The 521315-nt window shown below is 44.9% G+C and overlaps 1 protein-coding gene and 1 non-coding gene across 2 annotated transcripts; both read right to left on the bottom strand.

Moving 5' to 3' along the window:
• Nucleotides 1–80886: 80886 nt before the first annotated feature.
• On the bottom strand, nucleotides 80887–80957 carry Trnag-gcc (transfer RNA glycine (anticodon GCC)). Its single transcript has one exon. It is a non-coding gene; the product is annotated as a tRNA-Gly (tRNA).
• Nucleotides 80958–162229: 81272 nt separating this feature from the next.
• LOC126214966 (mothers against decapentaplegic homolog 6) lies at nucleotides 162230–429963 on the bottom strand. Its single transcript, XM_049941600.1, has 6 exons — nucleotides 429603–429963; nucleotides 301025–301078; nucleotides 234299–234355; nucleotides 171941–172144; nucleotides 168084–168387; nucleotides 162230–167370 (listed from the first exon to the last, which is right to left on the bottom strand). The coding sequence occupies exons 1-6, from the start codon at nucleotides 429961–429963 to the stop codon at nucleotides 167367–167369; spliced, it is 984 nt and encodes a 327-aa protein (XP_049797557.1). The 3' UTR covers nucleotides 162230–167366.
• Between the last annotated feature and the right edge of the window lie 91352 nt (nucleotides 429964–521315).

Below are 521315 nucleotides of genomic sequence, written 5' to 3'. Positions count from 1 at the left end.
GGCATGGATGTGTGTGCTGTCCTTAGGTTAGTTAGGCTTAAGTAGTTCTAAGTTCTAGGGGACTGATGACCACAGCAGTTGCGTCCCAAGTGCTCAGAGCCATTTTGAACAACCACCTCTGGCCGTAATAACGGCCTTGATACGCCTGGGCATTGGTCAAACTGAGCTCGGATGGCGTGTAGAGGTACAGCTGCCCATGCAGCTTCAACACGATAGCATAGTTCATCAAGAGTAGTGACTGGCGTATTGTGACGAGCCAGTTGCTCGGCCACCATTAACCAGACGTTTTCAATTGGTGAGAAATCTAGAGAATGTGCTGGCCAGTACAGCAGTCGAACATTTTCTGTATCCAGAAAGGCCTGTACATACCTGCAACATGCGGTTGTACATTATCCTGCTGAAATGTAGGGTTTCGCAGGGATCGAATGAAGGGTAGAGCCACGGGTCGTAACACATCGTAAATGTAACGTCCACTGTTCAAAGTGCCATCAGTGCGAACAAGAGGTGACCGAGACGTGTAACCAATGGCACCCCATACCATCACGCCGGGTGATACGCCAGTATGACGATGACGAATATGAACTGTGAATTTACTTTCAAAACCTTTTCTTAAGAATTTACTTTATTTACTATCGATTCATCAAGAACATTAACACCTTTAATGACACTATGTGAGCGTGGAAGTAGTTGCCAATTGGTAACTGATGAACAAATAAAATTTTTTTTTTCAATAAATGGAAATTTTATTCCTAAAAGCCTTTTTTTTAAACAGATTTAAAATTATAATCAGAAAGCACCCTGTAAATATCAAGTTACAATTTATTCAGAGATAGAAATAACTTTTTTTAAATTTTTTTATTTTATTTTATTTTATAGTATGAGCTTTCAGGCTGAGAACCTAGCCGCTCCCTTTTGACACGGCCGTAGCTACGACCGCTCACAACAGCCTCTGAAAGACTACACTGGTGCAAATCTGCAACACACCAGATTACTTTAAACTAAGAGTTTTAACAATTTACACAAGCACACAAACATGCCCCCCCCCCCCGTAGGAGGGATGGAAATGGTACAAAACACTAACAGCTAAAAAATTAACCTTGCCACCGAAGGTGCAACTTGATTTTAACTTCTAAAAAAAGTCTTACGGTGAAAGGGAGGCAACTTTAAATACACTCCTGGAAATTGAAATAAGAACACCGTGAATTCATTGTCCCAGGAAGGGGAAACTTTATTGACACATTCCTGGGGTCAGATACATCACATGATCCCACTGACAGAACCACAGGCACATAGACACAGGCAACAGAGCATGCACAACGTCGGCACTAGTACAGTGTATATCCACCTTTCGCAGCAATGCAGGCTGCTATTCTCCCATGGAGACGATCGTAGAGATGCTGGATGTAGTCCTGTGGAACGGCTTGCCATGCCATTTCCACCTGGCGCCTCAGTTGGACCAGCGTTCGTGCTGGACGTGCAGACCGCGTGAGACGACGCTTCATCCAGTCCCAAACATGCTCAATGGGGGACAGATCCGGAGATCTTGCTGGCCAGGGTAGTTGACTTACACCTTCTAGAGCACGTTGGGTGGCACGGGATACATGCGGACGTGCATTGTCCTGTTGGAACAGCAAGTTCCCTTGCCGGTCTAGGAATGGTAGAACGATGGGTTCGATGACGGTTTGGATGTACCGTGCACTATTCAGTGTCCCCTCGACGATCACCAGTGGTGTACGGCCAGTGTAGGAGATCGCTCCCCACACCATGATGCCGGGTGTTGGCCTTGTGTACCTCGGTCGTATGCAGTCCTGATTGTGGCACTCACCTGCACGGCGCCAAACACACATACGACCATCATTGGCACCAAGGCAGAAGCGACTCTCATCGCTGAAGACGACACGTCTCCATTCGTCCCTCCATTCACGCCTGTCGCGACACCACTGGAGGCGGGCTGCACGATGTTGGGGCGTGAGCGGAAGACGGCCTAACGGTGTGCGGGACCGTAGCCCAGCTTCATGGAGACGGTTGCGAATGGTCCTCGCCGATACCCCAGGAGCAACAGTGTCCCTAATTTGCTGGGAAGTGGCGGTGCGGTCCCCTACGGCACTGCGTAGGATCCTACGGTCTTGGCGTGCATCCGTGCGTCGCTGCGGTCCGGTCCCAGGTCGACGGGCACGTGCACCTTCCGCCGACCACTGGCGACAACATCGATGTACTGTGGAGACCTCACGCCCCACGTGTTGAGCAATTCGGCGGTACGTCCACCCGGCCTCCCGCATGCCCACTATACGCCCTCGCTCAAAGTCCGTCAACTGCACATACGGTTCACGTCCACGCTGTCACGGCATGCTACCAGTGTTAAAGACTGCGATGGAGCTCCGTATGCCACGGCAAACTGGCTGACACTGACGGCGGCGGTGCACAAATGCTGCGCAGCTAGCGCCATTCGACGGCCAACACCGCGGTTCCTGGTGTGTCCGCTGTGCCGTGCGTGTGATCATTGCTTGTACAGCCCTCTCGCAGTGTCCAGAGCAAGTATGGTGGGTCTGACACACCGGTGTCAATGTGTTCTTTTTTCCATTTCCAGGAGTGTACTAAAATGGTCATTTAAATAAAGGCCCACGAAATGCAATCTTATATAGAATTTACAAAGTTGGCCAAACAATAGTTAAGACGCTCTAGATCATAGGCAGTAATATCAAAGTTTCCAAAGATCAAAACATATTTCAGTATTAGGCCGCTACACTCCAAGCAATAAATTCGTTTACACACCAAATCCGACAAACATGACAGAGGCAGCTTCCAACGTACGGTAGATTTATAGGGAGATTACCGAACAACCCGAACCGCAGGTTGCTCTAACCCACCCTTACTCCACACGGGAAAAACGGACCACCCAATTTATAAACAACCACCTTCCCGCAAGTGGGCAAACGGAGAAGAATGGTGGGATGACCCCAAAGCAAAACGGCTGGTGACCTCACCAAGAAATCAAGTACAATTTAACAAGAGTAAATCAAACAAAATATCACCAATCACCTAACTTCTAATTAACTGCGATTTCTCGAGAAGACCTGACGCAGCACCCCCAAATCGCTCACCGTCCGCTGCCAGCCGCTTCAACGGACGCAGGGAGGCGCGCCGATCCCCCGTCTCACGTCGTCGCAGCTCGCACCGGCCAGACGGATGTCGTGGGTTGACTCCTGTTGCTCTCGTGTCGGCCGCGAAGCCACTACCCCTCGCTGTACGCCGCGGCCCACTGGACTCACGTGGCTACCTCACATGCGCCGACGCTCAAGACGGACAAGTCATCTTGTGTCTCAGTGCGCGACCGACCAACCGACCGATCCAACCGCCAATGACTGTTGCCTGAACAAACTCGAGCAGACTGGCGGCCTAACGCGCAGACTCAGATGCAGGAACTAAGTCCCAACCGGGCGACCACTCGCTGAGTTCTCTTACTGGCGGAGTGGAAAGACTCTCATTTTGCCGGCTTTAAAGGTTGATCCGAACGACAGACATACTAGCACTCCGAGCGACAGACACTAACTGCCTAACAAATGCGGACGAGGGACAGACTAGCAATCTGGGGACGAGAGACTGACCCAGACTGACCCACTGGCGAGCTCATAGCGTCCCTCAAATGCACGTGAACGGGCAAACTTTCCCACCAGAGGGAGACACCAAAGCTGCGATTACCACAGCGGCGCCACCGCCAGAAACGGAGGGCGACTGCTTCACACTACGCGCTGTGGCGCGCTCTTCAAAACAGCAATTTTTACCACGGTTCAAATTACATCCTAATTGTTGAATACTGTCCACTCGTCAAATGTGGGTTGTCTAGGAAACCTACTTTCTCAGATCGCTAGCCAACAATTCGAGCAAACCGTATTGAAGAATTTTATTGCGAAATGAACAATGACAACACTTAACTTTCACAATAACACAGAAGAGTCGCAAGCAAAGGGCGACATGCAAATAAGAAATCTCTTCAGTGTATACGAGAGTCACTCCAAAAGAAATGCACGCTATTTTTGTAAAAATTCAGTTTTCATTCTGCCTGTGTGAAAGTTTTACAGTGTGTAGATACATCCTTCCCACCTGAATTCAAACTTAGTTCAATCTGTTCCCGTGAGTGGCGCCGTCACAGCATCTCTTCCAAGATGGCTGCTACACTTGACGTTCGTCAGAAGCAACATGCTGTATAGAATTCCTGTGCTGTGAAAACGAGACACTGAGAAACATCCACAAGAGGTTGAAAAATGTGTACGGAGATGCTGCTGTCGATAGCATTGCAGTTAGTCGGTGGCCAAGCAGGTTACGTGACGAAAGCGGGCACGGCAATATTGAGGATTGTCCTCGCAGCGGCAGGCCTCGTACTGCACACACTCCAGACAATGTGCAGAGATTTAACGAATTGGTGACTGCTGACAGACGCATCACAGTGAACGAATTGTCACGCTACGTTCGGGTAGAGGAAGGAAGTGTTTGCAGAATACTGAAAGTGTTGGCGTTAAGAAAGGTTTGTGCCAGGTGGGTTCCCAGGATGTTGACAGTGGCTCACGAAGAAACAAGAAAAACGGTATGCAGCGAACTTTTGGAACAGTACGAGAATGGTGGAGATGAATTTCTTGGAAGAATTATGACAGGTGATGAAACATGGTTGCACCATTTTTCACCAGAGACGAAGAGGCAATCAGTGGAGTGGCATCATGCAAATTCACCCAAGAAAAAAAAATTCAAAACCACACCTTCTGCTGGAAAAGTTATAGCTACGGTGTTTTTCGATTCCGAAGGACTCTTGCTTGTGTACATCACGCCAAGTGGAACCACCATAAATTTTGATGCTCGACTGAGTCGTGTTCGACCACATCGGCGAAAGCAGGATGTTTTGCTGTTGCGCCACAATGCACGGCCACATGTGAGTAAAAAACCACGGAAGCGATCACAATAGTCGGATGGACAACACTGAAACACCCGCTTTACAGTCCTGACCTGGCTCCATGTGACTTATCATCTCTTTGGGAAACTGAAAGACTCTTCGTGGAACAAGGTTTGAAGATGATGACTCCGTTGTGCACGCTGCCAAACAGTGGCTCCAACAGGTTGGTCCAGAATTTTTCCGTGCAGGTATACAGGCGCTGGTTCCAAGATGGCGTAAGACAGTTGAGAGGGCTGGAAATTATGTGGAGAAATAAAAATATTGTTCCTAAAGGGTGTATCTACATGCTGTAAAACTTTCAAACATGTAGAATAAAAGATGGATTTTTAAAAAAAGTAGGGTGCATTTCTTTTGGAGTGACCCTCGTACAATTCCGAAGTCGCAGCTCCTGAAGTGCCTAATACTGATGCTGCTGTCGAAATGGCCAGATCAGTCGGCGCGGCGCTTGTGTCTTCGCATAGTCTGCTGCCGTTGCGTTGTCGTCCTGGAGAGGGATCGGTCAGCGTGCGATTGGCTGACGTCACAGCCCTCTATCGTTTCCGACTGGCGTGGCGCTTGACTTTACACTGATGCGGGCTTATCTACACTACGCAACACAATTGACGGATCACTTTCTCGAATGCCCATAATTGTCTACCACTGTGGCACAGAAGTTTGAAATTTCGCGCGACGGTGGGTACAAACTTCCTTCGTGATACGAAATTGCAGTGCGTGCGTTATTCTGATGACGATGCACCGCGGCCACCACAGCCGTTACGAAACACATCGGATGAATTCGTAATTACGAATAATGACTACCATCAGCTGTAGAATGGAATAACAACAATGAAAATTTTTGCCGGACCAGGACTCGAATCCGGATTTTTCGCTTATCGCGAGCGGTCGCCGTACCATTTTTTTTTGTCTCATTTTGTTTGTTTTCGTTCGTTGCATCTGCTCGGGGCGCATGTCGCAAGACACCCGTTTCAGTTCGTCGTTGATCAATGAACTCAGTTTGTTTATTACAGAGGGCAGCTAACCTTCTGACCGAACACGCTGAGTTACCGTGCCGGCAAAACCATCCACAGACCAGTCGGCTTCTAGTATGATAAAAGAAAAAAACGAAAAATGATCTCCGAGCTGATAGTCCATGCTGCTGCAAATGTCGTCGAACTGTTCGTGCGCATGGTTCTTGTCTCGCAAACATCCCCCATCTGTTCAGTCAGGGATCGAGACGTGGCTACACGATCCGTTACAGCCGCGCGGATAAGATGCCTGTCATCTCGACTGCTGGTGATACGAGGCCGTTAGGATCCAGCACGGCGTTCCGTATTACCCTCCTGAACCCACCGATTCCATATTCTGCTAACAGTCATTGGATCTCGACCAACGCGAGCAGCAATGTCGCGATGCGATAAACCGCAATCGCGATAGGCTACAATCCGACCTTTATCAAAGTCGGAAACGTGATGGTACGCATTTCTCCTCCTTACACGAGGCATCACAACAACGTTTCACCAGGCAACGCCGGTCACCTGCTGTTTTGTGTATGAGAAATCGGTTGGTAGCTTTCCTCATGTCAGCACGTTGTAGGTGTCGCCACCGGCACCAACCTTGTGTGAATGCTCTGAAAAGCTAATCATTCCTGTCGGTTAAATTTCGCGTCTGTAGTACGTCATCTTTGTGGTGTAGCAATTTTAATGGCCAGTAGTGTATTTCTTCTGTTTCCCAGAGTTTCTTCGTAGTTGCCTTCTTCGCACCTATGTTTTTCTCTCCAACTTCTGTGATTGTCCTCTTGCGAGACGCCCATTCCTTTTCAACTGAACTACCTACTGAGGGATTCCTTATCGCAGCACCTATAGCCTCAGTGAACATCAAGCGTACCTCTTCATTCCTGAGTACTTCCGTATCCCACTTCTTTGCAGACTGATTCTTCTTGACTAGTCTCTTAAACTTCAGCCGGCTCTTCATCATTACTAAATTGTGATCTGAATCTACACTCCTGGAAATGGAAAAAAGAACACATTGACACCGGTGTGTCAGACCCACCATACTTGCTCCGGACACTGCGAGAGGGCTGTACAAGCAATGATCACACGCACGGCACAGCGGACACACCAGGAACCGCGGTGTTGGCCGTCGAATGGCGCTAGCTGCGCAGCATTTGTGCACCGCCGCCGTCAGTGTCAGCCAGTTCGCCGTGGCATACGGAGCTCCATCGCAGTCTTTAACACTGGTAGCACGCCACGACAGCGTGGACGTGAACCGTATGTGCAGTTGACGGACTTTGAGCGAGGGCGTATAGTGGGCATGCGGGAGGCCGGGTGGACGTACCGCCCAATTGCTCAACACGTGGGGCGTGAGGTCTCCACAGTACATCGATGTTGTCGCCAGTGGTCGGCGGAAGGTGCACGTGCCCGTCGACCTGGGACCGGACCGCAGCGACGCACGGATGCACGCCAAGACCGTAGGATCCTACGCAGTGCCGTAGGGGACCGCACCGCCACTTCCCAGCAAATTAGGGACACTGTTGCTCCTGGGGTATCGGCGAGGACCATTCGCAACCGTCTCCATGAAGCTGGGCTACGGTCCCGCTCACCGTTAGGCCGTCTTCCGCTCACGCCCCAACATCGTGCAGCCCGCCTCCAGTGGTGTCGCGACAGGCGTGAATGGAGGGACGAATGGAGACGTGTCGTCTTCAGCGATGAGAGTCGCTTCTGCCTTGGTGCCAATGATGGTCGTATGCGTGTTTGGCGCCGTGCAGGTGAGCGCCACAATCAGGACTGCATACGACCGAGGCACACAGGGCCAACACCCGGCATCATGGTGTGGGGAGCGATCTCCTACACTGGCCGTACACCACTGGTGATCGTCGAGGGGACACTGAATAGTGCACGGTACATCCAAACCGTCATCGAACCCATCGTTCTACCATTCCTAGACCGGCAAGGGAACTTGCTGTTCCAACAGGACAATGCACGTCCGCATGTATCCCGTGCCACCCAACGTGCTCTAGAAGGTGTAAGTCAACTACCCTGGCCAGCAAGATCTCCGGATCTGTCCCCCATTGAGCAGCATGTTTGGGACTGGATGAAGCGTCGTCTCACGCGGTCTGCACGTCCGGCACGAACGCTGGTCCAACTGAGGCGCCAGGTGGAAATGGCATGGCAAGCCGTTCCACAGGACTACATCCAGCATCTCTACGATCGTCTCCATGGAAGAATAGCAGCCTGCATTGCTGCGAAAGGTGGATATACACTGTACTAGTGCCGACATTGTGCATGCTCTGTTGCCTGTGTCTATGTGCCTGTGGTTCTGTCAGTGTGATCATGTGATGTATCTGACCCCAGGAATGTCTCAATAAAGTTTCCCCTTCCTGGGACAATGAATTCACGGTGTTCTTATTTCAATTTCCAGGAGTGTATATCTGCTCCTGGGTACGCCTCACAGTGCAGTATCTGATTTCGCAATCTCTGTCTGACCATGATGTAATCTAACTGAAATCTTCCGTTATCTCCCGGGCATTTCCAAGTATACGTCCTCCTCTTGTGATTCTTGAACAGAGGGTTCGCTATTACCGTTTGAAATTCATTGCAGAACTCAGTCAAGGGGTTGCTGCCAAAAACGGCACTAGTGAAAAAAATCGAAAAAAGAGTCAGAGGCGCCATCGTGTAGCCTTCAGCAACCGGTTTTGTCAAAGACATCTCACGTCGTACTGTGTAAGCCTCTAAAAATACGACGATACTGCAAAAACACCAAAAGTCTGGACTGTTTCTAACAACAACACCACTAGTCAGTGGTGGTTCAGGCAGCTGCCGGAACAACACTGCTCAATTCCCGACAAACAACCGATACGATACACGTTGTTTATAGCCGTCCCTGTTCATCTAGATTATACTGCTATTCTCCAAGATTTTACGTTAATACGGACACAAATTATCCAGAGTGAGCGCTAAAGAGAGCAAGTAAGGCGAAAATTAAGGATAATATTCGTGAAGTGGTGAGGAGCTCATTAATCAGTTCGAGAAACCGTACCAGATCACATGGAGAGGACTGCAGGTTCGTAGCATTACGTATTTATTGTATTGTCGTTATTGATTGGATTCGCATACATTATCATAAGGTGACCACTTATAAACATCTCAAACTAGTACATTTGGAATAGCTCAGACGTCAGTTTTATTTCTTTTTATCTTTACCTTTATTTTAAATGTACTTCTTTTATTTATACTATGAAAGTAATTTTGGAAAACAAAATGTACACTACTGGCCATTAAAACTGCTATATCAAGAAGAAATGCAGATTATAAACGGGTATTCATTGGACAAATATGTTACACTAGAACTGACGTGTGGTTACATTTTCACGCAATTTGGGTGCATAGATCCTGAGAAATCAGTACGCAGAACAACCACCTCTGGCCGTAATAACGGCCTTGATACGTCTGGACACTGAGCCAAACAGCGCTCGGATGGCGTGTACAGGTACAGCTAGCTGCCCATGCAGCTTCAACACGATACCACAGTTCATCAAGAGTAGTGACTGGCGTATTGTGACGAGCCAGTTGCTCGGCCACCATTGACCAGACGTGGAGAATGTGCTGGCCAGGGCAGCAGTCGAACATTTTCTGTATCCAGAAAGGCCCGTACAAGATCTGCAACATGCGGTCGTGCATTATCCTGCTGAAATGTAGGGTTTCGCAGGGATCCAATGAAGGGTAGAGCCACGGGTCGTAACACATCTGAAATGTAACGTCCACTGTTCAAAGTGCCGTCAGTGCGAACAAGAGGTGACCGAGACGTGTAACCAATGGCACCCCATACCATCACGCCGGGTGATACGACAGTATGGCGATGACGAATACACGCTTCCAATGTGCGTTCACCGCGATGTCGCCAAACACTGCGACAACCGTGATGCTGTAAACAGAACCTGGATTCATCCGAAAAAATGACGTTTTGCCATTCGTGCACCCAGGTTCGTCGTCGAGTACAACATTGCAGGCGCTCCTGTCTGCGATGCAACGTCAAGGGTAACCGGAGTCATGGCCTCCGATCTGATAGTCCATGCTGCTGCAAACGTCGTCGAACTATTCGTGCAAATGGTTGTTGTCTCGCAAACGTCCCCATCTGTTGACTCAGGGATCGAGACGTGGCTGCATGATACGTTACAGCCATGCGGATAAGATGCCTGTCATCTTAACTGCTAGTGATACGAGGCCGTTGGGAACCAGCTCGGCGTTCCGTATTACCCTCCTGAACCCACCGATTCCATATTCTGCTAACAGTCATTGGATCTCGACCAACGCGAGCAGCAGTGTCGCGATACGATAAACCGCAATCGCGATAGGCTACAATCCGACCTTTATCAAAGTCGGAAACGTGATGGTACGCATTTCTCCTCCTTACACGAGGCATCGCAGCAATATTTCACCAGGCAATGCCGGTCAACTGCTGTTTGTGTATGAGAAATCGGTTGGAAACTTTCCTCATGTAAGCACATTGTAGGTGTCGCCACCGGCGCCAACCTTGTGTGGATGCTCTGAAAAGCTAATCATTTGCATGTCTCAGCATCTTCTTCCTGTCGGTTAAATTTCGCGTCTGTATCACGTCATCTTCGTGGTGTAGCAATTTTAATGGCCAGTAGTGTATATTTTTCTATTTTTCTATTTTTTATTTAATTGCAGAACAATCAAGGCCGGTGATCAAAGAAACTTTTCTGTATTGGTAAAACCATTACGAATGGCCACCTCAATTATCGTCACTGTTATTGTCAACTCCCATTAATTCTTTGACTATGGTACACCTGTCATATCTAAGGTAACCGCAATCACCGATCAGTCTGACTTTAAAAGATAATCAGTTTTTTTCTGTCTGTTCTTGGCTAGGTGTTCGAGGCTGCGCTGCTTTGAGAAGTGAAGGATGAAGCTTGCCGCAGTAGCGTTGGTGACTTTAACAAAATAATCTCGAAAGACGCCCAAGATAGCCGTCTCAGTGGTTTGGCAAGCATACATATTATCGCGAATTTTCGATCAAGGACGAATGATGAAGACAATTTGACATCTCGGGTCGCGACATTCACCTACAAAGTGCGTGTAACAGGAGAAGATGTTGTTGTTTGTAAAAAATGGTTTTTCAAAATTTTGAATTTGTGGGGATCCACAGCCTCCAGATGTTTAATAAACGTAAACATGGTCCGTAGTAGGCTGTAACGTGATTATTATTTAACCGTGCGATTAGCTAATTTCGACTTCTTGTCATTGTCAAGCACCTCTTAATGTGAGGTGTGTGAAGTGTTATTTATACATGGAGATATATGCAGACAATGTAGTGCTTTTCCAAGTCGGTTTTCAGGTGCTTGACAGTAACAAGTAGTCGAAATTGGGCTAACCGCACGATTAAGTGCGGACCATGTTTACGTTTATTAATTATACTTTTTAAGTTAGTATGGAGTTAATTATGACAGACTGAGAAGACTGCAGAATAACATAGTTCATTGTGGGAGCTCTCCAACACAAAATCAAATATACGAAACGGCCATGCCAAGTACCAGAACAGCATGTAAACGTTGTTGAGGCCCACATCACGTACTTCCCTGCCCGGAAATCCCATTACTCACTCAGAGATAATCGCAAGTGACGCTGTTGCCAAATATCTCACTGTCAAGGAGTGCATGAAGATTTCATTAACGCCTACCGAATAAATGTGCCCTACGAACTTTACTGGCAGATTTCCAAAACTTTCAACGACCATTTCGGATGCGATTCGCTTCAGCAAAAAAGTAAACGCTGCTAAACAAGATACGAAGAGAAATCCTTTGAGTGGAGGCTTTCTTGGATGAAACACGAACTTTTATTGTGGAAGCCAGTCAGGGAAACGCCAACTGCATCTTGACTGATTTTATGCAGAATTTACCTCTTCCTTATTTACCAACGAGTGTTGTATATTACATGCGTCAGTTGTGCTATTATGTCTTTAGGATACACGATTCGGGAACAGGAAGTGACAAGTATACAGAAAATTGGAAAATGAGGGAAAGAAGCGTGCCAATGAGGTTATCGCAATACTGCTACATTTCATAAACAGCGCCCGACATTCAGAGTTAACGGAGGAGCTGGTTTTAATAAGTGACAGTTTTCCTGGACAAAACTAAACAATGGTTTGCTTCGTCTTCTGTGTTGTGGACATTCTAAAATTTTTTAAAGAGTTTCATACCTTTTCCCCATTGGTGGTCATAGCTACCTACCAAACAATCAGAATTTTTCACTTATTTGTGCTCAACGCAGGAAGATTACCACCGCTCAACTTCCCGAAATCTGGTGTGAAAGCAATCTGAAGGCCCGAACGCGTCAATCTCCATTTCTTGGAGATATTTATTCACCACGATTTCAAGGATTTTAAAAAAGCAACCGCCAGTTAGTTTTAAAAAACCCAAAAAGCCAGCATTCAGGTTTCAGGGTGTTCGATCTACGCAGTTTGACTTCAGAAACGAAGCTGTATGTTTGCGGAACGCGTACCATGGTACTTGGAGCTGTCACACCACCACATTCCGAAGTTCAAAACTCCCGACACAGTTAACTTAACCAAGAGCTTTCAAATCCGCTCCTGAAGTGAAACCTGCAGAGATAAACTAACCAAACTGTTTTCACAGCTGTATCAGCGGATGTGTCTACAACCGGTCTTGGCTATGAAACCAATGATGACACTAGTGATGGAGGTGAAGATTAATATTATGAAATGTCATTGTATACTGTATATTACATTTTTCGTTCTCTGTAATTTAACTAATACAAGTCGTAAGATATTACTTCAACTTGTCAGTGACATCTACGTGGTATGTAACTATAATATTATTAAGCATTATATTAGCGGGCCCGCAGCTCGTGGTCGTGCGGTAGCGTTCTCGCTTCCCACGCCCGGGTTCCCGGGTTCGATTCCCGGCGGGGTCAGGGATTTTCTCTGCCTCGTGATGGCTGGGTGTTGTGTGATGTCCTTAGGTTAGTTAGGTTTAAGTAGTTCTAAGTTCTAGGGGGCTGATGACCATAGATGTTAAGTCCCATAGTGCTCAGAGCCATTTGAACCATTATATTAGCGGCATTTTATTGAATTCCGGAAAAGCCCGACTAGTCCAGTCCGTTTTCCTTCTCCACACCCAGAGAATATAATTTGGTATCACTCAATTAGTTCTAATAATATTCTTGATGCCTGCAAAATATTTAGACAAAACCAAAACAAATTACCTACTTATAGGACGAAGATAAGTGTTTTTCTTTCTCGTTTTTCCAACATTGTGATTTCCTGAGTAGTGGACTTTTTGCCGGCAACTGCTCAATTAGTCTTTCTCCTCTCTCATTCCCAGTACCAAGCCCACATTCTCCCGTCATCGTTCATTCTACTCCTTTCCCTATAACTGCTTTCCAGTCCCCCCATGGGTATTAGATTTTCATCTTTCTTTACGTACTGAGCTAACCGTTCACTATCCTCATATACTTCCTCTATCTCGACTATACAAGGGGCGTTTGAAAAGTCCGTGCAAAAATAAAAACTACTTACGTGTTTGGGGTAAACCTACTTCATTTTTCGAGATAGTCTCCTTTTAGACTTATACACTTCGTCCAACGCTGTTCTAATTTGTTGATCCCTTCCGAATAATAGGAATTGTCCAAGTCTGCAAAATAGTTGTTAGTTGAAACTTCCTGGCAGATTAATACTGTGTGCCAGACCGAGACTCGAACTCGGGACCTTTGCCTTTCGCGGACAAGTGCTCTACCAACTGAGCTACCCAAGCACGACTCACACCCCGTCCTCACAGCTTTACTTCTGCCAGTACCTCGTCTCCTACTTTCTAAACTTCACAGAAGCTCTCCTGCAAACCTTGCAGAACTAGCACTCCTGGAAGAAAGGATATTGCGGAGACATGGCTTAGCCACAGCCTGGGGGATGTTTCCAGAATGAGATTTTGACTCTGCAGCGGAGTGTGCGCTGATATACCTTGGAATGTATGAGACGAGGTACTGGCAGACGTAAAGCTGTGAGGACGGGGCGTGAGTCGTGCTTGGGTAGCCCAGTTGGCAGAGCACTTTCCCGCGAAAGGCAAAGGCCCCAAGTTCGAGTCTCGGTCCGGCACACAGTTTTAATCTGCCAGGAAGTTTCATATCAGCGCACACTCCACTGCAGAGTGAAAATCTCATTCTAGTTATTAGTTGCTGCAATCACCTCCTCGCTTGAATAAAATCTTTGACCTGGCAGCCATTTCTTCAAATTGAGGAACCAATAGTAGTCTGAGGAAGCCAAGTCTGGAGAATAGGGCGGATGTGAAACGAGTTGGAATCCTATTTCCATTAATTTTGTGAACACAACTGCTGAGGTGTGTGCTGGTGCATTGTCGTGATGGAAAAGCTCTTTTTTGCAGTCCATTCGCCAGCCTTTTTCTTGCAGCTCTGTTTTCAAACAGTCCAATAACGACGAATAATATTCACCTGTAATAGTTTTACCATTTTCCAGATAGTCGATGAGCATTGTTCCTTGTGAACCCCAAAAGACAGTCGCCATAACCTTTCTGGCCAGAGGAATGGTCTTCGCCTTTTTTGATGCAGATTCTCCCTTGGTAACCCATTGTTTAGATTGTTCTTTGGTCTCAGGAGTATAGTAATGTATCCATGTTTAATCCACAGTGACGAAACGACACATAAAGGCCTGTGGATTCTTCCTGAACAGCTGCAAACCATCCTTGCAACACTTCACACGATTCCGTTTTTGGTCATCCGTGAGCAATTGTGGAACCCATCTTGCAGATAGTTTTCTCATGTCCAAATGTTTGTGCAAAATATTATGTACGCATTCATTCAATATGCTCACAGCACTATCAATCTCACGCACCTTAACTTTTCTGTCATCCATCACCATATCATGGATTTTACAAATGATTTCTGGACTCATGACCTCCACAGGGCGTCCACAACGTTCAGCATCACTTGTGCCCATATGGCCTCTCCGAAAATTTTGAAACCACTTATAAACTGTTCTAATCGAAGGTGCAGAGTCACCGTAATGTTTATCAAGCTTCTCTTTAGTCTCCTGAGGCGTTTTGCCTTTCATAAAGCAATGTTTAATCACCACACGAAATTCTTCTTCGTCCATTTTTTGTCAATCACTCGGCTTCCTTGAATCACACCAATGCCAAACACAAAGAAATAGACCAATATGGCTGAAACTTGGTGTGCGTTCTTTCCAAAGATGCTACTAACTAAACATGACCACGATACGCGCCGGTGGTGCCATCTCTCGGAATTTGCACGCACTTTTCAAACGCCTCTCGTATTTCGTATAAATAGCTACATCCAAGTGCCATTTTGCTCTGACTATCCTTGAATGATTATTAACTTCACTCTATTTCAGCAATAAAATATGGCTTTGCACCCAAACCCTTAGCACGACTCCATGTGAAAACAAAAGACAGATTGTCAGTTAAGTTTTTCATATTAATTTCTACAGTGACTCTCTGTTGGGGACTCCGGGTTGGTCGACCTATTGCATACGTGCTGATCACGTGTTTGGGGGACAGTTTCTCAATTCACTGGTCAGCCAAGGCAGGGAAGCTTTTACGAAGGATACCTCTACAACATATTACCAACATTTTAGCCTCCATGGAATTTCCTCACACCAGTGGCTCGACCTGATCTCAGCTGTAGTGCCGGCCAGAGTGGCTGAGCGGTTCTAGACGCTTCAGTCTGGAACCGCTCTGTTGCTATGGTCGCAGGTTCGAATCCTGCCTCGGGCATGGATGTGTGTGATGTTCTTAGGTTAGTTAGGTTTAAGTAGTTCTAAGTTCTAGGGGACTGATGACCTCAGATGTTAAGTCCCATAGTGCTCAGAGCCATTTGAACCATTGCTTGACTTTTGTTTCTGATTTCACATGACCTCATGGGCAGCAATCAGCTCACTGAATACGTCACTGAGTTCCAATCTCGTATAATCTCAGGACTATGCTACATGCTCAAACAACACTTTGACATGGCGATAAAGTTGTGTCAGATGTACCTTTCAGTACCATTAACATTCTACTGTTGTTTCTTGGTAATTATCAACTTATTTTAGTTAATGGAGCTTTCGGGGCTGTTATGATATTTGGCGACTATCAAGCGAAATTTCATGTATCGTATTATATTTTTTTCCATTATATTTTGAAAATACGTTTCTTTGTGTTTTCCCTGTATCTCTGAAAACGTTAATTATTCTATTAAATCAGTATTGTTTTCTGTGCCAGACACCGGCAGATAAACTCATTTTTGGCGAAACGCAAATTATAAAAAATCCATTATAGAAATGTCATTAAAAATTACGTAATCATTTATGCTTCACAAAATGTGTTTGTGATTCGAATAATAAATTTCTATGTAAAGGTTATCACAGTCCGACTGCGCTGACATCTATGAAACCCTTTGTACTATCAAAATTTATCGACTTTGTTAACTTTGTAATTTCTGGCAAGTTAATTGCGAACGTGTCTGTGTCGTGGAGAAGGGAAGTGGGGAGTCAAATGTTTCAAATGGCTCTGAGCACTATGGGACTTAACTTCTGAGGTCATCAGTCCCCTAGAACTTAGAACTACTTAAACCTACCTAACCTAAGGACATCACACACATCCATGCCCAAGGCAGGATTCGAACCTGAGACTGTAGCGCCCAGAACCGCTCGGCAGCGGTGTCATGTTAGCGACTTGTCTCCATTGTAATTATCAAATACGTATTAATTTAAAATTCGACAGAGTTTGGATTCAAGAATTCTTTCGATTTTGATCAAAGTGAAATTCATGAAGTTTATAAAGTTTTCCAAATTCAAGAATAATGATAGTTTCTCCGGTCTCATTATTTTGAAAGTTAACAGAAACTTATTAAAGACATAATTGTTACACGAATGCGTTACAAAATATCATCGCTATCAGGGAAGATATTTTTCACTGAATCTCGCCAAATCCGTGGCCACTGCAGAGAACATACGCCGCTTTAACTTCCGTATACTGCCACAAACAACACAGGCGCTGCCTATGTAGAACCTGTGTTTCCGAACTGAACTGCGCACATTTCTACGTCAGTCACTTCGGACAGAAATGTCATAAAAAAAGTAATTTTGTGTTTGATTAATTATCTACGTGATTGCCACATTGTGGTACAGTGTTCTTAGGACCTCACATCGTGATCAGTTACGAGGGGCTTCCTTCAAAATGGTTCAAATGGCTCTGAGCACTATGGAACTCAACTGCTGTGGTCATAAGTCCCCTAGAACTTAGAACTACTTAAACCTAACTAACCTAAGGACAGCACACAACACCCAGCCATCACGAGGCAGAGAAAATCCCTGACCCCGCCGGGAATCGAACCCGGGAACCCGGGCGTGGGAAGCGAGAATGCTACCGCACGACCACGAGATGCGGGCAGGGGCTTCCTTAAGTGATCTCTCTGGCACTCCCTTTGGCCAATAGAATAACATCAGTATTTACGAAGACAGTGACTTGTTCTCGAAAGAACAGTTACTGTTGATGACCGTGCAGCTTTTCTCTGGAATAAATGATGAATGACAACCTCAGCTGCCGACAGGTGTTGTTGATATACCTCGATGTGGACAGCTGAAAATGTGTGCCCCGACCGGGACTCGAACCCGGGATCTCCTACTTACACATCGAGGTATAACAACAACTACTGTCGGCAGCTGAGGTTGTCATTCATCATTTATTCCAGGGAAAAGCTGCACGGTCATCAACAGTAACTGTTCTTTCGAGAACAAGTTACTGTCTTCATATACACTCCTGGAAATGGAAAAAAGAACACATTGACACCGGTGTGTCAGACCCACCATACTTGCTCCGGACACTGCGAGAGGGCTGTACAAGCAATGATCACACGCACGGCACAGCGGACACACCAGGAACCGCGGTGTTGGCCGTCGAATGGCGCTAGCTGCGCAGCATTTGTGCACCGCCGCCGTCAGTGTCAGCCAGTTTGCCGTGGCATACGGAGCTCCATCGCAGTCTTTAACACTGGTAGCATGCCGCGACAGTGTGGACGTGAACCGTATGTGCAGTTGACGGACTTTGAGCGAGGGCGTATAGTGGGCATGCGGGAGGCCGGGTGGACGTACCGCCGAATTGCTCAACACGTGGGGCGTGAGGTCTCCACAGTACATCGATGTTGTCGCCAGTGGTCGACGGAAGGTGCACGTGCCCGTCGACCTGGGACCGGACCGCAGCGACGCACGGATGCACGCCAAGACCGTAGGATCCTACGCAGTGCCGTAGGGGACCGCACCGCCACTTCCCAGCAAATTAGGGACACTGTTGCTCCTGGGGTATCGGCGAGGACCATTCGCAACCGTCTCCATGAAGCTGGGCTACGGTCCCGCACACCGTTAGGCCGTCTTCCGCTCACGCCCCAACATCGTGCAGCCCGCCTCCAGTGGTGTCGCGACAGGCGTGAATGGAGGGACGAATGGAGACTTGTCGTCTTCAGCGATGAGAGTCGCTTCTGCCTTGGTGCCAATGATGGTCGTATGCGTGTTTGGCGCCGTGCAGGTGAGCGCCACAATCAGGACTGCATACGACCGAGGCACACAGGGCCAACACCGTGGGGAGCGATCTCCTACACTGGCCGTACACCACTGGTGATCGTCGAGGGGACACTGAATAGTGCACGGTACATCCAAACCGTCATCGAACCCATCGTTCTACCATTCCTAGACCGGCAAGGGAACTTGCTGTTCCAACAGGACAATGCACGTCCGCATGTATCCCGTGCCACCCAACATGCTCTAGAAGGTGTAAGTCAACTACCCTGGCCAGCAAGATCTCCGGATCTGTCCCCCATTGAGCATGTTTGGGACTGGATGAAGCGTCGTCTCACGCGGTCTGCACGTCCAGCACGAACGCTGGTCCAACTGAGGCGCCAGGTGGAAACGGCATGGCAAGCCGTTCCACAGGACTACATCCAGCATCTCTACGATCGTCTCCATGGGAGAATAGCAGCCTGCATTGCTGCGAAAGGTGGATATTCACTGTACTAGTGCCGACATTGTGCATGCTCTGTTGCCTGTGTCTATGTGCCTGTGGTTCTGTCAGTGTGATCATGTGATGTATCTGACCCCAGGAATGTGTCAATAAAGTTTCCCCTTCCTGGGACAATGAATTCACGGTGTTCTTATTTCAATTTCCAGGAGTGTATATAGTTAAAGGCTACCCAGCCATTGACCTTCGCCTGTGCGAATGCGCACAGGTTGCCCAAACTCTTACGGGAATCGCCAAAGCGTCCGCGAGTAATGAGTGGGTGGGCAAATGTCTATAAGGTACAATACATATGTAGAATTGTGGACAGTTGGGAATGTGAGTCTCACGGGAAGCGTGCAACGGATAAGTCCCTGCAGTCGCGCTATTCATCTGTGTCCTCGGTGGCTCAGATGGATAGAGCGTCTGCCATGTAAGCAGGAGATCCCGGGTTCGAGTCCCGGTCGGGGCACACATTTTCAGCTGTCCACATCGAGGTATAACAACAACTACTGTCGGCAGCTGAGGTTGTCATTCATCATTTACATCAGCGTTTGTTTTAATCAGACTTCCAGTTGCCAATTATGTTGTAGTATACCCCGAAGTCAGCATGTTCGCATAATAAAACAGTAAAATTGACCTCAAGACATTTGAAAGTGACTCGTAATAAGTCCAAACCAGCCGTGAAAATAAAATTACAACATAATTGGCAACTGCGTCGCTTGACTTCAATAAAGAGGAAATCGGCAGTCGGGCAGGAACTCCAACCCATTGAGGAGCGTTTACTCAGCCAAAATCCCATGATCGAGGCAGTATGCTGACGACATCCGCAACAGTTGTGACGAAATTTGAGGTGAATTCTGTAGGTAATCCCGTTTGTACTGTGAGAACTGCCTTTATCTAAGATCGGCCACTTAATTTTCAGTTATATCGATTCCCTTACTGGGTTTTGAAATGCATCTTATCGTACACCTGCTCTTAAGAATGGCATTTTTATATCTGTATCTCACGGAATTACCGCCTTTATCTGTATCCAGATTATGCAATAACAGAAATTATTTGTGATCTCCAACATTCTCCAATAAGCATTGATTAAACGCGGAATTATCTTGAAGTTCTCGTCATTATCTTCTGCAAAATTTTCTCTGTCACTTACTCGTCAGGCACGGGAATAAGTGTAAAATTAGCCATGTGCAAGGCAGACTCGGGTACTCAGCGTTCTGTACAGACTTAATTACATATTCAGACAATTCATCCATCCCGGGACTAGAGAATGTCATACATTTTTGCCTGTTATCGACATTGAAACTGGCAAGGAATCCGAGGGATTCCAAGTGCTTCTTGAATGTTTTGATTTCAATAATACGGTTGCGACACAAAAGTCTTGCAGGAGGCAAGGGACTATTATCACAATAATCACTGTATGTTGGTTGTTACGTAAAATAAAAAATTATGTTGGTTATCTTTCTGTACAAATAATCAGGTCTGGCTTCTTTGTGTCTAGAAATAGCTTTCACACGCAGATGACTTACGATTTAAGGCAGGCGCTATACCAGGCACGCCAGTGAGTGTGAAGTATTGTGCACTCCTGGAAATGGAAAAAAGAACACATTGACACCGGTGTGTCAGACCCACCATACTTGCTCCGGACACTGCGAGAGGGCTGTACAAGCAATGATCACACGCACGGCACAGCGGACACACCAGGAACCGCGGTGTTGGCCGTCGAATGGCGCTAGCTGCGCAGCATTTGTGCACCGCCGCCGTCAGTGTCAGCCAGTTTGCCGTGGCATACGGAGCTCCATCGCAGTCTTTAACACTGGTAGCATGCCGCGACAGCGTGGACGTGAACCGTATGTGCAGTTGACGGACTTTGAGCGAGGGCGTATAGTGGGCATGCGGGAGGCCGGGTGGACGTACCGCCGAATTGCTCAATACGTGGGGCGTGAGGTCTCCACAGTACATCGATGTTGTCGCCAGTGGTCGGCGGAAGGTGCACGTGCCCGTCGACCTGGGACCGGACCGCAGCGACGCACGGATGCACGCCAAGACCGTAGGATCCTACGCAGTGCCGTAGGGGACCGCACCGCCACTTCCCAGCAAATTAGGGACACTGTTGCTCCTGGGGTATCGGCGAGGACCATTCGCAACCGTCTCCATGAAGCTGGGCTACGGTCCCGCACACCGTTAGGCCGTCTTCCGCTCACGCCCCAACATCGTGCAGCCCGCCTCCAGTGGTGTCGCGACAGGCGTGAATGGAGGGACGAATGGAGACGTGTCGTCTTCAGCGATGAGAGTCGCTTCTGCCTCGGTGCCAATGATGGTCGTATGCGTGTTTGGCGCCGTGCAGGTGAGCGCCACAATCAGGACTGCATACGACCGAGGCACACAGGGCCAACACCGTGGGGAGCGATCTCCTACACTGGCCGTACACCACTGGTGATCGTCGAGGGGACACTGAATAGTGCACGGTACATCCAAACCGTCATCGAACCCATCGTTCTACCATTCCTAGACCGGCAAGGGAACTTGCTGTTCCAACAGGACAATGCACGTCCGCATGTATCCCGTGCCACCCAACGTGCTCTAGAAGGTGTAAGTCAACTACCTTGGCCAGCAAGATCTCCGGATCTGTCCCCCATTGAGCATGTTTGGGACTGGACGAAGCGTCGTCTCACGCGGTCTGCACGTCCAGCACGAACGCTGGTCCAACTGAGGCGCCAGGTGGAAATGGCATGGCAAGCCGTTCCACAGGACTACATCCAGCATCTCTACGATCGTCTCCATGGGAGAATAGCAGCCTGCATTGCTGCGAAAGGTGGATATACACTGTACTAGTGCCGACATTGTGCATGCTCTGTTGCCTGTGTCTATGTGCCTGTGGTTCTGTCAGTGTGATCATGTGATGTATCTGACCCCAGGAATGTGTCAATAAAGTTTCCCCTTCCTGGGACAATGAATTCACGATGTTCTTATTTCAATTTCCAGGAGTGTATTTCAATGGCTCTGAGCACTATGGGACTCAACTGCTGAGGTTATTAGTCCCCTAGAACTTAGAACTAGTTAAACCTAACTAACCTAAGGACATCACAAACATCCATGCCCGAGGCAGGATTCGAACCTGCGACCGTAGCGGTCTTGCGGTTCCAGACTGCAGCGCCTTTAACCGCACGGCCACTTCGGCCGGCTGTATTTCAATCATTTGTGGAATTTTGAATGTAAGAGTACCTCATATATATTTTCGCTAATATGATGTTTAAAATAATGTAGTTTGTCTGGTGATATGCCATGTACTGTGTACAATAATATATTTCCATTTTATGCCTTTAATATATTCTTTGGTCGCTGACTGTTTTTATACACTGAAGAGCCAAAGAAACTGCTACACCTGCTTGATATCGTGTAGGACCCCCGCGAGCACGCAGAAATACCGCAACACGACGTGATATGGACACGACTCATGTCTGACATAGTGCAGAACTGGCACCATGAAACTTGCAGGGCTGTCCGTAAATCCGTAAGAGTGCGAGGGGCTGGAGATCTCTTCTGAAGAGCACGTTGCAAGGAACCACACATATGCTCAATAATATTCATGTCTGGGGAGTTTGGTGCCCACCAATTGAAACTCAGAAGAGTGTTCCTGGAGCCACTCTGTAGCAATTCTGGACGTGTGGGGTGTCGCATTGTCCTGCTGGAATTGTCCAAGTCTGTCGGAATGCACAATGGACATGAATGGATGCAGGTGATCAGACAGGTTGCTTATGTATGTGTCACCTGCCAGAGTCGTATCTAGACGTGTCAGGAGTCCCATATCACTCCAACTGCATACTCCCCATGCCATTGCAGAGCCTCCACCAGCTTGAACAGTCCCCTATTCACATGGAGGGTCCATGGATTCATGAGATTGTCTCCATGCCGGTACACGTCCATCCGCTAGATATAATTTGAAACGAGACTCGTCCGGTCAGGCAACATGTTTCCAGCCGTCAACATTCCAATGTCGGTGTTGACGAATCCAGGTGAGGCGTAAAACTTTGTGTCGTGTAGTCATCAAGGGTACACGAGTGGGCCTTCGGCTTCGAAAACCCATATCGATGATGTTTCGTTTGAATGATGATGGTGATGGTTAGTGTTTATCGTCCCGTCGACAACGAGGTCATTAGAGACGGAGCTCATGCTCAGGTTAGGGAAGGATTGGGAAGGAAATCGGCCGTGCCCTTTCAAAGGAACCATCCCGGCATTTGCCTGAAGCGATTTAGGGAAATCACGGAAAACCTAAATCAGGATGGCTGGAGACGGGATTGAACCGTCGTCCTCCCGAATGCGAGTCCAGTGTGCTAACCACTGCGCCACCTCGCTCGGTTTCGTTTGAATGGTTCGCACGCTTACTCTTGCTGATGGCCCAGCATTAAAATCTGCGGCAATTTGCGGAAGAATTGCGCTTCTGTCACGTTAAATGGTTCAAATGGCTCTGAGCACTATGGGACTTGACATCTGAGGTCATCAGTCCCGTAGACTTAGAACTGCTTAAACCTAACTAACCTAAGGACATCACACACATCCATGCCCGAGGCAAGATTCGAAACTGCGACCGTAGCAGCAGCGCGGTTCCGGACTGAAGCGCCTAGAACCGCTCGGTCACAGCGGCCGGCCGATTCTCTTTAGTCGTCCTTAGTCCCGTTCTTGCAGGATCTTCTTCCGGCGGCAGCAATGCCGCAGATTTGATGTTTTACCGTATTCCTGATATTCACGGTACACTCGTGAAATGGTCGTACGGGAAAATCCCCACTTCATCGCTGCCTCGGAAATGCTGTGTCGTATCGCTCGTGCGCCGACTGTAACACCACTTTCAGACCCACTTAAATGTTGATAACGTGCCATTGTAGGAGCAGTATCCGATCTAACAACTGTACCAGACACTTGTTGTCTTACGTAGGCGTTGCCAACCGCAGCACAGTATTCTGCACGTATACATATCTCTGTATTTGAATACGCGTGCCTACGCCACTTTGTTTGGCGCTTCAGTGTAGAAATAGCTTTCAGACACTCATGACTTACAATACAAGGCAGGCGCTACATCTGGCACGCCAGCAATTGATGGGGTATTCTATTTCAATCATTTGTGGAATTTTGTACATAACTTATACATATTTTTGTTAGCATAATGTTTAAAATAATTCAGTTTGTCTGGTGATGTGCCATGTACTGTAGACAATATTTTATGCCCATTTGTACGCCATTGATCTATTCTTTGATCCCTGTCTGTTTTTACACATGACATCAACTAAATCTGGAACGCCAGCAATATATGTAACGTGCCTATGACATGCTCTGTTAAGAGCCTTAAAGTCTTTAGATGAATATGTATATGCGACAACAAATTACCAGCTGCTGTCACTTACCATGTGGTTGTAGACAGAGCAAATTTCAGAATACGATCTTAAAAGGTGCCACTGTAGTGTGGATCCTTTCGTAAAATGACGAAATTGGCTAAGTTTTAATTGTAATCAAGACTGATTTGAAAACTACATGAATACAGACGTTACAAATGTACGTTACCTTAATGTGAAGTGTGTAAAGTGTTGCTTACACATGGCGATGTATGCAGACAACGTAGTGCTTGAAACTTCCTGGCAGATTAAAACTGTGTGCTGGACAGAGACTCGAACTCGGGACCTTTGCCTTAAACCAGTTCTGATACATTGCAAGTTTGTACCGTGTACCATCTGCGGAACATCGACGCAGCTTTGAGTCTAGATTCAGAACTCCCCAGCAGAGAGAATGGTTCAAATGGCTCTGAGCACTTTGAGACTTAACATCTGAGGTCATCAGTCCCCTAGAACTTAGAACTATTTAAACCTAACTAACCTAAGGACATCACACACAACCATTCCCCAGGCAGGATTCGAACCTGCGACCGTAGCAGCAGCGCGGTTCTGGACTGAAGCGCCTAGAACCGCTCGGTCACAGCGGCCGGCTGCAGAGAGAGTGCAACACGTCATTCTTACCGGGACAAATTCACTATACACAGGGTGGTTCAAAAAGGTTCTGCACAAATTGTAGGAGCTGACAGACAAATGTAAACAGAACTGCTCTGGAATAGCAACTTACCGTCTCAGCCAGTGCAAACTCTGGAATGTGAGCTGCAACAAGGATAACAATAGTCTGTATTTTAAAACTTTTTTTATGGTGACTTGTTGAAAGGAGGTGTTCTTGAATCAATTTTTTATGCTGATTCTAGAAATAACTACCATTTTTGAAACTTCCTAGCAGATTAGAGCTGTGTGTCGAACCGAGACTCGAACTCGGAACCTTTGCCTTTCGCGGGCAAGTGCTCTACCAACTGAGCTACCCAAGCACGACTCACGCCTCGTCCTCACAGCTTTACTTCTGCCAGTACCTCGTCTCCTACCTTCCAAACTTTACAGAAGCTCTCCTGCTAACCTTGCAGAACTAGCACTCCTGGAAGAAGGGATATTGCTGAGACATGGCTTAGCCACAGCCTGGGGGATGTTTCTAGAATGAGATTTTCACTCTGCAGCGGAGTGTAGGCTGATATGAAACTTCCTGGCAGATTAAAACTGTGTGCCGGACCGAGACTCGAACTCGGAACCTTTGCCTTTCGCGGGCAAGTGCTCTACCAACTGAGCTACCCAAGCACGACTCACGCCCCGTCCTCACAGCTTTACTTCTGCCAGTACCTCGTCTCCTACCTTCCAAACTTTACAGAAGCTCTCCTGCTAACCTTGCAGAACTAGCACTCCTGGAAGAAGGGATATTGCTGAGACATGGCTTAGCCACAGCCTGGGGGATGTTTCTAGAATGAGATTTTCACTCTGCAGCGGAGTGTAGGCTGATATGAAACTTCCTGGCAGATTAAAACTGTGTGCCGGACCGAGACTCGAACTCGGAACCTTTGCCTTTCGCGGGCAAGTGCTCTACCAACTGAGCTACCCAAGCACGACTCACGCCTCGTCCTCACAGCTTTACTTCTGCCAGTACCTCGTCTCCTACCTTCCAAACTTTACAGAAGCTCTCCTGCTAACCTTGCAGAACTAGCACTCCTGGAAGAAGGGATATTGCTGAGACATGGCTTAGCCACAGCCTGGGGGATGTTTCTAGAATGAGATTTTCACTCTGCAGCGGAGTGTAGGCTGATATGAAACTTCCTGGCAGATTAAAACTGTGTGCCGGACCGAGACTCGAACTCGGAACCTTTGCCTTTCGCGGGCAAGTGCTCTACCAACTGAGCTACCCAAGCACGACTCACGCCTCGTCCTCACAGCTTTACTTCTGCCAGTACCTCGTCTCCTACCTTCCAAACTTTACAGAAGCTCTCCTGCTAACCTTGCAGAACTAGCACTCCTGGAAGAAGGGATATTGCTGAGACATGGCTTAGCCACAGCCTGGGGGATGTTTCTAGAATGAGATTTTCACTCTGCAGCGGAGTGTAGGCTGATATGAAACTTCCTGGCAGATTAAAACTGTGTGCCGGACCGAGACTCGAACTCGGAACCTTTGCCTTTCGCGGGCAAGTGCTCTACCAACTGAGCTACCCAAGCACGACTCACGCCCCGTCCTCACAGCTTTACTTCTGCCAGTACCTCGTCTCCTACCTTCCAAACTTTACAGAAGCTCTCCTGCTAACCTTGCAGAACTAGCACTCCTGGAAGAAGGGATATTGCTGAGACATGGCTTAGCCACAGCCTGGGGGATGTTTCTAGAATGAGATTTTCACTCTGCAGCGGAGTGTAGGCTGATATGAAACTTCCTGGCAGATTAAAACTGTGTGCCGGACCGAGACTCGAACTCGGAACCTTTGCCTTTCGCGGGCAAGTGCTCTACCAACTGAGCTACCCAAGCACGACTCACGCCCCGTCCTCACAGCTTTACTTCTGCCAGTACCTCGTCTCCTACCTTCCAAACTTTACAGAAGCTCTCCTGCTAACCTTGCAGAACTAGCACTCCTGGAAGAAGGGATATTGCTGAGACATGGCTTAGCCACAGCCTGGGGGATGTTTCTAGAATGAGATTTTCACTCTGCAGCGGAGTGTAGGCTGATATGAAACTTCCTGGCAGATTAAAACTGTGTGCCGGACCGAGACTCGAACTCGGAACCTTTGCCTTTCGCGGGCAAGTGCTCTACCAACTGAGCTACCCAAGCACGACTCACGCCCCGTCCTCACAGCTTTACTTCTGCCAGTACCTCGTCTCCTACCTTCCAAACTTTACAGAAGCTCTCCTGCTAACCTTGCAGAACTAGCACTCCTGGAAGAAGGGATATTGCTGAGACATGGCTTAGCCACAGCCTGGGGGATGTTTCTAGAATGAGATTTTCACTCTGCAGCGGAGTGTAGGCTGATATGAAACTTCCTGGCAGATTAAAACTGTGTGCCGGACCGAGACTCGAACTCGGAACCTTTGCCTTTCGCGGGCAAGTGCTCTACCAACTGAGCTACCCAAGCACGACTCACGCCCCGTCCTCACAGCTTTACTTCTGCCAGTACCTCGTCTCCTACCTTCCAAACTTTACAGAAGCTCTCCTGCTAACCTTGCAGAACTAGCACTCCTGGAAGAAGGGATATTGCTGAGACATGGCTTAGCCACAGCCTGGGGGATGTTTCTAGAATGAGATTTTCACTCTGCAGCGGAGTGTAGGCTGATATGAAACTTCCTGGCAGATTAAAACTGTGTGCCGGACCGAGACTCGAACTCGGAACCTTTGCCTTTCGCGGGCAAGTGCTCTACCAACTGAGCTACCCAAGCACGACTCACGCCCCGTCCTCACAGCTTTACTTCTGCCAGTACCTCGTCTCCTACCTTCCAAACTTTACAGAAGCTCTCCTGCTAACCTTGCAGAACTAGCACTCCTGGAAGAAGGGATATTGCTGAGACATGGCTTAGCCACAGCCTGGGGGATGTTTCTAGAATGAGATTTTCACTCTGCAGCGGAGTGTAGGCTGATATGAAACTTCCTGGCAGATTAAAACTGTGTGCCGGACCGAGACTCGAACTCGGAACCTTTGCCTTTCGCGGGCAAGTGCTCTACCAACTGAGCTACCCAAGCACGACTCACGCCCCGTCCTCACAGCTTTACTTCTGCCAGTACCTCGTCTCCTACCTTCCAAACTTTACAGAAGCTCTCCTGCTAACCTTGCAGAACTAGCACTCCTGGAAGAAGGGATATTGCTGAGACATGGCTTAGCCACAGCCTGGGGGATGTTTCTAGAATGAGATTTTCACTCTGCAGCGGAGTGTAGGCTGATATGAAACTTCCTGGCAGATTAAAACTGTGTGCCGGACCGAGACTCGAACTCGGAACCTTTGCCTTTCGCGGGCAAGTGCTCTACCAACTGAGCTACCCAAGCACGACTCACGCCCCGTCCTCACAGCTTTACTTCTGCCAGTACCTCGTCTCCTACCTTCCAAACTTTACAGAAGCTCTCCTGCTAACCTTGCAGAACTAGCACTCCTGGAAGAAGGGATATTGCTGAGACATGGCTTAGCCACAGCCTGGGGGATGTTTCTAGAATGAGATTTTCACTCTGCAGCGGAGTGTAGGCTGATATGAAACTTCCTGGCAGATTAAAACTGTGTGCCGGACCGAGACTCGAACTCGGAACCTTTGCCTTTCGCGGGCAAGTGCTCTACCAACTGAGCTACCCAAGCACGACTCACGCCCCGTCCTCACAGCTTTACTTCTGCCAGTACCTCGTCTCCTACCTTCCAAACTTTACAGAAGCTCTCCTGCTAACCTTGCAGAACTAGCACTCCTGGAAGAAGGGATATTGCTGAGACATGGCTTAGCCACAGCCTGGGGGATGTTTCTAGAATGAGATTTTCACTCTGCAGCGGAGTGTAGGCTGATATGAAACTTCCTGGCAGATTAAAACTGTGTGCCGGACCGAGACTCGAACTCGGAACCTTTGCCTTTCGCGGGCAAGTGCTCTACCAACTGAGCTACCCAAGCACGACTCACGCCCCGTCCTCACAGCTTTACTTCTGCCAGTACCTCGTCTCCTACCTTCCAAACTTTACAGAAGCTCTCCTGCTAACCTTGCAGAACTAGCACTCCTGGAAGAAGGGATATTGCTGAGACATGGCTTAGCCACAGCCTGGGGGATGTTTCTAGAATGAGATTTTCACTCTGCAGCGGAGTGTAGGCTGATATGAAACTTCCTGGCAGATTAAAACTGTGTGCCGGACCGAGACTCGAACTCGGAACCTTTGCCTTTCGCGGGCAAGTGCTCTACCAACTGAGCTACCCAAGCACGACTCACGCCCCGTCCTCACAGCTTTACTTCTGCCAGTACCTCGTCTCCTACCTTCCAAACTTTACAGAAGCTCTCCTGCTAACCTTGCAGAACTAGCACTCCTGGAAGAAGGGATATTGCTGAGACATGGCTTAGCCACAGCCTGGGGGATGTTTCTAGAATGAGATTTTCACTCTGCAGCGGAGTGTAGGCTGATATGAAACTTCCTGGCAGATTAAAACTGTCTGCCGGACCGAGACTCGAACTCGGAACCTTTGCCTTTCGCGGGCAAGTGCTCTACCAACTGAGCTACCCAAGCACGACTCACGCCCCGTCCTCACAGCTTTACTTCTGCCAGTACCTCGTCTCCTACCTTCCAAACTTTACAGAAGCTCTCCTGCTAACCTTGCAGAACTAGCACTCCTGGAAGAAGGGATATTGCTGAGACATGGCTTAGCCACAGCCTGGGGGATGTTTCTAGAATGAGATTTTCACTCTGCAGCGGAGTGTAGGCTGATATGAAACTTCCTGGCAGATTAAAACTGTGTGCCGGACCGAGACTCGAACTCGGAACCTTTGCCTTTCGCGGGCAAGTGCTCTACCAACTGAGCTACCCAAGCACGACTCACGCCCCGTCCTCACAGCTTTACTTCTGCCAGTACCTCGTCTCCTACCTTCCAAACTTTACAGAAGCTCTCCTGCTAACCTTGCAGAACTAGCACTCCTGGAAGAAGGGATATTGCTGAGACATGGCTTAGCCACAGCCTGGGGGATGTTTCTAGAATGAGATTTTCACTCTGCAGCGGAGTGTAGGCTGATATGAAACTTCCTGGCAGATTAAAACTGTGTGCCGGACCGAGACTCGAACTCGGAACCTTTGCCTTTCGCGGGCAAGTGCTCTACCAACTGAGCTACCCAAGCACGACTCACGCCCCGTCCTCACAGCTTTACTTCTGCCAGTACCTCGTCTCCTACCTTCCAAACTTTACAGAAGCTCTCCTGCTAACCTTGCAGAACTAGCACTCCTGGAAGAAGGGATATTGCTGAGACATGGCTTAGCCACAGCCTGGGGGATGTTTCTAGAATGAGATTTTCACTCTGCAGCGGAGTGTAGGCTGATATGAAACTTCCTGGCAGATTAAAACTGTGTGCCGGACCGAGACTCGAACTCGGAACCTTTGCCTTTCGCGGGCAAGTGCTCTACCAACTGAGCTACCCAAGCACGACTCACGCCCCGTCCTCACAGCTTTACTTCTGCCAGTACCTCGTCTCCTACCTTCCAAACTTTACAGAAGCTCTCCTGCTAACCTTGCAGAACTAGCACTCCTGGAAGAAGGGATATTGCTGAGACATGGCTTAGCCACAGCCTGGGGGATGTTTCTAGAATGAGATTTTCACTCTGCAGCGGAGTGTAGGCTGATATGAAACTTCCTGGCAGATTAAAACTGTGTGCCGGACCGAGACTCGAACTCGGAACCTTTGCCTTTCGCGGGCAAGTGCTCTACCAACTGAGCTACCCAAGCACGACTCACGCCCCGTCCTCACAGCTTTACTTCTGCCAGTACCTCGTCTCCTACCTTCCAAACTTTACAGAAGCTCTCCTGCTAACCTTGCAGAACTAGCACTCCTGGAAGAAGGGATATTGCTGAGACATGGCTTAGCCACAGCCTGGGGGATGTTTCTAGAATGAGATTTTCACTCTGCAGCGGAGTGTAGGCTGATATGAAACTTCCTGGCAGATTAAAACTGTGTGCCGGACCGAGACTCGAACTCGGAACCTTTGCCTTTCGCGGGCAAGTGCTCTACCAACTGAGCTACCCAAGCACGACTCACGCCCCGTCCTCACAGCTTTACTTCTGCCAGTACCTCGTCTCCTACCTTCCAAACTTTACAGAAGCTCTCCTGCTAACCTTGCAGAACTAGCACTCCTGGAAGAAGGGATATTGCTGAGACATGGCTTAGCCACAGCCTGGGGGATGTTTCTAGAATGAGATTTTCACTCTGCAGCGGAGTGTAGGCTGATATGAAACTTCCTGGCAGATTAAAACTGTGTGCCGGACCGAGACTCGAACTCGGAACCTTTGCCTTTCGCGGGCAAGTGCTCTACCAACTGAGCTACCCAAGCACGACTCACGCCCCGTCCTCACAGCTTTACTTCTGCCAGTACCTCGTCTCCTACCTTCCAAACTTTACAGAAGCTCTCCTGCTAACCTTGCAGAACTAGCACTCCTGGAAGAAGGGATATTGCTGAGACATGGCTTAGCCACAGCCTGGGGGATGTTTCTAGAATGAGATTTTCACTCTGCAGCGGAGTGTAGGCTGATATGAAACTTCCTGGCAGATTAGAGCTGTGTTTCGGACCGAGACTCGAACTCGGAACCTTTGCCTTTCGCGGGCAAGTGCTCTACCAACTGAGCTACCCAAGCACGACTCACGCCCCGTCCTCACAGCTTTACTTCTGCCAGTACCTCGTCTCCTACCTTCCAAACTTTACAGAAGCTCTCCTGCTAACCTTGCAGAACTAGCACTCCTGGAAGAAGGGATATTGCTGAGACATGGCTTAGCCACAGCCTGGGGGATGTTTCTAGAATGAGATTTTCACTCTGCAGCGGAGTGTAGGCTGATATGAAACTTCCTGGCAGATTAGAGCTGTGTTTCGGACCGAGACTCGAACTCGGAACCTTTGCCTTTCGCGGGCAAGTGCTCTACCAACTGAGCTACCCAAGCACGACTCACGCCCCGTCCTCACAGCTTTACTTCTGCCAGTACCTCGTCTCCTACCTTCCAAACTTTACAGAAGCTCTCCTGCTAACCTTGCAGAACTAGCACTCCTGGAAGAAGGGATATTGCTGAGACATGGCTTAGCCACAGCCTGGGGGATGTTTCTAGAATGAGATTTTCACTCTGCAGCGGAGTGTAGGCTGATATGAAACTTCCTGGCAGATTAGAGCTGTGTTTCGGACCGAGACTCGAACTCGGAACCTTTGCCTTTCGCGGGCAAGTGCTCTACCAACTGAGCTACCCAAGCACGACTCACGCCCCGTCCTCACAGCTTTACTTCTGCCAGTACCTCGTCTCCTACCTTCCAAACTTTACAGAAGCTCTCCTGCTAACCTTGCAGAACTAGCACTCCTGGAAGAAGGGATATTGCTGAGACATGGCTTAGCCACAGCCTGGGGGATGTTTCTAGAATGAGATTTTCACTCTGCAGCGGAGTGTAGGCTGATATGAAACTTCCTGGCAGATTAGAGCTGTGTTTCGGACCGAGACTCGAACTCGGAACCTTTGCCTTTCGCGGGCAAGTGCTCTACCAACTGAGCTACCCAAGCACGACTCACGCCCCGTCCTCACAGCTTTACTTCTGCCAGTACCTCGTCTCCTACCTTCCAAACTTTACAGAAGCTCTCCTGCTAACCTTGCAGAACTAGCACTCCTGGAAGAAGGGATATTGCTGAGACATGGCTTAGCCACAGCCTGGGGGATGTTTCTAGAATGAGATTTTCACTCTGCAGCGGAGTGTAGGCTGATATGAAACTTCCTGGCAGATTAGAGCTGTGTTTCGGACCGAGACTCGAACTCGGAACCTTTGCCTTTCGCGGGCAAGTGCTCTACCAACTGAGCTACCCAAGCACGACTCACGCCCCGTCCTCACAGCTTTACTTCTGCCAGTACCTCGTCTCCTACCTTCCAAACTTTACAGAAGCTCTCCTGCTAACCTTGCAGAACTAGCACTCCTGGAAGAAGGGATATTGCTGAGACATGGCTTAGCCACAGCCTGGGGGATGTTTCTAGAATGAGATTTTCACTCTGCAGCGGAGTGTAGGCTGATATGAAACTTCCTGGCAGATTAAAACTGTGTGCCGGACCGAGACTCGAACTCGGAACCTTTGCCTTTCGCGGGCAAGTGCTGTACCAACTGAGCTACCCAAGCACGACTCACGCCCCGTCCTCACAGCTTTACTTCTGCCAGTACCTCGTCTCCTACCTTCCAAACTTTACAGAAGCTCTCCTGCTAACCTTGCAGAACTAGCACTCCTGGAAGAAGGGATATTGCTGAGACATGGCTTAGCCACAGCCTGGGGGATGTTTCTAGAATGAGATTTTCACTCTGCAGCGGAGTGTAGGCTGATATGAAACTTCCTGGCAGATTAAAACTGTGTGCCGGACCGAGACTCGAACTCGGAACCTTTGCCTTTCGCGGGCAAGTGCTCTACCAACTGAGCTACCCAAGCACGACTCACGCCCCGTCCTCACAGCTTTACTTCTGCCAGTACCTCGTCTCCTACCTTCCAAACTTTACAGAAGCTCTCCTGCTAACCTTGCAGAACTAGCACTCCTGGAAGAAGGGATATTGCTGAGACATGGCTTAGCCACAGCCTGGGGGATGTTTCTAGAATGAGATTTTCACTCTGCAGCGGAGTGTAGGCTGATATGAAACTTCCTGGCAGATTAGAGCTGTGTTTCGGACCGAGACTCGAACTCGGAACCTTTGCCTTTCGCGGGCAAGTGCTCTACCAACTGAGCTACCCAAGCACGACTCACGCCCCGTCCTCACAGCTTTACTTCTGCCAGTACCTCGTCTCCTACCTTCCAAACTTTACAGAAGCTCTCCTGCTAACCTTGCAGAACTAGCACTCCTGGAAGAAGGGATATTGCTGAGACATGGCTTAGCCACAGCCTGGGGGATGTTTCTAGAATGAGATTTTCACTCTGCAGCGGAGTGTAGGCTGATATGAAACTTCCTGGCAGATTAGAGCTGTGTTTCGGACCGAGACTCGAACTCGGAACCTTTGCCTTTCGCGGGCAAGTGCTCTACCAACTGAGCTACCCAAGCACGACTCACGCCCCGTCCTCACAGCTTTACTTCTGCCAGTACCTCGTCTCCTACCTTCCAAACTTTACAGAAGCTCTCCTGCTAACCTTGCAGAACTAGCACTCCTGGAAGAAGGGATATTGCTGAGACATGGCTTAGCCACAGCCTGGGGGATGTTTCTAGAATGAGATTTTCACTCTGCAGCGGAGTGTAGGCTGATATGAAACTTCCTGGCAGATTAGAGCTGTGTTTCGGACCGAGACTCGAACTCGGAACCTTTGCCTTTCGCGGGCAAGTGCTCTACCAACTGAGCTACCCAAGCACGACTCACGCCCCGTCCTCACAGCTTTACTTCTGCCAGTACCTCGTCTCCTACCTTCCAAACTTTACAGAAGCTCTCCTGCTAACCTTGCAGAACTAGCACTCCTGGAAGAAGGGATATTGCTGAGACATGGCTTAGCCACAGCCTGGGGGATGTTTCTAGAATGAGATTTTCACTCTGCAGCGGAGTGTAGGCTGATATGAAACTTCCTGGCAGATTAAAACTGTGTGCCGGACCGAGACTCGAACTCGGAACCTTTGCCTTTCGCGGGCAAGTGCTCTACCAACTGAGCTACCCAAGCACGACTCACGCCCCGTCCTCACAGCTTTACTTCTGCCAGTACCTCGTCTCCTACCTTCCAAACTTTACAGAAGCTCTCCTGCTAACCTTGCAGAACTAGCACTCCTGGAAGAAGGGATATTGCTGAGACATGGCTTAGCCACAGCCTGGGGGATGTTTCTAGAATGAGATTTTCACTCTGCAGCGGAGTGTAGGCTGATATGAAACTTCCTGGCAGATTAAAACTGTGTGCCGGACCGAGACTCGAACTCGGAACCTTTGCCTTTCGCGGGCAAGTGCTCTACCAACTGAGCTACCCAAGCACGACTCACGCCCCGTCCTCACAGCTTTACTTCTGCCAGTACCTCGTCTCCTACCTTCCAAACTTTACAGAAGCTCTCCTGCTAACCTTGCAGAACTAGCACTCCTGGAAGAAGGGATATTGCTGAGACATGGCTTAGCCACAGCCTGGGGGATGTTTCTAGAATGAGATTTTCACTCTGCAGCGGAGTGTAGGCTGATATGAAACTTCCTGGCAGATTAGAGCTGTGTTTCGGACCGAGACTCGAACTCGGAACCTTTGCCTTTCGCGGGCAAGTGCTCTACCAACTGAGCTACCCAAGCACGACTCACGCCCCGTCCTCACAGCTTTACTTCTGCCAGTACCTCGTCTCCTACCTTCCAAACTTTACAGAAGCTCTCCTGCTAACCTTGCAGAACTAGCACTCCTGGAAGAAGGGATATTGCTGAGACATGGCTTAGCCACAGCCTGGGGGATGTTTCTAGAATGAGATTTTCACTCTGCAGCGGAGTGTAGGCTGATATGAAACTTCCTGGCAGATTAAAACTGTGTGCCGGACCGAGACTCGAACTCGGAACCTTTGCCTTTCGCGGGCAAGTGCTCTACCAACTGAGCTACCCAAGCACGACTCACGCCCCGTCCTCACAGCTTTACTTCTGCCAGTACCTCGTCTCCTACCTTCCAAACTTTACAGAAGCTCTCCTGCTAACCTTGCAGAACTAGCACTCCTGGAAGAAGGGATATTGCTGAGACATGGCTTAGCCACAGCCTGGGGGATGTTTCTAGAATGAGATTTTCACTCTGCAGCGGAGTGTAGGCTGATATGAAACTTCCTGGCAGATTAAAACTGTGTGCCGGACCGAGACTCGAACTCGGAACCTTTGCCTTTCGCGGGCAAGTGCTCTACCAACTGAGCTACCCAAGCACGACTCACGCCCCGTCCTCACAGCTTTACTTCTGCCAGTACCTCGTCTCCTACCTTCCAAACTTTACAGAAGCTCTCCTGCTAACCTTGCAGAACTAGCACTCCTGGAAGAAGGGATATTGCTGAGACATGGCTTAGCCACAGCCTGGGGGATGTTTCTAGAATGAGATTTTCACTCTGCAGCGGAGTGTAGGCTGATATGAAACTTCCTGGCAGATTAAAACTGTGTGCCGGACCGAGACTCGAACTCGGAACCTTTGCCTTTCGCGGGCAAGTGCTCTACCAACTGAGCTACCCAAGCACGACTCACGCCCCGTCCTCACAGCTTTACTTCTGCCAGTACCTCGTCTCCTACCTTCCAAACTTTACAGAAGCTCTCCTGCTAACCTTGCAGAACTAGCACTCCTGGAAGAAGGGATATTGCTGAGACATGGCTTAGCCACAGCCTGGGGGATGTTTCTAGAATGAGATTTTCACTCTGCAGCGGAGTGTAGGCTGATATGAAACTTCCTGGCAGATTAGAGCTGTGTTTCGGACCGAGACTCGAACTCGGAACCTTTGCCTTTCGCGGGCAAGTGCTCTACCAACTGAGCTACCCAAGCACGACTCACGCCCCGTCCTCACAGCTTTACTTCTGCCAGTACCTCGTCTCCTACCTTCCAAACTTTACAGAAGCTCTCCTGCTAACCTTGCAGAACTAGCACTCCTGGAAGAAGGGATATTGCTGAGACATGGCTTAGCCACAGCCTGGGGGATGTTTCTAGAATGAGATTTTCACTCTGCAGCGGAGTGTAGGCTGATATGAAACTTCCTGGCAGATTAAAACTGTGTGCCGGACCGAGACTCGAACTCGGAACCTTTGCCTTTCGCGGGCAAGTGCTCTACCAACTGAGCTACCCAAGCACGACTCACGCCCCGTCCTCACAGCTTTACTTCTGCCAGTACCTCGTCTCCTACCTTCCAAACTTTACAGAAGCTCTCCTGCTAACCTTGCAGAACTAGCACTCCTGGAAGAAGGGATATTGCTGAGACATGGCTTAGCCACAGCCTGGGGGATGTTTCTAGAATGAGATTTTCACTCTGCAGCGGAGTGTAGGCTGATATGAAACTTCCTGGCAGATTGAAACTGTGTGCCGGACCGAGACTCGAACTCGGAACCTTTGCCTTTCGCGGGCAAGTGCTCTACCAACTGAGCTACCCAAGCACGACTCACGCCCCGTCCTCACAGCTTTACTTCTGCCAGTACCTCGTCTCCTACCTTCCAAACTTTACAGAAGCTCTCCTGCTAACCTTGCAGAACTAGCACTCCTGGAAGAAGGGATATTGCTGAGACATGGCTTAGCCACAGCCTGGGGGATGTTTCTAGAATGAGATTTTCACTCTGCAGCGGAGTGTAGGCTGATATGAAACTTCCTGGCAGATTAAAACTGTGTGCCGGACCGAGACTCGAACTCGGAACCTTTGCCTTTCGCGGGCAAGTGCTCTACCAACTGAGCTACCCAAGCACGACTCACGCCCCGTCCTCACAGCTTTACTTCTGCCAGTACCTCGTCTCCTACCTTCCAAACTTTACAGAAGCTCTCCTGCTAACCTTGCAGAACTAGCACTCCTGGAAGAAGGGATATTGCTGAGACATGGCTTAGCCACAGCCTGGGGGATGTTTCTAGAATGAGATTTTCACTCTGCAGCGGAGTGTAGGCTGATATGAAACTTCCTGGCAGATTAGAGCTGTGTGTCGGACCGAGACTCGAACTCGGAACCTTTGCCTTTCGCGGGCAAGTGCTCTACCAACTGAGCTACCCAAGCACGACTCACGCCCCGTCCTCACAGCTTTACTTCTGCCAGTACCTCGTCTCCTACCTTCCAAACTTTACAGAAGCTCTCCTGCTAACCTTGCAGAACTAGCACTCCTGGAAGAAGGGATATTGCTGAGACATGGCTTAGCCACAGCCTGGGGGATGTTTCTAGAATGAGATTTTCACTCTGCAGCGGAGTGTAGGCTGATATGAAACTTCCTGGCAGATTAAAACTGTGTGCCGGACCGAGACTCGAACTCGGAACCTTTGCCTTTCGCGGGCAAGTGCTCTACCAACTGAGCTACCCAAGCACGACTCACGCCCCGTCCTCACAGCTTTACTTCTGCCAGTACCTCGTCTCCTACCTTCCAAACTTTACAGAAGCTCTCCTGCTAACCTTGCAGAACTAGCACTCCTGGAAGAAGGGATATTGCTGAGACATGGCTTAGCCACAGCCTGGGGGATGTTTCTAGAATGAGATTTTCACTCTGCAGCGGAGTGTAGGCTGATATGAAACTTCCTGGCAGATTAAAACTGTGTGCCGGACCGAGACTCGAACTCGGAACCTTTGCCTTTCGCGGGCAAGTGCTCTACCAACTGAGCTACCCAAGCACGACTCACGCCCCGTCCTCACAGCTTTACTTCTGCCAGTACCTCGTCTCCTACCTTCCAAACTTTACAGAAGCTCTCCTGCTAACCTTGCAGAACTAGCACTCCTGGAAGAAGGGATATTGCTGAGACATGGCTTAGCCACAGCCTGGGGGATGTTTCTAGAATGAGATTTTCACTCTGCAGCGGAGTGTAGGCTGATATGAAACTTCCTGGCAGATTATAACTGTGTGCCGGACCGAGACTCGAACTCGGAACCTTTGCCTTTCGCGGGCAAGTGCTCTACCAACTGAGCTACCCAAGCACGACTCACGCCCCGTCCTCACAGCTTTACTTCTGCCAGTACCTCGTCTCCTACCTTCCAAACTTTACAGAAGCACTCCTGCTAACCTTGCAGAACTAGCACTCCTGGAAGAAGGGATATTGCTGAGACATGGCTTAGCCACAGCCTGGGGGATGTTTCTAGAATGAGATTTTCACTGTGCAGCGGAGTGTGCGCTGATATGAAACTTCCTGGCAGATTAAAACTGTGTGCCGGACCGAGACTCGAACTCGGAACCTTTGCCTTTCGCAGGCAAGTGCTGTACCATCTGAGCTACCGAAGCACGACTCACGCCCAGTCCTCACAGTTCTACTTCTGCCAGTCTCTCGTCTCCTTCCTTCTAAACTTCACAGAAGCTCTCCTGCAAACCTTGCAGAACTAGCACTCCTTGAAAGTAGGAGACGAGGTACTGGCGGAAGTAAAGCTGTGAGGTCGTTTCATATCAGCGCACACTCCGCTGCAGAGTGAAAATCTCATTCTGGAAACTTAGTGCTTTTCGATGTTGGTTTTACAGGTGCTTGACAATGACGTTTATTCGAAATTAGATAATCGCACGATTAAACAAACGTAGCGTTACAGCCTACTTAGGACGATGTTTACGTTTATTAAGCAACAAAGTCATCCCTTGACAGAGTTGTACACGTTCCGCTCTTAACCTGCCCGTGCTTGCCTTGTTCGACAAGATCGCCGTTTAACAATCAGAGCAGTGTCTGAGTTAACAGGAGTTGACAAGGAAAGTGTTAGGCAGACTCTTCATGAAAGTTTCAACATGAACAAAGTGTGTTCAAAAATGGTTCCAAAGTGTCTCACAATTGAACAGAAAGAACGCCGAAGAATGATTTTTTCTGACATCCTGGAAAACATTGAAAGTGATCCCACCCCGGCGATCTTGTCGAACAAATTTACCGATTTTTTCAATGTTTGCATCAGTTTTTGCTGACAATGGTCTGCCAGTGCGAGTGTCATCACTGGTGTCTTCGCGGCCATCTTTAAATCGTTTAAACCACTCAAACACTTGTGTTCGCGATAAACAATCATCGCCGTACACTTGTTGTAACATTACAAACGTTTCACTTGCAGATTTTCCTAGTTTGAAACAAAATTTGATGTTAACACGCTGTTCTTTCTGTACACTCAACATTTTCCGACGCACAGACAAAACGTCAACTACTTAAAACAGACGCCACGGGCAGACTGAGTGCAGGAGGCAGATGAAACTCGAGCAGTAGGCGGAGCGAGAGTCACGTGACAGGCCACGCGACTTTCAGCCTTATTGCATTCGTTTTATTGTTTCACCAGTACTAGTCCGGTTTTTTTCTAGCCACACCTCGTATATATTTTATCCAAAGCTTGGACAACCCAGCAAGAAAATGGATGTTATGTTAAAATACCTGAACAAAATGGCTACCTGCAACTCAATAATCAAGATCACTATTTGTCTCTGTATCTCCTCCTTTGTTATAATAAATTCTTTCAAGCTAATGTTACAAAATTTCTTGCATTACACTTAAACACATTAGTAAAACATGGGATTCTCCACTCAATGGGCATGATAAAAAATGAGCATTTTACTATTCTATGATCTGGTAATGTTTCTCTCTATTGCTACTCTGCACTTTCTGGATTGGTAAGGAATCTTTTGCTACTTCATTCTCTCCCACTCTCTCGTAATCTCATTCATTAGCAACATAACGAATTTACTGACTTTCGTGCTGTACTGGGAAAAATCATGCTCTGCCCACTAAATTCGCTACTATCTCATGCAAATCACACAGATAAAATACACACAATAAATCAACTGACAGTATAAAACACATCTCTAAAAACAAAATGTTTGGTTTTCTACTCGTTCTGCTTTCCCACATCAAATAATAGTTGTCCCAGATTCACACGTCACTGACCCACGTAATAATTTTCCTACCACAAACTCTAGAGGATTTATGCACATCTCCCTGTGCAATCAACGCACATGGAGTTGCCGGGTAGATGGCTGACTCACCTTAATTCACTCTCAGTGTGGTGTCACCGCCAGACACCACACTTGCTAGGTGGTAGCTTTAAATCGGCCGCGGTCCATTAGTACATGTCGGACCCGCGTGTCGCCACTTTCAGGATCGCAGATCGAGCGCCACCACACGGCAGGTCTCGAGAGACTTACTAGCACTCGCCCCATTTGTACGGACGACAATACTAGCGACTACACGTACGAAGCCTTTCTCTCAATTGCCGAGAGACAGTTAGAATAGCCTTCAGCTAAGTCCATGGCTACGACCTAGCAAGTGTGGTGTCTAGCGGTGACACCACACTCAGAGTATCTGAATATCATGCCAGCGTCACACGAATGTACCTCATAATGGAAGTTTTGGTACCATATTTATCTCACACACGGATCCTCAGCTGAATGCTAGGACAAGCAGTTCTAATTCCTTTTATTGTATAATAGTCAGGATGAGACTCGCACTGTACTCACCAAGTGGCAGTACTTGCCTCTAATTCAAGTTCTGCACGACTTAGATTTACACACCTAAGTATTTCATCTTAATACTACCACACGCTAGTATTTCGTCTTGTGATTACAACATGTGGTTTCTTTGTCACTTCCGAAGAATACTACGTTCCCCGTAAATTTTTACCTGCCCATCTTTTTCAGAACAATTTACATCAGCCTCCCACGAAGAGAGAAATTATTAGTTCATCTACTCCTAAATATTCTTCATGCATACCATTTTCATTTAACTTTATTTTTATGGAGCACAAAAAAATGGCTCTGAGCACTATGGGACTTAACTTCTGAGGTCATCAGTCCCCTAGAACTTAGAACTACTTAAACCTGACTAACCTAAGCACATCACACACATCCATGCCCGAGGCAGGATTCGAACCTGCGACCGTAACGGTCTCGCGGTGCCAGATTGTAGCGCCTAGAACCGCTCGGCCACTGCGGCCGACACTACAGCGGTCGAACCACTGGTGTGTCGAAATCCCATGGAGGCTAAAATGTTGGTAAATATGTTGTAGAGGTACCCTTCGTAAAAGCTACGCTGCCTTGGCTGACCAGTGATTTGAGAAACCGTCCCCCAAACACGTGATCAGCGTGTATGCAGAAGGTCGACCACTCTGGAGTCCCCAACAGAGAGTCGCTGAAGAAATTAATATGAAAAGTTGACTGACTGTCAGTATGTCTTTTGTTTTCACTTGGAGTCGTGTAGGTGCAAAGTCATATCTTATTACTGAAATAGAGTGAAGTTAATAATCATTCAAGGCCATCCCGGCCGCCTCTGGAGCACACACAGAGCACGTCTTCACACCTCAGAGTGCTGAAACATGGCCCTTCATCCTGTCATCCCGTGCTTCCGCAGAAGTGGGGGAGGACGTTGCCACCGTATTGGTCAGCCACAGTCCAGGCCCTCTGGTGCTCTGGTATACTTCCTCTCTTTGGTTCAGCCAGAGGTGACCAGAGAACTGTCTCAAAGATGATTATATAATCTACCTTCACCATCTGTGGTCAGCAGACGACCACCCATTCATTCACTTCACAAACGATGACTAACTGAAACCCTCGGCTGCCGACTGGTGTTGTTGATATACCTCGATGTGGACAGCTGAAAATGTGTGCCCCGACCGGGACTCGAACCTGGGATCTCCTGCTTACAGGACACAGGTGAATAGCGCGACTGCAGGGACTTACCCCTTGCACGCTTCCCGTGAGACTCACATTCCCAACTGTCCACAATTATACATATGTATTGTACCTTATTTGCCCATTCACTCATTACTCGCGCACGCTTTGGCGATTCCCGTAAGAATTTGGGCAACCTGTGCGCATTCGCACAGACGAAGGTCAATGGCTGGGTAGCCTTTAACTACACTCCTGGAAATTGAAATAAGAACACCGTGAATTCATTGTCCCAGGAAGGGAAAACTTTATTGACACATTCCTGGGGTCAGATACATCACATGATCACACTGACAGAACCACAGGCACATAGACACAGGCAACAGAGCATGCACAATGTCGGCACTAGTACAGTGTATATCCACCTTTCGCAGCAATGCAGGCTGCTATTCTCCCATGGAGACGATCGTAGAGATGCTGGATGTAGTCCTGTGGAACGGCTTGCCATGCCATTTCCACCTGGCGCCTCAGTTGGACCAGCGTTCGTGCTGGACGTGCAGACCGCGTGAGACGACGCTTCATCCAGTCCCAAACATGCTCAATGGGGGACAGATCCGGAGATCTTGCTGGCCAGGGTAGTTGACTTACACCTTCTAGAGCACGTTGGGTGGCACGGGATACATGCGGACGTGCATTGTCCTGTTGGAACAGCAAGTTCCCTTGCCGGTCTAGGAATGGTAGAACGATGGGTTCGATGACGGTTTGGATGTACCGTGCACTATTCAGTGTCCCCTCGACGATCACCAGTGGTGTACGGCCAGTGTAGGAGATCGCTCCCCACACCATGATGCCGGGTGTTGGCCCTGTGTGCCTCGGTCGTATGCAGTCCTGATTGTGGCGCTCACCTGCACGGCGCCAAACACGCATACGACCATCATTGGCACCAAGGCAGAAGCGACTCTCATCGCTGAAGACGACACGTCTCCATTCGTCCCTCCATTCACGCCTGTCGCGACACCACTGGAGGCGGGCTGCACGATGTTGGGGCATGAGCGGAAGACGGCCTAACGGTGTGCGGGACCGTAGCCCAGCTTCATGGAGACGGTTGCGAATGGTCCTCGCCGATACCCCAGGAGCAACAGTGTCCCTAATTTGCTGGGAAGTGGCGGTGCGGTCCCCTACGGCACTGCGTAGGATCCTACGGTCTTGGCGTGCATCCGTGCGTCGCTGCGGTCCGGTCCCAGGTCGACGGGCACGTGCACCTTCCGCCGACCACTGGCGACAACATCGATGTACTGTGGAGACCTCACGCCCCACGTGTTGAGCAATTCGGCGGTACGTCCACCCGGCCTCCCGCATGCCCACTATACGCCCTCGCTCAAAGTCCGTCAACTGCACATACGGTTCACGTCCACGCTGTCGCGGCATGCTACCAGTGTTAAAGACTGCGATGGAGCTCCGTATGCCACGGCAAACTGGCTGACACTGACGGTGGCGGTGCACAAATGATGCGCAGCTAGCGCCATTCGACGGCCAACACCGCGGTTCCTGGTGTGTCCGCTGTGCCGTGCGTGTGATCATTGCTTGTACAGCCCTCTCGCAGTGTCCGGAGCAAGTATGGTGGGTCTGACACACCGGTGTCAATGTGTTCTTTTTTCCATTTCCAGGAATATATATATATATATATATATATATATATATATATATATATATATATATATATATATATATGAAGACAGTAACTATTCTCGAATGAACAGATTACTGTGTTGACCGTGCAGCTTTTCCCTGGAATAAATGATGACTAACTGAAGCCCTCGGCTGCCGACAGGTGTTGTTGATATACCTCGATGTGGACAGCTGTCCCTGCAGTCCCGCTATTGATCTGTGTCCTCGGTGGCTCAGATGGATAGAGCGTCTGCAATGTAAGCAGGAGATCCCGCGTTCGAGTCCCGGTCGGGGCACACATTTTCAGCTGTCCACATCGAGGTATATCAACAACACCAGTCGGCAGCCGAAGGTTTCAGTTAGTCATCATTTATTCCAGGGAAAAGCTGCACGGCCAACACAGTAATCTGTTCATTCGAGAATAGTTACTGTCTTCATATGTATACAATTCACAAACATTATCAAAATGGATTGAGGGATCTATTTTAAGGAAGTGCACATCTGAACAGACATGTCCCTTTCAAGGACGTTAAGGGGTTGGTATCTGGTTCCTGGTTCATGCCAGGTGAAAATCCGGCGAGAATCACTGTTCAGACTATACCTGGACTCGCCCGTGAACATAACCTGGGACCAGTGTTCCAATGACCATGTACTGTGTTCTTGACACCAGGCTTTACGAGCTCTCCTGTGACCAGGGGTCAGTGGAATGCACCTTGCAGGTCTCCGTGCGAATAAACCGTGTCTGTTCAGTCGTCTGTAGACTGTGTGTCTGGAGACAACTGTTCCAGTGGCTGCGGTAAGGTCCCGAGCGAGGCTACCTGCAGTACTCCGTGGCCGTCTGCGGGCACTGATGGTGAGATATCGGTACTCTAGTGGTGTTGTCCACTGTGTAAGTCCCGTACTGTAACGCCTGGACACGTTTCCTGTCTGCTGGAATCGTTGCCATAATCTTGAGATCACACTTTGTGCTACGACCTGCTGTGTTTGCCCAGCCTCCAGTCGCCCTAGTATTCTATGCCTCATAACGTCATCAATATGTTACGGTATATTGATAATTTTTACTCATGGACCCTCTGACAGCAACTGAATAAAACACAATTTTAGAGCCATACGCGTTTCGCCTTCATTTTCTGCAAGGCATCATCAGTGGCAGGTTGCGTGGACAATTTCTTACATATTACGCTCCTGTTGCATTTTTGGTGTTGTTCTTCTTCTTATGAACGCCAATTTGCGGGTTTTCCCACATTCCATAGCACTATGCACTTAACGCTTCTTTTAGTGCATAGTGCTATGAAATGTGGGAAAACCCGCAAATTGGCGTTCATAAGAAGAAGAACAACACCAAAAATGTAACAGGAGCGTAATATGTAAGAAATTGTCCACGCAACCTGCCACTGATGATGCCTTGCAGAAAATGAAGTCGAAACGCGTATGGCACTAAAATTGTGTTTTATTCAGTTGCTGTCAGACGGTCCATAAGTAAAAATTATCAATATACCGTAATATTACACGCAACTGAGGAAGACAGGACTACAAAAGTTGAAGATGTCATCAATATGTGTTCTTTGAGCCATTTTGAACACACAGTCACCATTAGCACGTCTGAAAACGTCTGCACACTTACTCGCTGCACCGTACTCTGACATGCACCAACACACCTCTGCGTATGTGGACTGCTGCCAGCGCCACCGTGCGACGACCGCAGGTCAAATGCACCACATGGTCATACCCTGAGGTGATTTAAACCCGCAAACCGCCCACCAGAGCGTTGTTTCACCATGTATCAGCATTATCCTTAATCTATGAGCATGATTGTAAAAAATGGTTCAAATGGCTCTACATCTACATCCGTTATTGCACTTTTGTGTTGCTGATTGGCAACGTAAATCATTTAACAGTATTTTAAAATATTGTGAATGTAAAACCATATATGTCGAGGGCAATTTGATATTTTATGACAGAGAATTCAATCATACGAATCGAATTTGATTTACATCTGTATACGGATTTAACGCCTTACTGCTAATTCAAAGCATGACGTAATCAACGTTGTGCTGCGACTTGAGTTGACAAAGGCAGTGACCTAGCCTACGAACGCAGAATTACTGTTTTTTCCTGCAAATAATCGGCGTACGGGATACAGCAAAATAAGAGGACTGTTCAAAAAAATTCCGGAACCTTCGTAATTACCCGCCAATATTGTGTTGTAGTAAAATGCGGTTGGCATCTCTGCACAAGCCTGTGTTGAATGGGTAACTACTGGACGTTTCATTGACATATGCCTGTTAGTTATTGTTCAGTGCTCTTTTGAGTATAACGTTGTGTCGCTCAGTTAGTGAATTTAGAGACGGCTGATTTAGAGAAGCAACGCGTCCGTATTAAAGATTGGGTGAAACTCGAGAAAACCTTTACAGGGACACATCAAATGATGCATGAAGCCTACACTGATGAATACTCAAGCCGTACTTGGCCTTACGAATGGTTCACACGGTTTAAAAATGGCCGGAAGGAATTTAAAGATGACCCACGTTCAGGACGCCCTTCGACATCTACCGACGACGCTCATCTCAGAGACGTCAACGAAATTGCCCGTGCCAATCGAAGATTGACTGAGAGATTGCAGAATAATGTAACATTTCAGTTGGATCATGTCATGAAATTCTTACACAGCGTCTTGGAATGCATCGTGTTGCCGCCAAGTTCTTCTTCCGACGGCTCGTGAGTCAAGACCAGAAAGACCTTCGCCTCGCAATCTGTGAACAGCTTTTGGATCGCGCAAATGAGAACGAGATGTTCAAATGGTTCAAATGGCTCTGAGCACTATGGGACTCAACATCTTAGGTCAGAAGTCCCCTAGAACTTAGAACTACTTAAACCTAACTAACCTAAGGACATCACACACACCCATGCCCGAGGCAGGATTCGAACCTGCGACCGTAGCAGTCCCGCGGTTCCGGACTGCAGCGCCAGAATCGCACGGCCACCGCAGCCGGCCGAGATGTTCCTTAAGAGAATCTTAACTGTTGATGTGATATGAGTCTACAGTTATGATGCTGAGAGCAAGGTCCACAGTGGGTCGGGAAAGGTTCTCCAAGACCAAAAGAAGCTCGGCAGGTCAGGTCAAATGTCAAAGCCATGCTGATAGTTTTCTTTGACTTTGAAGGATTAGTTCATCAGGGACAAACGGTTAATCGATGGTACTATCGAGACATGTTCGACGCCTGGGAGGAAAGTGTGGGAAGAAAACGGCCAGAAATGCGGCGAGACAATTCATGGCTCATGCGTCACGATGACGCACCAGTACGTCATCCCTGTCGGTGCGTGACTATTGCACAAAAAACGAAATCACTGTGCTGCCTCAACGTCCATACTCTACAGACCTGGCCCCTGCGGGCTTTTTTTATTTCCATAGTTGACAACCCCGTTGAAAAGACCCAGATTTGCAACGACGGACGAGATAAAGGAAAATTCGCATACGATGCTTCGCGCGATCCAGCAAGTGGCTTACCAACACTGCTTCCGGAAATGGAAACGCCGTTGGGACCGATGTATGAATGGTGCAGGAAGGCATTTCGAAGCAGACCATGCACAATAACTGAAAGGTAAGCGTAGAAAAATTTTGTGGACAAAGTTCCGGAATTTTTGGAACAGAACTCGTGTAGTGAGAGCCAGCATGCAATACTTTGAGACTCAGAGAAGGTTGTTTTGCATATCGAGCGCACTGTTTTCAGCGAAGTAAGCAAAATGGCATCGGAAAGGAAGAATTTAGGTGTCTGACCTTATACGTAAACGTGAAATGTGTGAAGGCAGCGCACTTGACACTGAATTGGAGCTCCATCTTTCCTTAGCGTTAATACGAAACTTTGCAGAATATCTCAGTCGACGCTTTTCGCTGGTTTCTCGTTACAAGTGACGACGAAATTTAAAAGCTGGACCCTAATTACTGACTAGAAACGCAACTTAAAAAAAAAGAAAAAAAAAAAGGTTCAAATGGCTCTAAGCACTCGGCTGCGGTGGCCGAACGGTTCTAGACGCTTCAGTCCGGAACCACGCGACTGCTACGGTCAGAGGTTCGAATCTTGCCTCGGGCATAGATGTGTGTGACGTCCTTAAGTTAGTTAGGTTTAAGTAGTTGTAAGTCTATGGAACTGATGACCTCAGATGTTGACTCCCATGGTGTTCAGAGCAATTTGAACAATTTTGAAGCTCTGAGCACTATGGGACTCAACATCTGAGGTCATCAGATTTGAGGTCATCAGTACCCTAGAACTTAGAACTACTTAAACCTAACTAACCTAAGGACATCACACACATCCATGCCTGAGGCAGGATTCGAACCTGCGAACGTAGCAGCAGCGCGGTTCCAGACTGAAGCGCCTAGAACCTTCTCGGGCACAACGGCCGGCGATTCGTTTCATATAGTGGGAGCTGACTTTCTCTAAGTAAACAACCTAAAGTAGGGCTAGCATTAACACATTGGTCATTAACAACCGAGACAGCTAAGTTAGTGGTGGTTCGACATTTCAATAGCTGCTGTATCTCAGACAGTTTGTGATGTCTGCAGTGACATGTGCGAAGTGCTTCAAGGATTTTATTAAAGTGTGCGGATGGAGACTCACTGGCTCTAAACCCCCCCCCCCCCCCCCCAATAATATTGCTGTCGCAGCGAGAACAACTGTATCTTTGCCAGATCAGTTCTGTGTGCTACGCGTTCTATGCTACACGTATTGTGTATACGCTGCGAGATTAAAGGTATTCATAGTAAGTGAAGCCGGCCGCTTTGACCGAGCAGTTCGAATCCTACCTCAGACATGGATGTGTGTGATGTCCCTAGGTTAGTTAGGTTTAAGTAGTTCTAAGTCTAGGGGACTGATGACCACAGAAGTCAAGTCACATAGTGCTATTATGAACCATAGTGACAGAAGTGCGAATGATTATTTATCGTCGTAATTACAATGCCTGCTCCTCACTACCTACAAAAGTGTGTATGAGGAAGGTAACGCCATTAAAAGAATAGTGAAACGTAAAATATACACACTACCTGTCACATGCGCTACTTGATAAAATGTCAGAGGCATGTAGTTAGTTACCAGGGCAGATAGCGTAATCCCGGATAAACCATCAAGTGAGGTGGCGCAGTGGTTAGCACACTGGACTCGCATTCCGGTGGACGGTGGTTCAGACCCGCGTCTGGCCATCCTGATTTAGGTTTCACGTGATTTCCGTAAATCGCTTCAATGAAATAAGGGGTTGGATCCTTTGAAAGGACATAGCCGATTTCCTTCCCCATCCTTCCCTAAACCCATGGGACCGATGACCTCGCTGTTTGGTCCGCTTCCCCCCAAATTAACCAACCAATCCATGAATGTAAGCAACGAGAATCATCAGGCCTTTCTTAAATTTTTAATTGTAGTAAGCAGAATATGTGATCCGAGGCATGTTCCCTTTTTGAAAGCAGTTCATTTATCCACTACTGGCTTGCTAGGCCTATCGCAGCTTCACCAGAGCCCCGTTAGCCGTCACGTTTCAGGGTTCCCATAGGGCCTTCCCAGCTACCGTAGCGGTCCTGGGGCACACGAAGTCCTCGCTGTACATCGCCCCTGTAGGCAGTCCCCTACTTTGTGCCGTTTCCCATCTCCCACGACTTGGACGAGGGGTTGGACTTATGGGAGATACAAGTGGTAGAGAACTTCAAGTACCTGGGAAGCATGATTGAAAGTAAGGGGGGAAACGCAATGGAAATAAATGAAAGGTGCAGAAAAGCAGGGCAGTTCTTCAAATGCATTAGGGGGCTTATTTGGAGCAAGGAGGTGCCACAGAAATCCGAGGGAATTATATACCGAACCTACTTTGTCCCCATATTGGCATACGGAAGTGAGACATGGGTAATGCACAAAAGCGACAAAAGTAGAATACAAGCTAGTGAAATGAAGTTCCAGAGGAGCGGGTTGAGTGTAACAAGACGAGACAGATTGCGAAATGTGTATGTGAGGGAAAGACTAAAGGAGGAACCAGTACAGGACAGGATAGAAAAATCAAGACTGCAGTGGTATGGACACATGAAGAGAATGGATGAGGGAAGAATTCCAAAGAGGATGTTTGATCTGCAACTGGAGGGGAAGAGGCCCAGAGGAAGACCAAGAGATAGATGGGTAAAGGGAGTGAAGGAATGTGTGACGAGAAGAGAAGAGAACTGGACGAAGGTGGAAGAGGGGGAATGGTGGAAAGACAGAACACGATGGAGAGGCTTGTGTTCCCGACAGACCCAGCCAGTGGCTGGAAACTGTCCAAGATGATGATGAAGTAAGCAGAATATGTACATATTTGCACTTGTTTACTTTCGAGGAAATTTACTGTGCTTTTGTTCTTTAACAAACATAATTACAGAGTTTTGCTCATTCGCTATGTTCCCACGTGACCATTAAAGGAGTAAGTCGTCTTTGTCGCGCCCCCGTTGGGAAGTCTGAGCGTTTCGGAAATTTTCTAGCAGCCACTGTGTTCTAGATCTCTTGGATTCAATAAGCACCGATAAAAATTATATTGTGTCAGCAACACGACAGTTCTCTGTATACCACTCCATCGCTCACGTGACTCACGCTAACACAACAAGAATACACAAGATAGCAGAAGAAAGCTCTCTATACTGCTGGCGCCGAAGCGGAGAGGATGCGAACTTCCTTTGATCGTCTGCTTAAAGACGACAACCAGCGGAACACGGGCGAACACGAGGGAACGCGAACCGGACACGACCGAATGCCGTCGGCCCAGGCGCGCGCAACATTTACGACCGGAGAGAATTCTCGTCCGCCGTTGCACTCTCGCCCTCATTCGGTTCGATGTACAGGGGTTTTACGGTAGTGGCGTATTTTAGGCCTTTATCAGAGCGGCCTTGGGTAACAGAAGCAATATTGAATTTAATTGACGAAAGGAGAAAATATAGAAATGCAGTAAGTGAAGCAGACAAAAAGGAATACAAACGTCTCAAAAATGAGATCGGCAGGAAGTGAAAAATGGCTAAGCAGGGATGGCTAGAGGACAAATGTAAGGATGTAGAGGCTTATCTCACTAGGGGTAAGATAGATACTGCCTGCAGGAAAATTAAAGAGACCTTTGGAGAAAAGAGAACCACTTGTATGAATGTCAAGAGCTCAGATGGGAACCCAGTTTTAAGCAAAGAATGGAAAGCAGAAAGGTGGAAGGAGTATGTAGAGGGTCTATACAACGGTGATGTACTTGAGGACAATATTGTGGAAATGCAAGAGGATGTAGATGAAGATGAAATGGGATATACGATACTGCGTGAAGAGTTTGACAGAGCACTGAAAGACCTGAGTCGAAAGAAGGCCCCGGGTGTAGACAACATTCCATTATAACTACTGACGGCCTTGGGAGAGCCAGTCCTGACAAAACTCTACAATCGTGGGAGCAAAATGTAAGAGACAGGCGAAATACCTTCAGACTTCAAGAAGAATATAATAATTCCACTCCCAAAGAAAGCAGGTGTTGGCAGATGTGAAAATTACCGAACTATCAGTTAAATAAGCCGCGGCTGCAAAATAATAACACGAATTATTACAGACGAATGGAAAAACTGGTAGAAGCCAACCTCAGGGAAGATCAGTTTGGATTCCGTAGAAATATTGGAACACGTGAGGCAATACTGACCCTACGACTTATCTTAGAAGAAAGATTAAGGAAAGGCAAACCTACGTTTCTAGCATTTGTAGACTTAGAAGAAGCTTTTGACAATGTTGACTGGAATTCTCTCTTTCAAATTCTGAAGGTGACAGGGGTAAAATACAGGGAGCGAAAGGCTATTTACAATTTGCACAGAGACCAGATGGCAGTTATAAGAATCGAGGTGCATGAAAGGGAAGCAGTGGTTGGGAAGGGAATGAGACAGGGTTGTAGCCTATCCCCAATGTTATTCAATCTGTATATTGAGCAAGCAGTAAAGGAAACTAAAGAAAAATTCAGAGTAGGTATTAAAATCAATGGAGAAGAAATAAAAATGTTGAGGTTCGCCGATAACATTGTAATTCTGTCTGAGACAGCAAAGGACTTGGAAGAGTAGTTAAATGGAAGGGACAGTGTATTGAAAGGGGGATATAAGATGAACATCAACAAAAGCAAAACGAGGATAATGGAATGTAATCGAATTAAATCGTGTGATGCTGAGGGAATTAGATTAGGAAATGAGACACTTAAAGTAGTAAAGGGATTTTGCTATTTGGGGAGCAAAATAACTGATGATGGTCGAAGTAGAGAGCATATAAAACGTAGACTGGCAATGGCAAGGAAAGCGTTTCTGAAGAAGAAAAATTATTAACATCGAGTGTAGATTTAAGTGTCAGGAAGTCGTTTCTGAAAGTATTTGTATGAAGTGTAGCCATGTATGGAAGTGAAACGTGGACGATAAATAGTTTGGACAAGAAGAGAATAGAAGCTTTCGAAATGTGGTGCTACAGAAGAATGCTGAAGATTAGATGGGTAGATCACATAAGTAATGAGGAGGTATTGAACAGAATTGGGGAGGAGTTTGTGGCACACCTTGACTAGAAAAAGGGATCGATTGGTAGGACATGTTCTGAGGCATCAAGGGATCACCAATTTAGTATTTGAGGTCAGCGTGGAGGGTAAAAATCGTAGAGGGAGACCAAGAGGTGAATACACTAAGCATATTCAGTAGGATGTAGGTTGCAGTAGGTACTAGGAGATGAAGAAGCTTGCACAGGATAGAGTAGCATGGAGAGCTGTACGAAACAAGTCTCAGAACTGAAGACCACAACAACAACAGCATCAGAGCGGCGAGCCGTCGAACGCCTGGGCAACTCGTGTTTGCAATGTAATGGAGGCATGCACGCTGCCCGTGCTGCTATCATGCTACTAGGCGGACTGTCACGTGACAGGCAGCTGCGACGTCACGGTGCTGACCTTTCTCTTCCCAGACGGCGAGAGTGACTAATCCACGCCGAGGAAGTAGAGGGCATTCCGCGCCAAGCGCGGCAGGAATACGGCAGCGCTGCTAGCAAGTGAAGTAAATGACAGGGACGCCACTTTCAAGGGAAACTCCCCATTACACCTCTCCCCCCTCCCCCTTCCCCTCCCCCCGCGCCAGAGATTCAGTAGTAAGACAGCTTAGAGGCCAGCCCATAAAAACCCGAACACAGAATGAAAACAGGGAGAAGGTGTACTGAACTGTGAAAAAAAAAAAAAATCAAAATAGAAACAGTGAATGCTCCAAGCACAAAAAGCAAGTGTAAGGCAGCCTGAAACGGCAACAGTGTCGTGCTTAAATGGTCACCGTGTTGGAAAAGCGGGCGAAACGTGTTCAAACATCTCTTTTGCCATTTTTTTTAGCTGTATTCAAATTTGTGTCAGCACAACTACTCTGTTAGCAGCCAAAAAGAAGCAGCTTTGGAATGGGGAAAGCATACGTTTGATAACAAGGCGACAGGTCAACCGAATCCTCCACCGGAAAACACGTCTGGTGTGTCATACACGGCATTAGTCACAGTACGTCTGTCTTATGACAGGAATCTCTTATCGACACACCTAACTTCTACGCCTGATAAGTGAGTGAGATATGCCTCCTTGCGCGATTTAGGTGTTTGTATGAATGTGAGGATATAAGATGAACATCAACAAAAGCAAAACGAGGATAATGGAATGTTGTCTAATTAATTGGGTGATGGTGAGGGCATTAGAATAGGAAATAAGATGCTTGAAGTAGTAAATGAGATCTCCTATTTAGGGAGCAAAATAACTGATGCTGGTCGAAATAGAGGGGATATATAATGTGGACTGGCAATGGCAAGGAAAGAGAAATTTGTTAACAACGAGTATAAATTTAACTGTCAGGAAGTCGTTTCTGAAAGTATTTGTGTTCATGTATAGAAGTGAAACGTGGATGATAAATAATTTGGACAAGAAGAGAGTAGAAGCTTTCGAAATGTGGTGCTACAAAAGAATGCTGAAGATTAGATGTGTAGATCACATAACTAATGAGGCGGTATTGAACAGAATTAGGGAGAAGAGAAATTTATGGCACACCTTGACTAGAAGAAGGGATCGGATGGTAGGACATGTTCTGAAACATCTAGGGATCACCAATTTAGCATTGGAGGGCAGTGTGGAGGGTAAAAATCGTAGAGGGAGACCAAGGGATGAATACACTAAGCAGATTCAGAAGGAGGTAGGTTGCAGTAGTTACTGGGAGATGAAGAAGCTCGTACAGGATACAGTAGCATGGAGAGGTGCATCAAACCAGTCTCTGGACTGAAGACCACAACACATGAATGTGAGTGTGAACACTACCACGGAAATGATGAGAACATCATTGTTCGTCACATAAGCTGTAACAAATGGAAGCAACAGTTTCACAACCACACAGTTTCTCTGTGCTCTCTCAAAACATATGTTTTTACGTTTTTGAAGATAGATTCCGTTTTGGAAGTTATGACCCTAGACTTCCTTTGTTGCAACATAGTTCACACCCGTTTATTTGTTGTTTTCATTTCTGTATAAATGGAAATGTCGTGTGACGAGGGCCTCCCGTCGGGTAGACCGTACGCCTGGTGCAAGTCTTTCGATTTGACGCCACTTCGGCGACTTGCGTGTCGATGGGGATGAAATGATGATGATTGGGACAACACAACACCAGTCCCTGAGCGGAGAAAATCTCCGACCCAGCCGGGAATCGAACCCGGGCCCTTTGGATTAGCATTCCGTCACGCCGACCACTCAGCTACCGGGGGCGGACTTCATTTCTGTATGTGGTATCTAGTCTGCTGTCACTATTCATCATGTTTACTTGCGACGATAACGTATTCTTACCACACGACTCATATCCTCTAACCAATGTATAGTATGGCAACTGCCAAGACTACATAAAGAGAACAATCATTCCAATGACTGGACGAGCATAATGTGAAAAGCACGATTAAAACAAATGGCAAAATAGGGTTCTGAACTCGGCTCGTCCGCTTTACAGTCCAAGACCATCCCTATTATCAATTACGCCGTTGCTATTCCAGGCTGCTCTATATTGTACATCTTTTTCTTGGATCGTTCGCTGTTTCTATGTATTTTGCTTCTTTTTTCACAGTTCTGTGCAACTTCTCCGTGTTTTCATGGTTGATCTGTGTTCAGTTTTTGACGGGCCGGCCATTGGGCCATCTTAGCACTAAATCTGAGAGGGGTGCAGTGGGGAGTTTCCCTTGATGGGGGTGTGTGATGAGTTGAGAATTTGGGTCAGACGATAAGCGCCCTCAAAGAGCCAACCACACAGTAATTGCATGGATTTCTGTTACATTACTGGTCGGGCTGGTGACAGCTATCTCCCACCGTTATTTTCAATGTTATTGTAACAACAGTGAAACAAAATCGGTTTTATACTTGCCTAATGATACGGGGTGATTACTATATACTTGAATGGCCTATATTTTTTTATAATACACAAACAATTTTGAAACTTCCTGGCAGATTAAAACTGTGTGCCGGACCGAGACTCGAACTCGGGACCTTTGCCTTTCGCGGGCAAGTGCTCTACCAACTGAGCTACCCAAGCACGACTCCCGCCCCGTCCTCACAGCACTACTTCTGCCAGTACCTCGTCTCCTACCTTCCAAACTTCACAGAAGCTCTCCTGCGAACCTATTTTAATGAAAACTAACAAAAGTGAATTTATGTTGCGGTAAAAATAATAAGTGTAGTTTGTTAACCAAACACTGAATACCTCTATATGAGCCTCACTTATACGGCAGTTAAACCATAATTTCCAAAATTATTTTTTGACACATGTATTTTTTCAGTCTGCTCTGTCCAAACAACTAACACAACCTTCCTTCTAATCCTTTTTAAAGGAAATTGTTTATTTTAGTACAACCCAGGTTTCGCTGTTTTATGCCATTTTCAAGTATTTGATTTTATGTCCTTAACGTATATTGCAGGACACGTAACATGTCGTCAAGCTCAAAGTTGGCCACAAATTTAGAAAAATATTAGCTCCCCACGAAATGCCAGATGTACTCATAAAATCGCCATCTTGTAACAGATCAGTAAATAATCGCGGCACATTTAGTAAAAACAGGCTTACGTTGGTAAATAAAAGATGAAAGCATGCCCTTAAAACGTTATGATGGTGAACTCAAAGACTATGAATAATAGAACAACTGAATATTAAAATGACAAAAAGTCTCTTTCATTTCACTGTCATTACGTTTTAAGGACATATGCTTATCTCTCAGGAACAAATGAACGCCGACGGGGTTAAGAAACACAACATAATGCATACCGCGTCTTGCGAAGTGGAAAGCCCTTATAAAAAACGTAATTACACAAAGTACATTAATGCGTGTGTGCAGTGCCCTCAGAACGCAAAAGAAGGATGAGTCACAAAAAAACGTGAGTAGTGACGAATATATACCCAAAACATTTTGACAAGTCAAAACCAGTTTTTTTTTTAATGAAGGAATGTGTTAACTCGCAGATGAAATTCAGATTTCCATTATTTGGTTCGCAGATGACAAGCTATCAATGCTGGACACCATACAGATGGTCCTGCAAACCCGTATAATGTAAAATCACGGTAAGAACCAAAAGAAACAAAAACTTTCTTCAGGCCTCACTTTGTCAGTTCGGTTACAACCTAAAATAAGTTCACTTTTAATAGTTTTCAATAAATAAAACCCAATGATGATGGCAAAGAGGCGCCGAAACATGTTTGGGTAGAAAGAAAAACAGTGTTTTTGAAAAAAAAAAGGCGGAACCTATATCCTATAATCAGTCATCAAAACCTGCAGACTACTTTCCGGTGACCTAGAAGCATGACATTTGTCAAGAAGCCAGATTTCACTGTTCAAGTAAAAGAAAACATCAGGAAATTGTTAATTTGTAACTACGTCACGCGAAAAAAAAATTTGTGTCCTTTGTTGCCAGTCTGTCTGCCACTTCTCTCAGCATCTACTAAACGCATCAAGTTCAAATTTATGTCACATACTAAGGTGTACGGTTCCCTGGTGAAATAATAAACATCAGCTTCTAAGCCAATGCAATCAACAGATAGGGCCATTTATGTCACATTTTGACACTCACAAACTCACCCAATAAAACCGGCGCACTACATCCCCTTGACGTGGAATCAGGAAATCTGGAGAGATGGTTCAAATGGCTCTGAGCACTATGCGACTTAACTTCTGAGGTCATCAGTCGCCTAGAACTTAGAACTAATTAAACCTAACCTAAGGACATCACACACATCCATGCCCGAGGCAGGATTCGAACCTGCGACCGTAGCGGTCGCTCGGCTCCAAACTGTAGCGCCTAGAACCGCACGGCCACTCCTGCCGGCTATCTGGAGAGAAGAAACGTTTCACAACAAAAATAGAAAAAAAAAATCAGAAAATTGTTAATTAGTAATTACAGCACACGAAACGAATATTTATTTTGTCGATTGCTATCCGACTTCAGAGTTGAAATTAAAACATTCTCGAAAGTCTTGGAATCCATAGGACTGATATTTTGCCAAAATCAGCGTCGATAACAGGCAAAATGCGTTCAGATCCTCGATTCCTGGAGTTGATGAAATGTCTGAATATACAGGGTGAGTCACCTAACGTTACCGCTGGATATATTTCGTAAACCACATCAAATACTGACGAACCGATTCCACAGACCGAACGTGAGGAGAGGGGCTAGTGTGATTGTTTAATACAAACCATACAAAATGCACGGAAGTATGTTTTTTCACACAAACGTACGTTTTTTTTAAATGGAACCCTGTTAGTTTTGTTAGCACATCTGAACATATAAACAAATACGTAATCAGTGCCGTTTGTTGCATTGTAAAATGTTAATTACATCCGGAGATATTGTAACCTAAAGTTGACGCTTGAAACATTGTCCTCACTTCATCGCAGGGGCCCAAACAGCGGCTACATACATCGCGTTTCTACAGAATGATCTGCCAACATTGCTCGAAAATGTCCCACTGGAAACGCGTCGACGTATGTGGTATCAGCATGATGGTGCACCTACACGTTCCGCAATTAACACTAGGCTGACCCTTGACAGGATGTTCGACGGGCGTTTCATAGGACGTGGAGGACGCATAAATTGACCCGCCCGTTCTCCTGATCTTACACCTCTGGACTTCTTTCTGTGGGGTACGTTAAAGGAGAATGTGTACCGTGATGTGCCTACAACCCCAGAGGATAAGAAACAACGTACTGTGGCAGCCTGCGGCGACATTACACCAAATGTACTGCGGCGTGTACGACAATCATTACGCCAGAGATTGCAATTGTGTGCAGCAAATGATGGCCACCACATTGAACATCTGTTGGCCTGACATGTCGGGACACATTCTATTCCACTCCGTAATTGAAAACGGAAACCACTTGTGTACGTGTACCTCACCCCTCATGGTAATGTACATGTGCGTCAGTGAAAAAGACCAATAAAAAGGTGTTAGCATGTGGACCTAATGTGCTGTTCCAGTCTCTTCTGTACCCAAGGTCCATCACCGTTCCCTTTGGATCCCTACGTAATTCGGTGCTCTCCGATACACACGATCGAACAGTGGAGGAGTGGTACTCAAGCGTCAACTTTAGATTACAATATCTCCGGATGTAATTAACATTTTACAATGCAACAAACGGCACTGATTACGTATTTGTTTATATGTTCAGATGTGCTAACAAAACTAACGGGGTTCCATTTAAAAAAACGTAGGTTTGTGTTAAAAATATACTTCCGTGCATTTTTTTATGGTTTGTATTAACCAATTACACTAGCCCCTCTCCTCACGCTCGGTCTGTGGAATCGGTTCGTCAGTATTTGATGTGGTTTACGAAATATATCGAGCGGTAACGTTAGGTGACTCACCCTGTATAATTACGTCTGTACTAAACCATCAGTGCTCAAGTCCTATTCGCAGCTCGTTCATCTTTCTCGTGTTAATTTGACTGTACCTTATAAAAGACGATCTCTTGGTGATACAACTTGCCGGATTTTTCTATCCTTTTTTTCGAATATTTGCTTGTACAATAGACAAGTAATGTTCGAAACTTGCATGCAATATTCTCAGGAAGTTTTTGATCTGAACAATACCTAATGCCCAAGAGTCAGAATTTCGTGACAATATACATCAACATGTCTTCTCCATGTCCTATTTTTCTAAGCAGTCTCCAGCACTTTCTCTGGCCATACGCCAACGTTGTGGAACAGCATGTGTTCCCTGCTGGTGAAAGCTCTTGACCTGTAGGCGTAGCCATGTTTTCACTGCACGACTGATACTTTCGTCATCTTCAAAGTGTGTTCCCCGTAGAGAATCTTTAAGCGGCCCAAAGAGATGGAAGTCCGAGGATGCCAGGTTTGGACTGTAGGGTGGATGAGGCAATGATGTCCAGCCCAATTTGGCGATGTGCTCTGTTGTTCTCAGTCTTGCGTGTGGGCGCGCACTGTTGTGTTGGAACAAGATTTCCGATCGAACACGTCAGAAACGGCTCTTCAATTTAGTCAGAGTCTTGATGTATGCCTCTGAATTGATGGTTCAAAATGGTTCAAATGACTCTAAGCACTATGGGACTTAACATCTGAGTTCATCAGTCCACTAGACTTAGAACTACTTAAACCTAACTAACCTAAGGACATCACACACATCCATGCCCGATGCAGGATTCGAACCTGCGACTGTAGCAGCCGCGTGGTTCTGGGCTGAAGAATTGGTGGTTGATCCTCTTGGCACCACATCTACGAGAATGACGCCATCACAATCCCAGAAGGCTGCCACGGTGACTTTTCTGGCAGAGGGGGTTGTCTCGAATTTCTTCTTTTGTGGTGAATGAGGATGATGCCACTCCGTGGACTGCCTTTTTGTTTCCGGCGCAAAGTGGTGCACCCAGCTTTCGCCCCCCGCAACGATCCGTGACAGAGAGGCCTCTCCATCGGTCTCAAAACGCTCCAACAATTCAGATGAAATGGCCTTTCTTTGAATCCTGTGGTCCGCTGTGAGCATTCGTGAAACCCACCATGAGCACCTCTCTGAATATCCGAGAGTCTCGATCGTTGCAGATGCAATTCCAATGCTGACCGACAGCTGTAGAGCCAACTGTCGAGTTGTGATTGGCCGGTCGGCACGAATAATGGCATCCGCACGCTTCAGTATGTCTGGAGCAGTGGCTGTGGCAGGACGTCCCGAGCGTGGCTGATCGTGGAGCTCTGTTTCTGCATCTCCTGAGGCTGTGACTTTCTTTACCCATCGCCCGACTGTACTCCTATCAACTGCAGTATCGCCATACACTGCACACAAACGTTTATGGATGTTCACCACGGTTTCTTTTTCTTCACACAAGAATTCAATAACAGCACGCTGCTTGTAACGGGAGTCGTACAGGGTGTTTCAAAATTGACCGGTATATTTGAAACGGCAATAAAAACTAAACGAGCAGCGATAGAAATACACCGTTTGTTGCAATATGCTTGGGACAACAGTACATTTTCAGGCAGACAAACTTTCGAAATTACAGTAGTTACAATTTTCAACAACAGATGGCGCTGCGTTCTGGGAAACTCTATAGTACGATATTTTCCACGTATCCACCATGCGTAGCAATAATATGGCGTAGTCTCTGAATGAAATTACCCGAAACCTTTGACAACGTGTCTGGCGGAATGGCTTCACATGCAGATGAGATGTACTGCTTCAGCTGTTCAATTGTTTCTGGATTCTGGCGGTACACCTGGTCTTTCAAGTGTCCCCACAGAAAGAAGTCACAGGGGTTCATGTCTGGCGAATAGGGAGGCCAATCCACGCCGCCTCCTATATGTTTCGGATAGCCCAAAGCAATCACACTATCATCGAAATATTCATTCAGGAAATTAAAGACGTCGGCCGTGCGATGTGGCCGGGCACCATCTTGCATAAACCACGAGGTGTTCGCAGTGTCGTCTAAGGCAGTTTGTACCGCCACAAATTCACGAAGAATGTCCAGATAGCGTGATGCAGTAATCGTTTCGGATCTGAAAAATGGGCCAATGATTCCTTTGGAAGACATGGCGGCCCACACCAGTACTTTTTGAGGATGCAGGGACGATGGGACTGCAACATGGGGTTTTTCGGTTCCCCATATGTGCCAGTTCTGTTTATTGACGAAGCCGTCCAGGTAAAAATAAGCTTCGTCAGTAAACCAAATGCTGTCCACATGCATATCGCCGTCATCAATCCTGTGCACTATATCGTTAGCGAATGTCTCTCGTGCAGCAATGGTAGCGGCGCTGAGGGGTTGCCGCGTTTGAATTTTGTATGGATAGAGGTGTAAACTCTGGCGCATGAGACGATACTTGGACGTTGGCGTCATTTGGACCGCAGCTGCAACACGGCTAACGGAAACCCGAGGTCGCTGTCGGATCACCTGCTGCACTAGCTGCGCGTTGCCCTCTGTGGTTGCCGTACGCGGTCGCCCTACCTTTCCAGCACGTTCATCCGTCACGTTCCCAGTCCGTTGAAATTTTTCAAACAGATCCTTTATTGTATCGCTTTTCGGTCCTTTGGTTACATTAAACCTCCGTTGAAAACTTCGTCTTGTTGCAACAACACTGTGTTCTAGGCGGTGGAATTCCAACACCAGAAAAATCCTCTGTTCTAAGGAATAAACCATGTTGTCTACAGCACACTTGCACGTTGTGAACAGCACACGCTTACAGCAGAAAGACGACGTACAGAATGGCGCACCCACAGACTGCGTTGTCTTCTATATCTTTCACATCACTTGCAGCGCCATCTGTTGTTGAAAATTGTAACTACTGTAATTTCGAAAGTTTGTCCGCCTGAAAATGTACTGTTGTCCCAAGCATATTGCAACAAACGGTGTATTTCTATCGCTGCTCGTTTAGTTTTTATTGCCGTTTCAAATATACCGGTCATTTTTGAAATACCCTGTATGTAGACGCCATTTTGCCGCTGTACTACGGCTCTGCCATCTGCCGGAACGGTTCGTAACTTCACTGACGCACAGAACAAACATCAAACGTGAAGTACCAACAACGGCGTTTGTCTCCGTATATTAATGGCTTTTTAAAAAAATGTGGGGCATTACTTATTGAACGACGCTCGTATGTACGCCTCTGTATCCATTACTTCATCCAAACATTTCCTTTTTCCTCAATTTTTTGTCTTTCATCGCGATTTTTCTTCGACAATAATAGCTCAACAACAGTGACAGCTGCTCCAATTTTTGATCACGGCACTGTAAACTTTCACTTGCGTATCTGAGAACGCGACTCCGGTGAACCCACTTCTGCAGGTACTTGCGTCAAGTTCCTGAAATTAATTTGCCCAGGCGTCTTGCAGAAGTAAACTTGCGCAATTTTTTGTTCTAATGTGAACAGAACAGCAATGCTTGCAGAAGTTCCTTGCAGAAGCTACTTGCTAGTGGACTCGGCCGTAAGAACAATGCGGATCTCCGGAGCGCATTTTGTTTGCTCGCGTATTAGCACGTGGCTTTGAGACAGATAGTCGGCTGCTTACACAAGGCTACGTCACAGGCAGCATGCGCATCCGCAAACTTCTGTTTCGCCAAGTGGAGCGCGGGCGAGGTTCTCAAAATAGCTTCTCAGGCGGCGTTCGCTTATCGCTGATACGGTGCTGTAATTTCCCGTTCAGACCTGGGTAACACCGCGGGCGCAACGTTACGAGATAAAAGCGTCCGGCAGCGCACACTACAACTACACTGCTGGCCACCGTAAATGCAACACCCTGAAGGAAGCATCCGAATCAAGTGAAATTTACACCATGGGTTTGCAGCGATGAGATATGCAACTGATTAGAATTTCAGCGCAGACGCACATCACGCGCGCCTGTGGCGCCACCTCATAGCGCCATTTAAGGCTTGGCGATTTCGACGAGTGTACGTTCGGCACGTGTGTTTACCTTGTGGTTGTTTCACAAGACGATCAGTTATGCCTCGTAGACAACAGCGAACATCGTTTGATCAAGTATCCGAGTTCGACAGAGGAAGGATAGTGGCTTACCGAGATTTTGGATTATCATACAGAGAAATCGCTAGTCGTGTTGCACGAAACCGAACAACTGTAATGCGGATATGTGACCGTTGGATGCAGGAGGGTACGACGGACCGACGTGGTCGATCGCATTCACCTCGGTGCACCACTGCACGTGCTGATAGGCAAATTGTGCACAGGGCAGTGGCGGATCGCTCAGTGACATCCCGAACCGTAGCACAGCACATTGCGTCTGTAACGCATCATCCAGTGTCTGCGCGTACCATTCGACGCCGTTTACAGCAGAGTGGTCTGTCCGCAAGACGTCCATTGCTTCGTCTACCATTGACGCAGAACCACAGACGTCTCCGTCGCTAATGGTGTGATGACAGACGGATGTGGACGGCAGAATGGAGTGACGTTGTCTTTACTGACGAGGCACGCTTCTGTCTGCAGCACCACGATGGTCGGATTCGAGTGTGGAGACACCGTGGAGAGAGGATGCTGGACCGCTGCATTATGCACCGCCACACTGGTCTTGCACCGGGTATTATGGTATGGGGCGGCATTGGATATTACTCTCGCACGCCTCTGGTACGCATTGCCGGTACTTTAAATAGCCGGCGTTACATATCCGAGGTGCTGGAGCCAGTTGTCCTTCCTTACCTTTAGGGCTCGGCCACAGCCATATTTCAACAAGATAATGCGCGATCACACGTGGCACGCATTGTCCAAAGATTCTTCGTCAATAACCAGATTGAATTGCTTCCCTGGCCGACTCGCTCTCCGGATCTTTCGCCGATAGAAAACATGTGGTCCATGGTTGCTCAACGAGTGACCCAGATTACATCCCCAGCTGCCACACCAGATGATCTTTGGCAACGTGTGGAAACTGCTTGGGCTGCTGTACCCCAGGAACACATCCAACGTCTCTTTGACTCAATGCCGAGACGTGTGGCAGCTGTGATCTCCAACAATGGCGGCTACTCTGGCTACTGATTCTGGCAGGAACCACATGTGACAGACGTCTGTAAACGTAATCATTTGATACTTGGTCAACATGTTATCTACAAAATAAATCTTGTTGTGCTACCTCTTGTCTTTCTTGGTGTTGCATTTACGGTGGCCAGCAGTGTATATTGAGAATCAACGAGGGTCGTTCAGTAAGTAATGTCCCACATAAAAAAAAAACAAAAGAAACATAAATATATGTAGACAAACGTCCTTGGTGGTGCTTCACATTTGGTGCTTGTTCTGTGCGCCGCGAAGTTTCGAACCGTTCTGGCAGATGGAAAGCCGCAGTACAGCCTCAAACTGGCGTCTACACTCATGCTCATAAATTAAGGATATTGCTGATACATGGTGAAACAACGTTCTAGTGAGCGGTTTGCGGGTTTAAATCACCTCTGGGTATATACAAGCGGCGCATTTGACCTGCGGTCGTCGCACGGTGGCGCTGGCAGCAGGTGTGTTGGTGCATGTCAGAATACCGTGCAGCGAGTAAGTGTGCGGGCGTTTTCGGACGTGCTAATGGTGACTGTGTATTCAAAATGGCTCAAAGAACACATATTGAAGACGTTATGAGGGGTAGAATACTAGGGCGACTGCAGGCTGGTCAAACACAGCAGGTCGTAGCACGGGCCCTCCGTGTGCCACAAAGTGTGATCTCAGGACTATGGCAACGGTTCCAGCAGACAGGAAACGTGTCCAGGCGCTACAGTACGGGACATCCACAGTGTACAAAACCACAAGAAGACCGACATCTCACCATCAGTGCCCGCAGACGGCCACGGAGTACTGCAGGTAGCCTCGCTCGGGACCTTACCACAGACACTGGAACAGTTGTCTCCAGACACACAGTTTACAGACGACTGAACAGACACGGTTTATTCGCACGGAGACCTGCAAGGTGCATTCCACTGACCCCTGGTCACAGCAGAGCCCGTAAAGCCTGGTGTCAAGAACATAGTACATGGTCATTGGAACAGTGCCCAGGTTTTGTTCACGGACGAGTCCAGGTATAGTCTGAACAGTGATTCTCGCCGGGTTTTCATCTGGCGTGAACCAGGAGGCAGATACCAACCCCTTAATGTCCTTGAAAGGGACCTGTATGGAGGTCGTGGTTTGAGAGGTCGTGGTTTGATGGTGTGGGGTGGGATTATGATTGGTGCAGGTACTTCCCTGCATGTCTTTGACAGAGGAACTGTAACAGGTCAGGTGTGTCAGGACGTCATTTTGCACCAGTATGTCCGCCTTTTCAGGGGTTCAGTGGGTCCCACCTTCCTCCTGATGGATGATAACACACGGGCCCACCGAGCTGCCATCGTGGAGGAGTACCTTGTGTAAGTAGGCTGTTTAGGTTTTTATGTTGGTAACGCCATGTAGCGCTCTGTATGAAAATCACTGGCTGTGCTGTGTGCAGACTGTGGCTGGTTTGCATTGTTGTTTGCTATTGTAGTGTTGGGCAGTTGGATGTGAACAGCGCGTAGCGTTGCGCAGTTGGAGGTGAGCCGCCAGCAGTGGTGGATGTGGGGAGAGAAATGGCGGAGTTTTGAAAGCGGATGATCTGGACGTGTGTCCATCAGAGACAGTAAATTTGTAATACTGGATGCCATGAACTGCTTATGACTGCTATTATGACTTTTGAACACTATTAAGGTAAATACATTGTTTGTTCTCTATCAAAATCTTTCATTTGCTAACTATGCCTATCAGTAGTTAGTGCCTTCATTATTTAGCTGGCATTAGTGGCGCTCGCTGTACTGCAGTAGTTCGAGTAACGAAGATTTTTGTGAGGTAAGTGATTTGTGAAAGGCATAGGTTAATGTTAGTCAGGACCATTCTTTTGTAGAGATTATTGAAAGTCAGATTGCGTTGCGCTTAAAATATTGTGTGTCAGTTTAGTGTTGATCAGAATAGGTAAAGAGCGAAATGTCTGGGTACGTTCAATTCTGTTCAGCTGTTTTGAAATCAAATAATGTAAGAGGTTTATCAGCACAGTAATTCATTAATTTTTCTAAGGGGACGTTTCACTTGAAACAGAAGATATCAGGCGAATGGAGTGGCCTGCCTGTTCTCCAGACCTAAACCCCATCGAGCACGTCTGGGATCCTCTCGGTCGTCTTCAAACCCCTTGGAGCTCTGAAAGTCACTGGTGCAAGAATGGGAGGCTATACGCCGGCAGCTGCTCGACCACCTGATCCAAGAGTATACCAATCCGATGTACGGCCTGTGTACGTGTACATGGTGATCACATCGCATATTGATGTCGGGGTACATGCGCAGGAAACAGTGGCATTTTGTAGCACATGTGTTTCGGGACGGTTTTGTCAACTTATCACCAATACCGTGGACTCACAGATCTATGTCGTGTGTGTTCCGTAGGTGTCTATGCTATTAGAGCCAGTTTTGTGTAGTGCCACGTTGTGTTGTACCACATTCTGCAATCATCCTTAAATTATGAGCATGAATGTAGCTGTGTTCCACAAGAACGCATGTTCCACAAGAACGCATGTTCCACAAGAATCCATGTTGGCTAGTTATCGATAAATCGTTTCCTTCGACGTAACTCCTGATGTCCGAACACAGCATGTGTTCCAAAACCCAACTGCAAATCGACGTTAGCGGTATGGGTCTGAAAGTCAGCAATTCAGCGGATTACTCATATTTTCTTTCTTGGCTATTGATGTGACTCGTGCAATTTTCCAGTGTTTAGTCACGGACTTTTCATCAAGCGAATGGTTCTTTATGAGTGCTAAGTATGGAGCTATTGCATCAGCATACTCAAAGCAACCTGACAGGTAAACAGTGCATTTCATATCTCTGTAAACTGTTCGACCCAGGTATTTGTATAAGCTTACTCATTCTGATTGTGAATCACTGTGCAGTAAAAGGATACTATGATTTCCGTTTATTTACTTATTTATTGTTTGTTTAGGCCAGGGCTTAACAACTGGCCGGTTTTGAGCGCGAGTACTCGCGTCTGCTCAGGCACGTGCTCGCGAGCAGGTGCAAGGTCGCGGAGTAGGGAGGGAGGGGAAATGCGCGCGCACGTTTGAATGTGATCTCGCGTTCTTAGCAGATTTAACTAGCCATCTGAATGCTTTGAACATTTTACTACAAGGTAAAGATCTGCTAATTACTCATTTCATAGATCGAATATGAGCTTTTAAAATGAAATTGACACTTTGGGTGAGTCAGTTGGAAACAGGAAACCTAGCTCATTTTCCTAAATTATCATCCATGCAAGATGTTCAAAAAGACTGTGAACGTCATTCACATAGTTTAGTTGATCAGCGCTTTCAAGATCTGACAGCACTAGACAGTGATTTTGATCTGTTCTCTCCATATTCAGCGAATATTTAAGAGATTCGTCCTGAGCTGCAGCAAGAAATTATTGTCCTGCAGTGTGACAGAGAATACAGAGACAAATTTCAGAACAAGAAAAACATTTTGGAATTCTACAGACACTTCCCTCAGGATGGATTTCCTCATTTGCGCAAACTGGCAGCTACAATAATATCAATGTTCGGTGCCACGTATGTTTGTGAACAACTGTTCTCTGCAATGAAATGTAACAAGACGCGCCTGAGAAACGCATTGTCTGATCGAAATTTAAACCGCTCGCTGTGCCTAAAATGCACAAGAACAATTACTCCGAACGTAGACACAATTGTAAAGGGCAAAAAGTACAAGCTAACCGAGAATCCCACACTTCAGTGACGCCTTTTATTGTGTAACAGTTCACAAATTAATGCGAATTTAAAGGCATACACTAAGCTAATAAAATTATGTGGCATGTGTACATTCTCCTTTATTTGTTTCATTTGTCGCAGTAATAATTCGTGAGTGATATCCCTGCAGGTGGCCGGGGATTTACATTGACTGGCGGCAGCTGTTGTGTGCCCCACGTGACTCTCCCCACTCTCCGCTCTGGTCCGGTAGTGGGGGTAGCGTGCTCGCGCTGCTCCGTGCTCGCGCCTTGCTGCTCACAGCTTGCTCCGCGAGCACGTATGTTGTGAAGCCCTGGTTTAGGCTGACCAGATAAGGGCCTTGGAAGGCCCTGTCTTACATCTGACACGGAACAACTCATACCAAAATTATCAAAAAACGTTTCCGGTTATAATCTACATCTACATAGATACTCTGCAAGCCACTCTGCGTGGCGGAGGGTGCCCTGTACCAATACTAGTCATTTCCTTCCCTGTTCCACTCGCAAATAAAGCGAGGGAAAAACGACTGTCTGTATGACTCTGTATGAGCTCTAAGTTATCGTATCTTATCTTAGTGGTCCATACGCGCAATGTACTACGGTTATTCGGACAGTAAGGAACGACTGGTCGTGAAGTGGAAACCACAGTGAAATCCGATGAAGTTTAGCACAGGTGTGTTGGGCAGTCTCTCTAGTATGGTGACGATCGCTTTACGTCGTTCTTTTTAGTTCTGAGCACACAGGGAGCACATAAAGATACCTAGAACAATAGTGTCTCCAGCCAAGTACGAGGCCCTGGTGAGAAATTTCGCCTGAAGCTATGCAGCCTATATTACATAACTGTCGTGCGTTTTCTTCGTCAAGACAATTCTCAGCCGCATTCTGCAGGGGCAATGAAGATGCTCCTGCATCGTTTTCAATTGGAAATGTTTGATTACCCACAATACAGCCCGTTATTATCTCCCTCTGAGTTTCATCTGTGCTCACATGAACTGCTGGCTATGAAAACATTTTGGCACAGACAAGGAACTGTAGGCCAGCGTAGAGAATTGACGGTAAGCACTGGCGGCTGCCTTCTATAACGAGAGTATTGGAAAGTTCGTAAAACGCTACGACAAACGTCTAAGTCGGATCGACGACTATGGAGTTAAGTAGCTGGAAGTTGTAGCTAACTGTTGGAAATAAAACAGTTTTGATTTCCACTGTGGTTTCCATTTCGTGACCTATCGTTCCTTAATTTCCGAATAGCCCTCGTATGCTAGCGGCAGTAGAATAGCTCGGCAGTCAGCTTCTGATGCTGGTTCTCTAAATTTTCTCAATAGTGTTTCTCGAAAAAAACGTCGCCTTCCCTCCAAGGATACCCATTTCATTCCCGGAGCATCTTCGTAACGACTCCCATTTGAGTTCCCGAAGCATCTCCATAACATGTTTTATTCGAACGTACCGGTAACAAATCTAGCAACCCAGCTCTGATTTGCCTCGAGGTCTTCCTGCAGTCCGACCTGCTACGGATCCTAAACACTCGAGCAGTACTCAAGAGGCCGGCCGGAGTGACCGAGCGGTTCTAGGCGCTTCAGTCCGGAACCGCCCGACCGCTACGGTCGCAGGTTCGAATCCTGCCTCGGGGATGGATGTGTGTGATGTCCTTAGGTTAGTTAGGTTTAAGTAGTTCTAAGTTCTAGGGGACTGATGACTTCAGCAGTTAAGTCCCCTAGTGCTCAGAGCCATTCGAACCAAGTACTCAAGAGCAGGTCGCACCAGCATCCTCTATGCGGTCTCCTTTACAGGTGAACCACTCTTTCCTAAAATTCTCCCAATAAACCAAAATTTACCATTCGCCTTCCCTACCACAGTTCTCACATCTACGGTCCATCTCATATCGCTTTGCAACGTTACGCCCAGATATTTAAACGATATGGACAGGGTCAAGGAGTACACTAACAATGCTACATCCGGACATTACAGGTTTGATCTTCCTACTTACCCGCATCAACTTATTTTTCCGCATTTAGGGTTAGCTGCCATTCCTCACACCAACTGGAAATTTTGTCTAAGTTGTCTTGTATCTTTATACAGTCACTTAACTTCGACCCCTTACCAAACACCACAGCATCATCAGCAAACAACCGCTGATTGCTGCCCATGCTGTCCGCCAAATCATTTATGTACGAGGATTGGAACTTTAATAGTGGCAACTATTTATTTACAGCTCATACAAAATAGATACGTGTTTCTAAGTTTTGCTGACCAAAGTAGTCACCAGCATTGTGTATAGCCCGTTGCCAGCGATGTGGAAGTCGTAGGATACTCTTAGCAGTGCCAGTTGTGTTGACAGTTGGAGCGGCGCGGTCTATTGGCCGACGAATTTGTAGCAGTTCTGAAGCGAATGCCGTGAAGTGTTTCCTTCAGTTTAGAAATAGAGTTGAACACACGTGGGCTTAAGTCAGGGGAGTGCAGTAAGTGGCATAGCACTTAGCAGCCCCATCAGTCAAACAAATCAGTAACAACTTGCACTGTATGTGCTTGAGCATTCTGCTCCAAAATGATGGTCAGGTCCTGCAGAAAGTGTCATCACTTCTGTTTCTAAGCTGGTCGTAGGCTGTGTTCCAAAAATGAACAGCATAGAGACAGAAGTGACGACACTTTCTGCAGGACCTGACCATCATTTTGCAGGACAATGCTCAAACACGTACAGTGCAAGCTGATACTGATTTGTTTGACTGATGGGGCTGCTGAGTGCTATATGCCACTTACTGCACTCCCCTGACTTAAGCCCACGTGAGTTCAACTCTATTTCTAAACTGAAGGAAACACTTCACGGCATTCGTTTCAGAACTGCTACAAATTCGTCGGGCTATAGACCGCGCCGCTCGAACTGTCAACACAACTGGCACTGCTAAGAGTATCCTACGACTTCCACATCGCTGGCAACGGGTTATACACAATGCTGGTGACTACTTTGAAGGCCAGTAAAACTTTGAAACACGTATCTATTTTTTTCGAGCTGTAAATAAATAATAACCACTATTAAAGTTCCAACCCTCGTATGCAGAGAGCAGCGGTCCTACCACACTTCCCTGGGGAACTCGTGACGATACCCTGGTCTTTGATGAACACTCGCCGTCGAGGACAGCATACTGGGTCCTGTTGCTTAAGGAGTCTTCGAGCCACTCACATAACTGTGAACTTATCCCATATGATCTTATCTTCGTTAACAGCCTTCAGCAGGGCACCGTGTCAAATGCTTTTCGCAAATCTAGAAATACGGAACCTGTCTGTTGCCCTTCACCCATAGTTCGTAGTATACCTTGTGAGAAAAGGGCAAGCTGGGCTTCCCACAAGCGATTCTTTCTAAAACCGTGCTAATTCGTGGATATAAGCTTCTCAGTCTCAAGGAAGTTTATTATATTCGAACTGACAATATGTTAAATTATTCTGCAGCAAACAGAAGTTAATGATATTGGCCTGTAGTTTTGCGGATCCGTTCTTTGACCCTTCCCTATTTTCCAGTCGCTTGGGACTTGTTGCAGGGCCAGAGATTCATGATAAATTCAAGCCAAGTAAGGGGCCAATACTGTACTCATCGTAAAATCGAACTGGGATTCCATCCGGACCTGGTGATTTATTTACTTTCAAACCTTTCAGTTGTTTCACTACGCCAGGGAAGCTTTTATTTTTTTTTTTTTCATCAGTCTACTGACTGGTTTGATGTGGCCCGCCACGAATTCCTTTCCTGTGCTAACCTCTTCATCTCAGAGCAGCACTTGCAACCTACGTCCTCAATTATTTGCTTGACGTATTCCAATCTCTGTCTTCCTCTACAGTTTTTGCCCTCTACAGCTCCCTCTAGTACCATGGAAGTCATTCCCTCATGTCTTAGCAGATGTCCTATCATCCTGTCCCTTCTCCCTATCAGTGTTTTCCACATATTCATTTCCTCTCCGATTCTGCGTAGAACCTCCTCATTCCTTACCTTATCAGTCCACGTAATTTTCAACACTCGTCTATAGCACCACATCTCAAATGCTTCGATTATTTTCGGTTCCGGTTTCCCCACAGTCCATGTTTCACTACCATACAATGCTGTACTCCAGACGTACATCCTCAGAAATTTCTTCCTCAAATTAAGGCCGGTATTTGATATTAGTAGACTTCTCTTGGCCAGAAATGCCTTTTTTGCCATAGCGAGTCTGCTTTTGATGTCCTCCTTGCTCCGTCCGTCATTGGTTATTCTACTGCCTAGGTAGCAGAATTCCTTAACTTCATTGACTTCGTGACCATCAATCCTGATGTTAAGTTTCTCGCTGTTCTCATTTCTACTACTTCTCATTACCTTCGTCTTTCTCCGATTTACTCTCAAACCATACTGTGTACTCATTAGACTGTTCATTCCGTTCAGCAGATCATTTAATTCTTCTTTCACTCAGGATAGCAATGTCATCAGCGAATCGTATCATTGATATCCTTTCACCTTGTATTTTAACTCCACTCCCGAACCTTTTTTTTATTTCCATCATTGCTTCCTCGATGTACAAATTGAAGAGTAGGGGCGAAAGGCTACAGCCTTGTCTTACACCCTTCTTAATACGAGCACTTCGTTCTTGATCGTCCACTCTTATTATTCCCTCTTGGTTGTTGTACATATTGTATATGACCCGTCTCTCCCTATATCTTACCCCCACTTTTTTCAGAATCTCGAACAGCTTGCACCATTTTATATTGTCGAACGCTTTTTCCAGGTCGACAAATCCCATGAAAGTGTCTTGATTTTTCTTTAGCCTTGCTTCCATTATTAGCCGTAACGTCAGAATTGCCTCTCTCGTCCCTTTAATTTTCCTAAAGCCAAACTGATCGTCACCTAGCGCATTCTCAATTTTCTTTTCCATTCTTCTGTATATTATTCTTGTAAGCAGCTTCGATGCATGAGCTGTTAAGCTGATTGTGCGATAATTTTCGCACTTGTCAGCTCTTGCCGTCTTCGGAATTGTGTGGATGATGCTTTTCCGAAAGTCAGATGGTATGTCGCCAGACTCATATATTCTACACACCAACGTGAATAGTCGTTTTGTTGCCACTTCCCCCAATGATTTTAGAAATTCTGATGGAATGTTATCTATCCCTTCTGCCTTATTTGACCGTAAGTCCTCCAAAGCTCTTTTAAATTCCGATTCTAATACTGGATCCCCTATCTCTTCTAAATCGACTCGTGTTTCTTCTTCTATCACATCAGACAAATCAGAGGCTTTCAGTGTATTCTTTCCACCTATCTGCTCTCTCCTCTGCATTTAACAGTGGAATTCCCGTTGCACTCTTAATGTTACCACCGTTGCTTTTAATGTCACCAAAGGTTGTTTTGACTTTCCTGTATGCTGAGTCTGTCCTTCCGACAATCATATCTTTTTCGATGTCTTCACATTTTTCCTGCAGCCATTTCGTCTTAGCTTCCCTGCACTTCCTATTTATTTCATTCCTCAGCGACCTGTATTTCTGTATTCCTGATTTTCCTGGAACATGTTTGTACTTCCTCCTTTCATCAATCAACTGAAGTATTTCTTCTGTTACCCATGGTTTCTTCGCAGCTACCTTATTTGTACCTATGTTTTCCTTCCCAGCTTCTGTGATGGCCCTTTTTAGAGATGTCCATTCCTCTTCAACTGTACTGCCTACTGCGCTATTCCTTATTGCTGTATCTATAGCGTTAGATGACTTCAAACGTATCTCGTCATTCCTTAGTTCTTCCGTATCCCACTTCTTTGCGTATTGATTCTTCCTGGCTAATGTCTTGAACTTTAGCCTACTCTTCATCACTACTATATTGTGATCTGAGTCTATATCTGCTCCTGGGTACGCCTTACAATCCAGTATCTGATTTCGGAATCTCTGTCTGACCATGATGTAATCTAATTGAAATCTTCCCGTATCTCCCGGCCTTTTCCAAGTATACCTCTTCGTCTCGTGATTATTGAACAGGGTATTCGCTATTACTAGCTGAAACTTGTTACAGAACTCAATTAGTCTTTCTCCTCTTTCATTCCTCGTCCCAAGCCCATATTCTCCTGTAACCTTTTCTTCTACCCCTTCCCCTACAACTGCATTCCAGTCACCCACGACTATTAGATTTTCGCCCCCCTTTACATACTGCATTACCCTTTCAATATCCTCATACACTTTCTCTATCTGTTCATCTTCAGCTCGCGACGTCGGCATGTATACCTGAACTATCGTTGTCGGTGTTGGTCTGCTGTCGATTCTGATTAGAACAACCCGGTCACTGAACTGTTCACAGTAACACACCCTCTGCCTTACCTTCCTATTCATAACGAATCCTACACCTGTTATACCATTTTCTGCTGCTGTTGATATTACCCGATACTCATCTGACCAGAAATCCTTGCCTTCCTTCCACTTCACTTCACTGACCCCTACTATATCTAGATTGAGCCTTTGCATTTCCCTTTTCAGATTTTCTAGTTTCCCTACCACGTTCAAGCTTCTGACATTCCACGCCCCGACTCGTAGAACGTTATCCTTTCGTTGATTATTCAATCTTTTTCTCATGGTAACCTCCCCCTTGGCAGTCCCCTCCCGGAGATCCGAATGGGGGATTCCGGAATCTTTTGCCATTGGAGAGATCATCATGACACTTCTTCAATTACAGGCCACATGTCCTGTAGATACACGTTACGTGTCTTTAATGCAGTGGTTTCCATTGCCTTCTGCATCCTCATGTCGTTGATCATTGCTGATTCTTCCGCCTTTAGGGGCAATTTCCCACCCCTAGGACAAGAGAGTGCCCTGAACCTCTATCCGCTCCTCCGCCCTCAGGGATGCTTATCACTGTGTTTTTCATACGGGAGTCTGTCCGATGGTTAAATGACGGCATGTTTGTACGATTCTCCTGTGTGAACGATTTCTTAAATGAACTGCAACACCAGACTGGTCAACCAGAGTCTGAACAGAAGCGTTAGACTCGCTTAGACCACAATTTTCTCGTGTTCACTGTCAGATCTTTTGCTAAGGTATAACTAGTGACGTGCGCTGGGTATATTCCCAGTGATAGGGAACTTATAAAATGGGAGTGTTGCTGGGAATATTTCTTTGGCCCGGGAAGATTCCCAAAAATTGGGAATCTATGAAAATCATTAGAGTTTTAGATTTTGAATGTTTTAACACTTATTATCACCCAGGGAACCTTAATACTAGGTTAACTAGGTAAATTCATACATTTTAATCCAAGTTTTATCATTCCATGCATTAATTTCCATTCATATTTCAGGCAGATACAACCTTGTTCTCAAAAGGAGAGAATGTTGAACAGGCAGTCCAACAAGCAGAAGTCTTGTTCAATGAAGCTAAGGTCTGGTTTATCATGAACAAAATGAATATTAATGAAGAAAAAACTCAGAGGATGACGTGCAGCCTCAGCAATACTGGAGCACTGGGTAACACAGCAGATGTTAAACTTCTGGGCTTTATCATTGATACCAAATTAACCTGGCAACAGCTTACCAAACATGTATGTTCCAAACTTTCACGGGTCCTGTACCTCTTGAGGAAACTGAAAAGTATAGTGCCAGAACAGTACCTTCTAACTGTATACTATGCAATGTTCCACAGCCACATCAGTTGTGGACTGTTGTTTTGGGGCCATTCTGCAGGCTGCAAGAATGTGCTTTTTCTGCAAAAGAAAGCAATGGGGATCATTACTCCAAGCAAAAAAACATACCGCTGTAAACCAATTTTCACCAGGTTAGGAGTTCTGACTGTTTACAGCCAGTATATATCGAACTGCCTCTTCCTCATAAAGCGAAACCATGATATTTACATAAACAGAAATGAAGTTCACAAATACAACACTCGCAACAAGGACGGTATCGACATGCCAAGGTGTCTATTAGCAAAGACACAAAACAGCTTCCCAATGGTGACCCTAAAATTGTTTAATGCTCTACTTAATGACATTCAGTCTTTACCATGGGAGCAGTTTATAACTACTATTCTGTGTAAGCTAAAAGAGCAACCCTTCTACAATATTTAAGAATTCTTCTCTAGTAATAGCATAGTGTTTACTTGAGCTGCAGCTCAGTTCCATGACTCCAACAGTAACCGTTATATTTAATTTCATTATATACTTGTGACTATTTTATAGTTGTGATATTATTGTAATCTAATTTATAACTTAAATATGTCTTGCAGTATTAAATTACTATCATAGTAGAGTTGTGTTCATGTATTTTGATAATGTTGTATCTTGACACTGTCTGTCCAGCTGTGGCTGGTGAATGACGTAGAATTGGTAATAAGGTAATAATGAGGCAAAACATCATTCACCGTAAGTCTGGTGGAAAAAATAATTTAAATTATTCTCTAGGCCCACTATTTTTGGGCGAATTGAAACCCCACATTTCTCTGAATGAAACGTAAACTTACAAAATATTTCTCTAGAAGCATAATTCTCAACTGGCCATTATCTGTAGTATTTTTTTAGTTTTTCCAAACGAATGACTAGAGGTGTTTCACTTTCAGAATTCAAAGACTCGTCATTTCCTGCTATGAATTATGATGTATAAATTGTTAATTAATATTTGACCATGTCCTGTGTCAATAAAATCAGTTATATTTTCAAATAAATCATAAATCTCGGCCGGTTTATTCGCATAATTTTTACCTGAAATGACATTTTCAATGACTAATGTTTACAAAATTTGCTCGAGTTTATTTTACACTTTATAGCCTACGATAACTCTAAATCGACAGAAAAATTAACAAATTGAATAAACAAACTTCCCTGTGTATTTTAGTAACTTTAGTTACTCACTAGATGACATATCCATATTATAAACTCGGTTTTTCTAAAGGTTGATTATTTCAACATTGGCAGTTGCCGGTGGTCGTAAATTTCGATGCTTCGCAATTCTAGGGCTAATTCTTTGATGTTTAAAACATTGAAAACCAAAAAATGTGTTTATTTCTAACAAAGAGGTTGTTAAGTCCAGATCCTTATAAATTTGATTTAACTATACAACTACTGCTTATAGCTATTTTTACCTATTAACAGTTTTTTGAGCTATCTTTCTAATCAATCATAAATTCCCAGGAATTGATAAATTTTGGGAATGTTACCGGCAATATTCCTTGGGAGTATTTCTTCGATTTTAAATTCCCGGGAATTTTACAACACTAGGTTTGACAGTGGTAGTTGTATGCTTTGCACATACATATTTTTACAGATGCCCGAATCTCTACTAACCTTCTCTTGTCGTCATTTGTGCAAAAGTCTGTGCTTCTTCAGCATCTACCGAATTTCATTATTCAACTATGGTGGGTCTTTTCCATTTTTTATCCACTTACTAAGCACATAACACTCCCGACCACGATTTACAATCTGCTTAAATTTTGACCACAATTCTTCTACGTCCATCTTACTGGAATTAAGTAATGCCAGTTCAGGTCTAAGCGTGGTGCTAATAACTGCTTACCTACTCTGTGTAGCACAACCACTCTCCTAGTCTTCTTGACTGATAATAATAATAATAATAATAATAATAATAATGTTACTGTTGCCAGTTCAGGTCTAAGCGTGATGCTAATAACTGCTTACCTACTCTGTGTAGCACAACCACTCTCCTAGTCTTCTTGACTGATAATAATAATAATAATAATAATAATGTTACTGTTGCCAGTTCAGGTCTAAGCGTGATGCTAATAACTGCTTACCTACTCTGTGTAGCACAACCACTCTCCTAGTCTTCTTGACTGATAATAATAATGTTACTGTTGATGTGGTCCTCACTCCTGAGACTGGTTTGATGCAGCTCTCCATGCTACTCTATCCTGTACAAGCTTCTTCATCTCCCAGTACCTACTGCAACCTACACCCTTCTGAATCTGCTTGGTGTATTCATCTCTAGGTCTCCCTCTATGATTTTTACCCTCCACGCTGCCCTCCAATACTAAATTAGTGATCCCTTGATGCCTCAGAACATGTCCTACCAACCGATCCCTTCTTCTAGTCAAGTTGTGCCACAAATTCAACTTCTCTCATTTCTATTCAGTACCATTTCATTAGTTACATGTTCTGCCCATCTAATCTTCATCATTCTTCTGTAGCACCACATTTCGAAAGCTTCTATTCTCTTCTCGTCTAAACTATTTATCGTCCACGATTCACTTCCATACATGGCTAATCTCCATTCAAATACTTTCAAAAAAGACTTACAGACACTTAAATCTATACTCGATGTTAACAAACATCTCTTCTTTAGAAACACTTTCCTTGTCATAGCCACTCTACATATTAAATCCTCTCTACTTCGACCATCATCACTTATTTCGCTCCCCAGATAGCAAAACACATCTACTACTTCAAGCGTCTCATTTCCTAATGTAGTTCTCTCAGCATCACCTGATTTAATTCGACTACATTCCATCACCCTCGTTTTGCTTTTGTTGATGTTCTTCGTATATCCTCCTTTCAAGACACTGCCCATTCCGTTCAGCTGCTCTTCCAGGTCCTTTGCTGTCTCTGACAGAATTACAATGCCATCGGCAAACCTCAAAGTTTCTATTTCTTCTCCATGGATTTTAATTCCTACTCCACATTTGCTTTTGTTTCCTTTACTGGTTGCTCATCAGGGAGAGGCTACAACCCTGTCTCACTCCCTTCCCAACCACTGCTCCCCTTTCATGTCCCTCGACTCTTATAACTGCCATCTGCTTTCTGTACAAATTGTAAATAGCCTTTCGCTCCCTGCATTGGACCCCTGCCCCATTCAGAATTTTAAAGAGGGTATTCCAGTCAACATTGTCAAAAGCTTTCTCTAAGTCTACAAATGCTAGAAACGGAGGTTTACCTTTCCTTAATTCATCTTCTAAGATAAGTCGTAGGGTCAGTATTATCTCACATGTTCCAACATTTCTACGGAATCCAAACTGATCTTCCCCGAGGTCAGCTTCTACCAGTTATTCCATTTGTCTGTAAAGATTTCTTAACACGAATAATAATATTAATAATAATAGTAAATGACGTTTAGAATTATACAGATTAGCTTAGCATATATGAAACCACTTAGCGTTATCATATGCGGAATTGATAAAGGAAGAAGAAAAGACTGAAATGACAGTGACAGGGGTTGTTAGGAAAGAACAAAACATAAATAAAGAACTCTGTCACCAAGGGGAAGGGAGCAGGTCTGGGGGAGGGTCAGTTGGTGAGAGTGAGCTGAGAGAGTGTAGGAGAGATGACTATTGTGGCAGAAGGTGGACCATTAGCTGTCCTGTGAAGTGTGGAAGGTATTTGATTTCTCTGATATTTTGATGAAGATTGTTCCGAAGTCGCTTCCCAGGTACAGAAAATTATTTAGATAACATGGCAGTGTTATTGGATGGTACAGGAAGCATTTTACTTTGTTGAGAACGAGTGCTTCTGCTGTGCTGCTAGGATAGTAGTGTAAGATTTGAAGCAAATAAAAGGGAGTGCAGTGATTGAAAAGATGATAGGGCAAACATAAGAGGTATGATGCCTCTACACTTATTGGCACATAGCCATGATAGTTGTTCATAGGCTGGTGCGAGATAGTCGAAAAAATGTACGTCACAAATCTATTGTTCACTCGTCTTTATCGTCATTCCAACCTGTGTTAGGTTTAGTACAAAAGTCCTTGGAGAATGACATCACCATAGCTTAGTGTCTCTATAAACTTCTTTTTAGGCGAGAAAGGAAATACCTTTTTTAAATTTCTGCAGTGAATAAAGTGTCGCTGACACCTTCTTACAGACTGCATTTGCGTATTCAGTCCAGTTTAGATGACAGCTCAGAATTATCCCCAAGAATAAAACGTTATTTCTGTGGCGTTTAGGGTTAACGGTGGAAGAGATTTTCTCAACTGAGGGGTAAAAAGTCTAAGATTGCTCGCATTTCAGATGGGTTTAAGTTACAAACCTATGCCCTGCACCCACTCTGACAGAACAAACAAATCGGTATTTACATACTTAATAGCCGAGAAGAGGTTTGTTGGACTTGCTCTTAGATGTAACTGAACATAGAGTATAGGTGACATCTGCAGAGGGAGAGAATAGTTGACACATCATTAACATGTAATGTGGAGAGTAATGGGCTCAATACTGATCCTTGTGGGATCCCTGATATTACATACCTACATTGTGACCTTTTTGTTCCAATCATTAGACACTGTTGACAAAATGTAAGATTTAGTGAAGTGCATAATATTAGATTTCTGGATATTTAAATTAGGTAGTCAATCTTTGCGCAAGTCTGAAATCGTATCACGACCTGACAGAATACTTCCGCAGCTTTTTTCAGACAGTACTTTTTTATAGATAACTGCACCAGCTGCCAAAAGTCTGAAGTTGCTGTTAATGTTGTCTGCTAGCTCATTAATGCACAACATGAACAGCAAGTCACCCCAAATACTTCCCTTAAATTACTTCTACATCTGTGGCCGGCTCTAAATCCTAAATAACATGCTGCGTCCTACCTGCCGAGAATTCCAAAATCAGGGTACAAATTTCGCTTGATACGCCTTATCATCGTACGTTTGGTAATTGGCTTAAGTGTGGTACTGAGTCCAATGCTTTTTGGAAATCTACTAGAATACCAAGTTCAAATGGCTCTGAGCACTATGGGACTCAACTGCTGAGGTCATTAGTCCCCTAGAACTTAGAACTAGTTAAACCTAACCTAAGGACATCACAAACATCCATGCCCGAGGCAGGATTCGAACCTGCGACCGTAGCGGTCTTGCGGTTCCAGACTGCAGCGCCTTTAACCGCACGGCCAGAATACCAGGTTCCATGGCTTTAAGGATTAATGAGTGCACACAGAAAGTTCTCGCAACAGGCTCCATAGATACTGACTGAAGAAATATATTTCCTGGGCAACAGCTTACAACTAATTTGTTTAAGCTACAGAAAGCTAGACAAGGTTATCACAAATTGGGATTTAAGATGATGGGTGATTGTGTAGGTGACAGCTTTGCATTTCTATTAAAGAAATGCAATCTGGATGGTGTATGGATTTCTTCAGCTACAGTTTTTCACGCTGCTGTTAATTTCCTCATAGCTTTTTCCATTGAACATATCACTTTCATTCTCTGCTTTCTGGATGCTTTAGACTGCGACCCGCTTACGATCCAGCTTTGGTACGCACTCGTATTTTTTTAGCACTTTCCATATTTCAGTTCATGTGCAGCTGTCGTCACAAAATTTGTTTGCTTGGCTTGCATTTATGACTAGGTTACTGTTAGTTATGTAGGTACTACTTCGAAAATACGCATCAATGTAATTGGAAAAAATTTTGCATCGGCCGGGAATCGAACCCGGGCCGCCCGCGTGGCAGGCGAGCATTCTACCACTGAACCACCGATGCTCACAGCTTATTGGTAGTGTTGTGTAATTCACTTACACGTAATTTTATGTTTAGTAATAATATACTAAGGCGGTGATCAGAGACCGGTACAACATATTGCAGCGGTGCAGCCCTAAGAAGGAAGCAATGGATAACAAGAAAATGAAGAGGCAAAGGACTTGCTAATATAGCAGAAAACGACGATGATGATGACACTAAGGCGGTAGTTACCTTTCTCAAAGCGTGAAAATATATTCCATCGATACAAACACAGTATTATTGTCATTCGTAATTATTTTCATGTTGTAATAAAGTGAGAGTAAAACTGTACCTACCGTACTTGACCTGACAGATTTGAGACACAACAGGTGTTATCTTTAATTACTTAATACTGCACTTCATTTTAAATGTTAAAACAGTTCACTAGATAAAAGCTACGTAGTCAACCCCACATTGCATTTTTCGTAGTTTATTTATACTGCGTACACTATATATATCCAAGTACTCTTCTAATATGTAGGGCCTGATATACGTTTACTCTTATTACCTAGCAGTTTTAGTTTTTATAAAGAAAAGTGCGTCAAATACGGCAAAGTGCGTTTAAATATGGCGCGAACGTAAACATTAAGCTACGTTGAAGATCAATACGTTACCACAACATCTGTTTGGCATTCACATTCATTGACTTTGGGCTGCGCAATACATCATTCAACACATCACATCAGGGCTGGAGAGAGGGGATGGAAGGCCACACTCTAGCCATTTACTGATCTAATAAAAAAGAAAGGTATTTTACTAACAACGGAAAATCCAGGCTGGAATAATGACCAATACCTTAAACCTATTACCAGCAGCCTACCCACCTATATAAAGATACCAATCATTTCCTCCACCAACTCCCTGCAGTTCCTGTTCCTTTACAACGCGAAGCTCGTCACTGTTGATGCCACGTCCCTTTACACTAAACCCCTAATGCCCGTGGCCTTGCCACTACTGAACCCTACCTTTCCCAATGCCTGTTGGATTCCAGACCTACAATCTGCCTCCTAGTCACCATGACCAACTATATCTGCACCCACAATGACCTCCTTTGAAGGCATCCTTTACAAACAAATTCGGGATATAGCAACGAGTACCCGCATTGTACTGTCATATGTCAACCTATTCACGTGCCATCTAGTGGAATCCTTTCTGACCAGTCAGAATCACAAGCCCCTCGCCTTGTTCAAATTCACTGATGATATCTTCGTGATCTGGATCAAGGATGATGACAAAGTGCTCCAGACCTCAACACCTTCTCCCTCATTCGCTTCAACTGGTCCTCTTCAAGCCAGCCCACCTCAAAGGCGGCTACATCAGTACCTCTGTCCATATAAAATCTACCAATCACCACAAATACCTCCACTTTGACAGCAGCAACCCATTCCATAACAAGAAGTCCTTTCCATACAGCCTAGCCACCCGTGGCTATCACATCTGTAGTGACAATCAGACCCTCTTGAAATATACCAAGTTCTTACTGAGGCCTTCATGGACCATAATTACACTCCCAATCTTGTACAGAAACAGATCTCCAGTGCCTTATCTCTCTAGTCACCACCCAGTTGCTCAGCACGCAGCCAAACACAAGGTTCTTTATTTTAATGACTTCTTCACAGCCTGTACCATCTGGATCCTTCCTACCAACACTAGCTTTTCTGAATTACACAGGTGGAAACTCCCCATGCAATATATCCTATGTTCCCGTAACCCTCCTGGCCTCAGCCTTCATTACTTTTGTTTCTGTATGTCTATCCTTTTGGCAGGTCATCTCTGGGATGACGGCCATTTACTATTGTGACAAAATAAAACACCTACAGTCATCCTTATTATTTTATTTATTTTGCTGCAACCAGTTTAAACACTTCAATGTGTCATCTTGAGGATGTTGTTGATGCAGTATGGGTTGATATGATCCCTATATATCACATCAATTGCCAGCATTACTGGATACGCAGATAATGTGTCAGCACTCCAACCATCAACTGCCAACTGACTCGAGAACCATTCAAATACCAACATCTCTTGTCGATGTTGAGGGCCGCAGCTATCTTCATTAGCTTGATCTTGTTATTAATAAATCTGCAGAACTCTCCCATTACGTGGTAAGGTACATCAAATTTTTGTATGTCCATCTGTTATGATGATGACAAACGAGTCGTCGCCAATGTTGACTGGGGCCAATGCTAAATAGAAGCATATAAATCACAGCCGGTTTGTCAGTAATGTTGATAAGGTGCTGGCTGCATCGTCTGGATGTGCAACAACTAAAATAATTAGAAATCGTTGGTAAAAAATAATACAGGGTTATTACAAATGATTGAAGCGATTTCACAGCTCTACAATAACTTTATTATTTGAGATATTTTCACAGTGCTTTGCACACACATACAAAAACTCAAAAAGTTTTTTTAGGCATTCACAAATGTTCGATATGTGCCCCTTTAGTGATTCGGCAGACATCAAGCCGATAATCAAGTTCCTGCCACACTCGGCGCAGCATGTCCCCATCAATGAGTTCGAAAGCATCGTTGATTCGAGCTCGCAGTTCTGGCACATTTCTTGGTAGAGGAGGTTTAAACACTGAATCTTTCACATAACCCCACAGAAAGAAATCACATGGGGTTAAGTCGGGAGAGCGTGGAGGCCATGACACGAATTGCTGATCACGATCTCCACCACGACCGATCCATCGGTTTTCCAATCTCCTGTTTAAGAAATGCTTCTGCTTTAGCCTTTTCCGTAAGATTTTCCAAACCGTCGGCTGTGGTACGTTTAGCTCCCTGCTTGCTTTATTCGTCGACTTCCGCGGGCTACGCGTGAAACTTGCCCGCACGCGTTCAACCGTTTCTTCGCTCACCGCAGGCCGACCCGTTGATTTCCCCTTACAGGGGCATCCAGAAGCTTTAAACTGCGCATACCATCGCCGAATGGAGTTAGCAGTTGGTGGATCTTTGTTGAACTTCGTCCTGAAGTGTCGTTGCACTGTTATGACTGACTGATGTGAGTGCATTTCAAGCACGACATACGCTTTCTCGGCTCCTGTCGCCATTTTGTCTAACTGCGCTCTCGAGCACTCTGGCGGCAGAAACCTGAAGTGTGGCTTCAGCCGAACAAAACTTTATGAGTTTTTCTACGTATCTGTAGTGTGTCGTGACCATATGTCAATGAATGGAGCTACAGTGAATTTATGAAATAGCTTCAATCATTTGTAATAGCCCTGTATATACTGTGCTTAACTGGTTGTACAGGATTGTTCTTGGCTGCATACATATAATTATAAACAGAAAGCTATTGAGGCCTGAATTAGGCCATACGTTGCTAAGCGCCTTGTTAGAGGTTGCTTCCTATCTGCTGAAGGCTATGCTACTTTACTGCTTGACGTCCCAAGCAAGAGTGGACGAGAGCTCGTTAGAAGCTCGACACAAGCTGCAGAGTGGTGCTATCAGTGCTGGTCACAACTCGCTGGCCCAACGATACTAATATGGACCGTGGTCGATAACTGGAACCCCTAACAAGTGTGGTATCGAACGTTGATACCACACCATCCTTTTGGCAGGAGGTCTCTGGGATGACGGGCGTTTACTATTGTGACAAGATAAAACACCTACAGCCGTACTTATGATTTTACTAGCTGACCCGGCGAACTCTGTTCCGCCTTAATGCCAATAAATAATCAGATTTTGGATGTTAAGTTCAATTTTTATTAGAAAATAAAAATAAAAAATTAAGTATTTTGATACAGACATTTTTTGTTTTATTATCAGGCGCAAGAACAAACAACGCAGATGGTCTTCCGACCTGCGAACATGCCACATATAAACTACTTTCCCACTAAGGCAGCACAATCCGTGCGTTTCTCCGGAAAACTTCAATGCGCCATAATACTCGCAAACAACGGCCTTCCGCCCAATGCAAACACAACGATGCAAGCAGTAATCAGTGCTGCAATTGTTTCTAAACGCTACTCGATTCAAGTCATCACGTGATAAATCTCTTCTTGTGCTTCGAAAATTATCTACATGTTGATCTCTGTTGTTCGCTCGACGATTTCGTATTGCCAACCGAGCCGTTTCACGGGCTGCCTCACTTTGCTCTTGTGACTGAGAAGCACGAAGTCGAGCCATACTAACGCGGCGCTCTTCACGGGCAATTTGTTCTTCTTCTTCAGTCCTCTCATTCGCAATGTTTTGTATCCTTCTTGCATTACGGCTTTGCCGAGAAATGTTCGATCGTCTTGGTCGCGGCATTGTTAATAACGATACAAAGAAAATACAAATTATTTCTTTAAATTTTTAATTAATGATATATACTGATACTTAACCATAGACGTTTAGCTGACATTTGCGTTTTGTTATTCCATGCCAGATGCGTTTTTGTTATACCACGTTTTATAGCGGTCGAGCGGGATACAAAGTATCCTATGCGCGTCTCCTGGTTCTAAGCTACCTCTCCACCAATTTTCAGCCAAATCGGTCCAGCCGTTCTTGAGTTATAAATAGTGTAACTAACACGACTTTCTTTTATATATATAGATTAAGTATTCATTACACATTTCTGAACGCACGCGTAATATTTTTCAATCTTTTTTTTTAAAAAAATACACGTAATAGTTTATTCATCCATTTGAAATAGTTTATGACCGCATGCATAAATGTCAATCATTACTTACAGATTGCACACTGGACTCGCATTCGGGAGGACGACGGTTCAATCCCGTCTCCAACCATCCTGATTTAGGTTTTCCGTGATTTCCCTAAATCGTTTCAGGCAAATGCCGGGATGGTTCCTTTGAAAGGGCACGGCCGATTTCCTTCCCAATCCTTCCCTAACCCGAGCTTGCGCTCCGTCTCTAATGACCTCGTTGTCGACAGGACGTTAAACACTAACCACCACCACCACCACTTACAGATTTTGACAAAAAAATTTGACAGCTCCGAAACTAAAGAACTTTTAGGGAAAATAACGCATTTTTCAAGTATTCGTCAATTTTTCGTTATTTTTAAGATGTATTCTGCTATTCGGGGCGGAGACAAATCCAACAAATCAAAAACCATGAAAATTTTTATTCGTCAATTTTTCATTATTTTTAAGATGTATTCTGCTATTCGGGGCGGAGACAAATCCAACAAATCAAAAACCATGAAAATTGGTCCAGCAGATCTCGAGTTATAAGTGTTGTAACAAACCCGACTTTGTTTTATATATGTAGATTTATTTTGTTGCAGCCAGTTTCAACGCTTCAATGTGTCATCTTGAGGCTGTTGTTGATGCGGTTCAGGTTGATATGATCCCTATATATATCACATCAGTTGCCAGCATTACTGGGTATGCAGATAATGTGTCAGCACTCAAATTTGAATGGTTGTCGAGTCAGTTGGCAGTTGGTGGGTGGAGTGCTGACACGTTGTCTGCATACCCAGTAATGCTGGCAACTGATGTGATATATATAGGAATCAAATACTAACAAAGGGGCTGGCCAGTACTCACCTCAGCTCAGTACAGCCGATAGAAACACAAAACAGAACAGAAAATGTATGTATCCTAGCTTTCAGAACTTTGTTCCTTTGTCAGGGAGGAGAGAGGGGAAAAAGGGAAGTATTGTTAGTATTTCTTTAACATCTTTATATGAGATTTTCCTTTAATCATTTAGATCACCTATATATAGGAATCATATCAACCAGTACTGCATCACCAAAAGCCTGGAGGTTATGCATTGATGCGTTGAAACTGGTTGCAACAAAATAAATAAAATCATAAGGACGGCTGTAGGCATTTTATTTTGTCACACTTCGTTACTTACTGTCCTTCATCGATTGATTTCATGCGCTGTTCCAACTCCAGCACTACACAGATCTCTATTCCATTAACAGACCCACACTCTTTTTTACTTCTTTTCCGTACCCTGCCCTCTATCTGATCTCCCGACTACACCTAGCTGCCCTACCCTGAGATTGTTATCATGTGCGTTGCATTTGCGTAATTTTGTGTGTGTGTGCGTGTGTGTGTGTGCGTGTGTGTGTGTGTGTGTGTGTGTGTGTTGTCTAATTTGGAAAAAGGCCTTTATGGCCAAAAGCTTACATGTTTAGTAGTCTTTTTGTTGTGCCTCTGTGTGACTCAACATCTCTGCTATACAGTGAGTAGCAATCTATCCTTTACATAATATTGTCAAAACCATTTTACAGGAAGTGGTAGAGAGTACTTCTGGTACCAGTATCATAACCCCAACCCCTCTTTTCTGTTTCATGTGTAAATAGTAAGATGGGAAGAATGTCTTCTGATAATCATCTGTACAGACTACAATTACTCTCATGGAATTTTAAAAGTGTACCTCTCTTCTAGCTCCTGTCTCTGGAGTTGAGTGAATGCTCTCAAACTTAGGGTATGGGGCAATACCCGAGAATAGGTCAAACAAGTGTTTTGTGGAGTCATAAGCAAATGGTCTTGTGGACCGTGTTAAAAAAAAAAAAAAGTACCAACAGTTATGTTCCTCTTTATTTTAAATTGTTTGATACACATGATAGAAAGCTAACAGAACCAAAAACTACAAGTCTGTTCATTGACATGGTTCACCAAAAGCAGCAGATTGACAACCCAGCAGTCAGGCTTGAGAAACTGTCACAAACCTAAATAGCTGAGGCTACAAAGTTGGTTGTCATTGGCCCTGTGTTTGCAGATCACAGTGCAGTACTCATGATGCTAAAGACAAACTCAGTGAATAGCAAAACAAATTCCCATCCGGCATTCAAATTGCCTATTCAGAAATAGGGTTACTATGAAGAAAATTTTAGATGGTATAAAAACCACAGTGTCTTTTGTAGATTGGTAACAAATATGTGGAGAATTGGCACCAAATGATGCATTCAGTTGCACGTTTCAGACCCTTAAAGTCAGATTTGATGAATATTTTGCCAAATCAAAAAGCATACAGAGAACTGTCAAAAGAAACAGGTGATACTGTATAACCCTACACTAGCTAAAAATAAAATCCACTGTCCAAATACTAAATAGTAAGTCAAAGCAGCTAAAGATATTGGCACTGGGATAGACTATACTACAGTTATCTACAGGCCAAAAGGGTTTATAGAAAGAAAAAGTAGAAAAAGCAAAGCAGATAACAATACCACATTTATTGATGTAGATCACTTGCACAGCACTTGGAATCTGGTAAACAAACACAGCTCATCTCTTGCTCTAATCCTTGCAGTCCAAATGAATTTAATGAACATTTTGTATAGATAGTGAAAATTATATTCAAGAAAATTGAAACTCTTAAAATGATTTTCTAATAATGAAGATAAAAAATACTACAGCTAAGTAGAAGCACTCACTCATTATCAATCATGGTGTAGGTTCCTCTGAATTGATTCAGATAATGTGAAATTCTTTGGGTTTCAGACTCTTGACTAGTAGTACCTTGGCAAATGTATATAATACTAATATAGTTGAATGTTTAATCCTGGTTTGTTATTTAAGTTTTCTCACAATAAAAAACGAGGCATAAAAATTTTGAATTTCACCTTAAAAATTCATGACTTTATGTAACAACTGTAAGCAGCTGTTTCAACCAATAGTGTTCACTTGTGTCCATATAAGTGCAGCTACTGGCACAAGTTGTGTTGACACTGGATTAGTTGCTAATTGCAATATCACTTGATAATTAAATTGAAGGAATGCAAAAAGAGAACATTTGATCTAACACAGCTTGCACATGTTATAAAGTGCGTAAATAAACAAGAGCAGAACTTCTGGAGAAGTGATTTTGTATTTATAACATTTTATTCACCTGATCAGAAGTCCTGTTCCACTAGCCAACAAACTTCAGTTTCCACTGTATTTGATTTCAACCTATCAATTTCCTTCCTCTACAGGCCTCCTCTCCCTGGCTCAATAAGATGCAAAATGATAGAATAACAAGAAAAAATTTCATGAGGAATATATGCCTTAAGTTAAATGAGTTTATATATTTTTCAGGCATCGTAACAAGGAGAGAATATCACCAGCAATTGCATTCAATTATCCACTTCGTAGAATGGGAAGTAATACCTCTTTTTTTCCTTCTTTTTTTACATATAAATAGGGAGATGGAAGGAGGGGGAGGTGGGAGGAGGGGGAAAGAGAGAGACAGAGACAGATACAGAGAGAGAGAGATTGAGAGAGAGAAGAAAAATATTTTAGATTTTGATGAAATATTTTTAAGCTTAGAGCCTAAGACATGAATTTCTGACATATTTGCATCGTTCTGGTTTTTCACCAAAGTTGTTTTAATTGTTTTCAACAATAAAAGAGAGACAATGGATTGTTTAAATGGTGACAACTAATTTTTTTGTTGCATGCTTTCCTAAGAATAGTAATTTCTACCATAATTATTCATCCCCGGATGGTAATGTCATTTGTTAGTGTGGTCATTGTCTTAACTGATAAGCTTCTGTTGTTTTTACATTGTAAAACTGAGATGGCCCTCATTAAAAGTTCACAAGATGAGCATAATTTGCTTAGCGACCACCATCTCCATTATTCATAGCAATAATCTAAGTGTTAACATTATGTCGTTGTGATCTTCAGTCCACATACTGGTTTAATGTAGCTCTCCTTGCAACTCTATCCTGTGCAAGCCTCTTCATCTTCTAGTAACTATTGCAACGTACTTCCTTCTGAATCTGCTTAGCGTATTCATCTCTTGGTCCCCCTATATGATTTTTACCTCCAGTGCTTCCCTACATTAGTAAATTCGTGATACTTTTTTGCCTCATAATGTGTCCCACCAACCAATCCCTTCTCCTAGTCGGGTTGTACCACAAATTTGTCTTCTCCCCAATTCTATTCAGTTCCTCCTCATTAGTTACATGATCTACTCATCTAATCTTCAGCATTCTTCTGTAGCACCGCATTCCGAAAGCTTCTATTCTCTTTTTGACGTTTCACTTCCATACATGGCTACACTCCATACAAATACTTTCAAAAAAGACTTACGGTCACTTAAATCTATACTCGATGTTAACAAATTTCTCTTCTTCAGAAACACTTTCCTTGCCATTGCCAGTCTACATTTTATATCCTCTCTACTTTGACCATCATCAGTTATTTTTCACCCCAAATAGCAAACCTCATGTACTACTTTCAGTGTCTCATTTCCTAATTTAATTCCCTCAGCATCACCTGATTTAATTCGACTACATTCCATTTCCTCATTTTGTTTTGTTGATATTCATCTTATATCATACATTCAAAACACTGTCCATTCCATCCAGCTACTTTTCTGTCTCTCACAGAATTACAATGTCATCGGCAAACCTCAAAGTTTTAGTTTCTTTTCCCTGGATTTTAATTCTTACTCAAAATTTTTCCTTTTTTCCTTTACTGCTTGCTCAATACACAGATTGAATAACATCGGGGATAGGTTACGGCCCTGTCTCACTCCCTTCTCAACCATGCTTCACTTTCATGCCCCTCAGCTCCTACACCTGCTTTCTGGTTTTTGTAAATTACCCAGCAACCTTCACAATTTGAAAGAGAGTGTTCCAGTCAATGCTGTCAAAAGCATTCTCTAAGTCTACAAATGCTATAAATGCAGATTTGCCTTTCCTTAGCCTATCTTCTATGAGGAGTTGTAGGGTCATTAGTGCCTTGTGTGTTCCTACATTTCTCCGGAATCCAAACAAATCTACCCTGAGATTGGCTTCTACCAGTTTCTCTATTCTTCTGTAAGGAATTCATGTGAGTATTTTGCAACATTACTTTGCAAACTGAAAGTACAGAAATTTTCACACTTGTCACCACTTGCTTTCTTTGGAACTGTAATTATTATATTCTTCTTGAAGTCTGAGGGTATTTCGCGTGTCTCATAAATCTTGTTAACCAGATGGAATAGTTTTGTCATAGGTGGCTTCCCAAAGGCTATCAGTAGTTCTAACAGAATGTTGTCTGTTCCCTGGGTCTTGTTTCGACTTAGGTCTTTCAGTAATCTATCAAATTCTTCACACAGTATCATATCTCCCCTCTCATCTTCATCTATGTCTTCTTCCGGTTTAATAACATATTGCCCTCAAGTACATCTCCCTTGTATAAATCCTCTACGTACTCCTTCCAGCTTTTTGCTTTATAATAACTGTTATTTATTTCAGATACTGGATAATCCAGGATGGAATAATGACAATATTATGAAAAGGATAGATTGCTACTCAATATGTAGCTGAAGTTTTGAGTTGCAGACAGGCACCATGAAGGGACTACTAAACACGTAAGCTTTTGGCCAGAAGACCTTCTTCCGAGCTAGACAACACAGACACACATATTCACGCATGCTTGCACACACACGTGACCATTAGCTGAAGTGTTTAGTAGTATTATTGTTGTGCCTGTCTCCTACTCGATATCTCCACTATACAGTAAGTAGCAATCTATTATTTTTTTCATTGTCTGCCTCTGTAGCATAGCGCTACCATTACCACCTACCACGCAGGGGGCCTGGGTTCGATTCCCGGCAGGGGACTGGGTGTTGTGTATCCTTCATCATCATTGAGTCGCAAGTCGCTAAAGCGGTGTCAACTAAAAAGGACTTGCAATATGGCGGCCGAACTCCCTCGAAAGGGGCTTCCTGGCCAACAAGGCGACACGATAGTTTCATTTCATTTATTTCATCAGCTGGCTAGTCATGATAAGCATAAAACTGTTATGACAATTCTGTTTTTCATTAATACCACGTGTCTACCACAGGTTTCATCTCACTAATCGGCACCCATTGTTTGTTCCTCACCTGTACAGCTGTTCTGAAGGTGTTTCAATTTTCGTGTTTCTTCTGGTTGGTTACTCATTTTCTATAGATCTTTTTTTATGTTTGTGTACCACAGTATTATTGTTTTCACCTTTGAATCAGAGATAAATTTAATCCATTTGTAATCACTAATCTTCCTATGTGGACATATAACCAAGCACTTTATTTTCCAATTTTATCTATAATTTTTGGTATTTTAGAATACATTCCTTGTTTTTATTTTCTGCTGTACATCACATTCTTTTAATTTGCACCCCCCCCCCCCTGCCCCCATAAGATCTTCTCTACTTTTATTTTTCGCTAGCAACAAAGATTTCTCATAGTGTATAAGATAGATGCTTATAAACACACTGGTTTTATGATAGTGTTGTAATGACAAATTTTTCTATTTATGGAAAAACACTTTTTATTGTATGTATTTCTTATGATTTGAAAGTTATTGCCATTTTCCCAGTTCTTTTTTTCAAGGCTTTTCACTGACTGTAGTATAGTTGCCCAGATATTTAGATTTATTTGCAAGTTTTATTGTTCCATACCTGGTGTTTAGCTGGGTTGTGTGGGTCTCACAGTATCTGACATACCTCGTTTTTTTTCAAAAAAATACTGATAAACCAGTTTGTTTTGCTACTTATTTTGGTATATTAATTTGTTCTGTTGCAGTTACAAAACTGTATGTCATAATAGCTATACCAGCTGCAAAAGCTAAACAGAGTCTTCTTAGTTACAATCCTTAAAGCTTAAAACCTGAAGTTTCACATCACTGTGCCTTTCTTGTATTATTTTCTGCAATATGCTGTTGAACAAGACTGGCAAGAGACTGAAACACAGCAAATTTAAATAGCTCCAATTCCTATAATTCTACCCCTAAAACATTTTGTTTCTTCTTCTGTTTTCTGTTAAACACATAACACATACACTGATATTGTATTGTATTGTATTTTTATTGATCCAGGCAATCATAGTATTGTACAGCTGTACATATGATATTGGATAGGTCAAGAGAGCTGTTTACAGTAATTTTTACAAATTGATGTTTACATTATTTTGTAGCAAGGAAATTATCTATCTTCAACAAAACAGTTAATACAAATCAAAGAGATGGAAGATTTTACATACGATATTGGATATGTCAAGGGAACATATTTGCAGGTAATATTTAATAAATTGATTTTACATCATTTTGCAATGAGGAAGTTAGCTAGCTTTAACAAAACAGTAAATGCAAATGTTGTATGGTAAAATACAAACAGCCAATACAAATGTAATAGTAAAGTAGTCCAGTGTATTTCATAGACATGCACAGTATATAATTTTCAGACCTAATTGAACATTTATCATATTTTTTACATTTTTAACCCCTTTCAAAAAAATGATCAACTGCATAAAAGCAATGGTCCAAGAGATATTTTTTTAACTTATGTGTGAAGGCTCTTGGGTTCTTTGTTGCTTTGATTTCATTGGGTAAATTATTATACATTTTTATCCCAACATTTAAAACACTTTTTTGGTAGCAGGTAGTTCTGGACTGAATCATATGTAGGTCAGATTGCTGCCTTGTTGCATAGTTATGAATATCTCCATTGAATTTTAGTGTGCAGTCATTGTTTAACAGGTATGACTTGACAAATGAGACGATATTATAAATGTAAGCAGAGGGCAGTGTCATAATGCCATTTGTTTTGAAATGTTGTCTGCATGATTCATTATGTCTTAGATTACATATTATGCGTATTGCCATTTTTTGCATTTTGAAAATATATCTACCTCCAGGTGAGTTCCCCCAAAATATGATTCCATACTGTAATGTAGAATGGAAGTAAGCATAATATACATGTATGAGAACAGATTTTGTGACTGATTTTTTGAGTACCCTTAAAATGTAACACACAGTTGAGAGCTTTTTTGAGATATAATTTGTGTGTGTCTCCCACTTAAGATTTTCTGCAAGCCATATGCCAAGAAACTTGACGGAGTCCACACACATAAGCTCTTGGTTATTTAGAATCACATCAGGCATTTCTTGTTTTTGGGATGAGAGTCTGAAGTTGATGTAGGTTGTTTTCTGTATGTTTATAATCAGTTTGTTCTCATTGAACCATTTGCTGAGTGACGACATAAGCGGTTTAATTTTTTGGTTGTGGTCCTCTGTATCAGTACCCGTTATTAGGATACTTGTGTCATCGGCAAATAGTGTGGTATGTCCTGTAGCAAGCTTTGTGCTTATATCATCAATGTATAGCAGAAACAGTATGGGTCCCAGGATTGAGCCTTGTGGCACACCATATCTAATAGGCATTGTGTCAGAGGAGTGGACAGTAGATTGATGGGTGGTTGTATTCTTTTTTTCAAAATTAATTTCAACTTTTTGAAATCTGTTTGACAGGTAAGATTCTAACCATTTGTTTGCAATTCCTCTTATACCTTTATTTGCTAACTTCTTAAGGAGTATGGTATGGTCAATTACATCAAACGCTTTGGATAAATCTAAAAAGATACCAGTAGTGATTTCCTTATTATCCAGTGCTTTTAAGGTTTCGTTGAGATACTCATAAATAGCTGTGGTGGTTGTCTTTTGCTTTCTAAAACCATGCTGGTGTTTTGTCAATAAGAAAGTTTATTAGTAAAGTCTTCCAATCTGGTGTAAAATAATTTTTCAAATATTTTTGAGAATGAGCTGAGCTGTACTATGGGCCGGTAATTGGCTACATCATTTTTAGAGCCCTTTTTGTGAAGTGGGGTAATTTTAGAAGTCTTTAGTAGGTCAGGGAAAACTCCATTTGTAAAGGATGCATTTATTATGTGGGTTAGGGGTTCTACAATGGATTCTCCACATTTCTTTACAATTATATCAGGAATATTGTCACTACCACTGGAGTACTTATTCTTTTGTCCTTTTATAACTGTAAGTACTTCAGGATTGGAGACTTTGTGAAGAAACATTGATGCCTGTACCGGTGCGGTTTCTATTAGTGTTTGGTGTTGAGCATTTGGTCTGTGGCAGTTGTTCTTTATCAGGTTTTCTGCTATCTTGCTAAAATAGTCATTAAAACCATTTACTATTTTTTGGGGATCTGATGTGACTTCATCATTTAGGTTTAGTTTTAATGTTTTGTTTATGACATGCTGCTTACTGTTTGTTTCATTTTTTACAACTGTCCACAAGCCTTTCATTTTATTGTTAGATTCCTTTATAAATTTATCATTGTATAATTTTTTTGCTTGTTGGATAACTTTCCTATAGATTGCAAAATAAGTCTTACAATATGACCTAAACTGATCATCGACGTCATGGTGTTTCATGTGATTTTTTAAGTCACGCTTTTTTTTGGCTGGAAATCCTTATCCCTTTTGTTACTGTGTGTCCTTTAAATTGCTAAATTCTTATCCACGCTGTATTTCATTAAACTTTATTATTCACTGTGTGGTTTACAGACTGCTGATGATTACAGTATAAACAGTTTTTTGTGGACTGGCAAGACAGCCAATCCACTAGGACGGGAGGCTGAAGGGCACGCGTTTAAGCTCACGCAGGATGGCGTGAAGTCTGGAACAGTTAAAGGAATAGAGACTAGCAAAAAAGGTACGTAGCTTCTGGAATACTTAACTTTAATCCATAATTGGTGAACATCGGTCTGATGGTACATGCATCACAAGATAAATAGCAAATGATAATGGCGCCTTGCTAGGTCGTAGCAAATGACGTAGCTGAAGGCTATGCTAACTATCGTCTCGGCAAATGAGAGCGTAATTTGTCAGTGAACCATCGCTATCAAAGTCGGCTGTACAACTGGGGCGAGTGCTAGGAAGTCTCTCTACACCTGCCGTGTGGCGGCGCTCGGTCTGCAATCACTGACAGTGGTGACACGCGGGTCCGACGTATACTAACGGACCGCGGCCGATTTAAAGGCTACCACCTAGCAAGTGTGGTGTCTGGCAGTGACACCACATTCCTCCCCCGCAAATCGGCGTACGGTTGTGTTATAAGGCTTCCGCCCACCATGGGGAGGACCACATGTTGACGTATGCGACGAGGCGGGGAGCCTAACAACAGGCGAGGCTGTGCCACCCGCACCCTGCCATTCGGTTCGAGGGGAGCTAGGAAACGCCTGAAAACCTAGTCCAGGGTGCACGCCAACATGCGGTGTACGCGCCCGTAGAGAGACAGGAGGGACCGAAGGGTCGACCTCCATCGGGTCGGGGCACCCGACGGGCGAAGACGCCATGTGGTCCGGAGCGGGCAAGAAGTCCATGGCGGAGGACAACGGGTCACGGGAGGCGATCGGCGGCGCGTGACCCAGGGAGGCGCCCGGCGGTTGCAGCGATGCATCCACTGCGGGCGTCGCCGGTGGGAGAACAGGCGGCGTTGCGTCGACATGGGGCAAAATGGAAGGCAGCGTCGGTAACACCTGGGGATGAGGCGAGCCAGTAGATGGGTCCCCAGGGCGCTGACCGGACGGCACCATCGCTGAAAGCAGACGGGGAGCGGCAGAACCCGTGCGACGACAGAGGCGCAGCCGATTGAGATGCCGACGCACCTCACCAGAGGCCCCCATAACCAGATACATAGCGCGGCCGAGGCAGCGAAGAATGCACCCTTCGAGCCAACGCCGTGAACCTCGATAGTTGCGATAGTATACAACGTCGCCTGGGGCAAAAGCAGGTGTCTGCCGCTGCACAGGAACCTGATGCGGCGGATGTAGCAAAGACATCAAGGTTCGATGAGGACGACCGTGGAGCAACTCAGTTGGCGAGCGACCATCTCGGGGCTGAGAGCGATACGTGGACAAAAAGAGCAATAACGTGTCCTCCCGAGAATGAGACTCTTTCAACTTCAACATCTGTGACTTGAAAGTCCTGACCAAACGTTCAGCGGCACTGTTTGACTGCGGCAAAAATGGCGTGGACGTCAGATGTTGAATACCATTGGCCTTGCAGAATGACTGAAATTCTGCGGACATGAATTGTGGGCCATTGTCGGAAACAATAGTCTGTGGAAGACCTTCAATGCAAAAGATAGCGGATAATGCTTGGATGGTGGCAAATGACGTAGCTGAAGGCTATGCTAACTATCGTCTCGGCAAATGAGAGCGTATTTTGTCAGTGAACCATCGCTAGCAAAGTCGGCTGTACAACTGGGGCGAGTGCGAGGAAGTCTCTCTAGACCTGCCGTGTGGCGGCGCTCGGTCTGCTATCACTGACAGTGGCAACACGCAGGTCGGACGTATACTAACGGACCGCGGCCGATTTAAAGGCTACCACCTAGCAAGTGTGGTGTCTGGCGGTGACACCACACAGTTCAAGTAAAAAAAAAAAAATTACTTAAAGAGATATTAATAAATAACAGTACCTGTAAACTGTATGCATGTCAAAAGTTGATCCTACTAAAAAAATTGCTTGTTTTTTGATTGACATACCACATTTTAAAACCCTCATACTCCACTTTTCAAACAATATTTTATTTTTCTAGAAATATGATGTGCCAAAAGTTATTCATAATCAAAATTTTTAGTGTTCTTGAATACTACACTCTTAAAATGTGATTCTTTTAAAATTCTGTAATAGTTTTGTAGCCCTGATTTTTCTGATTCCCAGTATGTATACTATTACTGAAATAACATGTTAGTTAGTTAACTATTCAAATTATAAAACTGAATCACTATTGACACCAGTTCAAAAATATCCATGCTGAAACTAAATGACGATATTTCTGCCTAATGTACTTTTGTAGCTTTTACTTTTGTTGTCTTATGATCGACACTACTAGATTGCTAAAACAGTCATCCAATCACAACAGCGTGGTGCCTATCTAATGTCTTCCATAGGAAACAAAAATTTGATTTTCAGTATTTCATATAATAACTGACCAAGTTGAAAATGTTGTCATAATCTACTCATTATGAGGCATAATACTACATAAAAGGTTCCATTGAATAAGACAAGTGTTAGAAACTGTGTATATGTTTTGAGGAAGCACTAACTTGTGGTGTGCAAATTACCCAGACTGCTGTATATTCATTCAGTATTCGAGAATGAGGACACATAGCGACTTACAACAAACTTTACACATAATTTCAAACCTTTTCAAAATTTTTTCTTGCCGACACCATCTGAAAATAATGATGTAAAAAAGTTTAACACTTATTACACTTTCAACAGCTTATGAAGTGAAACTCTAGCATCTGGAATGATGTTTTATTTTATTACTTCTTTTCTATAGCAAATGTTGGAAGCAGTTTTGTACATGAGACTTTGATTGTTTAAAGAATCAAGGATGGGGTTACTTGCGATATCTGAAATTTAATAGCTCTGTATTTTAACAGTTTGTAATTTCTATACTATGGGTGTCTTTATATAGGGATACCCACATCAGTAGCTGAAGTTGATAACACGTACTAGTATGGTGGCGCTCCACTCAGAGATGAGCCACTTCGAATCCTTGTGCTGGAAAATTTTCAGTTGCAATATTTACACAGCAAGGGGAGGAGAGATTGTAGCATAAAGTAACAGGTGTCCAGGGAGTAAGGACAAACTTGAATTTTGCACCATTTTGTCATATGACAGATGGCAGCCATGGCTTTTTCATGTTTGTTATCTGTGACCCTTCCCATCAGTAGCCTGATAGCTTTGGTGCGGTGAGCATTGTTGTTTGATGATTATTTTTGTCATGGAGCAGATGACAGCTGAGCAACATATCCAAGTGATAAAAATTTATCACAAAAACAGTAAAAGTCCCACGGAAACCATTGTGAATTAAGTGTGACATTTGGACGTAATGATGCTACAACCAATTCACCAGTTCAAAAGTTGGTCCAGAACTTTGAGACCGCACGTTCTGTTTCTAACATTAAGAAAACAGGACAATCGCTTTCTGTTTGAACACAAGAAAACATTGCTGTCGTGCGTGACAACGTGATCGTAAGCCCCAGAAAATCGGTTCGCCAACGAGCTCAACAATTTAATTTATCATCAAGTTCACTGCATGAAATCCGTTCAAAAGACCTGAAAATGCATGTGTACAAGATTCAGCTTACACATGAGTTGAATCCTCCAGATCATGGAACGAGACATCGATCTGCTCAGTGGGTCTTCACTTGAATAGTGGAGAACGAGAACTTCACAAAAAGAATAATTTTCTCAGATGAGGTGCACTTCCACCTCAGTGGATACATCAGAAAGCGGAACTGCAGACTTTGTTGGTCACAAAAACCTGCAAGTGACTGTGGAAGATGAGATGCATCCACAATGCATGACTGTGTGGTGTGGTTTCTGGGCAAGGTGAGCCGTCGGCCCATACTTTTTTGAAAACGATAGAGAGCTACTGTCACTGCAAATGGCGACCTTTACCAGAACATACTTTCTGATTGGTTTTCCCTCTTATTGATGAAAATAAAGATTTTTGGTTTCAGCCATATGGTGCAACATGTCACACAGCCTGTGAAATGATTGCTCTGTTGAATAAAAAGTTCCCTCAAAAAATTATCTCTTTGTGTGGCAATCAGGAATGGTCTGCCAGAACATGCAATTTTACGCCCTGTAACTTTTTTTGTGGTGATTTAAGGAATCAAAAGTGTATGTGAACAAACCCCAAACAATACACCAATTGAAGGAGGAAATTAAAAGAATTAAGTTTCCTTTAATTTACGTCTATGGTCACAAACTTTTTGTTAACAGATTACCGGTTTCTGTCTTTAATGACCATCATCATATCTGCAGCAAAAATGGGAAAAAACATAAATACACTCGCAGATTGTCTACAGATTAAAAACAATACATAGACCATAATGAAAAGTATTACTGACAATATATACATTTGTGTGCTTTAAGTATGAAGAGACATACCTGTTTCATAAAAACAAGTCATAATGTACTGCAGGCATAGTGGCATTGTCAAATGTTAAGGAAGCAGCACCAGGTACTAGGTTAAATTATCAATAAACTAACAAAAACAAATAAAACATAAACTAAAACGGAAGTATGATAAGTTTGATGGCTCTGGAGTATACAGAATTGACTGCAGTAACTGAGACAAATATTATATTGGTCAAACAGGCTGCATGTTAAATTAAGGTTTAAAGAACATTCACAGCTATGAAACAAAATGGCTTTGGGACAGCGTTTATCTGATACTTGTCATTCCATATGGAGCATTGAGAACTGTATGCGTATGAGTGGGAAAAGGCCATGCTCTTAATTTGTTAGAGGAGCTTGAAATTTATAAAGAAAAAAATAAAGAACCACCTAAACTGCTTAACTGGCAGAGTGGCTTTGAACCCAATGCCTACTTTGCTTTATTTGACAATGTTTTACTCTAATCATGCACGCCTCTGTTATAAATAGTGTGTTGATAATTTAACCTAGTATCACAAATTTACTTCATTTTCATACATTTTACGCATGACTCTAGTATGTTCTTGTTCCTTCTCTGTTCACCTCATAGACTGCATTAACCAGATAATGTGGGTCATCCACTGTTATGAAATTTTATCATTCTTTTCTTGCAACCGAGTGCCGCAGGGTAGGAGGGACCCTCCGCCGGTCACGTTCCTCCAACCACTTCCTGCCTGTGTGGAATTCTGGCGTTAGCGCTAACAGAGGGCGCTGATTATGTGCAGCACTATGTTTCCTTTCATTTGTGGCTCCTTTAGGAATTTATTTTATGGTTGTTTAATATTATCCCGTGCACTATCAAGCGTGTTTAATATTTATGTCGTTATCTAGAATATTGCCACTAGAGCGCATGTCAACCACTGTTTCTTAACTCTTCTTCTTTTCAACAATCTTACTTTTGTCTTGTTCTTCTTTTTATTGATTTTTATTACTGTAATGCCTTTTATACGTTATAAGCTCATTACAGACTTCAACTATTGTATCCCCCTTTATTTTCGCTGTTTCAATTAATTATTGAAAACTACTGTTTTCCAACATTAGCGACATCTGGTGAACTTACAACACAAACATCTTGTGGCTACTGTACGGCAGCTTGTTTTAAACAGTAGTGCTACTGACGACATGACTCATGCATGTGATGTTATTTATATATATCTGACGATGCTGGAGCTGATTCCGCATTTAACGATGCCACTATGGCTGCAGTACATTATGACTTTGTTTTTATGAAACAGGTATGCCTCTTCATACTTAAAGCACACAAATGTATGTTTTGTCAGTACTACTTTTCATTATGGTCTATGTATTGTTTTTAAGCTGTAGACAATCTGTGAGTGTATTTATGTTTTTTTCCCATTTTTGCTGCAGATCTGATGATGGTCATTAAAGACCAAAACCGGTAATCTGTTAACAAAAAGTTTGTGACCATAGACGTAAATTAAAGGAAGCTTATTGCATATAGGGGTCACTGTTCTTTCACGACAATGTCGCAGCTTGTGAAATTAAAAGAATTATTAACGAAATCTCACCTGATGTTTGTGAATGCGCTGTTGAGAACTTTGATGAACACATTGCTCATTGCCACATGACCTTGGGTGGTCATATTGATATAATTTTTCATACATAGATGAGAGAAGCTACTTTATGTGTTTGTAAAAAACATTACATTTTCAATAAGTTTTGTATGTTCTATAGCAGTATAATATTCAGTGATCCATTCATTGGATGGGAAAGTTAGGATTGGCAGCAACCTTGGTACTCTTTGAGAGCAGTAGGCTGTGTGCTAGCATGGGCTTTCACCCTCTCACTTCTCTTACCATCATCCAACACAAACATGTCACTACACCACACACACAACCATTACAGTCACCTACACTTACCAGATACACTTACGCACACAACTCTCATACTTTGCAAAGGAAAGGTACCAGTGTGTATGACGGATAGGAAAAAACCTTTCAAATTAGGCAGCTGAGCTTGTTCTTCAGTGTCTCCCAGTCATTTACACCTAAAAATGTACAATCAACTGCCTCCAGAAGTGAAATCCCTGCCACCTGAATTATTTCAGAAAAAAATTGCTCAGGACTTGAAACAACATCCACTATATTCATTGGAAGAGTTTTTCAACAGCAGTTCTACTGAATGGACAAAATAATAAATATTGTTATGTTTTATATATAATTTTCCCTAAATTTAATCTTCTTCTTATGTTAACTACACATTTAATTTTGTGTTTTACTTAAAGTACATATTTTGCCAAAATGAAACTTTGTGTGTGTGACATTTTGCTTTATGGTATTTTCATTTGCTGCTATGAAGTTTTACTTTCCTGTTTAGTTATATTTCATTCCCGCTATGTTCTATGTGTTTTTGTGCACTGCATAAATATTTTCTTTTATTTGTAATATAAATTTTGTATATGGTGTTGTATAAATGTTAGTTGATAAACATTGTATTTGTGACGCAGTCTGTCCAGCCATGGCTGGTAAATGACGAAGATATAGTAAAGTAAAGTATGACTTTGTTATATAAGCATTTCTTAAGCAGCCTGCAGTTGGTCTTCACCATTTATAGTGACAAGTCTTAGCTCCATAGTCAGTGTGCATAGTTACTGTGTTAGTCTCTGCCGCTTGTGAATTTGTGAGACGAATCACAGTTTGTGTAGCTTGCAGATCTGTGTTTGGAAACCTATGTTAATGCATTATGAGCAAGTTGATCATTGTGACAGTTTAGAATCAATAAATGTCAAGAGACTGAAAAAGAAAGTTCGACAGTGTTATGTACATTTATTTAATAACTGTTTACAACATCCGGTAATCATCAGAGGAGGACTGATGATGATGAACTTCCATGAGACTTCGGAGAGACCCAAAAATCAGGTCAGTAATGCTAAAGTCCACCTCTGTGTCAAATCAGCAACAGCACACCTCACAAAACACATTCTAGAATCATTAGATAAAGGGAACTACGCAACAGGCATATTTCTTGATCTAACTAAAGCGTTTGATACAGTAGAGCACTACATATTGTTAAATAAGTTAGATGAAGGGGGAATAAGGGGACTTGTGAAAAAGTGGTTCCAGTCATATCTAAAAAATATAAGACAGATAACTGAAATCTCACATATTTCAAGTTGCTCGAACTATATTGTAAAGTATACTTCAGACGCAAATTATGTAAATATAGGTGTCCCACAGGGTAGTGTCCTTGGCCCAATACTATTCCTCATTTACATAAATGACTTCCCACAGAGCATCAAGCATGGACATGCACTGAAAGAAAAAGCTGAACAAACACTAAACAGTGTACATGAGTGGGCATCCAATAATAAACTAACACTAAATTAAAAAAAATAAAAAAAAAACAAATGCTGTTAACTTCTATGTCTGCAAAAAACCACACTATAACAACTTTAAGTTAAACAATGAAACTATAGGATGTGTAGACTACACAAAATTTCTTGGTACGCATGTTCACAGTCAGTTAAAATGGGAAGAACATATTAAAACACTTACTAACAGAATCGCAACAGCATGCTGTGCTCTTAGAATTCTGACTGCAGTGTGTGATACTACATGTGTCAGATCTGTATATTTTTCTAATATCCACTCTGTTAATACCTATGGAATAATATTTTGGGGAGTCAACAGTAAAAATATTCAAATAGTTTTTAAATTACAGAAAAGAGCAATTCGGATAATAACCAGGAGTGGCAGTAGGGCTCACTGCCTTGAACATTTCCGAAAGCTGGAAATCCTAACTGTCCCCTGTGAATACATTTTTCAAAGTATTATGTATGTAAAAAAAATATTGACTGCTATGTTAAAAATTCTTTAGTACACAGCTATGAAACTAGAAACCAATACAATCCGCATCTAGAGAGGAAAAATACAGTTAGAACTCAGCAGAGATTGTTGTACAATGCTGTTAAATTATGTAATAAATTACCCCAAAATATAAAAGATATTGACACAATTGGACAGTTCAAAACAAAACTATAAAAATTTTTATTAAATAAAAGTTATTACACAGTAGTGGACTATCTGAATTAAAACATGTAGCATAATTAAAGTAGCCTGCATTGTAATACATGAGGAAATAATTATAATGTGAAATCCAGAATTGCACAGTACTACAAGAAAATTACATAAGGATATAAAACTAATGTAAGATACTTTTAAAAAGTGTGTAAATATTAATTTTATGTGTATAAATTGTAGGTATATTGTATTGTACATGATTTTGCTGATGAAATCCACACAATGTAAATTGTTACATGGATTAATAAAGAAATCAATCAATCAATCAAACTTCTATTTTTACTAAGCCTTCTCACTTTCCAAACCATATAATTTTGAGTATAAACTTTGAGCTTTTGACAGCTGTCTCTGCACTACTGATTAGAAGTAAAACTACTGACTGCAAAGGTTGGCACATTGTTCCACAAATATAGAGGAGGTAGCAGCATCTGGAACTTTCTCAAATGATGCATCTGTGTGGAGTTGAAATGGGCAGCTTCTGGCAGCCTACAAAAGCAGAACATTGTGTTAGCACCAGAAGCCAGTAGTTTTAGTGCTGATGAAGTTGGTGGAGACAGCTTCTGAAAGCTCAAGGATTTTATATGAAATGATGTCGCTTGAAAAGCAAGAGGGCTTTACTTGTGCATGTCACAGAGAAAGACTCTGAAGACACAGAACTCATCTTTTGAATTTAAAGAATGTAGAGAAATGTCCTTGAAATTTAATTTTGGACTTCTTGTTAGTCAGGGTTGTCCTCATAAACTGCAGTAGTTTTCCATCAACTCCCATTTCTGTCAGTATGTTAAGAGCATGATGGACTCTTTGCCTTTGTAAAATCTAAAGTTGTAGATACATATCACCTTGTATGTGAGAAAAAGTACTACCACAGCTGTATTGAATTAGATTCAGTTTTCGTTACATAGGCCCAAAAAGGAGACGATTCTCGAGGGTGTGGAACATGTCAGACAGTGTAACATAAAACATTTGAATATAATACTTACTACCCTGGTCATTTGTCAGGAGATTGTTGAAATATGTGAATACAATGCGGTAAACTGGAACAGCTAATATTTACAGAATTACCGTGCTGTCAGAATGAAGCATTGTTATGCACTATTAATAAATTTATCACACACAAAATACCTAATCTTGACTGTTGTGACCAAGTGCTGTCAAAATTGAAATCTGACAGACATTTTTATGTAAGCTGGCTTAACAGGCTCTGTTAAGATATTCATCTATATAGTAGGAGGAGTTGCCTGTTGAAAAGTCTTTCAAACTCTGTTTAAACCGTACTTTAACTGATACCAAGTTTCTAATGGTTGCTGGCAATTTATTGAAAATGTGTGTTCCTGAATATTGGGCCCCATTTTGGATCAAAGTAAGTGATTCTAGGTCTTTAAGTAGATTGTTCTTATTCCTAGTATTAATACTATGTACTGAGCTATTGGTTGTAAATAGAGATGTATTACTTGCAACAATTTTTTTTAAGGGATAAATATATTGAGAAGCAGTGGTTAGAATACAAAGTTCCTTGAACAGGTTCCTACATGATGTTCTTTAATTTACACCGCAAATGATTCTTATCACACGCTTTTGCACCCTAAAAACTTTTGCTCGGGTTGATGAGTTGCCCCAGAATCTGATCCCATATTACATAATAGAATGAAAGTAAGCAAAGATGCAAGTTTTTTTATATGTATATCTCCTACATGTGACATCATTCTCACTGAAAATCCAGACTTGTTTAGGCACTTAAGCAATTCTGTGGTATGCCCTTCCCAACTGAATTTATTATTGATTTGTAATCCCAGAAATTTAACACTGTCAACCTCTTTGATCTGCATGCCTTCATATGTTATACACTTGCTGGAAGGAAATTTCTTACATGTTCTGAAGTGCAATTAGTGGGTCTTCTCAAAGTTTAATGACAGTGAATTATTTAATGGCAGTGAATCTTCTATCACACACTTAGTTTCAGCAGCACATTGCCGCCATCCTCTGATCCCACCACCGCCAAAAGAGTATATGACTTCCTTGGCACATTTTCTGTGGGACCTTTGCGACTAGTACATGTGGACTAGTAACAAGAATCCCACAGAAAATGCGCCAAGGAAGTCAAATACTCTTTTGGCAGTGGTGGGCCCTGAGCATGATGGTAAAGCGCCACAACAACTAGTTGTGTGATAGAAGAAAGACATTCTCAAGATACAGCTGTGGTTCTCATATGTAACATCAGCTAAAGTCCCTCGTCCATGCAATAAGATGGACATCCATAAATATCACCTTTTCCTCAGAATATAATATTCTTATTGTCTTATCTTTCTTACTGTTATATGTGAGGTGTCTGTTCTTTTGAACATGTGACACTGTCACGACTCTGCAGCTGATGTATACATGATGAAAGAGAAGTACTTACATCAACCACATGAGGCCACTGAAATAATTCAATGGTGACATGTGAAAATTTGTACCTGACTGGGAATCAAATCCGGAATTCCCACTTTACATGAGCGATTGCCTTAACTACTTCGTCTGTTCGAGCTTGCTACATATCTGACTCAAATTGCCAACTCAATGCACACTGCTTCTGTTGGGGCCCCTGTCAATTTTCCTCACTGCTTGCAGCATCTCGCACTATTCCCACAAGAGGTCAGTCCTAGGGTGCATCCACACTGAAGATATTGTGAAATGCCATAGAGGCAAGGGTATTACTATTGCATATATGGGGTCTGTTCTTTTGGACACTTTTCACTTGCTGCCATTGAATATTTCAATGCCTTCATGTGGTTGACGTCAGTATTTCTTTCCTCATGTATATATATACAGCTGCAGAATCATGAATGTGTGTCTGTTCTTTTGGACCTCTTGTGGGAATTGTGCAAGATGCTGTGAGCAATGGGGAGAATATTCAGGAGGCCCTACGCAAGTAGTGTGTAGCAAGTTGGGAATTTGGGTCGGACATGAATGTGCTCAGATAATTGAAGAGGTTAAGGTAACCATTCACGTAAACTGGGAAATCCAGGTTCGAGTCCTTGTTGGCACAAATTTTCACTTGTTGCCTTTGAATTATTTCAATGCTCTATGTGGCTGATGTCAGTATTCTTCTTTCATCTTATCTTTGTACTGACCAACTAGTATCATGTAACTTCAATTTTCTCTTCTTATTTTGTCATTCTATGTTTTTTGAATACTCCATCTTCACATTGTGTTGGCTTTTCTTTTCTTCCATCCCTATTGTTCATTATTCAGCCTTGATAACCTTATAAATTTAGCATTTCGGCTCAAAATTGTTCTTTCTGTTATTTCTTATTCTTTGATGATATTTCTTTCTAGATCCCTTCTTATTCCTGTAATCCATGCTGTTGTTGACTTCCTTTTCCATAAATACGCACATATTTGTTTTGCTAGCCTGTTACTATTCATTCAGTAGAGGTGCCTGAAGATGATTAATCTTTGCTTTGTCACTACTTTTGAAGTATTTTGTACATTTTGACAAATCTCCTCATTACTTCTCATTTTCCAGTCATCAGTAGTTTGTACTGCATTTATTTTTCCAGTAATCCATCTTTAAAGTATCTATATTTTGTTCATTGTTAATCATTCATGTGCAAACGATGATTCTGCTCTTATGACTGTGGTATTGTGTTTTAGCTTTGTTCTTCTAGATACACATTTCTTGTGGTAGATATGTCATTTCCCTTTCATGCAGCATCAAACTGGGTTGGGATTTTTGTGGTACTTATCCACTTCCCGCTGTCTTTCTGCCACTGGAATCAAGAGGAGCATCTGATACAAGTCATCAGCTTTGGGAAGTGACATAGGAAATGTGCAACAAATACCGTCATCAATATGATGAATATACGCGATACCAGTGAAGTTTTTTCAAGCAGTTTAAGTTGCATATCAGTCTGTCACCACAATCAGGTTTTTATACTCTCACATTCATTAGCTGCACAAACTCACAACTGGATCCTCACATTCCAACCCAACCTAGACCTCAGGGTAAAGTGCAGATCAATCTGTCAGCACAATATTTTTTTTTCCACATTTGTTGGCTTCACCAACTAACAACAAAACAGTGATATACACACCCAAGGATGACATCATAGCCCTTAACTCTTGAGTATCAGTGGCTCCTACTTGAAACCACCATTGTTATTAACTTTTTAAGCACCAGTGCATTTCTCACGAAACCACCAATGATACTGCAAGACAGAGACATCAACTGGGACACTGAGGTAAGTCTACAAATGTAGTATGTCATTACAGTCACTTACGGCATTCAAAGCAACAGCTGGTGTGGATATTGTGCTACATAATTGTAAGAGATGGTTTTTTTATAGCGACCATACTGAAGATATCACTGACAGTTAAAGTAAGTATATCAAAAGCTACAGTAACGTAAATTTGAGTTTGCATTACTGCTTTTATGAGTGGATTTGAAATGAAACAATTGAAGCAGTATGTATTTTTGATATAAGTTTATTAAATTTAAAGACCCTTACTTGTTATTTAGGACTATAATTTATTTTAGGCATTATGAGTTCATGAAAGTTTTGAGATGTGGAATTATATCTAGGAAAAATGCAAAATTGCTTTCAAATACAAATATACCTCATGAAATGATGGGTGGTAGAAAACTGTCTTTCCCAAAGTGAAACAAAAACTTTAAAACAAGTGATTATATACATTTTGTTAGTTTCTCCTTGTATTCATTGCTTACTATGATGATAAAGATCAACTTTGAGAAAAAATTTGAAACATTGTTGGGACTCAAACAGTTAACATCATGTCGGTGGTCAAAGCCGATAATTCATAACAACATAACTGTTTTGTTCCAGTGCAGATTTATTCTTCTTAAACAAGTGTCGACTGTGTCAAGTCATCTAGCTCGTGGTCTTCTTCTCCTGAAACTAGCCCTCCATCATTCATTTTAGTATTCTTCTTAACTTTGTCTTTAAATATCTAAACCATTTTAATCTACTCTTCTAAATCCTTATTATTTACTCCAGTTTCCTCCCTAACATCCTCATTACTTGTCTCACCTCATTTTCCATAACATAATTTGTAGGAGTTTCATTTCACTGGCTTGGATTCTACTCTTATCATCATTGTCCATATCTCCAATGCATATGTCAATGTGGGTGAAAGTATGTTTTGTACAGCTTACACTTGGCACCTCCCTTCCCCAGACTAAGCCTTCACACACTTTTAAAATGCATTGCTCTGTTGAACCATTTTGCTGATTTCTTCCTCCATACCTGCATTCTTTATCACACTACCTAGATACTTACTGTTATCCACAATTTCATTATGTATCCTTTGATATTAATTTGACCTTTACCTCCTGTCTCCTCTAGTTATCACCACAGTCTTGCACTTCTCCACAGTGCATTTCATCCTGTGTTTCTCATTTCTTATTTCCATTTAAGATGTCTAATTGTTCTTGTACACACTTGTTTCTTGCAGGCACTTGTTTTGAAAGATGGAGATCCTTACCATCTCCTCACAATATATCTTTTCCTTGTTGACCTTTGTCTGTAAAATCCCTTCTATCTACAAATTTCATGACTATAACACAAGAACCAATGACAGTCTGCACTGAAAAGCCTCACTATGGTTCAAAAAGGAGCTTATTACTCCAGCATTAAGCTGTTTAATGCTCTCCCACCACACATCAAATGCCTTCGCAAAAGATTGCCTGCATTCAAACAAACTCTCAAGGAGTACCTGATAGAGATATCTTTTTATACAGTTGATGAATATGTGAAAGAAAATGTATATAATCATTAAATTTTTAAGTGTTGTAAAATTAGTATAATTAATTTAATTTTGATTTTGAGTACTATCATAGGCATATGACAATTATTTATTGGTATTCTTGTATTTCCTTTGGAATATTTGGTGTATCTTGACTCCTGTATATATTACACAGCTTTAACAAGTGAAACAAAAATGTTCTGTTAACTGAATGTGCTGTTGTTTTTATTGCATTTATGTAAGATATATTTCAACTGTGTGCAATCTGACACATTTCATATCATAAATATATTACTCATCCTTTACATGTGAAACACAATTTTCTGTTAATTGATTGTACAGTTGTTTAGTTGATTTTTATTTACATTGTATCTTTTTATTGTATTTATACAAGTTATATTTGAACTACGTAGAATCTGACACATTCCATATCCTTGTGATTCACTCGCTACCGGGATCTATGGAACATGTAATGAAATAAAAAAAAAATAAAAAAATGCTGTTGGTTGCCCACTATACAATTTTATCAGCAAATAACAGTAACTTAATTGCACCTCCTCTATGAGCTACTTCTGTCTCTCTCACAATTTCAACCATAGCCATTGTAAATACAAGGACTATTCAGAAAGTAGGGAACGTTTCCATCTGACGCCGCTAGGTGCGCGCCGATCTGTATGTTTTGGTATGTGTGTGCTTGGCAGCTCAGTCGGCATCCATCTGTGACAGCGGAAATGTCTCTGCGTATCTGGTTTTTTCGATATTCAAATCTGAAACGTGTGCTGCATTGAAAATCCTGCCAGTTATGAGGTGCGGTCTGTGATATGGTTTTCGTTGGCAAAACACCTAAAACCTATAGAAATTTATCGTGAACTGTGAAGTGTAGGGAAACAACATAATGAGTGAATGTTCCATCCGGAAATGGTGCATTCAGTTTAAAAATGGCCGAACTAACATTCATGATGAAGAGTAGAGTGGATGCCCGAGCATTGTGACATGATCTTGTCACTAAAGTTGATGAAACAATTCGTGAAAACCATCGCTACACAATAATGGAGCTCTTGCTTTCTTTTCCACAAGCTTCACAGACTTTGTTGTTTGAAATTGTCACTCAAAAGCTATGTTACCACAAGTTTTGTGCACAATGGTTGCCGAAAATGCTTACAGAGCACCATAAAGAACAGCGAATGGGGGAACGTTGACATTTCTGGAGGCCTACCACAAACATCGTGATTCATTACTCGATTGAATCAAACCAGCAATGAGGCTTGGGTGAAACACGTCAATTGTGAGACAAAATTACTGTCCATGGAGTGGGGGCACACAAGGCCCCCCAAAAACCAAGAAAATGTTTGCAAACCTTGTCAGCAAGGAAGTTGACGGTGACAGTGTTTTGGGATAGGCAAGGTATGCTTCTTATTGAGTTTCTCAAATGTGGAGCAACCATAAATTCCGCCCAGTACTGTCAAACTTTGCACAGCCTTAGAAGAGCAGTTCAAAACAAATGCTGAGGAAAGTTGACATCCAGAATTTTCTTTTTGCATGATAATGTCTGACTTCACATGGCAAACCCCACTAAAGAGCTTCTTAATTCATTAAAATGGGAAATCTTCCCTCATCCTCCCTACAGCCCCAATCTTGCACCAAGCGACTTCCACTTGTTTTCCAAGATGAAGAACTGACTTGCAACGCAGTGCTTATATGACGACGTGAACTCCAGATGGGCGCTACTCACTGGCTGAAGTGCAGAATTTTACGACGTAGGTCTTTCAAAGCTTGTCCACCACTATGATAAATGCCTCATATGTTTGGAGACTATGTGGAAAAGTAGTATGTCAGTCGCTCTTTCAGATGTATATAATAAAATATATTTCTTGTACTTAGTTCTTTTTTAATGCCAAAACGTTCCCTACTTTCTGAATAGCCCTCGAAATAATGGTAACACCACATTCCCTTGGCTCGAAACTCCAACATTCTGAAATCCATCAGTCCTTCCAACTTGAGTCTGGGAACAGCTGAAGTTTTGTTATACATTGTTTGAAGAATTTGAATTGTTTGTTTCCCAACTCTCTTTCTCTCCAAGGCTTCCAGTTCCTTCTCTCTGGGGACACTATAATATGCCTTAACTAGGTTAAGAAATGTCATCACCAGATCTTTTCCATATTCCCAATGCATTTCCATCAACTGTCTCATACTAAAGATTGTGGCTACTGCTGGTCTACCATGTTGAATGCCATACTGAGCCTCTTTCAACTGCCCTTCCTCTTTTTCCTTTAATTGTCTTTCCAATGTCCTCTCCATTATTTTTGCTTCTTGTGATATAAGCATGATCCCTTGATAGTTTTCACATACTTTTCTGTCTGTCTTTTCGAATTATTATCGCCATTCTGTTTTCCCCAGGCACACATTTCTGAGTCCATTTGCATCTTAGCAATCTACCTCTACACATGTTTCATCTATTCCAGCTGCTTTTTTTGCTTTCATTCAGCCAGCTGTTAGTTCCACTTCTAACACTGTAATACCTTTCTCTTGTTCCAGGTGCATATATGGCCACCATACCCCTATTCCCTATTCATTGCTATTTTTTGCATTTAGTAGTGCTCTTTCCACCTTTTCCTTACCTCCTCTGGTTGTGTTATTGGTGCTCCACTTTCCCTTTTCACTAGTTTTAAGTTCATGTTTTCCTTCCTCTTTCTTCTTGTAACTCCATACAGCATCCTTTTACCCCCATTAACATCCTTTTCCAACTCTCATATGAATTCCTCCCAACTTTTCCTCTTTCCTTCTGCTGCCCCTTTCTTATATTTCTCTTGTTTTATTGGTATTTCTCATTATGTACACAAATAAATCACGAGAACAGCATCAGGAACGAAATGCAGCACACTAAATAGTAATGTGTTACTATATAGGACCATCCAGTCTAAAATGGACAAAAAACACTAAAGTTTTCACATGAAAGACTGTAGAATTGTGATAGATATAAAACTACAAGGACAAGCTTGTTGACAGAGTCATGTAAGGCATGAACAACTGTATATCTAATTTCCAAATTAATGTTCTAGGCCTGATTTTCAGTTTAGTGTAAACATGCAACAGTTACTGGCTTTACCTATATATGTGAAGGCCTTATTTCAATAATGGTACACCTCCAATTTTGGGCTGGGATACCTGAAACATTGCAGTCCATCACTTGCTGGTGGGGGTTACTGTTTCTTTCTACTCTCATCAGTCAGTTACATCTATGGTGCATTATCTCAAAATACCACTATTCAAATATGTCTTCATACGTCTTTTGCTATATATGTGAACTAACGTAAAATTTAAGTCCTCCATCTATGTAAACAGCTTAAAGCTGAAATTCGTAAAACTCCACAAGAAGTTACTGTTTTGTAGCAGTGTTCAGAAAGAGTAATGAGCCCCCACTGAAGCTAGCACAGAACTGCAGAAATGTGTTTGGGTAACGTGAAAATAATGAAACAGTGTCTTGCATGGTGCAGGATTTATTTACAATTTTTCTTAGCAACCACAGAAAGTAAGAAGAGATAAAACATCCAAAAAATGATTAAAGGCAATATAATGAAGACAAATAGATTTGAGTCAAAAATCTAAATTATTTTTAATTTACAGCCACCAGCACATGTTCTATTCTCATTTAAAAATTCTGTTACCGAATAATATTTTTTCATGAGGATGGCATGTTATTCCTTTTCAGCAAATCTAGTTGTATACTGTGGGTGTTTCTCACTTTCCATTTATTACATATTTTCATGGCTATGTGCAGTAGGGTCTGGGAATAAAGTTTCAGTCTGCATAAATGTGAAATTTTCTTCATTCCTGGTATTGCACGCATCTCGATAGTGGTTTCTTATACTTAATTCTGAATTGTCATGTATACTGGCTGTCAGTACTTACCTTCGTGCGGGGTAGTTCCAGTACTGCTCATTGAAAACAATTATTCTCAGTTTTTAGAACTGTTAGTTTCCGCCTCCAAAAGAAATGAGAGAAAAGTTTGGAATGGTTTGGTTGGAGAGTAATTCACTCAGACCCCATGTTGAGAGAAAACTTCCTGTTGTGGGGATGATCACAAACAAAGATCTTTACCAATCTTAAATCCATTACATACACATAGTTTGTTAATGGTAATAATGTTTAGATATCTTAAGGGGTCAGCATGAGCCGTAGGTTTAGTGTTATGTACATTTCTAACATAGTGTTATGCACATTTCTAACACATTATTTCTCCAGTAACAATACACTATTTTTGCTATGTGCATTCCCCCTAAAGATAATTCCACATCTTAGCACTGACTCAAAATAGTTGTGATAGACAATTTCTCTTTCTCCAGATCACTTATATAGGGCAGCATTGTCATTCCGAAAGCAGGACTGCTTAATTTGTTTTCTGAGTAGTTTATATATGAAGGTAATAATTTTTTCCCTACAAAGATTGCTAGGAATTTAATAGTCTTTGCTTCATGAAGACTGCTGTTTTAAAAATTAATTTAAACTGTTTATTTGAGCTGTGTCAGTTGGGTCTTTCATATGTTTAATTCCAATCAGTTTAAATCAAACCAATGTTCTCAGTTGTTTATGTGGTCAGTGATTCATTTAAATTCAAACTAGAAATGTTAAAGTCAAGGAAAAAAGTGTACTGGTGACATACAATTACAAAAGCAACATATTTTTTTCACAGTAGTTTACTTCGAAATGGTTCATTTAGTCACCAAAGTGGCATCAAATAGAGGGACCTGTGCTTGGAAGCTGAACTATTCCAGGTGTGGTCTTCCGCCCAATACTGCCATACAATCATATAGTTGAAACTTCCTGGCAGATTAAAACTGTGTGCCCGACCGAGACTCGAACTCGGGACCTTTGCCTTTCGCGGGCAAGTGCTCTACCATCTGAGCTACCGAAGCATGACTCACGCCCGGTACTCACAGCTTTACTTCTGCCAGTATCTCATCTCCTACCTTCCAAACTTTACAGAAGCTCTCCTGCCAGGAAGTTTCATATCAGCGCACACTCTGCTGCAGAGTGAAAATCTCATTTTGGAAACATCCCCCAGGCTGTGGCTAAGCCATGTCTCCGCAGTATCCTTTCTTTCAGAAGTGCTAGTTCTGCAAGGTTTGCAGGACAGCTTCTGTAAAGTTTGGAAGGTAGGAGACGAGATACTGGCAGAAGTAAAGCTGTGAGTACCGGGCGTGAGTCGTGCTTCGGTAGCTCAGATGGTAGAGCACTTGCCCGCGAAAGGCAAAGGTCCCGAGTTCGAGTCTCGGTTGGGCACACAGTTTTAATCTGCCGGGAAGTTTCATACCAGTGCACACTCCGCTGCAGAGTGAAAATCTCATTCTGGAATCATATAGTTGTTTTTTCGTTTTTTCCACTAGCTCTTTTTCAAGGGTTGCAATACTGTCTGAAAGAAGCATGCTCAAGAGGCATCTAGCGATTTTTATAACGTTTATTGCTGTTTAATTTGCTGCTGTGTACAGCAGAACGGTCACACAAGTGTATTTATTTCACGCGATCAGTTTAAATGCTTCATGGCTTCTCTTACAATGTACCAGGGAAATAGATGATTGCAAATGGGCTACTGGTGTTGTTTGCTGCGACAGGTAGTTTCATATCCAGCACAGCAGTAGGCCAATGCCATAATCATTGCCTTCATATCCTGAAGAAAATCAATGCCCAGAACACTGTTTGAAGCTTGAAAGAGTTGTCAGAGGTTCTAGTGCTGACAGTCTAGTTCTGATCCTGGTCTGAGTCCTCCTTTGGCTCACAGAGTACTCGTCCTGAAGTACTCCGGTTCTTAGTGACAGCCCCATGTCTCATTACAGGTTACAATGTGCCACAAAACTGCTCTCCTAACTCCACAAGTTTACTCAAAAACTGACAGATGTCCTGTCCTTACCGAGAAGTTGGGCTATTACGGAATACGGAGAGTAGCTCACAATTGGTTCACCTCTTACTTTAGCAACAGGCAGCAAAAGGTCATTATTCACAGTGTTGGTAACAGCTGTGATGTAGGATCTGAGTGGGGTACTATCAAGTGGGGGGTGCCCCAGGGATCAGTGATGGGGCCACTCCTGTTCCTTATTTATATACATGATATGCCCTCTAGTATTACATGTTACTCTAAAATATTTCTGTTTGCTGGTGACACTAGCTTGGTAGCAAAGGGTGTTGTGTGCAACATTGGCTCAGTTTCAAATAGTGCAATTCATGACCTAAGTTCGTGGCTTGTGAAAATAAACTAATGCTAAATCACAGTAAGACTCAGTTTTTACAGTTTCTAACACACAATTCAACAAAATCTGATGTTTTAATTTCACAGAATGGGCATATGATTAGTGAAACTGAACAGTTAAAATTTCTGGGTTTCAGATAGATAGTAAGCTGTTGTGGAAAGCCCACATTCAGGATCTTTTACAAAGACTAAATACTATCATTTTTACTATTTGAACGGTATCAGAAGTGAGTGATTGTTCAACACAAAAATTAGTCTACTTCGCTTATTTTCATTCGCTATTGTCATATGGTATTATATTTTGGGGTAACTCTTCTCATTCTAAAAGGATATTTTTGGCTCAGAAATGAGTGGTTCGGGCAGTAAGTGGTGTTAGTTCACGAACCTCTTGTCAACCTCTGTTCACGAGTCTGGGTATTTTGACATTGGCCTCTCAATATGTTTATTCCTTATTGTCGTTTCTTGTTACCAACACTAGTTTATTCACAAGAATAAGCAGCGTTCACTCGGTTAATACTCGGCAGAAATCAAACCTGCATTTGGATTGGACTTCCTTAACTCTTGTGCAAAAAGGTGTGCAATATACTGCTGCATCCATTTTCAATAAGCTGCCACTCGAATTCAAAAATCTTAACAGTAATCCATGTGCTTTCAAATTAAAACTGAAGAGTTTCCTCATGGGTCACTCCTTCTATTCTGTCGAGGAGTTCCTTGAAAAATTAAGCTTATTTTTATTGTATTGCTGATAGCGTTTACTTAAAAACTTGAACTTATGGACTGACTTTTTTAAGGTTCATGAACATTTATTTTTATCTGTTATTACGTTTATGTTGTATTGCATGTACTGACACGTTCCATGAACTTGGAGATATGCTCATCAATTTGGTCCTACGGAACTTGACGAGTAAATAAAATAAAATAAATAAAATGAATGGCCACAGCCAGTCTGTGGCCAAGAGACAGTTGGACCACCCAGTTGCAGAACACGCTGCCCAACACAATGTGCTTCACTTCAGTGACTGCATTCACCCCCTGCACCATCTGGATCATTCCTAACAACACCAGCTTTTCTGAAATGTGCAGTTGGGACTTTTACTACATATCCTTTGTTCTCATAACCCTCCCTGGCCTCACGCTTTGCTAGTCCTGGCCCTCCACCTCCTTTACCGCACCCACTCCAGCACTACCCATGCCTTCTATTCCACCCACTAGTCTTTTCCCCTTGTCTACATCCCTCCTTTTCCCTTCCCCCCACACAGCCTCCCAACTCTACACCTTACCAGCCCTATCCCATCCCCTTCCCACCCCTGCTCACTCCCATAGCAACACATCTACCTCCATCCCACCCTCTTATTCCTCCCCTTCCCACCCCATGCCTCCTCCATATCATCACCAGCCAACCTGGATTACTGACACAGCAGATGCAGGCACAGCCTGTAGTTGTCGGGCCCATAGGGCTGTAGACAGCAGGTGTATGTGTCTACATCTACATACATACTCCGCAATCCACCATACGGTGTGTGGCGGAGGGTACCTCGTACCACAATTAGCATCTTCTCTCCCTGTTCTATTCCCAAACAGAACGAGGGAAAAATGACTGCCTATATGCCTCTGTACGAGCCCTACTCTCTTATCTTATCTTTGTGGTCTTTCTGCGAAATGTAAGTTGGTGGCAGTAAAATTGTACTGCAGTCGGCCTCAAATGCTGGTTCGCTAAATTTCCTCAGTAGCAATTCACAAAAAGAACACCTCCTTTCCTACAGAGACTCCCACCCGAGTTCCTGAAGCATTTCCGTAACACTCGCGTCATGATCAAACCTACCAGTAACAAATCTAGCAGCCCGTCTCTGAATTGCTTGTATGTCCTGCCTCAATCTGACCTGATAGAGATCCCAAACGCTTGAGCAGTACTCAAGAATAGGTCGCATTAGTGTTTTAAAAGTGGTCTCCTTTACGGATGAACCACATCTTCCCAAAATTCTACCAATGAACCGAAGACGACTATCCGCCTTCCCCAAAACTGCCATTACATGCTTATCCCACTTCATATCGCTCTGCAATGTTACGCCCAAATATTTAATCGATATGACTGTGTCAAGCGCTACACTATTAATGGAGTATTCAAACATTATGGGATTCTTTTTCCTATTCATCTGCATTAATTTACATTTATCTATATTTACACCAATCACAAATCCTGTCCAAGTCATCTTGTATCCTCCTACAGTCACTCAACGACGACACCTTCCCGTACACCACAGCATCATCAGCAAACAGCTGCACATTGCTATCCACCCCATCCAAAAGATCATTTCTGTAGATAGAAAACAACAGTGGACCTACCACACTTCCCTGGGGCACTCCAGATGATACCCTCACCTCCGATGAACACTCACCATTGAGGACAACGTACTGGGTTCGATTACTTAAGAAGTCAAGTCTGTGTGTGTGTGTGTGAGGGGGTTTCTGCTTCTGGAGGAGGGCTTTTCTGGTTGAAAGCTAAAAGTAAAAGTTTAGCAGTCTTTTCATTGCATCTGTCTTTGACTCAACACCTCCTCTATGTGGCCAGTTGCAACCTATCCTTTTCATATTGTTGTTATTCCACCCTGGACTTTACATTGGTTGATATTCACAGAAAAGGATACATTTAGTAACTTAACAGTCAAAAATATTATAAATGGCCTCTCACCATAAACTAATAAATGTACAGACAAAAGTAATTTTCATTTCAAAAAACATGAGAATTACAAACACACACACATACACCATGGAAAACATTAATAATGAACTATAGCTTTTTTACTGGTCTCTGCAATACAATGCTGTTGATGTGAACTCCACATTTAGTATATTTATCACTGAGATTGTCAGTCTATTTGAAGAAATGTTTCCTAATATGATAGTGAGATAAAACCTGTTTAAATCAGATTATAGGCCTTGGATTACTGTGGAAATCAGAAATTCTTGTAGAATGAAAAGGGAACTTTATGCTGCAGTCAAGAGATCAAATGACTCCAATAAGATTAGGCATTAAAATTGTACAATAGAATTCTTAAAATGACCACAGAGACATTGAAGAACATACTCTTGGAGGCAAAAAACTCACATAATAAAGTAAAAAGTAAGTGGAATTCTGTAAAAAAGGAAACAGGGAAAAGTGCCATTTGTAGAGAATATATCTGAATAACAAATGAGGATCCATCTTGTCAATGATCCAAAAACAGTTGCTGATACATTCAACAAACATTTTCCAACAGTAATAGAACAAACAGAATCACATGGCTCCATAAATGAAGTCATGAATTTTCTGCAAGCCAGTGTTCCTAGCACAATCCAACATATCCAAGTAGCAACAGCTACTTTACAGGAAATTTAATAAATGATTAAATCTCTGAAAAGTTAAAAACTCTACAAGAATTGATATCTAGTAAATTATTAAAATACTGCTGCTCTGCCATATTTTCAATGTACTACTTATGCAAGGAATAGTTCCTGAAAGGCTTATGTATAGCTGTAAAACCACTGTGTAAGAAGGGAGACAAGACAGATGCTGCTAACTACAGACCAGTATCACATAGCACCTTAGTGACCTAAATCATAAGTCTGTTTGTATTTCAGAAAGGGTTATCAACAGAAGAGGCAATATTTGTATTTGTTGCCAATGTTTTAGAATCCATAAAAAAATGAGGCTGGTTGAAATATTTTGTGAACTACCAAAAGTGTTTCACTATTTCAGTCATCAAATGCAGAGGTGTAAGTGGTGCAGCAGGGAAGTGATGTGATTCCTACCTTTCAAACAGTAAACAGGAATTTGTACTGGATAGTTGAGAATGTGTTTTGACATCATCAGAATGGGATAGCATCACTTGTGGAATGCATGAGGGCTCAGTTCTGAGGGCCCTACTTTTTAAAATGTTATTAGTAGAATGTTGTACATTCACCATGTTTGCTGATGACACTACATCATTTACTGATAACTGGTTAGACAAACTTGAGATATCAGATAATAAGATTTTTAGTGCTACTGCTGAACTGATTTGACATAAACAATATTTCTATTACTGAAGTTAAAATCTTCTGGGTTATTAGGCCGTGTCATGTTTCTTCTGTTTCTTCTTTCTGTTAGAAGAAACATGATGTGGCCTAATAACCCAGAAGATTTTAACTTCAGTGACAACGGCCACGAAATCCTGCAGACTTACATAATTTTTCTATTAATTACAGAGAAACAAACTATATTCAGTTTCGCACAACCTTGAATGCCAATGATGATGATGATGATGATGATTGGTTTGTGGGGCACTCAACGATGCACTTATCAGTGCCTGTACAAATTCTCAATCTTTTCACAGTCCAGTCTCGCCATTTTCCCAAACGATGATGAAATGATGAGGACAATACAAACACCCAGCCCCGGGGCTAAAGGTGACAAACTAGGAGAGAAACTAGCTGACCAACAGATACCTAGGATGGATGCTTCAACATATCTGTTATTTCATACTGATAACAAACTAAGCAGGTCAAACAACATCCTGGTTCTGTGAAGAACACTGAGTTCTGCAACTTATGATTTTTGCTTTATTTATTCTTATAGAAATAGCAAAACGATTAAATCAACTTATTATGGTAATTTACATGCCAGTGTGATCTAATAGGTGAAAAAAACAAGACCTAGTAGAAATCCTTTGATGTCACAGGAGATATTGAATTTAACTATGAAAGAAGAAAAATATTTTTAAGCAGCAAATGAAGCAGGCAAGACAGAATACAAATGTGTTAAAAATTAGGCTGACAGAGTGCAAAATGGCTATGCAGGTATGGCTAGAGGACAAATGCACGGCTACAGAAGCACGTTTAGCTAGAGCAAAAATAGATAACACAGAAGAGGGAAATTAGAGGCCTTTGGAGAAAAAGGTAGCATTATTAATATCAAGAGCTCATGTGGAGGAAGGGAGAGCTGAAAGGTGGAAGGAACATACAGAGGAGCTATACAAGGGAACAGAACTTTATGGCAATATTATAGAAAGGGAAGAGGAAGCAGATGAAGATGAGATGGGAGGTATAATACCACAAAGATAATTTGGAAGAGCACTGAAAAACCTACGGTAAGCAAAACAAGGCCCATGGAGCAGACAACATTCAGTCAGAACTGTTGATAACTTTGGGAGTGATAGGCTGACAAAAATGTTCCACCTGAAGTGGAAGATACATGAGACTTGAAGTAGAATGTAACAATACCAGTTCCAAAGAAAGCAGGTGCTGGCAGGAGTGAATATTACTGAACTATCAGGTTAATGAGTCATGGCTGAAAAATACTGACAAGAATTATTTACAGTTTTCTGTAGTATTTATGCATCTGTTATGCAACCTAAGTTATTGATACTTAAGTATGTAATTAATTAATACTATTTACATGATACCGTAGAATGTAATCACAACAACATTTTGAAACTGGTACATTCCATATCCTGTCATATAATCACAACATAGATCACCAGAACACAAAATAAATAAATAACTAAAAAATTTATTAAGATTAAAAAATGGAAAGTCCAGGATGTTATGACTAGCAATATGTTGAAATTTATATGAATTAAAGTGTTATACTCAATTGATGCTATAACAATTACAAATCAACTTTATTTAAGACATACCACCAAGCTTAAGGCGGCACAGCTCTTCCTCTTACAACCTCATGATAAATGAAGAATTTAATGACATTGTAATAAAGGTGCACTAGCAATGCAAAGTCCAATTTATATTCAAACACTATATGCACAACAGTGTCAAAAGAAACACAACACTTTCATTTTCATAACTACACAAAGAGTGAAAACATGTTTTATCAAATACCGGTATCTCTTTCATTATAAAGGTACTTTATCAAAATGTTTATCGATTTAATTTATGACTTCTCCTGTAACAAATGAATGACCTCTACTGCACTGACAAAGTTCTTCAAGGTTTAATTATTAAGTATCTATTTTGGGTTCTGTTTTAATATACCGTAACTGGACTTTCTGCCACTGTAGCACAACAAACCACACAAAAAGGGATGAGGTGATCTGTAAAGTGCTGTATCACTGAGATTGCATATTTTTAAAACATGCAAATATAAGCACAAAATCCACCAAAGCTTTAGAAACTGTGACACTGAGATTGTGCTGCATAATGTGCTTCTGTGAGACAATCGGAGCACTGGACATGTGATCTCATCAGCAAGCATAGCACAGAATCAGAGCACAACATGTGATGTAATCAGCCAATCACATCATATTTTCAATGTGTGAACACACAAATGATGAAAAAACACTAAGCATGAAACCAGCGGATGTCCCAAATGATGATGATGATTGGTTTGTGGGGCGCTCAACTGCGCGGTCATCAGTACCCGTACAAAGTTCCAATTTTTCACACAGTCCAATTTTTTCACAATCCAATCTAGCCACTGTCACAGCTGATGATGTTGATGATGAAATGATGAGGACAACATAAACACCTAGTCCCCAGGCAGAGAAAATCCCCAACCCAGCCAGGAATCGAACCTGACACCCCGTGATCCAGAGGCAGCATCGCTAGCCAATAGACCATGAGCTGACGAAGTGGATGTCCCAAAGTAATATACAAAGTATACATCATCACAAAAAGTAACTCTGCAACATACCTTTAATATTGAGGAAAGTGAAGCCACCTGTTTCCCCGAAATGCACAAAATTTTAGTTGCTAGCCAAACTTGCAGTGTTCTTCGAAGTAATTATTGCGCCACAAGTCTACCGAGTGGATAAAGTTTACCTGCCACAAAAAAAAGTGAGGTAATATTTCTTTCTTCTGCGTATGAACACAAAGCCTTTGACTGTGTGAGCCATGAAATCCTACTTTCAAAAGCAGCCTATTATGGTTTAACTGACACAATGGGAATGTGGCTCAGATCGTACGTGACTGACAGAAAGCAGAGGGTATTGCTGAATCATGAAGATGGCTCAATAGCTTCATCTGGCTGGGAAACAGTTAGTGTAGGCATGCCGCAAGGTTTGGTGCTTGGCCCTTTGCTCTTTCTTATTTTTATTAATGACCTTCCTCACTGATCTATGGCTACCATCAAATTTACTCTTTTCGCAATGATACATCCCTTGTAATTGAAAAAACACCTGAAAATGATATTGCATCATCTGCCAACTTGGTGTTCCATGACCTCCAAAGTGGTTCAGATGCAATGGCCTAACTTTTTAAAAAAAAAAAAAAAAAAGTTCATACTTCCATGGGTCTCAAAAAGTTTAGGATGACATAAGTCTAAGCTGTAATGATCAAGATACACATCATATTCAACAAAATTTTTAGGGCTCCACATTGACAATAAATTAAATTGGTCTTGCCATATTTTGGACTTGAGAAAAAGACTTAGTTCAGCAATGTATGCTCTATGTATTACAGCAACAACTGCTAATAGTGATACTGTTAAGGTTGCTTATTGTGGCTATTTCCATTCATCGTTATCCTATGGCTTAATATTCTGGGGTAATCAATCAATGGCAAATAAAGTATGTGTAACTGAGAAAAGAGCAATTCGAATTATAAGTGGAGTTAACAGGAATCATTCATGCAGAAATCTTTTTAAAACACACAAAATATTAACAATGACCTCACAATATATCTTATCCATTATGTGCTTTTCAGCTAAGAACCTACACATGTACAAAACCAATACTTCTTATCATGACTATGACACAAGAACAAACCATGACTTCCATGTTGACAGAAAAAACTTGAGTCCGATACAAAAGGGAGTATACAACTCAAGCATAAAGGTGTTTAATGCACTCCCGTCTGACATAAAAAATCTTACCAGTGAAATGCCAAAATTTAAGAGTAAATTGAAGGAATATCTTCTGGAAAAAGTGTTTTGCTCTCTTAATCAATTCTTTAATGTAACATTATAACTTAGATGTAATACTTTACTTGTAATATTTGCTATTGCCACTTTGTAACTTAATACATCTTACACTAGTACGGGAATTTGTGTTCAGGCAATTGGCACTATCAAATTCCTGCTATTGTATATTTTGTAATATGGAAAATTGTAATTTATTATTTTATCGTTTTATACCTCTGTTTTACCATAGAAAATGCTTAAGCCTGTAACTATTAACATACTTTGTTTCTTATACACCAATTGCAATTTACGTTTGTTACCATATACAAGTAGGCTACTGTGTTAATTTATATTGTGACTCGTTCCATATCCATACAGTTGTATACCAGATCTACAGAACATGAATAAATAAAACAACTTTTTGATTTACAAGTTCAGACTTTGTTTGACTGTAAGGTGCTGGAAATCTTCACTGCCTATTGATGTATGATCTGGAGCAGTCACTAATGATTGTCATCCCAGATATAATTGTTTTATTATTATTGTTCCTGTAAAGACTTCCTTTGTCAACAATTCAATGGGTTAAGGAAGCATTTTTCACCCTCACTGAATACCACCAAAAGCTCAGTTTCACACAAGCCCAACAACAGAGCGAAGACCAGCACAAACGTACTGAAATTTCTGACTAGTCTCACCATCTTGTAATAATACGACGAGATCCACTTGGCACAGAGGTTGTAGTATTTTCAGTCTGTCATTAGCAAATCACTGAGCCGAGAATCAATCCAGAGCACTCAGCCTGAATGTGCACAGCGCACTGATTACACGACTAACCTTCTGTCGGTGCCACCAACAGTAAAATGTTACACAGTGCATGGCATCTAGGGCATTACACTGCTTGTGGCAGTATGTTGTGTTCCAACAATCATGACCTTAGTCAGCTTTCCATTAGTCTATAAAACACACCTTCATCTAGAAGCTCCTGTGGCACTCCATTTTTAACATTGAACTATGGTTAGATTAATGATACTCACCTTCAAATGGGCCCTAATTTTGCAGTATGTCACAGTACTCACTATGGTATTGACACTGGTTGAACAATAACATCAATTTGACTTGTGCTAGGGTTATGCTATAAATTAGCCACAAGCTACAACTCTGCCTAAAAACTGACAGTTTCATGATAAAGAAAATTTGTAATTTATGTTGTAAGAAATAGTAGGCTCCATCATCTGTAAGCTGTGCTCCTAGTTTCCTGCCTATCCACACCCTTGGAAATCATGTTGTATTTAGCAAAATAGCCAGATATTTGCCCAAAGCTACAAATAAATCTGTCATCACAGCCTTATTTTTTGCTTTCATGTTTGCTAGCCTTGTCACCTCATAACCAAACAGTTACATTCTAACCTAACATAGACCATGGGCTATGCCACGGACCAGTCTGTCACCACAACCAGATATACTGCTTTCACATTCGTTGGCTTCACAAACTCACAACAAAACTGTTACTCTCCCACACTACACTATAGATCAGTCTGGCACCACAAATGGGTTTTTCTGTGATGGTTCAAGCTGTTCTCTTGTGTCACAGCCCAATCACACCCTCAGAAATCACAATATATTCATAAAAAAACAGCCATAAACCACCTCACGACTCTCCTAGCAACTGTGACCCATTCAGAGAACAACCAAATATTTGTGACAAATAAAATAAATGTCACTGCTTCATTCCCAGCAATTTCAGTTTTGTTTTGTTCACGCCTAACCATACATTTGGAATTGTGAAATAATCAAGGAGGGGTGGGGGGGGGGGGGAGGGGGGTGGGGGGAGGGGGGTGGGGGGGGGAGGGGGAGAGGTGGAAACAGCCAATTATTTTTCACAAATAAGAATAAGAATGTCACTGCTTCACTCACAGCAATTTACACTCTGCTCCTTCATCCCAACATAACCACAGCCCTGGGAGGGAAGGAGGGAGACAATATTTGTGACAACCAAAATTACATGTTAAGGCATAGCTCTGTTTAATACTAAATTGCATGTATATTAATTTGTATGGGGAAGTGATGAAAAAGTCACATTGTAATAGACTTACTAGATCACATCTGCTGCTCTCACTGTAATTGGCTGACAGCAGGAAATTGAGCAGCTGCTATGTTAATAATAGAAGTGAATGTGCCCTGTGTTGTGGATATCATATTTATACTCCGTAAAGGGACACCCTCCTCTAGCATCACTTTTCCTCAACAGAAGTAAGTGATACCAGAAATATTTTTGAATTTTGAACAGGTTAATATTATCTCAGCTGTTTTTCTAAAAAATTTCGTATGGTTTTGTACACAATTTGTTGTATTTCAAGCTGAAATTTATAAAAAGAAATTACTTTATTTTACTTGTCACAGCTGATATGTAGTAGCTCTGTATGTACAGTTAAAATTATTTTCTTTTAGAAACATTTGAAATTTCTATTATTAATTATGCAATCTGATACTATTTACTATGTTTATTTCTGGATTCATTTACAAAATAATAATATAAATTCATTTGTCTAGAGAATTTGTAAACCCTTTGGACTATTGTTATTACTGCAAAGTGAAGTAGTAGTTGGCATGCCTCTCATGTGATCAGATGCGTTTTTATATTTGGGAAGAACAATGTAATTTCAGCTAGGTTAATGTGAAAAATTCAAAAGACAGTGTGACAGAAAAATGTGAGGGAGTAAAATGTTCCTGAAAACAAAAAATACAGCGCAGGCATTCTTCAGAGTTAATTATGTCAATTGGAAACATGTGATTCTAAAATATGAAAATTTCAGCTTCGAGAATCAACCCCTTGACATGAAGGACTGGAGCCAACTACGAGAGAAGAAGATAAGTAAAAAGTTTATTGTAAATCTTACTCCTCTTGAATCTTATTAAAAGAGTTAACCATAAAGACAGTGACAACAACAAATTTTGAGGGAGGGGGAGATTATAAGTGGTGGCATCATCTTGGATCAATTGACTAATAATGAAGTTTTGTCTGCTGCAACAGGAGGGAGAGCGATTTGTGTCATTTGCAGTTTATGTATGAATGGATTTCTGAGCACACGAAGAAAGAAGACTGAGGGCTCTGCAGCAAAATACATTCCTGGAAATGGAAAAAAGAACACATTGACACCGGTGTGTCAGACCCACGATACTTGCTCCGGACACTGCGAGAGGGCTGTACAAGCAATGATCACACGCACGGCACAGCGGACACACCAGGAACCGCGGTGTTGGCCGTCAAATGGCGCTAGCTGCGCAGCATTTGTGCACCGCCGCCGTCAGTGTCAGCCAGTTTGCCGTGGCATACGGAGCTCCATCGCAGTCTTTAACACTGGCAGCATGCCGCGACAGCGTGGACGTGAACCGTATGTGCAGTTGACGGACTTTGAGCGAGGGCGTATAGTGGGCATGCGGGAGGCCGGGTGGACGTACCGCCGAATTGCTCAACACGTGGGGCGTGAGGTCTCCACAGTACATCGATGTTGTCGCCAGTGGTCGGCGGAAGGTGCACGTGCCCGTCGACCTGGGACCGGACCGCAGCGACGCACGGATGCACGCCAAGACCGTAGGATCCTACGCAGTGCCGTAGGGGACCGCACCGCCACTTCCCAGCAAATTAGGGACACTGTTGCTCCTGGGGTATCGGCGAGGACCATTCGCAACCGTCTCCATGAAGCTGGGCTACGGTCCCGCACACCGTTAGGCCGTCTTCCGCTCGCGCCCCAACATCGTGCAGCCCGCCTCCAGTGGTGTCGTGACAGGCGTGAATGGAGGGACGAATGGAGACGTGTCGTCTTCAGCGATGAGAGTCGCTTCTGCCTTGGTGCCAATGATGGTCGTATGCGTGTTTGGCGCCGTGCAGGTGAGCGCCACAATCAGGACTGCATACGACCGAGGCACACAGGGCCAACACCCGGCATCATGGTGTGGGAAGTGATCTCCTACACTGGCCGTACACCACTGGTGATCGTCGAGGGGACACTGAATAGTGCACGGTACATCCAAACCGTCATCGAACCCATCGTTCTACCATTCCTAGACCGGCAAGGGAACTTGCTGTTCCAACAGGACAATGCACGTCCGCATGTATCCCGTGCCACCCAACGTGCTCTAGAAGGTGTAAGTCAACTATCCTGGCCAGCAAGATCTCCGGATCTGTCCCCCATTGAGCATGTTTGGGACTGGATGAAGCGTCGTCTCACGCGGTCTGCACGTCCAGCACGAACGCTGGTCCAACTGAGGCGCCAGGTGGAAATGGCATGGCAAGCCGTTCCACAGGACTACATCCAGCATCTCTACGATCATCTCCATGGGAGAATAGCAGCCTGCATTGCTGCGAAAGGTGGATATACACTGTACTAGTGCCGACATTGTGCATGCTCTGTTGCCTGTGTCTATGTGCCTGTGGTTCTGTCAGTGTGACCATGTGATGTATCTGACCCCAGGAATGTGTCAATAAAGTTTCCCCTTCCTGGGACAATGAATTCACGGTGTTCTTATTTCAATTTACAGGAGTGTAAATTACATCAACAGTGACGATGTACTACCAACAATGATGGAGCGGATCGAATGGAAGGATCAAAAAGGACAGATAAGCACAAACTATTTGTGAAGTCAATTTGTTTGTGGTCTTGTGCGCTTGTTAAAAAAATGAATAGAGATGAGGATAGGAGTGATGTAGAAATGAAAGCTGTAGGATCCAGCTAGGACATGTCTGAGCCGAGTGAAATCTTAGCCAGTAAAGAAACAGTAAAAACTGATATCTTGCAGTTAATTTTGGCAAACTGGAGGAAATGACGACAGATAACAATAGAAAATTTAGTGCAGTCAATCATCAGTTAACTGAAATAAGAACAGATAATGATAGCAAATTTACTTCACTACAAGGACAATTAAATGACCTGAAAACAGTAGTAAAATGGAGAGGGTACAAAACCAAATGGACCAACTTAGTAATCACGTTTAGAGCTAAAAGTTGGATTGTCAGAGGGGCTAAAAATTGTGAATGAAAAGTTGATGTTCTAGAAAATAAATTTATTGTTTTGAATAATGAGTCGATAGTTGAATCGGCAAGACAATCGAAGAATGTTAATGATGTCAGAGTTGAACAGAAGGCTGTAGGGAAAAAATTGAACAAAACATCGCCAGTTTCAACCAAAAAATTTTAAAAATTGAAAACTATATGCAAACTAATGTAACTGTTTTAATTCAAAAAATTTCAGCAGTTCAGGAAACATGTGTGAACCAAAGTCTATGTGCATACAGTACTGCATGATCCAGCACTCCCATGAAAAGTTTTCCATCAGACAATTTACATCCAATGGATTTTCTGCATCACTGTAGAGATAGTTTTGTGTCACACATGAATGACAATCAAAAAATTAAATTTGTTAAAAGGTGTCTTGAAGGTGAAGCTCTATCACGGGTAAATTTAAATTTAAGTCAGTGGGAAACATATCAAAGATTCGAAAAAAGTTTTTTAAATAAATTTTGGTCAGAAGCTGAATAGGGGAGAATTAAAAGTGAATTTTTGAATGGTCCTAATTATAGGAGTAGGGACGGTACTTTGAAAGAGTTTTGTAGGAAGCAACTTAAAAAATTAGCACACCTTGACAAACTATTTGACAAAATGACCTTGATTGATGCGCTTAAAAGGAGATTACCAGAAAGGTTATAGGTTAAACGGACCTGTCTGTTGTCTTGAACTACACTCCTGGAAATGGAAAAAAGAACACATTGACACCGGTGTGTCAGACCCACCATACTTGCTCCGGACACTGCGAGAGGGCTGTACAAGCAATGATCACACGCACGGCACAGCGGACACACCAGGAACCGCGGTGTTGGCCGTCGAATGGCGCTAGCTGTGCAGCATTTGTGCACCGCCGCCGTCAGTGTCAGCCAGTTTGCCGTGGCATACGGAGCTCCATCGCAGTCTTTAACACTGGTAGCATGCCGCGACAGCGTGGACGTGAACCGTATGTGCAGTTGACAGACTTTGAGCGAGGGCGTATAGTGGGCATGCGGGAGGCCGGGTGGACGTACCGCCGAATTGCTCAACACGTGGGGCGTGAGGTCTCCACAGTACATCGATGTTGTCGCCAGTGGTCGGCGGAAGGTGCACGTGCCCGTCGACCTGGGACCGGACCGCAGCGACGCACGGATGCACGCCAAGACCGTAGGATCCTACGCAGTGCCGTAGGGGACCGCACCGCCACTTCCCAGCAAATTAGGGACACTGTTGCTCCTGGGGTATCGGCGAGGACCATTCGCAACCGTCTCCATGAAGCAGGGCTACGGTCCCGCACACCGTTAGGCCGTCTTCCGCACACGCCCCAACATCGTGCAGCCCGCCTACAGTGGTGTCGCGACAGACGTGAATGGAGGGACGAATGGAGACGTGTCGTCTTCAGCGATGAGAGTCGCTTCTGCCTTGGTGCCAATGATGGTCGTATGCGTGTTTGGCGCCGTGCAGGTGAGCGCCACAATCAGGACTGCGTACGACCGAGGCACACAGGGCCAACACCCGGCATCATGGTGTGGGGAGCGATCTCCTACACTGGCCGTACACCACTGGTGATCGTCGAGGGGACACTGAATAGTGCACGGTACATCCAAACCGTCATCGAACCCATCGTTCTACCATTCCTAGACCGGCAAGGGAACTTGCTGTTCCAACAGGACAATGCACGTCCGCATGTATCCCGTGCCACCCAACGTGCTCTAGAAGGTGTAAGTCAACTACCCCGGCCAGCAAGATCTCCGGATCTGTCCCCCATTGAGCATGTTTGGGACTGGATGAAGCGTCGTCTCACGCGGTCTGCACGTCGAGCACGAACGCTGGTCCAACTGAGGCGCCAGGTGGAAATGGCATGGCAAGCCGTTCCACAGGACTACATCCAGCATCTCTACGATCGTCTCCATGGGAGAATAGCAGCCTGCATTGCTGCGAAAGGTGGATATACACTGTACTAGTGCCGACATTGTGCATGCTCTGTTGCCTGTGTCTATGTGCCTGTGGTTCTGTCAGTCTGATCATGTGATGTATCTGACCCCAGGAATGTGTCAATAAAGTTTCCCCTTCCTGGGACAATGAATTCACGGTGTTCTTATTTCAATTTCCAGGAGTGTATTTTTATGGTATGTTGACAGGCTGTATAGGGCAGTAGAAAGAAGTATGTAGCAGAATAATCAGGATGATAGAAATCACAATGGAAACAATTACAGAAGCAGATATAGTGGTACCTTCTATCAGGATCAAAGTGTCAATAGAGAGAGAAATTTTGAACATCAGCAGGATAGGAATAATGGGGATAACCATGGGCATTTTAATAGGAGAAACAATCATAGAAGTAACTACTCGGGAAACTGCAGTTCGCTGCAATGGAGGTCCACAGTTTTGGGGTGAGGAAACACAACAAGCACAAGTTACACTCACAATTAGACAATAACAACAATGTTAATGATATGGCACAGGTATTTGAAACTGAACAGAAGGAATATCAAATTACTCATTTATTTTTTGATCAAAAGTTTTGGGATACTATATTTAATTATGGTGATGTAGGTACTAATCACAAACCAGAATGTGAGAGTAGTGAGAATTTTAATGTAGTATGTACTAATGAATTCTCCTCTTGTTTGGAAAACAGTGTTACTGATGTATGTGAATCAGGTGGTGACTGTATTGGATCTGAACTAGGTCATATTTTTGATGCAGATGTGAATGAGAGCTGTGAAATAACTGAGGTTGGTAAGTCTAAGAGTGGTAGCTTATTGCAGATCAATGTAGGTGAGGTAAGTGACTTTGATGGAGGTGAGACTTGTATTGTAAGTGAAGTTGTTGATGAGGTAATTTTGGAGGGATATGACGATGAGTATCTGGTATTTGTGGAGTTTAAGACTTATGAAGATTCAGAGTTGTTTGTGAATGATGTGGACAATACAGGTAAGACAAGTGAGGTATGTGATGATGTAAGTGACAGTCATGAAATACCAGTCCAGTCAAAGTAGTTTTTCATTAATGTCATGCAGAGTAATGAACAAAACAGTAAAGGTGAGTTATCTGTAAGCCTAGAGAATAAAGGTGAAAACTTTCTGAAGTTAGTTTGGGACCGTATTGATGATAACATACATAAATGTGCATTCTGGAATAAGTTAGCTATGGTTACTCAGAATTTATATCCAAATTGGTGGAATGAGGTGAAAGAAGATCTAAGCAGGAAGTGTAATTTTGACGGTAATATATTTTGCATTCCTTCTATAACAAGTGATTTTAGTTGTGCCACGGAATCCACTCATTGTGTTCGATCTTTATCTGATAACATGAGTAACCAAAGTAATGCTATGATACCAGTAAAGTTGATAAAACCCTGTAAAGACAGTTTGGATGTAGCATTTGATAGAATTGAAAGTGATCTTTTACATGATGTGTCTAACAACAGGGAATTTGATTCAGATTTTGGGTGTCCTTACATTAAAATACAGTAATGCAGTAAGTGAAGCAGGCAAAAAGGAACACAAAGTCTCAAAAATAAGATCGACAGGAAGTGCAAAATGGCTAAGCAGGGATGGCTAGAGGACAAATGTAAGGATGTAGAGGCTTATCTCACGAGGCGTAAGATAGATACTGCCTACAGGAAAATTAAAGAGATCTTTGGAGAAAAGAGAACCACTTGCATGAATATCAAGAGCTCAGATGGAAACCCAGTTCTAAGCAAAGAATGGAAAGCAGAAAGGTGGAAGGAGTATATAGAGGGTCTATACAGGGGCGATGTTCTTGAGGACTATATTATGGAAATGGAAGAGGAGGTAGATGAAGATGAAACGGGAGATATGATACTGCGTGAAGAGTTTGACAGAGCACTGAAAGACCTGAGTCGAGACAAGGCCCCGGGAGTAGACAACATTCCATTAGAACTACTGACAGCCTTGGGAGAGCCAGGCCTAACAAAACTCTACCATCTGGTGAGCAAGATGTATGAGACAGGCGAAATTCCCTCAGACTTCAAGAAGAATAAAGTAATTCCAATCTCAAAGAAAGCAGGTGTTGACAGATGTGAAAATTACAGATCAGTTTAATAAGTCACAGCTGCAAAATACTAACGCAAATTCTTTACAGATGAATGGAAAAACTGGTAGAAGCCGACCTCGGGGAAGATCAATTTGGATTCCGTAGAAATGTTGGAACACGTGAGGCAATACTAACGTTATGACTTATCTTAGAAGAAAGATTAAGAAAAGGCAAACCTACATTTCTAGCATTTGTAGACTTAGAGAAAGCTTTTGACAATGTTGACTGGAACACTCTCTTTCAAATTCTGAAGGTGGGAGGGGTAAAATACAGGGAGCGAAAGGCTATTTACAATTTGTACAGAAACCACATGGGAGTTACAAGAGTCGAGGGGCATGAAAGGGAAGCAGTAGTTGGGAAGGGCGTGAGACAGGGTTGTAGCCTCTCCCTGATGCTATTCAATCTGTATATTGAGCAAGCAGTAAAGGAAACACAAGAAAAGTTCGGAATAGGTATTAAAATCCGAGGAGAAGAAATAAATACTTTGAGGTTTGCCGATGACATTGTAATTCTGTCAGAGACAGCAAAGGACTTGGAAGAGCAGTTGAACGGAATGGACAGTGTCTTGAAAGGAGGGTATAACATGAACATCAACAAAAGCACAACGAGGATAATGGAATGTAGTCGAATTAAATCAGGTGATGCTGAGGGAATTAGATTAGGAAATGAGACACTTAAAGCAGTAAAAGAGTTTTACTATTTGGGGAGCAAAATAATTGATGGTGGTCAAAGTAGAGAGGATATAAAATGTAGACTGGCAATGGCTAGGAAAGCGTTTCTGAAGAAGAGGAATTGGTTAGCATCGAGTATAGATTTCAGTGTCAGGAAGTCGTTTCTGAAAGTATTTGTATGGAGTGTAGCCATATATGGAAGTGAAACATGGACGATAAATAGTTTAGACAAGAAGAGAATAGAAGCTTTCGAAATGTGGTGCTACAGAAGAATGCTGAAGATTAGATGGGTAGATCACATAACTAATGAGGAGGTATTGAATAGAAGTTCAGAAGGATGTAGGTTGCAGTAAGTACTGGGAGATGAAGAAGCTTGCACAGGATAGAGTAGCATGGAGAGCTGCATCAAACCAGTCTCTGGACTGAAGACCACAACAACAACAAGAAAAAATGAAGTAAGCAAAAAGTTTCTCTTTTTTATATCTTATCCCTCTCGAAGCTGTCAAAATTTTTATAGGCAGAGAATTTTAATAGTGATATGTGTATGAGGGTTAGATTACACACCTTATTACATGACCTTGTTCAAACTCAGTGAGGTGTTGATAATGGTGTCTTTGTCACCTGAAAGCTATTCTTGACTATCATCAACTCACCACATCAAATCTCAAAGGTGGCTAAAGCCCATGACCATTCATCATTCATTCATTCACACAATCGGGCCCAGTTGACCGCACACCACCACAGTTAGAGCTCTCCATCCGTCTCTGTCTTCTGCTATCTGTCTCCAGTTTTCCGTGACTCCCAGCTGCAACAGGTCTTCTCTCACTCCATCGATCCACCTCTTTCTAGGTCTTTTCACTGGTCTGCTGCCTGACGGGATCCAGTTGATTGCAATTTTGGCCACCTGTTGCCTCCATTCTAACATGTCCAGCCCATTGCAGTCTTTTGCTTCTCATCACTCCCAAGATGTTAGGGTCCCTGTACAGCTCCTCTAATTCTGTTTTATGGTATCTTCTCCATTCTCCAGTAGTCCAATCTCGGACTGGTCCAAATATTTTCCTGAGGACCTTCCTTTCAAATGTAAGCAGTCGGTTAAGGTCTTGTTTTTGAGAACCATAAAGTACTACTGGCATTATTAATTTCTTATACAGTCATAGCTGTAGTTGTTGAGAGACACTTCTACATTTTAATATAGCGTCTAGACAGTGATAGCATCTGTTTCCCGCCTGCAGTCTTGCTATTATCTCTGCTTCAGTTGATGTTACTTCTGTAAAAATTGATCCAAGATATTTGAACTCTTTCACATGTTTATACCTGGTGCAGTTCACAATTAAATCTTGAGAGTTCTGAATCTTGCTTCCTATGGTCATATACTCAATCTTTTCAGAGCTTATTTGTAGACTGATCCTAGCTGCCAATAACTCCAAAGTCTGGATATTTCTTTTCAGATCTTCTTGTATGCATGCTAATAGTGCAATGTTGTCTGCATATGTCAAATATGTAATGTGTTCATTGCCAATTTGAATGCCCTAGAAGTTTTCTTTATTGAAATCCCGCATTACCGTCTCAAGTACCAGGTTGAAGACGACAGGTGATAGCCAATCTCCTTGGCATAATCTTGTTACAACTTGGAATCTTTCTGTACTTTTATTGCCTACCTTAACCTTAAGTTTTTTGTCATTTAGGCATACCTCTACCAGTTTGACTAATTTTTTTGGCATTCCAAACTCTGTTATAGTTCTAATCAGGCTAGGTCTATGTATACTGTTGTAAGCCGTTTTGAATTCTACAAACAGGAGATGTATCTCTTGACTGTATTCATACTTTTGTTCACAGACCTTTTTTAGGACAAAAATCTGGTCCGTGGTTGATCGTCCTGCTTGAAAACCTCCTTGGTATTCTCCAATTATGTCTGTTGCTAGAGGTTTTATTCATTCTAATGGGCAGCTGGAGAAGACCTTCTAACAGTTGTTGAGTAGCGATATGCCCTTATTGTTGTCACATACTGATTTGTCTTTCTTTTTATATATGGGGCATATCACAGGTACCTTCCATTCCTCTGGTATTTCATGTTTTGCCCAAATTTGCTAGATTAGCTTGTGGATTTTGAAACAGAAGATTTTGTCTCCAGCCTTGAGAAGTTCAGTGAGAATTCCTTCCTCTCCTGGACTTCACTTATCAGGAGAAAGACAACTGGTGTTCTATGGATCGGAACATGGAATGTCAGATCCCTTAATCGGGCAGGTAGGTTAGAAAATTTAAAAAGGGAAATGGGTAGGTTAAAGTTAGATATAGTGGGAATTAGTGAAGTTTGGTGGAAGGAGGAACAAGACTTCTAGTCAGGTGAATACAGGGTTATAAATACAAAATCAAATAGGGGTAATGCAGGAGTAGGTTTAATAACGAATAAAAAATAGGAATGCAGGTAAGCTACTATAAACTGCATAGTGAACGCATTATTGTGGCCAAGATAGGTATGAAGCCCACGCCTACCACAGTAGTACAATTTTATATGCCGACTAGCTCTGCAGATGATGAAGAGACTGATGAAATGAAATGATGAGATAAAAGAAATTATTCAGATAGCGAAGGGAGATGAAAATTTAATAGTCATGGGTGACTGGAATTCGATAGTAGGAAAAGGAAGAGAAGGAAACATAGTAGGTGAATATGGAATGGGGGTGAGGAATGAAAGAGGAAGCTGCCTGATAGAATTTTGCACAGAGCATAACTTAATCATAGCTAACACTTGGTTCAAGAATCATAAAAGAAGGTTGTATACATGGAAGAAGCCTGTAGATACTGACAGGTTTCAGATAGATTATATAATGGTCAGACGGAGATTTAGGAACCAGGTTTTAAATTGTAAGACATTTCCAGGGGCATATGTGGACTCTGACCACAATCTATTCGTTATGAACTGTAATAACCGATGATGGTTGAAGTAGAGAGGATATAAAATGTAGACTGGCAATGGCAAGGAAAGCATTTCTGAAGAAGAGAAAGTTGTTAACATTGACTATAGATTTAAGTGTTAGGAAGTCGTTTCTGAAAGTAGTTGTATGGAGTGTAGCCATGTATGGAAGTGAAATGTGGACAATAAATAGTTTGGCCAAGAAGAGCGTAGAAGCTTCCGAAATGTGGTGTTGCAGAAGAATGCTGAAGGTTAGATGGGTGGATCACATGAGGAGGTATTGAATAGAATTGGGAAGAAGAGAAATTTGTGGCACACTTTGACTGGAAGAAGGGATCACTTGGTAGGACATATTCTGAGGCATCAAGGGATCACCAATTTAGTATTGGAGAGCAGTGCGGAGAGAAAAAAATCATAGAGGGAGACCAAGAGGTGAATACACTAAGCAGATTCAGAAGGATTTGCAGTAGGTACTGGGAGGTGAAGAAGCTCGCACAGGATAGAGTAGCATGGAGAGCTGCACCAAACCAGTCTCTGGACTGAAGACCACAACAACAGCAACAACAACAAGGTTTTTTATCTGGTTCCTTATCTCTTCAATGGTGGGTGGAGGATATTCTGGGTCTACTGTTACTGGGTCACCAAATTCGAATAGTTCGGTTGGTTCATCAGAGTTTGGTAATACTGTGAAGTATTCCACCCATCTTCTTCCAATTTTTTGATCTTCTGTTTTCTTCCATCGGCATATTTTATGAATTTGTGTTGTTGGTATGTCCCTCCTTGTGTCTGTTGCTGTATTTCTTCAAACTTTGATTTTTCTTCTTGCTGCACATTACTTTGTATCCACAATAGCTTAGCCCATTCTCTCTCCCTGATAGCTTCCTCACACTCATCATCAAACCACACTCTTTTTCCCTCAGTTCGCTTCTTGGGCTGTTTCTTTAATGGTCTTTGCATTCGCCTTCCAGTTCTGATCTAACACAGTATCTCCTTCCTCTTCATTCAAAGCCTCGAAATGGTTTGTCAGTGCTATCTTGAAAGTTCTTCTTATATTATCTTGAATCAGTGTCTCCTGGTCATATCAAGTGACTCTTTGCATTCTTTTGTACTTCCTGGCTCTTGATATTGTTTTCATCCTTCCCCTGACAAGGAAGTGGTCAGATCCACATTTCATATCCCTTGCCATTTTGACATTTTGTATCCACTTCTTTATTCTCATCTCTACAATTAGATGATCAATTTGGTTCATTGTCTTCCCATCCAGAGACACACAGGTTCCTTTATATAATCTCTTCCTGTAGAAATCAGTACTACTTATAAACAAGCCTTTTGCAGACACAAAGCTAACCAGCCTAGTGCCATTATCACTGCTCACATCATGTAAACTGTGCTTTCCAATGGCCCTGTGAAGGCTGCTTCTTTCCCTATTTTCACATTAAAATCTCCAAGGATAATTTTTTAATGTTCACTTGGTACATTGTCCAAACCATTTCTAATTCCTTGTAGAAAATATCTTTTTTGATGTCTTCACTTTCTTTGGTTGGGGCATAACAAATTATATATGTGAGTTTGTGTTCCCCTGTGTCTATGGTTAGGAGTGAGATTCTGGGGTTGATTGATTTAAAATCTATGAGGGTGGTACAGAGTGATTTCTTCACTACAAAACCAGTTCCTAGTGAGTGGTTTGCTTCTGAGGTTCGCTGGAATATCACATAGTTTTCCATTTCTGTAGCTCTGGTTTCTGTCCACCTTGTCTCTTGCAGAGCCAGTAGATCTATTTGATACCTAGTGACTTTCTTTACTATGCTTTTTGCTGCCCCAGGCTGGCATAGTCTTCTGACATTCCAGATGCCTAGTTGTATTTCCTTCCGTAGTCCTTTTTCTCGCTTAGGTCGTTTTACAGAGATCAGTCCTATTTGAGGCTCTTCTGTGATGTTTGTACCGGTGATTATTTTTTCCAGGATGGGTTGATAGCCCGTCGCCAACCCCCAACCTGGAAGGCAGGATTTTTTATTTGGGGTTTTCTCCCATAGAAAGGTTGGCTTCTGGACACCTATAGAGGTCTTTCTGCCATTTTGTACATATACCAGGGTATGACAGGAAAAGGAAATGGTGAGGTTTGGGATAGGAAAGGGGAGCGATGAGTCGTTGTGGGACTCACTTTGTCCGGCTCCTGCTGGTAGCTACACTACCACTGGCATAGTCCTTCGGATCCTGAGCTTGCTAACCTCCTCACCCGCACGGACAGTGCTACGTTAAGGCGTTGTCCCCTGAGGAGGCGTGACCATTACAACACGTATTTAAAGGAAATACGATTTGCATCCTCATATTGGTGCTACTAATGCTGCTCCTATGCAGCTGTTTTGAAATTTGAATAGATATAAACACATTCATATTAACTTTCAATTATGTTGCACAATTCTTTCTTGGCATTGCAATTTTTTTCCCATCAGTGTGTGTGCTATGTGTCACTGTGTGCATTGTTGACAGAGCTACAACTTAAATACCGTCACTGACAGTGGAACCACACTCAGACTACTAGTAAATTAGTCAATCGTTCTTCACTGAATTACATTTAGACCAATGTTCAGAACTTAGCCTCAGTGACATGCACTCTCATCATCAAACTAAACTTCAGTATTCCTCTTAAGAAATTATTTTAATTGTTATTGATTGTGTTTCCAACATTATTTCTGTTGCAGCATTAACAAACCCAGTGACAAGAAATACGCTGTGTGTGAGCACACAACCTCTTTACAGCATTTTCTGCTACCGTTAGGTTGCGTACTACTAAGCTTATTTGGTGGCTACATTTTCTGTTTCAAGATACGACTCCATCCACATCGAAGGCATCCATTTATTCATTTTCTGTAGAACCCGTGAAGGAGGAAATCTTCAGGGATGTGTAACAAGTTAAAATCTACACTAATAAAAGACAAGTAACTTTCAGAAATGCAACTAGTACTCGTCATTAAAAATAGACTATCAGTATACTGCTTGATACTACATAGGTTGGAACTTAAATCACTGCTGTGGAGACACTGTGCAATGGAATCTACTATTGTTGCTGATAGTGTACGTTGTTGACATACCTACCTTACCTCCGAGCAAATGGACTCGCCCGTCCCATGTCACCGGCGTGCGCACAATCGAGGGAAACACAGTCACTCGTGAGCGGGCTAACGTAATAGTGTCACTATGTTTTCGAAACAGGAACAACGGAGTTGGATCGAGATTGAATGTGCCAGAGGTCATACAGCGTGACAGTGTCATCGAGGTCCCCAAGAGGCATGCGGAGAATCGACATTGCTGTACAGAAGAGTGGCACATTCGGTAAAAGCTTTCAACAAAGGTTGGAAAACTGTGGCAGACATGCATCAGGCAGGTCATCCTAGTGTCTCCGAAGAAGAAGTGCATGTCGTTGCTGTGTTAGTGGACAGTGATGGACGCCATACAATTCATGAGCTCGCCCATGAAACTGGATTAGCACATACGACTGTGCAACGGATCCTGAAGGAATGCCTGGGCGTGCTAAAAATTGCATCACAATGGGTTCCGCTTGACTTGACGGAAATGCAGAACTGGACGTGTTACGATGCTGCTCAGACACACTTGGAGCGCTATGAGCATGAAGGAGAGGCTTTCTTATGCCGTATTGTAACACTGGATAAGACATGGGCTGCATGATATGAGCCCAAACTGAAATGCCAGTCCAACGAATGGCATCATTAGGGGTCACCACAGAAGTTGAAAGTGCATCAGAGCTCCAGTATGGTGAAGGTTGTGGTGATTCTTGTGTACGACTGTGATGGTGTTATCCTAATGCAATACGTTCCTCCATGGCAGACTGTCAGTGCCCAGTATTACTGTTCATTTTTGGAGCATCACCTATGACCAGCCTTGCAAAAGAAGCGCCGACAGTTTCTGTGCAACCCCCAATCATTTTGCATGACAATGCGCGTGTCCGTACAGCACAAGCTGTGGCTCCTCTGTTCTGTCGATGGAACTGGGAAATACTGTACCATCCACCATACTCCCTGGACTTAGGTTCTTGTGACTTTGATTTGATTCCAAAGATGAAGGAACTGTTCCAGAAATTCGACAGGCAGTAGACCGCTCCATTCGCACCATCAACAGAACAGGCTCTGCTAATGGTATACTACGCCTTCCACATCGCTGGCAATGGGTTCTACACAATGCTGGTGACTACTTTGAAGGACAGTAACAGGTGCAAACATGTAACTCTTTTGTATTGTGACTGATGATTCGTGAAAACCGTCGCTTCACAATAATGGAGCTTTCGCTTTCTTTTCCACAAGTTTCATGGACTTCATTGTTTGAAATTGTCACTCAAAAGCTAGACTACCACAAATTTTGTGCATGGTGGGTGCCCACAATGCTTACAGAGCACCATAAAGAACAGTGAATGGGGGCAACATTGACGTTTCTGGAGGCCTACCACGAACATGGTGATTCATTACTGGATTGAATCGTAATCGGTGATTGTGAGACAAAATTACAGTCCATGAAGTGGGGGCACTCAAGGTCCCCCCAAAAACCAAGAAAAGTTTTGCAAACCTTGTCAACAAGGAAGTTACCATAAAGAACAGTGAATGGGAGCAACATTGACATTTCTGGAGGCCTACCACGAACATGGTGATTCATTACTGGATTGAATCGTAATCGGTGATTGCGAGACAAAATTACAGTCCATGGAGTGGGGGCACTCAAGGTCCCCCCAAAAACCAAGAAAAGTTTTGCAAACCTTGTCAACAAGGAAGTTACCATAAAGAACAGTGAATGGGAGCAACATTGACATTTCTGGAGGCCTACCACGAACATGGTGATTCATTACTGGATTGAATCGTAATCGGTGATTGCGAGACAAAATTACAGTCCATGGAGTGGGGGCACTCAAGGTCCCCCCAAAAACCAAGAAAAGTTTTGCAAACCTTGTCAACAAGGAAGTTACCATAAAGAACAGTGAATGGGAGCAACATTGACATTTCTGGAGGCCTACCACGAACATGGTGATTCATTACTGGATTGAATCGTAATCGGTGATTGCGAGACAAAATTACAGTCCATGGAGTGGGGGCACTCAAGGTCCCCCCAAAAACCAAGAAAAGTTTTGCAAACCTTGTCAACAAGGAAGTTACCATAAAGAACAGTGAATGGGAGCAACATTGACATTTCTGGAGGCCTACCACGAACATGGTGATTCATTACTGGATTGAATCGTAATCGGTGATTGCGAGACAAAATTACAGTCCATGGAGTGGGGGCACTCAAGGTCCCCCCAAAAACCAAGAAAAGTTTTGCAAACCTTGTCAACAAGGAAGTTACCATAAAGAACAGTGAATGGGAGCAACATTGACATTTCTGGAGGCCTACCACGAACATGGTGATTCATTACTGGATTGAATCGTAATCGGTGATTGCGAGACAAAATTACAGTCCATGGAGTGGGGGCACTCAAGGTCCCCCCAAAAACCAAGAAAAGTTTTGCAAACCTTGTCAACAAGGAAGTTACCATAAAGAACAGTGAATGGGAGCAACATTGACATTTCTGGAGGCCTACCACGAACATGGTGATTCATTACTGGATTGAATCGTAATCGGTGATTGCGAGACAAAATTACAGTCCATGGAGTGGGGGCACTCAAGGTCCCCCCAAAAACCAAGAAAAGTTTTGCAAACCTTGTCACCAAGGAAGTTACCATAAAGAACAGTGAATGGGAGCAACATTGACATTTCTGGAGGCCTACCACGAACATGGTGATTCATTACTGGATTGAATCGTAATCGGTGATTGCGAGACAAAATTACAGTCCATGGAGTGGGGGCACTCAAGGTCCCCCCAAAAACCAAGAAAAGTTTTGCAAACCTTGTCACCAAGGAAGTTACCATAAAGAACAGTGAATGGGAGCAACATTGACATTTCTGGAGGCCTACCACGAACATGGTGATTCATTACTGGATTGAATCGTAATCGGTGATTGCGAGACAAAATTACAGTCCATGGAGTGGGGGCACTCAAGGTCCCCCCAAAAACCAAGAAAAGTTTTGCAAACCTTGTCACCAAGGAAGTTACCATAAAGAACAGTGAATGGGAGCAACATTGACATTTCTGGAGGCCTACGACGAACATGGTGATTCATTACTGGATTGAATCGTAATCGGTGATTGCGAGACAAAATTACAGTCCATGGAGTGGGGGCACTCAAGGTCCCCCCAAAAACCAAGAAAAGTTTTGCAAACCTTGTCACCAAGGAAGTTACCATAAAGAACAGTGAATGGGAGCAACATTGACATGTCTGGAGGCCTACCACGAACATGGTGATTCATTACTGGATTGAATCGTAATCGGTGATTGCGAGACAAAATTACAGTCCATGGAGTGGGGGCACTCAAGGTCCCCCCAAAAACCAAGAAAAGTTTTGCAAACCTTGTCACCAAGGAAGTTACCATAAAGAACAGTGAATGGGAGCAACATTGACATTTCTGGAGGCCTACCACGAGCATGGTGATTCATTACTGGATTGAATCGTAATCGGTGATTGCGAGACAAAATTACAGTCCATGGAGTGGGGGCACTCAAGGTCCCCCCAAAAACCAAGAAAAGTTTTGCAAACCTTGTCACCAAGGAAGTTACCATAAAGAACAGTGAATGGGAGCAACATTGACATGTCTGGAGGCCTACCACGAACATGGTGATTCATTACTGGATTGAATCGTAATCGGTGATTGCGAGACAAAATTACAGTCCATGGAGTGGGGGCACTCAAGGTCCCCCCAAAAACCAAGAAAAGTTTTGCAAACCTTGTCAACAAGGAAGTTACCATAAAGAACAGTGAATGGGAGCAACATTGACATGTCTGGAGGCCTACCACGAACATGGTGATTCATTACTGGATTGAATCGTAATCGGTGATTGCGAGACAAAATTACAGTCCATGGAGTGGGGGCACTCAAGGTCCCCCCAAAAACCAAGAAAAGTTTTGCAAACCTTGTCACCAAGGAAGTTACCATAAAGAACAGTGAATGGGAGCAACATTGACATGTCTGGAGGCCTACCACGAACATGGTGATTCATTACTGGATTGAATCGTAATCGGTGATTGCGAGACAAAATTACAGTCCATGGAGTGGGGGCACTCAAGGTCCCCCCAAAAACCAAGAAAAGTTTTGCAAACCTTGTCAACAAGGAAGTTACCATAAAGAACAGTGAATGGGAGCAACATTGACATTTCTGGAGGCCTACCACGAACATGGTGATTCATTACTGGATTGAATCGTAATCGGTGATTGCGAGACAAAATTACAGTCCATGGAGTGGGGGCACTCAAGGTCCCCCCAAAAACCAAGAAAAGTTTTGCAAACCTTGTCACCAAGGAAGTTACCATAAAGAACAGTGAATGGGAGCAACATTGACATTTCTGGAGGCCTACCACGAACATGGTGATTCATTACTGGATTGAATCGTAATCGGTGATTGCGAGACAAAATTACAGTCCATGGAGTGGGGGCACTCAAGGTCCCCCCAAAAACCAAGAAAAGTTTTGCAAACCTTGTCACCAAGGAAGTTACCATAAAGAACAGTGAATGGGAGCAACATTGACATTTCTGGAGGCCTACCACGAACATGGTGATTCATTACTGGATTGAATCGTAATCGGTGATTGCGAGACAAAATTACAGTCCATGGAGTGGGGGCACTCAAGGTCCCCCCAAAAACCAAGAAAAGTTTTGCAAACCTTGTCGCCAAGGAAGTTACCATAAAGAACAGTGAATGGGAGCAACATTGACATTTCTGGAGGCCTACCACGAACATGGTGATTCATTACTGGATTGAATCGTAATCGGTGATTGCGAGACAAAATTACAGTCCATGGAGTGGGGGCACTCAAGGTCCCCCCAAAAACCAAGAAAAGTTTTGCAAACCTTGTCACCAAGGAAGTTACCATAAAGAACAGTGAATGGGAGCAACATTGACATGTCTGGAGGCCTACCACGAACATGGTGATTCATTACTGGATTGAATCGTAATCGGTGATTGCGAGACAAAATTACAGTCCATGGAGTGGGGGCACTCAAGGTCCCCCCAAAAACCAAGAAAAGTTTTGCAAACCTTGTCACCAAGGAAGTTACCATAAAGAACAGTGAATGGGAGCAACATTGACATGTCTGGAGGCCTACCACGAACATGGTGATTCATTACTGGATTGAATCGTAATCGGTGATTGCGAGACAAAATTACAGTCCATGGAGTGGGGGCACTCAAGGTCCCCCCAAAAACCAAGAAAAGTTTTGCAAACCTTGTCAACAAGGAAGTTACCATAAAGAACAGTGAATGGGAGCAACATTGACATGTCTGGAGGCCTACCACGAACATGGTGATTCATTACTGGATTGAATCGTAATCGGTGATTGCGAGACAAAATTACAGTCCATGGAGTGGGGGCACTCAAGGTCCCCCCAAAAACCAAGAAAAGTTTTGCAAACCTTGTCACCAAGGAAGTTACCATAAAGAACAGTGAATGGGAGCAACATTGACATGTCTGGAGGCCTACCACGAACATGGTGATTCATTACTGGATTGAATCGTAATCGGTGATTGCGAGACAAAATTACAGTCCATGGAGTGGGGGCACTCAAGGTCCCCCCAAAAACCAAGAAAAGTTTTGCAAACCTTGTCACCAAGGAAGTTGATGGCGACAGTGTTTTTCTCAATGTCAGTTTTGTTACTCAGTCAATCTGTCTGTCAGTTAAAATGTTTGGATTTTTATGTGATTTGGATACTTTCTGTCTGGTACAATAAAGAGAAAATCATTCCCAGTTTGTGTTACTTTTTTTGAGTTGTGAATTGTGGTTTATTAATCTCATAACATACATAATTAAAATCATTAGGTTCAGGTACAGGAGGCACACGAAAAGTTTGGTCAAATTTACTATTTTCTGTTTTACAAACCCGAGACCAGTTGAACAGTAACAGAAATTAAATAAGTACTGGAGACATTGTTTGTAACACTGCCACTGTCAACAATATTGTGTGTTGATATTATTAATGAATTTGCTACAAAAGTCACCTCAGTGACAAAATTTATTTATTGCAATAACTAATTTTCTAAATTATGATGGAATAATGATCTGGATTACTAAACGGCTATCCAGCTTCATGGGAGCCAGTTTCAGTTGCAGGTTGTGACTTCCAGGGGCAACAAAAACTTGGTTATCAATATTTCATATAATTATTTTCTGTATTTAACAATTTAAAATGCTGTCATAATATATTCATTAACCTAGTTACACCCGCTGAACTATTTTTCAAAAAAAAATATTAAACATTTTGCACAGAACGGATGCAAGTGAAGTTGTAGACAAGAATTTAATGGAATTTTGAACTTATCTTGTACTATTTTGTCAAAAACAGGTATCCATCTAAAGAGACAATAGGACCATAGGCATATATTTTATCAGCATTTCTATAAAACAATTCTTCAGTCTTCCGCATGGTAGCTAGCAAAACATGTTACATGAAGGGCAACATTGCACTTCTGGCATTTAATAGAAACTTTTTCTATGACAAAGATGGCATCTTTTTTGTTTTTGGATTGATCAATTCTATCATACCTCAAATTAATATTTTCCAAGCTAGATTGTCTGTTACATTTCCTATTGTAACTTCTGGATTAATTGCTTTCTAATAGAGCCATTGAAACCCTGCAATGGAATGACAACAGTGGCACGTACCACTTTTAACCATGAACGGAAACATGGTAAAGACTTGATCACAATGCTCTTGTTATATACAAGGATTGTATGTCGTTGAGTGATAGAAATTTCCTTCTTTTTTTCCTGGAGTATCTTGAGACCATATGCAATGGTTCAACTGGAGATGCATTTGAGGCAACAGGTACCAAGATGTTATCATTCCACTTTATCACAATGGATGCATCCTCTGTAATTCGAGATTGATGGAATCAATGGGGCTAATTTTTCATTTCATTTTTTAGAATGAGGGGATGCTTTGACAATCTTTTTTCCTTATGGTTCCTGTCCCTTGTAACTTGTGATTCTTCAATTCTTCAGGAAGTGGTACAGTTGTGAAGAAGTTGTCAAAAACCAAGTGGAAAGGGAAGGTACCAATCCTTTCTCTGTGTATATCTGCCTACTGGAGAACAGTGGGCCATTCTAGCTTGAACAACTTGTACTTGTTGAAAATTTTTGTTTTTGATCCTTGATAAGGCCCCATCCATAAAATGTAACCACTTAAAGGAGCACCTACCCACAGTTTGTGTCTGTATCTAATAGGCTTGCCCCTTATAAACTGTTTGCACCCAAAGTGCCCAAAATATGACACCACTGCCTCATCAACACTATGGTTTTCACGGTGAGCAGCAAAATCTTGTAAAACCTTTGCAAAACTATCATTCAGGTGAAGAGCCTCATTATCACAACACTAGAGGTTGGAAAAGATAAATTCAAATCTATCTCTAGAAAGCGCACTTGCAACAGTTTCATTGAATATCTTCATTCCCCCTCCCCCCCTCCAGAACGGTCTTCATCGTGGAACTGGAACATAACCGCTTACAGGCAGAATACCTATGAAGCATTTCAGTTCTTCAATGCTAACATCATCAAGTTTGTTCTTCCTTGCAGCATATCTGTTATTTGTGTCCACTAGAAGTTGCAGCACATCATTGTCAAAAAAGTATGAAAATTATTCTAAAGGAGACTGATCCTGTGACTTGGAATTGTTTCACTTTCAACTAAAATATTGTCTTCATGACTACTACTTGCGCCACAGATATTTCTGCTTTTGTCATCTAGGAACGAAATTGACCGTTTGCCGGGTGCATGTCTTTCGATTTGACGCCACTTCGGCGACTTGCGCATCAATGGGGATGAAAGGATGATGATTAGGACAACACAACACCCAGTCGAGTGGAAAAAAAATCTCTGACCCAGGCAGGAATCGAACCCAGGGTCCTTAGGATTGACATTCTGTCACACTGACCATTCAGCTACTGGGGGCAGACTTCTAGGAACTGACTTTCCATTATCTCTTGTTCTCTGCTTTCTTCATCTCCATCCGTATTCACTGTTGTAGGAATGCAGCACTGAAATATTTCTACTTGAGCCCTCAACATACTCCCTGGTAAGTTGTTAGGTGACATGGCATCTTTCTCCCTGGAATATCCATGACAAGTCAGGATCTTTTGCATTCATGGGTGGTCCTATGGCTAATTCTAAAGTTTTATGAAAAGGTGTGTCCTTATCCTCCCCCTAAAGAGTATGGAGCTTTCACCAACTGTTAAACCCATGAAACAAAATTATGAAATTGTAATTTTTTGTACTGCTGAAATAAGGTTGAGATATTTGTCAGAATGCCTATTGTCCTTTAAAAAGGGCACCAGAAATATTTGTTGTATATAACAATGCTGTTTTAACTGCAAATTTTCTTTTACTTTTAAAACACAAATACATGCCTTTGGAAATTAACAACATTATTGCACAGCTTATTACTTCAAGATAAATAAGTAAAAACTTTCCTCTCGAGTCATATGATATGGCAAAAAACCGTTTTGAAAAGGTCACCAACAGATGGTTTATTCACATCAGTGGTTACTTCCAAGACTGCAAAACTCAAGCAAATCACACCTTCAAAATGCCTAGCTGAGATTACAACATATGCCAACTGTTTGCAAAAGTAGAACCTACATTAAATAATAAAATTTACTAACATTATGATTGTCCTTATATAAGGACAGCAGCCAGATCTGGATTAAGAGGCATATTTTTACGTTAAACATTCAACACAGTGAGACAAATATTAAAGTTGGAAACTGCTTGCATGTATTGAGGCACCATAACTCACCGCATACAAATGCCCATTTGAGATTTGCAACAAACATTTCACACAATTTCAAATCTTAACAAAACTTTTTCTCACTTCCAACTGCCCCAAAACTTTCACTGTTTATGCAGTACAACTGCTGTATTGGGCATGACATTTTAATTTATTACTTCTTTACTACTAATTATATTTGCAACATGTTTTGGAGACAGTATCCACATATACCACTGGATGTATTTGGAAAATTATATCATTGTATGACACATAATTCAGGAGGTATGACATCACAAACATTGGATTCATTAAAAATTAATTTTTATTTAAAATTAAGAGTAAATGTGCAGACTACACTCATGTAATGTTGTGGTCTTCACTCTGAAGACAGGTTTGATGCAGCTCTCCATGCTACTCTATCCTGTGCTAGCCTCTTCATCCCTAAGTAACTACTGCAACCAACATCCTTCTGAATTTGCTTACTTTATTCATCTCTTGGTCTCCCTCTATGATTTTTACCTCCCATGCTTCCCTCCAGTACTAATTGGTGATCCCTTGATGTCTCAGAATGCTTCCTACCAATTGATCCCTTCTTCCAGTCAGGTTATGCCACAAATTTCTTTTCACCTCAATTCTATTCACTACCTCCTCATTAGTTACATTCTGTAGCACCACATTTCAAAAGCTGCTATTCTCTTCTTATCTAAACTGCTTTCTACTTTCAGAAAATACTTTCTGACACTTAAATCTATACTTGATGTTAACAAATTTCTTTTCTTCAGAAACACTTTTCTTGCCATTGCCAGTCTGCATTTTATATTCTTGCATCATCTCATTTAATTTGACTACTTTCCATTATCCTTGTTTTACTTTTGTTGATGTTCATCTAATATCCTCCTTTCATGACACTGTCCATTTCGCTTAGCTGCGCTACAAAGTCCTTTGCTATCTCTAAAGGAATTACAAGGTCATCGGCACACCTCAAAGTTTTTATTTCTTCTCCCTTGACTTTGATTCATACTCCAAATTTTTCGTTTGTCTCCTTTGCTCCTTGAAACAGATTGAATAACGTCAGGGATAGGCTACAACCTTGTCTCACTTCCCTTTCATGCCCCTCAACTCTTATAACTACCATCTGGTTTCTGTATAAGTTATAAAGTCTTTTGCTCCCTACATTTTCCTCCTGCCACCTTCGGAATTTGAAAGAGACTATTCTCGTCAACATTGTCAAAAGCTTTCTCTGAGCCTACAAATGCTATAAGCATAGGTTTGTCTTTCATTAAGTCTTCTATGAGAGGTCGTAGGGTCAGTATTGCTTTGCGTGTTCCTGCATTTCTCCAGAATCTTTCCTGAGGTTGTATTCTACCAGTTTTTCCATGCTTCTGTAAAGAATTCATGCTAGTATTTTGCAGCTGTGACTTATTAAACTGATAGCTCAGTAATTTTCACACCTGTCTGCACCTGCTTTCTTTGGAATTGGAATTATTATATTGTTCTGAGGGTATTTATCCTGTCTCAGACATCTTGTCCAGCAGATGGTAGAGTTTTGTAATGGCTGGCTCTCCCTAGGCTATCAGTAGTTCTAATGGAATGTTGTCTACTCCTAGGACCTTGTTTCGACTCAGGTCTTTCAGTGCTCTGTCAAACTCTTCATGCAGTATCATATCTCCCATTCCATCTTCATCTACATCCTCTTCCATTTCCATACTATGCTCATACAGTGTTTTAAAATAAAAGCACTTATAATTTCCAACGAGTGTTAAGCATCATTTCAAACTTTCCTAATTTGTCCCTCACTTATATGCCTCAATGTCAGATATTTAACACTTTAACTCATTTGCGAAGTAATCAGAAGTCTGAAGCTCTTTTGTACATGGGAGTTTGATATCTTAAAGAATCGAGAGGTTTACTTGTTTGTTGGAGTCTACATAATCAAAGGCCTCGGTAAGAACACAGTAAATATCATCAGGGTATTTTTCTTGCTTCGTACTACCAGAACCCAGTTTTAGTGGCCAAATATTGCTTCCTTTGGAGAGGGTCCTTTTTGGGAGTCAGAAGGACTAGTTGTTAAGAGGCTGTCAAAAAAGTGGTAGTGCTTTCTTTACCTTAGCTTCTCTCTCTCTCTCTCTTTTTATTTATTTATTTTTATATATAGAATGAATGCTCACTCATCTTGACTAACAGGAGTTAGGATAGCGTATTTGGGGGGGGGGGGGGGGGGCTGCTACCAGCTAGCCACAAGATTTCAGTACTTTGGTTGAAATATACCATAGCCAGAAGTGCATTTCAGTGAGCTAATGATTTTTGTGGTTTTACTGGTAGACAAAAAAATAAATCTCTTCTGCTGGTACATTCTGTGATATTATACAGCTTTTAAATTTAAAATATTACCTGCCACACAAAAATAACACAGCATTAATGGCATCCACACTCCATATTGTGGTTCATTAGCATCTGTGGCAGAAAAGATACAAAAGGGCTGATGCTAGTACAACAAAATTTGCAGGAGAGTTGCTTTGGGGTGTAGAAAAGAGAGATATACTGACAGAACTGAAATTGTGAGGAGAGGTTTCAAATCTTGCCTTGATAGCTCACTCTGTAAGAACCCCAGTCCAGCATAGTTTTAACCTGCCAGTGAGTTTCAAGCCATGAAGCAATTTAAAACCCATGTAAGAATGACAATAATACACTGTCAATTAGAAACTGCAGATTAAATTGCAAGTGATGGACACAGATAGCACAGGGTCATTATAATTAAACTTTCTCTACTTGAGAGAGCCCCCATATAAAATGAGTGGTCGTTCGGACAACAAGACTACATGGGAACATTTGTAAGGACAAGCAGAAGAGAAATAACAAATAAACCAGTGACAGAAACATATTTTAGTTTTCACATGAGACAGTAACATTTGTTAATTGTGTACCATGTTTGCATTCCAGGTTACAAACATTGCTCAATGTGACGACCGTCTGCATCCACGACAGCCTGGAACCACTCTAGAGATTGCTCTACTGCTGCGTGAAACATCTCAGGTGGGATGTTGGCCACCTCCCTCACTACGGTCACCTTCAACCTACGACATGTGTTAGTGTCCCATTGATACGATGTGTCCTTCAGGTAACCCAACAGCCAGAAATTACACGGGTTCAAGTCTGGCAATCTTGTGGCCACACAGTTTGGAATGATCAGCCACAGATCCAGTTTTCTCCAAATGTGTTACAGAGTATCTGAAAGACCTCATGAGTTCCATCATGCATCAGAACAGTTTAAGGGGACCACACCCTACCTATCTAACCCATGTTAATTTAGGCAAGTATTTGAGCCATTTCTGAAAAAAAACTATTTGACACAGGACCTTAATATTTTTCCTGTGTGTTATATGATGCTAACAGAGTCAACTGTAGTAAAATCTACTTTATCCAATTTATAATTTTTAAGAAACACTTTTTTAAATTTATTAACAAAAAATATTAAGTTTTTTCTGCAGAAAATATTTTTTGTGAACTTCCTAGTGGGGGAATAGCTTTATATGTTATGCAGAGTCTCTGAAAATTTCATTCATTTATCTATGATAGTTTCTGATATAATGGGGCATATGTACTGAAAATTTTAGTTTGCAGGAAATTGATTTTGAAGAAAAGACTTTTGAAATTTGTTACTTACAGTTAATTAAAACTGCCCTGCTGCATATGATGGTCCTTCTTTGGCCTCTAGCAGGCCTTCCAGCTTCTTTTTCACCTTCCTGGATGTCTTTTTCACCTTCTTGGATGTTTGTCTTGCTTTCTCGGCCATATTAAATGCAGACCTGTCTGCATCGGCTATCCTCATTTTATCGCAATGTTACAGTCCAGTGATCATATTTTCACCAGGATTAATTCCCAGCTTTTTCACTACCCAACACTTTCCAATATTACCATAATTGAATGTAATAACAGCATCATGTACTCCTAGTTTCATTGTATGCATGCCTACAAATACAGTTTAGGAAGGCAATTCTGCCCGTGCAGACATTTCTGTAGAAGGTCAGGATGAGCCAAGTCTCTGAAAATAGGTTTAATTGCTGTAATAACATCAGCAGGAAGAGAATGGTGGCGTGAATAAGATTCTCCAGTTGCCTGAGCCCTATTGTATTTGCACCACGAATTTTCTCCTGATGGACACAATCCATGACATGACTTATCATCAGTAGAGAACTTATGGAAGAACATCGCTCTTCATTGCCTCCAGATTTTCTTTATTTCTCCTAATTGCCTGCCCATAGTATACCTGCAAGTTTTCTATTTCAGTTTTATTTAACCAACCCTGTCCAGTCAACAATTTTCCATCTTCTAATTTTTTTCCTCTCATATCAAGTTAGTTTTCTCAGCCTTGTTCCCAAACGTTTTTGAACATGGCCTACACATTCTATTTTGCTAATAATGGCATCTCCATATGGCTTAGAGTTCACCACATTGTTGTATGCCTTACTGTCACCATCGCCCAGATATTTGGTGTACCATACGCCTCTTGTTTCTACAGAGCAATGAAACATCTGTTGTACTCCATGAAGTTCCATACCACCACTTGTTCCTCTAAAATTAGCCACACAGTTGTGTTCTTTATGTTCATTGACTTTACAACATTTGTAATATTTAGACATTAGCTCCACATCCAATTCTTTACTAATGTCTACACTCGTGGCAGTCACTACTCCATTCAGAGAAGTATGTCCTCTTTTCTGGCAACTTCCATCAAGTGCAACTGCAATATCTGAACATCCATCATTTTCTTCCACTGCTTTCCTAGCAGCCAGTTTCATGATTTCCTCACTGACCACACATACAGCTTTCTCTAATATTGCAGTCAGTTTTTCAAATTTTTTTCAGCAAAATCCTTTTCAGAGTACTTAAATAAAACCTTGATCTACTGAAATATGATGAAAACCAAAAATCGATTTTTTTCGACCTGAACCGAGGTCCCATTAAGTCCAAATCACCTCTCTCCTGTAGAGCAAGGATCACATGCTGGAGAAGATCACAGTAATATGTGCTGTGCGCACTGAATGCCCTCGGTCCTTAGGGTCCAAGTTCCTCAAAGAAAAATGGGACCAATTGTGAACTGTGCCACAAAGCCACACCACACAATTATGCATTCACTGTACAGGGGAACTTTTGTTGGTGGTTATGAACATCCAAATCGTGTTCTTCAAAACCGGTGTGTAAAGAAAACTGCTCCGTATTCCTTTAATGTGTTGATATTCACTAAGAGTAGCAGCACCATTCCTGTTATATTGATAAAACAGCTCTACCGGTAAAGCTCTGCTCACTTTGTCCAGACCCGTGTTGACTGTCTGCAACTATAATGCACACTGATGCTTACATTTCAGCCCTACATCACTGCACCAGTGCAGGCAAGTCATGACACTAACATTAACCCTGCAGTGCACAGTCGGGACATCATTCCTATGAAGTTTGGTGCTCGTATAGTAAATAGTTTTCCATCTGCACCGGCTCAAGTACCAAGAGTTTAATTATAGCCACCTGTACGAGGGCCACTCCAAAAGAAATGCACACTATTGTTGTAAAAATACAGCTTTCATTCTGCACGTGTGAAAGTTATACAGTGTGTAAATACATCCTTCCTGCTTGTTTTCAAACTTAGTGCAACCTGTTACCGTGAGTGGCGCCTTCACAGTATGTCTTCAAGATGGCTGTTACACTAAATGTTTGTCAGAAGCAACGTGCTGTCATAGAATTCCTGTGCTGTGAAAACGATACAGTGAGAAACATCCACAAGAGGTTGAAAAAGGCGTACGGAGACACTGCTGTCGATTGCAGTACAGTTAGTCGGTGGGCAAGCAGGTTACGTGATGAAAGTGGGCACGGCAATGTTGAGGATTGGCCTCATATTGCACACACTCCGGACAATGTGCAGAGAGTTAATGAATTAGTGACTGCTGACAGACACATCACAGTGAATGAATTGTCACGATACATTGGGATAGGGGAAGGAAGTGTTTGCAGAATACTGAAAGTGTTTATGTTAAAAAAGGTTATGCCAGGTGGGTTCCCAGGATGTTCACAGTGGCTCACAAAGAAACAAAAAAAGAACAGTATGCAGCGAACTTTTGGAACAATACAAGAATGGTGGAGATGAATTTCTTGGAAGAATTGTGACAGGTGATGAAACATGGCTCCATCATTTTTCACCAGAGACGAAGAGACAATCAATGGAGTGGCATCATGCAAATTCACCCAAGAAAAAAAAATTCGAAACTACACCTTCTGCTGGAAAAGATATGGCTACGGTGTTTTTCGATTCCGAAGGACTCTTGCTTGTGGACGTCATGCCAAGTGGAACCACCATAAATTCTGATGCATATGTGACGACACTGAAGAAATTTCGAGCTCTACTGAGTCGTGTTCGACCACATCGGCAAAAGCAGGATGTTTATTTTGCTGTGGCATGATAATGCACGGCCACATGTCAGTCAAAAAACCGTGGAAGCGATCACAAAACTTGGATGGACAACACTGAAACACCTGCCTTACAGTCCTGACCTCGCTTCATGTGACAATCACCTCTTTGGAAAACTAAAAGACTCTCTTCGTGGAACAAGGTTTGAAGATGATGACTCCCTTGTGCACGCTGTCAAACAGAGGCTCCAACTGGCTGGTCCAGAATTTTACCGTGCGGGTATACAAGCACTGATTCCAAGATGGTGTAAGGCAGTTGAGAGGGATGGAAATTATGTGGAGAAATGAAAATATTGTTCCTAAAGGATGTATCTACACACTGTAAGACTTTTCAAACATGTAGAATAAAAGATGGATTTAAAAAAAATAGTGTGCATTTCTTTTGGAGTGACCCTCGTACATTTAAATTGCATCTTATCTTTATCTTAACTGTAAAAGCTATCTTTATACTTTTGTAATGTGTGAATAGCTATAGGACTCACAGTCACCAATAAACAACATCCAGAATTTATTACCAGACAGAAAATGTTAAACACTGAACTGCACAGTCACTAATTATGCTAATATATGCACACTGAAGTGACAGAGTAGAGTTATAGACGTGTGGAATCAAGTTTTTCTCTTTCATTTTTTATTCAAATTTTTGGACACATTCCAGTACGGATTGCTAGCCTACATTGGCATAGATCACAAAACAGTCAATAGTTTGCAACAAAGCAGGTGGACTCTTTTCCCCTGTTATGATTTCATTTTCCCAAATTTTTAAAAGTTTTTTATATTTTTTATTTAGTTAGAAGCCATTGGTATAATTAGTTTTCCTAAAAGTTGTGATAATTACAAATACCAGTAATTTCAAATTTCATTACCATTGTTTAAACGTAAACATATATCCAATAACTAACATTCAGACGAAGTTAATCAAAAATACGTATAAATGAGTGAAGTATCTAGGCAGCTAATACTGAAAATATTTTAGTAACTTTTGAACTCATTTAGTTTCAGAGTAATTAGCATTCTTATTTAAAACATTGTTCCTGAATTAGAGTCCCAATTCCGGCAAATTAGACGGCATAATACAACAGCAGTTATTGTTTTGTGTAAAAGCCCTCAGTCAAACTAAACTTATTCCAATATCTAGTTGTTCAGAAAAAGAAACCTTTAATTGTAATTTGTAAAAAGACTGCAAACAGCAATTGCTGAATGCGTTGCTGATTATTGTAATCTTATATAAGAGAGGCTGCTGGAAATCATTTCAGTCAGGCTATAGTAGATTATGAAATGAGCAAGATACATGTCTAAAAATGTACTGCAAATGAATTAGCACAAATTACAATCACTTAAATTTTGCATCCGGGAGTTCTTTCTGTAATTCAGTGACCATTTTTCAATGATTGACTGCAAACTTGTAATTAGTTGCGTGAACTGTAATGATCTTCCATAATGCTTACTGTGACAGTAGAATCAGACTGTGAGCTGTGTTATTCCCAAATGACATTTATTGTTCACATTGTTTTTGTTTGGATATGACTAACCACTTGGAGGGACATGTAAACTTTTGGGTCATATCAGTGTTAAATTACTGCACTCAAACAATCACAATATAGGATACCTACGGAGTGTAGTATGTGACTTATCCTTTTATCTGTGCATAAATTATAGTGAATGAAACTCGATCTGGCCAGAAACAATAGGTTATTTAAAGTCAAACTGCAATTAAAATGTCTGGGACTCTAAATCTAGTGTGGCCAACATTGTTTGAAATTGCCTACATTTACCAGTTACTTTCCATTCAGATTCGACAGAGGCACAAGTTGACAGAGTAATGCTATAAGTTACATCGACAACTGAAGCTGTATTTTCTTTCATGAATAATATATTGGAATCCATAGATTAAAAAAATAAAGACTGTTGGGATATTTTGTGATCTTCCAAAGGCCTTCGACTATGTGAATCGCAAAATACTTCTCGACAGAGGGTGCCACTCTAGTATCAGACGGACTGTCGTAGAATGGTCAACATAAAAGTTTTCTGGGTATGGTACCGTGTCATAATGTAAAAAAACTACTGCTGCTGGAGAAAAACCAACGTTTCGACCACGGTTACAGTGGCCTTCCTCTGGGTCTAACCATTAGACCCAGAAGAAAGCTGCTGTAACCGTGGCCGAAACGTTGGTTTTTCTCCAACAGCAGTAGTTTCCTTTTGCATTTTGATGCAGTACCACACCCAGAAACCTTTTATATCCGCAGAAGCCTACGGAATTATAGTGGTAGAATGGCTGAAATCCTACCTCTGAGGCAAAAACCAGAAGGCAGCTCTGGAAGAGGGCAGCAAAGCGTCCAACTGGGGCAATCCTCTCTGTGAATCCTCCAGGGATCTGTCCCCAGTCCATTGCTGTTTCTTGTGCATACAGGGTGTTCAATGAAACTATCCAATATTTCAGAGGATGATAGTAAGCATCAACGCAAGACAAAAATGTCATATGACCATGCGTCCTATAAAGCATGCGTTCTGACATAGGACATACTGTATGTATACAGGGTGTTACAAAAAGGTACGGCCAAACTTTCAGAAAACATTCCTCACACACAAATAAAGAAAAGATGTTATGTGGACATGTGTCCCGAAACGTTTTATTTCCATGTTAGAGCTCATTTTAGTTTCGTCAGTATGTACTGTACTTCCTAGATTCACGGCCAGTTGGCCCAATTGAAGGAAGGTAATGTTGACTTCGGTGCTTGTGTTGACATGTGACTCATTGCTCTACAGTACTAGCATCAAGCACATCAGTACGTAGCATCAACAGGTTAGTGTTCATCACAAACGTGGTTTTGCAGTCAGTGCAATGTTTACAAATGCGGAGTTGGCAGATGCCCATTTGATGTACGGATTAGCACGGGGCAATAGCTGTGGCGCGGTACATTTGTATCGAGACAGATTTCCAGAACGAAGGTGTCCCGACAGGAAGACGTTCGAAGCAATTGATCGGCGTCTTAGGGAGCACGGAACATTCCAGCCTACGACTCGCGACTGGGGAAGACCTAGACCGACGAGGACACCTGCAGTGGACGAGGCAATTCTTCGTGCAGTTGACGATAACCCTAATGTCAGCATAAGAGAAGTTGCTGCTGTACAAGGTAACGTTGACCACGTCACTGTATGGAGAGTGCTGCGGGAGAACCAGTTGTTTCCGTACCGTGTACATCGTGTGCAGGCACTATCAGCAGCTGATTGGCCTCCACGGGTACACTTCTGTGAATGGTTCATCCGACAATGTGTCAATACTCATTTCAGTGCAAATGTTCTCTTTACGGATGAGGCTTCATTCCAACGTGATCAAATTGTAAATTTTCATAATCAACACGTGTGGGCTGACGAGAATCCGCACGCAATTGTGCAATCACGTCATCAACACAGATTTTCTGTGAACGTTTGGATAGGCATTGTTGGTGATGTCTCGATTGGGCCCCATGTTCTTCCACCTACATTCAATGGAGCACGTTATCGTGATTTCATATGGGATACTCTACCTGTGCTGCTAGAACATGTGCCTTTACAAGTACGACACAACATGTGGTTCATGCATGATGGAGCTCCTGCACATTTCAGTCGAAGTGTTCGTAGGCTTCTCAGCAACAGATTCGGCGACCGATGGATTGGTAGAGGCGGACCAATTCCATGGCCTCCACGCTCTCCTGACCTCAACCCTCTCGACTTTCATTTATGGGGGCATTTGAAAGCTCTTGTCTAAGCAGCTCCGGTACCAAATGTAGAGACTCTTCGTGCTCGTATTGTGGACGGCTGTGATACAATACGCCATTCTCCAGGGCTGCATCAGCGCATCAGGGATTCCATGCGACGGAGGGTGGATGCATGTATCCTCACTAACGTAGGACATTTTGAACATTTCCTGTAACAAAGTGTTTGTAGTCACGCTGGTACGTTCTGTTGCTGTGTGTTTCCATTCCATGATTAATGTGATTTGTAATAAAATGAGCTCTAACATGGAAAGTAAGCGTTTCCGGACACATGTCCACATAACATACTTTCTTTCTTTGTGTGTGAGGAATGTTTCCTGAAAGTTTGGCCGTACCTTTTTGTAACACCCTGTATGTGTTCACATCGGAGATGCTCTTGTGATGTCATCCATAGCAATGAATTACTTGTCCTACTACAGACAACTACCCAACAATTAACATTAATTACAACCCCTGGTATGGAATATTGTGAGGTGGGAAGACATCATGAACATGTGGTTGCAGATACAAGCACCATTGTTGCACTGCGGCTCTATGTCCTGCCGAGATCAACGGGGTGGTAGGATACTGCCGTGCAGTATCGATGTAAACATTAGTCACCTCAGTGGGCTGAGTGAGTTGTTCCCTTTATGTTGTGTGATTCTACTGTTTACATCTGTGTATATTTCTCCTAATTCAGGGTGCGTACCGTGACATTTGCTTAGTTATAGGTCACATTTAAAGTACATGTTTTCTCTCTTGCAGATACTCTGATGCAACCTAGCAACTGAGGACTTTGATTCCACAAGGAAAATGGCAGAATGATTTACTGCTATGGTTCAGCAGATGGAGTTAATCAAAGAGCCCATAACCTGTACACTGAAAGATTTCCAGCATGCAGATTACCATCTGTTAAGATGTTCAGCCAATTGTTCCAGTGTCTTGGGGAAAGAGGCTCTGTACCTAACAAAGTAGACAGTGGAAGGCCTTGTTCAGTTCACATGTCTGAAATGTGAACTGGAGGAGCGTGTTCTAGGTGCAGTGGATGACAATTCTGGAACCAGTGTGTGACAAACAGCAGCAATTGAAGGTGTTAGTCATCCTCTAGTCTGGATGGTACCTCAGGAGCAGTCGTCGTATCCGCACCGTGTTCGCCACGTCCAGGCTCTTAGGGCACAAGACCATCCTGCCAGATTGCAGTTCTGCCAAGGGTTCTTGCGGCAGCGTAGTGCAGACCCACAATTTGCCTAAAAATTTTTGTTTAGTGGTGAGGCAGGGTTTACATGAGATAGCATTGTAAACTTCCATAATCAGCACGGGTGGGCCATTGAAAATCCCCATGCACTTCTAGAAACAGGCATCAGGATCAATTCCCAATCAATGTATAGGTAGACATTCTTGGCGATAAATTATCAGAGCCATACATGCTACCAGGGCTCATTACCATCACTTTCTGAAGGATGTGCTGCCTCTCTTGCCGGAGGATAAGCCACGTCAGGAAAGACTACAGATGTGGTTCACGCATGATGGCACACTGGCACATTTTATCTGCATTGTGCATTGGCACCTGACAAGGATATATGAAAACCGGTGAATTGGCTGGGGATGTCCCATACCTTGGCCTGCTCGTTCCCTGGACTTAAATCCCCTAGACTTCTAGTTACAGGGACACATGAAACAATTGGTCTATGCCACTCCAGTAAATGACGTGCAGACACTTCACAGTCATGTCTTCCATTCATCTCAGCACATTCAGAACCAACCACGGCAATTTCAATGAATGCACGAGTCCTTACACTGAAGGGCACAGGCATGCATTGAGATGAATGAACGTGTTGAGCACCACCTCTGAACAACTTGTCATATTTCACAATGTATGCTGGGTAGGACCCATGGTTAAAGGACTTTTTTTTTTCTTGTTTTGATGCGTACAACCATCACCTGTAATACTGGATAGTTCCTTTTTAACACCCTGTATAAATGGCCTACCTAGGTCATACAAAACATGCAACTTCCCAATGAAACTAGCATTATGATAAACAACAAACAATCCACCAATCTAGAGACTGAAGCCAACAAATTACTTTCGGAACTCCTAACCAGGCTCAAAGAAAACTCACTCTTGATAAACCTGAGCAAAACTAATTATATCCATTTGAGTTCCAAACACAAATTCCTAAATTGCACTTGACAGTCAGCTAATACAAAAGGTATGCTTGCTACACCAAATTCGAAGGCCTCCACAAAGACAGCTGTGAAAATCACATCCTCTGCACCGTAAAACTGTTGTCCTCAGCTAATTTTGCTGTTCGGATACTCTCATATATTGTAAGACATCAGTATCACAAAGTCATTTACTTTGGGTACTTTCAGTCTTATGTTCTATTGAATTGTCTTCTGGTGCAAATCACTCACATCAAAGAAACTTTTCTTTCTGCAGGGAAAAGGTCGTCCGAATTATGTGCTGATACTCAGAGAACCTCCTATCATAATTGCTTAGAGAAACTTTGTGTACTTACAACGTCCCAATATATTTACTCCATTATGAGATTCATTGTTGATCATCTTGCGTGCTATAAAACCAATTAAATGTACCACAATCACAACAGAAGAAAGGAACGTTCATCATTGCGATCTCAAAAATCTAACTTGGTGTACAGTACTCCAGTATTAAACAAGTAATTCATTGCCAAATAACATAAAATACCTATGTGGCAAAAGCGTATTATTTAAAAATAAAATAAAACGATATATTTGCTTGATAAAACTTTCTATTCATCAGCTGATTTTTATAGAGTTCTTATGCATATATGTTTAGTGTTTATGTATTGTATAACATGTATTAATTTGTGTATGACATTTTATCATTTTGCTTCTGTCTTATTCCAGTTTTATGTTTTTATTTGCTGTGCACCTTTTTGTTCATTAACTATACACTATTGTATGTAATCAACATTCATATATTCTTCACTTTCCAAATCCTAACTTCTCACACGCACAAAGTGCTCTATAGAATATATGTATAAATAAATCAATAAAAAATGCAATTTGATTTCTAACCATTAGTCTTATCAGCAACTTTGTGTACTGTTTTCAGAGAGAGAGAGGGAGAGAGAGAGAGAGAGAGAGAGAGAGAGAGAGAGAGAGAGAGAGAGAGAGAGAGAGGGGGGGAGAAGGAGTGGGAGAGGGGGAGAGGGAGAGGGAGAGAGAGAGAGAGAGAGAGAGAGAGAGAGAGAGAGAGAGACAGATTGATTCTCCTATTTCTTTTTTATACATGCCAGCTAAGAACCATATTTAAGCTGTCTAGCCAACTTTACTCTTTCTGAAAACTCATCTGCTTATTACTATTTGCTATCCATGTGTTTGCTTCACCCTCATGCTTTCTGCTGTGCATTATCTTGAAAAACAATTTTGTTTAGATTTTGTTCTTTCCCCATTTGCTTCTGGTAATTTACCAGATCTCCACACACTTTAGAAAACAAAATGCTTCAAAGTCAGAAGTTATACAATTTATCCTTGTTTTCCAGTCATAGTTCTTCAGGTGTGCTCATACAATATTGATCTTTTTTGATAATTTCATCTGTGTCATTTGCTTTGGCATGTGATTAAAGGTCTGGGAAATGCATGGACTAAACTGAAATAGTTATTTACTAGTGGGCTTTATAACACAGATTTTATAGACACATTTATCTGCTCTGCAACTTTGTATTTCAAAAGGATCCTACTTCACTTGAATGGGTGCCAATTGCTTCGTACATTCATAACCTGACTTGCTCATCACAGTACCCAAGATATACTCACATGCACTTAAAGAGACACATGAGCACAATAATTTAAACATTGTTTTCTTTCAGATTTGAGCACTAAAGTGTATACTTAATGAGTATACAGCTAGGTTTTTATTTTCTCACTGGCAGAGGTGTTACAGAAATAAACTCAGGAAAGGTTAAGAGCAATGAAAACACTTGTTTAAAATTCCTTCATGTTTATTATAAATGAGGCATTGTCACTCCTGCCAAGGAGTGCAAATCATTCCACTGTTTCAAGCATGCATTTTCACATTCACACTCACTTTTTTGTACAATATATACATTCAGAAAAATGAGAAACCAGTAGTTTCTCTTAAATCTTTCATCTGATTGTCACCTTTAAGTCTCAATAATTTCCACAATTTATACTCGGTAATGTAGGAAAAAATTTTGTAAGTGAAGAGCTCTCAGCTGTGCTACGATCTCCAAAAGACAGTAAGTGATTCAATGATCCTAATATTGTCAGTATCAAAATACATTTCTACTGTGGTGCATTATTTATGCAGAAAACGGGCTCAGAAATTCATCTTAAGTGCCAATGCTTTAGTTTTGTACAAAAGGAAATAACAATTGACCAGAGCATAACAGGGCACAATCATGGTGGAATCCAACTGTGAAACAACATACAACTTCCACGATATACACTGGGAAAGCCTGCATTCCAAAGCAGTTACCCTTATCAAATATACATGCATCACAATAATATATGAGAGAATTTTTCAATATGAAACCCTGCTATTGAATTAAATGGAGTACTACAAACTACATAAATTTCACAAAACACTTTACAATTATAGTTTTCAGGAACAACATTTTGCAGTGGTACAAATTACATTGTAACAGCAGATCAATGTATTAAATTTCTCAGTATTCAGTTCTGCAACCAGTTATATAACTGAAAAAACACAAAAAATCTTCTTTTTAATAATTTCTATCTTAATATAAGAAGTAACCATTTTTGACAGTGATGTGTTGTAATGTAACACAGTTGTATCTCTTAACAGCCGAATATATGAGAGACCATACAATTTACAAGTGTTACACGGCATCACAAGCAGTTTTAAGAAGAAATTATCTTGTCTCCTTTCACAAGAGTTGTACCCGCTATACTCTGGAAATACCTTTTTACCAGAACTATGTTAATAACAACCTCAGAAATCCACCTTTGTAGAACATGCCTTTTGTCAGCTGAACAGGCATTTTAATACTGACACAGCAACTTACTTTGTTCACATCCTTAAAAGTTCTCCTCATAGTACTCACTGAGTACAAGAAATACCAAATATTGGGAATTAGATAATTTTTGCCATCTGTAGCCCAAAGGTATAAAGGAATTAGAAATGTTAACAGTTTTACCACAGAGGTACTATAACCATATGTTAGCATGAACATTGAGTCTGCAAAGCAAAGTACATTGACTCTCAAGCAGATGTTTGTATTTTGTATTTTTAAGGAACAGGTTACAAGCAAATCTGATATAACGAACACACTTGTGATGAAGCCACAATACAACACAGAGAAATGCCAAACTGATAATACTATTTCTAAGGGTAATTGCTCTGCAATATTACTGCTCTGCTTCTGTCGACAGGAAACATTCTGACAATTTGTGCCCTTAAGTTTCCCATGCAGGTTCGTGGACGCACAAAATTTTTGTTTTTCCCCCCCTCTTATTTAATTTTTTATGAAGTATGAGTAAAAACCTTCCAAACAAATTGTTACAACACTACTGCTAAAGCCAAATATTGAGAGCTCCAAACGATTATGCAAATGGCACAGTTTTTCAAATCGGTAACACAAAACTTCAAACAAACAAGTAAAGTATATTTAAACAGGATTTTTGGACACTGCTTCATGTTGTAGTGTGGCTTATCTCAAAGTGCACTCTCAGTATGGTTTCTGGTTGGCTACAGCAGTGTTTGTAAATACAAACCAGTAAAGAGCCCTCAAATTTAACAATAGATTTGTGGAACAGCAAGAAAATAAATAGTTTAAATCTGCAACCAACCTCCTCCTTTTGCACACACTTGCCCTGAATGTGTAAGTACAATATACAAATATAAAAATGGCACATAAATAATATTTTTTTACATATACATATTTATATATATATTTATAGGTATTTAAATAAATTTCTTTTTACAATAAAGCTGCCATGTGCAGTACAACATTTCCATAAAACCATTAACAAGCTCATTGTCTTTGCAATATTAGAAAGGAGGAGCACTGAACACTTTTGCACGGAATGCAGATTGAAAATTACATTCGACAGACTCTACTACAAATTGCCAATAAAGGCTTCAGTGCGTATTTATGGCAGTCAGTTCAGTTTAGGCACAGCCACCAGACAAGTTTCCATTTAAAGCTAAATCATACAGAAGTAAAGGCAAAACTGAAATACAATGAAATGAAGTCAATGGTTTTAGGACTACAGTGAAACATAACAATAAAAAGGAGAAAAATGGGGTGCACATTTGCTTCAAAATTTTGATTATAATATTTGGCACATAATATCCTTCCTCGTGGCAACAAGCACAGCAGTGATTTTAACGAATTCCACACGGAATTAAATAATAAAAAAATAAAAAATCACCGCTAGTACTATTGGTATTTTTAAAAAAGCTTGAAAGAGATACTGCTTCACACATAAAATATTACCTCTTTAAGCAGTTTTAGGCACTCTTGCCTATTCATTTTTTTAAGAACCTGAACACAGTCTAAGTACTGTTGCTAGTAACTTCATGTACTGAAATACTGATGCCAGCAGAGTTTCAATATTGACTGTGTTGCTTATAAGCATCACTTCAGGGACAAAGTGGCACTAATAAAATGTGTACAAATTAACACAGGCACAAAGAGCAATTTAGTTTTATGTCATCCATTTAATACAATTTTTTTCAAAAATTTCAAAATTACTTTCTCTCTCCACTGCCATGTAACTCCTACCTTTCTATCACATGAAGGCAAAATGGTGAAGGCATATCTTGTTGGACCAGAAGAACTAGCAACTATTTTCACAGCATTGAAGGAAGTTTAATATTTTAACAACACTGAAGGCACTGTTTTCTCACCAAATAACCATCACAAACAATACAATTCTGATAATTGATAACAAAAGTGCTTTTTTTCTTTTTTATCCTAACATTGCCAACTCTTCTTATTGCACGTATTTATACTTTTTTTTTTTACAAAAAAAGGCAATATCAGTTTCCATTTTCTCTGGACAGTTACACTGAAAGCTCATCGAATCAGTGAAAGGCCGCTGAATATTTAAATTAATATCTTTGGACAGCTCACATTTACCTACTGGCTGCTACATGTGGCCACCTACCTACCTATCTGAATTGCACTTGCTTCCTCTCAACTGTTACCCAGACTTTGAACGGTATAGTGCCACAAGTGGCAAAGGCGGTGAGGAATTCATATGTTTACTATCTTTAATTTTGTTTTACTGCATGATGAGGAGCAGTGTTTCAGACTAGATGTAAAATGCTCTGTGCTGCAGGCTTGATGAATAAATGAAAACTCATGTAAAAAAAAAAAAAAAAAATTGCAAATGATAACAGCGCTATCACGATAGGCAGCTTTAGGAGTCTATTTCAGTAGTCTTCCAGTGGTGTTCAGCTACTGTCTCCAGACAAATTCTTTGGACAAACCACAACAGAATACGACACCACTGAAGTGTTTCTTCCAGTCTCCATTCATTTAGCAACAAAAATGCTTTGTCTTACAAATTACGGAAGTATGTAAACTTAAATTACAGCTCGATTCAGAATTCTGAATTGTTCTTGTGCTCAATTTAACTCCTATTCGAGATTCATACATTCGTGTGTGACATTTGAATATATAGCTCTGTAAGATCTTTACATTCATACGTGACATATGAATATACAGATTAAAGTACTCTCTAAGTCTGCGGCACAGAGAAATCTCCCGAGAGAAAGCTTACGAGCTGGCAAAACTTCGCAACATGATTGACTCGTATGGAATGGAAGCAAGTGAACTGAATGATAAAAATTATAACTTTGAATCAGCACAAAAACTGAAACCTGAATTGAAGTCAATACAGAATTACACGAAAGTCTCAGAAGATAAAATGTTCGATACAGACGAAACAAACTAAAAGTGGAAAAGTGGGAAAAACAAGCTGAACATTGTTCAACAGATTTTGGAAAGCAAGTTTATGAATATGAAAGCACTTTGGATAAAATACAGGACGATTTACGGACAGCAGAAGAAAGAATAAAAAGACCTACTTGAACAAAATGTGGAGTAAAAGAGATTTCGTAGAAGAAGAAAATTAAAGGGAAAAAAGGCACAAGCCTGCAGAACAGACCACAAAATGTCAATTATTGCAGCTTAACCAGATAGTGCTGAAAACCACAGACAAACTGCTTAATTATTCACATAAGCTGGAAAGAACAATCTCGATACACTGTACATTATGTATAACATGTGGTATTTCCATTTATATTATTTATATTTTTATATATATATATTTATATGTATATGCGTAACTTTAATCCGTTCCATACTTTACAAACGTAATATACAAAATAGCTCTGGTAAACACTGAGCAGAAATTCAGAGGCCTACGACGCCCCTCTGAGGTCCCCCTCAGTCAGCTCTCGCGTAGACGCCACCTTCCCGCACTACTATCACGAGGCACCTTGCAGAAGAAAAAGAAGCTAGCTCTCCCTTCCCTGGCACGAGCAGAGCCGGCAGTGTGCACCGAACCGTCTGCCCTGCAGCAGACGTCCGAGACACTCGACGTCCGCCACGACGAGTCGAGGAAGGCACTACAGTGCTTACAGTAGCAAAGTCACCCCTGAAGAATACTCACTATTTATGTAATTCTGCTTCACTTTCACTGTCTTTCTTCTGTCCAGTCTCCGTTAATGTTCAGGAGTGTGTAGGGGAAGGGAAGGTTTAAAACAAAAATTATCGACCACCGAGCCGATCCCTGAGTTTTCGATCACAACCCTCGTTCTGCGATTTCAGCAGTCGAAAAAAAAACAAAGCAGTCGTATCACACTTATCCGTCTACACGAGAGTAGGTGCTCCGGCAACCCCCGGCAAGACGCACAGTCGCCCGAACAGTTTGTGTCGAGAGACGGTCCGACACCCTCGAGGACTCCGGACCCTGTCGATCTCGCGGCGTACGACGGCAGTGTGCGCCGAGCGACTTTCCACTGCACAGGTGAAGCTTCGACACTTTACGGTAGTCGCACGTGCTGCGACGCGCACTCGCTCGGATGTTCGACAGTGGGGAAGTGTGTCGTTCCACTGGCAGCTGTCATCACCTGTGACAGAAGATAATGTGTGATCAGTGCTATGAAAAATATTAATTCGAGTAACAGGAATGAAAAAATTCTGTCTTATTTTATTTATGAAAGTCGAATAGGAGGAACAATGACATTGAGAAGTCAGAAGGGATGTATTCCTTTCTGGAATGTACAGTTTGTTTATGGGTGTGGATATTAAGCCGAGTGCCAAACCAGATCTTCACGCCAATTACTTTGAGGTAAACACATTATGTGTTTCACTATCAGAGATCACCTCATCCACTAAATGAAAGCTCCAACATCAGAACTGTATTTCATCAAGCCTTTGTAGCTGTGCGACTAGTGAGTGGTTACGATTAAAGTGCCACTACTCACAGAAGTGCAGTGTGGGGTGTAATTATCGTATAGCAACAAAATTTTGTAGATATTCTAATGCACTAATACAGAACGGGTTTATGCGAGGAGGGGAATATCCAATTTAAGATCAACATCAGTCGCAGGACCGACCGACTAAAGTCGGTACGACGAAAGAAGAGCCCCGACAGTTCACGTACGCGAAGTGCGGCTGCTTCCCACAACCCGTCACTCTGCACAATTGTGTGTTTCTGGCAATGCCTCAGTGTCTACTGCGTATTTCAGTACCACCTGCAGCCTCGGGCACTTCGCTGTCAGCTGTCGGAGCTCTCCTTTGCCGTACGAAGCACGGCTCGCCGGGCACCTTTGCGACTCACCTGCAGGGCGCGAGCAGCACCTCGAGCCAGCAGGGACAGGCCGTCACCTCCTGGCGGGAGTACTTGGGGCCCCAGCCCTTGGCGAAGCTGATGCGCACCGAGTTGGGGTCGACGGGCCCTTCGGCGCAGCGGTCCGGCACCGCTCTGCTGCGGTCGAAGATGTCGAGGCAGTAGCCGGGCGGCACCCTGTACACGAGTGGCGCCCGCGAGTCCGGGTCGTCCAGGGTCGGCGAGTTGACGAAGATGGGCGCCTTGCTGCGGTTGTGCGCCCACACCGTGTCTCCCTCCAGGCTCAGGGTCACACCTGAGGAAGAGCGCCCGAGTGTCACACAGATTTTCCACGTACTACTGAAATATGTGGCACGTGTCGTGCATAATGTCGAGAAAAATTATAACGCATTACTCGAGGGGCACATGTGGATCATCAGTGTAAAAGCTCAGGGTCACACCTGAGGAAGAGCGCCCGAGTGTCACAAAGATTTTCCACGTACTACTGAAATATGTGGCACGTGTCGTGCATAATGTCAAGAAAAATTATAACGCATTACTCGAGGGGGCACATGTGGATCGTCAGTGTAAAATTTTTTACTGAACTGTGCAAAAAGCTGCTTCGGTTCTGATGGTCTGTACTACTACATAAAAACAAATCACCATCTAACATTGTTACCAAAAGTCTCAAAAATTAATGTCAAATTTTTTCTCAATACGCTAATGAACATTCAGACAGACATAGGGTTCATATTTTTTAAACGACAATGTACAAGTCTCGTGTTAAAAGCAACTGTGAGAAAGGAAAAGTTGTGCTGTGCTGTGAATCTCTTTCTCACAGTCAGTTTCTGTTGTGACAGGAGGACATGTAAATCATTAGACAAATTTTCTCCTCCATATATATTATATTTCCTTAAATATATTTTCAAACAAAAAATGTGTACACAACAATTTGCTGTTTTGTTTTATTCCTCACCAGTGGTTTTACAGAAAAGAGGAAAGTTGTAGTTTATAGTTTATTACTAGAATACTACTACAGAATCTGGATTGTCTGAAACTTTGTAATTTGACCCCTTCACATATAGAACCAAGTGAAGTGCTATCATTGAGGCTACTATCCACACAGATCCAGCAGCTGGAGATCTCTCATACCCTGTATACCAATGATCCCCAGTCGATTTACCGATTGATTGTAAGCAACTTCAGCTCCCAATCAAGCTTTCGTTTGGAGTAACAATAAACAAGGCTCAAGGTGAGAGAGAGAGTGAGAAGATGAGGGTGAGGTTGGAAGGGGGGAGGGAGGGGAAGAAAATGGACAGTGAGATGGAAGAGGAGAAGATACGATAGAGGGGGGAGGAGGTGACGCACAAAGAGATGGGGAGAGGAGATGATGGGAAGAGAGGAAGGAGGCGGACATGGGCAGAGAGAAGATGGGGGGAGGGTGGTATTCCCATACGTATTTGGCAACTGCAAAGCATTGCCGGGTTTCCTTGTCATTGTAAAAAGATATACAGAGGAGTCGAAAAAAATGTATCCACTGTTTAAAAGTCCATAACTTGCAAACTAATTGACGGAGTTGTCTCATTTTTGGTGAAAGTGTAGCTTACAGTCCAACTTAAAGATATCACTGTAGGTGTTCGAAATGGTCACCATTAACATCCACACACAAACGATGCCGCCGAACTGCAGCACGAACTACAGACTGCAATGTGTTCAGTTGGATATTTGCACATGAATGTACAACGGATTCTCGAAGTTCATCCAATGTGCGTGGCTTTTGTCGATAAACGATGTCCTTTAGTGTTCCCCACAGGTAGAAGTCCAGATGACTTAGGTCTGGGGAACGTGGTGGATACTCCACAACACCTGTACGGTCTATCCATCTTCCTGGCAGATTTTCGTCGAGATACACCCTAACACGATTTTGGAAGTGGGCTGGGGCACGATCTTGTTGAAAGTAAACTCTTCCTTCTCCATACAAGTCTCGGATGGCAGGTAAAATGGATGTCTGAAGCTTTTGAAGGTACACCTCACCGGTAAGTGTGCCATCAAAGAAGAATGGGCCAATCGAGCCCCAGTACGACAACCCACACCACACATTTATTCCTGGCAAATTCACGGCTTTGTCTACATGGACGTTCGGATTTTCGGCGGCCCAGTAGATGCAATTGTGGCGGTTTACTGTACCATTGAGTTTGAACTGTGCCTCATCAGACCAAACAAATATCTCTGCAAACTCTTCATTGTTATACACCATGTTAGTAAACTACTCGCAGTACTCTATTGTATGATCTGGATCGTCCTCATTCATTGCATGTAAGAATTGTGGGATGTAGCACTTTCACATTGCTGTCTTCAAAATTCACCGAACACTTGAGCGACTTACTCCAGTTTCATGGACGCACTGTCTCACAGACTTCTGTGGTGAGCGAGTGAATTGTAACACACAATGGGAGCTAGCTGGACTTGTTACTGTTACGGGTCGTCCAGATCGTTGTTTGTGTACATCTTTAACACAGCCTTCGGCTTCAAATTTGTCTCAAATGCGACGAATCGTGGCTCTGTTTGATACCCATTTCGCCATTGCCGTTGAACCTCATTAATGTTTTCGTACTTAAAATACCACTTCAAAACTGACTTCCTTTCATCGAATATAAGCCTTTCGCCAGCCATGTTTACTCGAGTAACTAGGTGCAACTAAGAACAAAACACTGACTATCTGGCGACTGTTATCTGACAAAACAAAACAATACAACGCGTTTGTTGTGATTGCCGGAACTACAAACTATTACACAACAAAGATGAGACAACTCCGTCAATTAGTTTTCCTGTTATGGACTTTTAAACAGTGGATACATTTTTTTGGACGCCTCTGTAGTTATGTGGAAACTGTGGAGTCAGTAGCAGTAGCTATTATGCAGTTTTACAGTATTCAGAGATAGTGCCCAACTGTAAAAATAACACCCTATGTTATCATCCCATTTCATATCCCAACAAAGTGTTACACCCAGGTATTTGTATGAGTTGGCGGATTCCAACTGTGACTCATCGATAGTATAGTCATAGGACACTTGTGTCTAATCACAGCTACGGTGAAAAATCGCGTTAATGTTGGTGCAGTGTGGAGGGAAACAAGTTGTGAATTCAGAAAATGTGATTTTGAACTGTGAGGAATCGCAATAACCAAAAAGTAGTATTAAATGATATTGGAAAGTCACAGTTCAGCCCATCCTTATTTCGCCTTGGTCACGTGTCCTGTGCTGTGATACACTGATGAGGTCACGTTTCCTGTGCTGCGATTCACTGACAAGGTCACGTGTGCTGTGCTGCGATTTGCTGTAAAGGGCACGTGACCTGTGCTGCGATTCGCTGGCAATGTCACATGTCCTGTGCTGCGATTTACTGACAAGGTCACGTGTTGTGATTCGCTGACATGGTCACGTGTCCTGTGCTGCGATTTGCTGACAAGGTCACGTGTTGCGATTTGCTGACAAGGTCACGTGTCCTGTGCTGCGATTTGCTCACAAGGTCACGTGTTGCGATTCACTGACGAGGTCACGTGTTGCGTTTCGCTGACGAGGTCACGTGTCCTGTGCTGCGATTTGCTGACAAGGTCACATGTTGCGATTCGCTGACAAGGTCACGTGTCGTGATTTGCTGACAAGGTCACGTGTCCTGTGCAGTGATTGGCTGACAAGCAAACCGAACAGCTACCATGTTTGTTTCAGTGTCTGCGAAACTAGTGTGCCAAATTTGGTGGTTTTCGTTACTATACTTGCCTAAGACGAACCCCACTCGAGATCTCTCCACAATGCGCCATTTTTGGTACAGTTCGTTGTGCTAATGTGACGTCGGCCACGTGTACTTACCGAGCCCTATCTTGGGGCGGGTGCGCCGGACGGCGTCGTGGGCGGCAGAGGGCGCGAGCGCCTCTATGCAGAGCCCGTCGCCCGCATGCGGCGCCGAGAAGACGCTGACGGTGGCCGCCTCCACGGGGAACAGCCGCCCCACGCGCGTCGCCAGCTCCCAGTAGGCGAGCTTGCACCACACGCGTCCGCCGCCGAACCCGTCACCTGCACACCACACACATGCCTCGCTGTCAAAAGAGCTACTCTACTGAGTCCCTCTGTCACTTATGTCCATCATTTTGTGCCTTCACACTGTACTTCGAGTGAATTTACTACGCCTCAACCAGTTGCATTCTAAATTGACATCTTCAGGTGATACTGAAAATTCAGTAACATATTTTCGCATCTCTTCCAAAGTGGCAGAAATTTGTCTTGTCACACAATCGGGTGTACTGCTAGTGCTCCCCATCTTCCCAGAACACCTGATTCTATAAGATGACAACAAATCGACTGGAAAGTAAGATACTATATGACAAAGTGACAAGAAATCGGACATTTCCAAGAAATTTTCTGGAAAACTTCTGCCACTTTGTGAGAATCTATACTGTCAGAAGGTTAACCCAGTTCATGGCACCCAACCCCAACTTCACAGTGCCTATCTAGCGGCTTGCAGGGGACAACATAATTATTTAACGAAATTAAAAATTTATAAAATACTGATGTAATCTACTCATTAAGGACTATTATCTTATGTTAAATATTTAACACTGAAAGACAAGCACGAGTCTTAAGACAGTGTAACTCGCGGCGCACATATTATCAAGACTATATTCATCCACTATTTGACAATGAGAGAACACAGTGACTTCCAGTAAACTTGACATATAATTTCTAAGCTTTTTTAAACTTTTTCCCGTATACACGCCTAACACCATAACCCACTTCTAAAATAATCAGATGTCTGAAGGTGTTTTACACATGGGAGTTAGATTCTGCAAGCAAACAGGGTGGGCAGTTTACCAGTTAGTTACACATATTGTTGGCGAATTTTCGATGTCACCTGAAGATGTCCATATAGCTCGAAGCCGGTTGTTATGCAATAAACACACTTGAAACTGTTGCGACCGTGTTTTAGTAACGTTTATTCACATCCTTTATGCATCAGTACATCGAACGCCATACATCATTAGTTTGATTTGCTTCAAGTCTCACAACCTTTCAAATAATACGTAAGAGGAACGATGGTAACACAAAATTAAACTAATTGTTTATATACTTTCAAAGAAGTGAAAGATATTGTTTGTGATATGAACAAATAGCTTATCAGCTGTACATTAATAAATGTATAAAATAGGTATAACACGAAATAAATATTGTATGTAACAGAATGAAATTTTCACTCTGCAGCGGAGTGTGTGCCGATATAAAACTTTCTAGCAGATTAAAACCGTGTGCTGGAAGGGGACTGGAACTCGGGACCTTTGCCTTTCGTGAGCACGTACTCCCCGACTGAGGTAACCAAACACGGTTTGTGCACTTGCCCGCGACAGGCGGAAGTTCCGAGTTCGAGTCTCGGTCTAGCACAGTTTTAGTCTGCGTGAAAGTTTCGTTGTACGTAGCATTTTGCAAGTTTAATTTTAACGCTGTTATTGCTGTCGTTTGCAAAAGCCATCCTGATGTCTCCATGCAAAGATAATGTACAAAAATGCGCAAGCTACTCGACAATATAGTTGGTGTAAAAGTTATTGAATTATTGGATGTTACGAGGGGTCGTATCAGCAGTGGTTCTACGGAAATCAGGCCAACGCTTATCTTAAGTGTTTCGAATTCATGACGCAGTTCCAGTGTTCTGTTATGAGGGCGTGAATGGGATGGAGGAGATGGATGTAGGAAAACTGAGTTTATATGTCTGTGTATTTGAACCAGGTGTTCGGGAAACCACGGACAGAACCGCAAGTTGCTTTCGGTTCTTCCGCACGTGACTCAGTCGCACGAAGAGCGCCACCTTGGAGGGACGCCAAACGGGTCGTGCTGGGGCAGATAAACGTCCAGCACACAACAGCGACGACTATAACTACTGAATTTTCCTTAGCTGCTCTCCCGCTGTCAAAGATACTTAAGACTTGCATTACCACGATTTTAGCAGCATAAAATTAAAATTTAAAACAGTCTTGATCGCATTTTTTTTTTTATTGATTGAGTGACCGGTTTCGACTCTTTCATAGTCATCTTCAGACTCTGCTGACGATTAATCTTGTATTCTTTGTATAGTATTACATTTATTTTCCGGCTCGTCTTTTTCTCTCAGGATGACAATATTTCCGGCTAGTCCTTTTCTCTCAGGATGACAATATTTCCGGCTAGTCCTTTTCTCTCAGGATGACAATATTTCCGGCTAGTCCTTTTCTCTCAGGATGACAATATTGTCATCCTGAGAGAAAAAGACTAGCCGAAAAATAATTATAATACTATACAAGGAATACAAGATTAATCGTCAACAGAGTCTGAAGATGACTCTGTGAAAGAGTCAAAATCGGTCACTCACTCAAAAAAAAAAAAAAAAAAAAAAAAAAAAAAAAAAAAAAAAAAAAAGAAAAGGCGATCAAGACTGTCAAATTTTAAGATCGCTGACTGTTTTCAAAAATTTTAGTAGCAGAATGCTGAAGATTTGATGGGTAGATCACATAACTAATGAGGAAGTATTGAATAGGATTGGGGAGAAGCTTGTGGCACAACTTGACTAGAGGAAGGGATCGGTTGGTAGGACATGTTCTGAGGCATCAAGGGATCACCAGTTTAGTATTGGAGGCCAGCGTGGAGGGTAAAAACTGTAGAGGGAGACCAAGAGATGAATACACTAAGCAGATTCAGAAGGATGTAGGTTGCAGTAGGTACTGGGAGATGAAGAAGCTTGCACAAGATAGAGTAGCATGGAGAGCTGCATCAAACCAGTCTCAGGACTGAAGACCACAACAACAACCACAATCCTCGGTTCTCGCACATGTTGAAATAAATTGCGGAACAGTTGGAGGAATGGGGAAAGAAAGTGGGAGGGTATTTATGGGGGGGGGGGGGGGGGAATGCCACAACCTACCAAAAAATTACTTTCACTTGTCTCACATTCTGCCCTTACGCACAAATCCATCTGTCAGGAGACAGGCAGAGCATGTAATGGAAATTTGTAACCCAGTGCATCAAGAACTTAATGTCTTGTGGTGTTAACCATTCATGCTGTCATTACCAGCAGTCAGTAAGCATCTAACAGATAACCATTTCATGTGGGTACAAGGATGCGATCTTACCAGACGTCAATGCATGGTCGCTAACCGGGTTCGAACTGGAGCATGCACATGTTGTTAGACACCGCACAAGTAGGGATGGGCTAGTTCTGCATATTTGTGGCTGCGGTGCCTCTTACAGTTAATCCACCATACCGTTACGGGCTCTCCTCTTAGAGGAACCATAATGGACATTCACCACGATCGAAGAACTAGATCTGGAGATGCAAGAGTGTTCGAGCTTGTTATTGCCAGCCGGCCGTTGTGGCCGAAGTGTTCTAGGCGCTTCAGTCCGGAACCGCGCTGCTGCTACGGTCGAAGGTTCGAATCCTGCCTCGGACATGGATGTCCTTAGGTTAGTTAGGTTTAAGTAGTTCTAAGTTCTAGGGGACTGATGACCTTAGATGTTAAGTCCCATAGTGCTCAGAGCCATTTGAACCATTTTTTGTTATTGCCACATTGTCCACAAATGTTCTGTATTTGTATTTTTTTATCATAAGACAAGTAAATAGAATACGAGCACTGGTTTACTTAATTCATGTGCAGGCTGTGCTCTAAACTACTGTGAGTCGCCTTGCAGAAGAGAATGTCAGTGCTTTAGGCCACAGCTGATCTATTTGTATTCTGGGAACGGCCGCTTGTTGATGGACGTAAATAGCTCCAGATTACCAGTCCCTTGAGGGGAGGTCTTTCCCGCATTCCGGGCATCCTTCCACTTTAAAGACGGCGCTGGTACTGCGAATACCGCCTTTTAAGTTCTTACAACGAACCATTACATAACGCAAGTGAAATTTTATGTTACTAATATATTAAAGTTTTAAAATAATTTTTTAAAGATCAGTATACTAGCAACATCGAAATTGTTATAGATACGGAAAATAATTAGAGCGAATGGAGAAAAACGAAGGAGTAAGATAAGGATAATCTGTATTTCCCCGACACTCTCCAACAAATACGTAGATGAAGTAATCAGGAAATCGAAAGTTGTGCTTAAAAGAAAGAGTGTTTTTTAGGTCGTCACAGTAGACTAAATGCAATCGTACAAGCGGATGGCCTAATACTAACTGTAGAGAAATAAGGTGACCTTAAGATGGTCGCCTAACAAGTTGCAGGAGACAGTCAATCTGTAGAAGAAAGAAAAGTGATGGCATTTCACGGCATACAGCCAGTAAGATATAAAACAAAAAAAAATAATTAAGTAGTAAAATGTTGCAGCCAGTTAAAAGATTTTAAATAACTAGGATGCCACATCACTTGCGAACAGAAATATGACGTGGACCAAAAATTAAATTTATTTCCGTAGGTGAAAAGTTTGTAAAAGTCTGCACAACACAGCTAGGAAAGGAACATCGCTGAAATTTTACAATACCATAGCAGTACCAACTCTTACTTATGAAAGGGTGCATGAGTCACAACACGACGAAAGAAGGGTACAGGTTCAAGAAATGTCTTTCTAAGGACATTGAAAGGATGAGTTAAGTAAGGAAAAATTACTCACACAGTCAAAGAAATTATTAAATTAAATACAGGAGAAAAATAATAAAGCAAATAATTAGATATAACAGGCATAGGCTGCTCCTTACAAATCAACTTAATACGCAAGAGAAGATCGTAGGAGGAGTAGCGATGTAAAAAAAGAAAGAAAAAAAGTGAAGCTTATAAGTCAATGCAATCAAAAGATACGGTCGTTCATGTCACATTTCGATACATCCAAACTCACTCATTAAAAACTTATGGGTACTTCTTCTTGACGCAGTATCACGAAATTTGGCAACGAGATAGGCTTCACTATAAGTAGGCTTCACTATAAGTAAAAGAAAAAACATGAGAACTGTTAATTTGTAATTATATTACATACATTTGTAATTATAGATATTTGTAATTATATTATATTATATATATTAAAAAATATTTCTTTTGTCGTTTGTCATCCGACTTCAAATTTGAAATTAAAACATTCTCGAAAGTCTTGCAATCACTGGGACCGATACCTTGCCATTATTAATGTCGATAAATCCACCGAGATTCTCTATTCCCAGAATGGATGGATAGTCTATAAACATAATTAAGTTTGCACGGAAACCTCAGTGACCGAGTCGTATACAGATACCTCGTCCTAAATCATTTTCCAACTGGTCTTGATCATGACAGCATTTTCTGCAAACAAAATGTAAGAGGGTTGCTCAACGCCGGATATCAGATGTTCCGATCGATTACTACATACACTGCAGGCCATTAAAATTGCTACACCAAGAAGAAATCCACATGATAAACGGGTATTGATTGGACAAATATATTATACTAGAACTGAAATGTGATTAAATTTACGCGCAATTTGCGTGCATAGATCCTGAGAAATCAGTACCAAGAACAACCACCTCTGGCCGTAATAACGCCCTCGATACGCCTGAGCATTGAGTCAAATGGCTTGGATGGCGTGTACAGGTACAGACAGCTACCCATGCAGCTTCAACACGATACCACAGTTCATCAAGAGTAGTGACTGGCGTATTGCGACGAGCCAGTTGCTCGGCCACCATTGACCAGGCGTTTTCAATTGGTGAGAGATCTGGAGAATGTGATGGCCAGGGCAGCAGTCGAACATTTTCTGTATCCACAAAGGCCCGTACAGGACCTACAACATGCGGTCGGGCATTATCCTGCTGAAATGTAGGGTTTCGCAGGGTAGAGCCACGGGTCGTAAGACATCTGAAATGTAACGTCCACTATCCAAAGTGCCGTCAATGCGAACAAGACGTGACCGAGACATGTAACCAGTGGCACCAGATACCATCACGCCGCGTGATATGTCAGTACGGCGATGACGAATACACGCTTCCAATGTGCGTTCACCACGGTGTCGCCAAACACGGATGCGACCATCATGATGCTGTAAACATAACCTGGATTCATCTGAAAAAATGACGTTTTGCCATTCGTGCACCCAAGTGCATTGCTGAGTACACCAGGCGCTCCTGTCTGTGATGCAGCGTCAAGGGTAACCGCAGCCACGGTCTCCGAGCTGATAGTCCGTGCTGCTGGAAACGTCGTCGAACTGTTCGTACAGACGGTTGTTGTCTTCCAAACGTCCCCATCTGTTGACTCAGGGATCGAGACGTGGCTGCACGATCCGTTACAGCCATGCGGATAAGATGCCTGTCATCTCGACTGCTAGTGATACGAGGCCGTTGGGATCCAGCACGGCGTTCCGTACTACCCTCCTGAACCCACCGATTCCATATTCTGCTAACAGTCATTGGATCTCGACCAACGGGAGCAGCAATGTCGCGATACGAAAAACCGAAATCGCGATAGGCTACAATCCGACCTTTATCAAAGTCGGAAACGTGATGGTACGCATTTCTCTTCCTTACACGAGGCATCACAACAACGTTTCACCAGGCAACGCCGGTCAACTGCTGCTTGTGTATGAGAAATCGGTTGGAAACTTTCGTCATGTCAGCACGTTGTAGGTGTCGCCACCGGCGCCAACCTTGTGTGAATGCTCTGGAAAGCTAATCATTTGCATATCGCAGCACCTTCTTCCTGTCGGTTAAATGTCGCGTCTGTAGCACGGTCATCTTCGTGGTGTACAATTATGGCCAGTAGTGTACATGACCTTTACTTCTGACGACGCCTTCTGAAGATGTAAAAATACGTTGCAACTTGTGACCCACTGTCGCTAGCAAGCATCACTTTTTGCGAGTAAGGAGCCAGTTGTGCTTCACAGGAGCGGCATTTGCCGGTTACGTTCCAGTACGCGGTTTTGCTGGAGTTATTCGTTAGTGTTCCGGAGGCGCGGCGGCACGTGGTGCGTTGCCGGCGGCGGCGGCGGCGGCCTTGCCAAAAGCAGGCGCTGTCCCGACCCTCCGGCGCCACGGCGTCGCGAAATATACCGGCGCCGCGCGCGACCGCTATTTCTGGACGCCGCGTAAACATATTTGACTCTCGCCCTACGGGAGGCGGGCTTGGCGTGGGCAGTTTGTTGTCGTGGCCGCATCGGCCCATCCTTACGGTCTGGTTCGGTGTTAGCGTGGCTGTTAGTCGACCACAATATTATCGCACCTGGCAGCGAGGTCGCTTCGGTCGACTTCTCGTGAGTCAGCACGTAATCTGGGTCGATATTTGCAAAACTGACCTGAAAGCATTGACAGTGTGAAACATTTTCCTTCGTCAACACTGTGGTGTCACCGCCAGACACCACACTTGCTAGGTGGTAGCTTTAAATCGGCCGCGGTCCATTAGTACATGTCGGACCCGCGTGTCGCCACTGTCAGTGATCGCAGACCGAGCGCCACCACACGGCAGGTCTCGAGAGACTTACTAGCACTCGCCCCAATTGTACGGACGACGTAGCTAGCGATGCAAACTGTCGAAGCCTCGCTCATTTGCAGAGCAGATAGTTAGAATAGCCTTCAGCTAAGTCAATGGCTACGACCTAGCAAGGCGCCATTAGTAACATTGCATGTATCTATCAGAGTCTCACTTGTATCGTCAAGAGCGATGTACAACAATGATGGATTAAAGTTAAGTATTCCAGAAGCTATGTACTTTCCTTTATAGCATTCATTACGTATCCTGTTCCAGACCTCACGCCATCCTGCGTGAGCTTATAGCGTGCATTTCGGTCTCCTCAAACCACACTGTGTCGGCACTTCTGTCGACACATCAAACACTGTACTTGTTGGAATGAATTTTATGCATAGTGGATGCTGTCGAACTCCGTGACTGTTCCTTTATGGGGTTGTAGAAAAATATCCGGTACCAGCCACAATAAAAGGTTGTTTATTCGTTAGACGACCAGTTTCGGGCTTGCGCCCATCTTCAGGTGTTTATACACTAAGTACATGTTTGTACTGTTGGATATCACTGTATAAATACAAAAAATTATTTGCTGGTGACTACACAGCTACAAGTGGGACAATTTTAAGTGGTAAGGCAGCATTTGACGAAGATATATCTGTACTTACAAAAAGATGAAGCACCATTATTACAGTTATGCTATGGTGATAGTTTTGCCGCTTAGTTACACACTTATGGTCATTTTCACGTCCGTATATCCGTATTACCGAGTATAGCTCCATATTACACTATTATGATGTGCATTCGTGAAATACACTATGTTTACATACGAACATATGGGCTGTGGTCAAAGACTTAGATGTAGCAGATGTAAAGATGTTTTGAATATCCTGCTTTAGCAACAGACTTATGTTCATAGTCTATATTTATCAATGGTGTTATGCCATTTACTGTGCAGAAATGTATATACAGTGTTTCAACAAAATTTAGTGAGAGCCCATTTCCAGAGAACGACTTAATAATTTCCTTCAGCTGATTCTTGTTTGTAGGGTGTGATTACTATACTTGTATCATCAGAAAAAGAACTACTTTTGCATCTTCATGAATATAGCGTGGCAAGTCATTAATATACAGTGGCGGTCAAAATAATAGAGCCACCTGGCAAAGGTTTGGAATAAAGTGCACATTTATTACTAGACATGTTTGAACTATGATGGAAACCATTACAACCGAGTCACATTGTACTATAGTCAGTTATATAGATAACACAACACAAAATAATCAGTAATAATCAATAATATTCAAAAGAATACCAGACCACAGGGTCAAAAAAATAGAGCCAATTGAAACAAATATATTGTACTTGATCTCAGTCTTATGAAACGTACAGGAACAGTCTTTTTTGCATAGGACTGCATTAGTACTTCGTGGGGTAACCCTTATGTTTGAGGATTGCCCTGCACCTCTTACCCATAGAGTCTACTAAACGCCTGCATTCGTCACTACTGATCGCATACCAGGCTCTCTGGATTTCTTCCCACAGTTTTTCTGAAGATGTAGCTTTTGAGCGGTCAATTCTCTTGTCTAAGATCTCCCATAAGTTTTCAATGGGTGATGCGTCAGGGGACTGAGGTGGCCACTCTAATACTTCGATATTGTGCTCTTGAACAAACTGCCTTATGATCCTTGCAGTATGCTTTGGATCGTTATCGTGCTGAAATTTCCATTTCAGCGGCATTTCCTCTTCAGCATAAGGCAGCATCACATTTGCCAAGATGTCTTTGTACATTTCTGCGTTCATTATGCCGTTGATACGGTGTATTGGACCAATGCCGTACCACGAAAAACATCCCCATACCGTAACACTTCCGCCACCGTATTTCACAGTTTTTAAAGTGTACTTGGGATTAAATTCCTGGTTTGGTGGGCGGCGCACATAGACTTTTCCGTCTGAGGCAAACCTATTAAACTTGGATTCATCGGACCAAAGGATGTTCCTCCACCAAGTATTAGGTTTTTGTTCATTTCTCCGGGCAAAGGCTAACCTTTTCCGAACATTAGCTTGTGAAACATGTGGCTTCTTTCTTGCAATGCGCCCATTCAATTTTGCAGATCTCAGTCGTCTTTGAATCGTTGAGGTTGATGGTTGAACATCATGGTCGTCGCTAAACAAAATGGCTTTCAGTCGTGGTGTTGACAAAAATGGGTCTTTCTTCACTTCCCTAGTGATGAGTCTGTCTACGCGAGGAGTAGTTACACGAGGTCGCCCCCTGTTCTCCACCTGCGGCTTTGTTTGTTTTGACCGTCTCATGGCGTTCTGGACTCGTTTTCGCGAAACGTGCAAGACATTGGCTATTTTATTCATGGACATCCCACTTTTGAACATCCGGAACATTACTATACGCTCATCTTCACTGGTATGCTTTGCTCTGCCCATCTAGACGAATGTAAACAAAACCACACGTCAATTTACATACAAAACAACTGCATAAAAATCAATTTAAAGGCACATGTGTAAAGCGGCTCTATTATTTTGACCCATAAGATTCTTACCTTTATGCCTCTTCTCACACGTCTAGCTCAAACGCTTCCTTTCGGACGACTAAAGATAGCAGCAACGTCTTCCCTGATGTTGTCTACAAGGGACTGACAACACGGCACTCGTGGCGATTTCGCGAACTAATAGATATCCTAGTTCTTAATCTCGTCAATAGAGGTGGCTCTATTATTTCGACCGCCACTGTATATTAAGAACAATAGGGGATCCAAGACTGAACCCTGTGGGACACCAGTCTTGATACGTCCCCAGATAGAGGACTGTGCTGATTTTTGCAGACTATCAAGAGCACAGATGGAAACCCAGTTCTAAGCAATGAAGGGAACGCAGAAAGGTGGAAGGAGTATATAGAGGGTCTACACAAGGGCGATGTACTTGACGACAATATTATGGAAATGGAAGAGGATGTAGATGAAGATACAATGGGAGATAGGATACTGCGTGAAGAGTTTGACAGAGCACTGAGAGACCTGAGTCGAAACAAGGCCCCCGGAGTAGACAACATTCCATTAGAACTACTGATAGCCTTGGGAGAGCCAGCCCTGACAAAACTCTACCATCTTGTGAGCTAGATGTATGAGACAGGCGAAATACCCTCAGACTTCAAGAAGAATATAATAATTCCAATCGAAAAGAAAGCAGGTGTTGACAGATATGAAAATTACCGAACTATCAGTTTAATAATCCACAGCTGCAAAATACTAACACGAATTCTTTACAGACGAATGGAAAAACTGGTAGAAGCCGACCTCGGGGAAGATCAGTTTGGATTCCGTAGAAATGTTGGAACACGTGAGGCAATACTGACCCTACGACTTATCTTAGAAGAAAGATTAAGGAAAGGCAAACCTACGATTCTAGCACTTGTAGACTTGGAGAAATCTTTTGACAATGTTGACTGGAATACTCTCTTTCAAATTCTGAAGGTGGCAGGGGTAAAATACAGGGAGCGAAAGGCCATTTACAATTTGTACAGAAACCAGATGGCAGTTATAAGAATCGAGGGGCATGACAGGGAAGCAGTGGTTGGGAAGGGAGTGAGACAGAGTTGTAGCCTATCCCCGATGCTATTCAATCTGTATATTGAGCAAGCAGTAAAGGAAACTAAAGAAAAATTCAGAGTAGGTATTAAAATCCATGGAGAAGAAATAAAAATGTTGAGGTTCGCCGATGACATTGTAATTCTGTCTGAGACAGCAAAGGACTTGGAAGAGGAGTTAAATGGAAGGGACAGTGTATTGAAAGGGGGATATAATATGAACATCAACAAAAGCAAAACGAGGATAATGGAATGTAGTCGAATTAAATCAGGTAATGCTGAGGGTATTAGATTAGGAAACGAGAGGCTTGAAGTAGTAAATGAGTTTTTCTATTGGGGAGCAAAATAACTGATGATGGTCGAAGTAGAGAGGAAATAAAATGTAGACTGGCAATGGCAAGGAAAGCGGTCCTGAAGAAGAGAAATTTGTTAACATCGAGTGTAGATTTAAGTGTCAGGAAGTCTTTTCTGAACGTATTTGCATGGAGTGCGGCCATGTATGGAAGTGAAACGTGGACGATAAATAGTTCAGGATGCTGAAGATGGATAGACCACATAACTAATGAGGAGGTACTGAATAGAATTGGGGAGAAGATAAATTTGTGGCACAACTTGACAAGAAGAAGGGATCGGTTGGTAGGGCATATTCTGAGGCATCAAGGGATCACCAATTTAGTATTGGAGGGCAGCGTGGAGGGTAAAAATCGTAGAGGGAGACCAAGAGATTTATACACTAAGCAGATTCAGAAGGATGTAGGTTGCAGTAAGTACTGGGAAATGAAGAAGGTTGCCGAGGATAGAGTAGCATGGAGAGCTGCATCAAACCAGTCTCTGGACTGAAGACCACAACAAAAACAACATCTGTATTGTTAATTTCAACCTTCTTTATTCTTCCAGTTAAATTTGAATTGAACCACTTGTGCACTGTCTCGCTCATATCATCACAATACTTAAGCTTATCGAGAAGAACTTCATGATTCACAGAATCAAAAGCCTTTGAGAGATCACAAAATATCTCAATGGGTGATGTTCGGTTATTCAGTGCTTTACAAGAAATTATCCTACCTAAAGTTCGTGTATTAAAAAACGTTCGTGGCGCACGTTTGTCATTTTGTAGCGTCAGCCCGACACGTACGTGAGGTAGCGTGTGTGTGGATCGCGCGCGGCGCCGATGAGCGGGCAATCAGGGCCGAGACACGACACGGCTCAGTACGCGGAGCGGATTGGCAGTTCCGCAGCCGGCCGCGCGCGGCGCCACCGCCGCCGCCTCCCCCTCCACCTGCGGCAGACACCCCTCCCTTCCCCCCTCACTCCCTAAGCGGCGGCGCCAGCCGGGCCCTGCCGTGTGTGCATGTGTGCGCGCGTGGCGTCACGGCGCCACTAATTTTAGTGGCTTACTTCAGCGCAGAGGCGCCGCCGGGGTCTGTACGTGACCCCGCGCCCAGCGCTACGACCGCGCGCGCACCTAGCTTCCCAGCGACGACCAGCGGAGTTCCTGTCAACGGCCCCGGCGCGTCGGGGAAACCGAACCCACGGATGTGATTTAGGGAAGTAAGAAACGTAAAAAAGTCTAAAACGTGAAGGCTTGACGGGATTCGAACTCACTACCTGTCGAAATTTGTTAACATCGAGTATAGATTTAAGTGTCAGGAAGTCGTTTCTGAAAGTATTTGTATGGAGTGTAGCCATATATGGAAGTGAAACATGGACGATAAATAGTTTGGACAAGAAGAGAATAGAAGCTTTCGAAATGTGGTGCTACAGAAAAATGCTGAAGATTAGATGGGTAGATCACATAACTAATGAGGAGGTATTGAATAGAAGTTCAGAAGGATGTAGGTTGCAGTAAGTACTGGGAGATGAAGAATCTTGCACAGGATAGAGTTGCATGGAGAGCTGCATCAAACCAGTCTCTGGACTGAAGACCACAACAACAACCTGTCGAAAGCCAATCCAGTGTGACCAGTCGCGGAATGTTCGATGTTGTATCCAGGACGAACAGTTGATCCACTCCCTTCCCCTCTCAGCAACATCAATTTATCTTTTAACACTCATCGCCGCAGTGACTCCGCAAGCCACTGTGTGGTGTATGGCGGAGTGTGCCTTGTACAGTCACTAGCCACTTCCTTTCCTCTTCCATTCGCAAATTGAGCGACGGAAAATTGACCGTCTACATGCCTCCGTACAAGCCCTAATTTTTCTCGTCTCCCTAATCCTTACGTGCAATATACGTTGGTGGCAGTGGAATCGTTCTACAATCCGCTTCAAACTGCCATTTATCTATAAAAAAAAATTAATTATAGTGTATCGTGAAAAGAATGTCTTCTTTCCTACAGAGATTCCCATTTGAGTTCGCGAAACATCTACATGAAACTCGCATGTCGATCGAATCTGCAGCTGCCGGCCGGTGTGGCCGAGCGGTTCTAGGCGCTTCAGTCTGGAACCGCGCGACCGCTACGGTCGCAGGTTCGAATCCTGCCTCGGGCATGGATGTGTGTGGTGTCCTTAGGTTAGTTAGGTTTAAGTAGTTCTAAGTTCCAGGGGACTGATGACCATAGATGTTAAGTCCCATAGTGCTCAGAGCCATTTGAACATTTTTTTTTTTTTCCTAGGGGACTGATGGCCTCAGATGTTAAGTCCCATAGTGCTCAGAGCCATTTTTTTTAACCTACAGCTAGCAGATCTAGAAGCACGCCTCTGAACTGCTTCGATGCTTTCCTTTAATTCTAGCTGGCGAGTGGACCCCAAACACGTTAGCAATTCTCACGAGTAGATCGTGATTTACGGTCTCCTTTATAGATGAGTTACTCTCTTCTAAAATTCTCGCAATAAACCGAAGTCGACCATTGCCTTCCCAACTACCGTCCTTACGTGCTCGTTTATTCTTTTATTTGGAAACATTGCAATGAATGCCGTGTGGCTAGGGCCTCCCGTCGGGTAGACCGTTCGCCGAGTGCAAGTCTTTCGAGTTGACGCCACTTCGGCGACTTGCGTGTCGATTGGGATGAAATGATGATGATAAGGACAACACAACACCCAGTCCCTGAGCGGAAAAAATGTCCGACCCAGCCGGGAATCGAACCCGGGCCGTTAGGTATGACATTCTGTCGCGCTGACCACTCAACTACCAGAGGCGGCCAACATTACAATGAAGCGAAAGATACACAATGCTGCATTTGCAAGGGAAAGCGCGGGACACAGTCAAATGCTAACATATTTGTAACAATATAGCGAACAGCCCGCCATAAAAATGCCCCCTCACGGAAAACTGCTAGCAGACTATGGTTACCGCACAGTGTGATCAAACCATACTGGTACTGGACCACGAAATCGACAGTGGATGAGCAATGAAATAAGTAATATTAATAATAATAATAAGAAGAAGAAGAAGAAGAAGAAGAAGAAGACGAAGAAAAAGGGACTACCACAGGTGTATCCATACACATTTATTATTGTATCGCGACCGGTTTTGTTAGAACATTATCGTGCGACACTGCCGACAGTCTTCGTTAGTAATCATCACAAAGTTGTGCCAATATCATTACCTAGTAAGTCCAATTGTGTAGCTAGAAAGTCCAAATTCTGGAACATGATCATATAAACACACTGACGAACGCCAGGCAGAAACTGGACCATAATTGGAGCTGAGAGTTTATATGATGATCATGATCCAGAATTTGCGTTTAACGTTACGTAACATAACTAGATTTCTTAGGTCACGATATTGGCACAACTCTGTAGGGACTTCTTTTGAAGACTGTTGGAAGAGTAATCTGATGCTCTTCCGTACGAAACCGGCATATTATAAAACTTTCAGTACAGCTGCGGTTGTATCTTATTAATAGTAACAAGCCGCTCCTGGATACCTCGAGATGATCAAAAGGGTGAGATAGCTTTGGTCAACAGTAAAATGACAAAATATGAATGTACCAGCTTACTCGGATAAACTAAAGGCATAGTAAGGTTCGCAATGTACATAAATGAGTCACCAGATGGGGTCAAAAGCACGTCGTATAGTGAAATAATGACGCTGGAAACCGTACAAAATTTTGACTGTATTCCTCCCAGTACACTGATTGGGACCTCGTAAGAGAGTGGTCCCAACTGGACGAATATACGCCTGTAATAAAGACATAAATCCAAATTTGATTAAAGTAGAAGTAGCCTGTCTCGTCTAAATACGTACACTTAGTGCAACGAAGTTGTATGGAACTGAACGACAGTACGGAGTTAGTAGTAGTTACGGTGATCTTTACACTTGGTATTTTGAGAAACTGCGGCAGATACGTAAAGCAACCGCAAACGGCAAGCCAATACAATTAATTCTAAAGTAATGAGTCAGCGTTTGCAGTCGGCCATGACACCGTACTTCTACAGTGGAGGAATTTCAGAGGCGCTGCTTGATTCATAAAAGAGCGCAATGTCATAGATGACGATTTGAATTGGAATCTTTGGAAGAAAGGCAGAATCCAATACAACTGCTCAACTGTCAGCGTGTATTTCGCGTGGGACTCGCGAATATATCAAGGTGCCTATAAAGGCCAACATTTTTGGCAGCGCTCCTGTCGCGAGTGGAATAGTGCAGAAATTGCTAGTACTGGTGCGGCGTACCTTCCGCAGGCAGTCTTACAGCGACTTTGTAAATGACTGGACCACTATTGGAGCAGTTCGCCTGCCTCGTTAAGATACCCGAGCAAACGTGCGATATCATCAGGCAATCACAGCATCGGTACACGCAAAGAAAGCAATTTTTATCGCCAGTTCCCACCCACGCTCAACAGATATTGGAACTTCGCTTGCGGATCGACGGTATTTCTAATTTCTCAGAAGTACCACGATGCGTCACACTGTTTCAAAATCTCCACTAGATTTACTGCACGACTTTCCTTATCTGTATTTCACTCAAATCATTTCCACCCCGCTTGCATAACTGGTCGTCACACGATACATCAAGAGCTAAGCGACAAACATATCAGTGGCAGGAATTACAGCGACCAAGAGGTTTTTGGAAAAAAAAGTGCACTAGCAAATTTTGTTAATTACCACGACTGATGCCGACGAAATTTCGACAGTAAACGAGGCACGAATCTTGGATAACCAGCGTAATTTCACCGCCACAGTGACACTGCCGTGCGTTAAGAGCCCAGTCACAGACCCACAGTTTTTGACTTTTCATCCCCAGTTATTCATATTTGCCAGTCGTCACTTTTTTCACGTTTGCCAATATTTGCCAACTCGAAAAGTGCCCATGTGCCCCGTGATTCTGAGTCCACATTAAACTGTAGGTCTCACAGTAACAGGCTAGCTAACTCAGTTCAAAGGACGGGGGGAACGAAACGGTATATCACCTACAATCAGACCATTCCTAGCAAAACACTATCACCTTGAAACCAACCTTCGGGCTGGCGGAGTTGCTAACGCCCACCTGTACCATGTTGCTCGACTCGGTGGCAAGCCGTTTCGAATCCTGGTGGTGGATTAAATTTTCACAGCCAGTATTTGGCCGGCAACGGGAGGAGAGGTTGCAGCGTACAGTTCCTGATCACCAGAGTTTGTACCAGTGTACAGATTAAATTCCAAACCTGGCCGCAGCGTCTCATGAAATGTGGGCGTGTGACTCTGTTGACGGTGATCTGTCCGTACGATGGGGAGGTTAAGTTCGATGATCCCTTGGTGCTATTTCAGATAAGCGGGTTCTCTCTACAGTGCCCCCTCTCCACGCCTTCCTTTATTACCAACTCTTCGATTTGGCCCCAGAACCCTTTCATCAATCTACCCCAAGATAAAGGGCGATTCCCTTACATTACAAACTTTCAGGCACGATGGAGGAGGGTAAATGTATTAATTTGAGGTAAGGAAACCTCGTCCGGAAACGAGCGAGTCGAAAGTTACAAGCGAGAACCGTGCTCATAACGCTGACAGTGGAACACGTGTAGCAATACTATTAGTACTAAGACTATAGTGTAGGCAACTTTCAGATGTGCATGGTATGGAGCAAGAAAGAAAAAAATGTCCATAAAAATGGACTCCAAAACGCACATCGTAAGAGATGAGCACTTTTTCGTCTTTAATACTGTGAAATACGCCTCATCAATTTGAGAGCCTACAGATCTTAAGGTATGTACTATAGAGCACGTATTTACAGCACATTTTTTTATTGTTTGGTCCCTACTACCTCCTCCAAAAATATGGAAACCGAAAGGCCTACAGTATAAGAAATATGTTTCACAGAATCAAAGATGAACAAGCGCTCATAGCTTTTAAGGTACCAATTATACGCCAATGTTGACTATTTTTTTCCTGTTTTTGCCCATATTCCCACCTCAAAGTTGCCTACCTTACAGTCTTAATACGAGGGCAGTTCAATAAGTAATGCAACACATTTTTTTTTCTGAAACAGGGGTTGTTTTATTCAGCATTGAAATACACCAGGTTATTCCCCCATCTTTTAGCTACACAACACTATTTTTCAACGTAATCTCCATTCAATGCTACGGCCTTACGCCACCTTGAAATGAGGGCCTGTATGCCTGCACGGTACCATTCCACTGGTCGATGTCGGAGCCAACGTCGTACTGCATCAATAACTTCTTCATCATCCGCGTAGTGCCTCCCACGGATTGCGTCCTTCATTGGGCCAAACATATGGAAATCCGACGGTGCGAGATCGGGGCTGTAGGGTGCATGAGGAAGAACAGTCCACTGAAGTTTTGTGAGCTCCTCTCGGGTGCGAAGACTTGTGTGAGGTCTTGCGTTGTCATGAAGAAGGAGAAGTTCGTTCTGATTTTTGTGCCTACGAACACGCTGAAGTCGTTTCTTCAATTTCTGAAGAGTAGCACAATACACTTCAGAGTTGATCGTTTGACCGTGGGGAAGGACATCGAACAGAATAACCCCTTCAGCGTCCCAGAAGACTGTAACCGTGACTTTACCGGCTGAGGGTATGGCTTTAAACTTTTTCTTGGTAGGGGAGTGGGTGTGGCGCCACTCCATTGATTGCCGTTTTGTTTCAGGTTCGAAGTGATGAACCCATGTTTCATCGCCTGTAACAATCTTTGACAAGAAATTGTCACCCTCAGTCACATGACGAGCAAGCAATTCCGCACAGATGGTTCTCCTTTGCTCTTTATGGTGTTCGGTTAGACAACGAGGGACCCAGCGGGAACAAACCTTTGAATATCCCAACTGGTGAACAATTGTGACAGCACTACCAACAGAGATGTCAAGTTGAGCACTGAGTTGTTTGATGGTGATCCGTCGATCATCTCGAACGAGTGTGTTCGCACGCTCCGCCATTGCAGGAGTCACAGCTGTGCACGGCCGGCCCGCACGCGGGAGATCAGACAGTCTTGCTTGACCTTGCGGCGATGATGACACACGCTTTGCCCAACGACTCACCGTGCTTTTGTCCACTGCCAGATCACCGTAGACATTCTGCAAGCGCCTATGAATATCTGAGATGCCCTGGTTTTCCGCCAAAAGAAACTCGATCACTGCCCGTTGGTTGCAACGCACATCCATTACAGACGCTATTTTAACAGCTCCATACAGCGCTGCCACCTGTCGGAAGTCAATGAAACTATACGAGACGAAGCGGGAATGTTTGAAAATGTTCCACAAGAAATTTCCGGTTTTTTCAACCAAAATTGGCCGAGAAAAAAAATGTGTTGCATTACTTATTGAACTGCCCTCGTACAACAGTAATGATACAAGGATTACATTGCCATAGGTCTAGATTTCCACTTATAACTTTCGATTCGCTTGCTCCCAGAACAGGATCCGCTGCTTCAAGTTGGCACATTTACACCTTTCTATCACACCTGAAAGTTGTATCATCACGGAATCGCCGTGTGTGTACTGTATTACGTCAATCGACGTTTCTGAAAGATATCTGTCAGCATCGAATATAAATTTTCAGGTGCTAGGAAGGCCTGTTTACCTCGAGTGTGGCCTAGTACGAAAGTGAAAGGTGGCCAGTAAAACGTACAGAACAGAAACGTTTGAATTGTGGTGCTACAGAACAATGCTGAAGATTAGATGGACAGGACGTTATCTAATGATGTGATACTGAAATTGGAGAGAAAAGAAATGTTGCAACTTAAAGGAGTTCGGCTGATATTTTCTCCAAGGCATCAAGGAATTTGGAGCAAAAAGTGTGGGGTTAAAAGTGTAGCGGGAGACCAAAGTTTACGTACAGAAAGCAAGCTCAAACGATTGTAGGCTGGAGTACCTACGCGAAGAAGAAAAAGCTTGCACAGGATAGACTGACATCAAACCAATCTTCAAACTGAATACCACAGCAGTTCACTCGAAAGAACCTTGAATAGCCTCAAAATCTGAAATATTTCGGTGTGTACAAGTTAAAGAGAAACAAAGACTCCACCTCCCCCCTCCCCATACCGCCACTGCCGACAGCAGTGGGCTCCGCAACGAGGAGGTGACGCCTGCAGAATCGCCACAGACCACCCGCACGCCCAGAGTGCTTAGCGGGCTTGCCTACACGGGAGGCGCCCTGCACAAACCAAGCACCTCATGCTTGTTTCGTGAAGGCAAACGCCTCTCTTGCTGCTATGTGACGTAGCACACGGGTTTCACCTTTTTCGTACTAAAACACATCTTTAGTGTTTATTTTCAGTTAATTACAATAAACCCCATACGAGGTTTTTTAAAGACTCAAACTCCATGCATAAAAGAGCTTAAAACTTCGGGTTTCTACACAAATGTGTTACTGCGTTAAATGTTTGACGTTAATCTATAACAGAGGAAAAAATTACAAAATTTCTGACATTATGCGGTAAACTTTACCAAAAGTCACTAAGTGATCTCATTGTCAAATAATGAATGAATATAATCTGGGTAATTTTCGCTCCGTGAGTTACGCTGACTCATGACATACATAGTTTCGAACTGCAGTACTTCCTGTGTTTTAATGTAAGGTTGTATCTTTTAATGAGTAGATTATGACAATTTTTAATTTTTAAATTCAGTCAATTATCCGAAACAGTTAACATCAAATTATTGCTGCTGTTGGAAGGCACCGTGCCAGTTAGTGTTATAGATTTGCCTGTCTTGACGAAACTGCGTTTTCTCCGTAGTGGTCACGGGTTAAAAGACGCTCTTGGACTTATGGAAATTCCGATTTTTTTTTAAATATGCATCTCATTAAGTAAATGATGTGGCACATTTGGCTCCGAACCTACCCGTAACGCCAGGTTCGTCTTCCGTTATTTGTATCGCTTCCTTCGTGCCTGAGTACCCTACAGGCCACATCCTCAGAACCCAAACACCCCCGCCACCCTCTGTCGTCGCCGTAATGCTCGTGCCTCGCTGGCCTATCATTTCACTCCTCCCTCAGGCACTCCAGACGCTATTACAACCAAATAACGGACCGCTCCCCTATCCTTACCTGCCTCAAAACACACACACACACACACACACACACACTTCGCTGTAATAATTACGAGCTCCTGAAATCATTTCTACAGGTGAAACACACTCAAAGTTAATCCAGGCAGGCAGGTAGATAACATACGGCAATTTGAAGACAGCCGTGTTTCAGTTTTTTCTTTAGCCTGCAACTCTTTCCTTTTTCCCCGTCCCCTCTCCCTCCAACCCCCTCTCCGCATCTGTTGCCTGGCATCCACGCCGTTTACATTTAATGTAGGTATGTTTTGGCCCGCTAAAACCTTGCGAAACAGTAGATAGCCACTACGCAACGCAACAAGTGGGGAGCACATATTTCTGTGTAGAAGTGAACTGCCGTTTGGTCGAACCCTAGCACCGATGCTTCAATATTTTAATAAAATAGCTTCCAACCTCAGGTGAATGATGTATCGAAGAAACAATGAGTCGGGTGCAAAGATGACGGTTTAATACTGACTGGCAAACTACGTAGCAACACGAGCAGTGGTTCAGATGGTTCAAATGGCTCTGAGCACTATGGGACTTAACTTATGAGGTCATCAGCCCCCCCCCCCCCAAACATAGAACTACTTAAACTTAACCAACGTAAGGACATCACACACATCCATGTCCGGGGCAGGATTCGAACCTGCGACCGTAGCGGTCGCGCATTTCCAGACTGAAGCGCCTAGAACCGTTGGGCCACACCAGCCAGTGTGTATAAAAAGGGGCATGAAAGGACAGCGATTTGACAACATTGAAGACGTCAAGAAAAAACAATGAAGGAGATGTCAACCGTTTCTAAAGATGACTACACTTTTCGAACAGTGGAAGCATCGGTGGGACAAATAGAAATGTAATGGAGATTATTTTGAAGGGTTCAAAAATGGCTCTGAGCACTATGGGACTCAACTGCTGAGGTCATTAGTCCCCTAGAACTTAGAACTAGTTAAACCTAACTAACCTAAGGACATCACACACATCCATGCCCGAGGCAGGATTCGAACCTGCGACCGTAGCGGTCTCGCGGTTCCAGACTGCAGCGCCAGAACCGCGCGATTTTGAAGGGGAAAAGGTTGTTTTGTAAACAATTTGGAAATATACTGGGTGAAAAGTATTTAAACCGACAAACTCTGCGAGGTAGTAGGGGACATCAAAACAAATATTTTTCCGTAATGTCATTTTTTTTCTATGAGGAGTATTTAAACCGGTAGAGGAAGATTTCTGTGGCGGCTAATTAATTAAACCAACAAATACTTTTCCATTTTTTTATGACCAAGAGACAACACATTAACACAACCCAATTTCAATTACAGTAGATTTTCAAAAATGCCTCCATTGACATGTAAACAAAGTTTACACCGTCGGATCATGTTCTGTCTGACACGGACAAAAACCCAGGACTATCTTGAATTGTTCCTGCTGCTGCTACTGTCCGGGCTACCAGATCCTCTTCTGATGCAACAGGAGTTGCGTAAACAAGGTTGCGCATCTCTCCCCACACAAAAAAAAGTCCAGAGGGGACATTTCTGGGGATCGAGCAGGCCATGGTACAGGACCACCTCTGCCAATCCACACTTCTGGGAACCGTCGGTCCAGGAATCGACGCACACGACGACTGAGATGTGCTGGCGCCCGTCATGTTGGAACGACGTGCGTTGTCTTGTAGGGAGCGGGACGTCTTCCAGCAATTCTGGCAACGCTCTGGCGAGAAAATTTTAATAGTGCCTGCCATTTAATGGCCTAGGTAGCAGATACGGCCCAATTAAACAGTCCCCAACAACACCGACCCACACATTAGCGAAGAACCGCGCTTGATGAGCGCTAGTAACTGTGGCAGGTGGGTTATCCTCACTCCAAAGATGCGAATTATGCATGTCGAAGACTCCAACACGCCCGAACGTTGATTCAGCGGTAAACACAGAGGATGGAAATGTAGAATGCATTTAACACTGTTCCAGGTACCACTGCGAAAACTGTGCTCTTGGTGGATAATCAACTGGTTCCAGGTTGTGGACACGCTGTAAGTGAAATGGACGTAACAATTGCTCTCGAAGGACTGTTCTTACATTCGTCTGATTCGTCCCCATGTTACGTGCAAATGCACGAGTGCTGATTGAACGATACCGCTCCACATGCTGCAAGACAGCTTCCTCAAATTGCAGCGTTCTTACCGTGCGACGGCGTCCCTGTCCAGGTAATATGCTAAATGACCCGGTCTCACGTGGATGTTGGTACACAGCAGCAAAGGTCGTATGATGCGGCGATTAGGATATTGTTGTTGATAAACCCGCTGTGCAGCCCGTCCGTTGTGGTGCGCTACGTAGTACGCACCGACCATATCAGTGTACTCACTGCATGAGTATCGCTCTACTAGTACACAGAGACGATGCACTACTACACTGGTGGACAGCAGTTGCCTACAACTGAAGAGCGCATTACGCCCTCTAACAACTAAAGATCGTAATACGGCCTCTAACAACTGAAGAGTGTAATACGACCTCCACTGGTTTAAATAATTCTCGTAGGAAAAAATGACATTAGGGAAAAATATTTGTTTTGGCTCTGAGCACTATGGGACTTAACATCTGTGATCATCAGTCCCCTAGAACTTAGAACTACTTAAGGGGCTCCGGAACGCCCTATACTTGCAATGTTAAAACAACGCTTATAAATTACATCTTTCCTCACAAAGTATTTGAGGTACGAAGTTGAACTTTTTACAGATTATTTATTGGAATATGGGCTACAACTTAACACAAGGATTTTACAAAATTTTAGTTCAGTTATTAAAGATGATTTTTTTCAATTGTAATGAAAATTCACAACTTTTTTTGCAATTTTTTATTTATATATTCAAAAATATACAGTTTTTTTGGAAAAAGGCTGTGTTAAATTATGCAGAAGGTACTGTGTAACATTTACTGAAAGTTTGAAACAAATATGTTTGGAAGATCCTTAGAAAACATGTAATTAGTATGAGAAAATAAAAGTTTTGGGAATCGAGCGACAAAGATTGGATTAACTTTGTAGTGCATTCCAGGTCCATAGGATGGATTAACTTCATCCTCTGCAAACTCCTCCTCCAGCTTCCTCTTGTTCCTCCTCCTGTTTACTCTTGCTTGTATTTCTAGACTCTTTACAGCCCTGTCTGCAGCCCGAAGGCGTTCCTTGTCTAAAGCAAGCATCGCTCGTACCATGTTAGAACCTATCTTCATTCCCATATTGCTAAATACCTTGCACCTTACAATGTTGCCATCATTGAAAGTCGCAACAGCATCATACACACCAAAGTGAAGTGTTTCTATTCCAACAAATACAGTCTTGGGGATTCTCGACCATATAACACTATTTACACTTTCATTGGGGTTTTGAGTTTTTCCGTGAATACACTTTTTCAACAGTTCAGGTGCTGCTAAGTCTCTGAAAATAGGTTTTATCACCTCCATTATTGCATGAGGCAGACTATGCTTATGAGTGTACACTTCACCAGTTAGCAATCCTTTGTTATATTTACACCAACTGTCTTCTTCTTTGGGACACAAGCTATGTTGGGGATTTTCATCGGTTGAAGAAGTATGAAAAAAAAGAGCCCAAACAGCCTTCTTCATTTCGTCGACACTTTGTGTATTTTGCCTAATAGCCATTCCATAATAGTTCTGTATTTTGTCAATTACACTGTCAGTTAACCTTCCCATCCAACCCTTTACCATCACTGAGTTTTTGTTTTTTGTACGAAGCTTTCAGTCGCCGAAGTCTTGTTCCCATTCCAGCGATATATATTGAACCATCACAGGTTAGCCACAACACATACTTTATCTCACATCACTAAAATGTACCTGATGAACACGGACGTTAATAATAACACCATTTGACAGCAGTTTAACAGCGCCACAGTGGGTCACGCCCATGTAGAACACATTTCAAAAAAAATTTAAAAATAGTTGTAATCTTCGGAATTGAATAAATTATATATCTATTAAAAGGTAATAGTCTGCAGATTCAGAAAACGCAAAAAAGTAAAAATTGAACTTTTCATGATTTTGAGCCTTTCCGGAGCCCCTTAAACCTAATTAACCTACGGACATCACACACATCCATGCCGAGGCAGGATTCGAACCTGCGACCGTAGCAGTCCCGCGGTTCCGGACTGCGCGCCTAGAAAATATTTGTTTTGATGTCCCCTGCAAACTCCCAGGGTTTGTCTGTTTAAATACCTGTACAGCTTTTAGAAAGTAATTCTTGATTTTTGTGTGCCCCTCGTACATGTTGTGGTTTCTCGTCGCACCCTGCTGAATTGACGTGTGCTGGGGCAGGGTGACTGTATTGCCCTGGCCGCCCCCGGGCTGCGTGGCTCCGGATGGGCAGTGTCGAGCTGGCTGTCACGTAGTGTCCCCCGACTACCAACAGGTGGACGGCGCCCGTAGCTCGGGCCGCGCACCTAGCCGGCTGGCGCCACGGCAGACTAGACTATATATAGCGCGACGCGGCAAACATTGCTCAGGATCACCGGCACAATGGCGCCGCACGCGTTCGGCTGTCGAGCGGCGGTAAACAGCCGCGGCAAATACCGCTCTAAATTATTACGTCGCCGCGCCAGCGGCGCATTCCGAGAGCCACGCCAACACGCAGTCTGCGCCCCCCTGCAGTAACCCACTTACCGTTCCACCTCGTACATGCAGGCCATCTTCTGCCTACTAGTCTACCGGCGACATTTCTGCCCCTTCCTACTTAATATGTGGGTGCAATACATGAAGAAATACGAGGGTAATCCCAAAAGTAAGGTCTCCTATTTTTTTCTCAGTTGCCGCTGTCCGCCTCTGGAGCAAACTGCCCCTTACCTTGCGCAAAATCCAATCTCCTGCTGCTTTTAAGAGGAGTTGAAGCATTTCCTACTATCATCCTCATAAAGTTCTCCACAAAATTAATGTACAAGGACAATCCCCTCATCTGTCAAATAGCAAAGCTAGCGTCTCCTATGTTGCTCCTGAGATGCCTTCCTCTTCATCTATCTCTATTAGCCACGCAATATTCTTTTCCTTTATATTTCCTTAATTATGTTTCATCATGTCTCTCTATTCTTCTCCTCCCTTCACCATGAGTCTCCCTCATACTCCCTGCTGCCAGCACTCCTATCTCAAATCTGTCTGTTCAATAATGTCTAATTATAACAGTACTTGTGATCTAAGAATATAAACTCTATATGTATGTATTTTTCCAGGTGTACCTTTCAAATTGTTTATTTCACTTTTTGTACTACATGTAGTTTAACATGCCTACTAAAACATATGAATGTAAAATAAGTAGAATGCCTGGTTAGATGTAAGAGAGGGCCTGATGGCCCTAATCTTGCCAGGTTAAATAAATCAATAAATAAAAATAAATAAATAAATAAAATAGGACGGCCAGAATGGCCGAGCGGTTCTACGCGCTACAGTCTGGAACCGCGAGACCGCTACGGTCGCAGGTTCGAATCCTGCCTCAGGCATGCATGTCTGTGATGTCCTTAGGTCAGTTAGGTTTAAGTAGTTCTAAGTTGTAGGGGACTGATGACCTCAGATGTTAACTCCCATAGTGCTCAGAGCCATTTGAACCATTTCTTTGTAGAATTTTGGAACACGTATTATGTTCGAGTATGATGACTTTTCTGGAGACTACAAATCTAGTCTGTAGGAATCAGCACGGGTTTCGGAAAGATCGTGTGAAACCCAGCTCATTAAACTCCCTACGCAAAGCCATTGTGCTAACTGCACAGTTGGTAGCACCTCAGAACTCACAAGTGATTCCTTCCGGAGATTTCATGTTATTTTTACAGTTACTCTCCGCAATGTTCGACGGTCCCTGTCCATCACTACATGTGTTCTGCCTGATCTCAGTTTAACTCTGGTCGCTCCTTCACGTATCCATTTCACAATGACATCACAAACAGTCGACTCGGGCAGCTTTAGAAGGGTCGAAATTGGAGAATTGCAACATTCGTTAGATCATTAAGAGTTGAATCTGTTTCTCAGCGATATCCTACCCACTAGTCCACGAAGGAAGTCGCTGGGTTCTGGGTTCAGCCACCACTGCGTCTCTACCAACAACATAATACCGTCCACATCCTTTTGTATTGTAGAATTTTGGAACATGTATTATGTTCGAGTATAATGACTTTTCTGGAGACTAGAAATCTACTGTGTAGCAATTAGCATGGGTTTCGAAAAAGACGATCGTGTGAAACCCAGCTCGCGCTATTCGTCCACGAGACTCAGAGGGCCATAGACACGGGTTCACAGGTATATGCCGTGTTTCTTGACTTCCGCAAGGCGTTCGATACAGTTCCCCACAGTCGTTTAATGAACAAAGTAAGAGCATATGGACTATCAGACCAATTGTGTGATTGAATTGAAGAGTTTCTAGATAACAGAACGCAGCATGTCATTCTCAATGGAGAGAAGTCTTCCGGAGTAACAGTGATTTCAGGTGTGCCGCAGGGGAGTGTCGTAGGACCGTTGCTATTCACAATATACAAAAATGACCTTGTGGATAACATCGGACGTTGACTGAGGCTTTTTGCGGATGATGCCGTAGTATATCGAGAGGCTGTAACAATGGAAAATTGTACTGAAATGGAGGAGGATCTGCAACGAACTGACGAATGGTGCAGGGAATGGCAATTCAATCTCAATGCAGACAAGTGTAATGTGCTGCGAATACACAGAAAGAAAGATCCTGTACCATTTAGCTACAATATAGCAGATCAGCAACTGGAAGCAGTTATTTCCATAAATTATCTGGGAGTAGGCATTAGGAGTGATTTAAAATGGAATGACCATATAAAATTAATCGTCGGTAGAGAAGATGCCAGACTGAGATTCATTGGAAGAATCCTAAAGAAATGCAATCCGAAAACAAAGGAAGCAGGTTACAGTACACTTGTTCGCCCACTGCTTGAATATTGCTCAGCAGTGTGGGATCCGTACCAGATAGGGCTGATAGAATAGAGAGAGGGGAGGTCCAACGGAGAGCAGCGCGCTTCGTTACAGGATCATTTAGTAATCGCGAAAGCGTTACGGAGATGATAGATAAACTCGAGTGGAAGACTCTGCAGGAGAGACGCTCAGTAGCTCGGTACGGGCTTTTGATGAAGTTTCGAGAAGATACCTTCACCGAGGAGTCAAGCAGTATATTGCTCCCTCCAACTTATATCTCGCGAAGAGACCATGAGGACAGAATCAGAGAGATTAGAGCCCACTCAGAGGCATACCGACAATCCTTCTTTCCACGAACAATACGAGACTGGAATAGAAGGGAGAACCGGTAGAGGTACTCAAGGTACCCTCCGCCACACACCGTCAGGTGGCTTGCGGAGTATGGATGTAGATGTAAATGTAGACCAGATGGGAGGGGATGGGCCTGAATGTGAACGACGCACTGCTAGTTCGGCGAACGCCGCCACCAGCTGCGCGCGTGTTTCGGCAGAAGAGCGGTGACGTGCTCCGGCGGAACGTGCGACGTGTTGACACGACAGTACAGTAGCTGGCGCCAGGAATGCTCGCCTTATACGGACACCCGTTCCGCTCCACACGTCTCATTCTTCTTCCGGAGCAGCGGCAACTGTACATACACCGAGCTACGCCCGCCATCATCGGATCTTAGGACACATACAGGTTACAACGTCAAGGCAAACAATGATGCCTATAACACGCAGGTACTCTAGTGTGCGCTTGTATGTGATGGAGACACTTAACATTTATATCATCTCTCTTGGATGCCTATATGCTACTCATGACAATTTTCTAGGGCCTGCGTGTTATAGGCAACTATACTACTGGCCATTAAAATTGCTACACCAAGAAGAAATGCAGATGATAAACGGGTATTCATTGGACAAATATATCATACTAGATCTGACATGTGATTACATTTTCACGCAATTTGGGTGCATAGATCCAGAGAAATCAGTACGCATAACAACCATCTCTGGCCGTAATAACGGCCTTGATACGCTTGGACATTGAGTCAAACAGAGCTTCGATGGCGTGTACATGCAGCTTCAACACGATACCACAGTTCATCAAGAGTAGTGACTGGTGTATTGTGACGAGCTAGTTGCTCGGCCACCATTGACCAGACCTTTTCAATTGGTGAAAGATCTGAAGAATGTGCTGGCCAGGCAGCAATCGAACATTTTCTGTATCCAGAAAGGCCCGTACAGGACCTGCAACATGCGGACGTACATTATCCTCCTGAAATATAGGGTTTCGCAGGGATCGAATAAAGGGTACAGCCACGGGTCGTAACGTCCACTGTTCGAAGTGCCGTCAATGTCAACAGGAGGTGACCGAGACGTGTAATCAATGGCATTCCATACCCTCACGCCGGGTGATGCGCCAGTATGGCGATGACGAATACACGCCTGCAATGTGCGTTCACCGCGATGTCGCCAAACACGGGTGCGACCACCATGATGCTGTAAACAGAACCTGGATTCATCCGAAAAAATGACGTTTTGCCATTTGTGCACCCAGGTTCGTCACCGAGTACACCATCGCAGGCGCTCCTGTCTGTGATGCAGCGTCAATCGTAACCGCAGCCATGCTCTCCGAGCTGATCGTCCGTACTGCTGCAAACGTCGTCGAACTGTTCGTGCAGATGGTTGTTGTCTTCCAAACGTCCCCATCTGTTGACTCAGGGATCGAGACGTGGCTGCACGATCCGTTACAGCCATGCGGATAAGATGCCTGTCATCACCACTGCTAGTGGTATGAGGCTGTAGGGATCCAGCACGGCGTTCCGTATTACCCTCCTGAACCCAACGATTCCATATTCTGCTAACACGCACTGGATCTCGACCAACGCGAGCAGCAATGTCGCGATACGATAAACGACAATCGCGATAGGCTACAATCCGACCTTTATCAAAGTCGGAAACGTGATGGTACGCATTTCTCCTCCTTACACGAGGCATCACAACAACGTTTCACCAGGCAACGCCGGTCAACTGCTGTTCGTGTATGAAAAAATCGGTTGGAAACTTTCCTCAAGTCAGCAAGTTGTAGGTGTCGCCACCGGCGCCAACCTTGTGTGAATGCTCTGAAAAGCTAATCATTTGCATATCACAGCATCTTCGTCCTGTCGGTTAAATTTCGCGTCTGTAGCACGTCATCTTCGTGGTGTAGCAATTTTAATGGCCAGTAGTGTACTTACGGTACACGTCGCCATCTTTCACGCTACAATTTGGAGCCCTCTAGCGGAAGAGTATTGCGACATGCGTCAGCGAAACAGAAAGTCGACCAGTAATATGCATGACATGTAATACCTCGATGTTGGGAACAGAATAAAAAATTCAGAGGCATTGCTTTTCAGCACGCCCCCGCATTAGTATTCCTACAGTGATCTCACTGTCGTACGCTTATCTCATAGACGTTCAACCTTTAACCAGCACAACGTCAATTGGCTTCGTCAACCGGGTTCATTTCTCTTTCTTTTTAATCTGGCTTCATTAGTAGGCTTCTCAGTCTTCAGTTATTCGACAACATCGCTTCATACGCATACAGAATTTATCTGGCCTTTGTAGTTTCATCTGAAACGCGAGGCTTGAATCCCAAGTACTCTACAGACATTTCATTAGAAGATAATTTCACTGTCACTTATCTACATACAACTTGACCTTGTAATCACTTGATTATTAATCTGTCTTATAGAATACACAAAGTAAGGGCACATTTACCATCCAGGCAAGCCCAACGTGCTTTTCTTGGCTCTTTGGGTAGTGGGCGGTTAAGTCTTCCATTGACAGATACTTTTTAAATCTCTTGGCGGCTTCCATAGTATTTTGCTCCATGTCAGTCATGCTCTAAAATTGTGTTAAGAGGCACGGTTAAAATAAATGCAATTTTTGCTTTAGTTGGGGTCCTTGCAGTGCGAGAAAGATCCTGCTGTGTGTGTTAAGTCTAAATTCTCTTGTGCATCTCTTACAGCTGTAAAGAAAAAAAATCTTTACGACACTAAAAGAGAGTACGAAGTACTAATTTCGGTATTAGATTATTTTATTTTAATTACTCTGAAATTTTACGTTGTCAACTGAAGTGCGTGAACTACTTTGGAAAAAAATACCTCTTCAAAATAGTTTTGACCGCATTTGCAAGACCTGTGACTCATCACAACCAGTACCGTGTTACGACAGTACAGTCGGTACTCAACTGGATCACTTTAAAGCATCTCACCAGTCAGTGATAGCAATGGGCGGTAGATGACCAATTGACAGTCATTTAAACAAAGGCGTTTGCAGCTGCGAGGACATCTTTCCACGAAATTTTCACCATCAAGCTTGTCCTCAGGATGACATTCAGAGTCCCATTCACGCAGGGAGTAACGATCGTCGTAATAAAATATGAGAAATCTGACTTCGGATGTCAAGATTTAGGTATTTATTTTTCCCACATACTGCTCGGCAGTGGAGCGACATGGAAATAGTTTGAAAGTGGTTCTACCAACCATCTTCCAAACACTAAAGTATGAGTTGCAATATGGTCTTTTAGATATAGGCGAGTTACTAACTTAACAAGATACTAATTCTGATGCCTCTCAGAAGAGTCGAAAAAGGGTAAATTATTGTAAATCCATGAAATGCAATCAAACAACCGTGAATAAACACTAAATGGCCAACGCGCTGCACGGTCTAAGTTGCATGTTGCCTAACAACTTCCAGGGGCAAGAAAAATTTGAATTTCACTATTTCATGTAACATTCCTTACAGCCATTTTGCATCTGGGACGTCAGATCAACATGAATTTTGGTGTGTAGAATGCGAATATACTTTTTAAAATGTTCTAGAGCGTAATATTTTTGAGCTGTTAAGGGATTTTATCGTTTATTTTCCACACTTTGATGTTTACTGTTTTTTTTTTAATTTCACTTTTTAATTTTTTTCTTTTGGGCAAAGCAGTGCTATAAGGTCAACAAATAGTCACCATATGGCAGGTGTGATAAGAGGCAAACAGAAGGGCATCGCTGTCACATTTTTTTCGAATGCCAAAGATAACTAATGTCGAAAATATTTTGTGAACAATTTTAGACCTGTTGCAGTCATGATCTTATACACGTATCAGGTAAATAGTATTGCCATTCTAGCTACTAGTGCAAGATCACATCGGTATTATAAAACACTGGACGTAGTCGAAATATAGAGTAACTGATTTCTCATGTTTGTCCTAAAAACTTGATTTGATGTTTTCTTAATTTACGAAACATATATTAACAATCTTTTATAAAAGATAGATAGTTAAGAATTTATATTTGCAATGAAAACCGGAATATTGCAAGCAATGTGTAACTAGAAACATAATACGAGCGTATTTCATTTAAATGATTAGATATGTGTTAATTATCGTACATTTGATGAAAGTCACGTTTAAAAGATGTAGGTATTCCAAACTGAGCAACAAAAATAACGACCAAAGCGAGATTTGAACCCTCGCTCGATAGACTATAATGGACACATCTCCAACGCTACCGGTTCAGCTGTGCACTCCGCAATTAAAGGTTCCTGAAACTTCAGTAAATATCGTTTCCTGAATAAGTTGAAAGCTGATTTAGTATGTAATTTTGTGAAAACTATTAAGAATAGCCTGTTTTTCGACACTTATTAATTTTTGGTCTACGGAGCAGGAAGGAGCGTCAGGCGTTTTCACACTGCTGTTAACAGCGCGATAATCAGAGTCCAACAGTACAGAGACTGTACAAATGAAAACCACGTAGCTAAAATGTTATTAAGAAAAACGTTGATCGCTACTGACACATTAGAATATCTTACGTTTCATTTACCGTAACGCACTAATAAGATATCTAATACATTAGTAGGATCGAGAGACAGGGTTGTAGCCTATACATTAGTAGGATCGAGAGACAGGGTTGTAGCCTATCCCCGATGTTATTCAATCTGTATATTGAGCAAGCAGTAAAGGAAACAAAAGAAAAATTCGGAGTAGGTATTAAAATCCATGGAGAAGAAATAAAAACTTTGAGGTTCGCCGATGACATTGTAATTCTGTCAGAGACAGCAAAGGACTTGGAAGAACAGTTGAACGGAATGGACAGTGTCTTGAAGGGAGGATATAAGATGAACATCAACAAAGCAAAACGAGGATAATGGAATGTAGTCAAATTAAGTCGGGCGATGCTGAGGTAATTAGATTAGGAAATAAGTCACTTAAAGTAGTAAACGAGTTTTGCTATTTGGGGAGCAAAATAACTGATGATCGTCGAAGTAGAGAGGATATAAAATGTAGACTGGCAATGGCAAGGAAAGCGTTTTTGAAGAAGAAAAATTTGTTAGCACCCAGTATAGATTGAAGTGTCTGAAATTATTTGTATGGAGTGTAGCCATGCATGGAAGTGAAACATGGACGATAAATAGTTTAGACAAGAAGAGAATAGAAGCTTTCGAAATGTGGTGGTACAAAAGAATGCTGAAGATTAGATGGGTAGATCACATAACTAATGAGGAGGTATTGAATAGAATTGAGGAGAAGAGCAGTTTGTGGCACAACTTGACTAGAAGAAGGGATCGGTTGGTAGGACATGTTCTGAGGCATCAAAGGGATCGCAAATTTAGCATTGGAGGGCAGCGTGGAGGGTAAAAATCGTAGAGGGAGACCAAGAGATGAATACACTAAACAGATTCAGAAGGTTGTAAGGTTGCAGTAAGTACTGGGAGATGAAGAAGCTTGCACAGGATAGAGTAGCATGGAGAGCTGCATCAAACCAGTCTCAGGACTGAAGACCACAACAACAACTTCCAAGAGCGTAACACCACCAGTGAACGTGTTCTACGGCTGCTCAGCAGTCATCGCATTCGTCTTTGTTTACGTCTGGTTTATTCTTATGATGAACGAGGTACAGTCAGCTACGCTGCGACGAGAGGAGAGAGGATTTGTTGTCCAGCGGGGTGTAAATACGCGGCGCCGGGCGTTAGTTAGCGGGCCGGCCGGCGGCGGCGCTGCGGTAGGCGCCGTGTGTGTGTGTGTGTGTGTGTGTGTGTGTGTGTGTGTGTGTGTGTGCGTGGCGCCTGGCCCGGCCATCATCGTGTGTGGGCGCGCCAGGAGTCAAGGACAGCCGCTTGGCGCTCGCTCTCTGTATGTGTGTGTGTGTGTGCGAGTGAGGCGGCGCGCTTTTTGCGTTATGTTGTCTCCGTCTCCACTCTACCCACACTTGTCGCTCTCCTCTGTAACTGCCCAAAGCGCACAAACTTTCAGACAGAGCAGATAGGATTAGGCCCAGCGAAGATTCTCACTTCTCAATGTAGCTGTTGTCTAGCGGCGGATACAAAAAATTCTTTCATTGTATTTTTCAGCTTTCGATTTCTTAGAAAACCGTCATCGGCCGGCCGGTGCGACCAAGCGGTTCTAGGCGCTTCAGTCTGGAACCGCGCGACCGCTACGGTCGCAGGTTCGAATCCTGCCTCGGGCATGGATGTGTGTGATGTCCTTAGGTTTAAGTAGTTTTAAGTTATAGGGGACTGATGACCTCATATGTTAAGTCCCATAGTGCTCAGAGCCATTTGAACCATTTGAAAACCGTCATCGGATGATAGGGAAAGTTCGAGTGGAGTAGGGTAGTTACGACTAAAGCTAGATTTTAATGAATATTTTCATTGTTGGGACTTCAAATTTACTTCCGTCAAAGAGCCGGCCGCTGTGGCCGATCGATGCTAGGCGCTTCAGTCCGGAACTGTGCTGCTGCAACGGTCTCAGGTTCGAATCCTGCCTCGGGCATAGATGTGTGTGATGCCCTTAAGGTTAGAAAGATTTAAGTAGTTCTAAGTCTAGGGGACTGATGACCTAAAATGTTGAGTGCCATAGTGCTTAGAGCGATTTGAACCATTCTCTCTAAGACAAAGAAGAACATGGAGGGTGACAATTATTGAATTATATGAAATAATATCATCATAACTCGTGAACGGTTTGCGTTAGAACATTCAAACTGCACACGGTTGGCCGCGGGGCATGATGGGAATTAGTATGCGCACGGTACGGTTTGCTTTAGCGACGAAGCTCACTTTAGTTTGGAAGGGTTCGTCAATGAGCCAAATTGGCGCATTTGGGGGACTGAGAATCCGAATTTCGCCATCGAGAAGTCTCTTTACCCTCAACGGGTGACTGTGTGGTGTGCAGTCAGGGAATACTCGGTGCGATATTCCTCGATGGTACAGTGACTACCGAACGGTACGTGAAGGTTTTGGCAGATGATTTCATCCACTATCCAAAGCGACCCTTATTTCGACAAGATGCGGTTCATGGAAGACGGAGCTCGACCCCATCGAAGCAGGGGAGTGTTTGATGTCTTGGAGGAGCACTTTGGGGATCGTATTTTGGCTCTGGAGCACCCAGAGGCCACTGGAATGGGCCTCAAATGGCCACCATATTCTCCGGGGCTGAACACATGCCACTCCTTTATGTGGGGCTACATTAAAGACACGGTGTACAGCAGAAACCTCAAAACCATTGCTGACCTGAAAACAGCCATTCAGGAGGTAATAGACAGCATCGATGTTACGACACTTCAGCGGGTCATGCGGAATTTCGCTATTTGTCTGCGCCATGTCGTCGTCAATGATGGCAGGCATATCGAAAATGTCATAGCCTAAATCCGAATATCTGTAGTGAGGTTTACATGTTGCATAAAGTGATAGCACGGCGTAGTTTGTAGTTACGTTATGTTTCACATAGTTCAATTATTGTCACCCTGTACTTAGATGGTATACCAAGCACTAGCAAATGATTGATCATTTTTGCCCTGTCGAGACTAAGAGTTGCTTGAAATCTACATACAGGTTACGAAGCTCAATAGCATACTCATACACCTTTTCATGTATTTGCCTCAGCACAAATATGTGATCTGTTGTTGACCTATTAGGCCGAAATACACACTGAATTTCTCTTGCAGTGTTAAACGTAAGATTATAACTCTTAATGGGCAGATTGGACGATAGATACTCCAGACAAGAAGCCTTTGGAATGCGGTGTGCAAGTCAGTACTGCCCGACAGCCGGCTGTGAACTTTCGCACCGGCGGCTGGCGCCTGTGTGCCTTTATCAGGCGCTGCGTGGGAGCAGATGTGCCGTGATTTCCTCGCTGCAGATAAGGGGGCCGAATAGCGCTCCGCTATCTCTGGCGCCGAACTGCCCCTTCGCCTGAAACGTGACGATCGTCAGCGTGCGTGGGGGCCACGTCACCGCATACTTCCCTCCCTCCCCACGTGGTAATAACGTTTGTTTCATTTAAAAAGCTTCAAGAGTTTTCACATAAATTTGAAAGCATTAAGACACTCCGCTCTCTGTAGCGATGAAACCGCCTCAAAGTTCATCTTCTACAACAATTAGAAATTTACGAGGATATCCCAGAAAGTAATGCCCCGCATTTTTTTTCATCAACAATTCTCTATTGAACATAATGATAATTACAAATAGTTCAAATGGCTCTGAGCACTATGGGACTTAACATCTGAGGTCATCAGTCCTCTAGAAATTAGAACTACTTAAACCTAACTAACCTAAGGACATCACACACATCCATGCCCGAGGCAGGATTCGAACCTGCGACCGTAGCGGTCGCGCGGTTCCAGACTGTAGCGCCTAGAACCACTCGGCCACCCCGGCCGGCCACCCATGTTTCATCGTCCTTAACAATTTGGCTTAAGAAATCATCACCGTCGTCGTGATACCACTAAAGGAAAGTCAATGCACTGTCTAAACGTTTGGTTTTGTGCACACCCGTCAACATTTTCGGTACCCCACGTGCCCACAATTTTCGGTAATTCGAGTGCTCGGTCACAGTGCCATACAAAACACTACGAGAAACATTAGGAAAGTCATCCCTCAAGGAGGAAATCGTAAAGCGTCTGTTTTCTCTCACCTTATTGTCCACTTCCTGCACCAAACTTTCATTAACGACCGAAGGACGCCCACTCCGTTGTGCATCATGGACATTTGTGCGGCCATCTTTAAATGCTATCACCCACTTTCTTACCATTCCATCACTCATAATGTTTTCTCCGTAAACTGCACAGATCTCACGATGAATATCGGCTCGTTTTTAGGCCTTCTGCACTAAGCAGTAGGCGGGACTCACGATTATCGGAGACATCTTGAACACTCAGTACACAACGCAAACAAGGAACAATCAGACTGGCGTCAGTGTGTAGATTAAGGTACAGGCTTTCATATAAAAATAAAATTATTGAGACATCTTCGCAAGCCTTTTGTTAATTTCAAAACGGTACTTACTTAAAAAAAACACGCCTCGTGTATTGGGAGCAAATCGATCGACATTTTATCAACAGCCCTAGTTTGCACGAAAAATGACAACACTGAAAATAGCGCGCTGTGCGTTTGCCCTGTAGCTTAGGTGGATTCTGCTGGCCGATTTGAGGTTCTTTCCCGACTTTATAAACCACAAGTGGCTCATCAAACTGATCGTCCCCACTTCCTCTAAACCACTGTCGTATCCGATGTCGCTACCCCTGCCACGTAGTCCACCCGCCTGACGTAGGGACGTGTCAGGATGCCTATATCGAGGCGAGGCCGTGAGCAGCGAGGACTTCCGGCAGCTCTCCCTAGCTGCCGCCAGCGACGTCCGCACTATTTTGCCACACCTCGTCACACGCGCCCGTCACACATTACGATGACATCACTCCACTTGCGAAGTCAACGAGCGGGGCGCACGTTCCCGCCACCAGCATCAGCCAATCGCGCGGATCCACTGTAGTTATCCGCGTGGCTTTATAACCTGTTCATCGGCGAAGCCGCGAGTTCGGAGCTGCTTGTCAACCATCATTTTATCATCGGCAGTCAGGAGTCTGTCTTCATCAGTTCTCGGTCAAAGGGCATCATCTACGCAGGCTGGAGCTCGCGTTAGCAGTGGCCATCAGTGTAGAATATGTTTTCCACAAATAAACAGTCCTCCACGAGGTTAGGGCCAACCACAGACTTGCAGTGATGTAACTGACAATCTCTGGACGAATGTTTAGTTCTGGAAGCGACTCTCCGTTTATGGGACAGTTCTCAGCACGTACCAATCCCACGTGCTTAAACCCATCTGGATGTAAACTCATTAGTGCTGCAATAAACAAAGATTCATGTACTTGTGCTAATTGACTGTGTGTAGTGGTGTTGCAGAACAAATGCCACACCATTGCGGTACGTTGTAAACGGTTAAAGCTTATATTCTGTAGACAATAAGACTGACCGAATGAAATATTTAACCACAGGGAAGTAAGCAGAGGGAGCCCGCTATACCGCAGTAGACATGCAGACGAAGAATTGCGTCTGCCGCTTGAGTACATTTGGAGTCACGAAGATGGCGGTCGAATTTAGGCTTGATACGCTCACTTACGCCATCTATATAAACGATTTAGGAGACAATCTGAGTAGACTTTGTAGCGGGACTTTGAATTTCGCCGCGCTACACTCGTTCCCTCAGATAAAAAACGGCAGAGAAAATACAAAAATTGTAACCTTTTTTGTTTTTCTATCCGTTTTCAATTGTCTCTTGTTAGCCGAAGCTGAAGGCAGACGTGATCTGATGCTGACGTAAAAAAACTTAATGGCTAATCTTGATCTGATTGTAATGTGTAGACATTGTGGAAGTTGTTAAGAAATTCGGTGGATGGAAGTAGCAAAGTGAATTAAATTGCATACAGTATCAAGATGATTTTAATTGGTATAAATTAGTGATCCCTGGACTATTGCAAGATTTCGGAGCAGATTTTTTCACGCTGAAATGATGGAGATTTTTGAAGACCTGGACGCCGCCCGAAAGAAGACAAGTTAACCTGGTAAAGAATGAACTCAAAGCTACGCCATTTCCCCCTGTCAGTTACATTTTGTTGTTCTCTGTTCTTTTTCAAAAAATTTTGTAGTGGAAATTGGTTTAACTTTTGCTCAAAAACGCCACAAGGACCACCCCAACAATAGCTTTTCTGAATAACGAAGTCCGATAGCTTTTCTGTAATACAAAGTCCGATTAGCTTTTCATTCTTTCCCTTTTTCACGGTCTCTCTTCTCACATTTATCTTTTTTTATTAACCAATGAATGAAATGAAATGATCGTATGGCATTGTTGGCCGGGAGGCCCCATGCGGGGAAGTTCGGCCGCCGTATTGCAAGTCCTTTTTAGTTGACGCCACTTCGGCGACTTGCGAGTCAATGATGATGAAATGATGATGAACACACAACACCCAGTCATCACGAGGCAGAGAAAAATCCCTGACCCCGCCGGGAATCGAACCCGGGACCCCGTGCGCGGGAAGCGAGAACGCTACCGCAAGACCACGAGCTGCGGACTATTAACCAATACAACTTCTTGATGCAATAATTTACCAACAGCCGTAGGTATTGTAGAAATTTATTTTACTTTATGAACTTCTATGTGCTACCAGTTTCAACATTACATTGATGCCATCTTCAGGCCCCACTCGTCATAGTCGTAAAATCGCTATACACGGAAGGAGCCATATAACCGGTAGCACATAGAAGTTCATAAAATAAAATAAATTTCTACAATACATACGGCTGTTGGTAAATTACTGCATCAAGAAGTTCATGGCAGCCATCGTCCCACGATCCATAATGGATAAACGAAGAATCTGAGCAGACGTCTTAGGTTGTATGCAAATGATGCTGTCATCAGCAGATACAACATAATGCAAAAGATTTAGAAAATATATCTGTATGGTACAAAAATTGGCAACTGACCCTAAATAACGAAACGTGTGAGGTCATCCACATGAGAGCTAAAACGAGTACGTTAAACTTCGGTTATACGATAGATCAGTCAAATCTAAAGGCTGTAAATTCAACTAAATACCCAGGGATTACAATTACGAAAACTGGAAGGAATAATAAAAAATGTTGTGGGGAAGTGTAACCATAGACTGCGTTTTATTGGCAGGTCACACAGAAAATGTAACAGATGTGCTAAAGAGACTGCCTACGCTACGCTCGTCCGTCCTCTTTTAGAATACTGCTGCGCGGTGTCAGACCCTTACCAGATAGGACTGACGGAGTACATCGAATAAGTTTAAAGAACGGCAGCACATTTTGTATTATCGCGAAATAGGGAAGAGAGTGTCACTAAAATGATACAGGATTTTGGGTGGACATCATTAAAACAAAGGCGTTTTTCATTGCGGAAGAATCTTCTCACTAAATTTCAATCACCAACTTTCTCCTCCGAATGGGAAAATATTTTGTTGACGGCGACCTACAAAGGGGGGTGGTTCAAATGGTTCAAATGGCTCTGAGCACTATGGGACTCAACTGCTGTGGTCATTAGTCCCCTAGAACTTAGAACTACTTAAACCTAACTAACCTAAGGACATCACACACATCCATGCCCGAGGCAGGATTCGAACCTGCGACCGTAGCAGTCGCACGATTCCGGACTGCGCGCCTAGAACCGCGAGACCACCGCGGCCGGCACAAAGGGGGGTCCGATCATCATAATAAAATAAGGGAAATCAGAGCTCGCACGGAAAGATATAGGTGTTCGTTTTCTCCGCGCACTGTACGAGACTGGAATAGCAAAATTATTCTGAAGGTGTTTCTGGAATGAGATTTTCACTCTTCTGCGGAGTGTGCGCTGATAGGAAACTTCCTGGCAGATTAAAACTGTGTGCCGGACCGAGGCTTGAACTCGGGATCTGCCAGGAAGTTTTATTGTGAGGGTGGTTCGATGAACCCTCTGGCAGGCGCTTAAATGTGACTTGCAGAGTATCCATGTACATATAGAATTCTCCGACACCCAACGAGCATTGAGTGCAAGTACTAGAAGTGATCGTACCGAGTTAATTCGTGAGTCGTTGCTAGTTGTTGATGGCGGTGGTACGCGAGAAATTCCACGTAAGCACTCGAAACACACAGTTTGCACGATAAGCGTTTTTCTACGAGCGCTAAGCACAAACACAATCCCCAAGCCTCCGTGTGGTGCTCGGGGACCACTCACAGAGTGAGGGAAAGACGGCTGTCTATACGCCTCCGTACGAGTCCTAGTTTCTTGTATCTTTGGGGTCCCTACGCGCATTGTATGTTGGTGGCAGTAGGATCGTTCTGCAGTCACCTTCAAATGCGGGTTCTCTAAATCTTCTCAATAGCGTTCCTGGGGAAAAAAAGGTCGCCTTCATTTCAGGGATTCCCATCTGAGTTCCCGAAGCATCACGTAACAATTGCGTGTTGTTCGAATCTACAGGTTAACAAATCTAGCAGCCCGATTCTGAATTGCTTCGATGTGTTCCTTCAATCCGATCTGGTACGGATCCCAAACACTCGAGCAGTACTCAAGAATAGGTCGCACCAGCGTCGTATATGCGACACTTTCCTAAAATTCTTCCAATGAACCGAAGTCGACCATTCGCCTTTCCTACCGCAGTTCTCACATGCTCATTCTATTTCGCCCACATATTTAAACGACGTGACTGTCAAACAGGACACTACTAATGGTGTAACCGAACATTATGGGTTTGTTTTTCCCACTGATGCGCATTAGGTAACATTTGCGCTTACCGAACTGTCGCTTGGATCTGGCAAGAAAGTTCTGTCCGACGGATGCACTAAGTGCCTTCGTTCGTGTATCGCAGTATATCAGGCAGCACAGCGCGAAGCACGGGGCGAACCACAGGAGGTGGGTAGCCGCGTGGACACCCCTACTACGGCGGCCGGCCGCCAGTCGCCTCTATAAATACAGCGCCGGCTGGCGCCAGTGGAGGCGGAAACAGCCTCCAGGATAGGAAGGGAAGGGAAAGGCGGGCGCCAGCGGGCTGGCGCCAGCCGGGCGGCCACGCGGAGAAACCGGCGCGATACCAGGGAAACCACTGGCGCGCCAGAGGACGCGGCAGTCGTTAACAGTAGGAATAGGCGGAGCGGCGGAGGCGACGCGCTGGCGTTAACACCGCGCCACCTGCCCAGCCCGAAAACGCGCGCTGGCGCCAGCGACTGGCGCCACGGTGTGCTTCACGGCGGCGCGTCTACTACCTCAGGAACAGCACCCCCGGTTTAAAAACGTCATCGAAGTTTTACTGCAAACATGTTACTACAGTACAGTGTTTAACAGCAAATAATATTTGCGGTACATTAACACTGGCCGATGAAAAACTTGCGAGGCTCACAAGGGAACCTCCCCATCGCACCCCCCTCAGATTTAGTTATAAGTTGGCACAGTGGATAAGCCTTGAAAAACTGAACACAAATCAATCGAGAAAACAGGAAGAAGTTGTGTGGAACTATGAAAAAAATAAGCAAAATATGCAAACTGAGTAGTCCATGCGCAAGATAGGTAACATCAAGGACAGTGTAAGCTCAGGAGCGCCGTGGTCCCTTGGTTAGCGTCAGCAGCTACGGAACGAGAGGTCTTTGGTTCAAGCCTTCCCTCGAGTGAAAAGTTTATCTTGGCAAAGTTATGATCTGTCTGTTCGTTCATTAACGTTTTGTTCACTGTAATAAGTTTAATGTCTGTGTTTTGCGACCGCGCCGCAAAACCGTGCGATTAGTAGACGAAAGGACGTGCCTCTCCAATGGAAACCGAAAACATTTGATCGGAAGGTCATAGGTCAACCGATTCCTCCACAGGAAAACACGTCTGATACATTCTATACGACACTGGTGACGGCATGTGCGTCACATGGCAGGAATATGTTGTCGACCCACCTAACTTGTACACTTGGCGAATAGGTAAAAAGATTCTTCTACCTTTCCCGATTTAGCTTTTCTTGTGGATGTGATAATCACTCCCAAGAAAGTGATGAAAACATAAGAGTTTGTCAGATAAACTGCAACAAATAAATGCAACAGTTTCACAGTCGCACAGTTTTCCTTGTGCTCTGTCAAAAAATATGTTTTTAACGTTTTCAAATTTTTCGGTGTGTAGACCGTCAAAACCTGCATATGTGCAAGCAAATCTGAACATGTCCTGGAATTTTGGAAGGCGAAGTTGATTATATATAAAATTAAACTTTTCACTCGAGGGAAGACTTGAACCAAGGACCTCGCTTTCCGGGGCTGCTCACGGGACCACGGCGCTCGTGAGCTCACACTACCCTTGATGTTGCCTATCTTGCGCATGGACTACTCAGTTTGTATATTTAGCTTATTTTTTTCATACTTCCACACAACTTCTTCCTGTTTTCTCGATTGATCTGTGTTCAGTTTTTCAAGGCCTATCCACTGTGCCAACTTATAACTAAATCTGAGGGGGGTGCGATGGGGAGGTTCCCTTGTCAGTAATACCGTTCGCGAACGCTTTTGTCCACATTAAAGTCGCAACACGAAATTCTAGACTGTTGAAACTCACTGTAGCGAAGAAGTGGTACGATCACATAAAACGAGTCGTAGGCAGAACATACCGACACATCCAAGAAAGATACAGTTTACAAAATTCAATCGACCAATTCTTGAGTACTGCTGGTCAATGTGGGCACACTACAAGGAAGACATTGTATATCGCGAAGAGGTTTGCAATTTAAATTCAGATGCCAAAACCCTCCAAAGATTGTGAAGAAACTTCCTCTAAGGAATATGACTCCCTGGATATATTCAACCTCCTACGTCGGCGGGATGCTTGCTTCAATGTTCACGGCGATTGTACCTGATTGGCGTCCTGATTCTAGTCTGTTTGGCCTTCGAACAGAAACTTTTTGATCGTCACCTTATATAATACTTGTCTTACTGTGTCGCAGATTTAAAATAAGATTACACCTCTTTGTGAGTACATTATGACAGCATATTAAAATTTTAAATTCTGTAAATAACTAATTATTTTGTTGCCCCTCGACGGTGCTAGATAGGCAACCTGCAGTTGGGACTGTGCCCTGTGCTAGTAGACTTTTAGCAGAATACATTCCTCTAATTTTGTAGTCGTGGTCAATTCGCGACATGTATGAGGGACGAAGTAGTACGTTGTCCGACTCTTTCCGGAACGAACTCTGTCGGAGTTTGAGCAGTAAAACATTCCGTGACGCAGAACGCCTCCCTTGCAGTGTCTGCCGCTGTAGTTTGACGAGCACCTACGTAGCGCTCTCCCGCCGACTTAACAATCCCGTGACGAAACGCGCATCTTTTCTTTGGATAGCCTCTATCTCTTCTACAAATCGTACTTGCTAATGCCCCAGACTGATGAGCTATACTCAAGAAGCTAACACTTTTTTAAGCTCCTCCTTTCGTGGATGAATCACATTTGGCTAAGATCCTTCGAATGAATCACAACATGGCATCTGCTTTTCTTACTATTTGTTTAGGTCTCTGTGGATGGTTCACCCTAGGTATTTTACGATAGTTGTTTCCAGTGATCAGTTTCCAAAAGTGTAATAGAACAAAGGTGGATATTTTTCGTCTATTTATGCGCCGTATGTTACATTTATTTACACTGTGAGTCAACAGCCAGTCTACAATTGTCTGCTGGTCTCCCTGCAATCTCCTGGCTTTGCTACTTCCCTACAGACATCACCGCCATCTGCTAATAAACTGAAGGGGCGTCCAACGTTATGCACCAGATCAATGATAAAGGATTAATCTTTGTGTGGATTTTCTTTCTGTATCATATCCATTGCTGTGGTGAGAATTTTTTAAAGGCGGTGAAAGCACACAAGCGGTAAAAATCCTATCTTTCGCGAGAAATGTGTGAGCAATAGTGCTCTCCGCGCACGCTTCAGGGAACGACTCAAATGTCTGGTGTCAGCTCAAGAGTATAGCAGCGGCCGTTTGAGTCGGTGCATCAAATGTATCAGGACAGCCCAATCGGAAACGCACTGCCCCGACGGGCTGCGATCAGGGTCGTAACTTGTCAAAAATGACTTAACGTCTGCTTGTTATCAATTTACCGACGCGAGGACGCACTATCAAAAATTATGCTTTGCGAGACGTCGGATCACTCAAAGCAAACTGAGAATTATGTGTTGCCTCGATGAGTTTATTTACTTCATGATAACATGCATCTCCCCCCCCTCCCCCCTCCCTCTCTCTCACCCACACAAAATATTCAGATCTAAAGTTTTGGCACATCGGTCACAACACACACGCCTCCCACCTAGCGACTTCCACCTAATATCAGAGTTGGAGACGTACATAGCATGAAAGAGATTTGCGCACAGCGCCAGTTAAGAGCAGTCGAAGTGCGAGAGAGTGAACGCAGAAAAAAAAGAAAAAAAAAACACAAATCCAGCTTTCCAAATTTCTGACCATTTTTGGGGGTTTGATAGGGAAGTTAGTAAAGCTGTTATTAGAACTGCAAAGATTTCCTGCAAAACTGTAAGGTTTGATTAAGTTTAATACTTTGTCTTCACTTGCCAAACAATCGCATAATGCTGTTAAAACACCGACCGACTTTGAACTTCGGTGATAAATTAATTTTTTTGAGAAATAGAATAATACAGTGCCACTAGAAAATGTATCTGTCGCTAGATTGTACAGCATGCTTCGTACAATTTTAATTTAATTATTTAAGATTTGAAGCAATGAAGAACTTATTACTTTTGAGATTCACGAACAGTGACTCGCTAATACAAATAAAAATCTATCACCACCAACGAGAGGGGAGGTTTAGTTTACCAGTGTGCGAATAAAATGCTGCAGTGGCAAGGTTACATCTAGCTCTACATGACTAACCCGCAATTCATACGTAAGTGCCTCGCGCATGTTACACCGAAACACCTTCTATTTCTCTACCGTTCCACTGTAACAGTGCGCTGGAAAAAATGGTTCAAATGGCTCTGAGCACTATGGAAGCACTATGGAGGTCATCAGTCCCCTAGAACTTTGAACTACTTAACCTAACTAACCTAAGGACATCACACACATCCATGCCCGAGGCAGGATTCGAACCTGCGACCATAGCGGGCCGGCCGCGCAGTAAAAACGGGCACTTCAATCTTGCGCGCGCTATGATTTATTATAATTATCATTTCTCCTTATGTAGCTGGGCGTCGACAAAATTTTTCACATCTGGAGAAGAACGTTGGACATTGAAATTTTGTGGAAAGATCTAGCAGCAAAGCAGAACGCCTTTTGTTTTAATAATTGCTACCGCAACTCGCGTATCGTATCCGCGATACACACTAACCTATTTCGCAATAATACTTTAGAATTATTCGAAGCATTCCGTCAAACCTATCTGGTAAGGAAGGATTCCATACTGTACAGCAACAGTCTAGCACACATCGGACATGGGTAATGTCCTGCAGACCCACTGCATGTTCTACGTGTTTTGACAATAAAACGCAGTCTTTGGTTCACTTTCCCCCACAACATTATGTGATCGTTTCGATTCAAGCTCTTCGTAATCTCAATTCTTAGGTCTTTAGTTGAATTGACAGTCTTTAGATTTTTGTGATCTGTCGCGTAAACGAAATTTAACCGATTCCTTTTACTACTCACGTGCATGACCTCACACTTTGCGTCAGCTGGGAACAATTGCTACTTTTCGCACCAAGCAGATATCTTATCAAAATAAATTTTGCAGATGGTTTTGATTTGATGACTACTAGAGGGTAAATGGTAGCATTATCCACAAACAATCTAAAGAGGCTGCTCAAGTTGTCTCCTGAATCCTTTAAATAAATGGTTCAAATGGCTCTGAGCACTATGGGACTCAACATCGTAGGTCATAAGTCCCCTAGAACTTAGAACTACTTAAACCTAACTAACCTAAGGACATCACACTCACCCATGCCCGAGGCAGGATTCGAACCTGCGACCGTAGCAGTCCCGCGGTTCCGGACTGCAGCGCCAGAACTTTAAATAAATCGGGAACAGCAAAGAGCCTATAACAGTTCTTTGTGAAACACCGGATATCACTTCTGTTTTAAATCCGACTTTTCGTCAGTTACCTTTATGACAGAAAATCAGGAATCCAGTCGCATAATTGAAGCGATACTCCTTAGACACTAAATCTGATTAGAAGTCTCTTGTGAGGAACGGCGTCAAAAGCCTTTGGGATACCAACAAATATGGAATCAGTTTGAGATCCGCTGTCGATAGCATGTGTCGAAATTCCTCTTAAAAATTAATCGGTATTTTTTTCTATATGGCATTATGTTTTCTTGGAGTCCCTGCTTTGTGATGGGGAGTTGGTGAATGACCTGTTTCTTTCATCTACCATTCCCTTTATGGAGATGTATTCACGGTCCCAGCTAGTTCATCAAGATCACCGAGTGAACCAGAATGCTGTCTCTTGTAGGCAAGATCGGAGCTCATCTTGTCACAGTACAAGGAAGATAAAGCTGCTAGCTTGAAGATTTTATAATAGTGAGAATTTACTGATTTATGGTCCACAAACTGAAACATTGCGTGTTAAAATTGTTACGTCTATATCGGCAAGACTGCATACCACAGAAGTGCGACGGCATTCCAATCCAAAGCGTATTAAGATTTCCGCGCATTCTGTTCGACTGAGTGTCGTATCCCTACAAGTTGTTACTTAGCGGTATTTTGGTGCGTTGACAGACTCTGATTGTGACTGAATGTGTAATGACACGACACTACTTTTACACTCAAAACAATTTCAATCTTTACACTACTCTGAAATCTTCTCAAGATCTAAGTACATATTTCTGCAGCTTTTTTGAGACAGTCCATAGATAATTAGATCGCCTGCAAGAGGTCTGAGGTAACTACGGACATTGTCTGCCAGGTATCTAACATACAAAATGAATAGCAAAAGTACCAACACTGTTTCCTGTGACACACCTGAAGTTACTTCTATCTATGAATTTCCTTTCAAGATTCTATTTTTCTTGTTTAATAGTCTTGATAGCAATAAAACAAAATTACAACTTGCAGATAAACGGGTTTCGGTTGATTGACAGACATCTTGAGATGAAGCTTAGTAGAGACTTGGCATCTACGTACAACACCATCGTTCCAAAGTGAAAGAATCGTGCTCACTAAGGAATCTACAAGTAAGTTCAGTGTTGACAATATGATTATTCCAGAATGAAATTTTCACTCTGCAGCGGAATGTGCGCTGATATGAAACTTCCTGGCACATTAAAACTGTGCGCCGGACCGAGACTCGAACTTGGGACCATTGCCTTTCGCGTACAAGTGCTCTACCAACTGAGCTACCCAAGCACGACTCAGGCCCCGTCCTCACAGCCTTAATTCCGCCAGGAAGTTTCATATCAGCGCACACTCCGCTGCAGAGTGAAAATCTCATTCTGGAAACATCCCCCAGGCTGTGGCTAAGCCATGTCTCCGCAGTATCCTTTCTTTCAGGAGTGCTAGTTCTGCATGGTTCGCAGGAGAGCTTCTGTGAAGTTTGGAAGGTAGGAGACGAGATACTGGCAGAAGTAAAGCTGTGAGGACCGGGCGTGAGTCGTGATTCGGTAGCTCAGATGGTAGAGCACTTGCCCGCGAAAGGCAAAGGTCCCGAGTTCGAGTCTCGTCCCGGCACACAGTTTTAATGTGCCAGAAGGTTTGAATATGATTATTTTATCCATTAGAAACGGTTGGTTAAAGCTTGGCCTCATAAAAGCATTTTTTTTCTTATGAAATAGGATTTTCTGCTGCTAGGCACGATTATTATCTGTGTGAGACGTTTCTAGAATTAAATCACATTGTCAGGTTAAGTTTTTCGTGTTGCAGCATAGCAGCCCAAGCATCGTAAACATCCCGTATAAATGCCTTAGCACAGGAAAAAAGAATTTTAGAATAATTTCCCGAAACGCATAAAGCAGAAACTAAATATACTAAAATCGTGACAGAAAGCTGCAAACGTTAAGAGGTAAACAACAAAACCTCCTGTTCAAGAAATCTTCAATAGATGGACAATCTTCGCTTGAAACACCACACACTCGATAGTACTTTCGACAGTAAGCTTGGCCATGGTAGTAAGTCAAATGCTCCTCAGGAGACCAGAATTACTGCATCGCCCTGACCACCACGATCCACAGCTTTCGGGATGTGAGGTGGCCTGAATCCACGCTGTTTGTCACGGAGCAGGACATTCTGTTGGGGCTGGCTCATTGCGCTTGCAGAGAAGGGATGGGCCAGGCGTGCTCCAGGTGACAACGATTCGGCCTCGTGAGTCAGCAGTGAGCGGACTGGCGCCGCCGGCACGCCCCCGCAACGTCCTGGCGCCGGAGGGGAAGCAGGGGGTGGGGGGGAGGAGGGGTGGGCAGGGGTGGGGGGAGAAGGGGAGTCCCCGACACTGCGCTGTCAGCAACAAGGCGCCGGCAACCGCAGCCACAAACACGCATACGGCGCCAAAAGTAATGGACCGCGTAAAACACAGCTTGGTTGACACTCTCAGTCTGACTCGATGCCTTGGAGTGCGCCTTTAAAACAGATGTCACGTCCGAAGCTCGCCTGCTCAGGGTGTACACTGCTGGCCATTAAAATTCCTACACCAAGAAGATATGCAGATGATCCATTGGACAAATATATTATACTAGAACAGACTTGTGATTACATTTTCACGCAATTTGGGTGCATAGATCCTGACAAATCAGTACCCAGAACAACCACCTCTTGCCGTAATAACGGCCTTGATACGCCTGGGCATTGAGTCGAACAGAGCTTGGATGGCGTGTACAGGTACAGCTGCCCATGCAGCTTCAACACGATACCACAGTACATCAAGAGTGGTGACTGGCTTATTGTGACGAGCCAGCTGCTCGGCCACCATTGACCAGACGTTTTCAATTGGTGAGAGATCTGGAGAATGTGCTGGCCAGGGCAGCAGTCGAACATTTCCTGTATCCAGAAAGGCCCGTACAGGATCTGCAACATGCGGTCGTGCATTATCCTGCTGAAATGTAGGGTTTCGCAGGGATGGAAAGAAGGGTAGAGCCACGAGTTGTAAGACATCTGAAATGTAACGTCCACTATTCAAAGTGCCGTCAGTGCGAACAAGAGGTGACAGAGACGTGTAACCAATGGCACCCCATACCATCACGCCGGGTGATACGCCAGTATGGCAACGAAGAATACACGCTTCCAATGTGCGTTCACCGCGATGTCGCCAAACACGGATGCGACCATCGTGATGCTGTAAACAGAACCTGGATTCATCCGAATAAATGACGTTTTGCCATTCGTGCACCCAGGTTCGTCGTCGAGTACACAATCGCAGGCGCTCCTGTCTGTGATGCAGCGTCAAGAGTAACCGCAGCCACGGTCTCCGAGCTGATCGTACGTGCTACTGCAAACGTCGTCGAACTGTTCGTGCAGATGGTTGTTGTCTCGCAAACGTCCCCATCTGTTGACTCAGGGATCGAGACGTGGCTGCACGATCCGTTACAGCCGTGCGGATAAGATGCCTGTCATCTCGACTGCTCGTGATACGAGGCCGTTGGGATCCAACACGGCGTTCCGTATTACCCTCCTGAACCCACCGATTCCATATTCTGCTAACAATCATTGGATCTCGACCGACGCGAGCTGCAATGTCGCGATACGATAAACCGCAATCGTTATAGGCTACAATCCGACCTTTACCAAAGTCGGAAACGTGATGGTACGCATTTCTCCTCCTTACACGAGGCATCACAACGTTTCACCAGGCAATGGCGGTCAAATGCTGTTTGTGCATGAGAAATCGATTGGAAACTTTCCTCATGTCAGCACGTTGTAGGTGTCGCCACCGGCGCCTGTGCTCTGAAAAGCTAATCATTTGCATATTACAGCATCTTCTTCCTGTCGGCTAAATTTCGCATCTGTAGCACATCGTCTTCGTGGTGTAGCAATTTTAATGGCCAGTAGTGTATATCTGTAATTGAATAGACATACCTACACCAGTTTCTTTGGCGCGTCAGTGTAACTGCGTTATATTTCGTATGAAAGTTGCGTCAGTTAAGAGTAATAGTAGCAATACTAACACAAGTGAAACTGTTTCTCATGTTTTCAAAGAAAGCGTAATTGCACTTCCTTTTTAGCACTAGGTCTAAGACTAGACCTTTTCTGCCTTGCACGTTCACGCTCCCAGTCAAGCCAGCAGTGTTGTGTAGGGACCACATTGTGCTCATGTGGAAGCGATCTAGATGCTTGTAACACAATAAACTGGTAGACAAGATCGCAAGAATTCTTTTTATTCCATGATTACCGGTTTCGGTGAAACTAAAGCCGCCATCATCGGATCTTAGGACAGATACAGCTTACAACATCAAGGCAAACAATGATGATATTAATAGTTGCCTATAGCACGCAGCCCTTACAAAATTGTCGTGAGTAGCACATAGGCGTCCAAGAGAGATGACATAAACGTTAAGTGTCTTCATCAGATACAAGCGCAAGGTAGAGTACCTGCGTGTTATAGACAACTATTAATATTATCATTGTTTGCCTTGATGTTGTAACCTGTATGTGTCCTAAGATCCGACGGTGGTGGCTTTAGTTTCGCCGGGCCGGTCGGGGTGGCCGAGCGGTTCTAGGCGCTACAAAAATGGTTCAAATGGCTCTGAGCACTATAGGACTTCTGTGGTCATCAGTGCCCTAGAACTTAGAACTACTTAAACCTAACTAACCTAAGGAGATCATACACATCCATGCCCGAAGCAGGATTAGAACCTGCAAGCGTAGCGGTCGCGCGGTTCCAGACTGTAGCGCCTAGAACCGCTCGTCCACTCCGGCCGGCTAGGCGCTACAGTCTGGAACCGCGCTGTTGCTACGGTAGCAGGTTCGAATCCTGTCTCGAGCATGGATGCGTGAGATGTCCTTAGGTTAGTTAGGTTTAAGTAGTTCTAAGTTCTAGGGGACTGATGACCTTAGCAGTTAAGTCCCATGGTACTCAGAGCCAATTGAGCCATTTTTTTAGTTTCGCCGAAAGCGGTAATCATGGAATAAAAATATTTCCTGCGACCTTGGCTACCAGTTTATTGCGTTCTATTGGGCCCGCTGCGCACACAGCGCCGTCGGACTCGTGTTCTTCCCGCGACCCGCGCCCGCCACGTGCCAGTCGGCTCTGTCGCGCCCGTGCGGACTTCCCGCAGTGGCGCCAGTAGCAGGGAGTGGCGCCAGGCGCCGGCAGCCTGCCAGCGCAGCTCCGCCCCCACTTGTTTATTCCATCACCGCCGTACAAACAAAAAGAAGTCCCACGCCGCCAAAAGCTGCCAGCACATTCATTGCGAAAGGCGGCGCCCGCACCTGCGTGAATTCGCGATGTGGCCACCTTACGAGCAACTTAACTCCTCCCAACCACTCGCAGTATAGCCGCATTAACGTGAATGTGAAGGCCAAGACCGCTCGATACGCCTACGTTACCCGTTGTTTACACAACAAATTCAAAAATGGTTCAAATGGCTCTGAGCACCATGGGACATAACATCTGAGGTCATCAGTCCCCTAGATCTTACAACTACTTAAACATAACTAACCTAAGGACATCACATACATTCATGCCCGAGGGAAGATTCGATCCTGCGACCGTAGCAGTCGCGCGGTTCCGAACCGAAGCGCCTAGAACCGCTCGGCCACCAAGGCCGGCTACACAACAAAGCGAAAGCAATCTTATCCTTCCTCACTCTGTTTCACTAACATCAGAAGCTCTGTACCCACATTCCTTGCCGGGAACACAAGCCGAACAATACAGCATTTAAGTACGAAACAACTACACCCCGTCCGAACACACCTTGTAAGGCCCAATGGTACCGACCGGCCGCCGTGTCATCCTCAGCAACCAGTCATCACTGGATGCGGATACTGGTCAGCACACCGCTCTCCCGGCAGTATGTCAATTTACGAGACCGGAGCAGCTACTTCTCAATCAAGTAGCTCCTCAGATTGCCTCACAAGGGCTGAGTGCACCCCGCTCGCCAACAGCGTCGGCAGAGCGGATGGTCACCCATCCAAGTCCTAGCCCAGGCCGACAGCGCTTAACTTCGGTGATCTCACAGGAACCGGTGTTATCTCTGCGGCAAGGCCGTTGCAGGATGTTTCCAGAATGAGATTTTCACTCTGGAGTCGAGTGTGCGCTCATATGAAACTTCCTGGCAGATTAAAACTGTGTGCCGGACCGAGACTCGAACTCGGGACCTTTGCCTTACGCGGGCATATCTCATTCCGGAAACATCCCCCCCCCCCCCCCCCCCCAGGCTGTGGCTGAGCCATGTCTCCGCAATATCCTTTCTTTCAGGAGTACTAGTTCTGCAACGTTCGCAGGAGAGCTTCTGTAAAGTTTGCAAGGTAGGAGACGAGGTACTGGCAGAAGTAAAGATGAGTACCGGGCGTGAGTCGTGCTTCGGTATCTCAGATGGTAGAGCACTTGCCCGCGAAAGGCAAAGGTCCAGAGTTCGAGTCTCGGTCGGGCACACAGTTTTAATCTGCCAGGAAGTTTCATATCAGCGCACACTCCGCTGCAGAGTGAAAATCTCATTCTGGAAACATTCCTCAGGCTGTGGCTAAGCCGTGTCTCCGCAATATCCTTGCTTCCAGGAGTGCTAGTTCTGCAAGGTTCGCAGGAGAGCTTCTGTAAAGTTTGGAAGGTAGGAGACGAGGGTACTGGCAGAAGTAAAGCTGTGAGGACGGGGCGTGAGTCGTGCTTGGGTAGCTCAGTTGGTAGAGCACTTGCCCGCAAACGGCAAAGGTCCCGAGCTCAAGTCTCGGTCCGGTACAGCACACAGTTTTAACCTGCCAGGAAGAACCATACAGTGGTTCACAATAAATCTTTGAGGTGGCTATCTCTACTGCTCTTCTTAGGATCCCCTCAACCCCACTTGTTAAAGGGTTCGAGATCGACGAGCAATCCTTGTTAGTGCCTGATGGCGTGCACGGAACGAGTCGCAGCTGAAGGATGGGCAAGGCGCGGAGCCTGCGAGACGCAGCCCGGCGCCTCACGCACTACGCACGCCGCGCCGCACGCACTGCCACGCAGGGGGATTCCCTGACGCCTCAGCGGACCTCCCCCGCAAGCCACGTGCGGATCAGCGCGCCACGTGCTGTCGCCGGCCCATCACCGGGAACCCCGGCCACGGGGTCGCTGCCCTTCACATCCAATCACCCCATCCCGCCCCACACCGCCATCACACTCAATTACTCTACCTGCTTCCTCTGAAGAATTCGACAATAATCACAAAAAATGGTTCAAATGGCTCTGAGCACTATGGGACTTAACATCTGAGGTCATCAGTCCCCTAGAACTTAGAACTACTTAAACCTAACTAACCTAAGGACATCACACACATCCATGCCCGAGGCAGGATTCGAACCTGCGACCGTAGCGGCCGCGCTTCCAGACTGTAGCGCCTAGAACCGCTCGGCCATCCCGGCCGGCCAATAATCACAAAAATACCACTTGTGCTCTACTGGTGTCAGATATTGATACGAAAGTAGAGTCCTGAAACTATGGCGATGAAATGAGGAGACGAATCTCAGGATTTGTCAAGTGGCGCTATCGAAGAATGTTTAAAATTGAGCGGACAAGTAAAGGTAAAAAAATCAAGCAGCACTGAAAAGAGGAGGCGAGGTGAGAACTCTATGCAAACCTCTCTACCACAAGAACGCAGATGCTACACCATCTACGAGTAGTTAATCTGCTGATGCAGTATAAGGGGAAAATAGTAGCGACACACAGATTTACAGTAGAACTAGCTGACCCAGCGAACTCTGTTCCGCCGTAAAGCCAATAAATAATCAGATTTTGGATGTTAAGCTCAATTTTTTATTAGGAAATACACATAAAAATTAAGTATTTTAATGATTCTTTACCCTTTGTGTTTTTATTACTATTTTTTGTATGTTCAAACCGTCCCCCTTGTAGATCTTCAGGAGTTGTTTTTCTGCCTTTTGGCTCAGACCGCGCAAAGCTTTTTTTTTTTTTTTTAATTGCATATGGATCACGATATTTGCTATTTGGGGAGCAAAATAACTGATGATGGCCGAAGTAGAGAGGATATAAAATGTAGACTGGCAATGGCAAGGAAAGCGTTTCTGAATAAGAGAAATTTGTTAACATCGAGTATAGATTTAAGTGTCAGGAAGTCGTTTCTGAAATACTTGTGTGGAGTGTAGCCATGTATGGAAGTGAAACATGGACGATAAATAGTTTGGACAAGAGAAGAGAATATAAGCTTTCGAAACGTGGTGCTACAGAACAATGCTGAAGATTAGATCGGTAGATGACGTAACTAATGAGGAGGTATTGAATAGAATTGGGGAGAAGAGGAGTTTGTGGCACGACATGAAGAAGGGATCGGTTGGTAGGGCATGTTCTGAGGCATCAAGGAATCACAAATTTAGCATTGTAGGGCAGCGTGGAGGGTAAAAATCGTAGAGGGAGACCAAGAGATGAATACATTAAGCAGATTCAGAAGGATGTAGGTTGCAGTAGGTACTGGGAGATGAAGAAGCTTGCACAGGATAGAGTAGCATGGAGAGCTGCATCAAACCAGTCTCAGGACGACAACAGCAATGGATCACGATACCGCAACCGCGCTAGCGATCTATCGATGAAACAACATACATTTTGGACTTCAATGACTAATAGGTCTATTACTTGTTACCTAACAGTTGAAGGCCGATTCTACCGCTAAACAGCAAAGTGGTCATTTAGCCCAAAATAGCAGAATTAAAGCTAGTGGTTCCTTATTCCAAACCAGCTTTGTCGAGAAATATTCGATCGTCTTGGTTGCGGCATTGTTAATGATGATTCAAAGAAAATACAAATTATTTCTTTAAATTTTTAATTAAATATATATACTGATACTTAACCATAGACGTTTAGTTGTCATTTGCGTTTTGTTATTCCATATCAGATGCGTTTTTGTTATACCACGTTTAGCTGACATTTGCGTTTTGTTATTCCATGCCAGATGCGTTTTTGTTATACCACGTTTTATAGCGGTCGAACGGGATAAAAGGTATCCTATGTCCGTCTCCTGGTTCTAAGCTACCTCTCCACCAATTTTGAGCCAAATCGGTCCAGCCGTTCTTCAGTTATAAACAGTGTAACTAACACGACTTTCTTTTATATATATATATATAGATATACAATACAGATTATAGAGAATCTTGAGTTATGTAGCAGTTGCGTCGAGAGGGAATTATTAGCGCAATATGAAGAATGGCGTCACACCAAAAACCTTATCTCGTCAATGTTGGGCTGATTTAAGGAACTTTTACTGTTTATGACAACAAGAGCTGAAATAAAACAATTACCTGTGTAAGTCACTATTTCCTCCCACAGAGTGTTTCGAGAGCTTACACTCATCTACATTTTTGGTAGCTGGATGCAGCCAATAGTTTGTATTTGTTTTATTTTGCTACAAAAACCATAACAGCCACTTTTTAGTGTAATGTGGCACTAAGATTGTTAAGTTTTTATAAATTTTGCTCTCAAATGCACTGCGTCTTCAGGCCACAAGTGGCCCATCGGGACCATCCGACCGCCGTGTCATCCTCAGAGGAGGATGCGGATAGGAGGGGCGTGTGGTCAGCACACCGCTCTCCCGGTCGTGATGATGGTATTCTTGACCGAAGCCGCTACTATTCGGTCGAGTAGCTCCTCAATTGGCATCACGAGGCTGAGTGCAGCCCGAAAAAATGGCAACAGTATATATATATATATATATATATATATATATATATATATATATATATATATATATATATAAAACCTTTTGCTGTCATTAGTTTCCTTTTTTTCTCTAAAATTAAATTTTCCATCAGACATTTTAAGTCTCATATTCATCTACGACAAGGGCACAAGCTGAATAAATGAATTAAAATCTGTTCCACAGCCGCGACTTGGTTACTAGGCAGGAATGCCAACTATTAAACCACTACATTACACCATAACCCTCACCTCCTACACACAATCACGCATGTAGGTCGCCTGGAGGTGGGTTGATTTGGGAAAGAGACCAAACTTCGGTGTCATCGGATTAGGGAAGGATGGGGAAGGAAGTTGGCCGTGCACTTCCAAAGGAACCATCCCAGCATTTGCCTGAAGCGGTTTCGGGAAATCATGGAAAACGTAGATCAGGATGGCCCGACACAGGTTTGATCCGCCATTCTCCCGAATGCCAGTCCAGTGTGCTAACCACTGCACCACCTCGCTCGGTAATAATTACTGACCGAATTTAAAATGCGGCCACAATGTAACCATTAAGAGCTGTGAACGTGTAACAAAACATGTCAACCATCAAAGTTCGAAACTGTAAGTCTTGAGGCGGTGAAGTCACGGTGAGCAAATTATCCAGATTACGTCCATCCAGTATTTAAGAATGACAGTACAAACGCAGGTAGACTTCCACAGGGAACCGAATCACGTTTGCAACACAGCGAGGGTAAGGCTCCATCCTACTGACATGGGAGGTAGTTTGAGTGGCACCGATTAACAGACAACAAAAACAGATTCCTCGCGTTCAATCAGTTATGCTCTTTCAAATCATAACGCGAGTGTTTGGGAGAAGCACAACAGCTCTAGAGCACAAAGCACGTCGTGAGCCGGAATAGCGCCTCCCAAACGTTACTCTCGCAAGCAGGTAAGAGATGACAGGCTACGTCAGCCAGCATCTGGCAAAACTTGCGTCTAACACACACACACACACACACACACACACACACATACACACACACACACACACACACACACACTCCCAATTATGAGCAAGATGTACAATGTATCCGAGTTCGTCTGACACGCAGCTGATGCGTCTGCACCCCTTCAGACAACCTAGTGAATCGTCAATTCGTGGAGGGTAAACGTCATTTTTAGAGATCTTATTAAACTTCCTGTGATCAACACAAAAGCGCCAACTACACCTTTCTTCCTGACGAGGACCACTGGTGACGACATTGGGCTCTGCAGAGGCTGAATGATGTCATTCTTCACCGTTTTCTCTACCTCGTCGCGAATTATTCGACGTTTCGTTGTTGACACACTATATGATCTCTGGCTTATTTCTAAACGAGAAAAAAACTCATCCAGTGCCAGCTGCAAGTTACCTATATCACAGCCGACAGGGTCAGCAAAGATTTGAATTTCATTATTTCATATAACTATCAAGTGAATTAAAAAAATATTAAATTATGTGCTAATCTACTCATTAACAGATATAATCTCACGTTAAAGGTTTAACACAATAACACAAGCCATACATTTAGATACTGTGTTTAAGTCGTGAACTATAGTAACTCAAGGAGCAGAAATTACCCGGACTACATTCACCTAGTATTTGAGAATGAGAGGTCTTGGTGACTTCCAACAATACATATAATTTCGAATCTTTTCGAAACTTTTTCTCTCTGAAACCTCCCCCCTACCACCCACCATCAAAAAAAGGAAAGAAAAAAAAAAGGAAAGTCACTGATAACAGTGCCACTAAAGCACAGTTATTAAACACGGTTTTCCGAAACTCCTTCACCAAAGAAGACGAAGTAAATATTCCTCAATTGCAATCAAGAACAACTGCCAAGATGAGAAACATAGAAGTAGATATCCTCGGTGTAGGTAAGCAGCTTAAATCACTTAATAAAGGCAAGGTCTCCGGTCCAGAGTGTATACCAATCAGGTTCCTCTCAGAGTATGCTGGCTGATACAGTAACTCCATGTTTAGCAACTATATACAACCGCTCGCTCACAGAAAAATCCGTACCTAAAGACAGGAAAACTGCTCAAGTCACACTACTACCCAACAAGAGAAATAGGAGTAATCCGCTGAATTACAGGCCCATCGCTAACGTCGATTTGCAGTAGGGTTTTGGAACATATACTGTATTCGAACATTATGAAGTACCTCGAAGAAAACGATTTACTGACACGTAGTCAACACGGATTCGGAAAATATCGTTCTTGCGGAACACAACTAGCTCTTTATACTTATAAAGTAATGAGTGCTATCGACAGGAGATTTCAAATTGACTCCATATTTTTAGATTTCCAGTAGGCTTTCGACACCGTTCCTCACAAGCGTCTTCTAACCATACTGTGTGCCTGTAGAATATCGCCTCAGTTGCGCGACTGGATTCGTGATTTCCTGTCGGAAAGGTCACAGTTCGTAGTAATAGACGGAAAGTCATGGAGTAAAACAGAAGTAATGTGCGGCATTCCCCAGGGAAGTGTTATAGGCCCTCTATTGTTCCTGATCCGTATTAACGACATAGGAGACAATCTGAGTAGCCCTCTTAGACTATTAGATGATGGTGTCATTTACTATCTTGTAAAGTCATCAGATGACCAAAATGAATTGCAAAATGATTTAGATAAGATATCTGTGTGGTGTGAAAGGTGGCAATTGACCATGAGTAAAGAAAAGTGTGAAGTTATTCACATGAGTACTAAAAGAAATCCGCTAAATTTCGATTATGCGATAAGTCACACAAACCTGAAGGCTGTAAATTCAACTAAATACCTAGGGATTACAATTACAAATAACCTAAATTGGAACGATCATATAGATAATATTATTGGTAGAGCAAACCAAAGACTGCGATTCATTGGTAGAACACTTAGAAGGTGCAACAGGTTTACTAAAGAGACTGCTTACACCACGCTTGTCCGCCCTATTCTGGAGTATTGCTGTGCGGTGTGGGATCCGCATCAGGTGGGACTGACGGATGACATCGAAAAAGTACAAAGAAAGGCAAATCGTTTTGTATTATCGCGAAATAGGGGAGATAGTGTGATAGACATGATACGTGAACTGCAGTGGCAATCATTAAAACAAAGGCGGTTATCGTTGCGACGGTATCTTCTCACGAAATTTCCATCACCACTTTTCTACTCCGATTGCGAAAACATTCTGTTTTGCACCCACCTACATAGGGAGAAATGATCATCACGATAAAATAAGAGAAATCAGGGCTCGAACAGAAAAATTGTTTTTCCCGCGCGCCGTTCGAGAGTGGAACGGTAGAGAGACAGTTTGAAGGTGGGTCATTAAACCCTCTGCCAAGCACTTTATTGTGAATAGCAGAGTAATCACGTAGATGTAGACGTAGGTGTACTTCATGTCGGACTATCCGTTGGCTCAAGCTTGAAAATTATTCAAATGCTTCCAGACTCTTCATGTCCGAATTCGTGTTGGTTTGTGCTTCACTTTCGTGCACCGGTACGCTACAGGTGAATATTTTCAGGAACTCATTGCCAAACGGAGTACCTGCTTAAGCGAAATAGTGCAAGGGCGCATAGAGACAACCCGGCTACCGGGACAAACCGGAGATGTGATAAGATAAGCAACCGCTGCGATCCGCTTTCCGCACCCACAACGTCGCAGCGGCGAGAAACCTACGGTCGGAGCCAGCAGAGATAGCTGCGCCAATTGCTACGGGTAGAGAAGAAGAAACACAGCCGCAACTGCACACGTCCTATCGACAATGCCCCTATTAGAGTTCTAGCATCTAATCGTTCAGGTGTCGTATAAGAAGCTTTGTCCAATAATTTTCCTAGTCAATAAAGGTACCGGCGATATAGCAATACGAACAACAGAGAATGTAGCATTACTGCATCATACAAATTACAAAAATTGACTTTTACATATTCACCACTCTCTTCCGCGCGCTGTCGTTTGTACATCTACATCTACATCTACATCTATACTCCGCGAGCCACCTTACGGTGTGTGGCGGAGGGTACTTATTGTACCACTATCTGATCCCCCCTTCCCTGTTCCATTCACGAATTGTGCGTGGGAAGAACGACTGCTTGTAAATCTCCGTATTTGCTCTAATTTCTCGGATCTTTTCGTTGTGATCATTACGCGAGATATATGTGGGCGGTAGTAATATGTTGCCCATCTCTTCCCGGAATGTGCTCTCTCGTAATTTCGATAATAAACCTCTCCGTATTGCGTAACGCCTTTCTTGAAGTGTCCGCCACTGGAGCTTGTTCAGCATCTCCGTAACGCTCTCGCGCTGACTAAATGTCCCCATGACGAATCGCGCTGCTTTTCGCTGGATCATGTCTATCTCTTCTATTAATCCAACCTGGTAAGGGTCCCATATTGATGAGCAATACTCAAGAATCGGACGAACAAGCGTTTTGTAAGCTACTTCTTTCGTCGATGAGTCACATTTTCTTAGAATTCTTCCTATGAATCTCAACCTGGCGCCTGCTTTTCCCACTATTTGTTTTATGTGATAATTCCACTTCAGATCGCTCCGGATAGTAACTCCTAAGTATTTTACGGTCGTTACCGCTTCCAATGATTTACCACCTATGGCATAATCGTACTGGAATGGATTTCTGCCCCTATGTATGCGCATTATATTACATTTATCTACGTTTAGGGAAAGCTGCCAGCTGTCGCACCATTCATTAATCCTCTGCAGGTCTTCCTGGAGTACGTACGAGTCTTCTGATGTTGCTACTTTCTTGTAGACAACCGTGTCATCTGCAAATAGCCTCACGGAGCTACCGATGTTGTCAACTAAGTCATTTATGTATATTGTAAACAATAAAGGTCCTATCACGCTTCCTTGCGGTACTCCCGAAATTACCTCTACATCTGCAGATTTTGAACCGTTAAGAATGACATGTTGTGTTCTTTCTTCTAGGAAATCCTGAATCCAATCACAAACCTGGTCCGATATTCCGTAAGCTCGTATTTTTTTCACTAAACGTAAGTGCGGAACCGTATCAAATGCCTTCCTGAAGTCCAGGAATACGGCATCAATCTGCTCGCCAGTGTCTACGGCACTGTGAATTTCTTGGACAAATAGGGCGAGCTGAGTTTCACATGATCTCTGTTTGCGGAATCCATGTTGGTTATGATGAAGGAGATTTGTATTATCTAAGAACGTCATAATACGAGAACATAAAACATGTTCCATTATTCTACAACAGATTGACGTAAGCGAAATAGGCCTATAATTATTCGCATCTGATTTATGACCCTTCTTGAAAATGGGAACGACCTGCGCTTTCTTCCAGTCGCTAGGTACTTTACGTTCTTCCAGAGATCTACGATAAATTGCTGATAGAAAGGGGGCAAGTTCTTTAGCATAATCACTGTAGAATCTTACGGGTATCTCGTCTGGTCCGGATGCTTTTCCGCTACTAAGTGATAGCAGTTGTTTTTCAATTCCGATATCGTTTATTTCAATATTTTCCATTTTGGCGTCCGTGCGACGGCTGAAGTCAGGGACCGTGTTACGATTTTCCGCAGTGAAACAGTTTCGGAACACTGAATTCAGTATTTCTGCCTTTCTTCGGTCGTCCTCTGTTTCGGTGCCATCGTGGTCAACGAGTGACTGAATAGGGGATTTAGATCCGCTTACCGATTTTACATATGACCAAAACTTTTTAGGGTTCTTGTTTAGATTGTTTGCCAATGTTTTATGTTCGAATTCGTTGAATGCTTCTCTCATTGCTCTCTTTACGCTCTTTTTCGCTTCGTTCAGCTTTTCCTTATCAGCTATGATTCGACTACTCTTAAACCTATGATGAAGCTTTCTTTGTTTCCGTAGTACCTTTCGTACATGATTGTTATACCACGGTGGATCTTTCCCCTCGCTTTGGACCTTAGTCGGTACGAACTTATCTAAGGCGTACTGGACGATGTTTCTGAATTTTTTCCATTTTTGTTCCACATCCTCTTCCTCAGAAATGAACGTTTGATGGTGGTCACTCAGATATTCTGCGATTTGTGCCCTATCACTCTTGTTAAGCAAATATAGCCTGAGACGTCAGGAAGTGTCAAACCACAGCCTTCGAACCTGGAAAGTTTACTCTGTTCGTTCCATTGTGAAGCACAGCACCTTTCATACACTGTAGCACTCACTCATCAGCGGTAACACACAAAATATGACGTGAGCCGTGAAATGTGACGTGAAAGGATGAAAGGACAGGCGTGGCGCAATTACTAATTACATTAAAAGCGGCAGCGCTCAGACTGACCTTCGCCGTTGGTCGTCAGCGAACCCGGGAACATTTTCTTTTCACTAGGAGCTCGATCTGAAAGGAAAAGAACAATATAATTAGCACACTGAAAAATGACTGAATTTTTTTCTTAAATTAATACGGGATGAGTCATTCATACCAAGAGCAGCACATAAAATGGACCTGAAATCCGATGAATATATCAAATTACAGAGACCAGTGTATCTATGAACTTAAGTGCTTTCATCTCGAATTAGACATGGACACCCAATCTTATCTCTTCGGGCGATTTTAAGCCAACAACGAAGGACATTAATTAGACTACCACAAAGTGAACTTAATTACGTAAAAATTACTACAATAAATTGCCTGCGAGACGAATTTTGAATGCAAGCTTAGTTTTCGGTATCATTATCTGAGGCATAATTGAAAAACTTCAGGCTGCAACTGTTGTGTGCCTAATATCGGCTACAAATAATAATAATAATTACTGTGTAGGTCCTACAGCAGTGTAAGAGTAGTAGACATTAAGTAGTTACTGTAGTGTTGAGCTGTCAATTAGTTGCAAATGAATAATGAAGCAATTCCTGGTTCATTGTGGGAGCTACTTACAACTGTGAGAAAGCAGATCGTGAAATATTTAAGCATATGTGACGTATGTGTCTCAATTTTACTATTGCAGCTGCATGGTACAAAGTTTAAAGTATGTATGTGGTGGATGGACTATGTGTATTGTGTAATGTACGGGTAAGTCATGTCCTCGCAATATCCTTTCTTCCGGGAGTGTTAGTCCTGCAAGTTTCGCATGAAAACTGTCAAGTTTAGAAGATAGGAGATGAGGTACTGGTTCAAAATGGTTCAAATGGCTCTGAGCACTATGCGACTTAACTTCTGAGGTCATTAGTCGCCTAGAACTTAGAACTAATTAAACCTAACTAACCTAAGGACATCACACACATCCATGCCCGAGGCAGGATTCGAACCTGCGACCGTAGCGGTCACGCGGTTCCAGACCGAAGCGCCTTTAACCGCACGGCCACACCGGCCGGCAGAGGTACTGGCGGAAAAAAGCTGTGAGGACGGGTCGCGAAAAGGGTTGCGCTTTACGAAAACCACAATTCGGTAGTTTTGGTGCAGAACATAAATAACGCCTTAAATGACAGGGTTACCAGTAGTACTGGTAGGATTGGTACGGAAAGAAACATAAACGAATGTGTAAGAGAGAAACTCAGGGCCGACGAGTTTTCTAGGTTTGTTTGTTTGTTTATTTTGTACATAATTAGAACTGCCCAACATTCGTTGTTAGTCCACTTTTATATACTTACAGAATATAAAGTGCATTTTATAAGCAATAAAAATTAGTTGGTCGCGTAGTTCCTGCGCTTTAACGTAGCCAAATGGTTCAAGGACTTAACAGCTGAGATCATCAGTCCCCTAGAACACTACTTAAACCTAACTAACCTAAGGACATCACACACATCCATGCTAGAGGCAGGATTCGAACCTGCGACCGTAGCGGTCGCGCGGTTCCAGACTGTAGCGCCTAGAACCGCTCTGCCACTCCGGCCGGCTAACGTAGCCAAAGCAATTACTTTTGATGCAAGTACAGTTTACATGCATACACATAAAAAAAATCTGTTGTTATTTTGTACTCAATAGAACGATCTTCATCATGATCAAAGACAATCTGTCAATTAAGGCGTGGACCTAGAAATAACGGATAGGCTTCGTCCCGCCGTAGCCCTCAGTGGTTCACAACCCCAGAGCAGTTCATCCACCCCGCCGCCGCCCCACACCGAACCCCGGGTTACTGCGCGGTTCACCTCCAGTGGATCCCCTGGGAACCTCTTATACCAGACGGGTGTAACCCCAAATGTTTGCGTGGTAGAGTAATTATGGTGTACGCGTACGTGGAGACAGCATTTGCGGAGCAATCGCCGACATAGGCGGAATAAGGGGGACCAGCCAGCATTCGCCGATGCAGATGGAAGACCGCCTGAAAAACCATCCACAGGCTGGCCGGCACACCGGACCTCGACACTAATCCGCCGGGCGGATTGGTGCCGGGGACCGGCACGCCTTCCCGCTCGGGAAGCGGCTAGCCCGCGGGCTGGACTATGTGAGGAAGTTTCGTTTAACAAGCTGTAACCTCCATCAAACTGTGTCACACGTTTAATACTGATGTTTGAAAAATTGGCGATTATGTAATCAGTGTTACAGTCTTACGAAATAGTCAAATTGCAATCTAACACTTTTATTTCTACCGCTCAGAAAATTTCGTATTACATCTCAGGAGTAATTACCCACAGGTTGGGAACTACAGGTCTACAGTTACTTACGGTAGCCCATTTTTTGGGGGGCAAGGCAACGGCCAACAACCTACAACCAGACCATTCCTAGCGAAACACTATCACCTTGAAACCAACCTTGGAGTTGGCGGAGTTGCTAACGCACAGCTGTACCATGTTTCGCGACTCGGTGGCAAGCCTTTTCGAATCATGGTGGTGGATTTTCACAGTCAGTACTTGGGCGGCAATGGGAGGAGAGGTTCCAACGTACAGTTCCTGATCACTTGACCTTCTGACGGAATCGCCCTGTATGTACTACATTACTTCAATCGACGTTTCTGAAAGATATCGCTAGCATCGAACATCAATTTTCAGGTGCTAGGAAGTCCTGTTTCCCTCGAGTGTGGCCTTTTACGAAAGTGAAAGGTGGACAATAAAAAGTACAGAACAGAAGCTTTTCAACTGTGGTGCTACAGAACAATGCTGAAGATTACATGGATAGGACTTTAACTAATGATGTGATACTGAATTGGAGTGATTCTGAGTCCACATTAAACTGTAGATCTCACCGTAATAGGCTAGCTAACTCAGTTCAAAGGATAGGGGAAAGGCCCGGTCGGAGTGGCCGAGCGGTTCTAGGCGCTACAGTCTGGAACCGCGCGACCGCTACGGTCGCAGCTTCGAATCCTGCCTCGGGCATGGATGTGTGTGATGTCCTTAGGTTAGTTACGTTTAAGCAGTTCTAAGTTCTGGGGGACTGATGACCTCAGTCATGGTGCTCAGAGCCATTTGAACCATTTAGCCCACGGTATTTTAGTCACGTGTCGTGCTTGCGTCGCTCAGTCGACATATCACTTGCCCCGCAGGGCAAAGGTCCCGAGTTCGATTCGCAGCATGACACGTAGTTCTAACCTGCCAGGAAGTTTCCTTTTCTAGTCTTTTTTTTCCGCAGCTGCAGACTGCGTTCGTCCCTAACATACTCCTCGCACGCAGGAATCTGCCGAGCGGGGTGGTGCGGTGTGGCGATGTTTTTGACCGGGAGACGACGCCAAGGCCGGGCGGCTCCAAGGCCGGCTGCAGCGGCGGCGGCGCACACACCTGCCGCAAAAAACTCGCCGCGCACCCGGAACTCTACTCTGCTCTCCACCGTACCCCGCAGGGCCCCCTCAACACATCTTCTGGACACCGGCGCCCTCTTCGCTATTTACCTCCTCCGTATTACACACTATCTTACATGAGAGAAAACCGCAGCCGCAAGCCGACGTCTTGAAAAATAACCGCTTGGCTGCTCTTGTAAACATTTTATTTAATCATCAGAAGGCTGTTGCAGCAGCGACTGTTATATTGACTTGTAAATAATAGATTTCAGCTATCAGTCGCCTTTTTAAATTTTATTGGAAGATCTAGAATTCAGCTACAAACTAGCCATTCTCAATGCACTATCGCCGGCCGCGGTGGTCTCGCGGTTCTAGGCGCGCAGTCCGGAACCGTGCGACTGCTACGGTCGCAGGTTCGAATCCTGCCTCGGGCATGGATGTGTGTGATGTCCTTAGGTTAGTTAGGTTTAAGTAGTTCTAAGTTCTAGGGGACTGATGACCACAGCAGTTGAGTCCCATAGTGCTCAGAGCCATTTGAACCATTTCAATGCACTATCATTTTTCCTCAATGCGTGTAATGCCTGTTGGTCAGGCTTCATCCACAGTTCATCGAAGCCGCGCGGGATTAGCCGAGCGGTCTGGGGCGCTGCAGTCATGGACTGTGCGGCTGGTCCCGGCGGAGGTTCGAGTCCTCCCTCGGGCATGGATGTGTGTGTTTGTCCTTAGGACAAGTTAGGTTAAGTACTGTGCAAGCTTAGGGACTGATGGCCTTAGCAGTTAAGTCCCATAAGCTTTCACACACATTTGAAAAAGTTCATTCAATACTCAATTCAATGAACTGTGGATGAAGCCCGACCAACAGGCATTACATGCATTGATGAAAATTGATAGTGCATTGAGAATGGCTAATTTCTAGTTGAAATCTAGATCTGCCAAGAAAATTTAAAAAGGACGATGGTTCAAATGGCTCTGAGCACTATGGGACAACTTCTAAGGTCATCAGTCCCCTAGAACTTAGAACTACTTAAACCTAACTAATCTAAGGACATCACACACATCCATGCCCGAGGCAGGATTCGAACCTGCGACCGTAGCGGCCCTGCGGTTCCAGACTGTAGCGCCTAGAACCGCACGGCCACCACGGCCGGCTAAAAAGGACGACTGATAGCTGAAATCTATTATTTACAAATTTATTTAATGACCAGTTTCGTATTGCTTTAAAATCAGAAAAACAGGGGTGGTCCGGTGCCATGTGGTGCCACCTCAGATGCATCCCTGCGATTTCTGTAGCCAATTTTGTGCCAGTTTAGACGAGCATCGCAGTCCGTATAACGCGCCAGAAACGATTTCACCGAATGAGGATGTTATACCGGAGCCAAGGTAGCCCCTGAGGGCCGGCAACCCATATTACACCACAGACGACGGGGTCTATGTTCAAGGCGTACCAAAAGCACTATAGTAAACACTGGCTATTTACATACAAGATAATGGAAACAGACATTCCTAACACTACTTCCTGCAGGTGGAGCTCGAGCCACCGCCTGCAGGAAGTACCACTACGCCAAAACATGACTGGCTGGAGACGGCTATTTAGGGGCTAGAACCAGCCCCGAAGTTCAGATCATACCAGATGCCGACCTCGTGGACTTCGACGGCTGAAGATTACGTCTTCGTCTCTGAAATGGACTCGTGTGCGTGTGTGTGTGTGTGTGTGTGTGTTTTACCACGAACCTTTGTGGAAAATTAGAAGTGAATTTTTGTTTGCCTCAATTAGGAGACTTTTACTGGCATCGTTATTGTTGCCTTTCTTTTGTTGTTCAGTCATCAACCTTGTAAACGTACATAAATAAAAGTTGTGTTTGTGAAAAATTGCGAATTGTCAGTCACTAAAGAGGATGTGCATCCAGTAGACATACATTTTGCCTAGCTGGTGCTCTCCTCTTTTACAACCGTAAAAGAAGCCCGCGAACATTAGGATTGCTGTTCCTATTCTGGTTACTCATTGCAATTTGTGGTGCAGTGCAGTACCGTGCACAGAAAACATACAAAAACACATTTGAACCAGCGTTTTCATTCATTTCGTGTGTGATATACACTCCTGGAAATGGAAAAAAGAACACATTGACACCGGTGTGTCAGACCCACCATACTTGCTCCGGACACTGCGAGAGGGCTGTACAAGCAACGATCACACGCACGGCACAGCGGACACACCAGGAACCTCGGTGTTGGCCGTCGAATGGCGCTAGCTGCGCAGCATTTGTGCACCGCCGCCGTCAGTGTCAGCCAGTTTGCCGTGGCATACGGAGCTCCATCGCAGTCTTTAACACTGGTAGCATGCCGCGACAGCGTGGACGTGAACCGTATGTGCAGTTGACGGACTTTGAGCGAGGGCGTATAGTGGGCATGCGGGAGGCCGGGTGGACGTACCGCCGAATTGCTCAACACGTGGGGCGTGAGGTCTCCACAGTACATCGATGTTGTCGCCAGTGGTCGGCGGAAGGTGCACGTGCCCGTCGACCTGGGACCGGACCGCAGCGACGCACGGATGCACGCCAAGACCGTAGGATCCTACGCAGTGCCGTAGGGGACCACACCGCCACTTCCCAGCAAATTAGGGACACTGTTGCTCCTGGGGTATCGGCGAGGACCATTCGCAACCGTCTCCATGAAGCTGGGCTACGGTCCCGCACACCGTTAGGCCGTCTTCCGCTCACGCCCCAACATCGTGCAGCCCGCCTCCAGTGGTGTCGCGACAGGCGTGAATGGAGGGACGAATGGAGACGTGTCGTCTTCAGCGATGAGAGTCGCTTCTGCCTTGGTGCCAATGATGGTCGTATGCGTGTTTGGCGCCGTGCAGGTGAGCGCCACAATCAGGACTGCATACGACCGAGGCACACAGGGCCAACACCCGGCATCATGGTGTGGGGAGCGATCTCCTACACTGGCCGTACACCACTGGTGATCGTCGAGGGGACACTGAATAGTGCACGGTACATCCAAACCGTCATCGAACCCATCGTTCTACCATTCCTAGACCGGCAAGGGAACTTGCTGTTGCAAAGGGACAATGCACGTCCGCATGTATCCCGTGCCACCCAACGTGCTCTAGAAGGTGTAAGTCAACTACCCTGGCCAGCAAGATCTCCGGATCTGTCCCCCATTGAGCATGTTTGGGACTGGATGAACCGTCGTCTCACGCGGTCTGCACGTCCAGCACGAACGCTGGTCCAACTGAGGCGCCAGGTGGAAATGGCATGGCAAGCCGTTCCACAGGACTACATCCAGCATCTCTACGATCGTCTACATGGGAGAATAGCAGCCTGCATTGCTGCGAAAGGATGATATACACTGTACTAGTGCCGACATTGTGCATGCTCTGTTGCCTGTGTCTATGTGCCTGTGGTTCTGTCAGTGTGATCATGTGATGTATCTGACCCCAGGAATGTGTCGATAAAGTTTCCCCTTCCTGGGACAATGAATTCACGGTGTTCTTATTTCAATTTCCAGGAGTGTATTAACCTCTGATATTGGTGATATTAGTTCTGAGCTGTTTCGCAGATGCTGCACCGCGATCCTCCGAATATCCTACGGCTGAGAAACCATGTCCTGAGGAAAGTGCTTCGTTCCCCTCTAGAATTATCTGTACATGGTTTGACAGATTAGCTTCGACCGGTTTCAAGAAGCCTCTGGAAATTTGTGGAATATGAACACTGCTAGGGAAGTGTTCCCTCGATTTGATAAGCACTGGGAAAAGACTGCAAAAGACAGCTAATGCTCGTGCTCCCAAAGCATGATTCCACAAAAATGCTTGTCGTGTTGACGATGTGGGAACGCAATCTAAAAAGAAACAGCAGGCTTCTATCCTACCAGCTACCTGCAAGGCATTTGGTCCAACATTTTCTTTTTGGTGCTTGCCTCAAATTCGTACAAGAGGTTCCCATGTTCGTTACAATTGTGTTCGAATTATAGTTACAATCAATAATGAGAAATAAAGTAATTTATTGTGATGTTGCATAAATTCTTTGCGTTTTTCAGTAAGTTTCATAAACACAACAGTCTGCCAACACTGGGGTAACTTTTCGATTCTGCGACTGTAGAAATCACGTGGTTTTGAGGAAGAAATCATTGGTCCATGCTCGGAGAGCATTTTCATCCGGAAAGGAACTTCCTTGAGCTCGTTCTATAAAGAGCGGGAAAGGTGAAAACCTGAGGGCGCGCCGGCCGGGGTGGCCGAGCGGTTCTAGGCGCTACAGACTGGAACCACGCGACCGCTACGGTCGCAGGTTCGAATCCTGCCTCGGACATGGATGTGTGTGATGGCTTTAGGTTAGTTAGGTTTAACTAGTTCTAAGTTGTAGGGGACTGATGACCTCAGAAGTTAAGTCCCATAGTGCTCAGAGCCATTTGAACCCTGAGGGCGCGAGATCAGGTAAATAACGTGGGTGCGGAATGACTTGCGAATCACGTGGCGTCAATGTGGCGTAAAGTGCTACGCTCGCGTCACATCCTTGCTGCATTGCTATTTTCGCTGGCTGTATTAAAAGAGACAAATTACGTAATTCGTCACACTTCACGCTTCCTCCGAACATTTTATGCGTTGACGTGACGTGCCTGTCGCTAACCTGTCACCTTGTGGAAATAATCGGAAAATTATGCATCACGCGTGGTACTCACAGACGAATACCGTCTAAGGTTGACGAGCTGTTTGCCTTGAACAGCCTTAGAAATATGCTTCGTTGTAGAGGTGGGGGTGGGGGGGGGGGTGTTATACTCGTGTGTCTTAAGTAAAGCCACTCAAGTTAAAACCTGTCCAACACGTAGGTTTCAGACCTTTAATACGTTCCCCTCACAGTGTGGTCAAATAAACTGCTAGTGTCCGAGGTGAATTCCGTGTGAGGATCCATGCTCTGCACTCGCTTGAACCTAGGAGACAAGGTTCATTAGCTACACCTACTACTAATTTGAGCCCTGTGGCACTGGTTTGCCTTTCTAAACAAAATCGACAGATATAAAGGTAATTTTCACAGTACTCCAAGGAAGTGTGTGGGAACGTTACTGTTTACAATATACCAGGTCACTCAGCTGCCCAAATCGATGGGTTTTATTCAAACTGTAACGCCTTTCAAATACCACGCTCGAGATTTTCATACTGCATCGCTCGCTATGCGCAAAGTACTAGTTCAAGAGAAAAAAATGTACAGGACCTTTTCGAAGGAAATTTATGTTGCTAAATTTTGTATTGGGATACTTTTTCGCCAGATGCCATAGTTTTCGAGTTATTCAAGAAAAACGTACTACAGTGACTTTCAAACGCACCCACCCCCACTTCCTCACCGGTCAGAATTTCGAGTATGGTGTTCATGGCAGTCCCACCTACCACTTTGCAAAAATTTGCGTCCGCACGGAAATCTTTCCGACCTCCCGCGTACCGGCCGGCCACACACAGGTGTTATTCCTGCACTCTTGGAACGTGCGGACAGTCTCATTCGAGGTGATTGACAGATCGCAATAAAACACCTCACTGCACAACTATATGTCTCCATGGAACTGTAGTGGGTGAAGCAAGATTATTCCACTATGTAGCACAACAAAAAAAAAATTAAAATGGCTCTAAGCACTATGGGACTTAACATCTGAGGTCATCAGTCCCCTAGACTTACAACTACGTAAACCTAACTAACCTAAGGACATCACACACATCCATGCCCGAGGCAGGATTCGAACCTGCGAGCTCAGCAGCCACGTGGTTCCGGACTGAAGCGTCTAGAACAACTCGGTCATAGCGGCCGGCGTAGCACAACAAATTCTGCATTTTTCAGCCGAAATTGGCCGACAAAAAAATGATGCATTTCTTATTCAAAGCTCCTCATACAGGTAAATAACACCGAATACTACAGAATCATCTTTTATTAAGGGGGGTAGGACATCAAACGGGCCGACTTGAAGCAGGAGAGGCACCATAGGACATTTTAATTTCCACTGTCTATACTTTTACAAATAAGTACATAAAACTTTGTCAGCATGCCCAGGAAGGATTCAGGATTCACACTCATAGAATTTTTTTTACATGCGAAATTTCATTATTTTTCTCACTTACTATTGGCTGCATTTGTTGCTATAGTTACACTTCATAAGTAAGAGAGATTCTTCCATGAATTTTGCACAGTATACAAACCATACTTACAGATGTATGAAACTCTACAATTTATTTAATGTATGAAAAAATGAATGAGCTGCTACATTTTAAACTTCATGTTTAGAGAACAATCAAATTTTATAGTTAACTACCTGAATTTTTACCACAGTTTTTAACAGATTTGGAAAATTCTAGTTTCATAAACCTTTAAGTATGGTTTGTATGCTGTGCAAAATTCATCTAAGAATATCCCTTACTTACGAAGAAAAGTGCACCTATAGTAACAAATGGAGCCAACAGTAAGTGAAAAAATTATGAAATTTCACATGTAAAAAAATTTATTTTGTTGTTGTATTTTTGAACTTCCACTGCTATGAGTGTGAGTCCTGAATCCTTCCTGCTCATGCTGGCGAAGTTTCATGAATTTATTTGTAAACGTACAGGCAGTGGAAATTAATATGTTCTGAGGTGGCTCTTCTGCTCCAAGTCGGCCCCTTTGACGTCTTGCCCCCCCCCCCCCCCCCGGCATTTAATTCGTATGTCTGAGAATGTTTAGTACTACAGTTAACATAAAGATAAATAGAGCTGTATTCCAGAAGTCACCTGCAAACACATGCCGCCAGTAGTCAAATGGTTCAAATGGCTCTGACAAGGGAACCTCCCCATCGCACCCCCCCTCAGATTTAGTTATAAGTTGGTACAGTGGATAGGCCTTGAAAAACTGAACACAGATCAATCGAGAAAACAGGAAGAAGTTGTGTGGAACTATGAAAAAAATTAGTAAAATATACAAACTGAGTAGTCCATGCGTAAGATAGGCAACATCAAAGATAGTGTGAACTAAGGAGCGCAGTGGTCCCGTGGTTAGCGTGAGCAACTGCGGTACGAGAGGTCCTTGGTTCAAGTCTCAAAAGAGTGAAAAGTTTAATTTTTAATTTTCAGACAATTATCAAAGTTCAGGCACTCACACATAATCAACTTCGCTCTCCAAAATTCCAGGACATGTTTATATTTGCTTGGACATATGCAGGATTTGACGGTCTACACACGGAAAAATTTGAAAACGTTAAAAACGTATGTTTTGACAGAGCACAGGGAATACTGTGCGACTGTGAAACTGTTGCATTCATTTGTTGCAGTTTATGGGACAAACTCTTATGTTTTCATCACTTTTTTGGGAGTTATTATCAGATCCACAAGAAAACCTAAATCGGGCAAGGTAGAAGAATCTTTTTACCCATTCGCCAAGTGTACAAGTTAGGTGGGTCGACAACATATTCCTGTCATGTGACGCACATGCCGTCACCAGTGTCGTATAGAATATATCAGACGTGTTTTCCTGTGGAGGAATCGGTTGACCTATGACCTTGCGATCAAATGTTTTCGGTTCCCATTGGAGAGGCACGTCCTTTCGTCTACTAATCGCACGGTTTTGCGGTGCGGTCGCAAAACACAGACACTAAACTTATTACAGTGAACAGAGACGTCAATGAACGAAAGGACAGATCAGAACTTTGCGAAAATAAAGAAAGTAAAATTTTCACTCGAGGGAAGACTTGAACCAAGGACCTCTCCTTCCACAGCTGCTCACGCCAACCACGGGACCACGGCGCTCCTGAGCTCACATTATCCTGGATGTTACCTATCTTGCACATGGACTACTCAGTTTATATATTTTGCTTATTTTTTCATAGTTCCACACAACTTCTTCCTGTTTTCTCGATTGATCTGTGTTCAGTTTTTCAAGGCCTATCCACTGTGCCAACTTATAACTAAATCTGAGGGAGGTGCGATGGGGAGATTCCCTTGTGAGCACTATGGGACTTAACAGCTGAGGTCATCAGTCCCCTAGAACTTACAACTACTAACTAACCTAAGGACATCACACACATCCATGCCCGAGGCAGGATTCTAACCTGCGACCGTAGCGGTAGCGCGGTTCCAGACTGAAGCGCCTAGAACCGCTCGGCCACACCGGCCGGCGGCACTAGTCAGCTGATCGAGATGTTTGTTTCTAAATAATGTCATGCGCCGTCTGTATCACCTACGGTCTAAGAACGAGGTAATACCGTCTATTTGGCACAATTTTAATTACGAATAGTGAACGACGAGTCGCGCAGAGTTTTGGGCTGTACCGAGGCGAGGTTTGTTTTGAGATTACTGCGAGCCCGAGTGCGTGCGGCGCGTTCTCGCAGTGGCGCCAGGCGCCGGCTAAAATTTGCCGCCGACGCCGGGGGCCCCTCGAGAGGTTGGCAAGGCCGCCGCGCCGCCAGCCGGACGTCGTGTGCTGCGCTCTGCCCTGGCCTAGCGTGTGCAGTGTTTACGGGCGCGCGGCACGTGCGCTCCTAGAGCGAGCAACTGGCCGAGTGTTTGTCTGCACTCTCAGCACAGGGGTTCACCCCACGGGGATCCGTACAGGCATCAAGACTACTGGCCACACCAGAGCTCGATACAGGTGCCAAGATCACTAGACGCACTAGAGTCCCTACAGGTATCAGGATTACTTAGACACTCGAGGGTCCACACTGTTAAGCCCGTCTCACACGGAGCAAGGTTCGCTGCAAGTTTGCGAGATGGCGTGCATACCTGCCGGCTTGCAGGGAAAGGAGCCGGCTATCTTCCATGCCGAAGCTCTCCCACGGTGCAAGATCGGCAGCTAGTTGTGTTGTGATCGGCTGCATGTTGTATCGAACGAAGATGGCTGCTTCAGGTACAGATGTTCAGAGCAAACTGGCGTTATTAGCTGTTTTGATGCTAAACGATGCAGAAATGCACGTTAATGGGAGAAGAAGAAAGAAAGAATGGATGAAAAACTGGATTAAGAGGAGAAACGCTGGAAAAGGTGCGCTCTTCATGCTTCATAAAGAGTTGAGGTTAGTTCGCATAACACTTACTTTTGTTTGAAAAGTATCACCATTTCATTACTGTTTGATTTTATAAATATACCAATAATGACTGTTATATACGACTTTATTTTATAGGATAGAAGATCGTTCATCCTTTGCACATTTTATACGAATGGGTGTATTGGTATTTTGCTTCAATCGCTTCCTTGGACCACTGCAGTGCCATTATTTAATAATTATAAGAACTTCCTAGCGCACCTCACAACAGCAGCTTTTCACCTCACAACAGCAGAAAAGCTGCTATCAACAAAGCCTTCCCGCCCAAGCTTTCCGCGTCTGACGTCACAAACGAAACGCCCCATCATTGGCCAACGCAGGTAGCATGCAGGGAACCTTGCAAGAAAAATAGCACCGGACCTATCCTGGAAATCTTGCAAGGTTCCCAGCAAGGTAGCCCGCTAGCAGACGAAGGAGCCCGCAAGGTAGCCGCCGCGCGAGCCAGCAAGGAAACTTACAGCGAATCTTGCTCCGTGTGAGACGGGCTTTACGGCGTACAGTCAAGCGCCGGCACGCCAGTCAGGAACGAGAGTCCAGAGAGGGCTGTGAAGAAGACTTGAGCCTATAGCACGCTGACCGACCCCTCTCCAGCAGCGGCCTCTATGCGAAAAGAAATAACGCCGACAGGCCGGGACCGAGTTCTACAACAACTTCAAGGCTAGTCATTTCGCTTGTAGGCCTACTATGTAGCATTGTTGGGTTGGGGTTTGGTTCGGTTGTTTGGGGGAGGAGACCAGACAGCGGGGTCAACGGTCTCTTCGGATTAGGGAAGGACGGGGAAGGAAGTCGGCCGTGCCCTTTCAAAGGAACCATCCCGGCATTTGCCTGGAGCGATTTAGGGAAATCACGGAAAACCTGAATCAGGATGGCCGGACGCGGGATTGAACCGTCGTCCTCCCGAATGCGAGTCCAGTGCGTGTAGCATTGTCTCTACTGAAGAAACTTCCTGGCAGATTAAAACTGTGTGTCGGAGCAGGGCTCGAATTCGGCACCTTTTCCTTTGTTCTTTGGCTTCTCGCAGGAGAGCTTAAGGTGGGACACGAGGTACTGTTGTGAGGACGGGGCGTGAGTCGTGTTTGGGTAGCTCAGATGGTAGGTGCCGGCACGGTAGCTCAGGGCGTTCGGTCAGAGTAAACTGCCTCTAATAAAAAACTGAGTTAATCGATTAACAACGAACTTAAACGGATGTCTTACGACGTCCACCCCGGGCAGATGCAACGGACAAAAGCGAACAAAATGAGATTAAAAAAGAAAGAAAAAGATGGTAGAGCACTTTCCCGTTATGCAAAAGTCCCGGTTTCGAGTCTCGGTTCGGCACACAGTTTTAATCTTCCCGGAAGTTTCATATCAACGCACACTCCGCTGCAGAGTGAAATTTTCATTCTGGAAATATACTGAAGAAACCTGCTGATCTTGTCGCCCTTTGCTTGCGACACATCTATGTAATTCCCAAAGTTGACAGTACTTTTGGTAGTAAAACTCATTAATACGATATGTTTGAACTGTTTGTATAGCGAAACGAGGGAACAGGTTTCCTAGAGACACCATATTCGACGACTAGGCAGGATTCAACACATACAGGTAGCAACATTACTAGACCGACAAGGTTCAAATGGCTCTGAGCACTATGGGACTTAACTTCTGAGGTCATCAGTCCACTAGAACTTAGAACTACTTAACTAACCTAAGGACATCACACACATCCATGCCCGAGGCAGGATTCGAACCTGCGACCGTAGGGTTCGCGCGGTTCCAGACTGTAGCGCCTAGAACCACTCGGCCAGTCCGCCCGGCAGACCGACAAGGGTTTCTAAAGGTACCAAGATTGCTAGACCCACAAGCGTCAATACGGGTACCACAATTACATTCTGCCACACATCTTTCTGTATGCCGAATGATGTTTAAGCTGCACCAAAGAACAGAAAATGACAACAACATCTGGGACGCTATCTGGCGGCAGCTCCGTGTCTGCAAAACAACGACGCGTAAGTTACGGGAATTGCTTTGCCAGTGCATAATGTCACGCAGAATCGCTGCTGCAATGCGTTCCATTGCTATTGCTGTGAAGTAAGTGGGCGTTATGTTTCGGCGCGTCAGCATATTTTGAGCGAGAGGACCAAACGCTTCTACTTACACTGAGGTGACAAAAAATGTCAGTGGACAGAGAAATGCACATATAAAGACGGCGCTAGCATTGCGCACGGAACACATAAAAGGGCAGTACATTGAAGGAGCTGTCATTTGTACTCAGCTGACTGGTGTGAAGCGGTTTCCAACGTGATTATAGCCGCACTACGGGTATTAACACACTTTGATGCTTCAAAAATGGCTCTGAGCACTATGGGACTCAACTTCTGAGGTCATCAGTCCCCTAGAACTTAGAACTAATTAAACCTAACTAACCTAAGGACATCACACACATCCATGCCCGAGGCAGGATTCGAACCTGCGACCATAGCGGTCACGCGGTTCCAGACTGTAGCGCCTAGAACCGCTCGGTCACTACGGCCGGCACACTTTGATCGTCGGATGGTGTGATTAGAGCTAGACGCATAGGATATTCCGTTTCGAAACATGTCAGTGAGTTCAATATTCCGAGATGCACAGTGTCAAGAGTGTGCGGAGAATACCGTATTTCACGCATTACCCCTCACCATGGGCAACGCAGTTGATTGTGGCCTTCACGTAACGACCGAGAGCAGCGGTGTTGGCATAGGGTTGTCAGTACTAAGAGACAAGCAACATTGCGTGAAATAACAGCAGAAATCAATGTGGAACGCACGACCAACGTATCCGATAGGACAGTGCGACGAAATTTAGCGTTAATGGGTTGTGGCAGTAAACGACATCGCCTGCATCGTCTATCGTGGGCTAATGACCGAATCCGTTGGGACCCTAGATGACTGGAAAACCGTGGCCTGGTTAGATGAGTTGGTAGGAGTTGATGGCAGGTTTCGACTGTGACGCAGAACCCACGAACCCACAGACCCAAGTCGTCAACAAGGCACTGTGCAACTTGATGGTACCTCCATAACGGTATGAGTTGTGTTTACATCGAATGGACTGGATCCTCTGGTCGAACTGTATCGATCACTGACTAGAAATGGTTATGTTCAGCTACTTAGACACTATTTGCAGCCATTTATGGATTTCACGTTCCCAAACAACAGCGTCATCTCACAGGGCCAGATGCGTTTGCGACTGGTTCTGGACAATTCGAATAAATGATCTGGCCAACCAGATCGCCCCACTTGAATCCCAGCGAACGTTTATGGGACGTAATCGAGGGGCGAGTTGGTGCACAAAATCCGGCACCGGCAACAGTTTCACAATTATGGACGGCTAAATAGGCAGTATGGCTCAGTATTTCTGCAGGGGACTCCCAACGACTTGTTAAGACAACATCACGCCGAGTTGCTGTACTAGGCTAGAGGTGGTCTCACACAATATTAGGAGGTAACCCATGACTTCTTATCACCTCAATTTACACGGACTGCGCCGGCCGAGGTGGCCGCGCGGTTCTAGGCGCTACAGTCTGGAACCGCGCGGCCGCTACGATCGCAGATTCGAATCCTGCCTCCGGCATGGATGTGTGTGATGTTCTTAGGTTAGTTAGGTTTAAGCAGTTCTAAGTTCTAGGGGACTGATGACTGGGCTCAGAGCCATTTGAAAAAAAAATGGTTCAAATGGCTCTGAGCACTATGGGACTCAACTTCTGAGGTCATTAGTCGCCTAGAACTTAGAACTAGTTAAACCTAACTATCCTAACGACATCACAAACATCCATGCCCGAGGCAGGATTCGAACCTGCGACCGTAGCGGTCTTGCGGTTCCAGACTGCAGCGCCTTTAACCGCACGGCCACTTCGGCCGGCGGAGCCATTTGAACCATCGGATGAACGTATGATACAAATTATAAGTACAGAATTATCGTGAAAGACTGGCAGTACTGATATGTCATTTATAAAACAATAAATATGCCAAAAGGGCATTAGTCACAAAGATATTTAAGATAAAAAAAGCTGTGATGGCGAGCAACTGAGGGCTGCTCGTTACTTGCGTGGTACAGGTTCTGCCAGTCTTTCACGATGACTCTGTAATTATAATTCGTATCATACGTTTTTAGTCATAATTCTGTGACAATGTTATAGACCATTCTTTGGTTTAAATTCTGAGGAAGAGTGTTGAAACCCGGTTAATTCGTTAATAATTAGTGACCGAGGGCTGTTTTCTGTTAATTGTAACTATTCACGGTTTCTGAACGTGCAGCCATGTACAAAATTTTGTCAGTCTGCATGTATACATCACAGATGCTCAGGTGGTTCCTTTCAAAGGGCACGGTCGATTTCCTTCCCCATTCCAGAAACATTCATATCTTGTGTTCTCTGTCTAATGACCTCGCTGTCGACGAGACATAAAAACGATTCCTCCCTTGCTTCAAGAGTAGTGGAGCATTGAATAATAATGTATAAATTGAGCAAGGAATAAAGGAAACAAAAGAAAAATTCGGAGTAGGAATTAAAATCAATGGAGCAGAAATAAAATCTTTGAGGTTCGCCGATGACATTGTAATTCTGTCAGAGACAGCAAAGGACCTGGAAGAGCAGCTGAACGGAATGGACAGTGTCTTGAAAGGAGGATATAAGATGAACATCAACAAAAGCGAAACGACAATAATGGAACGTAGTAGAATTAAATTGGGTGATGCTGTGGGAATTAGATTAGGAAATGCGATGCTGAAAGTAGTAAACGAGTTTTGCTATTTGGGGAGCAAAATAACTGATGATGGTCGAAGTAGAGAGGATATCAAATGTAGACTGGCAATGGCAAGGAAAGCGTTTCTGAAAAAGTGAAATTTTTTAACATCGAGTATTGATTTAGGTGTCAGAAAGTCGTTTCTGAAAGTATTTGTGTGGAGTGTAGCCATGTATGGAAGCGAAACGTGGACGATAAATAGTTTGGACCAGAAGAGAATAGAAGCTTTCGAAATGTGGTGCTACAGACGAGTGCTGAAGATTAGATGGGTAGATCACATAACTAATGAGGAGGTATTGAATAGAATTGGGGAGAAGAGAAATTTGTGGCATAACTTAACAAGAAGAAGGGACCGGTTGGTAGGACATATTGTGAGGCATCAAGGGATCACATATTTATCATTGGAGGGCAGCGTGGAGGATGAAAATCGTAGAGGGAGACCAAGAGATGAATACTGTGGTGTCACCGCCAGACACCACACTTGCTAGGTGGTAGCTTAAATCGGCCGCGGTCCATTAGTACATGTCGGACCCGCGTGTCGCCACTGTCAGGATCGCAGACCGAGCGCCACCACAAGGCAGGTCTCGAGAGACGTACTAGCACTCGCCCCAGTTGTACGACGACGTTGCTAGCGACTACACTGACGAAGCCTTTCTCTCAATTGCCGAGAGACAGTTAGAATAGCCTTCAGCTAAGTCCATGGCTACGACCTAGCAGGGCGGCATTAGTTACTTCATGAATCTAAAGAGTCTCACTTGTATCATCAAGAATGCTGTATACCAAAGGACGATATAAAAGTTAAGTGTTCTAGTAGCTACGTTCTTTTCTTTATCACATTCATCACGTATCCTGTTCCAGACTTCGCGCCAGTCGGCGTGTGTGTACGTGTGCCCTTTCGGCTACCCGTCTCTGTGGACTGGCTGCCTTGTCAGTCCACTACAAATACACTAAGCAGATTCAGAAGGATGTAGGTTGCAGTAGGTAGTGGGAGATGAAGAAGCTTGCACAGGATAGAGTAGCATGGAGAGCTGCATCAAACCAGTCTCAGGACTGAAGACCACAACAACTTACTTTTGATGTCCCTTAGAATATTATGTGATATATTCTCATACGACTTCGTGATGCATTCAATGCAGATAACAGACAGTGCGAGAAGCACCTCCACCGCTTGCTCTGTGCACGGCGAGGAGTGGTTTCGACCAGGCCAATGGACTAGGCCATCCCAGACTGGACTAGGCGATCCCGGCGATTTTAATCCAAACATACAATAGGCCGCCGCTCCCGACGGACTGGAGCTGCGTTCCGCGGCGGCCAGGTGGGTGGGCCCCCGACAGATGGAGACGTAGACGGCCCGCGATACGCGCAGAGTGTATCGGATCGGATCGGGTGGGATCGGCGCGGCGCGACTTGTGCGTGTCTGGGGAGCGGCCGCGGCGCAACCCGACCCGTTCGCCTTGGCACGCTGGACCCTCCAAGGGCAGCCGGCACCAGCGCCACTACACCACACAAGACGAGACTGCAGCTATATCTGTACCACGGGCTGCGCGGGAAAGGCAGTCGCGCACACGCTTCCATTGACTCCTGTGACCATCTTCCATTTTTGGTCATCTCCCCAGTTACCAATGACCTACAGCCATCTTTCTTCGTACACGGTGCCAACACTTCACCTTTTTATACAGGCGTTTACAATACACACGGTTGCATGATGCTTGGTTTGTGGGACGCTCAACTGCACGCTGATGACCGCACAGTTGAGCGCCCCCCGAACCAAACATCATCATCAAATTGTTCAAATGTGTGTGAAATTTTATGGGACTTAAGAGCTAAGGTCATCAGTCCCTAAGCTTACACACTACTTAACCTAATTTATCCTAAGGACAAACGCACACACCCGTGCCCGAGGGAGGACTCGAACCTCCGCCGGGTCCAGCCGCACAGTCCATGACTGCAGCGCCTAAGACGCTCGGCTAATCCCGTGCGGCCATCATCATCATCATGAGGGCACGTACAAAGTCCGAATTTTTACACAGTCCTATTGTATAAGTAATCCAATCTAGCCACTGTCACGAATGATGATGATGATGATGATGATGATGATGATGATGATGATGACGACAACACGAACACCCAGTGCTCGGGCAGAGAAAAGCCCAAGTCCGGCCGGGAATCGAACACGGGACCCCGTGATCCAGAAGCAGCAGCGCTAGCCACTAGATCACGAGCTGCGAACACAATACACACGGTTCAAATGGTTCAAATTGCTCTGAGCACTATGGGACTTAACTTCTGAGGTCATCAGTCCCCTAGAACTTAGAACTACTTAAACCTAACTAACCTAAAACACCTAAGAACATCACACACATCCATGCCCGAAGCAGGATTCGAACCTGCGACCGTAGCGGTCACGCGGTTCCAGACGGTAGCGCCTAGAACCGCTCGGCCACCACGGCCGGCACGTACGGTTCGTTCTCCACTAATACAATAACAGCTACTAGCCCTTCCCCTCTCAAAACCCTTGTTCTTTAAAGAATCTAGCTTCCCTGTGTAAAGCATCTTTACTGGTTGTGAGGGTACTACCATCTTCTCGATGTTTGGTAGCAAAAGTTTGGAAATAAATAATTTCGTTAAGTGGAAGCGAAATCTCTTACTGCTTTTGAACATACATTGAAGCGCCAAATAAACTGGCGCAGGCATGCTATTCAAATAAAGACATATGTAAACACGCAGAATGCGGTCGGCAACGCCTATATAAGACAATAAGTGTCTGGCGCACTTTTTACATCGATTACTGCTGCTACAATGGCGAACGGGACCAACGACGATTGAAGAGAAACATTCAACATGGCTGGCATAAGTGCAACCCTTCCGCAAAATGCTGCAGATTTCAATGCTGGGCCATCAACAAGGGTCAGCGTGCGAACCATTCAGCGAAACATCATCGACATGGGCTTTCGGAGCCGAAGGCCCACTCGTGTACTATTGATGACTGCACGACACAGAGTTTTACGCCTCGCTTGGGACCATTCTCACATACTGCGTGAATATAGTCTGGGTAATTTTCGCGCCATGAGTTACGTTCTCTGATGACACAGGCCTACCTATACACAATGTCTCATTCAGCAAATACTTGACAATGTTGTGTGCAAGTGCTACTTTGAAATGAAGAGGCTGGCACATCAGGGGAATTCGTTGTCGGTCGTATCAAAACATTCGGGTAAGTGCGAAAGAAAGAGTGAGTTATAACGCTACTGAGCACACACATTGGGCGGCAAACTCCCGTGTTGACAACCGTTCATTCCCGGACATTCCAAACGTACAGATAGTTTTCGAGATATGCTGGCACATTGAAGAGTGTATACAAACCGAATTATCCCGTTTAAAGTTGATGATACAACGCACTCAACTGAACCGCACTGTTAAAGCAGTTATACGTTGAGAATATTCTTCTCGGGTATGCAGCCGGATCATAACGTCTTCATGACACAATATTTCCGCGGTCCATCTGGCCGCCATCTTCAGGTGAGAGTGCTGGTGCACGAACTCGCCGGAACTGACTTCCTAGCGCAAGCTAGGACATGGTGCTGAACACGGCGTCCTTAAAACCAACTTGTTTCTGGAGGTACGTAGACGAAACGTTTATGGTGTGGCCTCATGGGAGAGAAGCTCTTGACCGCCTCCTAGATCATTTTAATTCTCTGCATCCTAGCATCAAGTTTACCACGGAGGTGGAAATTGATGGGAAGCTTCCGTTTGTGGATGTTCTGGTGCACAGAAAGGATGATGGGACACTGGGACACAGTGTTTATCGAAAGCCTACGCACAAGGACCGTTACCTGCCTGCTTCTAGCTGTCATCCATCGTTCCAACGTACGGGGGTCCTGCGGACGTTGGCAAGAAGAGCTTATGCCATTTCAGATGGAGAAAGCTTGACACAAGAATTGGACCACCTTATTAAGGTTGTGTTCAAGCAGAATGGCTATACAGATAAACAGATCCGTCGTGCTTTCCAGTTTGGACCTTCGCCTGAACCACCAGAAGATACTTGCAAATCGGTGGCTTTTCTGCCTTTTGCTGGGAGCATTTCCTCGAAGATAGGAAGGATTCTGAAAAGATACCATATCAGAAGTATTTTCCGTCCGCCAGCCAAGATTAGAGCGCTCCTTGGCTCTGTAAAGGATGACTTGGGTTTGAGGAAGCCCGGTGTGTACAAGATCCCTTGCCACTGTGGGAAGGCTTATATTGGGCAGACAATCCGGACCATTCAGGACCGATGTGTTGAGCATCAGCGGCACACACGGCTGCTTCAACCTGAGCACTGTCTCACCGAGGGACACAGAATGCTATATGACGAGACACAAATGGTTGCCCCTGCATCTCGCTATTGGCACTGTGTTTTAAAAGAATCCATACAGATTCGTTTATCTGACAATCTTATTAATAGAGACAAGGGCTATATTTTAAGTAAGACTTGGGACCCGGTGTTATCTGACATCAAAAAACAACGGTCTGTGTTTCGATCGTCGGAATAAAAAATTTAATAATTTTTAATTTTTGACAGCGATATCTCGATTTCGCCTATTTCCACCAATGGCGGCGCGGTATGTTTACTGCGCTAGAGGGCAGTTACGGCACCTTCTCGCGCACGCGTTGTGGGTCTTCTGCGGCCTATATAGGGGCCGCAGCTTGCGCTAGGAAGTCAGTTCCGGCAAGTGCACCAGCACTCTCACCTGAAGATGGCGGCCAGATGGACCGCGGAAATATTGTGTCATGAAGACGTTACGATCCGGCTGCATACCCGAGAAGAATATTATCAATTATTACGCCGGGAAAGCCTTCGTAGCCACAGTTATACGTTGCCTACCTCTGTTACACAGCACACTATATGTAACGTTTTCTAATGGTTGGAGTCTTGACGTTCAATAAACGTAAACTACTCATGTCACGACGATGGTTGGTGAGCATTTTTTTTCCACTTTTTGATAGTGCGTCCAATAAAGATGACACGAACTGCCTAGCACGGGAAGTAGGTGCTGTTATTGATGTGGCTTTCTAGCCACGTAAGAAAAATGGTTCAAATGGCTCTGAGCACTATGGGACTTAACATCTGAGGTGATCAGTCCCGGCCGGCCGAAGTGGCCGCGCGGTTCTGGCGCTGCAGTCTGGAACCGCGACACCGCTACGGTCGCAGGTTCGAATCCTGCCTCGGGCATGGATGTGTGTGATGTCCTTAGGTTAGTTAGGTTTAACTAGTTCTAAGTTCTAGGGGACTAATGACCTCAGCAGTTGAGTCCCATAGTGCTCAGAGCCATTTGAACCATTTTGATCAGTCCCCTAGACATAGAACTACTTAAACCTAACTAACCTAAGGACAGTATTGGTTAAAAACAGTCTTGGTTGCAATTTTATTTTTTTTTATTTTTCAACGACGCGTTTCGCCTTATTTAGGCATCTTCTGGTTATCTTTTCTAGATGGCTCCTGTGAACGGCAACGCGTTATGCAGATCTTGTGGCGTCTCGCGTGCATCTAGAAAAGATAACCAGAAGATGGCAAAATAAGGCAAAAAGCGTCGTTGAAAAATAAAAAAACTAAAATTGCAACCAAGAATGTTTTTAACCAATACTGTTAAGCACTGGTTTGCTGTAATGCCACATATGGACTGGAAGAATTTTAAGCTAAGGACATCACACACATCCATGCCCGAGGCAGGATTCGAACCTGCGACCGTAGCAGTTGTGCGGTTCCAGACTGAAGCGCCTAGAACCGCTCGGTCACAGCGGCCGGAGCGTGATGCGCGGCAAGCTTGTTAAGCAGCTCTAGCACAAACATAACTGGCCTAGTTTCAGATTCCAGTGGGCGATGAACACGTAGTACTTACTGTAAGTGAAGTCTGTGTACGGCGTTGGCTGTGCGTAGGCCCGGCACTGTTACACGCACAGCGAGGCACTCGGTGGATACTGCGACTCTGTGAGACTCCGGAGACACTGACTGACCAGTGGAGCCGCGCGTCCGTTTAAACCCGCGGCTGGCATTTGCGAACTGCTTGTCCGGCGTTAGGCGGGAGCAAGATAGAATCGGCGTCTTGAGCGCTCTCCGCGGCGCCAGGTTATAACTGCGTGGCGCCACAGTGGAGGCTGGCCTTGCCGCGCGGCGCCCACCATGTGTACGGCTGTCTACCGGCCGACACGGCAGTTAGTGAGGCAAGCGCAAATACACTACTGGTCATTAAAATTGCTACACCAAAAAGATGACGTGCCAGAGACGCGAAATTTAACTGACAGGAAGATTATTTTAACTAAAGTTCAGTCTTGATCACAACACTAATGTCTCAATAACATAGCTCACCGGTTTCAGTTATATTTATATAGCCATCTTCAGACCTGTGAATTAATTTTAGAAAATACTAGAGTTGTTGTTGTTGTGGTCTTCAGTCCTGAGACTGGTTTGATGCAGCTCTCCATGAAATACTAGACACCAATCTTAAAATAAAATGAAAAGTGTCTAATGATGACAAAATTTAACAAGATAAAATAAAACTTATTATACCTGTGGTGTCACCGCTAGACACCACACTTGCTAGGTGGTAGCTTAAATCGGCCGCGGTCCATTAGTACATGTCGGACCCGCGTGTCGCCACTGTCAGGATCGCAGACCGAGCGCCACCACAAGGCAGGTCTCCAGAGACTGACTAGCACTCGCCCCAGTTGTACGACGACGTTGCTAGCGACTACACTGACGAAGCCTTTCTCTCATTTGCCGAGAGGCAGTTAGAATAGCCTTCAGCTAAGTTAATGGCTACGACCTAGCAAGGCGCCATTAACCATTTGCAACGTTGCATGTACCTCAAGATAGAGTCTCACTTGTATCATCCAGAATGCTGTATGCCAAAGGACAATATAAAAGTTAAGTGTTCTAGTAGCTACGTTCTTTTCTTTATCACATTCATTACGAATCCTGTTCCAGACTTAACGCCAGACGGCGTGAGTTGACGCGTGCCCTTTCGGCTACTTCACTGTGGACTGGCTGCCTTAACAGTCCACTACAATACCCATGGCTTCTTTGGAGGATGGTAGGCGGTCTCGTCATTTATTCAGACATACATAATGCGGAACGTATTCTTGGTTGCTACCCTACTGTTATAAAGAATGTCACTATGAAAACTACAGTTAAAGTAAGACGATTCTGCAACATCCATCAAAGATGCAATTGTGATGAAGGCGACTCGGTATAATCGATATATACCACAATTCCAAGGACTTTCACATCTTTGATTTAACTGACACAGTAATAGTATTAAGGTTACCCATAGAGGGCACAGCTATTACACATCGTAGTTTACCGTTTTTATCTAAAATATAAATAAGTTTTACACATACTATCTGTTAATCAGACATTTTAAATGAATCAATTTCATGTTATTAGAGTATTTCGTACTTTTATACTTTGACGATACCGTCATATTATGAACGCTGATTGGCAACTGTGAAGTAGTGTGAGAGGAAGTACGCGGAGCCTGCATATTTAACCTCATGCTCATGACCAACCTCCAAGCAAGCCATGGGTATAATAAGTTTTATTTTATCTTGTTAAAATTTTGTCGTCATTAGACACTTTTCATTTTATTTTAAGAAGGGACTCTAGTATTTTCTAAAATTAATTCACAGGTCTGAATACGGTTAATTAAAATAAAACCGAAACCGGTCACCTATGTTATGGAGACATAAGTGTTGTGATGAAGCCGAACTTTATTCAAAATATAATACTCTATTGATCACTGTCTCCAAAAATGTTTAGCAAAATTGTACGACACGAAGAAGATGCTGTGATATGGAAATGATTAGCTTTTCAGAGCATTCACACAAGGTTGGCGCCGGTGGCGACACCTACAACGTGCTGACATGAGGAAAGTTTACAACCGATTTCTCATGCACAAACAGCAATTGACCGGCGTTGCCTGGTGAAACGTTGTTGTGATGCCTCGTGTAAGGAGGAGAAATGCGTACCATCACGTTTCCGACTTTGATAAGGTCGGATTGTAGCCTATCGCGATTGCCGTTTATCGTATCGCGTCATTGCTGCTCGCGTCGGTCGAGATCCAATGACTGTTAGCAGAATATGGAAATGGTGGGTTCAGGAGGGTAATACGGAACGCCGTGCTGGATCCCAACGGCCTGATATGACTAGCAGTCGGGATGACAGGCAACTTATCCGCATGGCTGTAACGGATCGTGCAGCTACGTCTCGATCCTTGAGTCGACAGATGGGGACGTTTGCAAGACAACAACCATCTGCACGAACAGTTCGACCACGTTTGCAGCAGTAGGGACTATCAGCTCGGAGACCGTGGCTGCGGTTACGCTTGACGCTGGATCACAGACAGGAGCGCCTGCGATGGTCTACTCGACGACGAACCTGGATGCAAGAATGGCAAAACGTCATTTTTTCGGATGAATCCAGGTTCTGTTTACAGCATCAGGATGGTCGCATCCGTGTTTGGCGACATCGCGGTGAACGCACATCGGAAGCGTGTATTCGTCATCGCCATAGTGGCGTATCACCTGTCGTGATGGTACGGGGTGCCATTGGTTACACGTCTCGGTCACCTCTTGTTCGCATTCACGGCTCTTTGAACAGTGGACGTTACATTTCAGATGTGTTACGACCCTTGGTTCTACCCATCATTCGATCCCTGCGAAACGCTACATTTCAGCAAGATAATGCACGACCGCATGTTGCAGGTCCTGTACGGGCCTTTCTGGATACAGAAAATGTTCGACTGCTGCCCTGGCCAGCACATTCTCCAGATCTCTCACATATTGAAAACGTCAGGTCACTGGTGGCCGAGGAACTGGCTCGTCACAATCCGCCAGTCACTACTCTTGATGAACTGTGGCATCGTGTTGAAACTGCATGGGCAGCTGTACCTGTACACGCCACCCAAGCTCTGGCTCAATGCCCAGGTGACAGGAAGAGAATAGAAGCTTTCGAAACGTGGTGCTAGAGAACAATGCTGAAGATTAGATGGGTAGATCATATAACTAATGAGGAGGTATTGAATAGGATTGGGGAGAAGAGAAGTTTGTGACACAACTTGACTAGAAAAAGGGATCGGTTGGTAGGACATGTTCTGAGGCATCAAGGGATCACAAATTTAGCATTGGAGGCCAGCGTGGAGGGTAAAAATCGTAGAGGGAGACCAAGAGATGAATACACTAAGCAGATTCAGAAGGATGTAGGTTGCAGTAGGTACTGGGAGAAGAAGAAGCTTGCCAGGATAGAGTAGCATGGAGAGGTGCATCACACCAGTCTCAGGACTGAAGACCACAACAACAACAACATCTGCATTTCTTCTTGGTGTAGCAATTTTAAAGGCCAGTAGTGTATATATGCACATCGCTGTCCCACGACTATTGTCACGTCAGTGTATGCTGTTTAATCATATGCGTATCTCGAGAAGAGATCGTGCAGTTGAAATCAGAGATATTTCGAGTTGGCACGGACGCATACCGACAACCTTTACTGTGAAGCATCGTTCGCGGGTAGAATAGAAAAAGTGAAGGGAGGCAGGATGTGAGTGTGGTACACCAAGTGCCCTCCGCCAATTGCACCTGCACTTTCGGCGGCCCCGCTCCTGGGCTACAGTACGACAGTGAATGAGACGGAGCAGGGGAGAGGGCCGATGTTTTCGGGCCGGCGAGTAGCGGCGGCGGCGCCAGCCGGGCGGCGGCAGCGGCAGCGGCGGCCCGGCTAGGCCGGCCGCCCCGGCTCGGCGCGGCGCGGCTCGCCAGCGCCGCAGCCAGACGACCTCTCGCGGCCCGCCTGGGCTCGGCCGGCACACTTCCGTCACAAACAGGTTGTCTAGACGGCGCCGCCACGCGGCAGGTTGCAGCAGGCGCCGTCTACCCCAGCCCACAGCCCACTGGCCGCCGTCTTACGACACGCGGCGCCACACGCGGATACACTCACGCCTCAGGAGCTGCACGACGGAGCTGACAAGATTTCCACCTGCCCTAACCGTGGGCATTTCACTTAATGTGGATAAACCCAACGTAACGTCCGTAATAAAGACGAACCTTATACTAGTGTTAGCAGGCCCTACCCAATTAGCCGTGCCGGGGGTGGCCGTGCGGTTCTAGGCGCTGCAGTCTGGAACCGCGCGGCCGCTACGGTCGCAGGTTCGAATCCTGCCTCGGGCATGGATGTGCGTGATGTCCTTAGGTTAGTTAGGTTTAAGTAGTTCTAAGTTCTAGGGGACCGATGACGTCACAAGTCCCATAGTGGTCAGAGCCATTTGAACCATTTTTGAAACCATGTATTGACTTTGGAAAGTTGGCCGGCCAGCCCTCATTACAGACGTCGGACTTCGTAGGCTGGGCAGACTGAGAAAAAAAAAGGACAGCCTGCGAACTGTGGCGAAAGTAACAACAAGTGTATCTGAACACGCCGTGCACCGAACATTCCTAACGATGGACTTCAGCAGCCGACGACCCACGCATGTGCCAATGTTAACGCCACGACATCGGCAACTACGAGTAAGGTGGGCGTGTGACCATCGACAACATGGACGTTGACGCACCGCCGCACGGCAGTTAGATTATTTATGGAATCGGAGGTTTAATGGCATTTGCTAACTCATTTCGAAAACGACAATAGCTTTTTGGCAGACAAGAATGATTAGTACCTTAGACTCTAATTCACATAGTTCCACATAGCGCATACACAGCTTTCCCACTAGGGCGCGCCCCGCTAAGCACAACAGCGCAGGCGCAGCGCTCGTCCGCCTCCGCACTACGAGATGGCGCTGCCTTAGAGACGGACCAAATTCTGCTTCCGTCGATCCGCGTATTAATATGTAACGCAGCCAATGAGATTGCTGCTAACGTAGAACCTTTTCTCCTCGCGGATCACACTTGTGCAGTGATACATGATCGTGCGAGGTATTATAAAGAGTGTACATACCTCCGATTAGTCAGTCTGCATTTGTCTGCACCAGTCTGTACCAGTCTATAGTCAAGTTTCAGTCTGCGCCTAATAAGATTACCATATTCCTGTACATAGCCATGAAGATAAATGTATAGACACTTTTGTCAGGTATCACAGATATATGTGAGAATAAGATTGACGTACCAATACCAAGGGAACTTTAGATTTTCAATTGTAACTAGCATACAGAACCAAGTTAAGTTATTTCTATGCTTTTTATTATTTTAATAAATGTGTGTGAAAATTAATCAAGTTCTGTTTAAAGTTGGTCACCGTCAATCTGCTACTCTAAGCGTGCAAGTGGCATTTCTATCGTCTGACCTAACGGCAGAAGATAAACACGCCACGATAAGACCACGAGACATATTGCTGACACTCGCCTACTTCGTTAGAGCGACAAGTCAAATAATCTGATGGTGTGTGTACCGAAGGTCTTACAGTACGCACACCTCAATATCCATATAACTTACAGGGTGTTAGAAAAAGGTACGACCAAACTTTCAGGAAACATTCCTCACACACAAATAAAGAAAAGATGTGTCCGGAAACGCTTAATTTCCATGTTTGAGCTCATTTTATTTTCGTATGTTCTTCCACCTACGCTCAATGGAGCACGTTATCATGATTTCATACAGGATACTCTACCTGTGCTGTAGAACATGTGCCTTTACAAGTACGACACAACATGTGGTTCATGCACGATGGAGCTCCTGCACATTTGAGTTGAAGTGTTGCGGACCAATTCCGTGGCCTCCACGCTCTCCTGACCTCAACCTTCTTGACTTTCATTTATGGGGGCCTTTGAAAGCTCTTGTCTACGCAACTCCGTTACCAAATTTAGAGACTCTTCGTGCTCGTATTGTGGACGGCTGTGATACAATACGCCATTCTCCAGGGCTGCATCAGCGCATCAGGGATTCCGTGCGACGGAGGGTGGATGCACGTATCCACGCCAACGGAGGACATTTTGAACATTTCCTGTAACAAAATGTTTGAAGTCACGCTGGTACGTTCTGTTGCTGTGTGTTTCCATTCCATGATTAATTTGATTTGAAGAGAGGTAATAAAATGAGCTGTAACATGGAAAGGAAGCGTTTCCGGACACATATCCACATAACATATTTTCTTTCTTTGTGTGTGAGGAATGTTTCCTGAAAGTTTGGCCGTACCTTTTTGTATATAATTATCTTGGGTCCTTAGCGTGTTTCTGGGCAGTTTCAGGAAAGCCTCACAGCAGAAGCAACGGACTCGAGGTCTGTGTGCTACCCATGAACTGTGGCGACATTAGTTCGTGACGCCTGGTGGCTGGACATTTCAAACATTCCGTGTGTTGCTTCTGCCGAGGCAAGACACGACGAGACCCTTACGCGTACTGCTACTCCAGTACAGATACAGACCATTAGGTGATACAGAGAAGGGAGGCGCAATCGTCGCAGTGATGGCCGACTCCCCCGAGTCATATTCAGTTCCGGTGGACTTTCATTGCCAGGATGGCGGCAACGAGCGGCCGAGGCGCCCCCCCCCCCCCCCCCCGTGCGCCAGCTACGCATTGCGTGTATTCCGCGAACTGGTGGCGCTGATGAGGCGGCCTTCGCGGCGTGGGCGAGCACAGGAAGGCGCCACTTAGCTCGAGCTGCCTTCCAGAAAACAGGCCGGCAAGCACCGGCCTCACAACCAACGCGCCGCGGGGCAAAACCCACACTTACAAGGTGCCGGCTACAAGACTGCATGAAAAAAAAAAAAAATTAATATATAACAAACTATCAGCCTCGAGTGCGGTAATGAAACCAACCTTTACCTAGGTCACAGCCCAAGTAATTGAGCCTCCTTCAGAAGATAAACCTGATTTTATAATAGGTCTACGAGGGCATGGTCTAAAAATAAAAAAGCCTAGACCATGCCCTCGTGAGAAGCAATTTGTCTAATGGTTTAAAAACTGTCTATTGTGTTAGTTACATCTGAATGGGAGAAAGAAAACGAACTCGCACATTTTCACAGCACAGCATTTGCTGTCGCGAAACAGGTTTTAACAGAGAACGGGTATACTGTTGTTGCGAGGATACATAGCCTATGTCCGTCTGAATGTTTATTACAGCATCGTCTGAAAATTTATAGTAAATCGGTAAAGAATTCTTTGAGATTTTTTTCTTATAACGTTTCCCCTTGATGTAGTATGTATATAAACATTCGCTATATCTATTCTTTTTTTAAAATGTAGCCTACGTCTCGCCCGAACGTTTATTAGAATATCGTACAAACATTTGAAGTAGTTTTCGAGGTTTTCGGTAACAACATTAAACAACGACTTCTCTTTACATATTAGTACAGACGTGTAAAACCGGCGGAGTCACAATGAAAACGGAAGATCAAGAACGAAGTGATCAAATTGAACACAGTGTAAGAGATGGATGGATCATTTCGCCCCCGCTGTTCAATTCATATATCGAAAAAGCAGTTACGGAAGAAAAAGATAGATTCAGGAGAGAGATTAAAATTCAGGGTGGATAAATATCGGCATTAAGCTTCTGTAATAATGCTGCTAACCTCAGTGAAACCGAGGAAGAACTGCAGGACTTGTTGGATGAACAGTCTGCCGATCACAGACATTGGATTTAGAGGGAATCGAAGAAAGAGGAAAAGTACTGACAAATAGCAGAAATAAGATCAGTGGTTAAATTAACAGCAATACTGGGGGTCACGAGGTATATCTCGAGGAGAAATTCTGATAACTTGGAAGCGAAATAACACGTGACAGATGAACAATATAAAATATTCTAGAAGATTAAAAGAAGCAACATAAAAACCAGACTAGCACAGACGAAGACGACATTCCTAGCCGAGAGAAGTCTAATTGTATCAGATATGGGCCTTGATTTGAGGAAGAAACTTCTGAGAACGTATGCCTGGAGCACAATATTGTGCGGTAGTGAATCATGGACCGTGGAGGAAGCTGAGAGGAAGGAGGGAATCGAAGCATTTGAGAAGCATGCTCAAACTTAGGTGCACTGATAGGGAATGAGCTGCCAGAGTGAGATTTTTACTCTGCAGCTGAGTGTACGCTGATATGAAACTTCCTGGCAGATTAAAACTGTGTACCGGACCGAGACTCGAACTCGTGACCTACGCCTTTCGCGGGCAAGTGCTCTATCATCTGAACTACCCAAGCACGACTCACACCCCGTCCTCACAGCTTTACTTCCGCCAGTACCTCGTCTCCTACCTTCCAAACTTCACAGAAGCTCTCCTGCAGGTAGCTCAGCGAAAGGCAAAGGACCCGAGTTCGAGTCTCGGTCCAGCACACAAATTAATCTGCCAGGAAGTTTCAAGGAGGTTCTCTGCACAATCGGAGAAGAAAAGAACATACGGAAAACACTGACAAGAAGAAGGGGCAAGATGATAGGACAACTTTTAAGGCATCAAAGAATGAGGAGTAACTTCTGTGAACATGACGCCAACCCCCCCCCCCCCGCCACCCCTGTGTCATCACGTCATTAACCCGGAAAGTGTCCTCAAATTCAATTCGTCAGCCGCGTCACCGACAGCCTCTAGGCGCGTGCACGGCAGTACTTTCCTGTCGGCTCTGCCTTCCCCAACTTCTCGCTGGTGTGTCTGACCCACGACTCCACGGCCGCCCAACGAAGTTTTCTGGTCGCACGACGAGGCAGATCCCGCCTGCAGTCTTCCATATCCGCAGTACGCCGATCCTTCCTGTCAAACTCGGTTGCCTAAGGCTCAGGCGTTTGCGTGAATACAACTTCCCCACACGTACAGTAACTAAGTCAGACAATACTTCCACCATACCACATGTCGACCTTTATTTCTGCTCCATTCGCCTACGGTGCGTGTAGGACTGCTTGAATGACTTCTACGCTGTAATTAATCTCAAAATAAGCTTAAATGAAACAAGCCGACTAATAACTGGATGTGTGAAACCCACGTCGCTCGATATACGATATAGCCACACTTGCGAACAGCCAGGCAGAGTGAGCTGAATTTTACTGTTGGCACTACACACACCGGCTGATGACGTTCACCGGTCGTTCTCCATACCCACACCCTGTCATCGGTTCGACACATCGTGTATCATGATTCATCACTCCACACAACGTTTTTCCACTGTTAACTTCGTCCAATGTTTACACTCCTTACACCAAGCGAGGCATCGTTTGGCATTTACTGGCGTGATGTACTTATGAGCAGCCGCTCGACCATGAAATCCGAGTTTCCTTACCTCTTGCCTAACTGTCAACGCACATGCAGTGGATCCTGATGCCGTTTGGAATTCCTGTGTGATGTTCAGGATAGATGTCTGCCTATTACACATTATGACCCTCTTCAACTATCAGCGGTCTCTGTCAGTCAACAGACCAGGTGGGCCTGTACACTTCTGTGCTGTACGTGACCCTTCACTATCACTATAACATCAGAAATGCCGGCCGAAGTGGCCGAGCGGTTCTAGCCGCTTCAGTCTGGAACTGCGCTGCTACTACGGTCGCAGATTCGAACCCAGCCTCGGGCATGGATGTGTGTGATCTCCTTAGGTTAGTTAGGTTTAAGTAGTTGTAAGTTCTAGGGGACATGACCTCAGAAGTTAAGTCCCATAGTGCTCAGAGCCATTTGAACCATTTGTTACTCAGCGATATCCTACCCACTAGTCCACAAAGGAAGTCACTGGGTTCTGCTACCCTACCCATTCAGCCACTACTGCGTCTCTACGAACAACATAATACCGTCCACATCCTTTTGTATTGTAGAATTTTGGAACACGTATTATGTTCGAGTATAATGACTTCTGGAGACTAGAAATCTACTCTGTAGGAATAAGCATGGGTTTCGAAAAAGACGGTCGTGTGAAACCCAGCTCGCGCTATTCGTCCACGAGACTCAGAGGGCCATAAACACGGGTTCCCAGGTAGATGCCGTGTTTCTTGACTTCCGCAAGGCGTTCGATACAGTTCCCCACAGTCGTTTAATGAACAAAGTAAGAGCTTATGGACTATCAGACCAATTGTGTGATTGAAGAGTTTCTAGATAACAGAACGCACCATGTCATTCTCAATGGAGAGAAGTCTTCCGAAGTAAGAGTGATTTCAGGTGTGCCGCAGGGGAGTGTCGTAGGACCGTTGCTATTCACAATGTACATAAATGACCTTGTGGATAACATCGGAGGTTGACTGAGGCTTTTTGCGGATGATGCCGTAGTATATCGAGAGGCTGTAACAATGGAAAATTGTACTGAAATGCAGGAGGATCTGCAACGAATTGACGCGTGGTGCAGGGAATGGCAATTCAATCTCAATGTAGACAAGTGTACAATATAGCAGATCAGCAACTGGAAGCAGTTATTTCCATAAATTATGTGGGAGTAGGCATTAGGAGTGATTTAAAATGGAATGACCATATAAAATTAATCGTCGGTAGAGAAGATGCCAGACTGAGATTCATTGGAAGAATCCTAAAGAAATGCAATCCGAAAACAAAGGAAGCAGGTTACAGTACACTTGTTCGCCCACTGCTTGAATATTGCTCAGCAGTGTGGGATCCGTACCAGACAGGGTTGATGGAGGAGAGAGAGGGAAGGTCCAACGGAGAGCAGCGCACTTCGTTACAGGATCATTTAGTAATCGCGAAAGAATAATTAGGACATGTATAAATAAACAGTATAAAATAAATGGACATTGGAGAATAGCATCAAATGAAACAATATATAAGAAAATAGAACCAGTCGTGAGCACGATCAGGAAGAAACGCATCTCATTCTTTGGACATCTGATGAGAACTCCAGAAAACAGAATTAGTAAAAAAATACAAAAATTGTGGAATAGCAAGAGCGACACTGAATGGATCGCAGAAATTATGGAAGATATAAAAGAACTCCAAATTACAGTAGGTGATCTAAAAAACAAGACAGGGAAAACCAGAATACTGCAAGACCCGCAAACCAGACTACAAATGAAAATCAATAAAAGGAGTAAAGGAAGAGTTGTCTCAGATGAAGAAAGAAAGAAAATATCTGAAAGAATGAAGAAATATTGGGCAGACAGAAGAGCACCTTTCATATAAGAACAGACTCTAATAATTATATTACCTAAATATCATATTAAGTTTTTGTTGAGCCAAATTGTATCCCTGTGTAACACCTTGTTTACAACTTTGTATTTTTGACTAGAGTGGTCCAATGAAGGCCATAAAATAAATAATAATAATAATAAATCGCGAAAGCGTTACGGAGATGGTAGATAAACTCTGGTGGAAGACTTTCCAGGAGAGACGCTCAGTAGCTCGGTACGGGCTTTTGTTGAAGTTTCGAGAACATACCTTCACCGAGGAGTCAAGCAGTATATTGCTCCCTCCTACCTATATCTCGCGAAGAGACCATGAGGATAAAATCAGAGAGATTAGAGCCCACGCAGAGGCATACCGACAATCCTTCTTTCCACGAACAATACGAGACTGGACTAGAAGGGAGAACCGATAGAGGTACTCAAGGTACCCTCCGCCACACAGCGTCGGGTGGCTTGCGGAGTATGGATGTAGATGTAGACATTGGTAGGGCTCACATGACATCTGGTGACAAACTCGGCATTACATACGGGTACCCGGACACTTTTATCAGGTGGTGTACATGCATCACTGAAACCAATAAACCTTTTGTTATAGTCTGTCGGTAAACTGAAGAGCGAGCGCGCGAGTCCCCACTCTGCCTACCCTGCTACGTCGGAGGACGCTTCTACAGGCTGTTTCACAACGTAGTGCCGGCCCTGCCGCGGCGCGCGCTTTAAATCTGTGGCGACGCCGTGGACAGGTACGTCCCGGCTGCGTTCATTTCTAGACAAATGCGTTAAGAGTATAAGGAAAACAAAAGACGATAGCTTCTTCGAAACAAAACTTTTTAGAGTAAATAATATTAACATAAGAACGGAAGTCAGGATTCTACTACAAATATAGAACCAAATGCCTATTCATATGAATGTATGTTCCTCTATTCGTAAGACGAACCAGATATAGTGCAATCAGTCTGTAAAATTTAAGGTTTGTTCTTACTTTGTGTTTCTACTAAAAGGTAGAAGTTTTCTTTGAAGGGCTGCATTAAAACTTAACAATTCTTGCAACACGAAGAGTGTTTAAAAAGTAACCAGAAATTTATAATTTCGTGTGTTGTGTTAGTTCGATTAGCACTGCTTTTTTGTCACTGTCTTCGTAACAATGTCTGAAAAGTATTTCCAGGTAAATCCCATTTCACGCAATGTCTTGTGTAAAACATCTTTCTGCAAGGAAAATGTATTTTTTGTTTCAAGCCAGTAAGTAATTACCGCATTGTGTGCACAATTTTTTGGTTTATGTAAAAGTCCTCCATCGTCTGTCGAATGAGCGATTTTGTGAAACTGTCTATAAGGATGGGTTTCCTCCCTAAATTATTAGTTTTCCTTCGCGACGATTCCAGTAAACCATGAGCCTTGTTTTCGCATTCCTTCCTTATGCGTCCTATTGTGGCGAGGCTGACGTTTGCATAAACGACTAGGACTGGTAATATTAGCCAACAGTTCTTTTTGTGTAGCCTCCTTAACACACGCTGTAAGATAACGTTAGAGACGATCGAACGCTCGTTCTCCGCAAATATCTCCTCTTCTTCGTATTCTGCACATTTTCTTGCAATGTAGGGCGATTGTCCATCACTTCCGGATACTGAAGTATATCAGTGAGTACACAAAGTCAACTGACTGACACTGGCAACTAAGATCCCACGAACAGAAACGACGTGTATCACTGCACGCCCAACTACACCGTTGGACAGGTATTGGGCAACTGATTTTGGGTTGCCCTGTAGGCCAGTGGCAGGGTTCTTCCGGGAAAGGCCACTTCCCCCACCAAAAGCGCTGCTCGCTCTTGAGCTTACAGACAGACTATACTCGACTCGTGGTAATTAAAATGCGCAGTTTGATTTGCGCGCAAGGTCGCCTTTCCAGCCTCGATGCGCTTTCAGACTCTCCACTGGCCAGCTTAGACGGCATTCGAGGAATGGCGCAGGGAAAATTACACCGGGATCTTTATAGATTCTGCCGTGATCTGAGACAGCCCTCGACCTCCACGAATGGTGTGAGCGTGTAACGCCACCCTCCGTGTGCCTCGTGACATGGGTTGACCCGGTACGCAGAAGCCGCGTCGCGCTCCCGTCCGCTTCCAGGTAGCGAGCCCGGCGCGGCCGGTGGCTTAGTCGGGCGCCTCTGACGGAATTCCTGCCTTCGCTGGCGCCGGCGCCCGGGGGGCCGAGTGGGCGACGTGACGTCACGCGCAGGAATGCCGCCTCCTCAATGGGGGAGGCGGCCGCGGCCGAGCCCGCCCGAGCGCCGCCGAGGCGCGCTCTACTACCCGCGCCGAAAACGTCCGCCCCTTCCTCACCACGCGCCAGACATTCCGCTGCTAGTATTACAAATACAATTGTGTGCTTACACTGAGGTTACAAAAATGGTGGGATGGCGATATGCATTTATACAGACGGCAGTTCAAATGGCTCCGAGCACTGTGGGACTTGACTGCTGTGCTCATCAGTCCCCTAGAATTTAGAACTACTTAAACCTAACTAACCTAAGGACATCACACAAATCTATGCCCGAGGCAGGATTCGAACCTGCTATCGTACCAGCAGCGCGGTTCCAGACTGTAGCGCCTAGAACCGCTCGGCTACTACGGCGCCGCAGACGGCGGTAGTATCGCATACTTTAGGTATAAATAAGCAGTGTATTGGCAGATCTGTCATTTGTACTCAGTCGATTCATATGAAAAGGTGTCTGACGTGATCATGACCGCACGACGAGAAACAACATACTTTGAACGCGGAAAGGTAGCTGCAGCTAGACGCATTGGACATAACAGTTCGGATATCGTTAGGGAATTCAATATTCCACAGTGTCAGGAGTGTGCCGACAATACCAAATTTCGACTGCGCGGTCGCTCCCACCGTAAGTTCGAGTCCTCCCTCGGGCGTGGGCTTGTGTGTTGTTCTTAGCATAAGTTAGTTTAAGTAGTGTGTAAGACTAGGGACCGATGACCTCAGCAGTTTGTTCCCATAAGAATTCACACACATTTCAGCATCTGAATACGAAATTTCGGGTAAGCTGTGCAAGCTGGTGGTGGGTCTACAACAGCGTCGGCTGTGTTTACATGCCATAGTGCCATCTCTTCAGTTCTGCGTAGCACTTTGAAACTACGCCCCAAATTACGTGTAGAATATAATCCAATATCTTGGCGATTTATCTGGTAATAAATACGCAACCAGCCGCTTTTTTACGATTTATTCAACCACGAACACGTTTTCGAGCCGCTGCAGGCTCTTCATCAAATGGAGGTGTTACATGAACATTATGTTGTAGACCAAGTATAGCTAGATGCAGGGCTGGTGCTGCTGGTGGAAATGGCGGAAATTTAGTAATCGGTGAAGAAACATTAACGAATCCGAAAGTTTTTTATGTTTTAGATACTTACAGTGCACTGCCTTGTGGTACCCACATCAGATTGCTTCTTATAACGTACATTATTAAGCTACGTAAATAAATTACAAAATAATGGTTATAATGCCTCTTTGATAAACACCCTAGTTGGAAAAATCCAAAATAAACTCAAGCAACCACAATCACCATTACAAGCTGACAAAGAAATACCAAAATTTGTGTGTATTCCAGTCCTTGGCAAAATGCCATATACACCTGCAAAAAATGGTTCAAATGGCTCTGACAAGGGAACCTACCCATCGCACCCCCCTCAGATTTAGTTATAAGTTGGCACAGTGGATAGGCCTTGAAAAACTGAACACAGATCAATCAAAAAAGCAGGAAGAAGTTGTTTGGAAATATGTGTATTTTGCTTATTTTTTTCATAGTTCCACACAACTTCTTCCTGTTTTCTCGATTGATCTGTGTTCAGTTTTTCAAGGCCTATCCACTGTGCCAACTTTTAAACTAAATCTGAGGGGTGTGCGATGGGGAGGTTCCCTTGTGAGCACTATGGGACTTAACATCTATGGTCATCAGTCCCCTAGAACTTAGAACTACTTAAACCTAACTAACCTAAGGACATCACACAACACCCAGTCATCACGAGGCAGAGAAAATCCCTGACCCCGCCGGGAATCGAACCCGGGAACCCGGGCGCGGGATATACACCTGCAAATACTTTCAGACCACACAACATAAAAATACCCTTCCACACTGAAAATAAACTACAAAATAAAATTGTTCACAATAATAAATCCACTGGAGATTGGCACAAAAATTCTAGCATATACAAGCTCACATGCACCTGTTCTTGCTTCTACATAGGCCAAACAGGGAGAAATTTTGCAACCCGCTACAAAGAACATGTGAATGCCCTTCGACTCTAAATAAGTCCAGTTTTGCATCACATCTTGCTCACCATGAACACTCTGTTGGTGATATCAATGACAATCTTTCTGTGCTACAAATTGCTAACGAAGGAATGCAGATGGACCTCCTTGAACAATTAGAGATTTACATCCACAAACTAAAATCACCCCAAAAAATCCTGAGCGAACAAAGTGAATCAACACAAAGCCTTTTCTTCCAGAATTTCCAGGATACTCTGGACCAAAAGAAAAAAATTACAGTAATAACACATATTTACGTTTCTGCATAAATCATCTTCTTCTTGGCATGTAACGACTATGGTATTCTGCAGCTTACAAAAAGTTTTTAATTGTGTATTAAATATTCCACTCTAGCTGTTTACCTCTGTATAACTGTTAATCCATATTAAAAATTTTGTTGCCAATATAAAGAGACTCCTGAAGCTGGCAACATTTAGTGAGATGTGAAATCTGCACTAGTAATATTTGTACCAAATACAATGTATCTCTTGCCAAAGATTATTATGTAGTAAAGTCTAATATCTATCATATCCATACTCTTTGTAAAACAAACCGAGTGTTTACATTATGTGAAGCAGTGTTAAACCAAGTGCAGCTAAATACTGTGTGTATTTGTGTACATAGCTTAATAACGTACGTTATAAGAAGCAATCTGATATGGATACCACAGGAAAGTGTGCTGTAAGTAACTAAAACATAAAAAATTTTCGGGATCGTAAATGTGTCGTCACTGATTACTAAATTTCCGTCATTTCCACCACCAGCACCAGCCCTGCATCTAGCTACACTTGGTCCACAACATAATGTTCTTGAAACACCTCTATCTGAAGATGAGTCTGCAGCGGCTAGAAAACGTGTTCGTGGTTGAATAAATCGTACAAAAGCGGCTGGTTGCGTATTTATTACCAGACAAATCGCCAGTTTAAATCACAGTCGCAGTTCGTCATCCACAATGGATATGCTGAAATCCAGTATCTGCCTTCCGCTACAGTGTTTGCCCACTGCTGTTGGATACCGTACTGTTCTCTGACAACACGTCATATTACCTGTCTCTTTCTCTACCCTACGTTTTGCATCCATTTGCGTTCATCGGCGTTTCTGCGTAAGACCATTTCATAAAACTGTAATTAGTTTTCAATAGACTTCTCAAACACTGGTCCGCGTCCAAAGCTAAGTGGTCAGCGTACATGGGTGCCGTACGGAGCACCCGGTTGGTTTCCCGGCACTGCCAAGAATTTTTCCTTCATGTAAGTTCTGGTAGATTAGATTAGTTCTTCGTTCCATAGATCCGTGCTGAAGAGATCCTCGTGGATGTGGAACATGCCAATTTTTTTAAGCTGAAATAATAATACTAATAGTACGAATGTACACGAGTTGATCACTAGTAAGTCTCTCAGGCTCCTTTTAAACTGATCTTTATTTAAATGATGACTAACTGAAAAACTCAGCTGCCGACAGGTGTTGTTGATGTACCTCGATGTGGACAGCTGAAAATGTGTGCCCCGACCGGGGCACATACATCAACAACACCTGTGGGCAGCTGAGGTTTTCAGTCAGTCATCATTTATTCCAGGGAAAAGCTGCACGGTCATCAACAGTAACTCTTCTTTCGAGAACAAGTTACTGTCTTCGTATATATGATCATTTTTTGTAACTAAATTTTTTTTTATGTTTGCTGGCAACCTATTGAAGATGAGTGTTCCTGAGCAGTGGATTCCTTTTTGAACTAAAGTAAGTGCAGTCCTTGCGCAGATCATTTGTGTTCCTGGTATTGTATGTATGAACTGAACTGTTTGTTGCAGAAAGAGATATATTATTTAGGACAAATTTCATTAAGGAGTAAATATACTGAGAGGCAGTAATTAGTATACCCAGTTCTTTGAAGAGGTTTCTACAGGACGTCCGTGAATTTACTCCACAAATAATACGTATTACACGCTTTAGGACGCTGAAAACTTTCGTTTGTCTTGAAGAGTTCAAAAATGGCTCTGAGCACTATGGGACTTAACATCTTAGGTCATCAGTCGCCTAGAACTTAGAGCTTCTTAAACCTAACTAACCTAAGGACATCCCACACATCCATGCCCGAGGCAGGATTTGAACCTGGGACCGTAGCAGTCGCGCGGTTCCGGACTGAAGCGCCTAGAACCGCACGGCCACCCCTGCCGGCCTTGAAGAGTTACCCCAAAATATTATACCATATGACATTATGGAATGAAAGTAGGCAAAGTATACAAGCTTTTTCATTTTTATGTCGTCTATGTCAGCTAACACTCGAATTGCAAATACAGATTTGTTAAGGCGTTTCTGCAGTTCTGTGGTGTGCTCCTCCCAACTGAATCTATTATCAAGTTGTAATCCCACGAATTTAAGACTGTCAACCTCAACTATCTGCTCTTCTTCATACTTTATGCATATGCTGGGTGGAAACCTCTTACAGGTTCTGAATTGCATGTAGTGAGTCTTTTCGAAGTTTAATTCCAGTGAGTTGGCTTTAAGCCATTTATTAACATCCATGAAAATATCATTAGCAGATCTTTCTAGAACTACACTCGACAATTTATTGCAATACTTGTGTCATCTGCAAACAAAACGAACTCTGCTTCTGCTGTACTGTGTACACTCGGCCTCGTGATACCAAATGAGGAGTTACTTGATTTTTTTTTTCTTCTTCTTCTTCCTTCATTTTGTTCGTTGTTGATCGTTGTGTTTGGTCGTTGCGGACGTCACATGACACCCGTTAAAGTTCGTTTTTTGATCCTCTCACTCAGTATTTTTTTATTACAGAGGCCAATCAGCTCTCTGACCGAACACGCTGGGCTACCGTGCCGGCAGTGCGCTTTCGTTCGTTGCATCTGCTCGGGGCAGATGTCGTAAGACATCCGTTTAAGTTCGTTGTTGATCGATTAACTCAGTTTATTTTATTACAGAGGGCAGCTAACCCTCTGACCGAACACGCTGAGCTACCGTGCCGGCAATTTACCCAGCGCTAGCAGCCCGACAGTCTGGAATGTCTGCAAAACATCCAGGAGAGCGACATGCTGAGCACATGCCCCTCCGTACCACATCCGCACGACGCCGCGAGGCATAGGATGACACGGCGCTCGGTCGACATGCTACTCGTCGTCACGGCCTCGTTTTTCTGAATCCCGAACTCTTTTATTCTCCATTTTCACCGTATCCGACGTCCACGATGAACTTGTGCACGACGAGTGGTTAACGGCATAGGACTGAAAGAGGCGCTCTGCGTAGCGTGTGACGGAGTGCAGCGCGAGTTTTTGTTTTGAGGAGCCGACACGCGCCCACGGCCCCACAGCACAGCGGACGGTCCCTTTGAAGAGGCGCCGCCGGATTCCTGGAGGCGCACAGCCGGCGCCCGCCATTGGCCGCGCCGCGTCAGCTGTTCCGGCGCTCGGCCAATGGCGGCGGCCGTTGCAGGCGCCGCGCCGCGCCTCAGAAATACTCGCCGCTCCCAGCGGCGCCCGTCGCCTTCTCCGCGGCCGCAGCTGTTTCATTACGAGACCGTGAAGTAGGAAACCAACTGAAATCGCTCAACTGAGGAAAGGTCACTAGACCCGATGGGATACTCAAACCATTTCACACACACACTACGCGAAAGAACTAGCTCTTTTCAGCAGTGTAACGTAGGTCGCTGGAGGAGCGAAGCGTTGCTGTTGTCTTTAGTCTGAACATAGGTCTCATGGAGCTCTTCACGCTACTCTATCCTGTGCATCGAATAACTAGGGGAAGATCAATTTGTATTTCGTAGAAATGTTGGAACACGTGAGGCAATACTGACCCTGCGACTTATCTTGGACAATAGATTAAGGAAAGGCAAACCAGCATTTCTAGACTTAGAGAAAGCTTTTGACAATGTTGACTGAAATACTCTCTTCCAAATTCTGAGGGTGGCAGGGATAAAATACAAGGAGCGAAAGGCTATTTACAATTTGCACAGAAACCGGATGGCAGTTGCAAGAGTCGAGGGGCATAACACCAAGAAAATATCACAAATCATATATAATAACAAAATCATTGCGAGAAAATAAAAATGTCGCACAAATATCTCAACTAAAACCACAACAAATTCCTGGCAAAAACATAATTAGAACCAAACCTAAAATAAACGAATTTCCACACATCACTTACTGGTAACTATGTAAACATGTAATCTCGCTGATCCACTGTCATCCATGCTCAAAAATGGTTCAAATGGCTCTGAGCACTATGGGACTCAACTGCTGTGGTCATCAGTCCCCTAGAACTTAGAACTACTTAAACCTAACTAACCTAAGGACATCACACACAGCCATGCCCGAGGCAGGATTCGAACCTGCGACCGTAGCAGTCGCACGGTTCCGGACTGCGCGCCTAGAACCGCGAGACCACCGCGGCCGGCTTCATCCATGCTGTCAACAGATATATAGCATACATAAAAACCGACTAAAGTACGAATAACGACTCCAACGTACATCTGTGGAGAAAATAATAATTTTACAAAAGACCAGGCATGACAGCAACGATATTACATGCAAAGTAAAAACACCAAACGAATGCATTATAATTTTCTGATCGTAGTTACAAACCATTGTATTGAGACCATTACTTACATATGTATCTACAGAGCACCTGATGTTGGCAACAGGCCGAAATGAGCCTATCGTGAATGATTTATAAAATAAAAAAACCATTTAAAGAGCAGTGGAGCTGGCTGATATTCACAATAAAGAACACGTCACGTCATTCTCAGCGGAAAGAAATATTCAAACGTAAAACAAACTTAGGACAGACACCAAGGGAGCGTTGTAGGACCATTACTCTTCACGATGTATGTAAATGGTCAAATAGGTAACGTCGAAAGAGGCGTCAGACTTTTCAGGGGTGATGCTGTTGTATACACATAATTCGCAACGCTAGAAAAATGTAACGAATATCTACAAAGGATGGACACCTAGTGCAAGGATTGGCAGTTGAGCCTGAACATAAAAGAGAAACATGATGCACCGGGTCTAAATAGGCAGAAACACGCATTGTTGTATGACTGCTGGAGGTAGTCACATTCATGAGATATGTGGGAATGTGCTACGGAGCGATTTAATGTGGAACGACTACACGGAATTAATCACTGGTCAGCCACACGGTAGACAGATTCACTGGAAGAATGGTGGGGAAATTTAGTCCAACAAAGGAAGTAGCTTACCCTTCGTTCAGCCAATACTTCAATATTGTTCGTCCGTATGGGACCCGTACCAGGTAGGATATACAGAGGACATAGAGAAGGTCCAAAGAAGAGCAGCAAAGTTCTTTACAGGTTCATTTAGTAAGGACCAAAGCGTCACGAAGATGCTCAGCCAACTACAGTGGCAGATACTGCACGAGAGGCGTTCTGTATCGCTGTATTGTTTACTGTTAAACTTCCGAGGGCGTGCGTTCAATACATTGCTTCCTCCTACGTGTATCTCGCAAAACGACAATGAAGTTGAAATTAGACATATTCGAACTCTCAGGGAGGGCTTACCAACAATCATTCCTCCATTCCTCCCCCGAGCGAACAGCTCGCGAATGGAACAGGAGAAGCACAAAGTGCCCTCCGCCACACATCTTGAGGTAGCCTGCGAAGTTTGAACGTAGATGTAGGAATCGTCTGTTTTTGTCACGTTTTTAACGGAGGACGCAACGTCACCTCGGGCACTGCCACACTGTAGTGGCGTCTTCCCAACCGCTGTGGACGCAGAATCACATCGGGCCAAACAATGGCTTTATAAACACACATTTACTGACTACACGACGTTAACGCCGATATTCCACTGCGAGATTGCATCGTTCAAACGTCGCTCAACTACCAGATATGGATTTAGTGCGAGCCTAGCAGTATTAGTTCCGAAGTTAAATTACGGCCTAATCTTATCACACAACAGTTGCCTTCTCAAATTCAAGAGTGTCTCCGAAAAGAAAAGAAACATTATACGTCTTGCCTTTCCTCAACAACAATGTCATATTACAGGAAACTATACTGTTTAACGGTCGCGATCAAATCTGACCTAAAATGTTGGACTAAAAAGGAAAGCAAAGTAAGGATTTAGTCATGTGGAAAGTACATGCAATGCATTCTCAAGGTGGAAGACCCTTCGCGTCGACATGCAGCTTTCCATCAAGTGAAAGTACTATTTCGGTTCGCCCAATGCAAAAGAACAGTTGGCCACAGTAACGTACGGTCCATTTCATTACACGGAAGGTACACGTTATGGTGGGTTACAGATGCGTCAAGAAACCTCGGCAGACAAAATCACCCTGTTATTCGCCAGAAAACTCCGAAAAGCGAAATCAGGGCGACTTCTTCGGAATCCGAATATTGTCGCTACACGATTAAAACCATAAGCAAAAGTCTTTCTGCTGCATGATAAGAGGAATGGTAGCAAGGTGAAAGGTTAAACACCGAGGGGTCTGCAACAGAGAAAATGGCGGTTATTCTACGAGGCGGAGATATACGCCACGAAACCCAGGGTAATGGCGAAGATCTTCTCAAGAAATGCACGCCACCACTTCTCTTGCGAACGAACGGCGACTTCTGGAAACTGAAATTACCTCCTCAGTTACCGGAAGTGGGTAATTACTGCAATGGAATGTGATAAAAATTAACGTCTACAAAGTATGGGTATTTACTATTTAAGTAGTATGGAGACAATAACGCAAACCGGTATTTAGCGAATCTAACTTAATTGTTAGTCGTACGTAAAGCAAGCGTTTTGATACGAGATGCTAGCCAGACAGTATTAGAAGGTGATTATTTTACCAAAATCTAAAATGTGTACCTTGGCTTCAGCTACAATACTGGAAATACCAATTTAATCTAAAATAAAGTTCGACGTCGTTTAAAAAAAATGGTCCGTTCCGCTCAAGAAGCTGTCAAATGAGACGAAGAAATGATAGGGGTGGCGGAGGGAGACAGCACCCCTGATTCGGTCATTTCTCTAAACTCCTACTGTTCACCTTACACCTAGAAGAAGGAATGACGCAAATAAAAGGAAGACTAGGGAGTGAGATTAAAATTCAGAGTTAAGTTATAGCCGACCGTTGTGGCCGAGCGGTTCTAGGCGCTTCAGTCTGGAACCGCGCTACCGCTAGGGTCGCAGGTTCGAATCCTGCCTCGGGCAAGGATGTGTGTGGTGTCCTTAGGTTAGTTAGGTTTAAGTAGTTCTAAGTTCTAGGGGACTGATGACCTCAGATGTTAAGTCCCATAGTGCTCAGAGCCATTTGAACCATTTTTTTTTAGTTAAGTTATATTAGCGATAAGATTCGCTGAATCCACGAAAGTGAGGGAGATTTACAGGTTGTGCTAAATGGAATGAACAGTCTAATGAACACATACCATGGACTGAAGAAAGAGGAAAGTAATGAATAGCAGAAGAGAGGTTAGCCATAAACTTAACAAAATCGGGAAACACTTAGTACCGGAAGTTATTCGTTACAGAAAAAGCAAGATGGTTCTAAAAAGACAACTGGCACAAAAAAAAGAGAGCCTCCAATAACTGAAGTCTCTTACCGTTAAACATATGCCTTAATTACGTCTGGATCGCAGCATTGTATAAAGTGAAGCAAGCGTGATATTAAAGAGGGACGCTGGAAAGCAAGTGGAGTGATGAGAAATAAAGAGGTTCTCCGCAGTGTCGGCGAAGAAAGGATGTCGAAATCACTCAGAAGAAGAAGGGACAAACTGATTCGATATGTTACGACATCAGTGAATAACTTGCATGGTAACTGAAGCAGCTGTAGAGGGTAGAAACTGTACGGAGAGAGAAATTAAAACATATGGAATAAATATCAGAGAGCGTTGTGTGAGAAGAAGAGGAAGTCGTGGCAGGCCGAATAAAACAAGAGGACAGTTGAGTGAAAGGGTGACGTAATATGAATATCGAGATAGCACGTCATACAGTAGCACGACTGTTCTCCCTCACATTCTTTTCAAATTTTGTCCTGTGCTCTAGAGGGGGTAATGTGTGCCGTACACTTAGCTGACAAACGTCATGGGATACCTCGTATCATCGTGTCGGACATCCTCCTGCCTGGCTTATTGCAGTAACTCGATGTGACATGGACTCAACAAGTTGTTGGAAGTTCCTTGCAGAAATATTGAGCCATGCTGCCTCCATAGCTGTCCATAATTGGGAAAGTGTTGCTGGTGCTGGATTTTGTGCACGAACTGACCTCTCGATTACGTCCCATAAATGACCGATGGGATTCATGGCGTGAGTTCTGGGTGGCCAAACCTTTCGCTCGAAGAGTCCAGAGTGTTCGAACAGTTGTGGCTCGATGACACGACACCGTTGTTTGGCAATTTGAAATCCTTGACTGGCTGCAAATTATCTCCAAGTAGCTGAACGAACATAACCATTGCAAGTCAATGATCGCTTCAATTGGACCGGAGGAACCAGTCCATTCGATGTAAGCACAGCCCAGACCACTACAGGGCCACCAGCAGCTTGCACAGTGCCTTGTTCGCAACCTGGATCCACAGCTTCGTGGGGTCTGCGCCACACTTGAACCCTTCCATCAGCTCTCAGCAAGTGAATTGAGGGGCTTACCCGACAGCGCCACGATTTCCCAGTCGTCCAGGGCCCAGTGGAGGCCCTGCAGGTGATGTCGTGCAGTTAGCAAAGGCGCTCGCGTCGGTCGGCTGCTGACATATCCCATTACCACCAAAGTTCGTCCTAACCAGTACGTTCGTCGTACCTCCCACATTGATTTCTGTGGTTATTTCACACAGTGCTGCGTCCTGTTAGCACTGACAACTCTACGCAATCGCCGTTACTCTCGGTCGTTAAGTGACGGCCGTCAGCCACTGCATTGTCCGTGGTGAGAGGTAATGCCTGCAATTTCGTGCTATCGGCACACACTTGACACTGTGGATCTCAGAATATTGAATTCCCTGAAGATTTCCGAAATGGAATGTCCCAGGCGTCAAACTCCAACTACCATTCCGCGTTCAGAGTCTGTTAACTCTCGGTCGTGAAGGCATAATCAGGTCGGAAACCATTTCATGAACACCTGAGTACAAAAGATAGCTTTGCCAATGGGCTGTCCTTGCATACCTTGTGCACTCGGTAAAACCTGTCACAGTTGGTTGGTTCAAATGGCTCTGAGCACTATGGGACTTAACTTCTACGGTCATCAGTCCCCTAGAACTTAGAACTAATTAAACCTAACTAATCTAAGGACATCACACACATCCATGCCCGAGGCAGGATTCGAACCTGCGACCGTAGCGGACGCGCGGTTCCAGACTGTAGCGCCTAGAACCGCTCGGCCACAACGGCCGGCACCTGTCACAGTGTCAGGGCGAATATTCGAATTGCATCACATACATATGCGGCCCTTCCTTGCAGTGTACCATACCTGCGAAAGGCGAGCAGTCAAATGGGGTACAGGGTGCGCAACGGCACAGAAGTCAAATGGGGCACGCACGGGTCACGCACTCACTTCGCAACGGCGACACGCTTGAGCACGTGTTGACGGTGCGTGTAGCTGGGCGTCACCAGGACACGTGACCGTGGCGAGGATGGGCTGGGCTCCGCGGTATTTTGTCAACCAGAAAGAGAGAGAGAGAGAGAGAGAGACGGCGCGCCCGCCTGCCACCTCAGCGCTACTCTGCGCCGTGCCGTCCCCAAGGCCGGTAAAGGACAGCCGCAAGGTCACGTGGCAGACAGACTCCCGCCCCTCTCCACTCTCCGCTCACTCAGCGACGTGTGCGCTATCTCCCGCTTTCTGCCGGCGGCTCTAGCATTTAACCAGTACCAGCTGCAGGTACGTACCTGCATCCAACGCACAACGTAGATACAATCAGCAACCAGTTGCCTAAAAGAAACTAATTTATTTAACTGGTTTCAGGCACTTAGTACCCTCCTTCAGAAAGCTGTAACTATCGCATTATTTGTGAGTGTCAACAATATGATGTGTAGGCGGCCTGAGTGGCGTCCGGCTCTAGGCGCTCCAGTCTGGAACCGCGTGACAGCTACGGTCGCAGGTTCGAATCCTGCCTCGCGCATGGATATGTGTGTTATGTCATTAGGTTAGTTAGGTTTAAGTAGCTCTAAGTTCTAGGGGACTGATGACCTCAGAAGTTAAGTCCCATGGTGTTCAGAGCCAATTGAATTTTTGTGATTTTCAATACTGTAGACGAATACTTATTTTGCGTCTTACATTGCCTACCTGTACTTCTGAATGCTTAACCATATTTATTTACATAGCAATCTGTGTTTCTTTATTATATTCTAATTTTCACTGATCAATGAAGACGTCCTTGTCCGTGCTTTATTTCAATCCGCCAGTTTGCAACCTTTATACACCCTTAAACATACACTCATGTATTAGACGAATACTTTGCGGAGTAACTGTAGGTAAGGCTATAAATAACAGAAGAATCAAAATTTTTGATTCAGTAGTTGGCTTAAAATCGTTTGAGAAAAACTGTAATGTAGGTGGTGCGCGCGCGCCTCCGTTTTGGCAGGATGGTGCGCCGACGGGAGCAAGAATCTGCGTGTGAATGGAATCCCTCACGCGCGCAGGCTGAGTTAAGCCGCTGGCACACGGACCGTGCATCCGAACGTTGAGCGCGCCGAGTTTATGACGTCATAGCGTGGAATAGCACGTGCGGGAGTCTTTCCGAACGTGCAGAGCAAAATCTGGCATGTCAGATACTCTGAGCGTGCGCGTGAGCGTTTACCAATGAGATGGCACAACGCCGCCTACGTCACACGCACGCCGTCTCCCTTCAGTACAGAGTTGTGACGCGCCATATTGGCATTCATTTCAAGCCTATATGTATAATATGCCGTTTCTGAGCACAAAAATATTGAGAACCAGTAGAAAACCCATTGTTAACTGTGTAATTCGTTCCAACAAAATAATGAGAAACATCAGATACGTGGCCAAAGAATTATTGTAACTTGCGTATTATGACAGTAGGTTATTTGAAGGCAGCGACACACTGAAGATCCACCCAAAACGCATTGTTCTTGGTACAATTTGTTATAATTAAATTTCAATTAGTAACATATCTACGATTACGGTTTTCTGCAAGGTCCGCAGCTCGTGGTCGTGCGGTAGCGTTCTCGCTTCCCGCGCCCGAGTTCGATTCCCGGCGGGGTCAGGGATTTTCTCTGCCTCGTGATGACTGGGTGTTGTGTGATGTCCTTAGGTTAGTTAGGTTTAAGTAGTTCTAAGTTCTAGGGGACTGATGACCATAGACGTTAAGTCCCATAGTACTCAGAGCCATTTTTTCAGCAAGGGGTAAGATACTATGATGAGATGCAATGAATGTGTTATTGGCTTAGCGTAATGAGTATGCCGGCACGGTAGCTCAGCGTGTTCGGCCAAAGGGTTTAGCTAGCCGCGGTAATGAAAAATGAAAAAACTGAGTGAACGGATCAACGAACAACCTGAACAAGTGTCATTGGACGTCCGCCACGAACAAATTCAACGAACAATATAGAACAAAATGAGATTTTTAAAAAAACTTAGCGTAACCGTACTGTATTGAGATGTTGTAGGGGCAGTGGTTCGCGTATTGACACTTCCAGATTTTTCTTTCCTAACATTCGCGTTTTTATTAGGCCCTGATATTTTATTATTAGTTTAATATAAGTATACTATAATATTTGATGATAGGTAAATATAAGTGCACCTTTTTTTGAGGGACGACTTTGTTCGATTGGCTTAACCTACAGGACAGCTCGCGCTAGTTGTATAAATATACACTCCTGGAAATTGAAATAAGAACACCGTGAATTCATTGTCCCAGGAAGGGGAAACTTTATTGACAAATTCCTGGGGTCAGATACATCACATGATCACACTGACAGAACCACAGGCACATAGACACAGGCAACAGAGCATGCACAATGTCGGCACTAGTACAGTGTATATCCACCTTTCGCAGCAATGCAGGCTGCTATTCTCCCATGGAGACGATCGTAGAGATGCTGGATGTAGTCCTGTGGAACGGCTTGCCATGCCATTTCCACCTGGCGCCTCAGTTGGACCAGCGTTCGTGCCGGACGTGCAGACCGCGTGAGACGACGCTTCATCCAGTCCCAAACATGCTCAATGGGGGACAGATCCGGAGATCTTGCTGGCCGGGGTAGTTGAATTACACCTTCTAGAGCACGTTGGGTGTCACGGGATACATGCGGACGTGCATTGTCCTGTTGGAACAGCAAGTTCCCTTGCCGGTCTAGGAATGGTAGAACGATGGGTTCGATGACGGTTTGGATGTACCGTGCACTATTCAGTGTCCCCTCGACGATCACCAGTGGTGTACGGCCAGTGTAGGAGATCGCTCCCCGCACCATGATGCCGGGTGTTGGCCCTGTGTGCCTCGGTCGTATGCAGTCCCGATTGTGGCGCTCACCTGCACGGCGCCAAACACGCATACGACCATCATTGGCACCAAGGCAGAAGCGACTCTCATCGCTGAAGACGACACGTCTCCATTCGTCCCTCCATTCACGCCTGTCGCGACACCACTGGAGGCGGGCTGCACGATGTTGGGGCGTGAGCGGAAGACGGCCTAACGGTGTGCGGGACCGTAGCCCAGCTTCATGGAGACGGTTGCGAATGGTCCTCGCCGATACCCCAGGAGCAACAGTGTCCCTAATTTGCTGGGAAGTGGCGTTTGGTCCCTTACGGCACTGCGTAGGATCCTACGGTCTTGGCGTGCATCCGTGCGTCGCTGCGGTCCGGTCCCAGGTCGACGGGCACGTGCACCTTCCGCCGACCACTGGCGACAACATCGATGTACTGTGGAGACCTCACGCCCCACGTGTTGAGCAATTCGGCGGTACGTCCACCCGGCCTCCCGCATGCCCGCTATACGCCCTCGCTCAAAGTCCGTCAACTGCACATACGGTTTACGTCCACGCTGTCGCGGCATGCTACCAGTGTTAAAGACTGCGATGGAGCTCCGTATGTCACGGCAAACTGGCTGACACTGACGGCGGCGGTGCACAAATGCTGCGCAGCTAGCGCCATTCGACGGCCAACACCGCGGTTCCTGGTGTGTCCGCTGTGCCGTGCGTGTGATCATTGCTTGTACAGCCCTCTCGCAATGTCCGGAGCAAGTATGGTGGGTCTGACACACCGGTGTCAATGTGTTCTTTTTTCCATTTCCAGGAGTGTATTTTGCTTCTTTTATGCTTTGTAATTCACATGTTGCAAAGATTCTGCTACTGGGTAGGAACAGTGATCAAGTAAGCCTGACCTTGGGGTTTTACAAAAATGTGGGAATGATGAAATAATGTTTATCTTATGCGGAGAACTATTCCAAATTTGTACCGCACTGTTTGTAATGGAACTTTTATAAGCCTGTGTCCTTATTGATTGGACATGGTACTTTCTGTTGTGTTGGCAGAAGAGCCAACACCGTGTTACCAGAGCAGGCCGAAATGCACGCGTTTTCGCTCACGCAGGCTGGCGTGAGGAGGGAAGAACAATATTGACGTGAGGTCTGGAACATGACAAGGAATTAGAATTCAGAAAGCGGACGGAAGCAGTTTGATACTTAACTTTAATCCATTAATGATGAACGTCGCTCTTGACGGTACATGATTCACAATATTATGTGTTCGGGATACGTAGTAACTGAATATGGCGCCTTGCTAGGTCGTAGCAAATGACGTAGCTGAAGGCTATGCTAAACTGTCGTCTCGGCAAATGAGAGCGTATGTAGACAGTGAACCATCGCTAGCAAAGTCGGCTGTACAACTGAGGCGAGTGCTAGGGAGTCTCTCTAGACTAGACCTGTCATGTGGCAGCGCTCGGTCTGCAATCACCGATAGTTGCGTCACGCGGGTCCGACGTATACTAACGGACCGCGGCCGATTTAAAGGCTACCACCTAGCAAATGTGGTGTTTGGCGGTGACACCACACTTTCCTTTTCGTGGACGATGGAGGAAATGTGCGTTTTAATAGAGTTAACATGGGAATTTTACGCGCGCCCGTTGAGTAAACAGTGTGATTTACGAACTAGAAGCATCCATCAACTGCCGCTGGAGTGCGTTGCGATCGCGTATACCACGTTGAGGCCGACTTAGGCCGGTATTACACTATCAAATTTCTTTGTCAAAGATTTGATCAAAGATGTGATCCAATATTCCGTCCAATATATTTGACAAAGATCTTTGACGTAGCGCTAGAAGGGGTATTACACTGTCATCAAATTTTTCGTCAAAGTTCAAGATGGCTGAAAACAACTTGTTATTAACCGCAGCAGTTGTACGTACCCCAATTGCATTGTGTGCACATGCGGAAAAGAAGTGGGGGAAAAATGGAACCATATATACGAGGTTGACAGTCTTAAAAGTCCTGGGATTACAACTTAATAAATTCAGTTGGTAGAAGCACACCACAGAACTGCAGAAACGCCTTAACAAATCTGTATTTGCAATTCGAGTGTTAGCAGACATAGGCAACATAAAAATGAAAAAGCTTGCATACTTTGCCTACTGTCATTCCATAATGGCATATGGGATAATATTTTGGGGTTAATCTTGAAGTCAAACAAAAGTTTTCAGAGTCCAAAAGCGTGTAATACGTATTATTTGTGGAGTAAATTCACAGACGTCCTACAGAAACCTCTTCAAAGAACTGGATATACTAACTACTGCCTCTCAGTATATTTACTTCTTAATGAAATTTGTCGTAAATAATATATCTCTTTTTCCAACAAACAACTCAGTTCATACATACAATACCAGGAACAAAAATGATCTGCACAAGGACTTAAAAGCACTTACTATAGTTCAAAAAGGGGTCCACTACTCAGGAACACTATCTTCAATAATTTGTCAGGAAACATAAAAAATTTAGTTAGAAATAAAGATCAGTTTAAAAGGAGCCCGAAAAACTTACTACTGGCCAACTCCTTCTAATCCATTGGCGAAATTTTTAATAGAAACCAATGGTGTACTGTATTTATTCATACTATTAGTATTCTTATTTCAGCTTAAAAAAAATTGACATGTTCCACATCCACGAGGATCTCCTCAGCACGGATCTATGGAACGAAAAACTAATCTAATCAGGGTGAAGCCGTGGGTTTTACGACGACACGATAAAAGCATTCAACAAAACTTGTTACGTGAGCTTACAGTGGATGACGTCTTGTTACGTGAGCTTACAGTGGATGACGTCAAGTCGTACATCAATTACTTAAGAATGGATGAGCATACATTTCTGTATGTGCTCAATGAAGTGTATCCTCATATCACAAAGCACAATATTCACTTAAGAACTGCTACATCTGGAGAAGACAGGCTCACTGTAACACTCCGATTCCTTGCTACAGGTGAGGGTTATGTTAGGTTAGGTCAGGTCAGGTCTCCAACCTTCTTAATCTGTTTTTGTATTCAGGGTGCCTCACGTTGTAAAGCGTCTCATCAGCTTCAGACATCTTTGTTAATTTTGTAGTTGTCGGCACACACAATTGTATTTACCCGCAATGGTTATAAAAACACTACAGACGGCAGAACGCTGCAGCGATGCTAGCGCTCCATGTGGTAACATGTCACATTGCTGTGAACAGAAGACAAGCGGTTTCTTTGATCAAATATACAGCGAGGCCCTAGATTTGATCAAATATTGGACGACATTTGACAAAGTCCCTATTACACTATCAAATATCTTTGACAAAGATATTGGACAAAGAAATTTGATAGTGTAATGCCGGCCTTACCGTATGCACAAGCCGCATCGTTCCTGAACGCTCAGCAGCACGTTGAACTTGGCACGCTGAACGTTGACGTTCGACAGCACGGTCCGTGTGCCGACGGCTTTAGCTGCTGCTTGCACAGAGACTAGCCGCCAGGGCGCCCCTTTAGACCGCAGCTTTTAGACTGCTGGGGCCTGGCCGGCGTGCAGACAACACGAGGCGCCGCCGCGCCGGCCTCCGGCAGGCCGGCAGAGGACGGCGCCAAGGTCACGTGACCGGCCGGCGCCGCGCGGCTTTCTGCGCCTCGGCCCCTTCCCCGTCAGAGGCGTGAGCTCAGCGCCGCCCGCCGGCCACTTTCCTTCCTGCTCTTCCTTTTCCCTTTCCTGCCGGCCTCAGGATCCGGCTGCGCTGGCGCCTCCGCGCCGATACGGCAGCGCGCCACAAGACGACCGACGCCGCGCCGCCGCCGCCGGCAGTGGCCGGGCTATTTATAGACGCGGCTGGTGGCGGCGGCGGCGGCGCCGGGGGCGGGGGGAGGGGAAGGGGGGCAGGGGGCAGCGCTGGCTGCGAAGGGGCGGCGCGCCTCGCTATTTCTACTCGCACGTCGCCCCAAACGCCGGCCTAGTGCTCCGCCCGTTTCGGAAGAGAATTTGCAGCCTTTACACTTTTCTGAGGAGCAGCTCGCCACATGTCACTACCTAGCCGCCCTTCTGTGCTAACCCTGCCCGCTACTGTAGTCCCCTGGTCCAGTGTCTGGGGCTATTCCTCATGTTGTGGCTTGAAACGTTCCTGCTCGTCCATCGTCTCGGAACTTCTGTAGCGTCTAGTGAAGTCCTGTAGCCGCTGCGGTCACGGCCCGTCAATTCCTAACGCCGTACGGAGTGGTGCGCGAGACAATACACGCAACGTATTTCTGTGTAGACTTCATCCCAAACGTTTGTTAGCTGACCTGGGTGATTTCAGCTCCTTCTACACCTAAAGTCAACTGACTCGCTTGGACCCGCGAGCCAGGATTAAAACAATACCTTTCAGGAAACGATACTACAGTGCCTGTGTTATTCCGAATTATGATGTAACGCTCGTTCGGACATGCAGCGATCCTCAAGTACAATGTCTCCCTTATAGGGCAATATACCGGGTGATCAAAAAGTCAGTATAAATTTGAAAACTGCATAAATCACGGAATAATGTAGATAGATAGGTACAAATTGACACACATGCTTGGAATGACATGGGGTTTTATCAGAACCAAAAAAATACAAAAGCTCAAAAAATGTCCGACAGATGGCGCTTCATCTGATCATAATAGCAATAATTAGCATAACAAAGTAAGACAAAGCAAAGATGATGTTCTTTACAGGAAATGCTCAATATGTCCACCATCATTCCTCAACAATATCTGTAGTCGAGGAATAATGTTGTGAACAGCACTGTAAAGCATGTCCGTAGTCATGGTGAGGCATTGGCGTCGGATGTTGTCTTTCAGCATCCCTAGAGATGATGTCGGTCGATCACGATACACTAGCGACTTCAGGTAACCCCAAAGCCAATAATCGCACGGACTGAGGTCTGGGGACCTGGGAGGCCAAGCATGACGAAAGTGGCGGCTGAGCACACGATCATCACCAAACGACGCGCGCAAGAGATCTTTCACGCGTCTAGCAATATGGGGTGGTTCTAATAAAGCCCCATGCCATTCTAAGCATGTACGTCAATTTGTACCTCTCTACCTACATTATTCCGTGGTTTATTAAGTTTCCAAATTTATGCTGACTTTTTGATCACCCAGTACACAATGGTTGTACGAGTACGGCTAGTAGACACATGGCTGACGGCATATGGAAGGTTATGTCTGACCGCGAGTCGTGTTTGGATAGCCAAATGGGAAGCCGACCACTCCCGATAAGCGGGAAATCCAGGTTTGAGTCCCTGTCCAGCACAAGCTTTCATTGTCGTCATTCCATTATACAGCTGATGGATGTCCATATTCTAAACCGCGGGTGCATTTTGTTCCGGCGGAACGACAAGTTCCGGCACGAAGACGAAGAACGCAACAGCAGAGAAGACTGAGACGACGTCAGCCAATAGTTCGCTGACTAGGACGGCACCACGACAGGAGCGGCCTCTACACGAAGAGAATATAAGCGCCGTTCCGGCCAGCTTCGGCCGGACAGTAGAAGGACACTGGTAGAGCTGTTACTTGTGATCCATATCCATTACCTGCACGGACATTCTATAAAACGAAAGACATTGATTATTTGCATGTCGCCAATAGCTTGCGACACGACATTGAAAATGAAAGTTACGTATTCTCAACCATTAATGTGCTTTGCGTAAATTGTTTTATAGCTACCCGAGAAAGCAGCATCCTTTAGGCATCCTAGAAGAAACGTGTGTACAGGACCCCACAGGCCGGCCGCTGTGGTTGAACCATTTTTTTTGGGAAAAAGTCGGTAGCGCTCAAGACTTGTATCAGTGGATTGCTGGTTCGATTCTCGTTTTGGTCTTATTTATCTCGTCTTTCCTCCGATCAGTTACAACACCTACATCATTTAAAAATAGAATACATCATCCAATATATGCTAACTGCCACATGTCCGTCTTTTTTTATGAAAACTACATGTCTTCTTGTTTCCATTTACATACCGCACACAAAAATCGAGTTTTCACTGCAAACATAAATTTCTAATTACTTATCTTTTAATAAAGATTGTCTAAATTTAAAAAAATTACAACAAAAAAATGGTTCAAATGGCTCTGAGCACTATGGGACTTAACATCTATGGTCATCAGTCCCCTAGTCACTTAGAACTACTTAAACCTAACTAACCTAAGGACATCACACAACACCCAGTCATCACGAGGCAGAGAAAATCCCTGACCCCGCCGGGAATCGAACCCGGGAACCCGGGCGCGGGAAGCGAGAAAAAATATTACAAACTACATTTTTTATAACTTCGTATATTTTACGATTCATGGAATGCTCACAGAACATACACCTTTATTTACTATCAAAAACACTCTTGATCACAATTTATTTATTACGGTGACCGGTTTCGACCACCAATGTGGTCATCTTCAGACCAATGAGTAAGGACCTCCTTCTGATGGTAAATCACTAGTTATTTACCACCAGGTAATGTAATTTACTTGCAGACCTAATTTTTCGGCGCTAGGATTCAGACTGTCCTTTAAAATGTTGATAAACTTGTGGTGATCCGTTGTACCTTCTGTGAAATATAATTTTCCAGAATCTGCAGCACTCAAACAGCCCTACCCCATTAGGGAGCCACCACTGAGTTTAACCTCTGGCACAAGATTGCGTGACAACATCTCCGCAATCTCCTTGCGCCACACCATTCGCCTGCCATCCGACCCGAATGCGTTATATTTACTCTCATCAGAAAATATTACTCTATTCCAGAAGTCTTCCTTTTTGAATCTGTGTTCTACCGCAAAATGAAGTCGTTTCTTTCGATTTCGTTCACTGACCAAAAATTTCTTGCGCGCTACCCGGCCGTGATACCCATTCGTTTTGAAGGTATTTGTGTTGGCACATACCTTCTTTCCGCTAGCCTCTAACACCCCAGCCAACTTAGGAGCGCTGATTTTAGGTTTCTTCTCCATTTCCCTCGTGACACGCCTGCATCAGTCAAAGTGTGGGGGCATCCGGTACGTGGTTGGTTTCTTATTGATTTTGTTGCGCAAAATCGACCTATTTTCGACTGAACCGCCGACTTCCGTCTACCGACTACTTTAGCAATCTCCTAAAGAAGATTTGCACTCATCATGTAAGCGCAGAATAAGTTTCCTTTGGATCAGCGTGGTCTCACTACCCTTACGGCCCATGGCGCTAATTGCACTGAACCCGCGCCTTTCAGAACCAAAACAGGCGATAGAGTGTGGCCGGCCGGAGTGGCCGAGCGGTTCTAGGCGCTACAGTCTGGAACCGCGCGACCGCTACGGTCGCAGGTTCGAATCCTGCCTCAGGCATGGATGTGTGTGATGTCCTTAAGTTAGTTAGGTTTAAGTAGTTTTAAGTTCTAGGGGACGACCTCAGAAGTTAAGTCCCATGGTGCTCAGAGCCATTTTTTTGATTTTGTCAAATTTTTTACAGTTGCATCTAGCTCTTTGGCAGACTGACATGTGGTGTCTGAACTTCACTTTCCGTAAATATCAATTATTACTAAAATCCGGTTGGCGTGTAGTCTCCTTTTTACATTTCGGCAGCTTCGAATAATTACTTAAGGTACAGACCTTTCAGCAAATCAGAACCTGGAACATGATGTAGATGTTTTCACTGGCCATTTAGTGCTTCTGTAACATCTTTGGAAGTCTGCCACAGATGCTGGAAAACACGACCGCAGTGGGGAAATTATTCGCCCTTAAAATCAATCTAGTCAGCTCCGACCTCCACCTATTTAGGAGGATTAGGGAAAGACCGGACCATCAACCTGTAACGGGTCATTTACGGGCGGCGACCGTCGGCAAGTGCCGACCGCTTCTGTGGGTGACAGCGCCGGTTTGCCATTGTCCGCGGGACAGCGGCTATTCTCCAGCCTGAAGGTAAACGGAGTGTGGTTTCCCGTAATCCGTCTGAAGGGTGGTGGCGTGGCCCGACTAGGTCGAGGGTTTTTCCCACTGAATGGCCGGCGTCTCAAAGTTCCCTTTGGCAAACAACTTCTGATTGTGTCGACAAGAAGCGGCACTTTACAGATGCATTCTGAACGCTAGCAGGAAACGGCCAATGGCAGTGACTATTTTCTACTCAGGAGGCTGAAATGTCGGCATGTGAAAATAGTGTCCTGGAGCTGTGAGCAGCTCACGGAATCGAGGAATCTGTCGGTGGCCCTGACAGGGTGTAGGAGGCGAGTTTGAGTCCTCTGGGGTGGAGTTGGTGTGGATGCGTACTGCGGAAGTTTGTAGTCAGTGGCCACTAAGGTTGTTTTCGTATACGCGAGGATCAGAAAGTGTTCAGAAGTGCGTTCACTTTCGCGCGCGTGCGAAACGACTTGATCCATTGTTGGTTTTCGGGTGAGCGTACACGGACTTTTTTGAATTTGGTCATGTGACATCCGTTGGAGTTCGTTGTTCCCGTCACTCAGTTTTTTCATTACAGAGACCAGCCGGCTCTCTGACTGAACACGCTCAGATGCCGTGCCGGCTCTTTTTTCTTTTAATGTGTGCGCGACCAGGATTGGAACCTGAGACCTCCTGTTTACTAGGCAGGCGATCTACCGTCTCCCCCCTTTTTCAAAAAAATCTCATTTTGTTCGTTGTATTTGTTCGGGGCGGACGTCCCATGCCGCTTATTGAAGTTTATCGTTGACCGATTCACTCAGTTTTTTGTTTAACTACAGAGGGCAGTTTTCCCTCTGACCGAACACGCTGAGCTACCGTGCCCGCTCCTGTTTATTACGCAGATGCGCTAACCATTACGCCACTCATGCATATTGGCTTTGCACAGCTTCCTGCTCAATCCAGGTTTCCCGCTTACGCCTCAACCAACTTCGTATTCCTCCTAAGCTCGCTTTGCAGCAGCTCTCTGACTGCGGAAGTCGCACCACAGCATCGAACGATCCAGTAGATCATGGCTGAAACCGTGGTATGTGTGCTTTAAGTAATAATAATAAAATCAATTAAAACCCTATGGTTCGATGGCCGAGCGATTCTAAACGCTACAGTCTGGAATCGCGCGACCGCTACGGTCGCAGGTTCGAATCCTGCCTCGGACATGGATGTGTGTGATGTCCTTAGGTTAGTTAGCTTTAAGTAGTTCTAAGTTCTAGGGACTGACGACCACAACAGTTAAGTCCCATAGTGCTCAGAGCCATTTGAACCATTTGCTAGAAGTGAGGCCGCGCACGGTTGACTGCAGTGTGTGCCGTGGGTCAGCGTTATGGTTCGATCACTGCGCGCAGAATTTCGGCACGTTCAGATGGTGGACGAATACATTGTGAACTAGCTCTTGTATTACATTTTCTATTTTGTTAACCGTGCTGTCGATTTTGATGTATTTCTCTCCTTGCTTTTCAACAAAAATGAGTTACCGAGGTACTTCTCACATGACTGGCTCTTTAGATTTTGTATACATTTCTTTTCATGTTACAAACACTTTGTTTCCTAAAAGATATGCAGCTAGACGAATAGACAGATTAAGCAGCGGTGAGGATTTCATGGTACCCGTCTACGTCTACATTTATACTCCGGAAGCCATCCAACGGTGTATGGCGGAGGGCACTTTACGTGCCACAGTCATTACCTCCCTTTCCTGTTCCAGTCGCGTATGGTCCGCGGGAAGAACAACTGCCGGAAAGTCTCCGTGCGCGCTCGAATCTCTCTAATTTTACATTCGTGATCTCCTCGGGAGGTATAAGTAGGGGGAAGCAATGTATTCGATACCTCATCCAGAAACGCACCCTCTCGAAACCTGGACAGCAAGCTACACCGCGATGCAGAGCGCCTCTCTTGCAGAGTCTGCCACTTGAGTTTGCTAAACATCTCCGTAACACTATCACGCTTACCAAATAACCCTGTGACGAAACGCGCCGCTATTCTTCGGATCTTCTCTATCTCCTCTGTCAACCCGACCTGGTACGGATCCCACACTGATGAGCAATACTCAAGTATAGGTCGAACGAGTGTTTTGTAAGCCAAAAAATGGTTCAAATGGCTCTGAGCACTATGGGACTTAACATCTATTGTCATCAGTCCCCTAGAACTTGGAACTACCTAAACCTAACTAAGGACATCACACAACACCCAGTCATCACGAGGCAGAGAAAATCCCTGACCCCGCCGGGAATCGAACCCGGGAACCCGGGCGTGGGAAGCGAGAACGCTACCGCACGACCACGAGCTGCGGACGTTTGTAAGCCACCTCCTTTGTTGATGGACTACACTTTCTAAGGACTCTCTCAATGAATCTCAACCTGGCACCCGCCTTACCAACAATTAATTTTATATCATTCCACTTCAAATCGTTCCGTACGCATCCTCCCAGATATTTTACAGAAGTAACTGCTACCAGTGTTTGTTCCGCTATCATATAATCATACAATAAAGGATCCTTCTTCCTATGTATTCGCAGTACATTACATTTGTCTATGTTAAGGGACAGTTGCCACTCCCTGCACAATGTGCCTATCCGCTGCAGATCTTCCTGCATTTCGCTGCAATTTTCTAATGCTGCAACTTCTCTGTATCCGCGAAAAGCCGCATGGAACTTCCGACACTATCTACTAGGTCATTTATACAGGGTGTTCCAAAAAGGTACGACCAAACTTTCAGGAAACATTCCTCACACACAAAGAAAGAAACTATGTTATGTGGACATGTGTTCGGAAACGCTTACTTTCCATGTTAGAGCTCATTTTACTACATCTCTTCAAATCACATTAATCATGGAATGGAAACACACAGCAACTGAACGTACCAGCGTGACTCCAAACACTTTGTTACAGGACATGCTCAAAATGTCCTCCGTTAGCGAGGATACATGCATCCACCCTCCGTCGCATGGAATCCCTGATGCGCTGATGCAGCCCTGGAGAATGGCGTATTGTATCACAGCCCTCCACAATACGAGCACGAAGAGTCTCTACATTTGGTACCGGGATTGCGTAGACAAGAGGTTTCAAATGCCCCCATAAATGAAAGTCAAGAGGGTTGAGGTCAGGAGAGCGTGGAGGCCACGGAATTGGTCCGCCTCTACCAGTCCATCGGTCACCGAATCTGTTGTTGAGAAGCGTACGAACACTTCGACTGAAACATGCAGGAGCTCCATCGTGCATGAACCACATGTTGTGTCGTACTTGTAAAGGCACATGTTCCAGCAAAAATGGTTCAAATGGCTCTGAGCACTATGGGACTCAACTGCTGTGGTCATTAGTCCCCTAGAACTTAGAACTACTTAAACCTAACTAACCTAAGGACATCACACACATCCATGCCCGAGGCAGGATTCGAACCTGCGACCGTAGCAGTCGCACGGTTCCGGACTGCGCGCCTAGAACCGCGAGACCATCGCGGCCAGCCATGTTCTAGCAGCACAGGTAGAGTATCCCCTATGAAATCATGATAACGTGCTCCATTGAGCGTAGGTGGAAGAACATGAGGCCCAATCCATCACCAACAATGCCTGCCCAAACGTTCACAGAAAATCTGTGTTGATGACGTGATTGCACAATTGCGTGCGGATTCTCGTCAGCCCACACATGTTGATTGTGAAAATTTACAATTTGATCACGTCGGAATGAAGCCTCATCCGTAAAGAGAACATTTGCACTGAAATCAGGATTGACACATTGCTGGATGAACCATTCGCAGAATTGTACCCGTGGAGGCCAATCAGCTCCTGATAGTGCCTGCACACGCTGTACATGGTACGGAAACAACTGGTTCTCCCGTAGCACTCTCCATACAGTGACGTGGTCAACGTTACCTTGTACAGCAGCAACTTCTCTGACGCTGACATTAGGGTTATCGTTAACTGCACGAAGAATTGCCTCGTCCATTGCAGGTGTCATCGTTCTAGGTCTTCCTCAGTCGCGAGTCATAGGCTGGAATGTTCCGTGCTCCCTAAGACGCTCATCAATTGCTTCGAACGTCTTCCTGTCGGGACACCTTCGTTCTGGAAATCTGTCTCGATACAAACGTACCGCGCCACGGCTATTGCCCAGTGCTAATCCATACATGAAATGGGCATCTGCCAAATCCGCATTTGTAAACATTGCACTGACTGCAAAACCACGTTCGTGATGAACACTAACCTGTTGATGCTACGTACTGATGTGCTTGATGCTAGTACTGTAGAGCAATGAGTCGCATGTCAACAGAAGCACCGAAGTCAACATTACCCTCCTTCAATTGGGCCAACTGGCGGTGAATCGAGGAAGTACAGTACATACTGACGAAACTAAAATGAGCTCTAACATGGAAATTAAGTGTTTCCTGACACATGCCCACATAACATCTTTTCTTTGCTTGCGTGTGAGGAATGTTTCCTGAAGGTTTGGCCGTACCTTTTTGTAACACCCTGTATATTGTGAAAAGCAATGGTCCCATAACACTCCCCTGTGGCACGCCAGAGGACACTTTCACGTCTGTAGACGTCTCTCCATCGAGAACAACATGCTGTGTTCTGTTTGCTAAAAACTCTTCAATCCAGCCACACAGCTGGTCTGATATTCCGTATGCTCTTACATAGTTCATCAGGCGACAGTCCGGAACGACGGCAAGGGCCGGGTACCGCACGAAGTTCCAGAACGCGACTGATGTCTTGCTCGGCGATTTCCTCCTAGTAACAGGCTGGAGGAAGAGACGGGACAAGACGGCGCGCGTCAGTGAGTGCTCGGCCGGACCGAAAAAGGGCATCAGTCTGTGAGGAGCGGCAGGGCTGGCTGCTCCACTCCAGCCAGTGTTTGCACGCCGCGTTGGGGGGAAGGTCACAGATAAGGGGACCCTTATCGACCGACAACTGAATCTGGCCGAGGCAAAAACAGCCAAGCCGCGATGCCGCCGCCGCCGCCGCAATCTCGGCCCATTTCAATTAATTTCGGCCGCGCGCCCGCGTTCAACTGGTGGCATTGTTCCAGGCGTGACGGACGAGCCAACCCCGCGTGGCCACAGCCGATCGTCGCCGCCGCCCCCGCAGTCTCCCTCGGATGCAGCGTTCAAAACGCCGTAGGTGAATACCCTGGCAGCTCCACAATCATACTACACCGAGGTCGCAAACGGGATACGCACATATCCAAATGACGGTACTATCGCCTACACAAGCTACACTACTGGCCATTAAAATTGCTACACCACGAAGATGACGTGCTACAGGCGCGAAATTTAACCGACAGGAACAAGATGCTGTCATATGCAAATGATTAGCTTTTCAGAGTATTCACACAAGGTTGGCGCCGGTGGCGACACCTACAACGTGCTGACATGAGGGAAGTTTCCAACCGATTTCTCATACACAAACTTTTGTGACGGCCTTCGTAGCGACAACACTTCGCTGTAGAAACGGCCTACGAAGTCACCGCCACACTTTTAATAGCGGACCGACCGGACCGCTGGAACAGTGAACAGAAAGATGTAACCCAAACACTCGGATTAAATGAAAGTCGGTACTTATCTTTATTAACGACGATACAGAACACAGTGGTGAACATGGTCTACAGAAATCTGTCTAGTTCGAGTCGGAGCGGCTTGGTCAGCGTCGGCTGACGACAAACAACAACTCTGCTGCGATGAACACACAACTGACTAGCAGGTACACAATTCGGTGGCGAGTATACAACTGAGCGGCGAATCCAGAACTGTTCTAGCGCTCGCGACTCCAGCGCTTAAGAAGCCAGAAGCCAGCGGTGGCGCGCGCAGACTTGCGGCGATTTCCTGTCTCGCTGGCGCTGCTTATGCGGACGGCGTCCGGACTTTGATGCTGCCAACCTTTTTGGCAGCGGGCTCGGTTGGCATTACTGGCTAGGATATAACACAAACAGCAGCTGACCGGCGTTGCCTGGTGAAACGTTGTTGCGATGCCTCGTGTAAGGAGGAGAATTGCGTACCATCCAGTTTCCGACTTTGATAAAGGTCAGATTGTAGCCTATCGCGATTGCCATTTATCGTATCGCGACATTGCTGCTCGCGTCGGTCGAGATCTAATGACAGTTAGCACAATATGGGATCGGTGGGTTCAGGAGGGTAATACGGAACGCCGTGCAGTCGAGATGACAGGCATCTTATCCGTACGGCTGTAAAGGATCGTGCAGTCATGTCTCGATCCCTGAGTCAACGTTTGCAAGACAACAAGCATCTGCACGAACAGATCGACGACGTTTGCAGCAGCATAGACTATCAGCTCGGAGACCACGGCTGCGGTTACGCTTGACGCTGCATCACAGACAGGAGCGCTTGCGATGGTGTACTCAACGACGAACCTCGGTGCACGAATGGCAAAACGTCATTTTTTCGGATGAATACAGGTTCTGTTTATAGCATCATGATGGTCGCATCCGTGTGTGGCGACATCGCGGTGAACGCACATCGGAAGCGTGTATTCGTCATCGCCATACTGGCGTATCACCCGGCGTGATGGTATGGGGTGCCACTGGTTACACGTCTCGGTCACCTCTTGTTCGCATTGACGGCACTTTGAACAGTGGACGTTACATTTCAGATGTGTTACGACCCGTGGCTCTACCCTTCATTCGATCCCTGCGAAACCCTATACTTCAGCAGGATAATGCACGGCCGCATATTGCAGGTCCTGTACGGGCCTTTCTGGATACAGAAAATGTGCTACTTCTGCCCTGGCCAGCACATTCTCCAGATCTCTCATCAATTGAAAATGTCTGGTCAATGGCGGCCGAGCAACTGGCTCGTCACAATACGCCAGTCACTACTCTTGATGACCTGTGGTATCGTGTTGAAGCTGCATGGGCAGGTGTACCTGTATACGCCATCCAAGCTCTGACTCAATGCCCAGGCGTATCAAGGCCGTTCTTACGGCCAGAGGTGGTTGTTCTGGTTACTGATTTCTCAGGATCTATGCACCCAAATTGCGTGATAATGTAATCACATGTCAGTTCGAGTACAATATATTTGTCCAATGAATACTCGTTTATCATCTGTATTTCTTCTCGGTTTAGCACTTTAAATGGGCAGTAGTCTATATTATTGCCTTCGCTTACGAATTTTGAGGTATGTTTAGTAGACTACGCCATTCGACGTTGGTTGAAAAGCACAGCACATCTGCCCTGAGACTTCATAGTATCGCGACTCAGAAGTAGAGTGTTCGTTCTTCATGGAACGCTAGCTGATCGCTGAGAATCATCTTCCAAGTGTTCCTGGAAGCGGTATCTGCACCTACTGATAACAGTAGCAGCGGCGATGGTGGTGATACGGAGTGTTGGACGATCTTATTTAGTGCACCTTGACAGATTACGATACTCTTGAAACCTTTGAGTCCTCGTTACAAGAAAAACAGTTTTCAATAACAGTCTAAAAATAGAGGTGCCTTCGAGTCATTCACCACCTTAAAGAGCTCGCAGATAATGACGTTTACATCAGCTGTGATTGAGAGCACATCTTTACCCCAAGCCTGTGGCAGCGTAGGACAGTAACTTCTGCAATGCGCTCGAGTCACAAAATATTATGTGCTGGCAGCCATCGTATGAATTGCTGGCCAATGGCAGAGTAAAAATAATTTTTCCTTAGCCACTTTGCTCAACTGTTGTCAAAATTCAGTTTCTTGCGCGACCGATGAGGGTTCTTCAACTAACGGGACGATAGAAGCTAGGTTAGTACCGCGGGATTCGCAGCCTCGGTGCTCTAAAGCAGCAAGAGACCCGCGGCAGCACGCCACGGGAACAGCTGATTAGGGAGTTCTCTGGAAATTTCTCGACCCCTCCACTGCGCAGCGGCGCCCGAGCCGCAGTGTAAACAAAAGCGTTCTGCGAAGCGCAGATAAGGCGTCGCGCCGTGCTGTGCTGTGTACTCACCTTCAGGTCTAAGCTTCTCTTTGGGGAACCTGCAGTACGGGGGAGGAGGTGACTCTGCAACAAAAGAACAGACAGGGCCGGTTATTGCGGACAGCACACCAGCGTATCGATCGTTACACACAACAAAAATGAAACAGACTGCAAAGAGGTTAGTAGACAGCTAGGTGCAGAAATTACCAAGAAATGACTGCAGACATACTGATAATGCCGAAGGTGCTCGGCGCGAAACATGATCACGCTGATAAAATACCATATTTCTCGATAAAGTACTCAACCACCATAATGTGAGTTATTCGCAATTGTGACGTCCTGTAAAAAACGAGATAAGTTAAGAAATGTGTGTATGAGAAGACACTGCATGTTCCAGGGGCCCCACATAATGTACAGCTACACTCTGATCACTCAAGTGTGCGCCAGAGAGTACTATTTATCCTTAAGCTAGTGCTTAATTACAGTTTAACGTCGTTTCGATGATGAAATCATTCAGAGTTCGTATGGGGAAGGAAATAGACAGTGCTTTTTTCAAATGAAACATCTGAGTATCTGTCTCACTTGATTTACAAAAAACCACAGACAACTTAGTACAGGTAGGCAGTTCCCGAATGACAGCCTCGTGCTCAGGGCTGGTTCGAGAACATTTTTTCATACAAACGACTTATCATTTGGTGCCCCCTCCCGCTTCATTTCTCTCTTACATTTCAATCCATGTCAGTTTATGTGCAAATGTCAGCTTGGTGCCCCAACCGGCCACTACTAATTGTGATACGTCCTGTATAGAAATTTTACAGCTGTGTCGCCCTATTGAATCACTTTCAGCTTGGCGAAACAAGTCGCCTTCCATCTCTTGGTGTGTGTGTGTGTGTGTGTGTGTGTGTGTGTGTGTGTGTGTGTGTGTGTATGAGAGAGAGAGAGAGAGAGAGAGAGCACGTCTGTGGGAGAGAGAGAGTTGGGGTAGGAAGGAAAAAATTAATAAGAGGGAAAGAAAGTAAGCAAATAAGAGAGAAAAAGTAGAAAAAAGAGGGAAGAGAAGAGGGAAAGAAAGTATGAAAAGTAGGGAGGAAGAAAGTAATAAAAGAAGAGGAAAGAAAGTAACAAAAGGAGGGGGAAGGGAAGTAAAAAAAGGATGGGAAGAAAGTAATGAAAAAGAGCAGAAGAATGGAAAGAAAGTGATGGGAAGGAAGTAATAAAAACGAGGTGAACATAATAAGAAAAAAGAGGCAAAGAAAATACGAAAAAAGAGATGAAGGAAGTAGGAAAAAAGACATGAAAATGTGAGAAAAAGAGGCGAAGACAGTAAGGAAACAGGAGGTAAAGAAAGTAAGAGAAAAAAGGTAAAGAAAGTAAGAGAAGACGAAATTAAAGTAAGAGAAAAAGAGGAAACGGAAGTAAGAGAAAGAGAGGAAAGTAAGAGAAAACGAGAAAATGATAGTAAGAAAAGAAGAGAGAATGAAAGTAAGAAAAGAAGAAGAAGGGAAGAAATAAGAAAAGAAGAGGGGGAAGAACAGAAGAAAATAAGAAGGGAAGAAAGTAAGAAAGAGAGGGAAAGTGGAAAGAAAGTAAGAAAAAGAGGGGAAGAATGTAAGGAAAAAAGAGTAAAAAAAAGTAAGAAAAGAGCAGAGAAAGAAGATGGCATAGATAAAGCAGCAGCAACATTTCTGGAGCTAAAAGAAAAGTTCGTAATTACAGTAATAAGTGACAGAACAAAGTACTATTGACAAAAGAACTTTTAAAACCATGCATGAGCACAGAGGAGGAAAAGTTGATGCTGGCACAATCGAAGTTCTTATGAACCACAAGGACTGGGTTACTTCTTAGTTCTAATTTAACTGCTTTTGAGAGTTCATTAAAATGAACAACGATGTATGCTTGATAACTAATATTTCCGCTGAAAGATGTCGGTGGAGTTAACTTTGTGTTCACAGTAAGAGCAGTACCTGCGTACATACTCGTAAAGTAAAATATACAGTTAATAAAAGTTTTTTTTGGTATGGTACTCGTATGTCGGCAATAATTATACTTTTGCTATCGGGACCGACGACCTCGATGTTTGGTCCCCTCCCTCAAATCAACCGTCCGAGCAATCTTTTGCTATGGAAAGCTTTAGACAAATCAAATGGTTCAAATGGCTCTAAGCATTATGGGACTTAACATCTGAGGTCATCAGTCCCCTAGACTTAGAACTACTTAAACCTAACTAACCTAAGGACATCACACACATCCATTCCCGAGGCAGATTCGAACCTGCGACCGTAGTAGTTGCGCGGTTCCGGACTGTAGGTCCTAGAACCGCTCGGCCACCACGGCTGTTAAATGACAGGATAACGAACCTTAATTTTCTGCAAATGTGTATACGAAACATGGTTGTACGGTTGATAAACCGAAAACCAGTAAGGAATCACTAAATATGCCTAAGAACAGAGCAGGCCAGGAATCGCGGGGAATTATTCTTGCCGGCCGGCAGCAGAGGCACTGACGTCGACGCGCGGCGTTGCGTAACGCGGAGAGTGCCAGTGCGTGCGTGTGCGTCCGAAGAGCGGCCAGTTGCTGACGGCGGGAGCAGAACCGAACAGGTGCCCCCACGTCACCGCCGTCGGCGCTATTTTTAATGCCGCCGGAACCCGTTCCGCGGCGCCCGGAGAAATAATAAAAATAAAGAGCCGGCCGGGCGGGCAGAAAAAAGCAAGGAAAAGTAAACGAAAGGAGGAAAAAAGGAAGGCACGGCTGAGGGGAGGGGAATCGGCTCTGCAGCGGGAGGGCGCACGCAGCCGCGATTCACTGGCCGACCCCAGCACGCTGGGATGAGGTCGCAGTTGCGCGCAGGCCGAGAACGCAGCTCCGCTTCGCAGGTACAGCTGCCTCCAACCCGCGAAGCAGGGAAAGTAGTCTGTCTCCGCACGCCGTTAGCTACTCTCGAATAGCTCAGTCGCAAAAAATTCTGGTAAGGTCTTATGGGACCAAACTGCTGAGGTCATCGGTACCTAAGACTCGAACCTCCCATGGGCACGGGCGAGGGGGGAGGGAGGGGGGGGGGAGGCGGACGGACCTGACGACATGGCGTCCCAATTAGTTACATTATTGAATAAAAATTATTTTCTTTTTGTCCAACAACACAATTCATGGCGATGGGTTTTCCATTTTCCATTGTAAAGTATATGAGTAGAAACATTGCCTTTTTAATCAGAATAACAAAGTCAATTGCGAAACATTCAATTTTTATACTTATAATAATTATAAACAAGAACCGCAGTGGTAATCATCGTAAAAACAAACAAAGCAATAATTTTTGCGACATCTTGCGCAACATATAAAAGCGGATTTTTTACAATCACAGGGCGTTTGCAATAAATCTGTACAAAAACATGCCCTATTAACATTTACGAAAATGTTTCGACTTTCTGACAATTTTGAGGCAAACCAGGCATATTGGCTCTGAGCACTATGGGACTCAACTTCTGAGGTCATCAGTCCCCTAGAACTTAGAACTACTTAAACCTAACTAACCTAAGGACACCATACACATCCATGCCCGAGGCGGGATTCGAACCTGCAACCGTAGCGGTCGCGCGGTTCCAGACTGTAGCGCCTAGAGCCGCTCGGCCACTTCGGCCGGCCCAGGCATATTAAATCATGTCTCGGAATATTGGTGACGATAATTCATGGTGAATTATAGAATGGATTTTTATACAATCTTCCCGGGAATTAATTTCACAACTCTCCTGCAACAATGCAAGCAACAGAAGAAAAAAGAAGTGCAAGAGGAGGAATCTAATCCGAGACCTCTGGCGCAAGGGTCCGAGCACTAACATTTTATACTAACAAATTTTGGATCGATTTTTCCCGGGATTTTCCGGGTAGTGCATTCTAATATTTTAACTACGTGAGGTGTTAGGGGTCCTCATTCAGCACACAAAATTGCAGACAAATCCCCGACGCCGCGGTCGTGCCGTCTCCTTGTCAGTCGGAAAGAATGTTGCTGGCGAGAGGCGATGTTCCGTGTTGAGTCCCTGCCCGGCAAAGTTTTAATCTGCCATGAAATTTCAACTCTTGAACGGAAAGAACTGGAGGGATACGCCTAACCATATCTGCAATGATGAGCCAAAACATTACGACTACTGACCACCGCGGCGCTAAATTCCGCCCGGTGGCGTTCCGGGCACGTGACGCGGTAACAAAATATTGTAAGCGGAGAAGAGACGGACGGGGCATCACCCTAGCGAAGATATGGGCTGTAAATGGGGAAATCCATTGAGATAAGCGACTTTGGCGAAGGACAGATCATTAACACGCTCGAAAACGGAGAAGCTGGTAGAATGGTCACGTGCTACTCTAGTGCGCATCTGCGGAAAGAGGTAGCAGGGCAGTGAAACTACTACTAGGCGCTAAATGGTTGGACGTCCACGACTCAGCACAGAACGTGGTTTGTCTGCTCTGTAAATGAAACGATCGTATGGCATTGTTGGCCGCCGTATTGCAAGTCCTTTTTAGCTGACGCCACTTCGGCGACTTGCGGGTCATTGATGATGATGAAAATGATGATGAAAGACACACAACACCCAGTCCCCTGCCGGGAATCGACCCCGGGCCCCTTGCGTGGTAGGCAGAAACGCTACCTCTACACTACGGAGGCGGACGTCTGCTCTGTAAAGTGGGATAGATGATGACCTGTGGCGTCTCTGCCTAAAGCACGTAATGCTGGTGAGGGCAGAAGTGTTTCGGAGCACACCATTCATCTTAGAACATGAAGTTACGCAGCAGACCACCACTACGTGTTCACACATTGACCCAACGGCATCATCAGTTAAGAAGTAGGACCACTGGAATTCGACCGTCGTGTCGGATCTTCGGGTGAATCACAATTTTGCCACCCTAGGTCGATGGTCGTCTGCACCAACGCCACCGTCGAGGCTCGAAACGTGCAGCGCGCCACGGACATAGGCTGGTGGGAGCAGTACTTTGCTATGGGAGACATTCTCCTGCGCTAACATGGGACCTGTGGTAGTAATCGAAGACACGTTGACAGCTGCGAACCACCTGCATACCTTCATGCTTGTTGGCCGGCCGGGGTGGCCGAGCGGTTCTAGGCGCTTCAGTCTGGAACCGCGCGACCGCTACGCTCGCAGGTTCGAATCCTGCCTCGGGCATGGATGTGTGTGATGTCCTTACGTTAGTTAGGTTTAAGTAGTTCTAAGTTCTAGGGGACTGATGACCTCAGATGTTTAGTGCTCAGAGCCATTTGAACCATTTTTCATGCTTGTTTTCTTGCCCGACGGCGATGTCTTCTTTCAGAAGTACAGGGTTATTACAAATGATTGAAGCGATTTCAAAGTTCTACAATAACTTTATTATTTGAGATATTTTGACAATGCTTTGCACACACATACAAAAACTCAAAAAGTATTTTTAGGCATTCACAAATGTTCGATATGTGCCCCTTTAGTGATTCGGCAGACATCAAGCCGATAATCAAGTTCCTCCCACACTCGGCGCAGCATGTCCCCATCAATGAGTTCGAAAGCATCGTTGATGCGAGCTCGCAGTTCTGGCACGTTTCTTGGTAGAGGAGGTTTAAACACCGAATCTTTCACATAACCCCACAGAAAGAAATCGCATGGGGTTATGTCGGGAGAGCGTGCAGCCCATGACATGAATCGCTGATCATGATCTCCACCACGACCGATCCATCGGTTTTCCAATCTCCTGTTTAAGAAATGCCGAACATCGTGATGGAAGTGCAGTGGAGCACCATCCTGTTGAAAGATGAAGTCGGCGCTGTCGGTCTCCAGTTGTGGCATGAGCCAATTTTCCAGCATGTCCAGATACACGTGTCCTGTATCGTTTTTTTCGCAGAAGAAAAAGGGGCCATAACTTTAAACCGTGAGATTGCACAAAACACGTTAACTTTTGGTGAATTGCGAATTTGCTGCACGAATGCGTGAGGATTCTCTACCGCCCAGATTCGTACATTGTGTCTGTTCACTTTACCATTAAGAAAAAATGTTGCTTCATCACTGAAAACAAGTTTCGCACTGAACGCATCCTCTTCCATGAACTGTTGCAACCGCGCCGAAAATTCAAAGCGTTTGACTTTGTCATCGGGTGTCAGGGCTTGTAGCAATTGTAAACGGTAAGGCTTCTGCTTTAGCCTTTTACGTAAGATTTTCCAAACGGTCGGCTGTGGTAGGTTTAGCTCCCTGCTTGCTTTATTCGTCGACTTCCGCGGGCTACGCGTGAAACTTGCCCGCACGCGTTCAACCGTTTCTTCGCTCGCTGCAGGCCGACCCGTTGATTTCCCCTTACAGAGGCATCCAGAAGCTTTAAACTGCGCATACCATCGCCGAATGGAGTTAGCAGTTGGTGGATCTTTGTTGAACTTCGTCCTGAAGTGTCGTTGCACTGTTATGACTGACTGACGTGAGTGCATTTCGAGCACGACATACGCTTTCTCGGCTCCTGTCGCCATTTTGTCTCACTGCGCTCTCGAGCGCTCCGGCGGCAGAAACCTGAAGTGCGGCTTCAGCCGAACAAAACTTTATGAGTTTTTCTACGTATCTGTAGTGTGTCGTGACCATATGTCAATGAATGGAGCTACAGTGAATTTCTGAAATCGCTTCAATCATTTGTAATAGCCCTGTATAATTGTCCATGTCTTGGAGCCAGAACTGTGCTGCAGTGGTCTCGCGTTGATGCCTCGGCGGCCAAATTGGCATGAGGTAAATCCTAAGGAACGCATCTGGGTCGCTATCGGGCGCCATGACCACGTGTGCAAATCAGCCGCCCCTTATGTATCCGAATTACTAGTCCAGTGCGCAGACATCGAATGACACATACCTCCACCACAAACCTACCAACAAGCTTTTGGATCAGTGACGTGCACTCCGTTCCAAAGACGAACAAATAAGCTATTAAGCAGGCGGTCATAATGTTTTGGCTCACAAGGGGAGGCCGCCAATTGTGAAATTCAGATTAGATTCATGCTGCGCATAATAAAAGCTCATGGCCAGAGGTGTAATGTGGCAAAGCACCAAAATGCACTTCTCAGCCGTTGTCGAGAAAATCGACAGTTAAAAGAAACCGTTGCGGTGAAATACTCTCTACGACTAATAATTTTTCACAGCGTCGTGGCGCAGCGGTAAGCGGTCGGGTTCGTAATCCGAAGGTCGCCGGATCGGATTAGTTTTTTGTACTAATGAATTGCTTATGCATGTTGGTGAAGGCGGATCGCTCTCCAATTGTACCGCCTCCATTTTTCCGTTTTTTTAACAGGGTGTACCAAAGCTCTCCCGTCCGCACTGATTTTCGACGATGTTATAAGTTGCGCTAGGGACCGCATCTACCTTCTTTCGAAGTTAGCAGGCAACTACGCTGTTATGCGGCGGCTCATTTCGGCCCATTCAACATCTGTCTCTCAAGTGTAACGAGCGAGTAACGGAGTTTATATTTCATACCTGCCACAGCAAATTTGTGTTCGTGGAGTCTATATTCTAATTCGAACGTTTGACTTACGCTATACGTATTCGTTTCGGAATATCGTTTCTACGTCTTCCGTTAACTATACGTGGTTAACATTATGAAGACAATTAATAACATTTGTGAAATACAACTTTGTTTGTGGAAAACATAATGATGTTCGAAGTCGCCAGTTTTTTCAGGACAAACGACTTTCAACAACTTATTATATGCATAATTGTTGCAACTGATTGCCGGGAATTATATATATATATATATATATATATATATATATATATATATATATATGAATTACAAAAAACCAATACTAAAAAAAAGTTGCATGGTGCGAGATTCGATCCGGCGACCTTCGGATTACGAACCCGACCGCTTACCGTTGCGCCACGACGCTGTAGAAAATTATTAATCGTAGAGAGTATTTCACCGCAACGGTTTCTTTTAACTGTCGATTTTCTCGACAACGGCTGAGAAGTGCATTTTGGTGCTTTGCCACATTACACCTCTGGCCATGAGCTTTTATTATGCGCAGTATCAATCGAATCTGAATTTCACAATTGGCGGCCTCCCCTTGTCAGTAGTGTATATTTTTCAATATGCTACTATACCGGAACACAGCACCTGTTGCAGGTTGCCTGTCTATGAGCAACAAGAATTTGGTTTGCAATGTTTCTCGCACAATTATCGATATAATTTTAAAAAATGAATATGGCGTCAATCTACTCATTAAGAGGTATAATCCTACGTACTACAGTTACAGTGTCTATACCATGAAGTAGCGTAGCTCATTATAAGCGAATTAGTCGGACTATACTCGCCGAGTATTTGAGAACCAACAGTACTTACCGCCTTGCAACAAAATTTACACATAATTTCAAAGCTTTTCGAAACTTTGTCGGTGGCACGCCGCCACAAAATAATGAAAGGGAAAAACATTGTCGCTTACAACACTTAATGCTATTCAAGCAGTAAAACTTCAGGCATGGCGTTTTTATTCATTACTTCTTTACACCTAAATCTATTTGCAACACATTTTGCAAACAGTATCCTGCGGATTCAGCCATAGAGGTTTTACATGCTTATCGTCAAATTTTCAACACCTTATGTCATTTGTAAAGTGATCAGACGCTTGAAGTATTTTCATACGTGAGACTTAGATTCTTTAAAGAATCGTAGATGGGGACGTTGAGAGAGAATATATGGAGCATTTCGCCGATAGGGTTGCAGCTGTTGTGCTAAAATGAAGATTATACGAAATTCTTTTTCAGTGTTAATACACGAACTTACCTTCTTAATTATAAATTTCATGTATCCCGCCGCACATATGATACTCCCATTATCGGCGGGGACGTGAAACAGCTACAGTAATTTACGGTATGGTATTATCTTTGGGAGAGTTATCTGAATAAAATGATGAGTTCGTTCGCTTGATTACAAGCACAGCGTTTCATGCAACATATGTGACAATTCATTTCATCTATCTTTTCTTTCATAAAATGAATGAGCTAATGTTTGAGCAGAGGTAAACACATGTAATATTGAGGCACACTCGATTTTGTGTTCTAAAATACGCAGCTTACGCTTAAAATCATTTACGCGTACTTTCGTGAATATTGAGATAAAGTTATGAATATGAGTGAGCTGTTATGTACTGAAATGTGTGTTCAGACCCGGTGAGTATCTGCAATTTCAAAAACAGTCATCACCGCAACAGAAGTGCTACGTCCTCTTTGAAAGAAGAAAGCATACCGGGATGCAATATGTGGTGTCACCGCCAGACACCACACTTGCTAGGTGGTAGCTTAAATCGGCCGCGGTCCATTAGTACATGTCGGACCCGCGTGTCGCCACTGTCAGGGTCGCAGACCGAGCGCCACCACAAGGCAGGTCTCGAGAGACGGACTAGCACTCGCCCCAGTTGTACGACGACGTTGCTAGCGACTACACTGACGAAGCCTTTCTCTCATTTGCCGAGAGACAGTTAGAATAGCCTTCAGCTAAGTTAATGGCTACGACCTAGCAAGGCGCCATTAACCATTTGTAACGTTGCATGTACCTCAAGATAGAGTCTCACTTGTATCATCCAGAATGCTGTATACCAAAGGACAATATAAAAGTTAAGTGTTCTAGTAGCTACGTTCTTTTCTTTATCACATTCATTACGAATCCTGTTCCAGACTTAACGCCAGACGGCGTGAGTTGCCGCGTGCCCTTTCGGCTACTTCACTGTGGACTGGCTGCCTTAACAGTCCACTACACAATAAACATCCTATTAACAAGATGCTTCGCTTGTCACGTCCATGCTTTATCTGTGCGGTTTGAAGATGCAGAATTGACGAATAGCAATGTAATTATTTCTACACTTAATCTGACCTCGCAAAATACTGCGCCGATGCCGTTTTATGTTTTTACTGCAATCACCAGGAGCACAAGACCTCAGCTCTGAAACCTATTACTCCGACATTTTTTAGAAAGGGCCAAGCATGATCCCCTGTGGGACATTACGGCTTCTTAATTTGAGCAGCTTTACTGGCGCCAGTTGGAGAGCGGGAACGAGCCGGGAGCAACGAGCAGAGATAAGCAGGCGGCTATCTTTGTACTGCAGAGGCGCCACGGGGCTGTCTGCCGCCATTTGCATAGGTGTCCGTTTCCACACAACCGCTAGCTGTTACAGCGACAACATCAAAATTGTGTAACCTACTTTCTTCGTTAATACTTCGTCTCTAAATTGAACGGGAAACCTCCCCCTTAAAGCGACGGTCTCGCCCGAGCACCCGTAACCAAAAAATGGTCCAAATGGCTCTGAGCACTATGGGACTTAACATCTTAGGTCATCAGTCCCCTAGAACTTAGAACTACTTAAACCTAACTAACCGAAGGACATTACACAACACCCAGTCATCACCACCCTTAACCGCTACCAACGATAGTGTTTCACGCCTCCCACCACATAGTTTAAAAAGTCGTACATTTCGATGTCACAGTTGGCGAACTCGAGCTACTTGTTTCTTTAAAGCAGCCGTGTTGTATTTAGACGACTATCTTAAACACATTCTAAGGAAAAAAAGAAAAAATCGATGCACCACGAAGGAATAATCTGAATGGGACGAAAATCGGTAGATATGACGTAGCTCTACAGACAAACAAATGGTTAAAACTTAATAAAAATCGAATGATTAATTCACGAAAATGAGCAAGTGAATGACGCGTTGATCCAACCCTGGCCCTTGTTGTTGTTGTGGTCTTCAGTCCAGAGGTTTGATGCAGCTCTCCATGCTACTCTATCCTGTGCAAGCCTCTTCATCTACCAGTACCTCCTACTGCAACCTTCATCCTTCTGAATCTGTTTAGTGTATTCATCTCTTGGTCTCCCTCTACGATTTTTACCCTCCACGCTGTCCTCCAGTACTACATTGGTGATCCCTTGATGCCTCAGAACGTGTCCTACCAACCGATCCCTTCTTCTAGTCAAGTTGTGCCACAAATTCCTCTTCTCCCCAATTCTATTCAATACCTCATTAGTTACGTGGTCTACCCATCTAATCTTCAGCATTCTTCTGTAGCACCACATTTAGAAAGCTTCTATTCTCTTCTTGTCCAAACTAGTTATCGTCCATGTTTCACTTCCATACATGGCTACACTCCATACAAATACTTTCTGTACTCGATGTTAACAAATTTCTCTTCTTCTTCACAAACGCTTTCCTTGTCAGTGCCAGTCTACATTTTATATCCTCTCTACTTCGACCATCATCAGTTATTTTGCTCCCCAAATACCAAAACCGATTTATTACTGTAAGTGATTTTCTAATGTAATTCCCTCAGCATTGCCTCATTAGTTCGACTACATTCCATTATCCTCGTTTTGTTTTTGTTGATGTTCATCTTATATCCTTCTTTCAAGACACTATCAATTCCGTTCAGCTGCTCTTCCACGTCCTTTGCTGTCTCTGACAGAATTACTATGTAGCCGGCAAACCTCAACGTTTTCATTTCTTCTCCATGGTTTTTAATTCCTACTCCCAATTTTTCTTCTGTTTCCTTTACTGCTTGCTCAGCATACTGATTGAATAACATTGGGGAGAGGCTACAGCCCTGTCTCACTCCTTTCCCAACCACTGCTTCCCTTTCATGCCCCTCGACTCTTATAACTGCCATTTGGTTTCTGTAAAAATAGTAAATAGCCTTTCGCTCCCTGTATTTTACCCTGCCATCTTCAGAACTTGAAGAGTATTCCAGTCAACATGGTCAAAAGCTTTCTCTAAGTCTACAAATGCTAGAAACGTAGGTTTACCTTTCCTTAACCTATCTTCTAAGATAAGCCGTAGGGTCACTTTGGCTCGCGTGTTCCAACATTTCTGCGGAATCCAAACTGATCTTCCCCGACGTCAGCTTCTACCAGTATTTCCATTCGTCTGGCCCTGACGTCAGCAGTTATTCGGCGAGGTATTTTGACAGAATTGTTGGATGTCTTCCTGAGGGATATCGTGTCAAATTCTGTCCAACTGGCTCATTAGATCGTCAAAATCCCGAGCTCCAAATTTTCTCATTTGGGGGGAGATCTGCCGACTTTGCTGGTCGAGAACGGGTTTGGCAAACAAGAAGACAACGGTGGCTTATCGTAAGAGCAACAAAAGGGGGCGTAGAGTATCATCTACGTCCGCTGTGCTGTAAGGGTTCTGCAGATAACAACTAAAAGAATACTGCCATGAGAAGAAATGGCAGCTGGCTGTCGGGTCCCATGGGCGGGGCGACAGCCATGTTGGTACCCACCGCTGTCCGGGACTTCTCCAGACACGTCTTCGGCCTGGAATCTCATTTACTGGAGTGGAATGAGCCACGATGACCAGCAAAGACGTGTGTATTTCATTTGACTACTTGTACGCCGGATGTGTTCCAGTTTATTGGTTTAGATTCGAGTTTCTAGACTGCTGTTGATGTTTCATTTCCACGTTATTGAACAATGGATAAGCAGCCTACTATCCTGTTTCTTTCATACCACTGCACTGTCAAACGTACTGTGGAAGAAAGCATTCTTCTGATAGGGTTTCCGTCTTTGGCAGGAAGGTAGGAATTCCACAGTCGCCTAGCCAAAATTACAAATACACTCCTGGAAATGGAAAAAAGAACACATTGACACCGGTGTGTCAGACCCACCATACTTGCTCCGTACACTGCGAGAGGGCTGTACAAGCAATGATCACACGCACGGCACAGCGGACACACCAGGAACCGCGGTGTTGGCCGTCGAATGGCGCTAGCTGCGCAGCATTTGTGCACCGCCGCCGTCAGTGTCAGCCAGTTTGCCGTGCCATACGGAGCTCCATCGCAGTATTTAACACTGGTAGCATGCCGCGACAGCGTGGACGTGAACCGTATGTGCAGTTGACGGACTTTGAGCGAGGGCGTATAGTGGGCATGCGGGAGGCCGGGTGGACGTAGCGCCGAATTGCTCAACACGTGGGGCGTGAGGTCTCCACAGTACATCGATGTTGTCGCCAGTGGTCGGCGGAAGGTGCACGTGCCCGTCGACCTGGGACCGGACCGCAGCGACGCACGGATGCACGCCAAGACCGTAGGATCCTACGCAGTGCCGTAGGGGACCGCACCGCCACTTCCCAGCAAATTAGGGACACTGTTGCTCCTGGGGTATCGGCGAGGACCATTCGCAACCGTCTCCATGAAGCTGGGCTACGGTCCCGCACACCGTTAGGCCGTCTTCCGCTCACGCCCCAACATCATGCAGCCTGCCTCCAGTGGTGTCGCGACAGGCGTGAATGGAGGGACGAATGGAGACGTGTCGTCTTCAGCGATGAGAGTCGCTTCTGCCTTGGTGCCAATGATGGTCGTATGCGTGTTTGGCGCCGTGCAGGTGTGCGCCACAATCAGGACTGCATACGACCGAGGCACACAGGGCCAACACCCGGCATCATGGTGTGGGGAGCGATCTCCTACACTGGCCGTACACCACTGGTGATCGTCGAGGGGACACTGAATAGTGCACGGTACATCCAAACCGTCATCGAACCCACCGTTCTACCACTCCTAGACTGGCAACGGAACTTGCTGTTCCAACAGGACAATGCACGTCCGCATGTATCCCGTGCCACCCAACGTGCACTAGAAGGTGTAAGTCAACTACCCTGGCCAGCAAGATCTCCGGATCTGTCCCCCATTGAGCATGTTTGGGACTGGATGAAGCGTCGTCTCACGCGGTCTGCACGTCCAGCACGAACGCTGGTCCAACTGAGGCGCCAGGTGGAAATGGCATGGCAAGCCGTTCCACAGGACTACATCCAGCATCTCTACGATCGTCTCCATGGGAGAATAGCAGCCTGCATTGCTGCGAAAGGTGGATATACACTGTACTAGTGCCGACATTGTGCATGCTCTGTTGCCTGTGTCTATGTGCCTGTGGTTCTGTCAGTGTGATCATGTGATGTATCTGACCCCAGGAATGTGTCAATAAAGTTTCCCCTTCCTGGGACAATGAATTCACGGTGTTCTTATTTCAATTTCCAGGAGTGTATAATGTGCCAAGTTGTAAGTGAAGAATGTATGGTCAGTGTCTACAGGGTTCCCCTTCGACCGCGTGGACGTACTTTCAAACCCGGTGCCTGTTTCACGAAATAGTTCGAAAAATAGCAGCGTCGAGTTACACTCCACGACTTTCCCCATGATGCTACATTACCTCCTTCCTCACGCAATTTGCCGCACACTTCGTGAAGAAACATTTGATACAGTGACGTCTGCGTGTATCCATCACGTTATTGAACCAAGATCGTACTAGTTTTAACAGCTCACTTTTCAAAAACTAATTTTCGGTGGAATTACGTAATCCCTTACTTTTCATCGTCACGTATCTTCCGCCCTGAGAAACGTTGCTACGAATACAATCTACGCATAGTTTCCTTTTTATCAGCATTCATTCATCAGATAACTAATCGGTCAGAGGTAAAGTGCATTTTTCCTACTTTGAGGCACGTACCCGAAAGCAATTTCCTGCCCAGTGCGAGAAAATAGGGAGGGTTTGATTCTTACAATGCAGTGCTGTACTAGCGCAGATGTCTGTCACAGATCTGGTACGTATAAATCAAGATATAACAATTTTTTCCGTAGCCAGACGTTCAACATAGCTGAAGAGTCAGGAGAAAGCAGAGAGCCAAAGGAGGGTTCAAATCTAGACGAACTTCTGCACTTCTGGCCCGTCAAGACGAAATAGCAGTCACCATTATGAGGTTAGTGATGTTCCACAAGCGAATGTTGCGTGCGAACAACGATTACTGGTAATACCACGTGTGAACTGTAATGTCTCTGATCTTACCTTCAGTCTTTTCTTAAGATGTACGTAGCAGGAAGCAATATGTTAGTTTAATCTTCTAGGAATGTACGCTCTCGGAACTTTAACAGTAAACCACACCGTGAAATAGAACCACTTTTGCAGCGTCTGCCAATGGAGTTGCATGATCACCTCCGTGCCGCTTTCGCGCTCGCTAAATGAATTTTCTGACGTCACGGTTGATAATGGAGCAAGACTAAAAAGACCAAGACACGTTCATAGGATTTGTCGACCTGGAAAAAGCGTTCGACAATGTAAAACGGTGCAAGATGTTCGAAATTATGTAAAAAGTAGTGGTAAGCTATAGGGAGAGACGGGTCATATACAATAGGTGTAACAGCCAAGAGGGAATAATAAGAGTGAACGACCAAGAACGAAGTGCTCGGAATAAAAAAAGGTGTAAGACGGGGCTGTAGCCTTTGGCTCCTACTGCTCAATTTGCACATCGAGGAAGCAATGATGGAAATAAAAGAAAAATTCAGGAGTGGAATTAAAATTCAAGATGAAAGGATACGATTCGCTGATGACATTATTATCCTGAGTGAAAGTGAAGAAGAATTACATGACCTATTGAATGAAATGAACAGTCTAATGAGTACAGAATATGGATTGAGAGTAAACCGAAGATAGACGAGTGATAAGAAGTAGCAGAAACGAGAACAGCAAGACAATTAACACCAGGGTTAATGGTCACGAAGTAGATGAAGTTAAGGAATTCTGCTACCTAGAAGTAAAATAACCAATGACGGACGGAGCAAGGAGGACATCAAAAGCAGACTAGCACTGGCAAAAAGGGAATTCCTAGCCAAGACAAGTATACTAATTTGAGGAAGAAACTTCTGAGAATGTACGTCTGGAGCACAGCATTGTATGGTAATGAAACATGCACAGTGAGAAAACCAGAAGTGAAGCATCTGAGATATGGTGCGCCGGCCAGTGTGACCGAGCGGTTCTAGGCGCTTCAGGCTAGAACCGCGCTTCTGCTGCGGTCGCAGGCTCGAATCCTGCTTCGGGCATGGATGTGTGTGATGTCCTTAGGTTAGTTAGGTTTAAGTAGTTCTAGGTTCTAGGCGACTGATGACCTCAGATGTTAAGTCCCATAATGCTCAGAGCCATTTGAACCATTTTTTTTTTTTTTGAGATATGGTGCTACAGACAATTGTTGAAAATTAAGTGGATTTATAAGGAATGAGGAGGTTGTGCATAGAATCGGAGAGGAAACATTGACAAGGAGAAGGGAGAGTATTATAGGAAATGTATAGAGACATGAGGGAATGACTTCTATGGTACTAGTTGGAGCCGTAGAGCGCAAAAACTGTAGAGGAAGACAGAGATTTCAGTACATCCAGCAAATAAGTGAGGACGTAGGTTGCAAATGCTACTCTGAGATGAAGAAGTTGGCTCACGAGAGGAAATCGTGAAGCATCAAACCAGTCAAAAACTGATAGAAAAAAAAGAGCCTGTAACGAAACATGCTTCTCTTCTTTGGATCTTCCCTATTTCGTATCTGGTAAGAATCCTGCAATGAAGAGCAATATTCAAGTATTGCTCGAACGTTTTGTAAGCTACCGCCACTCTTCTGAGTATAAACACTTCCGCTGGCCACCAGCCTCCCGAGACACAAACATTTATTGAACATATTGGTAACGTGATGTGCAGAAGAGACTCCCACCCCTTCGTAATCTTACGGATTTATGGACCGCCTTGCAGGTTTCATGGCGTCAGTTCCCTCTAGCACTACTCCAGACATTAGTCGAGTCCGTGCCACGCACTTCTGCGTTCTCGCGGGGACCCTACACCACATTAGAAGACAGGTGTACCAGTTTCTATGTGTAGTAAGCTCTGTGGCGCGGCGTAAAGGAATCGTGTACGTTGAAAGGCTCAAACAAGTGCTTGTTTGTGAGAGCTGAAGTGGCACGGTAATAACTCTGCGATATGCTGAGCGAAGCCGTGCCGCGTGGCGAGCTGTTTTCGCGTTACCTCGCCAGCATCCTTGCAAGGCCTCCTGCCAGATAAGGTGCGCCGTAATCTGGCGTGTGATTGGCCCCGCTATCTGCCGGCGATCGCGCCTGCAGCGGCCGACGCCACTGTTTTATCGCCGCTGCCTCAGCGTCCACGTAAAGCGGAAAGCGGCACTCGTCTGCACACGTAAATGTGCCGCCAAAGGCGCCTCTCCAAGAGGGGTCGCATTCCATTGAATATGTGGTAATAGGTGTACGGAACATTCTTCCGTAGCCGAGATCGCTAACCACGCCTGTGCGGTGGCGTTAGACTCTCGGACAATCCGCTTTGAATCCTCGTGATGGAAATATTCACTGGCAAGCCGGCAAGGGGAAGAGAGATGACGGCGTAAAGTTATTAATCACCAGTCGCGCATTTAATTCCAGACCGGTTCCCTTGATGCTATTAGAAAATACACTACTGGACATTAGAATTGCTACACCACGAAGATGACGTGCTACAGACGCGAAATTTAACCGACAGGACGAAGATGCTGTGATATGCAAATGATTAGCTTTTCAGAGCATTCACACAAGGTTGCCGCTGGTGGCGACGCCTACAACGTGCTGACATGAGGAAAGTTTCCAACCGATTACTCATACACAAGCAGCAGTTGACCGGCGTTGACTGGTGAAACGTTGTTGTGATGCTTCGTGTAAGGAGAAGAAATTCGTACCATCACCCTTCCGACTTTGATAAAGGTCGGATTGTAGCCTATCGCGATTGCACTTTATCGTATCCCGACATTGCTACTCGCGTTGGTCGAGACTGTTAGCAGAATATGGAATCGGTGGGTTCAGGAGGGTAATACGGAACGCCATGCTGGATCCCAACGGCCTCGTATCACTAGCAGTCGAGATGACAGTCATCTTATCCGCATGGCTGTAACAACGGATCGTGCAGCCACGTCTCGATCCCTGACTCAACAGATGGGACGTTTGCAATACAACAACCATGTTCACGAACAGTTGGCAGCAGCATGGACTATCAGACCGTGGCTGCGGTTACCCTTTACGCTGCATCACAGACAGGAGCGCCTGCGATGGTGTACTCAACGACGAACCTGGGTGCAACGAATGGTAAAACGTCATTTTTTCGGATGAATCCAGGTTCTCTTTACAGCATCACGATGGTCGCATCCGTGTTTGGCGACATCGCGGTGAACGCACATTGGAAGCGTGTATTCGTCATCGCCCTACCGGCGTATCACCCGGCGTGATGGTATGGGGTGTCATTGGTTACACGTCTCGGTCACCTCTTGTTCGCATTGACAGCACTTTGAACAGTGGACGTTACAACCCGTGGCTCTACCCTTCATTCGATCCCTGCGAAACCCTACATTTCAGCAGGATAACGCACGACCGCAGGTTGCAGGTCCTGTACGGGCCTTTCGGGATACAGAAAACGTTCGACTGCTGCCCTGGCCAGCACATTCTCCAGATCTCTCACCAATTTAAAACGTCTCGTCAATGGTGGCCGAGCAACTGGCTCGTCACAATACGGCAGTCACTACTCTTGATGAACTGTGGTATCGTGTTGAAGCTGGATGGGCAGCTGTGTACCTGTACACGCCATCCAAGCTCTGACGCAATGCCCAGGCGTATCAAGGCCGTTATTACGGCCAGAGGTGGTTGTTCTGGGTACTGATTTCGCAGGATCTATGCACCCAAATTGCGTGAAAATGTAATCACATTTCAGATCTAGAATAATATATTTGTCCATTGAATACCCGTTCATCATCTGCATTTTTTCTTGGTGTAGTAATTTTAATGGCCAATAGTGTATTATAATGTCCGTGGGAAGTGCAGATCTACTGCATGGTTTAAAAATGACGAGATCCCGACGGTAAAATATTCTGCTTGGGAGATTTGGACTTCAGGCGTGGACTACTCAGGATGTTCTCAGGAAAGCGTAGCGTGGAGAGCCGCAAAAACCAGTCTTTGCACTGAAGACCGCAGTATGCACCTGGTAAAATTGTTTCCAGGTGCCTGCCCACCCAATTTTCACTTGCAGCTTTAGGGCGTAAGCCGCATGGCGTCGACGCGGACGGAGAGCTCTCTCTGTGGTGGACACTGCAGTTGGCGCATCTCCCCATCGCCCTGCTCCGCACCCGTACTTGTCAGGCGTGAAGGACTGCAGCTCACGGTACTGATTTACAGTGCGCGCCGGCCGGCACGCGGAGAGAACGCGAATGCAACTAGCTGGCTGGCTAGGAAGGTGGGCGGGTGGGTTTGGTGTTTACTCTGGAAGCGGAGAGGGCAGGCTAGCGGCTGCAGCGAGACCAGAGGATGACTCAATGCCCGGCGCGTCCCAACATGGCGCCCGCCCACGCAACGGCGAGCCGCAGGCAAAAATAAACTCGTCCGCTCGGCGCGTCTTGCTGGGAAAGGAGGCGGAGGGGGGGGGGGGGGGGGGTTCGCGGGCGTCTCCGCCGCAGAGTCACCGCCGCTGGCATCTAAACTCACAAACGTCTGCGGGCTTTTAAACTGGACTCTTCGTTAGAGTATTCCACATCTACATGACAACGATGTCGGTGTGAGTGGCTGATTTATGATTCATAGACAGCTACAGTGGTCCCTTACACGGTCGAGTTACCCACTGCAGTGCTTTACTAACCCGGCACGTTCTAAGCAACATACACATCTTGTTGAAGAGCATGACATTCTCAGACAGCCAGTAGTGGAAACTGCACTTTAAAAAACGGTTCAAATGGCTCCGAGCAGTATGGGACTTAACATCTAAGGTCATCAGTCCCCTAGACGTAGTACTACTTAAACCTAACTAACCTAAGGACATCACACACATCCGTGCCCGAGGCAGGATTCGAACCTGCGACCGCAGCAGAAGCGCGGTTCCGGACTGAAGTGCCTAGAACCGCTCGGCCACTGCGGCCGGCAACAGCACTTGAACGTGGGGTCGGAACCACTATGAGAGTACGAAGTTTTCGCATTCAGTGTTCGTCCACAGCTCGTGGTCTCGTGGATAGCGTTGCTACCTCTAGATCACGGGGTCCCGGGTTCGATTCCCGGCAGGGTTGGGGATTTTCTCTGCCCGGGGACTGTGTGTTTGTGCTGTCCTCATCATTCCATCATCATTCATGAAAGAGGCTAGATTTGGCTTTGTACGGATTGGGAATGTGTACAGGCGCTGATGACCGCGCAGTTGCGCGCCCCATAAACCAATCGTCATCATCATTTAACGTTCCGCGAGACGCGCTATACACGAGGCGAAATAAATAAATAAACAGAGGACAAATCAGTTCAGATTTTTCTGGGTTACACCAAATGGCATTGTATATAATGGAGAAATCCTGCCTCAGGCGTAGGTGATCTATTGATTTTCCTCGAGAAATACTGAGTATGAAGATTATCTTCGATGCCGCGCGGGATTAGCCGAGCGGTCTAAGGCGCTGCCGTCATGGACTGTGCGGCTGATCCCGACCTAGGTTCGAGTCCTCCCTCGGGCATGGGTGTGTGTGTGTGTGTGTGTGTGTGTGTTTGTCCTTAGGATAATTTAGGTTAACTAGTGTAAGATACTGTAAGATTTCACACATTTATCTTCGATAATGATAGAAGCCGAAGTAATGAATTAAAATTTGTGCCAAGACCAGAACTTATAAACCCGTCTCTCCTGCTTCTTAGGCAAATGTGCGCGGGATACCCTCGCTAACACAAACTTCCCCTTCTTCAATCGTCAGAATTCCCCAATATGTACAAAGCTTGGGTGCCATTCCAATATCGAAGAGCCTCGGCAAAACTAATATTGTTGTGGTCTTCAGTCCTGAGACTGGCTTGATGCAGCTCTCTATGCTACTCTACCCTGTGCAAGCTTCTTCATCTCCCAGTACCTACTGCAACCTACATCCTTCTGAATCTGCTTACTGTATTCATCTCTTGGTCTCCCTCTACGATTTTTACCCTCCACGCTGCCCTCCAATACTAAATTGGTGATCCGTTGATGCCTCAGAACATGTCCTACCAACCGATCCCTTCATCTAGTCAATTGGTGCCTCAAATTCCTCTTCTCACCAATTCGATTCAGTACCTCCCCATTTGTTATGTGATCTACCCGTCTAATCTTCAGCATTCTTCTGTAGTACCACATTCCGAAAGCTCCTATTCTCCTCTTGTCGAAAGTCTGTGGAAGATTTTTTAGGCGGTTTTGGATCTGCCTCGGCAAATGCGGTCTGGTTCCCCTTATTCCGCCTCAGCTATACTATGTCGGCGATTGCTCCGCAAACAAGTTCTCCGCGTAGGCGTACACCACCATTACTCAACCACGCGAACGTAGGAGTTACACTCGTCTGGTGTGAGACGTTCCCGGTGAGGGGGCGGGGGGTGTCCGCCAGGGCCGAACCGCACAATAACCCTGGGTTCGGTGTGGGGCGGCGTAGGGGTGAAGTGGACTGCGGTAGTCGTCGTGGGGTTGCGGACCACTGCGGCTGCGGCGGGGACGGAGCTTCTCCGTCGTTTCTACATCTACATGACTACTCTGCAATTCACATTTAAGTGCTTGGCAGAGGGTTCATCGAACCACAATCATACTATCTCTCTACCATTCCACTGCCGAACAGCGCGCGGGAAAAACGAACACCTAAACCTTTCTGTTCGAGCTCTGATTTCTCTTGTTTTATTTTGATGATCATTCCTGCCTATGTAGGTTGGGCTCAACAAAATATTTTTGCATTCGGAAGAGATAGTTGGTGACTGAAATTTCGTAAATAGATTTCGCCGCGACGAAAAACGCCTTTGCTTTAATGACTTCCATCCCAATTCGCGTATCATATCTGCCACACTCTCTGCCCTATTACGTGATAATACAAAACGAGCTGCCCTTTTTTGCACCCTTTCGATGTCCTCCGTCAATCCCACCTGGTAAGGATCCCACACCGCGCAGCAATATTCTAACAGGACGAACGAGTGTAGTGTAAGCTGTCTCTTTAGTGGACTTGTTGCATCTTCTGAGTGTCCTGCCAATGAAACGCAACCTTTGGCTCGTCTTCCCCACAATATTCTAGATCCCAGGTTAACATAACATAATACAGGGTGTTTCAAAAATGACCGGTATATTTGAAACGGCAATAACAACTAAACGAGCAGCGATAGAAATACACCGTTTGTTGCAATATGCTTGGGACAACAGTACATTTTCAGGCAGACAAACTTTCGAAATTACAGTAGTTACAATTTTCAACAACAGATGGCGCTGCGGTCTGGGAAACTCTATAGTACGATATTTTCCACATAACCACCATGCGTAGCAATAATATGGCGTAGTCTCTGAATGAAATTACCCGAAACCTTTGACAACGTGTCTGGCGGAATGGCTTCACATGCAGATGAGATGTACTGCTTCAGCTGTTCAATTGTTTCTGGATTCTGGCGGTACACCTGGTCTTTCAAGTGTCCCCACAGAAAGAAGTCACAGGGGTTCATGTCTGGCGAATAGGGAGGCCAATCCACCCCACCTCCTGTATGTTTCGGATAGCCCGAAGCAATCACACGATCATCGAAATATTCATTCAGGAAATTAAAGACGTCGGCCGTGCGATGTGACCGGGCACCATCTTGCATAAACCACGAGGTGTTCGCAGTGTCGTCTAAGGCAGTTTGTACCGCCACAAATACACGAAAAATGCCCAGATAGCGTGATGCAGTAATCGTTTCGGATCTGAAAAATGGGCCAATGATTCCTTTGGAAGAAATGGCGGCCCAGACCAGTACTTTTTGAGGATGCAGGGACGATGGGACTGCAACATGGGGCTTTTCGGTTCCCCATATGCGCCGGTTCTGTTTATTGACGAAGCCGTCCAGGTAAAAATAAGCTTCGTCAGTAAACCAAATGCTGCCCACATGCATATCGCCGTCATCAATCCTGTGCACTATATCGTTAGCGAATGTCTCTCGTGCAGCAATGGTAGCGGCGCTGAGGGGTTGCCGCGTTTGAATTTTGTATGGATAGAGGTGTAAACTCTGGCGCATGAGACGATACGTGGACGTTGGCGTCATTTGGACCGCAGCTGCAACACGGCGAACGGAAACCCGAGGCCGCTGTTGGATCAGCTGCTGCACTAGCTGCGCGTTGCCCTCTGTGGTTGCCGTACGCGGTCGCCCTACCTTTCCAGCACGTTCATCCGTCACGTTCCCAGTCCGTTGAAATTTTACAAACAGATCCTTTATTGTATCGCTTTTCGGTCCTTTGGTTACATTAAACCTCCGTTGAAAACTTCGTCTTGTTGCAACAACACTGTGTTCTAGGCGGTGGAATTCCAACACCAGAAAAATCCTCTGTTCTAAGGAATAAACCATGTTGTCTACAGCACACTTGCACGTTGTGAACAGCACACGTTTACAGCAGAAAGACGACGTACAGAATGGCGCACCCACAGACTGCGTTGTCTTCTATATCTTTCACATCACTTGCAGCGCCATCTGTTGTTGAAAATTGTAACTACTATAATTTCGAAAGTTTGTCCGCCCGAAAATGTACTGTTGTCCCAAGCATATTGCAACAAACGGTGTATTTCTATCGCTGCTCGTTTAGTTTTTATTGCCGTTTCAAATATACCGGTCATTTTTGAAACACCCTGTACATGGTTTCGAAAAGTCGTTCCTACCGCTGGAGACCTCTGGTTGTAAGGTCCGACGTGTTGGCGACAGAGCCGTCGTAATAAGCGCAGTAGATGCTGGTGTGGTGAGCTGCAGGTGGTCTGTTTTTTGTGGCCTGTAATGGCGGGCAGATTATAATCGCGGGCGGAGCGACAGGAAGGAAGGCGGGCGGGCAGCAGGAAGCTTTTGTGGACAGCTGCCCGTGCATGCGGCGCCAGGCGCCAGGCGCCACTTATCTGCCGGCGCCGCGCCGCAGCTGCCGTCGCGCGCTGCACCTGGCCTACGGTACGGCGGCCGCGCTGCGCCCTCCTAACCCTGCCCCTCCTCCTCCGTACAGCCTCCTCTCCTCGCGAACGGTCATAAATAACTAGCTTTTTACCCGTGGCTTCGTCTGCCTACATCTCTCTCTCTCTCTATCTATCTATCTATCTCTCTCTCACACACAAATATTACATGTCTATACGCACAGGGTGATCCAGCTGCCCCTACCGTTGGATTTTATGCATCCCGCAACGCCTTCAAACAGCACAAGCAATATTTTCATATTCTCTCCCTCGCTGAGTGCAAATTATTATTCCCACATAAAAAATGAACAGGCCATTTTTGCAGGACACTTTAATGCAGTTAAATTTTGCACAGGGATACATTTTCGCTAGAGGCTGAGGTTTTCGAATTATTCCAGAAAAACCTACAAAAATGACCTTCGAATGCGTTTTTCCTGAATAACTCGAGAACTGTGGCCTCCAATGATAACGTATCTCACTACAAAATTTAACTACATTTCCTACAAAAATGTGCTGTTCATTTTTTCTGTAGGACCAACAGTCTGCACGCAACGAGAGAGGGAATACGAAAATTTTGCATGCGGTTTTTGCAGGCATTGTAGGTTGCATAAAACCTGCCGGTACAGGCAGCTGAGTCATCCTCTATGTTCACTTCTCTGGTGTTTTACACTACATCACTCCAGAGACGACGTTAAATTTATCTCTGCTAATCAGTCGTGTGGCAACATATCTGGTCCCGAAACACTGACAAAGTTACTGGCTCACTGCAGTGCTCAATCTCGTGACCTCGTTGACACATTTAAGAAAATAAACTAGAGACAAATTGCACTTGGTACCAAAGTATTCCACGTCAACTAAATACAGCAAAGAAATACCTACAGATCGTTTTAGGACTTATATACACATCACCCCAACCTCATCTTCATCCCCAGGGATAGTAGGGTTACCTTATTCCCATAATCGGTCGAGAAACTCCTCACTTGGCCTCACGAGCCTGCGCACCCCATATCCATCCGTCCATCAAGGAAAAATCCCAGGGAGTACCAGGAATTGGCGCCGGGTCCTCGGAATGGCAGTCCGCCGCGTTGACCTTCAGCTACGGAGACGGACGTTGTATTATTCTGCGTAAGTTAAAATTTCCTCCAAGTTTCTATCTTCATTCATTTACAACACATGTACTCCAAATATTGAGTTATGCGTTAATGTCACCCCTTTTCAGCTGTACGGCTGCCCAGGGAGGGAAGTGTCTATGTGCCACCATATATATATCCCCAGATAGGTGAAACCGATAGGTGAAACGTCGATTCCTCCGTAAAAAGTTCGGAAAAAGGTCCTCTACCATGTCCTGGAGAACTGAAACGCAAAATTCGTACCTTTTGTTATGCTCGCTGGGACGCAATTGCTGAAGTAACTTGTGAGGCTCCGTGTCCAGAAATTGTGCACGTGTTGCAGAGACTGGCTGATATGTCACTGTACTTGCATCCTCCCCTCCTCGCCCCCCTATGCCCACCCCACACACACGTCCAGGGCCGAAACGTCATCAGGACTGTTACCACTGGTACTAACGACCCCAAAGGAGTCCATACTAAAATTGGTCGTTATGAAATGTTTTTACGAGTCACAATTCTTAATCACCGCTAGGGGTGGTAGGTAGGTGTACATAACATACATAGTATTTTCATGCAAATAATGAGACACGTATATGCAAAATTTGCTCATCATTGCTACAGACACTCTTGACTTACGCTTCTACATCACCACATTTTCATCCCCACCCTATAGAAGGCAGGTGGTTCTTACACAGTTCTTCTTCCAATGTAGCAAATGATACGTGTACCGGCACTGAAATCGATCCACTGGTTTAGGAGGAGATATATATATATATATATATATATATATATATATATATATATATATATATATATATATATATATATATATATATATATATATTAGACTAGGAAGTAATTTCCCGGAATATGTTGCTGATGGTATAAAAAAATTACTACAAGTTTAGATCGTACAGATCGGGCATCTAGCACCTTTAACATAGGTGTTAATTACGTCGTCAATAAAGTACAGCATAAGGGACCCTCCTGTTGCCACACGCAGATTGCTCATACGGTATTTGATCGGTATATTTTACAAATATACATTAATCAATGAGATCCTACATCTGCAGTCTCACGATTACATACAATCTTAAACTAGCAGTCACACCTCACCCATCTCTTGTAATAGCGATATATTGCCAAACTTTGCATCACGACTTGTGACTTCGAAGTGTGCCAACGAATGGAAGAACAGTTCTTCAAATCTTCCAGTTTTTATTATCTCAACAAAGCATTTCGTGTAACGATCTAAACTCGAGAATCCGAAAGGCACGCCATTCCTACTGTCGCTTTCCGCCTGTGTTACGACTGTGAACGAGATTATCGAAGACGTTCTTTGGCTGATCACGGGACATGTAAGAAAGACCACATCCGCCATACGTGGAACTGGCAGAGGAGCCTCCTCCCTGCTGCCGGTTTAAAAGCGAGGACGACGAAGAGGTTCACGGGTCGTAACGTCAGCGGCTATCGCGCCAATATGCCGAGTTGTGTAACAGCCCGCCTGTCGCCCTCCGGTCTCTGACAGATGGACGTCTCGGCGGACACGCGGCTATCGCCATCCAGTTGCATTGCACAGTGATTTTCGAATAAGAAGAGGAAACCCAGAACCAGAGTACCACACGCACATGCAGAGAGAGAGAGAGAGAGAGATAGAGAGAGAGAGAGAGAGAGAGAGCATGATAAAGAAAGACACAGAGATAACGAAAGAAAGAGAGAAAACGTGATAGAGAAAGACAGAGAGAGAACATGAGAAAGAAAGAAGGAAAGAAAGAGAAGAGCGAGAGGAGGGAGAAGGTGAAGGAGGGAGGGGAGGAGGGAGGGACAGAGAGGGAGGGGGGAGGGAGGGATAGGGGGAGAGAGAGAGAGAGAGAGAGAGCATGATAAAGAAAGACGCAGAGATAACGAAAGAAAGAGAGAAAACGTGATAGAGAAAGACAGAGAGAGAACATGAGAAAGAAAGAAGGAAAGAAAGAGAAGAGCGAGAGGAGGGAGAAGGTGAAGGAGGGAGGGGAGAGGGAGGGACAGAGAGGGAGGGGGAGGGAGGGGGGAGAGAGGGGGGGAGATGGAGAGAGAGAGAGAGAGAGATCGTGATAAAGAAAGACGCAGAGATAACGAAAGAAAGAGAGAGAGAGAAAACGTGATAGAGAAAGACAGAGAGAGAACATGAGAAAGAAAGAAGGAAAGAAAGAGAAGAGCGAGAGGAGGGAGAAGGTGGAGGAGGGAGGGAAGGAGGGAGGGACAGAGAGGGAGGGAGGGGGAGGGAGGGAGGGAGGGGGAGAGAGAGAGAGAGAGAGAGAGAGAGAGAGAGAGAGAGAGCGAGAGAGCATGATAAAGAAAGACACAGAGATAACGAAAGAAAGAGAGAAAACGTGATAGAGAAAGACATAGAGAGAACATGAGAAAGAAAGAAGGAAAGAAAGAGAAGAGGAGGGAGAAGGTGAAGGAGGGAGGGAAGGAGGGTGGGACAGAGAGGGAGGGGGAGGGAGGGAGGGAGGGAGGGAGGGAGAGGGAGAGGGAGAGGGAGAGATAGAGAGAGAGAGAGAGAGAGAGAGAGAGAGAGCATGATAAAGAAAGATGCAGAGATAACGAAAGAAAGAGAGAGAGAAAACGTGATAGAGAAAGAGAGAGAACATGAGAAAGAAAGAAGGAAAGAAAGAGAAGAGCGAGAGGAGGGAGAAGGTGAAGGAGGGAGGGAAGGAGGGAGGGACAGAGAGGGAGGGGGAGGGGGGGAGGGAGGGAGGGAGGGAGAGGGAGAGAGAGATAGAGAGAGAGAGAGAGAGAGAGAGCATGATAAAGAAAGATGCAGAGATAACGAAAGAAAGAGAGAGAGAAAACGTGATAGAGAAAGAGAGAGAACATGAGAAAGAAAGTAGGAAAGAAAGAGAAGAGCGAGAGGAGGGAGAAGGTGGAGGAGGGAGGGAAGGAGGGAGGGACAGAGAGGGAGGGAGGGAGGGATGGAGGGAGGGAGGGAGGGAGGGAGAGAGCATGATAAAGAAAGACACAGAGATAACGAAAGAAAGAGAGAAAACGTGATAGAGAAAGACAGAGAGAGAACATGAGAAAGAAAGAAGGAAAGAAAGAGAAGAGCGAGAGGAGGGAGAAGGTGAAGGAGGGAGGGAAGGAGGGAGGGACAGAGAGGGAGGGGAGGGAGGGAGGGAGAGGGAGATATATATATATATATATATATAGAGAGAGAGAGAGAGAGCATGATAAAGAAAGATGCAGAGATAACGAAAGAAAGAGAGAGAGAAAACGTGATAGAGAAAGACAGAGAGAGAACATGAGAAAGAAAGAAGGAAAGAAAGAGAAGAGCGAGAGGAGGGAGAAGGTGAAGGAGGGAGGGAAGGAGGGAGGGACAGAGAGGGAGGAAGGGGGAGGGAGGGAGGGAGAGAGAGAGAGAAAGAGAGAGCATGAAAAAGAGTGAAAGAGAAGGTGAGAAAGAGAGAGTGAGAGACAATGTGAGAGAGAATGTGAAAGAAACTAAGAAAGTGAGAGAAATAGAACGTGAGAAAGAAGAGAAAACGCGAGAAAAGGAGAAAGTGAGATAGACAACGAGCGCAGTTATGAAAAGTGAGTCTTTATGACCAGATTGAACCGTCGTTCTCCCGAATGCGACTCCAGTGAATGTGGCGCTACTTCGCTCGCTGTATTTTCAGTAGACCTCTGGTGCAGTTTTGATGTCACATACAGTAGTAGGCCTCGATGCCCTTCGTGGGTTCGATACACGCGTGACGCAACTTTGTAGACACAGTCAGTTTGTTCTGCTTCTTGCAATCCGCGTGACAGAGTAGCAGCACACAAGCACAGGCAGAGCAGAACGCTAGCAGATACGGAGACGTGGCATTCACATTATTTCGGAAAGTCTGCTTATTGGTGTTGATCCGGCACGAACGGCCGCCGCTTCGGCTGCCGCCACAATTTACGAACCTGGCGCAGGCTGCGGCGTGCCCGGCTGGGCTGGTGCGGCAGGCAGACCCGCGGCGTTGCCACACGTGGGGGCCCGTGGCGCCAGGCCTATCTCTCTGCCGCTACTGCATACTTGCCCACCGCACCCGCCCGCGTACTCGTCCGTGCGCGGCTGATCCACATCCGCACAAGATCGCACCACCCCTCTCCCTGTGTCCGCCGCTACTGTCAAATGGGGCGCGCCGCGGTTGCGTTGGACTGCGCCCAAGTGTTTACATTCCTGCTCGGGGGCATAAGGGTGACTGAAACACTCGCCATTAGCCCAACTTCACCGCAACCTAACCGATACAATGTCCTGTCTAGACGTTTTTATCTCGTCATAATTATGTCCTTATCAATCAGAGGGTTACCTATCAAATCTGTCTTCCACTGCTTTATGGAATAAAACACACCCACCCACGCACACACACATCACATACCATCATAATTACAAACGTAACTATTTTACTCCATCTAGTTTCCACTGGCTGACTATAAACCTTAAAATACTATCGGGTGATTATACTTAAACCTTCTCTATTTAACACGTTATAACAAGGAAACTAATTACCGTACAAGTACCAAACTCGGTAGCATTAATGTCAATGGCATGGGGAAGAGAAATAATACAGAATCAATTCAACTGAAACAATTCTAATGTTCTGCTACGCGTACCATTATTGCTACAAAAAGGGGCTCATTATGGTGCCCATCAGAGTCACGAAGTGCAAGACTGCTTTGTGCACATCAGAACGAAGCATGGCCGTGGGTATGCTAGCCACCTCTCTCGTTGTGCCGCGCTTCACATCAGCAAGTGTCAACATTCCCCCGGTGAACCCTGTGCTTCAGATGGCCGCACAACTAGATATCACTATCAGGTGATCGTGCCGGCCAAGAGTCAAATCTAGCAGCAGCGAAAAGTTAATTTTTTAGTGCTGACATTGTCTAACATTTCGCAATATATCGTAAACTATACTCGTTTACCTGCTTCTTAACTCTCTGGAGTGAGACTCGGAACGATCCTGAAACTGAGGCCTGCTAAGTGTACAATGAGAAATGGATGCTGGGAGCATGCCGGCGTGGAAGACGCAATGAAATAAAATGAAGATGGGTGGGACATGCAGTGAGGAGAGTCGCGAGATAAGGTGGCTAAGATAAGGGCAGGTGGCTGGATGACATTGGAAAATGCGAAGGAGTTTCCATCGCCTTGCAGTATGTGTCCAATAACTCATATTGTATGCTATTTTCAAAAGCATTTACGAGAAGTAATGAGAAAAAGGCAACTGGGCATTACAATACACTCCTTTAACAGTGCATTTTCTGAACTGCACGCTAAACTAAAACACAAATAACTACATTACCAGTAACCCTACCTCCCCTCTTCCCCATTCAGTATAAATCCTACGTATAAAACATCTTCAAACGTCTGATTACCTTACAAATGATAATCATATCAGAACCACCTTCCAACACAGCTTTTAATTCAATCAACATTTATACAACCGATATTGAATTTTTCTGCAAAGTTAGTTTTTTCTTCTGAACTATGTGTCGTATAATTTTGCAGGTTATCTTCAACGGTGTATGTGGATAGCTAATATGCTTGTTGCTAAAGTTTTACTGCGTAAACAACGAAAACGTAGTGAGAAATAATTTTTTAGCTTTCATCGCGTAGTCGCGGTTCTAGGCGCGCAGTCCGGAACCGTGCGACTGCTACGGTCGCAGGTTCGAATCCTGCCTCGGGCATGGATGTGTGTGATGTCCTTAGGTTAGTTAGGTTTAAGTAGTTCTAAGTTCTAGGGGACTAATGACCACAGCAGTTGAGTCCCATAGTGCTCAGAGCCATTTCATCGCGTAGGGATGTCACAGCAATAGTTTGGATAACTGGTTTCATCCTCAAATACTGGATGAATATAGTCTGGGTAATTTATTCGCCGTGAGTTAGGATGCCTCAAAACACGTATACAGTTTTTAACACTTTTTGTGTTCTATTTTCAAACGTAACATTATACCTATTCATGAGTACATGGAGACAGCAATTTAATTTTTTTTAAATAAGGCCAGAGTCATATGAAATATTGAAAATAAAATTATCGTTCCCACTGCAGGCTATTAGGAAGGCAACCTTCAACTGGTACCATGCACAGTTTGAAACCTCCCCTTTGAAAAATTTATGAATGACTGTGCTGATAAACCTCTTACGTTATTTGATTTTCAAACAGCTGAGCAGAACTGAACGTACTCAGACATTTCTCTCTTTACTTATTATGATCAACACTAAACTGACACAATATTTTTACCGCAACGCAATCTGACTTTCAATAATCCCTACAAAAGAATGGCCCTGACTAACAATAACCCATACCTTTCATGAATCACTTACCTCACAAAAATCTTAGTTACTCGAACTACTGCAATACAGGGAGCGCCACTACTGCCAGCTAAATAAGAGATTCTAACTACTGAAGGCACTAACTACTCATAGGCATAGTTAGCAAATGAAAGATTTTGATAGAGAGCAAACAATGTATTTAACTTAATACTGTTCAGAAGTCATTATATATAAGTTCATGATATCCAGTATTACAAATTTACTCTTTCTCATGGACACCCGTCAAAATTGTCCGCTCTCAAAATTCTGCCATCTCTCTCCCCACATCCACCACTCTTTCTCATGGACACCCGTCAAAATTTTCCGCTCTCAAAATTCTACCATCTCTCTCCCCACATCCACCACTGCTGGCGGCTCACCTCCAACTGCGCAACGCTACGCGCTGTTCACATCCAACTGCCCAACACTACAATAGCGAATATTCCAACAATGCAAACCAGCCACAGACTGCACACAGCACAGCCAGTGATTTTCATACAGAGCGCTACGTGACGTTACCAACATAAAAAACCTTAACAGCCTACTTACACGTTTTAGGCTTTTACTAATACACATACCAAAATGCTCGAAATATCCGTGATAAAAGTTCGAGATTTTGTCGGAGGTTGGGCTCTGCCTTTTTTTTTAAAAAAAATCTTTATTAATATAATACAATATACAATATAATGCTACAACGAAAGCCACGACCTTAAATCTGCCTTTACATGAAGAACTGAAAATCCGCATTGTAAGTTCCTTAAAATAAAGGCTGATTACAGGCCGAAAGAGTGAGACACGACTGTGACTTCTGAAATTTTCCCGGCGTATTTCTTCTTCTAATAATTTCCGGGTATGCAGCCGGATCCCGTCGACATTCTGTCACATTCTGGCAGAATGTCGACGGGATCCGGCTGCATACCCGGAAATTATTAGAATGAGACACGACTGCTCGTCGCGAAACCGAAAGTGAAGTAGCGAGCCACTTTAATATAGGCCAACACTTGCAGTTAGTACATCAGACCCGTGACAACACGCTTCCGGGGTTGTTACAGGCCTGTGTGTGACGGAGACCTCCAGACCTGCAGTCCCCCGCCCCGTGCTGCGCAGCGTGGGTGCTCTCCGCCACCAGTACGTACCCCGCCATGCATCAGGCGACGCACAACAGGTGGCAGGGATGCATGGCAGGCCGTAAAACGCGGCAACGCCCCCCCCCCCCTCTACCCAGCGCGCGTACCCCACACTGCACCTGCCGCCATCAACTTTTCCACGGCGCACTAGCTAAGTTGGAAACATCGCTAGCGTGGCCTAGTAGTGGCGAGAACGCAATTTACAACCGCTCAGCTGACACGGTTTACCGGCCGAAACTTTTAGGGTGGCGCGCTACCTCCGTTATGTCGACTACTACGCTAGGGACTGTCGAGTAGGTCTTAGGCTGGCCGGAACAAACGCTCATGTGGCCGGAGAAGTGACTGCCAAAGGAAGCGCAGTTACCAAATGGACTTTCACACTGGACGTGCTGCATACACTAGCCTATACTGTCTTTTTCTGCGGGCAATACGCGAACAATAGACATACACTACACTTAGATTACACAGATACAGACATAGATATATACACCGCAATAAGAGACGAAGAACAATGGGCACAATTAAACGCACTGACAAACAGTATTTCAAAAACAACACATGAAGAGTATATGCGGACACGACATCACAGACATGCCTATGTGCAGCGTAACAACAATCTCCAGAGGGTGGACAGCGATACCTACAGTGACAGCGAAAATAGTGACAATGAGGAGGAACATGAGGAGGAAGCTGAGATGTGATAGTAAATAAGCAAATTGATGGCAATCTAGCCAAGAAAACACCAAATGCTGTACATGGATGCACACCTAATGTAGTTAATACATAGGATTAGTAACAAATAGGATAAGAAACATTATTTCTCTACTAATAACCATTTGTGTGTGTGTGTGTGTGTGTGTGTGTGTGTGTGTGTGTGTGTGTGTGTGAGACTGGCGGTCAACGGCTCGATGAAACCATTCCGAGGTATTCACCGTCAGTCACACTCGGTGATGGTACTAACATATCTCTCATCTATCCTATCTTCTTTTTATATTCTTCTTAAAAACAACAAAATTTTATTTATATTTCAACCTCAAATTATTGTTATTTTGAACCATTCTTTGTAAATGTTGTAGATAAAAAAAGGAAAGAAAACTGTAAAAAGATGAAAAACGAAAATTGTAAGATGTACGACCTGTTTTAAACATTAGGTAACAGGTCTATAATTTGGCAATAAATAAATAAATATACCAAGATACTCTGCCCGACTAAAGTGAAGCACCCAACTGTGGATTAGAAATGAAACTTCACAGATTAGAAGGGTATCTGACGTTATTTCTGTGATTAGGATATCGAGTCAAATTTACAAAGAATTGGCAATATGACGCCATTTAACAATACGACGCTGTACACTTCCTGGCCTGGATGCACGCACTTCTACATCTACATCCATACTCCGCAAGCCACCTGACGGTGTGTGGCGCAGGGTACCTTGAGTACCTCTAACGGTTCTCCCTTCTACTCCACTCTCGTATTGTCCGTGGAAAGAAGGATGGTCGGTATGCTTCTGTGTAGGCTCTAATCTCTCTGATTTTATCCTCATGGTCTCTTCGCGAGATATACGTAGGCGGGAGCATTATACTGCTGACTCCTCGGTTAAGGTATGTTCTCGAAACTTCAACCTAAGCCCGTACCGAACTACGTCTCTCGCGCAGTCTTCCATTGGAGTTTATCTACCATCTCCGTAACGCTTTCGCGATTACTAAATGATCCTATAACGAAGCGCGCTGCTCTAAATGGCTCTGAGCACTATAGGACTTAACATCTGAGGTCATCATTCCCCTAGAACTTAGAACTAATTAACCCTAACTAACCTAAGGACATAACACACATCCATGCCCGAGGCAAGATTCGAACCTGCGACCGTAGCGCGTGTTGCTCTCCGTTGGATCTTCTCTATCTCTTCTATCAACCCTATCTGGTACGGATCCCACACCGGTGAGCAGTATTCAAGCAGTGGGCGAACAAATGTACTGTAAACTACTTCCTTTGTTTTCGGATTCCATTTCCTTAGGATTCTTCCAATGAATCTCAGTCTGGCATCTGCTTTACCGACGATCAACTTTATATGATCATTCCATTTTAAATCACTCCTAATGCCTACTCCCAGATAATTTATGGAATTAATTGCTTCCAGTTGCTGACCTGCTATATTGTAGCTAAATGATAAAGGATCTATCTTTCTATGTATTCGCAGCACATTACACTTGTCTACATTGAGATTCAATTCCCATTCCCTGCACCATGCGTCAATTCGCTGCAGATCCTCCTGCATTTCAGTACAATTTTCCGTTGTTACAACCTCTCTATATACCGCAGCGTCATCCGCAAAAAGCGTCAGTGAACTTCCGACGCCATCCACAAGGTCATTTATGTATATTGGCAACGGTCCTACAACACTCCCCTGCCGCACACCTGAAACTAGCTGGCCACCAACCCTTGTAAACGGTCCGTCACACCCTGGATAATGACACTGGGACGATGTCGATGTACGAGCTGATGCTACACATGTTGTATCAGGGGCAGATCTGGGGACCGGCCTGGCCACAAGTGTACCTCAACATCACACAAACAGCACGTATAACCACATGTGTCATGTGTAGACGAGCATCGTCCTATTGAAAAATGGCACCACGATATTGTCGCATGACAGGTTGACACACGAGGAAGCAATATGACCGTGACGTACCGTTGTACTCCCACGGTTTCCGCATCCACCCAGAAACAAAACCTGCAGGCATAGCCGATGGTTCCCCACACCAGGTGTAACATCGATGTCCGACTCACTTATGCATTGTGAGTCAATGAAACGAATTAATGCGTCAGTAAAGAAGTAGCGTAGTGCTATTTCACTATTGACATCGCTGTTGTGCAGTTTTTTTCTTATTTTAAAACTGGCACTGTTAAAGTGAAACAAATTTGCAGAATACGTGCTATTCAATACGATTGGAATGGTTGATTTCAGCTCATAATAATTCTTTTGTAGCTTCGGTTCATTCATGTTGATTTTGAGGCTATATACAGCGTGATTCAGCTGCCCTTACCGATCCGAGCTAAATCGCTTTCAGGCCAAATGTTCTTTTAACCTCGGGAACAGGTGATAGTCACTGGGCGCCAAGTCAGGACTATAGGTTGGGTAGGTGATTATGTTCCACTGAAACTGTTGCAGGAGAGCAACGGTTTGTCGAGCGATGTGGGGGCGAGCGTTGTCATGGAGAATGTGTACGCCCTTGTTCAACATTCCTCTTCCCCGGTTCTGAATTGCGCATTTGAATTTTTTCAGAGTTTCGCAGTACCATCTAAGGCACTGCAGTCGTGGACTGTGCGGCTGGTCCCGGCGGAGGTTCGAGTCCTCTCTCGGGCATGGGAGTGTGTGTTTGTCCTTAGGATAATTTACGTTAAGCAGTGTGTAAGCTTAAGGACTGATGACCTTAGCAGTTAAGTCCCATAAGATTTCACACACATCTGAACATTTTCTCGCAGTACCTGTCAGCGTTAATTGTGCTCCCAGCGATTCATCTCCGACGACGAGGTGAAAGAAGAAGTTCATAACTTTCTAAACAGCATGGCGGCGAGCTGGTATGACATGGGCATACAAAAACTGCCACAGCGTCTGTGGTGTCACCGCCAGACACCACACTTGCTAGGTGGTAGCCTTTAAATCGGCCGCGGTCCGTTAGTATACGTCGGACCCGCGTGTCGCCACTGTCAGTGATTGCAGACCGAGCGCCACCACACGGCAGGTCTAGAGAGACGTCCTAGCACTCGCCCCAGTTGTACAGCCGACGTTCATAGCAATGGTTCACTGACAAATACGCTCTCATTTGCCGAGCCGATAATTAGCATAGCCGCCGGCCGCGGTGGTCTCGCGGTTCTAGGCGCGCAGTCCGGAACCGTGCGACTGCTACGGTCGCAGGTTCGAATCCTGCCTCGGGCATGGATGTGTGTGATGTCCTTAGGTTAGTTAGGTTTAAGTAGTTCTAAGTTCTAGGGGACTGATAACCACAGCAGTTGAGTCCCATAGTGCTCAGAGCCATTTGAACCATTTGAATTAGCATAGCCTTCAGCTACATTTGCTACGACCTAGCAAGGCGCCGTATTCAATTGATATTGAGATTCTATTAATGTATCATCAAGAGCGATGTTCTACAAATGTGGATTAAAGTTAAGTATTCCAGAAGCTACGTACTTTTCTTTATAGCATTCATTACGTATCCTGTTTCAGGCCTCACGCCAGCCTGCGTGAGTTTAAGCGCGTGCCTTTCGGCTTCCTCTCATTGTGTCTAGGCTGTCTTGTCTAGACACAACAGCGTCTACAAAAATGCATCGACAGTAATGGTGATTATGTCGAAAAATAGCTAAATGTTCAAGCTGTAAACTGATGTAAACTACTGTAGAAATAAACAGATCTATGTGCTTGTAAAAAAACAGGAGACCTTACTTTTCGGATTACCCTCGTAAATAGTTTTTTGGAACATTGGGTACACTGCAACGAATGTGAGTTGGCGCCCCACTGACGAAACGTAGCCAGACTTGTAAGCTCAACCACACTTACAGCGGCCCATTGGAGTGTCGGTGCTGTGTAATGTGTGGGTAAATCTTTTCCGCGACTTTTTGCACCGTTCCTCAGAAGAGACATAGTCAGATTCTGGGCCTATGAGGTATCACTTCAGTTGTGCGACTGGATCCGTGATTCCCTCACAGGAAGGTCACAGTTCGTAGTAATTAACGGAAAATCATCGAGTAAACATTGTTTTCCGGCGTTCCCCAAGGATGTGTAATAGGGGTTCTGCTGTTCCTAATCTACGTAAACGTTTTAGGAGATTATCTGAGCAATCCTCTTAGATCGCTAAATCGACTGCTGACATCATTTACCGTCTGTTGAAGTCATCAGAAGATCAATTGCAAAATGATTTAGACACGATGTATGAATGGTGTGAAAAAGGCAGTTGTCTCTCACTAAGGAAAAGTGTGAGATCGTTCACATGTGTACAAAAACAATTACCAAGGTGATCTGAAAAGTTCAAAGAACGGCAGTCGGTTTGTATTATCGCGAAATAGGAGAGAGAATGTCACGGATATGATAAGCTAGTTGAGATGATGAAGTTCCATAGTCCTTGACAGAGCGTAGGGGACGATGCGGGAGACCCGCAGCGCCGTACTAGGCCAGGTCCTAGTGGAGGTGGTTTGCCATTGCCTTCCTCAGACCGCGATGGGGATGAATGATGATGAGGATGAAGACGACACAACAACATCCAGTCATCTCGAGGCAGGTGAAAATCCTTTGACCCCACCGGAAATCGAACGCGGGACCCCGTGCTCGGGAAGAAAGAACGCTACAGCGAGATCACGAGCTGCGAACGAGTTGTCAGTCATTAAAACAAAGGGGTTTTTCGTTGCATCGAGAGTTTCTGCTAGGTACTTGAGCGTGAATCGCAGAGCAGTCATGTAGATGTAGATTTACGTAGCTGGCCTATTTCAGCGTGTGGCCACTTTCAAATACCTGTAATAACAATACCAACAAAGTAGCAAGGTAAACCACGTTTCTAACATCGCTACTTGTCGCATTTTACAATTGCTTTTATCCTACAGTACTTGCAGTTAGTTGCACCAGTGGTATGTAATCCACATTTAAAAACTGGGAACAGACTCGTCCCCCCCCCCCCCAAAAAAAAAAAAAAAAAAAGAGGGTCAAATGGCGCTGTGCACTATGGGACTTAACATCTGTGGTCATTAGTCCCCTAGAACTTAGAACTACTTAAACCTAACTAACCTAAAGACATCACACACATCCATGCCCGAGGCCGGATTCGAACCTGCGACCGGAGCGGTCACGCGGTTCCAGAGTGAAGAGCCTAGACCGCACGGCCACACCGGCCGGCGTTCCAACAACACATACATCGAAAATCTGTATATAGAGAGTGAACCAGAACTCCACCGACAAACTTTCGTAGGTGCTAATATGGACCAAGACAAGAAAAAAGTGCATTAAACACGGGCTCTACAACGCATATTTAAGAGCGATGAGCGCTTGTTCATCTTTGCTGCTGTGGAACACATCTACTGCGTAACTGCTCATTGGTCTTAGGTACACATTTCAGAACCAATGTTTGATGGACTTTTTTTCTTGTTTTGGTCGATAAAACTTTCTCTGAAACTTTGCAGGTTGAGTGCTGGTCCACCCAATATAGTCTTACACGTCGCAAGCTGCATACAGGCTCGCATTTCGTAGCGTATCATGTAACTGAACTGCTGTTGACGAAGGAGTCCTTGCTTAATGTACTTTATAGCACAACATATCCTTTTACTTTAGTGGTTGACTTTACTTTGTTGGCTCTGTTATTACAGGCATTTGGAAATGGCCAATGGCCGAAATTGGTGAGTAACGTAACAGTGATGCAATAAAGGTTATCTCGAGTAAAGAACTTTTACAGCCTTGCACTGGATATTTGAAATTGTTTTAGCATCCTGAAATTATGTTGATGCTGTGGATCCACGTATGAAGAAACATGTTTTCCAAAGTGTTTCAGCAGTCAGGGACATCTCCAATACGACCGAGATTTGTTTCTGTAGCAATCACGCTCCCGTTTAGATACAATATAATTGCTGCCGTTTGCATATAAGGAACTAATTGTACGTAAGTGAAGCTGTCATCAGGCTGAAGATTGAACACCATATTCCTTTACTAGACATTTTACTGTTAGGTTCCGATCGCGGACAAGCTTGACATTTTTCACGTTACTGAACGTTGCGTGAGGTGAAAGAAGTGGTCACTCTTAATCGTAGGACTAGCTGCGGATCATGTGTCTGTAGCCTGCTACTTAACGATTTGGGTTACTTCGATAATTTCTAATTCGCACATGTAATGAAAATACGACAATGGTTATTTGTCGCTATCCGTTGTCCCAGCTGCACCTTCTTTAAACTTGTGCATTCACACACACACACACACACACACACACACACACACCGCATCCTCACCTGATGTGAGCCGGCCCCATTCGACCCCACCAGCTGTGGGCTCGCCTCATTCCAGACAATTAGTGCAATGCATTGACAGCGCCCGTTGTCTTTCGCGTATGAAATAACCCAACGATTGGCTACATACATACATAGGAAATGTCAGTGTACATCCGCAGTTGGGAAAACGCCTCTGAACAAAGTGCTCAGAAAGGGGTGAGCGAGGTCGCCTTGGTCACGCTAGTGGCAGATGGGAGGACGTGGTCGCTTGCCGGGCTCGTGGTGCCGCCGCCTTGGGGCTGCACTCGCCTGTATGAGTGGTGCAGAGGCAGAGGGTCAGGTAGGCGAGGCTGGCGGCCGCAGGTTAAGGCATAGCGGCGGAATCTGCACGGCGAGCCGGAGTCGAGTCGGCAGGCGGCCACACACACACACACACACACACACACACACACACACACAGCGGGGCCCGGCAGTTTGGTTGGCCAGTCCAGTTCAAGGCCGGCCGGCCGGCGGAGCGGCTCGCGCTCACACACACACACACACACACACACACACACGCGCGCGCGCGGGCGCCTCGTCCTCACCCGCTGCGAGCCCACCCCATTCGACCCTCACCGGCTGTGGGCTCGCCCCATTCGACACAATTACTGTACGTTGCGGCCCTACGGGTGGTATGGGAATGTCCATATGGTGTGGGTGACGAAATCTCTCTCATCAGTTTGCCGAAAATCAAAGTTCTAAACTGTTCACAAATTCTATATCAGCTCGATCGAACCCTTGCCCTTAGGATTGGCATTCCGTCGCGCTGACCACTCAGCTACCAGGGGCGGACATCTTCAGATAATAACAAGGAAAGACTAGTTGAGAATGTCGCCTGTGTTTGCGAGCTTTCTTCTTTTAACCTGCTGACGACTGGTGCCTTGTTGACACTGTGTGTGTTGTCGTGCTGGAAAGCGAGCCGTTTTTGTGCAAGGTGTGTCCCGCGGCCCGCGCCCGTGCCGGCAGGGCACTTTCTTCCCTTTTGCAGCGTCACGGCTGCCCGCGCCAGATAATGCGAGATGCGATGGCGCCGCTCCGCGCTCAATGGAGCACGCCTCGCCTCGCCTCGCCAGCCCGCTGTCCCGTAAGCTGCGCAGGGCCCAGTCGCCATTCACGGACACCCGCGGCGCCACCAACGCGCCGCACTTTTTGTTTCGCTTCCAGCTTCCTTTTACTCTCTCAGGCGAGGGAGTGCAGTAGAATCACGGACAGAGATACTACAAACAGGGCTAGTATGTGCGCAGCAGTGTAATGGACTTCTGGTCGGGCAGCACGGTCTTGACAAACGTATAGATGATTTTTTTCCACTGGGTTATATTTTGGACGCCGCCGGCCTTGCCGCAATGGTAACACCAGTTCCCGTCTGATCACTTAAGCGCTGTCAGGTTTGGCTAGCCCTTGGATGGGTGACCTTCTGGGTCTGCCGAGGGCTGTTGGGCAACCGGGTGCAATCAGCTCTTGTGAAGCCAACTGAAGAGCTATTCGTTAAAGAATGACGAAATTCCTCCAGCTGTATTAAGGTGTTGGTTTTATTGGCAACTAGTTTCGATGTTGTTACATCATCTTCAGGCCCATACCTGTTGACGGTAACCGTATGTGTCTAACAGTATGTGGTGGATACAACGACTGATAGGAGCTGATGATGATATGCGGGGTGTATTCTGATACCAGATCTGTTAACAGACTCGGCCACTTTGGCTACGTAGTACGCGTGGACCATTGTTTACCGTTCGTCGTTCAGAGAAGCGGCGACTGGCGTTTTGCAACGCTTCCCCGAAAGTGTTATCGTGCCAGCGCTGGCGATGAAATGCAGGGCTAAAAGCCGCGTTACGAGGAACTTGTCGTCACTGGTTCCTTTTTTATACTTCCGTGACCCTACTACGGTTCCCTGATAATGTTCGAACTCAATAGCTGATCAGCCTCTGGGAAAACATGTTTGTTAGGATAGGCGTTGTCCGATGCTTCCTTATATGCTGATCGGAATTTGTCAGCGTGCTATTTTCGAATTCCCAGGGGCAACCCAGTGATCGGAACGTAGCAAACTGCAATCATTCGTCACGGGGCATTCCGCTGTTTATCGATCATCGGCTCCAGAGTTAGAGGGTACTTTTCCGCGCAGTTCTCTTTATAAGAAAGTTGGGAGGCCGATTATGAAAGAAGTCTGAGCCGGCCGAAACTTCCTGGTAGATGAAAAGTGCGTGCCTAGATAGGCAAGAGTTCCGGGTCCGAATTCCGAGCCGGCTCACATTTTTAATCTGCTGGGAACTCTCCAATCGGTGCATGTTCGATATCAAATTCGTGTGCCTGATCTATGTTCTATAGTTTCCCGGTGCTTTCTTACTAATTTCCTGTCAACTTCAGAACTCGTAACTCAAAATTCGGCTCCATGTCCGCTGGATAAAAATTTTCGTCACCTTTCCCTGTTTCTAGGATTCTCGTCTGCATGACGTCCAGTTTAACTAGTTTCTCTGATAATATATGTGTAGACGAAACAATTCGGAACTAGCCAGCCCCCTTTTACTCTGTCATAAAAGATGTAATAAACTAGGATTAATATTCAACAGTACATGTTAGTTCCGTGTTGCAAAAATCAATCTATCAGTCAAGTAGCTTACGCCAATTGTAAATGTATATAGTATTTCGGTTTGCATTTTTTCTTTAATGGTTTAGCTGTGACCTACAACTAGTTTCAGATAAATGTTGCAGCATAAGAACACTGTAGCAGAATCACACACATTGTCAATCCTATCATTGTAAATAGTAAAACCAGTTATTGTCCCGGGAATAATAACAGAAAAAAAATCAGCATCTCCTAACTGACGACTGTCATACTTCACTCTTCTTCGTAGTTTGTGAATATCTCAGTTTAAGAGCAAGAGTTAATTTTTGAACAATTGGTTCGGCTTATGTGGACAGGATGAACTCAATCGATTGCTGTTACATTAACGAATATACCTGCCGTCACTCCAAAGGATCGTCAGGAGCAATGCCTCGGGCACGGATGTGTGTGATGTCCTTAGGTTAGTTAGGTTTAAGTAGTTCTAGGGGACTGATGACCACAGATGTTAAGTCCCATAGTGCTCAGAGCCATTTTGAGCCAGACTATCTTACCGAGTCCCGTAAGAGTTGGGGCAATGTGTGTGCATACAGCACAGAAGAAGAAGGCCAATGGCCGGTTAGCCAACTGTATGAAGAATGTAGTATGTGGACATTAAGTTGGGAATGTGGGTCTCATGGGGTGCGTGCAAGTCGCACTACCCTCTGTGCCCTCGGTGACTCAGATGGATAGAGTGTCTGTCGTGTAACCAGGAGATCCCGGGTTCGAGTCCCGCTAGGGGTACACATTTTCAACAGTCCCCGTCGATGTGTATCGACGCCTCTCGACAGCTTTAGGTATTGGTTTAGTTATCATTTCATTCTAAGAGAACTGCATGGTCACCGATGGTATCTGTTCTTTCGGACCATACGAGGTGTGGCTAGAAAAAAACCGGACTAGTACTGGTGAAACAATAAAACGAATGCAATAAGGCTGAAAGTCGCGTGGCCTGTCACGTGACTCGCTCCGCCTACTGCTCGAGTTTCATCTGCCTCCTGCACTCAGTCTGCCCGTGGCGTCTGTTTTAAGTAGTTGCCGTTTTGTCTGTGCGTCGTAAAATGTTGAGTGTACAGAAAGAACAGCGTGTTAACATCAAATTTTGTTTCAAACTAGGAAAATCTGCAAGTGAAACGTTTGTAATGTTACAACAAGTGTACGGCGATGATTGTTTATCGCGAACACAAGTGTTTGAGTGGTTTAAACGATTTAAAGATGGCCGCGAAGACACCAGTGATGACACTCGCACTGGCAGACCATTCTCAGCAAAAACTGATGCAAACATTGAAAAAATCGGTAAACTTGTTCGACAAGATCGCCGTTTAACAATCAGAGCAGTGTCTGAGTTAACAGGAGTTGACAAGGAAAGTGTTAGGCAGATTCTTCATGAAAGTTTCAACATGAACAAAGTGTGTTCAAAAATGGTTCCAAAGTGTCTCACAATTGAACAGAAGGAACGCCGAAGAATGATTTGTTCTGACATCCTGGAAAACATTGAAAGTGATCCCACCTTCTTACAAAATGTTATTACTTGCGATGAATCGTGGTTTTTTACTTACGATCCCGAAACTAAACGCCAATCGATGCATTGGAAAACTCCTGGTTCTCCACGACAAAAAAAAGCACGAATGTCAAAATCGAAATTCAAGGCAACGATGATTGTTTTTTTTTTTGACATCAAAGGGATTGTGCACATTGATTGGGTACCAGAGGGACAAACAGTGAATCAGCATTACTACATTAGCGTCCTGGCTACCCTACGTGAGCGAGTACGGAGAAAACGGAACAATTGTTGGAGAAAAAAGTCACGGATCCTTCACCAAGACAATGCCCCAGCTGACAGTGCGTTGTCAGTGAAGACGTTTTTGGCAAAACACAACATTCCCATCTTACATCATCCACCCTACTCACCTGATTTGGCCCCCTGTGACTTTTTTCTTTTCCCTAAAGTCAAGTCAGCTTTGAAAGGAACTAGATTTGAGACTGTTGAAGCAGTAAAAGAAAAAGCGACGGAAGTAATGTATGGACTTACCGAAAATGATCTGCAGCATTGCTATGAACAGTGGAAAATTCGTATGGAGCGGTGTGGAGACCGAGGAGGAGAGTACATTGAAGGAGATAACATGAAATTGTAAATAATTGTAAATAAATGTTTTTTCCAGCATCAGTCCGGTTTTTTTCTAGCCGCACCTCGTATATATATTATTTTTGTTAATCCTATATTCATTCAGGATCCCGCTGTCCCAAAGTACAAACAGTGTGCTTGACCGCTGTGTCACACAATACCCAGCAACCTAATTGTCGAGACACAGGTTCAAGTGTCATTTGGAGAATCAGTCCGAATGATGTTAGTATTTAGTGTTTGATAATGTCAGTGGTAGTGTGTGACCAGATGGTTTCCTAGCAAGTAAAGCAGCTTCTCGTTTTCACTCTACGCTGATTCGACCAAGTTAAATCAATCCTGTCTCCGAAAAATCATCCGGGTAGGACACGGAGTCTGGGAAGCGACCTCAGGCAGTCACGACGCAAGCGAATATCGGAACCTCCTGGAAACCGGTCACTATGCGCCGCGATCAATAGCGCCAGTGTTCGGAGCTGTGGACAGAGGGCCGGGTTGAGGTGCAGCGCAGCTATTGAGTGCAGACGCCTGTCGTGCGACGTGCCGACGCGTGCGGCGCCGGGTATCGAACCGGGGACGGCGGCCAGCGTGGATCGATGCGTCGCACACGCCACGCGCCCGTCTTCCGTCTCGCGTACCGGCCGCCACAGTGCATTACCGCCAGACCGGCCGGCGTCCACACACCACATCTAAGCTCCGGCCACTACTCTAATCAACGGTGGTGGAAAAGTAATACAAGTGCATCTACGGTGCAACAGATTTTCTGGAAATGTCGAAGGTGTTCCTTTTTTATGGATAGGGTTATACACTACTGGCCATTAAAATTGCTACATCAAGAAGAAACGCAAATGATTAACGGGTATTCATTGGACAAATATATTATACTTGAACTGACATGTGATTACATTTTCACGCAATTTGGGTGCATAGATCTTGAGAAATCAGTACCCACCACAACCACCTCTGGCCGTAAGAACGGCCTCGATACGCCTGGGCATTGAGTCAAACAGAGCTTGGATGGCGTGTACAGGTACAGTTGCCCATGCAGCTTCAACACGATACCACAGGTCATCAAGAGCAGTGACTGGCGTATTGTGACGAGCCAGTTGCTCGGCCACCATTCACCAGACGTTTTCAGTTGGTGAGAGATCTGAAGAATGTGCTGGCCAGGGCAGCAGTCGGACATTTTCTGTATCCAGAAAGGCCCGTACAGGACCTGCAACGTGCGGTCGTGCATTATCCTGCTGAAATGTAGGGTTTCGCAGGGATCGAATGAAGGGTAGAGCCACGGGTCGTAACACATCTGAAATGTAACGCCCACTGTTCAAAGTGCCGTCAATGCGAACAAGAGGTGACCGAGACGTGTAACAGATGGCACCCCATACCATCACGCCGGGTGATACGCCAGTATGGCGATGACGGATACACGCTTCCAATTTGCGTTCACCGCGATGTCGCCAAACACGGATGCGACCATCCTGATGCTGTAAACAGAACCTGGATTCAACCGAAAAAATGAAGTTTTGCCATTCTTTGCACCCAGGTTCGTCGTTGAGTACACCATCGCAGGCGCTCCTGTCTGTGATGCAGCGTCAAGGGTAACCGCAGCCACGGTCTGATAGTCCATGCTGTTGCAAACGTCGTCGAACTGTTCGTGCACATGGTTGTCGTCTTGCAAACGTCCCCATCTGTTGACTCAGGGATCGAGACGTGGCTGCACGATCCGTTACAGCCATGCGGATAAGATGCCTGTCATCTCGACTGCTAGTGATACAAGGCCGTTGGGATCCAGTACGGCGTCCCGTATTACCCTCCTGAACCCACCGATTCGATATTCTGCTAACAGTATATTGGATCTCGACCAACGCGAGCAGCAATGTCGTGATACGATAAACTGCAATAGCGATAGGCTACAATCCGACCTTTATCAAAGTCGGAAACGTGATGGTACGCATTTCTCCTCCTTACACGAGGCATCACAACAACATGTCACCAGGAAACGCCGGTCAACTGCTGTTTGTGTATGAGAAATCGGTTGGAAATTTTCCTCATGTCAACACGTTGGTGGTGTCGCCACCGGCGCCAACCTCGTTTAAATGCTCTGAAAAACTAATCATTTGCATATCACAGCATCTTCTTCCTGTCGGCTAAATTTCGCGTCTGTAGCACATCATCTTCGTGGTGTAGCAATTTTAATGGCCAGTAGTGTATGATCCAATTAAACACATTGAAACTGAACCTAAAATCTAGTATTTCGCAGCCAACGAACGCCCTGAGTCGTGATTTCATTGAACATTTCAGTACGTGTGCATTCTGGAAATCCTGCAGAGTGACCACCAATTTGCTTTCTTCCCTTTTCATTCTCTACCCAGAGGAGCATGATCTTGGGTCGATTATTATTCTCACACAGTTTACACGAAAACGATTAGCCCAACGAGGAATCTTACTACTGTCCACTGTTAACTTATTACTCTACCGCGTTGTTTGAAATCTGGTCCACTGTAGATCCGTGATCCTATTCAGCGAATTTCCAGGCGTGCTGGTGGTGTAACAGAGGGGGTTCCCAACTGTGAATAAATGGGAAGGGAATCACCAGTTTTGCCATTTGCCATACAATCAACAGCAACCACCACCCGAACCCTTAGGTCTGAGTGGAATCACTGGCAATTAATTTCTGACATAAATTTTCACTGTCACAGAGAAAAATCAAAAGGAGGAAGAATTGTGTGTGTGTGTGTGTGGCTCTGAGCACTATGGGACTTAACATCTATGGTCATCAGTCCCCTAGAACTTAGAACTACTTAAACCTAACTAACCTAAGGACATCACACAACACCCAGTCATCACAAGGCAGAGAAAATCCCTGACCCCGCCGGGAATCGAACCCGGGAACCCGGGCGTGGGAAGCGAGAACGCTACCGCACGACCACGAGCTGCGGACGTGTGTATGTGTATGTGTGTGTGTGTTGTGTGTGTGTGAGAGAGAGAGAGAGAGAGAGAGAGAGAGAGAGAGAGAGAGAGTGAGAGTGAGGGAGAGGGGAGGGAGAGAGGGGGGAGGGAGAGAGAGAGGGGGGAGAGAGCGAGAGAGGGGGGCGAGGGAGAGAGAGTGATAGGGGGGATAACAGAGAAGGGGAGTGTTCAGGTATATTTTGGGTATGAAGACCTAAAAGCGCCTCGAACAACTGAAAATCGAAAATGTCAAGAAATTAAGCGTGCAGTTAAGCAGCAAACCGTTCAGTATCGAGGATGAAACGTATCCATTATGTTCAGTGGTGTTTAAAAAATAGAACTGTCTGCGTGCACGACATAGGGGGCCGGTTCCCCGCAAAGCAGTTGAGAATTGCTAGACTAGATGTCGGGAGCACATCGAAAAGAGGTAAACAACGCAGGACAACAGCAATAACAGGGAACATCTGGTAGCTATAACAGACCTCCAGGCATATGCACACACGCCAACCGTGAAACAAGATTGCTTATTTCACTAGCTGCGTGCAGATGCACTCTTCCTAATGTCTGACTCAGTCCGTCTACCGTTACAATTCTCTGACATGTACATCGTTGCACACCCCCGTACATTATCTGCAAGCGTGGCGCACGCGACCATACTATTCCATTCTCGTATTTGGTCAGTTTGATAGGAATAGATGTTACACCTTATGCCCTTAATTTTGTCGCTCGTCAGTGGTGGTTACCCTCACCGACGTCTTTGAAGAAATTTTATGGAGACTTGTTTACTCCCTCAATGGGACTCAATACTTTGCAATTACCATCTGTGTAAATAACTTTCGTAGAATTAAGGTTTTTGTCTGGAGGTCATACAGCCCTCTCTCAGAATTTTAGGAATTTTCTATGATTTTACATAGATCAGTAGCGAAGTGATACACGGAAGAGACAAATTCAGAAACAAAATTATGGACACGAAATTTGAAGTTAAAGAAAGGAACAAAACAGGGAAAATATGGACAGAGTGAAGGAAACAGGAACAAAGTCGTAGAATGAAGAGACCCAGATTGATGAACGAAAGAATCAGCCACGTATTTCGTGGATGAATTATATTACATAAAGATTCTTCCAATGAATCTGAGCCTGGTAAATGATTTTGCCACAGTATACGCTTGTTTTCAGTACTTTATACATTGGCCTTCTTTACAGCTCACGGTTAAATAATTTCGCGACCTACATCCGCATATCATAAAGGAAAATAAACCGCAACACGAAAAATAATTAATGCAGAGTAATGAAATTTCGAGAGTATATTCGTCTAGGTAATATATTTAAGTGATCAACATTACAAGATGACAAGTTACTGTACGTGCGAGATACGCCGTTGCAAAAGTGAAGTGCTGGTACATTAATAACCGGTGTAAGCGCCAGAATGTCGAATGCAAGCATGCATTGTGTTGTACGGGTGCCGGATATAAATTTGCGGGAGAGACTTCTATGCCTGTTGCACTTGGTCGACCAATACAGGGGCGGTCAATGCGGTTTGTAAATGACGCAGGAGTTGTCGTCCAATGATGATCCATTTGTGTTTGATGTGACTGAGCAGCCCAGACACTCTGTGCAGCATGTCGTGTTACAACAGCGAGCGTTATCCTGTTGGAAAATACCTCCTGGAATGTTGTTCGTGAATGGCAGCACAACAGGTCATATCATTGATTGACGTGGATGCGTGGGATAACCAAGAGAGTGCTCCTGTTATGTGAAATCGCATCCCAGACCATACCTCCAGGTGAAGGTCCAGAACAGACCCTCACCGTGCCCTCCAATGCGATCTCGTCTGACACCACTGCAGTAGGGTCAGTGGAATGTACGCTACAGGGTATGTCGTTCGGAGCTGTCCATAAAGCAGCCGATTTGCAAGAGTTCCATGTGTCACTATGGTGCCAACTGCTGTTCAGACTGCTGCTCCAGACGCTGTACGAAGCGCCAGAGCCAAAAGCCGAACACGATGGTCTTCCCTCTCGGTAGTGGCACATGGCCTTCAAGAGCCCGAACTTCTTGCGCCCGTACATTCTCGTTGTAAGTAGGCTGTTTCGGTTTTTATGTTCGCAACGCCATGTAACGCTCTATATGAAAATCACTGGCTGTGCTCTGTGCAGTCTGTGGCTGGTGGGCATTGTTGAAATAGTCGCTATTGTAGTGTTGGGCAGTTGGCTGTTAACAGCGCGTAGCGTTGCGCAGTTGGAGGTGAGCCGCCAGCAGTGGCGGATGTGGGGGGAGAGATGGCGGAGTTTTGAGAGCGGATGATCTGGACGTGTGTCCATCAGACAGTAAATTTATAAGACTGGATGTCATGAACTGATATATATATTATCACTTTTCATTTGCTAACTATGCCTATCAGTAGTTAGTCCCTTCAGTAGTTAGAATCTTTTATTTAGCTGGCAGTACTGGCGCTCGCTGTATTGCACTAGTTAGAGCAAATTTTTGTGAGGTAAGTGATTTGTGAAAGGTATAGGTTATTGTTAGTCAGGGCCATCCTTTTGTAGGGATTTATGAAAGTCAGATTGCGTTACGCTAAAAATATTGTGTCAGTTTAGTGTTGATCAGAATAAGTAAAGAGCGAAATGTCTCAGTACGTTCAGTTCTGTTCTGCTGTTTGAAAATCCAATAACGTAAGAGGTTTACCAGCGCAGTAATTCACTAATTTTTCTAAGGGGACGTTTCATCGTGACCACCGCAGCCAGCAATCATGTACAGTGGCTACGTTCCGGCCAAGTCTTTCTGCAATATCGCAGAAGGAACATCCTGTTTCTCGTAGCCCTATACCAAGAGCTCATTCACACCTGGTGAGGTGCCGGCCGTAGTGGCCGTGCGGTTCTAGGCGCTGCAGTCTGGAACCGAGCAACCGCTACGGTCCCAGGTTCGAATCCTGCCTCGTGCATGGATGTGTGTGATGTCCTTAGGTTAGTTAGGTTTAATTAGTTCTAAGTTCTAGGCGACTGATGACCTCAGAAGATAAGTCGCATAGTGCTCAGAGCGATTTGAACCTGTTGAGGTGCTGATATGGTATGTTGTCGCCTTAAACGCATTCTTAACGTCAAGTCGCCACGTCCGATCTCGAAGGTAACTAAACCTGACGATCTTTACAGCGTGTATTTAAAGCAGACCTGGTTTACATCCTCATAGTGGCATCTCTCTTACGCGAGTAGCTCGTAACTAGAAATCGTCTTTCAGATATAGAGACACGGGTAACAACTTACGTTATCCAGAATGAGATTTTCACTCTGCAGAGGAGTGTGCGCTGGCGTGAAACTTCGCAGGAGAGCTTCTGTAAATTTTGGATGGTAGGAGACAAAGTATTGGCAGAAGTACAGCTGTGAGGACGGGGCGTGAGTCGTGCTCGGGTAGCTCTGATGGTTTCCGTAGGTCGCTGAAAAAAACTGAGTTAATGGGTCAACGACGAACTGAAACGGGTGTCTTGTGACGTCCGCCCCGAGCAGATACAACGACCGAAAACGAGATAAAAAAAACTTAATGTAGGTTAATTCTTGCAGAGAAGAAAACAGCAAACAGCCACTATTAATACTGCTATTTATTTAGGTGAATAGCGCCGTTACCGGTTTCGAACTGGAAAGTTCATCATCAGACGGCTGTTCACATGATTTTCAAGATACACTTTACATTATCGTCCGTTTTCGATTTTTATTATTCCACTGTGGTGAAGCATTTTTGGTGTGTTGTTGCCCGCGGAATTTTCGACCTAAGTACCATAACCACTTAACCTTACATATTTATTTACGCCGTATTTCATCGTTTGGAGGTTAGTTATTTTCACATAGAGCGCTTCTAACACTGTTTTTCTACCGTAGGGCAACAACACACCAAAAATACTTCCTCACAGTGGAATAATAAAAATCGAAAACGGACGATAATGTAAAGTGTATCTTGAAAATCATGTGAACAGCCGTCTGATGATGAACTTTCCAGTTCGAAACCGGTAACGGCGCTACTTACCTAAATAAAAAATGGTTCAAATGGCTCTGAGCACTATGGGACTTAACTGCTGAGGTCATCAGTCGCCTAGAACTTAGAACTACTTAAACCTAACTAACCTAAGGACATCACACACATCCATGCCCGAGGCAGGATTCGAACCTGCGACCGTAGCGGTCGCGCGGTTCCAGGCTGAAGCGCCTTTGGCCGTACGGCCACTCCGGCCGGCTTACCTAAATAAACAGCGGTATTAATAGTGGCTGGTTGCTGTTTTCTTCTCTGTAAGAATTAACCTACATTAATTGTACAGAGCCACGGTCTCACCATGTCAGTTTTAGACAAAAAAAAAAAAAAAACTTGCCCGCCAAAGGCAAAGTACCCGAGTTCGAGTCTGGGTCCGGCACACAGTTTTAATCTGCCGCTAAGTTTCAACTTTCGTTATGTCGCACAACTCCTTCTTGGTGGTGATTCTTTTTTTCGTCAGTGTATTTAAACGGGCATTACACAGCTGGCTCTCGTGTCGCCACACCACATTATCATCATTATTGCCCGTTTCAGGTCCAGCATTTTTCTATAGCCAATAAAGAAAACTATCGAGAACAGCGAACAGGACAGTGAACCGCAGGCTTCCCGAGCGCCAGTCGATTGCGCCGCATCTAACGGCTTCCGCTTCCGCACCGCGTGCAGGACGGGACCGCTGTTGACGCTCGCAACAGACTGTGGACCACGCCGGTGGCGGTGCAGACACGGGCGGCGTTCCTTTGTTGCGCGCGGCGCGGCCGAGTGCGCATGCGCGCTGCCTGGGGCCGTGGCGCCTGCGTGCGGCGCTCCTCGCCGGCGCCAGAGCGGCAGATAGCAGCCAGCAGCCGCCGGCCAGCGAGAGCCAAGGTCGCTCACACACACACAACACACACACACGGGGCGCGCCAGCGGCAGCCGCCGCCGCACCAGCAGAGCCGAGCCGGCCGCGCTGTTGCCACGTCGCCTCCCAGCACTACCATCACCGCCGCTCACCAAAATCTCTCGCCAGTGATATTAGCGCCTCCCCCCACCCACCCCTTCCAAAGGGTGTCACATCAAACGACTATGACTGGGTAAAAGAGCTGGATTCCAGCTCGCTGTCTGCACTGTAGGGTCCTAAACACTTCATGACGGTTACGTCAGTGGAACAAGGTAAAGATTAAGTCTGCAGCGGAAGCCCGTGACTTATCCCTCCGAACAGGCCTCGGAAGGTCCAAAGGTATCGACCGACCGCCGCGTCATCCTCACCGACAGGCGTCACTGGCTGCGGATACGGATGGGCTTGTGGTCAGCAAAATCTCTCGCCAGTGATAGTAACACACACACCCCTCCACTCTCCCCTTCCAAAGGGTGTCACATCAAACGACTATGACTGGGCAAAGGAGCTGGATTCCAGCTCGCTGTCTGCACTATAAGGGTCCAAAACACTTCAAACATGACGGTTACGTCAGTGGACCATGGTAAAGATTACGTCCGCAGCGGAAACCCGTGACTGTTATCCCTCCGGACAGGTCTCGGAAGGTCCAGCGAAACCGACCGACCGCCGTGTCATCCTCAGACGACAAGCGTCACTGGCTCCGGATACGGATGGGCATTTGGTCAGCATACCGCTCTCTGGCCGGAGCCGCTACTTCTCAATCAAGTAGGTCCTCACAAGGGCTGAGTGCACACCGTTCGCCAACAGCGCTCGACAGACCAAGACAGTCACCCAGCCATGCCCGACATCCCTTAGCTTCGGTGTTACCACCGCGGCAAGGCCGTTGGCACCCGCGACTGTGGGTAGTATAATCCTCTCTTCACCGTGGCTGTCTGGTCCTTCGCCCCAGGTGCCATTCACCCGCGGGATAGATCCCGGACTGTCATTTTGAAAGCAACTGGCCAGTCTGGAAGTCCTTGAATAGACTGAGGTCGGGAATGGGCAGATCACAGGCTAACATGGCAAAATGGGGATAAACAGTGACTGCAGGGAAGAACAGACGCCGGCCGGGGTGGCCTCGCGGTTCTAGGCGCTACAGTCTGCATGCCTCGGGCATGGATGTGTGTGATGTCCTTAGGTTAGTTAGGTTTAAGTAGTTCTACGTTCTAGGGGATTGATGACCTTAGAAGTTAAGTCTCATAGTGCTCAGAGCCATTTAAACCATTTTGAAGAACAGACGTTCAACATACACTTCACTGTGCACCGTGTCCAGTCACCTTCCACCTTCACCAGGCAACGGAAAATGCACTGAAAGTTAATAATTCTTTCATAATGCGCGGCCACAGTCATTAGACTGTTGTTTATTTACAGTGTTACATTTACACTTACACAATCACGTTTTCGGTTTCAGAGTGCCATTATCAAGTGTTTTAAGTGTTATAAATAGCCTAAGGTTGCATACTATCGTATTAAAATACACTTTTAGACACACTGTCTAAGCGTAGATAGTTGTGGAGCCGGCCGAAGTGGCCGTGCGGTTAAAGGCGCTGCAGTCTGGAACCGCAAGACCGCTACGGTCGCAGGTTCGAATCCTGCCTCGGGCATGGATGTTTGTGATGTCCTTAGGTTAGTTAGGTTTAACTAGTTCTAAGTTCTAGGGGACTAATGACCTCAGCAGTTGAGTCCCATAGTGCTCAGAGCCATTTGAACCATTTTTGATAGTTGTGGCAGAGCCTACCGCTTTCTTTCATCACTGAGTATACCATCTTGATGGTGTGTCTAATAGTGTATTTTGATACAACAGTATGCCATCTTAGGCAATTTATAACACTTAAAACACTTGATAATGGCACTTTGAAGCCGAAATCATGGTTGTGTAAGTGTAAATGTAACACTGTACATAAACAACACTCTAATGGCGGTACTGACTTTAAAGAGATGCACTGAAAGTGGCCAACTTCTGGTCAAATATAATAGAAACTAAGTTGATCTGTCAATAATTGTATAAACTGTGTTTTATGTATGTTTCTGACACGAGAATAACGATAATAACTTCGAAAGCGTGCTGAGTGGACCTGGGTCCGTCCTACAGGGTTGGAACCAGGAAATATCTCCGACATCGCCCGGGAACTCGAGTGCCAGTGTCTAGTTCTCTACCTGCTACACCACCACTGCCGCCCAGGGAACTAAACATTGTCAAAAATGTAGCAGTAGGCTGTGCTTGTCGCTAAAAGGATATGTGTCTATCAATCGTATCAGTAAGTCCTGTTCCATCCAGTATCTGCAAGCGCTCATAGCCTGAAGTACACGCGAAAGTCTCCATTTGTGTGACCTTTTAGACAGACACCCATCCACTTCTTCCATTTACGTATCAAAAAAAGGGAGCACCAAAATACTGCTGGACAAAATTGAGTTCGAAATGAAATCGTGTATTTTTTGACTCGCTCTACACCATCCCTACAATTAGATCGCCTCAAAAACTCACTTTAAAACTTCAAAGAGAGCTTTGAAAAGTAGTAACTGCAAGAAACAGCATCTTGTCCTGCAGTACGAATGAATGACTGAATCAACGAATCAACTAATCAATGAAACTGCATAAATTCCATCAATTTATTTTATGCGCAGAACACAACAAACTGCACTTAGTCCACCACAGATGTCTTATGCTGAAAGTACAAAAAGACTTACCAGTTAATAAACTCATTTTTATCAACAGCCTACCAATATTTTGTGAAAAATTCGAAAAAAGTACTCAAATATTTTTTGCTGAGTTTTTCGCTCGTCCTGAAAATTCAACTTTCTGCGACAGTATGTATTTTGAGAAGCTGTCGTGTTCACCTCAAGACATGCATATTTCTGGAAGCCAATGAGCAACGTTGCAAGCAAAAATTTCTTCAATATGTTGTATACATAACTTTTTGAATCTACAAAGCAAACCAAAGTTGTAAATACGTATATTTGATTCCCGACCACTGGCGTTTAAAATAAATAGAACCAAAACACGCACTTTTTTTTACTAATTGCTATGGCATCTTTCAAATCGGTTCATTTTTTATCAACCTCTGGGTCAGGCTCCAACATACCATGGGTAGCCAGAGTTGCCGTGACGTTATGACAGCTGTTGTAAACACTTTTGCAAAACACATGTGTAACAGTTAAGCTTACCAAAGGAGACAAAACACCTGAAATGAGTGTGATTATACTGACTACTGCCGCGAAAATGATTTTCGAACACACATTTGAACTCTGCGGAAACTTTTAGTTTCGGCTGCACGATCACGTTGCTAGAGCTGCCACAGACAACCTGTGTGGTTTTAACGATTGCTCATGTTCATCTACGGTTGTGTCTTAGACACAAGCATTTATTACACTTCGGGGATTCAAGTACGAACAATGCCTTCGAAGATCATTGTAGGTGCCCAGGTGCGTCCTCAACATCTGAGCTTCGCGTGTGTGGGGGGATGATGTGGGGAAGGTGGTGAGGGACAGCTGCCCTCTAGGGCATGCCTTCCCATTGTTATTTCCGCACACGGAAAGTTGTCAGGCGCTAAGAAATGATCGCTTCTACGTCAACTTGTCCGCATACTGAGCGTTTCTTTTGCACAGTGGGAAACCCACTGCTTGCACACAGTCTCGCCTCTTCGCCTCGAATACGAACAAAGGCAGCGCCTAGCTTAAATGTACACGACACCATCATCGGCGGTGTGACATGCCCTCATTCTACGACTAAAAGTAATCGAGAACGATTGACGACAGCCAGGAAGAGTCACGCATTCGGCATTGCGTGATGGTACTGCCATCTATACAGCAGTATAAATGCTAGAGGGGCGGGGGGGGGGGGGGGGGGAGCCTTTGATGAGAGGAAGACAAAGATTTTGAGCAATAATCAAAAATTTAACAACAACAATGATGGCTAAATTGAAAAAGTTTTAAGCTCAATATTTTTTTTCAGTAATGAATATATTAATGTTTTTTCTATGTACCAAAAATAGAAAACGTATAAAAAGACTCTTAATTTGGCTTTTTTAGATACTTGATACTGTGGTATGACAAGATACCAATCACGTTCGATAAGGGGGTGCTCGAGAAATTTTTTTTGGGTAACCCCGGCTTTAGAGAATACGGGCCGTGAGGGGGAGGGGAGGAGAGAGGAGAGAGGAGAGAGAGAGAGAGAGAGAGAGAGAGAGAGAGAGAGAGAGCGCTATTGGTTACTGCAGAATTGCACAGACGGCAAGTTCGCAAGCAGGATTTGGACTGGCGCTGAGCCAAGGATCGCAGTGGCGAAGTGTCTTACGTAAGAGGCGGAGAGCAGCGCACACGGCAATATTTCTTTGTACGGCGAGGGCAGACGGCTAGTCGAGTCACATCGGCAGGTAGCGGCGGCTCCCGCGGCCGGAAGTGCTGATGGGCAGAAAAGCTGCCCGGCTGTCACTCACAGGCAGCTAGCGGGAACAACAGGCTGGCGGCGCAGTGGCGAAGGGCAGGCGGGACGGAGAAAGAAAACAAAGCCGGCCGCGGCGCGCCGATCTGCGGACGCGGCAGGACAGGAATCTGTTACGTCACCGACGCCGCGCCGCGCCTCGCTGCGAGAGCTGGCGGTGCTGTGGCGCGCGGCGCGCCTGCCGAGGAAAGCTGGCCCCACGCGCCCACACCCGGCTATACGGCACTTACAGTCGCTGCGGCTTACCAACGACACGGAAACGCGTTTACAACTAAAAAGTACCCACTGACAACTAGGAAGTACCCACTCACAACTAGAAAGTACCCACTGATGACTAGAAAGTACCGGTTTACAACTAAAAAGTACCCAGTGACAACTTAAAAGTACCCATTGCCAACTAAAAAGTACCCACTGACAACTAGAAAGTACCCACTGACAACTAGAAAGTACCCACTGACAACTAGAAAGTACCCACTGACAACTAGAAAGTACCCACTGACGACTAGAAAGTACCCACTGACGACTAGAAAGTACCCACTGATGACTCGAAAGTACCCACTGATGACTAGAAAGTACCGGTTTACAACTAAAAAGTACCCAGTGACAACTTAAAAGTACCCATTGCCAACTAAAAAGTACCCATTGCCAACTAAAAAGTGCCCACTGACAACTAGAAAGTACCCACTGACAACTAGAAAGTACCCACTGACGACTAGAAAGTACCCACTGACGACTAGAAAGTACCCACTGATGACTAGAAAGTACCCACTGATGACTCGAAAGTACTGGTTTACAACTAAAAAGTACTCATAGACAACTTAAAAGTACCCATTGCCAACTAAAAAGTACCCACTCACAAAAAATACCCACTGACAACTAGAAAGTACCCACTGTCAACTAGAAAGTACCCACTCACAACTAAAAAGTACCCACTCACAACTAAAAAGTACCCACTGATGACTAAAAAGTACTGGTTGACAACTAAAAAGTACTCATAGACAACTTAAAAGTACCCATTGCCAACTAAACAGTACTCATTGACTACAAAAAAGTACCCATTGACAAATAAAAAGTACCGATTTACAGCCAACATCGAGAGAGAGAGAGAAGCTTTACTGCTAGGTGATTTTCGGCACGAGCTAGATTAGCACCGAGGAATCAGTCCAGATCTGCATCTACATCTACATTCATACACTACAAGTCAGTTTACAGCGTGGGTACAATGTGTACAACTCTCACTTCACCGCTCTCTTGTTGCAGTCGCGAATGGTTCGTGGTAACAACAATTGTTCTTAGCCTCTGTGAAGAGTAAGCCACTGAGAAGCCCGCCCAGTTAGCTGTGTGGTCTAACACACTGCTTCCCGGACAGAATGGCATGCTGGCCCCCGGCACGAATCCACACGGCGGATTAGCGCCGAGGTCTGGTGTGCTGGTCAGCCTGTGGAGGGTTTGTAAAGCGGTTTTCCATCTGCCTCAGCGAATGCCGGCTGGTTCCCGTTATTGTGGCTCAGTGACACTGTGTCGGCGATTGCCGCGCAAACTCTGACTCCATAACTGGCTGGTTCTGAGCACTATGGGACTTAACATCTGAGGTCATCAGTCCCCTAGAACCTAGAACTAACTAACCTAAGGACACCACACACATGCGCGGTTCCGGACTGAAGCGCCTAGAACCGTTCGGCCACAGCGGCCGGGTGTCTCCATAATTACACTACCACACAAACATTTGGGGTTACACTCGTCTAGTGTGATACGTTTCTGGGACGGAGGGGGAGGGGGAATGTCCACTGGGGGCCGAACCGCAGAATAACACTGGGTTCCGTGTGGGGCGGCGGTGGGGTGAGTGGACTTCCGTAGCCTGTTGTGGGGTTGTAAACCACTGAGGGCTACGGCAGGGGCAAAGCCTCTCCGTCGTTTCTAGGTCCCCAGCTCAATATACTAAAAGCCACTGAGCACTAAAAAGTACCCATCGACAACTATTAAGTACTCGTTTGCAACTAAAGAGTACTCGGTGACAACTGAAAAGTACCTGTAGACAGCTAAAAAGTGCCCATTGACAACTAAAAAGTACCTTTAATAATTTTTTCATAATGTGGGGCCACAGTCATAATATATTTCTTTAAAGTCAGCCGGCTGGGGTGGCTTAGCGGTTCTAGGCGCTACAGCCTAGAACCGCGCGACCGCTACGGTCGCAGATTCGAATCCTGCCTCGAGCATGGATGTGTGTGATGTCCTTAGGTTAGTTAGGTTTAAGTTGTTCTAAGTACTACGGGACTGATGACCTCAGCAGCTAAGTCCCATAGTGCTCTGAGCCACTTGAACTTTTAAAGTCAGTATCACCATTACACATTTTTATTTGCAGTGTTAGCCGGCCGCGGTGGTCTAGCGGTTCTGGTGCTGCAGTCCGGAACCGCGGGACTGCTACGGTCGCAGGTTCGAATCCTGCCTCGGGCATGGGTGTGTGTGATGTCCTTTGGTTAGTTAGGTTTAAGTAGTTCTAACTTCTAGGGGACTTATGACCTAAGATGTTGAGTCCCATAGTGTTCAGAGCCATTTGAACCATTTGCAGTGTTACATTTACACGATTATGATTTCGGCTTTATAGTGCCATTATAAGTGTTTTAATGTTATACAGTGCCCAAGATGGCATACTGTCGTATTTAAAATACACTATTAGACACATTGTCTAAGGGGCAATATTTCTGGTATTTTTTACCAGACCTCAGCAGTTTCGTCCCATAGAACTTACCACAAATTTCCAATCTCCGAAACGCGTAATATTGGAATGATAAAGTCAGCTTGCTGCCAGTAAATTACTTTTTCCTCAGCGCGCTACTGAGCATTTGCAGATTGCACTACGTCGTTAAGTACGTTATATCTGAGAGTAAAAACCACATTCTGGGAGAAGATGTGTGCTGCTATCTCTGCGGGGGAACCGGCGTGACGCCACGGTTGCCGCGCACGCCTGGCTTCTTGGCTAGGCCGCCGGCGCCCCACATAGCGGCAGCAGGCGGGACCGGAAGTTTGTGTTTCGCGTCTGGCGGCTGCCCCTCCCCCCCACACCTACCGGGCCATTGGGTCGACCCACGTGGTGCCCGCGCCCGCCGCCTGCGTAGCTACGTGTCGCTATGACGCCGGTGACAGCTAGGCGGCAAGCCATCCCGAATTACGTTTCTTTACAAATCCATAACCACCTCGCCTCGTTTCCCTTGTGAATCACGGTTCAGGTATCGCCTCCGTATCTTAACTGTTCGAGCCCCTCATGCAACCCAACTTTCAATATTGCTATATTTATGGGACCAATACCAAGTCTAACATGAATAACTGAGGATAATGAATGTATAGAAAGAATGGTAGCACGAAAGGTGACTCCTTTGAACCATGTGATACGGCCACAGAAATGCTAAAGCTTCAACTAGCCCACTTTAAAGACAACTATCCGGCCATAGCCTACTTTGTCAGCAAACGGTACTAGTGAAGATTCGAAAAAAATGTTCAAATGTGTGTGATATCTTATGAGACTTAACTGCTACGGTCATCAGTCCCTATACTTACACACTATTTAACCTAAAATATCCTAAGGGCAAACACACACACCCGTGCCCAAGGAAGGACTCGAACCTCCGCCGAGACCAGCCGCACAGTCCATGACTGCAGCGCGGTAGACCGCTCGGCTAATCCCGCGCGGCAGTGACGATTCGAGGAACCTATACAGATTATAAAAATGGATGGACGTACATCTATGCGTGTGTGTATGTGTTTCCACATCTCCAAAATCAGCCAAACTTGGTACACATATCGTGTACAGTTTGAAAAAATCGCTGTGGGGGTAAGAATCACGTACCTATCAAAGAGGTGTGGGTAAAAAAGAAGTGTAGCCCACGACGCACGAATACCCTGCGTTACCCATCCACCAGGAAGATTTCAATTAGATTACATCATGGTCAGACAGAGATTCCGAAATCAGATACTGGATTGTAAGGCGTACCCAGGAGCAGATATAGACTCAGATCACAATATAGTAGTGATGAAGAGTAGGCTGAAGTTCAAGACATTAGTCAGGAAGAATCAATACGCAAAGAAGTGGGATACGGAAGTACTAAGGAATGACGAGATACGTTTGAAGTTCTCTAACGCTATAGATACAGCAATAAGGAATAGCGCAGTAGGCAGTACAGTTGAAGAGGAATGGACATCTCTAAAAAGGGCCATCACAGAAGTTGGGAAGGAAAACATAGGTACAAAGAAGGTAGCTGCGAAGAAACCGTGGGTAACAGAAGAAATACTTCAGTTGATTGATGAAAGGAGGAAGTACAAACATGTTCCGGGAAAATCAGGAATACAGAAATACAAGTCGCTGAGGAATGAAATCAATAGGAAGTGCAGGGAAGCTAAGACGAAATGGCTGCAGGAAAAATGTGAAGACATCGAAAAAGATATGATTGTCGGAAGGACAGACTCAGCATACAGGAAAGCCAAAACAACCTTTGGTGACATTAAAAGCAACGGTGGTAGCATTAAGAGTCCAACGGGAATTCCACTGTTAAATGCAGAGGAGAGAGCAGATATGTGGAAAGAATACATTGAAAGCCTCTATGAGGGTGAAGATTTGTCTGATGTGATAGAAGAAGAAACAGGAGTCGATTTAGAAGAGATAGGGGATCCAGTATTAGAATCGGAATTTAAAAGAGCTTTGGAGGACTTACGGTCAAATAAGGCAGAAGGGATAGATAACATTCCATCAGAATTTCTAAAATCATTGGGGGAAGTGGCAACAAAACGACCTTTCACGTTGGTGTGTAGAATATATGAGTCTTGCTATATACCATCGGACTTTCGGATAAGCATCATCCACACAATTCCGAAGACGGCAAGAGCTGACAAGTGCGAGAATTATCGCACAATCAGCTTAACAGCTCATGCATCGAAGCTGCTTACAAGAATGATATACAGAAGAATGGAAAAGAAAATTGAGAATGCGCTAGGTGACGATCAGTTTGGCTTTAGGAAAAGTAAAGGGACGAGAGAGGCAATTCTGACGTTACGGCTAATAATGGAAGCAAGGCTAAAGAAAAATCAAGACACTTTCATAGGATTTGTCGACCTGGAAAAAGCGTTCGACAATATAAAATGGTGCAAGCTGTTCGAGATTCTGAAAAAAGTAGGGGTAAGCTATAGGGAGAGACGGGTCATATACAATATGTACAACAACCAAGAGGGAATAATAAGAGTGGACGATCAAGAACGAAGTGCTCGTATTAAGAAGGGTGTAAGACAAGGCTGTAGCCTTTCGCCCCTACTCTTCAATCTGTACATCGAGGAAGCAACGATGGAAATAAAAGAAAGGTTCAGGAGTGGAATTAAAATACAAGGTGAAAGGATATCAATGATACGATTCGCTGATGACATTGCTATCCTGAGTGAAAGTGAAGAAGAATTAAATGATCTGCTGAACGGAATGAACAGTCTAATGAGTACACAGTATGGTTTGAGAGTAAATCGGAGAAAGACGAAGGTAATGAGAAGTAGTAGAAATGAGCGAGAAACTTAACATCAGGATTGATGGTGACGAAGTCAATGAAGTTAAGGAATTCTGCTACCTAGGCAGTAAAATAACCAATGACGGACGGAGCAAGGAGGACATCAAAAGCAGACTCGCTATGGCAAAAAAGGCATTTCTGGCCAAGAGAAGTCTACTAATATCAAATACCGGCCTTAATTTGAGGAAAAAATTTCTGAGGATGTACGTCTGGAGTACAGCATTGTATGGTAGTGAAACATGGACTGTGGGAAAACCGGAACAGAAGAGAATCGAAGCATTTGAGATGTGGTGCTATAGACGAATGTTGAAAAGTAGGTGGACTGATAAGGTAAGGAATGAGGAGGTTCTACGCAGAATCGGAGAGGAAAGGAATATGTGGAAAACACTGATAAGAAGAAGGGACAGGATGATAGGACATCTGCTAAGACATGAGGGAATGACTTCCATGGTACTAGAGGGAGCTGTAGAGGGCAAAAACTGTAGAGGAAGACAGAGATTGGAATATGTCAAGCAAATAATTGAGGACGTAGGTTGCAAGTGCTACTCTGAGATGAAGAGGTTAACACGGGAAAGGAATTCGTGGCGGGCCGCATCAAACCAGTCAGTAGACTGATGACCAAAAAAAAACCCATCCACTATTTCAAAATAAGAACAGTTAGTGACTTGCAACAAACTCCGAACATAGTTCAATCATTTATGAAATATTTTTCTCGCTGAGAAACCCCGCAAAATGACGAAAGGAAAAAAAATTATCCCTTACTAAATTTTCGCTATTCGAGCAGTAAAACTGTCCCATGAAGCAACACACCTTAAATTATTACATCTTTACTACTAACTGTATTTGCGACAAATTTTGCAGAGAGTATCCACATATTCCGTCGCCTGTATCTTCAAAAATATATCATTGTACGACACTTAGTTCTGGGGATACGTCGTCATGAACGTTAAGCTGTGTGAAAATGAATCTGCAAGGCCAAATTCGCTATATATACAGGAAATATGTACAGATACCTCTGAAATATGTTAAATATACGTCAAGTATATTTGACATGTGCGTACAAGAGCGAAGTCATGGGTAGAAGCTTATCATAAACCTCTGGAACAATTTCAACCAAATTTGATACACATATTAGTTACGATCTGGAAAGGAAATATATTGTGATGGTGAAAACTACCAGCCTCCTATTGCCGGATACAACGTGTGGAAAGAAGGGCAGAGTAGCATATGGACGCTGATAGGGGGAAGAGGAGAAGACAGAGAAAGAAAAGAGGAGGGGAGGGGAAGGAGATGAGATGGACAGTGAGAGGTAGGGAGAAAGAGATGAACAGGAATGTCGGGAGGAGGAGATGGGCAAAGAGTGGGGGAGGATATGGATGAAGAAAAGGATGAAGAGGAAATGGACAATGTGAGGGATGATGATGAGATGGACAAAAAGAGCTGTGAGGAGATGGATGAAATGAGGGGTGAAGAGGAGATCGACAAAGTGAGGGATCAGTAGGAGATAGTCGAAGTGAGAGATGAGGAGGAGAGACAAAGATAGTGGTGAGGAAGAGATGGACAAAGAGAGGAATGAGGAAGAGATGGGCAAATATGGGATAAGGAGGGCATGGAATTAGACGGGTGGGGGGGGGGAGCAGAAGAAGAGATAAACAGAGGGGGAAGGAACGGATAGAGGGGGGTGTGAGCAGATGGACAGAGAGAGGAGGGAAGAGCAGATGGACAGAGAGAGTGAGAGGTGAAAGTAGACCCAGGGAGGACCAAGTGAGGTGGAGAGAGAGAGAGAGAGAGAGAGAGAGAGAGAGAGAGAGAGAGAGAGAGTAGGGGGGGGGGAGGAACTAGAAGACGATTCGACCACACAACGCTGGGTACTGAGGTAGTATACTATAATCCTACGTATTGTTCCCGTACAGATCGTGAAAACAAGATTAGGGTACGACGCACAGAGACATTTCGGCATTCTGGCAGCACTGTAGTTTCTCTCTTTCCCCTTCAAATTGATGACTGGAATTGTATGCCGCTATTTACTTATATTATCCTAACTTTATTGACGCAATAAAGCAACAAAGCGCAACTACCATGTGTGCTTTCCTTGACGAGTTTTCATTTCACAACCGCAATACCGTCTGTACTCTCCTCTCTTTAGGAGGACGCTATTCGTCGCTTCCGTAGCAGGTCTTCGATAATGCAGACTTCGCGTGAAAACGAGTAGGCTAACATCTGGCGGCTAACATTACGCACGCACAAGAAACAGAGCACGAAAACACAGTTTATCTACCTCAGAAGCAACTACTGCGCGCAAAAAATAGAAAAGTAAGTAAAGAAAGCTTGTTCAAATCTGTTGGGTCTTTACATCGACATATTAGGGGGTGAGGGGGAGTGTACTTAATACGGCAACATCACGATAAAATAATGTTAGTTGTTTTCGGAACCTATGTCGAATCCTACAAACGCGTGTTCGCTAGGAGACGATTAAACACTCATCGAAACTGTGTGCCATTCGGACGAAGTCACTAGGAAACCGGTGAAGGACTTTCATTGTAATTCAGCTCGCCACGAAAGATGAGTATGCACCGTAGTTACGTGATTGATGATTTTTTCAGGCTTACACAACCATACCCTCTGCAACTTCGTGTAACATACATTTACGCCGAACGCACTTAGCGTTTGGTGCCAAAATAACGTCAATGGCCAATTTTCAAATGGTTCAAATGGCTCTCAGCAGTATTGGACATAACATTTGAGGTCATCAGTGCCCTAGACTTAGAACTACTTTACCTAACTAAACTAAGGACATCACACACATCCATGTCCGAGGCAGGATTCGAACCTGCGACCGTAGCAGCAGTGCAGTTCCAGAATGAAGCGCCTAGAACTGCTCGGCCACAGCGGCCGGCTAATGGCGAATTTTCCTTGACCTTTTACACTAGTTAATTTCTCTGTCGTCTTTCTGGACCACTTATCTCAGATTAGATGAGCACTAAACGCAGACTGAAAGCGCACAATCACTGCAAAATTTCATGTTGCTACCCCCAGTAATGTCTGCCCGTACTACAAAGTATGGATAAACAGCGTAAATATGGAGCCGATAATAATAATGATAATTATTATTATTTCGTAAAGGTAAACGATCTGGTACAAGTCTTTCAGTTGCACGCCACTTCGGTGACTTGCATGCATCCAACCTACTCAATTTGTCCAACGGGAGAAATAGTACCTACAGTTTGACGTGGAGTGCGAAACCACGTGTCGAATCACCACATCACTGACTCTTGCAAGCTAGGTTAAACCTAGATTTAAAAATCCGTGGTCCGACCAGGGTTCGAACCCTCGACCTGTCGGTTTGCAGGCACACGTTTTGTGAGTAGATCAGTAGGCCCGGCAACATTGGGATTAAGTGAAATCTGATGTGGCTAAGTTCGGCCGCTTGGTGCAATTCCTTCTATTGGACGCCAGTTCGGCGACTTAAGGGTCGATGAAGATTAGGACAAGGTAAAGAACCAGTCCCCGGGTTAAAAAATATCCGACCGGGGGCGGGAGACGAACCCGGGACGCTGTGACTTAGAGGCAGACTACACCACGTTCTGAAGACAATGTAGCAGTGATCACTACAGTACTAGAGCACGCATAAGCGTTCCAAGGTGTGTCCGGACTTCGAACACCTCCCGCCTTTTGTGTATAGCAAGGGTTGTAGTTCCAGAGCGAGTGTGCTTAGCTGGCTTGCGCGGTCTGTCGGAGCGCCTTGCTTGTACGACGCCAGCAGGCCTGCCGGTTTCTTTCACTTTTGCTGGCTGCCGCCGCCGACACACAGACACACACACGTACACACACACACACACACACGGTCAGCGCCTGGCTCGCTTCCAAGCTTCTCCTCTGCTCCCCGCTCAGGACGGCCACTACTTGTTTTTATTTCTTTTTTTACTCTTGAAAAAGAAACAGAAGGGAGCGGTCGTATGAGAGAGAGAGAGAGAGAGAGAGAGAGAGAGAGAGCGACTCGCCGCCGGATGATAATGAGCTGTTTATGCAAGATGGCCGCTCCGCCTGGCCAGGCCGGGCCGCGCCGCCAGCGCCCCTGGCGGCGGCTCGCGCAAGCTGGCGGCGCCACCGCGGCCTACCGCCTCGGCGCCCCATCGCTCGCGCACAGTCTTCTCCAAACCCAAACTGCATTCCGGTTCACTTTCCTGTCGAAATACTGCATCTGATGTGTGAGGAAAACGCCAGCATGTATACAGGGTGTTACAAAAAGGTACGGCCAAACTTTCAGGAAACAATCCTCACACACAAATGAAGAAAATATGTTATGTGCACATGTGTCCGGAAACGCTTACTTTCCATGTTAGAACTCATTTTGTTACTTCTCTTGAAATCACATTAATCATGGAATGGAAACACACAGCAACAGAACGTACCAGCGTGACTTCAAGCACTTTGTTACAGGAAATGTCCAAAATGTCCTCCGTTAGCGAGGATACATGCATCCACCCTCCTTCACATTGAATCCCTGATACGCTGATGCGGCCCTGGAGAATGGCGTATTGTATCACAGCCGTCCACAATACGAGCACGAAGAGTCTCTGCATTTGGTACCGGGGTTGCGTAGACAAGAGCTTTCAAATGCCCCCATAAATGAAACTCAAGAGGGTTGAGGTAAGGAGAGCGTGGAGGCCATGGAATTGGTCCGCCTCTACCAATCCATCTGTCACCGAATCTGTTGTCGAGAAGCGTACGAACACTTCGACTAAAATGTGCAGGAGCTCCATCGCGCATGAACCACATGTTGTGTCGTACTTGTAAAGGCACATGTTCTAGCAGCACAGGTAGAGCATCCCGTACGAAATCATGATAACGTGCTCCGTTGAGCGTAGGTGGACGAAACTAAAATGAGCTCTAACATGGAAATTAAGCGTTTCCGGACACATGTCCACATAACATCTTTTCTTCATTTGTGTGTGAGGAATGTTTCCTGAAAGTTTGGCAGTACCTTTTTGTAACACCCTGTAGTCGGTTTCACGTTTCTTGTTCCGCTGTCAAGGTAGCGCCAACGAAGGTGGCATACACCGCCGCCTGGAACGCAGCAGTGAATCGAGTGTGCAATTTCGACATTTTAATTTCATCCATATTTCGCAACTTCAACATGACTGTATTCAATACACTGGAAGCATGAAATAAAAAACGCCTTCAGTTACATGTTTTCGTGTTTTATTAAGTACACGATGCATCCCGGACCCTGTGGGTCCATCATCAGATGTAATTTGCCTTGATACATGCTCTATTTTTTTCTCAAGAGAAACAAAATAAAGTAAAATGCATAATCCTGTCATGAAAAGAACCTTTTTTCATGACTGGACAATCCATTTCACCTCATACACGAGAAAAAATAAAGCATATATTAAGACAAAGTATGCGTGATGATGAGCCCACAGGGTCCGAAATGCCTCGGTACTTAATAAAACGCGAAAAGTTGTGAATGAAGGCGTTCTTCAGTTTCGACATGCTCCACAGCAGAACTGTGAGCCATTCAAAAAATATTTTCGTCAATGATATTATTCGACATTTACATTACTAAACGGCTCAAATAACAACCGAGTCTAAATCTGTGTTTCAGTATTTCATAGAATTATCGATCGGAATTTATAAAATTAAATGTTATCAAAATCCACCCATTAAAAGATAAAATCCTACAAAATTTTGTACATAGCTGCACGTTCAGAGACCGTGAATAGTTACAATTCAAAGAAAATAGTCCTCGGTCACTATTTTGAACGAATTAACCGGGTTTCAACACTGCTAGGAGTGTCTTCCTCAGAATTTAAATCAAAGAATGGTCTATATTCTACACTCCTGGAAATGGAAAAAAGAACACATTGACACCGGTGTGTCAGACCCACCATACTTGCTCCGGACACTGCGAGAGGGCTGTACAAGCAATGATCACACGCACGGCACAGCGGACACACCAGGAACCGCGGTGTTGGCCGTCGAATGGCGCTAGCTGCGCAGCATTTGTGCACCGCCGCCGTCAGTGTCGGCCAGTTTGCCGTGGCATACGGAGCTCCGTCGCAGTCTTTAACACTGGTAGCATGCCGCGACAGCGTGGACGTGAACCGTATGTGCAGTTGACGGACTTTGAGCGAGGGCGTATAGTGGGCATGCGGGAGGCCGGGTGGACGTACCGCCGAATTGCTCAACACGTGGGGCGTGAGGTCTCCACAGTACATCGATGTTGTCGCCAGTGGTCGGCGGAAGGTGCACGTGCCCGTCGACCTGGGACCGGACCGCAGCGACGCACGGATGCACGCCAAGACCGTAGGATCCTACGCAGTGCCGTAGGGGACCGCACCGCCACTTCCCAGCAAATTAGGGACACTGTTGCTCCTGCGGTATCGGCGAGGACCATTCGCAACCGTCTCCATGAAGCTGGGCTACGGTCCCGCACACCGTTAGGCCGTCTTCCGCTCACGCCCCAACATCGTGCAGCCCGCCTCCAGTGGTGTCGCGACAGGCGTGAATGGAGGGACGAATGGAGACGTGTCGTCTTCAGCGATGAGAGTCGCTTCTGCCTTGGTGCCAATGATGGTCGTATGCGTGTTTGGCGCCGTGCAGGTGAGCGCCACAATCAGGACTGCATACGACCGAGGCACACAGGGCCAACACCCGGCATCATGGTGTGGGGAGCGATCTCCTACACTGGCCGTACACCACTGGTGATCGTCGAGGGGACACTGAATAGTGCACGGTACATCCAAACCGTCATCGAACCCATCGTTCTACCATTCCTAGACCGGCAAGGGAACTTGCTGTTCCAACAGGACAATGCACGTCCGCATGTATCCCGTGCCACCCAACGTGCTCTAGAAGGTGTAAGTCAACTACCCTGGCCAGCAAGATCTCCGGATCTGTCCCCCATTGAGCATGTTTGGGACTGGATGAAGCGTCGTCTCACGCGGTCTGCACGTCCAGCACGAACGCTGGTCCAACTGAGGCGTCAGGTGGAAATGGCATGGCAAGCCGTTCCACAGGACTACATCCAGCACCTCTACGATCGTCTCCATGGGAGAATAGCAGCCTGCATTGCTGCGAAAGGTGGATATACACTGTACTAGTGCCGACATTGTGCATGCTCTGTTGCCTGTGTCTATGTGCCTGTGGTTCTGTCAGTGTGATCATGTGATGTATCTGACCCCAGGGATGTGTCAATAAAGTTTCCCCTTCCTGGGACAATGAATTCACGGTGTTCTTATTTCAATTTCCAGGCGTGTATAACATGATCACAGAATTATGACTAAAAACGCTCTGTGACCGTGTTATACAATATAGATCATTCTTTCATTTAAATTCTGAGGAAGACACTCCTAGCAGTGTTGAAACCCGGTTAATTCGTTCAAAATAGTGACCGAGGGCTGTTTTCTTTCACTTGAAAATCCCACATTCACTGTTTAGCACAATAAGACAAGTACTGAAGTTAGGAGCTGTGTATATCGCAGCGTAACTGACTGCTCGCAGATTTACCCAGACTATATTCCTATAGTATTTGAGAATGAAAGCATTGCACATAATTTCAAACCGACTCGAGAATTTCTCTCGCGACAGCCCCACAAAATCATGAAACGAAAACAGTTAATCGCTTACTACATACTGCAGTACAACTTCAGCATAAAGAATGACTTTTTCGTCAGTCTAAAGGTGAATAATCCGAAACTGACAAAACCAACATAATTAGGGATTCGCGTGTTCAACCGTGAAGATTTTACATGATTACCGTCAAACATTAGCTCATTTATAGTCAGACGCTTCAAGTCAATTGTTTCCCCGATACCAAGTGTGCACAAGTCCACTCATGCCAATTGTAGGAGAGCTACTCAGAAATTAAATGAAATGAGCGTATGGCATCGTTGACCGGGAGACCTCTATTCGGTGAAGTTAGCCCACCAAGTGCAAGTCTTATTTCATTCGACGCCACATTGGGCGACTTTTGGCCGGTGATGAGGATGAAATGATGATGATGACAACACAACACCCAGTCCAAGAGCGGAGAAAATCTGCAGCCCGGCCGGGAATCGAAACCGCGCCCGCTTGCAGGGGAGGCAAGCACGTTAGCATCCAGCTAAGCAGACGGACAGCTACTCTGAAAGTAAGGTCCGATCTAACTCGAATTGGAAACCACTGTGATAATCAAAATGTGTTATTTGAAACAGTGAGCTACAGCTTCCAGCTGCTTTTCTAGACAGTCGTTGCCCCCGCTTCGAGATCTACACCTACATGGTTACTGTGCAATTCACACTTAAGTGCCTGGCAGAGGGTTCATCGAACCATTTTCATACTACTTCTCTACCATTCCACTCTCGAATGGCGCATGGGAAAAAGGAACACCTAAATCTTTCCGTTCGAACTCTGATTTCTCTTATTTTATTATGATTTCTCTCTACGTATGTGCGTGTCAACAAAATATTTTCGCATTCGGAAGAGAAAATTGGTAAATGAAATTTCGTAAATAGATCTCGCCGCAAACAAAACCGCCTTTGTTTCAGTGACTGCCACCCCAACTTGCGTATCATATCAGTGACACTCTCACTCCTATTGCGCGATAACACGAAACGAGCTGCCCTTCTTTGCACTTTTTCGATGTCCTCCGTCAGTCCTACCTGGTAAGGATCCCATACCGCGCAGCAATATTCCAGCAGAGGACGGACAAGTGTAATGTAGGCTGTCTCTTCAGTGGGTTTGTCGTAGCGTTGTAGCAACTTTCCAATACCCTCCACATAGCAGGCAGAGGCAGCAGCCTGTGTTTTCTGCCAATTCTCAACGCTCGTCTACAGTTCGTTATTTGTGCCACAATGTTGTCTTAATAGCCAGTGGTTCATATGAGCAGAGACGAAATTCAGAAGGAGCCAAGTCCGCGCTGTGTGGTGGGTGATCAAATATTTTCCATCGAAACCGTTGCAGGAGCGACTTGATTGCCCCTGCACTGTACGGCCGAGAGTTGTCATGAGAAAGGGCATGCATGACATATACGTCATGTGATTTGCATGAAATCGGGCAAGCGCTCATACCTAACGGGAGACACTATAATTCTAGGCATCCTTACCTGTCGCATCGGGCAAATCATTAGTTTAGGGATGTATGTTTACTATGATTATTTGCTTAATTCATTGTCTTCTACGTGCCCCCTTTCGTTTGTACCGTAGACCTTACAATGGAACCTCCCCATCGCACCCCCCCCCCCCTCAGATTTAGTTATAAGTTGGCACAGTGGATAGGCCTTGAAAAACTGAATACGGATCAATCGAGAAAACAGGAAGAAGTTGTGTGGAACTATGAAAAAAATAACCAAAATATACAAACTGAGTAGTCCATGCCCAAGATAGGCAACATCAAGGATAGTGTGAGCTCAGGAGCGCCGTGGTCCCGTGGTTAGCGTGAGCAGCTGCGGAACGAGAGGTCCTCGGTTCAAGTCTAACCTCGAGTGGAAAGTTTAATTCTTTATTTTCAGACAATTATCAAAGTTCAGACACTGACACATAATCAACTTCGCTCTCCAAAATTCCAGGACATGTTCAGATTTGCTTGGACATATGCAGGATTTGACGGTCTACACACGGAAAAATTTGAAAACGTTAAAAACATATGTTTTGACAGAGCACAGGGAATACTGTGCGACTGTGAAACTGTTGCATTCATTTGTTGCAGTTTATGTGACAAACTCTTATGTTTTCATCACTTTTTTGGGAGTTATTATCACATCCACAAGAAAAGCTAAATCGGGCAAGGTAGAAGAATCTTTTTACCCATTCGCCAAGTGTACAAGTTAGGTGGGTCGACAACATATTCCTGCCATGTGACGCACATGCCGTCACCAGTGTCGTATAGAATATATCAGACGTGTTTTCCTGTGGAGGAATCGGTTGACCTATGACCTCGCGATCAAATGTTTTAGGTTCCCATTGGAGAGGCACGTCCTTTCGTCTACTAGTCGCACGGTTTTGCGGTGCGGTCGCAAAACACAGACACTAAACTTATTACAGTGAACAGAGACGTCAGTGAACGAACGGACAGATCATAACTTTGCGAAAATAAAGAAAGGAAACTTTTCACTCGGCGGAAGACTTGAACCAAGGACCTCTCGTTCCGCAGCTGCTCACGCTAACCAGGGGACCACGGCGCTCCTGAGCTCATACTATCCTTGATGTTGCCTATCTTGCACACGGACTACTCAGTTTGTATATTTTGCTTATTTTTTTCATAGTTCCACATAACTTCTTCCTGTTTTCTCAATTGATCTGTGTTCAGTTTTTCAAGGCCTGTCACTGTGCCAACTTATAACTAAATCTGAGGGGGGTGCTACGGGGAGGTTCCCTTGTTAGTTCTTTCGCTCCAGTTGACTCGTGTACGGGATGGGACAGAAGATCTTAAGCATTAGTACAAAGTGCTCTCCACACTGCACTGTACGATGGCTTGGAACAGCCTCTGGCGGTTCTGGTTTCCGGAAGCACCACACTGCAGTACATACGACCATGCCGTTGTAACACTAGGTGGTTCAGACTTGTACTGGGAACGACATGCTGAGAGTATCTTGTGGGGAACTCTGGGACGCAGTGGCGCTGCGTACACTTGCCGGAGGTGATTCAGTCGGGCCGCGTGTCACCCCCGGGGCACATTCCTAGGCCCGCCGCTATCTCCCCTTTCGCCGAACTGACAACCATCCGCACGTCCTCTGATAAGGCGCAAGGACAGCCGCAAGGGCCGGAATGCGCCACGCTCTGCGTTTCCTGTACCACACTGTCGGCGCGCATCACTTCTGTACAACTAGATCACTTTGTTCTGATTTCTTTTGGCACGTGACTGCCTTTGTAGTAAAGTTCCTCGAAGCTAGTTATAGGCGTTTCTACTTAGACAGACCTGCTTTTACTATTTTGTCCAACCCCCCCCCTCTCCCCCCGCAGTCGAGTCGTATGCACAGCTGACAGCCACGCGGAGGACCCGGGTTCGGTTCCCGGTTCTGCCAGGACTTTTTCCTTCTTGGGAGTACTGGAACGAGATGGTCTCAGCCTCGTGAACCCAACTGGGGAGCTACTGGAGCTTGCGGTGGCGCCTCCAGATCATGAAAACCAACAACGGCCAGCTTGTGACCCCACGCCCCTCCATACCGCATCCAATGAAACATATGTCATAGGACGACACGACGGTCGGCCGTACCGATGGGCCCGTCAGGACATGTGGACGAAATTACTTTTATCATTTTCTTCATGTCGTCATGCAGCTGCAGGCGACACAGCCTTTCTCACAATTTCTACCGTATTAAATTTCGAAAGACTTTCTGTATACTATTTAAGCTTGTCAGACCGAAAGTACATTGACGACAAAATTTGTAATCGAACACTGTTGATATATTAATCACAAACGCTACAGTGAGAAATGCTGCATTGCATATGTAAACAGTGTAAATGTCTATTATCCCTGCAGAACATATGACGCCCCATTGACCGATTATCTGAGCCGGCAGCTGTGACCGAGCGGTTCTAGGCGCTTCAGTCCGGAACCGCGCGGCTGCTACGGCAGCAGGTTCGAATCCTGCCCCGGGCATGGATGTGTGTGATGTCCTTAGCTTAGTTATGTTTAAGTAGCTCTAAGTTCTAGGGGACTAATGACCTCAGATGTTAAGTCCCATAGTGGTCAGTCATTTTTTGAACCGATTATGTGACGTGGTCTAGAAAACTGTTCCACAACTTTTTGCACCCAAGACACTATTTGTGAACACACATAATTATTACATCGACCAACTAAAACTCCAATTCTAGTAGTCGTGAAATTCGTATCAAGTACTGCCCTAAGAACACCTCAAAAATTGTGTAGGTATAAAAATAAGAGCCATATTTAGCAGCTTTCATTACGGTCACATACTTGCCATCTACTGCACCAAATAGGTAATAGAACAACCACCGCTTAGATATGTCTATTCCCTTTGTGGAATAATGACTACTGTAACTGCGCCAGCTGGCTGCGAGGACTTTGATTTCGGGAACTTAAATGGGAATCGGTCGAGGGAAGACAACGTTCTTTTCGAGGAGCTCTACTGAGACCGACTGCAGAACTATTCTATTACCGCCAACGTACGTTTCACGTACGGACCATGAAGATAAGATTAGAAAGATTAGGGTTCGTACGGAGGCATACAGAGAGCATACATCGCACGACCGGAAAAAAAAATTGCCTAATATTTCTTTTGTGTAATCTGAAACTCCAGCCACACGACACTGTTCTCTTAGTTCGACCCGCCTTTTTTTCCCCCTCAGTAGTGTTAAATATACTATGTGCGGCCCAAAAACGCTCATCTTCCTCGAATGTGGCCCAGGTAAGGTAAAAGACTGGGCACCCCTGAGACAGAACGTCGACTTCGCTCTCCACACAAGTGGCCGCGCGGGATTAGGCGAGCGGTTTAAGGCGCTTCAGTCATGGACTGTGCGGCTGGTCCCCTCGGGCATGGGTGTGTGTGTTTGTCCTTAGCATAATTTAGGTTAAGTAATCGTAGGGACTGATGGCCTTAGCAGTCAAGTCCCATAAGATTTCACACACATTTGAATATTTTTCACTCAAGTGTCCGGCATTACTACTTTCGGCTCTCAGGAAAGAATTGGCTGCCATTCCTCGAGGTAAGCTAAAAGGTTTGGCACAAAAAAATGGTTCAAATGGCTCTGAGCACTATGGGACTCAACTGCTGTGGTCATAAGTCCCCTAGAACTTAGAACTACTTAAACCTAACTAACCTAAGGACAGCACACAACACCCAGCCATCACGAGGCAAAGAAAATCCCTGACCCCGCCGGGAATCGAACCCGGGAACCCGGGCGTGTGAAGCGAGAACGCTACCGCACGACCACGAGATGCGGGCTGGTTTGGCACAACTGAGATAGAAAGTCTAGAGCGAAGTCGACGTTCTGTCTCATTTGTGCCAAACCTTTTAGCTTACCTCGAGGAATTGCAGCCAATTCTTTGGTTCAAATGGCTCTGAGCACTATGGGACTCAACTGCTGTGATCATAAGTCCCCTAGAACTTAGAACTACTTAAACCTAACTAACCTAAGGACAACACATAACACCCAGCCATCACGAGGCAGAGAAAATCCCTGATCCCGCCGGGAATCGAACCCGGGTAACCGGGGCGTGGGAAGCGAGAACGCTACCGCACGACCACGAGATGCGGGCAGCCAATTCTTTCTCCAGCGTCCAACATCACTACTTTTTCTACTTTCCGCTGTCGAAGAAGTGCAAATGGTTCAAATGGCTCTGAGCACTATGGGACTCAACTGCTGAGGTCATTAGTCCCCTAGAACTTAGAACTAGTTAAACCTAACTAACCTAAGGACATCACAAACATCCATGCCCGAGGCAGGATTCGAACCTGCGACCGTAGCGGTCTCGCGGTTCCAGACTGCAGCGCCTTTAACCGCACGGCCACTTCGGCCGGCTGTCGAAGAAGAACTGGCTGTCATTCCTCTACGTAACCTAAAAGGTTGGGCGCCCATGGGCTATGACGTGGACTTCTCTCTACACTCCAACATCACAACTTTCTCTACTTTCGTGTGTAGAGTAAGAACTGGCTGCCATTCCACGACAGACATTCAAATACCTCACTGAATGTGTCCCCAGAAGAGTAACCCTGTGTAAAGGCGAATAGTGGACACATCCCATATCAAATCAGTCTCCATTAATAGGCCTCCGGATACTTTCGACCTGGAAGCGTACGTATAACTGGGGTAAGTCGTGTATGGGGTGTGAAACTGGCTGAAGCGAAATTGTCTTGAGGGTGCGGCCATCCACAGTTATGCGAGCCCACATTACCGACGTCTACTTGGGGCTGGAAGTTGCAGCACTTTAGAGCCGACATGTCAGCGGTCGCCGGCGAGCCCACAGAGGCGCCGCGTGTGATCGGCGTGCACACGCAGAGAGCGGCGAGCCGTGACGCCGCCGGTGTTCAGCAGAATGCGAAGGCCGGGCCGTCCCTGAGCGCCCGCAGATCAAACGGGCCGCTCTGGCCGAGGCTCAACGCGCCCGCGTCTGCCGTCGCTGAGCCAGCCTGCGGCAATCTACACCCTGGCCAGCAGCACGTCCAGTCCCGAGGCACCGGCTAGCTGAACCACCGTATACACCACGGCCTTCCATTCTAGGAGACGCGTTATGCAGCGACAGGTGTGTCGTCGAATGACTCATCTCGCCCACATTATGCCAAAGCTCAATCTACCGCCTTCTTTTGCCATGCCTTACTCGGCAGAAGAGCATGCTTCGCTCCTGTGGTACCAATCCTACCACTCTAAACAGCCTGACATGGTTTCCAGAATGAGATTTTCACTCTGCAGCGGAGTGTGCGCTGATATGAAACTTCCTGGCAGATTAAAACTGTGTGCCGGACCGAGACTCGAACTCGGGACCTTTGCCTTTCGCGGGCAAGTGCTCTACCAACTGAGCAACCCAAGCACGACTCAAGCCCCGTCCTCACAGCTTTACTTCTGCCAGTACATCGTCTCCTACCTTCCAAACTTCACAGAAGATCTCCTGTGAACCTTGCAGAAATCAGCGCATACTCCGCTGCAGAGTGAAAATCTCATTCTGGAAACATCCCCCATGCGGTGGCTCAGCCATGTCTACGCAATATCCTTTCTTCCAGGACTGCTAGTTCTACAAGGTTCGCAGGAGAGCTTGTGTAAAATTTGGAAGGTAGGAGACGAGATACTGCCAGACGTAAAGCTGTGAGGACGGGGCGTCAGTCGTGCTTGGGTATCTCAGTTGGTACAGCACTTGCCCGCGAAAGGCAAAGGTCCCGAGTTCGCGTCTCGGTCCGACACACAATTTTAATCTGCCAGGAAGTTTCAGGCTGACATGGTTTTTTCCGCAACTCGTGGTCCAGTGGCTAGTGTTGCTACCTCTGCAAAAGGCGGTCCCGGGTTCGATTCCCGGCCGGGTTAAGGATTTTCTCTGCCCGGGGACTGGATGTATGTGTTGTCCTCATCATTTCGCCATCATCACTCGTGACAGTGGCTAGATTGGATTGTGTAAAAATTGGACTGTGTAAAAACTGGGACTTCGTATGGGTGATGATGACTGCGCAGCTGAGTGCCCCACAAACCAAACATCATCATCATCGCTCTTCACCAAACCTGCCGCCAGGTGGCAGGCTGCGCCGCGCGGGATTAGCCGAGCGGTCAGAGGCGCTGCAGTCATGGACTGTGCGGTTGGTCCCGGCAGAGGTTCGAGTCCTCCCTCGGGCATGGGTGTGTATGTTCGTCCTTAGGATGATTTAGGTTACGTAGTGTGTAAGCTTAGGGACTGATGACCTTAGCAGTTCAAGTCCCCTAAGATTTCACACACATTTGAACAGGTGTCAGGCTGCTTGATGCCACCTTCAATCGAGAAGACTCGAATTCTGGGTGGAATGGCACCATCCGATATCAGACGGTAAGAAAATGGTTCAAATAACTCTGAGCACTATGGGACTTAACACCTGAGGTCATCAGTCCCTTAGAACTACTTAAACCTAACTAACCTAAGGATATCACACACATGCATGCCCGAGGCAGGATTCGAACCTGCGACCGTAGCGGTCGTTCGGTTCCAGACTGAAGCGCCTAGAACCGCTCGGCCACCTCGGCCGGCTAGACAGGTGTACCAGTTTCTTTGGCTCTTCAGTGTAGTTGGCGCTGAAGCTCGGCAATTAGACCACGTCGCTTCGTCATGCATCTCACAGTGCACTGACAATTGGGCGAAATACTCCGTTGTTCCTGATGATGATGATTGATTTGTGGGGCGCTCAACTGCGCGGTTATCAGCGCCCATACCAATTCCCAACCTTTCCTCAGTCCAGTCTCGTCTCTTACATGAATGATGATGAAACGATGAGGACAACACAAACGGCAAGTCATCTCGAGGCAGGTGAAAATCCCTGACCCCGCCGGGAATTGAACCCGGGACCCCGTGCTCGGGAAGCGAGACCGCGACCGCGAGCTGCGGACTCCGTTGTCCTGTTGCTTTCGTGTATCACTTTGTTAATGTCGGACGCGCTCCCGATCAACCACGTTTTACAGGTCTGGCTTAGACCGCAGGTTGGTTCCGCAACTTGCCAGTAGGCGTACTTCAAGTCAACTAAAGTACCCCGACTGGGCGCCGGCCGCTGGTGGCCGAGCGGTTCTGGGCGCTACAGTCTGGAACCGCGCGACCGCTACGGTCGCAGGTTCGAATCCTGCCTCGGGCATGGATGTGTGTGATGTCCTTAGGTTAGTTAGGTTTAAGTAGTTCTAAGTTCTAGGGGACTTATGACCTAAGCAGTTGAGTCCCATAGTGCTCAGAGCCATTTGAACCATTTGAACCCCGACTGGGCGATGGTTTTCACGCTGGCCCCGGCGTTACGCGGCTACCTGCAGCTGCTCCCCGATGACGTCAGTGCCCGCCGAGTGCCGGATCCGTGTTCTGGGAGCGGCGGCCGTCCCGTCGCGTGGCTTCGCCCTGGGACGCACCTGAGTTGCCGCGGGTCACTGGCAGGGACGCCGCGCCATGGCGCGATGTAAAAATAGCCGCGGCCAGATCTGCGCCAGGTGCGTCCGCGGCCACTTCTAATGGACGCTCCAGCCGGAATGCGGCCTTGGCAGTCCGCACCGGCCGCCATCGCGCTGGACGCTCCGCAGAAGTGCCTCTCCGCATTCTGATCGCCCGCCCGCCACCTACCAAATTCTCGTCCTTATCGCTGGCGGGAAAGGTCCAAACGGAATAATAAGCCCTCCCTTCAGAAAAGGGAGCTGTACGAACTGTTGTAATGATAATCATCTTATTGTCGCCCAGTCCAAAAATATTTGGCCCGCCGGAGTGGTCGAGCGGTTCTGGGCGCTACAGTCTGGAACCGCGCGACCGCTACGGTCGCAGGTTCGAATCCTGCCTCGGGCATGGATGTGTGTGATGTCCTTAGGTTAGTTAGGTTTAAGTAGTTTTCAAACTCATAATAAAGTAGCAGATGAGGTATCACAGAACGTGCTAAAGGAATTCCTGAGGGACATAAATTAATGTTAAAAAATTGAGATATATTAAATACCAAATACAGAAGAGCGTCGATTATCCGAACGTCGGTCAACCGAACCGAACTGTGTACTCGCACCTGTTACTCTCCCACCCTACCGTCCATCATCCCCCTCACTCCCAAACCAAGTTTCCCACAGTAGTCGCCGCACTGAGCCACCGCTGGCGGAACATTGCTTCTAATGGGGCCTTTTCCAATGAGTACAAGGTGGGGAAGTCGACAATTACGGATATAAAAAAAACAAAAGACGAGCATAGCAAATTTTATAGCTATACTTGATTCTACTGATGGATCAACAAGCCGTAAAACTATGAAGCTCGCCACTAACACAGATCTAGATGATACTGTTTACAAGTGGTTTACACAAAAGAGATCGGAAGGAGAACCTATCTCAGGTCCCATTCTGTGTAAGAACGCAATGCAGTTCAACGAAAAACTTGGAGGCCCTTCGAACTTTAAAGCGAGCACGGGCTGGTTAAAACGCTTCAAGTCAAGACACGGCATTCGTGAGCTTACAATACAGGGAGAAAAACTACCGGCTCATTCTTTCAAACTAAGGGACGTATTAAGGGAAGAAGATTATGCTCTCGAAAACGTTTACAATGCTGACGAAAATGGACTTAACTGGAAAGCTTTAACGAGAAAAACTCTTGTTTCACGTCATGAATTTGCAGCACCTGGTCCTAGCTTTGGCTTGTGCTAATGCTACTGGAAGTCACCGACTGCCTATATTCGTCATTGGTAAAAGTAAACAACCGCGTTGTTTCAGGCGCGTTAATATGTCAGCCTTGCCTGTTGTGCACACCTCACAAAAGAGTGCCTGGATGGATAGTACGATTTTTATGAAGTGGTTTCTGGACGTTTTCGTACCCTCTGTAAAAGCTCATCAGCTAAAGAATGGGAAGAGGGAGAAAACACTATTTCTCCTTGACAATGCACCAACTCATCCGTCATGTGATATTTTAAACGAAAAAGACGAGTTCGTAAAGGTAATATTTCTTCCACCTAACGTAACCTCATTATTACAGCCGATGGATCAAGGCGTTATTGAGACTTTCAAACGATATTACAGGAAAGAATTGTTGCGTAAGTTATTGTTACAAAGAGAAGAGGATGGAGAAGAAAGTCTCTTAAGAAATCATAAGAATATTGACTTGAAAGACGCGTCCTACATGATCAGCGCAGCAAGGAATAGTGTAAAGGAAGAGAATTTGAAGAAAGCCTGGAATAAAATTTTGGACACAGAAGAAAATTCACAAGGTATGATTGAAAATGACGAACAGAATGATATGTCCGAAATTCTCGGTATGCTAAAAGAAATAGATTGCCACGCATGTGATGAAGAAGACGTTCACGAATGGATGAATATCGATGTGCAGATCCAGGACACCAAATCATGCAGGACAGCGAGGTTGTGAATGTCGTCACTGATAAAGATGACGCCGCCAGCACCTCATCAATCAGTGCTCCAGAAAGTGAAGATGAAAGTATACCGACAGCTTGTTTATATACTGCCTTGCGATCGTTTGAAGCCCAAGATGAAAACTGTGCCACATACTATATATTCCTACTGAAGTTGCCTTTGTATGTTACTTTGTAATACTAAAAGATGCCTGTTTCTATGAATAAATCTACTGTACAGTACTTCTTTTTGGCAAATAAACATGTACAGTTCGATTATCCGAACAAACCAGTTTTCCGAACACCCATGTCCCCCAATTACTTCGGATAATCGACGCTCTACTGTACTCCTATACCGCCTGCGCGTGGATAGGCCTACTTTCTCGTAGTCTGGAATACGCCACGTACGGGACCAGCGGGAGTGGGGAACAATATCACCAACTAGACAAAGCACCGGATTTGACTTGGGTTAGAACTAGTTAGTAGGACTTAGATTAGGAAATTAGTATTAGGAACCTGCAGCGAATAACATCCTGGCCTGCCCAGTGTCAGGGGCACGCCCATCGGGATTAGCTCGATGGGCAAGGGAATAAAGTAGGTTAATATATATCTCAGACAAAACTGTGACGCTGCAGGCAATAGAGTTAGTTAAGATTACATACACTAAATACAAATACTTATAGGAATTTAGCTCCCCATTGTAATTAGTTACAGCTGTAGCTCACAATTAATTAAATTACAATTAGCTGCAATTGGTGTTTAAACAAATCAAGACCCACTAATCTTATAAGGAAGTGGCTTATGTTGTATAATTATTATTGTTGTTGAAATAAAGAATTTTAAAAAAAAAGAAAAAAGGTCTAGGGGATTGATGAACTCAGAAGTTAAGTCCCATAGTGCTCAGAGCCATCAAAAAATATTTAAGACAATACTCGACAAAACACTAAAGGAAATAATAGAATCGCAACTGCAGGAGGTGCAGTATGAGTTCAGAGAAAACTGTGCAGTTGTAGATCTCCTATTTGCATTCACAGTGCTGGTAGAAATGCACTGGGAGAAGGTCTTGAAAAAGCGCTTGGAGGCAACTGGCACACGATGGGATGTAAAGTGGTTGCCTACCTGCAGGCGCCTACCACTGCTTCGAAAGTAAAGGCGCATTTTTAAAATTCTCAATAAATGGGGGCAGGTGCCACTGTTATTGCTGAAGTGGTGGGTTTCAGAGGGACCCTTTGCCGATTTATTCACAAAGTGAATCATCATCTGAAAGTTACTTTTTTGTCTATAAGATTTGCACAGAAGTGCAGTAACTCACACTGAGGTGTATCCTTCGAAACTTCACAAGGTACCAGTACTTGGGTGTTTATGACTGAAGAGCAGCTAGTCACAGAAGCCCAGTGACAGCTGTAATTATCGTATGGGAGCGAAACTTGGTAGATATCTTAATGTGGAACCGATTTACGCTGGAAAAAATTAGTTCCAGTTTCGGCCATCAGGTGCGAATCTGGCGATATGGATGCAAGAAAGGCTTGTAGAAATGTTTCCATATGTAATAGATTAGGACATTGACAAGCCAGTGAGAAAGGTAGTCTATAATGATGAATATATCAACCGCCGCTTCCACACTGTGCTCAATATCAGCACTGGAGACGTAGACGAGATGCTGTACAGCGCTAGATTTGCACCTGTTGGCCGAAATTGGAACTATTTTTTTTTTCACTGGAGACGTGAACGAGATGCTGTACAGCGCTAGATTTGCACCTGGTGGCCAAAATTGGAACTATTTTTTTCACCAGAGACGTGGACGAGATGCTGTACAGCGCCATATTTGCACCTGGTGGCCAAAATTGGAACTTTTTTTTTCACCGTACATCGGTTCCGCAGTAACGTATTATCGTATCTATCGAGTTTCGCTGCCATATCATGACTGCAGCCCATACTGGGCGTTCGTGAGCAGCTGCACTTTAATAGTAACCACCTGGTAGATTGAGTTGGCGCCGGCGGCCCTGGTGGCTGCTGCCCAGATGCACAGGCGCAGGTGCTCGGCCTGTTGGACCGGCCCGGCCCAGCGCGAGTGGATTGACTGGATAGGGCGCCGGTCACCGTCCAGTAGGCGCACACCTGTGCCAGCCCGCCTCAGGTGTGTGTCCCGCCACGCTAGCCACCTGCCGCTCTCCGCCTTTCCACGTTTCGGCGCTGTCCGCAATTCCGGGACTGAGTTGTGGTCCCAGCGCGCCACTCGTTACGCTACGCTGCCGTCACGTCCTCTTCAGCTGAAAAGGGGACCGCGCCTACTCCTCATCACCGATTCCGTCCAAATTTATGGTGTATGCTGTGCTTTGCCGAATATGAAAATAACAGACGTGGGAACTCCAGATGGACGAGCGCTTAGAAAAAGATACTATTTTCGGCGCGCTTTGGACAATGCATGAGCCGTTTACTTAAGTGTAGCCTCCTGTGAGCAGCTGGCGCAACAGAAAAAGTGGAGAACGTGTAGTGGACTGACAATGCAGCCAGTCCACAGAGACGGGTAGCCGAAAGGGCACTCGTACACACACGCCGACTGGCGCGAAGTCTGGAACTGGATTCGTAATGAATGTGATAAAGAAAAGAACGTAGCTACTAGAACACTTAACTTTTATATCGTCCTTTGGTATACAGCAATCTTGATGAGACAAGTGAGACTATCTTGAGATACATGCAATGGTACAAATGGCGCCTTGCTAGGTCGTAGCCATGGACTTAGCTGAAGGCTATTCTAACTGTCTCTCGGCAAATGAGAGAAAGGCTTCGTATGTGTAGTCGCTAGCAATGTCGTCCGTACAACTGGGCGAGTGCTAGTCCGTCTCTCGAGACCTGCCTTGTGGTGGCGCTCGGTCTGCGATCCTGACAGTGGCGACACGCGGGTCCGACATGTACTAATGGACCGCGGCCGATTTAAGCTACCACCTAGCAAGTGTGGTGTCTGGCGGTGACACCACAGAACGCTATAAAAGTGGAGTAAAGCTGTGTGCTGCACGCTGTAGCCGAACGGTTCTTCAGTCCGGAACCGCGCTGCTGCTATGGTTGCAGGTTCGAATCGTGCTTCGGGCATGGATTTGTGTGATGTCCTTAGGTTAAGGTAGTTCTAAGTCTAGGGGACTGATCACCTCAGAAGTTAAGTCCCATAGTGCTTAGTGCCAAAACAGTGTGCCGGGCGACTCGAACTCTGGACTTTTTGCCTTTCGTGGGCAAGTGCTCTACCGACTGAGCCACCCACGCAGACTCACGACACGACTTCACTGCTTTACTGCCACCAGCACCTCGTCATCTACCTTCGAAACTTTACAGAAGCTCTCGTGCGAAATTTGCAGAATTAGCACTCCTGTAAGAAAGGGTATTGGGGAGAACTGCCCTAGCCACTGCCTGGGGGATGTGTCTAGAATGAAATTTTCACTCTGCAGTGGAGTGTGAGCTGATACGAGGATTAAAACTGGGTGCTGGATCGAGACTCGGAAATCAGAACCGTTGGCTTTCACTGTCCGTCACACAGGAAGTTTCATATCAGCGCATACTCCGCCGCAGAGTGAAAATTCTTCCAGGAAACATCCCCCAGTCTGTGGCTAGAGCACGTCTCCACAATATCCTTGTGGCTACAGCACATCTCCACAATATCCTACGAGGTGCGGCTAGAAAAAAACCGGACTGATGCTGGAAAAAACATTTATTTACAATTATTTACAATTTCATGTTATCTCCTTCAATGTACTCTCCTCCTCGGTCTCTAAACCGCTCCATACGAATTTTCCACTCTTCATAGCAATGCTGCAGATCATTTTCGGTAAGTCCATACATTACTTTCGTCGCTTTTTCTTTTACTGCTTCAACAGTCTCAAATCTAGTTCCTTTCAAAGCTGACTTGACTTTAGGGAAAAGAAAAAAGTCACAGGGGGCCAAATCAAGTGAGTAGGGTGGTTGATCTAAGATGGGAATGTTGTGTTTTGCCAAAAACGTCTTCACTGACAACGCACTGTGAGCTGGGGCATTGTCTTGGTGAAGGATCCACGACTTTTTTCTCCACAAATCGTTCCGTTTTCTCCGTACTCGCTCACGTAGGGCAGCCAGGACGCTAATGTAGTAATGCTGATTCACTGTTTGTCCCTCTGGTACCCAATCAATGTGCACAATCCCTTTGATGTCAAAAAAAAAAAAAAAAAAAAAAAAAAAAAAAAAAAAAAAAACCAATTATCATTGCCTTGAATTTCGATTTTGACATTCGTGCTTTTTTTTTTGTCGTGGAGAACCAGGAGTTTTCCAATGCATCGATTGGCGTTTAGTTTCGGGATCGTAAGTAAAAAACCACGATTCATCTCAAGTAATAACATTTTGTAAGAAGGTGGGATCACTGTCAATGTTTTCCAGGATGTCAGAACAAATCATTCTTCGGCGTTCCTTCTGTTCAATTGTGAGACACTTTGGAACCATTTTTGAACACACTTTGTTCATGTTGAAACTTTCGTGAAGAATCTGCCTAACACTTTCCTTGTCAACTCCTGTTAACTCAGACACTGCTCTGTTTGTTAAACGGCGATCTTGTCGAACAAGTTTACCGATTTTTTCAATGTTTGCATCAGTTTTTGCTGACAATGGTCTGCCAGTGCGAGTGTCATCACTGGTGTCTTCGCGGCCATCTTTAAATCGTTTAAACCACTCAAACACTTGTGTTCGCGATAAACAATCATCGCCGTACACTTGTTGTAACATTACAAACGTTTCACTTGCAGATTTTCCTAGTTTGAAACAAAATTTGATGTTAACACGCTGTTCTTTCTGTACACTCAACATTTTCCGACGCACAGACAAAACGTCAACTACTTAAAACAGACGCCACGGGCAGACTGAGTGCAGGAGGCAGATGAAACTCGAGCAGTAGGCGGAGCGAGAGTCACGTGACAGGCCACGCGACTTTCGGCCTTATTGCATTCGTTTTATTGTTTCACCAGTACTAGTCCGGTTTTTTTCTAGCCACACCTCGTATCTTCCAAGAGAGCTAGTTCCGCAAGTTTCGCAGGAGAACGTCTGTGAAGTTGGGAACATAGGAGATGAGGATGAGATAGACCTACTGGCGGTAGTAAAGCTGCGAGGACAGGTCGTGAGTCGACCCTGTAATAGTGTGCTCAGCCGGTAGATACGCCACGAGACATACGATCCTACAGCGACACGACAGGTACAGTACAAGTGTGTGCAATTATTAACGGCCTGTTGCAGATGATTTGCAACAGAATCACAGGATCATTGTTCGAAACGCTGTAATTGTCTCGCTGTACGACACATAAGTTTGAAGTTTGTCCCACAGATGTCTACAGCCTTCCTCTGTAATGATGCAAAAGCTTGGCACCGTGCGATGTCCACTTCCAACTCGACAACGCTTCAAACAACAAGATCACGACACCTGAGAAAAAAAGTCCACAGTTCAGAAGTTCGTATGACGCGTAGAGTGGGTTAATGATGTCCTATTGGTACCAAATTTCACCGCAGTTCTACTCAACGGAAGCCGTGGACGTCTCACACGATGGGAAGGTCGTCACAGCCCCTCTTACCCAGATTTCACCCCTTCGTTTGATGTCTGTCTGATGGAGGTCAGAACCGCGACAGCCAGCGTTGAAATTACACAGTTTCTTGTTAGTGGCCGAGGAAAACATTTAAGAAAAACCGCCGCTCACAATTCGACACGAAAAGGCCTCAAGAAGTAACATAAAGGGTGTCAGTAAAAAAAATCTTTTTCTAGGTACGTTAATTCCCACACATTTCGCGGTGAACAAAGACGGCTTCCATTGTTATGAACAACAGGACAGGGAGATGTTCTTCACAATCTTTGATATTGCTTACATTTGATATTGCTAGCAGTCGCATAACAACATGATCTCTCCCGTTTAGAATGCAGTACGACTGCAGTTTTTGCTCTGCTGTACTGGGTGCAACCACAAGGGACAGTTCGTAACGATTCGACGAAATTCGAACGTAATCCGAAGCAGCACAGGGTACTTACGTTTCTTTGACAGCTCGTGTTTCATGCCCTGTTGCGGCCTTATCACAGAGAGGTGCGCCTCAGTTTGGATCTTAAGCTATGCATTTCAGAGCACATGTTTACTGGACAATTTTTCTTATTTTGTTCAACGATAGCACTCTCCAAAATATGGAAAGAAAAGCGTTTCCAGAGGAAGGGAGTTGTTTCACGGTATCGAAGTGCAAGAATTGCTCACAGCTCTTAAGGCATGCGTTTCAGAACCCATGTTTACTTGAGTTTTTTTTTGTTTCGAATGATCATTCTTGTCATATCCCTGAATACTGACCATCACTTCTGAAACACCCTGTATATTTGGCCTGAAGACGACCAGAGAAAGCCGGAAACGTCCATCTGAAGTCGGACACATGGCAACCCTACTTGGGGCGTATGCTCGTACAAAGGGCGTTCAAAAAGTTTTGCACAGTCTCCACTAATTTTTTTTATTTTTTGCGGGATGAGAATGAAATTCTTTGTAAACATACTTGGAACATTTAGCTATAAGTTGGTATATAAAAGGATCTGCTTTTATTTACAGATGAGCCACAATGGACCTTAAGTACATGTCAGGTTGCGACAACGGTCGGTGATGGAGTTCCTCTTTAAGACCGGTGATGTTTTGACGGCGTCATTACCCTGGATGAAACATGATTGTTTTTGTCCGCACCTGAAAGCAAAACCCCATCCATGGAGTGGCGTCAACCGGGTTCCTCTCGGAAGAAGAAACAAAGACTTTCACGAACAGAACAGCAGTCCGAAATGTGACGGCCTCCTTCTTCTGGGATCAGTGTGGTGTCATTTGGCTCTGAGCACTATGGGACTTACCATCTATGGTCATCAGTCCCCTAGAACTTAGAACTACTTAAACCTAACTAACCTAAGGACATCACACAACACCCAGTCATCACGAGGCAGAGAAAATCCCTGACCCCGCCGGGAATCGAACCCGGGAACCCAGGCGTGGGAAGCGAGAACGCTACCGCACGACCACGAGCTGCGGACGATGTGGTGTCATTTACATTGACTTTTTGGATCCTGGATCCACAATTAACCGGGACCGTTCCTGTTTGTCATTGGAGAAGCTGCGACGTGCCATCAAGACCTACAGACCACAGCTTCAGGGTCAGCTCATCCAGACTACACCATGACAGTGCCAAACCCCATACAGCCCTTATGACGCATGAGAAAATCAGGAAAATGGGGTTGGAGAATTGTTCCTCGTCCTCCCTACAGCCCGGACTTGGCTCCGTCTGATTTTTTACCTCTTTGGTCGTCTGAAGGCCCACCTGCGCGGTAAAACATTTGATAGAAAGACCTTCTTTCCTGTGTCAAGCGATGGTGTAAAAGTCAGTCCCCAGAATTTTACCAAAGTGCATTTACATCATGTGAAGAACGTTGGGCCAGATGCATCACAGCTGATGAAGGCTACATTGAATACGCTCAATGTTCCAACTGTTGTTGTGGTCTTCAGTCGTGAGACTGGTTTGATGCAGCTCTCAATGCTACTCTATCCTGTGCAAGCTTCTTCATCTCCCAGTACCTACTGCAGCCTACATCCTTCTGAATCTGCTTAGTGTATTCATCTCTTGGTCTCCCCCTACGATTTTTACCCTCCACGATGCCCTCCAATACTAAATTGGTGATCCCTTGATGCCTCAGAACATGTCCTACCAACCGGTCCGGTCCCTTCTTCTAGTCAAGTTGTGCCACAAACTCCTCTTCTCCCCAATCCTATTCAGTACCTCCTCATTAGTTACGTGATCTACCCATCTAATCTTCAGCATTCTTCTGTAGCACCACATTTCGAAAGCTTCTATTCTCTTCTTGTCCAAACTATTTACCGTCCATGTTTCACTTCCATACATGGCTACACTCCATACAAATACTTTCAGAAATGACTTCCTGACACTTAAATCTATACTCGATGTTAACAAATTTCTCTTCTTCAGAAACGCCTTCCTTGCCATTGCCAGTCTACATTTTCTACCCTCTCTACTTCGACCATCATCAGTTATTTTGCTCCCCAAATAGCAAAACTCCTTTACTACTTTAAGTGTCTCATTTCCTAATCTAATACCCTCAGCATCACCCGACTTAATTCGACTACATTCCATTATCTTCGTTTTGCTTTTGTTGATGTTCATCTTATATCCTCCCTTCAAGACACCATACATTCCGTTCAACTGCTCTTCCAAGTCCTTTGCTGTCTCTGACAGAATTACAATGTCATCGGCGAACCACAAAGTTTTTATTTCTTCTCCATGGATTTTAATTCCTACTCCGAATTTTTCTTTTGTTTCCTTTACTGCTTGCTCAATATACAGATTGAATAACATCGGGGAGAGGCTACAACTATGTCACAAAAAAAATTCATTTTCCTCCTGGAAAAAATGAAAAAATTAGAGACGACTGCAAAACTTTTTGAACGCCCTTTATACGTACATGTAAATCTACATCCATACTCCGAAAGCCACCTGACGGATTGTGGCGGAGATTCTCTCTTGCAGAGTCTTCCACTGGAGTTTATCTATCATCACCACAAAGCGATTACTAAATGATCCTGTAACGAAGCGCGCTTCTCTCCGTCGGATCTTCTCTATCTCTTCTATCAACCTTATCTGGTACGGATCCCACACCGGTGAGCAGTATTGAAGCAGTTGGCCAACAAGTGTACTGTAACCTACTTCTTGCCGGCCGCGGTGGCCAAGCGGTTCTAGGCGCTTCAGTCTGGAACCGCGCGACTGCTACAGTCGTAGGTTCGAATTCTGCCTCGGGCATGGATGTGTGTGATGTCCTTAGGTTAGTTAGGGTTAAGTAGTTCTAAGTTCTAGGGGACTCATGACCTCATATGTTAAGTCCCATAGTGCTCAGAGCCATTTGAACCATTTTTGTAACCTACTTTCCTCGTTTTCGCGCTGCATTTCCTTATGATTCTTTCAGTGAATCTCAGTCTGGCATCTGCTTTACCGACGACTAATTTTATATGGTCATTCCATTTTAAATCATTCCTAATGCCTACTCCGAGATAATTTATGGAATTAACTGCTTCCAGTTGCTGACCTGCTATATTGTAGCTAAATGATAAAAGATCTTGAAACTTCCTGGCAGATTAAAACTGTCTGCCGGACCGAGACTCGAACTCGGGAACTTTGCATTTCGCGGGCAAGTGTTTTACCAACTGAGCTACCCAAGCACGACTCACGTCGCGACCTCATAGCTTTACTTCTGCCAATACATCGTCTACTACCTTCCAAACTTTATTGGCAGAAAACTACTAAAATGTAGACTTTCACGGCCGGAAATATCATATACATTATAATTATCCGGGCTGTTATGCCGTGGTCGGTTGATGAATTCTGTGTCGATTCCCAACGTTTCGTCTCCGACTGCGGGAGACATCTTCAAGGGGGTCCTTAGCTCGATGGAAGGTCCAACACACCCACTGGCTCGCTACCGACCACGGCATAACAGCCCGGATAATTATAATGGACAGAAGTAAAGCTGTGAGGACGGGGCGTGAGTCGTGCTTGGGTAGTTCACTTGGTAGAGCACTTGCCCCCGAAAGGCAAAGGTCCCGAGTTCGCGTCTCGGTGCGGCACACAGTTTTAATCTGCCAGGAAGTTTCATATAAGCGCACACTCCGCTGCAGAGTGAAAATCTGATTCTGATAAAGTATCTTTCTTTCTATGTATTCACAGTATATTACAGTTGTCCACATTGATAGGTAGACGTAGTGAAGGGCCTCCTGGGAGTCGTCATTGGTGCTGCGTGGCTTTACTACAGTAATGAAGGGAGAAACGGCACAGTTGCGGTGCGGGGAACGAGGGCTAATACAGTGTTGTTTTGTTTCCCCGATTGAACCAAACATCAGATTTTAGGTTCGGAATGGTAGATTCTCTCCGACGGTGTGGACAGTTTGAGAAGCGTCCCCGGCCTGGAAGGCAGGCACACGTGGGCAGGGCAGCGCGGCCAATGGACTGAATGAAGGCGGCCGGCGGCGGCGGCGAAGCGCGTGTCGCAAGAGCTGGCCTTCCAGCGGGGCTGGCTGCCGCTCTGGCGCCACCGCCGTGGAGTGGGGACCGGTGGCGGACAGAAATAGCCGCGCCAGCACGTGGCCTAAAGCGGCCGCCAAGTCCTCACCCCGCCGGCGCGCCTCACACATCGTGTCGATGGGAAGGTGTGGCCACACCGCTGCCCAATGCACGGCAGCGGCTCGACGGCAGCGCGTGAGCGGAATCCGATAAACCTATCCGTCTCGTCATCTGCGAGCCGCATAACACTGTAACGCTGCTACATCCCCGCACTGTCTGTGGCATGCAGTTGCCTTCCTCCTACTTGCTCCATTCAGTTACTACCAGAAGGTTACAGCTCAAAATAGCTCTAAGCACTATGGGACTTAACATCTGAGGTCATCAGTCCCCTAGAACTTGGAACTACTAAAACCTAACTAACCTGAGGACATCACACACATCCATGCCCTAGGCAGGATTCGAACCTGCGACCGCAGCAGCAGCGCGGTTCCGGGCTGAACCGCCTGGAACCGCTCAGCCACACCGCCCCCCCCCCCGCCCACACACACTAATATATATACGGGGTGGTCCATTGATAGTGACCGGGCCAAATATCTCACGAAATAAGCATTAAACGAAAAAACTATGTAGTGTCGGCAGACTTGCCAACACTACGCACACTAATTGAAAGAGGCGGCCAAGATTCACGCGCTAACTCACGAAGGATGGAGTGAGGTCTGAAACAGGATACGTAATGAATGCTATAAAGAAAAGTACGTAGCTTCTCGAATACTTAACTTTAATCCATCCTTTGTATACATCGTTCTTGATGAATCAAGTGAGACATCTTGAGAATGTGGCGATACAAGTGAGGTTCTTTAGATACAAGCTATCTAAGGCTAATGGCGCCTTGCTAGGTCGTAGCCATGGACTTAGCTGAAGGCTATTCTAACTGTCTCTCGGCAAATGAGAGAAAGGCTTCGTCAGTGTAGTCGCTAGCAAAGTCGTCGTACAACTGGGGCGAGTGCTAGTCCGTCTCTCGAGACCTGCCGTGTGGCGGCGCTCGGTCTGCGATCACTGCCAGTGGCGACACGCGTGTCCGACATGTACTAATGGACCGCGGCCGATTTAAAGCTACCACCTAGCAAGTGTGGTGTCTGGCGGTGACACCACAAACTACAAAGAACGAAACTCGTCTAGCTTGAAGGGGGAATCCAGATGGCGCTATGGTTGGCCCGCTAGATGGCATAAAAATGGAGGTACCTAATCTAAAAAATGCAGTTGATATCCGTTTGACCTATGGCAGCGCCATCTAGCGGGCGAACCATAGCGCCAACTGGTTTCCCCCTTCAAACTAGACGAGTTTCGTTCTTTGCAGTTTTTTCGTTTGACGTTTATTTCGTGAGATATTTGGCCCGGTCACGATCAATGGACCACCCTGTATATACATATACAGGGCGTCTCAAAACACTCCGACAAACTTTAGGGACAGGTTCCTCATACAGAAAAATGTGGATGTAGGCTGGAATTTAGTACCTCAGTAAAAAGGTGAACGTCGCTAGGGAGGAATCTCCGCCCGGGGACTGCGTGTTTCAGTTGCCCTCATCATTTCATCATCATTCATGAAATTCACGAGACGGGACAGTGAAGAGATGGGGAATTTGTACGGGCGCTGATAACTGCACCGTTGATTGTCCCACAAAAGAAATATCACCACCACCATCATTTGATGTTCAGCATTCTTCTATAGCATTAGTTCCCACTCAACGTCGCCAAGTCTTCTCTTGACACAACTGCCTGTCGGTCCTACCTAATTAATGACTCCCTGCGGGTTAGAATAGCGTTGTCTGTCGGCGACAGTATGGCACCGGGTCTCCATTATCTGGGAAGTCCAGGATTAAGCGAACCCTTGGCGCCCGTCTGTCCGGCGACTACTCTACACAGACCGCCGCCACGTGGAGAGGGTACCGTTAACGGGACACCCGGGGTGAGACTGGCCAGCTAAACGGTCGGGGATGCTGCTAAAGAGGACACCTGGCACTGTTCTCTGTACGGTAGGGCCGGGTTATGTGGGAAGCAAGCCCTATGACTCGGCCCATGTGCGCAGCTAGGACGCCATTGTATTACACATGACCGTAGCTCAAGCGGCAAGAGATAATACAGAAAGGAATAGAAGGGGGGAAGACACTATTGCTTTTAAGAATCAGCCATGCAGTATGAAGCCTGTTTAAAAGAAGGCCTGTTATTGAAATATGCTAGTTACAAATCTTCCCGCTACAACATTCACCAGTTCGGTCGGCAGGAGACTAGCGATAACTGTTATAAATTTGAGCCACTGCTTACATTTAAAAAATACACTCCTGGAAATGGAAAAAAGAACACATTGACACCGGTGTGTCAGATCCACCATACTTGCTCCGGACACTGCGAGAGGGCTGTACAAGCAATGATCACACGCACGGCATAGCGGACACACCAGGAACCGCGGTGTTGGCCGTCGAATGGCGCTAGCTGCGCAGCATTTGTGCACCGCCGCCGTCAGTGTCAGCCAGTTTGCCGTGGCATACGGAGCTCCATCGCAGTCTTTAACACTGGTAGCATGCCGCGACAGTGTGGACGTGAACCGTATGTGCAGTTGACGGACTTTGAGCGAGGGCGTATAGTGGGCATGTGGGAGGCCGGGTGGACGTACCGCCGAATTGCTCAACACGTGGGGCGTGAGGTCTCCACAGTACATCGATGTTGTCGCCAGTGGTCGGCGGAAGGTGCACGTGCCCGTCGACCTGGGACCGGACCGCAGCGACGCACGGATGCACGCCAAGACCGTAGGATCCTACGCAGTGCCGTAGGGGACCGCACCGCCACTTCCCAGCAAATTAGGGACACTGTTGCTCCTGGGGTATCGGCGAGGACCATTCGCAACCGTCTCCATGAAGCTGGGCTACGGTCCCGCACACCGTTAGGCCGTCTTCCGCTCACGCCCCAACATCGTGCAGCCCGCCTCCAGTGGTGTCGCGACAGGCGCGAATGGAGGGACGAATGGAGACGTGTCGTCTTCAGCGATGAGAGTCGCTTCTGCCTTGGTGCCAATGATGGTCGTATGCGTGTTTGGCGCCGTGCAGGTGAGCGCCACAATCAGGACTGCATACGACCGAGGCACACAGGGCCAACACCCGGCATCATGGTGTGGGGAGCGATCTCCTACACTGGCCGTACACCACTGGTGATCGTCGAGGGGACACTGAATAGTGCACGGTACATCCAAACCGTCATCGAACCCATCGTTCTACCATTCCTAGACCGGCAAGGGAACTTGTTCCAACAGGACAATGCACGTCCGCATGTATCCCGTGCCACCCAACGTGCTCTAGAAGGTGTAAGTCAACTACCCTGGCCAGCAAGATCTCCGGATCTGTCCCCCATTGAGCATGTTTGGGACTGGATGAAGCGTCGTCTCACGCGGTCTGCACGTCCAGCACGAACGCTGGTCCAACTGAGGCGCCAGGTGGAAATGGCATGGCAAGCCGTTCCACAGGACTACATCCAGCATCTCTACGATCGTCTCCATGGGAGAATAGCAGCCTGCATTGCTGCGAAATGTGGATATACACTGTACTAGTGCCGACATTGTGCATGCTCTGTTGCCTATGTGCCTGTGGTTCTGTCAGTGTGATGTGATGTATCTGACCCCAGGAATGTGTCAATAAAGTTTCCCCTTCCTGGGACAATGAATTCACGGTGTTCTTATTTCAATTTCCAGGAGTGTAATAAGGGAATGGCGCTGTGTGAATCAGTCTTGGTGGGCTTTATTTATCGGATTATCATACGTACTATTTCTTCTTTATTAAAGTATTAGCCTAAGTACACGCAATAATCACTCAGCCTCCTTTACAGAATTTGTTTTTCGTAAAATGCTAGACGTCGCCTGGAGACATGGAGCCGAGGTAAGAAACGCTGTGAAGGAATTGGAGTGCACGGGAATTATTTTCCCCTTAGACTCGCATTCCTTCCTTCGTCCACATTCCTGAATGATGAGTTACCACGGAATCAGAAGTAAATAAAGGCCCTGCAACTCCTAATCCTCCAAGAAATTCGGGGAGTCAGAGCTCAGCAGCATCACCACCATCATCATTTTCTTCTGTTTTGCCAACCCCACCGAAAACCACCGGTACTACTCTTACGAGGAGAGAAAAAATTCACTTTTGACTTACGAAATTCATAACCTGATATCAAACCCTTTCATGACAGCAATATGCATTTCATTCATTCAAGAGAAAAAATAAAGCATGTAATAAGACAAATTACACGTAACGATGGACCCACAGGGTCCGAAATGCGTCATGCACTTTATAAAACACGAAATGTTGTGAGTGAACGCGCTTTTTAATTCATACCTTCAGTGAATTGAATACAGTCACGTTTAAAGCTGTTAAATGTGGATAAAATTAAAAAGAAAAATTCAGCTTGCCACCTGACTACACTAGTTCATCTATCTTACAACAGGGAAGAGAAAATTCCATTTTGTAAACTACCAAACAAAGAATGTGAAGGGTTGCACAAATGCGTTGGATGTTGGAGCGAAATCTTCAAAGCCAGAAGGACACCCATCTTCATGATCACGTCAAACTGAACCGGAAGAAGGATACGTACATTGTTGTTCCTGCAGCATCAAATATTACGTCCATAGATCTGCGAAGAAAGGAGAATGGACCAAGTGTGATCAGGTGTCGTTACACGATATCTGTGTGGGAGCTGCTAATAGTAACCAATTCCACTGTAGGAAACGCATGTAATAACTACTGTAACAATTAGAAAGTGTAATCTTCCGTATTGCGTATAACTGTATGGCAGTTTACAGAGATTCACGCAGCCCCGTTTACCATTCAAATTTTTCGTTGTTTCAACATTTTAAATTATGAATACGAATTGATTTTTGATCTATTTGCCATTATAATTCAATATGTGTAATAACCTATTTATTACATCTTTGGGGTCCAAAAAGATAAGTGACTCACTGAGCCCCAGATCAACAAGCTCCCCCAACCCATTTTGATTGCAACGAGCGCAGCTGCAAATCACCCAGTTCAAGATGGCACCAAACGTCATGCGACTCACGTAAAAACAAGGTTTCAGCATACCCATTCTAGAGTTTCGTTGATTGCTTTGAGACTCTAAGCTTTATTAATAGGAACATGTACATATACTAGGCGCACGTAAAACAGATGTAGTGACGGAGGACATACGGTGCCATATGTAATTTTACTTATGATAGAAACAGGCTTATGTCTGTTGAAGTTATTTTATTTTATTGATCTTGACGTAGCCACTGGACCGAGACATTTTTCAATTTTAAAAGCTTATGACTTCTGGAGAAGGCTATATTATTATTGCAGAAACCTCGTTCAAGGTTTAAAATAAACATAATTAGTGCAGAATGAGATTTTCACTCTGCTGCGGAGTGTACGCTGATATGAAACTTCCTGGCAGATCAAAACTGTGTGCCGGACCGAAACTCGAACTCGGGACCTTTTTCTTTCGCGGGCAAGCGCTCTACCATCTGCGCTACCCAAGCACGACTCACGCCCGGTCCTCACAGCTTTACTTCTGCCAGTACCTCGCCTCCTACCTTCCAAACTTTACAGAAGCTCTGCTGGGAATGTGGCTAAGCCATGTCTCCGCAATATCCTTTCTTCCAGTAGTACTAGTTCTGCATGGTATGCAGGAGAGCTTCTGTGAAGTTCAGAAGGTAGGAGACGAGGTACTGGCAGAAGTAAAGCTGTTAGGACGGGGCGTGAGTTGTGCTTGGGTAGTTCAGTTGGTAGAGCACTTGCCCGCGAAAGACAAGATCCCGAGTTCGATTCTCGGTCCGGCACACAGTTTTAATCTTTCAGGAAGTTTCACATCAGCGCACACTCCGCTGCAGAGTGAAAATCTCATTTTAGTTAATAGTCGTGTTTTACTGTTCCTGTTAATTCAAACCAATAATTTAGGACCGCTCTATCGTATGGACGCGTGAAATCCCGCTTTAAAAACAATTTTGTGTATACAGCAAATCGAAGCTTCCCGTCGACAATCAATGTCGCGTCAAAGACGTCATAAGCAGCATTTATTTTGGCTCACTCAAGCTAAACGTTGCAGAAACGAAATTACAAATTTCTGCCGTAAGATCAGAGAAAATGTGCCTGACAATTCTTAGGAGGTACATGGTTCAAATGGCTCTGAGCACTATGGGACTTAACATCTGTGGTCATCAGTCCCCTAGAACTTAGAACTACTTAAACCTAACTAACCTAAGGACATCACACACACCCATGCCCGAGGCAGGATTCGAACCTGCGACCGTAGCAGCAGCGCGGCTCCGGTCTGTAGCGCCTAGAACCGCAAAGCCACCGCGGCCGGCTAGGAGGTACATGATACAGTTACTGCTGCTATATGGAGAACTGGCCTGCTAGTCCCAGATGTAATTTCCTTTCTTACCGTAATTCCTGAACGTAAGAGTTTCCTCACCGTTACTTGACAATATCTGCCACTACGCTACAGCACGCCCGTTTGTTTTCAAGGCATAAAATATGGCGGAGGTTCGTTCAAGTCGCTTGACTGTCGTCTGGGTGGTATTGGCCCTCTGAGGTATCCCATCTCTCTGTAAACACTCAAGGCCCAAGAGTGATACTCTGGTTCGGCTGCCCGGAGCAGGCAGCGCGCCGCAGGGTGGGGTCTCCACCCCCACCACCGGCGCATTCCTGACAGTGGGGTTTGGGTAGGGGGGGGGGGGGGGGGAGTGCAGCCTGGAGCCCGCTACCTGCGTCCACGCGGGCCCCACACAAAAGATACGGACTGCCCGCCACCGATACAGCTGAGGGCCATTCTGACAACCCAGCGTCCAAGCAACGCTGTTACATCACAGGCCAGCAATACTCCTCACCTCTCCAGCTTCCTGAACTAACTGGGGCGGCGCTTCAGCTAACGCCAATAAAAACGTCAGATTTATGTTTCCAATTGTGAACGTCTTTCAGTTTTCTTAAAGGATACTTTTTGTTCGTATATGACGTTCTGAGATGAAATGGTCTGGACAATACGAGGACCCAATCCTCGAGCGAAGAACATCCCGACCCGATCGGGAATCGAACAGGGGACCCTGAAATCTAGCACGCAAACCACACGCCAGCTAACTGCGGACGTTACTGTAATAAAGACTTCTTGACATCCATACATCTTTACAGGTTTGATTATTTGAATTCATGTCACTGGAATCGGGCGTGAATTATAAACTGGGTGTCCCAGAATTTAGGAGTATGACAAGAATGCTCATTTGTGGCTAAAAGCTTCACATGGGCATATCCCCTATTCTGAATGGTTTCTGAGATACCACATTTAACGTACATTATAACTTATGCTTATCCATTACGGATATTTTAGAACCGTCACTGTATATTGAATGTAAATAAGCTATACAAAACTGCAACCATTCACTCTTTTGAATAATTATGTTTTATTTTATGAACCGGTTTTCGAACCTTATCAGGTTCATTTGCAGATGGTTTCAGGAAGTTACATAATTATTGCTAGCATAATGGTGTGTGCTGGCTCTATGACAGAAAGATGGAACACACTTTAATCTATCGCCATGACTATAGCTTATCCGTCGATATGGGTACACGAATGGCAAAACGTCATTTTTTCGGATGAATCGAGGTTCTGTTTACAGCATCATGATGGTCGCGTCCGTGTTTGGCGACATCGCGGTGAACGCACATTGGAAGCGTGTATTCGTCACCGCCATACTGGCGTATCACCCAGCGTGATGGTATGGGGTGCCATTGGTTACACGTCTCGGTCACCTCGTGTTCGCATTGACGGCACTTTGAACAGTGGACGTTACATTTCAGATGTGTTACGACACGTGACTCTACCCTTCATTCGATCCCTGCGAAACCCTACATTTCAGTAGGATAATGCACGACCGCATGTTGCAGGTCCTGTACGGGCTTTTCTGGATACAGAAAATGTTCGACTGCTGCCCTGGCCAGCACATTCTCCACATCTCTCACCAATTGAAAAAGTCTGGTCAATGGTGGCCTAGCAACTGGCTCGTCACAATACGCCAATCACTACTCTTGATGAACTGTGGTATCGTGTTGAAGCTGCATGGGCAGCTGTACCTGTACACGCCATCCAAGCTCTGTTTGACTCAATGCCCAGGCGTACAAAGGCCATTATTATGGCCAGAGGTGGTTGTTCTGGATACTGATTTCTCAGGATCTATGCACCCAAATTGCGTGAAAATGTAATCACATGTCAGTTCTAGTATATTTGTCCAATGAATACACGTTTATCATCTGTATTTCTTCTTGGTGTAGCAATTTTAATGGCCAGTAGTGTACTACTCCCCCACCATGAACTTCCAAGCGAGCTTCGGAATTTGCATAAGACGGAGGGAGAAAATGTGATTTATAAGAATATTTTATGCTGTGAGTTTTAGATTTTAACCACATTGGTCCCGATTTTGTGAAGCAACCACAGTATTTGGCGGCCTTAACTCGACGTCCTCCGTCAAATGTACTGTTGGTGAGTTGTAAGAGGTAACACCTTCGTACGCAGCTGCAGCAGTGCGTGAGATGCATGCGTGCCGGGCGTTATCGCGAGCCGACTGGGGGCACACTAGGCCGGCAGCAGATACCGTTGTGACGTCACCCGGTGGCTGTGCACCCGCAGATAAGCGCCTGCTCATCTTATCCGCTCCTTTGCGAAAAGCTAGAGATCAGGCTCAACGTAGTTCATCAGTGTGACGGTTTGTTTCACCACCAAATTACCTGTCTATCGACCTTAACCACATTATTATATTATTTATATACTGACTGAAGAAAATCGCTACATCAAGAAGGAGTTGTGCTACACAAACGAAAGTTGATAGGCGTGGTCCTACATCTGAAATATGTCTATTCAAATTTCGCACCAGGCCATATGAGTGGCGCAAGTAGGATGCAATTCACGTTTGCTTTAAATGCACACCATAGCGTTTACGTCAACTTCTACGTGATTACTCTGCGGAGGTTTCAATGAACCACCTTCAAGCTGTCTCTCTACCGTTCTACTCTCGAACGGCGCGCGGGAAAAACTAGCACTTAAATTTTTCTGTGCGAGCTCCGATTTCTCTTACTGTATAGTGATGATCATTTCTCCCTATGTAGGTGGGTGCCAATAAAATGTTTTCGCAATCGGAGGAGAAAACAGGTGATTGAAACTTCATGAGAAGATACCGTAGCAACGAAAAACACCTTTGTTTTAATAATTGCCACTCCAATTCACGTATTATGCCTGTGGCACCATCTCCCCTATTTCGCGATAATACAAAACGAGATGCCTTTCTTTGACCTTTTCGATGTCATCCGTGAGTCCCACCTGATGCGGATCCCACACCGCACGCCGGCCGAAGTGGCCGAGCGGTTCTTGGCGCTACAGTCTGGAACCGCGCGACCGCTACGGCCGCAGGTTCGAATCCTGCCTCGGTCATGGATGTTTGTGATGTCCTTAGGTTAGTTAGGTTTAAGTAGTTCTAAGTTCTAGGGGACTGATGACCTCAGAAGTTAAGTTCCATAGTGCTCAGAGCCATCTGAACCCTAACTGCACGACCATACTCCAGAATTGAGCGGACAAGCGTGGTGTAAACAGTCTCTTTGGTAAACCTGTTGCACCTTCTAAGTGTTCTGCCAATGAATCGCAGTCTTTCGTTGAGCTCTACCCGCAACATTATCTATTTGATCGTTCCAATTTAAGGTGTTTGTAATTGTAATCCCTAAGTATTTAGTTGAATTTACAGCCCTCAGATTTGTGTGACTTATCGCGTAATCGAAATTTACCTGATTTCTTCTAGTACTCGTGTGAATAACTTCACACTTTTCTTTATTCAGGGTCAATTGCCACTTTCCGCACCGTACAGATATCTTATCTAAATCATTTTGCAAGCCGTTTTGATCATCTGATGACTTTACAAGACGGTAAATGACAGCATCATCTGCAAAAAATCTAAGGCGGCTACTCAGATTGTCTCCTATGTCGTTAATGTAGATCAGGAACAATAGAGGGCCTATAACACTTCCTTAGGGAACGCCGGATATTACTTCTTCCCGATATCGTATCTGCTTTCGAGTGCATTCTAGATTAATTCTTCAACAACTACGCAGTAGATTCCTATTCTCTTTCTCTTGGAAATGAGGAGCTCCTCCTCTGATGAACTACTGCCGCTGCTGCTGCTGCCACTGCTATACATTAGTCTTTCGTGAGTGGAGGCAACGCGCACGCAATATGATTGGTTACTTTACGTAGCTAATGCTTTGTGCTGTAGTCCCACTGTTAATAGGTTTTATTACAAATAGAAGGCATTACTTCTGGAGCGATCACCGGCTGACGTGAGAAAGATGCAACGAGATCGCTCCCAAGTCTCTGGAGGGCGCGCTAATGCCGAGAAAATGCTCCTTTTTCTCAGTCGGTGGAGTACACCTCGCGAGAGATCGCCGACGATAAGCCAGAGAAATTGGATTACGCACAGCGGCTGCCGAGCATATTTTTGCGGCCGTTTTTGCGATCGCGCTGCGCGCCCGGGCAGAGCCGGACGAGACGCGCCCGAGAAGAAAACTGGAAGCGCAGAATTAAGAGCCGTGGGAAAGGCGGAATGCTCGCGGAAGCTGCGCCTCAGACACCTGCAGCCGACCCAGACCCAGCGCCGGGAATAAATACTGGAGTAATGGCGTGCCGTGCGGACGCGCGGAACCGCCGCCTGAGTTATATCGGCGCGGCCGCGATTAATGCCGCGTCCAGTTTCGCGCTATTACAACGAATAATAACAATAATAATAAAATACGGCGCAGCTGGGGTGTACGGGCAGCACGCAGGAGCGCAGCGCCGGAGAGTAGAGGAGCGGAGAAAGAGTACAGTGCCCCGGGCTGGGGGCTGAGGCGCCAACCGGTTCGCTAGAGCCAGAGGCCGAGTGCTGCCGTGGGAACGCACAGGGCATTGTACAGCGCGCGCCTCGGGCCGCTCTCACGGGCTACTTGCTACCAGCCTCAAACGCTCCTCTCTTCCGTGCTGCCCCGCGGACTCACATTCCCGCTCGCGGCCTGAATCCACGTACGCCGCCTAACCGAAAGTACCCGAACGGCCCTGTGTAATATGGTACGGTTATAGGCCCTTTGCTGTTCCTTATCTACAGTCCGCCAGAACACTCTTTGTCAGGCTCTATCGAGATATCGATATTGTCGTTCGACTTGAGTTAAGGGTGGGGGGGGGGGTACGACGTCAAACGGGCCGACTTGGAGAAGATTCCATCGGAACGGAAAACGCCTTTCTTTTAATGATTTCCACCCCAAATCCTGTATCATTTCTGTGACACTCTCTCACATATTTCGCGATAATACAAAACGTGCTGCCTTTCTTTGAACTTATTGGATGTGCTCCGTCAGTCCTATATGGTAAGGATCCCACACCGCGCAGAAGTATTCTAAAAGAGGACGGACAAGTGTAGGGTAGGCAGTCTCCTTAGTAGGTCTGTTACATTGTCTAAGTGCCCTGCCAATAAAACGCGGTCTTATGTTAGCCTTCCCCACCAAGTCCTTTCATCCATACATGTATTTTCTCATCATTACAAACTTTCCTACAAGAACGGGTATACAGAGTAAAAGGTATATTACTATAAACAAAACTAGGTCTACTTTGCGTCTTCGGGTCGATTCCACAGTGCCAAGTCTTGTAGGCGATGACATCTCGGTCGGCAAAAGATTCTAATCCAGGTAGTGATGCGTTCTCACAGCGGACAATTGCGAGTGTAAGCCACCCACTGCCAGCTGCTCCAGTTGCAACATCGAGAGTAAAATTAACTCGACATCCACTACCTGGACTAGAATCTTTTGCCGACCGAGATGTCATCGCCTACAAGACTTTTCTATCCGTTCCTTCCAATTTAAGTTGGTTCGTAATTGTAATAGCGAGGTATTTAGTTGGAGTTACGGCCTTAAGATTAGACTGATTTGTCGTGTAACCGAAGTTTAACGAGTTCCTTTTAGCACTCATGTGGATGACCTCACACTTTTCGTTATTCAGGGTCAACTGCCACTTTTCGCACCATTCAGATATTTCTTCTAAATCGTTTTGCAGTTTGTTTTGATCTTCTGATGACTTTTTTAGTCGATAAACGACAGCGTCATCTGCAAAAAACCGAAGAAGGCTGCTCAGATTGTCTCCAAAATCGTTTATATATATAAGGATCAGCAGAGGGCCTATAACAATACCTTGAAAAACGCAATAAATCATTCCTGTGTTGGTTCAAATGGCTCTGAGCACTATGGGACTTAACATCTGAGGTCATCAGTCCCCTAGACTTAGGACTAGTTAAATCTAACTAACCTAAGAACGACACACACACCCATGCCCGAGGCAGGATTCGAACCTGCGACCGTAGCGGTCGCGCGGTTCCAGACTGAAGCGTGTAGAACCACTCGGCCACAACGGCCAGCCGCCATGCTGGATAATGAAGATGTGACACATTTAAGTGTGATGGCATCGATAGAACTGTCCGCACCCGAGATTACGTGGCTTGTGAAAATGAGCAAAGCCAATAAATGAAGAGCAGCTTTGACGTTAAACTTAAAAATGCCTTTTCTGCTCGTTTACTAGACTGTTTTGTATCGAATGATCGTTCCCGTGATGTTACTGAAAATTTACTACTCTTGATGCATCACCCTGTAGAATTGGTGAAACCAGCTCTTCTTCCTCTTCTTCTTTTTTAAAGCTTCATGTTCCGTTCTTAACCCTATCATTGATTGATCGTCTCCTTTCATATAGTTTTCCAACATTATCCTTAAGGGGGGTAGGACGTCAAACGGGCCGACTTGGAGCAGGAGATCAACCACAGGACATTTTAATTTCCACTGTCTATACTTTTACAAATAAATTCGTAACTTTGTCGCCATGACCAGGAAGGATTGAGGACTCACACTCATCACAGTGGAAGTTCAAAACGTTGCAAAATACCTTCTTGTTACATGTGAACTTTCATCATTTTTTCACTTATTACCGGATGCATTTGTTGCTATAGGTACACTTGTCCTCCTAGGTAAGAGAGATTCTTCGATGAATCTTTCATTGCATACAAACAGTAGTTACAGGTGTATGAAACTCTAGAATTTTCCAAATCTATTAAAAAAGTGGGAAAAAATTGAGATAATTAACTATAAAACTCCAGTTTTTTCTAAACATGAAGTTTAAAATGTAACAGTTCATTCATTTTTTCATAAATTAAATAACTTCTACAGTTTCATACACCTGTAACTATGGTTTGTATGCTATGAAAAATTCATCGAAGAATCTCTCTTACTTAGGAAGAAAAGTGTACCTATAGCAACAAATGCAGCCAGTAGTAAGTGAAAAAATGATGAAGTTGCACATGTAAAAAAAAAGGGTTTTGTTACGTTTTTGAGCTTCCAATGCTATGAGTATGAATCCTGAATCCTTCCTGGTCATGCTCTTAAAGTTTTATGAATTTATTTGTAAAAGTATAGACAGTGTAAATTAAAATGTCCTGTGGTGTCTCTCCTGCTCCAAGTCGGCCCGTTTGACGTCCTACCCCCCTAAAGACGGTGTTGTAGTATGGTCTTCGGCTCAACAGATGTTAGTACACACACCAAAGAAAGTTTTGCATCACCTCGCTTCCTGTAACTCCTGAAGATAGACGTTGACTATGGATATTGTATCACAGACTGTTCATAGATGCCGGCCGGGGTGGCCGAGCGGTTCTAGGCGCTACAGTCTGGAACCGTGTGACAGCCACGGTCGCAGGTTCGAATCCTGCCTCGCCCATGGATCTATGTGATGTCCTTACGTCAGTTAGGTTTAAGTAGTTCTAAGTTCTAGGGTACTGATGACCTCAGAAGTTAAGTCCCATAGTGCTCAGAGCCATTTGTTCATAGATGTCACAAACCCGCCCAAAGATGTAAACAACCATGCATGAGCAGCGCCTATTAGACGGATGGGGTCCGACAGCCGTTCAGTTCCAGTCATTCCACCAGGAAGTAGGAACACGGCTCGTGTTGTCTGTAGTTCAACCATGCCTCAAAATGGTTCAAATGGCTCTGAGCAGTATGGGACAACATCTGAGGACATCAGTCCCCTTGACTTAGAACCACTTAAACCTAACTAACCTAAGGACATCACACACATCCATGCCCGAGGCAGGATTCGAACCTGCGACCGTAGTGGTCGCACGATTCCAGACAGTAGCGCCTAGAACCGCTCGGCCACACCAGCCGTCTCAGCCATGCCGAAACGTTCAATACCGCGTTTCGCATTGTTACTTTGTGCCAGGAAGGGCTCTCAATAAGGGAAGTGTCCAGGCGGCTCGGAGTGAACCAAAGCGATGATCGGACATGGAGGAGATACAGAGAGACAGGGACTGTCGATGGTATGCCTCGCTCAGGCCGCCCAAGGGCTACTACTGCAGTGGATGACCGCTACCTTCGGATTATGACTCGGAGGAACCCTGACAGCAACGCCACAATGTTGAATAATATTTTTCGTGCAGCTACAGGACGTCGTGTTACGACTCAAACTTTGTGCAATAGAATCAGATTTTCACTCTGCAGCGGAGTGTGCGCTGATATGAAACTTCCTGGCAGATTAAAACTGTGTGCCGGACCGAGACTCGACAACATGCCGAATGAACCGCTCAGGATTGGCATCACGTTCTCTTCACCGATGAGTGTCGCATATGCCTTGAACCAGGCAATCGTCGGGTTTGGAGGCAACCAGGTCAGGCTGAACACCTTAGACAGAAAAATGGTTCAAATGGCTCTGAGCACTATGGGACTTAACATCTATGGTCATCAGTCCCCTAGAACTTAGAACTACTTAAACCTAACTAACCTAAGGACATCACACAACACCCAGTCATCACGAGGCAGAGAAAATCCCTGACCCCGCCGGGAATCGAACCCGGGCGTGCGAAGCGAGAACGCTACCGCACGACCACGAGCTGCGGACCCTTAGACACACTGCCCAGCGAGTGGAGCAAGGTGGATATTCCCTGCTGTTTTGTGTTTGCATTATGTAGGGCCGACGTACGCCGCTGGTGGTCATGGAAGACGCCGAAACGGCTGTACGATACGTGCAACCATATCGGCAGCATATTGGCGAGAACGTAGAAACAATCCCACACCTCCCAATACTCACAGGGAATTATGCTACAGCGCCGTAAGAACTTAATTTAACAGGTTTCAACTTGAGTATATCGTCCACAGCTCGTGGTCATGCGGTAGCGTTCTCGCTCCCCGCGCCCCGGTTCGATTCCCAGCGGGTTCAGGGATTTTCTCTGCGTCGTGATGACGGTGTTGTGTGCTGTCCTTAGGTTAGTTAGGTTTAAGTAGTTCTAAGTTCTAGGGGACTGATGACCATAGATGTTAAGTCCCATAGTGCTCAGAGCCAACTTGAGTATATCGAGCTGGTTTGTCTTAAGGCTGGATGTTACTGTTATGTACATAGTTCCGCGTAGTCAGCGGGTACACAAGTTTCCCACTAGAGCGCGCCCCGCTAAGCACAACAGCGCAGGCGCAGCGCTCGTCCGTCTCCGCACTATGAGATGGCGCTGTCTTAGAGACGGACCAAATTCTGCTTCCGCCGATCCGCGTATTAATATGAAACGCAGCCAATGATATTGCTGCTAACGTAGAACCTTTTCTCCTCGCGGATCACACTCGCGCAGTGATACCTGAACGCTCGAGGTATCATAACGAGTGTACAGACCTCCGATCAGTCAGTCTGCATTTGTCTGTGGTGGTGGTGGTTAGTTTTTAACGTCCCGTCGACAACGAGGTCATTAGAGACGGAGCGCAAGCTCGGGTTAGGGAAGGATTGGGAAGGAAATCGGCCGTGCCCTTTCAAAGGAACCATCCCGGCATTTGCCTGAAACGATTTAGGGAAATCACGGAAAACCTAAATCAGGATGGCCGGAGACGGGATTGAACCGTCGTCCTCCCGAATGCGAGTCCAGTGTGCTAACCACTGCGCCACCTCGCTCGGTCTGCATTTGTCTGTACCAGTCTATAGTCAAGTTTCAGTCTGCGCCTAATAAGATTACCATATTCCTGTACATAGCCATGAGGATAAATGTATAGACACTTTGTCAAGTATCAGAGATATGTGAGAATAAGATTAACGTACCAATACCAAAGGTACTTCAGATTGTCAATTGTAAATAGCATCCAGAACCAAGTTAAGTAATTTTTATGCTTGTTATTATTTTAATAAATGTGTGTGAAAATTAATCAAGTTATGTTTAAAGTTGGTCACCGTCAATCTGCTACTCTAAGCGTGCTAGTGGCATTTCTATCGTCTGACCTAACGGCAGAAGATAAACACGCCACGATAAGACCACGAGACATATTGCTGACACTCGCCTACTTCGTTAGAGCGACAAGTCAAATAATCTGATGGTGTGTGTACCGAAGGTCTTACAGTACGCACACCACAGTTAGTATCTCTTAACAGGAGATTTTGGCAAGATTCATCATTCATTTCGACTTCCTAATTCATTCCCAGAACGGACACGCCGAGCTGTTCATCAAATTAATTGTCGGACACTTCGTGATCAACAGAAGACAAGAAAACACTTTTCATAAAGTTTCGGGCGTGCAGCCGCATAAATTCAGCATGCACATCAAAAAACATTTGTTTGCTTCGCGGCGTTGTGCCGACAGAAGCAGAACAAATTACCTCAGTTATGACTCCTTATGACCGCAGGAGGTTTATAAATCGACCAGATGCGTTTCTCTTTACAACTAAGAACCACGCCCTGGTTGTAGCGTCCACACAGGTGTCCTCCCCAGCTGCTAGCACCAGTTTTTCCGCCAGAGGGCATCCGCATCGAGCGGTAAGTACGCTGTTGCGTTAATTGGCTGCATTAACTGCGTAACTACTTACGCGAACACGAAGAAACCGGGGGTTTCTCTGGTCGCTACAGGCCGTCAGGAAGTTTACACAGCAAAATTGCGCAACCATATACTTTAGCCTTGCGTAGAGCGGTGTCGTGTCTAAAAACATCACGTCCGCGTGAGAGCGCACACCTGGTCGATCAGCAGAAGCCGACATTTTACGGACGCGTGTTTTATTACGATGCGAAACGAATCTGGACGAGATAGACTTAATGCCGTCACAAAAGGAAGTCCCACTCAAGATATTCGTTCGAGAAAACCTTCCTGGCACATAATAACGAAGCTAGGTCAACTGGTCTTCAGTTCTCAATTTCTGTACGTACATCTGAAAGCCACCAGCATTTTCTCTCGCAAAAACGGAAACATTCTGTGTTAGATCCAAATGTAAATGGTTGAAATGGCTCTGAGCACTATGTGATTTACCTTCTGTGGTCATCGCCAGCCTGAGTGGCCGAGCGGTTGTAGGCGCTTCAGTCTAGAACCGCGCGACCGCTACGGTCGCAGGTTCGAATCCTGCCTCGGGAATGGATGTTTGTGATGTCCTTCGGTTAGTTAGGTTTAAGTAGTTCTAAGTTCTAGGGGACTGATGACCTCAGATGTTAAGTGCCATAGTGCTCAGAGCCATTTTGAACAATTTGAAGTGGTGTACACAACCCGAAGACGACTAAAAAAAATGGTTCAAATGGCTCTGAGCACTATGGGACTCAACATCTTAGGTCATAACTCCCCTAGAACTTAGAACTACTTAAATCTAACTAACCTAAGGACATCACACACATCCATGGTCGAGGCAGGATTCGAACCTGCGACCGTAGCGGCCGCGCGGTTTCAGACTATAGCGCCTTTAACCGCTTGGCCACCACGACCGGTCGAAGAGGACTACTTTGACGGTAATGGTGAGAAATAAGATATATGTGTAGTGTAATTTTCATTTATTGGTCTTTTCTGGAATCTTTTCGGTAGTACCTCCCATCTTTTACGAAAAAAATTTCACCCCACAATCTGATGGTCATATCAGCATGCTTTTTAAAATTAATCTTTGAAATGTTAGTTCGTAAGGTTTTAGACTATTGGTCATACAGCGAAAGGCTCCTTCACCTCCACCTCTCCTGGCAAAGGATGTTTCTGTACCTTTACTTCCGTCTGAAATAATAGCGAATGAAAGAAATTTGCTGGGAACATTGAAAAGTTCATCTGTTCACGGACAACAAGTAAGGCTTTAGTGTTGTCTTTTCATGAGTGTTATAGTATTTACACTCCAAACAGGGTTTGAAGTAAGCAATACAGGAACCTTTGAGACACACTGCGAGGATCTTAACACACCAGTCTATACCGCAGAGAATTAAATGTCTATCGAATTCAAAGGCGCCAGTTGTCAACTGTGTTAATGCCAATTTTTACCCATGTCGTCCGAACTGTCAGCTTTTCTCGGCGTAATGAATCGTCTATTATAGCCGGGAATGCAGCCGTGCTAACTTCATGCCGTCTTCCGATACTTTCCAGACACCCACGAAGCGAGCGAAGAGTATTTGGCTATGCGGTCTACGGTATCCAAACATTATTACACACATAAATGGTATACTTGAGTCTAAACCGGCTGCCTAAACAAAACTGCAACGTAACTGGTAAGTGGGGTTCGATGTGTTGCAACTCTACCATTTAGTCATGAGCAACAGAATAATTAACAGTAAGGCTGAAGGAATGGGAATCATTGCAAGAAAGTATTCGTTAGCGGGAAAGCCCGTGGCGTAAATTTTGGAAAATGTGTATTCCAGATAACTTTTGAAAAATTCCATTTTCTCCACGTTAAACTTCGTATGGAGGTTCAAAATGTGTGTGAAATCTTATGGGACTTAACTGCTAAGGTCATCAGTCCCTAAGCTTACACACTACTTAACCTAAATTATTGTAAGGACGGACAAACACACACACCCATGCCCGAGGAAGGACTCGAACCTCCGCCGGGACCAACCGCACATGTATGGAGGTCATGAAAAAACTTCATGCGTCTGTGGAATAACGGAATTTGTGCCGTCGCTGCAAATGGGAATTCAGTTTTGATGTAAACTGAAGTGACAGAAGTCACGGGATGTCTCTCAATATCGCGGCTCCTTTTGCCCGGAGTAGTACAGCAACTGCCGGCCGAAGTGGCCGTGCGGTTAAAGGCGCTGCAGTCTGGAACCGCAAGACCGCTACGGTCGCAGGTTCGAATCCTGCCTCGGGCATGGATGTTTGTGATGTCCTTAGGTTAGTTAGGTTTATCTAGTTCTAAGTTCTAGGGGACTAATGACCTCAGCAGTTGAGTCCCATAGTGCTCAGAGCCATTTGAACCAGTACAGAAACTCGACATGGCGTGGACTGAACAATTCGTTGGAAGTCCACTGCAGAGATAGTGAGCCATGCCGCCTCTATAGCCGTCCATAACTGCGAGAGTTTTTCCCGTGCAGGATTTTGTGCACGAACTCACCTCTTGATTATGTCACATAAACGTACGATGGGATTTGTATAGGGCGACCTGGATCGCCAAATCATTCGCTCGAACTGTCCAGATGTGCAAGGCGTGTTTTTTAAGTAAGTACAGTTTTGCCACCCCGCGGCTGCAGCGCTGCCGTCGAAGTTCTGCGTATGTGCACTGGTTCAAAAATGGTTCAAATGGCTCTGAGCACTATGGGACTCAACTGCTGTGGTTATCAGTCCCCTAGAACTTAGAACTACTTAAACCTAACTAACCTAAGGACATCACACACATCCATGCCCGAGGCAGGATTCGAACCTGCGACCGTAGCATATGTGCACTGGCTACCTACATCTGTTGTCTACGCACAGACGCCATTACAGTCTGATTCTTCCTTGTTCATCGTGAGTCAAATGGTTCAAATGGCTCTGAGCACTATGGGACTCAACTGCTGTGGTCATAAGTCCCCTAGAACTTAGAACTACTTAAACCTAACTAACCTAAGGACAGCACACAACACCCAGCCATCACGAGGCAGAGAAAATTCCTGACCCCGCCGGGAATCGAACCCGGGAACCCGGGCGTGGGAAGCGAGAACGCTACCGCACGACTACGAGATGCGGGATATCGTGACTCCCGCCGACTGTGAAGAACGGGCTGTTATAAGATTTATTAGTGCTAAAGGCCTAAAAGCGATCGATATTCATCGTGAGATCACTGCAATTTACGGAGAAAACATTATGAGTGATGGAATGGTAAGAAAGTGGGTGAGAGTATTTAAAGATGGCCACACAAATGGCCCCGATCTTGCGCCCAGTGACTACCATCTGTTCCTGCACTTGAAGAAACGCCTGGGCGGTCAGTGTCTTCAAGACGATGACGAAGTCAAAACAGTGGTGATGCAGTGGTTAACAAGTCAGGCGACAGACTTCTATGAGGAGAGTATTCTAAAACTGGTACAACGTTATGACAAGTGCCTCAATATTGACGGAAATTATGTGGAAAATTAGATTAAGGTACAGGCTTTCATGTAAAAATAAAATTATTGAGATAGCACGTCTTTTTTATTTTTAGAACGGTACTTCAAAGGAATTTGGCACGGTGACGTGACATCGTTGATTGGGAACGCGAAGTCAATGAATGGCTGCAAAAGGTCTCAAAGTTGCTGAACAAAATCATTTTCACTCAATAATTGCTTCACGTGGACCAGAGGACCCAGTCCATGTAAACACAGCCCACACTGATATGGAGCCATCACCGGCTTGCACAGTGCCTCGTTGACAACTTGCGTCCATGGCTTCGTGGAGTCACCGCCACACTCCAACCCTACCATCACCTGTTCCCAACTGAAATAGAGACTCATCAGACCAGGCCACCGTTTTACAATCGTCTAGTGTCCAACCGATATGGTCGCGAGCCCAGCAGAGTGATGTCGTGCTGTTAACAGAGGCACTAGCGTCTGACGACCGCTGCCACAGCCAATTTCGCCGTATTGTCATAACGGATATGTTCGAAGTACGTCCCACATTAAGTTCTGCGGTTGCTTGTCTGCTAGCACTGACAATTCTACGGCACGCCGACGGCCACTACGTTGTCCGTGTTGAGAGGTAATGCTAAAATTTGGTATACTAGGGCACACTCTTGAGTCTCTGGATCCCAGAACATTGAATTCCCTAATGAATTCCGAACAGGAGGCCCCATGCGTCTATCTCCAACAATCATTCAGCGTTCAAAGTTTGTTGGCTCCCGTCGTGCGGCCATAATCACGTCGGAAATCTTTTCACTTGAATCATCTGACAAGGGGAGGCCGCCAATTGTGAAATTCAGATTCGATTCATACTGCGCATAATAATAGCTCATGGCCAGAGGTGTAATGTGGCAAAGCACCAAGATGCACTTCTCAGCCGTTGTCGAGAAAATCGACAGTTAAAAGAAACCGTTTTGGTGAAATGCTCTCTACGATTAATAATGTTCTACAGCGTCGTGCCGCAGCGGTAAGCGCTCGGGTTTGTAATCCGAAGGTCGCCGGATCGAATCTCGCGCCCTGCAACTTTTTTTTTTGGTATTTGTTTTTTGTAATTCAAATTATATATATATATATATATATATATATATATATATATACGTTTCTCGTGGAAAAACTGGCGACTTCAAACATCATTACGTTTTCCGCAAACAAAGTTGTATTTCACAAATGTTATTGTCTTCATAATGTTAACCACGTATAGTTAACGGAAGACGTAGAAACGATATTCCGAAACGAATACGTATAGCGTAAGTCAAACGTTCGAATTAGAACAGAGACCCCACGAACACAAATTTGCTGTGGTAGGTATGAAATATAAACTCCGTTACTCGCTCGTTACACTTGAAGGACAGATGTTGAATGGGCCGAAACGAGCAGCCGCATAACAGCGTAGTTGCCTGCTAACTTCGAAAGAAGGTAGATGCCGTCCCTAGCGCAACTTATAACATCGTCGAAAATCAGTGCGGACGGGAGAGCTTTGGTACACCCTGTTAAACAAACGGAAAAATGGAGGCGGTACAATTGGAAAGCGATCCGCCTTCACCAACATGCATAAGCAATTCATTAATAGGATATATATATATATATACTTACTTATCGCGAATGGACCCAGAAGGATCACGCAAAGCTTTCTGACGTCGTTTCTTCCATACTTATTTCATTCGTTCTCCATGTTTTCTTTTTCTTTCTTCTGTCCATTTTGTTCCTGGCCTCTTTAGTGCTTCCTTCTCCGACAATACATTCCACTTTTCCACCTTATTTCTAAAAGTTTTTCTATCTTTGACATCTTTAAGTTCAATATTTGCTTTTTGTAAATCTAATTTTACTTGGCTAATCCATGGTGTTGTTGATTTGACTTTTTCTATGTAAGTGAGAATTCTGTTGGTGAGTCGTGTGGGGGGAAGTCTAGTGACATGTCCATAAAATTTTAATCTTCGCCTTCTTATGTCTGCTGCCAGGTTTGATATAGTTTCTGTGGTTCTTCTTGATTGTATCCGGTATCCTTCTTCTGTTAATTTTGGACCTAAAATCTTTCTCATAATTTTTCGTTCTTCTTTTAGTATTTTTTCTAAATCACATTTTGTGTGGAGTGTGAGCGTTTCACTAGCATATAGTGCTGCTGGCTTAATTACTGCGCAGTAGTGTCTGATTTTTGTGTTCGAGGAGATGCATTTTTTATTGTATATTTCATGTGTCATACCATATGGTCTCTTCATTTTCTGTTGTCTGATCTTCTGTGCAACTTTCTCTCCTCCGGTTGGCTCCAAAATTTCACCTAGGTATTTAAAATGTTTTACTCTATTTATTTTTCCATATTTTGTGTTCAAACTGTGTATATGGAATTTCGTACAGAAAAATTCTGTCTTTTGAAACGAAATTTGTAAACCTACTTTATCCGCGCATTCCTTAAGGATCTCTATTTGTTTGGTGGCGATTTCTTCATCATCTGCAAGTATGGCCAAGTCGTCCGCGAATGCTAAACAAGATATCTCCACGTTGTCTTTGGTTCTACCAAGATGGATTGGTTTCCAGTAGGATTGATTTTTTAATTATATATATATATATATATATATATATATATATATATATATATATATATAATTGCATGGCGCGAGATTTGAGATTTGATCCGGCGACCTCCGGATTACGAACCCGAGCGCTTACCGCTGCGTCACGACGTTGTAGAACATTATTAATCGTAGAGAGTATTTCACGGCAACGGTTTCTTTTAACTGTCGATTTTCTCGACAACGGCTGAGAAGTGCATCTTGGTGCTTTGCCACATTACACCTCTGGCCATGAGCTTTTATTATGCGCAGTATGAATCGAATCTGAACTTCACAATTGGCGGCCTCCCCTTGTGAGTACAAATGACAGATTCGCCAATGCACTCCCCTTATATACGCTGTGTACCCGATAGTGCTACCATCTCCGTATGTGCATATCGCTACCCCATGATTTTCGTCATCTTAGTGTAAAGAAAACAGATTTACAGTGATGGGTACAAGATGCAAACGCCCTAGCAGATAACCACGCTGAATTTTTCTTTTCCTCAGTCCGATGTAGTGTTTTGTATCTGTGTGTGGCCAAAGTAAGGATTCGTCGGCGCCCCGGACTCTGGACCGGCAAACGTGGCCAGAGTATCTTCACAGAGCGCACAGTTCCGCCCTGCGTGTCGCAGTACGAGCCAAGGATGTCGCAGATTGACGCAGTCGGCGCCGGCCAGTGTGTTATCTGTTCCCGACGCGACAGTTTCGCAACGGTGCGACGCCGAAAAGGCGGCCTTGACATACGGCTGTCCAGTCTCCCCCAGTGCACGAACCTTGGAACCACCCAAACATGGCATGGTGTGGTGGTTGTACTGAATACATTCAGACGTGCCCTAGATACTGTAGGATGGTAGTGCGGCAGGAACAGGAGTCATGCACTGCACAAGGGCTACAAATTTGAAGTACCTAGAATGCTCTAGGCTACGGGTATGCTGCGTCTACACCTTTGGGAAGTCAAGCGCTGATCGCACGGTACACACCTCTGCACCCTTGAGGGGCTATCACATTCACACAGTGGACATCACAACACCTACGGAGTATCCCAATATTTAGAGATATAGCAGGAGCAATTATTCGAAGCAAAAAGTGATGTAAGGTTGGGCTTCAAAATAGATACCTTCAGAGCTATGAGCATTTCTTCATCTTCAAATGGTTCGAATAGCTCTAAGCACTATGGGACTTAACATCTGAGGTCCCCTAGACTTAGAACTACTTAAACCTATCTCACCTAAGGACATCAAACACATCCATGCACGAGACAGGATTCGAAACTGCGACCGTAGCATCAGCGCGGTTCCGGACTGAAGCGCCTAGAACTGCTCGGCCACAGCGTTCTGCTTCTTCATATTCGATACTTCTCCATGCTCTTTGCCTTCCAAGTTTTGGGACGAGGTAGTATTCACCAAAACAAGAAAAAATTATCTAGTAAACATCGGCTTTAAAATGTCTACTTTAAGAACTATGAGCACTAACTCGATCTTCTGCAAGCTGCCGGCCGGGGTGGCCGAGCGGTTCTAGGCGCTACAGTCTGGAACCGCGCGACCGCTACGGTCGCAGGTTCGAATCCTGCCTCGGGCATGGATGTGTGTGATGTCCTTAGGTTAGTTAGGTTTAAGTAGTTCTAAGTTCTAGGGGACTGATGACCTCAGCAGTTAAGTCCCATAGTGCTCAGAGCCATTTTTCTGCAAACTGTTTGCTTTCCACGTTTTATAAGGAGGTAATATGACCACAAGGAGAAAACATTTGGCTCTAAAATACACGTCTTAAGAGCTATGAGCATTGCTTTACTGGAAGAAATGTTTTTCACAGTAGCAAAGATGACCAAGGGCTCATAGTTCTTAACTATGGACTTTGGAACCCACGTGACATTTTTAGTCCATCCTACCACCTCTAAATATGGAAAGCAACATTTTGTAGTATCGGAGATGATGAAGTGCTCATAGCTCTTTCGGTACGCATTTTACAGCCCACGTTTATTTGACCTTTCTGCTTTGCCCATCATATCCTTGAATACTCACCCTATATATGCGCTAATGAAATTCGTATTAGGTAATCCATCACAGTTTGAGACCAGCAGTGAAACCATACTTATAACACTAGAGAAAGAAGTGGCCTTTATGAAAGCTGTTAGTTGAAATGGTTGAAATGGCTCTGAGCACTATGGGACTTAACATCTGAGGTCATCAGCCCCTAGAACTTAGAACTACTTAAACCTAGATAACCTAAGGACATCACACACATCCATGCCCGAGGCAGGATTCGAACCTGCGACCGTAGCGGTCGCGCGGTTCCAGACTGAAGCGCCTAGAACCGCTCGGCCACAGCGGCCGGGCATGTTGGTTCTGTTGCAATTGTCTCACACATCACTCTGGCCCTTTCGCACGGATCCTCTTCAGTCGCTTGGGCACGGATTTCGTCGAACTGAAGGGCAAGGGGTTAAGCTGTGTAGTTGTGTCCTTCCTTCCTCCCTCCCCTCTTCCCGGTGTTATTGGTGAGTATCAAAACACGTGCTGCACAAGCACTCTTTACACTGATCCACAAAATGCAGACACGTGACGCTTCGTAACAATTCTGACGGAGACACAGTGAAGCCACCTCCCCAGGACTTGGCCCTGGACATAGCGTCGATGAGTAAATATCTCGGCCTCGATGGTGGTGCAGAGAGTAGAAGGCGAGACGGCGAGTGAGGATACCCGCCTCGGCATCAGATAGGGCGGTGTGAAGGCGTGGCCGAGACAGCGGGATGAGTCACCGCGACTCGTCCACACTTTCACTGCTCGCCGCTCTCCGCCGTACCGCATTCCTCGGCCCACTTCCTGCTCTCTTATCTAGTATCCGCAGGCTCTGCTGCCGCACTACAGGCGAGTGCTGTCACCCAGCGAGGACTTTAATACCAGATTCTGCCACTGCGTATTACTCACCTCAGTCACGCACACCCTTCAGAACTACGACCGACCGCAACAACTATCTACTAGATGCGCTGGTCGTTACTTCATGCTTCCCTGTGACTTCCTCAGATAGTTAACAGCCTCTGTGCTTCCACACTTAAGACAGTCAAGTGTTCAGTCCCACTGAAATCTTCGAATTACATTTTCCTGGAGATGTGTGTGCCTTTTCTTTATCTTCGATAAGGATAGAAGCAGAAGCAATTAATTAAAATTTGTGCTATGGCGAGGACCTGAACCTGGCTCTTCTGCTTCCGAGGCAGATGTGCTAACCACTACGCAACCATAGCATTGTGGTTGCCACACCTGCACTGATTACTGCAGTCCAGTGCCGTCCCTAACACAAACTTCAGTTCGCACCTCTGCCCATCTTGATATTCCCCTTCTTACATCGCCACTATTATTATAACGACTATTCCATCAGATCAATAAGTCATCTACACCTGAGGTGCAGGTAGGATTTACTCATTACGTACAAAGCTGAGGCGCTATTCCAGTATCGCAGAGCCTTAGCAATACTGACGATTTAGGAAGGGGAAAATCAAATGTTTCAAATGGCTCTAAGCACTATGGGACTTAACATCTGAGTCCCATAGACCTAGAACTAGAACAGACAAGTGTTGAGTCTCACTGAAATCTTCGAATTACATTTTCCTGGAGACATGTGAGTCGCAACTTTACTTTCGATAAGGATAGAAGCAATTAACTAAAATTTGTGCCACGCACAGGGCTTGAACCCGGGTCTCCTGCTTCCTAAGGAGATGTGCTAACCACTATTCTACCACAGCATTATGGCTACCACACCTGCACTAGCTACTGTAGTCCAGAGCCGTCCCAAGCACAACTTCAATTCGCACCTGATCCCATCTTAATATACTCCATCTTAAATCACCACTATTACTATAATGAGTATTCCATCAAATCAATAAATCACCTACACCTGAGGTACAGGCATGATTTCCCCCGTACATACAAAGCTGGGACGCTATTCCAATATCGCAGAGCCTTAGCAATACTAACGATTTAGGAAGGGGAAAATCAAGATGAGCTGAAGCGTAAATTGAAGTTTGTGTTAGGGAGTGAAGTGAACTAGGATATTCCACGCAGCTGTTGGCTACAATGCCACATTAGTGTAGAGAATAGCACATCTGCCTAGAAAGCACGACACCTGTGTTCAAGAACCAACCTTGGCACAAATTTTAATTCATTACTTCAGCTTCTAATCTTAGCGAAAATAAATTGAGACTCATATGTCTCTAGGAAAATCTAATTCCATCAGACCACTGAAACCTAGTTACACTCCTGGAAATTGAAATTGACACATTCCTGAGGTCAGATACATCACATGATCACACTGACAGAACCACAGGCACATAGACACAGGCAACAGAGCATGCACAATGTCGGCACTAGTACAGTGTATATCCACCTTTCGCAGCAATGCAGGCTGCTATTCTCCCATGGAGACGATCGTAGAGATGCTGGATGTAGTCCTGTGGAACGGCTTGCCATGCCATTTCCACCTGGCGCCTCAGTTGGACCAGCGTTCGTGCTGGACGTGCAGACCGCGTGAGACGACGCTTCATCCAGTCCCAAACATGCTCAGTGGAGGACAGATCCGGAGATCTTGCTGGCCAGGGTAGTTGACTTACACCTTCTAGAGCACGTTGGGTGGCACGGGATACATGCGGACGTGCATTGTCCTGTTGGAACAGCAAGTTCCCTTGCCGGTCTAGGAATGGTAGAACGTTGGGTTCAATGACGGTTTGGATGTACCGTGCACTATTCAGTGTCCCCTCGACGATCACCAGTGGTGTACGGCCAGTGTAGGAGATCGCTCCCCACACCATGATGCCGGGTGTTGGCCCTGTGTGCCTCGGTCGTATGCAGTCCTGATTGTGGCGCTCACCTGCACGGCGCCAAACACGCATACGACCATCATTGGCACCAAGGCAGAAGCGACTCTCATCGCTGAAGACGACACGTCTCCATTCGTCCCTCCATTCACGCCTGTCGCGACACCACTGGAGGCGGGCTGCACGATGTTGGGGCGTGAGCGGAAGACGGCCTAACGGTGTGCGGGACCGTAGCCCAGCTTCATGGAGACGGTTGCGAATGGTCCTCGCCGATACCCCAGGAGCAACAGTGTCCCTAATTTGCTGGGAAGTGGCGGTGCGGACCCCTACGGCACTGCGTAGGATCCTACGGTCTTGGCGTGCATCCGTGCGTCGCTGCGGTCCGGTCCCAGGTCGACGGGCACGTGCACCTTCCGCCGACCACTGGCGACAACATCGATGCACTGTGGAGACCTCACGCCCCACGTGTTGAGCAATTCGGCGGTACGTCCACCCGGCCTCCCGCATGCCCACTATACGCCCTCGCTCAAAGTCCGTCAACTGCACATACGGTTCACGTCCACGCTGTCGCGGCATGCTACCAGTGTTAAAGACTGCGATGGAGCTCCGTATGCCACGGCAAACTGGCTGAAACTGACGGCGGCGGTGCACAAATGCTGCGCAGCTAGCGCCATTCGACGACCTACACCGCGGTTCCTGGTGTGTCCGCTGTGCCGTGCGTGTGATCATTGCTTGTACAGCCCTCTCGCAGTGTCCGGAGCAAGTATGGTGGGTCTGACACACCGGTGTCAATGTGTTCTTTTTTCCATTTCCAGGAGTGTATATGAGGTATTAAAAAAAGTATTCCCCTTTTTCTGAAGTGGTAGAATGGACGAAAACAAAATAAAATTATCTAGTAAACATGAGCTCTAAAATGCATGTTTTAAGAGCTGTGGGCACTTGTTCACCTTTGGTACTTTGACAGACTAACAGCACCTTGTTGCTGTTGTGGTCTTCAGTCCTGAGACTGGTTTGATGCAGCTCTCCATGCTACTCTATCCTGTGTAAGCTTCTTCGTCTACGAGTAACTACTGCAACCTACATCTTTCTGAATCTGCTTACTGTATTCATCTCTTGGTCTGCCTCTACGATTCTTACCCTCCGCACTTCCGTCCAATACTAAACTGATGATCCCTTGATGCCTCAGAATATGTCCTACCAAGCGATCCCTTCTTCTAGTCAAGTTGTGCCACAAATTCCTCTTCTCCCCAGTTCTATTCAGTACCTCCTCATTAGTTATGTGGTCTATCCACATAATCTTAAGCATTCTTCGGTAGCACCACATTTCGAAAGCTTCTATTCTCTTCCGCTCTAAGCAATTTATCGTCCATGTATCACTTCCATAAATGGATGGCTACACTCCATACAAATACTTTCAGAAAAGACTTCCCGACACTTAAACCTATACTCACTGTTAACAAATTTCTGATCAGAAACGCTTTACTTGCCATTGACAGTCTAAATTCCGAAATCCGATCTTCACGGAGGATGTAAAGCATATATTATTATTAGCAACTTTCAATCACCATGGAAAGATAAGGCAAATTAGAGCTCGTACTGAGGCGTTCAGACAGTCGTTTTTCCCTCGCGCGATCCGCGAGTGGGGGGGGGGGGGATATGACTTTGGCGCGAATTGTACCCTCCGCCATACACCGCTTGGTGGCTAGCGGAGTATATATGTAGATGTAGAACAAATGAAAAAAATTGTGTTTTGCGCACGTCGAAACCCATACAAAAACAAATTCACTTGTAAACAAACACGGGCAGAAGAGCTTCAGCCGCAAGAGCAATTGTTCCAAAAAAAGTCTGAAATAAAATATTCATAAATAACGTGTAACCATGCAACTTACATTGTATATAACAGACACTCCAGGCTCCAGCAAAATGAGCGAAGAAGTAATGAGTAACGATAGTTGTAGGTAGCACATTGGTTCTGCAGCTTTCCTGCGCGTCCAAAACAAAAATGTTTTCAGGAAATACACTACTGGCCATTAAAATTGTTACACTAAGAAGAAATGATAAATGGGTATTCATTGGACAAACATATTACACTAGAACTGACATGTGATTACATTTTCACGGAATTTGGGTGCATAGATCCTGAGAAATCAGTACCCAGAACAACCACCTCTGGCCGTAATAATGTCCTTGATACGCATGGGGATTGAGTCAAACAGAGCTCGGATGGCGTGTACAGGTACGGCTGCCCATGCAGCTTCAACACGATACCACAGTTCATCCAGAGTAGTCTCTGGCTTATTGTGACGAGCCAGTTGCTCGGCCACCATTGACCAGACGTTTTCAGTTGGTGAGAGATCTGGAGAATGTGCTGGCCAGGGCAGCAGTCGAACATTTTGTGTATACAGAAAGGCCCGTACAGGACCTGCAATATGCGGTTGTGCATTATCCTACTGAAATTTAGGATTTCGCAGGGATCGAATGAAGGGTAGACTCAAGGGTCGTAACACATCCGAAATGTAACGTCCACTGTTCAAAGTGCCGTCAATGCGAACAAGAGGTGACCGAGACGTGTAACCAATGGCACCCCATACAATCAGGCTGGGTGATACGCCAGTATGGCGATGACGAATACACGCTTCCAATGTGCGTTCACCGCGATGTCGCCAAACACGGATGCTGTAAACAGAACCTGGATTCATCCGATAAAATGACGTTTTGCCATTCGTGCACGCAGTTTCGTCGTTGTGTACACCATCGCAGGCGCTCCTGTCTGTGATGCAGCGTCAAGGGTAACCGCAGCCACGGTCTCCGAGCTGATAGTCCGTGCTGCTGCAAACGCTCGTCGAACTGTTCGTGCAGATGGTTGTTGTCTTGCAAACGTCCCCATCTGTTGACTCTGAGATCGAGACGTGGCTGCACGATCCGTTACAGCCATGCGGATAAGATGCCTGTCATCTCGACTGCTAGTGATACGAGGCCGTTGGGATCCAGCACGGCGTTCCGTATTACCCTCCTGAACGCACCGATTCCATATTCTACTAACAGTCATTGGATTTCGACCAACGCGAGCAGCAATGTCGCGATACGATAAACCGCGATAGGGTACAATCCGACCTTTACCAAAGTGGGAAACGTGATGGTACGCATTTCTCCTCCTTACACGAGGCATCACAACAATGTTTCACCAGGCAACGCCGGTCAACTGATGTTTGTGTACGAGAAATCGGTTGGATACTTTCCTCATGTCAGCACGTTGTAGGTGTCGCCACCGGCGCCAACCTTGTGTGAATGCTCTGAAAAGGTAATCATTTCCACATCAAAGCATCTTCTTCCTGTCGGTTGAATTTCGCATCTGTAGCACGTCACCTTCGTAGTGTAGCAATTTTAATGGGCAGTAGTGTAAATACATCGCCAATAAAAACAGTTTTGCAAATACTAAGTGAAAACGAGAATCGACATGCATGTGTGTGTGGGTGTGGGGTGTTTGGGGGGTGGTGAGGGGGGGGGGGGTACCCTACGGAGACATCCGTGGCGCCGGGTGAGGCTGGGCGGTCGGCTGTATGAATGGCGTTAATAGGCTTCCCGTGTCCGGGAGTGAATGGAATGCCGGCCGCGGGGGTTTTTGTGCCGTGTTTCGGCAGGCGGCCAGCGCCGGCCGCAGATAGCCGCCGCGCGGGACACGCCCGGCTCTTCCCCACCCTCCACCACACACCGCCCACACATTTATCACCGCGTGCGGACGATCTACTTCTCTCTGCGGGGCCCACCGTTCTCATCTCAGCGCTCAAATTTTATTCGCGAGGAGTAACGGTCCAGCGTAGGGGCTGCATCTCAACTTGTGCGCGTATACACATTATATTGCGCATACATAGGAAGAGAAATCCACTACTGTACAGCTACACTACTGATGACAACTGGGGATAGTGTGTGGGCGGCCGCAGTGGCCGAGCGGTTCTAGGCGCTTCAGTCCGGAACCGCGCTGCTGCTACGGTCGCAGGTTCGATTCCTGCCTCGGGCATGGATGTGTGTGATGTCCTTAGGTTCTAAGTCTAGGGGACTGATGACCTCAACTGTTAAGTCCGATACCGCTTAGAGCCATTTGAACCATTTAATAGCAACTGCCGTAAAATATCTAGCTGTAACTATCCAGATCGACCTTAAGTGGAATGACCACATGAAACAGACTGGGCAAAGCGATACGAGAAGACTCAGATTCATCGGAAGAATCTTAAGGAAATGTAACTCATCTACGAATGAAGTGGCATATAAGGCGCTTGTTCGCCCGATTCTTGAGTATTGTTCAGCTGTCTGGGATTCCTATCAGGTAGGACTGATAGAGCAGATAGAGAAGATTCAAAGAAGAGCGGCGCGTTTCGTCACGGGATCGTTTAGCTGGCTAGAGAGCGTTACGGAGATGCTTAACAAACTCTCCTGGCAGACATTACAAGAGAGGCGTTGTGCATCACGGTGAACGTTAATAAAACCGACAAACTGCAGTCACGGATTCCGGACTAGAAATACAGGAAAAAAGGTATGTGTCCGGAAATGCATCGCTGCGCTGGCGGATGAAAGTTCTGTAACTACGTGCTGTGTGTTCCTTGTGTGTTGCAGGCTGTGTGACTGACGAAGCGTACTGTAAGCAGCAGAATGGTCCGGTATTCATGTCGGGAACAAGACGAGATGGTGTTTGCGTAGGGCGAAGCAGATGGAAACGATCGAAAGCCACCACGGTCGCACCAAAACAAGTACCTTCAAGGAAAACAATAACATCACACAACGTATGAAGCCCTTTTTAGGCGTTGGTGTGATCGTTTGTCCTTTCAAGAGAGACGAAGGTGCAGGGAGGTGGCGGACTGTGAGTACATCAGATTTGAAGGATCGGGTTCTACAGGTTATTTAGACGAACCTTAGTACAACATGGCATAAGCCATAGTACGGTTATGTCAATCTTTCATGACAACTACCCTACCGCTGTAACCTTCAATCCCATAGGGGCCACTTTGAACATTTGTTGTGATGTGGACGCGAAGCAGCTCTGTAATGTGTTCCGGGACGATTTGTCGGCATTGCACGCACATCGTCTATTTCTGGACATATGTTCATTGTACCATTTTCCCCAATTTGTAGCCAGGAATATGTCACTGCCGTTTGTCGGTTTTATTCATGTTCACCCCGTATATTTACTGCGATCTGGGGAAATAAACTTCTCTAGCAAGAAGATTTAAGGCAACGACCTCCGCAGTGGATACACAGGTTCCCGTGAGATCACCGAAGTTAAGCGCTGTTGGGCGTGGCCGGCACTTGGATGGTTGACCATCCATCCGCCATGCGCTGTTGCCATTTTTCGGGATACACTCAGTCTCGTGATGCCAATTGAGGAGCTAGTCGACCGAATAGTAGCGGCTTCGGTGAAGAATGTCATCACGACCGGGAGAGCGGTGTGCTGACCCCTTGCCCCTCCTATCCGCATCCTCCACTGAGGATGACACGGCGGTCGGATGGTTCCGGATGGTCACTCGTGGCCTGAAGACGGAGTGAGTGAGTAAGAAGATTTAATCAAATTCACAGATCGCTCGCCTGCTGACAATGTCACCTATAATAATGAACAACTCGCGTTTTGAAGTCCGCTCTTTCTTCAAAGTCGCACGGTTTACGAGAGCGCCAAGCCACCAGGGGTTAAAGATGTCCGCCGTTATTAAGAGGCCTTCCGCAGACTCGACGAAACCGCAGCGCTTCCTGCCCGTAATGAGAAGAGCACCTCCCTCCTCCCCCTCCTCCAGTCGCGCGCGCGCGCCGCCATCTTTATTTACCTTACCTGCGGCGATTAGTCGGAATAAAAGGACGGCGCCCGCCGCTCATGACTATCGCGTCGTGAGGAGACGGCGGATAATTTGGGAGCGGGCAGAACAGGTTGGGCGCGCTTTTTGCTGCGCGCCCTGTTATCAGCCGGCGCTCCTTTGTTCGGCGATCGCGTCCGCTGCGGCCCCCTCTGTAATTTCGGGCCCGACACAAATTCACAGCGGCCTCCTCCAGGCTCCTCGCCACTCGTTATCCACAACGCCCCCCCCCCCCCCCCCCCGTGGCCGCGGCAGCTGCGATCACACGACGAGACGCGCCATGGCGCCTGGCGCGGAAGGCAGCGAGAAAAAAAAATTGATGAGAGGAGAAAGGGGGAAGGGTGGGGGGAGTGGGGAGAGATGACGCGTCTGGAGCCCTCGGCCGCAAACAAGTGAAGGCTACTACTGCTGGCTCTTCTTCTCTTCCTTTCTGCGCGACGCGACGGCGAAGAAAGGTGCGAAGAGCACGCGGAAAAGGCGACGCGGATCAAAAGCGACAAAGCGTGCTGTGGAGGCGACCACAGCCGCGGGGAAAGTGACAAGCGCGGGGCGCTGGTGCGAGAAGCCGCAAAATGAGATGAAGGCTATACTGCTAACACGTGGAACGTTCCGTGACCCTTTTAGCGAGCAGTATAAAGTGAGGCAGTTAATTGATAGTACCTCCTGAAGACTTCGATGGCGGCTTAATTTATTTCTCTAACGCGTAATAAACTACTCGCTTTGTAAAGGACATTCCTTCCCCTGTTTACGGAACCGACAATTACTTTCTCAATCGAAATACACTAATAACTAGCCAGTCAGTTTTATTCATAACTGAGTTCCGCACGTTTCCTGCGTCCGTATTTATTCCAATCATCTATCGACATCTACATCCATACTCCGCTAGCCACCTGACGGTGTGTGGCGGAGGGTACCTAGAGTACCTCTATCGGTTCTCCCTTCTATTCCAGTCTCGCATTGTTCGTGGAACGAAAGATTGTCAGTATTGCCTCTGTGTGGGCTCTAATCTCTCTGATTTTATCCTCATGGTCTCTTCGCGAGATATACGTAGGAGGGAGCAATATACTGCTTGACTCCTCGGTGAAGGTATGTTCTCGAAGTTTCAACGAAAGCCCGTACCGAGCTACTGAGAGTCTCTCTTGCAGAGTCTTCCACTGGAGTTTATCTATCATCTCCATAACGCTTTCGCGATTACTAAATGATCCTGTAACGAAGCGCGCTGCTCTTCGTTGGATCTTCTCTCTCTCTCTTCTATAAACCGTATCTGGTACGGATCCCACACCGGTGAGCAGTATTCAAGTAGTGGGTGAACAAGTGTACTGTAATCCACTTCCTTTGTTTTCGGACTGCATTTCCTTAGGATTCCTCCAATGATTAATTTTATATGGTCATTCCATTTTAAATCATTCCTAATGTCTACCCCCAGATAATGTATGGAATTAACTCTATATTGTAGCTAAATGATAAAGGATCTTTCCTTCTATGTCTGCGCAGCACATTACACTTGTCTACATTGAGATTGAATTGCCATTCCCTGCACCATGCGTCAATTCGTTGCAGATCCTCCTGCATTTCAGTACAATTTTCCTTTGTTACAACCTCTCGATATACTACAGCATCAGCCGCAAAAAGCCTCAGTGAACTTACGATGCTATCCACAAGGTCATTTATGTATATTGTGAATAACAACGGTCCTACGTCACTCCCCTGCGGCACACCTGAAATCACTCTTACTTCGGAAGACTTCTCTCCAATGAGAATGACATGCTGCGTTCTGTTATCTAGGAACTCTACAATCCAATCACACAATTGGTCTGATTGTCCACATGCTCTTACTTTGTTCATTGAACGACTGTGGGGAACTGTATCAAATGCCTTGTGGAAGTCAAGAAACGCGGCATCTACCTGGGAGCCCGAGTCTATGGCCCTCTGAGTCTCGTGGACGAACAGCGCGAGCTGGGTTTCACACGATAGTCTGTTTCGAAACCCATGCTGATTCCTACAGAGTAAATTTCTAGTCTCCAGAAAAGTCATTATACTATTAGCATCTCCTCCTTTCCCTGCTCTCTGACCAACTCCTCCGCTTCCCTATGTGTCTATATCCTTTCCCTCCCCTCTCTCTGTGCACCTCCTCCCTTCTCCCACAGTTTCTATTTCCAGATAGTAGCAGTACGTCTACAACGTTTGGCTGAAATCGGTCCAGGGGCTTTGGCGGAGTTCTTTACCCGTTGCTTGAGTCGCGTACGCGCATGTCACATATATTAAACATATTTCACACATACTTGTATACACAGTCTAAAAAAAAAATTGCTTACAAACCACTCGAGCGGCTCATCCTAGAATATTGCTCACAGACGAACGATTTGATGCTCTTAAGCTTTCTGGAGTAAAAAAGGAGAGGAAAGTGTAATAATTGATTTGTTTTAAAGGTTTGATTGATGCCACGAAATTTCCCTTACCAGCACAGATTGGCTCTGAGCACTATGGGACTTAACATCTGTGGTCATCAGTTCAAATGGCTCTGAGCACTATGGGACTCAACTGCTGTGGTCATAAGTCCCCCAGAACTTAGAACTACTTAAACCTAACTAACCTAAGGACAGCACACAACACCCAGCCATCACGAGGCAGAGAAAATCCCTGACCCCGCCGGGAATCGAACCCGGGAACCCGGGCGTGGGAAGCGAGAACGCTACCGCACGACCACGAGATGCGGGCGTGTGGTCATCAGTCCCCTAGAACTTAGAACTACTTAAACCTAACTAACCTAAGGACATCACACACATCCATGCCCGAGGCAGGATTCGAACCTGCGACCGTAGCAGTCGCGCGGTTCCGGACTGAGCGCCTAGAACCGCTAGACCACCGCGGCTGGCTACTAGCACAGATCACTGAATTTTTTCACAGTTGGTAACATTTGCCATTTTCCCTCCAAATCGTGTTGATATTATTTTTCTGTGTACATGCTTTGAAACTGTGTTTACAGTAGTGTTTTATGTTTATGTGGTGTACTTCAGCTTGTTATTTATTCTATCAACTTCTCGCTACACTAACAAGACATTACATAGCTTGTGAACTTGCATGTTTTTAGCTATAGGAATAAATCGTGGAGTTACCAGGGTAGTTAATTTAACTGCAAACACGGAAAGAAAGGCGACAGCTGCAGATACACAAAGATGAATATGGCACAAAGAAGTTCAAAAGAGAGTGGTTATCACTGGCTTCGCCTCACTGCTACTATAATGCGAAATCCATGCCGCCAGGGAAACCTGCTTACAAAATATTTCTACTTTAATACTGCTTACATTTAAGTACGGATCGCAACTTTCACAGAATGCTGCTTACATATACAGCACACGTCACAAACATTAGTCAAATGCTAAAAAGTCAAAGAGAACAAGGTATTTGCGCCAGCGTACATGCATTATAGACGAAGGCTTGCCTTCAATGAAAAGCGCTGTGCTGAAATGAAATCGTTTTCCCAGTTTCCGAGATGTTTATTGAAACGGTGATCTCCAACACTGGGCATTGAAACACATAATAGAATGTGACAGCACCTGAAGACGGGCACAAGCCTGAAACCGGTAGTGCATTAAATAAAATTACTTTCTATTGTGACAGGTAGCGGATATTATTCTACAGCTACGTAGCTCATCTGCATCCATTACAGATAATATTCAAATATCAATCCCCCAAAGCGCTACGATGCAATTCTTAAAAATTCGCCAGAAAATCGAATTTTAAGATTTTCGAGGAACTAAAATTGGGCCAGGAGAGATGTCATCGGCGGTTTTGGTCAGTGACGTAGGGTTAATGGCTGCTGCTGTCACGTCACCTTTTGGTGCACGTGTTGAGTTCTGTTGCTCGTTGGTTAAGCTAACGAATCTCCAGAGATTGGACAGCGATATCCATAGTAACAGCGAAAAACACTACAATGAGGAGGAAGACGAGAGGTGACGCAGTAAATAAGCATAAGATACTGGCGATCTAGCCCAGAAATCACCAAATGCTGTACACGGATGAGCATCTAAAGTTAAAACATATGATTAGCAATACTATTTCTCTACTAATAACCTTTTGTGTGTGTGTGTGTGTGTATCTGGGGGTCAACAGCTCGAAGAAAGCATTCCAAGGTATTCACCGTCAATCACAAAGCGGTCATGGCACCAACAAATCTCTCCTCTATCCAATCATCTTTTTATATTCTTCTTAAAAAACAACCGAATTTTATTTATACTACGACCTTAAATTTTTGTTAATTTGAAAAGGATTATTCTTTGTAAATGTTGTAGCCTGCAAAAGAAAAACGGAAATTGTAAGATGTACGATCTGTTTTAAAACATCAGGTAACAGGTCAGCAATTTCGCAATAAATAAATAAATGAACGATGGCCAATAATATTTAAGTTATAGTCGCCACAATTTTAACGGCATTTGTCACGTGTTTATAATGTCACTGGTCAAAGTCGATAGCCGGTATCGAACATTCTTCTATGTCAACTTCACGTATCGCAAATATAAAAAAAAATTACGAGAATCCTGTTGCCGGGTGGCCTCTTTGTTAGGGGTTAGTAAGAAGAAGGGAATACAAGAAATAGGCGTACTCACCGAGCGGACAGAGCCTGCTCCAGTGGTAGGGGTTGGCGCAGTGGTAGACGGGGTCCCTGACGGCTGCGCAATGGGGGGCTGGCCTCAGCTGGCCCGGCTCCAGGTCGTCCCAGCGCCAGGCGCGGCAGCAGAGCGCGGCCAGGTCGGCCGCCTCGACGAGCACGCAGCCGCCCCCGGCGCCGGCGCCGCCTCCGCCGCCGGCCGCCACCGCCGCCGCCAGCAGCTCCAGCTGGCGATCCGAGAGGCGGTCGAGCGCCAGGTCGGCGGCCGCGGCGGCTGCCGGCGACGCCGCCGCCGCATCGCGGGCCAGCCGCCTAGCTGCAGCGGCCGCGCGCCGCCGCCCGCGGCCCAGCATCGCCATCAGGCACCATCCGCATCGGGGGGCCAGCACGCGCTCGCCGCACACGCACACGCATGCGGACGCGGGGGGCTCGCCGCCGCCCGCCGCCTCCCCCTCCGCCTCCTCTAGCTGCCGCCGCCCGACGCCGGCGCCGCCTCCGCGCGGGCTCCTCTGCGCTCGAAGGGCCAACGAGCTCTCTCTGCGCCCCGAGTGCCTCGGCTGGTGCGTCTTCGGCCTATGCACTCCGGCTGCCGGAGTGGAATATCTTCGTAGCGGCTCTCGCGCCCAGCGCGGCCCAATTTGACTGGGCCGGTATTCCAATGCACACGTGTCTAAAAGCTGTTCTTACACTCGATCTTCACACACGCAGGAATAACCCAAACTTATCACGCGTACGTAACAAGGAAAATTCAACATTCGATCGAAGATTAATGTTAAAAGTGGACGGCACGGAGTTTGTGCTTTCGTTGTACACAAAATATTAAACTGTTCAGAAACAAAACGATCACAGACTTTGATGATTGACGGCAAGCAGCGGCTCAGGCAGTTCAGTAATTCTGATTCGTGTTTGCTGGCAAATCTTACAAAATGGCAAAAAACACCTCAGGCACATTCACTAGAGTAGCGCTGTCGAATAAGCGTACAAATACGAAACACATTCAAGTTTTCTGTTCACTATCCTTGTATGCTGAGCACTTCTTGTAAGAGGCACTTTTTGGATACTGAAAACAAGCTAACAGTCAATGTCTCATGCTGCGACTATAAAACAGCCGAATCCGGAACACCTCTGGATCTTTATGTTGAACACTGAAACAGAGAAGGCAAATTCATTACAAAATCTCCGTATCGTTCCATGTGCTAAAAAATAAGAGCAAACGTTTTAAATTGTCTGTAAACATAATACAATCTATTGAACGAAACACGGGTAATTTCCAAGAATGACTGCCTATCGAACTCAAGGGAGCCTAGTGATATATATCGAACGTGCGACTCGATGTCGACCATACAAATCTGGTGGTATTGTGGTAAATGTTTAGTGCGTTGCCAGGGGGACACAGTTTATCGTTTTCGGTTGTGAATAGCAATGAGTGAAAATGCCGACAGTTTCACATGGCGAAATCTAATTCCTTGGTTATGTAGTATGGAAAGACGTTTAAATTTTGTTGGGACTTGGCATTCCTTCCAAATGAGGATAGCAGAATGCCATGGACTCAACGTGACTGACGAGTACAGTAAGTAAATTTAGTACTTTCATTTCCAATTAATTGTAAGTTAGTAAACGTTCGTCTTTTAACGTTGCTGTAGTGAACTTTGTAAACAGTAGCCATAGGTTTGCACGTTCGATATGAATCGTTAGCGGCCTTTGCGTTCGACAGGCAATCATTTTTGGTAATTACCGGACAATAGATTTATTCAAAAATTAAAAACATAATGAGGCACTTGTGCAGTGTGCAACAACACAACCCCGCCCTTAGCACACTACCTTTGATGATTAAACGAAGAGGGTATCGCTTTCAGAAACGCAGTACTTCATATCCACGCTGTATTTCGTTCACTTCTTTGAGAATGAAATAGCACTTTCCGTTAATACACTTTTATGATAAAATTACCTGTTTGTATAACAGGTTTTCACATGGAATTTCTAGTAATAAAAAGCTGCTCTGAACTTCATCGAAACATATTTTGCTGTTAGCAGAATCATCCATGATACTCCACAATCGTTATTTATAATGCTCGTATAATTTTAAGCACTCACAAATAAACACTTACGACTGTAAACAGTGTAAGAGCTGGTCCAGTCCCCCAGCGCAAAAAACGGATTCAAAATTGCAAACTTCGAGCTCGGTCTTTAGAGAATTACTATTCATTGGAAAGTTCTAGACTGCACTAAATGATCGACAGTCGACTGTAAACCAATATCTGACGATCAGCGAAACTCAGAGATCTGCTGCAAGAAAGACATGCAACTACAATCTATACGGATAACATTGATGGAATAAAATTTGATTAGGAAGATTCCGATATCTGTTAGCTTTCATACTTTCGTCATCCGCTGACGACTTCTAGATCGAAAAACATGGATATTCGAAACGAAATAGCAATTGAATTAACATTGACTTATTTAGCTGTGGCTGAAGTGCAGTGTGACACTGAGCAATAAAAAACATCGTGACTTCCGTTGACTTCTTTTGATAATGGAAAGAAACAGTTTTATTTACGAAATTTTAATATTATGAAGCAATTTATCTATATTGTTGCCGTACTAGCTAGGAATAACTACGAAATATTGTAAGGCATTTCGAACCTTTTCAGGTTTTAAGGGAGAAAAAAAAATAAAATACATAAAAGCTACTATGAAACCACACAATCTAAATTACTCTACGTTTTGTTAGTGGTAGGAAACGGAGAAACTGGGTAGGGAGGGTGGAATGTGTGTGTGTGTGTGTGTGTGTGTGTGTGTGTGTGTGTGTGAGAGAGAGAGAGAGAGAGAGAGAGAGAGAGAGAGAGAGAGAGGGGAGGGGGGGGGGTAGTATGCGAATATCAGCACACTGCGATCTGCGTTAACTGCAACTAGGAAAACATGTACAGTAAACATACGTTGTGAACTACGAGCACTTGTTCAGTGGAGATGCGTTTCATAGCAACGAAGTGGTGCTCGTAGCATTTTAAGTCAGTGTTCATTTGACATCTTTTTTTTCTTGTTTTGGTGAACGCTACCACCTCTCACAACATGGAAACCTTGTTGTATACTCCTCTCAAAATATGGAATGCAAAGCGCTTGCATCAGAAGAGATTTGTTTCACAGTATCGAAGATGAAGAACATAGATAGCTCTTATGGTATGCATTTTAGAGCCTATGCTTAATTGATTTTTCGCTTTCGATGATCGTTCCTGTTATATAATTGAAAACTGATCACTCCTCCTGGGACGATGTATAGTACAATAGTATCCACTGAGTAACATTTCCTGATAAATCTTTTGCCATCGTCCTACAAGTTCACGGACAATCCTTTTCGTAGTGGACATAAACATATATTTTATTTAAAAAAAAAAGAGAATATCACTTGTAATTGTGTAATTAATTTGCAAAATTGAAACGGCTAAGTCGTGGATCACGGAAACCAGAAACGACATAGAGGAACTCAAAACTACTCTAGAAGATATCGAAGTACGTAAATCGCTTAAAGAATATACACTAAATCATGGAAGTTTCCATTAAAAGCCCAGAAAGAAAACTGTTGTAACATGGACTGAAGAAAGACATAAGGAAATGTGGAGAACATGGAAGGAAAGATGCAGCTGATTAAAATTTGATTGTGAAAGACTGACATACATTTATATTCCATTTTTTAAGCGTATTATTCATTTCTGACACCTGTGATCGTTTTTAAGTGTATTGTGACGTCTACACACATACACAGTTAGTGGCACAGGACACGTCGTGCCAATGTTATCGATTTTCTTTCACGTTACATTCGCGTGTTGAGCGTGGGGGAAAATGACTGCGTAAATGCCACTGTACGAGCTCTAATTTCTGCCAGGTTTTCTCACGACCCCTATGCGAAGTATACATTCATGGCAGCACAATGGTTGCATAGTCATATTCAAATATTTGTTCTCTAAATTTATTCTAGAGTGTTGTCTTTCTTCTAAAGACAAAAAAAAAAATTATAAATGGCTTGATAGCAGAATGAAAATCGACTTTTGATTCCTCAGCGAAGGAGCAGTTTAAGCGATCCACAATAGTGAGAAATAGACACATGCTATGGTCTTCGTACCCATAAGTAAACCAACAGCGTAAATCACTTCCTCACTACCCGGGAACCTGAATACGGCACGTTTCAAAAACATAATGCACCATCTTTATCCCTCTTCATGATCACTACACGAAATTGTCTTTACTGCTGGCGCGCGTTAGTATTGTGATGGTACTTCAAAAACAAATAAAACAACTAAAAAAGAATCTATAACCATGACAGAATCAATCCCTATGTCAGCAATAACAAAACACAGTCCGATTTACATACCAGGCCTCACGTTTTCCGTGCTTTAACTCTCAAAGTTTCATCTACATTTGCTCTAGTGAGACTTCGATCCACTTCTTAAGGGAAAAACCTTAATTTCGCAAGGGAGAGAATTTATCACTTTGAGGTACGAATATATTACTTTGAAAGATTTCGCGATAGGGAATCGTGGGACGTCAATGTTACGAGAGATTTTTTCCCATTTTTATAAAACTGCAATAAACTATCTTCGAATTAAGTTTAATGGGGGATACCGGAAGTAAATTCTGTATGTAGGTCTACCACCCTATGTTATGTAATCTGTACATTGAACAAGCTATGAAAGAAAAGAAATTAAAAGTTCAGGTATACGAAGTAGAAGTCTGCCAGTGACATTGTAAGACCTGAAAGAGCAGTTGAACGGGGTAGTGCATTGAAGCGAGATAAAACTATAAAACATGGTCATGGAATGTAATCGAAGTAATTCAGACGATGCTAAGGGAATTAGATTAGAAAATAAGAGACTAAAAGTAGTAGATGGGTTTTGTTATTTAGGCAACAAAATAACTGGTGGTGGACGAGACAGCGAAGATAGGAAATGCAGTCTGCCAATAGTAACGAGAGCATCTACGAGAAAAAGAGGAGTTTGTTAACACCTAATTTCAATTTAAGTATTAGGAACTCTTTTCTGAAAATACTTGTCTAGGGTGAAGCCGTCTACGTAAGTGAAATGTGGTCGACAGGCAATTCAGATAGGAGACGGTATAAGCTTTTGAAATGTAGTGCTGCAGAAGAATGCTGAAGATTAGCTGGGTACGTCGAACAATAAATGAGGAAATGCTGAATCGGAGTAAAAGGAAATTTCTGGTACAATCTGACGAAAAGAATGGATCCGTTGACAGCACCACCTTAAGGCATCAAGGAATCGTCGATTTGGTAATGGAAGGAAGTGTGTGGGGTAAAAGTTGTAGGAGGAGACGAAGGAGTGAATATAGTAAGCAGTTTGAAATGTACTTAGCCTGTAGTAGTTATGCAGAAGCGAACAGGTTTGTGCAGGATAGGCAAGCATGAAGTGCTGCATCCAATCAGCTTTTGCAGTGAAAACCACAATATCAAGGTCTACAGAATCTGGCTCAGATGAGAATTTTTATTACAAACAAATCTGTTCGATCGAACATTTTGTGAACTTTTTACAGGCGGTGTTTCCATACATATAGAACTTGGGTACGATCAGTAGATCCAATTCTGAGGCAATAACGTTAATGGTTTTAGAATAGTTAGAGGAATGCGTTTAAGCTTCCGTCGAAATATATATGAATGTGGACGAAGCAAAGCAACTAAATCTAAACATGGATAGCTTTTCAAGTTGCAAAATGGCTGAAAGCAGTTACTGTATGCTCCAAGACGTGTGAGCAGAATAATTATAATGGAGCAACAGAAGCGCACAACAATCTTAATACTCTACTGAACGAAAAGACAGTTCAGGATTTCATACATTTGGCACAAAACTTCAGAAGAGGGCACCGCCTCTAAAGGTTAAACATCAGACACAGAAAATCTCAGTCATAATAAGATATAAGAAAAGGAACTCAGACACAATATAAGAAATGAATACCACTAAAATAGCTAGGGAATTCCACCAAAGGTTCCACGTCAAATTTGTAATTAATAGCCCCTTTCCGTGTAGAGCAACAGCATGTTCAAAATTGCAACAGTGGGAGAACATTTGCTTTCATTGAATGTTTGGTTTTTGACTCACAAATGATTGAACCAATTATGCAATGTTATAGAAAGATAAAAAAATAGTTAATAAGTAGAAAGTCATTTTTGGCTGTGTAGGTGAATTCCCCAAACAAATATTTAACGTGTATAGTGTAGAGCGATTTGTAATAGCATCATCATTTAATGAACATTTTTTCAGTGTTTGAAGGACGACCGATTATTGATCTGCTTGCAGTTACATCTACATTTGAATAATGTCCGAAAAGCAGCTAAAGCATAACTTGTTTCAATTCAATGCATATGTCAGGTTCATTCTAATGGTATTGTACCTTAACTTCACTAAAAAGGTATGGTACAAATAATTACGTTGAATATCTGTAAAAACTTTCGAGACAATGGGGATACAAATAACTACATAACAGCTTCATTTATCGGCAGATCTACCACTAACAGACCATCACAAAGCCAAAGAAATAGTGCGCTTTGCTACAACAGCATAGAATAATGTTTCCTATACGTTAATGAATCAGATTTCATCCTGTAAAAGGGAAGGTACTGCGTACATCCTTTCGAGTCTTACCTCACAATAGGTAAATATCTGTCACATCGCAAAACGTGATTTAGTGAACTAATTCCAATCCTTAATTCACCATATGTCTCATTCAGTATTTTTTATGAGACAACAATTGCTGTTGAGAGAACTGGATTGATAACTCTGGCTAAATGTTGCTAGTCACTCGTGTAACATCTATTAATGTACTCTCAAAGTGCAAAGAGAATGATTATAAATATCGCCTTTAGAGACACGAAGCAGAAAAATTACATGGGGTGGGTATACGCATACAAAAAGGAAGAAGTATTTTAATATGACACTAATTTCTGCATTCCGATCGAAATTGTCACCATGAACATCTGAGCACTTTGCCAGCCAAAGCCGTTTTTACACATCGCTTGTATGTCTAAAATTTTTGAAGTAATTACACTCTTTACCGACACGGATGATATTCTTCTGGAAGCATAATCCAATAATAGTACAGTCATCTTATGGAAAAATGAGACCCAAGTATTAAAATGCAGGCTACGCTCAAGCAAAAGAGTTTATCTTGTTAACGTCAGTAACATAGCATCGTCGAAATAAACAATTCCTATAAGAAGTATTAAATTAGCCTTTTATATAGTTACTTTCTGAGTGAATCTGTTTTCATCAACATTTGTGAAGGAATCGAAGCGATAAACTGTTTTCAACTAAACATGTAACGTCTTTACGAACGGATCTGCACTTTGATACCTGTTACGTAATTCAATTTTCCGTCAGCGGGTTTGTTTTGTTTCAAGCCGGTAACGCTCAAAGATATACAGAGGAAGATATACCATTATTACGTTAGTAGTGCACTGCATCTTTACCCATCTCGGCTTACGTGTGTGATGTACGCGACTCATCTCCAACTTTTGTTGTACCACATACATGGAGTAACAAATAAGATTGTAAAAAACGATAAGTAATGAATTGCGCCGCCTTCGACATTCGGCACAACAGAAAAATATTCAGGGATGATAATGAACAGCCTATAAATATGACACTAGAGATGAAGAAACTGAAGGACGAATAGCCTTTGTGTTTGTGGAAGCTGCAGAACTTGTTTTTTCATCTCACGACACAGCAAGATAAGCAGGTCACTGATACAGACAGCTCTCTGAAGTTTGCCAGGTACTTTTTGATATCTAAAATTACATAACTGCCAAATGTATGTACAGTAGTGAAATGTTCTTAAGACAGTAGGTGCATATAACTTACTGTTACGAGCATGTGAAAGAAACTGAAAAAGTCACTTTGAAATTTTTGCTTTTATTCAGCCAGTTTTACGCCGGCCCGGGCCAGTTCCACATGAGTCTGTACAAACAACAATTACATTCCGCTTTTTTGCGTATTATAAGTCACTTAGTGTGCATCTTAACTCGAGAATAGCGTTCTGCCTTTGGGTAGAGTTATAGAAGGGTTGAACCAGTGCAGAAGTTATACAAATGACGCAAATTCACTCTCCTGGGATCGATAATAAGGTGCACACAAAAGATAGGGTTTCAGGTATAATATAATCACGATTCTACTTTAGGCGGGTACAAACTAAAGTTTTCATCATTTATCTGATCTGCTCCCAAGCGTTTCAGACTAAATGTGGCACAGCCGACGAGTAGAACGTCATCTTTGACGTTGTTTATCTATCAGTTTTCAGTTGTTCCTAATGTTAAAACAATGAATTTGAGGTTATGTCTGTCTGTAATTACGTAGACAGAATTTATATTATGCCATACACGTTTCGTCCAAATTCATTAAATGATTTTCAGTGGCAATATATGATGCGCTATATTCGTGCTTGTATCGGTGGAAAATTGTGTATGACTCTTTTATTTAACCGGCTTTCGGCATTTCCACATGCAGCCGTCTCAACAATGGAATATCATTTATGGCGACACGAAGATAAGTACAACGCAGCACCCAGTCCCCTAGTGGAGAATATTTCCGATCCGGCCGGGAATCAAACCCCGGCCACGCACTTGTGTGCTTGCGCTCTGTGTTGGGAGTGCTGAAGGCAGAACAGTTTCACCACAGTAAAAGCAAGCATAGTCACACTGTGTAACCCCAGTATCACAGAAGATGCACTATTAAATTGTATTTGATCAGTTCCAGGAGAAGAGTAAAACACCACCTTGCGCAAAAAAAAAAAGATAAAGTAATGGTCGAAGATACAGGTAACTAGACTGGACACGGTTACCTTAAAGTGACTATTACGGTTTCGTTCTCAACACTGCAAATGTAGTGGAATGTAACCACGGCAAAGGGGACAATCGTCTGGGTCAAAATTTGTAAAAACTGGTCTTCTACAAACTCGGCATTTCCGAACGTCTGCATCTCGATTCGCGACACAGTATATGTTATTATGCGGCCTGTTCCACAGGTCAATTTTAAGCTCGCGAGTGCGGCCCGCAAGCAATCACGTGGTGCACCGCGAAACAGTTACGAAACGAATTTATTTATTGTTGTCGCGGGAGGGCAGTGACGGACGTCAGCACACGGAGGAGGCGTGGCGTGTCCCGTGCTGTCGCGTCGCAGCCCACATTTATAGCCGTCTCCTTCTCCTCCGCCTCCTCTTCAGCTTCGCATTTGCGTCGACGCGGTCGCTCGCGCACACGACCACGTGCGTTCGCGTCCGCTGCTATAAATTGCGCCCGGCGTCCAAGTCAGAAATACATTTTTAAAAAGAGAGCGAGCAACACTTCTCAGCACGTAGCACAGGAAGACCGCCCCCCTCAGGGTCTCGAGCGACAATGATTTCGCTTGTGTGTAGGCGCGAATCAACCGGTAGCAGCTGACTCGCACCATATACGGGGTGCACAATCGATGGCGATACAGTTGTGTATTACAGCAAGAATTAGAGGCAGAAACACGTAGCGTAAGAAATCAGCAAGCAAATAGTGCTGCAACGAATATGACTGCAATTCGTGTGACTCAAGAGTCGAAATTTAGCCTTTTGGCCAAATTGTATTTCAATGCAGAATGACAAAGAAACGCCTTGAACGAGAGCTGTTGTGGCATAAGTAGTAGTTCTGGAAGGCAATTAGTATCACGTGTAGGTGGATATGATGAAAATACAACTAGGAGGGTAGGATGGGGGTGTTGTATCTGAATGCTGGTCCTTTAACGTGGTTACGTCACACGCGAGAAGGCAAATTTGAAGCGATTCTACAGCGCGGCAGGGAGAATGGTTTTGCTGTGGGTTGACTACCTCGAACGGTGTGCGTCCACCGACGGTAGGGAGAGATGCCAGGTACAGACGCGGACGGCGAGAAGGCAAGAAGGACGCGGAAGCAGCAGCGGACACTGCGGACGGAGGAAGGCAGAACAAGGCACTCCGGCGTCGTCCCCTCAGAAGGCGGCGTCCGGACGGCGTCGCCTCGCAGAACAGCGGCCGCCGCGTCCGGCCGGAGGGCACGACATGCTGCAGTCTTCAGTCGCGTCACAGCGGGAATCTCAGTGCACTCGCGACGGAGCGGAAACGCGCACTGCACGGGAGGTTTGTGTGTAATGTTGTGTGTCGCGGTTGGCGGGCAGCGAGCACCGCTCGACTTGCGCACACGGCCACGCTCGGAGCTCGACTGGCTGGCTGCGGCGGGCGCCGACGGCGGCGCGCCTGTCGCCGGGCCCCCTCCCCTCCCCCGCCCCACCCCGCCACGACCATGGCGGGCGCGCCTGGCGCCTGCGCCCCCTCCCCGCCCACCCGAGGGCGACGGGCTGGCGCCAGCCGCGGCGCGACAAACCGACCTGGCCGCCGCCGCGAGGCCGCGCGCTACTACCCGTCCCGCAAACATCCGGCCGCCGGCGCCGCGCCTAGGGCGGGCAGGTGGAGGCGCACGGAGCTGCTCACTCGCCGACGACGCGTTTACAATTATCTACTATACTGGCCATTAAAATTGCTACACCAAGAAGAAATGCAGAAGATAAACGGATATTCATTGGACAAATATATTATACTAGAAGTGACATGTGATTACATTTTCACGCAATTTGGGTGCATAGATCCTGAGAAATCAGTACCCAGAACAACCACGTCTAGCCGTAATAACGGCCTTGATACGCCTGGTCACTGAGTCAAAGAGAGCTTGGATGCGTTGTACAGGCACAGCTGCCCATGCAGCTTCAACATAATACCACAGTTCATCAAGAGTAGTGACTGGCGTATTGTGACGAGCCAGTTGCTCGGTCACCATTGACCAGACGTTTTCAATTGGTGAGAGATCTGGAGAATGTGCTGGCCAGGGCAGCAGTCGAACATGTTCTGTATCCAGAAAGGCCCGTACAGGACCTGCAACATGCGCTCGTGCATTATTCTGCTGAAATGTCGGGTTTCGCAGGGACCCAAAGAAGGGTAGAACCATGGGTCTTAACACATCTGAAATGCAACGTCCACTGTTCAAAGTGCCGTCAATGCGAAAAAGAGGTGAGCGAGGCGTGTAACCGATGGCACCCCATACCATCACTCGGGGTAATACGCCAGTATGGTGATGACGAATACACGCTTGCAATGTGCGTTCACCGCGATGTCGCCAAACACGGATGCGATCAACATGATCCTGTAAACAGAACCTGGATTCATCCGAAAAATGACGTTTTGCCATTCGTGCACCCAGGTTCGTCGCCGACTACACCTTCGAAGGCGCTCATGTCTGTGATGCAGCGTCAAGGGTAACCACAGCCATGGTCTCCGAGCTGATAGTCCACGCTGCTGCAAACGTCGCCGAACTGTTCGTGCAGATGGTTGTTGTCTTGGAAACGTCCCCATCCGTTGACTCAGGGATCGAGACGTGGCTGCACGATCCGTTACAGCCGTGCGGATAAGATGCTTGTCATCTCGACTGCTAGGCCGCTGGGATCCAGCACTGCGTTCCGTATTACCGTCCTGAACTCACCGATTCCATATTCTGCTAACAGTCATTGGATCTCGACCAGCAATGTCGCGATACGGTAAACCGCAATCGCGATAGGCTACAATCCGACCTTTATCAAAGTCGGGAACGTGATGGTACGCATTTCTCCTCCTTACACGAGGCATCACAACGACGTTTCATTAGGCAACTTCGGTCAACTGCTGCTTGTGTATGAGAAACCGGTTGGAAACTTTCCTCATGTCAGCACGTTGTAGGTGTCGCCACCGGCGCCAACCTTGTGTGAATGTATTTACACGAGCTAGACTGACGGCCTCGGACGTCGTTGACTCGAAATGCGCAAGCGAGTCGACATTACTTTTGGTTATTGTGAAAAGATTGTCGGGGAAACTGCGCCTGTGAAGAGACTGTCAATTCCCATTTTGAGATGGACGTCATAGAACCGATGTGTGCAAGTGAGTGGGCAACACCTTTGGTTATTGTGAAAAAGACCGTCGGAGGAACTGCACCTGCGTAAAGACTTCTGAGATTATGGTCAATACTCTGTCAGAGGTCGATACGTACCCCATTCCAAAGCCAGATGAGATTTTCTCTGTACCAATGAGAGGCCTGCATTTTTCGAAGGTGGATCTCTCTAGAGCTTACTTACAATTGCCCTGTATGAGGAAACTCAGAAAGTTCCTCGTAGTCAAGACGCCGCACGGATTATGTCATTTCAAAAAATGGTTCAAATGGCTCAAAGCAATATTGGACTTAACATCTGAGGTCATCAGCCCTCTAGACGTAGAACTGCGTAAACCTAAATAACCTAGCGACATCACACATATCCATGCCCAAGGCAGGATTCTAACCTGCGACCGTAACAGCAGCGTGGTGCCGGACTGAAGTGCCTAGAACCGCTCGGTCACACCGGCCGGCAATGTCATTTCACACGCTCAGTTTTTCGAGTGACAGTGCACCAGCAATCTTTTAAAGGTTCATCGAGCAACTGTTGCAGGATGTTCCGGGCTGCATAAATTACCTGGATGACACTGTGTTGATGGGGGCCACAACGAAAAAAAGGTAATTTGCCGACCGCGGTGGCCGTGCGGTTGTAGGCGCTTCAGTCCGGAACCGCGCGACTGCTACGGTCGCAGGTTCGAATCCTGCCTTGGGCATGGATGTGTGTGATGTGTTGAAAAGTCTCTGTTGGATTCCTTTCATGTTTGATTTCTTAAATCTGTTGCCATTTATGGAATAAATTCCTCTTCTAAATTTACTGTGGCGTTTCTGACTATCTGGGACGAGACTGAGTAGTGGAACGTGTTACTTTTACACGTAAACAAAAACGATCTGTCACACTGCTACACTTTAAAACACAGTTTATATGTAATTCATGTCACACAGTCTCATACGGAACATACATCCGCTTTCTTTTATATACTGTATATGATAAGATACTGTCATCCCCCTTCCCTTCTGTGTGAGAGGATGAATGATCAAATGTGTTTGTAGTTGCATGCTTGAGGGTAGCAGACAAGGCTGTCTGCTAGAGAACAGTAGGACCAACGTCGGAACAGGTAGCTACGCTTTCTTAAAGCAGAGAGGTTTCTATCCTTAGTATGGTCCTGTCCGTCCGTTGTCATGTTGGTATAGGAAGCTGCCCCTCTGGCCCCTTCCGTTTGTCTTTGTGAGCCACCCTCAGGAAGCATGCTCGGTAGTAGGCAGTTGCAGTCGGGCAGTAGGCAGTTGCAGTCTGGCGGTGGCGAGCGTCTGAAATGGTAAGATCTCCGGCTAAGCGCGTGTTGCTAAGTCCGTAGGACAATGGATTTGTTAAGTTCAGCCTAACTGAGAATTTAATCACCTTTATTTCGGGTTAGCTCTAAAATATCTAAGGTTATCTTAAATTGCAGCGTAGTGTAATTCTCGTGTGAAGTTCAGATTATTTTCCGGTAGTTGCTTTGTTACTACTTTGTGAAGAAAGTGTAACCACGTGTTGATCAGTAACTCGAACTAAGATCAATCTTAAATGCGAATGCTTGTGTGATTATAACGTCTCGTCTTGACAATATTTTGCAATATAGCAACTTTTCTTTATGTTCAACCCACGTGGGATGTACTTTGCGAGACCAGTACCACGTGCTTATATAACTGTTTGACCCGTCAGGTTAACAGTAAGACGTTAATAACCAGTTCGAGGTTTTTCTTTTGGAAATTGGTTTTGATCAAATTTATTTTAATTATCAAAATTATTGTGGAGTTATACGCTTTGTGTAAACCAAGTTGACCACGTGAAGCATGTGGTGTAATCATCAAAGTAGCCCTCAGCTATTCTTTGCGCGAAGATTTCACAAAGAGTTAGTATGAATTTAGTGTACCAGTGTGTGGTAATTACGTGACGGACAGGATTGTGCTACGAACGTAATTTCTTTGGGTGAAAATTTGAATCTGTTTGTAGTGGTTAACTTTCTCTTGCATGCGTTTCAACGTTCTTTGTGTGTTGTTTTATGAATGCAGTGTTGTATGCAGACTCCCAATCTTGGCTCCATATTTGATGTGTTCCGTAAGATTTTCACCATCCTAAATAAGGCACCAGCTTGTTACGAATAGAATTTAATATGCTGAAATTTCAATGACCAATCTTAAAAATAAATTTCCAAATATAAACTGATTTCTTTCTTTTTATTTAAATTCTCCTTTATACATATATATTACCGGTTGTTGTATGAGTATTAAAAGATTATCATTAATGTTAGTCTGTTTGGGAATTTGGTAAACCTGGACTAGATACCTGATGAAACAGTTGCTTAGTAATGCAAGATTAACTTCCCCAGACAGCTCACAGCTTTCAACCCGCTTTCATAGTCCATCAGTACCGCTTTCAGCATACCAAATTAAAGGTAAAACGTTACAGTGTTTAGGTTAGTTAGGTTTAAGTAGTTCTAAGTTCTAGGGGACTGATGATCTCAGATGTTAAGTCCCATAGTGCTCAGAGCCATTTGAACCAACCAAAGGGAATTTGAGGCGGCTGTTACACACACTCCAGTCCGCAGGTCTCATATGCTGTCTCCAAAAATTTCCCTTTTTTCAACCGTCAGTGGAATACCTAGGACACATGATTTCTCGTGAAGGTCTTAAGCCCTCACAGAAGCTGGTTGCAGATGTCACCTCGCCACCTCGCCCCACAGTTGTAAAGGAGCTTCAATAGTTCTTGGGGAAAATAATGTACGAGGTTTGGAAAATTAACAGTGGCAACTAATTATCTACAGCTCGTACAAAGTAGATACGTGTTTCAAAGTTTTACTGGCCTGCTATTGTACAAAAGTCACGCCCTTCTTCCGCACTTTGTTGATTGGATGCGCAATCGATGGCACGCCCAGGATAAATTTTCCATATTACAAGGGTTGGAACTTTAATAGTGGCAACTATTTATTTACAGCTCGTACAAAATAGACACGTGTTTCAAAGTTTAACTGACCTTCAGAGTAATCACCAGCATCGTGTATAACCCGTTGCCAGCGATGTGGAAGTCGTAGGATACTCTTAGCAGTGCCAGTTTTGTTGACAGTTCGAGCGGCGCGGTCTGTTGCCCGACGAATTTGTAGCAGTTCTAAAGCGAATGCTTTTCTAAACTGAAGGAAACACTTCACGGCATTCGTCGGGCAATACACCACGCTGCTCGAACTGTCAACACAACTAGCAGTACTAAGAGTATCCTACGACTTCCACATCGCTGGCAACGGGTTATCCACAATGCTGGTGACTACTCTGAAGGTCAGTTAAACTTTGAAACACGTATCTATTTTGTACGAGCTGTAAATAAATAGTTGCCACTATTAAAGTTCCAACCCTTGTAATACGGAAAATTTATCCTGGGCGTGCCATCGATTGCGCATCCAATCAACAAAGTGCGGAAGAAGGGCGTGACTTTTGTACAATAGCAGGCATGTGAAGAGGTGTACAAGACCCTGACGCAGGCCCTCCTATCCTGTATATAAGAAGGGTAAAAGAACGGACCAGGAAAATTATAAATCAATATCACATCAGTTTGCTGCAGAATTCTTGATCATATTCCCAATTCGAATATAGGAAATTTCCTTGAGATCGAGAAGCTGATGTCTACGAATCAGCACGGTTTTGAGAAGAACCACCCGTGCAAAACTGATCCTGCCCTTTTCCCTCGTGTTATACTGCGAACTATGAAAGAAGGTTCAATATTTCTAGATCTCCGTAAAGCATCTGACACTATGACGTAGTTACGAACATGTACAGTACCTGTAATTTCGTGCTACTGTGTCTAAAACTGATATGAGCTCATTGACAAAATTAAGGATGTGCACATTCCACTGACAGCCAGATTTGCATCGCTTGACATTGTAAATCTTTGTTCTAACTTCCCTAGAGACAGCAAAGGACTTGGAAGAGCAGTTGAACGGAATGGAAAGTGTCTTGAAAGGAGGATATAAGATGAACATCAACAAAAGCAAAACGAGGATAATGGAATGTAGTCGAGTTAACTCGGGCGATGTTGAGGGAATTAGATTAGGGAATGAGACACTTAAAGTAGTAAAGGAGTTTTGCTATTTGGGGAGCAAAATAACTGATGATGGTCGAAGTAGGGAGGATATAAAATGTAGACTGGCAATGGCAAGGAAAGCGTTTCTGAAGGAGAGAAATTTGTTAACATCGAGTATAGATTTCAGTGTCAGGAAGTCGTTTATGAGAGTATCTGTATGGAGTGTGGCCATGCATGGAAGTGAAACGTGGACGATAAATAGTTCGGACAAGAAGAGAATAGAAGCCTTCGAAATGTGGTGCTACAGAAGAATGCTGAAGATTAGATGGGTAGATCACATAACTAATGAGGAAGTATTGAATAGGATTGGGGAGAAGATAAGTTTGTGGCACAACTTGACCAGAAGAAGGGATCGGTTGGTAGGACATGTTCTGAGGCATCAAGGGATCACCAATTTAGTATTGGTGGGCAGCGTGGAAGGTAAAACTCGTACAGGGAGACCAAGAGATGAATACACTAAGCAGATTCAGAAGGATGTAGGCTGCAGTAGGTACTGGGAGATGAAACAGCTTGCACAGGATAGAGTAGCATGGAGAGCTGCATCAAACCAGTCTCAGGACTGAAGACCACAACAACAACAACAACATCCCTATACAGGACATAATAAATACAATCAAGAATAATCTGTTTAAACATAAGATACTGAGCATGGTAGATATCTGTGAGATTATGGAGTCCAAAATGGTTCAAATGGCTCTGAGTACTATGGTTCTTAACTTCTGAGGTTATCAGTCCCCTAGAACTTAGAACTACTTAAACCTAACTAGCCTAAGGACATCACACACATCCATACCCGAGACAGGATTCGAACCTGCGACCGTAGCGGTCGCGCGGTTCCAGACTGTAGCGCCTAGAACCGCTCGGTCACTACGGCCGGTGATTATGGAGTTACATTGGTGCTGTCATACAATTACTTCAGTTTTAATAACAAAATTTACAAACAGAATGACGGCTTGGCAATGGGTAGCATGCTAGTTGGGAAGTTTGCAGACATTTACATAATCCACTTAGAACACACATTTTTCAAAACTAACAGTCACATCAATAGCAAAATCATCTATTATAAAAGGTATCTAGATAATACAATTATTCTTTTTGATGGCACCAATGAAGAAATTGATAGATTAGCAACCAAGCTGAGCAGCGTGCATAGTAACATCAAATTCACTGCTGAACATGCATCCAATAACAGCCTCAATTTCTTAAATTTAAAAATTTCCAGTAAAAGCCAGGAATATCACTTTGAAATTTACAGAAAGCAAACAGCCACCGATGTGTGCATCAACAGCTCCTCTTGCCATCCAAACCAACATAAAACGGCATACTTCAGGTCCATGCTGAATCGCCTGCATAAAATTCCACTTTAACCAGTTGAACAACATAAAGAAACCAATATCATCAAAGCCATAGCTCTAAACAATGGATATAGCCCTCACATGATAGATAAACTATCACATAAAATCCAAAAAACAGCAGACAACAAAACCCCACACCAGACACCTATGCAGTCAACACAAAACTCTGTAGAAAGCAGCAGAAAATATGTCTCATTTCCTTTTCTAGTGAGCATATCCCATAAAATATGTAATCTTTTGAAAAACACAAATATAACCTTCCAAACAAACCGTAAACTTCAGCAGCTGAACATTCATAGCATAAAGAATAACAACCCCCATACAAAAGATCAGGTATATATAAACTCAGGTGCCAAAATTGTCCCTCCTTCTATAATGGACAGACTGGGAGAAACTTTGAGATTCGATTCAATGAACATTTAGATGCCACACGTTTGAACAATTCTTCAAAATCTCCATTTGCAATGCACACAACTCTCAGTAAACAAGGAGTAGAAATAATTGAAGACCACATCGAAATATTGAGTCATGCTTAGAAAGGTAGCCTCATCAACCTGCTCGAAGAGACAGAAATATATACACATAAAAGCGAATCACCACACCACATCATCAATGAACAGACAGAGCTAGCCAATGCAAGCTTTCTACAAAATTTCACTCACCTATTTTGCAGTTTAAATCGTAAATAAACACTGCTCCTTTTAATAACAACATGCAATCAATAATCCAAACAAAATTCTACATCATAATATGGCTGCCTGCTCAGTCACACATTACTGCAACTCTAAAACTGAAAAAGAAAAAAAAAATGTTGAGCCATACTACATTAATACAATTTCTACTTTCACATTATACATTTTATCTCATCTCTGTGTTGTTGCCTGTTTATGACACAGTATTTACACAATACCATACAAGTAACATTCACACAAATTGGTTACTACATTTTCAGAATTTATTTGTAATTAATGCTCACTGAATATTGTATGTTCACAATGTAACGTTTATTCTTTGTAACATAAATGCTTGTAATGTTACCTTGATGATAACTACGGTTATCCGTTATCGGTTATCGTCATGCGGTCGAGTTCGATGATTAGCCCGAATATGCTAGGTTGGCTTAAAATAGTAAACGCAGTGCTCCCTTCACTTTTGACGTCCAACAAATTATTACAGATGTCAAGACAGTTGATATATCTTTGTTCCTTACAGGATAACGTATACGTCAGTTTCGTTAGCGGCACCTGGTTATTCAATAAATTTTAAGTTTAGGACTACATGTTGGTACGCATGACACACTACCGGGCATGCTCTCTCGAGGCTATGGCCAGTTCCAGTACAACATCCGTTGCTGCCGTTCTGCGGTCCCGAAGTGGGGCCGAGGCTGTTTCCCAGATAAGTTACTGCAATATGACGGTGTATTACTATATTATAGTTCTTAGTTTTTGACGTTGTCCATTATGGACAAACCGTAGTTCCTTTTATTCTGAAGAAGGTTGGGTTATTCCCAACTGAAACCTAGGTAAACATTGCAGCTGAGGCTGATGTTAATTTAAAATTAATATTTATACTGTTGCTGACACGGCCGGTAAATGTTGAAAATATTAAAATTCCTACCTGCCGCAGTATTAACAAAACTATGTATCGACAAACTGTTATCCAACTTACACTCGTATATTCACCTTTGACCAGACAGAAGCTAATTTCAACTGAACTGTAACTGATCTGAATGAAGCTTGTCTTTGTATTAAAAGAGCAACCGAAGTAAAACAATTATCTACATCTACATCTACATCCATACTCCGCAAGCCACCTGACGGTGTGTGGCGGAGGGTACCCTGAGTACCTCTATCGGTTCTCCCTTCTGTTCCAGTCTCGTATTGTTCGTGGAAAGAAGGATTGTCGGTATCCCTCCGTGTGGGCTCTAATCTCTCTGATTTTATCCTCATGGTCTCTTCGCGAGATATACGTAGGAGGCAGCAATATACTGCTCGACTCCTCGGTGAAGGTATGTTCTCGAAACTTCAACAAAAGCCCGTACCGAGCTACTGAGCGTCTCTCCTGCAGGGTCTTCCACTGGAGTTTATCTATCATATCCGTAACGCTTTCGCGATTACTAAATGATCCTGTAACGAAGCGCGCTGCTCTCCGTTGGATCTTCTCTATCTCTTCTATCAACCCTATCTGGTACGGATCCCACACTGCTGAGCAGTATTCAAGCAATGGGCGAACAAGCGTACTGTAACCTACTTCCTTTGTTTTCGGATTGCATTTCCTTAGGATTCTTCCAGTGAATCTCAGTCTGGCATCTGCTTTACCCACGATCAACTTTATATGATCATTCCATTTTAAATCACTCCTAATGCGTGAAAATGGAAATGAGGTCCCATGCTTCTTTACAGAGCGTAGGGGAACGATGCGGGAGACCCGCACCGCCTTACTAGGCAAGGTCCTAATGGAGGTGGTTTGCCGTTGCCTTCCTCCGACCGTAATGGGGATGAATGAAGATGATGAAGACGACACAACAACACTCAGTCATCTCGAGGCAGGAAACATCCGTGACCCCGCCGGGAATCGAACCCGGGACCCCGTGCTCGGGAAGCGAGAACGCTACCGCGAGACCACGAGGGGCGGACTCCTAATGCGTACTCCCAGATAATTTATGGAATTAACTGCTTCCAGTTGCTGATCTGCTACTTTGTAGCTAAATGATAAGGGATCTATCTTTCTATGTATTCGCAGCACATTACACTTGTCTACATGAGATTAATTTGCCATTCCCTGCACCATGCGTCAATTCGTTGCAGATCCTCCTGCATTTCAGTATAATTTTCCATTATTACAACCTATCTGGCTCTAATCAAAATTTCTACTCACCTCGCGTCTTGACAACACTGTAGCAGATTTCTCGAAAGCACAACAGCAAACAGCAAGCAGGCAGCGGCTAAGTAAGATTTCTAAATAAAATTTCCAAACTATACTCAATGCACTGTGGTAATGCGTAATGATAAACAGTGGGATGGGGAGAGCAGCTATTCGTATGAAATGATGTTCCAAGACAACGATTTTAGAATGAAGTATGTATTCAAGAAGTCAGAGTAAAACTTTGCGTGATCCTCACACATAACATTGAACAATACTATGCTTGGCGTAGTGAACAATGAATGATTCAAAAAGGGTACAATGTTTAAAATGAATTTCTATAAAAACCAAACAGTTTAATCAGTTGCAATCTTAATGCAACTTTCAGGGAAACGTTGTGGTCTTCCTCCCAGCTCTGAGCAAGCGAACAAAGTTAACTAGCTGCCAAAAATCATTTCTACAAATTATGTGCGCAGTGCGGCAGCCTTAGCTCAAACTTATTCAGAATTTATATCCCTTTCGCCATTCGATGTTGTTGTTGTGGTCTTCAGTCCTGAGACTGGTTTGATACAGGTCTCCAGGCCACTCTATCCTGTGCAAGCTTCTTCATCTCCCAGTACCTACTGCAACCTACATCCTTCTGAATGTGTTTACTGTATTCATCTCTTGGTCTACCTCTACGATTTTTACCCTCCACGCTGCCCTCCAATGCTAAATTGGTGATCCCTTGATGCCTCAGGACATGTCCTACCAAGTTGTGCCACAAACTTCTCTTCTCCCCAATCCTATTCAATACCTCATCATTAGTTATGTGATCTACCCATCTAATCTTCAGCATTCTTCTGTAGCACCACATTTCGAAAGCTTGTATTCTCTTCTTGTCCAGACTACTTCACTTTCATACATGGCTACACTCCATACAAATACTTTCAGAAACGGCTTCCTCACACTTAAATCTATACTCGATGTTAACAAATTTCTCTTCTTCAGAAACGCTTTCCTTGCCATTACCAGTCTACATTTTATATCCTCGCTACTTCGACCATCGTGAGTTATTTTGCTCCCAAAATAGGAAAACCCATTTATCACTTTAAGCGTCTCATTTCCTAATCTAATTCCCGCAGCATCACCCGATTTAATTCTACTACATTCCACTATCCTCGTTTTCCTTTTTTTGATGTTGATCTTATATCCTCCTTTCAAGACTGTGTCCATTCCGTTCAGCTGCTCTTCCAGGTCCTTTGCTGTCTCTGACAGAATTACAATGTCATCGGCGAACCGCAAAGTTTTTATTTCTTCTCCATGGATTTTAATACCTACTCCGAATTATTCTTTTGTTTCCTTTACTGCTTGCTCAATATAGAGATTGAATAGCATCGGGGAGAGGCTACAACCCTGTCCCACTCCCTTCCCAACCACTGCTTCCCCGTCATGCCCCTCGACTCTTATAACTGCCATCTGTTTTCTGTACAAATTGTAAATAGCCTTTCGCTCCCTGTATTTTACCCCTGCCACCTTTAGAATTTGAAAGAGAGTATTCCAGTCAACATTGTCGAAAGCTTTCTCTAAGTCTACAAATGCTAGAAACGTAGGTTTGCCTTTCCTTAATCTTTCTTCTAAGATAAGTCGTAAGGTCAGTATTGCCTCACGTGTTCCAACATTTCTACGGAATCTAAACTGATCTTCCCCGAGGTCGGCTTCTACCAGTTTTTCCATTCGTCTGTAAAGAATTCGTGTTAGTATTTTGCAGCTGTGACGTATTAAACTGATAGTTCGGTAATTTTCACGTCTGTCAACACCTGCTTTCTTTGGGATTGGAATTATTATATTCTTCTTGAAGTGTGAGGGAGTTTAACCTGTCTCATACATCTTGCTCGCCAGATGGTAGAGTTTTCTTAGGACTGGCTCTCCCAAGGCTGTCAGTAGTTCTAATGGAATGTTGTCTACTCCCGGGGCCTTGTTTCGACTCAGGTCTTTCAGTGCTCTGTCAAACTCTTCACGCAGTATCATATCTCCCATTTCATCTTCATCTACATCCTCTTCCATTTCCATAATATTGTCCTCAAGAACATCGCCCTTGTATAGACTATATACTCCATCCACCTTTCTCCTTTCCCTTCTTTGCTTAGAACTGGATTTCCATCTGAGCTCTTGATATTCATACAAGTGGCTCTCTTTTCTCCAAAGGTCTCTTTAATTTTCCTGTAGGCAGTGTCTATCTTACCCCTAGTGAGACAAGCCTCTACATCCTTACATTTGCCCTCTAGCCATCCCTGCTTAGCCATTTTGCACTTCCTGTCGATAACAACATCTTCCAGCCAACAATGTCAAAAGCTTTCTCTAGGTCTACAAATGCTAGGAACGTAGGTTTGCCTTTCCTTAATCTATTTTATAAGTCGTAGGGTCAGTATTGCCTCACGGGTTCCAATACAAACTGATTTTCCCCCGAGGTCTGCTTCTACCAGTTTTTCCATTCGTCTGTAAAGAATTCGTGTTAGTATTTTGCAGCCGTGGCTTATTAAACTGACAGTTCGGTAATTTTCGCATCTGTCAACAGCTGATTTCTTTGGGATTCGATGTATACCTCATATTCATCCTAGCTGTCCTTTACAATAAATCTTTTATCAAATAACAGATACAAAAAATGGCTCTGAGTACTATGGGACTTAACAGCTGTGGTCATCAGTCCCCTAGGATCTACTTAAACCTAAGCAATCTAAGGACATCACACACATCCATGCCCGAGGTAGGATTGGAACCTGCGACCGTAGCAGTCGCGCGGTTCCGGACTGAGCGCCTAGAACCGCTCGGCCACCACGGCCGGGAATAACAGATACAATAACAAGTCAACACAGTAGTACTAGACGCGTCTATCGCCTGCCACACTTTAACTAAGAATGTATCAGACTGCGCAGAAGCAAAGACTGTGCCACGAGAAGACCAAAGATTGTTTAATTGGGGTAACTTGCTCTCCCTTTGACGTTCACATCGATAATATACAAAAATCAAAATGACGTCAACACTTTACAAGGTGAGTGACGTAAGTATTACTGTTAGTGGTGCTGAGAAACAGCTGAAATCGTTAGAACCGAACAAAGCTCCATGCCCTGTGGAATCCAGATCAGATTCTGAACCGAATTTACGGCTGAGTTAGCCGCTCTTATGTAGTTAATCTACCGTAGATCCCTCGAGCACAAAACAGGCCCAATAGTTGGAAAAAAGGGCAGTAGAAGTGATCCACAAAACTGCCGGACAGTACCCTTGACATCGATTCGTTGTAGAATCGTACAACATATACTGAGCTCAAGATTGAATTGAATGACCATCTCGATGCAAACGAGCATGAAACCTGATAGTCAAGGGAAGGCAGTATTCGGTTACGACTGTGGACGGGGTCGTAATCAGTCACTATTGGTTGCCTTTTACAGTTACACACATTTATTTTTAAAAGAGCAATTCCAGACTCAACAATAAATTTAAAAAATACCACACATTATTAATGAAGGAATAAACAAATGTGTAAATAATAGTGTTTTCAGTGCATTACAATTCAGCAAATCACCATAAAATACAGATACAGACAACGTTTGAAAAAAAAAAAAGAAAGCCACTGTTACGATAGCTGAAGGACTTACACGCCTAGATTGGCAATAAATTAATGGCAGTAAATAATGTTTTAAGGCTTACTGCGAAAACGCAAATATCGAATTATTTTTTTCAAAGCAAATGATCACAACACGGCTGAAGGCGTGACACGCCAGGAACGGCAATTATATAAAAAAATTAGAAACCTGCTGTAAAACAGCAAATACAGACAATGGTTAAGTAAAAGAAAAAAGCAACTGACCACCAAACGGGTGAAATAAGATGATGGTAACCTTGTACCATAATCCTTACACTGCTAGATTTATTCCGGAAGGCGACCAGAACTATTAACTAGACATACATAACCTTTAATGTAGGCATTACAAGGTATGGTAATAAATAATACAATAATAAAATACAAGGACCAGTCACAGACGGTGCTCCAGGAATCGACCTCTGAGAAGGTTCAGCAACAAACACTTTCACGAGCGATGAGATAGGCAGCCAAGAGTTGCATTCACTTCACAAGATGGTAACTCAGACTAGTGGCAGTCTGACGAATGACTAATGACAATCTTGTGGAAGCTACATGACGTCCAATAAACCAAACGCAAAGATGTAAAAATACGCCAAAGCTGGCACCAGTGGACTTCACTACACCCCCAGAAAACTGTGCGTAGAGCACCCGGAACGAGAAAGGAACCACTACCACCAGAGTAGAGGAATCACCAACCGGCCTACAATCAAGAAAGCTGTCAAAACTACACGTCTTACCGGACAGCGGCGGCAAGGCGAGGAAACGTACACTGCCGTTACATACGAGGTGTGGCTAGAAAAAAACCGGACTAGTACTGGTGAAACAATAAAACGAATGCAATAAGGCTGAAAGTCGCGTGGCCTGTCACGTGACTCTCGCTCCGCCTACTGCTCGAGTTTCATCTGCCTCCTGCACTCAGTCTGCCCGTGGCGTCTGTTTTAAGTAGTTGACGTTTTGTCTGTGCGTCGGAAAATGTTGAGTGTACAGAAAGAACATCTACATCTACATCTACATCTATACTCCGCGAGCCACCCTACGGTGTGTGGCGGAGGGTACTTATTGTACCACTATCTGATCCCCCCTTCCCTGTTCCATTCACGAATTGTGCGTGGGAAGAACGACTGCTTGTAAGTCTCCGTATTTGCTCTAATTTCTCGGATCTTTTCGTTGTGATCATTACGCGAGATATATGTGGGCGGTAGTAATATGTTGCCCATCTCTTCCCGGAATGTGCTCTCTCGTAATTTCGATAATAAACCTCTCCGTATTGCTTAACGCCTTTCTTGAAGTGTCCGCCACTGGAGCTTGTTCAGCATCTCCGTAACGCTCTCGCGCTGACTAAATGTCCCCATGACGAATCGCGCTGCTTTTCGCTGGATCATGTCTATCTCTTCTATTAATCCAACCTGGTAAGGGTCCCATACTGATGAGCAATACTCAAGAATCGGACGAACAAGCGTTTTGTAAGCTACTTCTTTCGTCGATGAGTCACATTTTCTTAGAATTCTTCCTATGAATCTCAACCTGGCGCCTGCTTTTCCCACTATTTGTTTTATGTGATCATTCCACTTCAGATCGCTCCGGATAGTAACTCCTAAGTTACCGCTTCCAATGATTTACCACCTATGGCATAATCGTACTGGAATGGATTTCTGCCCCTATGTATGCGCATTATATTACATTTATCTACGTTTAGGGAAAGCTGCCAGCTGTCGCACCATTCATTAATCCTCTGCAGGTCTTCCTGGAGTACGTACGAGTCTTCTGACGTTGCTACTTTCTTATAGACAACCGTGTCATCTGCAAATAGCCTCACGGAGCTACCGATGTTGTCAACTAAGTCATTTATGTATATTGTAAACAATAAAGGTCCTATCACGCTTCCTTGCGGTACTCCCGAAATTACCTCTACATCTGCAGATTTTGAACCGTTAAGAATGACATGTTGTGTTCTTTCTTCTAGGAAATCCTGAATCCAATCACAAACCTGGTCCGATATTCCGTAAGCTCGTATTTTTTTCACTAAACGTAAGTGCGGAACCGTATCAAATGCCTTCCTGAAGTCCAGGAATACGGCATCAATCTGCTCGCCAGTGTCTACGGCACTGTGAATTTCTTGGACAAATAGGGCGAGCTGAGTTTCACATGATCTCTGTTTGCGGAATCCATGTTGGTTATGATGAAGGAGATTTGTATTATCTAAGAACGTCATAATACGAGAACATAAAACATGTTCCATTATTCTACAACAGATTGACGTAAGCGATATAGGCCTATAATTATTCGCATCTGATTTATGACCCTTCTTGAAAATGGGAACGACCTGCGCTTTCTTCCAGTCGCTAGGTACTTTACGTTCTTCCAGAGATCTTCGATAAATTGCTGATAGAAAGGGGGCAAGTTCTTTAGCATAATCACTGTAGAATCTTACGGGTATCTCGTCTGGTCCGGATGCTTTTCCGCTACTAAGTGATAGCAGTTGTTTTTCAATTCCGATATCGTTTATTTCAATATTTTCTATTTTGGCGTCCGTGTTAACATCAAATTTTGTTTCAAACTAGGAAAATCTGCAAGTGAAACGTTTGTAATGTTACAACAAGTGTACGGCGATGATTGTTTATCGCGAACACAAGTGTTTGAGTGGTTTAAACGATTTAAAGATGGCCGCGAAGACACCAGTGATGACACTCGCACTGGCAGACCATTGTCAGCAAAAACTGATGCAAACATGAAGAAATCGGTAAACTTGTTCGACAAGATCGCCGTTTAACAATCAGAGCAGTGTCTGAGTTAACAGGAGTTGACAAGGAAAGTGTTAGGCAGATTCTTCATGAAAGTTTCAACATGAACAAAGTGTGTTCAAAAATGGTTCCAAAGTGTCTCACAATTGAACAGAAGGAACGCCGAAGAATGATTTGTTCTGACATCCTGGAAAACATTGAAAGTGATCCCACCTTCTTACAAAATGTTATTACTTGCGATGAATCGTGGTTTTTTACTTACGATCCCGAAACCAAACGCCAATCGATGCATTGGAAAACTCCTGGTTCTCCACGACAAAAAAAAGCACGAATGTCAAAATCGAAATTCAAGGCAATGATGATTGTTTTTTTTTTTGACATCAAAGGGATTGTGCACATTGATTGGGTACCAGAGGGACAAACAGTGAATCAGCATTACTACATTAGCGTCCTGGCTACCCTAGGTGAGCGAGTACGGAGAAAACGGAACGATTTGTGGAGAAAAAAGGCACGGATCCTTCACCAAGACAATGCCCCAGCTCACAGTGCGTTGTCAGTGAAGAGGTTTTTGGCAAAACACAACATTCCCATCTTAGATCATCCACCCTACTCACGTGATTTGACCCCCTGTGACTTTTTTCTTTTCCCTAAAGTCAAGTCAGCTTTGAAAGGAACTAGATTTGAGACTGTTGAAGCAGTAAAAGAAAAAGCGACGGAACTAATGAATGGACTTACCGAAAATGATCTGCAGCATTGCTATGAACAGTGGAAAATTCGTATGGAGCGGTGTAGAGACCGAGGAGGAGAGTACATTGAAGGAGATAAAATGAAATTGTAAATAATTGTAAATAAATGTTTTTTTCCAGCATCAGTCCGGTTTTTTTCTAGCCGCACCTCGTACACTAACCTCCAGGGCAGGTAACTGGGCGTTATCGGCCACCAGGCAGGAAAAATACCTCTGGTTGAACAAATTGTAACAAGCTCAACGCAGAAAATAGCAATATGAAGTCGAGGAAAGCTAATTGGATCCGCCTTCCCCAAGCACTACACTCGCTGCTCTATGCCTCGGCAATACTATGAGCAGCAACACGAACCCAAGTCACTGGGGAATCGCGAGATGTGACAGTGGTGGAGGTTTCTCTACTTGAATCCAAGTGCACTAATCTTAAAGCTTGCTGGATCCGGTTTACGACGAGGTCGCGCACCCTTGTGACCACAGCCCTTCCATCCGGCAGTCCATGCGCGCCGCCAGCGGTCCCGCCGTGTTCTGGCACTGCGCGGACCTGGCTCCCTCTGAATCCCAAACCGAACTGGCCCAATCACACGACCCGCAAAAACGACGACGTCGCCCCAAAGACAGGGCAACAGTTACTACATATCGATAAACGCCGCTGCTGCCACTAGCGGACAGGCAACGCTTGCGTAACGAGTGGCACCAGTCAACACGAGAAGAAGACAAACCGCCGCAACCATGCCAACTAAACGATACCGTCTGGCCTCCAACAGAGGGCGGAAACCTACAAACAGCACCAACGTGAGCCGCAGTACGCGTCAGTCATGTGAAACCCAACTCACACTTTTCTCACATGACATACTGAAAGCTTTGGATCAAGGCAGTCAGGCAGATACAGAATTTCTTGATTTCCGAAAAGCATTTGACTCTGCTTCTTGTCAAAAGTACCATCATGTGCGTTACCAAATGAAATTTTTGACTGGATTAAGAACTTTTTGGTAGGGAGGACATAGCATGTTACCTTGGATGTAGAGTCATCATCAGATGTAGAACTAGCTTCGGGTGTGCCCCATGGACGTGTGTTGGGACCTTTGCTGTTCATGCTGTACATTAACGACCTCGCAGACAATACTAACCTCAGACTTTTTGCGGATGATGCAGTTATCTATAGTGAAGTACTGTCTGAAAGAAGCTGCACAAATATTCAGTCAGATCTTGATGAGATTTTAAAGTGGTGTAAAAATTGGCAACTGGCTTTAAATGTTCAGAAATGCAAAATTGTGCATTTCGCTAAACGAAAAAAATGTAGTATACTATGACTGTAATACCAGAGAGTCACAGCTAGAATTGGCCAACTCATGCAAATCATTGGGCGTAACATTTTGTAGTGGTATGAAATAAAATGATTACATAGGTTCAGTCGTGTGCAAAGCACGCGGTAGATTTCGGTTTATCGGTAGATCACTGGGAAAGTGCAATCAGTCTACAAAGGGGACTGCTTAAAAATCAACTTTAATTTTAAAAACCAACACCCTCAGTTGCAAAGTTTACCTAGATTTACTTAGGTTTCAGTCGGAATGACTCAACCTTCTTCAGAATAAAAGTAACTACTGTTTGCCCATAGGACATCGTCAAGCTAAAACTACAGATCCATAAATTGTTCCAGTACAGCACTCGTGGCTGCCGCATCGCGGTCGCAAAGTGAGGCCGAGGCAGTTACAGGTAAGTTTTTACAGTCTGACGATAATGGGCAAACGGTAGTTAGTTTTATTATCTCGACTGAAACGTAGGTAAATCTAGGTAAACTTTGCAACTGAGGCGGTTGGCTTTTAAAATTAAAATTAATATTTATACAGTTGCTGACAGGGCTGCGAAATGTTGAAAATATTTAAATTATGCTTAAAAATCACTCGTGCGACTTCTTCTGGAATATTGCTCAAGTGTGTAGGACCCATACCGGATAGGGCTAACAGGGGATTTTGAACGTATACAGAGAAGGGCAGCACGGAGGGTGACAGGCTTGGGAGAGTGTCGTAGAGATACTGAAGGAGCTGAAGTGGAAGACTCTTCAACGTAGACGTAAACTATACCAAGAGAGTATAATAACAAAACTTCAAGAACCCTGGCCTTAAATGATGACCCTACGTATCTCTCACATAGGGATCATGGGAGTAAGATTAGAATAATTACTGCATGCACAGAAGCACTCGAAAAATCATTCTTCCCGAGCGCCATACATGAATGAAACGGGAAGAAACCACAGTAACTGGTGCAAAGGGGCGTACCCTCGGACATGCATTTCACGGTTGTTTACATACACTCCTGGAAATGGAAAAAAGAACACATTGACACCGGTGTGTCAGACCCACCATACTTGCTCCGGACACTGCGAGAGGGCTGTACAAGCAATGATCACACGCACGGCACAGCGGACACACCAGGAACCGCGGTGTTGGCCGTCGAATGGCGCTAGCTGCGCAGCATTTGTGCACCGCCGCCGTCAGTGTCAGCCAGTTTGCCGTGGCATACGGAGCTCCATCGCAGTCTTTAACACTGGTAGCATGCCGCGACAGCGTGGACGTGAACCGTATGTGCAGTTGACGGACTTTGAGCGAGGGCGTATAGTGGGCATGCGGGAGGCCGGGTGGACGTACCGCCGAATTGCTCAACACGTGGGGCGTGAGGTCTCCACAGTACATCGATGTTGTCGCCAGTGGTCGGCGGAAGGTGCACGTGCCCTTCGACCTGGGACCGGACCGCAGCGACGCACGGATGCACGCCAAGACCGTAGGATCCTACGCAGTGCCGTAGGGGACCGCACCGCCACTTCCCAGCAAATTAGGGACACTGTTGCTCCTGGGGTATCGGCGAGGACCATTCGCAACCGTCTCCATGAAGCTGGGCTACGGTCCCGCACACCGTTAGGCCGTCTTCCGCTCACGCCCCAACATCGTGCAGCCCGCCTCCAGTGGTGTCGCGACAGGCGTGAATGGAGGGACGAATGGAGACGTGTCGTCTTCAGCGATGAGAGTCGCGTCTGCCTTGGTGCCAATGATGGTCGTATGCGTGTTTGGCGCCGTGCAGGTGAGCGCCACAATCAGGACTGCATACGACCGAGGCACACAGGGCCAACACCCGGCATCATGGTGTGGGGAGCGATCTCCTACACTGGCCGTACACCACTGGTGATCGTCGAGGGGACACTGAATAGTGCACGGTACATCCAAACCGTCATCGAACCCATCGTTCTACCATTCCTAGACCGGCAAGGGAACTTGCTGTTCCAACAGGACAATGCACGTCCGCATGTATCCCGTGCCACCCAACGTGCTCTAGAAGGTGTAAGTCAACTACCCTGGCCAGCAAGATCTCCGGATCTGTCCCCCATTGAGCATGTTTGGGACTGGATGAAGCGTCGTCTCACGCGGTCTGCACGTCCAGCACGAACGCTGGTCCAACTGAGGCGCCAGGTGGAAATGGCATGGCAAGCCGTTCCACAGGACTACATCCAGCATCTCTACGATCGTCTCCATGGGAGAATAGCAGCCTGCATTGCTGCGAAAGGTGGATATACACTGTACTAGTGCCGACATTGTGCATGCTCTGTTGCCTGTGTCTATGTGCCTGTGGTTCTGTCAGTGTGATCATGTGATGTATCTGACCCCAGGAATGTGTCAATAAAGTTTCCCCTTCCTGGGACAATGAATTCACGGTGTTCTTATTTCAATTTCCAGGAGTGTATATGCAATGTATTGTAGCTGTAGACGTATATGTAAACCGGTGCAATTGTTTGAGTGACGATAAAAATACCACTATGAAAAGTTTATTTTTAGTTAGACCACCTAGTATGGTAGCGTACTTCAGTCAATGCGGAAGATAGACGTTTAATGGTATTCAACAACTGTTAAATTTCGCAAAGTGGTATATAATTCAGTTTGAGGAGTATTGAGGAAAAACTGCTGATTTGAAGACAGAGCAGTCACAATCGATCCTGCAGCAATGGCTGGTGAACTCTGTATATGGGCAGACGATGTGTTTGAAGAAACGAAAGAAGGCCATGATGATAAAGAAAATCCCGACGTGTCTTGCTGGGCTTCGTTCAGCTGCTCATTCAGAAGTAACAGGAATTTGGCTTTCCGGTCTCTTTTACGCTTGTCACAAAGTTTCCTGAAACAAGGTGGCATAGACGGAAAAAACGTCCAGTCGGCATCATCAGTTTATGACTTCCGATGTCTTTTCGTTTCTTGATTTGCAGCTTCGGCACATATCGGCAACAAACGAAGAGGAGAAACATGAGGCAACTCAGGAATCCACACAGTAGGCGGCGATAGCATCGCGTGTAGCCCATTGCTGCCAACATATCAAGTATTTTCTCTAGAATAGAAAAGAGGTATGACATACTTCCCAGCATTAAAGTAATTTCAATATGTTAGCTACATTTGTACACAGTAATGGTTGGCATAAAAAGCACCAAACGTAAACTGGCCAGCGATTATATTTTTCACTGCAAACTGTTCAAAATATGGACGCTGTTGTACTTTACTTCCAAGTATCGCAATATCTATGGACAATAACAAAAAGAAAAATCAGTCTCTTATGAAGCTGCGATGTGCGGCTATAAGATGCGGAAAAACTTTTTTTTTTTACCGAATAGTTTCCTCAAAACCGTACGATTAGACTGTATAGCGGAAAACATGAGCGAATCACAAAAGAATGGTTTTTATTTTTTTTTACACGAAAGAAAAAGTATTACTGAGAAACTAACTATAGAGTCGCACGTAGCATCGCTTCATTTACATAAAGCTATTTTTTTATGCAAATTGGATGACATGAGATTTCACTTCCTGTGTTGCGTCGAACGACCAGCATGCCCTCTTGTACTGGATCTACATCTACACGATTACTCTGATATTCACGAATAAAGTGCCTGGCAGAGGGTTCAATGAACTATCAATGCGACAGAGAAACGTACCGCTGTTGTCAGCGTTCTCTCTTTTAGAGGATTTGACCTTTTTTTTTTTAGGGCGAATCGTCTTACACTCCTGGAAATTGAAATAAGAACACCGTGAATTCATTGTCCCAGGAAGGGGAACTTTATTGACACATTCCTGGGGTCAGATACATCACATGATCACACTGACAGAACCACAGGCACATAGACACAGGCAACAGAGCATGCACAATGTCGGCACTAGTACAGTGTATATCCACCTTTCGCAGCAATGCAGGCTGCTATTCTCCCATGGAGACGATCGTAGAGATGCTGGATGTAGTCCTGTGGAACGGCTTGCCATGCCATTTCCACCTGGCGCCTCAGTTGGACCAGCGTTCGTGCTGGACGTGCAGACCGCGTGAGACGACGCTTCATCCAGTCCCAAACATTCTCAATGGGGGACAGATCCGGAGATCTTGCTGGCCAGGGTAGTTGACTTACACCTTCTAGAGCACGTTGGGTGGCACGGGATACATGCGGACGTGCATTGTCCTGTTGGAACAGCAAGTTCCCTTGCCGGTCTAGGAATGGTAGAACGATGGGTTCGATGACGGTTTGGATGTACCGTGCACTATTCAGTGTCCCCTCGACGATCACCAGTGGTGTACGGCCAGTGTAGGAGATCGCTCCCCACACCATGATGCCGGGTGTTGGCCCTGTGTGCCTCGGTCGTATGCAGTCCTGATTGTGGCGCTCACCTGCACGGCGCCAAACACGCATACGACCATCATTGGCACCAAGGCAGAAGCGACTCTCATCGCTGAAGACGACACGTCTCCATTCGTCCCTCCATTCACGCCTGTCGCGACACCACTGGAGGCGGGCTGCACGATGTTGGGGCGTGAGCGGAAGACGGCCTAACGGTGTGCGGGACCGTAGCTCAGATTCATGGAGACGGTTGCGAATGGTCCTCGCCGATACCCCAGGAGCAACAGTGTCCCTAATTTGCTGGGAAGTGGCGGTGCGGTCCCCTACGGCACTGCGTAGGATTCTACGGTCTTGGCGTGCATCGGTACGTCGCTGCGGTCCGGTCCCAGGTCGACGGGCACGTGCACCTTCCGCCGACCACTGGCGACAACATCGATGTACTGTGGAGACCTCACGCCCCACGTGTTGAGCAATTCGGCGGTACGTCCACCCGGCCTCCCGCATGCCCACTATACGCCCTCGCTCAAAGTCCGTCAACTGCACATACGGTTCACGTCCACGCTGTCGCGGCATGCTACCAGTGTTAAAGACTGCGATGGAGCTCCGTATGCCACGGCAAACTGGCTGACACTGACGGCGGCGGTGCACAAATGCTGCGCAGCTAGCGCCATTCGACGGCCAACACCGCGGTTCCTGGTGTGTCCGCTGTGCCGTGCGTGTGATCATTGCTTGTACAGCCCTCTCGCAGTGTCCGGAGCAAGTATGGTGGGTCTGACACACCGGTGTCAATGTGTTCTTTTTTCCATTTCCAGGAGTGTATATGTGTTTTAGGAATATTGTTATTTTGACAGGGATTTAGAGAAATTTATGATAAACAACTTAAGGTGGTAACCCTACTATTTGTAGCAAGCACCACTGAATGTATTACTTCACTTAATGTCAAATTAATGTGTAAAAGCTTCTGAACTCGTATTTGAAAGTGTCTGGTTGGTATCTGAGAAATTGGTAAAACTTATATTTTGATATCGAAATGCGTAAACCTCGGTTCTGGGCAACAGAACTATGTGAAAGTTTAATTTTGAATGAAAATATGTGAAGTGCACATTACACCATGTGAAATCCAGACATCAAACAATTCGGCCGCGAGAAAGCAATCCGTTTTCAATGAAATTAACGTATGCTATTTGACTGCAAAACAAGTGCCTCAGATTAAAATATTGGCCCTGAATATTGTTAATTGTTATCTTTAGTCTTGCAAACAATGACTGTAACAGAACTGTTAATTTAATTACACAGCAAATGAATATATAATTTAACGCGCCTGACTTTCTCATAAAATTGCTTGAACATTCACAAGATAGCACTTTATTGAGATCTTCTGCTGGTATTAAGTTTCTGACCTAATATACAGGGTGATTCAAAAAGAATACCACAACTTTAAAAATGTGTATTTAATGAAAGAAACATAATATAACCTTCTGTTGTACATCATTACAAAGAGTATTTAAAAAGGTTTTTTTTCACTCAAAAACAAGTTCAGAGATGTTCAATATGGCCCCCTCCAGACACTCGAGCAATATCAACCCGATACTCTAACTCGTTCCACACTCTCTGTAGCATATCAGGCGTAACAGTTTGGATAGCTGCTGTTATTTCTCGTTTCAAATCATCAATGGTGGCTGGGAGAGGTGGCCGAAACACCATATCCTTAACATACCCCCATAAGAAAAAATCGCAGGGGGTAAGATCAGGTCTTCTTGGAGGCCAGTGATGTGCTCTGTCACGGGCTGCCTGGCGGCCGATCCATCGCCTCGGGTAGTTGACGTTCAGGTAGTTACGGACAGATAAGTGCCAATGTGGTGGCGCTCCATCCTGCTGAAATATGAATTGTTGTGCTTCTTGTTCGAGCTGAGGGAACAGCCAATTCTCTAACATCTTCAGATACTGTGGTCCAGTTACAGTAGCACCTTCGAAGAAAAAGGGACCAAAAACTTTATTGGCTGAAATGGCACAGAAAACGTTCACCTTAGGCGAGTCACGTTCATACTGAGTTGTTTCCCGCGGATTCTCAGTGCCCCATATACAGACATTGTGACGGTTGACTTTCCCGTTAGTGTGGAAAGTTGCTTCATCACTAAACACAATCTTTGAAACGAAAGATTCATCTGTTTCCATTTGAGCCTAGTCAACAGCGCCTCAAGCGAACAAATGTACAACTAAATGAAACTTTATAGCTCCCTTAATTCGCCGACAGATAGTGCTTAGCTCTGCCTTTTGTCGTTGCAGAGTTTTAAATTCCTAAAGTTGTGGTATTCTTTTTGAATCACCCTGTATTATTTTCACAAATAACACTCTGACACACTGTGCCTTACAATAGACATGAATTTTAATGTAGGTTATGTGGTGTCACCGCTAGACACCACACTTGCTAGGTGGTAACTTAAATCGGCCGCGGTCCTGTAGTACATGTCGGACCCGCGTGTCGCCACTGTGTAATCGCAAACCTAGCGCCACCACATGGCAGGTCACAAGACACGGACATGACCTCGCCCCAGTTGTACGGACGACATTGCTTGCGACCAGACCTACCAAGTCTTCCTCTCATTTGCCGAGAGACAGATTGAATAGCCTTCAGCTAGTCCATAGCTACTACCTAGCAAGGCGCCATTTGTATCAGTGCTTATAGCGTACTAATATTCAAGAGAGATGTATTCCAAGGACTCATTAAAAGTTAAGTAACAAACATATAAGTACTTTTCTTCTTATTCATTAATAAGTATCCTGTTTCAGACTTCACGCCCGTCTGCGTTAGTTTAGCGTGCACCTAGCTACCTCATTGTGTCTATGCTGTAGGAGCTAGACACAACAGGTTAATTCTTACAAAGACGAAAACAGCAACCAGCCACTATTAATACTGCTATTTATTTAGGTGAATAGCGCCGTTACCGGTTTCGAATTGGCAAGTTCTTCATCAGACGGCTGTTCACAAGATACGCTTTACATTATCGTCCGTTTTCGATTTTTGTTATTCCACTGTGGCGAAGTATTTTTGGTGTGTTGTTGCCCTACGGTAGAAAACAGTGTTAGAATCGTCCTATGTGAAAATAACTAACCTCCAAACGATGAAATACAGCGTAAATAAATATGTGAGGTGAAGTTATGGTACTTACGTCGAAAATTCCGCGCGATTTTGTTGCGAAGTTGCAGCATTGTATTTTCCGAATACTCGGACGATAATGTAGAGTGTATCTTGAAAATCATGTGAACAGCCGTCTGACGAAGAACTTGCCACTTCGAAACCGGTAACGGCGCTATGTACCTAAATAAATAGCAGAATTAATAGTGGCTGGTTGCTGTTTTTCTTTGTAAGAATTAACCTACATTAATTGTACACAGCCACGGTCTCACCATGTCAGTTTTAGACAAAATAGCATCGACATGAATTTTGATGATAATTAAATTTGTTGGCCTACCTATTGGCCTCGTCTGTTCTGCAACCTGCTACCGTTAGAAATATTGTTCTGACTGTCCAAAACCAAATACCATTTGCCGTACTTGCCCTGTGCAATACAAGACGGTACCTTACCGATTTTCACAGAAAAATGCTTCTGCAGCACACAACTCGCGATGTGCAAAGCGAGTATACAAACACATTCGTCAAGGTAAATAATGAAAGATAAGGAACTTAACCCCCCCCCCCCCCCATGAACCATGGACCTTGCCGTTGGTGGGGAGGCTTGCGTGCCTCAGCGATACAGATAGCCGTACCGTAGGTGCAACCACAACGGAGGGGTATCTGTTGAGAGGCCAGACAAATGTGTGGTTCCTGAAGAGGGGCAGCAGCCTTTTCAGTAGTTGCAGGGGCAACAGTCTGGATGATTGACTGATCTGGCCTTGCAACACTAACCAAAACGGCCTTGCTGTGCTGGTAATGCGAACAGCTGAAAGCAAGGGGAAACTACAGCCGTAATTTTTCCCGAGGACATGCAGCTTTACATGATTTACATGATTAAATGATGATGGCGTCCTCTTGGGTAAAATATTCCGGAGGTAAAATAGTCCCCCATTCGGATCTCCGGGCGGGGACTACTCAAGAGGACGTCGTTATCAGGAGAAAGAAAACTGGCGTTCTACGGATCGGAGCGTGGAATGTGAGATCCCTTAATCGGGCAGGTAGGTTAGAAAATTTAAAAAGGGAAATGGATAGGTTAAAGTTAGATATAGTGGGAATTAGTGAAGTTCGGTGGCAGGAGGAACAAGACTTTTGGTCAGGTGATTACAGGTTTATAAATACAAAATCAAATAGGGGTAATGCAGGAGTAGGTTTAATAATGAATAAAAAAAATAGGAGTGCGGGTAAGCTACTACAAACAGCATAGTGAACGCATTATTGTGGCCAAGATAGACACAAAGCCCATGCCTACTACAGTAGTACAAGTTTATATGCCAACTAGCTCTGCAGATGATGAAGAAATTGATGAAATGTATGACGAGATAAAAGAAATTATTCAGGTAGTGAAGGCAGACGAAAATTTAATAGTCATTGGCGACTGGAATTCGTCAGTAGGAAAAGGGAGAGAAGGAAACATAGTAGGTGAATATGGATTGGGGGGAAGAAACGAAAGAGGAAGCCGCCTTGTAGAATTTTGCACAGAGCACAACTTAATCATAGCTAAGACTTGGTTCAAGAATCATAAAGGAAGGTTGTATACCTGGAAGAATCCTGGAGATACTAAAAGGTATCAGATAGATTATATAATGGTAAGACAGAGATTTAGGAACCAGGTTTTAAATTGTAAGACATTTCCAGGGGTAGATGTGGATTCTGACCACAATCTATTGGTTATGACCTGCAGATTGAAACTGAAGAAACTGCAAAAAGGTGGGAATTTAAGGAGATGGGACCTGGATAAACTGAAAGAACCAGAGGTTGTAGAGAGTTTCAGGGAGAGCATAAGGGAACAATTGACAGGAATGGGGGAAAGAAATACAGTAGAAGAATAATGGGTAGCTCTGAGGGATGAAGTAGTGAAGGCAGCAGAGGATCAAGTAGGTAAAAAGACGAGGGCTAATAGGAATCCTTGGGTAACAGAAGAAATATTGAATTTAATTCATGAAAGGAGAAAATATAAAAATGCAGTAAATGAAGCAGGCAAAAAGGAATACAAACGTCTCAAAAATGAGATCGACAGGAAGTGCAAAATGGCTAAGCAGGGATGGCTAGAGGACAAATGTAAGGATGTAGAGGCTTGTCTCACTAGGGGTAAGATAGATACTGCCTACAGGAAAATTAAAGAGACCTTTGGAGAGAAGAGAACCACTTGTATGAACATCAAGAGCTCAGATGGCAACCCAGTTCTAAGCAAAGAAGGGAAGGCAGAAAGGTGGAAGGAGTATATAGAGGGTTTATACAAGGGCGATGTACTTGAGGACAATATTATGGAAATGGAAGAGGATGTAGATGAAGATGAAATGGGAGATATGATACTGCGTGAAGAGTTTGACAGAGCACTGAAAGACCTAAGTCGAAACAAGGCCCCGGGAGTAGACAACATTCCATTAGAACTACTGACAGCCTTGGGAGAGCCAGTCCTAAGAAAACTCTAGCATCTGGCGAGCAAGATGTATGAGACAGGCTAAACTCCCTCAGACTTCAAGAAGAATATAATAATTCCAATCCCAAAGAAAGCAGGTGTTGACAGATGTGAAAATTACCGAACTATCACTTTAATAAGTCACAGCTGCAAAATACTAACGCGAATTCTTTACAGACGAATGGAAAAACTGGTAGAAGCGGACCTCGGGGAAGATCAGTTGGGATTCCGTAGAAATGTTGGAACACGTGAGGCAAAACTAACCTTACGACTTATCTTAGAAGAAAGATTAAGAAAAGGCAAACCTACGTTTCTAGCATTTGTAGACTTAGAGAAAGCTTTTGACAACGTTAACTGGAATACTCTCTTTCAAATTCTGAAGGTGGCAGGGGTAAAATACAGGGAGCGAAAGGCTATTTACAATTTGTACAGAAACCAGATGGCAGTTATAAGAGTCGAGGGACATGAAAGGGAAGCAGTGGTTGGGAAAGGAGTGAGACAGGGTTGTAGCCTCTCCCCGATGTTATTCAATCTGTATATTGAGCAAGCAGTAAAGGAAGCAAAAGAAAAATTCGGAGTAGGTATTAAAATTCATGGAGAAGAAGTAAAAACTTTGAGGTTCGCCGATGACATTGTAATTCTTTCAGAGACAGCAAAGGACTTGGAAGAGCAGTTGAATGGAATGGACAGTGTCTTGAAAGGAGGATATAAGATGAACATCAACAAAAGCAAAACGAGGATAATGGAATGTAGTCGAATTACATCGGGTGATGCTGAGGGAATTAGATTAGGAAATGAGACACTTAAAGTAGTAAAGGAGTTTTGCTATTTAGGGAGTAAAATAACTTATGATGGTCGAAGTAGAGAGGATATAAAATGTAGACTGGCAATGGCAAGGAAATCGTTTCTGAAGAAGAGAAATTTGTTAACATCGAGTATAGATTTAAGTGTGAGGAAGTCGTTTCTGAAAGTATTTGTATGGAGTGTAGCCATGTATGGAAGTGAAACATGGACGATAACCAGTTTGGACAAGAAGAGAATAGAAGCTTTCGAAATGTGGTGCTACAGAAGAATGCTGAAGATAAGGTGGGTAGATCACGTAACTAATGAGGAGGTATTGAATAGGATTGGGGAGAAGAGAAGTTTGTGGCACAACTTGACTAGAAGAAGGGATCGGTTGGTAGGACATGTTTTGAGGCATCAAGGGATCACAAATTTAGCATTGGAGGGCAGCGTGGAGGGTAAAAATCGTAGAGGGAGACCAAGAGATGAATACACTAAGCAGATTCAGAAGGATGTAGGTTGCAGTAGGTACTGGGAGATGAAGAAGCTTGCACAGGATAGAGTAGCATGGAGAGCTGCATCAAACCAGTCTCAGGACTGAAGACCACAACCACAACAACAACAACAACAACAACAAGGAACTTAACGACTGATAAATGAGAACAAAGTGCCCATGCTAAACTATGCTTCGTTAAGCCATGACAACTCTACATATTTTCGTAAAATTCACACACCTAGACTAGTTAGCTAAATATTTCTCAATAATTTTCCTGCGTACAATTACTTTCCTCGACACTTGTTTCAATTATAAGACAAAACCATATGCTGCATTATAATATTTCTGCAGTAAATTTCAAACATAAGCAATGTTCCAGCAATAAGAAATTACATATACTGGATTACCCTGAATCTTCCCCTTTTAACATTCTTCTACTGATACAGTCTCGTTTTGTTTACTCAAAACATATTAGTAAAAGGCAGGTACATTGTCAGACTGTCCAACCAACACTGCCTGCTACTCTCTACAAAACCAAGTAACCTCTTTGACCAACATCTGTGGTTTCAGAAACAGACTTACAAAGAATATGATTAAATGATTAATGGATAATCTCATATAAAGATGTGAAACAAATACTTACAAAGAGGGGCTGGCCAGTACTTACCTCAGCTCAGTACAGCCGATAGATAACACAGAACAGAAAATTTACATTCCTAGCTTTCGGAACTTTGTTCCTTCATCAGGGAGGACAGAAGGGAAAAAGGGGAAGAAGGGAAAGTGGATTCAGTTACTCACAACCCATGTTATGAAGCAACAGGGAAAGGTAAACAGGGAGGGTAGCAAGGATGGAGGCATGGTTGTCAGAGGGAAGCCAAAGATATTCTACTGTTAAGTACTGTGCCAGCTTCAAACCAAAGAGGATGCATACAGAGGTAAAGAGGTGTATAGTATAAAGATAAACACAACTATGTAGGATGAAAAGATGCGTGAATGGCTAAAGAGGAGAGGGAAAAAGGAGAAGACTGAAGAGTAAATGGGAATGAGGTTGGTTAACGTAGGCTCAGTCCAGGGGGATGGCGGGATGAAAGGATGTGTTGGAGTGCAAGTTCCCATCTCCACAGTTCTGAGGGACTGGTGTTGGGTGGGAGAAGCCAAATGGCACGTACGCTGTAGCAGGGTCCTAGGTCCCTAGAATTATGCTGGACGGCATGCTCCGCTACTGGGTATTGGACATCTCCTAGGCGGACAGTTCGTCTGTGCCCGTTCATGCGCTCAGCCAGTTTAGTTGTCGTCATACCGATGTAAAAGGCTGTGCAGTGCAGGCATGTCAGCTAAAGGTTAAGCCTTAACCTTTAGCCCCACGCCTAAATTCAACCACACTGCTCTGGTTAAAGATCTCCTCTCATTAACCCAGAACCTCAACTGGAAATATCACTTCACCACCCAAACACAGCCCCCAAATACTAAACCCAGTGTTGAACCCTGTCTAGAACAGTTCCGACCACCTTCCCAGAGGGATCCTCCTCCCCTCCCCCAAAACCATCCCTTGCAGACATTTCAGGAATTCCTCAGATCCAGTGTTGCCTCCCAGTCCTTCTTGAAGAACATCCCGACAACCCCCAACATCACCCCAGCTGAATTCCGTGCCATTAAGGAGCTGAAAACAGACCGCTCTATTGTCATCCTCCCGGCGGAATAAGGCTCCACAATTGTGGTACTTGACCGTGTGGAGTATGTGGCAGAGGGACTACGTCAACTCTCCGACACTTCAACCTACAAAGCTGTTACCCAGGATCCCATTCCCTCCATCCAGACTGAGCTGCAGAAAATCCTAAAAATCCAAGGTCCCTCACAAGGCCTCACAACGGCTTCCATTAGACCATAGTCACTCCACCTGAGCCACGTATCCCTACCTTCTACCTATTACCCAAAATCCGCAAAGAGAACCATCCTGGCCATCCATTTGTGGCAGGCTTCAAGGCCCCAACAGAACGTATCTCAGCTCTGGCAGACCAACACCTCCAACCTATCACCTGTAGACTCCCATCCTACATCAAAGACACAAACCACTTCCTAGAACACCTCAAATCCATTCCCATTCCCCTCCCACCTGAAACCTTTCTTGTCGCCATAAATGCTACATCGCTTTACACAAACATCCCACATAGCCATGGTCTCTCTGCCCTTGAACACTACCTCTCCCAACGCCCACCCAAAGATCTTCCAAAAACCTCGTTCCTTATCACACTTACCAACTTCATCCTCACCCATAATTACTTCACTTTTGAAGGCCAGACCTACAAACAAATCAGGGGAACGGCCATGGGAACCAGGATGGCTCCGTCCTATGCCAACCTCTTCATGGGCCGCATGGAGGAGGCTTTCGTGAAGACCCAACAGCTGCTTCCCCTGCCCTGGTATAGGTTTATAGATGACATCTTTGTGGTCTGGACCCGTGGTGAAGAAACACTCCTTAATTTCCTCCATAACCTCAACTCCTTTTCGAGTCTGAATTTCACCTGGTCCTTCTCCAAAATCCAAGCCACCTTCCTGGATGTTGACCTTCATCTTGTTGAAGCTCACATCCACATCTCTGCCCACATCAAACTCACAAACAAACGACAGTATCTTCACTTTGACAGCTGCCATCCATTCCACATCAAACGCTCCCATCCCTACAGCCTAGGTATTCGTGGCAAACGTATCTGCTCCAGTGACGAATCCCTCAACAATTACACCAATAACCTGACCAGTGCTTTCCTCTCCCGCAACTATCCTGCAGACCTTGTCCAGAAACAGATCTCCCGAGCAATACATTCCTCCCCGTCCAACAACAATGTTCCTACCTCCAGCCCACACAGAAGCATCCCCCTTGTCACCCAATATTATCCTGGCCTCGAATACATCAACAAATTACTCCACCAGGGATATGACTGTCTCAAGTCAAGCCCTGAAATGAGATCATCCCTTGACAATATTCTCCCCACACCACCCAGAGTTGCCTTTCGTCGCCCCCCCCCCCTAACCTCCGTAACATCCTTGTCAAACCCTATAATGTTCCCAGACCACCTTCTCAACCCAGCGGTTCCTACCCCTGTAACCGACCCCCCTGCAAAACCTGCCCCATGCATCCCCCCACAACCACCTATTCCAGCCCCGCTACTGGTAAAACATACACAATCCAAGGCAGGGCCACATGTGAAACAACACATGTCATTTATCAGCTGACATGCCTGCACTGCACAGCCTTTTACATCGGTATGACGACAACTAAACTGGCTGAGCGCATGAACGGACACAGACGAACTGTCCGCCTAGGAGATGTCCAATACCCAGTAGCGGAGCATGCCCTCCAGCATAATTCTAGGGACCTAGGAATCTGCTACAGCGTACGTGCCATTTGGCTTCTCCCACCCAACACCAGTCCATCGGAACTGCGGAGATGGGAACTTGCACTCCAACACATCCTTTCATCCCGCCATCCCCCTGGACTGAACCTACGTTAACCAGCCTCATTCCCATTTACTCTTCAGTCTTCTCCTTTTTCCCTCTCCTCTTTAGCCATTCACGCATCTTTTCATCCTACATAGTTGTGTTTATCTTTATACTATACACCTCTTTACCTCTGTATGCATCCTCTTTGGTTTGAAGCTGGCACAGTACTTAACAGTAGAATATCTTTGGCTTCCCTCTGACAACCATGCCTCCATCCTTGCTACCCTCCCTGTTTACCTTTCCCTGTTGCTTCATAACCTGGGTTGTGAGTAACTGAATCCACTTTCCCGTCTTCCCCTTTTTCCCTTCTGTCCTCCCTGATGAAGGAACAAAGTTCCGAAAGCAAGGAGTGTAAATTTTCTGTTCTGTTTTGTGTTATCTATCGGCTGTACTGAGCTGAGTACTGGCCAGCCCCCTATCTCTTTGAAAGAATAGGATTATGTCAATACTACAGATGTTGAGTAACTTTATCAGATTCCCAACTGGATTCAAAACTATGGCCAAGACTTCTTGAAAAATCGACATGGAAAATAGGACAGTCCTCTTCCGCATGTCCCACCGATTTATTAAAGGAGATTCCCTCAAAGTCTTTCTGAATGCAATCCATCTAATTATAGCTTAGTATATTAACTGTGGTATTACCGTTGTCAAGGGCGCCGTCAGAAGTTAGTCGTGTTAAACCTACAGTAATCGCACGAAAAGTTGTCCGATTACACCAGGGCGTGTGAAGTATAGAGGAAATGCAGACATGTCACTGGTTGGCGTCAGGATGCGCAAAGGGAAATGTTTTCGTGTTTGTGTTCAAGAGAACTTTCGGTCGTGAGCGGCTAGTACACGTCAAGTGCTATGGGAAAATAACACACATAAGTAACACGGATTCGTGAATGCGGATTATACGGACTCTCATCTTCAGACGGAGGACTTATTTGTATGAAGGCTGTTGTAATACCATACCCAATACCCAACAGAAGAAATGAACACATTTTATGCAAGTTATCAGGAATTTTATGTGAAAATAATTTTTCAGATAAAACAGCAGTTCGACTTGGATGAGAAACCTTTGGATTTATTTACATATGTAGTTCCCCAAGAAGCACGATATATGGTGAAACAACCTGTGAAAGATGTGTTTTTGATTACAAAAAGCAAGAGGCAAAAAGCAGACAATGAATGGAGACATCCAGAAGTAAGAAATAAAAAAAGGTACTCCAGCTGAAATTTGTTTGAATAAGATACTAATCTTGAAAGCCCATATTGACAATTTTATTTACGAAAACTTTGCAGTGATCATTTCACTTTTACTAGCAGTTGCATCTTCAAATACTGAAGTAGAAACATTATTCACCTAAAAATGTAAAAACGGACAAAAGAAATTTAGTAATGAAATCCTTAATGGGTTCGCTCTATACAAAAGTAAGAACGGTAGCAAACAATTGCTCAATTTCAAAACTGAATAGCTCCGTGCTAAATGTAGGTAGAAAATTAATGCTTCAGCTCATGATCCTGTAAATGTATAAAATTTTTTGACTAATGCACTATAGGTATTTCGTGTTATTAAATAATGAAATAACATTATTATAATCATGCCCTCTAAATCTAGGGTTTTTAAAGACTTATAGAATATTTTAGGGATAATTCAGAATTAAACTAGGGTAAACTAGAATCCTAAGTGGACACACTGGCTGTTGTATGCTCTGCCCTTGGTCGGCAGGTGATGGTTGACGTGGTCACTGTAGCAAAAATCTACTAATACCGGTATTGCCGGCCTCTGGTTTGATCACAAGCGAAGATCAGGGGCCTGAAGATGGCGTAGTAAAACGCTGAAACCGATTGCCAAATAAAGTAAGGTTGGAAATTTGACGTATGAAAGGTGTTTAATTTGATGTGCTCCATCGAACAGTCAAGTCCCGCAACCATCTTAAAAAAGGTGGTCATACAGAGACTTAATGCATATATAGGCTATAAACTGTTCTGGTGGTTAGCTTGTCTTTGGCGTAGTAATAATTTAAAATTCTACTTACAGGCCCCATGGATGTTGTTCTACATGTTGCGTTTTTGTTCATTGATGAAAACCTATAGTGTACTTGTCGTTGGTCTACAATCATGAAATTAGGCGAAGAGGAAGGTTTCACAGTACAGCCAAAAGAAAAATTTGTAATTATACAACAAAACAAAAACAAAATTGTCATTTATCTGTGAGTCCGATTGTTAAGACTCCTTTTTCTCAGGTATCGATAGACGTATCAAGTTGAAATGTATGTCACACACTGAGGTCTATGGTCCCTTGGCGGTCTAAAAGCTTCTAACAAGGGGAGGCCGCCAATTGTGAAATACAGGTTCGATTCATACTGTGCATAATAAAAGCTCATGGCCAGAGGTGTAATGTGGCAAAGCATCAAGATGCACTTCTCAGCTGTTGTCGAGAAAATCGACAGTTAAAAGAAACCGTTGGCGTGAAATACTCTCTACGCTCAAAACTTTTCTGCAGCGTCGTGGCGCAGCGGTAAGCGCTCGGGTCCGTAATCCGAAGGTCGCCGGATCGAACCTCGCGCCATGCGACTTTTTTTATTATTTGTTTTTTTGTAATTCAAATATATCTATATATATATATATATATATATATATATATATATATACTTGAAATAAATCCAATCCATCGTCCACCACCAATTGTCTTCTCCGATATGATACGATACGCGTGGTTGGCATCAAACCTGACGAACGATAGAACAATTTTTCGGAATGTCAATCAGGTGTGTTTCCCAACAGATAATTTAAAAAACAATTGTTCTTGTAAAAACGCCTCGTTTATCAGATGTGCTCGATGTCGTGCTGTTTTCTGCTTTCCATGTTTCTATGATAACTATCATTCTGGTTCGTACTATACTCCAGCTACTTCTGGTCACTAATTTTTAATTATGTGCGAGTGTATACCGAACTTATCAATAAATTGTATTCACTTGAATATTATTTGTGATATTGTGTTTTACACTCCTGGAAATTGAAATAAGAACACCGTGAATTCATTGTCCCAGGAAGGGGAAACTTTATTGACACATTCCTGGGGTCAGATACATCACATGATCACACTGACAGAACCACAGGCACATAGACACAGGCAACAGAGCATGCACAATGTCGGCACTAGTACAGTGTATATCCACCTTTCGCAGCAATGCAGGCTGCTATTCTCCCATGGAGACGATCGTAGAGATGCTGGATGTAGTCCTGTGGAACGGCTTGCCATGCCATTTCCACCTGGCGCCTCAGTTGGACCAGCGTTCGTGCCGGACGTGCAGACCGCGTGAGACGACGCTTCATCCAGTCCCAAACATGCTCAATGGGGGACAGATCCGGAGATCTTGCTGGCCAGGGTAGTTGACTTACACCTTCTAGAGCACGTTGGGTGGCACGGGATACATGCGGACGTGCATTGTCCTGTTGGAACAGCACGTTCCCTTGCCGGTCTAGGAATGGTAGAACGATGGGTTCGATGACGGTTGGGATGTACCGTGCACTATTCAGTGTCCCCTCGACGATCACCAGTGGTGTACGGCCAGTGTAGGAGATCGCTCCCCACACCATGATGCCGGGTGTTGGCCCTGTGTGCCTCGGTCGTATGCAGTCCTGATTGTGGCGCTCACCTGCACGGCGCCAAACACGCATACGACCATCATTGGCACCAAGGCAGAAGCGACTCTCATCGCTGAAGACGACACGTCTCCATTCGTCCCTCCATTCACGCCTGTCGCGACACCACTGGAGGCGGGCTGCACGATGTTGGGGCGTGAGCGGAAGACGGCCTAACGGTGTGCGGGACCGTAGCCCAGCTTCATGGAGACGGTTGCGAATGGTCCTCGCCGATACCCCAGGAGCAACAGTGTCCCTAATTTGCTGGGAAGTGGCGGTGCGGTCCCCTACGGCACTGCGTAGGATCCTACGGTCTTGGCGTGCATCCGTGCGTCGCTGCGGTCCGGTCCCATGTCGACGGGCACGTGCACCTTCCGCCGACCACTGGCGACAACATCGATGTACTGTGGAGACCTCACGCCCCACGTGTTGAGCAATTCGGCGGTACGTCCACCCGGCCTCCCGCATGCCCACTATACGCCCTCGCTCAAAGTCCGTCAACTGCACATACGGTTCACGTCCACGCTGTCGCGGCATGCTACCAGTGTTAAAGACTGCGATGGAGCTGCGTATGCCACGGCAAACTGGCTGACACTGACGGCGGCGGTGCACAAATGCTGCGCAGCTAGCGCCATTCGACGGCCAACACCGCGGTTCCTGGTGTGTCCGCTGTGCCGTGCGTGTGATCATTGCTTGTACAGCCCTCTCGCAGTGTCCGGAGCAAGTATGGTGGGTCTCACACGCCGGTGTCAATGTGTTCTTTTTTCCATTTCCAGGAGTGTATTTCAAGTTTTATTTTTCCACGAATGGTTAAAATTGCTCTGAGCACTATGGGACTTAACATCTATGGTCATCAGTCCCCTAGAACTTAGAACGACGTAAACCTAACTAACCTAAGGACATCACACCCATCCATGCCGGAGGCAGGATTCGAACCTGCGACCGTAGCAGTCGCGCGGCTCCGGACTGGGCGCCTGGAACCGCTAGACCACCGCGGCCGGCAATATTTTTCCACGACAAACGACTTTCAACAACTTATTATATGCATAATTGCTGCAACTGATTGCCGGTATATATATATATATATATATATATATATATATATATGTGTGTGTGTGTGTGTGTGTGTGTGTGTGTGTGTGTGTGTGTGTGTGTGTGTGTATACACTATTGAATTACAAAAAAACAAATAATAAAAAAAGTTGCATGGCGCGAGATTCGAACCGGCGACCTTCGAATTACGATCCCGAGCGATTACCGCTGCGCCATGACGCTGTAGAAAATTATTAAGCGTAGAGAGTATTTCACCGCAACGGTTTCTTTTACCTGTCGATTTTCTCGACAACGGCTGAGAAGTGCATCTTGGTGCTTTGCCACATTACACCTCTGGCCATGAGCTTTTATTATGCGCAGTATGAATCGAATCTGAATTTCACAATTGGCGGCCTCCCCTTGTAAGTCAATATAGTCAAAAGATACGGCCATTTATGGCAGATATTTTGATACGTGCAAACTCACTCATCAAAACCTATTGTGGGGCGGTAGTAGTAGTAGTAGTAGTAGTAGGAAATACTGTTCGCCGTCTTTTACAAGAGCCTGAAAAGTATTTCTGTGATCAGCCAGACAACATACTGATCATAGTTTGCAAGTCCACATTCTTGTGTTGCCCACTGAAAAAAATATTTCTATTCTCTATTTACTCAGTGGGGTCAGGGGTTATGATTATAAATCAAGATTTTGAGTTCTGATTGACATATTCGATAAACTTTCACACACACACACACACAAAAAATGGCTCTGAGCACTATGGGACTTAACATGTTAAGTCATAAGTGTTGTGTCGATTCCCTAAGGTCTCGACACAATGAGTGGCTAGGTGCACGCGAAACTAAGCAGACGGGCGTAAATTCTGAAACAGGAGACTGGATGAAAACTATAAAGAAAAGAAGAGAGATTTTAATATACTTAACTTTAATGTAGTCTTGTTCTTGTTGAAATACATCTCTTGCATAGTAGTAAGCAATTAGCAATGATACACATGGCGCCTTGCTAGGTAGTAGCGATGGACTAGCTGAAGGCTATTTAATCTGTCTCTCGGCAAATGAGAGGAATACTTGGTAGGTCTAGTCGCAAGCTATGTCGTCCGTACAACTGGGGCGAGGTCAAGTCCGTGTCTTGTGACCTGCCCTGTGGTGGCGCTACGTTTGCGAATACACAGTGGCGACACGCGGGTCCGACATGTACTACAGGACCGCGGCCGATTTAAGTTACCACCTAGCAAGTGTGGTGTCTAGCGGTGACACCACATTCCTCCCCCGCAAATCGGCGAACGGTCGTGAGATAAGGCTTCCGCCCGCCGTGGGGAGGACCCCATGTTGACGTATGCGATGAGGTGGGGAGCCTAACAACAGGCGAGGCTGTGCCACCCGCACCCGGCCATTCGGTCCGAGGGGAGCTAGGAAACGCCTGCAAACCTAGTCCAGGGTGCACGTCAACATGAGGTGCATGCGCACGTAATGAGAGAGGGTCCGCAGGGTCGACCTCCATGTGGTCGGAGCACCCGACGGGCGAAGACGACATCTGGTCCGGAGCGGGCAAGAGGTCCATGGCGGAGGACGGCTGGTCACGGGAAGCGAGCGGCGGCGCGTGACCCAGGGAGGCGCGAGGCGGCTGCAGCGAAGCGTCCGCTGCTGGCGGCGCCGGCGGCGGCTGCGGCGGCGCGACGCCATGAGGCAAAATGGAAGGCATCGTCGGTAACACCTGGGGATGAGGCGAGCCAGTAGATGGGTCCCCAGGGCGCTGACCTGACGGCTCCGTCGCTGAAAGCAGACGGGGAGCGGCAGAACCCAGGCGACGACAGAGGCGCAGCTGATTGAGATGCCGACGCACCTCACCAGAGGCCCCCAAAACCAAATACATCGCGCGGCCGAGGCAGCGAAGAATGCGCCCTGCGAGCCAACGCTGTGAACCGCGATAGTTGCGATAATAGACAACGTCGCCAGGAGCAAAAGCAGGAGTCTGCCGCCGCACAGGAACCTGATGTGGCGGATGCAGCAAAGACATCAGAGTTCGATGAGGACGACCATGGAGCAATTCAGCCGGCGAGCGACCATCGCGGGGCTGAGAGCGATATGAGGACAAAAAGAGCAACAAAGCGTCCTCCCGAGAATGCGACTCTTTCAACTTCAACATCTGTGACTTGAAAGTCCGGACCAATCGTTCAGCGGCACCGTTTGACTGAGGCGAAAACGGCGCGGATGTCAGATGTTGAATACCATTGGCCTTGCAGAACGACTGAAATTCTGCGGACATGAATTGTGGGCCATTGTCGGAAACAATAGTCTGCGGAAGACCTTCAATGCAAAAGATAGCAGACAAGGCTTGGATTGTGGCAGAAGACGTCGTGGAAGACATCCGGACAACAAAAGGAAAATTACTGAAAGCATCGACCACAACCAACCATCGAGCATTCCAGAATGGACCAGCAAAATCGATGTGCAAGCGTTGCCAAGGGGAAGTGGCTTTCGGCCATGCAAAGAATTTCCGCGGCGGTGCGGATTGTTGGTCGGCACACGCCACGCAAGAGGAGCACATATTCGTAATCGCAGCATCGATTCCGAACCAAGTACAGTGCTGACGAGCAAGTTGTTTCGTTCGCACTATACCCCAATGTCCTTGGTGAAGAAGCCGTAAGACAGAGGACTGTAACGAACGTGGGACCACGACTCGGGATTGATCATTATCGGAACGCAACAACAAAACACCACGTCGGACAAAAAGTCTCTCCTTGTGAGCAAAAAAACGGCGAACCAAAGGATCCGCGATCCGTGACTTTGACAAGGGCCATTGCGTAGCAACAAAACGCAAAACGGAAGCAAGGACAGGGTCAGCAGCTGTGGCAGTAGCTACACGACGAAAATCAATCGGAAACGATGCGACCACGTCATCGGCTTCCGAATCAATGAACATGCAAGCAAGTTCGGAAGAATCGAATGCGTTATCCTCAGCAACAGGCAAACGGGACAACGCATCAGCGTTTCCGTGCTTAGCAGTGGACCGATACAAGATATCGTAGCGGTACTGCGAGAGAAAAAGAGACCAGCGAATGAATTTCTGCGCTGTACGTGGAGGTACGGGCTTGTTCGGATGAAAAAGTGATGTCAAAGGCTTGTGGTCCGTGATGATTGTAAAGTGACGACCATACAAGAAGTCATGGAACTTGGTAACACCAAACACGAGAGCTAAAGCTTCTTTCTCTATTTGTGAATAATTTCTTTGCGCAGAGGAGAGCAATTTGGACGCAAAGGCAATAGGGCGATCATGCGAGCCATCCTTGTGCGCAAGCACAGCACCGATCCCGAAATCCGATGCATCGACCATCAACAAAAGGGGTTTTCGGGGATCGAATGGCGTAAGGCAAGTATTGGAAAGTAACGCCGATTTCAACTGGCGAAAGGCGCGTTCGCATTCCGTCGTCCAGACGAACGGAACACCTTTACGGCGCAAGCGATGAAGCGGAGCTGAAATAGAAGAAGCATTGCGCACAAACCGATGATAATAATTTACCTTACCCAGCACACTCTGTAGCTGTTTTAAGGTCTGCGGTGACGGCAAGTCCTGAATGGCACGAAGGTGCTCTGGACTCGGATGTATACCTTGGGCGTTAAGGACATGGCCCAGGTACGGTAAGTCCCGAGCAAAGAACACACATTTGTCCTTCCTCAAGCGAAGACCATTTTGTCGCAATACCTGAAATAATGTTCGGAGATTTTGCAAATGTTCTGCTTCTGTCTTTCCTGAGATGACAATATCGTCCAGATAGTTCGCAGCCGTAGGGACCGACGCACAAATAGTTTGTAAATATTGCTGAAATAAAGCAGGGGCGGATGCACACCCGAATGGCAGTCTTTTGAAGCGATACAAGCCAAGATGCGTGTTAACCACTAAGACGCGCTGGGATTCTTCGTCCACAGGTATTTGCAAGTACGCATCGGCTAGGTCCAATTTTGAAAAATATTTTCCCGGGCACAGTTTGTCAAAAAGATCTTCCGGGCGGGGCAAAGGAAAAGTAGCAGTCACTAGTTGTGGATTCACAGTTGCCTTGAAGTCCACGCAAAGTCTCAGTTTTCCGGAAGGTTTTGGCAAAATGACTAAGGGTGAGGCCCAGAGAGAAGCCTGCACACGTTCAATTACACCTTGAGATTCTAATTCGGCTAATGTTTTTGCGACCTCATCACGCAATGCGTGGGGAACATTGCGCGCTCTGAAAAATTTTGGTTGCGCGTTGTCTTTCAGTTCCAAATGCGCTTCATAGTTCTTAGCGCAACCCAGGCCCGGTGCAAAAATGTCTACAAATTCTTCACAAAGACTAGAAACACTGGCGGAAGGCACAGTCTGATTCACTGATAGGACCTGATTCACTATAGACAAATTAAACAATTGAAACAAATCTAAACCAAACAAGTTCACTGCACTAGCGGAACGAAGAACATAAAATGACACAAGTTTTGTCTGTCCCTTGTATGTTGCAATAAGGCTGCACTGTCCTAACACAGGTATATGCTGTCCTGAGTAACTAGTTAACGTAACATTTGCGGCACGCAACGGCGGGGCGCCCAGTTGTTTGTACGTGTCGTGATTGAGCAATGAAACTGCAGCTCCGGTATCGAGCTGGAATGGTATCACTTTTCCTGCAAAGTCTAAGTCCACAAAAAGTTTATTGTCTTGTTGACGACAAGAGCGACTGTCTCGGGCAATGTGAACTGATACAGGTCCAGAAGCACTTGCAACTTTACGGGATGTCCGGCGACGTCGACGCACACTGTGGGCGGGACGAACACAGTCACTGTTAGCTAAAGTGTCACTGGACGGGTGGGAATGAACTACATTAATGTCCATGGGCGAAGGTCCACGAGCCTGATTGTCCTGGGTGCGATTCCGGCGCGAAGCAAAGGGCCTGGAATTTGTGTGATTGTCTGATCTTAACTTTTTCCGGCAAACACTTTGTACATGTCCTTTCTTTTGACAGTAAAAGCAAATAGCGTGGCGTGACGGGCAATTTTCACGCGAATGTCTAGTTGCACACCGCGGGCAAGATTTCACTGCATTTGCTTGCTTACGCGGCGCACGTGGTTGCAAGCTAGGCGGCCGCAGCGAAGTCGGGCGCGAGGGCCGCTTAGCGTCCCGTGCAGCGGGCCCGGCGGGCCGATTAATGTGACACACTGCTGGCGAAGTTTCAAATGATGCCTGAGCAAAGTCAAGTGTGTCTTGCCTGTCCAATATGTCTATCACTTGTTGCAGGGAGGGATTAACTAGCTTCAAAATCTGTTCCCTTATGCGAACATCAGAAACGTTCTGTGCAATTGCATCACGCACCATAGTATCTGAATATGGGAGGCCACATTCACAGGCAAACGCGCAGTCTCTAGTAAGGCCTTGCAAAGTTGCTACCCACTCCCTGTTAGTCTGACCGGCGGTACGTTTTGTACGAAAAAACGTATACCGTTTTGCAACAACATTAACTGTTTCTTTGAAATAGGCATCTAAAGCCGACAAAATTTCCTCGTAGGTCAGAGTTGCTACGTCGCGTCGGGGAAACAATTTCACTATCACCCGGTAGGTAGACACACCGACACAAGAAAGCAAAAACGGCTGCCGCTCTTTACCTTGAATTCCATAAGCTGTGAGGTGGAACCGGAACTGATCGGCCCACTCAGTCCAGCTCTCGTTATGGGCCTCAAAGGGCCGAAATGGCGGTGCGACAGCGTTGTGTGGCTGCGGTAGCGATGAAGCGGCTGCCGCCGCATCGGTTTGCAGCGCACGTTGACCCTGGACGAGCTGTCCAAGGGCTTCCAATAACGCCTGCGTCTGCTGATTCTGCAAGCGAAAAAATTCGGACAGTACATCTGGAGAATGCGGCGAAGCCATGACACAAGCAAATTAGAGAAAGTATAACACAAAGACTGCAACGTGGGCGCGGCATCCCATCCTCGTCGCCAAAATATTGTTGTGTCGATTCCCTAAGGTCTCGACACAATGAGTGGCTAGGTGCACGCGAAACTAAGCAGACGGGCGTAAATTCTGAAACAGGAGACTGGATGAAAACTATAAAGAAAAGAAGAGAGATTTTAATATACTTAACTTTAATGTAGTCTTGTTCTTGTTGAAATACATCTCTTGCATAGTAGTAAGCAATTAGCAATGATACACATGGCGCCTTGCTAGGTAGTAGCGATGGACTAGCTGAAGGCTATTTAATCTGTCTCTCGGCAAATGAGAGGAATACTTGGTAGGTCTAGTCGCAAGCTATGTCGTCCGTACAACTGGGGCGAGGTCAAGTCCGTGTCTTGTGACCTGCCCTGTGGTGGCGCTACGTTTGCGAATACACAGTGGCGACACGCGGGTCCGACATGTACTACAGGACCGCGGCCGATTTAAGTTACCACCTAGCAAGTGTGGTGTCTAGCGGTGACACCACAATAAGTCCCCTAGAACTTAGAACTACTTAAACCTAACTAACCTAAGGACATCACACACACCCATGCCCGAGGCAGGATTCGAACCTGCGACCGTAGCAGTGACGCGGTTCCGGACTGAAGTGCCTAGAACCGCACGGCCACCGCGGCCGGCTCACACACACACACACGCAACATAGTAGTATTCCTGATGGTACTAATAATGATTAATAGATGTCTATCATAAACAGCGCCATGAGCAGTTCACAGGCGACCTCTACGGTACGTTCCCGTTAGAAGGTCTTTCGCCCTGACTTCTGACAATCAAAGCTTATTGCTCGCCGCAAAAGTGGAAAATGATGTCACCGCTTGTCACGCGGTTTTGTCAACATTACGGGTGGCACACAAACACTTACTTCCGCGAAATCTGAGCGATCGAAGACGGTCTGCAGTCCTACCGAGTTCACGTCATGTTGTCGCAGAAGAAGCTGAGCACCACTGTGATGTAGTGGTTATTATACTAAACTCTTGCATGTAGGGTCGTGAGTTCTAAACTCACCTGGACTGTACAATTTTAATTTATATATTCGGTTCGATTATGTTCTAGAAGTAGCCACAAATGTGAAGAATCATTGAACTGGAATGTACCGTAGCTGTATACAGGGTGAAAAGTATTTAAACCGACGAACTCTGGGACGTTGTAGGGGACATCAAAACAAATATTTTTCCCTAATGTCATTGTTTGCTATGAGGAGTATTTAAACTGGCAGTAAAGTAATTAAGCCAACAAATACTTTTCCATTTTTTATGACCAAGAGACAACACATTAACACAACCCAATTTCAATTACAGTAGATTTTCAAAAATGCCTCCATTGACACGTAAACAAAGGTTACACCGTCGGATCATGTTCTGTCTGACACGGGCAAAAACCCCAGGAGTTCAAATGGTTCAAATGGCTCTGAGCACTATGGGACTCAACTGCTGTGGTTATCAGTCCCCTAGAACTTAGAACTACTTAAACCTAACTAACCTAAGGACATCACACACATCCATGCCCGAGGCAGGATTCGAACCTGCGACCGTAGCAGTCGCACGGTTCCGGACTGCGCGCCTAGAACCGCGAGACCACCGCGGTCGGCAAACCCCAGGAGTATCCTGAATTGTTCCTGCTGCTGCTACTATCCGTGCAACCAGATCCTCTTCTGATGCAACAGGAGTTGCGTAAACAAGGTTGCGACCCTCTCCCCACACAAAAAAGTCCAGAGGGGACATTTCTGGGGATCGAGCAGGCCATGGTACAGGACCATCTCTGCCAATCCACACTTCTGGGAACCGTCGGTCCAGGAATCGATGCACACGACGACTGAGATTTGCGGGCGCCCCGTCATGTTGAAACCACATGCGTTGTCTTGTAGGGAGCAGGACGTCTTCCAGCAATTCTGGCAATGCTCTGGCGAGAAAATTGTAATGATGCCTGCCATTTAATGGCCTAGGTAGCAGATACGACCCAATTAAACAGTCCCACACAACACCGACCCACACATTAACGAAGAACCGCACTTGATGAGCGCTAGTAACCGTGGCATACGGGTTATCCTAACTCCAAACATGCGAATTGTGCATGTTGAAGACTCCATCACGCCAGAACGTTGCTTCATCGGTAAACAACACAGAGGCTGGAAATGTAGGATGCATTTCACACTGTTCCAGGTACCACTGCGAAAACTGTGCTCTGGGTGGATAATCAACTGGGTCCAGGTTGTGGACACGCTGTAAGTGAAATGGACGTAACAACTGCTCTCGAAGGACTGTTCCTACATTCGTCTGATTCGTCCCCATGTTACGTGCAATTGCACGAGTGCTGATTGAAGGATCCCGCTCCACATGCTGCAAAACAGCTTCCTCAAATTGCAGCGTTCTTACCGTGCGACGGCGTCCCTGTCCAAGTAATCTGCTAAATGACCCGGTCTCATGCAGACAGCAGCAAAGGTCGCATGATGAGGGATACGGCGATTAGGATATTGTTGTTGATAAACCCGCTGTGCAGCTCGTCCATTATGGTGCGCTCCGTAGTACGCACCAACCATATCAGTGTACTCACCCCAGGTGTATCGCTCCATTAGTAAACAGAGACAATGCACTACTACACTGGTGGACAGCAGTTGCCTACAACTGAAGAGCGTAATACAGCCTCTAACAACTGAAGAGCGTAATACGGCCTCCACCGGTTTAAATAATCCTCATAGGAAAAAATGACATTAGGAAAAAATATTTGTTTACATGTCCCCTACAACCTACCAAAGTTTGTCGGTTTAAATACTTTTCACCCTGTATATACTGTATATGTTCTGGCCGGAGGCAGTTCGCTCCGCACTCTTGTATGTGCAAGTGCTGAATAAACCTTCGTTAAGTGAAGTCAGTGTTCGTCATTCATCTGATTACACCTTCTTCCACGTGACATTATTCTGGTGGAGGCGACGGGTATTGGATCTTGTGATAGCGTACATTATCGACAACACAGTGGCTCCCATCAGGCCTCGACAGAGCCGCCGTTTAGGTGGCGAGAAACCCAAGTTCGAGCCATATTCAATAGATCACAATCTACAGGAGACAGAAGAAGAAGAGGACGTTACGGTGACAGCAACTGGGTGCCACCACATGAGACATCCTTCCGGGTTCTCTGGTGACGATGGCCAAGATCCAAACATGTGGCTGAAGGTATCTGAGCGCATAGCCAAATTTAACAAATGGGAAGACACCGTGTGTTTGGCTAACGTACACTGCTGGCCACCGTAAATGCAACACCCTGAAGGAAGTATCCGAATCGAGTGAAATTTACACCATGAGTTTGCAGCGATAAAATATGCAACTGATTAGAATTTCAGCGCAGACGCACATCACGCGCGCCTGTGGCGCCACCTCATAGCGCCATTTAAGGCTTGGCGATTTCGACGGGTGTACGTTCGGCACGTGTGTTTACCTTGCGGTTGTTTCACAAGACGATCAGTTATGCCTCGTAGACAACAGCGAACATCTTTTAATCAAGTATCCGAGTTCGACAGAGGAAGGATAGTGGCTTACCGAGATTGTGGATTATCATACAGAGAAATCGCTAGTCGTGTTGGACGAAACCAAACAACTGTAATGCGGATATGTGACCGTTGGATGCAGGAGGGTACGACGGACCGACGTGGTCGATCGCATTCACCTCGGTGCACCACTGCACGTGCTGATAGGCAAATTGTGCGCATGGCAGTGACGGATCGCTCAGTGACATCCCGAACTGTAGCACAGCACATTGCGTCTGTAACGCATCATCCAGTGTCTGCGCGTACCATTCGACGCCGTTTACAGCAGAGTGGTCTGTCCGCAAGACGCCCATTGCTTCGTCTACCATTGACGCAGAACCACAGACGTCTCCGTCGCCAATGGTGTGATGACAGACTGATATCGATGGTAGAATGGAATGACGTTGTCTTTACTGACGAGGCACGCTTCTGTCTGCAGCACCACGATGGTCGGATTTGAGTGTGGAGACACCGTGGAGAGAGGATGCTGGACAGCTGCATTATGCACCGCCACACTGGTCTTGCACCGGGTATTATGGCATGGGGCGGTATTGGATATTACTCTCGCACGCCTGTAGTACGCATTGCCGGTACTTTAAATAGCCGGCGCTACATATCCGAGGTGCTGGAGCCAGTTGTCCTTCCTTACCTTCAGGGCTCGGCCACAGCCATATTTCGACAGGATAATGCGCGACCACACGTGGCACGCATTGTCCAAAGGTTCTTCGTCAATAACCAGATTGAATTGCTTCCCTGGCCGGCTCGCTCTCCGGATCTTTCGCCGATAGAAAACATGTGGTCCACGGTTGCTCAACGAGTGACCCAGATTACATCCCCCGCTGCCACACCAGATGATCTTTGGCAGGGTGTGGAAGCTGCTTGGGCTGCTGTACCCCAGGAACACATCCAACGTCTCTTTGACTCAATGCCGAGACGTGTGGCAGCGGTGATCTCCAACAATGGCGGCTACTCTGGCTACTGATTCTGGCAGGAACCACATGTCACAGACGTCTGTAAACGTAATCATTTGATACTTGGTCAACATGTTATCTACAAAATAAATTTTGTTGTGCTACCTCTTGTCTTTCTTGGTGTTGCATTTACGGTGGCCAGCAGTGTATTTTTCTACTTGGAGGGCACTGCCAAGCAATGGTATGAGAACAACGAGGAGAAGTTCACAAGCTGGGAAGTATAGAATGAAGGAGGAAGATAAGGTTGCACGTCTCATGAAGGGTGTTGCTGGGGACATGTATATAACCCTACTCCTGAACGAGGTTTCGACAGCACACGACTGCATAAAATGGTGCCAGTATATCGAGGCAATGCATCAAAAAGGAATTACGCGCAAGAAGTTTGAACGGCTTCCAAACGTCGTATCGATGTCTGTGATGGAGGAAGCAACTGATTTCACAAGTGCTCTTCGTCAGATAGTGAGAGCGGAAGTTCAGAAGGCACTTGGATTGCACGGCCCGCAAAAAATCGACACGCTTCAAGATGTCATAAGGGAGGAAGTGGAACAGACATTGAACCGCAGATCCTTCCAAGACGCATGTGCGTAGCAAACGCATAGCCGTTAATTGAAGAACAAAAAAAATGGCTCTGAGCACTATGGGACTTAACATCTGAGGTCATCAGTCCCCTAGAACTTAGAACTACTTAAACCTAACTCACCTAAGGACATCACACACATCCATGCCCGAGGCAGGATTCGAACCTGCGACTATAGCAGTCACGCGGTTCCGGACTGAAGTGCCTAGAACCACACGGCCAAAACGGCCGGAATTGAAGAACAGCAGAGCCTCATAGAAACCTATCATGCCGAGTCTGTGGGCGAAATTAGCGCTACCGCTGCGAGACAAGATCTTTTTGCTGGCTGTCACCAGATTTCACTAAGGAACAACAGAAAAAACTACTTGCCATTTTTCAAGAGTTCTCTGAATGCTTCAATCGACAGGTGAAGAGCGAGAGGTCGAAGTAGAGTGTGATTGTGAAGTTATCTGGACACGTTTAACAGGGCTAGGGGAAATAAAGTTAATTGTGGGGTGTTATTACCGGCCACCAAGTTCCACCGTGACAGTTCTAGAATCATTCAAAGGGAGTCTACATTCTGTATCGCAGAAGTACCCGGATCATGCTATATTAGTCGGAGGCGACTTCAACCTACCTAGTATGGACTGGGATGTCTATGGATTCATTGCAGGTGGTACAGACAAGCCGTCGTGTGAATTACTTTTGAACACATTATCCGAAAACTGTCTTGAGCAGCTAAATCGACAGCCAACGCGTAATGGAAATATTTTAGATCTGGTAGCCACGAACAGACCAGACCTCATCGACGGTGTCATAGTTGAGACAGGGATTAGTGATCACGATGTTGTCATTACGACTATGGTTACGAAAATTAAAAAGTCGGTCAAGAAGGCTAGGAGAGTATTCTTACTAGAAAGAGCAGATAGGCAGTTGTTAGCATCCCACTTAGTAAATGAAACGACTTCATTTACTTCCGGTACGGTGGACGTGGAAGAATTATGGGCAAATTTTAAACAATTGTAAATCACGCATTGGACAAGTTTTGTGCGGAAAAAGTGGGTTACGGTCGGAAAAGACCCACCGTGGTTTAATAGCGCAGTTCGGAGAATGCTCAGGAAGCAAAGGCAGTTGCACTCGCGGTACAAGAAAGATCGGGAGAATGAGGACGCAAAAGTTAGTAAGATTCGTGCTGCTGTAAAAAGAGCGATGCGCGAAGCATTCAACCGCTACCACCGTCATACCTTAGCAAAAGATCTTGCTGAAAACCCAAGGAAATTCTGGTCTTACGAAAAATCGGTAAGCGGGTCGAAGGCTTCCATCCAGTCATTCACTGATCAATATGACCTGGCAACGGAAGACAGCAAAACGAAAGCTGAAATTTTAAATTTAGCATTTGAGAAATGTTTCACGCAGGAGGATCGCACAAACATACCTCCGTTTGAGTCTCGTACAGATTCCCGTATGGAGGACATAGTGACAGACATCCCTGGGGTTGTGAAGCAGCTGAATGGGTTGGAAATAAATAAATCGCCAGGTCCTGATGGGATTCCAATTCGGTTTTACAGAGAGTACTCTACTGCATTGGCTCCTTACTTAGCTTGCGTTTATCGCGAATCTTTTGCCCAACGTAAAGCCCCGAGCGACTGGAAAAAAGCGCCGGTGACGCCTGTATATAAGCAGTTGTTGTGTATATAAGAAGGATAGAAGGACGGATCCTCAAAATTACAGACCAATATCCTTAACATCCGTTTGTTGCAGGATTATCGAACATATTCTCAGTTCGAATATAATGAATTTCCTTGAGACAGAGAAGTTGCTGTCCATGCATCAGCACGGCTTTAGAAAGCATCGCTCCTGCGAAACGCAACTCGCCCTTTTTTCACATGATATCTTGCGAACCATGGATGAAGGGTATCAGACGGATGCCATATTCATTGACTTCCGGAAAGCGTTTGACTCGGTTCCCCACTGTAGACTCCTAACTAAGGTACGAGGATTTGGGATTGGTTCCCAAGTATGTGAGTGGCTCGAAGACTTCTTACGTAATAGAACCCAGTACGTTGTCCTCGATGGTGAGTGTTCATCGGAGGTGAGGGTATCATCTGGAGTGCCCCAGGGAAGTGTGGTAGGTCCGCTGTTGTTTTCTATCCACACAAATGATCTTTTGGATAGGGTGGATAGCAATGTGCGGCTGTTTGCTGATGATGCTGTGGTGTACGGGAAGGTGTCGTCGTTGAGTGACTGTAGGAGGATACAAAATGACTTGGACAGGATTTGTGATTGGTGTAAAGAATGGCAGCTAACTCTAAATATAGATAAATGTAAATTAATGCAGATGAATAGGAAAAAGAATCCTGTAATGTTTGAATACTCCATCAGTAGTGAAGCGCTTGACACAGTCACGTCGATTAAATATTTGGGCGTAACATTGCAGAGCGATATGAAGTGGGACAGGCATGTAATGGCAGTTGTGGGGAAGGCGGATAGTCGTCTTCGGTTCATTGGTAGAATTTTGGAAAGATGTGGTTCATCTGTAAAGGAGACCGCTTATAAAACACTAATACGACCTATTCTTGAATACTGCTCGACCGTTTGGGATCCCTATCAGGTCGGATTGAGGGAGGACATAGAAGTAGTTCAGAGGCGGGCTGCTAGATTTGTTACTGGTAGGTTTGATCATCACGCGAGTGTTACGGAAATGCTTCAGGAACTCGGGTGGGAGTCTCTAGAGGAAAGGAGGCGTTCTTTCCGTGAATCGCTACTGAGGAAATTTAGAGAACCAGCATTTGAGGCTGACTGCAGTACAATTTTACTGCCGCCAACTTACATTTCGCGGAAAGACCACAAGATAAGAGAGATTAGGGCTCGTACAGAGGCATATAGGCAGTCATTTTTCCCTCGTTCTGTTTGGGAGTGGAACAGGGAGAGAAGATGCTAGTTGTGGTACGAGGTACCGCCCGCCACGCACCGTATGGTGGATTGCGGAGTATGTATGTAGATGTAAATGTAGAAATTAGACAAATCGCCGGTGAAGCACCGGATTAGCACTGGAGACCATACCATCAACTAATAGAGACAATACCGTGTATCAGGAACGGAACGTCGAATAATTCGCGACGATGTAGGCAAAATGATGAAGAATGACATCATTCAGACTTCGCAGAGCCCAATGTCGTCACCAGTGGTCCTCGTCAGGAAGAAGGATGGCAGTTGGCGCTTTTGTGTTGATTACAGGAAGCTTAATCAGATAATTAAAAAGGACGTTTATCCTGTAACACGAATTGACGAGACACTAGATTGTCTGAAAGGGGGCTAAGTTTTTCACAGCCATGGACATGTACTCTGGATATTGGCAATTCGAAGTAGATGAGGCTGATCTTGAGAAAACTGCATTCATCACCCCTGAGGGCCTGTGTGTAATGCACCAGCAACTTTTGAACGGATGATGGGTAACCTTCTACGTCACCTGAAGTGGACGACGTGTCTTTGTTATTTAGATTACATCATAGTGTTCTCAGAGACATTTGATAAACATATAAAAAGTGTCTCCAACAACGCAGACTGAAACTTAATCCAAGAAAGTCTCTCTTTGGAGAAAAAGAAATCAAAATACTTAGGCACCTTGTGTCAAACGAAGGTGTGCGGCCAGACCCAGAAAAGGTGAGATATATAAAGGAATTTCCTATTCCTAAAAGTATTAGAGATGTGAGACGCTTCCTCGGATTATGTTCTTATTACCGTCGTTTTATCAAAGACTTTTGTATCAAAGCCAGACCACTCCAAGAGTTGTTAAAAGCTGATGCTAAATTTATCTGGGGTGGTGCTCAACAAGATTCTTTCGATGTGCTGCGAAAAGCTCTGACGACTGACCCTGTACTTGGTCTGTATGTTGAGAGAGCACCTACAGAACTACACACACATGCCAGCGGATATGGGATGCAAATTTCGAATAGAAGAGAGAAGGTTGTAGCCTACGCTTGTAGGACACTTACAAAATCCGAGAGAAATCACTCAAGTACAGAAAGAGAGTGTCTTGCTGTGATCTGGGCCATGTGCAAATTTCGAAAGTATCTCTATGGAAGGCCATTCACAGTTGCTACAGACCATCATTCACTTTCATCTGAGCTACCGAAGCACGACTCACGCCCGGTACTCACAGCTTTACTTCTGCCAGTATCTCGTCTCCTACCTTCCAAACTTTACAGAAGCTCTCCTGCGAACCTTGCAGAACTAGCACTCCTGAAAGAAAGGAAACTGCGTAGACATGGCTTAGCCACAGCCTGGGGGATGTTTCCAGAATGAAATTTTCACTCTGCAGCGGAGTGTGCGCTGATATGAAACTTCCTGGCAGATTAAAACTGTGTGCCCGACCGAGACTCGAACTCGGGACCTTTGCCTTTCGCGGGCAAGTGCTCTACCATCTGAGCTACCGAAGCACGACTCACGCCCGGTACTCACAGCTTTACTTCTGCCAGTATCTCGTCTCCTACCTTCCAAACTTTACAGAAGCTCTCCTGCGAACCTTGCAGAACTAGCACTCCGCTGCAGAGTGAAAATTTCATTCTGGAAACCTCCCCCCAGGCTGTGGCTAAGCCATGTCTCCGCAGTTTCCTTTCTTTCAGGAGTGCTACTTCTGCAAGGTTCGCAGGAGAGCTTCTGTAAAGTTTGGAAGGTAGGAGACGAGATACTGGCAGAAGTAGAGCTGTGAGTACCGGGCGTGAGTCGTGCTTCGGTAGCTCAGACGGTAGAGCACTTGCCCGCGAAAGGCAAAGGTCCCGAGTTCGAATCTCGGTCGGGCACTCAGTTTTAATCTGCCAGGAAGTTTCATATCAGCGCACACTCCGCTGCAGAGTGAAAATTTCATTCTGGCATCAGTCACTTTGTCGGTTGACAGATCTTAAGGATCCTACAGGACGACTCGCCAGGTCGGCACTAGGTCTTCAAGACTATGACATTACCATAGTGTACAAAAGTGGAAGAAAACACCAAGATGCGGACTGTCTCAAGAAAGCCTGTGCAAGACCATCAAGACTTTGATGAAGATAGTGGCTGTCTCGCTGCACTCCAGGATCTCTCTGCTGAACAGAAGAAGGACGCCACGATATCTCAAATTATGCTTGCCTTAAATCGGCCAGAGGATGTGAAAGGACAATTTAAGGTAGTTAATGGATTACTTTGCAAGAAAAACTTTGATCTGTTTGGAAAGAGGTGGCTACCAGTGATTCCTAAACACATGCGCTTAGATATTCTACAGAAATTCCATGACACACCTGAGGCCGGACATTTAGGATTTATTAAGACCTACGATAAAATCCGCAAGAGATTTTTCTGGCCAGGTTTATTTAGGAGTGTCCGTCACTATGTGTCCCACTGTCGAGAGTGCCAGAGGAGAAAGGCAGTCCCTCAGAAACCACCTGGCCGACTCATACCAATTCCACGAGCTGGAACGCCTTTCCAGCATATTGGGATTGATCTCCTCGGGCGATTTTCAACGTCTGCTAGTGGCAGATATTGAGATGACCGGTCGCGGAATTGAAAAGCAGCTACAATCGATTAGTAATGGAAAGGCGTCACGACCAGATGAGATACCTATAAGATTCTGTAAAGATTATGCGAAAGAACTTGCTCCGCTTCTAGCAGTAATTTATCGGATATCGTTTAAGCAACGAAAGGTACCTAACGACTGGAAAAAAGCGCAGGTCATTCCCGTTTTTAAGAAAGGCCGTAAGACAGATCCACACAATTACAGACATGTATCGTTGACGTGAATCTGTTGTGGAATTATGGAACAAGTTTTATACTCAAGAATTATGACGTTTTTTGAAAATGAACATCTCATCTATAAAAATCAACATGGATTTCGCAAACAGAGGTCCTGCGAAACTCAGCTCGCATCTGCTCCTCCATGAGATCCACAGCGCACTGGACAGCGGCGCTCAAGTGGATGCCGTGTTCCTGGATTGCAGTGAGGCAGTTGACACCGCCACGCATTGCCGTTTGATGGAAGAAATACGAGCTTACGGGGAATCGGAGCAGACTTGCGATTGGATTCAAAACTTTCTTGCAGACAGAATTTCACACGTCGCTCTTAACGGAACTAAATCGACAGATATAAAGGTAATATCCGCAGTAGCACAGGGAATTGTGACAGGACCGTTGCTGTTTACAATATATATAAGTGAACTAGTAGAAAGCATCGGATGCTCTTTAAGGGGCTCCGGAACGCCCTATACTTGCAATGTTAAAATAACGCTTATAAATTACATCTTTCCTCACAAAGTATTTGAGGTAGGAAGTTGAAATTTTTACATATTATTTATTGGAATATGGGCTACAACTTAACACAGGGATTTTACAAAATTTTTGTTCAGTTATTAAAGATGATTTTTTTTTCAATTGTAATGAAAATTCACAACATTTTTTTGCAATTTTTTATTTATATATTCAAAAATATACAGTTTTTTGGAAAAAAGGCTGTGTTAAATTATGCAGAAGGTACTGTGTAACATTTACTGAAAGTTTGAAACATATATGTTTGGAAGATCCTTAGAAAACATGTAATTAGTATGAGAAAATAAAAGTTTTGGGAATCGAGCGACAAAGATTGGATTAACTTTTTAGTGCATTCCAGGTCCATAGGATGGATTATCTTCATCCTCTGCAAACTCCTCCTCCAGCTTCCTCTTGTTCCTCCTCCTGTTTACTCTTGCTTGTATTTCTAGACTCTTTACAGCCCTGTCTGCAGCCCGAAGGCGTTCCTTGTCTAAAGCAAGCATCGCTCGTACCATGTTAGAACCTATCTTCATTCCCATGTTTCTAAATACCTTTGGCTTTCCAACATTTCTCCTTTTCTTAAAAGCCTTCAGAGGATTTCTAATAACTTTACTTTTACTCATTATTATACTTCAACAAAACAGAGACTCAAGAAACAGAATTAATTACGAATGTTTTCGAGATAACGACAGAGTAAATAAACATGAAACAATCGACAATGACACCAGCGATATATATTGAACCATCACAGGTTATCCACAACACATACTTTATCTTACATCAGTAAAATGTACCTGATGATCACGGACGTTAATAATAACACCATTTGACAGCAGTTTAACAGCGCCACAGTGGGTCACGCCCATGTAGAACACATTTAAAAAAAAATTTAAAAATAGTTGTAGTCTTCGGAATTGAATAAATTATATATCTATTAAAAGGTAATAGTCTGCAGATTCAGAAAACGCAAAAAAGTAAAAATTGAACTTTTCATGATTTTGAGCCTTTCCGGAGCCCCTTAAGGCCATTCGCAGATGATGCAGTTGTCTATACCAAAGTAGCGACGCCAGAAGATAGTAAGAATTGCAGAACGACCTACAGGGAACTGATGAATGCTGCAGGCTCTGGCAGTTGATCCAGAACGTAAATAAATGTTACATATTGCGCATACATAGGAAAAGAAATCCACTACAGTACAGCTACACTATTGATGACAAACGGGTGGAGACAGCGTCTGCCGTAAAATATCTAGGCGTAACTATCCAGAGCGACCACATAAAACAGGTAGTGGGAAAAGCGGACACCAGACTCGGATTCATCAGAAGAATCTTAAGGAAATGTAACTCACCCACGAGAGAAGTGGCTTATAAGGCGCTTGTTCGCGCGATTCTTGAATATTGTTCATCTATCTGGGACCTGTATCAGGTAGATCTGATAGAGGAGATAGAGAAGATCCAACGAAGAGCGGCCCGTTTCGTCACGGGGTCGTTTAGCTGGCGAGAGAGCGTTACGGAGATACTAAACAAACTCCACTGCCAGAGGTTACAAGAGACGCGTTGTGCATCACGGAGAGATTTACTACTGAAATTTCTGGACAGCACTTTTCAGGAGGAGTCGGACAACATATTAGTTCCCCTCACACACATCTCGCGTATTGACCACGAGGAGAAAATTCGGGAAGAGCCAATGCAGAGGCTTACCGACAACCATTCTCCCCAGGCACTATTCGCGAGTGGAACAGGGTTGGAGGGATCAGGTAGTTGTACCGATAGTACCCTCCGCCACACACCATTAGGTGGCTTGCGGAGTATGATGTAGATGTAGAAATGGTTGACAAGAGGACTGTGTCCCCATACGAAAAATGAATACACGTTGATGCAGTAACTACTTCGCGTATCTATCGAGGTGAGATATTTGACTCCATAGAATTTCTGTATTTGTTCTTCTAAATTCACCGGTCTCGTCCTAACGGGTACTACAATTTTATTAATGTTCCTGGCGTCTAGGACAAGTCTAATTTTTTCATCTGGCTTGGCTACAACTACCAGCATTTTTTGTATTTCTTTGTTAACTGCCTCCCTTTTCGTCCACGGTACTGAATATGATGCTAGGCAGAATATCGCATGGGGAAACACATCTATATCATACATATACCCTTTGATGATTCCAGGTTTTTCAGAGAAAACATCACTGTAGTTATTCAATTACTGTGCGAGCTGCTTTCGTTGGGATTCAGTTAGATAACATGATTCTTGAGCTTTGTTGTTAAGGGTTTCGGTCCAACGAAGCGTTTCGTTGTGAGCTACGTCCGAATAATATTCTCCCTGGCCCCTTAAATTGCTGCTTAATTGAAATATGGGCGGCTCTTCGCTTTTTACTCGTACGCTCGGGTAATCTTTACCGGGTATACTTACTGTTCGTATTAAATCCAGTACAATCTGCTTATTTTCATTCAGTAGGAAGATCTTCCCGCTGGAGAAGTCAATTTTTGCTTTCTTCTCGCTCAGGAAACCTCCCCCCAAGATGCAGGTTACTCTCAATCGTTTGACTACGAGAAAGATACATTTTACGTTATCTTCCCCTAGGCATAAATCTACCAGCACCTGATACTGAACGTTTTGTGCTTGTGCTCCCATGGCTCCAATGACACAGCAGTTTTGTACAGGAAATGTCGGTAAGTTGCGGTTTTGGCTCAAGGTTTTGAATAGATCATAGCTCATAACATTAGTAGTGGCACCTGTATCTATGTATATTTCTACTGGCGATTCATTAATTCTAGCTTTTATGATGGTTTGTACTTGAGTTATTTCTTTTTTGTTACATTGGTTTGATTCCATAAGTAAATCATGTTGTGTACTGTTTCCATCTTGGTACCTCAGTAATAATACATTATCTTGTGTATTGTTTCTAGGTGTGCCCCCTGTTTTTTCGCCGACCATCAATTGGGAGCTTATTGTGGGAGTCGATGGTCTTGCACTATGGTGGTTTCCGTCAGTGGGCATTTCTACTATCCTTACGCTGCTATTCGAGTCTGTCCATGTTTGTGGTATCGCATTAGTATTCTGCATAGAATTCCTATTGTCACACTGGTACTGGTTACCATTCGGAGGCGGTGGTGGTGGCATACAAGTTTGCATCCATTGCACCGGGTAAGTGCGGTTGTTGGCACTACTGCTTTGTTGCGGCCATTGACCTTCATTTCGACGTTTGTTATTGTAATTATTATTACTGTTACTGTAGCCGGGATGTCCTCTACCTTCCCACCTACGTTTTTGATTGTAAGATGGTTGACCGTTTCCGTCCTTCCTGTTTTGTTCTGCGGATTCATCTTCCTTTCCATTTCCGTGGCTTCCAAAATTGGAATTGTTGTTGCCATTTTTAAACTTGCGTGGTGAACCATTACTGATCTCCCGGTCTTTCTTTATCCTATTTTCTTCCTGGGAGAGATCGATTTCGTCCAGCACAGACAAGTACCGTTCCGGGTCATTTATTAATTTGTCTCGTATATAACCGGGCAATCGTAATTTTAAGATTCTGATCACATCACGGACTGATACAGGGTCATCCCAATATCTAGTTTTGTTGATATATTTTTCAAAATATTTACGGAATGTACCCTGTTTGTGATTGTACATTTGCGGGCTGTATACTTCAGTCCTCAAGCGTTCCTGCATAGCCTTAGACCAGTATCTGTCTAGAAAAGATTTTTCAAATTGTGCCAGGCTATGGCAATTTTCTATGACTTCATTTGCCCATAAGGCAGCGTCGCCTTGTATGTGTGCGATTATGAACGGAATTTTTTGGCGTTCAATCCAGGCACTCGGTAATACATTTCGGAATCCTTTTATTAAGATTACCGGAAGCACTGTCTTCTTTTCCGCGTTAAATACTTGGAATTGTCTGTGTTTTATTAAGCTTTCATCAATGTTATTGTTTGTGGAAGTAGAAGCTGCCCCCACGGGGTTATGAATAGGAATGCTTCCTGAAAATTGTTGAGTTTCCTCTTTCCGGATGCCTTTTTTGTTGGTATGAATTGTACATGATGTTCTATTACCGTACACGTTCCTAACGAGCGTGCGCAAATGTACATGCTTGAGCTCAGTAATGCAATATGTCAATTCTTGCTACCACGGCAGTACTGGCAATTTGTATCTCGCTTCGCTTTTTTCACCTGCGAGTGGTATCGTGTCTACTGTGGGTTGTTTACATACAGCTGCTCCGTTAGTTACTACACTCCTGGAAATGGAAAAAAGAACACATTGACACCGGTGTGTCAGACCCACCATACTTGCTCAGGACACTGCGAGAGGGCTGTACAAGCAATGATCACACGCATGGCACAGCGGACACACCAGGACCCGCGGTGTTGGCCGTCGAATGGCGCTAGCTGCGCAGCATTTGTGCACCGCCGCCGTCAGTGTCAGCCAGTTTGCCGTGGCATACGGAGCTCCATCGCAGTCTTTAACACTGGTAGCATGCCGCGACAGCGTGGACGTGAACCGTATGTGCAGTTGACGGACTTTGAGCGAGGGCGTATAGTGGGCATGCGGGAGGCCGGGTGGACGTACCGCCGAATTGCTCAACACGTGGGGCGTGAGGTCTCCACAGTACATCGATGTTGTCGCCAGTGGTCGGCGGAAGGTGCACGTGCCCGTCGACCTGTGACCGGACCGCAGCGACGCACGGATGCACGCCAAGACCGTAGGATCCTACGCAGTGCCGTAGGGGACCGCACCGCCACTTCCCAGCAAATTAGGGACACTGTTGCTCCTGGGGTTTCGGCGACGACCATTCGCAACCGTCTCCATGAAGCTGGGCTACGGTCCCGCACACCGTTAGGCCGTCTTCCGCTCACGCCCCAACATCGTGCAGCCCGCCTCCAGTGGTGTCGCGACAGGCGTGAATGGAGGGACGAATGGAGACGTGTCGTCTTCAGCAATGAGAGTCGCTTCTGCCTTGGTGCCAATGATGGTCGTATGCGTGTTTGGCGCCGTGCAGGTGAGCGCCACAATCAGGACTGCATACGACCGAGGCACACAGGGCCAACACCCGGCATCATGGTGTGGGGAGCGATCTCCTACACTGGCCGTACACCACTGGTGATCGTCGAGGGGACACTGAATAGTGCACGGTACATCCAAACCGTCATCGAACCCATCGTTCTACCATTCCTAGACCGGCAAGGGAACTTGCTGTTCCAACAGGACAATGCACGTCCGCATGTATTCCGTGCCACCCAACGTGCTCTAGAAGGTGTAAGTCAACTACCCTGGCCAGCAAGATCTCCGGATCTGTCCCCCATTGAGCATGTTTGGGACTGGATGAAGCGTCGTCTCACGCGGTCTGCACGTCCAGCACGAACGCTGGTCCAACTGAGGCGCCAGGTGGAAATGGCATGGCAAGCCGTTCCACAGGACTACATCCAGCATCTCTACGATCGTCTCCATGGGAGAATAGCAGCCTGCATTGCTGCGAAAGGTGGATATACACTGTACTAGTGCCGACATTGTGCATGCTCTGTTGCCTGTGTGTATGTGCCTGTGGTTCTGTCAGTGTGATCATGTGATGTATCTGACCCCAGGAATGTGTCAATAAAGTTTCCCCTTCCTGGGACAATGAATTCACGGTGTTCTTATTTCAATTTCCAGGAGTGTATTTGCAGAGCAGACTGTATTTTGCTTTCTACACGTTCTGTGATCTGGCTTTCTTCTTCAGTGAGCCAGTCATGGAACTTTTTTTCTACTTTCTGGGATTGATCGTTTAAACCTAACTAACCTAAGGACATCACACACATCCATGCCCGAGGCAGGATTCGAACCTGCGACCGTAGCGGTCGCGCGATTCCAGACTGAAGCGCCTAGACCCGCTCGTCCACCCTGACCGGCACGTATCTGTATTTGAATACGCATGTCTATACCAGTTTCTTTGGCACTTCAGTGTACTTTCACACATATAAGCGACAAACAAATACGCATAACATAGGGTTAACACAAAACGTTTGCTTTACATTTTTTTCTGGATGTTTTCCTCATCGATCGCCGTTCATTGAAAATGCCTGGCTTACGATTTGTATGTTGAAAGAGCAAAAATCTTATTAGAAATATTTTACTGAATTTGCAGTCTTTCCAGTGTTACATATTTTTTGGCAATAACTTTAAGTTCTTTCAAAGGCCTGTTAAGACCCTTCTTAGCATTTTTTTGTCACAGTGGTACTACTTCGGGCATGTCCGAGTGAGCGTGAAATTCCCATTATACAGAGAGAACGCGTTATGAAGTTTTGTTCATGAAAAAATGTTAACGTAAAACATACTTTGGTGACATCAGAAAGTTTGCGATGACCCTAGAACCTTTGGGATATGTTCACTACGCCAGTTAAAAGTACATTTACGCTTCAGATCAGATATTACGTGGATATTGTCCATGCATAAGTACGGTAACTTTGAAGCTCTGGATCTTGGTAAAGGATAAATTATTTGGAAAAAAAGTTTCAGGGATTCCCGAGAACAATCCTAAAAGATACGGCACTAAATTTCGACGATTTTTCATGAATAGAAATTACTAAGTGCCAATTCCCACAGTTAGTACTTTAGGTAAGCAATAATTATAGTTTTTCAGGTGTATCTTGTTAACGCAAAACCATTTTCAAGAACGGGAAAATGGCTTTCCTAAATGAATGGCTAAAGAATGTACAGTTAAAATTTGAGACTTTTTCTATGGTTAGTTGTTTAGGCAATTGCGACCCACCGTGAAATAACGGCTAAAAACCGGTTTTGCCCTTTTCTGCATCAGTACAGTAACTTTGAACCTCTGGATCTCGGAAACGAATAATGCTATCTAAAAAAAGTTCGGAAGTTCCTAGAGAATATCATCTTTGAACATATGGCAAAAATTTCGACGATCTGTCGTGGATAGGAATTATGGAAGTGTCCCTCCCCACAATAGGTACTTTTCGTACCAAAAGGTCATGGTTTTTCTGGGGACCCATGAACGGATGGTGCTTTTATAAGGCACCTAAGGTTCACCTTATTAGACCACACCTAATGCAAAAGAACCAACCGATTTGCTTACTTCGCCTGGCATTGAGTTGTGTAAATTTTGACCCTGTTCTGTACGATAGTTAAGTATGTCCGTTCTTCTGATACGTATACAGATCATCTCTAAGGCGCGGGCTATCCAAAACACTTGACCCCTTTATCTCCGTGATGGATAGAACCCGAGATATAAACCTCTGAAAAATCGCATTTTCGTGCGCGGCATATTGGAACTGCAACGCACGGGCTGATATCAGGGATGCTACAACTGGAACGGTGTTAGCCGGTTAGTAATATAGATACTGCTACATAACGGGTGAACAGAGGAAATGCAGACAAATGAAAAGTTTTTTGAAAAGCAATTTTATTAAAACGAAATACAAATGAAAAACTTTTTACATATAAGTGGTGATATCTTTCGAGAGTAACAGGAGTAACATAACTCGATGTAGCATCCTTGAGCCGCAATGACCGCTTCCGGTCTTGTCCTCAAGCGATCGCAGGCAGTCTTTAAAACAGCGCTTTCCGTATTCCACATCTACATCTACCACTACATTTATACTCCACAAGCCACCCAACGGTGTGTGGCGGAGGGCACTTTACGTGCCACTGTCATTACCTCCCTTTCCTGTTCCAGTCGCGTATGGTTCGCGGGAAGAGCGACTGCCGGAAAGCCTCCGTGCGCGCTCGAATCTCCCTAATTTTAATTTCGTGATCTCCTCGGGAGGTATAAGTAGGGGGAAGCAATATAAACGATACCTCATCCAGAAACGCACCCTCTCGAAACCTGGACAGCAAGCTACACCGCGATGCAGAGCGCCTCTCTTGTAGAGTCTGCCATCTCCGTAATGCTATCACGCTTACCAAATAACCCTGTGATGAAACGCGCCGCTCTTCTTTGGATCTCCTCCGCCAACCCGACCTGGTACGGATCCCACACTGATGAGCAATACTCAAGTATAGACTGAACAAGTGTTTTGTAAGCCACCTCCTTGGTTGATGGACTACATTTAAGGACTCTCCCAATGAATCTCAACCTGGTACCCGCCTTACCAATGCTTGTAAGTAGGCTGTTTACGTTTACATGTTGGTAACGCCACGTAGGGCTCTGTATGAAAATCACTGACTGTGCTGTGTGCAGCCTGAGGCTGGTTGGACTTATTGTTGTAATATTCGCTTGTGTAGTGTTAGGCAGTTGGATGTGAACAGGGCGTAGCGTTGCTCAGTTGGAGGTGAGCCGCCAGCAGTGGTGGATGTGGGGAGAGAGATGGCAGAATTTTGAGAGCGGACGATCTGGACGTGTGTCCATCAGAAACAGTAAAGTTGTAAGTCTGGATGTCATGAACTGATTATATATATATATATATATATATATATATATATATATATATATATATATATATATATATATATAATCAGTTCATGACATCCAGACTTACAAATATATATATATATATATATATATATATATATATATATATATATATATACTCCTGGAAATGGAAAAAAGAACACATTGACACCGGTGTGTCACACCCACCATACTTGCTCCGGACACTGCGAGAGGGCTGTACAAGCAATGATCACACGCACGGCACAGCGGACACACCAGGACCCGCGGTGTTGGCCGTCGAATGGCGCTAGCTGCGCAGCATTTGTGCACCGCCGCCGTCAGTGTCAGTCAGTTTGCCGTGGCATACGGAGCTCAATCGCAGTCTTTAATACTGGTAGCATGCCGCGACAGCGTGGACGTGAACCGTATGTGCAGTTGACGGACTTTGAGCGAGGGCGTATAGTGGGCATGCGGGAGGCCGGGTGGACGTACCGCCGAATTGCTCAACACGTGGGGCGTGAGGTCTCCACAGTACATCGATGTTGTCGCCAGTGGTCGGCGGAAGGTGCACGTGCCCGTCGACCTGGGACCGGACCGCAGCGACGCACGGATGCACGCCAAGACCGTAGGATCCTACGCAGTGCCGTAGGGGACCGCACCGCCACTTCCCAGCAAATTAGGGACACTGTTGCTCCTGGGGTATCGGCGAGGACCATTCGCAACCGTCTCCACGAAGCTGGGCTACGGTCCCGCACACCGTTAGGCCGTCTTCCGCTCACGCCCCAACATCGTGCAGCCCGCCTCCAGTGGTGTCGCGACAGGCGTGAATGGAGGGACGAATGGAGACGTGCCGTGTTCAGCGATGAGAGTCGCTTCTGCCTTGGTGCCAATGATGGTCGTATGCGTGTTTGGCGCCGTGCAGGTGAGCGCCACAATCAGGACTGCATACGACCGAGGCACACAGGGCCAACACCCGGCATCATGGTGTGGGGAGCGATCTCCTACACTGGCCGTACACCACTGGTGATCGTCGAGGGGACACTGAATAGTGCACGGTACATCCAAACCGTCATCGAACCCATCGTTCTACCATTCCTAGACCGGCAAGGGAACTTGCTGTTCCAACAGGACAATGAACGTCCGCATGTATCCCATGCCACCCAACGTGCTCTAGAAGGTGTAAGTCAACTACCCTGGCCAGCAAGATCTCCGGATCTGTCCCCCATTGAGCATGTTTGGGACTGGATGAAGCGTCGTCTCACGCGGTCTGCACGTCCAGCACGAACGCTGGTCCAACTGAGGCGCCAGGTGGAAATGGCATGGCAAGCCGTTCCACAGGACTACATCCAGCATCTCTACGATCGTCTCCATGGGAGAATAGCAGCCTGCATTGCTGCGAAAGGTGGATATACACTGTACTAGTGCCGACATTGTGCATGCTCTGTTGCCTGTGTGTATGTGCCTGTGGTTCTGTCAGTGTGATCATGTGATGTATCTGACCCCAGGAATGTGTCAATAGTGTTTCCCTTCCTGGGACAATGAATTCACGGTGTTTTTATTTCCATTTCCAGGAGTGTATATATATATCAAAATCTTTCATTTGCTAACTATCCCTATCAGTAGTTAGTGCCTTCAGTAGTTTGAATCTTTTATTTAGCTGGCAGTATTGGCGCTCGCTGTATTGCAGTAGTTCGAGTAACGAAGATTTTTGTGAGGTAAGCAATTCATGAAAGGCATAGGTTATTGTTAGTCAGGGACATTCTTTTGTGGGGATTATTGAAAGTCAGATTGCGTTGCGCTTAAAATATTGTGTGTCAGTTTAGTGATGATCAGAATAAGTAAGGAGAGAACTGTCTCTGACTACGTTCAGTTTCACTCAGCTGTCTTTGTATCAAATAACGTAGAAGTTTACCAGCACAGTAATTCATACGTTTTCTAAGGAGACGTTTCACGCTGCTTCGGCAGCCGTGCGCAGGGATGCGACACAAGGGTGTCTCGTCTTATTTGTAACTCTTTCGACTACGCTCCAAACACAGTAGTTGCTTCTTGTTTGGCTGCAACTAATCGAACTCTTTTTGATTTTTCTGAGGGCGAGTCTGAATTAGTTTAATGGTTTAATATCGAATATGGTGAATATGGATTGGGGCTAAGAAATGAAAGAGGAAGCCGCCTGGTAGAATTTTGCACAGAGCACAACATAATCATAGCTAAAACTTGGTTTAAGAATCATGAAAGAAGGTTGTATACATGGAAGAACCCTGGAGATACTAAAAGGTATCAGATAGATTATATAATGGTAAGACAGAGATTTAGGAACCAGGTTTTAAATTGTAAGACATTTCCAGGGGCAGATGTGGACTCTGACCACAATCTATTGGTTATGACCTGTAGATTAAAACTGAAGAAACTGCAAAAAGGTGGGAATTTAAGGAGATGGGATCTGGATAAACTGAAAGAACCAGAGGTTGTACAGAGTTTCAGGGAGAGCATAAGGGAACAATTGACAGGAATGGGGGAAAGAACTACAGTAGAAGAAGAATGGGTAGCTTTGAGGGATGAAGTAGCGAAGGCAGCAGAGGATCAAGTAGGTAAAAAGACGAGGGCTAGTAGAAATCCTTGGGTAACAGAAGAAATATTGAATTTAATTGATGAAAGGAGAAAATATAAAAATGCAGTAAATGAAGCAGGCAAAAAGGAATACAAAAGTCTCAAAAATGAGATCGACAGGAAGTGCAAAATGGCTAAGGAGGGATGGCTAGAGGACAAATGTAAGGATGTAGAGGCCTATCTCACTAGGGGTAAGATAGATACTGCCTACAGGAAAATTAAAGAGACCTTTGGAGATAAGAGAATGACTTGCATGAATATCAAGAGCTCAGATGGAAACCCAGTTCTAAGCAAAGAAGGGAAAGCAGAAAGGTGGAAGGAGTATATATAGGGTCTATACAAGGGCGATGTACTTGAGGACAATATTATGGAAATGGAAGAGGATGTAGATGAAGATGAAATGGGAGATATGATACTGCGTGAAGAGTTTGACAGAACACTGAAAGACCTGAGTCGAAACAAGGCCCCCGGAGTAGACAACATACAACATTCCATTGGAACTATTGACGCCCTTGGGAGAGCCAGTCCTGACAAAACTCTACCATCTGGTGAGCAAGATGTATGAAACAGGCGAAATACCCTCAGACTTCAAGAAGAATATAATAATTCCAATCCCAAAGAAAGCAGGTGTTGACAGATGTGAAAATTACCGAACTACACTCCTGGAAATTGAAATAAAAACACCGTGAATTCATTGGCCCAGGAAGGGGAAACTTTATTGACACATTCCTGGGGTCAGATACATGATCACACTGACAGAACCACAGGCACATAGACACAGGCAACAGAGCATGTACAATGTCGGCACTAGTACAGTGTATATCCACCTTTCGCAGCAATGCAGGCTGCTATTCTCCCATGGAGACGATCGTAGAGATGCTGGATGTAGTCCAGTGGAACGAACGGCTTGCCATGCCATTTCCACCTGGCGCCTCAGTTGGACCTGCGTTCGTGCTGGACGTGCAGACCGCGTGAGACGACGCTTCATCCAGTCCCAAACATGCTCAATGGGGGACAGATCCGGAGATCTTGCTGGCCAGGGTAGTTGACTTACACCTTCTAGAGCACGTTGGGTGGCACGGGATACATGCGGACGTGCATTGTCCTGTTGGAACAGCAAGTTCCCTTGCCGGTCTAGGAATGGTAGAACGATGGGTTCGATGACGGTTTGGATGTACCGTGCACTATTCAGTGTCCCCTCGACGATCACCAGTGGTGTACGGCCAGTGAAGGAGATCGCTCCCCACACCATGATGCCGGGTGTTGACCCTGTGTGCCTCGGTCGTATGCAGTCCTGATTGTGGCGCTCACCTGCACGGCGCCAAACACGCATACGACCATCATTGGCACCAAGGCAGAAGCGACTCTCATCGCTGAAGACGACACGTCTCCATTCGTCCCTCCATTCACGCCTGTCGCGACACCACTGGAGGCGGGCTGCACGATGTTGGGGCGTGAGCGGAAGACGGCCTAACGGTGTGCGGGACCGTAGCCCAGCTTCATGGAGACGGTTGCGAATGGTCCTCGCCGATACCCCTGGAGCAACAATGTCCCTAATTTGCTGGGAAGTGGCGGTGCGGTCCCCTACGGCACTGCGTAGGATCCTACGGTCTTGGCGTGCATCCGTGCGTCGCTGCGGTCCGGTCCCAGGTCGACGGGCACGTGCACCTTCCGCCGACCACTGGCGACAACATCGATGTACTGTGGAGACCTCACGCCCCACGTGTTGAGCAATTCGGCGGTACGTCCACCCGGCCTCCCGCATGCCCACTATACGCCCTCGCTCAAAGTCCGTCAACTGCACATACGGTTCACGTCCACGCTGTCGCGGCATGCTACCAGTGTTAAAGACTGCGATGGAGCTCCGTATGCCACGGCAAACTGGCTGACACTGACGGCGGCGGTGCACAAATGCTGCGCAGCTAGCGCCATTCGACGGCCAACACCGCGGGTCCTGGTGCGTCCGCTGTGCCGTGCGTGTGATCATTGCTTGTACAGCCCTCTCGCAGTGTCCGGAGCAAGTATGGTGGGTCTGACACACCGGTGTCAATGTGTTCTTTTTTCCATTTCCATGAGTGTATTAGTTTAATAAGTCACAGCTGCAAAATACTAACACGAATTCTTTACAGACGAATGGAAAAACTAGTAGAAGCCAACCTCGGGGAAGATCAGTTTGGATTCCGTAGAAATATTGGAACACGTGAGGCAATACTGACCTTACGACTTATCTTAGAAGAAAGATTAAGGAAAGGCAAACATACGTTTCTAGCATTTGTAGACTTAGAGAAAGCTTTTGACAATGTTGACTGGAATACTCTCTTTCAAACTCTAAAGGTGGCAGGGGTAAAATACAGGGAGCGAAAGGCTATTTAGAATTTGTACAGAAACCAGATGGCAGTTATAAGAGTCGAGGGACATGAAAGGGAAGCAGTGGTTGGGAAGGGAGTAAGACAGGGTTGTAGCCTCCCCCGATGTTGTTCAATCTGTATATTGAGCAAGCCGTAAAGGAAACAAAAGAAAAATTCGGAGTAGGTATTAAAATTCATGGAGAAGAAATAAAAACTTTGAGGTTCGCTGATTACATTGTAATTCTGTCAGAGACAGCAAAGGACTTGGAAGAGCAGTTGAATGGAATGGACAGTGTCTTGAAAGGAGGATATAAGATGAACATCAACAAAAGCAAAACAAGGATAATGGAATGTAGTCTAATGAAGTCGGGTGATGCTGAGGGAATTAGATTAGGAAATGAGACACTTAAAGTAGTAAAGGAGTTTTGCTATTTAGGGAGCAAAATAACTGATGATGGTCGAAGTAGAGAGGATATAAAATGTAGACTGGCAATGGCAAGGAAAGCGTTTCTGAAGAAGAAAAATTTGTTAACATCGAGTATAGATTTAAGTGTCAGGAAGTCATTTCTGAAAGTATTTGTATGGAGTGTAGCCATGTATGGAAGTGAAACATGGACGATAAATAGTTTGGACAAGAAGAGAATAGAAGCTTTCGAAATGTGGTGCTACAGAAGAATGCTGAAGATTAGGTGGGTAGATCACATAACTAATGAGGAAGTATTGAATAGGATTGGGGAGAAGAGAAGTTTGTGGCACAACTTGACCAAAAGAAGGGATCGGTTGGTAGGGCATGTTCTGAGGCATCAAGGGATCACCAATTTAGTACTGGAGGGCAGCGTGGAGGGGAAAAATCGTAGAGGGAGACTAAGAGATGAATACACTAAGCAGATTCAGAAGGATGTAGGTTGCAGTAGGTACTGGGAGATGAAGAAGCTTGCACGGGATAGAGTAGCATGGAGAGCTGCATCAAACCAGTCTCAGGACTGAAGACCACAACAACAACAACAACAACATCGAATATGGTCAGGCGGTTTTCGGGGGCCAGAACTCCTTTGACCAGAACATATCAACATTACGTGAGAGCCAGTTTTTGGACTAAATGGCCCGTGTGAGGTGCTCCTCTGCTGTCCGACGCGTTGTTAGCTCGCTCACATTCAGTACCGACGCCAGTTTCCTCAGCGATTGCCCCCCGGAAACCTGAGGAGCCTTTTCGTGACACGTGTCTCCTCCAATGAGGTTTCCTCGCCGGGTTAGCCGAACATTCCCCAGACTTCTCCGAAGCATCATACTTGGCCACAATATCGTAAACAGTAGATCTCGGGTACCCGAAGAATCAAACTTGAAAGTTATCATTAAATATTACTGACGTACTCTGTTTTCATTAATAAGAGCTGTGCAGAACTAATAATGAATCGTAATAGAAAACTGAAGTGTCGTAATTTCTTTTTATTTTTGTGATATGTTACAATGCAGCATCTAACTGTGTTGGTGAGGCAGTAAATTTATCCACAGGGCAGTGACTGCGTCACTGCAATTCACTTTGGAGGTGTGGCGGTGGGACTTGTGGTCCCGTACCACCCTCTCACGGTGACAGTACTGCATGACTCGGGCAGAAAAAATTTGCCTAACGTGGGCGAGTATGATTGGAGAGTATTGGGGGGGTGCAATGGGGGCTAGTTCCACCAAAGGATGCGTCCGTGGTGGGCTTGCCAGACCTATCGTTAGCCATGGAAGAACGCCTTTAATACTGGTAAAGTGAATTATCTGACTGCAAGAATTTTGAACAGTATAAACTGTCTGAATAATGAACTTTGACATAAAACCTACGATAATTACTTTTGCAAAACTGATCCCAGATCTAAAACTAATACACAACACAGAAAAAATCTAACTGTCTCTGAATGAATAAGTTGGACCTGATTGAATAAAAAAAAACCATAAAAATATTTAGTCCTTACCTCTATTCTCCGCAAATCTGAATAATGCGTTGCAGTACTGCTCTGTCTTGCGCGCCGCTATGCTAAAGCTGCTGATTACTGTATCGCCGCGCGGGATTAGCCGAGCGGTCTGCGGTGCTGCAGTCATGGACTCTGTGGCTGGTTCCGGCGGAGGTTCGAGTCCTCCCTCGTGCATGGATGTGTGTTTGTCCTTAGGATAATTTAGGTTAAGTAGTGCGTATGCTTAGGGACTGATGACCTTAGCAGTTAAGTCCCATAAGATTTCACACACATTTGAACATTTTTTTGATTTCTGTATCTACACAGACACTGATGAGGTGCAGTGAGTTCTCTGCTAGTTGCAAATCCAAGCATTTTCAGAACACAATTGGTTCCTTTTCTACATTAAAAAAAACATGATCAATTAAAAAATTGTAAGAGAAAAGTAAGTGAAAAATGGCGCTGCAATAATAAAAGAGTGGTTTAAAAAATTAGCTTATAATTCCTCCTCACGTAAATAAAAGATTCCATTACACTTCCTTCTTCTCAGATCAGTTATAATTACATAGTCATCTTAATTAAACACATCGATAAAGTGAGACTTTACGTTTGAAACATAGCATTACAGCTGCTTCCTCACTGTAACATAGCTAACCACTATCTGCTACTGCCCACGCGCATACCAAAGATGATAAATGGAAATTCTCAGGCACAGTAACTTAGAACAACGGGACAGGAAAAGAAGCCAGCAGCTTCACAGGAATTATACAGCAGCTGTCAACATAAAATACAGCCAGGCAGTAAATAATGAAGATTTCAGCGAGAGGGCAACCTTTCTCAACTTTTCCAATGTAGTGTAAGAAGTAAAATGTAGAAATATATGTGTAGAACTAACTATCATACATGAAAGAGACTTAAAAATATTTACACTTGCAACAGTATAACAGTATTAGCCATAAAACTCGAGCAAAAACTTGTTGTTATTGTGGCCTTGAGTCAGAAGACTGGTTTGATTTAGCTCTTCGTGATACTTCATCTCCAAGTAACTACTGCAACCTACTTCCTTCGGAATCTTCTTACCGTATTCATCTCTTGCTCTCGCTCCACGGTTTTTACCGCACACACTTCTCTCTAATACTAAATTGGCGATCCCTCGGTGTCCTATCAACCGATCCCTTCTTCTAATCAGTTTGTACCACAAATTTATAGCCTCCCCAGTACTATTCAGTATCTATTCATTAGTCATGTGATCTACCCATCTAATGGCCTTCGTTTTCTATGTGGGTTTCCTGGATAATGGGTATGTCTATGTTGTGGTCTAGGAAGAGTTTTGATTTGGAGTCACTCTTAGCCGTGATAAGATCTTCAGAATGTAATTGGAAGATTCGGACAGTGTTGTTAATCATTCAGTCCGGTGAAGGGCCAGTCCGAGTTTGCTTTGTAGCAAAGCCAGGAGATTTGAAGATATTATCTGGCAGCTGAAGGTCGCTCTGACTCATTCAGCGTTTACCCAGCGTTCTGTCACGGAAGCGAGACCGATGGAAGGGCAACAGAAACACTACGATGAGGCGACAAAAGTCACGAGATACCTCTCAATATCGTGTCGGGCCTCCTTTTGCTCGGGCAGTCAACACGACGTGGAATGGCCCCAACGAGTCATTGGAAGTCCCCTGCAGAAATATTGAGCCACGTTGCCTCTATAGCCGTCAGCGATCGTGTGAGACCCAACTCGCTTTATTCGTTCATGAGACCCAGAAAATATTAGATATAGGCTCCCAGGTAGATGCTATTTTCCTTGACTTCCGGAAGGCGTTCGATACAGTTCCGCACTGTCACCTGATAAACAAAGTAAGAGCCTACGGAATATCAGACCAGCTGTGTGGCTGGATTGAAGAGTTTTTAGCAAACAGAACACAGCATGTTGTTATCAATGGAGAGACGTCTACAGACGTTAAAGTAACCTCTGACGTGGCATAGGGGAGTGTTATGAGACCATTGCTTTTCACAATATGTATAAATGACCTAGTAGATAGTGTCGGAAGTTCCATGCGGCTTTTCGCGGATGAATCTGTAGTAAACAGAGACATTGCAGCATTAGAAAATTGCAGCCAAATGCAGGAAGATCTGCAGCGGATAGGCACTTGGCGCAGGGAGTGGAAACTGTCCCTTAACATAGACAAATGTAATGTATTGCGAATATATAGAAAGAAGGATTCTTTATTGTATGATTATATGATAGCGGAACAAACACTGGTAGCAGTTACTTCTGTAAAATATCTGGGAGTATGCGTGCGGTACGATTTGAAGTGGAATGATCAAATAAAATTAATTGTTGGTAAGGCGGGTACCAGGTTGAGATTCATTGGGAGAGTCCTTAGAAAATGTAGTCCATCAACAAAGGAGGTGGCTTACAAAACACTCGTTCGACCTATACTTGAGTATTGCTCATGAGTGTGGGATCCGTACCAGATCGGGTTGACGGAGGAGATAGAGAAGATCCAAAGAAGAGCGGCGCGTTTCGTCACAGGGTTATTTGGTAAGCGTGATAGCGTTACGGAGATGTTTAGCAAACTCAAGGGGCAGACTCTGCAAGAGAGGCGCTCTGCATCGCGGTGTAGCTTGCTGTCCAGGTTTCGAGAGGGTGCTTTTCTGGATGAGGTATCGAATATATTACTTCCCCCTAGTTATACCTCCCGAGGAGATCACGAATGTAAAATTAGAGAGATTAGAGCGCGTGCGGAGGCTTTCCGGCAGGCGTTCTTCCCGCGAAACATACGCGACTGGAACAGGAAAGGGAGGTAATGACAGTGGCACGTGAAGTGCCCTCCGCCACACACCGTTGGGTGGCTTGCGGAGTATACATGTAGATGTAGAAAATTGCGAAAGTGTTCCCGTTGCAGGTTTTGTGCACGAACTGACCTCTCGATTACGTCCCATAAATGTTGGATAGGATTCATGTCGGGTAACTTGGGTGGCCAGATCATTCACTCGAATTTTCCAGGATGTTCTTCAAACAAATGACAAACAATTGTGGTTCGCTGACATGACACATTGTCATCCATAAAACTTTCATGGTTGTCTGGGAACATGAATTCAACGAATGGCTGCAAATGGTCTCCAAGAAGTTGAATATAACCATTTCCAGTTAATGAGAGCTTCAGTTGGACCAGAGGTCCCAGTCCCTTCCATGTAAACACAACCCACACCATTATGGAGGCGCCACCAGCTTGCACGATGTCTTGTTGACAAGTTGGGTTCCACGCAACACTCTAACCTTACTATCAGCTCTCACCAACCGAAATCGGGACTCATCTGACCAGGCCACGGTTTTCCAGTCGTCGAGGGTCCGATGGATGTGGCCACGAGCCCAGGAGGGCCGCTGCAGGCGATGTCGTGCTGTTAGCAAAGACACCCACATCAGTCGTCTGTTACATCTACATCTACGTTTATACCCCGCAAGCCACCCAACTGTGTGGCGGAGGGCACTTTACGTGCCACTGTCATTACCTCCCTTTCCTGTTCCAGTCGCGTATGGTTCGCGGGAAGAACGACTGTCTGAAAGCCTCCGTGCGCGCTCTAATGTCTCTAATTTTACATTCGTGAACTCCTCGGGAGGTATAAGTAGGGGGAAGCAATATATTCGATACCTCATCCAGAAACGCACCCTCTCGAAACCTGGACAGCACGCTACACCGCGATGCAGAGCGCCTCTCTTGCAGAGTCTGCCACTTGAGTTTGCTAAACATCTCCGTAACGCTATCACGCTTACCAAATAACCCTGTGACGAAACGCGCCGCTCTTCTTTGGATCTTCTCTATCTCCTCTGTCAACCCGACCTGGTACGGATCCCACACTGACGAGCAATACTCAAGTATAGGTCGAACGAGTCTTTTGTAAGCCACCTCCTTTGTTGATGGACTACATTTTCTAAGGACTAAATGGTTCAAATGGCTCTGAGCACTATGGGACTCAACTGCTGTGGTCATAAGGCCCCTAGAACTTAGAACTACTTAAACCTAACTAACCTAAGGACAGCACACAACACCCAGCCATCACGAGGCAGAGAAAATCCCTGACCCCGCCGGGAATCGAACCCGGGAACCCGGGCGTGGGAAGCGAGAACGCTACCGCACGACCACGAGATGCGGGCTTTTCTAAGGACTCTCCGAATGAATATCAACCTGGCACCCGCCTTACCAACAATTAATTTTATTTGATCATTCCACTTCAAACCGTTCCGCACGCATACTCCCAGATATTTTACAGAAGTAACTGCTACCAGTGTTTGTTCCGCTACCATATAATCATAAAATAAATGATCCTTCTTTCTATGTATTCGCAATACATTACATTTGTCTATGTTAAGGGTCAGTTGCCACTCCCTGCGCCAAGTGCCTATCCGCTGCAGATCTTGCTGCATTTGGCTGCAATTTTCTAATGCTGCAATGTCTCTACAGATTCATCCGCGAAAAGCCGCATGGAACTTCCGACACTATCTACTAGGTCATTGATACATATTGTGAAAAGCAATGGTCCCATAATACTCCCCTATGGCACGTCAGAGGTTACTTTAACGTCTGTAGACCTCTCTCCATTTAGAACAACATGCTGTGTGTGCTGCCGTACCACATTAACGCCACATTTCGAACCATTTTTGGCCTGGTGCAATGGGGGACTGTCATCCATAAAAATTTATCGTTGCTTGGGAAGACGATCATGGACGCTAATAGTCACCACATAGCCGAAAATAGCCATTTCCAGTTAATGATAGGTTCAGTTGGACCAGAGGAGCCGGTCCATTCCACCTAAACACAGCCCACACCATTATGGAGGCACCAGCACCTTACACGGTGCCTTGTTGGGTCCGTGGATTGGTGGGGTCTGCCCCACACTCCAACCCTACCATCAGCTCTTACCAGCTCAAATTGCGACTCATTTGACCAGAGCACGGTTTCCCAGTCGTCTAGGGTCTAACCGCCCTATGATCAGACGCCCAGGAGAGGCGCTCCAGGGAATGTCGTGTTGTTGACAAAGGCCCTCGTTGTTGGCAAAGGCGCCGGCCGCTGTGGCCGAGCGGTTCTAGGCGCTTCCGTCCGGAACCGCGCTGCTGCTGCGGTCGCAGGTTCGAATCCTGCCTCGGGCATGGATATGTGTGACGTCCTTAGCTTGGTTAGGTTTAAGTAGTTCTAAGGGACTGTGACCTCAGACTTCAAGTCCCATAGTGCTCAGAGCCATTTCTGTTCACAAAGGCCCTCGCGTCCGTCGTCTGCTGCCATGGTTCTTCAACGCCACACCCGCCTCTATGTCCTAACGGATACGTTCGTTGTATGTACCACACTGGGTTCTGCGGTTATTTGACGCAATGTTGCTTGTCTGTTAGCACTGACAACCGTATGGAAACGCTGCTGCTCTCGGTCGTTAAGTGAAGACCGTCAGAGAGGTAATGCCTGAGGTGTGGTATTCTCGGCGCACTGTTGACACTGTGAACCTCACAATACGGAATTCCCGGACGATTTTCCGAAATGGAGTGTCTCATGTGTCTAGCTGCAACTACCATTTCGCATTCAAGAGTCTGTTAATTCCTGTCGCGCTGCGATAATCAAGTCGGAAACCAGAATGAGATTTTCACTCTGCAGCGGAGTGTGCGCTGATATGAAACTTCCTGGCAGATTAAAACTGTGTACCCGACCGAGACTCGAACTCGGGACCTTTGCGTTTCGCGGGCAAGTGCTCTACCATCTGAGCTACCGAAGCACGACTCTCGCCCTGTCCTCACAGCTTCACTTCTGCCAGTATCTCGTCTCCTACCTTCCAAACTTTACAGAAGCTCTCCTGCGAACCTTGCAGAACTAGCACTCCGCTGCAGAGTGAAAATCTCATTCTGGAAACATACCCCAGGCTGTGCCTAAGCCATGTCTCCACTATATCGTTTCTTTCAGGAGCGCTAGTTCTGCAAGGTTCGCAGGAGAGCTTCTGTAAAGTTTGGAAGGTAGGAGACGAGATACTGGCAGAAGTAAAGCTGTGAGTACCGGGCGTGACTCGTGCTTGGGTAGCTCAGATGGTAGAGCACTTGCCCGTGAAAGGCAAAGGTCCCGAGTTCGAGTCTCGGTCCGGCACACAGTTTTAATCTGCCAGGAAGTTTCAAGTCGGAAACCTTTTGACATGAATCACTCCAGTACAAACGAGAGCCCCGCCAATGCACCGCCCTCTTATACCTTGTGTACGCAATACTACCACCTTCTCCATATGTGCTTATCGCTGCCATCCCATGACTTTCATTATCTGGATGTATTTTCTGGACCATGTCCAGCTACAGGATGTGGTAGTTGTGCTGGCAGAAAAATTTTCAAATGTGTGTGAATTCTTCTGGGGCCAAACTGCTGAGGTGATCAGTCCCTAGGCTTACACACTTCTTAAACCAACTTATGCTAAGAACACACACAGACCTATGCCCGAGGGAGGACTCGAACCTCTGGGGGGAGGGGCCGCGCAATCCGTGATGTGGCGCCTCAAACCGCGCTGCCACTCCGCGCGGCGTGCTGGTAGAAATAACGAAAATTTTGTTACCGGTAAACGAAAAAATTATGAAACAAAAGATGTTTTAGGATACACTGTACTGTCTTGTGATAGGCAACAAGAATTGATTCTAATAACGTACATTTGGTGGTTTATACACACAATTGCAATTTATTTAGCTTCACTTGATTGTACAGTCATTCAGAATTAGCAAACACATAATTACGAATGTCCAGGACATCACACTTTAACACAAAGCGACACTTGATTTGGGTTGTATTGCATTAGAGAATAAATATTTACAGGGGTGACTACGAAGGCTTTCCCGGCGTAATAATTGATAATATTCTTCTCGGGTATGCAGCCGGATCATTACGTCTTCATGACACAATATTTCCGCGGTCCAACTGGCCGCCATCTTCAGGTGAGAGTGCTGGTGCACGAACTCGCCGGAACTGACTTCCCAGCGCAAGCGGCGGCCCCTATATAGGCCGCAGAAGACCCACAACGCGTGCGCGAGAAGGTGCCGTGACTGCCCTCTAGCGCAGTAGACATACCGCGCCGCCAGTAGTGGAAACGGGCGAAATCGAGATGTTGTTGTTGTGGTCTTCAGTCCTGAGACTGGTTTGATGCAGCTCTCCATGCTACTCTATCCTGTGGAAGCTTCTTCATCTCCCAGTACCTACTGCAACCTACATCCTTCTGAATCTGCTTAGTGTATTCATCTCTTGGTCTCCCCCTACGATTTTTACCCTCCACGCTGCCCTCCAATACTAAATTGGTGATGCCTTGATGCCTCAGAACATGTCCTACCAACCGATCCCTTCTTCTGGTCAAGTTTTGCCACAAACTCCTCTTCTCCCCAATGCTATACAATACCTCCTCATTAGTTGTGTGATCTACCCATCTAATCTTCAGCATTCTTCTGTAGCACCACATTTCGAAAGCTTCTATTCTCTTCTTGTCCAAACTATTTACCGTCCATGTTTCACTTCCATACATGGCTACACTCCATACAAATACTTTCAGAAATGACTTCCTGACACTTAAATCTATACTCGATGTTAACAAATTTCTCTTCTTCAGAAACGCTTTCCTTGCCATTGCCAGTCTACATTCTATATCCTCTCTACTTCGACCATCATCAGTTTTGCTCCCCAAATAGCAAAACTCCTTTACTACTTTAAGAGTCTCATTTCCTCAACATCACCTGACTTAATTCGACTACATTCCATTATCCTCGTTTTGCTTTTGTTGATGTTCATCTTATATCCTCCCTTCAAGACACCATCCATTCCGTTCAACTGCTCTTCCAAGTCCTTTGCTGTCTCTGACAGAATTACAATGTCATCGGCGAACCACAAAGTTTTTATTTCTTCTCCGTGGATTTTAATACCTACTCCGAATTTTTCTTTTGTTTCCTTTACTGCTTGCTCAATATACAGATTGAATAACATCGGGGAGAGACTACAACCCTGTCTCACTCCCTTCACAACCACTGCCTCCCTTTCATGTCCCTCGACTCTTATAACTGCCATCTGGTTTGTGTACAAATTATAAATAGCCCTTCGCTCCCTGTATTCTACCCCTGCCACCTTTAGAATTTGAAAGAGAGTATTCCAGTCAACATTGTCAAAAGCTTTCTCTAAGTCTACAAATGCTAGAAACGTAGGTTTGCCTTTACTTAATCTTTCTTCGAAGATAAGTCGTAAGGTCAGTATTGCCTCACGTGTTCCAGTATTTCTACGGAATCCAAACTGATCTTCCCCGAGGTCGGTTTCTACTAGTTTTTCCATTCGTCTGTAAAGAATTCGTGTTAGTATTTTGCAGCTGTGCCTTATTAAACTGATTGTTCGGTAATTCTCACATCTGTCAACACCTGCTTTCTTTGGGATTGGAATTATTATATTCTTCTTGAAGTCTGAGGGTATTTCGCCTGTTTCATACATCTTGCTCACCAGATGGTGGAGTTTTGTCAGGACTGGCTCTCCCAAGGCCGTCAGTAGTTCCAATGGAATGTTGTCTACTCCGGGGGCCTTGTTTCGTCTCAGGTCTTTCAGTGCTCTGTCAAACTCTTCACGCAGTTTCGTATCTCCCATTTCATCTTCATCTACATCCTCTTCCATTTCCATAATATTGTCCTCAAGTACATCGCCCTTGTACAGACCCTCTATATACTCCTTCCACCTTTCTGCTTTCCCTTCTTTGCTTAGAAATGGGTTTCGATCTGAGCTCTTGATGTTCATACAAGTGGTTCTCTTATCTCCAAAGGTCTCTTTAATTTTCCTGTAGGCAGTATCTATCTTACCCCTGGTGAGATAAGCCTCCACATCCTCTAGCCATCCCTGCTTAGCCATTTTGCACTTCCTGTCGATCTCATTTTTGAGACGTTTGTATTCCTTTTTGCCTGCTTCATTTACTGCATTTTTATATTTTCTCCTTTCATCAATTAAATTCAATATTTCTTCTGTTACCCAAGGATTTCTACTAGCCCTCGTCTTTTTACCTACTTGATCCTCTGCTGCCTTCACTACTTCATCCCTCAAAGCTACCCATTCTTCTTCTACTGTGTTTCTTTCCCCCATTCCTGTCAATTGTTCCCTTATGCTCTCCCTGAAACTCTGTACAACCTCTGGTTCTTTCAGTTTATCCAGGTCCCATCTCCTTAAATTCCCACCTTTTTGCAGTTTCTTCAGTTTTAATCTACAGGTCATACCCAATAGATTGTGGTCAGAGTCCACATCTGCCCCTGGAAATGTCTTACAATTGAAAACCTAGTTCCTAAATCTCTGTCTTACCATTAATTAATCTATCTGATATCGCTGTCAAAAATTAAAAATTCCGACGATCGAACCACAGACCGTTGTTTTTTGATGTCAGATAACACCGGGTCCCAAGTCTTACTTAAAATATAGCCCTTGTCTCTATTAATAAGATTGTCAGATAAACGAATCTGTATGGATTCTTTTAAAATACAGTCCCAATAGCGAGATGCAGGGGCAACCATTTGTGTCTCGTCATATAGCATTCTGTGTCCCTCGGTGAGACAGTGTTCCGCCACTGCAGATTTCTCAGGCTGAAGCAGCCGTGTGTGCCGCTGATGCTCAACACATCGGTCCTGAATGGTCCGGATCGTCTGACCAATATAAGCCTTCCCACAGTGGCAAGGGATCTTGTACACACCGGGTTCCTCAAACCCAAGTCATTCTTAACAGAGCCAAGCAGTGCTCTAATCTTGGCTGGCGGACGGAAAATACTTCTGATATGGTATCTTTTCAGAATTCTTCCTATCTTCGAAGAAATGCTCCCAGCAAAAGGCAGAAAAGCCACCGATTTGCAGGTATCTTCTGGTGGTTCAGGCGATGGTCCAAACTGGAAAGCACGACGGATCTGTTTATCTGTATAGCCATTCTGCTTGAACACAACCTTAAGGTGGTCCAATTCTTGTGTCAAGCTTTCTCCATCTGAAATGGCATAAGCTCTTCTCGCCAACGTCCGCAGGACCCCCGTACGCTGGAACGATGGATGACACCTAGAAGCAGGCAGGTAACGGTCCGTGTGCGTAGGCTTTCGATAAACACTCTGTCCCAGTGTGCCGTCATCCTTTCTGTACACCAGAACATCCACAAACGGAAGCTTCCCATCACTTTCCACCTCCGTGGTAAACTTGATGCTAGGATGTAGAGAATTAAAATGATCTAGGAGGCGGTCAAGAGCTTCTCTCCCATGAGGCCACACCATAAACGTATCATCAACGTACTGGGACACAGTTTGGACCTTCGCCTGAACCACCAGAAGATACCTGCAAATCGGTGGCTTTTCTGCCTTTTGCTGGGAGCATTTCCTCGAAGATAGGAAGGATTCTGAAAAGATATCATATCAGAAGTATTTTCCGTCCGCCAGCCAAGATTACAGCGCTGCTTGGCTCTGTTAAGGATGACTTGGGTTTGAGGAAGCCCGGTGTGTACAAGATCCCTTGCCACTGTGGGAAGGCTTATATTGGTCAGACAATCCGGACCATTCAGGACCGATGTGTTGAGCATCAGCTGCACACACGGCTGCTTCAGCCTGAGCACTGTCTCACCGAGGGACGCAGAATGCTATATGACGAGACACAAATGGTTGCCCCTGCATCTCGCTATTGGGACTGTATTTTAAAAGAATCCATACAGATTCGTTTATCTGACAATCTTATTAATAGAGACAAGGGTTATTAAATTAAAATTAAATTACATTAATTAAATTAAAAAACAACGGTCTGTGGTTCGATCGTCGGAATAAAATTTTTTAATTTTTGACAGCGAAATCTCGATTTCGCCCGTTTCCACTACTGGCGGCGCGGTATGTCTACTGCGCTAGAGGGCAGTCAAGGCACCTTCTCGCGCACGCGTTGTGGGTCTTCTGCGGCCTATATAGGGGCCGCCGCTTGCGCTGGGAAGTCAGTTCCGGCGAGTTCGTGCACCAGCACTCTCACCTGAAGATGGCGGCCAGTTGGACCGCGGAAATATTGTGTCATGAAGACGTAATGATCCGGCTGCATACCCGAGAAGAATATTATCATTTACAGGGGTAACAGTGGCCGTAAGTGAACATTGCAGT

Source organism: Schistocerca nitens, chromosome 12 (genome assembly GCF_023898315.1).
Source record: "Schistocerca nitens isolate TAMUIC-IGC-003100 chromosome 12, iqSchNite1.1, whole genome shotgun sequence".
Classification (NCBI taxonomy): domain Eukaryota; kingdom Metazoa; phylum Arthropoda; class Insecta; order Orthoptera; family Acrididae; genus Schistocerca; species Schistocerca nitens.
This window is presented reverse-complemented; position numbering and strand designations above follow the sequence as displayed.

What these genes read in the sequence shown, in the direction of transcription:
- LOC126214966 (XM_049941600.1), bottom strand. Translation starts at nt 429,963, where the DNA reads ATGGCGATGCTGGGCCGCGGGCGGCGGCGCGCGGCCGCTGCAGCTAGG. An exon ending in AGAGAAGCTTAGACCTGAAG is followed by an intron (nt 234,356 to 301,024) that starts GTGAGTACACAG and finishes TTTTCCTTTCAG; the next exon opens with ATCGAGCTCCTAGTGAAAAG. An exon ending in GCTGACGACCAACGGCGAAG is followed by an intron (nt 172,145 to 234,298) that starts GTCAGTCTGAGC and finishes TGTGGTGTGCAG; the next exon opens with GTGACGGGTTCGGCGGCGGA.